This window comes from Heptranchias perlo, chromosome 21, assembly GCF_035084215.1.
Source record: "Heptranchias perlo isolate sHepPer1 chromosome 21, sHepPer1.hap1, whole genome shotgun sequence".
NCBI lineage: Eukaryota > Metazoa > Chordata > Chondrichthyes > Hexanchiformes > Hexanchidae > Heptranchias > Heptranchias perlo.
The window spans coordinates 9,253,989-9,830,704 of NC_090345.1; the positions used below are offsets into that span (position 1 = coordinate 9,253,989).

At 43.9% G+C, this 576,716-nt stretch overlaps 7 protein-coding genes, 3 long non-coding RNA genes and 1 pseudogene across 17 annotated transcripts in view; 3 read left to right on the top strand and 8 right to left on the bottom strand.

The window, feature by feature from the left end:
* Window positions 1-30,909: 30,909 nt before the first annotated feature.
* LOC137339960 (uncharacterized) lies at window positions 30,910-34,354 on the bottom strand. Its single transcript, XR_010966662.1, has 2 exons — window positions 31,417-34,354; window positions 30,910-31,384 (listed from the first exon to the last, which is right to left on the bottom strand). It is a non-coding gene; the product is annotated as an uncharacterized lncRNA (long non-coding RNA).
* Window positions 34,355-37,198: 2,844 nt separating this feature from the next.
* Window positions 37,199-100,167, bottom strand: LOC137339958 (arsenite methyltransferase-like). 2 transcript variants are annotated; one of them, XM_068002068.1, is made up of 14 exons: window positions 99,948-100,167; window positions 97,675-97,737; window positions 95,947-95,990; window positions 94,421-94,441; window positions 68,218-68,269; window positions 65,991-66,118; window positions 62,527-62,677; window positions 60,727-60,863; window positions 58,355-58,424; window positions 56,866-56,947; window positions 55,875-56,006; window positions 49,293-49,435; window positions 48,922-49,056; window positions 37,199-37,503 (listed from the first exon to the last, which is right to left on the bottom strand). In XM_068002068.1, exons 1-14 carry the CDS (start codon window positions 100,077-100,079, stop codon window positions 37,426-37,428), a joined length of 1,368 nt encoding a protein of 455 aa, XP_067858169.1. In that variant the 5' UTR covers window positions 100,080-100,167; the 3' UTR covers window positions 37,199-37,425. The 2 variants fall into 2 exon arrangements, with proteins under 2 accessions (XP_067858169.1, XP_067858170.1); XM_068002069.1 differs by lacking the exons at window positions 68,218-68,269; window positions 94,421-94,441; window positions 95,947-95,990; window positions 97,675-97,737; window positions 99,948-100,167 and adding an exon at window positions 85,365-86,021.
* A 3,737-nt stretch (window positions 100,168-103,904) lies between these two features.
* LOC137339959 (uncharacterized) lies at window positions 103,905-108,573 on the bottom strand. Its single transcript, XR_010966661.1, has 3 exons — window positions 108,165-108,573; window positions 107,877-108,036; window positions 103,905-104,740 (listed from the first exon to the last, which is right to left on the bottom strand). It is a non-coding gene; the product is annotated as an uncharacterized lncRNA (long non-coding RNA).
* On the top strand, window positions 105,838-123,447 carry cyp17a1 (cytochrome P450, family 17, subfamily A, polypeptide 1). Of its 2 annotated transcripts, XM_068002066.1 has the most exons (8): window positions 105,841-106,229; window positions 111,592-111,730; window positions 113,567-113,796; window positions 114,002-114,088; window positions 116,134-116,343; window positions 117,772-117,941; window positions 120,618-120,721; window positions 120,882-123,447. In XM_068002066.1, exons 1-8 carry the CDS (start codon window positions 105,918-105,920, stop codon window positions 121,151-121,153), a joined length of 1,524 nt encoding a protein of 507 aa, XP_067858167.1. In that variant the 5' UTR covers window positions 105,841-105,917; the 3' UTR covers window positions 121,154-123,447. The 2 variants fall into 2 exon arrangements, with proteins under 2 accessions (XP_067858168.1, XP_067858167.1); XM_068002067.1 differs by lacking the exon at window positions 114,002-114,088 and having other exon boundaries at window positions 105,838-106,229.
* Window positions 123,448-128,446: 4,999 nt separating this feature from the next.
* wbp1la (WW domain binding protein 1-like a) lies at window positions 128,447-203,778 on the bottom strand. 3 transcript variants are annotated; one of them, XM_068002072.1, is made up of 5 exons: window positions 203,541-203,630; window positions 161,484-161,523; window positions 146,218-146,326; window positions 137,054-137,215; window positions 128,447-131,943 (listed from the first exon to the last, which is right to left on the bottom strand). In XM_068002072.1, exons 2-5 carry the CDS (start codon window positions 161,508-161,510, stop codon window positions 131,180-131,182), a joined length of 1,062 nt encoding a protein of 353 aa, XP_067858173.1. In that variant the 5' UTR covers window positions 161,511-161,523; window positions 203,541-203,630; the 3' UTR covers window positions 128,447-131,179. The 3 variants fall into 3 exon arrangements, with proteins under 3 accessions (XP_067858173.1, XP_067858171.1, XP_067858172.1); XM_068002070.1 differs by lacking the exon at window positions 161,484-161,523 and having other exon boundaries at window positions 203,541-203,778; XM_068002071.1 differs by lacking the exons at window positions 161,484-161,523; window positions 203,541-203,630 and adding an exon at window positions 150,885-151,162.
* A 17,035-nt stretch (window positions 203,779-220,813) lies between these two features.
* On the bottom strand, window positions 220,814-273,270 carry sfxn2 (sideroflexin 2). Its single transcript, XM_068002073.1, has 12 exons — window positions 273,154-273,270; window positions 261,052-261,238; window positions 255,963-256,133; window positions 249,957-250,055; window positions 247,972-248,047; window positions 245,338-245,423; window positions 243,555-243,615; window positions 239,733-239,799; window positions 232,118-232,167; window positions 229,749-229,798; window positions 225,577-225,624; window positions 220,814-224,255 (listed from the first exon to the last, which is right to left on the bottom strand). The coding sequence occupies exons 2-12, from the start codon at window positions 261,219-261,221 to the stop codon at window positions 224,156-224,158; spliced, it is 978 nt and encodes a 325-aa protein (XP_067858174.1). The 5' UTR covers window positions 261,222-261,238; window positions 273,154-273,270; the 3' UTR covers window positions 220,814-224,155.
* A 242-nt stretch (window positions 273,271-273,512) lies between these two features.
* Window positions 273,513-298,799, top strand: arl3b (ADP ribosylation factor like GTPase 3b). 2 transcript variants are annotated; one of them, XM_068002075.1, is made up of 6 exons: window positions 273,513-273,590; window positions 282,169-282,312; window positions 286,576-286,692; window positions 288,974-289,024; window positions 290,914-291,099; window positions 293,932-298,799. In XM_068002075.1, exons 1-6 carry the CDS (start codon window positions 273,588-273,590, stop codon window positions 293,977-293,979), a joined length of 549 nt encoding a protein of 182 aa, XP_067858176.1. In that variant the 5' UTR covers window positions 273,513-273,587; the 3' UTR covers window positions 293,980-298,799. The 2 variants fall into 2 exon arrangements, with proteins under 2 accessions (XP_067858176.1, XP_067858175.1); XM_068002074.1 differs by lacking the exon at window positions 273,513-273,590 and adding an exon at window positions 275,992-278,399.
* Window positions 298,800-309,470: 10,671 nt separating this feature from the next.
* LOC137340380 (keratin-associated protein 10-10-like) lies at window positions 309,471-311,263 on the top strand (annotated as a pseudogene).
* Window positions 311,264-381,071: 69,808 nt separating this feature from the next.
* On the bottom strand, window positions 381,072-395,857 carry LOC137340279 (uncharacterized). Its single transcript, XR_010966750.1, has 3 exons — window positions 395,775-395,857; window positions 394,325-394,624; window positions 381,072-382,350 (listed from the first exon to the last, which is right to left on the bottom strand). It is a non-coding gene; the product is annotated as an uncharacterized lncRNA (long non-coding RNA).
* An 8,749-nt stretch (window positions 395,858-404,606) lies between these two features.
* On the bottom strand, window positions 404,607-469,974 carry LOC137339965 (E3 ubiquitin-protein ligase TRIM8-like). The gene is made up of 6 exons (XM_068002076.1): window positions 468,813-469,974; window positions 416,318-416,413; window positions 412,249-412,482; window positions 410,222-410,253; window positions 407,829-407,944; window positions 404,607-406,209 (listed from the first exon to the last, which is right to left on the bottom strand). Exons 1-6 carry the CDS (start codon window positions 469,425-469,427, stop codon window positions 405,539-405,541), a joined length of 1,764 nt encoding a protein of 587 aa, XP_067858177.1. The 5' UTR covers window positions 469,428-469,974; the 3' UTR covers window positions 404,607-405,538.
* A 56,614-nt stretch (window positions 469,975-526,588) lies between these two features.
* Window positions 526,589-576,716, bottom strand: part of sufu (suppressor of fused homolog (Drosophila)) — a 160,021-nt gene continuing 109,893 nt past the window's right edge. For 2 of the 3 annotated variants that reach the window (XM_068002081.1, XM_068002077.1), the window contains exons 8-13: window positions 571,043-571,163; window positions 559,682-559,726; window positions 546,941-547,075; window positions 542,812-542,950; window positions 530,917-530,985; window positions 526,589-529,084 (exon numbers count right to left, since the gene is read on the bottom strand). In XM_068002081.1, the coding sequence (XP_067858182.1) occupies window positions 528,995-529,084; window positions 530,917-530,985; window positions 542,812-542,950; window positions 546,941-547,075; window positions 559,682-559,726; window positions 571,043-571,163 (599 nt within the window). In that variant the 3' untranslated portion in view covers window positions 526,589-528,994. The remainder of the gene's footprint in view (window positions 529,085-530,916; window positions 530,986-542,811; window positions 542,951-546,940; window positions 547,076-559,681; window positions 559,727-571,042; window positions 571,164-576,716) is intronic. The other variant, XM_068002080.1, reaches the window with a different exon arrangement.

A 576,716-nucleotide genomic window follows, 5' to 3' on the forward strand; every position in this document is an offset into this window, starting at 1 on the left:
AATCTACCCCTTGTCCAGATGTAAAATCTACTCCATTGTCCAGATGTAAAATCTACCCCTTGTCCAGATGTAAAATCTACTCCATTGTCCAGATGTAAAATCTACTCCATTGTCCAGATGTAAAATCTACTCCATTGTCCAGATGTAAAATCTACCCCTTGTCCAGATGTAAAATCTACTCCATTGTCCGGATGTAAAATCTACTCCATTGTCCAGATGAAAAATCTACTCCATTGTCCAGATGTAAAATCTACTCCATTGTCCAGATGTAAAATCTACTCCATTGTCCAGATATAAAATCTACCCCTTGTCCAGAAGTAAAATCTACCCCATTGTCCAGATGTAAAATCTACCCCATTGTCCAGATGTAAAATCTACCCCATTGTCCAGATGTAAAATCTACCCCATTGTCCAGATGTAAAATCTACCCCTTGTCCAGATGTAAAATCTACCCCTTGTCCAGATGTAAAATCTACCCCTTGTCCAGATGTAAAATCTACCCCTTGTCCAGATGTAAAATCTACTCCATTGTCCAGATATAAAATCTACTCCAATGTCCAGATGTAAAATCAATCTCACTGTCCAAATGGAGCCCAATTCAGTACAGTACTAAAATCCACCAATGTATTTTGTATTAAGCACCACTGCTGGATATGCAGCATAAATTAATGGCCCAGAATTTGCGGTCAAAATAACAGAGAGGCTAATGGCGCTCACCGTTATTTATGCGCAAATCGCACAGCAACTTCAGGCGAGGGCCGACGCACGGTTAAACGTGAAAATCTGGAAGTTGCTGTCCGAGATGCGCCGCTCCATCGTTAGCTTCACGAAAGCAGCATCGCACAGTCTGACTCACCAATCACATACATTGAACGGTGTGAAGTTGCAGTACCTGCATGGTAGATACGAACTAAACTCACCACTGAAAGTTAGGGCTTGTCCGTTTCAGTCTAAATCATAAGCAAAATACTGCGGATGCTGGAAATCTGAAATAAAAACAGAAAACGCTGGAAAAGCTCAGCAAGTCAGGCAGCATCTGTGGAGAAAGAAACAGAGTTAATGTCTCAGGTCGAAGACTTTTTGTCAGGACTGGAAGATGTTCTGAAAGGTTAACTCTGTTTCTTTCTCCACAGTCGCTGCCTCACTTGCCGAGCTTCTCCAGCATTTTCTCCATTTCAGTCTAAGTAGATTTTTAATGGCATGATAAATGTTAATCACTGCCAAACAACCTCTGAAAATAAACTATTACAAGTGGTTTTAATTGTTGTTGGAGATTTTTTTTAAAATTAAGTTTAATTTTTTTTCACTTTTTCTTTCTGTCTCTTTTATCTCTGTCTCTTTTAATCCAATCGTTCTTTCCCTCTCTTTATTTGTCTTTCTGTACCTGATTTGACATTGAAGTCACTATTCTAACTTACACTTCCTGGTTCAGACTCTGCACTGTTCATTTAACAATCCTTCAATCTGATTGATTAAGGAGATACACAGTTACTTACCCTGTTCACACAGGTCCCGGATGCCCTGTAGAGGGAGCCACGCTGTTTCCCTCTCCCACTTACAGCAACTTCCAGTGCAAAGCTCCCATGGGAAATTAAATGGACACGGGTAAGTCTAACCATTTGTTCACCAGCTACAGTAAATTCTGGGCCAATGTGCATTGTTGCAATTAAAACACGTTCCGTAAGGTATTTCTTAATCTAAATTAATTTAACGGTCTCAGATTTTGACATGTGTTGATTTCACTCTGAAGCGGAGTGATTGAAACTGCGATTTTCAAGTTGTCTGACAACAACAACTTGCATTTATATAGCGCCTTTAACGTAGTAAAACGTCCCAAGGCGCTTCACAGGAGCGGTTATCAGACAAAATTTGAAACCGAGCCACATAAGGAGATATTAGGACAGGTGAACAAAAGCTTGGTCAAAGAGGTGGGTTTTAAGGAGTGTCTTAAAGGAGGAGAGAGAGGCGGAGAGGCGGAGAGACAATAGTATACAATATGACCTTTAAATACTAATTCAGCACCGGCCCAGGTGCAACCTGTTGTCTAACCACCTCTAGAAAGAAAAATGCTTGTGATTCTACAAGCTTGGACTGCAGTCATACCTCAGGATTTATAGATGTTTGCGTTTGTTTTATCGGTGGTTCTGACAGGCATTGTTCCCTGTTTTCTGACCTCACAGAGGTGACTTGCATGCCCTAGTGTAAGGCCGTCTAAATGGTTGAGAAGTGGTGCTAATCCCATCAGAATAGAAATATGCTGATAGCACTCCGCCCATTTGCATAATTATTCATCAATCCAGGTGCAGACTTGAGCACCTACAGGCAATAAATTAATGGTAGAAATTTGTGTGTCACAGAAATTTAAAGGGGGCGGACGATTAAAGGGAAGTGTCCCAATTGAGGGGGGGGGTGGGGGTTGGTCAAAAATTCTGAAATCCTATAGAACAGCTCAAAAGCCATCTGAACCTTGGCTGAAGCAGCAGGGTATTAAGAAATGACAGCGAAAAATCAAAGGAAAGGAACCGCCATGTGTATTCATGAGTCTACAGGCAAGTGGAGCAATGCAGCACCCAACCCCTGACCCCCGCTTGATGGCTGCTGAACTTAAGGTAGAGGTTGCAGAGAGGGTCGCCTGCAGTGCCATCCCCATAAGTCTGCATTGCAGCACGCCAGGAAGGAGGTGGAAGCTGGTTTAAGGGCACGGCTGACTGGTACGGCCACTGGTTGCACTAGTCCCTATGGTACACCTTAGCAGAAGGTGTGCTTACAGTCGATGTTAATAGCTTTACATTGGAATAGGAGTAGGCCATCCAGCCACTTGAGCCTGCTCCGCCATTCAATTAGATCATGGCTGATCTGTGCCTCAACTCTATTTACCCGCCTTTGCATCTGGATTTGTGATGACTGGGCCCTGTAAAGATACTTCTCCACAGCCATTGCAAGGTATATCGAGTTACATCATGTCTACAGCACAGAAGCAGACCATCCAGCCCAACTGGTCTATGCCGGTGTTTATGCTCCACACGAGCCTCCTCTCACCCTACTACATCTATCCCTATCAGCATAACCTTCAATTCCTTTCTCCCTCATGTGTTTATCTAGCTTCCCCCTAAATGTATCTATGCTATTTGCCTCAACTACTCCTTGTGGTATCAAGTTCCACAGGCAGGTGCAACAATGCCTTCAAATACAGTTAGTGGCATCTTTGTGGGTATGGCCGATGAACGTACGAAAGTGACAGACAGGAAAAGACCAGCTGGTCCATCAAGCCTGCCCCACACTCATGGTGGCTGGAGTATCATGACGAGACTGTTCCTACCCCCCCACCACCACTGCGCAGCCATATAATGTCCTGATGTTTTGCTGACTGATGATCACCCTGGCATGCAGTCCCATGAAAAGCATGGCATGCTGCCATTGGAATACTTCTGAAAAACTACCCAGTATAATGGTTAGAGATGCCTATCTCTGCCACTGAGCCTGTTGTTACAACTTCAGGATTGGTGCATCTGCACATACTGTCAAAGCAAGGTCTGGTTATCTCTCTCTGCAGATGCAGGTGTGTGGGTGCCTGCACCTTGGCACTGAGCATCACACGTGCAGCATGACCGGCCTGACGTCCTTTTGGTGCCCTTCCCCCTTCTTCTTCCAAGCACTAGACAAAGGGGAATTCCCGTTGGGAAATCCACTGATGTCAGTAAAGGTGCTGGGGGCAAAAGTTAAACTATTGGTACAAAGACTCATGCATGCAAGACTGGATTTATACAGTGCCTTTCACGACCTCAGGATGTCCCAAACCACTTCACAGCCAACAAAGTACTTTTGAAATGTAGTCACTGTTGGAATGTGGGAAATGCGGCAGCCAATTTGCACACAGCAAGATCCCACAAACAGCAATGAAATAAATGACTAGATCATCTGTTTTAGTGATTTTGGTTGAGGGGTAAATATTGGCCAGGACACCGGGAGAACTACTGTGTTCTTCTTTGAAATAGTGCCATGGGATCGTTTACATCCACCTGAGAGGGCAGATAGGACCTCGGTTTAACGTTTCAGCCGAAAGACGGCAACAAATCTATCAGAATTTTTTGAGGGTGTAACTAGCAGAGTAGGTAAGGGGGAACCAGTGGATGTAGTATATTTTGATTTTCAAAAGGCATTCGATAAGGTGCCACACAAGAGGTTGTTACACAGGATTAGGCTCATGAGATTGGGGGTAGTATATTAGCATGGATTGGTTAACCGACAGAAAACAGAGAGTAGGAATAAACAGGTCATTTTCGGGTTGGCAGGTTGTAACTAGTGGGGTGTTGCAAGGATCAGTGCTTGGGCCTTAGCAGTTTACAATATATAGAGGAGGGGACCAAGTGTAACGTATCCAAGTTTGCTGACGATACAAAGCTAGGTGGGAAAGTAAGCTGTGAGGAGGACATAAAGAGTCTGCAAAGGGATATAGTGAGTGGCAGATGGAGTATAATATGGGGAAATGTGAAATTATCCACTTTGGTCGGAAGAATAGAAAAACAGAATATTTTTTAAAAGGTGGGAGACCAAGAAATGTTGGTAGTCAGAGGTATTTAGGTGTCCTTGTACACGAATCACAGAAAGTTAACATGCAGGTACAGCAAGCAATTAGGAAGGCAAATGGTATGCTAGCCTTTATTGCAAGGGGGTTGGTGTATAAGAGTAAGGGGTACGGTAGCATAGTGGTTATGTTACTGGGCTAAAATCCAGAGTCATGAGTTCAAATCCCGCCACGGCAGCTGGCGAATTTAAATTCAATTAATTAAATAAAAATCTGGAATTAAAATACTAGTATCAGTAATGATGGCCATGAAACTACCGGATTGTCGTAAAAACCCATCTGGTTCACTAATGTCCTTTAGGGAAGGAAGCCTGCCGCCCTTACCCGGTCTGGCCTATATGTGACTCCAGACCCACAGCAATGTGGTTGATTCTTAATTGCCCTCTGAAATGGCCTAGCAAGCCACTCAGTTGTAAAATCTCACTCAAGAAGGCGGCTCACCACCACCTTCTCAAGGGCAATTAGGGATGGGCAATAAATGCCGGCCTTGCCAGTGATGCCCACATCCTGTGAATGAATAAAAAAAAAAATTATATAGGGCTATGGTGAGGCCACACCTGGAGTACTGTGTACAGTTTTGGTCTCCTTACCCAAGGAGTGATATATTTACCTTAGAGGGGGTGCAACGAAGGTTCACTAGATTGATTCCTGGGATGAAAGGGTTGTCCTAAAAGGAGAGATTGAGTAGAATGGGTCTATATTCGCTGGAGTTTAGAAGAATGAGAGGTGATCACATTGAAACATATAAAATTCTTAGAGGGCTTGACAGGGTAGATGCTGAGAGGCTGTTTCCCCTGGCTGGAGAGTCCATAACTAAGGGTCAAAGTCTCAAGATAAGGGGTCGGCCATTTAGGACCGAGATGAGGAAAAATTCTTCACTCAGAGGGTTGTGAATCTTTGGAATTCTCTACCCCAGAGGGTGGTGAATGCTCAGTCGTTGAGTGTATTCAAGACTGAGATCGATGGATATTTGGACACTAAGGGAATCAAAGTATATGGGGATAGGGTGGGAAAGTGGAGTTGAGGTAGAAGATCAGCCATGATCTTACTGAATGGCGGAGCAGGCTCGAGCGGCCATATGGCCTACACCAGCTCCTATTTCTTATATTCTTATGTTCTTTCTGGCCCTTTAAACTTACTTCTCAGCACCTAACAATCCTGGACACCATTTGTATGGACGCCCTTTGGAAGCCATGTAGACCCAATGTTAATGCCTCAGAAAGACAAAGAAGGCATTATAATGGCATTCTCACATCATAAGCAGATTTTAATGGAGCTCTTGCACCCACTCAGCATCCACCCCAGCCTGCTGTAATTATATATCATGCTCAAAAGGGTCAGAGTCTCACATCATGGATCTCAACCCCATTTTCCAGGTTATCATGCCCCATGAACTGGCGCATTGGGCGTCAAAGACAGAAAAATTACCCCCTCCCCCCATTCCTCAATTAAAACAAAAGTGCAGCCTGACCTACTTAAGAGTTACAGGTTCGTATGAGTCAGCCCCCACCAAGAAAAGTTCTCTTCCCTTTCTCTCCCCTCTTCTCCCGAAAGCTCCAAGTTACGTTGGGCTACGGTCCACAGTTGCCATCAGCCCTCCAGCACCCCACGCAAGTGACCTTTCTTTCATGCATGTTCCCAGCTAGCGAGTGAGGATCGGCTATTAGTCTGTTATCTTCACCTAAAGGCCTCTATGTTTGCTGAGAACCATTTAACTGCTTTTACCGGTTAATAACCGTGTAAAGTTACTCCATTAAATAAATATTTATGTAGCCTATCTCAGATAAGGTAACTCTTTCTTTTAACTGCACTGAATTTCTATCTTTTATTAACATTAAAGGGGAATCATAGAATCATAGAAAGTTACGGCACAGAAGGAGGCCATTCGGCCCATCGTGTCCGTGCCGGCCGAAAAAGAGCTATACAGCTTAATCCCACTTTCCAGCACTTGGCCTGTAGCCCTGTAGATTACGGCACTTCAAGTGCACATCCAAGTACTTTTTAAATGAGTTGAGGGTTTCTGCCTCTACCACCCTTTCAGGCAGTGAGTTCCAGACCCCCACTACCCTCTGGGTGAAAAGATTTCTCCTCAGCTCCCCTCTAATGCTTCTACCAATTACTTTAAATCTAAGCACCCTGGTCACTGACCTCTCTGCTAAGAGAAATAGGTCCTCCCTATCCACTCTATCTAATCTCGTCATAATTTTATATACCTCAATTAAATCTTCCCTCAGCCACCTTTGTTCCAAAGAAAACAACCCCAGCCTATCCAATCTTTTCTCATAGCTAAAATTCTCCAGCCCTGGCAACAGCCTCGTTTATCTCCTCTCTAGTGCAATCACATCTTTCCTGTAATGTGGTGACCAGAACTGTACACAGTATTCAAACTGTGGTCTAACCAATGTTTTATACAGTTCTAGCATAACCTCCCTGCTCTTATATTCTATGCCTGAGCTAATAAAGGAAAGTATCCCGTATGCCTTTTTAACCACATTATCTACCTGTCCTGCTACCTTCAGAGATCTGTGGACATGCACTCCAAGGTCCTTTTGTTCCTCTACACCTCTCAGTATCCTCCCATTTATTGTGTACTCTCTTGCCTTGTTTGCCCTCTCCAAATGCATTACCTCACACTTCTCTGGATTGAATTCCATTTGCCACTTTTCTGCCCACCTGACCAGTCCATTGATATCTTCCTGTAGTCTACAGCTTTCCTCCCCACTATCAACCACATGGCCAATTTTTCTATCATCTGCAAACTTCTTGATCAAGCCCCCCCACATTCAAGTCCAAATCATTAATATATACCACAAAAAGCAAAGAACCTAGTACTGAACCTTGCGGGACCTCACTGGAAACAGCCTTCCAGTCACAAAAACAGCCGTCGACCATTACCCTTTGCTTCCTGCCACTGAGCCAATTTTGGATCCAACTAGCCACTTTCCCTTGGATTCCATGGGAACTACGATGTTATCACACAATCCCAATTGTTAGAAGAGCAGTTTTCTGGACACATATTGGTGTCTTTTAATTGTGCCTTGATTAGTGTTAGCTGCTTTAAAACTACAAGTTTCGTTTCCCCGGGTAGTGAAGGCAGTGTGTAACTGAGCCAGATACACAAGAGGTTTGCTTCCTGATTGATAAGATTGTGTTTAGCTTAATGCTGTCAATGGTTGACGAACCTGCCAATACTTACTGTTTAGGCTCACAGGTACTGGAGGACAATAGGTGCCTGTCAATCTGTACTTTGGCAAGGAATCAATGCCTCCAGGAACGGCTGTGAAGAAAGAAAATATAGTTAGACGAAGCCTGGGAACGCGTATTTGGTGTAGAACTCATGTAGGGTGATATCATTAGGTTGCTTTCCTGTGACAACAGGAATGGAAATGGATAGTTGCCAAGGCTGCCTCTAACCACAAGGATTAAAACGGCATTTAGGGAAAAGTGTCCAGTGAATTTTTTTCTCCATGTTTGCCAAGAAACTGCAATGTAACATTGAAACTCACGTAGAATCACATCACCGTCTCATGAAAATGTCACTGTGTCTCTTGGACATCACGCCACTGTGATGAAAATAATGTCTGGTTATTCTGGTCTCAGTCCCCAGCAACCAGTCCAGTGTCCCTTTAAACTATAAAATGTAGTAACAATGAGTGACAGAGAGACGCTGATAAATGTATGGTCACCTGTCTTAACCCTTAGACTGCTGGTTGGTCCAGGGAAACTTTTATCTCCCTGTGTCTATCGCTTTTGTTTGTTTTCGGTTCAACAACAACTACTTGCATTTATATAGCGCCTTTAACATAGTAAAACATCCCAAGGGGCTTCACAGGAGCAATTATCAGACAAAATTTGACACTGAGCCATTAGGACAGGTGACCAAAGGCTTGGTCAAAGAGGTAGCTTTTCAGGAGCGTCTTAAAGGGGGAGAGAGAGGTAGCGAGGTGGAGAGGTTTAGGGAGGGAATTCCAGAGCTTAGGACCTTGGCACCTGATGGTTCACACGTTTTGATACTGGAATAATCATTATTACAGTAATAAATCGATTCAAACACCATAAAAGCTTTATTAATCCCAATCATTTCCAAATTACACATGCAAATTGTTGTGATTGTAGGTAGAAAAATAATGACAATTTGCATTTCTCATGCACATGTGCTGGGGGTTTTTTTGGCTTTCTTTTACCTTTCAACATTCAATATTTTTGGTTTCTGTGTTCCAGACTATTGTTGTAGCTGAGCCCAAAGTCCTTACCTCCCGGAGAGTGTCTACACTTACTCTGATATCTGGGTAAAACAAACCCTTTATCAGAATATCCAAGCTATGGTTCTGTCCCTTGACCCCTCATTGTCTTCAGAAAGCGGCAGCATAACAATAAACGTATTTTAGGCTTTAAATGTCAAACAAATTTATTAACAGTAATAGTACAGGCAAAAGTAGAAGTAGCATAACATTTTTATAGTAGTTGGTAAGCTTAATTAGCTTTTCATTTTAATTGAAAATGAACAGGTGATAACTTCGATGCTAAACTAGAGGAGGACACAAAGAGTCTGCCAAGGGATATAGACAGGTTAAGTGAGTGGGCAAGAAGGTGGCAGATGGAGATAATGTGGGGAAATGTGAGGTTATTCACCTTGGTAGGAAGGATAGAAAAACAGAATATTTTTTAAATGCTGGGAAACTATTAAATGTTGGTGTTCAGAAAGACTTGGGTACAAGAAACACAAAAAGTTAGTATGCAGGTACAGCAAGCAATTAGGAAGGCAAACGGCATGTTGGCCTTTATTGCAAGGGGGTTGGAGTATAAGAGTAAGGAAGTCTCATTACAGTTATGCAGGGCATTGGTGAGACCTCACCTGGAGTACTGCATACAGTTTCGGTCTCCTTATCTAAGGAAGGATATACTTGCCTTAGAGGCGGTGCAGCGAAGGTTCACTAGATTGATTCCTGGGATGAGAGGGTTGTCCTATGAAGAGAGCTTGAGTAGAATGGGCCTATACTCTCTGGAGTTTAGAAGAATGAGAGGTGATCTCATTGAAACATATAAGATTATGAGGGGGCTTGACAGGGTAGATGCTGAGAGATTGTTTCCCCTGGCTAGAGAGTCTAGAACTAAAGGGCATAATCACAGAATACGGGGTCGGCCATTCAAGACTGAGATGAGGAAGAATTTCTTCACACGGAGGGTTGTGAATCTTTGGAATTCTCTACCCCAGAGGGCTGTGGATGCTGAGTCATTGAGTATATTCAAGGCTGAGATGGATAGATTTTTGGACTCTAGGGGAATCAAGGGATATGGGGATCGGGCGGGAAAGTGGAGTTGAGGTCAAAGACCAGCCATGATCTGATTGAAGGTCAGAGCAGGCTCGAGGGCCGTATGGCCTACTCCTGCTCCTGTTTCTTATGTTCTTAGACTGTAATTAATTTTCCTAAGTAGTGGTGCTTGTACCCCTTCTCACCAACTATCAAAATTATTTCGCTTAACTTATTCCCTTCCGTTCAGACAACGTTTGAAGGCACCAGACAGATTCACTCAGCTGTGGCTCAGTGAGTAGCACTCTTGCTTCAGAAGGTTGTGAGTTCAAGTCCCACTCCAGAGATTTGAGCACAAAATCTAGGCTGACATTTCCAGTGCTGTACTGAGGAAGTGCTGCGCTGTTGGAGGTGCCATCTTTTGGATGAGTCGTTAAACTGAGGCCTCTAATTTGAAGAAAAGCAGGGGAGTTCTCCCTGGTGTCCTGGCCAATATTCATCCCTCAACCAACATCACTAAAAAAAAGATTATCTGGTCATTATCTCAATGCTGTTTGTGGGATCTTGCTGCGAGCAAATTGGCTGCCACATTTCCTACATGACAACAGTGGCTACACTTCAAAAAGTATTTCATTGGCTGTAAGGCGGTTTGGGGCATCCTGAGGCCATGAAAGACGCTATATAAATGCTTTATTTTTTTAAACACTCATTTGAAAAAGACTGCCCAATAAATACCTTCGAAATAGTTACCAGGACCCCAGGGCAAGTGACCTTTCTCATTTGTGGGCCAAGCTAATGAGCGTGGGTCGGCTGTTTGTCTTTACCCAATGGCCTCTATGTTTGCTGAGAACCATTTAACTGCTTCTACCAGTTGACAACTGTGTAAAGTTACACCAAAAAAAACAAATATTTATGTAGCCCATCTCAGATAAAGTAACTCTTTCTTTAAACTGTACAGAATTTCTATCTTCTGTTAACATTAATGGGGAACTATGGAGTTATCACACAATCCTATTAGAAGGGCAGATTTCTGGATTTCTTGGTGTCTTTCAATTGCGCCTTGATTTGTGTTATCTGCTTTAAAGCTGCAAGTTTAGCTTCTTCTACAGCCCAGATAGTAAATGCAGCCTGTAACAGAATTTAAGTACCTGCCAGTCGTTTAAAAAAACTGCCAATCAAAGACATATTTGAACAAATCACACAGAATGTTTGTGTTTAAATTGAAAGATTTGCTCCTCCCACCCCCCCACCCCTTTGCATCAAATATTTGTCTTCACACAAACTAACTAATTGTTGCAATAATGTCTCAAGCGCCTTGGGATGTTTTACTACTTTAAAGGTCCTATATAAATGCAAGTTGTTATTGTTGAAGTTAGGTTGGGTGGAGCTAACCCCTTCTATACCATGACAGAATTGAAGAAACCAATACCAAGTTAAATCATAGAATCATAGAAAGTAATGGCACAGAAGGAGGCCATTCGGCCCATCGTGTCCGTGCCGGCCGAAAAAGAGCCATCCAGCTTAATCCCGCTTTCCAGCACTTGGTCCGTAGCCCTGTAGGTTACGGCACTTCAAGTGCACATCCAAGTACTTCTTAAATGAGTTGAGAGTTTCTGCCTCTACCACCCTTTCAGGCAGTGAGTTCCAGACCCCCACTGCCCTCTGGCTGAAAAGATTTCTCCTCAGCTCCCCTCTAATCCTTCAACCAATTACTTTAAATCTATGCCCCCTGGTCACTGACCCCTCTGCTAAGGGAAATAAGTCCTCCCTAACCACTTTATCTAATCCCGTCATCATTTTATATATCTCAATTAAATCTTCCCTCAGCCACCTTTGTTCCAAAGAAAACAACCCCAGCCTATCCAATCTTTTCTCATTGCTAAAATTCTCCAGCCCTGGCAACATCTTCATAAATCTCCTCTGTACCCTCTCTAGTGCAATCACATCTTTCCTGTAATGTGGTGACCAGAATTGTAGCTGTGGCTTAACCAATCTTAGACAAAAATGCTTCATTTTTGTCACATGCTTCTGATGTTGAGAGAGACGTCTCAGAGTGCTTTACAGTGTGGAGGTACCGAGCCAGAAGAAAGGAACGAGTTAAGGGAAAGGTTGGGGGAGGTGAAGAGAAAGTTTTTGGGAGATGGTGAGGTGGAGGGATGCAAGATGGAGATTTGGGGACAAGGCCAAACCAGCTGAAAGAGCAGCAAGAGATCTAGGAATAAGAAACAATCTTGTGTTGGATAAATGTGGGTCTGTGCGAGGATACGTTTCTGAAGGACATCACTGGGGTAGGTTGCGGTGATATCCTGGTAAGGGAGATCAAGAGAGAGCAATTAAAAAAGTTAAACATTTCCCCCATGCATGCACCTTTGTGCCTTCTGTTCTCTCTCCTCCCACATTCTCTCTGCCTATTATAATCTGTTTTTTTTTTACTTTTTAAAACTTTAAATCCTATTGCCTTCCATTTTTCTCCTGCCTTCTACTTGCCACTGCTAGGCTGAGGCAAGAACAACTCATTTCTTTTTTTACCTAGAAGGCTATTTATTGGCTGAAACCCAGTTTTAAAGGTTGGTTTCCCAGACGAAAATAAAGCTTGAATCAAAAGACTGACTTATAAATAAAAAAAATTGAAACTCATAGTAAGGTCGTCCATAGCACTCTGGGTGCTTAAAGCATTTAGGATTACAAAACCATTCAGTAGCAAACACGTCCCTTTTAAATGTCACTTCAAGTGCTACCCAGAAAGTTATCATTTAGATTCCATCACTGGGAGGCTTCTGCTCATGAATGGAATGGCTTAGTGCAATTTTAAACGGTATACATAATACTTAAAAAAAATCACTTTGTACAAACTGGACACTTTTGCACAGCACACTCACAATCTGTTAACTGGTTCAACAAATAAAGCACAGCAGTATGGCTGTGAAACCCAACTTTGAGAAACTGCCTGCTGTGATTCTGGGATCTCATGGCTTTCTGCTGTGTTTACAGCATACAGTACAGTACAGTTGCTGTGAGTGAGTGACCTGTTTGGCAATGCGGCACACAATAACTGTGTAAAGTTGGTCGGCCCAGACAATGAGCCTTTTGTGTTTCAGACCTGAACTTTGATTGCAGTCTAATATAACTGTTAAGAAAAATAGTTGAGTTCCAAATGCGTTTGTGCTGCAACATGCACTTTCACCTTTGGAAAAGGAAGAGCATTCCTTTTTTCAGGGAGGGGGGGAGGAGGAGGGCTCGATTATTTGTGAAGCCTCTTTTGGTCGAGAGACTCCTGATTTCGTTATCTCGCCAGATTAACAGGCACCACCGCACATCATGTTCTGGAGTGTAGGCACTGGTCTAATTTTCCAAGTATGTACTGACAGCAAAGATGATCAACGGACTGAAAGTTGTGGGTAGCCATTTTCTGATATGCAGTAATCAGAGGCAGATGCTTTCCCCCCTCACATTGCTCAGCATGGCCTTACATCCTCCACTAGACCAGCAAGTAGCAAGAAAATAAATAACTTAAGGACACAGTAGTGTAGTGGTTATGGGCTTGCAACCCAGACATGGTGAATTCAAATTCTACCTTGGCAAGTTGTGAAACTGAATTTATTGTCAATTTCTGGGCTGGCACCAGGAAAAAAATTACCATGAAAACAGAAATCCAACTGGTTCACCGATGTCCTTCAGGGAGAAGGGAACCTGCCACCCCCCAACCAGTCTAGCCTACATGTGACTCCAGTCCCCCAATACATTAGGGGGTGATTTTAAACCCCAAGAACGGGTGGGTTGGGGTGGGTGGGAGTTGAAAATAGTTGTTTTTTTGGGTCGCGACTGCAAAATTTTTGGATTTGGCATTCCCAGTGGGAAGCCTGTACCTTTTCGCACCGACGTTAAACCCAGACATAAAGCCGGGTTGCAGTCACGACCCAAAAAACAACTATTTTCAACTCCCACCACCCGTTCTTGGGGTTTAAAATCACCCCCTTAATGCCTTTGGGGAAACTAGGGATGGACAATAGATGCTGCATTGCCCGCATCCCAAGAACAAATGTAAAAGACATAAGAAAGCCCAGAATGAGGACAGTCTATCAGCCCTGCTGCTTCTGTAGATATTGTACAATCTGCCCTTTCGTTCACAAGTAACCATCCCATTTAACCACCTAAGGGAAAGCTACATGGAATGTATAGCACAGAAACAGGCCATTCGGCCCAACAGGTCCATGCCGGTGTTTATGCTCCACATGAGCCTCCTCCCTCCCTATTTCATCTCCCCCTATCACCATATCCCTCTATTCCTTTCTCCCTCATGTATTTATCTAGCTTGCCTTTAAATGCATCTATTCTATTCACCTCAACTACTCCATGTGGTAGCGAGTTCCACATTCTAACCACTCTCTGGGTAAAGGAGCTTCTTCTGAATTCCCTATTGGATTATTAGCCCCAGAGATGACGCAAGGCAGGGTGTGGTGAACAGCGGCACACAGGCAAAGTGAGATAGTTTCTCACGGCACTTTCTGACGCAGCCCAGTTCAGCTCATTGTGGGATATGAATTGCAGTTTAAAGAGCAGCATTTTGCTGAGAAGCTGTTTCTTATTTGCTTAATGATGCAATGACATCATTGATGTTGAGTCGTATCATTCCGACCCTTGCCTGTGAGATTGTCATGTCAATAAAGTTCGGTTCCTCTGGTTCTCCCTTGCCAGAAAGGAACAGGCCCACTTTTTAAGAGCTCTTCTCTACTTTAAGACACTGCCACGGAAGCATCTTAACAAGTATAATCTTAAGATTGACCTACAGGCTCTGTGAGGCTTGCAGTTCATCAGTTATCACCTGTCTGTTGCATAACACTGGACACTATTAATTATGGGCTAGAAATGACTGTTGGCGGCAATAGCTGACATTTACCTGTTAACACCTCCGTTACAATGTCGGACTGAGGAAGGTGGTTCCTTGACCCAGTGCATCCAGGAAACCATGAGAAGCAATGCTCATCTCAAACTGCTGTTCCTAATTCATCCAGAAAATGTACAGGAAATAGAAGCCGTAGCTCCACTGGGGACAACGGCCGCAGAATGATAAAGTTTAACAGGCTCTGGGAGTCAGAAATACCCAAGACCAGGAGCGAGGTACTCATTTTAAAAGGGCTAAATTCTGTGAAAAGCGGGAACAACTCAAGCAAATTGATTGGACCACTACAGAATTTACATAAAATTCAGAAACTCAAATTTAGCAAAGTGGTCAAATTTGCAGATGACACCAAACTAAGAGAGGGATTGGAATCAGAAAAGGCAGCTCAATATCTATAGAATGAGTTGGACAAGTGGGGGGGGAGGGGGTGGGAACCCCACTTTTATCAAAGGAAAAGGCAAAATGCGATGGTGACCAGTGACACCCACAATGCCTTCCAGCTTCAGGAACCTGGGAGTAGCAACACTCAGCTCCAGGGCACCGGGAACAGTGATGCGCCCAGCGCACCCCAACTCCGGGACGCGGGCGCAGCAACGCGGAGAGTGAGGCCCCCCAACTCCGGGCAACTGGGAGTAGCAACGCGGAGAGCGTGGCCCCCCAACTCCGGGCAACTGGGAGTAGCAACGCGGAGAGCGTGGCCCCCCAACTCCGGGCAACTGGGAGTAGCAACGCGGAGAGCGTGGCCCCCCAACTCCGGGCAACTGGGAGTAGCAACGCAGAGAGCGAGGTTCCCCAACTCCGGGCAACAAGGAGTAGCAACGCCGAGAGCGTGGCCCCCCAACTCCGGGCAACTGGGAGTAGCAACGCGGAGAGCGAGGTTCCCCAACTCCGGGCAACCGGGAGTAGCAACACGGAGAGCGTGGCCCCCCAACTCCGGGCAACTGGGAGTAGCAACGCGGAGAGCGTGGCCCCCCAACTCCGGGCAACTGGGAGTAGCAACGCGGAGAGCGTGGCCCCCCAACTCCGGGCAACTGGGAGTAGCAACGCGGAGAGCGTGGCCCCCCAACTCCGGGCAACTGGGAGTAGCAACGCAGAGAGCGAGGTTCCCCAACTCCGGGCAACTGGGAGTAGCAACGCGGAGAGCGTGGCCCCCCAACTCCGGGCAACTGGGAGTAGCAACGCAGAGAGCGAGGTTCCCCAACTCCGGGCAACCGGGAGTAGCAACGCAGAGAGCGAGGTTCCCCAACTCCGGGCAACCGGGAGTAGCAACGCGGAGAGCGTGGCCCCCCAACTCCGGGCAACTGGGAGTAGCAACGTGGAGAGTGAGGCCCCCCAACTCCGGGACGCGGGAGCAGCAACGTGGAGAGTGAGGCCCCCCAACTCCGGGCAACTGGGAGTAGCAACGCGGAGAGCGAGGCCCCCCAACTCCGGGCAACTGGGAGTAGCAACGCGGAGAGCGAGGCCCCCCAACTCCGGGCAACTGGGAGTAGCAACGCGGAGAGCGTGGCCCCCCAACTCCGGGCAACTGGGAGTAGCAACGCAGAGAGCGAGGTTCCCCAACTCCGGGCAACTGGGAGTAGCAACGCGGAGAGCGTGGCCCCCCAACTCCGGGCAACTGGGAGTAGCAACGCAGAGAGCGAGGTTCCCCAACTCCGGGCAACCGGGAGTAGCAACGCAGAGAGCGAGGTTCCCCAACTCCGGGCAACCGGGAATAGCAACGCGGAGAGCGTGGCCCCCCAACTCCGGGCAACTGGGAGTAGCAACGTGGAGAGTGAGGCCCCCCAACTCCGGGACGCGGGAGCAGCAACGTGGAGAGTGAGGCCCCCCAACTCCGGGCAACTGGGAGTAGCAACGTGGAGAGTGAGGCCCCCCAACTCCGGGCAACTGGGAGTAGCAACGTGGAGAGTGAGGCCCCCCAACTCCGGGATGCGGGAGCAGCAATGTGGAGAGTGAGGCCCCCCAACTCCGGGCAACCGGGAGTAGCAACGCGGAGAGCGAGGTTCCCCAACTCCGGGCAACTGGGAGTAGCAACGCGGAGAGCGAGGTTCCCCAACTCCGGGCAACTGGGAGTAGCAACGCGGAGAGCGAGGTTCCCCAACTCCGGGCAATCGGGAGCAGCACGAAGGTCGTGGAGAGCGAAGCACCAGCGATGGTCGAGGGGCCGGACCCGGCCAAGGATCTTACGGACCCACCACACCACGAGATCCCGCCCTCGACCCCCGAGCGCGAACCCTCCCCCATCGGAGGACAGGCCTCCTTCCTCAGCCGAAGAACCTTCCAGAAGTTCCCACACACCACACAAATCCAGAATCTGGACCGAGAGTCCCAAATGGACGGTAACACAGAACCCAGACTGATGCAATTGTAAGATCTTAACGGCTTGCCCTTTTGTGTTTTTAAAATGGATTTAAAAATTGCATCCATAAACGTGCGTTGTATCAAATGACTACGCGATGTGCCGTGACCCTGAACTACCTGTCCAAGGTCAAGAGGGGCCTGCTGTTTTTGCAGGAGTGGGGGATCCTGCACCTCAACAACCACCGGCAGTGGTCATGGATGTGGACCCAGGGGCTGTCGATCTGGTCGGGAGGCAACAATCGTTCCTCGGGCCTGGGGATACTGCTGCAAGGAGGCCAATTCACCATCACTGAGGTTAAGGAGGTGGTGGGGAGCTGCCTGCCTGTAGCAGACTTTCTGTATAAGAACCATTTCCTTGCTAAATGTCGACTACAAGTTTCTGTCTATGGTCATCGCCAGCAGGCTCAAGTCTGCTCTGGAGCGGGTGATCCACCCGGATCAGACCTGTACTGTACCCGGCAGGAAGATCTCTGATAGACTTGCGCTGCACAGGGATACGATCGCCTACGTGCAGGACAGGGGGGTGAACACCTCCCTCATCAGCCTGGACCAGGAGAAGGCCTTCGACAGAATATCCCACACGTACATGATGGACGTAATCTCCAAAACGGGGTTTGAGGAGGGAATTCGCGATTGGATCCGACTGCTCTACACGGACATCCGTAGCGCTGTCCTAATCAACGGGGTAGGAGTCAGAGAGCTTTCCGATCAGATCTGGAGTCAGGCAGGGCCGTCCTCTCTCCGTGGTCTTGCTCGTACGTTGTATCGAGCCGTTTGCCGCGTCCATCAGGAAGGACGCAGATATCAGGGGGGGTGACGATCCCAGGCAGCTGAGGCTTTCAGGTTAAGGCCTCCCTGTACATGGACGTCATCACCGTCTTCTGCTCCGATCAACAGTCGGTCCACACACTGATGGGCATCTGCGACCGTTTAGAGTTGGCCTCAGGGGCCAGGGTGAAACAAAGTAAGAGCGAGGCCATGTTCTTCGGCAGGTGGGAGACCCCATCCTTTGTCCCCTTCACCATCAGGTCCGACTACCTGAAGGTGCTGGGGATCTGGTTCCGGAGGCCCCTGGCCTGCACGAAGGACAGGAACGAGCGGATCGCCAAGGCCAAGCAGAAACTTAGCGTGTGGCTGGGGCAATCCCTCTCCATTACTGGCAGGAACCTGGTGATAAGGCGTGAGGTACTCGTGGTGTTGGTCTAGGTGGCCAGGGTCTGGCCCATTCCCACAACTCCGCCATCACAGTCACCCGAGCTATCTTCCACTTTGTCTGGAGGGCCAAGATAGAACGCGTCCGCAGGGTCACCATATCCAAGCCCCAGACAAAGGGGGGGGGGGGGGGGAAGAGCGTCCCCAATGCCACTCTGATCCTGATGGCCACCTTTGTGTGCGGCTGCCTCAGGATGTGTGTAGAGCCCCATTACGCAAACACCAAGTGTCACTACGCACTGAGTTTCTACCTGTCCAACACACTGAGAACGCTGGGTCTGGTCACGCTGGCCGAGCAGGCGCAAGACGTCCCGTCCAGCTGGACCGTCGCTCCCCAACCTGTCCCAGGTGGAGAAGTTGCTGAGGAGGAACCCCTTCGACCACAAGGCCGTCAGACAGTGGTCGACACCAAACGTTCCGAGAGTCCTGCAAGGAAAGGAGAGGGTGGACTCGATCGGGTTTTTCCCCGACCAGACGGTCGATGCCATTGGGCGGAAGGTCTCGTCGCCGGAACTGACCAACAGGCACCAGGACGTAGCCTGGATGGTGGTGAGAAGGGCCCTCCCCCCAGTGCGGTCCTTTCAACACGCACGGAATCTCAGCACCACCGCGAGCTGCCCTCGAGGCTGCGACGGGGAGGAGACCGTCGTCCATCTCCTGATGGACTGTCTCTTCGCGGAGGTGCGGAGAGAGATGCGTTGGTATCCGTCCAAGTTCATCCCCAACAGTTCGGTAACACAGGACGCCGTGCTCCCCGGGACACGCACCGAGACAGGTATCAACTGCTGCTGGAAGACCATCAACTCGGTGAAGGTAGGCCCTTTGGTCCACCCGAAACCTGCTGGTCTTCCAGCTGAAGGAGCTGTCCATGACCGAGTGTTGCCGACCGGCACACTCCAAGGTCCAGGAGTACGTGCTGAGGGACACACTGAGGCGAGGTGCAGCGTACGCAAAGGCTCTATGGGGAAAGGCCATCGTGTAAGGCCACCCCACCTTGTATTGTACAGAATGTATTAGAAAATATGTAGTGTTTTAAAATTGTAACAATAAGATCATAGTGTATACGACCTGTACTGTATTGCTTTGAATGCTGTGCTGCATTTAGTGCCCTCTGAACTGTGTGTAAACTGTGTGTATCTTTAAATTTTATGAAATAAAGTATATTTTGAAATTTAAAAGAATTTAAGTGTTTTAGTAGACTCGACACTAACTAAACATGTCCAACCAACACAGAGCAAATAGGCCAAAGGGCCTTCCTCATCCATGACTATATTGTGATCTTGGGATTGATTTATTCTCCTGTGTTGGGACGGTGGGGATTTATTCTCCTGTGATGGGACGGTGGGGATTTATTCTCCTGTGATGGGACGGTGGGGATTTATTCTCTTGTGATGGGACGGTGGGGATTTATTCTCTTGTGATGGGACGATGGGGATTTATTCTCTTGTGATGGGACGGTGGGGATTTATTCTCCTGTGATGGGACGGTGGGGATTTATTCTCCTGTGATGGGACGGTGGGGATTTATTCTCTTGTGATGGGATGGTGGGGATTTATTCTCTTGTGTTGGGATGGTGGGGATTTATTCTCCTGTGTTGGGATGGTGGGGATTTATTCTCCTGTGATGGGATGGTGGGGATTTATTCTCTTGTGATGGGATGGTGGGGATTTATTCTCCTTTGATGGGATGGTGGGGATTTATTCTCTTGTGATGGGATGGTGGGGATTTATTCTCTTGTGATGGGACGGTGGGGATTTATTCTCTTGTGATGGGATGGTGGGGATTTATTCTCCTGTGTTGGGATGGTGGCGATTTATTCTCTTGTGATGGGATGGTGGGGATTTATTCTCTTGTGATGGGACGGTGGGGATTTATTCTCCTGTGTTGGGATGGTGGGGATTTATTCTCCTGTGATGGGATGGTGGGGATTTATTCTCCTGTGATGGGACGGTGGGGATTTATTCTCCTGTGATGGGACGGTGGGGATTTATTCTCTTGTGATGGGACGGTGGGGATTTATTCTCTTGTGATGGGACGGTGGGGATTTATTCTCTTGTGATGGGACGGTGGGGATTTATTCTCTTGTGATGGGACGGTGGGGATTTATTCTCTTGTGATGGGACGGTGGGGATTTATTCTCTTGTGATGGGACGGTGGGGATTTATTCTCTTGTGATGGGACGGTGGGGATTTATTCTCCTCTGATGGGACGGTGGGGATTTATTCTCCTGTGATGGGACGGTGGGGATTTATTCTCTTGTGATGGGACGGTGGGGATTTATTCTCTTGTGTTGGGATGGTGGGGATTTATTCTCCTGTGTTGGGATGGTGGGGATTTATTCTCCTGTGTTGGGATGGTGGGGATTTATTCTCTTGTGATGGGATGGTGGGGATTTATTCTCCTTTGATGGGATGGTGGGGATTTATTCTCCTTTGATGGGATGGTGGGGATTTATTCTCTTGTGATGGGATGGTGGGGATTTATTCTCTTGTGATGGGACGGTGGGGATTTATTCTCCTGTGTTGGGATGGTGGGGATTTATTCTCTTGTGATGGGATGGTGGGGATTTATTCTCTTTTGATGGGATGGTGGGGATTTATTCTCCTGTGATGGGACGGTGGGGATTTATTCTCCTTTGATGGGATGGTGGGGATTTATTCTCTTGTGATGGGACGGTGGGGATTTATTCTCTTGTGATGGGACGGTGGGGATTTATTCTCTTGTGATGGGATGGTGGGGATTTATTCTCCTGTGTTGGGATGGTGGGGATTTATTCTCTTGTGATGGGATGGTGGGGATTTATTCTCTTGTGATGGGACGGTGGGGATTTATTCTCCTGTGTTGGGATGGTGGGGATTTATTCTCTTGTGATGGGACGGTGGGGATTTATTCTCCTGTGTTGGGATGGTGGGGATTTATTCTCCTGTGATGGGACGGTGGGGATTTATTCTCCTGTGATGGGACGGTGGGGATTTATTCTCCTGTGTTGGGATGGTGGCGATTTATTCTCTTGTGATGGGACGGTGGGGATTTATTCTCCTGTGTTGGGACGGTGGGGATTTATTCTCTTGTGATGGGATGGTGGGGATTTATTCTCTTGTGATGGGATGGTGGGGATTTATTCTCCTTTGATGGGATGGTGGGGATTTATTCTCCTGTGATGGGACGGTGGGGATTTATTCTCCTGTGTTGGGATGGTGGGGATTTATTCTCCTGTGATGGGACGGTGGGGATTTATTCTCTTGTGATGGGATGGTGGGGATTTAATCTCCTGTGATGGGATGGTGGGGATTTATTCTCTTGTGATTGGATGGTGGGGATTTATTCTCCTGTGATGGGACGGTGGGGATTTATTCTCTTGTGATGGGACGGTGGGGATTTATTCTCCTGTGATGGGACGGTGGGGATTTATTCTCTTGTGATGGGACGGTGGGGATTTATTCTCTTGTGATGGGACGGTGGGGATTTATTCTCTTGTGATGGGACGGTGGGGATTTATTCTCCTGTGATGGGACGGTGGGGATTTATTCTCTTGTGATGGGAAGGTGGGGATTTATTCTCCTGTGATGGGACGGTGGGGATTTATTCTCTTGTGATGGGACGGTGGGGATTTATTCTCTTGTGATGGGACGGTGGGGATTTATTCTCTTGTGATGGGACGGTGGGGATTTATTCTCTTGTGATGGGACGGTGGGGATTTATTCTCCTGTGATGGGACGGTGGGGATTTATTCTCCTGTGATGGGACGGTGGGGATTTATTCTCTTGTGATGGGACGGTGGGGATTTATTCTCTTGTGTTGGGATGGTGGGGATTTATTCTCCTGTGTTGGGATGGTGGGGATTTATTCTCCTGTGTTGGGATGGTGGGGATTTATTCTCTTGTGATGGGATGGTGGGGATTTATTCTCCTTTGATGGGATGGTGGGGATTTATTCTCCTTTGATGGGATGGTGGGGATTTATTCTCTTGTGATGGGATGGTGGGGATTTATTCTCTTGTGATGGGACGGTGGGGATTTATTCTCCTGTGTTGGGATGGTGGGGATTTATTCTCCTGTGTTGGGATGGTGGGGATTTATTCTCTTGTGATGGGATGGTGGGGATTTATTCTCTTTTGATGGGATGGTGGGGATTTATTCTCCTGTGATGGGACGGTGGGGATTTATTCTCCTTTGATGGGATGGTGGGGATTTATTCTCTTGTGATGGGACGGTGGGGATTTATTCTCCTGTGTTGGGATGGTGGGGATTTATTCTCTTGTGATGGGATGGTGGGGATTTATTCTCTTTTGATGGGATGGTGGGGATTTATTCTCCTGTGATGGGACGGTGGGGATTTATTCTCTTGTGATGGGATGGTGGGGATTTATTCTCCTGTGATGGGATGGTGGGGATTTATTCTCTTGTGATGGGATGGTGGGGATTTATTCTCCTGTGATGGGACGGTGGGGATTTATTCTCCTGTGATGGGACGGTGGGGATTTATTCTCTTGTGATGGGATGGTGGGGATTTATTCTCTTGTGATGGGATGGTGGGGATTTATTCTCTTGTGATGGGATGGTGGGGATTTATTCTCCTGTGATGGGATGGTGGGGATTTATTCTCCTGTGATGGGATGGTGGGGATTTATTCTCCTGTGATGGGACGGTGGGGATTTATTCTCCTTTGATGGGATGGTGGGGATTTATTCTCTTGTGATGGGATGGTGGGGATTTATTCTCTTGTGATGGGACGGTGGGGATTTATTCTCCTGTGTTGGGATGGTGGGGATTTATTCTCCTGTGATGGGACGGTGGGGATTTATTCTCCTGTGATGGGATGGTGGGGATTTATTCTCTTGTGATGGGACGGTGGGGATTTATTCTCCTGTGTTGGGATGGTGGGGATTTATTCTCCTGTGATGGGACGGTGGGGATTTATTCTCCTGTGATGGGACGGTGGGGATTTATTCTCCTGTGATGGGATGGTGGGGATTTATTCTCTTGTGATGGGACGGTGGGGATTTATTCTCCTGTGTTGGGATGGTGGGGATTTATTCTCTTGTGATGGGACGGTGGGGATTTATTCTCTTGTGATGGGACGGTGGGGATTTATTCTCCTGTGATGGGACGGTGGGGATTTATTCTCCTGTGATGGGACGGTGGGGATTTATTCTCTTGTGATGGGACGGTGGGGATTTATTCTCCTGTGATGGGACGGTGGGGATTTATTCTCCTGTGTTGGGATGGTGGGGATTTATTCTCTTGTGATGGGATGGTGGGGATTTATTCTCTTTGATGGGATGGTGGGGATTTATTCTCCTGTGTTGGGATGGTGGGGATTTATTCTCTTGTGATGGGACGGTGGGGATTTATTCTCCTGTGTTGGGATGGTGGGGATTTATTCTCTTGTGATGGGATGGTGGGGATTTAATCTCCTGTGATGGGATGGTGGGGATTTATTCTCTTGTGATTGGATGGTGGGGATTTATTCTCCTGTGATGGGACGGTGGGGATTTATTCTCCTGTGATGGGACGGTGGGGATTTATTCTCCTGTGATGGGACGGTGGGGATTTATTCTCCTGTGATGGGACGGTGGGGATTTATTCTCCTGTGATGGGATGGTGGGGATTTATTCTCCTGTGATGGGACGGTGGGGATTTATTCTCCTGTGATTGGATGGTGGGGATTTATTCTCTTGTGATGGGACGGTGGGGATTTATTCTCCTGTGATGGGATGGTGGGGATTTATTCTCCTGTGATGGGACGGTGGGGATTTATTCTCCTGTGATGGGATGGTGGGGATTTATTCTCCTGTGATGGGACGGTGGGGATTTATTCTCTTGTGATTGGATGGTGGGGATTTATTCTCCTGTGATGGGACGGTGGGGATTTATTCTCCTGTGATGGGACGGTGGGGATTTATTCTCCTGTGATGGGACGGTGGGGATTTATTCTCCTGTGATGGGACGGTGGGGATTTATTCTCCTGTGATGGGATGGTGGGGATTTATTCTCCTGTGATGGGACGGTGGGGATTTATTCTCCTGTGATTGGATGGTGGGGATTTATTCTCTTGTGATGGGATGGTGGGGATTTATTCTCCTGTGTTGGGATGGTGGGGATTTATTCTCCTGTGATGGGATGGTGGGGATTTATTCTCTTGTGATGGGACGGTGGGGATTTATTCTCCTGTGATGGGACGGTGGGGATTTATTCTCCTGTGATGGGATGGTGGGGATTTATTCTCCTGTGATGGGACGGTGGGGATTTATTCTCCTGTGATGGGATGGTGGGGATTTATTCTCCTGTGATGGGATGGCCTAGATGACACTTACTGTGAAAGGTCACACATTAAGAATGGCCTATTGGGAGAGTGAGTGCAGTGGAAAAGTCAACACCTTTGGGAGAGAAGCAAGTAATTTGGAAAAAATTAAGAAAACAGAACAACTAAAATGAGGCAGCCCCACCCCTTTTAAGAAAGGACATCTTGCTCCATCTCGAGGGCTGGTCAAGTTCTAACAGAACCCAGCCTCCGCAGGCTGGTCAGTTCCAGTCAGAGGCAGCCCTGGGACTCCTCAAATCTCTGACCTTCTGCTTGAGAGGGAAACAGTGTTTTCGTTTCAGTTTGTTGTGACTGCTGCTCGCGCCCAGAGTTGAGACAAAGCCAAGTGGTTGCCTCAGTTGTGATGTGGGACGGATTGAAATACTGGCAGTCGGGTGTTTATTAGGAGGCGGGTGAGTCAGATGCTTCCACAAGGTCAAGAAGCATCGAGGACAATTCATTGGCAGGGCTCGGCTGTCTGAGCCAGAGCTCGAAGGCACAACACCGCACAAACACTTCATAAAACCAGATTCCTGTCTGATTCACTTTGACTGTCACAATAATTGTGACGAGGACTTTTCGTGACAAATATTTCCATTCTCACGGAACCATTGTGATAAAACGTTTTCTTTAAATCAAGTAGAGCCGGGTTTGCCTAAACTGCTGACACATCACCTGACCTCCTTGACCCAGAGGGTGGGAGGAGGCTCGTGTGGAGCATAAACGCCAGCATAGACCAGTTGGGCCGAATGGCCTGTTTCTGTACTGTGACCCTCACTGCCCGATCAATGTGTGGCTACATAATTATTTTAACACCTATTAGCAGAAGAAAAGTTGTTATTAAATCAAATTCAATGTGTAGAGGATACTCACTACTTACTGATGGAATATCGAATTAATACTGTGAGTGAAGCTCTTGTGGCTCCCTCTCATGGGGAGTTACGGTAGATAAATTCTGTATTCCTCCCCTAAATGGCAAAGATTGAGCTTCCACCACAGGTTGAGGGTTAGGTTCAATAAATACTCTGTAGTGTGGAACTAAGGAGGGTAATTTTGACTCTGTGCGATAGCGAGTCGGCAGCTCGTTTTACCATCTCTCCCCACTTTTATTTCCGTTGACTCCAAAATCGTCCCCGAGAAGTCTTCAAATCGCTCCGCCGCCTCGCCCCGACCCTACCTCTGCGACCTTATACCTACTTCCTGCAACCTTTCATCCTCGGACGCTGATCCCGCTTTACGTTAAAAAGGAAAAAGAAAAACGTCCTCACCTTTTTGGTGGCGGCCGCTGACGAGGCTGCATTCGCGTCCAGAAAACCCGAGCGGAGCCTGGCCAGGCCCGAAGCCTGGTCTGCTCGGGCCCGGCAGCCCAGTGTTTGCCCCTCATTACCATATTTAAGGGGCCTATTGCCGGCTTTTAGACATCTGCCTGGTACGCCTAAAAAATGGGCCCCACAAATTTAGCAGTGAGACCAGCGCCTGCACAGACTGAGCGCCAACCATCCCACTGCTAAATTGGTATGCTTAGCACCCACCTTACACCCAAAAAAAACCCGTGCCGAGCATATCAATCCTGAGATCAGTAATTCAGCAGAGAGCTGAATTAAACCCTTGCCCATCACTGCAAAGGACCACTGATGTGACTTGGTCCCAGGACCAGACTTGAATCAGTTGTGTAATTTAGGAAACAGTAACGATGGAAGACATGTGTTTATAAATGTTCCCTTGCTTCACAAGTGTCCTTGTTTCAGGTCAGCTTGGTATGAGCAATTACAGACAGTCCTCAACAATCAGAATCTGAAAATGGATCAATTAGGCACCTGGCTGGTTCCAAACCGAACAAGTCAGGAGTCTGGAAGATGACAAGCAGCAGCTGTATTACATGAAGTTGGTTTAAACTTTAATAGATACAGTTCGTGATTCAATTACTCAATCAATCTTGGATTATAATGAGTCTTCAACTAAACTTATCCCACTCCCTGTCTGCCCACACAATGTGATATTAAACAGAATGCAGCCTATCATAAACCAATGCTTGACCCAAGTATAAAATTCCCACCATGCAGAATTTCTGATCCAGGCAGAATACTTCGATAAATATTCCTGAGCTGAATTCTCTCTCTAAATCGCCAGTTTTCAAACTTTTCTGGATTGGGAACCTCCTGCAACTACTGACTCCTTCTCAGGTCCCTTGTCAATAATTCAGCTGCCCAAAGGAAAACGGTGCTATCACTGTGGAAATCATGTCTTATTACTGTACAGGAACAGGAATATCAGGCTAGTAAGTCAACAAATAGAGAAAAATATAGAAATCTGATGATAAATGGACAGAAATTTGATGACCTCATGGACACCCCCTCCCCATATCCCCCTCGTGGACCACCCCCTCCCCGTATCCCCCTCGTGGACCACCCCCTCCCCGTATCCCCCTCGTGGACCACCCCCTCCCCGTATCCCCCTCGTGGACCACCCCCTCCCCGTATCCCCCTCGTGGACCACCCCTTCCCCGTATCCTCTTCATGGACCACCCCCTCCCCCTCCCCCTCCCCATATCCCCCTCATGGACCAGCCCTTCCCCATTTCCCCACAGGCACAAACCCCCTCCCCGTATCCCCTCATGGACCCCCTTCCCTGTATAACCAGCCTATCACATTCAGCCAACTAAATGAATCAACCCAATGCTGAACCTCATTCTAGAATTCCAACCATCCGATGTATATTCCACTGCCCAGTGTCTGCTCTCGTTTTTAGCGAGATTGTACTGTTTAATGACTGATTAAATGGGTCGTCTAACGAAAATCAGCATTTTTTTCCCTGTGATTCCACGGGCACCAGCTGACAGCTTGGTCGGTGTCAGTGGACTATTCAACCATGGGAAGCACGTCAGCAGAGTCCGACAACCACCCACAGGCCGTTTCAATCAGTGATTCTCCGGTCGGTGATCAGGAGCAGGAAAACCCTGGGCTGAGCTTTTTTCCCCATCTCCCTAACCCAGAGGTGCTGAGGCAAACTTTAGCACTTCTACCTGGCTGGGAACCTGGCAACTCAACAACAGACTGCGGAATGAACCGGGGGGCCGACTGGTTAGATACGCTGTTTTAACACAAAATAAAGGCTCATTTATCGAATGGTACTGTCTGTCCTAAAGAGGTTTGAAGGCACCAAGTGATGGAGAAGGGAGAGCTGGAGGTTTAGTCTCTGGGTGAAGCCTGGTCTAAGGTTCCACTGTATCGTTTCCAATGGGTGAATAGGCTGCCAGCACTGGCTTTGGGTGAGCTGTTGGTAAGTGGAAAATAAAGAGAAGGATTTTGAATGGTGCTGATCAGGAGGATTCCTGGTCTCCCTGGGGCTGGTGGCATTGTTGGGCACAGGTCTGGTGGGCAACATGTGGTGGGCCCAGGCAATGGGACAGGAGCGGTAATAGAAGATTAAGGGGCGATCTGATTGAGGTGTTTAAGGTGATTAAAGGATTTGATAGGGTAGATAGAGAGAAACTATTTCCTCTGGTGGGATAGTCCACAACAAGGGGGGCATAACCTTAAAATTAGAGCTAGGCCGTTCAGGGGTGATGTCAGGAAGCACTTCTTCACACAAAGGGGAGTGGAAATCTGGAATTCAGCCCCAAAAAGCTGTTGAGGCTGGAGGTCAATTGCAAATTTCAAAACGGATAGATTTTTGCTGGCCAAGGGTATTAAAGGTTATGGAACCAAGGCGGGTAAATGGAGTTAAGATACAGATCGGCTATGATCTAATTGAATGGCGGAACAGGTTCGAGGGGCTGAACGGCCTACTCCTGTTGCCATGTGAGGATCATCAACAGAGAATTCACACTGGGGGCGGAACGTGAGGATTGAGATGTCCACAGGCGGGGGGGCAGGGGCGGGGTTTACAAAGGCCATGGTAGGAGGGGAGAGTAGCAGCTATAACTTGTTTCTGGGGGCATCCGCCCCCCCAGGTGCGCCCCCTACTGGCAGGGTACTTACGGGACCTCCCCTACGACCCCAGAAAGTCCGCAGGGGTTAGCGGCAGAGTCTCCCAACGGGAGCATCACAGCAGTTAAGCCATCACGGATTTTTGGAGAGCCCACACAGAAAAGTTTCAAAACCTTAAACCTTAAACCTTAAGGCCAAGAGCACGCCTGTAATTTAGTAGTTTGTCCAGCAGATGGTGCTGTTTGGTTACTTTTTGCGAAAGGAGAATATTGAACATTTTTTTCATACACAGAATCAGAGGAATGTCTGCCCCGAAGGCCATTCACCCCATTCAGCCCATGCTAGCTCCTTCACTGGAGCTATGTACTCTAATTCCATTATCCTCTCCCCGTACCTTTTATTTTTATTTTTTGCTTACACCTCTGTGAAAAGCCTGGGGATGTTTTTCTACTTGAAAGTTCTTGTTGCTGCTATTTTCAAATACTTATCCAATTCCTTTTTAAATGATGCCATAGTCTCTGTCTCATTAGCCACTTGTGGCAAATCTAATAACCCTCTGTGTGGAAAAAAACTTCCCCCTTCATCCAGCGATCATCCTGAGTCCATGCCCCTTGTCACTGATTTGCCAGCCAGTGGAAATAATCTTTCATTATTTACCCTCTCAACACCTTTCACGATTTGGAAAATCTAAGTCTTAGATCCTCCTTAAATTTCTCTGTTCCAGTGTAAAAAAAAGTCCCAGGTTTTGAGCCTTTCTTCATAACTCATAGCCTCTAAATAGAATCATAGAATCATAGAAGTTACAACATGGAAACAGGCCCTTCGGCCCAACATGTCCATGTCGCCCAGTTTATACCACTAAGCTAGTCCCAATTGCCTGCACTTGGCCCATATCCCTCGATACCCATCTTCCCCATGTAACTGTCCAAATGCTTTTTAAAAGACAAAATTGTACCCGCCTCTACTACTGCCTCATGAATCTTCACTGTTCCCTTTCTGTGGCTCCAGTATCCTTGCTGTAATGCAGCACCCAGAACTGAGCACAAAACCCCAGCTGTGATCTGCCCAAGTCATTTACAAATTCAACAACACTTCCTCCTTTTTATATTCAATGACCCGGTGTACAAAACCTGGAATCCCCTTTGGCCTTTTCCACCTGCACTCCTACCGTTAAAAGATCTTTGGGGTATAGACTCGTCTCGGGGGCCCGGCAGGTGGGCAGCTTATTTTACATTCCGTCCGATTTTCTTTTCCGTTAACTTCACTTTACACTCGAGTGTGAAACGAGCTGCCGATTCGCTGTCTGCCCATTTTGCGATACCGCCCCAGGTTAATTTATACCCCCCCGTGTCTCCGTCCCAGATCTCCCCGCTCCTCCGCTCTGTTTGTTGTATCCTTCCTTTCGCTGTTCTCTTTCCCAACGGAGCTACTTCACATTTCTCTGCATTGAACTGTATCTGCCACCGATCTGCCCAGTCTCCTAACATATGTCCCACTGCGTTCTTCCTCACGGTTTGCCTTGTCCCCTGATTTGCCATCTTCAGCAAACTATGATATCATTCTTCCCACATCCGTAGAAAGACTTGCATTTATATATCGCCTTTCACGACCTCAGGACGTCCCAAAGCGCCTTACAGCCAGTGAAGTACTTTTGAAGTATAGACGCTGTTGTAATGTGTCCATTGAATATTGCCATGGGATTTTTTACATCCACCACATCAGGCAGCGAAGGCCTTAGTTTAACTTCTCAGCTCAAAGACGGCACCTCCAATAAAGCAGCACTCCCTCAGTACTGCACTGAAGTATTAGATTAGATTATTACATAGAACCTACAGCACAGGAACAGGCCGTTCGGCCAAACTAGTCTACACCTGTGTCTGCTCAACCTCTGGAGTAGGGGCTCGAACCCAGCATGAAATCCCGTGAATTTCTACACTTCCTGCCCAAACGTTGACTGGTTTCTGAGCACAGACGAGCGAGAGTGAGTCACCTGCCTAATTCTGCGGGCCTTTCCGTCCTTTGTAGAAGGACAGCATTCCTATTATCCACCAGAGGGAGCTACAGACAAGCTTTGACCCCTGGGTTTCTATCCATTTGAACACAGTTCAGGCGCTGTGGGGTTAATTGTCGATTTGCGGCCGTTCCGTTTACGCCCGAGACTGGGACGGTAGTGGGACCAGGGATCGCGTGGAGATTGTCCCACCGACTCATCACTGGTTGTCTGCCAGGCCCTCGATTTAGGCGGCCAGAGCATCCGTCGGTAACAGGCTGGGGTGGGGGTGAGGGGGGGGCGGGGGCACCCTCACTAACACAGCAGTCGTTATAAATTGGATAGCCACATTGTGAAGGATAGAATACTAGAGCCTGATCTTCAGTTGCTTCCAAGCCTTTATTCACAGAGATCCACATTACACACACCCCACACCCTGAGCTCTCGTATAAATGGATACAATTGATAGAGTCCCCAATTGATACACACCACCTGAATACAATTAATACTAATTGATATAAATCACATGGATACAATTAATAACAATTCCCGCTTATACGCAAGTGTGGCGCATGGAAATCCCGCTTGAAAGAGACGTTTCACCTTTGAACCTGAGGCTCTCACCTCGCAATCTGATTGGGTTCATTGGTCGACAAACCGGTTTGACCCGGTTTCCAGTCGCCTCTAATGTTTCCACCCCTCCCCCATGAAGGAGCTGCTGCAGGCCCCGGGGCCAGTACCGGCCCCATCAGTTTGCGAGCTGCCTATAAAAGAGTGCAATTTAACGCTGGAAGCTCGCCCAGTCGAAGTTAATGCGGTGGTGGGTGGGGTCAGGTAACTCTCTCCCATTCCCTCCTAGTGCCACTCTCTCCCGCTCACATTCCCACCTGGTGCCACTCTCTCCCGCTCCCAATCTCTCCTGGTGCCACTCTCTCCCGCTCACACTCCCTCCTGGTGCCACTCTCTCCCGCTCACAATCTCTCCTGGTGCCACTCCCTCCCACTCCCAATCTCTCCTGGTGCCCACAATCTCTCCTGGTGCCACACTCTCCCGCTCACATTCCCACCTGGTGCCACACTCTCCCGCTCACAGTCTCTCCTGGTGCCCACAATCTCTCCTGGTGCCACACTCTCCCGCTCACAGTCTCTCCTGGTGCCACTCTCCCCCGCTCACAGTCTCTCCTGGTGCCACTCTCCCCCGCTCACAGTCTCTCCTGGTGCCACTCTCCCCTGCTCACAATCTCTCCTGGTGCCACTCTCCCCTGCTCACAATCTCTCATGGTGCCACTCTCCCGCTCACAGTCTCTCCTGGTGCCACTCTCCCCCGCTCACAGTCTCTCCTGGTGCCACTCTCCCCCGCTCACAGTCTCTCCTGGTGCCACTCTCCCCTGCTCACAATCTCTCCTGGTGCCACTCTCCCCTGCTCACAATCTCTCATGGTGCCACTCTCTCTCGCTCACAACCTCTCCTGGTGCCACTCTCCCAATCTCTCCTGGTGCCACTCTCCCACGCTCACAATCTCTCCTGGTGCCACTCTCCCCTGCTCACAATCTCTCCTGGTGCCACTCTCCCCTGCTCACAATCTCTCCTGGTGCCACTCTCCCCTGCTCACAATCTCTCCTGGTGCCACTCTCTCCTGCTCACAATCCCTCCTGGTGCCACTCTCTCCCGCTCACAATCCCTCCTGGTGCCACTCTCTCTCGCTCACAATCCCTCATGGTGCCACTCTTGCTCACAATCTCTCCTGGTGCCACTCTCCCCCGCTCACAATCTCTCCTGGTGCCACTCTCCCATGCTCACAATCTCTCCTGGTGCCACTCTCCCCCACTCACAATCTCTCCTGGTGCCGCTCTCCCCTGCTCACAATCTCTCATGGTGCCACTCTCTTCCGCTCACAATCCCTCCTGGTGCCACTCTCGCTCACAATCTCTCCTGGTGCCACTCTCCCATGCTCACAATCTCTCCTGGTGCCACTCTCCCCTGCTCACAATCTCTCCTGGTGCCACTCTCCCCTGCTCACAATCTCTCATGGTGCCACTCTCTCTCGCTCACAATCTCTCCTGGTGCCACTCTCCCCCGCTCACAATCTCTCCTGGTGCCACTCTCCCCCACTCACAATCTCTCCTGGTGCCACTCTCCCCCGCTCACAATCTCTCCTGGTGCCACTCTCCCCTGCTCACAATCTCTCCTGGTGCCACTCTCCCCTGCTCACAATCTCTCCTGGTGCCACTCTCCCCTGCTCACAATCTCTCCTGGTGCCACTCTCCCCCGCTCACAATCTCTCCTGGTGCCACTCTCCCCCACTCACAATCCCTCCTGGTGCCACTCTCCCCTGCTCACAATCTCTCCTGGTGCCACTCTCCCCTGCTCACAATCCCTCCTGGTGCCACTCTCTCTCGCTCACAATCTCTCCTGGTGCCACTCTCCCCCACTCACAATCTCTCCTGGTGCCACTCTCCCCTGCTCACAATCTCTCCTGGTGCCACTCTCCCCTGCTCACAATCTCTCATGGTGCCACTCTCTCTCGCTCACAAACTCTCCTGGTGCCACTCTCTCCCGCTCACAATCTCTCCTGGTGCCACTCTCCCCTGCTCACAATCTCTCCTGGTGCCACTCTCCCCACTCACAATCTCTCCTGGTGCCACTCTCCCCCACTCACAATCTCTCCTGGTGCCACTCTCCCCCGCTCACAATCTCTCCTGGTGCCACTCTCCCCTGCTCACAATCCCTCCTGGTGCCACTCTCTCCCGTTCACAATCTCTCCTGGTGCCACTCTCTCTCGCTCACAATCTCTCATGGTGCCACTCTCGCTCACAATCTCTCCTGGTGCCACTCTCCCATGCTCACAATCTCTCCTGGTGCCACTCTCCCCTGCTCACAATCTCTCCTGGTGCCACTCTCCCCTGCTCACAATCTCTCCTGGTGCCACTCTCCCCTGCTCACAATCTCTCCTGGTGCCACTCTCCCCTGCTCACAATCTCTCCTGGTGCCACTCTCTCCCGCTCACAATCTCTCCTGGTGCCACTCTCTCCCGCTCACAATCTCTCCTGGTGCCACTCTCTCCCGCTCACAATCCCTCCCGGTGCCACTCTCCCCTGCTCACAATCTCTCCTGGTGCCACTCTCTCCCCTTCACAATCTCTCCTGGTGCCACTCTCCCCTGCTCACAATCTCTCCTGGTGCCACTCTCCCCTGCTCACAATCTCTCCTGGTGCCCACAATCTCTCCTGGTGCCACACTCTCCCGCTCACATTCCCACCTGGTGCCACTCTCTCCCGCTCACAATCTCTCCTGGTGCCACTCTCCCCTGCTCACAATCCCTCCTAGTGCATCAGAAGTGTCACTACTGACACTGGGAACCTGACACAGGAAAGCTCCCCAGAACTTTGCCTCACCAGCACAAAAATTCACTACAAACTAAAATAAAAAATAAATCGTTAGTTGTTTGGAAACAGCTAAATGTTGATAAGTGGATGACATTCGAGCTCCTTAAACCTGAGATGTCATCTTGCTGCGTACAAGAGACAGAGGCATGCACGATAACAAACAGTGGGGCTAAACTGTTAACAAGATGTGTCACTATCCTGCTGCAGTGATGATACTGAAACATGCAGAAATCAGTTGACTGGGAAGAGTTTGGTCATTCAGATAATAGAGGGTAGCATTAAACCAACTAAAAGCCATAACGCCAAACATTACTGGAAAGGACTTCTGCAGATTCAGCACTTGCATTATCAGAGACAGCAGAGCGCACTATGGGAAACGGGGCAGGCTCCATCACGGGCCTACGATCCTCCCAACCCAGTCCTCCTTCCCCCCCAGCAGCCTCCCCACCCCATGCACAAAATCTGCCCCTGGTGTTCACTTTTGTCATTTTGCTCCCCTCCTCTCCTGAAGGCGCTGACTCTCACTGAGACACAGCTCCACCTGTGCACCGGCTGGCTGCCCTCTCTTACCTCTCCCAAGTGGCCCACCCTTCACGGGTGAGCTTACGCACCGAGCGTCTGCAGGCTATTCGACTGTGGTGGGCATCAACGTCCACAAAAGTGCACTTCCCAGCAGAGGTAATAATGTGCAGGACGGCACCAAAATACAGGAAGGCATAAAGAGGCTTGCAGAGCGGGCGGGTAAATAGCAAATGAAATTCAATGTGGCGTTCATTTTGGTAGGGGGAATAAGGAGGCCACTTATTCCTTGGAAGGTAAGAAAACTAAATGAGGTAGAGGAGCAAAGTGATCTGTGAATGCAGATACATAAATCATTAAAAGCATCAGCACAGGTTGATAAGGCCATAAAGAGTTCATTTCTAGAATAGTAGAATACAAAAGCAGGGAGGTAATGTTAAATCTCTATCGAACCTTGGTTAGAACATAAGAAATAGGGGCAGGAGTAGGCCATACGGCCCCTCGAGCCTGCTCCGCCATTCAATCAGATCATGGCTGATCTTCGACCTCAACCCTTTGGGTTAGACCACACTTGCAGTACTTTGTGCAGTTCTAGTCTCTGCACTGGAGAAATTGCAGAGAAGATTTACAAGGCTGTTACTAGAATTGAGAGGATCCAACTATCAGGGAAGGCTGAGCAGGCTGGGGTTCTTTTCTCTGGGAAAGAGAAGATTAAGAGGAGACAAGATAGAGGTGTTTAAAATTACGATGGGTTACGACAGGCGGAAACCGTTTCCAGTTATGGGTGAGTCCAGAACAAGGGACAAACATACAAACAGAAATATCAGATAACCACTTACAGATCAAATAAATAATTTAGGAGGAATTTCTTTTCACAGAGAGTGATGAGGATGTGGAACTCGCTGTCACATGGAGTGATCGAAGCAGATAGGTTGATGCATTTAAGGGGGGCTTGATGCACACCTGAGGGAGAAGGGAATAGAGAGAGAAATGGAAGCAGGGTGGGCAGAGATCATTAAGAGTGGGAGGAGTCTCGTGTGGAACATAAACGCCGACGTAAACCAGTTGGGCCGAATGGCCTGTTTCTGTGCTGTAAATTCTATGTAAAGGTCACTGAAAGCGATGCCTACACCCCACAGTGGCCATACTGAGTGGTATCCCTGACCAGACGATTGCTTCAGCTTCCCAACCCAGGAACCGCAGGAGGTGTGTGTGTGTGTGTGTGTGTGTGTGTGGGGTGGTGGTGGTGACTGACTTTTTTCATTCATTCTTAGCTTTGAACACAGCGCCCAGTTGCAGGACTGCGTGGAACATTCAGTCAGCACCTGGCACCATAACCGCTTACCCACACCGGGAGAGCTGGCGAGTCTCGTGAGAGCTGGAGTGAGGGGTAGAAACGTGAACCAGCAAATGCGAGTGTTGTGTGTTGAATCTCAAACACCGACGAGTTCTTAAAAACTATCTTGAGGGCCCCTCTCACCGGTCCCTTCTGCTCAAATAATCAATGCCATTTGTGATCGGCTGGTTTGCCAATAGAATGATCGAACCTCTGCCATTTAAAATCAGACTTCAAACCCATTCAACTGAAGGGGCCAATCAGGATTAGTGTTCCCCGAGTGAAACACACAGACCTTACTGCTTCTTCGATGGTTTTTATCGCGCTGGAAAAACCTTTGCGAATGAGCAGAAGACATGAACAGTGACGTTTTTATACGAATCAAACGTGGCATGAAATCACAAGGGAGTTTCAAAACTCGCCTCTCAAGCGACGAGCTGGTTATCGATTCTCTGCTGTTCACCGCTCTCCATGACCTGTGATGCTCAATGTCAATCACCAACTAAGCTCAGGGTCCCTTTCACATCTTTAAGAGGCTGCCCTCTTTCAACTGGTATCTGCTTTCAAAAAAAAAACCCAAAATCACGTTCCTGTGAAGCGCCCGGGGACGTTTTACTGGGTTAAAGGCGCTATATAAATGCAGGTGGTTGTTGTTGGGTGTGAACTTACCTTGACTGTTTTAAGTTCAGCGGGGCTGGTGGCCAGGATGTCATGACTGGTCTCAACGCTCCCAGGTTAGAGGAGGCAGAGGGAGGGGCCGGGGGAAACAGGACAAGATCAGCAGCAGTGGAACGACCAACGTCTTGTTTTCGTTGGTAGCTCACCCGGAAGTAACTCTGGCCAGAATGTCAAGTCACGTCCACAAGGTGACCAGCTCGTGTCGCATCAGAGGATTTAAGAACCAGGACTAATGCTTCTTCACCCCTGTTGACAGGTACGTTGAGTTAGCGGTTTTGCACAGTGGTTGGCACGTTCTTCAGATCAGACCTCTGTAGGGGGCCTATAACTCTGCTTCCTACCCTCAGCTCTCTCAGGTACGACACTGCAGCACCGGGAGTGTGCTCACTGGGGGGGGGAAGAGGAGAAAGGAAATGGGCAGGAAGCTCAAAGCTGCTTTTATGAAGTCCTAAAACCTTCGCCAGCAACAATCCTCCAAAAACCTGGGTCTCGTGCAGCCGGCTGAAACCTGAACGTAAATAAAGCTGACAAGCTCGGGGTTGGGGGGGGGGGCGGAAAGAGAGGTACCTGAGAGAGCTGAGGGTAGGAAGCAGAGTTATAGGCCCCCTACAGAGGCCTGATCTGAAGAATGCAACTCAATTCAGATATTGGGAGGCGCGGGTGTACAAGGGCAGAGAACCACACAGTTACAGGAAGAAACTCAGGAGAAACGCAAGGTTAAAACTTAGAAAAGCCAAAGACACAACCCAAGCATCAGTAAAACATGGTTTATGGTGAAGGTGTCAACAGGTAGCCAGCTGGACTCAGAAAGGTAGATTCAACTTTCATTTCTGGCACAGCTCAGGCCAAAGAGGGAGAACCAAATGCTGCACTCACACCACCAATCATTTCTCGACATTCAGCTCACTGATTATTATACCAAGCAGAATTCCTCTCTTCAATAAATGGAGCCGGTTCAGCAGCATCCTTTGCTTTGCACTCAGCAAGTTTTGGCCCAGGATGGGGTCCCTCCAACCTCGGGTCCCTCCGCCAGCTCGAAAGGGTCAACAATAGCGTCCTGAAGGAAGAGGCCAAAAAAGAAAAAAAAAAAAGCCGTTAGACCTCGGCAACAAGATGGTATCTCCTCCAGCAGTGAGCTCCCACCAACAGAACTGCTGCAGTGTGTTTCCAGACACCCGAGATGAAAACTTGCTGCAGCGAAGGGTGGAGCAGCTGACTGACATAATAGGAGGAGAGAGAACTCGCATTTATGTACACAGCACCTCATTATGTCTCTTGGGATGTCACAAAGCACATCATAGAATCATAGACAGTTACGGCACAGAAGGAGGCCATTCGGCCCATCATGTCCGTGCTGGCCGAAAAAGAGCAATCCAGCTTAACCCCACATCACAGCCAGTCAACTACTTTTTTTTTCGACTGATTACACTCTGCTAAGTGCTTTGGGATGTTTCTTTTTCGACATGCTTTGTGAATGCAAGTCACTTGTGTTGTTTAGGCAAACGTCTCAGCCAATTTGGATGAGACTCACAAACAACAAATGGGAAAAATGATCAGTTCATTGTTTTTATTTTGGCCAGGACATTGGCGATTCAAGCAGATGTAAACGATCTCATTATATTTTTCAAAGAATAGCGACTAGGCATCTTTTTCATCCGCCTGAATAGGCAAATTGGTCCTCAATTCAAAACAGCAGCACCTCCAACAATGCAGCACCCCCCTAAGCACCGAGATTGTGACAGCCTTGATCGCGTGCTCAAGTCCTGGAGTGGGGCGTTGACTGGGGGGGGGGGAGGAGATGCCGTCAACTGAGCCAAGCTGGCACTTGTAATAGGCAATAATTACAAGTGGCAATTACAAAAGCTATTTTTACATTGTATCACATTATTACAAAAAAACACGTTTTCTGCACATTCCTAATGTTAATGGTCATGAATTAAGGAAAAAGAGCCTAACTTAATCCATCAAACTTTAATTCTGTAACAGTGCCAGCTAACTATCTGGAGGAACTGGGTTTTCCAGTTTTGAGGAGTAAACATAGTTTTATTTAAAGTATAATTTTTGAAGTAACTTTTACTACTACTGTACAATATTACAAGCTCATCGATTCTCCTTCTCCAACCCCTTTACTTGAAGGCGCTGTTGCATGACAGGATACAGTTCCACCAGCACCCTACCCGGGGACCGGCCGTCCCCCGGGCGAGCGGGGGGGGGGGGGCGGGGGGCCGGCCGTCCCCCGGGCGAGCGCGGGGGCGGGGGGCCGGCCGTCCCGCGGGGGGGGCGGGGGGCCGGCCGGCCCCAGGCGAGCGGGAGCACGTTGTTTGTGAGGTTGGGGGGAGGGGGACACTTCTACACTTCACTCTTGGTTTCCTGGTGACCTCAGGCCAAGAACTCAAGAACAAAAGGCAGAGCTGAGCAATGCCAGTGTACAAACTATACATTCTGAAAACAAACCTTTACTCTAAAAACAAAGATACTTTCGAAACAAATAGTGAGAAGAAAGTATTTTAAACAGAGAGGCTTTACTTCTTAATCCATATTAATTTTGGCTGGGGGAAGGATCAATATTTGTTACATCGATGGTGGCTGGAACTTTAACTCAATCTCAAAGTTCCTCAATATTTTCTGCTGAGAGTGAAACTGAGCCGTACAGACCAGGATGGTACCCATGTTTGACCCATTTTGTCTGTGCTGATTTAAGCTAGAATGGCGCTCGTAAGTTACAATTCGCCCCTGCATCCCTGACAAAAGAGGAAGGAAAAAAAACACATGCACATTCACACTATAATTTTGCGAAATTGGATGAAATTTTGGCTTCTCAATTTGTTTGGTACAGCTTTCATTAAAAAAAAGAATTTACCGATTTTTCCCATGCACATCTCCTACTTAGTGTACAGCAGAGATAAGAATATTACTTTCATTAGCCTTTTTAAGAAATGGAACGAATCTTCATTTAATAAATGTTCTTCCTCTCCCCTCCTTAACAGCAGAGACTTATCCTGGGGTACACTTCCATAGGCACCATCTGTGGCCATTCTTCATGTGAAAGCCTACACTGTGGCAGTCTATTTGATCATAGCCGACCATGACTGAGTCCTCACCAAGTATCCACAAGGGTGCTTTCTTGTAGGGGCTTTGCTCTCTGATTTTTTTGCCTCTCCCAGGAGAGTCCAAGGCTGCGGGGGTGGGTGGGGGGGGGGGGGAAGGAAACGTTTGGTCCTGGCGCTCCGGCCATCGTGGTGTGTGGGGCAGGCTTGATGGACCAGCTGGCCTTCTCCTGCCCGTCAATTATTTACGTTTGTATAGTCAGACATAAATACGTAGGTGAAGGTTAGGATTGGGCTTCGTTGCATTGCCCCCAATGGTTGACTATCACAACAGTCACCATCAGCCAGACTTCTCATCGTTGCCAAGTGATTCCTGATGGAAAAAGTGTGCGGCTCATATGCTGAACAGCTTGCCGACACTCAATGCCCAGGCTCGTGTGAAGGCTAGCCGTTGGGGCGGGGATGAAGGGCTGGCAACACCGCCCCTCCCCACCCACATGGAAGCTGGTCCCAGTCTCAGTGAGTGCCTTTGAAGAGGGGAAGGAAGACATTTGGCTGGGGGGGGGGGGGGGGGGAAGGAATACCCAGACATAAGATTACAAGGTATAAAGCGTTCCGCTTCCTGTAAAACCGTCGTTCACAAATAACACAGGCACGCTTCAACATCTGTCAACCTTTCAATGGAAAATCTTGAGTTGTAACAGGCGTGGAACTCCTCCATCCATCATAAACGTCTGACAAGGTCAGAGAGCGGAGAATTGATAATGTACTGGCACCTTAGTAGACAATTTGCTGGGTGGTCTTTGATGGAACGGTATTGAGGACAACAAACAAATATTGACAAGTACAAGGTTCCCGATGTGATTCACTGGAACACAATGTTCACTATGTACCCCCACAGCTTCTTGTGATTACAATAAACATTCAGTTCAAAAATAATTAATTGTAACTGTGAAGCGTTTTGGGACTTCTTGACGTCTCGAAAAGTGTTATACAAATTCTTTCACTTCCTTCCTCTATTCCTTTAAGGAAACCTATTGTTCCATCACAGCCTCTAACCATCTCTTCAATATTCCAGAGTTTTTGCCTCGACTAGATCTCGCTGAAAAGAAGTGCATCAGGAAAATCATTCCGACATCAGACCCATGTCCCACTGTCCAACTTTGAGCAGTGCTCTGGATTTATCTTTTCTATTCCGCTCAATACCTCTGCACTGTCCCTTTTCGGTCACCTACTTTCATAGACTGAGGAGTCCAAGTTTTTCTAGCCTATTTTCATAACTCACAGTTGAAGAGAGATTTTCCGTGTGAAGGGCAGTGGGAAAATGAGAGAAAGGAGGAATAATGCACTTGAGTGGAAGGAAAGATCGAGGTCACAAGGTTTTTAAGGTAGGCAGCGAATCAACGTCTCATGCCCAGAGTGGTAGATAGAGAGAAACTATTTCCGCTGGCTGGGGAATCTAGGACTAGAGGACATAACCTAAAAATTAGAGCTACAGCCAGGACTTCCAGGAGTGAAGTTAAACACTTCTACACGCAAAGGGTGGTAGAAGTTTGGAACTCTCTTTTACAAACGGCAGTTGATGCTAGCTCAATTGTTAATTTTAAATCAGAGATTGATACATTTTTGTTAACCAAAGGTATTAAATGATATGGGGCTACGGCAGGTAGATGGAGTTAGGTCACAGATCAGCCATGATCTCATTGAATGGCGGAACAGGCTCGAGGGGCTGAATGGCCTCCTCCTGTTCCTATGCCACACGGCCAGGTTTCCTTTGGTCCTTGCGTGTCACATGCACTTCAGACTTCCAGCATAATCCAGGAGGTGCAGTTAATAGCTATTCTGAGACTTTCACATTAATGGCAAGCATTATCATAGATATAAAAAGGCCGCCTGCAAGTGCAGGTTCACAGTGATCAGGTCCAGCAGAAGAGGGGACATCGACCCCTGTGCCTGTATACTGTACTGGCAAAGAGGTGGAACTTCTTCCCAAAATGCATGAGTGCTCCAGCAACAGGTTAGTTCTTCCTCCTCAAGCACTTTCAATAGGTCCCATTAAAAAGCAAACTCTTGATTGCGGATTCCACCAGGAATACAACAGATTCTAGGGAAGCCTTTACTCGGGAGAAGCCTCCAAGTCGTACTCCTTGTGGTAAAAGCCAAAAAATGACCCAATCCTTTTTTTCGCCCCAGCACCCAATGTCGTGCACATCATGGTGCAAACCACTGAGCATGATGGTCAACTGGTCATCATCACTGACCAAAGCCACTGCAAACCTGGGCTTACTACAGACCTTGAGATCAGGACTGCAGACAACCTGTTTTTTAATCCTTATCCTGGTACTACAGATCAAGCACCAGGACGTGGTCCAGCATTTGGATAGGTCTGTCAGTACTGTAAATGTTGGAAGGTCACAAGTACCATTCCATCAAGGAGACAAGTATGATGGGAACATTTTGTTCTAAAGATGCCCATCACTAACACAATTATCAATAGTCTGCACTTGTCTGCCTCAATATTGCTCAACATAATTAGTACATTGCCTTCTAACTCAGTATGACCTTGTACCCAGTCTGCCACAACTACAAAAAAAGTGATAATTAGCCTCTGAAGTTAAAAATTAATTATAAGTGCAAAGAAAAAAAGGGGGGGGGGGTAGGGGGGAGACTGCAGCACGCAACAAAATATCCAGTAGGTAGTTTGGGGAGTTCCTTTTAAAAAAAAGAGCACTGGACTAGTCAACCAACGAACCATCAGCCAACCAAATAACTAAATAAATAATGTGGGGGTATGGTAGTGTAATGGTATTGTTAAGACTAGTAATCCAGCGGCCTGGATTAATAATAGAGAAGACTAGTTTAAATCCCACCATGACAGTTTGAGAATTTGAAATCAGCTTTAAAAATCTGGAAATAAGAAACCAGTATTATTAAAAAGTGTCCATGAAGCTGTTGGATTGTTGTTTGTGTTAATGTCCATTAATATCCTTTAGGGAAGGAAACCTGGTGTCCTTGCCCGGTCTGGTCCATGTGTGACTCCAGTCCCATGCCAACGTGGCTGACTTTTATCTACCCTTTGAAGTGGCCCAGCAGGTCACTCTGTTCTATCAAACCCCTCACCACCTTCTCAGGGCAACTGGGGATGGGCAATAAATGCCATCCTAGCCAGCAACTTAAAAAAAAATCATTACAGCAAATTCGGAAAGCTTTAGAAGATCGTGGAAAAGGAGTTGTTCCAAAAAATATCCTGTACTTCATTCTTGACACTGCATGTCCTTCTCATCAGGAGTGCCAAATGACTCACTGAAGCAATCACTAAACTCTTAGCAATGAAAAATTCTCAGACTTCTAAAGGTTCTCTACCATTCAAATTACGACCAAAAAGCACCACCATTAATAAAAAAAAAAAATCGCTCAACAACACACCATGGGGAATATAGGTAAAATTCTAAATGACATTGCTCGCCTTGCATAAACTAAGCAAACTGTGTTGAACTCAACATCCTGACTGCTACACAGCTTTAACACTGGCACTGGATCTGTTCTCTGCAATTTGACGAACAGGAGTAAGCTTGTCAAACATCGTTCCACATCGTTCACCTGAGGAAGGAGGTAGCCTCCGAAAGCTTGTGAATTTAAAATAAAATTGCTGGACTATAACTTGGTGTTGTAAAATTGTTTACACTTGTCAAACAGGGCAGTGACGCTAAACACAGCCTTCAAATTATCTACCAATTAAATTTCTTTTAAGCACTAAATTTCGACTTTAGTGTGTCATTTACATTGCTTAATTCAAATCAGTGGATAATTCTATTTTTTTTTAAGTGCAAAAAAAGAACAACTTTGAATGATCAGGAATAGACTATGTTGACATACACCTGGGAGGGCCCCTGTCCTAAATTCCAGAAACAGTGTCAGCTATCAAAACATATACAGTACCATCGTTGTAGGAAATGCTTGTTAATATATACTAGCCAATCTCTCATGGTGTTGCACACAGAGAGTCAAGACTAAATGTAATTTTGGGGGATTTTTTTTAAAAAAACCATTGTTTACCACAGAAAGGATTTGGAAAACTAGTTACTTTAAAATGTTGCATTCTCAAAGCAAAGCATATTCACTTTTTTTTTTTAAAAAAGAACAGCGAGACAAAAGGTGGTTACAATAAATGGGAACAATAAGCATTAGCCTGCCTGTCTCGTTAATCAGTAAACACCTAAGACCCATTATGTTGGGAAGTCTCTGGTCCCAGGCACTCAGTAGGAATTGTTAGGCAGGCAGGCATTCCCCCTTTTGTCGGTGAACACAGAGGGATTTTTAAAAAAAAGAGACAGTCACAGGCAGTCAGTTCGGTCCACAAAAGGCTGTGAAGTCAGTCAGGTTTGAAAACAGAAAGCTTTGGCCGGGCTCAGAAGAATAATGCAGGAGGGTGCTTATGAGTTACTTAATTTAGGTCAAGCAAGACGACCCATTGATGTGGGGGAAGTGTAGTGTGTTTATTATTTTTGTATTATTACACAGAGACAAGTTGTACTGATTGAATTAAATGAATGCGATCATAATTATTGCTCTGTATGTCCACTTGCTGTGAAATAAATCTGCTTAACTTGCTTTAACAGGTGTTTCCTCGGTCCACCTTCAAAAAGACTGGAGAAGTACATGGAAACATATGCAAGAAACACAAATACTCAGTTCAAATCACAAGGGGGTACTGTTGTTACCAATAGCGTAAACCGGTGGGTAAGTAGATATTGGGCAGTAGGTACTGGGCAGTGCAGTCAGCTCTGGCACACAGGGGGCTGGATTTCTGGTTATGGGAGCAACTAACACCATTGAACCCGAGAAGCTATCTACAATAGACCTGAATTTGTAACACCAAGTGTGGTTAGAGGATCGGGGGACCAGGGCACATACACAAAATGAAGACCCATTTAAAGTCACACATTCATACATCATGAATGAATGACTGGGTGATCCCCCTCCCCCCCCCCCCTGGTTACCCCAGTTTGAAAACCCATACTGTAAGTCATGTATTATCATTAGGCTTAATGTGTTCCCCCACCTTTAACTTTCTTTCTTATTTTGCTCTCAGAATGTGGGCAACGCTGGCAAAACCACATTTATTGCCCATTCCTCGTTGCCCTTTGAAGGTGGTGGTGGGACTTTCTCCTTGAACCGCTGCAGTCCTTGTCTCGATGCTGCCACCACAATGGTGCTAGTTTGAGAATTCCAGGAGTTTAACTCCGTGACAATGAAGGAACGGTTAATATATGTCCAAGTCAGAATGGTGTGTGACTTGGGAGATGATGGTGTTCCCATGATCTTACTGCTCTTGTTCTATTCAGGCTGGTACTTTTAAAAATTACAGTTAGTATTATGCAAAATTTGTTTTATGTTCACGTGCGCTGGAATTCGAGGTAACCTAAACTTGCTGCTGTAGTTCAGTGTATGTTTTTGTTCCATTCTTACCCCTGTAAATATTAATGTCAAGGGTTCACTGCTACCTTAAACATCCACTCCCTCCACCATCGGTGCACCGTGGCTGCAGTGTGTACTATCTACAGGAAGCACTGCAGCAACTCGCCAAGGCTTCTTTGACGACACCTCCCAAACCCGCGACCTCCAGCACCTAGAAGGGCAGCCAGTGCATGGGAACACCATCACCTCCAAGGACCCCTCCAAGTCACACACACACCATCCCCGCATCATCGCCGGGTCAAAGTCCTCCAACTCTCTACTTAACAGCACTGTGGGAGCACCTTCACCACACAGACTGCAGTGGTTCAAGGCGACGGCTCACCATCACCTTCTCAAGGGCACCTAGGGATGGGCAATAAATGCCGGCCTTGCTAGCAACACCCATACCCCAAAAAATGAACTTAAAAATATCAAGCCAGTGTAAGCAGTGCCGCTGACATTCTGTAAGTCGTCCTGGATAGCGTTACCTTAAGAAAAACGCAAAAGGTTTCATTCATAATTGCAACAACCTGCATTCATATAGCGTCTTTAATGTTTAAAAAAAAATCTCAAGGTGTTTCACAAAATAAAAGAGCACAAGGACACCGAGCTAGGAAGGGAGAAAGTAGGGCTGAGGCAGCTGTAAGCTCCATCAGTGGGCAAAGGGATAGGGGGTGCACACAAGACCAGAGTCAAAGGACCAAAGGTGTAAGGAGAAGGTATATTGATGGAAAAGGTTGCAGAGAAAGGATAGGAAGATACCAAGGAGGGATTTGAAGACAAGAATGAAGATTTTAAATGTAATACATTGGGGGACAGTGTAGATGAGTGAGGACAGGGAAAATGGATGAGCCGGACTTAATGCGGGCTAGGAAACGAAGTTTTGGAATAGTTGGAGTTTGTGCAGGGTGGAGTATGGTGCTGATGATATGATGATGCCAGCAAGGAGAAAATTGAAATGATCAAGTCTAGAGATGAAGTAGGCAGTGTTGTGGCAGTGGAAATAGGTGGTCTTGGTGATGCATAGCATGTGGGACTTGAAGTTCAGCTCAGGGTCAGCCAGGATGTCCAAGGTTGCAGATGGTCTGGTTCAGCCTTAGTGAGTTAGCTGGGGAGAGGAAATGGAGACAATGGTAAGGGAGTGGAGTTAGTGGCAAGGCCAAAAATGATGGGTTCTGTTTTCCCAATGTTGAGCTGGAGAAGTTTCATTCTTGACCTAATGTCAGGCATGGAGTCTGACAACATGCTGGAGGTCAAGGGGTCAAGAGAAGTGATGGCGAGGTACTGCTGGGCGTCATCGCCACATATATGGAAGCTGACCTGAAGCCAATGGATGATGTCGTCAAGGAGCAGCAAAGGTGTAGGAAGAGGAGCGGGTGAAGGATAGATCCTTGGGGGATTCCTGAGGTGACGGTGCAAGGGAGGCCATTGTTGGAGACGTGCTGACTGAGTTTGGAAAGGTAGCAATGTAGGAAGAAGTGTGCAAGGACAATGAAGGAGAAGCAATGGAGGAGAATGGTGTGATCAAACGCGTCAAGCACGGAGGACAAATTACATCATGGTCAATCACACGGGATGTCATACGTGACATTAGTTAGGCCTGTTTCAGTTCCGCATGAAAGGCAGATTGGAGCGATTTGAAGACTTGGCCACGGAATTGGGAGGCAATGACACGTTTGGGGACATGAGGTAAGAAAGGAAGATTAGAGATGGGGCAGTAGATAGAGAGGGTGAATAGGTTCAGAAGGGGGTGACGATGGTGGTGCAAAGAAGAGACGATGCTTGAGGAAAGGGAGCGACTGACCACATGAGCTAGCATGTGACCCAGGAGGGAAGTCGAGTCATCAGATGCTGTGTGAGGAGGAGATCAAAGGAGCATAAAAGTGCTGAACTTTGAAAGCACAAGGGCGAAATGGGGGTGGGGGGGGAAAATTACAAAATGATGGGGAGGCGAGGGAGTGGCAGACACAGCTGCATGGGTGGATTTGATCTTAGAGACAAAGAAACCCAAGAGCTCCTCACATATGGTATGGGGGGGCAGGGGGCGTGGAGGAGGGAGGGGGGTGGAAAAGGGTTTTAGGAGGCATTTTATTACAGACAAATTGAGCCTGGGGTTGTCCTCACCCTCCAGGATGACACTGGACTAAAGTTAAAATGAAGGTTCCCTGCTAGCTCAGTTGGGAAAGCGCTGCCCTGTGTTATACTGAGCCGTACAGACCAGGAAGGTCTGAGGTTCAATCATCAAATTCTGCTGAGATAGCTGATTGCAGCTGGGAGAACAGTAGGGGCAGCATAATTAAGTTTCTGGACCAGGCAGGGTTTTCATTCCTGAATATTCCCCATTGCTTGAAAGTGCATGCCTATGTTGAGTGAGGACGGGAGTGGTAGTCCCTCTCGCCCCCCCCCACTCCCATTCTCAACTAACTCACCGACACACACAAAATGGCCACATCAATGAGGTACTAGAGCATGGTCAGGCCATTCTGGAGGTGGGAAACGACTGCTTTTGCCATTTGTCAGTGCTGTTCTGTTCCAATTAAACATAATACGACTGCTCAGCAACCTTGGCTGTTCAGCTGTCAACAAGATCAAACAAATTCAGCACTGGGTAGAGTTCTCAATTTGTATTTAATCATAACTATCTGGAATAATACATCATGTTTTGTCTTGAATGAAAATTATGTCTCCACAATGTATAGTGCATCCTGTAATCAATAACGCTTGTCGGTCTTCAATAAAATACGCTTGTGCCAATAAACATCAGAGAAGTCCTACTATCTCGGCCTTGCAGTTCCGGACGCCCTATCACTGCGTTTTTAAAAAAATAATTATATACAGAAACAAAAAGTTTCGGTATGCATTTTACATACCCGTTGCTAATTCTATTGCTTCTAGATTTTTCTTTGCTAGTCACTTGGTGCCTTTTCTATATACTTGTGAGGCGGACTTAATTAAATGATCTCAGTAAATGCTTAACTTTCAATTAGCTTTCCCAGAAAACCCACCAAAAAAAGTCGACTCCTGGTGGTTTGAAGTTATTTTTGTGCTAGAAAAAGAATTGGATTCTCGAATAATTTGAATAGAGGAGCAAACTGCATGAATTCCCTTTAACACACACTCAAGTTTTTTTTGGGAAAGTGTTTCATTCCATCTTTTTCATACTGCCTGGGGGGGGGGAACAGAAAGTTGTTTCAAGAAAAGAAAGCTGCTATCTGATAGGTGACCCTTCTTCCACCTTCATCCTCCAACCTCTGTCTGTCTTTCTCTGTTGTGAGCTCTCTTCTCGTCTCTGGAGGTTAGAAGAATGAGAGGTGATCTCATTGAAACTGGGGGCTTGACAGGGTAGATGCTGAGCGGCTGTTTCCCCTGGTTGGAGAGTCTAGAACCAGGGGTCATAGTCTCAGGATAAGGGCATTTAGGACCGAGAGGAGGAAAAGTTTCTTCACTCAGAGGGTTGTGAATCTTTGGAATTCTCTACCCCAGAGGGCTGTGGATGCTCAGTCGTTGAGTATATTCAAGGCTGAGATCGATAAATTTTTGGACTCTAAGGGAATCAAAGGAGATGGGGATTGGTCTGGAAAGTGGAGTTGAGGTCGAAGATCAGCCATGATCTTACTGAATGGTGGAGCAGGCTCGAGGGGCCGTATGGCCTACTCCCGCTCCTATTTCTTATGTTCTTATATTCTCTCTGTTTAATGATGGATATGGTCATGGTCAATAATCCCTTGCCCATCCCTCTCTTGCTCCCCCCTAGGCTTCAATTCAGTTGTCCTACATGTCTTATCTCCTCCATCTGTCGAAATCTAAAATTCATCACCCCCATCTCTCCTGCTACAATTCATTCTCTCTCAAGGACTTTCAAAACTGCGGGACCCTTGCTCCCTTCATCCCTCAATTTCCACAGGCTTTTAAAAGCCCATGCTCGGTGTCACCAAACCACCACTTTTTAAATCTTGTATTACTTCTTCTACCTTTGATTTTGTCTGTGGACATTCTCCAGAGCTGGGAGCCATTTTGCCAAGCGACTGAATGGTGAATTCATCTGCAAATCGTGAGCTCTTGAGAATTGCTGCTGTCTCTTCATCCACGACTACAGCCTCTCCTTCCTGATCAACAGAATAAAGATCAATAAAAAAAAATTAATTCAATTCAGGGTTGATCTGAAAAGTGGTAATCAGCAACAGAGGCGAGAGTGCTACCTCTGAGCCAAGGCTACATAGTGCCTGTCCCATGGGATTTATTGGTTTTGAGCTCTCTTAAGCCTGTATAGGACGGATTGTGAAAGTCAAAAATTGTTTTTTCAGTCATAAATCTTGATTAGGATTTGAAATTTGACCCTTACGTTAAATGTGTGGTTGACGTCAAACTCCAGCTTTTCTTTACAGCCCGTGATTGAGCCGTTGTAAATAACCCGACATTTTTCTTTTGGTCGGTTGGACGGGATCTTAAACAGTCGGTAGGTGGCAGAGACAAACCTGCAGTCACCTGGGAAGAGGAGAAAAATTAAAACGGTAAAGGGTGGCTTCCTACAATCACCTCGACTCAACACCGAAATTTAAATCAAAATTTGATGCCGCTCTACTTTTGAATATATTCAGTGTGATGGGCAAACACTGACAAGGCTGGTGGGCTACAGCAGTGCCGGAGATACACAAACAGGAGTCAGATATGAGACTCAGCCGTTCTACCGGCACACAGACAGGGCCAAGTCGTCACAACATTTTGTGATTTTTCGGTACACCTGTAGAACAGTCTCACTCTGACTAAAACCCCGGTGGGTTGGGGGGGGTGGGGGGCCTGCCGAGTTGGGGAACCGTGGTAACGGGACAGCCGGCTGCAGTTCGGTTTTGCGGGATGAATCTGCAGTCCCCATTAACGGCTTTTGCAATCCCAGAGAGTCAGATGCTCAGGAGTCATTCCTCCTTTCAATTTTCTCTCTCTCTCTCTCTCTCTCTCCCCCCCAATGGCGGGGGTGGCAGGGGTGGGGGCAGCACTTCAACTAAAAATCAGGAACTCACCATGGCGGGGGGGGGAATTACATAGAGAGAGACACCACATCCTATCACCGTATACGCCTAGTGTTTATTCAATAGTTATATTTCTTTCACTGCAGAATCCTCAACACACTCCAGGTCCTGACGGGCGGCACTTAAGCAAGACGTGGGACAAAGCAACTTCAATCCTCTCTCTGTTCTCATGGGCTGACTAAAGATCGCTCCAATGCAGCTGATTTTTTAAGACCATCCAACGCTGAACTTTCTTTTCAGATAGAAGTTCAAACTAGGCAATTATTCCAGCTTGAAATGAACCTGACTTTGGGACTGCTACAAGTTCAAGGTCAAACTATTATATATATATATTTTTTTTTTTAAAACACGAACACTACGCGGATGTTGGCACAGAAATGATCCCCCCTCCCCCCACCTCGAGGGATTAACACCACATTTAACAGTTAGTATTTCTGCATTTAGCTTCATAGAATCATACAGCACAGGAGGACTATTTGGCCCATCTGGCCTATAACAGCTCTTTGAAAGAGCTATCCAATTAGTCCCACTCGCCACCCCCCCTCTTTCCCCATAGCCCTGCAAATTTCTTCTTTTCAAGTATATATCCAATTCCCTTTCAAGGAGCCAGCACAGTCACGATGGGCCGAAAGGCCTCCTTCTGTGCTGTATCATTCTATGATTTTATGCAGTGCTTTGTATCCAATGAGTTATACTTGAAATGCAGTGACTTATATAGGCAAACTACAAGTGAAGTAAAATGTAATTTCATTGTTTCTTTTTCCTTAATAATGCCAGTGTTTCTCCTGGATTTTTTTTTAAATAAGTTGAAATACTATAAACTGACAGCTGCTCACTAATTTCTAGTCAAATAAGTTTACTGCTAACATTCAAAGGCAAGCTTTTTGTTTTCTAACAAAAAATGCCTTTCAGCACAGAACGCAGAAGCACTAACGCACTGGAAGATGGAGTGACAGGGTCACTAATCTCAGACATGCCTAGGGAACATAGGAACAGGAGTAGGCCATTCAGCCCCTCAAGCCTGTTCCGCCATTCAATTAGATCATGGCTGATCTGTGTCTTAATTCCATCTACCTGCCTTGGTTCCATAACCCTTAGAACCCTTACCTAACAAAAATCTATTAATCTCAGTTTTGAAATTTTTAATTGATCCCCAGCCTCAACAGCTTTCTGGGGAGGAGTTTTCCAGATTTCCACCACCCTTTGTGTGAAGAAGTGCTTCCTGACATCACCCCTGAACAGCCTAGCTCTAATTTTAAGGTTATGTCCCTTTGTTCTGGACTCTCCCACCAGAGGAAATAGTTTCTCTCTATCCACCGAATCAAATCCTTTAATCATCTTCAACGCCTCAATTAGATCACCCCTTAATCGTCTATACCCAAGGGAGTAGAAGCCTGGTCTATGCAACTTGCCCTCATAATTTAGACCTTTTAGCCCTATCATTCTGGTGAATGTGCATCGCACCCCCACCAAGGCCAATATATCGTTGAATGTGAGGTAGATGATGCTCCAATGAAGAGGTTGGGTTGGAAGAAGAGAATCAAACGTAGAATTATCCCTGGGCGTCTCTTGCATACCTCCTAAAGACACCTAGAGGGCAGATTTCTAGACCCATGAAAATTCCCCGATGCCAAATAGCTTTGAATTTCAAAAGCACTAAATGAAGCCAGACAGATTAGAACTACATTTGTGATTTGATGTGTGATGTGTTTGGGATAAGGGAGCTGGCATGTGGATATCACTCTCCTTGTAATCTGAACTAAACAAGCACCAAGTGCAATAAAAACGTCATTCAGAAAAGAACAAGTTGATTAACTGACTCAATATGTGGGCTCACCTTTTGGATGATAAAACAAAAACATAAAACGAAGTATTGAATGCAGAGAAATTTCCTCCTCTGAGCAAAATCGCTCATCTACTACACCAGCCGGTACCTTTCACTGCGATAAGCATGAAAATTGAAAGCATAGGATCCCGATCACTTCCAATCAGCATGATCCCATGGCACCATTCAATAAAACTGTGGCGTTTTCCTAGTGTCTGGGCCAACATTTATCTCTCAACCAACACCATCAAAGCAGACTAACTGGCCGTTTATTTCATTACTGCTGCATTCACCTACAAACCAACAGTGACCACGTTTCAAAAGTAATTCATTGGCTGTGAAGTGCTTTAGGGTCTCCGGGGGACAGTAAAGGCAATTATACGAAGGCAAGTTCTTTATTCCTTTTAAAGCCCACAAGGCACTATTCTTAGCCAAAATTCTTCCCTCGACCAATGCCACCAAAAAATGACCGACTGGTCCATTCACCCCTGCTGCTGTTGCTGTTGCTAAGTTTGCCTACAAAACTGTTCGATCCTTTGAGCGCACGTGAACCCACCAAACCTCAATTTAAATGCTTTGAGAGCAGGAATTCTACTCTCCCCACTTGATAAACATTTAAGTTTTTGAATTGTTGGGACACAGAGCTCTGTCAATGGCTGTATCCAGGTTTGTGCACAGCTGTCTCCTGCACCAGGCTGGTAAAGAGTTCCGAGCGGGGGCAAGACAGGCAACATGAGAGCACCCGCAGCTGTCACTCAGTTGGTAGCGGTCTCGCCTCTAAGTCAGAAGGTCATGGGTTCAAGTCCCACTCCAGGGAAACGAGCACATAATCCAGGTTGACACTTCAAAGCACTATTGAATGAGTGCTGCACTGTCAGAGGTGCCGTCTTTTGGATGAGACGTTAAACCGAGGCCCTTTCTGCATTCTCAGGTGCATTATTTCATAGAAACATAGAAAATAGGACCAGGAGTAAGCCATTCGGCCCTTCAAGCCTGCTCTGCCATTTAATATGATCATGGCTGATCCTCTATCTTAATATCATATTCCCGCTCTCTCCCCATACCCCTTGATGTCTTTTGTGTCGAGAAATCTATCTAGCTCCTTCTTAAATATATATTCAGTGACTTGGCCTCCACAGCCTTCTGTGGTAGAGAATTCCACAGGTTCACCACCCTCTGAGTGAAGAAACTTCTCCTCATCTCAGTCCTAAATGTCCTACCCCATATCCTGAGACTGTGACCCCTCGTTCTGGACCCCCCCAGCCAGGGGAAACATCCTCCCTGCGTCCAGTCTGTCTAGTCCTGTCAGAATGTTTCAATAAGATCCCCTCTCATTCTTCTAAACTCTAGTGAATACAGGCCGAGTCGACCCAATCTCTCCTCATACCACAGTCCTGCCATCCCAGGAATCAATCTGGTGAACCTTCGCTGCACTCCCTCTATGGCGAGTATATCCCTTCTTAGGTAAGGAGACCAAAACCGCACACAATACTCCAGGTGTGATCTCACCAAGGCCCTGTATAACTGCAGTAGGACATCCTTGCTCCTGTACTCAAGTCCTCTTGCAATGAAGGCCGTCCTAACTGCTTGCTGCACCTGCATGTTTGCTTTCAGTGACTGGTGCACAAGAACACTCGAAGATAAGCAGGGGAGTTCTCCCCGGATTCTTGGCCAATATTTATTCCTCAACGAACATCACTAAAGGAAACAGATCACCTGGTCATTATTGCTGTTTGTGGGACCCTGCTGTGTGCAAATTGGCTGCCGCGTTTCCTACATTACAACAGTGACTACACTTCAGAAGTAAGTCATTGGCTGTAAAGGCTTTGGGGCATCCTGAGGTCATAAAAGGCACTATATAAATGCAAGCCTTTCTTTCTATTCAGGATGGCACAATATATACATCATGAAAACTGCAATAGAAAACAGAAGACAAAACAAGCCTCATTTAACGCCAGGAACACTGGCTGGCCACCCAAAACATCCCTCCTACTCCCTCATCTCAATAATTATCTTTAAAACAAGCAGATTTTTACGTTAAATCCTCAAGGTCTTCGCGATGATAAAAAACAAGATTTATTCTAAGGGCAGGTTCATTCTTCACTTTTTTGCTGATATGGCCAGTGTGTTCCTTCTTCAAGGCTGTGTCCTAGTGCAAAAATCTTAAAGGCTGCAGATTAATTTGAAGTGATCTGTACCAAAAGCCTACAATCGCAAAGTGAATCCTCAAACGACCCCTTAATCCTTAGCTGGTTACCAAATAATAATACAAAAACAAATCGCTGTATTAAATGAAGAAACATTGACATGATTTGCCATCCTCCCACTGTCAGTTTTTACAGCTCTCTGATTCTCTGCCAGAAATGACAGATCACGTACAATAGCCCTGTCCTTATATGAGGATGTACATTGTAATGACGCTCAAATAATGTATTTCCCATCACCTGCGTTATAGCAACACCGGCCACCACAGAGGCCTGCTCATCCCCAGCGTCTAGCATTGTATGACGGCAGAAGTGAGGGTATTTCAAATTTAAAGAGAGAGGGCGAGTTGAGATTGAGATTGAAATCACGGAGGATGAGGAGTCACTCAATGCAGCGGCTGAGGGAGGAAAGGAGGGATGATATGCGGGGATAAATTTGGAATGGGGCTCAGCACCAGCTGAGATCAGCTAATTTAGCACAAAGCAAGAATTGAACTTAGTACCACTCAGATTTTTAAAACTGGTTCGAGAAAGATGCTCTTTCATCCCAACAGCCTTTTAAAAGCAAGAGAAGATGCCTCATCACATTTCCTGTCTTAGAATGCTTCGCATACAAGGAATTACTTTGGAGAACAGTGACTATTCTTTAGGCAAGAGCAGCAGCCATTTTACACACAAGATCCTACAAATCACAACAGGTGAATGAAAGGTTAATCATTTTTTTGGGTGGTTTTGGTTGAGGGGGGAAATGTTTACCCAAGTACCAGAATAACTTCCTGCATTTCCTTGAATAGTATCTTCAATTACCATCTGAACCCACTCGAACAGGCAGGTACGGCTTCAGATTATTGTCTCACCTGAAAGGTAGCATCTCTGACAATGCCGGACACTCCCTCCTTACTGCACTCAAGTATCAGGCCCAATTATGTGCTCAAGTCCTGGAGTGGGAATTGAGCCCACAACCGTAGGCATGATTTACAGAATCAGCAGAAGCACCTAAGCTTGAAGCAATAATTTAAACCAATATCAACTTCTGTCCTGTAAAGCTACAATTCAAACTTTAACCTGCTTTACTGTGCTAGCAGAAAGGTACTGTCTTGAGCCCCTTCCACAAACTGCACTTGCTTGCTACTGACTCCAATCCCTGCCCCGGTCACTGTCTCAGGCAGTTTACAAGCTCAGCATCCTGTTCAACCCTGAGTGGAGTTTCTGAGCCCTTATCCTCTCCGCCACAAGGACAGCTTCCACATCTGTAACATTGCCTGCCTCCACCCCTATCTCAACCCATCTGCCGCTGAAGCTTTCATCCAGCACCTCAAGACTTGATTACCCCGATGCTCTCCTGACCGCCCTCCCATCTTCCAGCTTCCATAAACTCCAGTCCATCCAAAAGTCCACTGATTTTATTCTATCCCAACCAAGTTCTACTCATTCATCATCCACGTCCTCGTCGACTTACATTGGCTCCCAGACCACCAATGTCTCAAATTTAAAATTCTTGCCTTTGTCTTTAAATCCATCCATGGCCTCGTCCCTCCCCCTCTCTGTAACCTTCTCCTGCCTGAACTCTTTGCTCCTCAAATTCCAGCCTCTTGTGCAACCCCTTTGGTGGCCATGCCTTCAGCTACCTAGGTCCTACACTCCGAAATTCCCTCCCCAAACCCTTCAAACTTTAATAAGATCCTCTCCTCTCCCTCTCCTCCTCTAAGGTCCTTCTTAAACCCACCTCTGACCAACCTTCCTAATCTCTCCTCCTTTGGCTCACCATCCGTCTTCCTCACAGCTGCGTGAAGTGGCGTGGGACATTTTTCTACATTAAAGGTGTTATATAAATGTAAACGGTCATTGCTGCCTCTTTGATTTCTTACCAATGATGTCCTCGAGTTCTTTATTGTTCACGGGAATTCTGCTGGCAGTGGTCAGTCGCGGTGCACTGAAACCCACCTCCTTTGCGATTTTGAAAAGTTCCTTCCACCACAAAGCTCCACCCAGACACTCGCCTAAGAAGAGATCATCAGACTAAGTTGAACATACAGAGAGCACGAGCATAATATTATGTTACTTAGTTACGAGAGGCATATGACCACCAGGTTACCGAGTTCCCAACCAACGAGGCAGCCAGGCAACCCATTCCCAGGTCTCTACCAAACCCTCTTGAACTGGGTGACAAGAGCATGCAAAGTGATTCATTCTCCAATTCTGCCTTTCTCTGTGGGAGTGACTGGTATCTGCTCCACATCTCCCCTTGAAAGCATGGGCAAGTTTGGGAACTCTCCACAGAGACACATCAAGGTCAGAAATTCACATCCTAGCATGCCTTGGCACATTAGAAACCTGGATAGTTACGTTCTTAAAGTTAAAAATAAAATTTTCATCTAAGTTTTATATTTTCCTTTTAATTTTTTTTCTCTCTTAACTTTATTTAAACCAGTACGTCGATGCTATGGGGGCAATTTTCACCTTCACTGCTTGGAAATGAAAATCGAGTGGGTTCTATATCGGGCAGCGTGACCCACTCTGCCTGCTTACTGCCCAAGCGATGAAAATGAAAATTATCCCCATGACACCATCACAATACCAAAATCTTCACTGCATGCTGTTAAGTACCATGAGAATGTTCCAATGTCCCAAGATAATGGCCAGACCCTTTTTATTTTACTCATGTCCCCTTTCCTCTCATCTACTCCCTCCGACTCCCTGATTTCTCTCATCCACTTTCCTAAATCTCTTCAAACTTGGTGGTGTCCCACACTCTGGATCTTGGCCCTCCACTTAATATTTCTCAATAAGAAAAAAAATATATTAATATTGTCCTCATGTATGTAACGTGTCAATAGGAATCAATTTCCCCCCACATACCCCACAAAAGCTTGTGCTTCCTCATGGTTTCTGGAAGTTCACAGTCCGCGTAGACGTCACTGAAGTACATTTCACCGCCATCCTAATAATGGACAAACCATTTCAGGTCAGTATTAGCTAGCGAGTGTGGTGGATTCTCCCATTACACCCAATGCAACAACCTTTTTATAAATGTAATAAAACTGGGAACCGTATTATAATAACATTTCGAGGACTTGTTAACTAAGTTTTTTTCTCCTGAAGTTCAACTCTTTCTGGGGCACAATTCTACAGGCACCAGATTTCATGCTTTACCTCAGCCAAGGTAACCAGCAGGGGAGTGGTACAGACAGTAACAAAACTGATGGTCAGCTAAAGACAACAATCTACTCTTGGAACAGAGTAACTGAATCGCATTAGCACCACGGTTTATAGCAAATTAAATAAGCACCCTGTCTTGGTTCCAATTATCAGGTAAATCCCCAACAGGGTGCCAATTTTAGCAGTCTCGGGACAGCTCACCCATCCATGTGATCACAGATGGTACAGGACATGGGAAACCATGAAAGGAGAATCATAGAATCATACAACACAGAAGGAAGCCATTCGGCCCATCGTGCCTGTGCCGGCTCTTTGAAAGAGCTATCCAATTAGTTCCACTCCCCTGCAAGTATATATCCAATTCGCTTTTGAAAGTTACTAGTGAATCTGCTTCCACCGCCCTTTCAGGCAGTGCATCCCAGATCATAACAACTCGCTGTGCAAAAAAACTTCTCATCCCACCTTTGGTTCTTTTACCAATTACCTTAAATCTGTGTCCTCTGGTTACCGACCCTCCTGCCAGTAGAAACAGTTTCTCTTTATTTACTCTATCAAAACCCTTCATGATTTTGAACACCTCTATTAAATCTGCCCATAACCTTCTCTGCTGTAAGGAGAAGGGGAGAAACACACTAAAAACCCAATACAGTCAGTGCTGTGAATAATACCATGATGTCCAAGGTTGGGGCTGTCCTAAAGGCCTGAATATCTTCATCGAGCAACTTGTTAAATAACATTTGACTAATTTTGCAACAGAAAGGGGTGGATACATTTTCTTTAAAAAAAGCACCATTTGTCAGCTCCCTTCCCTTGTGCTTCTCGTCTCTGCTAATGCACCTCTAACAGCCCACTAGCAGGTGTGTGAGACTAGGTGTATTCCCCACCCTGCTGGCAGTAAGTGCCTTACCACCAACCCTGCCCCCACCTCCTCCATTGATAGCCAAGGAGTGATCAGAAGCAGGCCGCACAGACGTGAACCCTCACCAATACCATTCTGTGACAACACTAACATAGGAACAGACAGCATCACCAGACTGCCCAGTGCAGATTAGTTTGAATGCCCAGTGGTGTAAAAAAAATTTAGAGTGCAAAGGAAATTTTGCAGGTATATTATAAAAGATAATCATCTAATAAACGATAAACAGAAATCTGCACCGTCTCAAAATTTGGGAAAACCTTAAATGCATACCGTTAACACTCGATGGGCCTCTTTTAGCACAGCCTTTTTGTCGGGGGACAAGTTCACCACGCAGTTTGATCTGGAAGAAAAAAAGTATCCTCAAAACACGTACAGATAGTAGCACCAATCTTCTCTGTAAGGCTGATTTAATGAACCCTACCAAATACACGATAACTAAGGACATGTCTCAAAATGGTGCTTTGACTTGGCTCCTCCAGCATGGAGGGAACCGTAAGCAATTCTGGTTATATCACAGTGCATTCAAACTACAGCAGTAGCAGTGGTCCAAGTATGGAGCTGAAATCCATCCAGCCCGACAGTGGAGTGTGACTCCCTCCTCACTCTATTTCACTCTGGTCAGATGCTGACTCCGGATTTAGGCTTCACACTGACACTGCAGCTGTAGTGTAAATGGACCCTGCCAACACATACTATAGTGAAAGGCGAATGTAATTACAGTGCAAGGGCGGTGCACCAGGCTTTTCCTCCCTCCACTTAACATTGTCTGTCCAGCATCAGACAGACAGCACTGTCTCACCTGGATGGGCTGTAATGGAAGAGGCTGAATCACCCTTAGCAGTTAGTTTCATGCAAAATGCCATTTAACCAATACTTCAAAACTTGTAATTTCCTGAAATTATCTCTGAATATTGTTCAGTTTGCTCTTAGTTGCTTATTTCAAATCATCTGATAATTCGATTTTTAAGTAGTAAATTTGCACTTTGTCAAGTTATTTACGTTTTTTAATTCTCGTTATTGGATAACTCAATTTTTCTTAAGTGCATAAATCAACTTTGAACAACTGTGATCAGTAAATGATCATAAATCTATTAGAATTTTGTCGAAATCCCTATTGTGTTTCAGGTCTAACATCATTACCCTTTACAACAAACAAAAAAAGTGGTGAAACCAGAAATATTGATTATGCCATTTCAACTAGAGCTCAATTTCTTAAAATCTACTGAATTAATTCAGATGTTGCAAAATCACCACCAGAAATTAAACATTAAAAACTGCTGATTTTTTTTTTTTTAAAAAAGCTTAAATAATTTCAATATTGCAGCTATACAGTGAGTAAATAAAAACAGAAATACTTGTATGAAAGACTCCTCTGCTGTTCCTTGCTCTCCTGAAGGTGCGGACTCTTGTTGGGGTACGGTTGGTTCTGCAACCTGGTACCTCATCCATTAATCTTGCTCGAGCCGAAACAGACAGTATTGGCAGGCTATTGACTCTTTTGAGATGGAGGGGGTTGGGGGGAGAGGCACATCAGAGACAAGCAAATCTTGTCCTCACCTGACATCCTGACGCATTTCCCAACAAGAGTCTGTGAATAGAGATCAGGTGCACTGAGGCCAATTGCAAAAACCATTACTGCTGCCCTGGCTGAGATCAGCCAGCTCGGGGATAGACCAGGGATGGAATCTGGGACCTTTCTAATTGGAATGGTTTGGTAACTCACCAGGCAGTACATTTGACCACTGGGCCATCAAGGCAGCTCAAAAGAGATTTAATAGAGGTGTTCAAAATTACACAGGGTTTTGATAAGAGTAGATAAGGAGAAATTGTTTCCACTGGCAGAAGGGTCAGTAAACAGAGGACACAGATTTAAGATAATTGGCAAAAGAACCAGGGGGAAGATGAGGAGAATTTTTTTTAACGCAACAAGTTGTTATGATCTGGAATGCACTGCCTGAAAGGGTGTTGGAAGCAGATTCAATAGTTGAACGGGAAAAAATTGCAGGGCTATGGGGAAAGAGTTGAGGAGTGGGACTATTTGGATAGTTCTTTCAATGAGCTGGTACAGGCACGATGCGCCAAATAGCCTTCTGTGCTGTATGATTCTATTATATGAAAACAACATCTGAAAAAAGAATGTTAAACTACCAAATATTTATCTCCAGCTATGTGATTTTTAGGTTTAGAGTTTTAAAAAATATGATATCCCATTGAACTTGGAATTTTGTTTTGGTTTAAAAAAATTGTTTTGCTCTCTCTCCCTTTTCCCCCAGTTGTATCTGTCCAACTATGGGCCACCCACAGACAACAGCAGTTGATAAGCTGATCTTCAAGGCTCTGACAACGATGCTCCACAGCCAATTATTAGTGGGTATGTGAGGTGCCCAGGGAGGACTATCCTCTGCTTTGCCCTTTGCACACTTCCCCACAACAACACTCTGCGATTGCAAACACAGCATTTGCTGTGAAAGGGATACTCCACCATTTAATGCTATCACTAACTGATGCACCATTGACCAAACTGTAAAAGCTTTCTCGTAAAAAAAATTAAGTCACTGCTCTCCCGACCAGCTGAAGCTCTTTACAAAATACTTTAATTCCTACTGCTTGATGACTAAAAGAAATGGCACTACTTTACATACATAACGATATCAAAGCTGTTGTCCTTCAGTCCAACATCAACAAGTTTTTCAATGTAGCCTTGAAGGAAATCCACATTGGGTTTACTGAAGCCAAACTTCTGAGTGTGATAGTCAATAAACTTCTGAGCCACTTGTATCTGCAGGATAATGTCAACGGGAACAAGAACAAAATTATGAGGGGCACAGATAGGATGGATACTAAGGAGCTTTTTCCCTTCGTTGAGGGTTCTATAACAAGGGGACATAGATTCAAGGTAAAAGGCGGGAGGTTTAGAGGGGATTTGAGAAAGAACTTTTTCACCCAGAGGGTGGTTGGAGTCTGGAACTCACTGCCTGAAAGGGTTGTAGAGGCAGGAACCCTCACAACATTCAAGAAGCATTTGGATGAGCACTTGAAATGCCATAGCATACAAGGCTACGGACCAAATGCTGGAATATGGGATTAGAGTAGACAGGGCTGATGGCCAGCGTGGACACGATGGGCCGAAGGGCCTCTATCCGTGCTGTATAACTCTATGACTCTAAAGAACGTTCCTTGTGAGTGCCGCCACAACATTAAAAAACAGCCCTCCTCATCAGTCATTTATCAATCACTAAGAATGAAAGTCTAGAAAGATTTGCATTTATGCAGCGCCTTTCATGACCTCAGGACATGCCAAAGCGCTTTACAGCCAATTAAGTACTTTTGAAGTGTATTCACTGTTGTAATATAGGAAACGGGGCAGCCAATCTGCACACAGCAAGGTCCCACAAACAGCAGTGTGATAAATGACCACATAATCTGTTTTAGTGATGATGGTTGAGGGATAGATGTTAGCCAGGACACCAGGGAGAACGCCCCTGCACTTCTTTGAAAGTATCATGGGATCTTGTATGTCCGCCTGAAAGGGCAGACGGGGCCTCGGTTTAACATTTCGTCTGTACTGCACTAGGCATGTCAGCCTGGATTATGTGCTCAAGTCTCTGGAGTGGGACTTGAACCCACAATCTTCTGACTCAGAGGTGAGAGTGCTGCCGACTGAGCCATGGCCAACACTCACATAAGAAATTATAATAAGCATTTTAGCAGATCCCTATGGCATTGCTCACAGTAAGTTGGTTGATGCGGTGTTTTATAAAGACAGTGCAATGGCTCCTTGGCACCGAACCAATATTTGCAGAGGATCCCACACACACAAAATAAAAACTTTGAAAACCAGTGCTGCAGAACTCAAAAAGTAAAGTGCACTATAATCACGGAATTCAATAAAGAATACAAGCTTACGACCAAAAACAGTGTTAGATCTCCTACGGCATAGAATCGTAACCAGTCATGTGAGTGATATTATGCATTTTATTGCATCACTATTAATGTAGTGTAAATGTCCTGTTATTGCACAACAACCTGAAGCAATAAGCTACACAGCCCCTCTCCTGGCAAGAAATGATGGAAGATGGTCCCATAAGCCACCCTCTGGTACCTCACCCATATTCCTCATTCTTTCAAACACACCAGGCAAGTGCACACACAGACAGGGGCGAGACGAGACGAGACGAGATGAGGTTGGACGAGGCAAAGCGAGTTCCATAACTGACAGTGGATTTAGCAAATGAGACATCAGTACAGCTCCTGGTCTTAATTTCCTTTTATAAAAAGAACTTGTAGGAGCAATAATTTCCTGATCGGCCTGCGTTCCTGAATAGCAGGAATCCCAGAAGCAGAGTAGTGGTTCTGCTGTGGGGCCCCACCCAAAACGTTGGCCTGTCTTCCTGACTGCTTGCTGTGCACTACCAACATTATCTGTTCTCGGAGAAAAATACCTGCTCATCGGTCATGTCTATTCCAGTCACGTGACCTTTCTCTCCGACCAGCTTGCTGAGCATGTAGCAATCCCGGCCGCTCCCACTCCCCAGATCCAGAATCCAACAGTTCTCCAAACATTCAGGAACTACAAGGCCACATCCATAGTGCCTGTCAAAGAGCATAAAATAAAATTCAAATCAAAAGCTTTTCAATTACAAGTAAAGCAAATAGCACACAGGTACTATAAAGCTTGCAGGTACTATATACTTCAGACACTTATAGAATCTTACACCACAGAAGTGGGCCATTTGGCCCATCTTGCCTGTGCCAGCTCTTTAAAAGAGTTATCCAATTAGTCCCACTCCCCATTGCTCTTTCCCCATAGCCCTGATAGTATTTATCCAATTCCCTTTTGAAAGTTATTATTGAATCTGCTTCCACCGCCCTTTCAGGCAGTGCATTCCACTTATTGCTACGGTTCAAGAGATGAGAAAGAAGACACCAACAAAGAGCCAACCAACTCATCAAGTCCACTCCTTCCATCAACCATGTGCAATCCACAGTATCTGGACTTTAAACCACCCACTCAGGGTGAAATTGGACATGGGGCGGGGACGCACAACAGGAGGAATCACTTTAGCCGCCCGTCATACAGCACGCCCGATAACCAGTTCTAGTGGAGGTGGGGCATATAACAGGTGACCAAAACGATCCCGCCTGCTTTGCGTCCCCGCCTCTGTCCAATTTTACCCCCTTAATCTCCCGAGGCAAGGTTCAATGCAAAATCACCCTGGTAATTGCAGCATAACTCTTGAATATTTAATGCATCGTCACGTCAACACCACTCAACCCGAATCTGTGGTCCACAAGCTGACCACCACCCTCCACCCCCCCGTCGATCAATTTCAGCTGCAACGTTGTGTCTACAGAGGTGTCAAACCTGAAGCTCCACTGCCCCCCTGTCCCTCTCCGCCCCCCTGCCCCCCACCCCCACCATCCCTGATGCACAATCCTTGATGCTCTCCGTCTATACCTAGCCTTTTAAGGCCAATCTCGTTGCCAACCAGATCTTTATCTCAACTTTAATTGCTTATATAAACCCACGCCCTCTACTTCCATGCTCGCAATCTAAGTGCAGAACAATGAAACATTCTAATCTGTTGGCTGTAAGGGGAGAGTCCTTACAACAGTAATCTTTATAACAAGAGATTTTGATAACGGCTTCAACATACAGTTGCCAGCGCATTTTATATTTTAAAGGAATAGCCAAGGTATTGTTCACACAAACCACAAGAGCCTGAACCTAAATCCCACAGTACCTTTCTTACTTAAGGCATTATTTTGCATCTTCTCCCTACTGACAGCTCAGTTGGCTGAAGGCAATGTGTAACTGAGCAACCAGAGCGTAAGATTACTAGTTAGCTGTGTTGAGTTAGCCAAAGGGGCAGCTAAAGTGCTATATTTGGCCTCAGTGTCCATGCAGAAAGAAATCAGACAGGGATCTCTCTCCTGACTGCCTCCAATGACAATCCCAGAGAGGGTGCACCACATGTCTATACTGGGCAAGGACACGGTCCATCTAGCCTGTTACGACACTCGTCAGATAGCTTGCCAACAATCACTGGCTGGGCTCACAGATAAAGAATGCTCTCTTAGACAAAATAATGGTGATCCCTGGCACCAGGACAACAGCAGGAGCCAATAAAATGGGAGAAATTTTGTCTAAAAAAGAAATGCTACACTTAACCCTTGCCTCTCTTTGAAAAGGCTTCCATAAATAGCGTAAACCAATGCCATCATTGCAGTCTCCCCAGCCGGAATGTCACAGCACTCAAGGTGAAGCAGAATGACACAAGAATTGGGTTCCATCAGGACCACTCGGCTCCAGACCTCATTACAACCTTGGTCCAAACAAGAGCTGAATTCCAGAGGTGAGGTGAGAGTGACTGCCCTTAACATCAAGGCAGCATTTGACCGAGTGTGGCATCAAGGAGCCCTAGTAAAACTGAAGTCAATGGGAATCAGGGGGAAAACTCTCCAATGGCTGGAGTCATACCTGGCACGAAGGTAGTTATGGTTGTTGGAGGTTAGTCATCTCAGCTCCAGGATATCACCGAAGGAGTTCCTCAGGGCAGCGCCCTAGGCCTAACTATCATCAACTGCTTCATCAATGACCTTCCCTCCATCATAAGGTCAGAAGTGGGGCTGTTCACTGATGACTGCAGTGTCCAGCTCCATTCGCAATTCATCAGATAATGAAGCAGTCCATGCTCACATGCAGCAAGACCTGGGCAACATCTAAGCTTCGGTTGATAAGTGGTAAGTAATATTCGTGCCACACAAATGCCAGACAATGACTATCTCCAATAAGAGAGAGCCTAATCACCTCCCTTTGACATTCAACAGCATTAGCATCGCCAAGTCCCCCACCATTAACATCCTGGATGTCACCATTCAACAGAAACTCAACAGGACCATAAATGCCGTGGCTGCTACATCAGCTACAACAGCACAAGAAGCTCAACACCATCCAGGACGAAGCAGTCCATTGATGGGGTTAGATGAAGTAGGGTGGGAGGAGGCTCATGTGGAGCATAAACACTGGCATAGACCAGTTGGGCCAAATGGCCTGTTTCTGTGCTGTATGTAATTCTATAATCTGCACCCCATCCACCAGCTTAAACATCCACTCTCGCCACCACTAACAGCCAATTTATGCATAGCAAAGTCCCATAAATTGTAATGTGATAAGTGACCGGATAGTCTTTTTCTTATGGTGTTGGTTGAGGGATAAATGTTGGTCAAGAGACCAGGAGAACTTCCTTGTTCATGTTTCAATAGTGCCATGGAATCTTTGCCTTCTACCTGAGAGGGCAGACAGGACCTCAGTTTAACATCTCATCCGAAAGATGGCATGTCCGACAGTGCAGCACTCCTCAGTACTGCACTGGAGTGTCAGCTTAGATTACGTGCTCAAGTCTCTGGAGTGGTATCATTGAACCAAGGCTAACACTTACATTGACAAATACATAATAATTTTAGTTGCCTATTTCCCTCTTCATTTGAACGTCTATCACACTTCAAAGTGTCAAGAGTTAATAAAAAAGAAAAAAAGGCAATCATTTCATGCCATCTTTTTCCCGACCTGAAACCAGTAACTGACAATCTGTAAACTACCTTCTTCAAGCAGCGATTAAACTCTGAATGACCTCAAGCTGTGTTTACTTACAGCTCCACCTTAGCAGCAGAATAGTATACCGGGCAGTAAATGGCGCAACACTCCAATCATTATAAAACATTAAATCATCTTGACTTAATACCATGAGAGATTCACTAGTTTTGAAAGTACTAATATAACATATATAATATTTATATAAACAACTGAAAGGGATAATATGAATAGTAAAAGACTGAAAGAAAAAGCAATATACTGATGATGTCACCCGTCCGCTTTATGAAAATAATAGAGTAGATTTCAGACCTCGACTCCACTTCCTCGTGAACATCTTTCAACACATCCCGCACATAATGCGGGAGAGCTTTCGCAGGAGCGACGCACGCATTCAGTACCAGATCTTCCTTCTTCTTGAGCCTTTTTCCATAATAATCCTATTGAGGAAGCCAAAATGAAAATTTATTGAAAATGCAGCACTACCTCAGTACTGCAATGAAGTGTCAGCCTAGATTTTGCGCTCAAGTCTCTGGAGTGGGGCTCAAACCCACAACCTTCTGACTCTGAGGCGAGAGTGCAACCCACTGAACCACGGCTGACACATCGGAAAGAGATTATAAATTCCGGATTTCTCCTTTAGCACGAGAGACACAATTGAAGTACTCTCCTGTATTGTATCCTTCTCCTTCATTCACATTTGCATTTTGTGAAGTTGTGAAATTTGTAACCCTACATTCTTCCTTCCCCTCCCTGAGGCACTGAACTCATGCTTGGGGCACCATCCATTGGATAATGACTGCCCTCTCCTGAGTAACCATTCTTCATGTTTGAGGCTAGACAATGAGGATTCAACAAATGGAGGCCATCAGGACTGGGCCTGATCCTGTCTCGTCACAACATCCTCAGGACATCCCAAAGCGCTTTGCAGCTGACAAAGCACTTCTTCTTTTAAAAAAAAGCGTAGTCACTGTTGTAATGTAGAAAAGTGTAGGCTAAGGGGTGACCTCAGAGGTCTTTAAGGTGATAGGGTAGATGCAGAGAAGATGTTTCCACTTGTGGGGGAAGACCAAAACTAGGGGCCATAAATATAAGATAGTCACTAATAAATCCAATAGGGAATTCAGGAGAAACTTCTTTACCCAAAGAGTGGTTAGAATGTGGAACTCCCTACCACGAGGAGTAGTTGAGGCGAATAGCATTGATGCATTTAAGGGGAAGCTAGATAAACACACAAGGGAGAAATGAATAGATGGTTATGCTAATAGGGTTGGATGAGGCTCATGTGGAGCATAAACACCAGCATAGACCAGTTGGGCAGAACGGCCTGTTTCTGTGCTGTACATTCTATGTAATCCTTAAACATGCACTTTTACAGCAGAAGTCACTAGAAATCATCTGAGAGGAACCCTGGGCTAACCTTTCTCTTCTCTAGCCCAGGGGCACTGAACCTAATCATAATACCCGTACGCCCACCCAACTTGAGATTAGCTAACTCAGCACAAACCAAAAGTTGAATCCGGGGCCCGCCTAATCTGTACTGATTCTGTTTCACATTGGGCGGTGCATTGACCAACCCGAAGGCATGAGAGGCTGGTGTGCCAAGTGGAAATGTTGCATTTACATAGTAGGTTATGCTTTTACGATGCTGGGGTGAAGCAGTGTTGTTAGTAGTTGAGCGTGCGTTTATTCTGCATCTATCCTAACCCGGTACCTGATCTGGAAATTCTTCCATGTCAACACTGGGTGCAAAAGTGACAGTCAAATTCCTAACACTGACATTTGTTCAACTTGAGGAGGACTAAAACCAAACAATAGCTTAGTTGCTGTGTTAACCAGGTGCAATCATACCATAGCTCAAAAAGGTAAGGAATAGGAGAGTTGTAGCTTGTCGTGTGACTGCCTTCTTTCCATCCTCACCAATGTGTAAGTTCTGTCTCCCTATTCATAAGTGTTACCCTGAGCAAGAGTATGAACAGGCGTTACCAATGCCATGGTTGAAAATGCTGTCCAAATCCCCCCACCACAATGGCTCGTTCGACATCAGTGTCAGCCCCTTGTCCCCACTCTGGATAATTCCTCGAAGATGTCCTCACTGGCCCAAGCTTGCACAGTGAGATACACAGCTGGGATAGATCCCCAATACTACAAGAGAAGCACAGCCTGGCCTACTTCAAGAGAGTGGAAATCCTGGCACTGCAAACCGTAATCTATTAAAAGTTTTTGTGTACAGCGTAAATCACAACACAAAAATCTATCGCTCTTTTCTTAAGGGGTCCCCAGGAACCAGTCAAAAAAAACACTAACACTCACAACACGTCCCTCACAAAATTCTTTCCAAATCCAGGACCGTTGGCCATCTCTGATCACTGTTCATTTCCATGTATAACTTACAATGAACTTACACCATATCCTGCAACGTGCTGCGAGCAGTGCAAAGGTAGGTCCACTAAATGCAACAATCTAAAAGACTGCGGTGCTGGCAATTAGAAATAAACCAGATACAAAGAAAGATAAAACTTCATTTGGAGCACATTACCTTCACATCTTCATGAATTCCCAAATCGTGAGAACATTCAGATAAAGGGAGACTGAAAAAAATAATTAAAAACTAATGGTCAAACATTGCCCTTAGCTATGCCTTTTCTAAAAAAAAGTTCACAATTAGGAATGTATACATTAACATGGTAAAAATAAACATTTATTAAAAATACATTTTCCTTGTAGAAGGTTACATATTGTGCCCGAGTCAATTGTCCCATATGCCAATTGTCCTCAAAAGGATATCAATACAGAATTCTATGGGTCCTTCTTAAATGAAGAGTATGCACAGGTTATTTCAAGGGGGCAGTGGCATGAAGTAACACACAACAGTCAGAAAACTGGCCTTTGACTATTACAGGGTATCCTCTACCTGCCAACACTTCAATTCCAAAATAAGTAGAGTTTTGCAACCCAATTACAAGCTTCTTGCATCAGAAAGTATTTCTTGGATGTGGTAAATATGGCCTCACTGAACTCCTTCAAAAGGGAGCTGGATGAGTTCCCAGGAGTGGAGGACATCTAAGGTTACAGAACGTAGGAGAAGTTGTAGCTGGGATTATTGATAGGAGTTACTGTGGTCAGCTGTAGCTTGTTTTATTGTGTTTTAAGAGCAGAAAAGAATTTTTCCTAAGGTTTTGTTTCTAGTTTTCTACCTCTCCCAGGAGACTGCATGACTAGGGGGGTGGGGTGGAGAATCAATGGTGCAGGTACGATGCATGGACGGGGTGGACTTAATATAGCAGATGGTCTTTTCGTGCCCTCTAGGCTGGAGGTGCCGTCTTTCGGATGAGATGTTAAACTGAGGTCCCACCTGCCCTCTCAGGTGGATGGAAAAGATCCCATTACACTATTTCGAAGTAGAGCGGGGGACTCCTCCCCGGTGTCCTGGCCAATATTTAGCCCTCAACCAAAATCACTAAAAAAAAAAATTATCTGGTCATTATCACATTACTGTTTGTGGAATCTTGCTGTGTGCAAATTGGCTGCTGCATTTCCTACATTAGAACAGTGACTACACTTGAATAAGTACTTCATTGGCTGTAAAGTGCTTTGGGGTGCCCTGAGGACGTGAAAGGTGCTGTATAAATGCAAGTTCTTTCTTTTTCATTGATTCACATGAGGAATGGCCACTCGGGTTGAGGGGCTGGAGGGTGGCCAGCCCAGCTGTCACCACCTTCAAGAGGGGCAAAAGTTTGTTTAAAGAAACAAATCGCCCCGATGGGAAGTACAAAGAGTTGACCTTCCAGCATTCCCTTTTACAAAAGCCACAGCTGGGCTGGATTCATCTCGCGCAGCTAATAAAGTAACGCCTTGGATAGGCCACCAGAACAAGGCAGATTGTAAATCCACTGCAACGAGTCCCCCCCATCACTCCCAAACGAGACCTTAAAACTGGAGGGAAGAAACATCAGTGAATACAGTTAAGGGTTGGAGGGAAAATTCAAGCTTGTATTTAAATCATTAATGCACAAAATGCCAGAAAATATCTCCAAAGTACTTTCAGCACTCTGGGTCAGGAAGGGGACAACTCCTGCTCTCACTGTACGGAGATGAGGAAGTGTTCCTCTATGGACATTGGGTGAAGGCAGAATTGAGCTGGGCCATAATCCCCTCCAATTGTTAAATAGTCAGCCGAAACTCGCCATCAAGGTTCAAGCATGGAGAACGGGCACTTAAGTGGGGTATTGGAGATCACCCAAGCCTGTAGAATCACACCTGAGCATGAGCAGTACCTTCAGGGGAAGAGGGAAAAAAAAGTAACAACACAAAAAAAAAGAGAAATAAAGCTCAAAGTACAGGAGGTAAAATGTCTGTAGTAATAAACTGTCAAACCAGCACAGTGTCACGTGCAGAGGCTGCTCCTGACCATCAGGAACAGAGGCTGCCCTGTAAAATATATCCAATCCCAAGACAAAAGAATACACGTTTATTTCATTTGATGGGCAAAAAGAGCCATGCATCCTTGGCCTCAAGTCAGGGGTTTCAGGTGCAGTTATACTGCTAATCTCATATCAATGCAAAGTATTTTTTTTTGAATCTGCATTAATTCAAAAAGTGACAGTATAACTCGGAAGACCATCAAGCTCATTAAAGCCACGATACCCCTCTGCAGAAAACAGGACAACTTCAGTCTTTTGACCAGAGGGGTAGAGGTTAGAGTGGGGCTGGATTAGGGAATGTTATAGCTGTTATATGTCTGATCTGCCAAGACATCATGAACAGAAGAAATAGAGGCACCTTGCCTTGAGCACACAGGCATTCACATTACCCACTCATACTTTAAATGGCTGAAAAGGATCAGCTCTGCAACCCCGTCTGATCAAAAATAATAACAAAATCTCAAAAATCACAAATAATAACAAAATCTCAAAATCACTTACATTACCACAAATACTTATCATGAGCTGCCACTGAAGTAATACAATCCATGTTCTAATAACTTTTTGTGTGAAAAAATTTCTGTTAACCTCAATACACAATTTATGAACCAATTGAAATAATCTCACTATTTACCCTCTTAACCTTTTCAAAACATTAGCACTTCTATTAGATTCCCCTTTAACCTTCTCAGCTCTTGTTCTTCCAAGTCTCCCATCATAACAATATCCGCTCATCCCAAGTATTATCCCAATAAATCTATATTGCACCTTTTCCATTCCGCAGAATTCCATCTTCCCTTTTTAATGGCCTTTTCCACCTGTAATTCTGCTTTTGAAGATGTGTATCCATGTCCTTAGATCTCCCTGTTTCTCCACACCACTAAGAATTTCACCATTTAAGGTCTATTTCTATTTTTCGCCAAAATATATTATTTCAATTGATGTCAGCAAATTATAATACTAGTCTCTCTATGCCCAGGTCCAAATCATTTTTGTAAATAGAGAACAAAAGGTCTCAACACACACCATCAGTTACATTTGGCCAACCCAAGGAACATCCATTTATTCCAATGCTCTATCCTTCAGCCTTTCTTCTACCCATTCCACCATTTTACCATTAATGCCCATAAGGGTTTGGCAACAAGTCTCGTGTGGCATTTTATCAAACTTTTTGAAAGTCCATATGTGCATTCTCTTTGTCTATACCCTCATTAATTCCTAGAAGAATTCGATTAAATTATTCAAGAGTACTTGCCCTTTGCAAATCTGTTGACTATTCTAAATTATCCACATTCTAAATGAGAAAAGAAAGAAAGTTTGGTATTCTGGAGTGTAGACCTTCTGGGCTTGGTGATTTAGCTATTCTAAGTCCCATTAACATTTTGCAACTTCCTTTTTAATATTTATACCTGTTAATGCTTTTTATTTGTACCGACCGCTAAGGTTATTCCTAGTTGCAAGTCATCCACAGTGTGGGACTGGAGACACATGTAGGCCAGGCTGGATATGGATGGCAGAACTCTTTCACAGTTGGGTTTTTACAACAATCCAGCAACTTTCATGATTATTTTTCTAGTGCTAGCCCACAAATGACCAGATTAAATTTCACAGCTAGCCATGGTGGAATTTGAAATCATGACCTCTGGGCTGCTAGTCCAGCACTGTAACTACTGGGCTACTCTATCCTTGATTTAGACAGCACCTTTCAACTCCTCAGGTCGCTCCAAAGCAATTCATAGCCAATGAATTATTCATGCAATCATTCCCTCACCCTCCTAAATAAAAAACAATTCAAAAATAGCTTTTCAGGCTGGGGAATGCCCAGACTTTGCTTGGTGCTTCACCTGTTGATAATGCTCCTGTGAAGCACCTTGGGACATTTTACTATGTTAAAAGCACTATATAAAATGCAAGTTGTTGTTGTTATTCAGTGAGTAATCTCTTCTTCCAGTCCATCCATCTTAAGTGCATAATCGTGAAAAGTTACTTAATTTACATCTACCACCCTCAAGCATTTGCTTTTCGCCAGATTTTGAGGCGTTACATCGAGTCTACAGCACTGAAACAGACCATTTGGCCCAACTGGTCTATGCCAGCATTTATGCTCCACATGAACCTTCTCCTCCCTCCCTACTTCATCTAACCCTATCAGCATACCCTTCTATTCTTTTCTCCCTCATGTGCTCATCTAGCTTCCCCTTAAATGCATCAACGCTGGTCGCCTCAACTACTCCTTGTGGTAGTGTACTCCACATTCTAACCACACTTCGGGTAAAGAACTTTCTCCTGAATTCCCTACTGGATTTATTGGTGACTATCTTATATTTGATGACCTCTAGTTTTGGTCACCCCCACAAGTGGAAACATATTCTCTAAGTCTACTCTATTGAACCTCTTCATAATTTTGAAGACCTCGATCAGGTCACCACTCAGACTTCTCTTTTCTAGAGAAAAGAGCCCCAGCCTGTTCAGCCTTTCCTGATAAGTATATCCTCTCAGTTCTGGTATCATCTTTTTTGTACCTACTCCAAGTGGTGGTAACACAATCACTATTTGTGAAACTCTACCATTAGATTACCACTTTAAAAATATTAAGGGAGAAGCCAAAGCTTAACATAACCTAAAGGAGCAATCACATTGCCTTGTCATAATATGGCATGGCTTTAAATCACCTGCAACTCAACCTTGTTTCACAATAACACACGTTAAGTGATAACCTGTCAATTTAGTTGACCCTGTAGGAAGGTTTGACCCTGCAGACAGCTTTGAGCTAAAAAAAATATAAAATTTCCTCCAGAGAAGAGAATCATTTAATGTCCTTTCATCTTACACGTTTTACATTTACCACAGGTATGTGTACAGAAACATTCAACTTTCCTGATAATTTTAAGTCATAATGTGTCTCTTCAAAAAAAGGAACTTCTCACAAGACAAGAGACAGATAGAAGCATGAAGTGTTCCAGCCCATCACGTCTGCTTTTTTCTCCACTTGAGCCACCTAATCTAATCCTACTCACTGTCCATGCCCCTTAGTATTCTTTTTTAAAGAAACTATCCAATGGTCTTGAAAAGTATTCATGGATTCAACTTCAACGATATTCTGTGGCAAAGAATTCCACACTCGAACCACCCTCTATATAACATGTTTTCTGCCCTCCCTTTTAAGTAGTTTTGTGAATATCTTGAATCCATCTTTTTACCACCACACCGACCAGTGGAATCAACCTATCGCTATGCGCCTTATCATTAACCCTTCATGATCTTGAAGGCCTCTATCAGGGCACCCCATAATCTTCTCAGCTCCAGTTACATAAAAAAGCTCTTAACTTCTGAAGTCCCAAGTGAAGTCCTCAAATCCTGATAACAGCCTAGTGAATCTACACTGGACCCTCCCACACATTGCTTTACTTTGAACGCACAAAACTGTACTCCAACTGCAGTCTAACTAACGTCTTGCACACATTCAACATTAAGGTCTTGTTTTTTTTTGCATTCTACCCACAATAGAATACATATTCTAGATACAATGTTACTTGGTAAACTAATTGCAACAGACGGTGTCAGACCAATGGGATGTTTACCACGCAGGAGAAAGCAAAATGTGGGTTTATTTTGTAACATTTTACAATACCAATGGATACAGTTTATGGACAGTGTGCAGCTCTCGCTCCTTAACTCTACTGATTAGGGAGGAACAGCCCGCTTTGCCAGTGTTAAGGATACAATGTACCTTCTCCCACAACACTCTCGCTGCGCCATCTCCGCACTCTCGGATCTCAAAGTCCCAGCAACATTCCGCTGCCCCGCGCTCCACGTGACCCGGCATCGCCTGTCAATCATCTGTTGCAGGGTTCGAACCCGGAGCGCGCGGCCGCACATTTCCCGCACCGCACCTTTCCAGAGGGCAGTTCTAATGCAGGACCCCGGGGGGGGTGAGCGTTAGAACTCGCTACCGAGTATTCATGTGTGCAGGAATTGCAAAGAGAAAAAAAAAATCGCCGATGCTGTAAAGCTGCAATAAAAAACGAGATCTGCGCAGAATCGTTTGGATGAAGGAACCTAGAAACTAGGTTAACTGTTCCAAAAGTTGCAAACAATTTTACAACACCAAGTTATAGTCCAGCAATTTTATTTTAAATTCACAAGCTTTCGGAGGCTTCCTCCTTCCTCAGGTGAACGTTGTTGGAAATGAAATCCTCGAAATGAAATCGCATTTATAATTCACAGAACAATGCTCAGTTTTTTCAACCACATCATGGTTCCAAAAGTTGGCTGAGCTGCCGTGTATTTCCAGCATTTTTGACTTTTGTGAAGTATATAAATTGCTTTTTATTCTATAATATAGACCTGGCATCACTCACTCTTAGTTTAAAAATTCCTCCTGACCACGAGCATTGTAGACAAGGTCAAGAATCCCATAGGAAAATCTGCACTTCATAATGTCAGGAACCAACTCTGTCTCAGTCACTGGCCCTCATTCAACCAGCACTAGCACCACACCAAATGACTAAAGTATCAGATTAAAACCCAATTGCTCAAGACATCACAAAAAAGTCTTGCACAGTCTACAAAGTAAATTCTCCACCCTGAACTTTTTTAGTGGCATCCTAGTGGGAGCAGAGCGCACTGGAAGAGCTGAGTGCACAAACTTCCTCTGGGCCTCAGCTTGATTCTGCAGGCATCCATCGGACGCACTCGAGGGCGGAATATTGGCTGCAGCCATGAAGGCAGGAGGAGGTCTGGCTGCATTCTGGGCCTTAAAAGCAGTTTTCATCCAAAAGGGGCATGCACAGTGGAAGCCCCACAAAAAAGAGCTTTTTGGGGGATTTCCTGTTGCATGGAAACATCACATAGTAAAAGTAGAAGCTGCAGATGAGTATTGGTGAGTGTTGAAATTAATTACAGCCACCAAAAGGTGTGATTTGTCATTGCCGTGATCTTCTCCTGTAGTGTAATGATATTTTTCTGTTGCTGTGCCCTTAGTTTGCTCTTGGAGGGAGCTGGTAAAAAGACAGCAGTGAGCTGCCATGCAACAGATGGAAGAACAGGGAAAACAAGTGCAGGAATGAAGAATAATGGTGCAGGAATAGGAGAAAGGTGCAGGAAGAGGAGGGAGGGGATGGTGGGATAGGAGGGAGGGGATGGTGGGAAGGTACTGGAAACAGACTCCATCACCATGTGTAAAAGACTAACACCATTTTTTATTCAAAAAAGTCAAAAATAAAGACCCATCTTGACACTATCACCCTGTCCCTTTAGAGTTACAGCACATAAACAGCAGCTCAGGAATCAGTAGCAGCAGGTTTTTATGGGGGCAGTTTGCCCGTGATCTGCATGTGGCACTATTAGAGGAAATTTGGGTACAAAGGCCTCTGACATCCATTTGCAGGTGATTTAAATTGCTGCATCCTCTTCAGGCAGTCAGAGACACCAGAAAAGCCATAGAGGAAGTTCGGGTGCAGTGCTATTCGGGAGCAGAACGGAAGCAAAGGATTAGCACTAATTTTTCCTCTGCATTCCACCCGTTTTTTCAGGCGTTACTTAGAATCATAGAAAACACAGAAGGAGGCCATTGAGTCCGTGCCGGCTCTGTGCAAGAGCAATCCAGCTAGTCCCACTCCCCTGCCTTATCCCCATAGCCCTGCAAGTTTTTTCTTTTCAAGTACTTATCCAGTTCCCTTTCGAAGGCCATGATTGAATCTGCCTCCACCTCCCCCTCGGGCAGTGCATTCCAGATCCTAAACACTCGCAGTGTAAAAATGTTTTTCCTCATGTCAACCTTTGGTTCTTTTGCCAATCATCTTAAATCTATGTCCTCTGCTTCTTGACCCTTCTGCCAATGGGAACAGTTTCTCTCTATCTACCCTGTCTAGACCCTTCATGATTTTGAATACCTCTATCAAATCTCCTCTCAACCTTCTCTGTTCCAAGGAAAACAACCCCAGCTTCTCCAGTCTATCCACATAACTAAAGTCCCTCATCCCTGGAATCATTCTAGTAAATCTCTTCTGCACCCTCTCTAAGGCCTTCCCATCTTTCCTAAAGTGGGGTGCCTAGAACCTGGGAACAGGGCAAAGATGTTTAGATATGTGAGAATGTAGTTCACAACACACTCGCTTGCTCTGGGACGATACACTATATTTTAGGTATCCCATTAAAAAATGTATAATAATATCTACCTGTCTAAAATAGTTAGTTCATTGTAAATCCAGAAGCCATTGGAATCTTTATCTCAAGTTTTTGAGTTTCAAGAACCCAACAGATGGGAGGTGAGGAGGGGGTCACTTTTATCACTGCCAGTAACAGCTGCGGTAAACAGATAAACTGTCAAGGCTTTTTAATATTAGAATCTTTACAGTAGGAAGATAAGGCACAGAACAACGGAGTTCAAGGAATTTTACATGAAGACAAGTTAGTGATAGTGAAAAGCCACAGAGGAAGTTCGGGTGCAGTGCTATTCGGGAGCAGAACGGAAGCAAAGGATTAGCACTCATTTTTCCTCTGCATTCCACCCGTTTTTTCAGGTGTTACTTAGAATCATAGAAAACACGGAAGGAGGCCATTGGGCCCATTGAGTCCGTGCCGGCTCTGTGCAAGAGCAATCCAGCTAGTCCCACTCCCCTGCCCTATCCCCATAGCCCTGCAAGTTTTTTCCTTTAAAGTACTTATCCAGTTCCCTTTCGAAGGCCATGATTGAATCTGCCTCCACCTCCCCCTCGGGCAGTGCATTCCAGATCCTAAACACTCGCAGTGTAAAAAAGCTTTTCCTCATGTCACCTTTGGTTCTTTTGCCAATCACCTTAAATCTATGTCCTCTGCTTCTTGACCCTTCTGCCAATGGGAACAGTTTCTCTCTATCTACCCTGTCTAGACCCTTCATGATTTTGAATACCTCTATCAAATCTCCTCACAACCTTCTCTGTTCCAAGGAAAACAACCCCAGCTTCTCCAGTCTATCCACATAACTAAAGTCCCTCATCCCTGGATCACTGCCAGTAACAGCTGCAGTAGTGGTTGTTGGAGGCCAATCATCTCAGCCCCAGGGCATTGCTGCAGGAGTTCCTCAGGGCAGTGTCCTAGGCCCAACCATCTTCAGCTGCTTCATCAATGACCTTCCCTCCATCATAAGGTCAGAAATGGGGATGTTCGCTGATGATTGCACAGTGTTCAGTTCCATTCGCAACCCCTCAGATAATGAAGCAGTCCGAGCCTGCATGCAGCAAGACCTGGACAACATCCAGGCTTGGGCTGATAAGTGGCAAGTAACATTCGCGCCAGATAAGTGCCAGACAATGACTATCTCCAACAAGAGAGAGTCTAACCACCTCCCCTTGACATTCAACGGCATTACCATCGCCGAATCCCCCACCATCAACATCCTGGGGGTCACCATTGACCAGAAACTTAACTGGACCAGCCATATAAATACTGTGTCTACGAGAGCAGGTCAGAGGCTGGGTATTCTGCGGCGAGTGACTCACCTCCTGACTCCCCAAAGCCTTTCCACCATCCACAAGGCACAAGTCAGGAGTGTGATGGAATACTCTCCACTTGCCTGGATGAGTGCAGCTCCAACAACACTCAAGAAGCTCGACACCATCCAAGATAAAGCAGCCCGCTTGATTGGCACCCCATCCACCACCCTAAACATTAACTCCCTTCACCACCGGCGCACTGTGGCTGCAGTGTGTACCATCCACAGGATGCACTGCAGCAACTCGCCAAGGCTTCTTCGACAGCACCTCCTAGAAGGACAAGGGCAGCAGGCGCATGGGAACAACACCACCTGCACGTTCCCCTCCAAGTCACACACCATCCCGACTTGGAAATATATCGCCGTTCCTTCATTGTCGCTGGGTCAAAATCCTGGAACTCCCTTCCTAACAGCACTGTGGGAGAACCGTCACCACACGGACTGCAGCGGTTCAAGAAGGCGGCTCACCACCACCTTCTCAAGGGCAATTAGGGATGGGCAATAAATGCCGGCCTTGCCAGCGATGCCCACATCCTGTGAACGAATAAAAAAAAATTAAAAAAAATTCTAGTAAATCTCTTCTGCACCCTCTCTAAGGCCTTCCCATCTTTCCTAAAGTGGGGTGCCTAGAACCTGGGAACAGGGCAAAGATGTTTAGATATGTGAGAATGTAGTTCACAACACACTCGCTTGCTCTGGGACGATTCACTATATTTTAGGTATCCCATTAAAAAATGTATAATAATATCTACCTGTCTAAAATAGTTAGTTCATTGTAAATCCAGAAGCCATTGGAATCTTTATCTCAAGTTTTTGAGTTTCAAGAACCCAACAGATGGGAGGTGAGGAGGGGGTCACTTTTATCACTGCCAGTAACAGCTGCAGTAAACAGACAAACTGTCAAGGCTTTTTAATATTAGAATTTTTACAGCAGGGAGATAAGGCACAGAACAACGGAGTTCAAGGAATTTTACATGAAGTCAAGTTAGTGATAGTGTGATTACAGGGAGCTACTGCTCTCTCACTCTAAGTCCTACCATTAGCAAAATAAATGATGCACTTTACAGAAACTCACCACCAGTTCCTCTTCATCTGTGAGACCAGACAGTGTGCTGTCTGTTTCTGTTTTTGACTGTTGGGGGAAATCAAAGCCAAATCCGATCCTGGCTTCACCTGGGGCATAATTTTAACATGGTGTCAGGAACTCAGTGGGGGCGGGGGGGTTGTGAATGGTCGCATGGGAAACCCAGAAAAATTTTGCGTGCATTGGCTTGAGTGATCGCGACTCAATTGAAGGCCCTTAATGTGACTTCCGGCTTTCGCGTCTCCAAGCTGCACAGCAGGCGTACTGCACACCTGGATGACGTGCTGGGAGCTGGAGTATTTAAAGGTCCAATGCAACCATGGATTTTGAGGGAGAAAGGAGGAATTTGAAGATGTGGAGCACCAAAGGACTAAGCCAGCACTCCGGTTTAATGACTTTTCACTTGAGTTGCTACTGGCCGGTGTCAGGAGCAGGATGGACATACTGTACACGGGTGATCGCAGGAAGCGCCCTCCCTCTGCTACCAAGGTCTGACTTGAGGTGGCAGAAGAGCTGAGCAGCAGGAGCACAGTGGCAAGGATGTGGGTGCAGTGCAGGAAGCGCTTTAATGACCTAACCAGGTCAGGAAAAGTAAGTACAGTTACTGATTCACCTACATTCTGTGGTGTACACCACCACCCCCCCCCCCCCTCCTCACTCTGTCTTGCCAAGCCTACTCCATCACATCACTCCTCACACCCACTTAAGTCTCATTATCAACTTACCTTCACTTTCTGTGCACTTCCTCACCTCCCCATTTGTGAACCCATCACTCCCACTCACCCCAATCCTGATGCAATGTGATGAATCTGTCTGATAGTCACCCTCTGATGTATCTGTTTCATTGTCAGCCTCACCCAAAGCAATGCATCCGTCGGGTGACTCTGTCACCCTCACTCACTCACACGTCTGTTCTTTCTTCCTCTGTAGGAGGAGAGGTCAAAATGCACGGGAGAGGAGTAGGACTGGAGGGGGAGGCCACCACAAATAGTGCCCCTGACAGAGGCAGAGGAGGAGGCCTTAGAGATCAGCCGTATGGTTGAATGCCTGGCGGTCGGAGATGGCGAGACTGCCACTCCGCAAACGGCCGGTGACAGAACTTTAACATCCTTCACACACATTATGAATAGATGTTATCACTGATTGACCTGTTGCACACCTCAGTATCTTCATAATAACTTCTGCGATGATTGTTAATATTGCTTTATGTTCTCTTCCAGGGCCGTAAAGGATTGATGAGGAGGCACATGCCATGGAAGAGGACGATTCCTCAGAGGAGCTCCATTCCTCTGAGGGCACACCATCACATCATATCCAGCACCAGCGCAGATACTGGCACTTCGGTGGGTCCTGTTAGGCAGATAGTTGGGTTGTCACCTGGTGATTCACCACTCACAAGTGAGCACGAGCAGACACTGATGGCAGGGGCAGCTGTGGAGAGACCACATCAGGGGGGCGCACTCCTCTCCAAGCTCTGCTCAGCTGGACCCAGAGGGTGAACCCCGGGGGACATCATTGAGATCGAGAATGATAGAGGTACAGCTGCACCTTTGCGAGGTACTGGAAGACGGGCCATGCACACTCTCCACAAAAGCTGAGAGGATTGCATTAGTGGAATGGTGGCACAGGTAAGTGTGGGAACGTCTACGATGGAGAGAATCGCAGCCTCCATTGAGCTTCAAGCACAGCTCACAAATGAGTCCATTCAGGCCCTGACAACAGCAAGGATGCCAAATTTTCTGCCACCTCAAACAGGCAGACATACTTTAGCCATGGCCTTACAACACATCTCAGATGTGCTCCAAGCTGTTGTCCAGCAGAGTGGTGGGAGTGATGTGGCCGTGGCCTAGGAGAGGGATGATGGAAAAAGGGAACATGTCCACGCAAAGCGCTCCCACATCCCACCCGTGACCAGTACCCGCAATGCTGCCTCCTCTCCCGATGGCCGAGTCTGCCCCTGCACAGGTGCAGGTGGAGCAGTCTTTGGCAGGGCCCTGACGGGCTTCAAAACCCAGAGGGCATAAGCGAAGAGCATCTCAGCAGTCAGGGCAGAGACCTGAGCAAACTGCCACTACCTCTGCTAAAGCCACAGGGGATGGACCACATAGGAGCGCCAGGAAGAGGAATGCAAAGGTTTTGTAATCACCAAGGGTGTCTGACGCAATGTCATGTTATTCATTTATATTTGTTTTTTCTTACACGCACATTAAATGTTATAATTGTCACCACCATGGCCACGTCTTGCCCATTCTTGAATCCCTTTTGTGAAAGTGATCTTTCATGCGCTTCATCATGAACGGCAAGACTTGATGCCACCCATTGGGCACGTTTACAATGGGTTTATGCGTGGTGGAAGGACTGTTTTGTGCAAACGGAGGGAGGCTGGAGTAGTTGGTGGTGGTTGTTCCAGGCGGCCTGAGTAGTTCACTATCTTCATTTAGCAGATTTGCTTATGAGAACCTGTTAGATATGAGTGACTCCCTGGCACCCACAAGCAGCCCACATGTGCTGCTACTCTGCCGACGGGATGTCCATCTTCATCGTCGTCCTCCTCATCATCGTCTTCTTCAATGTTGCCGGCAGGTGCGGATGCTGCATTAGGGCATTGGAGCTCCTCCACCTGTAACCCTCCGTTGAGCAATGATGTGCAGGACGCAACACATGACCATTATTCTACACACCCTCGCCGGTGAGTAGTGAAGGGCTCCCTCAGATTGATCCAGGCACCTGAAGCATTCCTATGGCTTGTTCAGTGACAGACCTGGTGGTGACGTGACTGTTGTTGTACTGTTGTCGTGCCTCGTTGGTGGTTTCTCATGGGTATCGTGAGCCACGTCTGCAGGGGGTATCCCTTGTCTCCAAGGAGCCAGCCTTTAAATCTGTCTTGTGCGTGGAAGGGGGTCAGGCTGTTGGACTTGTGCAAAATGAAGGAATCATGGCAGCTGCCAGAGAATCTGGCACATACCTGCAGAAACCTCTTCGGGTGGTTGCAAACCAGCTGCGCATTGATGGAGTGATATCCCTTTCGGTTGATGAACAGTCCTGGCTCACGTGCTGGTCCTCAGATTGCGACTTGTGTGCAATCAATTGCGCCCTGCACCCGTGGTAGGCCAGCTAGAGTTGAAACCCACTCAGTCTGGCTGATGTCGTCACAGGGGAAGTTGATGTAGATGGATGCCCTGGCAAACAAGCCATCTGTCACCTGTCATAGACACTTATGTGCAGACAACTGAGAGACCCTGGTGATGTCACCAGTGGCGCCTGGAAGGATCCAGAGGCGAAGAAATTGAGGACAGTGGTTACATTGAATGCGATGGGCAAGTCGTGACCACCAGGCCCAGCCGGGAGCAGCTGAAAGAGCGTGCAGATGTCTTTGACCACCTGGCGGCTCACTCTCATCCTCTACCTTTACACCCTCTCACGCTCCTTCATGCAGTATTTTTACTACCCACCCACACCCATTCTTGGGTGTTAATATTTACCCCCTGATATCGACTTTGTGTACTGTTCAGCAGAGCTGATTATTCCTCTCTAGCCTAATTGTAGTACCATACCACCATCTCAACTGCCTTGATTATTTTTTTTGTTCAAACTTGAGTGTGAGCTTTGGGGACACGAGAAAGACTTTTGCCAGATGTCTGAGAAATTGATTTGCAGTTAGAGTGCAACATTGGGAGCGAGATGGATAGTGCTTCTAACTCAGGAGGGAACTGGATAGGTATTTGGCAGAGAAAGCAATTGTGTGTGTGAAAGATAGAGCACTGCATGGTATTTTTCCAACTGTGGCATAAGCCAAGTGGACTGCAACGATCTCTTCCAGTCCTAGATATTTCTGTACTGCAGATGAGTCTACATTCCAGGTGCAGTCAGGCTCCAAGAGCCGCTAACAAGTTTGCTCATTGCTTAGAGGCCTGGACCCCTTACAGTTTTGGCTAGTGGCACTATCAGTCTTTGGATAAAACATGTTTTATGCAACAAATTTTACTATATCAAAACTTTTTATCTTCAAGTTTCTACATTGGCCCAGCTCATTAAGACACTGAGTAGAGTGGGTCCCAGATTTGATATTCAGTCTGTGTTGAGTTAGCTCATTTCATACTACAATTAGCCTCAGTGTTTCCCACACTCCCAACCTCTTCCACTCAGGGAAGGGAAAGGTCAGCAGGATTCTTACTCCCTTTTGGAGTTCAGTGACCACTGATGGAAAGTATGCAAGAAGGGATGTCTGGTGAAGGCAGGATTGGGCTCATTTGCAACTCCCTCTCTGGGGGAAAAAAAAACTGCTGACACTTAACTATCTGGGTTCACACATGAAGAACAATTACTTGGACGAGGGGCTGAAGGGCTCCTGTGGAACAATACAACACCTTCAGGAAAAGAGGGAGGACAGAAAAAGTGAAGAGGAAGGAAAAGTCAATTTTGTGCCCTATTCATATAAAACGATAAACTATACAGCTGTGAGACTTATCAGATCAGAATAGCAACCGTATGAGGAATGCCACGAGCAAGATTTAATGGTAGTCCCCACCACATACACCGTCCACTTATCTCAGGCAGCCACCTATATCGGGCAAATAGCGCTAACCATTTGCCTTTAACATAGGAGTCAACGGTGCCACTTATAACGTATTAAGTGCGCCGACGACTTGGGGCAGTTCAATAAGTGTTTACCGATTTTAAAAGCTCTGCCGATTTCAGGCAAAGCCGGCTCTTCAAGCAGTTTCAATCAACTGTTTGTTAAAGTGCGATTACCTTAGTGATGAGATTCTGGATGTAACTGCTAACAATTAGGAAAGGCAGTTGCTAAGTGGAGATTTCCTGTTTTTTAAAAATATATTGGTTACTTCGCTTTTTGGTTTTACCGACCAGCTGTATAGCGGGCAAATCGCGGTAACACCATCGCGCCCGCTATAAGCAGTGGGGACTGTATCACCACGGGGTTAAAAAGCATTGTGATCAAGACCTTTGCTATCAGTTAAACACAGCAAGATGATGAAGTTCAGAAATAGAGATGAAAAATAAAAAACCCACTTTACATACTTGCTTTAATAATTCAACTTTAGTTAGTAAACCAATCTTTGTAACAATTAAAAAAAACTTGAAATATACTTGTTAACATCACAGTGCACGAATGTACATATTATATAGAAGGTCCCGCTACAGTACAACATTAAGTCCCCGTGTTAACTTGCTGCTTCTTACACGTACTCACTGCTGCACTAGTCCGAGACTGGTAAGCAGGGTGAGGCGCAGTCTGCATGTACATATAGGCAGCAAGGGCCCAAAAAAAACACTTTGGAGAATGGAGGAACAAGCATTAAAGCAGCGACTACCACAAAGAGAAGCTGCCAATAAAGTGCTGGGACAGCTCTCACATTGGAGGATGTAATAAAACGTAAACTTCACTTCCACTGAAGGGACAAACATAACTTAGAAACAGTGAGTTTTTTACAATATTAATACACAGGGCCTTTCATAGCCTGTTTTACAATGCAACATTAGCACTTGTTCAATGAAATATTAAATACAACATTATACCATTTCATTTTAAAATAAACACCTATAAATCACACCCCAATGCTTCTTAATACATATTTCCCTGGGTGATTTTGACCAATTGTGTTGACAGTGTGGTATTGATGTGGAACCAAGTAATTATTGATAGGACAGTCCTTGTGGAAACATCCAATTATCTACAAACCAATTCTATAATTATTCCGGACTATATTTTAAGATTGCCAGATGGACCAATGCACTGACATTACCGCATCAGTCTCGTAAGAAACAGCAAATATTAAACGTACCACTGCCAATTTTTCTGGACTGTTGTCCTGGAACATGCCAATTCTCTACCTACGATAATGCATTCAAGTATTGAAGAAAACCTAGAAACTCATATCAGTACTGCAAACATAATGGCTACTAAAAGTTTTATTGTTGTGGCAACACTGACAGACCTGTTTTGAGACCCCCACCCCACCCCACCAAGGTATCCCAGCAATGTAACGGACCATGGTCGATATTGCTGCTATGTTAACAGTTTGCATTTACACAAAGCCACCTTGTCAATAGCCAACAAGCACACTATGTGTTCCCCAAGTGCAGAAGCTGCTATGTGTTAGACATCAGCACCAGGTCTAAGCAGCACTTGGGGAGGTTCTGAATGTTGCACATGAAAGCTGAATGGAATTGAAGATTTGCTTAAATCCATGCTTCTTGCTGGATCCTAAGCACAGGCAACATTCTCCCTCCCCCTCCCCCCCAAAAGGCTTCATCTCCTGGAATTCATCATCCTGCCATCTTCTGACTCATTTTAAGAGATGCTTCAGTTGGTCCTGAAGGTTTGTAGAAAGTTCAACACTGTTGAAATATTTAATTAAGAGAGGGAAAAAAAATCTGGTTATATTTGAGTTTAAGTTACTAAACATTCATTAATGATTTTACAAATAACATCGACCTCCCTCCCTCATGATTTTACTTTACATTATAAAGGTTAATACCTTAAGTTGTGCAGACTGAGAAATATACACGTCTTAAAGGATACACTTGTTTAATGTTTGAAAACCACATCATTTAAATGCGTGGGAGCATAGATTGTTCTATATTTCTTATCAATTATTCAACTGTGTTAATTTTTTTTATTGCAATAAACAACACTGAACAAGAATGGCAGAAAACAAAACTTATTTCAGCCTTTGACTCACTCTAGTCATCATTACTGAGAGTTGTCAGTTCTTCCCAACTCTGTTTCATCTATAAGATCTTGCCTCTCAAGTGAAGAATTCATGGCTCAATGGTGATAAACACCTTGACTAAACAGAGGTTGTACTTAGGAGCACAGAGTCTTAATAGTTCTTTTTTTATTTGTTCATGGGATGTGGGCGTCGCTGGCAAGGCCAGCATTTATTGCACGTCCCTAATTGCCCTTGAGAAGGTGGTGGTGAGCCGCCTTCTTGAACCGCTACAGTCTGTGTGGTGAAGGTTCTCCCACAGTGCTGTTAGGAAGGGAGTTCCAGGATTTTGACCCAGCGACAGTGAAGGAACGGCGATATATTTCCAAGTCGGGCTGGTGTGTGACTTGGAGGGGAACGTGCAGGTGGTGTTGTTCCCATGTGCCTGCTGCTCTTGTCCTTCTAGGTTGGAGAGGTCATGGGTTTGGGAAGTGCTGTCGAAGAAGCCTTGGCGAGTTGCTGCAGTGCATCCTGTGGAAGGTACACACTGCAGCCGCTGTGTGCCGGTGGTGAAGGGAGTTAATGTTTAGGGTGGTGGATGGGGTGCCAATCAAGCAGGCTGCTTTGTCCTGGATGGTGTCGAGCTTCTTGAGTGTTGTTGGAGCTGCACTCATCCAGGCAAGTGGAGAGTATTCCATCACACTCCTGACTTGTGCCTTGTAGATGGTGGAAAGGCTTTGGGGAGTCAGGAGGTGAGTCACTCGCCACAGAATACCCAGCCTCTGACTTGCTCTTGTAGCCACAGTATTTACATGGCTGGCCCAGTTAAGTTTCTGGTCAATGGTGACCCCCAGGATGTTGGTGGTGGGGGATTCGGCAGTGGTAATGCAGTTGAATGTCAAGGGGAGGTGGTTAGACTCTCTTGTTGGAGATTGTCATTACCTGGCACTTGTCTGGCACGAATGTTACTTGGCACTTATGAGCCCAAGCCTGGATGTTGGCCAGGTCTTGCTGCATGCGGGCTTGGACTGCTTCATTATATGAGGGGTTGCGAATGGAACTGAACACTGCAATCATCAGTGAACATCCCCATTTCTGACCTTATGATGGAGGGAAGGTCATTGATGAAGCAGCTGAAGATGGTTGGGCCTAGGACACTGCCCTGAGGAACTCATGCAGCAATGTCCTGGGGCTGAGATGATTGGCCTCCAACAACCACTACCATCTTCCTTTGTGCTAGGTATGACTCCAGCCACTGGAGAGTTTTCCCCCTGATTCCCATTGACTTCAATTTTACTAGGGCTCCTTGATGCCACACTCGGTCAAATGCTGCCTTGATGTCAAGGGCAGTCGCTCTCACCTCACCTCTGGAATTCAGCTCTTTTGTCCATGTTTGGACCAAGGCTGTAATGAGGTCTTGAGCAGAGTGGTCCTGGCGGAACCAAACTGAGCATCGGTGAGCAGGTTAATGGTGAGTAAGTGCCGCTTGATATCACTGTCGACGAGCCCTTCCATCACAGGAACACAGGTAAAGTTCCTCCAGATCTTGCTCGACCAATCTCAACAACAACTTGCATTTATATAGCGCCTTTAGCGTAGTAAAATGTCCCACGGCGCTTCACAGTAGATATTATCAAACAAAATTTGACACCGAGCCACATAAGGAGGTATTAGGACAGGTGACCAAAAACTTGGTCAAAAAGAGGCAGGTTTTAAGAAGTGTCTTAAAGGAGGAGAGAGGGGCGGAGAGGTTTAGGGAGGGATTCCACAGCTTAGGGCCTAGACAGCTGGAAGCACGCCAACGGTGGAGTGATTAAAATCAGGGATGCGCAAGAGGCAAAAATTAAAAGGAGCACAGAGATCTCGGCGGGTTGTAGGGCTGGAGGAGGTTACAGAGATAGGGAGGGGCAAGGCCATGGAGGGATTTGAAAACAAGGATGAAAATTTTAAAATCAAGGCGTTCCGGGAACAGGAGCCAACGTAGGTCAGCGAGCACAGGGGTGATGGGAGAACAGGACTTGGTGCAAGTTAGGATATGGCAGCAGAGTTATGGATAAGCTCAAGTTTTTGGAGGGTGGGAGATGGGAGGCCAGCCAGGAGAGCATTGGAATAGTCCAGTCTAGAGGTAACAAAGGCATGGATGAGGCATCTCCTCAAAATGTACATCTTCATCTAACTCCGTTAAAGATTATTCAAGCAGTATGTGATTTTCAAGCACTTGCAAAACATTAATAAACATGCCAACTAACAGCTGGAGTGAATATGTTTGTGACATCCTGTGAGAGTATATATAGCAATCAAGAGATTTTGGAAGAATGTTACTCATACCCATGGAGGCTGACGTACTAAATGAGTCCTTTGCTTCCATCTTTACCAAGGAAGAAGATGCTGCCAAAGTCACAGTAAAACAGGAGATAGTTGAGATACAGGATGGGCTAAAAATTGATGAAGTACTAGAAAGGCTGGCTGTACTTAAAGTAGATAAGTCACCCGGTCCGGATGGGATGCATCCTAGGTTGCTGAGGGAAGTAAAGGTGGAAATTGCAGAGATGCTGGCCATAATCTTCCAATCCTCCTTTGATATGGGGGTGGTGCCAGAGGGCTGGAGAATTGCAAATGTTACTCCCTTGTTCAAAAAAGTGTGCAAGGATAAATCTGGCAACTACAGGCCAATCAGTTTAACCTCTGTGGTGGGGAAGCTTTTAGAAACGGTAATCCGGGATAAAATTTGTCACTGAGACAAGTGTGGATTAATAAAGGAAAGCCAACAATGATTTGTTAAAGGCAAATCGTATTTAACTAACTTGATTTGAATTTTTTGATGAGGTAACAGAGAGTTGATGAGGGCAATGCAGTTGATGTTGTGTATATGGAGTTTCAAAAGGCATTTGATAAAGTACAACATAATAGGCTTGTCAGAATTGAAGCCCCTGGAATAAAAGGGAGAGACAAAATTGGCTAAGTGGCAGGAAACAGAGAGTAGCAGTGAACGGCTGTTTTTCAGAATGGAGGAAGGTATACAGTGGTATTCCCCAGGGGTCGGTACTAGGACCACTGTTTTTTTGATACATATTAATAACTTGCATTTGGGTGCACAGGGCACAATTTCAAAATTTGCAGGTGACACAAAACTTGGAAGTGTAGTGAACAGTGAGGAGGATAGTGATAGACTTCAAGAGGACACAGACAAGCTGGTGGAATGGGCGGACGCATGGCAGAAGAAATTCAACGTAGAGAAGTGCGAAGTGATACATTTTGGCAGGAAGAATGAGGAGAGGCAATATAAACAAAAGGGTACAATTTTAAAGGTGGTGCAGGAACAGAGACCTGGGGGTATATGTGCACGAATCTTTGAAGATGGCAGGATAGGTTGAGAAAGCAGTTTAAAAAAGCATACGGGATCCTGGGCTTTATAAATAGAGGCATAAAGTACAAAAGCAAGGAAGTTACGTTGAACCTTTATAAAACACTGGTTCGGCCACAACTGGAGTATTGTGTCCAATTCTGGACACTGCACTTTAGGAAGGATGTGAAGGCCTTAGAGAGGGTGCAGAAAAGATTTATTAGAATGGTTCCAGGGATGAGAGATTTCAGTTACGTGGATAGACTGGAGAAGCTGGGGTTGTTCTCCTTAGAGCAGAGAAGGTTGAGAGGAGATTTGATAGAAGTGTTCAAAATCATGAAGGATTTAGATGAAGTAAATAGAGACTGTTCCCATTGGCAGAAGGGTCAAGAACCAGAGGACACAGATTTAAGGTGATTGGCAAAAGAACCAAATGCGACATGAGGAAAATCTTTTTTACGCAGCGAGCAGTTATGATCTGGACTGTGCTGCCTGAAAGGGTGGTGTGGAAGCAGATTCAATTGTGGCTTTCAAAAAGCAATTGGATAAATACTTGAAGGGAAAAAATTTGCAGGGCAATGGCGGGGGGTGGGGGGGAAATGGGATTAACTGGATTGCTCTTACAAAGAGCCGGCACGGGCTCGATGGACTGAATGGCCTCCTTCTGTTTCGTATCCATGCTGCCACTTTTATTCCACGGGCTTCAATTTTGCTGACAAGCCTATTGTGTGGCACTTTATCAAACGCCTTTTGAAATGCCATGTACACATCAACTGCATTACCCTCATCAACCTTCTCTGTTACCTCATCAAAAACACGATTTACCTTTAACAAATCCATGTTGGCTTTCCTTTATTAATTCACACTTGTCCAAATGACTATTAATTTTGGCCCAGATTATCGTGTAACATTTACAATTCTCCAGTCCTCTGGTACCAACCCCATACTAAGGAGGATTGGAAGATTATGGCCAGCACCTCCGCAATTTCCACCCTTACTTCCCTCAGCAACCTAGGCTGCATCTCATCCGGACCGGGTGACTATCTCCTTTTAGTACAGCCAGCCTTTCTAGTACCTCTATCAATTTTTTAAAAATTTGTTCGTGGGGTGTGGGCGTCGCTGGCGAGGCCGGCATTTATTGCCCATCCCTAATTGCCCTTGAGAAGGTGGTGGTGAGCTGCCTTCTTGAACCGCTGCAGTCCGTGTGGTGACGGTTCTCCCACAGTGCTGTTAGGAAGGGAGTTCCAGGATTTTGACCCAGCAACGATGAAGGAACGGCGATATATTTCCAAGTCGGAATGGTGTGTGACTTGGAGGGGAACGTGCAGGTGGTGTTGTTCCCATGTACCTGCTGCTCTTGTCCTTCTAAGTGATAGAGGTCGTGGGTTTGGGAGGTGCTGTCGAAGAAGCTCTGGCGAGTTGCTGCAGTGCATCCTGTGGATGGTACACACTGCAGCCACAGTGCGCCGGTGGTGAAGGGAGTGAATGTTTAGGGTGGCGGATGGGGTGCCAATCAAGCGGGCTGCTTTGTCCTGGATGGTGTCGAGCTTCTTGAGTGTTGTTGGAGCTGCACTCATCCAGGCAAGTGGAGAGTATTCCATCACACTCCTGACTTGTGCCTTGTAGATGGTGGAAAGGCTTTGGGGAGTCATGAGGTGAGTCACTCGCCGCAGAATACCCAGCCTCTGACCTGCTCTTGTAGCCACAGTTTTTATGTGGCTGGTCCAGTTAAGTTTCTGGTCAATGGTGACCCCCAGGGTGTTGATGGTGGGAGATTCGGCGATGGTAATGCCGTTGAATGTCAAGGGGAGGTGGTTAGACACTCTCTTGTTGGAGATGGTCATTGCCTGGCACTTGTCTGGTGCGAATGTTACTTGCCACTTATCCCAACCAGTATCTCAACTACCATCTCTTGTCACTCTGACTTTGGCAGCATCTTCTTCCTTGGTAAAGACAGGTACAAAATTCTCATTTAGTACCTCAATCACGCCCTCTGCCGCCATGCGTAGATCTTTTCATAGAATCACAGAATGGTTACAGCACGGAAGGAGGCCATTCGGCCCATCGAGTCCGTGCCAGCTCTCTGCATGAGCAATCCAGCTAGTCCCACTTCCCTACCCTATCCCCGTAGCCCTGCAAATTTTTTCCCTTCAAGTACTTATCCAATTCCCTTCTGAAAGCCATGATTGAATCTGCCTCCACCACCTCCTCAGGCAGTGCATGCCTGATCTTAACCACTCGCTGCATAAAAAAGTTTTTTCTCATGTCACCTTTGGATCTTTTGACAATCACCTTAAATCTATGTCCTCTAATTCTTGACCCCTCTGCCAATGCGAACAGTTTCTCTCTATCTACTCTGTCCAGACCCTTCGTGATTTTGACTACCTCTATCAAATCTCCTGTCAACCTTCTCTGTTCTAAGGAGAACAACCTCAGCTTCTCTAGTCTATGCACATAACTGAAGTCCCTCATCCCTGGAATCATTCTAGTAAATCTCTTCTGCACCGTCTCTAAGGCCTTCACATCTTTCCTAAAGTGCGGTGCCCAGAATAGGACACAATACTCCAGTTGTGGCCGAACCAGTGCTTTATAAAGGTTCATCATGACTTCCTTACTTTTGTACTCTATGCCTCTATTTATAAGGCCCAGGATCCCATATGCTTTCTTAACCGCTTTCTCAACCTTCCCTGCCACCTTCAATGATTTGTGTACATATCCCCCCAGATCTCTCTGTTTCTGCACCCTTTTTAGAATTGTACTCTTTTGTTTATATTGCCTCTGCTCGTTCTTTCTACCGAAATGTATCACTTCACACTTTCCTGCGTTGAATTTCATCTGCCACTTATCCGCCCATTCCACCAGCCTGTTTATGTCCTCTTGAAGTCTATCACTATCCTCCTCACTGTTCACTACCCTTCCAAGTTTTGTGTCATCTGCAAATTTTGAAATTGTGCCCTGTACACCCAAGTCCAAGTCATTAATATATATCAAGAAAAGCAGTGGTCCCAGTACCGACCCCTGGGGAACACCACTGCATACCTTCCTCCAATCTGAAAAACAGCCGTTCATCACTGTTCTCTGTTTCCTATTACTTAGCCAATTTCGTATCCATGTTGCCACTGCCCCTTTTATTCCGTGGGCTTCAATTTTATTGATAAGCCTATTATGTGGCACTTTATCAAACGCCTTTTGGAAGTCCATATACACGACATCAACTGCATTGCCCTCATCTACCCTCTCATTTGCTGTTGGCGAGATCTGGCTGCCACATTTGCCTACATTCATTGCTTGTGAAGCGCTTTTAGACATCTTGAGAATGTGATACAGCGCTGTACAATGCAAGCTCTTTCTATACTGTTACACAGGACTAAAGATGGGTAGCGAAACTTTTAATTTGAAAAGCTTAGATGAGGCCAGAATTAAAGCATGCTGGTCCTTTAAAATAAAGACAGAAAATGCTGGAAATATACAGCATCAGCATTTGGAAAGAGAAAAAAAATTGGTTAACATTACATAGAATTTACAGCACAGAAACAGGCCATTCAGCCCAACTGGTCTATGCCAGTGTTTATGCTCCACATGATCCTCCTCCCTCCCTCATCTAACCCTATCAACATATCCTTCTATTCCTTTCTCCCTCATGTACCTATCTACCTTCCCCTTAAATGCAACTCTGCTATTCGCCTCAACTACTCCACGTGGAAGCAAGCTCCACATTGTAACCACTCTCTGGGTAAAGAGGTTTCTCCTGAATTTCCTTACTAGATTTATTAGTGACTATCTTATATTTATGGCTCCTAGTTTTGGACATCCCCACAAGTGGAAACATCTTCTTTACATCTACCCCATCGAACCCCTTCATAATTTGAAGACCTCCATTAGATCACCTCTCAGCCTGCTTTTTTTTTTAAAAAAAGAGCCCCGGCCTGTTCAATCCTTCCTGATCGTTATAACCTCTCCGAACTGGTATCATTCTTGTAACTATTTTTTTGCACCTTCTCCAGTGCCTCTATATGCTTTTTGTAATATGGAGGCAGACATTACCCTGACTTTTCTGATGCTGACTGACCTGTTGTGTATTTCTACTATTTTCTGCCTTTCTTTCAGATTTCCAGCATTTGTCTTTTTACCCGGGCAACTTTTGCATGTATGACTAAACTTCTGGTGTCTCTGATCCTCCGTGACAACACAACCCGCTAAACAAAATAAATAATTTTTAAAAACCAAACTGCACACGCTGGAAATCCGAAAAATGCTGCGAATACACAGTTCAGTCAGCATCTGTATAGAGAAAGGACAAGTTAACAAATGCAAGTCTTTCTTTTTTTTTCCATCTTGAAACTGCAATAGAGAACTGTAAGATGATACAAAAGATAATTTCAGTGAGGCAATGGAAAGACATTAAAGAAAAAGTGTGAAAATAGTTTTGGGGGTAAAAAAAAAACACAGGAGAAAAGACAGATGAAGAGCTGAGAAAACAGTGGGACTGCTAGTCCCAAAAAGAGAAATAACAGAGGCCAACACCATGGTCGCAGACCCCATCACTAGCAGTGTGTTCTGACGAAGCATCTACACCCGAAACGTCAATCTCTGGACACTGATACATCATCAGCACCCCCTACTGTGTCTAAAAAAAAAATAAAGGATTAAGCTCTTGGATTTCAGACCAGAGGCTGCAGAGTGCCCAGGAGTTAAGATGACATACTGTTCTTGACCTCTTTGACTAAGCTTTTGGTCGCCTCTCCTGATACCTCCTTATGTAGCTCGGTGTCATATTTTGTCTGATAATCGCTCCTGTGAAGCGCCTTGGGACGTTTCATTATGTTAAAGGCGCTATATAAATGCGAGTGGTTCTTGTTGTTGAATCCTCGCACTAAGCCTGGGTGGGACAGTGTAAAAGGTCAAAGGTGGAGGAGGCAGAATGGGAATTAAAGTGGCACAAGCAGCTCAGGATCAGATGGAATAAAGGTGTACGGTTGCAGTTCTGCAACTTAATCACCGCATGGATATTATTGCCCTCGAGAGAATACCAGAGGCGAGTAACAAAAACCATTCTGAGCATTAGGAATTTTAGTTCTGAGAAAAAAAGGTTGCAAGTTTATGAAGGGAACTGAAAAAAAAATGATCCAGGCCAAGTTGTCCACTATAAAGATGGGCACAACAAGCATAGGCCTCGCGCTATAAAATTAAAGAGGTTGGAAGTAAAAAGGGAAGTCAGATACGACTTCTTCACCTGAAGAGTAATAGGAGTCGTGGAATTAAGTCAACGGGGAAGGCGAGTGAAGCAGACAGTAGGATCAGGAGACAACTGGATGCACTTCTCGAGAGAGAGGATTTGCTGGTTATGGTGAGGAGGCAGGTAGGTAGTGGGAAAAAAAAGGGTCAGGCTGGTTACCCCTAATTCCTTCTGCTAAAAATTCTTATACCATTAACAAAAGTTGTCTTTCTGGGACTAGCCTCAGTAGTAATGAAGACGAGCGTCCCCAATTGGGTCTATGGTGAACTGGCCAGGTTGGGCCTATTGTCCATCAACCAGGCAGATTTTTCCCAGCTCACAGGCCAAATGACCTGAAGCCTGGTGATACACCTGGCAATGAAAAGATTAAGTTCAACAGATTCAAAATAAGAAAGGAAGGAAAAGTGGAGAAAATGAACAAGAAAAGTAGTAAAATTTCAAAATAAGCATACGGGACAACATTTGAATTAAGTTTAGAAGTGTGCAAGTGAGAGCACAGAAATTACTCACTTTTTCTGTATAGCTTCCTGTCTGTAAAAGAGAAAAGGGTGAAAAACATTTTATCGCAGACATAAAACAGATCAAAGACGTTTTACCAAAAGTAAATTTTTTTGGGGGAGTTCAGAAGAACATAAATGAATTTAAAGTTAACCATTCTTCCTTACATCAGAAGAAGCCACTTTTACATGGTCCTTTAGTTCAGATTACAGGGATCAGCATTCGTGCTGTTGAATCCAGTTTCTGTAGATTTGCAGCAGACTTGTAGACACGGTTTTACTGGAGTGTACAGATTTGCTTCAAGTTTATATAAAACAGATCTAACAACATAATGCCAGAAGTTAGATCCTAGAGGCTCGCAGAGTCCGAAATAAAAGACCAATGTGAAAGACCTTCCTAGGTACTTCCCTTTGTCTCCTATTTTAACAGAGCTAGTAGCTGTTTTTTTTTAAAAACAGCTTAAAATATTGGATGAAGAAATTTGACATGAACATGTTAATCGTCTTTTAGCTAATATTTGCACAGCATAATTTCAAGGCCTGACTGAAAATGTGTAGAGCTGGAACATCCCATATCATATAAATATATATATATGTGTGTGCGTGTACACGTACACACACACACACACAGTTTCCAAATATTGTCAGTATTAAACCATTTTCTCTTCCCCGATGCTTGTTACCTATAACATTTTTTAAAAAATTTTTGCGAAGGCAAATTTCTCTCATATTCTTGTTCATTTTCTCCATTTTTCCTTCCTTCCCTCCCCGGGTCAAGCACCCACTGCAGCCACATAATGGGCGTGCAAGTTCCCAGGGTCTGGCACGCTGCTCTGATCATTTCCACCAGATATGGAAGCACAGCCGAGTAACACAGCGCAAAGAATTACATAGAATTCATAGCACAGAATCTGACCTTTTAGCCTAACTGGTCTATGCCGGTGTTTATGCTCCACACGAGCCTCCCCCCACCTTACTTCATCTCACCCTATCTCCCTCATGTACTTATCTAGCTTCCCCTTAAATGCATCTATGCTATTTGCCTCAACTACTTCATGCAGTAGCAAGTTCCACATTCTCACCACTCTCTGGGTAAAGAAGTTTCTCCTGAATTCCTTATTGGGTTTATTAGTGACTATCTTATATTTATGACCACTAGTTTTGGACTCCCCCACAAGTGGAAACATCTTTTCTACGTCTACCCCATTGAATCCCTTCATAATTTTAAAGACCTCTATTAGGTCGCCTCTCAGCCTTCTCTTTTCTAGAGAAAAGAACCCCAGCCTGTTCAATCATCCCAGATAGTTGTACCCTCTCAGTTCTGGTATCATCCTTGTAAATCTTTTTCGCATCTTCTCCAGTGCCTCTCTAAAAGAGGTAGTACTGGGAGCTCAGAATCACGATTTTGACAGATTGAGCAATAAAAGAAATTCTACAAAAAAATCAAGCAGCAATTCTGTGCGTTTTCTGGGACCCGGATGTGGCCTGGGTCCTAAAATTAGATGGAGGAAGACAAGAAAATAAAGGAATAATACTTACTGGTATTGCAGATGTGTTGTTATAATTGACATTTTACGTAGACTCTGTCCAAAACAAGGGGAAAATGATGAACACATTAATATTGTAAGCAGCAAGTGTGAAGTGATGAGGTGAAAATATAGTCAACACCAAGAATGATGAAATGAGACTCTTCAACTGAAGAATATAGAATCTTTGAAGACTGCACTATTTCGAAGAATAGCAGGGGAGTTCTCCCCAGTGTCGTGGCCAATATTTATCCTCTACCAACGCCACTAAAACTGATTATCTGATCATTGTCACATTGCTGTTAGTGGGAGCTCGCAGTGCGCAAATTGGCTGCTACACGGCAACAGTGACTACACGTCAAAAAGTACTTAATTGGCTGTAAACCGCTTTGGGACATCCTGAGGTCATGAAAAATAAATATATATAAGTCCTTCTTTCTTGCACAATCTCCAAGATACAATATTAAAAATTTCCACTTTGCTCTGAGGTGCAATTTTATGAGCATGTGATTTATTTTATATTTTAGACCCCAGCAATCTTTGGATCTCTTTACAAGTGTGTGCATATATTGACACGCTCCCAGGGACTCCGTCTACATATGAAAAGGACAGTCTCTCGGGGAATCCTGTCTGAACTTTCTAAAGACCGTGTCAGCTACCCCAAGGAATACAGTGCTCCCATTGCAGAAAGATACTTTTTGTTGGTGTACAGCAACAGAAATGTGTTTTCAGTCAACACAGAAAAAATTCAGAAAATGATTTCTCATAACAGTGTGCTGAAAGTATAACAGCGTGCTGTAAGCGAGCCCTCAAATATCTGATGAGCTCGTGGACCCTAATTTGAAAACCAATGGCCCCCACCATTTGTGAGTTGGGAGGGTGGGCTGGTGACTTGCCGCTATCATCTGCTGTATGAGAGCTTTTCTATCATTCTTTATCCCCTCTCCATCCCAACAATTGACCATGTCAGGCGACATGGTGGAGATCCAGTGTTGTCACCTATCTGGTTTTCAAGCGGACTGCCCGGAAATTTCTAAATAGCAGGTACCACAAATCGACTTAACTCTGTGTCCTGTATTATCAATTACCAAAGGTTACTGTGAATTCTCATCAACAGCAAAATAAACAATTATGTAGCGCCTTTCACAGCCCCAGGACGTGCTAAAGCACTTTACAGTCAAGGAAGTACTTTTGAAGTGCAGTCACTATTGCAATGTAGGAAACGCGGCAGCCAATTTGTGCACAGCAAGATCCCACAGCAATGTGTAATGATCAGATAATCTGATTAGTGATGTTGGTTGAGGGATAAATATCGACCAGGACATCGGGGAGAAGTCTCCTGTTCTTTTTCAAAATTATGCCATGGGATCTTATACGCCCACCTGAGAGGGCAGATGGAGCCTAGGTTTAACGTCTCATCCGACAGACTGCTCCTCCGACAGCACAGCACTCCCTCAGTACCGCACTGGAAATGTCAGCCTAGATTTTGAGCTCAAGTCTCTGGTGTGGGAGTTGAACCCACAACCTTCTGACTCAGAGGCGAGAGTGCTACCCACTGAGCCACGGCTGACACCTATATTTTTAAAATATATTTTCGCTGTGGTTTCTGACAACTACGTGTGCAGCAGCTGTGCCGTGGGAACCGGCTGTGAGGTAAACAGCACCGGCAGTCGAGATTATTACACCAGCGTTTCAAGGAGGAGTGTTTTGGTACATGTGGCATCAGAAGTGATGTACTTACATCCTCAGAGTGTAGTATGGAGTCCTCCTGCATCACCATGTTTCTAGCTGCCTGACCAAGGAGCTGAAATGGGAAAACAAAAATCAAAATTTGCTCCTTAATACTGTACACTGGGGAAATTTTGCAGCAGCAAACACAAACATGTTTCCATGAGGGATTATTCAGTCGAACTGTTCCATTACAGCAGTTTTCGGCATGTGGTGACTTTAACTGTTGTTTTGAAAGTAAGGCGTCCCAATGGAGCTGTATGTCATGCCAGAGAGGGATTAAAAAAGAATTTGCATTTAGATAGTGCCTTTCACATCTTGACATCTCAAACTGCTTCACAGCCGATGAATTACTTTTGAAGTGTAGTCATTGTCGTTATGAAGGCAAATGTCGTTATGAAGGCAAACATGGCAGCCAAGTTTCCCACAGCAAGATCCCACAAAGAGCAACGAGATGAATGACTAGATAATCTTTTTTTAGTGGTGGCTGAGGGATAAAAGACACTTAATTCTTCGTGCCATAGGATCTTTATATCCACCTGAGGGGGCAGACGGGGCCTCGGTTTAACATCTCATCTGACAGATGGCACCTCTGACAGCGCAGCACTCGCTCGGTATTGCACTGAAGCATTAGCCTAGATTATGTGCTCAAGTTTGGGAGTGGAGCTTGAACCCACAACCTACTGACTCAGAGACGAGAGTGCTACCAACTGAGCCAAACTGACAAAGCGTTTGATGACTGGACAAGGTCTGCAAACAGAAAACCATGGGCAAAATAAAGGACATTTATATTGTTGCTCAGCCACTACAGCCTAAAGCGAACCTATGAAAGCCCATTCTTCAGAACGATTAAGGCTGTTCTAGAGGCAACAGCCATGAAACACCAACAGCATTTCCTGCTCAGAGAGTTCTCTATCTTGGCTGGGCTGTCAAGGTAGGGTCCCAAACAAAGGTAATTCTCCAAAGAAAGCTTATTGTACCTATGAAAATACAAAAAAGAGCATGGTACAAATAATCTACAGGAAAAAACAATAACAAATCAATACACTTTAACATTATGCCAAAATGCTTCTTGTTTAACGGCCTTAATTCATCACCTCAAGTTGCTCCCACCACTACATTCATCACTGACACCACCTGTACTTCACCCAAGTTTTATACAGCTCCAAACATTCTCTCGGCTACAGCCAAAGAGACAATCTATAACTGTACTGCTGGGTACTTGCAGAGTTCAGATGGACATAGTACAAAATATCACTTGTCCACCGTTCCACCTCGCTAATGACAAATGCTGAACTTCCCCAAACAAAAACAGAGTTTCAGAAATTTGGAGGAAACGCCCTCCTTTTGGTAGAAAACATACCAAGTTTGTATTCAACGCCCACTCCTAAATAATACTGTCAGCACGTACTGAAACACATTTCCAGGCTTTTATTTTGCTTCAATATGTAAATATTTTTAAAAAATACGCTGTGGATCAAAGCAGCAAGTCTCATCTCATCACTGAAAGAAATACTTGTATTTACACGGCACCTTATCATAGCTCTCAGAAATGCCACAAAGCGCTTTACAGACAATGGATTACTTTGAGGTGAGGTAAACGTTCAGTATTGAGGGAGTGCTGCACTGTCGGAGGTGCCATCTTTCCAACGAAATTTTAAACCGAGGCCACTTCTGCCCTGTCAGACAGTCGTAAAAGATCCCAGGACACTATTTGAAGGAGGGCAGGGGATTTAGATTGAGGGATAATTATTGACCCGGTGTCCTGGTCAATAATTATCCCTCAATCTAAATCAATAAAGCAGATTCTCTGGGTCGTTTATCACATTGCTCTTTGTGGGATCTTGCTGTGCACAAACTGGCTGCCATGTGTGCCTACATTAAAACAAGGACTACGACTCAAGAGTACTGAAATTGGCTGTAATTGCTCCCTCAGCACGGCACTTGGGAGTGTCAGGCTGGGTTATGTGCTCAAGTCTCTGGTGTGGGGCTTGAACCCATGGCTCAGAGGTAAAAAGTGCCAACAAATGAGCCAAACTGGCACTTTCTACCCGTAATAAAGGATGTTCGCCACTAATAACTGCTCAGTATTGTGTGGGGTGATGCCGAGGGAGGGGGGGGGGGGTCTGAACCAAAATATTGTGACCCAGGAACCGACCTGGGTCGGGGCACCTGGCCTTAAAGGGGATGGACCAGCAGGACGATTTTCTGTCGGCGGTTTTTTTTTAAAAATATTATTATTCCCCCCCTCCTCCTCAGCGTATGGATGACCGGATCCGTCCGTACCTCGGAGCTGCGGGAACCCTTCAGTATCTGCTTGGTGAGCGCGATCACGTCCGTGGTGCAGGTGGAGACTTTTTCCGACAGTAAACCTTTCACCGACTGACCGAAACGAGCCTGCGGGTCCGCGGCCGCCATCTTCACCAGGCGTACGGTGGCCCAGAGAGCCCAGAGACGCACAATCAGCGTTTCAAAATCGCCTGGCGACACGCACGAAGGAAAAGGCTGGGCAGCAATATCTTATAATATATTCCTGCTCCAGGCACATTTAACTTTAGCACTTTTAAAACTTTGCATAGCAAGAATTTACATTTAGCAGTTTTTTTTTGCATAATGCAAGAGCTTTTAATTTTGATTTTTTTTTTGGGTGGGGGGTGCTGTTTTTAAGCGAACATGGGGGTTTAATTTTCTGACGTCTTGGGCGTTAAGTTCCTTTCCCTCAATCGTTAACCCGTTTATCTTAAAAGGGGAAGCTGAGCGGTGGGTCATTTGTGACAATGTACAATCGCGGATGAGTGATACACTTTGATGTGACTTACTTCCCCCTTGTAAAGTTGCAAATGCGGTTTTCCAACATTTTTAACATTTATTGCAAAGGAATACAAACCAATCTGATAATAAAGTGTCTCTCAATCAGTAAAAGTGTGTACAATGCAATTATATCACTAGTTAACTCGAACATTTAGAACGAATGGTCTCCCATTAACTCTATTTAAAGTTCATTTTGCTGGAAACTTTGAAAGATGCGTGGGGAAAACAATACGGGGGGTCCACCTGAGTAACATTATGCTTCCAATTGTCAGGTAGCATCTGTGGAGAAAGAAAACAGAGTTAACGTTTCAGGGTGATGACCCTTCATGCTGAGTGTTCCCAGCATTTTCTATTTTTATTTCAGATTTTCAGCATCCGCAGTATTTTGCTTTTGTTTACTTCTAATTGTTATTTGTTGGTTTTGGTCAGTCAGGAGTTGTCATACACAGAAATCTATTACGATGCTTAAGAATTTCCATTCCAAACTACTGAAAAATCCACGTAGATGGATTTTCTGTTGGCCCGATACTGACAGCACATTCACTCCCTGAAGGACACATCCTACAATTCCAGAGAACAGTTTGGCAAAAGCCAAAGGCTTAGGGACAGCATGTGTGGGTAAAGATACTGCAGGAGTTTAGGCATAGCTAGTTAAAAGCATAGAGCACTGGCAAGCTTAATACTGGTTACTGCTACAACAGCAACTTGCATTTATGTACAAGCCTAATGTAGAAAAATGTCCTAGAGTGTTTCACGGAGGCGTAAGGAATAAAACAGCCAAAGCCGAGCCAAAGGAGGAGATTAAACATAGATACATGGAAAGAGGCCATTCGGCCCAACCAGTCCGTGACAGTGTTTACCCTCCATGCAAACGCATAGTCCTAATTGCATTTACCTGCCCTGTTCTCATTTCCCTTTATCCTCTTTTCCTTCCTCCCCCTGTCCAATCTAATCTTGAATGTTGACATAGTTTCTCCCTTAACCCTGGAAATGAATTCCTCAGCCTCACCACTCTCTGTGTAAAGAGGTTTCTCCTGCCCTCTGTTTTAAATCCCTTACATTTAATCTTGTATCGATGGCCCCTCGTTCTTGGCCCTTCAACCACTGGAAACAATCTGCTTCTATCTACCCTGTTCCATCCTTTCATAATTTTAAACACTTCTGTCATATCACCCCTTAATCTGTATTCAAACGACAAAAGACTCAATTTTTCAAGTCTTTCTGCCTATTTGTGCTTCCTCAGCAGGCAGCAACCGAGTGAATGTGCATTGTAACTTCCCTGAAGCCTCAATATGCATAGTCTACTCAAACTGATCAGCTTTGACCAAAGCTTGGTCAAAGTGGTGGGTTTTCAAGAGGCTCTTAAGGTGAGGGATTTAGGGAGGGAATTCCAGAATGTGGGACCTAGGCAGCTGAAGGCACAGCCACTAATGGAGAGGGACGGAGGGTGTGTGAGGGTTGGGGGACGCATGAGAGGCTGGGATCAGAGAAATGGAGAGTTCAGGGAGAGGGCGTTGTAGGGCTGGAGGAGGCTAGAGGGATGGGGAGGGGCAGGGATTAAAGACAAGGAGAATTTTAAATTTAAGTTTTATGCTTCCCATTATTTCTCTGCAGTCCTATTAAGGGCACAATGTTACCATTGTAAAGTGCCTTACATGGAAAAATGGCTTGTATCAACATGGATGAGGGTGCGATGGCTAAATCAGCCATCCATTGGTGTCATCATGTCACTGACTGTATTCACTGTTGCAATTTTTTAAAATCCCACTGCTACTATAAACTAAAACAAAAAATATGAAAATCACATTGAAAATATAGGCCTAGAAATGGATTCGTGCCGGCTTGCCTGATTAATCCCTGCACCGGAATGGGTAGGCCCGAGGCCCACCTGAAATTGGGTCTTGGGCCTCATTTACATCAAACCAGCAAGCTGCAGATGTCTGCTGGGGGTCCCCGGGCAGCTCGCTGGCGAAGACCATTTGAAGTTTGGGCTGCTGCCGAGAGGGTGATTGGGGGGGAACGCAATCGGGAGAAATGCCGAGGCAGTGATCGGGGTGGGGGGAGGGAGCACTGGCCGGCTCCATATTCAAGTAAATATTCTTTTAAAACTTACCTTTTTGGTGGTGACCCAAAGCGGCCACTTTAAGGACCACATGTTAGGCTGCAAGTGGACCCGGTTTTCCTGAAGGCAGCCAGCACCGGCCGCTTTCAGGGCAAGCCAATTTGGTAAAGGGCGGCCACTACAGTCCAAGACTGGCACGGTACCCGACACCCTGGATCTGCGGTGAAATGTTCCAACGATCCCAAAAGGTGAGTCTCCCTGTAAATTTCCTCACGACACCAAAATTAATTACCAAAAATAATCTCATATCCTGTGAAGTCCAGCATCGCAAATCCAATATCCTGGGGTCTTACATCACCTGGCATGTCATCATTGCAATGTCAAATCTATTGTAGCCGATTAAAAATAAAACTTTTCTATTTAAAATAAGCTGACATCAGTAGTAGGGAAAATGCTAGAATCTATTATAAAGGATGCGATAACAGGACACTTGGAAAATAATAACAGGATTTGGCAGAGTCAAAATGGATTTATGAAAGGGAAATCATATTTGACAATCCTATTGGAGTTCTTTGAGGATGTAACTAGTAGAATAGATAAGGGGGAACCAGTGGGTGTGGGGTATTTGGATTTTCAGAAGGCTTTCGATAAGGTCCCACACAGGAGGTTGGTGAACAAAGTTACAGCGCATGGAATTGGGGGTAATTTACTGGCATGGATTGAGAATTGGTTACCAGACAGAAAACAGGGAATAGGAATAAACGGGTCTTTTTCAGGTTGGCAGACTGTGACTAGTGGGGTACCGCAGGGATCAGTGCTTGGGCCTCAGCTGTTCACAATCTGTATCAATGATTTGGATGAGGGGACCAAATGTAATATTTCCAAGTTTGCTGATGACACAAAACTAGATGGGAATGTGAGTTGTGAGGAGGATGCAAAGAGGGATTAAGGTTGCATGCTGCAACTTTGCCTTACAAAGAGTCCTCATCATGGAGGGAGTCTCCCACAAGCAAATTGAGGCTAATTGTTGGAAGTTTCTGTAGATTGGCAACTGCTTGTAAATTCCCGCCTCTTGCTCTAGGGGAGAAGCCAGGTTACCAAGGCCAGGTAAACCAGCAGGAAATGACTGGATTTCTTCTTATTTTATATATGTATTTATACACTTTGAAGCATGACATCTGAAGTATGATGGCCACGTGCTAGACTTTTACATAGCTAGATGGATATTTTTTCACTTAGGTGAATGTTGGGTGAGGACCTGCTCAGGCCATGATGCTCAACTAACCAGTTGACTCTCACTGTCAAGGCAACAAGGTACTGGAGGGTTGCCAGCATCTGTTGAACGGAATCTCAACAACACCACCAACAACTTGCATTCATATAGCACCTTTAATGTAACAAAACATCCAAGGCACTTCACAGGAGTGTTATCAAACAAAATTTGATGCCAAGCCACATAGGACGGGTGAGATGTAGGTTTTTTTTAATTCATTCACGGGATGTGGGCGTCGCTGGCGAGGCCAGCATTTATTACCCATCCCTAATTGCCCTCGAGAAGGTGGTGGTGAGCCGCCTTCTTGAACCGCTGCAGTCCGTGTGGTGACGGTTCTCCCACAGTGCTGTTAGGAAGGGAGTTCCAGGATTTTGACCCAGCGACAATGAAGGAACGGCGATATATTTCCAAGTCGGGATGGTGTGTGTCTTGGAGGGGAACGTGCAGGTGGTGTTGTTCCCATGTGCCTGCTGCTCTTGTCCTTCTAGGTGGTAGAGGTCGCTGGTTTAGGAGGTGCTGTCGAAGAAGCCTTGGCGAGTTGCTGCAGTGCATCCTGTGGATGGTACACACTGCAGCCACAGTGCGCCGGTGGTGAAGGGAGTGAATGTTTAGGGTGGTGGATGGGGTGCCAATCAAGCGGGCTGCTTTATCTTGGATGGTGTCGAGCTTCTTGAGTGTTGTTGGAGCTGCACTCATCTTTAAAGGAGCGTCTTAAAAGGAGGAGAGAGAGGTAGAGAGGCGGAGAGGTTTAGGGAGGGAATTCCGGAGCTTAGGGTCTAGGCAGCTAAAGGCACGGCCGCCAACGGTGGTGCAATTAAAATCAGGGATGCGCAAAAGGCTAGAATTGGAGGAGCACAGAGATCTCGGAAGGTTGTAGGGCTGGAGGAAGTTACAGAGATAGGGACCAAGGATTCAACACCTTCAGGGGAGAAACTAGGAGAAAAAAAAACACATATAGTTCACGTACAAGCTTTTCCATTCCCAAACTGGTTATCATACATAGGTTTGCTTAAAGTACATTCAAAGAATCATAGAAAGGTTACAGCGCGGAAGGAGGCCATTCGGCCCATTAAGTCCATGCCGGCTCTATGCAAGAGCAATCCAGCTAGTCCCGCTCCCCTGCCCTATCCCTGTAGCCCTACAAATTTTTTCCTTTCAAGTACTTATTCAGTTCCCTTTTGAAGACCACGATTGAATCTGCCTCCACCATCCCCTTGGGCAGCGTGTTCCAGATCCTAACCACTCGCTGTGTGAAAAAGTTTTTCCTCAAGTCACCTTTGGTTCTTTTGCCAGTCACCTTAAATCTATACCCTCTGGTTCTTGGCCCTTCCGCCAATGGGAGCAATTTCTCTCTATCTACTCTGTCTAGACCTTTTGTGATTTTGAATACCTCTATCAAATCTCCTCTCAACCTTCTCTGTTCCAAGAGAACAACCCCAGCTTCTCCAGCCTATCCACGTAACTAAAGTCCCTCATCCCTGAAATCATTCTAGTAAATCTCCTCTGCACCCTCTCTCAGGCCTTCACATCTTTCCTAAAGTGCGATGCCCAGAACTGGACACAATACTCCAGTTGTGGCCGAACCAGTGTCTTATAAAGATTCATCATGACTTTCTTACTTTTGTACTCTATGCCTCTATTTATAAAGCCCAGGTCCCGTATACTTTTTTAACCGCTTTCTCGACCTGCCCTGCCATATTCAACGATTTGTGTACATATACCCCCAGATCTCTCTGTTGTTTTACCCCTTTTAGAATTGTGCCCTTTAGTTTATATTGCCTCTCCTCATCCTTCCTACCAAAATGCATCACCTCGAATTTTTCTGCGTTTCATCTGTCAAGTTGCTTTGAAATATTTTTGTGGTGACTATGTTACAATTGGAGTGCCCTCTACAGGTGCATATTATCAGTCTGTGTAGAATTTCATGTAATTGGGATTGGTTCAATAACAAAAATGCTGACTTATGAATTATTTCACAAGGCACAGGCATCGTCTCCTTGCTACTGCAGATGATAACACTGTGTCAAGGCACTGATTCTCAAACTTATAAAAGGGTTCCCGCACTGTAGTCTGGGGACATCCCAACAGCAGGTTTCAGAGCACAGGGAAGATGAGTCTGCTGGTGGCTGCTCTGATCCTTACGGTGGGCTTTGCCATCTTCTCTTTCACTGGATTTATTCAAAGAAAGCTGAAAGGAGGCAGACTTCCGAAAAGCCTGCCATCCTTCCCGTTGATCGGAAGCTTGTTAAGCTTAAAGAGTGACCTCCCTCCTCACCTGCTCTTCCATAAACTCCAGAAGACCTACGGGAATCTCTTTTCCCTAATGATGGGATCGCAGTATGTGGTGGTGGTCAACAGCCAGCAACATGCCAGAGAAGTCCTGTTAAAAAAGGGCAAAATATTTGCCGGCAGACCCAGTTGGGTAAGATTTCATTGAATGATAGAAAGAATATTTTTACAATTGCATTGTTCAGCTAAAGCACTATGCAATAACCATAATTTACTTTTTAAGAAGTTTAAAGTCTCACAATAAATTATATCTGCTCATACGAAATCTATATTCCCTTTAAATTTAATTTGCATGCATATCAGGTAAAAAAAAAAGTTTTTCATGCACTTTATTTAAACAGTTGAGATATTTTGCATAACGTGCGAATTGTGTTCCGTGCAGTTATTCCGCAATCTAATCAAGTTGCTCGAGGTTGAGATTCTGGATTTCGGAAAAAAAGAAACTAATGAGATTTAAGGTGTTTCTAGATTTGTGTTTCTTGTTGATTCTCTTGAATTGACAGTAAGTGATTTTGTGATGATTTACAGCTCATAAACAGGCCATTCGGCCCAACTGCTCTATGCTGGTGTTTATGCTCTACACGAGCCTCCTCCCACCTTACTTCCTCTAACCCTATCACCACCGACACATTGTACTGCACTGTAGTGTTGAGATTTTCCTCTCCCTACTCCTGATAGTTTCCCACGTTAAGAGCTTCTGATCTTATCTGGGCTATTGGGAAGGGGCTGAATGGAAAATTTAAAGACTGAATGGCCCCAATTGCCATCAACGATTAGAAAAGCCTGAGACATAGAGCAAGTGTATATGTTCTCTCAGCTTGAGGACCGGTGTGCGTTCTGGGTGGAACATTATCAGCTAGGAATTATGCATGAAACAGGGAGCAACTCCTATCTAAAACACTGCAAACCATCCTGGGCTAATTTTAGAATGACTGCCCTGCTACAAACTTCAAATAATTCGTTCTCCACACTTTGCTCAAATCGAGGCTCATCTCACTGTCTCCTTCTCTAACTCACTCCCTCCCAGGGTCTTTAAAGTGTCAAACTCTTTATCCTGCATAGAATGACAAAGAATCTACACCACAGAAACAAGCCATTTGGCTCAACAAGCCTAGGTCTGCACTTATGCTCCACACGAGCCTCCTTCCACCCCTCTTCATCTAACCCTATCAGCATATCCTTCTATTCCTTTCCCCTTCATGTGTTTATCTAACTTCTCCTTAAATGCATCAATGCTATTCGCCTCAACCACTCCCTTGTGGGAGCGAGTTCCACATTCTCACCACTCTCTGGGTAAAGAAGTTTCTCCTGAATTCTTTATTGGATTTATAAGAACATAAGAACATATAAAATAGGAGCAGGAGTAGGCCATATGGCCCCTCTAGCCTCTCCGTCATTCAATCAGATCATGGCTGATCTTCGACCTCAACTCCACTTTCCTGCCCGATCCCCATATCCCTTGATTCCCCTAGAGTCCAAAAATTGACCTATCTCAGCCTTGAATATATGCAACGACTCAGCATCCACAGCCCTCTGGGGTAGAGAATTCCAAAGATTCACAACCCTCTGAGTGAAGAAATGCCTCCTCATCTCAGTCTTAAATGGCTGATCCCTTATCCTGAGACCATGCCCTCTAGTTCTAGACTCTCGAGCCAGGGGAAACAACCTCTCAGCCTCTATCCTGTCAAGCTCCCTCAGGATCCTATATGTTTCAATGATTTACGGTTTATTATTGATTTATTAGTGACTACCTTATATTTATGGCCCCTAGTTTTGGTACCTTTGGTCTTCCTTAACTCTTCATACTTTTGAAATCTGAGCTCGGTAGCCCATAAGCATTTCTCCTTGATCCAGTCTTTCCTCCTTTCAACCATGATGATTTTTGACACAATAGGTTCATTTTACAATTTTCTTTTCCTTCCTGTTGTGACGCTGAAGCTCTGTCATAAATAAACAAATTCAATTATTATTAAAATTCAACAATTAGATGCCTGCTCTTAGACTCAGCTCTAATACAAAAAGCCCAAACAAAATCCGTGCAACACATTTGATAAGTTTTAGATGTTACTTTAGGGTCACTGTATCTTCGCTGCATCCTAAAACAGATTTGTATTGGCCCACTTTCAGTGGGATGTCAGTAGTAGGTCATTCAAACAGATGTCCTTCACACAACCCTGATCACTCCTACTGATCATTAATACTGTATCATCAATGGCTTCCTAAGTTGAGCGCCCAATTTCAGTCCGTGAGTTTTGAGTGAGGTAGAGATGGGTATTGCACTGCAAATGTAAATACTGTATATTCACTGTTTTAACTGTTGATACTTCCCAAAGCTGAAACATATCCGTGATACCATTGGCACGTCTGTCTCCTCATGTGTTGAGTTTAGGATTCGGGTGTGTGCCAACATGCAGGAACCTCAGATAAAAGAAACTACCCTGAGCCTTCATTCTGCTGTCAGCTGTAGTTGAGTGAGTTTCACTCCCTCCAGGTTAGCTCCTGAAGGAGGCGCTGTCTCCTGCTATTCTCATTGATCCCCAATCGATTTCTCTATTGGAAAACAGACACCAAAGAACACGAGGCTCACCCTACTTGAGTCAGAGAAGTGATCAAGAGTCCATTTTATTGCACAAAACTTCATCTAAGGATGGCAACAATTCAGAAATTAAAGGGAAACCATTTACATGAAAAGCAGAGGGTCAGCACATGGTATTTTCACCTCTGGGACCTGGATTTGAATCCAGCCCAGATGGATGGGATCACATTTTCCTCTGTGTCATCGGTAACCAGCTGGCTATGTCACTAATTAAATCTGGAGTTTCTCTTGATTACATTTTGGGGGATCAGAGAATATTTATGCAAAACTTCACCTCGGAGTGTGTGCGAGTAGTTCTAGGGACCATTTAGTGAGAAAACGTGCCAGACTTACATAGAATTTACAGCACAGAAACAGACCACCTGGCCCAACTAGTCTATGCCGGTGTTTATGGTTCACACGAGCCTCCTCCCTCCTTACTTTATCTAACCCAATCAGCATAATCGTCTAGTCCTTTCTCCTTTGTGTACGCATCTAACATCTCCTTAAATGCATCTATGCTATTTGCCTCAACTACTCCATGTGACAGCGAGTTCCACATTCTAACAGCTCCTGGGTAAAGAAGTTTCTCCTGAATTCCTTATTGGATTTATTAGTAACTATCTTGTATTTATCACCCCTTGTTTTGGATTCCCCCATGAGCAGAAATATTTTCTCTACTTCTACACTATCAAACTCCTTCATAATTTTAAAGACCTCTATTAGGTCACCCCTCAGCCTTCTGTTTTCTAGATGAAAACAGCCCCAGCCTATTCAGTCTTTCCTGATAGTTGTAACCTCTCAGTTCTGGTATCATCCTTGTAAATCTTTTTTGCACCTTCTATCATTGTGCGAGTGGCAGTCACCAAGTTGGAGGTACAGCTTTAGATATTTAAGAAGGTTTAAGAAGAGGTCAGTGCATTGCAGATGTGGCTGCATACTTTGGGCTGAATGTTTGGTACATACACAGTCCAACCATCCACTTGCATTTGTTGGGTACCCATTGATCTTCTTCACCTTGACACTCTTCCTTAGTCCAGAGAACCTTCTCCTCATTTCTTCAATGCCCAGAAAAGACAGCATTCACACAATTAGCCATCTCCTGCTATACACTGGCTCTATTTGGAACAATGCTCTCTGCACCAAAAATGAATGGGTGGAATATCAGGCAGCTTCCGTGAAAGGCACTTTATCCTCCCTGCCTGCTTTTCTTCTATGTGCTGTGCCAAGGTGATCCAAAATGCCCAGGTGCAGTAACAGGAAATTCTGTCCCTTTGTGTCATTAATAATGTAGCACAGGCTCCCCTAGTGGCCTAGGAAGTGATGGCACAATCTTGTCACTAATGGTGACAACTTATATTTATGCAATATTCTTCACATACTCAAGTGCTTTATGAGGGGTGGGGGTTGGGAGGCGGATGAGTATTTAAGAAATTGATCTTCAAGCTGATGAAGGCCATGGATAATAGTATCAGCAGTAGCGAGACTGGGGCAGGGGCAAAAGTGACCAAGGTTCTGGGGGTGGAAGAGGATGGACTTGATGCTGGACCAGCTTTGGATCTTAAACCTCAGCTCAGGGTCAAACAGGGCACTGAAGGTACACAACGCTGGGTTCGGCCCGAGCAGGCAGCCAGGGAGGGTTGATACAGTTAGAGGCAGAGGCCCGTGGGAGCCGAAAAGATTCAAATTGGTTAACAATTTTGGCTCACAAGTGACTTTCATGTTGGATTGCACTGAACCTTGCAGACCTGAGGGGCTAATGTTCAAGTTTTGGTCTGTTAGCCGATCTCAGCCAATGGGTGATTAATGGGACTATTTGGGGATAAAAAGCTTTAACAGCCATAACAATTAATACGGTCACATCATGGAGCACACAAGAATGTTGGAAAATAGGCTATATGCCCAAAACAGACTTTCATTGCCTGGTTTGTATTTTAGAAATTACTAGATAGTTCATTGAAAAACTGGATTATCTAATTCAAAACCACATGGCTATTTTAAAACGGAATAGGACAACAGATTTACTGTAAGCACTGTGATCCAATGAAGGATCGAGTTAGTATCTGTAGGTACTTCCCCACTATAGGATTGCAGCTGATGACAAATTTTCATCTATTAATAGTTTAAACAACCCAACCCAACCCAACTTTCACAGAACTAATGGCACTGTATACCCACACAAATGTGAGTCTATGAATGTGCCTTCGGGTTAGTACTCCCATTATCAGTAATATAAATGTAGGGAGCCAGTCCAGACTCCTATACTAATAGCACTACAGAGGCCAGCAGTACTGCAACAATCAGCTCCTCAAAGCAAGCATAAAATGGAGGAGAGAGGAGTTTGCTATGCTGAACCGACATCTCTTCATCCTATGAAGACTCACATATAGCACCGAATAATAAGGTCTTTCAAACACAACTTTGACATGATTATGTACAGAGAAAACTGCATATAAACAGGAACTATGGTATAGGTCAGCTACACAACACATAAGCTTTCACCTCTTCCCGTCTCTCCACAGAAACTTCCATGTTTTGTCTTGCATCGAGATACATCGAAACTACAGCACAGAAACAGGCCATTTGGCCCAACTGGTCTATGCCGGCGTTTATGCTCCACACAAGCCTCCTCCCTCCCCTCTTCAACCAACCCTATCAGCATATCCTTCTATTCCTTTCTCCCTCATGTGTTTATCTAGCTTTCTCTTAAAGGCATCAATGCTATTTGCCTCAACTACTCCTTGTGGTAGCAAATTCCACATTCTAACCACTCTTATGTACCCAGCAGCCCCCTTTCCCTTCCTCAGGGATAACAAACTACATTTTTATCTTCCTACAGCCCAGCCCCCCCAAGGATCATTGTAACCAGATGTTTAAGTATCAAAGTAAAAGCACCTATTAATCTCCTCTCTCTGTTCAGGTGACTACAGACTTGATGTCCAGAGATGGCAAAGACATTGCATTCGCAAACTACAGCCCTACCTGGAAGTTTCACAGGAAGCTTGTTTATTCAGCTTTATCTCTGTTTGGTGATGGGATAGCAACTCTTGAGGAAAAGAGTGAGTATACTTAACAGTCATGCACCGGCAATGGTTTATGGCTTTGCTGGTGGCTCAATGTGTTTATCAGTGAGTGGCTGAATCAATCAGTCGTAGTGGGAAGGTCCCCAGGTTTAATCCTTGCTCAGTGCTGAGTTAGCTGATCTAAGCTGGGATGCTGTAGGGATGCTATTCTTGGCCTGAATTAGAGAGAAGAAAATCAGATAGGGCTGTTGCTCCTGCCTGTTATCCAGTAAGTCCAGGTGGAAGTGAATGTGCCATTCCCTGCCATTGCATGTTGTCTAGGTTCATGCATAAACAGTAGCCACTGATCTGAAATATCAGAGAATGAACAGCATCAGAACCACACACCTATGAAGGAGTCAATGCCTTCAGGAGTGGGGAGTTTGGAAAAAATTGTTGCGGAAGAAAGATATTATTTAGGACAGTTCAATGGGGTTGCTCTCCTTAGAGCAGAGAAGGTTGAGAGGAGATTCTGGTTGTCCTGCAGAACCTCACCCAACCGCCCATTCATTTTGTGAGCCTGGACTGCGAGTATCTGCAGGGCATCCAGCCTTGGGAGTCATCACAACTGAGTCCCGATCTGTCTTCACCTGACCACTGCATGTGGGCACACTTTCCTGCAGGGCTTACAGAAAAATGATCAGGACAAGAAACCCTGGCTCTGGTTCATTCCCATTATTAGTCCAGAGCTGACTTCCTGGTTTGTAATCTGTGTGACTCAGCCCTTCACTGGGCCATCAAGGACCATTGTAATCATGCCGGCCAAGTGAAGAAGGGCACTTACCGTTGTTTTCCTGCATTAATTTTTAAAAGTGATATTATTTTCCCCTCCTCCCTCCGTCCCCCTAACCATCCCCACCCCCACCACCAAGTCATATAACAATCCCCTGATCTAGAGGATGAAGGGAAAAAAAGACTTTTATTTATACGGTGCCCTATTACATTGCTCAGAAATGTCTCAAAGTGCTTTACGTTCAATGAATTACTTTAGTGCCATGACTGTTGTTACACAGGCAAATGTGGCAGCCATTTTGCACAAGGCAAGTTGCAATGAGATACGTGACGAGGTAATGTTTTTTGGTGGTAATTAATTGAGGGAGGAATATTGGCCAGGACATCAGGAGTACTCCCTGCTCTTCTGTCAATAGTGCCATGGGATCTTTAGCATCGCACCTTAATAGGCAGATAGGGCCTCAAGCTTAGCATCTCATCCAAAAGACTCCACCTCTGACAGTGGAGCACTCCCTCAGAACTAATGGAGGGTCAGCCTAGATTATGCCCTTAAGTCTGGAAGTGTGGCTTGAACCCACAAAGGCCAACCCACCTGCTCCCAGGCTGCTGCCACTTTCTCCATCAGTTGGGCATAAAGGAGAGTGAATTGGGCTGATTTCCCAGTCTAACTATTTTTTTTTGGTTTTCCTTGATTCTGCACCTCAATTCACCACGTAGTGAAGCTACATTCCTAAACCTACATCCCATTACAACGCTACCCAAGCTTTATGTTAAAACAAAAGCAAAATACTACAGATGCTGGAAATCTGAAATAAAAACACAAAATGTATTTCTCTGCAGGTCAGGCAGCATCCGTGACGAGAGAGAAGCAGTGTTAACTTTTCAAAACATTAACTCTTGTTTCTCTCTCCACCGATGCTGCCTGACCAGCCTGCGTGTTTCCAACATTTTCTGTTTTTATCCAAGCTTTATACTCCCTGTAGAAAGGTCTAGCCCACCACACTGATTTTCCTTTAAGTGCGGATATCATGCTCTGGCAATCCTACTTCTAATGATAACATGTTTTCTTTATTTATTTCGGCACGGATTGGTGATGAACAGTTTGCCAAGAAGCTACCATGATGTGTTGTACGTTTGAACACCTTCTTGACTCACCGGTAGACATAAAGCCTGAGGTGACACAAGCAGTCACCAATGTAATCTGCTTGCTGTGCTTCAACTCAAGGTATGAGAAAGACGACCCAGAGTTTCAGAACATGCTTGACTACAGCCAAGGCATTGTGGACACTGTGGCAAAGGATAGCTTAATAGACACGTTCCCCTGGCTTCAGGTACTTCATTTTGAATCACTGTTTCTAGTTGTAATTTGAGATTTTTACACTCTGACTGCAGTAATCTCTGATTGCCGACAGCGCTTAGCAATTCTGATCCTGGATAGTGCGCAAGTATCTGATTGCAGATTTTGTGCACATTAACCTCTGATTGCAGACCCTGCGGTAATCTGTTGTTACAGACGCTCTCTGTTACTTCTTTCAGTATTTTCCCAATGAAAGTCTCCGTACTCTGAAACGATGCATCACAGTCCGAGACATTCTGCTTCAGAAGAAATTTGAAGAACACAAGGTACTTTGGTGTGAAATGTACAGCACCTCAATTTCATTGGTGTAATGGGAGCAGTTGAATGGTGTGTGCTATTGCATATGGTGTGTGCTATCAGATCAGTCAACAATTGTACAAATAAGTGTGAGGCACAATCAATTGCACAATCCTATATTTGTAAATTCCAATATTTAAGCTTTTTTTTTCCAGTCTCTGATTCTTTTCCAATATGAGCCTATTTATATGCAACCGTTGTCTATAACATACACCAGAACTTTAGTGCATTTGAATCAAAATCTTAAGCCTCACAGGAGAAAGTGAAGTCTAGGTCAATAGTACACTGAACATTAGTTGCTGAATGAACCACACTTGCCAATCAAGCCATTTTAATGAAGGCGATTGCTTCACAAAAGCACTGTCTTCATCATGGGAGAAACACTTTGATGTGAAATTCCTTTGTTGGCTAATGTAGCTTGGGAACTCACTTTACATTTACTCCGATTTTCTTGCTAATATTAGTGAATGGGGTCATTTCTGCCTCCTATTTTGTGGTATTACATGATGTGCAAATCACATAGTGTGAACTGCCTCTCCAGAGAACACCCCGACCAGGGATTCAACACGGTACTTCCCTAGTCTGCGTAACTCAGTATCACACCATGCAGTACATTTATCCACCGAGCTATCAGGGCAACATTACCTGTATATCTTTTCCCTTTACGACTGGTTAAGGAGCCACTGAAGATCACCGGGTTACTGACTTTGCCTTTGGCTTCCTGCACCAAATTTGCAAAAATTACAAAGTACAGATAAGGTAAGCCATTTGGCACATCTAGTTCATCCTTCCAATAGAAAAGATCTCCCCAGTAAAGGATCAAATTGCTTCTTGAATGATTCCATAGTGTTTGCATCCACTCTCTGCCCAGAAGATCATTAATCCAGGTCTGTGAAAGTGCTTCCTGATATCACTTCTAAAGTTGCCTTTCAGCAGATTGTACCTACAACGTCTTGTTCTGCAGTCTTGGTTTAACTCGAAACGGTGTTCAGAACGAAACATTTCTATTCTATTTATTATAGTGTATACCCTATAAAGCTCTCCTTTCTCATTTATTTCCAACTCCTTTTAAGTTGAAGAGTCCAAAATTTTCCTCATTATTCAATCCTATGACACTAGGGGCATGATTTTTACCTGGAGCCAGGGAGGGAGTAGGGGGGGGGGGAATTTTGGGGTGCGAAACCCGGAAGTAAAGTTGGCTGGTCGGAACGTGTGATCACCACCTAAATGAGTGATTGGAATTTTATTTCTGAGTTTCCCGCGCAACAGCCAACCGGGGCGGGAGGGGTCTCGGCCATCGGAGGGGCGGGTCTCGTCTCGGACAACGGGTTGGGGCGGCGGGGGGGAGGGGTCAGCCTCTCGAGTGGATCTGATCACGGGAGGTAAGCTTGTCGGGTGTGGAGGATACCCACCTGCTCCCTCTGGCCCACAAGCAGTGCCATAAAGGCACTTACCCGATGAACAGGCCCTTCTTGCCTCCTTTTATCTGGCGAGATTCGCGATTGCCCCCGGAAAGCCGTCCTGGAGGCGTTAAATTTAAAGCTTAGTTAAATTCAATTAAAAAAACGCTACTTAACGTCTCTCAACGACGTTAATTGCCCCGCTAAACACCCACCTGCCGGCACTAACTGGGGACGCGACCTTGGCCGGTACATTCCTCCTGAGCATCCAAACGCACCCACATGAAACCCGGAAGTGGGCACATTGGAGACGGGTTGCGGTCGCTATTTTCACCTCCCACTTGACTCCAACCCACCCATTCTTGGGGGTTAAAATTCCCCCCTTCGGGATCAGTCTCAAGGCTCATCCCTCAGTTTTTCAGCGCCTCGACATTTCTCTTGTCGTCACGGTGACCAGAACTGAATGCAATAATCAAGATGCGGCCCGACCGCACAAGACCTGTACAAATTCAGTAAGTTACCTTGTTTTTTTAACAGCCTAATTCATCATTGCAGTGATGAATCTCTTCAGCGTATGCAGCTCTCAACTGTGTTTTTTTTTTATGTCCTTCCAGGCAAATTACAGCAGTGACTCTCGTAATGATTTGGTCAATATTCTGCTAAAAGCCAAGATGAATTCAGAGAACAACAACAGCTCAGTTGGCGAGGTGGAACTGTCAGACGACCACCTGCTCATGATAGTGGCAGACATATTCGGTGCAGGAGTGGAAACCACGAGCACAGTGCTTGGGTGGGCGTTTGTTTATCTGCTTCACTACCCTGAGGTAAAAGAAACGTTTAAAGAAAATTATATAACAGGGATTACCAGTAACGAGACGCACTTGCGACCTGTGCCGTGGACTGGTAGCACATTCACCCAGTGACGACACTTCAAAACAAACATTACTTCATTGGCCGTAAAGCGCTTTGGGACATCCCGAGGTCGTGAAAGGCACTATATCAATGCAAGAACTTTCTTCCTTTTACTGCTCTCTTTTTGCTTTCAGCTGTGGGGAGTTTTTTTTTGGGAGGGCGAGTTACTGGAAGAGTCTTTATCCAAGTGCGAGGGTGTTCAAATGATGGCCTACAGGCCACAAGCTTCCCAAGAGCTCCCCGCCAGTCCAGCCGATGAAACCCAATTCTATTTGTGCTGGAATTTTGTGGGCGGGCAGGTAGGTTTGGAAAGGGATGTTTTTAGCACTAAAGTAAATAACAGAAAATGCTGGAAAAACTCAGCAGGTCAGGCAGCACCTGGGGAGGTAGAAACAGTTAATGTTTCAGGTCGATGACCTTTCAGCAGAACTGATAAATTCTAGTGAACCTTTCCATGCCGCTAATATTCTTGCTATATTAGCGTGCCCAGAACTATGCACAAAATTCCAACTGATGCCTTGTACAAATTCAACAGGACTTCTCTGCTATATATACAGTGTACCTATACCTACAAGAATCTACTTTGACTTTTTATTGCCTTTTCTACCTGCACTCCCACACTTAAAGATTTGTGCATCTGCACCCAGTGATCCCTTTGTTCCATCACTCTGTTCAAATCTTACCACTTAGGGGACACAGTCTGCTCCTGATAATTCAAAGTCATATTTTTTTCACTGAAAAAAAATTGAAATATCGATTAATTTGAATTAAGCAACATCAACAACACAGCAAGTGGGAATTTAGTGTTAATTTTTAAACAATTATCAGGTATTCTGAATTGAGTGGCTTTAAATTCGGAGAAGTTGATTGTGTTTCCTTGACGTGTTCTTTTTTTGAAAAAATGTACATTTCTCTGCATTGAACTCCATCTGCCACCTATCTGCCCATCCTGCTAACCCATCTACGTCCTCTGCAATATCCTACATTCTTCCTGATTGTTTGCCAAGCCCGCTAACTTGGTATCATCAGCAAACTTCACAGGCACGATGGGCCGAATGGCCTCCTCCTGTGCTGTACCTACGATGATACTACGATCATTTCCCTTATGCCTGTAACATTTTATGAGCCTTCTCTGTCCGACTTACTCCAGACTTTTTGGCTCTTGTACCTTAGATCACTCTCACAGGTGAGTCCCAACACCCCATGCCTTTGAGGGTGTCTTCACCAGAACTTCAGATCATCTCTATATCATCGCTATATTAGAAACTTTTAATATATTATAGGTAGATTATTCAACTAGTAAGGCAGCTGAAAAGTTTGACCATCTGTTTTCACTGCAGTTGCAGAGAAAAATACAGGAGGAAATTGATAGCAACATCGGATTTGAAAGGACTCCTAAAATGAGTGATCGAAGCAATTTGCATCTTCTCCATGCAACTATCAGTGAAATCCTGCGGATCCAACCAGTGTCCCCTCTCTTAATTCCACACGTGGCTTTGGAAGACTGCAGGTAAATGCATCTGTGTCTCTTGGATTGTCTATTGGGAACATAGGAACAGGAGAAGGCCATTCAGCCCCTCGAGCCTGTTCCGCCATTCAATTAGGTCATGGCTGATCTGTATCTTAACTCTATCTACCCGCCTTGGTTCCATAACCCTTAATACCCTTACCTAACAAAAATCTATCAATCTCAGTTTTGAAATTTTCAATTGACCCCCAGCCTCAACAGCTTTTTGGGGGAGGAGAGTTCCAGATTTCCACCACCCTTAGTGTGAAGAAGTGCTTCCTGACATCACCCCTGAACGGCCTAGCTCTAATTTTAAGATTATGCCCCCTTGTTCCAGACTCCCCTAGCAGAGGAAATAGTTTCTCTCTATCTACCCTATCAAATCCTTTAATCATAAAAATCTCAATTAGATCATCCCTTAATCTTCTATACTCAAAGGAATACAAGCCTAGTCTATGCAACCTGGCCACATAATTTAGCCCCGGTACCATTCTGGTGAATCTGCGCTGCACCCCCTCCAAGGCCAATATATCCTTCCTGAGGTGTGGTGCCTGGAACTGAACTCAGTTGTCGAAGTGCGGTCTAACCAGGGCTTTATACAACTGTAGCACAACTTCCACCCCTTTGTGTTCCAGCCCCCTTGAGATAAAGGCCAACGTACCATTAGTCTTTTTAATTATTGTTTGAACCTGTCTACTAGTTTTTAGTGATTTCTGTACAAGGACCCCTAAGTCTTTCTGCTCCTCCTCAGTTCCTAGCTTCTCACCATTTAGAAAATACTCTGATCGATCTTTCTTAGGTCCAAAGTAGACGACCTCACATTTAACTCCATCTGCCACAGTTTTGCCCACTCACTTAATCTATCAATGTCCCGTTGCAACTTTCTGCTTCCGTCTACACTGCTTACTGTGCCACCTAACTTAGATATATGGCTCTCTATTCCTTCATCCAAGTCATTGATAAATATAGTGAAAAGCTGAGGCCTCAGTACAGATCTCTAGGGGGACACCACTAGTCACATCCTGCCAATTGTAGTATGTACCCATTATCCCTACTCTCTGTCTCCTATGTCCTAACCAATTCCCTTGTCAATTGATCTTGATAGCCCTGTTACAATGGCTGCACATTTAAATCCTTCGGTAACTCTAACTTCCAGAATTGGTTTTGTGAAGAGAACATATCTGGGCAATCTGACATTTCCAAGTACCATTACTTTTCAAGTCTGGTACTTTTAAAAAAAATAGCCAAAAAGTAATCCAAAAATACAAGGACAGTAAAATTCAAGGCCTGAGGTAGGAGGGGAGAGGAGCAGAGCATATCACACACAAAGACTTTTGGTGCTTAAAAATCCTGTGTTGTGGCACTAGTTATTTTGGGCAGGTGGATGATGTCTGCAACAGGTAGGGTTCAAATCGTCCCCTCATACTTCAACAACTGGGGTCAGGCCAGCCATAATATCATCACCACGGGGCTCTTGGGTTTTTCACCCAGGTTTTTAAGAATAAAACTGCGAGCTGGAGTGGATTGGAAGATACCATACTTCAGTAGGATCGATGTAGGGGGTACAGGCATCAGCTGTGGCTCTGTTGGTATCACTAAATACGAATATATGAAAATGACGGGGAAGAAAAGACCAGTAGCTCCACACTCATGATTGCTGCAGCATCCCGCCTAGACACTTCCTACCATCACCCCATCCCCCACCCAACCTCCCAGGAAGAGGCAAAATGTCAGAGAAAACACCGAGGGCCAATAAGGGAAAAAAATACTCTGGAAAATTCCTCTCCGATCCCCTCAGGCAATCGAAACCAGTCCAGGAGATCACATGGACCAAGTGTTATCTATAAAGACACTTACTTTCTGTGTGATGCAATCACTGCTCCAGTCAAGAACCAGTCCAGCTCCATTTTGAAGTCATGCAGAGACATGTAGCTCATTACTCTTTGGGAAAAGAAGAGCTGCCTAATATCCAGTCTATTCCTACTCTTGCATAGTTTAAACCCACGTTTCCCAGGTCCCTCCCAATCTGTCAAACTGGAATAATCTATCCATAGGCATGTGATCCAGCCCTTTCAATATTTTATAAACCTCTATCAGGTCTCCTCTAAGTCTGCTCTGCTCAAGAGTAAATAGACCAGCTCTTCGAGCCTATCTGAGTAACTCAGTATCCTCTGAGTCAGAAGCTTCAAGTCCCACTCCATAGGCTTGAGCACATAATCCAGGCTGACACTTCAGTGCAGTACCTTTAAAAAGCTGCACTGTCAGAGGTGCCGTCTTTCAGATGAGACATTAAACCGAGGCCCCGTCTGCCCTCTGAGGTGGAGGTAAAAGGCCCCATGGCATGATTCGAAGAAGAGCAAGGAAGTTCTCCCCGGTGTCCTGGCCAATATTTATCCCTCAACCAACACCACTAAAAAAAGATTATGTGGTCATTATCTCATTGCTGTTTGTGGGACCTTGCCGTGTGCAAATTGGCTGCCACGTTTCCTACATTACGACAGTGACTACACTTCAAAAGTTCTTCATTGGCTGTGTAGCACTTTGGGACATCCTGAGGTCATGAGAGGTGCTATATAAATGCAAGTTCTTTCTTCTTTCTTTCTAGGAGAGGATCTGTTCTTTTTTAAACATACCGTTGAGATGCAGTTTTAACATTGATTCCAATTTGTTGATTTGTAGCATTGGTGAGTACACAATCCCTAAAGGAGCTCATGTAGTCATCAACCTCTGGGCTATTCATCACGATGAAAAGGAATGGAAGAACCCAGATGTCTTTGATCCAGGTAAGAACTGCTCCTTCCTCGCAGAAAATGACCTTGAACACATAAAAGTGACTGTCAGAGTTCTCCTATCCCACCCTCAGTTCAAAGCTGCTGAAAGGAACCTTTTAAGTATCTGAAGTGAATATGTTATAAAAAATAAACCTTCTGTTCTCTATTTCAGGCCGTTTTTTGGATGACGGCGGAAAGCACATCTACTCTCCTTCGATTAGTTACCTGCCATTTGGGGCTGGTGTCAGAGCTTGTGTCGGAGAGGTCCTGGCAAAGATGCAAATTTTCCTCCTTATGTCATGGTTTTTCCAGCGCTTCACGGCCGAAATCCCTCCAGGTCACCCCCTGCCAGACTTGAGAGGAAAATTTGGGGTTGTCCTCCAACCAGCAAAATTCAAAGTCCAGCTGAAACTCAGGAAAGAATGGAAAAATCGTGGATTGTAAGATTGAAGACAAAATGCTGCATCAATTAAGAAGCACTAACCAGTCTTAGTAGTGCTACTGACCACAAATGAAACAATGAAAGCAATTGCAAGCTGACTGGGCCCCATATCTGCTAAATGTAGTTATTTACACATTGCATGGCCTTGTGTGTTTAAAGTGTGTTCACTATAAGCTGCTAGAAAACAGTAACAAAATATAGGTTGCAAGCACGTCGGGAGAAATGCATTCGGGGTGGGTGAAAGGGCACAACTTAATATTGGTGGGGTCTGCAAGGCTAAGAGAGGGTCTATGAGAAAGTTTAATCCCAGGTCCAAGCAGGAAAAACCTTGAAAATAACAATACCTGGGTCAAATGGACGTGAGTTTTCAGGGAAAATTTGAGGGTCGCTCTACTCTGCCCCAAAAAACATTCCGTAGCTCCAATCTCTGAACAGTATCCACTACTGCATTAGTGCGACATTAATTTCCATTCCCCAGACCAGACATCCTGCAGCCTCTCGGAGTGAAATTGCCTAATTCATGTCAGTTTCATGCTGTGGATCCACAGTCCCACGTCTAGACTGAAGTTACTCAAACGCATTTTATACAGATTCCTTATGCCTGACAGATACAGCAGACTTTAATTTCATCAGTCTGGGGTGGACTCAAACCCAGATCTAAGAGGTGAAAGGACAGAATGCTCAGATCAGCATTACCAAGTCCCCAGACATTCTTGGTGTAAACAGTGGCTGCTGTTGGTTTGAAGAAGGGAACTATCCCAAGTTACTCAGATAGTGCGAGGGAGCTAAATTATTGCAGCTATTGTTATTCACTCAGGGTCTTTCCACTTAGTCAGCTCCCTGATGGTTACAGAGAGTCTACAGCACAGAAACAGGCCATTTGACGTCCTCCTAGGCAATTTTTCTAATAAAACCACCTTTAAAGAAGGTCTGAATAGTGAAACTCCCCATCTTTAAAGGTAGGACACTCCCTCTTTAAAAGGGTGTTGGGTTGTGTGGTGGGGTTCCCCCTCTTTAAAGAAGGCATTAATAGGAGACTCCCTCTTTAAAAGGGTGTTGGTTGGTGAAAAGGGGCCAAGGACAAGTCACCCTCTTCAGTACACGAACCAACTGTAGGTTCAATAGGCACTGCAAATTATCCAGCACACATTTCACCTGCAGCGTAGGCTGAAATTTGCAGTAATGCATTTGGTGGCGAGATGATGTAATCAGGTCAATGCTGATTTCTGCTGCTAATAGTTTTGTGTTGGTGCAGCGAATATTACAACCAAGGCCATGTGGCCTTTCCTGGGGCAACTCTGAAGCTCAGTCTTGAGAGGGACCTTTTCCTCTGCTAGGTGAGCACTCCGCCTCCCCTCATCCCCCCCCCACTCAAACTTTAACCAAATTAAGTTACCTGTCAGATAGCAGAAAAGCATTTCTTTATTTTTTAAGCCTGCATTAGTTTTCTGTTTTCTTTATTATATAAGGGCTACTATACAATTCCCATAGAGCATACTAACATAGGCACTGGCTCCCGTTTTGCAGTTTAGGATGACATCTTAATGGATACAAATGCTTTCCTTTCTTCTCTGAAAAAAACTTTCCAGGTCGGTCACTTCAAATTTTGGTGAAAACGTACAGTCAGTCCCCCCATCTATAAAACAAAATGTAACTCCTTTATTTCGCATCAACTAATGGGAGTTTATTAAAGGCATAGCACCCTCTCTTTCTCTTCTTGCCTGAATACAAGGAGGATATCTCTGGAGTGTTCAAGCCTGAGCTACGAGGGCTACTAAAGTCCTTCATTTGAAAAGTGAGAGTCACCCCATTTATGGTCATATTTTATTTACTCTCCATTGGCAAACCCGACCCGGAATTTTAACATAGCAGTTACGTCAATTCTAAAACATTGCACAGAGCTTTGCGATGGCTACATTAATATTCATACATATGAAATACGTATATTCACGATTATTACCTGGTAATCAACTTTTATTATTCAATAAACTTGTAGTGATTGCTGTTCTTGGGATCTCTTCTACCCTTCTTCCTCTAGGATGTATTTTAGATCACTCTCATAAAGTGATTCTCGACTACTGTCGGATTCTGAGATATTCTTCACTGGCCCCAGTAGCCGGGTAAGCCGATGATAGCAAGGGCAGGATAAGGAACCGGAAACCCAGCTACTCAATGGATCTGGTGCCTTCACTGCAACTCTTCAAGAAGTGATAGAAACATCAGACATCAGTTCAACTTTTAACTAAAATGTAAATTTATTGAAAAATGGGCAAACAAAATAAATATATAATACATACATATTTGTGCACGGGTTTAAGTACACAAATCTTTGAAGGTGGCAGGATAAGTAGATGAGGCTGATTTAAAAAAAAACATACGGGATCCTTGGCTTTATAAATAGAGGCATAGAGTACAAAAGCAAGGGAGTTATGCTAAACCTTTATAAATCACTAGTTAGGCCTCATCTGGAGTATTGTGTCCAATTCTGGGCACCACACTTTAGGAAGGATGTCAAGGCCTTAGAGAGGGCGCAGAGGAGATTTACTAGAATGGTACTGGGGATAAGGGACTTCAGTTATGTGGAGAGACTGGTAAAGCTGGGATTGTTCTCTTTAGAACAGAGAAGGTTAAGGGGAGATTTAATAGAGTGTTCAAAATCATGAAGGGTTTTGATAGAGTAAATAAGGAGAAACTGTTTCCAGTGGCAGAAGGGTCGGTAACCAGAGGACGCAGATTTAAGGTAATTCGCAAAAGAACCAGAGGGGAGATGAGGGGAAATTTTTTTTTTTTAGGCAGCGAGTTGTGATGATCTGGAACGCACTGTCTGAAAAAGGGCGGTGGAAGCAGATTCAATAGTAACTTTCAAAAGGAAATTGGATAAATATTTTAAAGGGAAAGTTTTGCAGGGCTATGGGGAAGGGGCAGGGGAATGAGGCTAATTGGATAGCTCTTTCAAAGAGCTGGCACAGGCACGATGGGCCCCTTCTGTGCTGCATCATCCGATGATTCTGTGATTAGAATCCAGTGAATGGTAAACATTGGTCATCACCACCAGATGGCAGTAAAGTAACAAGAAAACCCCAACAGCAATAGATCGTGTGTAAACAGGTACAACAACTACTTGCGTTTATAAAACGCCTTTAACGTACTAGAACGTCCCAAGGCGCTTCACAGGAGCCCACATTAAACAAACGGTGCCACCGGCCTCTTTAAGGCACCTGCAAGCGTGCGCTACATGCCTGGGATTGCTACCCCGATTCCAGGCATGATCTGATTTCTTCACGCCAAAGTGGTTTACTTCACAGAAACGTGCAGGTTTGCACAAGCTTAAGAGTGTGAATGCACCGCCAGGATCACAACGATAACTTGCATTTATATAGCAGCTTTAACGTACTAAAACCTCCCAAGGCGCTTCGCAGGAGCGATTATCAGACAAAATTTGACACCGAGTCACGTAAGGTGATATTAGGAGAGGTGACCAAAAGCTTGGTCAAAGAGGTAGGTTTTAAGGAGCGCCTTAAAAGGAAGAGAGTCAGAGAGGTTTAGGGAGGGAATTCCTGAGATTAGGGCCCAGGCGGCTGAAGGCACGGCCGTCAATGGTGGGGTGGAGGAAGTCGGGGATGTACAAGAGACCAGAATTGTTGAGATCTCAGAGGATTGCAGGGCTGAAGGAAGTTACAGAGATAGGGAAGGGCCAGGTCATGGACGGATTTGAACACAAGGATGAGAATTTTAAACTTGAGACGTTGGTGGACTGGGAGCTAATCTAAGTAAGGTCATAACCGTATCCCGGAGCTTCACTGGATTACGTTGGGGAGGGAGTTGGGGAGCAATTTCAAACAGCTTTATCTTCTTGGAGTTTTTACTTCAACTTAACTAAAGGCAATTGAATAAGGTTAAGTCCATGAAAGCGCAATTTATAATCCACAGGGGTCAGTTCAATGGGTGAACACCTTGTCGCGTTTAACAATGTGTTAACAATATTTTAAAAAGTTGACTTCCCGTAGCGCTGCTGATGGGTAGTGTGGGGCTTGGAGTCTGGAGGTTTGTCCTAGCCATTGGTTGGGTACTGAGGAGCTGGATGGCACCATGGCAGTGGTGGAGCGCACAGCAAACCTAAGGGGCAGGACTGTGCCCGTCGCAGTTACCAGGAGATTGGAGCAACAGCGTGAGTGTGAAGTTCCGTTCAGAGGCCAGGATAGGCCCTCGAGCCATTGTCGGTGCAAAAATAGAGAATGAAGAGACTTCCAGAATCCATGTAAGGAGTCTTACAACACCAGGTTATAGTCCAACAGCTTTATTTGAAATCACAAGCTTTCGGAGCTTTCCTCCTTCGGCAGGTGAGTGTAGGATTCCATTTAGGCCTCCGAAAGCTTGTGATTTCAAATAAAGCTGTTGGACTATAACCTGGTGTTGTAAGACTCCTTACATTTGTCCACCCCAGTCCATCACCGGCATCTCCACATCATGGCTACTATCGACTCCAGAATCCAGGGCAACAGGTCACCAGTCCAACTTTTTACAATAACGAGGGTTGCGCAAACACGCACACTAATGGAGGTTTTCGATCTACACCAGATGTCCTACGCCTTTGCTCGTGGGTAGCTTTGGGTTGGTATTTAGTAGCTAACCTGTCTCTGGAAGGCCACTGTACGAAATGGGCAGATCCCAGTAATTCTAGTCACTGAACTGCTGAGGTCAGAGGACACGTGTAAGTTTCAAGCTCCTGGTCAATGACTGCCTTTCTTTTCCTTTTTTAAAAAAAAAACGATCGTTTTACATCTCTAACAATATCACAAACGGGCATTGAACGCAAGATAATACAACTTTTAAAATAAAAAAAACCCCGCATAAAATGGCAAACAGATTTTGTGGTTTTGTAGCTAAGGTGCAGAGTGCAAGATCAGTTAGGCAATGTTGAAATTATACAATGACCTCAGTTGTGTACAGTTTTGGGTACTTCATTTTAGGAAGGATATAAAAGCAATGGAAAAGGTGCAGCATAGATTCATTAGGATGTTAACCAGGGATGAGAGGTTACAATCACAAGAGACTTGAGAAATTAGGGATTTTTTTCACTGGAGCAGTGATGGCGAAGGGTGAGTGAATAGAGATTTTCTAGATTATGAAAGTTTATAAAAGGGAAATAGCGATAGATTCTGCCATTGGATGACAAGATGGCACAAAATTAAGATAATCAGTAAAAAGATAAAAGTTGGGTTTATAAAAAATGTCTTTGCACAGAGGGAGATTAGAATGTGGAATTCTCTGCCACAAACCTGTGTCAAAGCAGAGTCCATAAATTCTTTTAATAAGGAATCAGGTAGCTGCTTGAAAAAGGGGAAAGCGGGAATAGGCTACGTGGCTCATGTGGGGGGGAAAAAATCTGCTCCTGTGCTGGAACATTCTAAGTGAAATATATAAATTGTTGCCAAGAGAAGGGAAGGTCGATTCTCGAGATAAAGAAAAACCAACATTTGAAATTTGAAAAAAGCAAAAGTACTGGAAACACAAGATCAGACAGCACCTGAAAGAGAAAAGGCAATTGTCCTAGAAAATGGCACTCGACAGCACAACTCCTCTGACGAGAGGACCTCTCAAACTGAACCCGACTTTCCAATGCTCTGCAGGCTGGACTCCCACCCTCGGTAAACTTCAGCTCATCCCAAACCATTCCTAACCCACACCAAGTCCTGCTTGCCCATCACCCCTGTCCTCGCTGATCTACGCTGGCTCCCGGTCCCCTCCAACACCTCAAATTTAAAATTCTCATCCTTGTGTTTAATTCCCTCCCTGGCCTTGGCCCCTCCCTGTTTCTGTAACCTCCTTCAGTGTTTCAGACCCCCTCCCTCACCAAACTCCCCTCCTCTGACTCCAACCTCTTGTGTATTCCCCTCCCTTCTTTGCTCCACCAGTGACAGCATTTCCTTCTGGGCTCCACGCTCTGGAATTCTCTCGCCAAGCTCCCCAACTTCTCCATTTCACTTCTCCTTCCTTTAAGACCCATCTTGCCGTCAATGCTTTTGGTGAACCTCTTCCCTAAATCTCGACTACTTTGGCTCGGGGTCCATTTTGCACCTAGTCCCCATGGAGCTCCTTGGGGATATTTTTCCTACGTTAAAGGCGCTATATAAATGCAAGTTGTTGTGGTCTGACTGCACAGCATCCAAGATTTTATGCAACAGCGGCTTAAAGGGGGCAAAGGGTACCCCGCCCTGACTGGTGAACAGATGCACCTGTGAACACCTGGAAACAGGAAAGTGTCGCCATTCCCTCACTCCGATGGAATTCATTCTAGAAAAGAGAAGGCTGAGGGGGCGACCTGGTAGAGGTCTTTAAGATTATGAAAGGGTAGACATAGAGAAGATGTTTCCACATGTGGGGGGTGGGGGGAGAACAAAACTAGGGACCATGAATATAAGATAGTCACTAATAAATCTAATAGGGAATTCAGGAGAAACCTTCTTACCCAGAGAGTGGTTAGAATGTGGGACCTGCTACCACAAGGAATAGTTGAGGCAAATAGCATAGATGCATTTAAGGAGAAGCTAAACACACGAGGGAGAAAGGAATAGAAGGATATCATAGATTCTATGTTGATAGGGTGAGATGAAGTCGGGAGGGAGACGGCCCATGTGGAGCATAAACACCAGCATGGATCAATTGGGCCGAATGGCCTGTTTCTGTGGTGTAGATTCCAGTCATTCTATGCAAGATAAGGAGTTTGTCATTTTCGAAATCCTGGGAGGGAGTGAGTTAGAGGAGACAGTGAGACGAGTCTCGATTTCAACACAGTGAGGATGCAGAGTGTGGAGAACGAATTATTTGAAGTACGTAGCACAGCAGGTATTCTAAAATTAGCCCACGATGGTGAATGACTTTCACTTCAGTAAAATCACTGACCGACCGAGTTAAACAGACTTCGCAGGTACAATTGGACGCAGCTCGTGGTTTTCCAGTGACTGTGGTGATCTGCGCTGCAATTATCGCCCAGATGACGTGCGGTAACATGATGCTGCGCACGGCCCATTCTTCCTGATGTTGCCTTGCTGCCGAACAGTAAGGTAAACGGCGAGTGATTTGTTGTGAGGTGACATTACGTGACATCCCATGACAAACCCTGTGAATTTCTGTGCTGATAAACTGCATGCAGTTGAACTTACTGCTGCAATTTTGTATTTAAGAAGAGTCCCAGAGGCGGTAAAAGTGCCAGTTCGAGGGCGACTGGAGTGATATCTAATCACGGGTCCTAGTAATAACGTTCTTGAAAGAAAAATAATGACGAGATCAGAAGACACTATTGATTTTTTAATAAATCATTAAAATATCTATTGGAAAATTACAATGTGATGTTAAAACCAAGTTAAAGCTAGCAGTAGGTAGGAGTACTCCAAGGAGTGCGCCTTCACGTGAAAACCGTGATTACTTAAGACCAGCCCAGCTCAGTGTGCGTCTGTATGAAGTTCCCTGCAGTTCAGATGAAAGCATTTCTTTTCTGCATACATCAAAGACTTTTTTTAAAAATTTGTTTTCAAATTGAAACAGCGAATCTAAATTTTTAATCCACACTTTCCCAGCTAACGTGTCTCATTGTGAGAGATTTCCCCCACCCCCCCCTCACTTAAAAGAAAACTCTCTCTAAACTAGTCTTGCGAATGGAACTGCAAATCCCACGGTCACTCTCCTACGCACTCTTCACTGTTCAGTCAGCGTGGAGCTCAACACCACAGTGCAGATCCCCAAACAAAACAGGTTCACTTCAGCAGCCCTGCTGCCTGCTACTATTCATGTCTCAATCTGCGCCTCGATGGCACCCTCACTCATTAGGCTTACAGTGCTGACTCTGAGCCCACCAAGTGTCTACAGATTGGTCAAACTCTTACGTGATACAAGTAGTTCCTTTGGCTCCATTGTATATTCTTGATCCGTTGGAACGTTTGGATTGCCCCATAATTTTCCACCATGGCATCACATGACATCTTGAACCCCGCCCGCCCGCCAGCAATGGCTTCCTCCCCCTCGGAGGTCAACTTCAGATTTACGCTGTGACACGATGCCACCAAAGCAATTGAAAACCTGCACTTGGTGACCGTGGTCTGAAGCAGTCGAGAGACGGCAAGAGCCGTTTGGTTCACTCTCCAATAAGCTTAACCGGCAGTTCCAAAAACACTACATTATTCGATGAGAGTCATTCCCCGAGTTGTTGACGCAGCACACCAAGTAAGTGACTCAAAATATATTGGTACAAATCTACAATTCATTGTGACCTAACACCAGATTCAAAGTTACAGAAGTAATGGGATTTGGGGGGGGGGGTTGGAGGGGGTTAAAGAGAAGGGAAGAGAGAAAAGGTGGCCTTGTATGTTATACAATATGATGAATAGATGGATTACAGAGGTGTGCTCAGGCCTTGGCAACAGGTTTGGTATTTCATTGTGAACAACTAGACAGCGTGTACGCACGCACAATCTGTGATTCACCTAACGTTTGTACTTCAGTGCAGTGCTGCAATGTTGGAGGTGCTGTCTTTTGTCCGAGGCATTAAACAGAGGCCATGTCTGCCCTCTCAGGTGGATGTAGAAGATCCCACGTCACCATTCGAAGAAGAGCAGGGGAGTTCTCCCTGGTATCCTGGCAAACATTTATCCCTCAACTAACACCCAAAACAGATGATCTGGTCATTATCACACTGCTGTTTGTGCGACCTCGCTGGGCACAAATTGGCTGCCACGTTTCCTACATTGAACAGCGACTACATTTCAAAAGTACTTCATTGGCTGTGAAGCGCTTTGGGACGTCCTGAGGTCAGGAAAGGCGCTGTAGAAATGCAAGTCTTTCTTTCTTTCTTTTTTATTTTATACACACAGTGGTCATAATCAGAACGGGGGAACAGGTTCCTCTGTGTACAAGACACAAATGCTTCCGATAAATGGGCTTGCGATTTTGTTACACGAGGCGCACACAAGAGGAAATCCTTCTCTCATGTTATCCAATGAATTGCAAGCACAGCACCGGTGGAGGGAAGGCTCTGGCGAGAGAGGGGGTGGGGACTGACCTCACTTGCACTGCAGGTTTTGAGTCGATCACAAATGTAAAGCACACCGATCAGGCAGCACCTGCACATCATCCAAAACCAACCTAGTTTCACGTAGGAGACTTTTTTTTGTTGAATTCAGCTCGACGGGAGCGCCCATGTCAGGCAGGCACAGCCCATATTAAGGACAAGTCTATAGTTACAGACCCAGCAAGACAAACATTGCCTATCCAACCCAGTTGTGGCTTTTTAAAAATTTTTTTCACTGCACGTCACCTTCTCCAGGTCGTCTGCTCATCTCACCTCCCCAAGCTTCCTGAACTTTCATACACAATGTCACGGGCAGCGAAGGTAAAAAAAAAAAATAAAAGCCTTAGCGACCGAAATAATGAAACTTGTGCTTCTGTAGAGAGAGAAAGAGATGATGCGGAAAGATGACTTTTGTGCAGTTTAAAGCTGGTATTCACAGTCCCAGAAGAAGCAGAGAACCATCACCCCATCTACTCAAAAGTACACAGTGCATCAGTACTAAAGTCTCCCAAGTTCTCATTCCGCTTGTGATTTCAACCCAGATGTATAAAGCCGTCTCTCTTACAAGGACGCAGGTAAAGGAAAGTAAAGTGGTCTCTTCAAATGGCACACGAATGAAGGGTCACGATCCCATGCAAATATGTTTTGATTAAAAATTTAAATGCTGGATATAAAATTCCAGTTGACGTCATAATTGCTTCTATACCACAATACGACAGGTCAAGGCTAAACCATCACAGAGTGCCACTCTTGTAGCTAGGCTGACCAAATTCTCTTGGTTCGATGCTGCCAGCTCAGTCTTTAGCTCCACAACCCCAGCAATCTGGCATTTACCGTCTTTTTCTTCTCTCTCTTCCAAGTACACTCAACACCAGAATGGTTCTCAGGTTCGATGAAATCAGGTACTAGGAGTCCTTGAGCGCAAAAAAAAATGTCAAATGATGCAGCCAAAGGCAACTGCAGTTTAGGTTTGGGAGTCGTGATGCTGATGAGCTTGCAGCAACTCATTCTCATTAATCGTGTCCAGCAACAGACACACGGGCTCCTCCGTTACGTCAGGACCGTGCTGTTCCTTGTGATCCTGTTGTTCGTGCGCTTCGGCGAGGCCCTCCTCTCCCGTGTCCGCACGAGGGCAGGAGTCACACACGTTACAGCTGTCGCAGAACTCCATCGCGCTCCCCAACCCGTCAATCAGACCGTCAAGTTCCTTCGGGTCATCGTGGTCGTCGCCTCTGTTGCAAACGCAAACCTCGATGCCAGAATCTCCGGTGAACCTGCGGTGCCTCCCGGGAGTCTTATCTACGTCCTTTATTTCCAAGCAGGACTGGTGATGCCAGCTCTCGATCCTGGAGGAAGAGCTGGGATAATAATCGGTCAGTTGCTCCTTTTCGGAGCAGCTCAGCTCCTCTTCAGAGTCCAAGCAACACGCTCGCACGGGTTCTAGTTCGGTGCCGGCAACCAGGTCCTCCGGCTGGTCGGCTGCCGGCGTTTTGTTCATGCTACGTTCCGAATAGGTAACCGGAGACTCCAGGTCCAGCGCACTCCCCTGGCGCGGCACCACCTCACAGACGGTTGGCACAGAGTTACTCGAGGCGGCCGGCTCAGGGTTAGAGGTACCATTGCAGGCTGAGACACACTGCTGATGGAAGGCACTGTAGGGAGGTGGCGGGGTCACGGGCCTGTTCACCACTTCTTCATAAGGCGGGAGTAAATAACTTGGCAAAAACCCTGTTTTTTTTTAAATGTAAAAAGGGAGGAGGGAAAGGGGGGGGGGGGGGGGGGGGAGGGTTATAGGAGGAAAAAAGAAAAAGAAAACTTTTATTTATAACGCAAACATATTTCATCGCAATACCAGAATTATCAAGGGGTGCACAATAGACAAGGACAATGATTCTTCTGGGTCTTAGATTTTAATCATGAGTGACAAGCCCTCAGCTGTAAAAGTTTCACAAGACTGAAGAACCGACTCAATGATAATTGTTAATTAGCACTTAACCCTTACAACAATAACCACCTGAATTTATATAGCGCCTTTGATATAGTAATTGTAAACAATTTTACAACACCAAGTTATAGTCCAGCAATTTTATTTTAAATCCACAAGCTTTCGGAGGCTTCCTCCTTCCTCAGGTGAACGTTGTTGTGAATGTTCATTTCCAACATCGTTCACCTGAGGAAGGAGGAAGCCTCCGAAAGCTTGTGAATTTAAAATAAAATTGCTGGACTATAACTTGGTGTTGTAAAATTGTTTACAATTGTCAACCCCAGTCCATCACCGGCATCTCCACATCATTAATATAGTAAAACATCCCAAGGCACTTCACAGGAGTATTATCAGAAGAGATTTGACAATGAGCTACACAAGGAAATATTAGGACAGGTGACCAAAAGCTTGGTCAAAGAGGTAGGTTTTAATGAGCGATTTAAAGGAGGGGAGAGAGGTAGAGAGGTGGAGAGGTTTAGGAAGGGAATTCCAGAGCTTAGGGCCCAGGCAGCTGAAGGCACGGCCGCCAATGGAGGAGCGAAGGAAATTGGGGATGCGCAAGAGGCCAGAATTAGAGGAGCGCAGAGATCTCGGAAGGCTGTAGGGCTGGAGCAGGTTAGAGAGATAGGGAGGGGAGAGGCCATGAAGGGATTAGCTAGCTCCAATGTGAAGTTACCACCAGCATAGATCCAATGGAAAAATAATCTTTTCCTGTGCTGACATTTCTATCGTCCTATGATTTCAATTGACATTGTGTGCAAAAATCTCCTGCGGTTTGCAAGTTTAAAGAAAAATTGGGAAAGATATGCAAGTGTGTATTCGGGTCGTCCTGGAGTCTCCAGGAATTGAAGATTAATCTCGAGGACACTGCTGCGAGCAAACCACGCAGAAAAATCATAGGGGAACTAAACAAAATTGTTTTTTTTCCATTTTCTTTGAACTTTCCTTTTCCTTAGTTATAAAAAATATCGTAGATGGGAGGGGGGGTGGGGTGGGGGGGGAGGACAACAGTCAAGGTTAATCCAATCGGGTAACATACAGTCTGTTCCCTTTCCAATCGGGTAACATACAGTCTGTTCCCTTTCCAATTGGGTAACATACAGTCTGTTCCCTTTCCAATTGGCCGTGGGAAGGCAGGCCGCCTGGAAGATGGACCAATGGTGGGAGTGTGGGGGCGGAGTGGTTTCAGACCGGAAGTGATGTGAAGAAACCTCCTGGAATATACCAAACCAGAGTTGGCAACCCTAATATGTATATTTTATTGCAATACAGCTGGGTTGCAGGTTACATTAAAATATATTGGGATAGGAACAGAAAAATTGCCATACATTGGAGGCAAAAGGTCTTTAAAAGAAAAAAAAATCTTATTTTCTGCCTCTCCCCCTCAAGGTACGCCCCATTGTACGTTCTTCATCGAAGGCACAAGCAGATGGATTGCTCCCAGGCCACTGCCTAAGCAGCTCTAGGACCTGCCACCAGAGGGCGGACAAGAGCACACTCCCCCAATTTTCAGTACCTTGCACCCACTTTTCTGAAGGTAACTTCACAGTGTCTAAGTGCCAGGAGCCCCATTCTGATCAATATAAAGAATGGTATTGATTTGCAATTTGCTTCTGATCCATCTGTGGTCTCCGCTGAAACCCTGTGCTTTCGTCACTTGCTCAGCTGCTCTCTGGCAAAAGGCAAAGGGAGGCTGGGTTATCCCAACTTCAACTCGAGGGGGGCCCAGTCAAAATGCAACTATTCAATAGAACTATTGGTCCTACAGGCTTTCTCTTCCTATGGAGAAATGCCAGGCCTCCAGTTGGCAAATGCCCACTGTGGTATGATTGAAATCAGGTGTTCACTACCAGGCATCTCAGGCGATGCAGCATTTCTGAGAGTAACCACTGAACAATACATCGGTTGGGATTGTGGCCATTAACACAAGTATTCTCTACATAATCAGTCAACCACAGCTGTCTGATGTCATTCTCTTTCTAGGCAAATGGAAGTTGCTGCTATACTTCTGTAAACATTAGCAAGAAAGTTAAAAAGAGTGAGAAAGTTTCACTTTTGTTTGTGTCTTCACTATTGATGCTTCATTCTAGCACAGTCTGACCAGAGGCTGCTTTTCAGGTCATTTAAAGAGGAATTCTCACCATCAGACCCTGGTAAAATGGCCCCTTTTAAAAACAGTTGCAAAGATTTCGGAGTAAGATTTTTGTTGTGTTCAATTTAGTCCTGCTTTAAAAAGATGGAGAGAGAAAAGGGAAGGAAGGAGACACAAAGGGAGAGGCATAGAGAGGTGAAGGAAGGCGAAACACACACACACACACACACACACACACACACACACAGACGCAGAGAGCGAGAGAGCGAAACAATGTGCTAATACTGGCTGGATGGGTTAGAGACTAACAGGAAGTACAACTTATTAACAGAGCTCTCGGGATGAGTGAGGAACTGTCACACTGTTGGGGTCAGTAACCTTTCCAAGTTGTGTTGATATTAGCACAGTTGCTGTTTAAACAAAAGTATAATGAAATAAAAATAACTAATCCAAATTCTTTCCAGTGTTTTGATTTCCCCCCTCCGTCCCCAACCAAAATGTGAATTTTCCGTTTCTCAAGGTGAGAAATACAAGTGATAAAATAGAACACTTTCCATTTCAGTGTCAGCATCAAGCACCAGGTTAGGTGCGGACAGCATGGTTAGATGCAGGATAAAGCCTCAACTCTATTCCAACCTCGGCCTCAGACCTGTGCCATTTCCCACAGCAGTCATCCTGTGGCCTTCGAATGAGATTGCCAATTAAAATCAAAATTAGTGCCAGTGTTGCCCTGCGGACCCATACCCACCAGGGACCCGGATCGAAAGTGCTCAAACTCATTTCACCGGCAGAGAATTCTCTCTCATTACTCCGGACTGGATTCGAACCCAAGTCCCAGAGGTTAAAGACCAATGTCTAAACCCACCAGACTGGATCCAAACCCAGGTCCCACGGCTTAAAGACCAATGTCTAACCCACCAGACTGGATCCAAACCCGGGTCCCACGGCTTAAAGACCAATGGCTAACCCACCAGACTGGATCCAAACCCGGGTCCCACGGCTTAAAGACCAATGGCTAACTCGCTGCGAACACCCGGTCTTATTCTACATCTGGCTTTCTCTGCCTTCCGGATGTTTCTGCCTCTCTCTGTTTTTTTTTCCTGTTTGTTTTTTTGTTGAATGTGTATTCGGGGGTTCTGTAGGTGACACCTCTCTGTCTGAACACGGTGATTGCCTTGGCAATGGGCAGTTGCAGGGGCAGTCTGTAAACACCATGTATTGTTCTATATGTATAAATGCGTAGGCTTCGAGGAGCTCCTGAACATTTACCTGACGAAGGAGGAAGCCTCCGAAAGCTTGTAGATTTCAAATAAAAATTGTTGGACTATAACTTGGTGTTGTAAAATTGTTTACAATTATTCTACATCGTTAAGGATAAAATCTGTCGTCAAACCCATGTGATCAAAGTACAAGTAGGGCAAAAAGAAAAGCTTAACAGATGGAACTAGGTCATCTGAGAGTTTGTTTGTTCCACTCGTGTCTCCGGAAGTAGGGATTTGTTGCAGGCGAAATTACAATTAACCCATGAAGAAAGATATCTTTTCCTACAGAACATGCATCTGGAAAAATGACACCAACTTTAAAAAATGATAATAAAAAAGATAATTTTCAGGAACCCCAATGATTTTTTTTGTTCCTTTCCAGTTTTTTTTTCCTCTCTTTTCTCTTGCTGGGGTACAGTCTTGAGGAGACCAGGTATCCTCCAGTACTTTGCCCAAGTGTTATACTTCAAGTGCGAGCCTAGATAGCAAGTACTGAGTCTATTTGGCCACGGACAGTATCATCAATGCCCCCGACAAATCCTCTAGCAGGAGTCGATGAATAACCAGAAGCAGAAAACTGCACCACACGGACTGCAGTGGTTCAAGAAGGCAGCTCACCACCACCTTCGAGGGCAATTAGGGATGGGCAATAAATGCCGGCCTCGCCAGCGACGCCCACATCCCATGAACAAATAAAAACCACCCCCTTCCCCCGCGAGCCCATGAACACTGATGCTAATTCCAGTGTCTCCACTGCTAATTCAGCAGGACTAAGGATCAAGCCCTGGGACTAGACCCAGCCTGCAAGGCTCCCTATGGTGCCATGCAAAGCCTTCACCCACAAGCAGTCACATTTTCTGACACTGCACCTCTTACGGGGGAGCCTTATCTGTCAGGAGTCCATATCGAAAATTCAGGTCCATATTGTACACAACTTCTTTAAAAGAAAAAAAAAGCTTTTCCTTCCTTTATAGGAGAAACTTCTTTGCCCAGAGAGCGGTGAGAACGTGGAACTCACTACCACATGGAGTAGCTAAGGCGAACAGTGTAGATGCATTTAAGGTGAAGCTAGATAAACACACGAGGGAGAAAGGAATAAAAGGATATGCTGATAGGGTGAGATGAAGTAAGGGGAGGGAGGTTGGGGGGGGGGGGGTTGGGGGGTGGGGAAAGAAGGCTCGTGTGGAGCATAAACTCAGGCATAGACCAGTTGGACCGAATGTGTCCTGTTTCTGTGCTTTAAATTCTATGTAACCTTTGGACCAAATTGGGCAGAAAATTGTGCGCCGCTCATGGCCGAATTTCCAATACACAGCGCTAGCAAGCGGCGCTCAAGTCAGAAAAACCATCCCTAATAGACAGACGGTAGAAGCAACAACATCACCACCACAGCATATCATCGGGAACACAACGAAAAATACAATGTCAATGTTCTGAAGGGGTTAACAATGCACAGACTGCGGGAAAAAGAGAGAGAGAGAGAGAGAGAGAGAGACGTACTCAGGTAGAGTGGAAGCAGGGAGTAGTTACGGGCCCCCTGGTAGGCGATGAGGTTGATCTCGTGCTGCCGTTGCTGCTGCTGCAGGCGGAGCTTGGCCCGCCGATGGTGACAGACGCAGCAGCAGCTCAGGATGATGATGATGGTCCAAACGAGCCAGAACCCTGAGGAGGAGAAGAAATATCAGAGTTAAATTACAATTTAACAACTTCAAACCCGCAGCTTCTATTGTCCAGTCAACTACACAGAGACTTGAAGGGGCCCATAAAAAAAGTTAAATTAAAAATAAAAAAATTGCACACATTAGTCTTTCCAAGTAACCCCTCCAGTGTTGTCCTTTCTGTAAAACTTAGTGATCATAAATGTTCATTCTGTATCCATCCAATTGTGATAAATAGCCGGCAGTATCTTCATTGATGGTCCAACCGGCCAGCAGCAATTTTGATTATCAAGTCAGGGGCCCTGATAAAACCCTTCTTTATTTATTGGTGTGTTGTACATGCGGGCCCTGGTGTCCTAGTTGGGTAAATGCACTGGCCAGGAAGGTACAAGTATAAACCCCCAATCTCAGCTGAATTGTCTGACCTCAACCTATCGTGCTTAAAAACTGCCTTTTAGTCCCCATGGGTTTCAGAAAGTGAAAAGAAAAAAAAGTCAGATATCTTCCACCCTCAGTAAACTTCAATCCATCCAAAACTCTGCTGCCCGTATCTGAACTCAGACCAAGTCTTGATCATCCATTGCCCCTGTGCTCGGTGACCTACACTGGCCCCGGTCCAGCAACGCCTAAAACTTAAAATTCTCATCCTTGTGTTCAAACCCCTCCACGGCCTCGTCCCTCCCCATCTCTGTACCCTACAACCCTCCGAGATCTCTGTGTGCTCCCCCAATTCTGGCCTCTTGCGCATCGCTTATTTTCATTGCCCCGCCATTGGCGGCCGTGTCTTCAGCTGTCTGGGCTCTAAACTCTAGAGTTCCCTCCCTAAACCTCTCCGCCTCTCTCTCCTCCTTCAAGACGCTCCTTAGAACCTACCTCTTTGACCGAGCTTTTGGTCACCTGTCCTAATGTCTCCTTACGTAGCTCGGTGTCAATTTTTAATCTGATAACGCTCCTGCAAAGCTCCTTAGGGCGTTTTTACTACGTTAAAGGCGCTGTATAAATGCAAGCTGCTGTCGCTCCCGTTCACTATCCATGACCCCTGATGGAAAGTGCACCTGTGTGGGTACTGGATGAGAAGAGTGCGCTCGGCTGTGCAGAAAACTACGGCTCGAATAGATTGCCAATCTCAACACGCCAAGAACGGCCACGTGGGAGAGGTACCGGAGGACGGCAGGCTCGAGCAGACGAGGAGTCAACAGCTTCAGGTGAGGCAGCATGGAGGAAATAACTCATCAACCACATCTATCTATCTATATATAAATGTTAGGAATCTTACAACGCCAGGTTACAGTCCTACTGTTTTATTTGAAAATCACAAGCTTTCGGAGGCTTTCTCCTTCGTCAGGTGAGTGAGTGTCAAGTCTATACACTCAAGTCTATATATAAACCTCACATACTAGATGAAAAAAATCCAAGTACTCTATTTATGACCAAAAGCAGATAGGGGGTCACTTTACATGTGGATCCCATCTATCCTGCTCGGCTGTATCAGTTTTAGAAGCCAGACCTGAGTGGGGATTTGGAGAGGTGCTGTTTAAATATCAGGACCCTGGAGGAACACCGTAGCAGCACTGTCCGATCCTCCAACTCTCCCCACTCCTGGGCCCCGCTGTTGATTTTAAACTTCCTCTTTCTGTATCTATCACCACCCCTCCCCCCCAACCAACCCGGGCCATCTCCGATTTGAAAGGCAGTGGGAAAGTCTCTATTTAAATATCACCAGCGTTGAACAAAACAGCTGAGAGGGCAATGGGATTGAAGTGAGTGCAAGGAAGGTGGGGGGAAATAAAGAGAATGTGTTTATAGATACCAGCCAGCAGTGGATGGAAGTTTTTCAATGCTACCACTTATCGATACGAGGGTCCTGGATTGTTTTTTGCGTGGAATTTAGGAAGAGGGGCCAAATTATGTGCGAGAGTTACTTTACACTCCAGTGTACATGTTTGTTTTTCTTTATATAAAAAAAAAAGTCCTCTCCCAAGTCAGCATATCGTTGGAAGGGAATTTTAGCTCTGCTGTCTATATGATATTTAAACATTACAGGACACTGCTAGTTATGTTTTCTTGCCCCTCCCCCCCTATATCACAACCTTCTGGAACATTCAGATGCTTCAGCTCCCAGTGAAATGGTCCCAAGAAATGTGTTTACTGACGTGCCGGGCACAGCCTGGGTTACTGATCGTGTTTTGGGAAGCACATCCCTCTGCTTGGAGCAGCTGTCTCACACGGATGTGCAGAAGCAAACCGAGGCTCTGACTCAGCAAAGCTCCCTCTGCACAGAATGTAAAAAAATAAAAAAAGAGTCCAAGTTTTTTTTTGAGGGCTTTAAAAGGACAAACGATTTTCTCCCCCTCCCGCTGCTTCCGTTTGACCTTTTCTTACGCAAATTCATTCAATAATCTCATATTTCTGGACGTCATTGCCGACACTTTTTATTTTGCAGTTTCCCAATAAAAGTTACATGGTTTGGTTAGAGTTTTACGGCAGGATTTAATTTCATCATTTTGTAGCTTCAGATGTTTTCCTGAACATGTCTTGATTTGCTACTTCAAGTCGTTATACAAATAATACTCAACACACACACACACACACAAAGACCAGACCACCCATAGAACTTTGATCTTCTAGTCCTTCAGCTGTTTGCTGATTTCCCTCCTAAACAGCCTGCCTCTAATTTTAAGATCATGTCCCCTCGTTCTTGATTTCCCCGCCTCCCCCACTGCGATGGGCAATAAAATCGGTGGGATTTTTTTTATCCCCCTTAGGAGCTGAAAAAAAAATTCAGAAGAGGTTGCGCCATTATCCGGTGAATCAGCTTTATTGGGGCGGGGGGGGCAGAAGCGTTCCTATGAATGCATATCCCCACTTTGGAGATGTTCAAGATAGCAAGGAGTCACCTCCAGGACGATTTCATAAACAGGAACCCAAATAAAACACTCGCACCATCCAGTAAAATTGGAAATGATTTCACCAAGACATTTTAAGCCATGGAGCATAAGCTGAATACCGGAATTATTAAAGCACAAGGATAATTAGCTTCTATTCTTAGTTTTTGTGTATAAAGTTCCTTCCCGCTGGAAGCGCTTTAGCAGAGAGGCTTTAGCAACGTCGGATGTGATCTTGTGAAGCTGCCCAAAGTAGCCTTCGAGACCGTGGCAATTCTGGAGATTAATCAGGAGTGGTACAATTCATGGGCAAGAGCTGTTTACAATACAGATTCATCATAAAAGGGAAGGGCCTTTTGGATCCAAGAGCCTTTTCCTGTTCCTACCAATTTGTTTATTCTTACTAATTCGAGCTGCAGTAAAAGCGTTACTGCCTCTGTACGGCTAAAGAACAAGCCCCTGGTTACAATGCTGGCGGCAAATTAGATTTTTCTTCCCAATTTTCTCCTGACGATTCCGCATTGCGCCGGCAGACGGTTTCATTGGCATTTGGCCAGCCTACCAGTACCTTGGCCAAGTGATCGTGCGCATGCAAACCTTGATGGCAAAGGTCAGCAGGCATTTGGACTATGGAGTGAATCATGGCACCCACCCCCCAACTCCCTCCCACTCCTCTCTCCCCACCCGCTCCCATTCCCGCTCCTCTCTTGCCGCCCCACCCGCTCCCATTCCTCCTCCCCCATTCCCACCCCCTCCCCCATTCCCACCCCCTCCCCCATTCCCACCCCCTCCCCCATTCCCACCCCCTCCCCCATTCCCACCCCCTCCCCCATTCCCACCTACTCCCACTACTCCTGCCCCCCCCACTCCCCAGCCCCAATCCAGGTATCTGCACTTTCCTGCAGGTTTCACTCTGGATATTAACCTGCAGCAGGAAGCCTGGTTAATTTTTTTTACATTTCTACCTTGCAAGGCCTGCCATCAATTGTAGCACCCCAGTATTATGCTTGGATTAAGCAGGGGACCCTTGCTGATCGGAAACAAAAACAGAAAATGCTGGAAATACTCAGCAAGTCAGGCAGCATCGAGGTAACGTTTCAGGTCGATGAGCAAATGCTGCCTGACCTGCTGAGTATTTCCAGCATTTTCTAATTTTATTTCAGATTTCCAGCATCCGCAGTGTTTTGCTTTTGACCTTGCTGGTCTGTATCGCTCAGCACCACACTCGAGTGTAAATTTAGAACGTCCCTCATGCTGGAAAGACATCTCAAACCACTTCACAGAGCCAGCTGGAAGGAAGAACAGGTAGAATGGAATTAAGGGATGGGGCCAATAGTGCAGGTGAACAGAAGAGTTTTGAGAAGGCAGTGAGAAAATATAATACTTTCTCAATGGGGTGTTTTGTTCTTTGGCACTCCCAAAGTTAAACCAGATTCTCTTAAATTAACTCAACCCATACGTTTCATTAAGCCAGTGTTTTTGATCTTAGTGTTAACCCAACATTCTGCAGCCAGTTTAAGTCAAAATGTCATTATCCTAATATTTTAATTGCAACCCACTTCCTTTGTTATGAAATTAGACAGTGTGTCAGCAAGTATTCCACCAGGGGGTCTTTAAAGCTGAACCTAATCATCGGCCATTCAGCCCCTCGAATCATAGAAGGTTACAGCACGGGAGGAGGCAATTCAGCCCATCGTGTCCGCGCTGGCTCTATGCAAGAGCAATCCAGCTAGTCCCACTGCCCCGCCCTATTCCCACATTTTTTCGTTTCAAGTACTTATCCAGTTCCCTTTTGAAGGCCATGATTGAATCTGCCTCCACCACTCCCTCGGGCAGTGCATTCCAGATCCTAACCACTCACTGTGTAAAAAAGTTTTTCTTCGTGTCACCTTTGGTTCTTTTGCCAGTCACCTTAAATCTATGCCCTCTGGTTCTTGACCCTTCCGCCAATGGGAACAATTTCTCTCTAACCACTCTGTCTAGACCCTCTTCATTCAATTAGATCATGGCTGATCTGTACCTCAGTTCCATTTACCCACCTTTGCTCCATATCCCTTGATGTCCGTACCCAACAAAAATCTATCCATCTCAGTCTTGAAAGCTCCAATTGTCCCCCAGCATCCACAGCCTTTTGGGGAGAGAGCTCTAGATTTCTACTACCCTTTGTGTGACGAAATGCTTCCTGATTTCCCTCCTAACTGGCCTGGCTCTAATTTTAAGATTATGTCCCCTCATTCTTGATTTCCCCTACCAGAAGAAATAATTTATCTGTATCTACCCTATCGAATCCTTTTAACATTTTAAACACCTCGATCAGTTCACCTTTCAATCTTCTATACTCAAGGAGTTACCCCACCTACTTTCTATAACTTGAGCTATCTTCCACTTGCAGGAACTCATGCAGCTCCCTTTTGAACACACAGTTAATGCTCACTGCACGTACTGTCCCCTTATTCCAGAGGTTAACAATTCTTGTGAAAAGAACTTCCCGGCATCTGACCCAACTCTAAGGGTTTGTAACTTGTACCGATGTCCCCTACCCATCTAGATCAAGTAACCTATCCATGTGGATAGAATCTAATCTCTTCATTATTTTGTAAAGGATCTTTTGCCTTGAGAGTAGACCAGACCTCTCATATACATTTTGAGTTATTGGCATTGGTCCAGGTTTGGTAATGTTTAGAGTCACGTCTTATTATTTTTCCATTTGAGGATGTGCAAATTAAAAGTTCTGTAATAAAGTTAAATGTACTATAATTGATTTTATGCTACTGTCCAATTTTTACTTTTAATAATCGCATTTCATAGTTTATAGCCTGCGTCACAAGACCCAGCGATCTGAAGACTCAGAACATGGAGACGGCTCCTGTAAATTCTTGCGAGCAATAACCAGGGCGTTCTGTTCAACCCCTGGGAAATGCTACATTACCAGATATCGAGCGCACACAACACAACCAGGTTCAGAGAGAGAGAGAGAGAGAGAGAGAGAGAGAGAGAGAGAGAGAGAGAGAGAGAGAGAGAGTGTGTGGGTGGGGGGGCTCTCTTTCAGGAGTGGTCCTTGATGTTGAGAATGAAAGAAATATCTAGGGAGAGGCCTAATAACGAATTCTTTCAAAGGGAGGGAGGAGATACAGAGGGGGATTTTGGCAAGTAGCTCAGGAGGCCAGGAACTGAAGGACCAATCTATCTTGGAGCGAAAATACCGTGAACATGCAGCATCAGAGTAATGAAGGGTGTGTGCGGAGAAACAAGAGAGAAAGGAGGTTAATGAGGTAGTGGGCAAGGACTTAGAAACACTTAAAGGTGAGGACGAGGATATTGAAATTGACTCGAAGAGACACAGGGACCGAGTGGAGCCTTCACAGACCCTGGGTTAAAGAAGCAAGATTCTACTTGCATTTAAAAAGCACCTCATCGCATTGAAACATTTCAAAGCACTTCATACACAATTAATTATTTCCGAAGTGACTTATGGAGTCAAATGCAGCAGTCATTTTGTGCGCAGCAATATTCACCAACAGCCATGAGAAGGGTGTCCAGCTAAGTCTGTTTTTGGCGGTGTTGGTTGAAGGAGAAAAGTTTGGCCAGGACACCGGGAGAACTCACTGCTCTTCGTCAAGTAGCACCATGGGATCTTTAACATCCACCTGAACCAGAACAGTCAGCAAGGGCCTCAGATGAACGGCTCCTCTAACAATGCAGTATTCCCTCAGTGCTGCACTAGGGCGTCAGCCTAGACCATCAGTTTAAACATCTGCTTTGAGGCTTGAAACCCAACTTTCAAGCCCAGAGGCTAGAGCGCTTTCAAACTGAAAACCAGCAGAGATGTTATACAACCAGCATAAACATTGCTTGGTGCTGCTTCAGCTGAAATACAGCCAAATAACCTAGAATACAAGTTGATGCAAGCCAATACTATACCCAACCGAAATGCTTACGAGAATAAACACACAAAATATTAGAGAAATACACAGCAAGACTGTCAGCATCTGATGGACCACAGGCATGCCTAATGGTTTTTGATTTTATTTTGTATTTCTAGCTTTGAAATTTCTCTCTCCATCATAATCCCCCTCCCCATCAGAAATGTAAAATTATCCTAGATTTTTGCACCTCTGATGCACAAAAAGAGGAAGAAACACAAAATGGCCAAGGAATTTAGTGGTGAGAGTAAACTTACCAAAAGGGAGATAAGATCAGTCTTAGCATACGTGAATAGGTATTCATTGTAATGGATTTATTCGAATGGCAGTCTATGTGACTTTTACTGAATGACTCAAAAGTTATTACATACAAAAAAAAACTTACATTAATATAGTGCTTTCACAACCACAGGACGTCCCAAAACATTTTATAGCCAACAAAGTGCTTTTGAAGCGTAGTGACTGTTGTAATGTAGGAAACCCGGCAGTCAATTTGCGCACAGCAAGATCCCACAAACAGCAATGAGATAATGACCAGATAATCTGTTTTAGCGATGTTGATTGAGGAGAACTCCCCTGCTCTTCTCCGAAATAGTGCTATGGGATCTTTTACGTCCACCTGAGAGGGCAGACGGAGCCTCAGTTTAACAGATTAATAAGCTGCCAATGAGTATTAAGCAATGATTAAATCAGCAGTTCTGATGTTACAAATTGCAAGACTAAAGTTTTAACAATTCATAACAGCAAAACTATAAGACAAATATTTTCACAGCTCACTTGCAGGCTTCTCCTCCCTATTTAAAAAAAAACTTAGATGGGGCAGCTGCTCCATGTTTGATCCCAGTTCTGTGCGGAGTTACCTTGCCTCAGTAGAGGCAATGCTCAAGGCACGACTGATGGTCCCAGTATCTGTGAGCTAGGGAGGGGAAGAAAGTGAATGAGAAAAACGAGACAGTACTCCAGCTCCTGATTACTGTTCAGTGACACCTGCTGGTATTAGACAGAACACGATATACCTTGGCTGTGATATCCCCCCCACCCCTGCCATGTTTGAACAGCATTCAATATCTAGACCCATTAATAGAAAGAATGGCCACTGGGGTGAGCTAACAGAGTACAGTGCCCAATATACTGGTAATGTTCAAGAATGCTCTGGGAGCACTACATTCTGTCTAGCTGTTACCAAAGTGTTAAAAAATACATTATCTGGTCATTATCACGTTGCTGTTTGTGGGATCTTGCTGTGTGCAAATTGGCTGCCGCGTTTCCCTACATTACAACAGTGACTACACTTCAGAAGTACTTCATTGGCTGTAAAGCGCTTTAGGATGCCCTGAGATTGTGAAAGGTGCTGTATAAATGCAAGTCTTCATTTTAGCGTAGGTAAGCTACAGGCATTCCTTAAATACACAACTGGAGAGAATAGGTTAAGACCAGTTTTATTCCGTGCATTTGTTACACGGAGAGCAGTCAGTGTCTATGGAACTGTATCCCAGTGAGATTCACAGCTTTCAACAGAGATGGGGAGAACATTTGTAGGTGCAGATATTTTGCTCATATTAGAGGAAATGAGGCCAATTATCAGTAACAAAGGTATCATAGTAGATACAGCACAGGAGGCAGCCATTCGGCCCATTGTGCCTGTGCCAGCTCTTTGAAAGAGCTATCCAATTAGTCCCATAGCTCTGCTCTGCTCTTTCCCCATAGCCCTGTAATTTTTTCCCCTTCAAGTATTTATCCAATTCCCTTTTGAAAGTTACTATTGAATCTGTTTCCACCACCCTTACAGGCAGTGCATTCCAGATGATTACAACTTGCTGCGTAAAAAATTTTTTCCTCATGTTGCCTCTGGCTCTTTTGCCGATCACAATAAATCTGTGTCCTCTGGTTACTGACCCTTCTGCCACTGGAAACAGTTTCTCTTTATTCACTGTCAAAACTGTTCATCATTTTGAACACCTCTATCAAATCTCTGCTTGACCTTCTCTGCTCTAAAGAGAACAACCCCAGCTTCTCCGGTCTCTCCACATAACTGAAGTCCCGACAAAGAGACGGGGTGGTGGGGTGACGGAGAGAAGGATGAGCAGTATACAATAGGTTGGTAAAATGAAGCCTGCGACACAATAAAAACTGCCAAAACTGGTGACGGTAGCTGACTCCGTGTACTCAGAGTTAGAATTGAAAGGGTCAATACTTACACCAAAGTTCGTAATAATAGTTACAGCACTGAGATTCTCCACAACAATGTCCTGTTTCGCAGAAGTAACTCTGGTTGTTGACTCCGATGCATACTTCTCTTTCTTGAGACTTAAAAAGAAAAACAAAAACAATTACAGTGGAGATAATCATAGAGACTCAAATGATTACAAGGCAGTAATCTATCTAACCATGGGGTTAAGATGTCATTAGCCACCTAGTTTCCTGCACCATCATGACCCAGAATTTAGTTTACTATCTTACGGTAATATATGGTTCATTTATGGGAAAGGGATGGGTTCAGTTTGGGATCTCTCTCATTTGAAAATCAAGAATTCATTTCGCCCAATCTATGTCATTCTATCCCAAGACCGTAAAACTGTGGAACTGCTCACCTCCCTCAGTCTTGGCTCCCTCCTATGATTTTTAGCCTATTAGAACCTAAACTTAGCATCACTTAACTGGTACAATTGGCCTGTTGTGTCTTTCTTCTTGAGTTCTTGGTGGTGCCCTGGAATATGGGCCTTGGCCCCTCACCTAGATTTAATGAAAGAACCCAATAGGAGCAGTTGCTACAGTCAGTACACACAGTATAGTGATGCACTTCAGGGTTCACACTAAAGGATTAATGATTGATAGATAATCAATAACGACACAAAGAAAGAGTCTGCATTTAATTACCAGGAAAGTCTACAACCAGTGCGTAAAATATCTTATCAGCTTTCCACCTTGGGTTAGCGCACAGTGAACACAAACCTATGTTACAGTTTAAAATTTTTACATCTAAAGTCTAACATAACACTCAATATAATTTTATCCCAGTCAAAATTAATGAACATAATTACAAATCCATGCCCATTTTTCCCGCAACTCAATGTTTGAATCTCTCCAATCCGATTCCTTCTTTGCCACAGCACCGAGACACCCCTAAACCAAAGTCACAAACTAGTTCCTCTGTGACGGTGAGCACGATGCCACTATCCCTCCTTGGCCTCTCTGCTGCCTTCGACGTGGTTGACCAGTCCTCCATGCCTCTCCTCTATTGTCCAGCTCTGTGGGAGAGCCCTGCTCGGTTTTGCACTTGCCGATCCGATTGCAGCCAGAGCATCTCCAGCAATGGCTTCTCTTCCTGCCCCGTTACCTTTGGAATTTCCCACAGATCTATCAATCATTGACCCCCTCCACTTCCTTCTCGCCATGCTGCCCCCTTGGTGACATAACATGCAGATGTGGGGTCAGTTGCTACATGAATGCTGACGACATCCAGCTTTACCTCTCCGCCCACCCCGTTGCTTGTGCTGTCAGACAACTTGTCCGACATTCGATCTTGGACACACCGCACTTTCCTCCAAGTTAAACATTGGGAAGATCGAAGCCATCATCTTTGACCCCCATCACAAACTCTATACCAATTCCACCATTTCATTCCCCTGCTCCGGCTATTGCCTCAGGGAAAACCACACTGTTTGTAACCTCCAGCAACAACAGCTTGCATTTATATAGTGTCTTTAACGTAATAAAAACGTCCCAAGGTGTTTCGTAGGAGCGTTATCAAACAAAATTTGACACCAAGCCACATAGAGATATTAGGACAGGTGACTAAAAGCTTGGTCAAAGTGGTAGGTTTTAAGGAGTGTCTTAAAGGAGGAGAGAGATAGCGAGCGGGGAGGTTTAGGGAGGGAATTCCAGAGCTTAGGCCTAGGCAGCTTAAGGCTTCATCCGCCTCCACCCCTACCTCAGCCCATCAGCTACTGAAATCCTCATCAATGCCATTGTCACCTTCAGACAAAAGTATTCCAATGTTCCCTTGGTCAGCCTCCCAATCTCCACCTCATCCAAAACCAAGTGACACTCACCTATCACCCTTGTCCTTGCTGACCTACATTGGCTCCCGGCCCTCTATTGCCTCCAATTTAAAATTCTCATCCTCATGTTTAAACCCCTGCATGGCCTTGTCCCTCTCCAACTCTACAACCTCCCTGAGAACTCTACGTTCCACCAACTCTGACCCCTCCCCTCCGTTTACTCAAAAATTGCAAGCGTGCCTTCCGCCACCTGGACCCCACGCTCTGGAATTCCCTCCCTAAACCTCTCCTCCTCATCACCTTGCTCTCCTCCTTTAAACTCACCTCTGATCAAGCATATCAACACCCCTAATATCCCCTCTTTAGCTCGGTGCCCATTTATTTCTGATTATGCCTCTCTAAAGCGCTTTAGGACATTTTTCTACATTAAAAGTGTTGCATAAATGCAAGTTGTTGTGATTATAAGTAGCCAGAATTGCACACATTACTCTGGACAGTTTTTGAACGTTGCCATGTACCACAACTACACAACCTCTGAATTGTGCTCCATCCTTGCACTAAAGTAATGCGTTGATATGCTATTAAAAACAAAATCACAGCCAAGCACCAACAGATCGATAATTACATCTAGATCTCCCTCATCAAAAAGCTGTGCCATTGTTCCATTTAATTTATACTCCCCATCTTAGGTTCTTTCACCTGCAATAATAAGTGGTGCCAAAAATCTGGATGGTAAAACGGACAGACAGTGAAGCAGTTGAAAGCTCCTTAATCTGTGAGCCTGGAAGACAATGCCCATTGTTGGAAGCATTTCCAGTTGTCCCTGACTGCTCCTCCAGATTGGATGAACCCTTGTGAAACTTCACCAACTGTGCCTCAATGATGCAAGTTTGCACCTGCGTTACTTCCAATGCACCTTTCAGGAAGTATCTCTGCCTCAGGGTTCTATTTGGAATCTCCAGTGCCACTCACTCATTCAGGTGGCAGGTAGTGAGATAGGAGTGAAATGGCTGGAAATCAACCTGCTTCAGGACCCTGGAAATGGGAGAGGCTAAAAAGGATGTCCACATTCATTGAGTTGAGCTGTCTTGAGACTGAGAGAAACAAAGAGCCGGGGGGGGGGGGGGGGGCTGGGAATTGGGAAGCACCACAGCAGGCAACAGTTTACATAGAAATTCCCATTATAAAATGTTTACAAATGGATTCTCATTATATATGTTGACATAAAAGCATTACACAAAAAAAATCATGACAACAGAAAGTAACGTTTGTAAAGTGCTCACCATCTACAAGAACTTTAATAGTTCATAGGTCTATATATAGCCAGGCTGTAAAAGTTTTTGGTGTTTAAATATTTAAAGTCCAAGAATACAAAGGCTATTGCTAACATGTATGTGTGATGCACAGTGCTGGAAAATAAACATGCATCTTAGACCTTATGGTGAGCCCATTGTAAAGAATGCCAGATGCTATCGAGCTGCACAGATAAAGTCACAGCGTATGTGTACAGCTGGATAGCATCAGTACCAGTATAATGAACAGAGACCAATACATCAGATGGGAGGTCGCTGGGGACAAGAGATATGCAGATTCTCCAAAAAAGACAAGGCAAAGTCGATTGCCATTTTGCTCTGGCAGTCATTCTTTAAAAAAAAATTGTTGATTCATGAGAGATACCTTGTCTCAGTACTGTTAAAAAAAACACATGAGGCTAGTATTAGGCACGACTGAACCTGGATACAAGCAATCTAGTGAAAGATTGTGCTTCCCGTCTCATAAGCAACATCCAGAGTCACTCAATCCAGTTATCACAAGGCTATAGCAGAAAATCGCGTCACATCTCTGAATACGCATATACGGTGTAATTAACTGTGGACTATTCAATGAATTCTGTATTCTCTAGGCACAACCTTTTATGAAGCATGGAATTCTGTAGGTCCACATTAGACGAATGAAACTTTGAGCACACCACTGTTAGCCCATACCACAAATCAAATGGTTTTGCTGCGAATCAGTATAAAACGAGAGTAAGAAGATCCATACAGAACCCCAGCCTTGGTGAACAGGTTTTCCTGATAGATCGAACTTCTCACCTGCTCTACCTCTCACCCATTATAGTTTCCACAAGGTTGGTCACTATAGCAACGTGATTAAGACTAAAGAGGAGAATTTATTTTTATACCAGGATTAGCATTTCAAACCTTTAACCTAACCACTTGCTAACTTCATGTTAAGACACAAGCAGAACCAGACTGAGTGGGAGAAAAGAATGTTATCTCAAGTTACACCTAGGTCTCGCATTATCAAAATGGAGAGAGGGTTAGAGCCATGTCATAACTAGATAGACCTTATGAAAATCAGCAAATCCAAACTTCAGGATTCACTATGTGATGACCTGAAAATAACAATAGTAAAAACTTCATAACCAGCTAGATAATGAACCTAACCAAGTCTAAAACTCCAGTAATTCAATCACTCCAAGTTACAGAACAGAAATTCACCACGATTAAGTCAGGACAAGTAGGAATGAAACCAAATAGGCTTATTGAACAGTGTTAAACAGCACAGCGTTGGTTTTACATTACTTCAGATACTATACAACACTGAGTTACATATTTCAGTACCAGGCTTCAATGTTAAAAAGGCACGACGTACAGAACCTTCTGCATGTTTATAAAGCCAGTTTGACAGTCACAATTTCCCCGCATCAAAGCAGGTACTCCAACCTTTGGGTAGTAAAGACTCTTTATATAAAAATAAAAGTTCCCAAATTCTATGGTGTTTCTGCTCCCTAATATACATGGCGTTTGAGCCAACTTTCTTATCCAACACTATACCTAACCTTCCATTCCATGGCTCCTTACCTTAGCCATTAATTGCTGAAGCAGAATCATAGCAAAAACTTGCTGAAAAATCCCTGTATCTCACATTAACTGCATTTGCTCTGTGAACCACGTCCGTTTATGCCTTCGAGAAACTCCAGGTCAGTAATCGCAGCCTCCTTTCCCCGAGTCCACGACGTGCGTCTGAACAAGTTACGTTTTCACCCACTAGATCACCTAAGATTGTTCCAAAAAAACTTTCCGTGCAACTGACATCCATCAGGCAGCACAAAGTAATTTAACTTATAAAAACACTGCCTCTAGCAAGTCTGCAAAGTCATCTCTGCCACGAGCACACTTGCTGCTGGAAAGAACAGGTGACTGTGTCAAACACTGGTTTATATAAAAGATTTCCCTGTACCTTTTCAAACCTAGTTTTCCATTAATCCAGAGTAAATAGATATGTTAAAAAAAAAGTAAATATTGCTGTGAACATTAAGTAATCCATTTGCTGTAATTCTGGAGTTCAAATTATCTATTGAGTTTGCTTATACTGATGGTTACAATTAACAGCACAGTGGAATCTTTGCTAGAATAGGGAACTGACAGCACTGTACTGAAGATTTTATATCAACCAGGTATACCCCCCAACCCCCAAGTTCCAGATTCTAGTTGCAATATTAATTTCAAGCTATTTTATAACCTAAGGCAATTCATTATAAATCTTACAATGCTCATTATCTTGTGGTCTACCCCCCCCAACCCCCAATCCCGCCACCAACAATGCTTACTATTCAGAACAAACAAGCTCAAGCAGAGAAACACAAAGTGTGCTTTCAGTAGGAAAAGTTTAACGTCGAAAACAGCTCTCGTTCCCCTCCCCTCAGCCACCTCCAGTCCTCTGCCACACCTCAGCTTCTGAAGGCAGTGCGTAAATGAGTCACACAGCCCAAAAGGTATTAGCAACTAGGAACCAAACCTGCTGATTTAGCTGATCTCGGTCGGAATGGCACTTGTGTACAAAAAAAAATCTAGGCTGACACTCCAGAGCAATACTGTCTTTCAGATGAAACGTTAAACCTGCCCTCACAGGTAGACGCAAAAGATCCCATGGCACTATTTCATTGACGAGCAGGAGAGTTCTCCCCTGTGTCCTGGCCAATATTTATTCCTCAATCAACATCACTAAAACATATTATCTGGTCATTATCACATTGCTGTTTGTGGGATCTTGCTGTGTGCAAACTGGCTGCTTCGTTTTCCTACATTACAACAGTGACTACACTTTTTTTTAAAAAAGTGCTTAACTGGCTGTAAAGCACCGTGTGACGTCGGGGAAGGCGCAGTATAAAAGTGCAAGTTCTTTCTTTTTTCTAAATTGGCCTCAGTGCCCCTGAGCTGGGGAGGGGGAAAAACATCAACAAAGGTGTTGCTGTCTCCTTCTGGAAAGTGCTCACGTGCGATGCTAACTGTCATGGTTGTCTGGCTCACACATGAAGATGAAGGATAACCACTTGCATGTGGTCCCCAGGCTACGTCAGCACCTTTGAGAGAAAAGTGAAGGGGGTGCGGGGGGAGGGAAAAGAGGAACAAACCCCACGTTTAGCAGAACAGCTTTGCTCGTCCACAGAAGGTAGAACATGACCTGTAATATTGATCAGGAATTCTCTTAAAAGGTTACTGGGAAAATCTTTCTGAAATCTATAACCACAGCCAAGTGCAAATCGACCGACGGAAATTCCCAAATATAACCAAGGTCGTTCACTAAAGCCAACTCTATTTAAAACTACAAATGCAAATTTAAGTATGAAACTACTGATTACAACATATATCAAGATGAAGAAAAGTTGTACAACAAAAAAAACCTCTAACATTTTCAACCTAAATTCCCAAAAAGCTAAAGGTAAAAGAAAGGCACTTTATATCTCTCAAATACCAGGAAGCACCTTATAAACACATGAGCTATTTGAAGTGCAGCGGCTTTATGTAGGCTACTTTAAAAGAAGACATTTCCACTGTGTAGAATTTTGGCACACATTTCTATGAAAACTCCCCTCTCCTCTTCCAATAGTGTCATGGGATCTTTAATGTACAGCTGAACCAATGGAACAGGCAGACGATGACTTGGTTTACCATCTCATCCGAAGAACACTACCCTTGACAATGTAGCACTCCTTCAGTATTGCACTGGAATATCAGCCTAGATTATGCACTCCACTCCTGGGTGCTCCTGTGCATAGTCAAACACATGCATAATTTCATTAATTCAATTCATTCTGAATGACACCTCATTAATTTTTTAACAAAAAAAAGTCCAGCAAGGGAAAGTGGCTCTAAAAACTTGTAAAACCCACTTGAAACAGGTGAAAGAAAAACACACTGTTCAGTTTTAGGTTAAGAGACTACGGACAGTGGGCACTCTCCAGACTTATTTTCGAGAAGCCTAGATAAAGGATCAAGGCTTATAGCTAGCGGAGGATACCACGGAGGCTGAAAAGATGGGAAAAAAAGTTTAAGATAAAAACCAATAATCAGCAATTGTTAAATGACACCAAGCTTAAGTTTCAAAAACCTCAAGATTGTAGGAGAAAGGGAACACTGAGGGATGCAAGTTTGAGATTTTGGTAAAGGATAAGAAAAAGCAGAAAATATTGAGGTGAGCCTTGACCGTAACACAGCAAAGATGCAGATTAAATGTGTAGGGAGGTGTATTTGGCACTTGGGGAGAGCAGGAGCATGAAGGTCAGAGGATAAATGACCATTGTAGTATTGGTATGTGCGTGAGTGAGTCTCACTCTCGCTCACACATGAAAAAGTAGGATTATAACAGAAAAGGAAGTTGAAGTTTGGTGGTGAGAGAACCTGATGTTCAGTTTTGAAGCAGAATCTATAAAGGAAACGCTCCAGGAAAGAATTATTAAGCTCAAATTTTCAATCCAATTACCTGGTTATTAACTCAGGACAAGAAGTTAAATTTAACAAAAAACAACCCAAGAAATGATTACTGCATTCTATAACCACACGACAGCTGACTCCATAGGGTGGGATAAACACCTGAATGTACTGTGTCTAAATTTGACAAAATAGAAATTCTGGGTACCCAGACTCAGCTAGGGTTGTCAACCTTCCAGGATTGTCCCAGAGTCTCCAGGAATTGAAGATTAATCTCCAGGACACTGATGCGAGCAAACCGAGCAGAAAAATCATAGGGGCATTAAAAAAGATGGTGTGGTTTTCTTTTTCTTTGAACACTTTCATTTACTGGTTAGGAGAAATATTGGAGATTAGAAAAAAGACAAGGATCATTCAATCGGGCAACGATGAGTTAGTCTGCCTTCTAATTGGTGGGGGAAGGTGGTAAACTGCGAGGACGGACGTTTTAGGCGATTAATGGCGGAAGCGTGGGCGGAGGGGCTGTTGGAGGAGAGAGGTCACGTGATGAAACCTCCAGGAATACGGCCAACCAGAGTTGGCAACCCTAGACTCAGCACTTCCAGACACCAGTGCGTAACGCAAATAAAATAGGGGCATGTATAAAGAATATATATGCCTCAGTCAATGGGAAGAATCTTTACACTCTTCAGCCTATTTAACATTCCTTTAATGGCATCTCTTGGGCTTCAGGTCTGTGCCCAGGAATGTGAAATTGAAGCCCGTTTTGCCGGAGGGCAGTTGCAACAGCAGGCCCAAAAAAAAAAATCTTTCAAGGAAGGCGGTGACTCCTCTGTATATTTTCAATTGCTGCAGTTTTCAAACAGGATGCGCATGGAGGAATTACCCGGAGTGGTGTAGAGGCACTGAACAGTAGTCTGCGAATGGGCACCACCGCTAAATGCAGATGGACAGAGCTTCGAGCTTCCAGTGTGCCCCATGGCGCCATCCTTGGCTACCATCCGTAAGCATGGGGTCAGCTTTCGTATTTGGCGAACCATGGTCAACTTCACCTCTCCTCTACCACTACCCCCTTGATGCCATTACTGTCTTTGTGTTGTCTAACATTAAGTTGTGGATGAGTTGGAGTTGTTTTTTCTTTTTAGCAACTCAATATTGTTGAGAGCGAAGTGTAACCTTGGTTTCCTGCTCAACTGAGCTGAGCTTCAAACCCCGCATCCAGTCAGTCATCAATAAATCCATTTCCAAAATATTACCCCTCTCCTACCTCATCCCAACTGGCGCTGAAACCCTCAATCATGCCTTTGTCACCTTTCAGACAACAACAACTTGCATTTATATTGTGCCTTTATCATAGTAAAATGGCCCAAGGCACTTCACAGGAGCGATTATCAAACAAAATGTGACACCGAGCCACATGAAGAGATAATAGGACAGGTGACCAAAAGCTCAGTCAAAGAGATCGGTTTTAAGGGGCGTCTTAAAGGAGGAGAGAATGGCAGGGAGGTTTAGGGAGGGAACTGCGGAGCTGAGGGCCTAAGCAGCTGAAGGCACGACCGCCAATGGTGCAGCGATTAAAATTGGGGATGTGCAAGAGGCCAGAATTGGAGGAGTGTGGAGGTCTTGGAGGGTTGTAGGGCCGGAGGAGGTTACAGAGATAGGGAGGAGTGAGGCCATGGAGGGAATCAAAAGCAAGGAAGAGAATTTTACTCGCTGCGTTGCCGGACCGGGAGCCAATGTAGGTCAGTGTGCACAGGGGTGATGGGTGAACGGGGCTTGGTGCGAGTTAGGATATAGGCGGCAGAGTTTTGGATGAGCTCAATTTCCGGAGGGTGCAAGGTGGGAGGCTGGCCAGGACAGCATTGGAATAGTCAAGTCTACTCGACTTTTCCAATGCTCTCCTTGCTACTCTCCGAAGCTCCAACCCATAATCTCCAACGACTGCATTATAACCCACACTAAATCCTGCTCACCCGTCATCCCAGTCCTTGCCAATCATCATTGCCTCCCTGTTCAACACGTCAACTTCAAAATCCTTGTCCTAGTCTATAAAATCAGTGCACAGCCTCACCCCTCCGCTCGACCATCAACAGCAGAAACTTGAGCCTTCTTGCCTCCACATTCGAACTATGCCCCAAATCTCCTCTGCCTTGCTACGATTCTCCACCTTCAGGAGACTCCCTGAAACCTCATTCTTTACATCACACATTTTGGCCCCCTCTCCTTTGGCCTTGGGACTCCACATTGAAGGTGCTATATCAACGTAAAGTCCAGAGTCACTTGCGCACGTTGATTGAGGAGGTACCAAGAAGCTATAGCAGTACTTTCCAGCCAAGGAAAGGAGAGGGGAGAGAGAAAAATAATGGAGACAGGAATCAGAGTAGAGTCACACCTTGGCAGAAATGCCTTGAAAATTTCACATACATGTCACTATATTCAGTGAATGCATAAATTTAGGATTAATGCCAGAAACATAAAAGCGGAGCTCAAAAGATTTTTTGTTCATGCACAGGGTTATTAGGATGTGGAATGCTTTACCACTAGTGGCTGTCTATATAGACTAGGACAAGGATTTTGAAGTTGATGTGTTGGGGGACAGGGAGGCAGCGATTGTTGGCAAGGACTGGGATGACGAGTGAGCAGGATTTAGTGTGGGTTATAATGCAGTCGTTGGAGTTTATGGGTTGGAGCTTTGGAGAGTAGCAAGGAGAGCATTAGTCAGTCAATCACAATTTAATTGGGAATTAGATTAAACATCTGAGGAATATTAAAGTGTACAGGGAAGAATCTGAGAAATGGGATTAAAGTAGGCAACTCAAGATGTGAAGCTAGCACCAGCAAGGGTGCAATGGGTTGAATGGCCCCCTACTCTGAAATTTCTAAGACTGTGAGAGATGCAAAATCAAAAGCAGTGAAGACCTTCAATTTTAAATCTACTGGGCCAAACGTCAAACCAGCACATAGGAAAGCTGATGGTCATGAAAAAATAAATTAAAAAAAGAACCTTTCCCATCCCCATAAACTGTATTTTTCAGTTACTTTTTTACACCCACCCACCTCTTAGTTCTTTGCTTTGTGAGGTGGAGGCCCTAGTTTGTAAGACCAAAGTTTGACAAATCCTGATCACGTCAGGAAAGTAAACATTAACAATGATCTCACCACCCAGCTGCCTCACACCTTGAGCCCGTTTCAGATTTGGCAAAAGGAGCCTCGATTCTCCACGCCTAAGCTAATGGTCGCACAACTGTCCCGCAGGAGAGCAGGAAACTTAAGGGCGAGTCACCTCGCAGACACAGTCAAGTTCAAGAGACCAATTAAGAGTGACAGGGAGATAGGAGATAGGAAGGCCACTGATGGTCTCATTCAAAAGCTGCATCTTAAGGAATACGCAAGAAATTGGCCTAATAATGTTTTTGAATAGTCAAATATCATTAGATAAACCCAAACTGAACAGGCCCAACATTCAATTGTGCGGGACCAACACAAGAAGGGTTAACCTTTTATTAAGTACAAAATTAGATTGATCCAGGTAGTCTTGGAGGAGATTTACTAGAATGATACAATTACTTCAGTTATGTGGAGAAGCTAAAGAAGCTGGGATTGAATAGAGAGGTTCAAAATTATGAAGGGGTTTGATAGAGTAGATGGGGAGAAACTGTTTCCACTGGCAGGAGGGTCAGTAACCAGAGGACATAGATTTAAGAAAAGAACCAGAGGAGAGATTAGGAGTCATTTTTTTTTTTAAACGCAGCAAGTTGTTATGATCTGGAATGCACTGCCTGAAAGGATGGTGGAAACAGATTCAATAATGAGTTTCAAAAGGGAATTGGATAAATACTTGAAAAAGGAAAGATTTGCAGGGCTACGGGGAAAAAGCACGGGAGTGAGACTAATTGGATAGCTCTTACAAAGAGCCGGCACAGGAATGATAAGACCATAAGAGATAGGAGCAGGAGTAGGCCATTCGGCCCCTCGAGCCTGCTCCGCCATTTAATGAGATCATGGCTGATCTGATTTTTACCTCAACTCCACTTTCCCACCCTTTCCCCATATCCTTTGACTCCCTTGCTGATCAAAAATTTGTCTAACTCGGCCTTGAATGTATTCAATGACTCAGCCTCCACAGCTTTTTGGGGTAAAGAATTCCAAAGATTCATGACCCTCTGGGAAAAGAAATTCCTCCTCATTTCCATCTTAAACGGGCGACCCCTTATTCTGAGACTATGCCCCCTAGTTTTAGATTCCCCCATGAGGGGTAACATCCTCTCAGCATCTACCCTATCGAGTCCCCTCAGAATCTTGTATGTTTCAATAAGATCTCCTCTCATTCTTCTAAACTCCAATGAGTATAGACCCAACCTGTTCAATCTTTCCTCATAAGACAACCCTTCCATACCCGGAATCAACCTAGTGAACCTCCTCTGAACTGCTTCCAATGCAAGTATATCCTTCCTTAAATAAGGGCACCAGAACTATATGCAGTACTCCAGGTGTGGTCTCACCAGCACCCTGTACAGTTGTAGCATGACTTCCCTGCTTTTATACTCCATCCCCCTAGAAATAAAGGCCAATATTCCGTTTGCCTTCCAGATTACCTGCTGCACCTGTATATTGACTTTTTGTGTTTCATGTACGAGGACACCCAGATCCCTCTGTACTGCAGCATTTTGTAGTATTTCTCCATTCAAATAATATTTTGCTTTTTTATTTTTCCTCCCAAAGTGGATGACTTCACATTTTCCCACATTATATTCCATCTGCCAAATTTTTGCCCATTCGGTTAACCTGTCAATATCCCTTTGCAGACACTTTGTGTCCTCATCGCAACTTGCTTTTCCACCCTTGTACCATCAGCAAATTTGGCCGCAAGACACTCTGTTCCTTCATCCAAGTCATTGATATATATTGTAAATAGTTGAGGCCCCAGCACTGAGCCCTGCGGCACCCCACTAGTTACAGGTTGCCATTTTGAAAATGACCCTTTTATCCCGACTCTTTGTTTTCTGTTAGTTAGCCAATCCTCTATCCATGCCAGTATATTACCCCCAACACCATGAGCTCTTATCTTGTGCAGTAATCTTTTATGTGGCACCTTATCGAATGCCTTTTGGAAATCCAAATATACTGCATCCATTGGTTCCCCTTTATCCACCCTGCCCGTTACTTCCTCAAAGAACTCTAATAAATTTGTCAGACACGATTTCCCCTTCATAAAACCATGTTGACTCTCCTTGATTGTATTATGAGTCTCCAAATGTCCTGCTACTACTTCTTTAATAATGGATTCTAGCATTTTCCCAATGAGAGATGTTAGGCTAACTGGTCTACAGTTACCTGCTTTCTGTCTCACTCCCTTCTTGAATAGGGGTGTTATGTTTGCGGTTTTCCAATCCGCTGGGACCTTTCCCGAATCTAGTGAATTTTGGAAGATTACAACCAATGCATCCAATGATAGACTGAATTGCCTTCTTCTGTGTTGTATGATTCTATGATTAAGTGCTTGTATGTTTTTTTTTAAAGTGGGTGCTTTGTATTTTTCTTACTTCTGGGCATTATACCAGAATAGCTGGACTGAGGGGTCATCAATCAGGGGCAATGCAACAGGCTGGCCTGAAACCACTGTTCCTTCACTCTTTCTCCTAAGTTCAGATGAAAAACAAGGAGCATTCTAAAGATTTCACAACTAATACATACACTACTTTTTCAATATGCTGGTATGCAATTAGTGCAATGCATCAAAATAGTCACATCAGCAAAGGCAAGCAAAGCTCCCACCTTGAAATTATTGTTTTTAAACTAGATGTAAACAAATCAGCGGTTGCACAGAAAGAGACATCAAGTTTTATCAAGGCAAAGAGACAAGTCTACGTGTACAGACATGCAGATGTTGCTTCTAAACTTGCTTGATGTTAGAAGAAAGCAAGAGCAAGGAGAATAGACCTCTGAAGTTTGGTGAAAATGAAAGGAGCTATTCAAGCAAGTTAATGGTACAAAGTGAAATATGAACCACCTGAGCATTGGGAGGTGGTGGAAGAGCATTCCTAGAGAACAGGAGAGGGGCGAGAAACCGTTTCCCAGCAACCACGAGGTGAAGAGGGCCAGGGAGAAAATTGAGGTGGGGAGGAAAGTCATCATCATGATTTTGAAATCCTCAGATAGTAGGAACTTTGCCGTTTTGACTGCTGCATTCCTGCACCCAATTGAAACAATCTGTTGTCTACAACATCAGAAGCCCATTAGCTTGTTCCTTATTGATAGATCAATCCCGCCTCCTTACCATACCCCTCAATTCCTTCTCCCTCCAGAAATGTGCCTAATTGGCACTTGATCCTAACTATATTGTCTGCTTCAGTGTCCTTTCCTGTAACTTATTCCTCAACTCGATTACCCATTGGGTTGAAAAAGCTCCCTCTGACTTTGCTTTGTCTTAACTTCCGAATTTTCAACTTGTCTCCAAGGATTTGACCCTTTCAATATAGAAAACAATCATAAGAACATAAGAAATAGGAGCAGGAGTAGGCCAATCGGCCCCTCGAGCCTGCTCCGCCATTTAATAAGATCATGGCTGATCTGATCCTAACCTCAAATCTAAATTCATGTCTAATTTCCTGCCCGCTCCCCGTAACCCCTAATTCCCTTTACTTCTAGGAAACTGTCTATTTCTGCTTTGAATTTATTCAATGATGTAGCTTCCACAGCTTCCTGGGGCAGCAAATCTACCTGGATCAGATTTTGTCAATTTTCTTCTTAACCTTGAAGGTGTTAGCTGTGGCTCAGTGGGTAGCACTCTCGTCTCCGAGTCAGAAGGTTGTGGGTTCAAGTCCCGCTCCAGAGACATGAACACATTATCTTAGCTGACGCTCCATTCTGTAGTGAGGGAGCAGTGCACTGTCGGATGTACCGTCTTTCGGATGAGACGTTAAGCCTGTCTGCCCTCTCAGGTGGGCATAAAAGATCCCATGGCACTATTTCGAAGAAGAGCAGGGAAGTTCTCCCAGTGTACTGGCCAAGATTTATTCCTCAACCTATATCACCAAAAACAGTTTGATTGGTTATTTAGCTCATTAATGTTTGTGGGACCTTGCTGTGTGCAAATTGGCTGCCATGTTTGCCTACATTACAAAAATAATTCATTGGATCTGAAGCGCTTTGGGAGTTCCTGAGGTCGGTGAAAGGCGCTATATAAAAGAAAGTCCAATCTTTCTTTTGAGGTGTATATAGAAGGATGGAATGAACACCTGAGCAGACGGAGGGGGAAACATAAGCAGGGAACAAAACAGAGCAGGCAATAGGGGAAACAGTGATATGAAAGTCAGACAGAAAGCAAGGAGTCAAAGTAATGTTAAGAATAGCAAGATAAAGAGACTTCAGGAGGAACAAACAGAACAAAAAACAAGTCAGCGAGGAATGCAAGATACTCTATCTCACGTGCAGTCTCTCCCTATCTGTTCAAACAAACTATTCTTCCATCACTCTTACATCATCAACCATGGCACCGTACAAACTTGAACAAGCTATGTCTTTGCTCGACTAATTTTAATCTAGAAATCTAGTGTTACGGGACAATGGTTTGAAGTCACAACGCCATGCATGACAGGCGCCAAATCATTAGTTTTGACGGTGCGGGGTGTTACTGTAAAATGATAAAATTGCATGCATATCAGGCATGAAGAATAACCAAGTCAAACACAAGGCAGGGAGAGGGGTTTATGCAAACTCCAGGTGAAAGCAACAAGTCAGCAGTATTACCTGTCTGGAACTCAGAAGGAAAGTCATATTCAACTCAATCCTGGGTGAAGAATGAGAAAACTGAACTTCAGTCATCTTTGTCCAGCAACCACTTCCCAGCATCTGCAGGCCTGGCTCCGCCGCATGTTATTTCAATGCTTGTAAAAGTGCCAGAAAATGTCAGTAAACAGCCTCACAGTCAAGGATCGTGTACGACACTGCTGGGGCTCGGTAACAGCAGCAACTGCCAAGAATAAATTACATCACCACACACCATGGTCTCATCCACAAGTCAGCTGTTTTACTAGCGAGAGGCAGAAGTTCAAAAACATGACCGGAATTTGTTTTGCCGACACCACCCTATAGTTACGCTGTAATACCAGAGGCATAAACAAGCAAATGTCTGCGGCTATTTATGACTAAACACTAAAATATCGCACTCCTATTTTAAATGTTACTGCCATAAACAGGCCTAAACATTGCCTATTCGTCATCCTCTCAACCATCATTTGGCTTTCCTCCCAGCTCATGCCCCTCACCCAAATTTTGAAGCCTAGACATCTCATACTGCAATATTTTGTAAGTGCTGCAACTGTGCCCAGTGTTGAAGTCATATTCTTGAAAAGCAGCAGAAAGCTTCAGCTAAAACAGAGGTGGCTGGTGTCTTTCCATGTCAAACTCACAAAAGCACAAGGGGTATACGCAAACATGGATCAAAATCCTGGAACTCCGTACTTAAGAGCACTGTGGAAGCACCTTCACCACACGGACTGCAGCGGTTCAAGGCAGCGGCTCACCACCACCTTCTCAAGGGCAATTAGGGATGGGCAATAAATGCCGGCCTTGCCAGCGACGCTCACATCCAGAGAATGAATTTTTAAAAAACATGACCACATGCATTTTATTCCTTACAAAAAAACAGACCTAGAAAGATTACTCAAGACCAAAGCTTCATATAATCAACAGACAAATCCCAACGAAAAAAGGTTTCCCTATGACAGTTCAGTTGCAAATTTGCTGTCTAGTGTGCAACTGAGCCAAAGTGACCAGAGAGGTCCCAGCTATCACCTATGGTGCTGAGTTAGCTGATTTCAGCAGAGGAGCTACAATGGGCCCTGGGAATACGGGGACGATAGGAAAACCTGTGCGCGCGTCAGGTGAGGAGAGGAGCAAACTCAGCGGCTCTCCACAGCCCGACCACTACGCTCGCATATGAAGAATGGCCACGTGTGCGAGGGTAGCACCCACACCCAAACAAGGAAGCAATGCCTTCAGGTCCAGGAGCACGGGGAGGAGAGAAAACTGGCAGAGAAAGGTTGAGGGGCCAAAGAGAGAACAAAATTGATGAAGGATGCCCACAAGTGTCGACTTTGGCTCAGCTGGTAGCACTCTCACCTTTTCCCTAAAGCCTTTATGAAGTATATATTTTAAGCTGGAAGGGAGCACATACTGATTAAAATGCAAACAACTTCTATCAACACAAAAATGCTCCTATACTATCTACTTCCTGGCGATAATTCAATTCACCATTTCAACTACACAAACACATTTCAAAGTGGATGTTTCTACACAGGCAGAGAACAGCCATCAGTTGCTCTCGATGCATCCTCACCGTATACAATGACATCACTGCCCCTTGCTGAAACTACATAGAAATCAAGGAGTGACGTACATTAAACTCACTTTAGTCTCACCAGAATTCTGGACAGAAAATCAACAACTCCTAGAGTATATAATTTTAAAAATCTTTAAAGTAGGGCACGCACATCCTGTTCAACCTTACTTCCCGCTGCTATGATTTTTGGTCAGTATTTTCCATTCAATTTTGCTAGGTTCAACTATCGTGCTGTGGTTGCAGGCTTTGGCCACTAGGTGCCTCTGTGGATTGAGTTTTTGTCGTCTCCCTTCCAAACTTATCACCAATTTTGCAAATGAAATATCGTATTCACCAACCGTGGGCAGCGCCAGGGGCAATTTAATTGCATTTCTAAGTTTCCCTACGTATTCTAATTAACAGTATCAAACAGCAAGAGCACGCTTGGTAACAGCTGCTCAGACGCAACAGTAAAAAAAAAACAAATGGGAAAAGGTGAATTTACACTGGGGTATTAGACACTATTAAATACAAGCTTGGAACCTCCGAGGGGGTATCCTTCACAAGTAGTCGCAGTTATCATAATTTGAACACCTGACAACTGCAGGTCCGATAAATAGGATTACCAATTAATAATGTCACCCAGCCAATGCCCCACATCACTGCTTACACACTTCCTTTATAAAGTGTTTGATCTCAGGCAAGATCCCATACCACAAACTCTAGCTGACAGGAGAGTGGTTGGCAATGGGCATCTGCCAAAATTGGTCTGAGATCAACCAGCAGCAGATATGACTTTCAGTTGTTTTTCCCCTCCTGGCAAATTCCATTCTGTGCAGCATCTTAGAATCATAGAATCTTACAGCACAGAAGGAAGCCATTCGGCCCATCATGCCTATGCTGGCTCTTTGAAAGAGCTATCCAATTAGTCCCACTCCCCCTGCTCTTTTCGCCCCTTCAAGTATTTATCCAAATTCCTTTTTGAAAGTTACTATTAAATTTGCTTCCACTACCCTTTTAGGCAATGCATTCCAGATCGTAATAACTCGCTGCGTAAAAACATTTCTCCTCATCCCACCTCTGGCCCTTTTGCCAATTACCATAAATCTGTGTCCTCTGGTTACCGACCCTTCAGTCATTGGAAACAGTTTCTCCTTATTTACTCACCAAAACCCAAATCTATCTGACAGTTCAGAGTTCAGCCACTCGCTTTCTGAAGTCATTGCCTTAAGGTCACAAAGGAGCCCTGATACAAAAGACAAATCGCGATTGTGCTCATTATTAGATCTAAAGATAAACATCTACCAGTGGTGCGTGTAACTGGGCACCAAGCAGCATGACCTAGTTGAGCTCACCTGGAGATTCTCTAGGTCAGGATATAATTTCAAACTTGAAGGTCACTCTAACAAACCCATCATAAAGGTATGTCCTTGTGCCTATTTTTAAACAGCACCATCAGATACACTTAAAAAAATGCCGAAAGAAATCCAAAATCATGATGTCATTGGCCGATTTCCCAATAGTTTGGTCTCCATGGCTTTGAGCCAGCCCTATATGTGTTTACTGTCAACTCTGCACATCTCTAAAGCATAGCAGTCATATCAGATCATGCACGGGACTGGGAATGGGAAGTGAAAGAAAGAAGACTGACTGACTTGCATTTATTTCTATAGCGACCTTTCATGACCTCAGGACATCCCCAACCCGCTTTACAGCCAATGAAGTACAGTGGACCTGGGAATGGGACCAGAGCCTTAGATCTCGATGCAGAGTGGGACCAGAGGAGGCTGCAGCACGATGAAAGGTGCAGGATTTGATCAGATCAGATTGCTCAGTGAGTTATAAAACGAGTGCCCCCTGCTCTAGACCTACAATTTGTTGCACTAGACACAATTTTTGCTGGATTCAACACGCCTTTCACCCACCAGGCCAGTTAAAAATATTGTCTATTTCTAGTCTGTCAAGGTCAGAGTAAAATCAGTAGCAGTTGGCCTTCAATGAAATAAGTCTTATCAGAAATCCAAACAGGTTTTTGTTAAATGTTTCTCCCTTTTAACGTCAGCAGAGACACGATCATTCCTCACTAATTATCATTTAAACTCTGCAGATGTTTTTAAGTTGCTGCACCTGTCTCCATAGAGTGGCAATAATAGCAGCACCTGGCATCGCGCTCCCTTTACACTCCTATCCTGTGCCATTCTCCATTGGGTACCAGGCAAAAGTGGAGCTGGCAACTCCAGCTCTCCACTCCTGCCAAAACAAAGTCTGGTGGGTTGTTCTTGGGAGAGAACCGTGCGTTTACTGCTGGCTGCAGTTTTTTAAAAAAAACATTTTTTTAAAAAAAAAAGGAGCCATGCGAAAATTCAACTTCCTCGCACTAGTCGAGACAGTAACTCCTCCCTGCTCCTCAAAATAATAGTCAATAAATTGAGAAAACAAGAGGGGACATACACCAAATGAATCAGCTTTTTGCACCTTTTTCTTTTAAGAGAAGGATCCCAGTGGTGCAACTTGTTCTGGAAAACTATTTTGCTTTTGAATATAAAAACTGTTTAAAGAAAAACTTTTGAGTTTTGGCTGTTTTAAGCTTCAAAGCTCTACAGCTGTGGCAGCAGACAGTGACTCCTTACTTGGGTCACAGTCGCATCAGTTTTTTTGCTCTCTATCCAGTCCCCGCTGTGGGACATGCCGCCTAGCCGAACAAACCACAAAAACATGCCCGCCGAGTGCAGGGTTTGATCGGACACTGCCGCAAAGGCCGCAATCAACAGGCATTCCCAACACTCCTCTCCCCACCTCTCATACATGCCATCCACACACTGCATGTAATGCAAATGAGTCTTATAAAGGAAATATTTGCAAGGCTATAGGGAAAGAGCAGAGGAATGGGGCTAATTGGTAGTTCTCTCAGAGCGCCGGCACAGGTACGATGGGCTGAATGGCCCCCGTCTGTGCTGTATGATTCTATGAGTCATGCTGTGATTCGAGATGTGTTTGCAGCTTTGCAAATCCAGTAGAATTTCCCTAAAAAGTAACCCTTTGACAGTGCCAACTTTTTAAAGGTAATGCAAAGAGCAACTGATAAGAATCAAGGTTTGTAGGTACTTGTTGATCAGATAGAATATCAAAATGTTACTTATATAAGTGGGTGGAGGGGAGTGGTCTAAGTTTTCCCCCATGTTACAGCTGACCTCAATGACATACAAACACTATATGGTACCAACTGACACCCAAAATCCTGGTTTCAGCCCGATAAATGATCATTGAACTGCTCCCCACCACAAACACCCAAATTAATGGGATTAGACTGTAGACAATGAAAGCCCCAATGAGACTTAAGATGCACAGTTATACAAGAACAGGAGTAGGCCATTCAGCCCCTCGAGCTTATTTCGCCATTCAGTTAAATCTTGGCTGATCTGAACTCCACTTACCCAACTTTTTCTCTTAATCCCTTGATTCCCTTATCTAACAAAAAAATCTATCGATCTCAGTCTAGAAAATTTTAAATGACCCTCAGCATCCACAGCCTTTTGGTGGGGGGAAAGAGTTCCAGATTTGTGAAAAAATGCTTCCCGATTTCACTCCTGAATACCCTTGCTCTAATTTTATTATGCCCCCTTGTGCTGGATTCTCCCATCAGAGGAAATAGTTTCTCTCTATCTACCCTATCGAATCCTTTAATCATTTTAAAGCACCGCGATTAAATCACCCCTCAACCTTCTAAACTCAAGGGAATGCAAGCCAAATTTATACAACCTGTCCTCATAATTTAACCCTTTGAGCCCTGGTATCGTTCTGTACAGGCTATTATCATGCTTCCTCAAATAAAGATTTACTTGAGGCATGTGGGACTTGCATCTCTATAATTACAGCACAAACTAGTAAAACATGGCTAGCACGCATCAAAGCAACTTCCTCATGAAAATCTTTCAAAAAGTTTAAATAAGGCACACGCAATATTGAAAAAAAGAAATGCTGCAAAGGAAATGAAATTACACATCTGGCTTATGTGGCCCACCAGATTCGTCATGATTTAGTCTACCTTGAAATCCCAAGTATATTGAGAGAAAACAGCATTGTTTTAAATAAGATACTTGTCTAGCGGCAAATAAAATCTTAAACTTGTGCAAATATTTTTATAAAATTAAAACACCGGCAGGAATGTAAGTAACTTAAGCTGTTCTCCAACACTGGGGCTTTCATTGATGTGCAGGTGTTATTGCAGTTTTCCCATTTCCAACAGGCAGCTGGTGTCTGAATGGACCGCTGCAGCAGCTTCTTTCACACCCTTCCATTTCAAGAGCAATTCCTATTAGAATCTCATCATTCAAAAATTAAAAATTCAATTGCCCAAATGCTTAGCCACAGTGCCTCAAAACAAAAACAGATTTGTATCCAACACGTCAAAAACCATCAGAAATGATAATTCATTGCTCCATCTCCCACTCAAACCCATTCTTTCCCAGGACCTCGTTAACTGTAGATCTCTCCCTCCTAATTTCCTCCAACAATCTTCAGGTTTTTAAAACCCAAATTCAGCCTCACCTAATCAGTACTACTTACTTTTTTTATGTCCTCTCTCCCTCGCTGCGGTCCTCCCCCCCCACCTCCTTCCTGCCATCCTCTCCCCCCTCCCCCCCCCCCCACCTCCTTCCTGCCATCCTCTTCCCCCCCCCCTCTCCTTTCTGCCATCCTCTTCCCCCCCCCCCCACCTCCTTCCTGCCATCCTCTTCCCCCCCCCCCCACCTCCTTCCTGCCATCCTCTTCCCCCCACCCCACCTCCTTCCTGCCATCCTCTCCCCCCCCCCCCCTCCTTTCTGCCATCCTCTCCCCCCCCCCCCTCTCCTTTCTGCCATCCTCTTCCCCCCCCCCCCCCACCTCCTTCCTGCCATCCTCTTCCCCCCCCCCCCCCACCTCCTTCCTGCCATCCTCTTCCCCCCACCCCACCTCCTTCCTGCCATCCTCTCCCCCCCCCCCCTCCTTTCTGCCATCCTCTCCCCCCCCCCCCTCCTTTCTGCCATCCTCTCCCCCCCCCCCTCCTTTCTGCCATCCTCTCCCCCCCCCCCTCCTTTCTGCCATCCTCTCCCCCCCCCCTCCTTTCTGCCATCCTCCCCCCCTCCCTCTCCTTTCTGCCATCCTCCCCCCCTCCCTCTCCTTTCTGCCATCCTCCCCCCCTCCCTCTCCTTTCTGCCATCCTCCCCCCCTCCCTCTCCTTTCTGCCATCCTCCCCCCCTCCCTCTCCTTTCTGCCATCCTCCCCCCCCCCACTTTTCTGCCATCCTCCCCCACCCCCCTCCTTTCTGCCGACAAAACTAAATTTTAAAAAAATTTCAGCTTTTTCCTGGACACTAATTTTCCCAAACACTCGTCTACATGGGGCAGTAAGTGAAGTGAGGAGTGTTTTTTTTAAAATAAAAATGTACATTTTTAATTTAATTCTCCAATTGCTTCAGCAGCCTCCCATCAGGTCAGCTCAAGTGAAAGAAAGGACAGTTTGATCACTTGCAATAACTGGCAAACAGTGCCAAGGATGCAGTCTGTTTACTCAATAAATCCCAAGGTCATCAAGACAGGAATACTGCTCTCATATCTGGAAATATTCTTCTGAAAAGTCTTCCCCCATGCCCCCGGATAGGATACAAGCAGGAGCTTCTCTGATGGAAAATTCTCCTCCGACCTCTCTTTCTCGGTCACACCCTCTCAGCCGTTTTGTCAACGCTGCTATAGTCACTGGACAGATGAATCTTTCTCTAAATTCTAAATGTGCCATCTTATCTGCGCTTTCTTGCCCCGCGTGCACATTGTCGATATCAAATGCACAATTTTAACGTAACCCGTCCATCGGAAAACTGATGGGATCGGTGCAACGCTGGTTTTACACGCCGCCCGATTTTACTCTCCAGGAGTAGGTTAAAATCACCCCCCACTTTGTTGTCTACTCTGCTACCAGGTCCTCAAAACTAGAGATTATTTATTACTCGCTGGATACAAATACAAGAGTATTATTCACTTTCAAGTTCTATGGACAGATTTTTTTTTAAAAAAGAGCAAAATTAGAAATTTTTTCTTGGCTAAATCACGACCTTAGGGAGCCCACCACTCAGTGCCAAATTAGCATCTGCCAAATCCTATTAAGGTTATATCTTGGAGCTTTTTTGATAAGCATCGCCACAGCAGCCTAATTAAACATCGAAGAGTGATATGCCACGATGTACCTTTCTTGTCAAGACACAAGTACAATATTTGCTTTAATCAATCCCAAACAAACCCAGCTTATTGCTGCATGACCCCATGGCATTTATGGTAAATGCAGACTTTTTAAAAAAATGTATCTGTAATGATGGAAATGAAGAGACATTGCACCATATTGCACACGTTTGATTTATACTGTAAATCTGTACAAGACCTATTCTGACCTATTACACCAGTCCCAGTGCTAGCTACTCCTGGAGCCATGTACTTCAATCTCTTCTCCATGCTCTTTCCCATAACATTTAATATTTTTCTTCTTACTCCTGCAAATCTTGAGATTGACTCAGGAGCCACTTGTACTAAAGCATTCCATATTCTAATAACCCTGCGGGTGAAAATTTTCTTCCATCCTTCCTCCTCCTTTGTATTTCTATTACTAATCCTAAATTTAGGTCTTCTTGTAACCAGCTCACTCAACGGTGGATATAATCTTTCACTGTTTTCCCTCTCAAGCCCCTTTAAAATTTGAATCGTTTCTATTAGCTTCTCTGCCCGTGAATATAGGCCCAGCTTCCCCCTCTCACACAACTTGCATTTATAGAGCACCTTTAATGTAGTAAAACATCCCAAGGCGCTTCACAGGAGCGTAATCGGAAAGAAACTGACACCGAACCAAAGAACAGGTGGTGAATATTAGGACAGGTGACCAAACACTTGGTCAAAGAGGTAGGTTTTAAGCAGCATCTTAAAAGGAGGGAAAGAGGTGTGGGGAAGGAATTCCAGAGCTTAGGGCCTAGACAGCTGAAGGCACGACCACCAATGATTGGGGGGGGGGTGGTGGAGGAAGAGATGATGTGGGGGATGCACAAGAGGCCAGAGGTGGAGGGTTGCAGGGCTGGTGGAGGTTACAGAAATAGGAAGGAATGAATCCATGGACAGATTTGAACACGAGGATGAGAGCTTTGAAAAATCAAGGCATTGCTGGATCGGGAGGCCAATGTAGGTCAGCAAGCACTGGGGTGAGTGGGATTTGGTGAGAGTTAGGATATGGGCAGCAGAGTTTTGGATAAGCTCAAGTTTATAGATGGTGGAAGATGATGAGAGGTCGGCCAGGAGAGAATTGAAATGGTCGAGTCTGGAGGTAACAAAAGTATGGATGAAGGTTTGAACAGCAGACGGCCTGAGGCAGGGGCGGAGACGATTAAAGAAAATAACCCAGTTGGTTTGATACCTGCAACAGATCTCTTCCAAGCTATCAGGGAGGAACTAATGTGTAAACACCTTAAAGTTACCTGCTTGGCTTGTTCAGAGTTGAAAGATGCACTGTTACATTCAGGTGACAATATCATTGTTGCAACCATTAAATGCAGAGTGGCTCATCCTGCTTTTGTGTTTGGGTACATCTGCAAATATTTTCAGCGAGCTATTATACACACAAACCATTATGAACAATCGTCTTGGAGACAGTTTCGAGAAAGTTCAGCCTTATTTGTCTTCAATGTACCGTTGATGTTAGTCAGCCTAACGCAATCTCGGGAAATATAGATTTCATTGCCCTTGATCTTGGTTAAACTTCAAAAGGAGCTGCAAAATATAACTTGGGCAGAAGCTACAGTAGGTAAGCAATGAACCATCACAAAACATTATGGTGAGGGACCTCGTTCCAGGTCCAGTTTTACCGTGAGTTTTAGTGCAGAGGACCCGACTTGTTATTTTCTACATTCTGAGGAGGAACAGCTACCATAAATCTGCTGTTTTATCTTCGCTGTTGTTTACTAATACATTTGTCAAAAAAAGATTTGTTTGATAGATTATAGTCTAAGCTACAAAATGTTTATTTCGCTGCTTTCTCAAGTCAAGGAGATTATGTGCGGAGGGGAGGGGGGGCCGGGTGCGATATATCCAGAAGGCCAAAGACAGCCGCAAGGATTTCAGCTCAACCCTCAAGCTTGCAATAATTACCCAGATATCTGATACATACTCCAGCTCGTGGAGAGCAAGGACTCACTTCTAGGAGTGACTTTTGCACTGGGCACAAGTGTCAACAGGTAAAAGTCCAAAAATGTAACAGACTTCAGAGCTCACAGCTCACCTTCCATGGAGTATGTTTTGCTCTTTCAAAAGTCAGAAGGGCTGCTGAATTCCAGCAACCTGATTCAAGATATATTCTTTAAAAAATGTATTTTTTTTAAAAACTCCTTCAGTGTTCAAAGAAAATCAAATATGTTATCTCTTCTGACTGCAGCACAATGTCATGGCCTGAGTTTCCCATTAATAATCTCCAAGGTAACAACTCAGGAGTCTGCCTAATTTTAAGTCTGCATGTATACACCGTACCAGCGCGTCTGATCAAAGCACACTGCATTGTAAATGTGATCACTGCAGCCCTGCCCCCTCTAGTGGCACATCAGCAAGTTCTAGAAAAATCTTATCTCGTATCTGAACATTCACATTCTGAGTACAGGCTGTGCCAACCCATCCTTTTGAAGGCTAGTATTCCACTGACAACTAAAAAGGTCCTCAATTTGATATTTGGACATACCGATGAAGGGGCTCGGTTTAAACTCTGGACTCATCAAGTGGCTGTAAAAGAATGCATCTGATTAACACCGGATAAACCCCTGATAATTCTATGACTATGTACGGTGTACGGTGTTGACTGTACGGTATTATCAAATCATGCACTGGGAGGAAGATCTGCAAAGCCAGCAGATGTCTGTATTTATTGACTTACTTTTGACACTTTCCCTGTTGCAATGTACCAGGGGCGGCTCAAGAGCTGGATAAAGAAACATTTCAGAGATAAAAAGCCAAGTGAACAAGCTTTTTTAAGTCACAGCTCGGGTCCTGTGAGCATGGAGCCAGAGTGGGTCTCACTCCTCTCGTTGACTCGACAGAGTTTGGGTCACTTATCATCAAAGTTGCAGCTCACAGCACAGCAACCACCCACTTGCAGTCCTTCATCATAAAAGCGCCTTTAAAATGTACTGCTAGGGGCACTCGTATGGATGGCTCCGTTGTAGCTACGACACGTTTTTGGTTGAAGAGTCGTGAAGACAAAAAAAAGTCACCGTTGCAATTCAGATTTGTTCATGTCCATAAATTGCACTAATCCCAGCAACAAAAATTAACAAAATTCAATAATTCCCCTCCCACCATCCCAAAAAAAAATGGAAACCTCACCACCAGCAGTAACTGATAACTCAGGCATATTCGCACTGGAATTGCAACAAAAATATACTTTGCATGCCACAAGATGCAGTCAGATGCAAAAAATCAATGGAACTTTTGACAGGCTTGTTTCTCCCCCTATTCTTTGCAATCTGGTTTCTACCTAGTTTGTAACAAGTCTGTTCGCATTTTATTCCACTGCCTTCCTCTGAAATGTCAATGACAGTTAGGACATATCTGCATTTCAACTTCACAGATTTGCGCACAGAGGTGGAACTGGGCATAGAAAATCAGGTGAACAGTCACAGTCTTAGTGACTGGACATTTCTCACAAGGCTGAACCTCCAAAATTCAGCATTTTGACAAACATTTTGTGGCACACCCTCGGGCTTTGGAATTGATCAAGGAAAACCTTCAGATCAGCACCAACAATTCAAAACACGCATAGCACACCAATCCTATGCGTCTTTGCCCCATTTAACATCATCTTTCCTCACCTCTAATCCAAGAAGAACTCATTTTCCATCATACTGGGACTGGAGGATAGTAGTTTATGCCTTGAAAATATTTTATTTTGGGGGGATAAAACATTCTATAGAAGGTTTCACTTTATTCCCCAACTTCCCAAAGATAATCAAATTAATCAGCACTTGACATCTCTGTTTTTAAGCATTACTCTTGGCCGGCCTCCCACCCTCCGTAAGCTTCAGCTCATCCAAAACTCTGCTGCTCGTATCCTAACTCGCACCAAGTCCCGTTCACCCATCACCCCTGTGCAATTCGCTGACCTACATTATGTCCCGGTCAGGCAACACCTCGAATTTAAAACGGTCATTCTTTTGTTCAAATCCCTCCATGGCCTCGCTCCTCCCTATCTCTGTGATCTCCTCCAGCCCTACAATCCTGAGGTCTCTGTGCTCCTCCAATGCTGGCCTCTTGCGCATCCCCGATTTCCATCGCTCCACCACTGGTAGCCGTGCCTTCAGCCGCCTATGCCCCAAGCTCTGGAATTCCCACCCTAAACCTCTCCACCTCGCTACCTCTCTCACCTCCTTTAAGATGTTCCTTAAAACCTACCTCTTTGACCATGCTTTTGGTCACCTGTCCTAATATCACTGTGTCTCGGTGTCAAATTATGTCTGATAACTCTCCTCGGAAGCACCTTGGGGATGTTTTACGATGTTAAAGGCGCTATATAAATACAAGCAGTTGTTATTAAGCTTGAAATAGCGCTCTCCATTATCAGCAACAATCATGACTGAGTCACAACCATCTCTCACCACTCTGTTGAATGCTCTTCGCTCTTGGCACCCCTACCCATTCACCATGTTGCCTGCTGCTCTCCTTTGATCCCGCCCCTTCAGGGAAGAAAATGCCAGGCACAGTCCAGTCATGTTTGTAAACGCTGCCAAGCACCAACTTCCTCTCTCCCTTGAAAACGCTGCCTCCTGCTCCAAGGGCAGCACATGTGATGGAGTTGCCCAGAGAGGCACACCATTGTCAATTGTATTTAATGGTCAAAGAGCTGCACCTGAGCAAAGGGAGAGGATTGGATGTTGGTCACTGCTGAGCACACAATCTAGGCTGATAGTCAAAGGATGACACATCCTGTGTTGACGTAAGATATTAAACCGAAGCCATGCTGCCTGTTCAAGATGAATGTTAAAGTTCTCCTGACGTTATTTGACGAGGGGCAGGGAGTTTCCCCAGTGCCCCAATCAACATTCCTCCTTCAGCCAATACGGCCAAAAATAGAACAACTGGTCAATCACCTCAATGCCTGTTCTTGGCACATTCTGATGCAGAATGGCTGCCATTTTTGCTTACATAGCAACAGTCACTTGAAAAAGAATTAATTGCATGAAGCGCCTGGAGGCAATTTGTTGATGTAATGCAGAACATAAATGCAAGTATTGCTTTACACTAAAAACGCCCAACACTTCAGAACTTGTTTAATTACAGCAGCGATACCACAGAGTCTACGTATTTGTCTGTTACCAGTTTGTTGTTCAGTTATTAAAATCGTGAGCTGTACCATGTTGGGGCTGATACAATTCGACCATACAAACATACAATCTCCACAGGAATGGAGCTCAGCTGGTGAGGTATAAGCGAGTCAGCAATCCCATTTCTGATTAAACAAAATGAAATTACTGTAAACTTATGAGCACATGGTTCAAATGTGGTTGTCTGAGTACGTCACATCTAGTGTGGGAAAAGGGGAAGTGCTCAGTGCTGAGACAGTGTTGCGAAATACGGTGGTTTTGTAATCTATACATAGATTCTATTAACTTTTTGGGTGAATTCATTATGGTGAAGGAGGTCAGTACTAGGGGAAAGTGAACGTTCATCCTTTTTTTTGGGGGCAACCAGTATCAACATCAGGATTAGATGCAGTGCAGGAGTAAAACTCCCTACGAGACAACCTCAAATGAGCACCTGCTAGACCGTGAGCATGATTTTCTCCTGCTTCCCGCACTCATCCTTAGAGCCTCAGACAGACTGACAATTTACTGTCAAATTTGTGTCGTGAGGTTGGGAATGGCAATGGGACTGCTGTAAATTTATTTCACACAGGGCCTTTAGTTAGCAGAAACAAACTTTTCGTCCAATCAGTCTGGGTTTGAGTCCAAAAGGTGGACTGCCAGTGTACCACAGAGCTCCACAGCTTGTATTTTATCGTTTTAAAAAAAATATATACACACACATTTCAGACACTGTATATGCTGGGAAACCAGTGCAGTGATTGAGCTGGATACCAAGTTGTGACATACAGTTTAGATACTTTTAACACAGAATCAGAAAGTTAGTTTAAACACATCAGACAATGGCAGACACCTGGTTAGCACATTTGGAACTGTTCAACGTGGAACTGAGCTGTTCAGGCCAGGAAGGATTCTGGTTCCACCCAGGGTCTGTGCTGAATTAGTGAATCTCAGCCAGATTGCAGCAGGAGTTCAGTTAGCTGGGACCGGGAGGGGGTGGGGGGGAGGGAGGTGGGGGAGGAAAAGGAATGAATATAGGGGAGAAACAAGAGCCAGCCAGCATGCCAACTATGCAGTGACCCCTGCCATGTGGTTGCAAACATCCAGCGTTGGATCCAGCTGTGATGGCAACTAGCAACCCCCCCCAATCAATGTCAATTAGCCCACACCCACCGTCTAGGCTGACTCATTAAGAATGGCTGCTTAAACAAAACACTGAGACTGTTGGCGCCTGAGGAAACATCCCTTCGGGACGAGAGAGAGAGAAATTTAGGGCAAAGGGGAGAAAAAAAGAGCCAGTTGATTTCCAAATCATGTCTTTCCAGGTTTGCTGACCTTCACTGAAAAAAGGAAGAGCAGCCGTGCTTGATCACCAGAATTCACTTGCAAAAGGTGCTGCACGTGTGTGGAATACAGACCTGGTAATCCCATTGTCAAAACAGGTTTTATTCAGTGATTAGTAATATCTCCATAGAGCACGCAACAAAAATGACTGCAAAGCAGCGATCCCAGAAATTGTGTGAACACTACACATCATTTGGTTCAAAAATACCCTTGCAGTACAAGCTGCTTGCATTATATACATGAGTGGGTAATTATTCTATATCAACAAATCCCAACATAACAGGTTAATATGAATAACAAGCAAAAGCTTACTGTAAAAGTCAATAAAATACCATTTCATCTGTCACATCAATGCAAAGCAGGTTTTTCGGGGGGAGGGGTGGGTGGAGATCAGGATGTTTAACAGGCAAGTTATTGTACCAAAGATTTGGTGGGATCGACAAAGACTGTGGTTGTATTATAGCTATCGATCCAGGATCGGTAGATGCAGTATTGATTGTATACCCAGCTAGGAGACCTCTGCACTGCTAAATGCATTAAGAGATTGAGTGCTGCTGAACCTCCCCCCTCCAGCAGTTTTTAAACCCAGTTTGACTGCTCTTCAGTAATATCGCATGCAGTGTTAAGCCCAAACCGTGCGAGACTCTTTCCTCGATGGGGTCTTGAATGTTACAGGGACAAGAGTATGCAGTCAAAGTTTGTGTCAAAGGACGGAGCCCCTAGTCTCACTGCAGCTTGGTGCTGACTCAGCAAGGTCAGTCTGCAGTATAACTCCAGGTGGTGGGTATGAAGATCACAGGCGGCACATCCAGGTCTCCGATCAGTTTAATTACCTTTGTCACACTGCCAAATGTGCAATCAACATAACACTTCAGCATCAGTTAGGTTAAAGTCCATTTTTAATAAAAAAAAACAAGTTGAAACAGCATTTCCTGCAGAGTGTTCACTCCATGGCTTTGTGCTTCTTAAAGGAGTGTCTGTCCGATCTTCTGGTACAAGATTGCCAAACCTTTACATGAAGATCACACTAAATACATATACAGACACACACGCACATATGACTGTTAGTGAGCAGACTACAAGAAATGGTGTTTTAACTTTTTACAAAAGAAACACTTCAATTTTGTGCTATAACCATTAACAATGAGTTTCCACAAGTGTCAGCCGTGGCCCTCGCCTCCGAGTCAGAAGGTTGCGGTTTGAAGTCCCACAAAATCTAGGCTGACGCTCTAGAGCAGCACAACAATACGTCTTTAGGATGAGACATTGAACCACGGCCTCGTCTGCCCTTTCAGGTGGATGTAAAAGATGCCATGATACAATTTCAAAGAAGAGCTGGGGTGTTCTCCCCAAAATTTTCTGTCCCAGAGGGCGGTGGATGCTCAGGCATTGAGTATATTCAAGACTGAGATCGATAGATTTTTGGACACCAAGGGAACCAAGAGATATGGGGATAGGACAGGAAAGTGGAGTTGAGGTAAAAGATCAGCCCATGATCTGAGTGAATGGCGGAGCAGGCTCGAGAGGCTGTACGGCCTACTCCTGCTTTTATTTCTTATCTTATGTTTCTTATGTGTCCTGGCCAATATTTATCCTTCAACCAACATTAATAATACAAGATTATCTGGTCATTATCTCATTTCTGTTTATGGGGCCTTGCTGTGCGTGAATTGGCTGCCGCGTTTCTTACATTACAACTGTGGCTCTGGTCCTATTCCTTATCCAGCTACAGGTCCACAGTACTTCAATGGCTGTAAAGCACTTTGGGATGTCCTGAGATCATGAATGGCGCTATATTTAAATGCAAGTCTTTCTTTTTTTCACATAACCTACCAGTTTAAAAAGATAGAATTTTTCCTTGTCTGTTACCAGCTGGCTTATCACAGCTTTCAAATGCAATATATGTTTGAGGGTTAAAAGGATTTATGCACCAGTATACACCAAAATAGAGAAAGCATTCTAGTTACTGGATTACATACCCACAACAGTTGTACTGTTACCAGTCATAATGTGTTCATGTTCCCATCAGAACACTTTAGGTCGCTCCAGAAAAGGAGGGAGGAGAATGAGGGAAACATTGCCAGGTGTGTGTGTCAGACATATGCCTTCTCCACAACTTTGGCCCAAATAGCTCCACATATTGCCTCATTCAACAGTTCACGGGGCCACATTCAAGGCAACTCAGAAGGGGTGTAGCAACAACTGCGTGGTTTTCAAGACTCAAACCAGGAGCTTCCCCGATGGCTTAGAGAGTAAATGTGCTGTGGTACTGAGTCAGAGAGGCCAGGAAGTGCCCAGCGTCCAGTTCCCAGCCTGTGCCGAATTAGCTGATGTCAACTGAGGAAACAATAAGAGGCACTACAGCTGAGCGCAGTGTCCGAAAGTTGCAGAATAAGAAACAGAAATCACGTAGGGCTCCTGCTTCTAATGATTATACAGCAACACCGACTGGATGTGTGCATGTCTGAGAGACAAGATATACAGAGAAACTATTTCTCTTGTGGAGGAATCCAGAACAAAGGGGCATAATCTTAAAATTAGAGCTAGGCCATTTAGGAGTGAAATCAGGAAGTATTCTTTCCACACAAACAGTACAGGAAATCTGGAACTCTCTTCCCCCCAAAAAGCAGTGGATACTGGGTCAATTGAAACTTTCTAGACTGAGATTGATGGATAGGTAAGGGTATCAAGGGATATAGAGCAAAGGCCGGTAAATGGAGTTGAGGTACCGGTCAGCCAAGATGTAACTGAATGGCAGAACAGGCTTGAGGGGCTGAATGGCCTATCCCCGTTCTTATGTTCCTAAATTACGTTCGGCTGTGAAGCCCCCTGGTCAAATAGCCTGCTGACACACTGTCCAAGCTCACACTTGGGTGGGGGGGGTGGGGTATGGTTGCATAGTGGTTATTTTACTGGACTAGTAATTCAGAGGCCTAGTCTAATAACTACTGTAGTTCCAGGACAGTGATACCTCTTCACCTGATCCAAAGGCAATCTCTCAGGGTGTTTTGGAAAGGACAATTTGAATATCTTGAACTATTTTCCACGCACCATAACAATTATAGAAAAGCTGATATCAGTAAAAAGTGACCATGAAGCTATCGGATTGTAGTAAAAGCCCAACTGGTTCACTAATGTCCTTTAGGGAAAGAAACCTGCCGTCTTTACCCAGTCTGGCCTATTTGTGATTCCAGTCCCTCTCCAATGTGGTTGACACTTAACTGCCCTCTGAAATGGCCCAGCAAGTCACTCAGTTGTATCAAATCGCAAATGATTGCAGTGGTTCAAGGCGGCCCAACACCACCTTCTCGGGGCATCCACTGGGCAATAAATGCCGGCCTTGCCAGCGATGCCCAGATCCCAAGAATGAATAAAAAAGATAAACTCTTCATGAATAGCCATTTGGGAAAAGTACTGGCTGGTCACCATATCCCACCTTGAGTTAGTACCATCAGAAGGGGAGATAAAACTGGAGGGAATAAAAAGGCCTTATATACTTGGAGGAGGAGTAAAAATTAAGATAAAATTGCTGACAAAAGCAACATGCATAAATTCTATAAACTCTCAAAATGAGAGAGATCTGGCATTCCCCCCCCCCCCCACTAAATATAGTCAGCATTACATTAAATACCTAGAGTTCACATCCTTCTCCCTTCTTTATTCAGGAGTCAATCAAAAACACACAGCATGGAATGATCCGGAACATACAGATCTTACAGAGTCCTTCTTGTAACTACTTTCCACAGGCTCTCCACCCCTCACAGGTAAATAACTAGGTCCTACCAACTAGTGTCTCCTCTTCAAGCCCCCCTCCAATCCTATTTCACCAACTAGAACCAGCAAACCATGATACAAGCACAAGTAGCAGGTAATCTTGGGACTCCAGGCTTGATCATCTGGTTGGAAGCCCACCCTCAATAGAAACATTTGACCAAATTAAAAAATCTTTGTCAAGTGGTGAAAGTATCCCAAGTGCCCGACTTCACAACTTACATTTCCATCGTCTTCTCATTCAAAGCAAAAAAGTGTCCAAGTGCATGACTAGGTCAAAAGGGGGTTGGGGCAGAACAGAAGAAAAAATGAAAAGAAAGGGGGAGTGGGTGAAGAGAAGGAGAAGGGAGCGACAGTCAAAGAGAATTTGCTACGAGGAGGGTACTGAATGAGGGAGGCAACGAATCAAAGAAAGATTTTGGAAGAGAATTCTAGAAGACAGGGACGTAGTGGCTAAAAGGCCACTGGAGGGTGGAACAAGCAGTCTTCCAGCATCGGAGGAGGAACGGAGAGAATTCTTGGTGACGTAAGGCTGACAAAGCTTATCCAGATAGAGTGGAGTGAGGAGCGAGGCCATGAAGATATTTCAATGCAACTCGGATCTTGACGTCAACTTGCTGGCCACAGAGAGCCAGTGGAACTCTATCAACAAGATTACTTCGGGTTTTCCTTTAAGAAAGTTGCAATACCACATTTGGAAAATGCCTTTGGGGCCGAGGGCACGTCAGATCACCTCCTGAGGAACAGTGCACAGTTTTATGAACATAACAAGCACTTGTGTTATTACAGAACCATTTGGCAGTAATTCAGCAAACTGCAGCATTCTTTACAGCCAAGATTCATAAACAGAGAGAAAAAAAACATGGGAAAATTCAGTTTTGCTTTTCCCGATTCCAGTTTCATTCGCTCAGAATGCAACGACATGAACACATGTTAAGGACCGTCGAGGGGAGAAGTGGGGGTGGAAGGCAACCTTGGCCACAGGGTCTATGATTTCATCACACATGGCACACAGGAAAACTTCCCCATTGTCACGTATTTTTGAAACATGTTTAATAGGCGGTGAGTGGTTCAGGTTACCAGTCAGTCATTCAGGAGGGCAGCAAAAGTAGAATTATATTAGAGAGGGAGAGAAAAAAAAAAGAGCGAATTGTACACTCGAGAAGTTGGAGCACAATAAGCTCTGGCTTATTGCATTGGTTCACATCTCTGTGCATTCCAAAATGAAAGGCCACTGGAGCGTGGAACAAGCAGTAATCCAACATTGGAGGAGGAATGGAGAGAATGCCTGGTGATGTAATGCTGAAAAAGATTACTCAGATAGAGTGGAGCAAGGCCATAAAGATATTTCAAAGCAACAACGTGGTTCTTGAAGTCAATTTTCCAGTCGTAGAGAGCCAGTGGAACTTGACTAACAAGATTGCTTAGAGTATTCCTGTTGCAATACCACATTTGGAAATTATACCACGAGAGGAGAGATAAAATCATAGAATCTTACAACACAGAAGGGGGCCATTCGGCCCGTTGTGCCTTTGCCGGCTCTTTGAAAGAGCTGTCCAATTTAGTCCCACACCCCAGCTTTTTCCCACAACCCTACAAATTCGTCCTCTTCAAGTACACGTCCAACTGCCTTTTGAAAGTTCCTATGGAATCTGCTTCCACCACCCTTTCAGGCAGTGCGTTCCAGATCCACATCAAGATAGGAGCATGTTCCCATTCTTGTCAGATGGTGCCTGCATCACCTCAGTTCTGCATCTGGATCAAGATTAAGAAATGCATCACCTTCTGGTAGCCCAGGTTTGAATGGAAAACCATAACTTAATCTTAGGGTACCAATGTATGTCGTAAACTCCCCGAGCTTTGTTCTGGTAGGTTACGATGGAATCAGAACACCTCAATGAGATTTTCGCCTTGAAACAAATCCCTGCTCTCTCTTATTCCACATAACTATCACACAGGATTAATTTGTCGTGTCAGTCACGGAGTGCAGCATTTCAACGGCCAAGAAAACAAGCTTAAAACTGGGTAGGAGGAACCACTCAACTGAATGATAAACTGAACAGAATGTGCAGATAAGCATGATGACTTACAGGAAACGATTAAGAACCTTACACTGACTGCAGTTAATTGTGCAACTTACTGACTGATAAATTGTAGCAGTAAAATATATATATATTTTTAAGAAGGTTAGAGTAACATTTACGAATGTGCTAATCACTCTACAACAACAACTTGCATTTAAATAGCGCTTCACAGGAACATCAGAAAACTTTACACCAAGCCACATAGAGATATTAGGACAGGTGACCAAAAGCTCAGTTAAAGAGGCAGGTTTTAAGGAGCAACATAAAAAGGAGAGGTTTAGGGAGGGAATTCCAGAGCTTAGGGCCTAGGCGGCTGAAGGTGTGGCCTCCAATGGTGGAACAAAGGAAATCGGGGATGTGTAAGAGGCCAGAATTGGAGCACCTTTAGTTCACATTAAAACTGAACTTTTAATGAACAGGAAATTTCCCCCCCCCACCCCCACAATGACTTTTATATAAATAAAACTAGTTGAAGTCAAGTAGATATGGAAAATGAAGGAAAGGTTGTGCGATGTGCAAAGATTTTGGTCAAAATTTCTGTTAAACCTTTTATTTCCTTCTCTCCAACCACTAGTCTTCTCCCAAAGACAATGACTTGTGCCATGTACAGTTCCACAGGCACCACAGCTAAATTTTAATGTAAGTGGGCAATTTCAATGCAGGATCCGCGATTAAGGTTGCCAACTTTGATTGGCCGTATTCCTGGAGGTATTGTCACATGACCCTCCCATCTCCAACCACCCCGCCCCCATGTTCCTGCCAGTGGTCGCCCGATATAACCATCCCCACGGCACATCGTCGTCCCGCGCCAATTGGAAGCGAACAGACTGTTCGTTACCTGATTGACTGATGGTCAAGAATCATCAAAACAGTACATGTTCCCATCTCCAATATTTTTATAACTAATAAATGAAATTGTTCAAAAATGAAAAAGAAATGTATTAATGCCCCAATAATTTTTCTCCAGTTTTGCCTCTTGCGCATCTCCGATTTTCATCGCTCCACCATTGGCGGCCGCGCCTTCAGCTGCCTAGGCTCTAAGCCCTGCCTAAACCCCGCTGCCTCTCTCTCCTCCTTTAAGACGCTCCTTAAAACCTACCTCTTTGACCAAGCTTTTGGTCACCTGTCCTAATATCTCCTTATGTAGCTCGGTGGCAAATTTTGTTTGATAACTCTCCTGTGAAGCGCCTTGGGATGTTTTACTATGTTAAAGGCGCTATATAAATGCAAGTTGTTGTTGCTGGAAGCCAGGGTCCTGGAGATTAATCTTTAATTCCTGGAGACTTCAGGACAATCCTAGTGGGTCAGCAACCCTAGCCGCAAAAGCTGACAAAAACTTTTTTGACGCAAGTAAACTTGCATAGAGCTTTCCCGCGGAGCACCGGAAAGCCATATTCCACAGAAGTGGATCCTCTGTGCTGAGAGCCTTTCCCATCCACCGATCACACAGTTTAAAGTCTAAAGTCTAACTAGAAGCTTTTTTTTTTGCTGTTGGTTAGCTAGGAACCAAGAGCAACTCGTTGATTGATCTGCTGTCAAACCCTCGTCACCCACCCTGTATTTTTATATGACACAGAATATTTGCTGCTTCTTTTGTGTTTGTCTCTGAGTAAGCAGTGAAAGAACCTGGAACGTGCTTTTTTGCATCAAGTGCCAAAACAAGATCCAAGATAACACTGCTGAAAAAATGGCAACGTTGTTTATTTAGCAAATATGGCATGTTACATGTGTGACACATGAAAACGTACTTTGAAATTTGGCACTCAGTTTTATTTGCATTTTGTAATAAATTCTAAATGGTTATGGTAGCTGCATTTATATTTATGTGCAAGAGAACTCGTAGCAATCAGAAAAAAAAATATGATGTGGAGATGCCGGTGATGGACTGGGGTGGACAAATGTAAGGACTTGCACAACACCAGGTTATAGTCCAACAGTTTTATTTTAAATCACAAGCTTTCGGAGCTTTCCTCCTTCGTCAGGTGAGTCAGACTCACCTGACGAAGGAGGAAAGCTCCGAAAGCTTGTGATTTAAAATAAAACTGTTGGACTATAACCTGGTGTTGTGCAAGTCCTTACATAAAAAAAATATAGGCAGTAAGATCTGTATGGACTGTACAATTATTCAGGTTTACAGGGAGATGCTGAATAAAAGTTATGAATTTAAACACATTTCTTTAAGCAGAACCATTTAGTGACATTAAGCACTTTTGCTGAATATTTGGTAGAGGGATACAATTAAGCTTAATCTTCTGAATTTTGTTTGCCCTCACTATAAAAACCTGGTTATAGTCCAACGATTTTATTTTTAATCCCACAAGCTTTCGGGGGCTTTCCCCTTCCTCAGGCGGTGTGGAAATGACAATTTCGAATCCTTCGCATTTTAAGATCACATAACAAAGCCTGGTGATTACTGCCCGTTGCCAAGGCAATCACAGTGAGCAGACAGAAAGGTGTCATCTAAAAGGCCACTGAATATACAACCCCCCAAAAAAAGAGAGAGAGACAGAACGAAGACAGTCAATGACCCGTCGGGGAACACTTCAGCAGTCATGGACATTCAGCCACCGACCTTCGGGTAAACATACTCCAAGGCGGCCTTCGAGACACACGACAACGCAAAATCGTCGCGCAGAAATTAATAGCCAAGTTCCGCACCCATGAGGACGGCCTCAACCGGGATCTTGGGTTCATGTCACACTACACGTAACCCCACCAGCGAACAAATGTTATCTGTTTTTAATATAACGGGTCATTGACTGTCTTCGTTCCGTCTCTCTCTTTTTTTTGGGGGGGATTGTATATTCAGTGGCCTTTTAGATGACACCTTTCTGTCTGCTCACTGTGATTGCCTTGGCAACGGGCAGTAATCACCAGGCTTTGTTATGTGATCTTAAAATGCGAAGGATTCGAAATTGTCATTTCCACACCGCCTGAGGAAGGGGAAAGCCCCCGAAAGCTTGTGGGATTAAAAATAAAATCGTTGGACTATAACTTGGTGTTGTAAAATTGTTTACAATTGTTAACCCCAGTCCATCACCGGCATCTCCACATTATAAAAACCTGCACCATAAACCGATAAGAGTGCCCAATTGACATCTTGGGGGTGATTTTAAACCCCAAGAACGGGTGGGTTGGGGGGCGGGTGGGAGTTGAAAATAGTTGTTTTTTTGGATCACAACCGCAAAATTTTCCGACTTTGCATTCCCAACGCAATGCCTGTACTTTTCCGCGCCAACATTAAACCTGGAAATAAAGCCAGGTTGCAGTCGTGACCCAAAAAACAACTACTTTCAACTCCCACCTGCCAACCCACACGTTCTTGGGGTTTAAAATCACCCACCCTTGAGTCAAGAGATCTAACCCCCAGTGAGACTTATTACCCTACACACAAAATTTAACCAAGTGTGGGCATGTTGCACGCATACAAAGTTTTTTTAGTTTTTGTTGAAATAATCTGATGCAATTCGCTGTCATTCTCTTTGTTTGTTCCACAGGTATATACTTATCAGAAGACATCAAAGGAATATAAATATAAAAAGGCCTGTGAAACACAGTTACCAAGCAACTTTACCAAACATATAGTTAAAATCATTTGTTCCTACAACTAAAATAGATGGAACAAGTGCACTATTCACGTAGCACTTGTGAAACTGTAACTCTGCTGACCACAAAGAATGCACACAACTTGGCACAGTCGCAATATACCTATTGTGCTCAACAGAGTTAGGTGACTGGATTCACTCAAGTATATGATGAAAAAGTTATTATGAACATTTACAGACGAATCAACTTTGTGGTTGCACAAATCTTAAGATTTTTTTTTTAAAAACAAGAGGTTTTAGAAATTGGGAAAGGACATTAGGTTCAAGAAGCTTGTTCCTTTTGACAGAACTCAACTCCGCCTACCTGCCTTCTCTCCTTGTCCCTCAACTCTTTCTCTTTCAAAAAATGGATCTGGTTGCCCCTTGAGCCCATTTATACTATTCACATTAATAGCCTCCTCTGGTAACTCACTGTACAATCTATTGTTCTTGAGTTTAGAAAGCAGCTCCTTCTGTGGCTCGGTTTCAAATTTCGTCTAATAATGCTCCTGTGTAGCGCCTTGGGACGTTTTACAACGTTAAAGGCGCATATAAATGCAAATTGTTGTTGCTGAGTTTAGAAGGTTGTGGGGTGATTTAATCGAGGTGTTTAAAATGATAAATGCATTCAATAGGTTAGATAAGGAGATAAGGAGAATCTATTTCCTCCTGTGGGGAAATCCAGAACAAGAGGGCGTAATCTTAAAATTAAAGCTAGGCCATTCAGTAGTGAAATTGGAAAGCGTTTTTTAAAAAAAAACACTAAGGGTAGTGGAATTCTCTTCCCCCAAAAGACTGTGGCTGCTGAGGCATATGAAATATTCAAAACTGAGATCGATAGATTTTCGTTGGTAAGGGTATCGAGGGATACACAGCAAAGGAATTGTATTACAGATCAGCCATGATCTAACGGAATAGAGGAACTTGCTTGAGGGGCTGAATGGCCTACTCCTGTTCCTATGTTTACCGACAGTAATTATCTTTATAGTACATTTAAAGTTTTACGCATCACATTTACTTCCCGTCACACTTTGTTGGCTCAACGTAAAATAGCAGCGAATCAGAATTGAAGAGGTAGGGAATGTATATAAAAAAAAATTCAGTGCATGGCACAGCATAACACCCACAATATTTTCAACAGCTTATCCTCTAATTCACCATGAGTAATGTAGTGGAGACATGCAAAAACAATGGCACTTCTTTAAACCAATGTGACGCACAGCGCCTGTACCTTTTTAGTAACCAATTGCGGATTGTCACTTAAACTTAGGCATTAAGTTACATTGTTTAACCTTTCAATTTAATCTAAAGTTTCAATGACAGTAATAAGTAATGGCAAAGGCACCTGAGCCTCCTAAATGAGATCAATGGCTTGTAATAATTTTTGCTCAGTCACCTCTAGGGTGGGGCTGCAGTGAATAGTACAAGGCGCCAGCAAGTTTGAAAGAAACAGAATGGTGTGACAAGTCTCATCAAGGTTTAAATGGAGTGTTGCTAACAAACCTATGAGTGCACCACTTTTGGTCTTGATCTGTATAACTTTCTGTATGTTTACAATGTTGTAACTGTTAGTTGAAAATCCTAAAATAACTTCCAAAGCTGCTTCGGTAGGTAATGCACCATATGGAACTATACAAACCAGGGTAAATGCACTATATGGAACCAGACTGACCAGGGTAAATGCACCATATAGAACCAGACTGACCAAGGTAAATGCACCATATAGAACCAGACTGACCAAGGTAAATGCACCATATAGAACCAGACTGACCAAGGTAAATGCACCATATAGAACCAGACTGACTAGGGTAAATGCACCACATGGAATCAGACTGACCACGGTAAAGGCACCATATAGAACCAGACTGACCAAGGTAAATGCACTATATAGAACCAGACTGACCAGGGTAAATGCACCATATAGAACCAGACTGACCAAGGTAAATGCACTATATAGAACCAGACTGACCAAGGTAAATGCACCATATAGAACCAGACTGACCAAGGTAAATGCACCATATAGAACCAGACTGACCAAGGTAAATGCACTATATAGAACCAGACTGACCAAGGTAAATGCACCATATAGAACCAGACTGACCAAGGTAAATGCACCATATAGAACCAGACTGACCAAGGTAAATGCACCATATAGAACCAGACTGACCAAGGTAAATGCACCATATAGAACCAGACTGACCAAGGTAAATGCACCATATAGAACCAGACTGACCAAGGTAAATGCACCATATAGAACCAGACTGACTAGGGTAAATGCACCGCATGGAACCAGACTGACCAAGGTGAATGTACCGCATGGAACCAGACTGACCAAGGTGAATGTACCGCATGGAACCAGACTGACCAGGAAGTCTCAGATTTAATCTCTAGTCTATGCTGTTACTGGATCACAGCTGGGATAGCGCTGGAAATGCTACACTTGGTTTTAGCTGGGTAGAGTTTGTTTTGGTGGGTATAGAAATTAGACAGGGTTCCTGCTCATCAACACCTGATGTATATGTGGACAATGGATCAGGACTCAGCCAGGAAAGCTAGGTATCAGCCTTGGCTCAGTGGTAGCTCTCTCAGTCAGAAGGTTGTGGGTTCAAGTCCCACTCCAGAGACTTGAGCACATAATCTAAACTGACACCTCAACGCAGTGCTGAGGGAGTCTTTCAGAGGAGATGTTAAACCAAGGTCCTGTTTGCCCTCTCTGGTGGAAGCAAAATATACCATAACGCTATATGAAGAGGAGCAGTGAAGTTCTCCCCGGTGTCCTGACCAATACTTAGCCCTCAACCAGCATCACAAACAGATTATCTGGTCATTATCCCATTGCTATTTGTGGGACCTTGCTGTGCGCAAATTGGCTGCAACATTTGCCTACATTACAACAGTGACTACACTTCAAAAGCACTTAATTCACTATGAAACATTTTGTGATGTCCTGAGGATGCGAAAGGCGCTATATAAATGCAAGTTCTTTATTTCTTTCTTTACCTCTTGTGGCCAAAAATGACCAACACTCAAATGTTTAGGTTTAGACGAGGAACGGTCACTTCAAGATCCCAAAGGGTTGCTAGCAATTGTGGAACTGTTTGCCAGTATGGGGGTACCACCTTCAGGTGAGGAGGGAGAAAAAAAAAGGGCGGGGGGGGGGAAAATGAGTGGAAATACACACATATAAAATGAGTTAAAAAATACTGCAAATCTGAAATCAAAGCTGAGAATGTTGGAAATAAACAGCAGCTCCACAACATCTGAAAAGATAGAAGACAGATTAATATTTCGGGTGTAGATTCTCAGTGAAAAAGGCATCTAGAGCTGAAATGTTAATCTGTCTTTTCATTTAAATGATGAATCGCTTGGAGCTCATGATCATTTCCATGGCATTACCCAACAGTTTCTTTTATCACTACTTATTCCTTGACCCAGGGGCTGGAAGAAATTACCACAACACTGGTAGTACAAGAAAGGTTTTAACAAATGAAGAAACTATACCGCATTGCTAACATAACAGTATCACTGACCTCAATGTGTCATGTTACATCTATTCTACTTAGGAAGAGCATTCAAATTTTCTATGTGCAATCAATTATTTTCTTCCAACAAACCAGCAAGAAATTTGCATCCTGATTTGGCTCCTATGCTAATCTACAAAGGAAGCAAGATGTCAATTCACCTCTGCATTGGATCTGAAAACCTAAATGTCTTTCATTTACTGGATGATTTTCTTCTTCCAGAAGAGAAGAAACCTGCTTTGTACCGAGCTGGACGTTATTCAATTAGGTGTCCATATTCTAAAGATTTCCTCTCGTTACACTGGGCTTCTGATACAAAAAGACCTTTTTTTAAAAAAATACAGAAAACTAAAGAAGTAATGCATTAAGGAAAAGCAAAAAAGCTCACTCAATGACCTAATAGGCACATGTGATGCCTGGTTATACCAAGCCATGCACACCGGAGGGTGCCAGATTTGATTCCTAGTCTGTGCTTATTTAATTTGCAAGAAGAGTTGGGGCAATACAATTGAGCTGAGCACCCTGGGTCGGGGAAGGGTGGGGAAGAACTAGTGGCCACCCCCCATTCTGGAAAACCAGCCTCAGTTGTGTCCTCCACAGTCAAACAGCTGGCCACAAGAGTGTTGGCTAAAAATGGCCAACATTCAACATTTAGGCTCAGCATTTACACTCACACATGAAGACTGGCACTCGGGCAGTTACTGGAGAGCTGCTGACAACAGTGCAACCATCACAAAGAGCTGGCACCTTCAGGAGAGGGAGGAAAAATAGAAAATATCGAAACATTAAGCATTATAATTCCAAGCACTGTAGATAGACCCTCTGTCTACAAACTGTTGCAATACAACAAATGTCAACTATTCACCAATTAACAATTATGATACAATAGTTAAAGCAGACCGCCCGACTCCCAAACAGGTTAGTTTCAAATCTCGGGGTTTTCTTGTTGGTTTTCTGTTAGGCTCTTGGGTGTAGTTAACTGGAAATGACATTTCATCTCAGTTAAATTAGCAGGTGAGAACCATCCAGTGGACATGGTTTACCTGGATATCCAGAAAATATTTTCTAAAGTTCCATATGTGAGACTTTTGAAGATTAGGACAATTAATGGTAAATTAGCTTGTCAATAGAAAGCAAAAGGTGATACATAAAAAGAATCAGTCGGTGAATGGAGTTCTGCAAGGATCTGCTCTGTTAGTTCCAATAACACTATAAAGTTTGGTGAGGACATTAAACTATCTCATTGAATGCAATCAACATAGAGACAAATTGAAGAGAATAAGTACAAGAGGTTATACTTATCAGGAAAGGCTGAACAGACTGGGGCTCTTTTCTCTAGAAAAGAGAAGGCTGAGGGGTGACCTAATAGAGGTCTTTAAAATTATAAAGAGGTTTGATAGGCTAGACGTAGAGAAAATGTTTCCATTTGTGTGGGAGACCAAAACCAGAGGCCATAAATAGAAGATAAATTCAATAGGGAATAGAGGAGAAACTTCTTTACCCAAAGAGTGGTAAGATTGGAACTCGCTTCTACAAGAAATAGTTGAGGCGAATAGCATTGATGCATTTAAGGGAAGTACATGAGGGAGAAAGGAATAGAAGAATACGCTGATAGGGTTAGATGAAGAGGGGTGGGAGGAGGCATGTGTGGAGCATAAACATCGGCAAAGACCAGTTGGGCCGAATGGCCTGTTTCTGTGCTGTAAATTCTATGTAATAACAGAAGGATATGATAAGATAGTGTATATTGGAACAGAAAATATGAAACGTATACTCAATGAATGGGTACTATTTTGAAAAGATTTACATCACCTGGTATTCCTAGACCTCCCGTCCAGGTCTAATCCCAGTGTGACTGCTTAGCTTCCTGGGTACTTTATTGTAGATTTCAAACCATGCCACTTTGACAAGAATGCTGTCAACTGTCAAAAACGTGCAAGCTTACAGATGAAATTCATCATTTCAAATGCCTGTACCATCAAGGAAGCTTTGGTCCATGAGGAATTAGATGTTAAAAGCAAATTGATGGCCAGAGATCAGTGTGTGCAAACCAAGTATTGCACTTCTATTGGAATTCCGCTTCTGTATAATTATCTTACTTGCAAAATAAGTCCAGATATTCATTTTAGCCTGAACATGAAGGCCTGACAGTGTTGTATGTGCTGACTTTTAGAATAAACAGGAGGACACGATGAGCTTTGCATGTGGTCTCTGGTGCAATAATCTATTTTTGAAGGACAATTCCTCATCTCACAACATACCATTTCGCTCAAGACATGCAAAGTGTTGCAGGTTTGGGTTCACGTGAGAATCGCATGCTTCTGGAAGATGTCTCTGTCACGACTGCAAAGTAAAAGTGCTGAGGAAAAGTCTGCACTGTAACGCACCCCCTCCCCACCGCACACACAAAGAAAAGCTTAAAAACCACTGTCCTAGGCCCAATACCATGTCTTGCAGTAGATCCAGTAATACATTAAAGCTAGTTCTATATCTTGCATCTGTGTTTTCCCTCTAATATTCTAAATTTCGCTGGCAATTTTCATCATTGAAATTGTCTCGTTTGGTTATAACTCATCACAGATGCAGCTTTACTTTCATCTTTGGTTTACAGGTGCGCTTGGCAACAGACACTGATGGTATCTACAACCTAAAACGTTTCTGTAGCATTGTCCAACAATTTTTTTTCCCCCAATTGGGATTTACTCCTTCAGAACCTTTTAGGTCTCATTAAGAAAGAGGCGGACCCCTCGCCCTCCTCCCCACTCACTATAAAACTGCCAAATATCGGCAATATTTGGTTTCATACCGTTGGGTGACCCCGGTGGCGTTTTGAGGAAGAAGGAAAAAAGTGGTAGTGGAACACACCGGAAAAACCTCAGTGAAACAGGAGCTACACGTGCTCTGAAATTATGCAATAAAACAAAATAAAACCTCACATGTTGGTGAGGGTTGCTCACTTAGAGTAGCTGCATCATGCTAGTAGCTTTTGAGAACAAGACATTTCTGTTTCCTGTACCAAACACTCTGGTGCATCATACGAACTGCTTAATCTGCAAATCAAGCAAGCCACATAGGAAGGAACAGGAACACACAAAAATACCACTCCAATGGTGGCCTTTATTGTTTTTAAAATACAGAACTGAAGAAGGTTTGTCACAGTTCTATCCAACTCATAGTAGGAACTCCCCACTCCAGAGACTTGAGCACATAATCTAGGTTGACACTTCATGTAATACTGAAGAAGCAGTGCACTGTGGAAGGTGCAGTCTTTTGGATGAGACGTTAAACCACGGTCCTGTCTGCGTTGTCAGGTGGATGTAAAAGATCCCATGGCACTATTTCGAAGAAGAGCAGGGAGTTCTCCCCGGTATCCTGACCAATATTTATCTGTCAACCAATACCACTAAAACTGGTTATCTGCTCATTTATCTCACTGCTGTTTTTGGGACCTTGCTGGGCATAAATTGGCTGCTGTGTTTTCTCACATTACAGCAATGAGTACACTTCAAAAATAATTTGTTCTCTGAAGTGCTTTGGGATGTCCTGAGGATATAAATGCAAGTTCTTTATTTGTTTCTTGATATAGCACCTTAGATCAATGAGATGTAGTGTCATAACAAGTCTCTTATGTGGCACTTATTAAATGCCTTATGAACGTCCATGTATACAATATCCACCCTACTCCTTTTATCAATACAATCTAAATTCCCTCAAAAAGCTCAAAATGAATTAGTCAAGCACAACCTGCCTGACACAAATCCATGCTGAGCGCCCTCGCTTAGCCCATGCCTTTCATCTCGCATTAGGGACTCGAAGTTCACAAAATATTCCAAGCGGGTACATAGTGAAAGATCACTGCCGACGGTCAACAAATCGGCAACGGGGGCGGGGGGCGGCGGCGGAAAAGAGGGAGAATTAGCTGAGGATGATCACTAGATGAACGAAGCAGGAAGTTAAAGAATTTTTTTTCTCACGCTGGACATCATTGGGACATGGAATGCAAAACTGCAGGTGGCTATTAGGCAGCACCTGTAGCATCATTTACAATAAAGTTGGATTGGCATTTGAAAAGAAATATAAAAAGCGATACAGTAAAAGGGATTAGAGTAGATTGTTCCACTTAAAGAGCTAGCACCGGGGACTGGAACGATGGCCTCCTCCTGTGCTGTAATTTCTATGTGCCTCACATAACTGTATTAGTAATGCAAGCTCTGAAACTTGGCTCTGAATAAGTCCCTATGACGTATGAAGGAAACAGGTTTAATTAATTTATTTTTTTGCAAAGAATAGCTCACAGTGTGGGTGATAAGGCTTTGGGTGCAACACAGAGGGAGTCCAAAAACTGTTTTCAGTCGAGGTAATTAATGGCTAATTCTTGATTATGAATATATACGGCCTTGTAATATGTACTTACAAAGGCTTAGCAAACTAAAAAATTGTTAAAATGGATACTCGAGCTTTGCTCTACAAAAGGACAGCTCACAATTAGGGCACCCACACACGGTCACTATTCAGTGACTCCTACTGCAAAATGTGCATGTGGGATGTCAGGACAGGATAGGATTGAGTTCAATTGTAATGCGCCTCATGAAAAAATAGCCTGCTGACGCTCGCTCACTTCCAGGCTCTCTCAGAGTGGCGACCAGAGAGACTTCGGCTAGGGCAGCCATGCAAACGCAGCCCAACAGTGGCGTAATCAGGGTGTTCAAAACCCACCTGAAATTTCTATGATTCTTTCTTTAAAAAAAATAGGACCGCTTCTTCGTTCAAAAGAACGTGCCTTAGATCACTTGATAGAACACAGAAACAATGGATGTTCTTCCGGAGCTGGTCAGTTCCACAATTCAGCCAGTGAAAGCTGATTAGTTGGGCTTGGGCTTCTAAATATTCACCGGGATATTGCAGTGAATAGTAGCGAAGTTCTTGATAGACTAGCGACACATAACCAGCGTTTGGACTTCGCACTTTGGAGTATTTGACTGACATGGCTTTTCTCTTTTCATTTGCTTTATTTGAATGGTTAGATTAATGAAAGAAATAATGGCCTCGATATTGGGACTCTACTCATTGGAGTTCAGAAGAATGAGAGGCGATCTTATTGAAACATATAAGATTGTGAAGGGGCTTGATCGGGTGGATGCGGTAAGGATGTTCCCAAGGATGGGTGAAACTAGAACTAGGGGGCATAATCTTAGAATAAGGGGCTGCTCTTTCAAAACTGAGATGAGGAGAAACTTCTTCACTCAGAGGGTGGTAGGTCTGTGGAATTTGCTGCCCCAGGAAGCTGTGGAAGCGACATCATTAAATAAATTTAAAATAGAAATAGACAGTTTCCTAGAAGTAAAGGGAATTAGGGGTTACGGGGAGCGGGCAGGAAATTGGACATGAAGCTGAGTTCGGATCGGTCAAGGCCCTGTGGGTGGCGGAGAGGGCCCAGGGGCTGAGTGGCCGGGTCCTGCTCCTACTTCTTGTCGTCTTTAGATTTGAGGTTAGGATCAGATCAGCCATGATCTTATTGAATGGTGGAGCAGGCTCGAGGGGCTGATCGGCCTACTCCTGCTCCTATTTCTTATGTTCTTATATTAATACGACACCCACCCCCCCCAACCCCCACGACGGGCGGGAGGGGTTCGGCGACTAAACTCTTAAAAAAAAAAACCAGGGAATGCTCCCCAACCCGATGCCCCACGATTGCCGGCCCCAACCCCAAACCTCCAATCGGAAGCCTGCACCCCCCCACCCCCCCGCTGGGGACGGTCCCCAAGGGTCCCTGGCTGATGCCTCCCGCCGCTGGTTTTCCCGCCCAGCCTGTCAATCTGACCAGCTGCTGGGCAGGAAATGGAAGAAAAAAAAACTATATGAGGTCCTGCCGTTAAATTCGGCAAGACCTCTGCATCCCTGGCTTAGCCGGATTTTTCCCTCACTACCGCACCTTCACCCCCCCGCCCGCCCCCTGGAAATATCGGGGTCAATGTTTCTATTTGAACCTTATTGTGAAATTCCTATTTGAAAAATAGACTTTTTGAAGTAGTTGTGTTTGGTCTGGCAAGCTCATATCCAATCAAAATCCCGCACCCCCCCCCAAAATCCTGCCTACACCATTGACTAGTCAGTGTCTAAAGGGATAGGAGAGGAGTAAACTGAAGGGGGAGGGGTGGGGAAAACATATTTTCAAATCTGATTGCTGGGATTATGATGAATTTCACATCCCTACCGCGCAGATATTTCCGAACGCTGGGATGGAAGAAAGCAGCTGCGAGAGACAAATGATGGGAAAGGACAGCTGGATGAACATTACCAAGAAACAAACATAGAACCCTAAACCATCAACACGTTAAATAATGGGGAGGAATTTCGGCCTGCCGCCCGGGCGTAAGACCGACATTGCGGAACGGCAGCCTGCTACAGAAAGCGCCTGAGAAATCAAGATCAGGAGCTTTCTATAACGGGCGGCCGATTCGCAGTTACACGGCCAAGAGGCAAGTTGAAAATCTGACCTAACGTCCCTCGAGCAGCAGCATAATTCATGCATTGCTGCAAAAGGAGCAGTTGGTTAAACTGTTTTGATTTTTTTTTTTTAAGTGCAGTATCTCACTTTCAAGCTGACTTGTTTAAAGATAGAACCACTTATCAAGGAGCAATTACGTGGTCCGAGGGTTGTGCAGTACACAAAGTTTCTACTGTTCGACTTACATCACATAGATAACAAGCAGCACACGCCGACTTCATTGGATACAAGAAGACAAATCCTAAGGGTTATGAAGTTGTTCTGTTTGTATCTGTCCCATCACTCTCTCGAAAAGAGTTATCTGAGTGGAGCTACTATTTCATATTACCAAAGCCTTTGGATTTTCTGTTTTCCCAGAGGAGGGGAAAAAAAAATCCACAGGATATGAACCTAAAACAATTGTAAAATGCCCAGAATTCTATGTAGTACAATAAAAATGGAATCTGACTCATTTGATCACTATAAATGCAACTGGTTTGTTTTTTACACAAACAAAAACAGACTGAAGCACAGAATACTGGCATCAGGAATTGAGCGTTCTAGAAACCAATGTAATAAAAACAGAATTTGACTTATTCAGTCATTGTAAATTAGTGGCCTGCAAATAAATCTTCCTTTTAAAAAAATATTTAAAAAAGGCGGAGCACCGATGCATAGCGCCACGTGACGGTGGGAGTCAGGTTAATCCCTCTCACTGTGCTCAGTTGCTCATTGGCTATTACAGCAGGCTGACCACCCTCTTGGTTATATGAAGGTATATTAAGGGCAGGAGAGAGAGAAAAAAAAACAACTACATTAGATTTCCCGTGGCATTGTTCACGGGTAGTCTAGGATCTGGAGCATGATTCTGATGTTTAGCTACTAACTTGGCCTGTCCCTTTAAGACCACTGTTCAAGTACTTAATGTGGAAACCCAGGTAATTAAAGCTGCTTGTAAATTGGTGAGGTCAATTAGAGCTCAGTAAATTGCTCGTAAATTTCAGGCTGCAGCTCACAAGAGCCCAGATTGAAATGCCTGGCTTTCTTCATTTTTTTTTTAAAAAGATTATTTTTCTTCTTCAACAAAGTGTAATAAGTATATGCTAAAACCCAAGACTATATATTTATCTCTACACACAAGGTTTTGAGATACATCCATTGCACTTCAGATGTACATCAACACATGGAAATTTCAGTGTCACACTTGCACAGTATAAAAAACACAGAATGAGCTGTGGATCTGTCCAACAATTAGATCAAATCCCTAAAGGGGATAACTGAATTACACGCTTACACTTCACCAGCAGGATAATACATAGTGTGTTACACGGTACAATGTTTCTATCATTATAGAACAGCATTATTCTCAGATTTACCTTGAGCAACACCACAAGAGATCAGCTAGTCGCCTCAATAATTATTACTTGTAGCCACACAGACAAGAACGATTGCAGGCTTGACGTGTGCTCTGTGCTGAGTTAGTAGATCTCAGCTGGGCCTGTAGTGGGGAGTGACGGCACTGCCCGGAGCAGTGATGGAAACAAATAAAACAAAGAGTAAAAAAAAATATGTATCAGTGAACGTTCCTGCTTCTGGTCATTCGCCAGTAACCTCTGCTTAACAGCACGAGTGTGGACAGGATTAGGCTCAGCAATAATACTAAGACTGAAATAGTCCGCTGTCACTCACTGTCCAGGTTCACATGCAAAGAGTGCCCACTTTGGTGGGCTGCCAGTCCCAGTGAAAACTGTACTCCGACATGAATCAGCAAGTTCAAGATAGGAGTTGAGAAAAGTTAAGGGTGGGAGGAAAAGTATAGAAACAGTTTCATTTATCCAATTTATTGTGTGTGGAGACAGGGGATGGAAAGAGGAAGGAAGAGGAGTGGCAAACAAAAGAAGCACACACTGTACTCTAATACTAAATAGGAGCCAACCCTTACAAAATATATCTTCTTGGGCAGGCATTGCTTAGTTGGGACAAGTTTTATTTTGTTAAATTTATAGCTCCAGAGATCAGTGTGCACTCGCCCCACCTCATGTCCAACCCTGAAGGCATTTACATCTATATGCAAAAGATTCGACCCACTTTTAAGTTGCTTGTGTTTATGAACGGAACACTCAGCCAACAACAAGGTTAAACATGTGATGTGAACTTAAATGTCCTTGGATTGTCTAGTTCAGCTTCAATAATACGTACAACGTAAGCACTGTACCTGATGTACCTCACTGTCAAGGCATCTACTGTATACATTGGGAGGACTCAAGGGATAAATTTTCAAATTACAGACCTGTGAGACTTATCATGACGGTGGGGAACGTATTTGAGACTTTGATGAATAAAATAGGGGATCATCTAGAAGGACTGGGTCTGATTAGAGAGAGCTAGCACGAGTGCAGAAAGGGCAGATCATGCCTGATCAATTTACTGGATTCTTTGAGGAGGGTTAATCAAGGGTGAAGCAGTCGATGTTATCTATCTGGATTATCTGAAGGATCAGCTCAGCTGTAATGTCGGTACTGATTCTCAAGGTCGTGCCCATGGGATAGATGGCAACTGTAGGGCTGGATTGCAGTTAAGACAGCAAAAGGTGGGTGTGCATGGTGAGGTGTCAGAGTGGAAAACTGGTTCCAGTGGAATCCCGGGCGGTGGGGGAGGTGAGTGTTGGAATGGCTGTTTATAATTTTTATAAATGACTTGGAAATGGATGGAATATTGTGAAAGATATTTAATTTTGTAAAATGACACTAAAATGGGGGCAGTAGCTAATCATACTAACCAACGTTCAATAATCCAAAGGGACCTCAACTGGCTAGGTCCATGCATGTGGTATTCAATAAAATCACAATTAGTTGGAAGCGAGAATGTGGAACACATTATATGGTAACCTGCTTGAGCTAACAGATTAGGAAAACGTTCTGGGATTTTAGTGAATAGATTGAAAAACCATTGGTTCAATGCTCACTGGTGCTCAAGAAAGCAAATAAAATGTCTGGATGTGGAGCTATGGGTGTGAGCTGTAATCAAGGAGGTCAAGGCCTCTGGATCTAAATTTGGGGAGAACACTTCTGGAGTACTGTGTTAAATTTTAGTCTTCACATTACAGAAAGGTAACAGGATTATTGGGAGGAGTTGGGGTGGGGGGTGGGGGGGCTACATGGGTGAGTCTTAAAATTAGACAGCTGAGGAAAGATTGTCCACCCTGGGGCTTTACTTTCAATACGAGGAGGATAGCGGCGGAGACACTCAATAAAGGTATTAAATTTTCATGAGCATGGAGAATTTGGACCCTTGAAAGTTCTTCTGTCAAACACAGGATTCCAGGATTAGGGGACACAGTTTGAAGCTAAAGGTGTCAAAGGAAAATAGGAAATTTAGGCAAATTAGATAGAACTGTAGGACAGATTGTGGAGTAAGGCGGTGGAACAGAAAAGCACATCGAGGTTTGAAAAGGGACTGGACGAATTTCTGCTAGGAAAGTGGAAAGAACGGAATTAGCTCTAGAACCAGGTAAGAATGGGCAATTTGAAAGGGTGAGTAGACAGTCCAATGGTGCTCTTCTGCCCAAAACATCACAGTTATTACGACTCCACTGAAGGGGAGATACAACAACTGAACTAAAATTATACTCTTGTCAACCTACGCATGGCCTTTTTTTTGGCAATGACTGACGGTGGATCTTCATCCTACAGTTGCCAACTGCTCTGTGGCAGCTCATCCAAGTGGCCTTCTTAATGCAAAAGTCTCAATGGTGACTGTCCTAACCAGTATCACCAAAAATAATTAACTGCTCATTCAAATCATTGTTGTTTGTGCAACTATGCCATATGCAAATCAGCTGCCATGTTTGCCTACGTAACAGTGACTGCACTTCAATGTGATTCATTATATGTCACATGTTCTGTGACGCTTGAAACACGTGACAAAGTGCTATACAGAATTTTACAGCGCAGAAGGAGGCCATTCAGCCCATCGTGCCTGTACCGGCTCTCTGAAAGGGCTATCCACCTAGATCCAGTCCTCTGCCCTCTCCCTGCACCGTTTTTAATATTTATCCCCCTCCCTTTTAAAAATGATTATGGATTCGGCTTCTGCCAGAACATTCCATGTCCTAACAATCATCTTCAGAAGAAAACATTTCCCTGGTCATCTCCTTTCATTTTTTGATGTTCTAAATTTATGTTACCGACTCACCAACCAGTGGAAATTATTTTTCCCTATTTACCTTATCCACATTGCTGCCCCTCATAATTTTGAGCACCTCAATCAGATTTTGTTTTGTTCTAGTGAAAAGTTACCCAATTTTTCTAGTCCCTCATCATTAAAGTCTCTCATTTTAGGTATAATCTCTGTAAACTTCTTCTGTGCCCTCTTTGTGGTCTTGACAACCTTCCCAAAGTCCAAAACCGGACATAAGGGCCTGCGATTTTCCACTTCAGTGCTCCCTTCTTCCAATTTTCTACCAATTAAAACGGATAGGTGAAAAATCTCAGGCTGGGCCTGCAAAAGGAGAAAATCCCATCCAATATTCTAACTGCAGTCCAAACAACTACTTGAATAGATTTAGCACTACCCCATTGCTTCTGTACTTTATGCCTACCTGTACTCAAAGCCTTAGATCCCATACCATTTTTTTTTAAAAAGCAACTTTTATTAGTTTGTCCTCTCAATTTTAAAAATATCTGCATCTAAATCCAAGTATGTCTGCTCCTTTACTTCTTTTTAAGTTTTACCATTTACTGTATGTTTCCCCCCCAAATGTATCACTTCACACTGCTCCACATTAAATTTCATCCAATATCTGTCTAAATCTACTAATCTGTCTTTGTGCTCCTGATGTCACTTACAGTCCTCTGCACAGTTACCCACATTCCCTATTTTTCTGTTGTCTGCAAATGTTGATATTGTACCCTTATATCCAAGTCTAGGCCACATATGTATTGCGAAGAGCAATACTGACACCTCCCCCCCACAGGGGACACGACTGTTTACATCCCTCTAATACTAAAATTATCCCTTAACCATTACACTCTGGGGGTTTATCTCTTGTGGGATCTTGCTGTGCACAAATTGGCTGCCACATTTCCTTACAATACAACACAACAGTGACTACACTTCAAAAGTACTTCAATGACTGTGAAGCACTTTGGGACATCCTGAGGTCATGAAAAGTGCTATATAAATGCAAGTACTTCCTTTCTTACATTCTTGAGCCAACTTCCTATACAGCTTCGTTTCCTTTAAACTGTGTGCTTTAATTTTAATCAACAGCACCTTATCAAATACCTTTTGAAAATCCATATACACAACATCCATTGCACTTTTTTTTAACCAATTCATTCATTTACTTCCTCAAACAACTCTATTAAATATGCCAGACATGACTTGCCTTGCCTTTTCACATTCGCTACTGGCTGGCTCATGTCTAATTAGTGTTAATTTTATTCCTTCAGAACATAGGAACAGGAGTAGACCATTCAGCCCCCTCGTGCCTGTTCTGCCATTCAATTGGATCATGGCTGATCTGTACCTTAACTCCATTTATCCACTGTAGCTCCCTATCCCTTAATACCCTTACCCAACAAAAATCTTTGTTTACCCACTGCTGACGTTAGACTGACTGGTCTATGGTTACCTGGTTTATACCTCCCCCTCCTCCGCCCCAACTTGGACAGAGCTGCTACGTTGCCAGCTTTCCAGTCCTCTGGCAAGACTGCAGTATGGAATGATGTTTGAACAATTGCGGTCAGACTCTCAGCTGTGTCCTCTCTGGCTTCCCTCAGCATTCTAAGATGCATGCCATCAGGGCCCAATGTTTTTCTACTTCTGAGTTCCCCAACTTTTTCAGTAATACCTCCTGATCTACAGGCATCCTAATTGTTCCATATTCTCTTTGTACCCTTTCAATCTCACCATCACACTTCTGTGAACATTTTCTTTCATAGCTTGAAGGCCACTTTATGATAAACACATAATTGCAGATTAACCATACTTATTTTACTTTGGAAATGTAACTTTTGTCTTATTAACCCACTGCTGGTCTATTATTATGGCTACTATAGGGAAAATACAGGTAGCTCCATCCATTTACTATTGTCTTACTAGCCCACTGTGCATCTATTACAACAGGGCCCACCATGGTCAAGAACAGATGGCATAATTGTTTTGTATATATATTTATAAACAACAAAACACATTACAGGAGCTTGTTTTTGTCAAGCATGTTCTTGTGTTTTATGTCATCACCTGGAACTCCCCAATGTATTACTACCCAGTAATTATTCCCTTATGTATAGGAGCCTAGGAATTGTTAGACAAAAAAAGACCAAGGTCCATCTAGTTTGCCTTCTACCATCCTGGTAGTCGCATGATACAATGATAATGGAGTTGTTAACTAATCATAGCGATCAATCTCTATCAATGAGTCTACCACAGACCCAGACATGAGGCAAGGAAAACCCCTGTGGTGGAGAGCTTTGGGAACCGGTCCAAAGTCACCTGTTGCTCCCAAGGATGCTACACTTACCATGTCTCAAATTACTCATATACTATACATCAAAATGTTACTTTCTGAAAGAAATTTCCAATTACGTTATTTCCCAGTCATCAACTGTTTCATGGCTCAAACTTTCAAACAACTTTCTTAATCGTAGAAATTACAGCATAGCAAGCTGCCATTTGGCCCATCACACCCACTAGCTCTTCCACTGGAACTGTCCACTCTAATCTCATCTCCCTGCTCTCTCCCCGTATCATTTTAGAGAATCATAGTCACTAATCCTTTTGGTGTGGATGGGCAGTAAGCACAAAACTCAAGAGGTTGTGCTCAGCCTTAACTCCCCCACCCCAACAAAACCAAGAAAAACACCATATTGGGTTTCAGATATGAAATAGAAGTTACAAAAGTTACACAAAGGATTTCAGGGCTATAATCTCATCATGTAGCTCAAAAGAGGACTCTGAATGCCTGAGCTTTGCTCTCATAGTTTACAATCATCTGAATCTACCCGATAAGGTTACTTACTATATTATAGTCAGGTATCCATTATTCTCTGTGCTAAAAGCCGTTGATGACTAGAAATTCCAGAATACAACAATCATTAATCCTTAGGCATAGAAATTAGCACTGTTGCATGGAACATCTTTGGCTAACATCTGCCATATCATCTACCAAGAAAGGGGAGTGAAGCAAACATTAAAATCCATCCACCCCCACCCCCAAAATCACATCTGCATACTAGACATTTCTAAAACACTCACAGCATTGGGTGTGCCTTAATGGGATTAATTTATAAATTCTATTTATTTTCTAAATTCTTCCAACTATTATTCTCAACGTATAAATTGATATTGTGCTATCCATTGTTACTACAGTCCATTTAATATCAGAAAAGGAGTTGAATTTCATCTTAGAATCATACAGCACAGAAGGAGGCCGTTCAGCCCATTGTGACTGTATCATAGTATGGTACAGCACAGGAGGCCATTCGGCCCATCGTGCCTGTGTCGGCTCTTTTAAAGAGCTATCCAATTAGTCCCACTCCCCTGCTATTTATTTATATAGCACTTTCACACATCTGAGAAACATCTCAAAATATTTCACACACAATAAATTCTTCAAAGTGCAATAACTTGTAGTGGAAAATGCAACAGCCATTTTGCACACAGCAAGATCCCACAAAAAGCACATTAGGTGAATGACCAGTTAACTGTTCTTGATGTTCACTTAGAGGAGAGAAAGTTGTTCTCTCTGTTCCTCTCCCTGTACTTCTTCAAAGTGCACCTGAACCACCAGAACTGGCCTCAATTTAGCATCTCGTCCAAAGGACAGCTCTTTTGACAGTGCAGCACTACTCCATCAGTATGACACTGAAGCCTAGATTAAGTCCTTTGAGTGATGTGGGAACCCACAACCATCTGAATTAGGAATGCTACCAATTGACCCAAACAGACACCACCAGAACAAAACCAAAACCAAATACAAACTTAAACAAACGGGATATATTGAAAGGAAAATAAAAGCTTGGTGAAAACACTGATAAATAATTTCAAACAAAATGTGTGCTTCAGTAATATGTTAACTACTCACGCCAAAAGTACCAAAGGAAACTCTAATATAGATTTTAAATTTTTCATAAATATATTTTTATGGAATAAATATAAACTTAAAAAGAAACAGCATAGACGCCTGTGAAGAATGAAAATGTAACAAATTATAATGTAACCAAGGCCTGAAGTGGCTACAATGTAGCGAACCCCATGGAGTACGGGAGCTGCTGAGGGTTTTTTTTTGTGTTTTAAATGGAAACACATTTAAAAGGCCAGCGCTTTGTTTCCGCTTACCTGGGCTTCCACCCCGGCCAGTTTGACAGGGAAGATCTGAGGCAGAAAAATGACCATTTTCAACATTATCTTGTCCATGTCTTTCCTTATAGCAGCTGCCGCTGTTACTGCCAGCTCCATCCCTCCTCCCAACACACCCCCTCCCTCTCCCCCTCTCTCCCTCTCTCTCTTGACTCCCGGCTCCGGGGAGAGTTCCAACACTCGCCCAGAGAGAGAGAGAGAGAGAGAAAGCCACCGACTCGCGGCCACCCCGAGTCCCGCCCCGCCTCCTCCTGCCCAGCTCGCTCCTCGTTGGTCCGCCGCCTCACTTCGCGTCCCAATTTAAAACTTTCCCAACTCGCTATTGGCCGCCCGCCCTGTCACTCAGCTTGTTCCGGAGGCTCGCGTCATGCGCCTGCCAGCGAGGAGCCTCGCGTTTGCACAGGGTGGGGACCGGGGAAAAGCCTTGTTTTTGTATGGAAACGATCGGCTGATGATGCTATACGGGCTGCTGAATTTTTTTTTGTCCCTAATATGTGCAAGTGTTGATACGAAGGCTGTAATTTCTGATTCAGCAAACATGGAGGTTCATTTGAAAAATAAATTCTAATCATGCTCCCCTCCGCCCCCACCATGCATCATGAACCTTATTCTTAATACACGTCCCATTCGAAACGTTAGCATAGCCTAGCTTTCGGATGCTGTCATTTCCAGTTTTATCACACACTGTAGAATGTTATCCTTGCAATCATGCTTAAAGAAAACTACACTCAATCAGGACGAGAATCCACCAGCATCTGAATTAGATTAGTAACTTTCAATTTTTATATTTAATCTTATCATAGGTTTTGACTTGGTGCAGTTTGTGTACAATCAAGGTCCAGAGATGGGATACTACTTGAATTTTGCAGTGCTTAAGTGACAGCATCAGTGGCGCATGTGGCCACTGGTCTGATGCTGAATTCCATTGCATAGTCCTGCCCGTGTGCCTTACTCGTGCATACCCTAACCAAGCAGATCACTGCCTATTACAGTGTACAAGAACAGAAAAATCTAGGAATGCCCATCTGACAAAGGGGCAACACTGAAATGTTAACCCGCCCTTTCTGATTTACGGATGCTGACAGATTTGTGTATTATCTGCACTTTATGTTTTTATTTCAGATTTCCACCATTTGCATTTTTTTATCCATCTGTAATAATACTTTTATTTCTATCAAGTAAAAACATCTCAAGATGTGTCAGAAAATAAATTCCTTCTTGCAGTGCAGCAACTGTTGCCATGTAGGCAAAAACAGTGGCAATTCTATACCATCAATGTCTCACAAAGAGCCATGAGATGAATGACTAATCAATCCATTTTTTGGTGGCATTGGTTGAGAGTAGAATGTTAGTTAATGCCTTGGGAGAACTCCCTGCTTTTCTTCAGGTTGTACCATGGAATCTTTAACATAAACTTGATCCACCAGAACAAGCAGACGTAGCCTCACAACTGAAGGACGGATCACCATTTCAGGTATCCCCTAGATCATTGTAAAAAGGATTGCAGGAATTTGCACTGGTATGTGTCAGGTTAGGGCAGCATTACCATATTTAGGTGAACTAACCTGAATTGCCATACGGTAAATAAACTTAAAAGGTTGACCTCTTTGCACTTAATGAAGTCTCATCCATTCTTTCTGTGTCTGACACTCTCCGCAAGCCTTGCTGCAAGACAAACAAGGTGGCGTACATTCATCTGGTGGCAGAGAACACCACTTCACAAGATGCCACCTTTACATTGCTGGTGTAGATTGTCCCCTGACATTGGGGAAAGCCCACGGCCAGAATCATAGAATTAAACACCACAGAAGGAGGCCTTTCAGCCCATCGTGCCTGTGCAGACTCTTAGAAAGAGCTATCCAGTTAGTTCCACTCCCCTGCTCTTTCCCCATAGCTCTGCAAAATTTTCCGCTTCAAATATTTATCCAATTTCCTTTTGAAAGTTACTATTGAATTCAATCTCCTTCCACCATCCTTTCAGGCAGTGCACTCCAGATCACAATAACTCGCTGTGTAAATTTTATTTCCATATACCGCCTCTGCTTGAGTTCTTTGAATTTGCTTGAGTTCTTTGAGGATATAACGTACAGGGTGGATAAAGGGGAACCAGTGGACGTAGTGTATTTGGACTTCCAGAAGGCATTCGACAAGGTGCCACATAAAAGATTATTGCTCATGATAAAGAATCACTGGATTGGGGGTAATATTCTGGCATGGGTGGAGGATTGGTTATCTAACAGGAAGCAGAGAGTTGGGATAAATGGTACATTCTCGGACTGGCAACCTGTAGCCAGTGGTGTTCCGCAGGGGTCGGTGCTGGGTCCCCAACTCTTTACAATCTATATTAACGATTTGGAGGAGGGGACCGAGTGTAACATATCAAAGTTTGCAGATGATACAAAGATGGGAGGGAAAGTAGAGAGTGAGGAGGACATACAAAACCTACAAGGGGATATAGACAGGCTGGGTGAGTGGGCGGAGATTTGGCAGATGCAATACAATATTGGAAAATGTGAGGTTATGCACTATGGCAGGAAAAATCGGAGAGCAAGTTATTATCTTAATGGCGAGCAACTGGAAAGTACTGCAGTACAAAGGGATCTGGGGGTCCTAGTGCAAGAAAATCAAAAAGTTAGTTTGCAGGTGCAGCAGGTGATCAAGAAGGCCAACGGAATGTTGGCTTTTATTGCTAGGGGGATAGAATATAAAAACAGGGATGTATTGCTGCAGTTATATAAGGTATTGGTGAGACCGCACCTGGAATACTGCATACAGTTTTGGTCTCCATACTTAAGAAAAGACATACTTGCTTTCGAGGCAGTACAAAGAAGGTTCACTCGGTTAATCCCGGGGATGAGGGGGTGGACATATGAGGAGAGGTTGAGTAGATTGGGACTCTACTCATTGGAGTTCAGAAGAATGAGAGGCTCATCTTATTGAAACATATAAGATTGTGAAGGGGCTTGATCGGGTGGATGCGGTAAGGATGTTCCCAAGGATGGGTGAAACTGGAACTAGGGGGCATAATCTTAGAATAATGGGCTGCTCTTTCAAAACTGAGATGAGGAGAAACTTCTTCACTCAGAGGGTGGTAGGTCTGTGGAATTTGCTGCCCCAGGAAGCTGTGGAAGCTACATCATTAAATAAATTTAAAACAGAAATAGACAGTTTCCTAGAAGTAAAGGGAATTAGGGGTTACGGGGAGCGGGCAGGAAATTGGACATGAATTTAGATTTGAGGTTAGGATCAGATCAGTCATGATCTTATTGAATGGCGGAGCAGGCTCGAGGGGCCGATTGGCCTACTCCTGCTCCTATTTCTTATGTTCTTATGTTCTCTGGTTCTTTTGCCAATTACCTTAAATCTGTGTCCACTGGTTACCGACCCTTCTGCCACTGGAAACAGTTTCTCCTTATTTACTCTTATCAAAACTGTTCATGATTTTGAACACCTCTATCAAATCTCCCCTTAACCTTCTCTGCTCTAAGGAGAACAACCCCAGTTTTTCCACGCAACTGAAGTCCTTCATCCCTGGTACCATTCTAGTAAATCTCCTCTGCACCCTCTTTAAGGCCTTGACATCCTCCCTAAAGTGTGGTACCCAGAATTGGCCACAATACTCCAGCTGGGGCCCAACCTGTGTTTTATAAAGGTTTAGCATAACTTCCTTGCTTTTGTACTCTATACTCTATTTATAAAGTCATGGATCCCATATGCCTTTCTAACAGCCTTCTCCACTTGTCCTGTCACCTTCAAAGACTTATGTACGTACACCCCCCAGATCTCTTCGTTCCTATCCCCCCTTGAAAATTGTACCATTTCGTTTATATTGGCTCTCCTCATTCTTCCTACCAAAATGAATCACGTCACACTTCTCTGCATTAAATTTCATCTGCCATGTGTCTTCCCATTTCACCAGTCTGTCTATGACCCCTGAATTGTGTTACTATCCTCCTCACTGTTTACTACATTTCCGAGTTTTGTGTCAGCTACAAACTTTGAAATTATGCCCTGTATACCCAAGTCCAGGTCAATAATACATATATTAAAAAGAGCAGTGGTCCCAACACCAACCCCTGGGAGACACCATTGTACAGTTCCCTCCAGTCTGAAAAACAACCGTTCACCACTACTCTCTGCTTTCTGTCCCTTAGTCAGTTTTGTATCCATGCTGTCACTGTCCCTTTAATCCCATGGGCTTTAATTTTGTTAACAATTCTATAATGTGGTACTTTATTAAATGCCTTTTGAAAATCCATATACACAACATCAACTGCACTACCCTCATCAACTGTTCCGTTACTTCATCAAAGTACTCAATCAAGTTAGTCAGTCACAATTTGCCTTTAACAAATCTGTGCTGGCTTTCTTTTATTAACCCATATCTTTCCAAGAGACAATTAATTTTGTCCCAGATTAATGTCTCTAAAGGTTTCCCCACCTCCGATGTTAGGCTGACTGGCCTGTAGTTGCCGGGCTTATCCCTCTCCCCTTTTTTGAACAGGGGTGTAACATTTGCAGTCCTCCAGTCCTCTGGCACTACTCCTATATGGTGAATACACAAATGCAACTTCAGATTGACTCTGCATGCATTGCACAGTGCAGGCGCAGTTATTCTGGTGTTGCTGCTCATCTCTGAATCCATTGGGTGCTATTGAGGGGGTGAATTCAGAACACAGAGAACTGCATCACTTTTGGAAGTGGGGATATATTGAGCTTCCCAACCTCTGGCCAAGGGCCGCCTGGGAACAGAAATGTTGTAGAATTCCCTTCATGCCATTAGCAACACGATGCCCTATATACATTGAAATCCTGAATGGGGGGGCAGCAGCCTGTCGGCACTCAAATAAAAATGATACATTTCTGGTGTTATGTGGGGTGGGTTGAGAAGGGAGCAGAATCACAGTTTTGCACATGTACCTGGCACAAACACAACTTGGCTGCGGACAAATTGTAATTCCCTGAAAGTTTCTGAGACTCCACACTGGTGCCAGCAGCCTGCTAGACAGCTGCTGAATAAGGTTTCTTACTTAGAAAATAACCTCAGGGCATGGCGAAAGTCTACTTTTCCATTCTCAGAATCAGGCTCGCCGATAATTATCTGGTACTAAGAGACACGGGCATAATCTTAACTATCCGCAAGAACAAGAAAAACTTGTTTGGTCTACATGTACAATTTCACCTTTGACCTAGAAGAGTTTTATTTTTTTATGAACAACTATCCAACAGGAATTTTTAATTGACATTATTTTTCCCGACTAATTTTCTCTCTTCCTCTCCTGAAGTTGCTGCCTCTTGCAGTGGAATGGCCCCATGGGCATCATCTGCCCTGCAGTAAGTCATTGAACTGACCATTCTTTAAATGTCACGCCATTAATGTATTATTGCTACCAGCTTGCATAACCCATTCATTGATCTTTCTATAAATAAAAACTGCTTACAGTTTTAAAATAAACATTTTTGCTGATTATCTAACCATTAACTGCAGAGCTAAGTGGTTTTCAGACTGAGTTTAAACTTAACTGTGTCTGAACTAGAAAAACTTCATGGGAAGCATAGACAGAGTTTTGCTCTGCATCTAATCTCTTCTGTTCTGTACCTGACTTGGCAGTGCTGACTTGGCACAGAGTAGCGGCTGAATCTTTATGCAGAGGTATACGCGGAACATAACTGCAATTATAAACTCAATGCTTTGAATGAATACACTGAAGCTTTTTTTCCCCCACAGTGTTAAGAACATAAGGAAGTATGGAATGTGAAATCATGGCCTCTGCCTCACCCATTCAATCTTCTGAGGGAAAGTTCTGCATAAAATATTCGCCAAAGGTAACCAAACCGAACTCCACATTATCAATTGGTCCCCATATTTCCACCATAGATCCCTCCGCTCCACAGAAGACCTCAGTCCCAACAGCATGTTTGTCACAGTTGCTCATTTCAGACTACAGTCTATTCCTGATAATTTAAAATTGTTTTTTTTCCACTAATAAATGTTAATTATCCAGTAACTTGAATTAAGCAACTTTGAATTAAAGGGTGTGGAATGTATATATATTTTTCCCTCTAACCTCCAAACCTGATCCAAATCAGATAATTTTTCCAGTAATTTTGAAGGAGCAGCATTACCAGCATTCGAGATTCATGTGCAGAGATATAAGCGATGAATTCTACAGCTTTAGATTCCCCAAGTGAATCACAAGTAATAATCCAAAAATCACTGCAATTGTCGCATTAGTGGTTACATCACAAGTGTTCAACGCCACCACATCAAGCAGCCTACAGAAGCATTGCCTCAAGTGTGTCTAATTCAAAGATTGGAAAAGTGCAATGCTTATGCCACACATAAGTCCATTCTCTGGAGTTATTGTCCATGTAAGAATCCTCATTCAGCAACTGTTCGATAGGCCGGTGGTACTTCTGTGAGTCTGAGGTACTTTCCGGTAAAATGCAATTTGGCCACAGGCACAGAATTGTAAATCTGTTCCAATCTCCATTCCCTCCAACACTAAAGCTGTGATCTAATAATTTTGTTTAAAAAGATATTTTGTCTTAAAATGAGTATCGGACTCTCTGACTGTACTATTAGAAATAAGAAAGAAAGAACTCGCATTTATATAGCACCTTTAACATGCTCAGGACGTCCCAAAGCACTTTGCAGCCAATCAATTACTTTTGAAGTGTAATCACACTTGCTATATAGGCAAACACAGCAACTGCAACAACAACAAGATAAATGGCCAGTTAATATGCTTTGGTGGTATTGGTTGAAGGATAAATGTCTGCCAGGACACCAGGATAATTCCCATGCTCTTCTTTAAGTAGTGTTGTAAGATCTTTTACATCCACCTGAACAGGCAGACAGGACCTCAGTTTAATGTCTCATCCAAAAGGCAGCACCTCCAACAATGCAGCACTCCCTTAGTACTGCACTGAAGTGTCAATCTAGCTATGGTTATACATGTGGCCCAAAATCAGTAATAGTGGAAACACTAAAATCCCATTCAGACAACCAAAATCAGAACCCATGGTCAACCCGCGACAGTTTAGTCTGTCACTGTAGAATATCACGAGTTAGTAGGAACAGACTCAACTCCCATTCTGCAGAAATATACCTCCTGGTGGCCATTCATGGAGTGGTATTGCTTATCATCTCCTGCTTGTCGGACAAAAAGCATAATGGCCGGTAACAGCAACATCGGTTGGAAGAGAAGCTCTTGTCACTATATTGGACAAATCATTTGCCCCACATGATCCCCTTGACTTCCAAAAGCAGTAGAATAAACATTCTGTCAGCCTGTGACCTAGGCATTAAACTACCAAACAGATTTATTAAACAGTAAATAAATACACACTAGATTTACAGTAACTACAGACTTAATAATCCCCCTCACAATATAGGAAAAAATGTCATGTCTCCTGCACTAGAACGTAATAAAATACCTAACCTATAATGTAGTTCCTGACCATAATCTGACACGGTGATTTGCTGCTAACCTTCCAGACAGTCTCTGGCCTAGCTATCTCTCTGATGACTTCAAAAGATTTGCCCACTTAGAGCAAGTCACCCCGAAAAATATTCCAAAATGCTTTGAAGATAGATTACAACAAAGGAAATCAAAAAGATATAGCTCGCATAACAACATCAAGCAGTTAAAGATTAACAGGATTCCCAACACAGTCAATGCTTGTGGCCTGAGCATGCACCTCCTGTGGCTCGATAGATTCAACTAGAATAGCTCAATTCCCTGGCAGGTTTACATTAAGTTATATCTAGCACTTGAATGGCCTAGGAGATGTTGTCTTGTCCTACCAGGCTGCTTCCAGAACAAATCCAGTGGCTATCAGGTGATGGTAACCCAAATGGCTTGGCTATCTAAAAAAACATTCATGTAATAAAACAACCTGGTCTCATAACAGCAACCTGCAGCTGCATCACCAATGGACCCTGTACTAACATGAATCAATCCGCAGGGATTCATTCCCTCAACTGAACCTGGTTTTAATCCCAAAGGTACCAAAACGAAAAGAGGCCAATAATATATAACATCATAGACAAAAAAGCCCCATTTCTGCCACAGATGCTTTTCAGTTTCCATGGTGTCCTGGCCAACATTCCTCCCTCAAGAACCACCACCAAACACAGACTCATTCATCTGATTTGCTGTTTGTGGGATCTTGCTGTGTACAATTTGGGTGCCACGTTTGCCTACTTACCAACTGCGACTGCACTTCAAAAGTAACTCATTGGCTCTGAAGCACTTTAGAATGTCCTGAGGATATAGTTCTATATAAATTCAAGCTCATTCTTTCTTACCAATTGACTCACTGGGAGAGCTGGAAGTGCATAACTATCTGATTCTGCTCAGGACCAATTCAACTAAGGATTATTTAATGAATGTAGGAAGTAGTTGAAAAAAATGTTATTTTATACCTAAGCTACAGTTGCACTCAACTTTGAGGCCACACCTACATTTCATTCAGACAATAATTAGAAACTCATTGCTCTTCATTAGATAGAATTTTTTTTTGGTTGGTTAACCCTACGGTTTAAAGTACAACAGTCCAAAAATAAATCAATAGGTAACGCTCAGCTTTTGAGATTATTCATCCTGGTGTGTTTAAACAAACCAGTTTGCTGTGCCAACTGAAGTGATCTCTGCTCCTAGTTAATGGTCTATCTAGCGCATGGATGAATGGGCAGAGGTGAAGTTACACCAGAATGTAGAAATAAAGAGCACTTCAGTATGTACCTTAAGAAAAAATTCACAGTTGGTGAAAGAAAAACATATATTTTATTCGTGCCTTCCATGGCCTCAGGATGTTTCAAAGTCCTTCACAGCCAATATATTACTTTGAAGTGTAGTTACTGTTATTATGTAGGCAAATGCAGCAGCTAATTTGCACACAGTGAGGTCCCACAAACAGCAACGAGAGAAATGATCAATTAATCTGTTTTGATGGTTTTGTTTGAGTGATAAATGTTGGCCAGGACACTGGAAGAACTCTCCTGCTTTCCTTTAGATAGTGCATCTTTTTTATCCACCTAAACAGAGGCCTTGGTTTAATATCTCTTCAGCTTCGACTATATACTCGTACGCTGAAGTATGGCTTGAATCCACTTCTTCCTCATACCTTCTCCTCTCCTCATTCTCCTACCATCTCTATTTCCCTCCCTTCTCTTCCTCTCCCTCCCTTGACTTCCTTCCCACTCTCTTCTCTTTGTATCCCTGTCCCCTCCATCTCCCCATGTTGCACTCCCCTCTATCTCCCTGTAACAGTGGGAGCAGCTCGAAGGAAATTCCCGGCTTTGGTCTTAACTCCCCACGTGTAACGCCACAGGAGACCGACTAGTTTCTGTACTCAGTTTCAGCACCAAGCACTCCCAGCTCAAGCATGTGCTGGACAAAGCTCACTGTTCAACAACGTGCCTTTACCTCAACCAAAGAGGAGCACTTCATACTGCAACCATGGGCCGGTTCGATTCCTAATAATCAACGATCTTTGAGACCGTTCTGAGTGAGATGATCAATTTATTACCAATTGGTGCAGAATTAGGGACAGTGACCTAAGTTGAGAATGCCTAAAACCATTTCAGTAAAGATCCTTACATACATTTGGAAGAGGTGATTTCCATCCCCTAGGTCTGAACTGGATCTTTCACTTCAGGGAAAGGTGAAGAAGTGATGCTAAACCACTGCAACACCCAGTCTCACAGATACATGAAACACTAATATATATATATATATATATATATATATACACACAATAGTTTGATTCCAGTTCAACAACAGCCTTTATCTTGACAGAAACGTCAATAATGATGGCATGGTAGCGCAGTGTGCTGGGGCTCCAACTCAATGGGTCACAGTGGGATAAGTTCACAGCGTCAATTGTGCAGATGAGGAGCTCTCACTGTCAGTTGTGTTGTCACAGTAGACAATTCCCCGCAATGAATGAGGAAAGCCTAGAGTTAGAATTACTACAGGCCTCTCTCGTCTCTACTGCCTGGCTGTGGCTTGGCGTCAGAGGAACTTTAGAGAGCTGACCTGCTTGGACTCTCAGAAGTTAAAAAGGGGAGATTTTCCTTGCCTATGGGCCTGGGGATCGCAAGCATAGCAATGAGACAGTTCCCGTCACTCCCACATCATTTTCCTCTCCGTTCACTGGGTGGACATCCAATTAGGATGCCCAGAAGTGGATCTTAGGCCTTGTGCTCACCTCCGCTCAGATCGTAGGATCTGGGTGGGGGCTGAGCACCAGTTGAGGGAGCCCACCAGAAGGAAAAATTCCTTCTTTCACAGATTTTTCCCAAGAGGATCTTTGGGTTTTTCTGCTTTTGGACATCAGCCAGAAGACTTCGCAGCCAGAAGCCATTACCAGTTTGAGGTCGGCAGCAATGGTTGAATTTGCACCCTCAATGCTGGGCCCAGGCCCTAGCAGGCACGTCAAGAGTATGTTAATAACCTGAACTTGGAAATACAGGTGGGTTCAAGTAATTGCAAAGGTTGCTCAAGCAGGGAAGGAGAGGGAAGGAAAATTAATCCCATGGTGGGTGACCCTGGGAGACCAAGTAAAAAAAATAATGGAGAAAAAAAAACTAAGGGAGTGCTGTGTTTTGGTAGCAGTATGAACCGAGAGATGAGTTGACATGCATTATACTGATAATCTTCACAAGTCCCCAGACCTAATTGTTATCAAAGGGGAAAACATCTAATTAATCGGCAGGAGAATCAGTGCCACTCCTTGCATTCCTCTTCCCAAGTGGCATTAACGTGTGCTTAGGTGCGGAACACATGGTTCCCTCTGGACAGGGCAGGACTATACACTTACAATACAGATTCAAACATTGCATTGTTCCACTGTGTCTATGAAAATTCTAATTATTAATCAAAATAGTTTAAACAAGAAAAATTACATTTTTTAACCAATCGACGGTAATATACAATAAAATTAGAGGGGACAGGATCCAGATCTTCAGGATATTGTGAAGCATGGTTTCTTCGAATAGTGTTATGGGATCTTTTACATCCACTTGAGTTTAATATCTTAAAATATGGTATGATGTGGAGATGCCGGTGATGGACTGGGGTGGACAAATGTAAGGAATCTTACAACACCAGTATAGTCCAACAGTTTTATTTGAAAATCACAAGCTTTCGGAGGCTTTCTCCTTCGTCAGGTGAAGTGTGGGATTCCTTGAATGTTACCGCATTTATAGTCAGAGAACAATACCTGGTGATTACAGATAATCTTTCCAACTGCCATTGGAACATCTGCCATTGCAGGGCCCCCCCCAATACTGCATTGCAGCATTGAAAATATGCACTGAAAACCTAAAGTGGGATTTAAACTCATAACTTTCCAACACTGCGGTGAAAGTGCTAGCATCCGAGCCAAGCTGGTACTTAGCTGGCTGCATGAGATCCAGGCATTTTGCTAGATTATGTCAGAGGGAGCAGGAAGAAATTTTCATACAGCTTTACCATCCTGGAGGTTTCACCTGTGGTTCACGCTCCCCCTCGGGAGATTGAGTGAGTCAAGCGATGTCCAAAGTATGACAGATTATATACAAGTTCAGTGCGAGAAAAGGCCATTCAAACCTGCTTCATCCAGAGTCCATGCATGATCAATCTAATAAGGACTTCAGTCCCATTTCACATAGTGGTCCCCTACTTTAGGAGCACTTAAGTTCTTTTCCATACTTTAAATTTTTTTTTTTTTTAAAAATCAACCATTTCTGTTAATATCTCAGTAACCCTTGATCCTCTCTTCTACAGATATCAGGGGCAATTTTAACCTAAGCCGCCGGAAGGGAAACTGACAGGATTGGGTGAAATGGTGGTTTTACTCTCCACGTGGAGTAACATCGGGCAGGATGTAAAGCCAGCATTGCACCCGATTCAGTCGGTTTCCTGGCTGGCAGGTTAGGTTAAAATTGCCCCCATCAATCCAGCTCCCTTCTAAAAGATGTCAATTGACCCTGAATTGATCATCTCAGAGTCTGCTTTACGCCTTCAGCACCTTGTGGGGAAAATATGGATTGCGGAAGGAGTGGGCTTGATGGGCTGAATGGCCTTTTGCATTTTATACATTTATGTGTTGTAAGCTGTGGTTTAACATCAGTCTATTAACTAGTACAAACAGAGGCATCAGTGTTGATTTAACTTTTTTTTTGTAATTGATGAAAATTTTAATCTGCAATTACACAACAGAAATGTAAAGAGAACAAAAATCAGTACTTTGATTGTTTACAGATTGCTATTTCTTTTCCAAGTATTGAAAGAAAACTATGAGGTCACTGAGTACAGGAAATTAGTCCACTGAAGTTTTACATTACAATACAAATTATAGTACATTGTACTTAAAACAAAATATTGTGAGGCCCAGATAGCAGAGAATTACCGTTACAAAAACAGAAAGATATCCCTAAAAGGTTTTGGGAACATAAGAAATAGGAGCAGGAGTAGGCCATACAGCCCCTCGAGCCTGCTCCGACATTCGATAAGGTCATGGCTGATCTTCGACCTCAACTCCACTTTCCCACCCAATCCCCATATCCCTGGATTCCCCTAGAGTCCAAAAATCTATCCATCTCAGTCTTGAATATATTCAATGACTGAGCATCCACAGCCCTCTGGGGTAGAGAATTCCAAAGATTTGGGTTGTGAATTCTTGTTGGAACAACGGCACAGTATGAATAGCACCTGAAGATTTCAAATCATACTTGACTGGAGTTCTGGTCACAGTATTTTTCTTAAGACACAATAACCCCTTCACCCCCATCTGCTGAAGGGCAAATCAACAGGCTTCATAGCAAGTTTAGCATAGTTTTTTAAATTCCTTTTAAAAAAAACTTTAAAGTTGCATTCTCCCAAACCATTGAGGCTAAATTTCTATGTTATCCTACGTGAAATAAATTGCTATCAGTCTGTAGAACATCACTGCATCAAACTTGGTATTAATTGGCAATTTCACAGAGAGGATACAAGGATGGCAGGGAAAGATAAGTGGGAATGCCACATTGGTGCAATAGGGAGTGCCCTTCCCAGATCCAAATTTTAAAAAAACGCTCTTCTCTACATCCAATTCAAGACGACCTGGGAATGCTCGAGATGGGTTTGGGAAAGTAGAAACATATTGGGGGTGAAATTCACCTTGGGCGGGAATGCAAAACCAGCAGTATCACACTTGTCCACCCGTTAGATGTCTCGTTCTAATATTCAGTGCCATTGGTTTCAGTGGGACTGAATATTAGGCAGGGTGTGTAAATTGGCAGCAGGTACGATACCGCTGGTTTTGCCTCCCTGCCCAATTCGAGTTTACAGGACAGAAACAAACCATTCGGCCCAACAGGTCTAGGCCGGTGTTTATACTCCACACGAGCCTTCTCCTACCCTACTTCATCTAATCCTATCAGCATAACTTTCTATTCGTTTCTCCTTCATGTATATATCTAGCTTTCCCTTAAATGCCTCTATGATATTCCACATTCTAACCATGCTCTGGGTAAAGATGTTTCTCCTGAATTCCTTATTGGATTTATTAGTAACTATTTTATATTTATGACCTCTAGTTTTGGAGGCCCCCACAAGTGGAAACATTTTCTCTCTGTCTACCCTATCAAACCCCTTCATAATTTTAAAAACCTCTATCAGGTCACCCCTCAGCCTTCTCTTTTCCAGAGAAAAGAGCCCCAGCCTTCACCCCCATTTATTCTTCAGCACCAACATATCTCACCTCAAAACATAAAAATTCTCCCACAAAACCCAATATGAAAAGCACTCACTACGTTTTGACGGTCCCTATTTTTTCAAAAAATCTGCTCTACTCTAAGGCCACGATTACAGTGCAGGCAATCCTTTGGGGATGCCAGCTCCACATCACCTTGAGGGCCTGGGGGAAATTAAGCTCCGTACATGCATGGAGGAACAAAACTGCAAGGCTCTGCCCGCCAGCATCCAAATGCTGTTACAATTTTAACAACAGTATCAGTCGATGGGACGGTCAACTCCCTGACATTCGAAAGGTTAAATGTGTAGTGTTAACAGCTTACTTTGCTCTGGCTGAAGTTAAAGTGCGGTTGGTATAAAGTCAATGCTGTGTGAGACTAGCTCCTCACGGCTTGCTAAAATGCCATCATCCCTGAGTAATAGGACTCATTACGTGTGAATGCAAAACTGTTACAGCTTCGCATCAACACAAAAGTCATTTAATGTAACTGGCATGTGGAGATTGTGAGTGAAATATTTCAATGCTCATTTATAAAGACATTCGCCGTCTGTTTAAGCATGTAAAGTTGGCTGTGTACCATACAGTATTTTGCCCCACAATTTGTTGTAGAAGTCATTGACACTTGAGAGAAAAAACTGCACAGGAGAACTTCACTTCGAGGGTGGGTGGTGAGCCGGGGCCAACAGAATGCTATCCCCGTTGAGCACCAGTACCTGACAGTTGTGGCTCAGTGGGTAAACACTCTCATCTCTGAGTCAGAAGGTTTGTGGGTTCGAGTCCCACACCACAGATTTGAGCACAAAGATCTAGGCTGGCATTCCAGTGCCACACTGAGAGTGTGCTGCACGGTCAGAGGTGATGTCTTTTGGAAGAGGCATTAAACCTAAGCCCTGTCTGTTCTCTCAGGTGGATGTAAAAGATCCTATGGCATTATTCTGATGAAGAACAGTGGAGTTCTCCCCGGTGCCCTGGCCAATATTTATCCCTCAACCAACATCACTAAAACAGATTATCTGATCATTACTACATTGCTGTTTGTGGGACCTTCCTGTGTGCAAATTGGTTGCTGTGTTTCCTACATTACAACAGTGACTACACGTCAGAAGTATTTCATTGGCTGTTAAGTGCTTTAGGATGTCCTGAGGTCATGAAAGATGCTATATAAATGCAAGTCTTTCTTTCTTTGTCCACCTGTCAAAGCTTCAGAAGAGAATGGACTGTTGTCAGGGATTCTTCCTCCCCATTCAAAAAAATTCTCAAGTGTCACTGACTTTTACATTTCATTTTTCAGTAAAATGGTTGTGTTCTTTTCAGTTTATTCTAAAACAGCCTGATATTTTAGTCAATACATAAAGCAAAAAATACTGTACTGGTTTCATTTTAGACCTTTCTAAAGCGCTAGCTTGTGTAGATCAACAAAGGGATACGGCACTAACTATACAGTGATACATAGAGACAAACCACAGTATGTGTTCACATGATTCAGTTCAGACAGTTTTAAACTTTTGTAGCAGCAACTTCCTTGACACGTAATAGCTACAGGTTTATCTGTACTAGAAGGCTACCTCAGTTCCGTAAAGGTGTCATTATACTCCAGGTACTGGTCAGAGACCAGCAGACTAGTTATAATGCCAGCTCCATGTTCTTGTCTGGTCAGAGAAAATGGAACTCTGCACAAGTACTTTAAAATTCAATATTAGCAGAAAGACAATATTAAGACGGTTCAAACTGAAGATTTAAATGCTCCCTAATAGTGCAGTAGTCATTGTGGGAACTTTTTTAAAATCTCACTTTTGCACTGTGATGCAGTTACACTGCAGTAAGTGTGAAGCCACAGCAATAAGTAACTATCTCCTACAGGTGTCACACCTCTGACCAATGTGAGATCCAACTAAATTCACATCTAAATTATCTGTAGTTTGTGTCGATGTGAATCCGAAGCTGACACTGGTTTACATCAACGCAAACTATTTCCTCTGGTGGGGGAAGATCAAAACAAGGGGGCATAACCTTAAAATCAGAGCTAGGCCATTCAAGGGTGATGTCAACTTCTTCACACAAAGGGTAGTGGAAATCTGGAACTCTCCCCCAAAAAGCTGTTGAGGTTAGGGGCGAATTGAAAATTTCAAAACGGAGATCGATAGATTTGTGTTAGGCAAGGGATATAGAACCAAGGCAGGTAAACGGAGTTAAGATACAGATCAGCCATGATCTAATTGAATGGTGGAACAGGCTCGAGAGGCCGAATGGCCTACTCCTGTTCCTATGTTCCTAAACCTTGCAGCAGAACTGTCCTTTAACACAAATGATGTGGAGATGCCGGTGATGGACTGGGGTGGACAAATGTAAGGAATCTTACAACACCAGGTTATAGTCCAACAGTTTTATTTGAAAACCACAAGCTTTCGGAGATTATCTCCTTCGTCAGGTGAGTGAGTGAAAGGTTCTCAAATCGCATATGCGATTTGAGAACCTTTCACTCACTCACCTGACGAAGGAGATAATCTCCGAAAGCTTGTGGTTTTCAAATAAAACTGTTGGACTATAACCTGGTGTTGTAAGATTCCTTACATTAACACAAATGTTAGAGCAATATTAATTTGACTTGTGACCAAGAACTGGACAATAACTAAACTTTAAAGTGTTAAAAACCAGAAGGGGGCAACCTTCATCTAAAATATATAAATAAACCTTCATCTATACATAAGAAATGATGGCAGGAATGAGGCCAAAACATTAAAGTCTAGGCAGAAGATTTCAACATTCCATAACACCGCCACAAAGGTTCACCAAGGTTTTTAGAACAAAAGCACTTAAGTTACTGTCAACTAAATAAAGCTTTGAAGAGTTGATGTTTGGCACAATCCTGCGAAGTAATTTGTGCATTTTGTTTTTAACAAATTATTTGATAACAATTCACAACCAGGCAAAATAATCCTATCGTGGCCTGGAGAGTGCACCATTGATGACCATTATCATTAATTAATGTCCAATAAAGGACATTTACTTTAAAAAGTTTTCACATTTTGTCATTGTCTTAAAATTCACACCTAAAACAAGGTTGAAATTATTAATTTAAAAGACTAGGTGAATACTGGGTGGGTACAGCTGGTTGTAAGGATGTATCCGTACACTGACTCCACAGGTTTATTTTCTTGTAAACATTTATTTTAAATGCAACTTTTCAATTTTTTTTGTATTTGCACCACTGACACCTCTCCATTGTTAGAATCACTAGAGTGGTGAGTTCTCCACTACGCTGATCCACTGTAACACTAGCACCATTGGAAATGCAGACTTTCAAAATGATTACGGTCTGCCTTTTATGACTATCGACTCAAACAATGAAAGAGAGTGATCGTTTCTGGAGCAGACGTTTTTTTAACCTAGGGGATTCCCTTGGTTGTCATTTACAGGAGTCCTTGTGGTCCAGTGGCTGCTTACGTGGACTGGAGTGAGTAAAAGGGCTTCATGGAGCAGCCCTGTAAATGCAACCGTTTTGAAAAAAAATTAGCAACAAATGGGATATAGCATGGATTTACTTGAACTAAGACTTTCCCAGAAACTTCCTTATATTAGATATACAAGTGTTTTATGACTGAATGGATGGTCTACAAGCAGATGGCAATACTGTAGTTCAGTAGATGTACAGTGCTGGATGCTCTGCGCTACAGGAAAGTATATTCTCCAGATGCGTTGGTGTGTCCTGCTGAGCATGCAGAATAAAGCATTTTAAAGGAGACAACAAAAAAAAACGGTATGAAGCAAAACTTAAATTTAGAAAAAAGTTACAGAAAAACTAAATTGAGATAAAATTGAAACATTACTGAAGAGAAACATTACATCGGGAAAGAGAACAGGGGATGAAGAATAAAACACTCTTATACAACCACAACAATTTGCATTTATATGGCACCTTTAATGTAGAAAAATGCCCCAAAGCGCTTCACAGGGGTGTAGTCTAAAAGTTAGATGCCGAGTCAAAGGAGGAGATATTAGAAGGGATGACCAACAGCTGGATGAGAGATGTGGGTTTTTAGGAGGGTCTTAAAGGACGACAGGGAGGTGGAAGCTTAGGGGTCTAGAGCTTGGGGCCTAGCAGGCTGAAGGCACGGTCACCAATGGTGGGAGGGGTAGAAAAGTAAAACCAAGTGTCACCAGCATACATGTGGAAGCTGACCCCATGTCTGTGGATGATAGCGCCATGGGGCAGCATGCAGATGAGGAGGAGGGGGCCAAGGATAGATCCTTGGGGGACTCCGGAGGTAACAATGTGAGGATTGGAAGAGAAGCCATTGTTGGAAATATTTTGGCTACGATGAGTGGAACCAAGCGAAGGCAGTCCCACTGACCTCAGCAACGGAGGAACGGTGTTGGAGAAGGATGGTGTGGTTGACTGCATCAAAGGCTGCCGAGTGGTCCAGGAGGACAAGGATTTGTTAGTAGAAGATGAAGGCAAAAAGTAAGAGGAATGAGAAAAAGTGGAGAGCACAGAGAGCTATTAAACATTGGTTGTGTCTGGGAGGAGCATCTTGAGCTGTAAAATACTCAGGTAATGCACCAGTGGTTAAAGGTCTATCACTGCTGGTGACAGTAGTAGGAGCAGTTTGAGGTGATGAAGAGCAGCAGACAAGAAGCACATGGCACAAGTGTATCTGATTAAGTTTTTCCTCCCATAACCTATTGGTACTAATACGCCAAGTAAGTTTAATAATAACTGTAGGAATGACAGGTATCCTTGGCTCTCCCAATTTAAAACTGGGCCATTGTCTTTTTTTTGTCATGATTGCTTTGTTTGTATTCCTACTTTGATAATATGATGGGACGCAGTGTTACATTCAACACAATGCATGGAACAGAAATACAGATCAGTTACAGTACTTTGATGTCGTATTTCTTGACTGCAATTCACAGTGGTGAATCTGAGAGATTAGTTTTAACATTTCATGTTTTGTCATTCCAGTGAAGCCTTAATGAAGTTAGCTGTGACAGGTTTTCTTACTTTTATTGACCACATAAAAACAAAATTGCGTACCATGACCGTGTATTGGAGTACTCTGCATTGACTGCAGTAGTGGAGAGAAACAAATGCTTGATCTCAGCTGCATTGCTAGGGGATGGGGAAGAGGGGTGTTGGTATGGTGGTGCATGGGATCAAATAGGACATGGGCGCTTGTACAGCATGCAAGTGAGAAAGGTTAGAGGGAGGGAACATCACATTGCTCCTGCACACCTCTTACTGTCTGTCTCTGTTGGAAGCTTAGACGTATCTCACCTGCTGCAGGTGACACTTAGCCCAGAGAGACAAAAAGGAGAACAGAGGAAGTTAATCTTCAAATAACTAGAAGGGATGATGAGAGTTCCGTGCTCTAGCCTCGGAAGTAGAAAGCCATTCTTTTTAAAACCTGTTTCCAGTGGTCCACGTGCTTTGAAGAGCTGAACTAACTGAGAAAGCTCAAAGTGCAGCTTTGAGCCAGCCAAATATGGGACACTCACCCCTCTGTCAGGTACCTTCTTTGATGTCTTATTCAGTTGCTAGCTTGGAGGAAGAGAAGCATACTATGATGATGCTTAAGAACAGCCCTTGTCTGTAGGCTGAACGTGTCCGACAGTGATGGGTCCTCAGTCCAGTTTCTAGTGGACAATAGACCCAAAGCATAAAACTGCCTGTAATTTGACACCTGAACGAAAAGAAAATTCTGCAGATGCTGGAAATCTGAAATAAAAACAGAAAATGCTGGAAATGCTCAGCAGGTCAGGCAAGATCTGTGGAGAGAGAAACAGAGTTAACCTTTCCAGCATTTTCTGTTTTTATTTCTGATTTCCAGCATCTGCAGTATTTTGCTTTTGTTTTAGTGTTTAATTCACTTTCAGGAATGGCCACCTTGAAGAAGTTCTGCTCTTATCTCCAACGGGATTTCCGTTTGTCTCTTTTACCTTGTTAAACTGTTAAATCTCTAACTTCTTCCAGTTCTGATGAAAGTTCATCGACCTGAAACGTTAACTCTGTTTCTCTCTGCACAGATGCTGCCTGACCCGCTGAGTGTCTCCAGCATTTTCTGGTTTTATTTCTAATTTGGCAATTTCATTTTGAGAGGCCACATTGCCAGTACACGAAATGGAAAAATGTCACACCGGCTCAGTAAGAAGTGTTCTTCTGAGTTAAGCTGGTAGGATAAAGTAGAGGGAGCTTTACTCTACGTCTAACTGCATGACACCTAACCTGGGAATTTTGTCATTGGGCGACCAAAAAAGAAAGTCTTCCAATTCCTCACTACTAAAACCCCCACCTTGATGAGCGCAAAATTGACAACAAAAAAAAATCTATTTTCTTCCTTATTGTGACTGGATATCTGCGACTGCCCCCACCCCTCACTTCAATGCTTGCCAACCCATCACCCTGTTTTTGGCAACACAACCAAGATAAGGCAATAAATGCATAGCAGTGTAAAAGGTTAACTGCCCTCTCATACGCCTTTCATTTTCAGTTGGGAAAGTGCCAGTGGATATAATAAACATGACTTGATTTCCAAGAACTGTGTACCATATATATGTATCCACTCAATGATCTGGTTCAGTAAAGTCAGAGTTTCCTCATCTTTCTGTGCGTGTGAAGTGAGATTTTTTTTCCCTTCCAAGTTGCCGTGTTGAAAAACATGAACAGATGCTGAACACATTGGAGCGAAAGGCCCAAAAGTGACACTTCAGTGAGATGGGATATCAACAGAGACGATGGTAACAGGAGTTTTATACACCATACTGCACATGGCTTTTCTTTTGTTATTTATACCATTGATTGTGTAGAGATAAGTTGTAAAACTACAGGAGTCCGCATCTCTTCATTGGACATCACCTCCTAAAACCTACAGACCCTTGTTGAAGTAGACACATTTCACTTTGCCTCCGTACTTGGCGATTATTGAGTCCCTCAGTTCTGGTTCCAATTTAGAAACTGCCATAGAACTGTGGAAAAGCGGAAAAAGAAAGTCTTTGAGAATGCAGTTGTGTTCCTGTACTGCTCTACAACAGTAATTAGGATTAAAAGTCTCCTCCGTCTGGATGAGAGTTTAAGACCACAACTGAAGTCTACAAGTATCATCACTCATTGAGCTCCCTCCTAATCTGGAAGCACATCCCTATGTTCCCCTCTCCACACACACTGGATGCACCGCTGAATATTCCCCTCTCCTCATGTACCGGAGGCACAGCTCGATGTCCCAGCCACACACACACACACACACACACACACACACACACACACACACACTCTCTCTCACACACACACACACACACACACACACACACACACACACACACCATGTTTCCATATCCCTTTCTGCTCCATGCAATGTTCAGCAGACCTCCCAGACACCAGCTCAGGCAAACCCGACAGTCACTCAAAAAGTTAGGACTCCACCCACTGACGCTACCCTCCGAGACTGGAGGGTGGGCCAGTCTAGCTTGCAAACACAGGGGCCATCAATGCTGTTAAGCTTGCCAACAGGAAGTGGAAGTGTAACCTACTGAATTATTATGCGACGTTCACTATTTCAAAATGAAGATATCTGCACACCTATCAATATCTCTCAGATATCCCTTTGTTATGCTTTACAGCTGCTGGTTATAGACAGCGTGGGGGGTCGGGGGGGGGGGGGGGAAGATGTTTTGATGGAAACCTGTGCCTGCTGCAATATGAAAGGGGGTTGTGCTGCCCACGCCTCATGCTCCTATTCTCTCCCACCACTGGTGGGCACACAAGATATGGTGTTCTTATCGAAACAAGTAATAATATTATAATTAGAAGTTTCCTTTTGTTGAAAGTACATTTTATATTTGAGTTTCATTATTAGTTGTGCCCCTTTTTAAAAAAAAAAGGTGGGGCCACATACAAACATGGCTTTTTGGACAATGACACTGGGGCAATCCTTATGGATTGTTTGAAAAAGGCACACTCCAATTTTTGATGACTCCTGAACGAATTTCACAAAGTGAAAAGTAGAAGGCTCTGGTTTCCATCTAGCAATCTGATCTTAATTTCAAGCACCAACATGGACTACTCTGACCCTGTCAGTACTGCACCCAGAGAGGGATCTCTGGGAACCAGTCTAATCTGGGCTCTAGTAGTATTTCTGGACTGCTCAGTGGGTGGTCTCAAATTCCCTTCCAGTAATTCAGTGCAGGTGGTTCTTTTTATACATTAATTTTAGCAAACACAACACTGGAGTCTGAACAAAAAAAACAATTCTTAATTGCCAAACTACAGAACATTAAATGGTTCACTCACCACCTCTGAGGGAAAAGCGAACACGCAGCAGGAACCATAAAGATTAAGCTGTGAAAAACAAAAAGTATTTCTATTTCTCCTTTTAAAAACTTAGGTTTACAGCCTAAAAGTAAGAGAATAAAAAAAATTAAACGTTGGTAAAATCCATTAAGTAACAAATACGCACAGAAACCCGTAACAGTGTTTTCAGTAGGAAGGATAAGAGGGCACTGACTGGTTCAGGACCATGAAGAGCAAATTTAGTACAGATGCCAGAAAGTATTTCCGCACATAGACGGTGATTAACAGCTGGAATGAGTTTCGAGGAAGGGTAATTGAGACCCCTCTTAAAAGGGAACTGTTTGGTGTTATAATGGGAAGAGAGCAGGGCTGGTATTCTGGAAGGATGAGATAAGTAGGCTGAAGGGCCTTCTTCATCAGAATTTAGCAGGATGCAGGGGTCAGCTGTGGCTCAGTTGGTAGCACTCTTGCTTCTGAGGCAGAAGGTTGTTGGTTCAAGTCCCATTCCAGAGACTCGAGCACAAAATCTTGGCTGACATTCCAGTGCAGTAACGACGGAATGCTACGTTGTCAGAGGTGCTGTCTTTCAGATAAGATGTTAAACCGAAGCCCTGTCTGCCCTCTCAGGTGGATGTAAAAGTTACCATGGCATTATCTTGAAGAAGAACGGGGGGAGTTCTCCCGATGTCTTGGCTAATATTTATCCATCAATCAACAACAAATTAAAACAGATTATCTGGTCATTTTGTCATTGCTGTTTGTGGGACCTTGCTGTGTGCAAATTGGCTGCCACGTTTCCTACATTACAACAGCAACCATACTTCAAGGTCGTGAAAGGCGCGACATAAATGCAAGTCTTTCTTTTTTTATCTTGTGATATATTATCTACTATTAATACACGGTAGGGTAGTTGTCCAAGTCTGCACACGCGGTGAGGTACCTCGCCCGCCGCCAGCGTGCATCAGGAAACCGCCACAAGGTGAGGTTACTCGCAGCAGGGAAATACCGTTAACAGCCTGTGAATAGCAGAGGTTACGTTTCAAATGCGTCTTAGCTCAAAAAAAACCCACGTTGCGCTTTTCTACCGCATCCTACGACTGATCGTGAGCAATGCAAGGAAAATTTACATAAAATAAATCCTCCGTGCCCCCAAGTTAGTAAGGCTAATATTGGCCAGGATTCCCACTCCTGATCTGCATCTAGTGCCACACGCTGGACACAATCAGCCACAAGGCCCCCCTACAGTTGAATTACCTGTGACAGTCATGTCTAGGATAGATAGAGAGAAACTATTTCCTCTGGTGGGAGAGTCCAGAATAAGGGGGGGCATAACCTTAAAATTAGAGCCAGGCCGTTCAGGGGTGATGTCAGGAAGCACTTCTTCACACAAAGGGTGGTGGAAATCTGGAACTCTCTCCCCCCAAAAAGTTGTTGAGGCTGGGGGTCATTTGAAAATTTCAAAACTGAGATCGATAGATAGGGGCTATGGAACCAAGGTGGATAAATGGAGTCAAGCTACAGATCACCCATGATCTAAATGAATGGCGGAACAGGCTTGAGGGGCTGAATGGCCTACTCCTGTTCCTGCATCCCTGGCTTATACATTATTAACAACCACTTGGGAAAGATACCAGAGGGTGCCTGTGGAATTGTATCCCAACAAGGACACAATGTGCTTGGGACAGGATCGGGAGGGGAGAAATGGTAGAAAAAGTGTAAAATAACCACGTCGGCCAGTTATACTGTACTTTTCGTGTCAATGCAAAGCTTCGCAATGACCCAAGCTGTGCAAGGCAAAGTTGTTGAATTACATTTAGGCAAGGCCAAGTATAACCTGTAACCTATACGAAACAAAGCTTTAAAATTTACAGGCAATCCATCATGTTTAACATTTTTATGGGGCTATGTAGTGTAGTGGTTCTGGTACTGGACTAGCAACCCAGAGGTCATGAGTTCAAGTCCCACATTAGCAAGTTGTGACGCTGCATTCAATAAACCTGGTCATTTGCGGGCTGGCACCAGAAAAGTTCCTGGACTGTCATTAAAACCCAACTGGTTCAGTTATGTCCTTCAGGGAAGGGAACTAGCCACCCCTTACCCAGTCTGGCCGACACACGTCTCTAGTCCACACTATGTGGTTGATTCTTAAAGCCCTTTGATGTGGATGAGCAAGCCACCTGGTTGTAAAAAAAAACAAATCCCCTATTTGGGGCAATTAGGAATGGGGAATATAAGCGGCCTTGCCAGTGTCGTCCACATCCAGAGAACAAACAGAAAACAAAAATTGCGAGCAGAGTGCTGGATATTGTGTAGCTCGTGGTTAATATTAAAATTTAACTGGGGATGTAAAATTGTTATTCTGGCCCAGACTTACTCTAAGGTGGCACTGGCCTTGAGCCAGAACCAGTAGTGCAATGATCCCTAACATCTGCATAGAGACCTGGTGTTACCCGCTGATCAGCTGATGACCCTTTCTCAGTAAAGCTGCAACAACCAACATCAGATTAGCCATGATCTAATTGAATGGCAGAACAGGCTCGAGGGGCTGAATGGCCTTCTCCTGTTCCTATGTTCTTAACATCATGATCACCTGGTCCTTTTACGTGAATCTCATTGTATACAGAGAGCACAATTCACATTAGAAGTCAGAGCAATGAAACAAGAACCAGAATTGTCTCCACACAATCAAAATCTACAGACTACAAATAACAGAGATCAGGGAATGCAGGACTGTTGAATTATTAGCTACTATAAGTATACAACTATTATTGTATGATTTGCTCGCTAAATGTGTGCAAATCTGTATTGGGCAGCAGGACTGTTGCCAATTAGAAAAGCAGAACATTCAGGGTGACAATTCAAAAACACCCTGGAAGAATTTTCATAAAACACTAATGGAATGTAGCAGAAACTGATTTACAATGTTGTACGGGAAGTAGACAAAGAATGGATTTATTCAGACAAGACAGAAATGCATAATGAGTGAGCATGTGAGAGAAAGAGAGAGAAGCAAGCGAACACAAAACAAGAGACAGAAAAACAGAAAATGAAGACACATAACAGAGGAGGAAACAGATCTGCATAGATTCAGAGATACACACACACACACACAGACAGACACAAACAACACAGACACACATATCTAGACACACACACATACAAACATGCATACACACACACAGCCACACATACAACACAACACACACAACATGCAAATACACACACACAACACACAACCACGCGCATACACAGACATAGACACAGACACACATACACAAACATAGACACACATACCCACAGGCAGACTCCAAGTGACCGACACACTTTCCATTCCCAGGAATGAGGTAACTGCATGAGTGGAAAAGCAGGGAGTCAAGGGCCAACATTCTCCAGAGGGCTCCACAGTTAATGCTGATTTTGACATGGTTTTGTCCATCAAGTGAAACAATTCTTCATGTTGTTGCCAATGTCATACAGCTTGCGGGCGCAGAATAGAGTATCCACATGATTGCAACTGCAGATTTGGCAGCTTTTTTGTTGAAAGACCTTGGTGAAGGGCCACAGCCTGTCCACCAAAGTTGAAAAGGTTAGGACAGATGGGAAAAATCACAAAATTGTGATTAGAATCACAGAATCTTACAGCACAGAAGGTGTCCATTTGGCCCATCGTGCCTGTGCCAGCTCTTTGAAAGAGCTAGCCAATTTAATCCCACTCCCCTGCTCTTAGGTAATAAAAAAAATTGTGTTTTAAAAGCCTGTGCATTGAAAGACAGAGAGACTTAGTGAGGTAAGGAATTTGGAGGCAATGACTTAGATTATGAGACAGGACAATGAGCCATGATTTCAACACAAACATCAATACAGTATGGATATGTGGAGAAAGAAGAGCTTAGAGAACAGCGTATTTGGAGCTTAGGAGGAACAATTGCCCCAGGTGAGGATCTGGTGAGGACAAGACTGAGCTGTGATGACCTTTCTAGTTGAATAGCCTGCTGCCACTTACAAAGAATGGCAACTTTGGCAAGGAAGAGGAAAGGAAGGGAAGAAAATGGGGTCGGTAGGAGTAAACATGCGATTATGCCAATGGCCAGGACAAGATAAGTGTTGTTTCTGAACATAGGCACATGGTTGACAAGACAGGGCTCTTAAAGGCGACAAGCACTACTACTTACAAGCATCCAACCAGCATCACTTGAATCGGTGCATGGAGGAACTTAATTCTCTGCAAACAAAAAATATAAATATAAATAGAACATAAAACACAAAGGGAAAAAACACACTGTTTGTAGAAGGATCAAAGTGTTTTCACTAGGTGGTAAAGGCACAAATCAAAAATAATGAGGGTGTTGGCCTCTACAGGTAGCCTCTCCCCACAAAATGTTATAGAAAGAAAACACTTTAGTACCCCCAAAGCTTCTATAGAGGGTGACACATGTTGGCACAGTTTGGTGAAACTCCAATGGGCGTACGACACCAAATGGTTCCCTAGCCGGTGAATTCCCATTTTCAGGGAACCAATGAGTGGAGCCTGGGTGCTTCTACATCGGGGGAAATGTGGGGGGGGGGGGTAATAAATCAGGGAGCAACATCCAAGTGGAGGTGAATACATACCAGTTACAACACAGAAACAGGCCATTCGGCCCAACCAGTCCATGTTGGTGTTTACCCTCCACACGAGCAAATAGTTCTAATCACTGTTCTCATATCCCTTCAATCCCTTTTACTTTATCCACCTAGCCAATCTAATCTTTAATGTTGACACAGTTTCTACCTCAACCACTAGCACTGGAAGTGAAATCCACAGCCTCACAGCTGTCGGTGAAGAGGTTTCTCCTGCCCCCTCTTCTAAATCCCTTACATTTAATCTTGTATCTATGGCCCCTCAACTACTGGAAACAATCTGCTTCCATCTACCCTGTCCCATCCTTTCTTAACTTTAAACAATTCGATCATATCGACCCGCTATTCGCGTTGTTCTAATGAGTAAAGAGCCGATAAAGCGGGGAGAGAGTAGCTTCTGGAGTAAACGGGGAGAGAGTAGCTTCTGGAGTAAACGGGGAGAGAGTAGCTTCTGGAGTAAACGGGGAGAGAGTAGCTTCTGGAGTAAACAGGGAGAGAGGGAATAAATGAGGGAGTGAGTCACTCCCAGGCAGAGGTAAATAAATCAGGGAGAGTCACTGCTCAGGGGCAACTGTCCCAAATACCTTCTTGTGTCAGTTAAGCTGTTCTTATATTGTGTGGTCCCGTGCCAGTGCCACCAACTCTCGACCTGTGGTTCTTGTGCATCTGACAGAAGCAACACTAAAGTGAACTTGCTGGAGTCACCAAGACCTAAAGAAGAAACGAAGGGGGAGAAATTGGACATGGGGCGGGGACTTAAAACAGGCGGAATCATGTGGATCGTCAGTTATACCACACGCCCGATATTAATTCTATTGATGTCAAAAGGGCTGACTATGGGCTGGAACGTCTCACGGGCGCCCGATGCAATTCCACCTGCCTTGCATCCCCTACCCATGTCCAATTTCACCCCTAAAGTGTCTTGTGGCCTCAGTGAACCTGGCAAATTTACTTTGGCGGACCTGGCAGGGGTCCAAGCACAAGATAAAACAGCTTCACGCAGCAGCTTGGGAACAGCTTCGGGAGGAGTTTACCCAACTTCAGTCTCACCTGGTTAAACAAGTGGGGAAGGGAAGAAATCAATTTAAAAACAATTTTTTTCTTCTAAAAGAAAACCCTTTCCCCTAACCCAGTGCAAGAGGCTTCCTTCTCCCTCTTGCCTGTTGGTGTCTGAGGTGCACGCCACCCAACTAACCACTAATACACAGCTCATATTCTCTTGCACAACGTGCTGCTGCAGATACAAACAGCACTGAATATTCAGTTCCCTTATCTTGCACGCCCTTAAAACTAATCTCTCCTGAACAACCCACAAGAATTTTCATCAGCCAGTACTATCTCCATTTTGCTTCAGGTAAATAAAATCTGCTTCGTCATTCCGGTGACAGTCAGCATGAGCTTTTATCAAATGGGCTTTTCTTGGTCCTAAATTTGCCTTAATTATAATGAACCAGCAGGAGGGGGTGGGTCCTAATTTGAATCCTTGTTTTCAAATCCCTCCATGGCCTCGTCCCTCCCTATCTCTGTAACCTCCTCCAACCCTCCAACCCTCAGATCTCTGTGCTCCTCCAACTCTGGCCTCTTGCGCATTCCCCGATTTTAATCGCTCCACCATTGGCGGCCGTGCCTTCAGCCGCCTAGGCCCAAAGCTCTAGTATTCCCTGCCTAAACCTCTCCAGCTCTCTCTCCTCCTTTAAGACACTCCTTAAAAATAGCAATGTGACAATGACAGTCTATTTTAGTGATGTTGGTTGAAGGATAAATATTGGCCAGGACTCCGGTGAGGGTGGTACTGGTGCTTACAATATAACAAAGGATCAAGGGAGCTGTCGTAGCCATACATATTTCTTCAAAATGGCTTCCCCTGTAGCGTGTTTCTTTATTTTAAAAGTAGCATTTTTTATAAACAAGTTCCACTTACTTGCATGAACGGATACTTCTCCAGCTGTTCCATCATGATGGGGAGAACAACTAGAAAAGAAAAAGAAAGCAGTGAAAACATTTCAAGCTAATTTTTTTTAGTAGGGGTCGGGGGTAAGGTTTTAGTTTTCGAACACAAATGAATAATCAAGTGAGCGACCGAGAGCCCATGGAGATCGTTTTGCTCTTAAATGAAACTTGCCTTTGTTCCAGAAGTGAGAGGACATTAGCTACGCGCTGTAAGGGGAAAGCTCCAGAGTCAGTATTCTATAAGGATGAGATCAAATGAGCTTTAGGGCCAACTGAAGCTATCTCATGAGGTCAATAAAATGGTTATCCTGCTGATAGATTCATTAATTATTTTGTTTGTTGCAATTTCTCTGGCGGAGTTCACTCAGCGAATCTTTATTGAACATGCATTTTTGCTTAAAGGGGAAGAAAGGCTAAGGGGATATTTTCTGAATCCATATATTATTAAAAATCACGTGTAGGGTACACATGCCCTGCTTTCAAATCGTATTCCCTGTTGTAAAGATTGCTCACACCTTTCTGTCAACATTTCCCTTTCAGTGTTCTCATCTGTCACAATTTGGTTGCAGCCTCTGCTCACCAGATGGCTCTGTGGAATGAGTTTCTGAAGTCTCTCCCCCAACTCCATCACCATCTTGTTTATAACCAAAAACTTATATTCATCAACTGACTGCGGGCCACACCACAGGCAACTTAATAGTATACAAGAATACAAAGTACACATATTACCAGTACTGAAACACTGAAATAGTTCCCTCTCTGAAAGACACACAATTTTTGGGATCTCCTTTCCTATAAAGACACTCTAATGATATCAATGATGATGTGGAGATGCCGGTGATATCAATGATAGAATAAGACCTCCTGAAATCTGGGGTGGGCTCTATTCATTTCAATGAATCCTGCCACTTCAAACCACCATGAGCCGTCCTGAACCTGGGAAGCTCTCTGCCAGCGGTACCCAGCTATGAGTGTTTCCTTGCTCCAAATCAACTCCCAGGCTGATCCAAAGTCTCGGCCCTCGTTGAAATGGATGGCCTTGCCTCAGGACAGACGCAGCACCTCCTTGTAATTAATGTCATTGGAACAGCTCAGGATGGGAAGGAGAGGAAGGAAGCACAGACACCAGGTCTCCCTTTAGGCAAGAAATTGATGGCCGCAGCGGTGGCTCAGTGGGTAGCACTCTCGCCTCAGAGGCAGTCCCGCACTGTTGGGGATGCCGTCTTTCAGATGAGACGTTAAGCCGAAACCTTGTCTGCCCTCTCAGGGTGGATGTAAAAGATCCCATGGCACTATTTCGAAGAAGAGCTGGTGAGTTGTGTCCTGACCTATATTTATCCCTCAATCAACAGATTATCTTTGTCATTATCACATTGCTGTTTGTGGGACCTTGCTGTGCGCTAACTGGCTGCCACATTTCCTACATACCAACAGTGACTGCACTTCAAAAGTACCTCATCGGCTATAAAGTGTTTTGGGTCATCCTGAGGTCATGAAAGGCGCTATATAAATGCAAGTCTTTCTTTCTTTTCTTTGCATGCAGTGGTGTACATATTAATTCTTATATATAGATGAAGGTGGTACCACGAACAGAAAGTACTCCTCTAACAAAACCCCTTCCCCTTTAATCATAAGCAGTTAAAAGTTACGTAGCAGACTAACTCTTATAGTAGAGATCCATTTGTATTGGATTTGGAATGGTCTCTTCTTGCCACTGTCAAGTGTTCCCCTGTATTGGTGTCTGGTTAGGAGAGGGTTAATAACCAGTGTGATACTTTACTTCTTTTTAATTAAACCCTTAAGGAGACGCTGGGTTGCTCCAGTGCCATCGAGCCAAATAAAAGAAATCTAATAAAAAGTGCCCCCTTTTAAGACGGGCACAACTAATAAACACCCAATTCATACGAAAGACAAAGGAAACTTATGTGATGCTTTGCTGAACTCTGTGGCAAGTGTTGTTTTAAATGGCCTGGTTACTATAGCAATTCACTGACTGCAGCCCAGTCTTGTGACTTAGAAAGGAGGGTTATCGCTCAGCACTGCAGAAAGGCCAGCAGCTTCCAAGGGAGATCAGAGAACCCTGATTACACCACAGTTCTAAGATTAGATTTCCATATTCCCCTCCCCAACGACTGCAGTCAATTTAACAGTAAATAGCCAAGTATAACAACAACCATCCTGGTTCAAAAGGTCACTCTCCCACCTGCCAATACTGCAGTTGGCCTGGGCTGATAATCAGGAGATTGGCATTAAGTTGGCAAAAGTGCCTGGTAACCCTCCTGGACAATTATTTACTTTTTGTTTCACAATTAAGTCTGTAAGTTATTTCGCTCCTTTTCACTTCTTCTGGTTGACATTGTGTGGGCAAACTGCACACAGGCCTCCACTTACACCACTGCGAGGAGCGCAGCAATAACCTAGGGCTGACGCTCCCTCCAATTTTTCCTTCCTCTTTGCTGATGAGAAGGAGGTGCACAGTCATCAGTTGGCATCAATCCAACGTGACATTGCTGAGATCAGACTGCACGGTGAGGACAGTAGATGTACCCTCTTGTAAGCCTGCTCCGTGGCACTTCAGTTTCATTATTTAAACCTCACCCTCAGGTGATTTTCTCCTCCTCTGAATGCACAGATTCATACAGTTACAGCTCCATGGATGTCAACAGCCCTCCCAACACCATGTCCAACTTGGCCATTCTTCACATGTGAGCCTAGACAATGAGGCTGTTGAACCAGGGGGGGCATCACAGCATAGCCCAATGATGTCATCACCCAACAGCCACATGTGCACCCTTTTCCAGCAGGGATCACTAGATAATGATTAGGAGCAGGATCCCCGTCTGCATTTTACCCCCCCGTCTTTAGGAGCAGGATCCCCGTCTGCATTTTACCCCCCGTCTTTAGGAGCAGGATTCCCGTCTGCACTTTACCCCCCGTCTCTAACCCAGCAGCAAAGATCTATTGTAAAGATTCATCCGTAACGATGGCACAGAGTGGGTAACTCTGGCACTGGCCAGAGATCGACTCTGGAACCTTCCGGGTCTGTATGCTTTCCATTTCATTAAAGAAACTTTTAAAATTAAATAATGACAAAGATTCATTCCCCAATGAAAGAGAGCACTATTTTTCGGCAAAACTCTTGCTTTCTGCTACGAGCCAGGAGCCATGACGTCAAGCTGCATGGAAAAGCTTATTGACCATAATCTTGACGGCGATAGAAGATTTGGCAGCAATAACGGAACAGTGAGGAGTGAGAAACAAACAGGAACTCTCAGCAAAAAGAAAAAAAAAAGGAAGATAATTTTGTGCATCGAAACAGAAGACACCTGGGAGAGTGAATACCTCAAGAGGATATGGGTCCAGACAACATTCACAAACCTTCAAAGATTGGTTCTTATGGCTAATGACATCATCTGAACCCCTTGAGCAGGTTACACCCTTGTAGTTCATCGCCAACCATCTGCTATTCTCGGTGAAAACAGAACAGGCTGCAGATCCCATTAGGATAGGGGGGTAAATAGCTGCTGAATTACTGGATTTTTTTTTTAAAAAATCTTTTAATTTTAGGAAAAGATGACAGGAAGCAGTGATGCTCAACATTCTGAGTGCTCACTGCATCAGTTCCTCCCATTCACAACTGCACGGTTAGTTCTCCATTCCCTCACACAAAATGTTTTACATTTGTTTCTGCCAGCTGTGCGCCAAGTGACAAAATCTTGCTTTAGCACCTGAATTGTGGCCAACTTTGCAGTAGAGCATAGAAAAGGGAGGACCGGGGTGGTGGGGTGGGGGGAATTGTCAGCTGGCGAGCTGGAGCAACAGCGGATAAACATCACGATGGCGAGTGGACAACTGCAGCCTAGAAGGTTAAGTGGGTGCTCGGTTTTCTTTCTAATAGATGCTCGTTTTACTGAAATGAATATCTCTCGCCGTAAGCAAAGGTGGAGGGGGGACTGAAAAAGGGTGGACATGGATGGAGGAGGAGGGAAGACAATCGTGGATTGATGATGATATATACAGGCATGTTGGCTCTCAGAGAAAGCTTCAGCAAGACAAGTCTAAAGAGCCCAGATTCGGCCTCACCAACAGAGGGGAGACTCAGGATGGCATACAATCATAGAAATGTTACAGCGCGGAAGGAGGCCATTCGGCCCGTCGAGTCCGTGCCGGCTCTATGCAAGAGCAATCCAGCTAGTCCCACTCCCCCTGCCCTATCCCCATAGCTCTGCAAATTTTTTACTTTCAAGTACTTATCCAGTTCCCTTTTGAAGGCCATGATTGAATCTGCCTCCGCCACCCCCTCGGGCAGTGCATTCCAGATCCTAACCACTTGCTGTGCAAAAAAGTTTTTCCTCATGTCACCTTTGGTTCTCTTGCCAATCACCTTAAATCTATGTTCTCTGTTTCTTGACCCTTCTGCCAATGGGAACAGTTACCCTCTATCTACTCTGTCTAGACCCTTCATGATTTTGAATACCTCTATCAAAATCACCTCGCAACCATCTCTGTTCCAAGAAGAACAACCCCAGCTTTTCCAGTCTACCCACGTGTCCTTCTGCAACATCCAGTTAAATGGGGTGACTCCACCCATAATCCAGAATGGGTTCAATGACTTGCTCCCGAGAGATTCTTGTATTCTAACTATCCTCAGTATTAATTCTGTGCGGAATCTGTCTTGGATGTTGAGACTGGGTCATTACTCATTGAGAGATGAGGTGCATAACATAATGTAATTGCGCTGGAAGCAGCAGAAAGGATAACTCTTTATCTCTTCACTGATCTACTGCGCCTCCTTACAGTACTCCTAAACTACCCTTCAGGACTCAAAAGCACCTCAGCGGAGTCATGTCTGACTATTTGACTCACAATGAAGAGGGAAGAAAACAAGGAAGCTTGGTTAATTATAGCACAGATAACCAGCTGTGTACAGTAGACACATCAGCAACATTTTCACGTCCCAGTGCTGCAGCAAATAGGGGGAAGGCAACCCCCGAGAAAATATTTTGTACCAATGTAATGAACGCGATCGGCGTCAGAGTGACTGAAGAGTTATTTCTGGAGTCAAAGCTGGTATCTCCTTAGCAACACTCCTGGATCTCGCCTGCCAAGAACTAAAGACTGATCAGTAACACCTGGGTGCGGCTTGATTCATGGCTTGTTTGAACAACGCTCTGTGGAAAACATTGTCATCTCTCCCTGAAGACTGAAAATTTCGCTTCACTGTCACATCGCCAAAAAAAAACCCTCATCTCCCTAGAGATACATTTTATGCCATGGTAACATCAGTCAGGTCGGTGTAAAGTGCTAATCGGTATGATCACTGGGAGAATGCCTTCCCATATTCCTGCCAAAGAGAGATCCAAGTTCAGCTTGTTGACATGAGGACATTTTAAACTGAGTGACCAGACATCTCACCCTCTTGTCAGAGATGTCCTGCTGAGCAATCGCAGCATACAAAAGGGGCAAGTTCCAATCTTTTATCAGCCCATCACCCGCAGTGAGATTCCCAGTACAAGCGAGGTGTAGTAAAACATACATCCTTCTCCAGTGCTGTAACACATGTGGAATATAAATGCAATTGGATTTTCTAAAATGGTTTTTTTTTTATGTTGAATAGATTCAGCAGCTGAATCATCCACTGACTGACCAGCATTAGTTCCCGCAGTTGTTACCGAGACCACTTAAACCAGAGGCGCTCCAAAGGTCTGCAGCCCCTGTGGGAGGACGCAAGGCCATATGTTGACAGGAATTTCTGGGCTACGAGCCAGAATCACCTGCTTTGTAAACAAACTGCTCAGCTGGAGCATCCAGCTATGAGGAGGAACTGTGAAAAAAAAAAGCTTTTTTTATATTAAAAAAAAGACTGCAGTTTATTATTGAGATCACAGTGGGCTGAAACTTCTGCTCCCATCTTCCTTCACGTCCATCGAAAGTGTTGACGGTTTACAGTCTGTTTACGTCCTTATTATTTCTGCACACATCTTTTACGTGCCTCAACACTACCCATCATTTCTCAACTAAGGGGATGACAAGGTGACCATTTCTCAGACCTCGAGAACAGAATGCAGAGAGGTGGGGAACATTGTTCTGCATTGACTTGTCCTCACAGCTTTCCATCTCTAAAAGCTTCATAGCTCTAAACAGCACTCCTCCCAATCAGCCTGGTTGAGATAAGAAACTTCCCACAGAAGGGATCAAGTCTACAAACCTGCCTCTCACTACTTTGTGATGCAGCTACCAGAGCAGCCTAAATTGGGAGGCCCAAGAAGTTCTTAGAAACTTGTTGCCTCCCACTCTCCTCTCTGGATAAAACGTGACCAAGTTTTATATTCCATTGGTTTATGGCTAGAGTTTAAAAAAAAAATAACGAAAGCTCCCCGAGTTTATCCAAATCCTCATTCCGTGCCGAGTTAGTTCATTTCGGCTAGGCGGTGGGCAGGTAGGGCTCTCGCTTCTGATCACGATCCAGGAACGTCTGCATGGGTATCAAGTAAAGATAGGATTGAGCCTGCAGGAATAGACCGTCAGCTCTCAATGTGAATGGGTGTTGGTTGGTGCTAGCAAGGCTGCATTAAGAGTCAACCAAATTATGGCCTGGAATCTTATATGGACCAGACTCAGTAGGGGTGGCAGTTTCCCATTCCCAGGAACCAGTTGAGTGTTTTGCGCCAATCTGGTAGCTTGTATGGTCATTTTTTTTCCCCTGGTGTCAGCGAACAAATGTTCAGATTTGTCAAACTCAATTTCACAGTTTGCCAGGCTGGGATTTTAACTCATGCCTTCTGGATTGCTAGTCCAGTACAGTAACTGCCAAACTATCGTACTCCTTACATACTGGGTGCTGTGCAAGGTGCTGGACGATGACAGGCATCCAGGGAGTGGCACCAGCAAGGAGTCAATGACTTCAGCAGGGAGGAGAAATTTGGTGAGAAGAGAGGGGGTGGGAAATAGCAGAATCATTACACCACAGAAGGAGGCCATTCGGCTCATCGAGCCTGTGCCAGCTCTTTGTAAGAGCAATCCATTTACTTCCATTCTCCCGCTCTTTCCCTGTAGCTCTGCAAATTTTTTCCCCTTCAAATATTTATCTAATTCCTTTTTGAAAGCCACGATTGAATCTGCTTCCACCACCCTTTCAGGCAATGCATAATAGTAACAAGAATGGTACCAAGACATGAACCAAAAAGTACTTGGAAGTGACCCAAGTGTTTAAAATCATGATGGGAACTGGTGAGGTGAACTAAGTCCGGGTCACTATGACCGGATATAATTTAAGGACCGACAATAGTTACTAGTTTGTGAAATAGCCACGTAGCCCAGCGAGCACTAAATTGGTTGAAGTATTCAAAAAGCTAATGGACATATTCCAAATTTAGAAAGAAGCCAGAAGGATATGGGTTTAATGCCGAGGAAGTACGGCAAGGAAAACAGGAGAGCATTGAATAAGGACCTAAATAACAGCGAGCCGGATAGGACTGAACAGTTTTATCTCAACAACTACACGGTCTACCATCTTGGTCTATTACCTCATCTGCGGGCTATCTCCTGTCTAATCAGATTCAAATGGTGTTTATTTAGATACTTACTCATTCCTGGAGCGGCCATGGTAACTCTAGAGACCACCACTTGTGTGATACCCTTTACAGCAGCATTCTAAAACACAAATGTACACACAAGACATGTACGCGTCAGTAAGGGGGGGGGAATCAGGAGACAGAATTTTCATTTTCCTCGTAGCCTCTAGAAACATTATATACAAATACATGTACACAAGGGTTATTCCATTATGAACAAAGAACAGGAGATTTAATTAAAACAATTCTGACAACTAATGAGTGCCTTATTACAATGGTAAAATCCGATGTGTATCCGGCACCTCTGTACACAGGTGTTTATTCACTCTTAATGTAAGGAAGTGACTTATACATGGTGAGACTTTGAATGATTGTCACCAAAATGGGACACCGATTCTGGAAGTGTCTTGTGCGCTCACTGGGGCTGCCAACTCTGGTTGGACATATTCCTGGAGGTTTCATCACATGACCTCCCGCCTCCAAACACCCCACCCAGTCAAACGGCCTCCCCCACCCCTCCAATATTTTTATAACTAATAAGCAAAAGTGTTCAAAGAAAATGAAAAAAACACAATTCTTTTTTAGTGCCCCTATGATTTGTCCCCCGTTTTGCTCGCAGCAGTGTCCCAGGAGATTAATCCTTAATTCCTGGAGACTCCAGAACAATCCTGGAGGGTTGGCAACCCTAATAACGTTCAGTAATGTTAAAAAGAACAATAGCCTTCAACATGTGCTTTAACTGTTGACTGCAGCACAATTTTGTTAGCAAGAGCTCCCCTGATGGCTTGGTTGTGCACTGTCCAGCATGAAATTGAGGCACACAGACCAGGAAGGCCTCAGGTTTGACCCCTGGTCTGTACTGAGTTAATTGATTAAAATATGGGCACTAGAATTGGCCTCAATTCCCCTGGGCTTGAAAATCAGCCTGAATTGCGGCTTCTATCTTCTCCCTCCCCACAACGTGCATGAACTGTACCCGAGATGTGGACGTGGAGAAGGAGGAGCAAGAGGGCAACCTGCTCTCACGCCAAAACTATTCTCAAAGGAAAAACTCCTCCAAATTTGTGCCTTCTTCTCCTGAAGGTGCAGCCTCAAGTTGGGGTAGGGTTCTATAACTATTGGATGTCCTCCGATACCTCATCCCTGGGGCCAGTCTTCATGCTACACAGTGAGTGCTGGTAGGCTATTTAACCATGGGGTGCATCACAGTCTAACCCAACTCATACTTTCCAGCAGACTCACTGGACAGCGGATCAGAAGTGGGAGACTCTGCTGATTTTTCTTCACCTCCCCGTCAAGGGGGGGGGGCGCGGTGAGCAACTGTAGCGCCACTACTGCCATCCCTACTGAATCAAACTCAATCACACGCTCCACAGATGGGAGGAGCCCCGATGCAATTCTCGATCCAGTTGCTCCAAGGTGTACAAGAATGGCCTGGTGATGACTTGCCCTCTAGTGGTCTTTCCCTGCTACCTATGAGAGAGAAGCACCCGCCTCCACTCAGCGCCTCCCCGCACAAGCAGGTTAAGGCAAGTGACTTGGCAGAACAGCAGAAAACAGCGCGTGCACTGAAGGTATAAACCACAGCATTGCAGCACCGGTGGAAATTATTCTTTTTAAATCTACATAGTGGGCAGGGCAACTCAAAAGATAGTGATAGAATATAAACCTTAAGACTCAAAGCAGTGAGAAAAAAAGTAATAATGATCAAGGATCCATCTCGATCAGAGTCCATTAGTAGCCAAACCAGCCAAAAAAAGTTAGAGATTTGGGACAGGGGTGACTGAGTAATTAGCAAAACTTAGATAAACCCCAAAAGGCTTTGGGTGCTATCAACCATTTTTAAATTAACAATTGATTATTGAAGTAATAAACCAATATTAAGATATGTCAAACCATCATTAATATTGCACCACTTCCTTAGTTAAATTCAAGCTCAGTAGTTTGGGTTTAAATCAGGCAACTGACATTTATACTCAGATTTTTCCTTAAAGGGAAATTACTACCAGCCTCTGTTTGGCTTTCTCGGAGATAAGAGGGTTGAAAAGCAATGTTCTGGGACCTTGAGGTGCACCTCCTAGTGGTTATTCCAAACAATAACACTGATGTCCTTTTATCTAAATGTTGGCTCTTTCTCTGCTCCTCAGAGAGGGCAGCAAGGAAGCAAGGGTTCTTTAAGTTTGGGGCCTTTAACGGGGTGGGGGGTTAATTTGTTGAGGCAATGTTGAGTAAACCCCATGCTTCTTTAGACTTCACTGTTCTCTCCTGCCAATACATCTGTTAATTTCCCAGCTAATACACTCAAGGCCAAAACAAACACTTCACTGTTGACATGTTAGCAATCTTTTGTAGCACAGGATTTCACAGAGCAAGTCGAAGGTCTGAACAGCACTGCATTATTCCCATAGCGACAGGCTTTTGATATCAAGACAGTTTATGTATACATAAAACAAATGTAACAATTTGTAAAAACATTAAGGGGGTAGATCTTGGTTTTGTGTGATTGTGTAAAATGGGTGATAGCGAGTCGGCAGCCAGTTTTACATCTCTCCCCGATTTTTATTTCCATTGAAGTCAATTGGGAGAGATGTAAAATGAGCTGCCCACTCGCTATCACCCGTTTTACACCATCGCACAAAGTCAAAATTACCCCTAAATCTTTTCCCTGGTGGTTGGTTTTCGTGTAAACACGGTTCCCTCCAAAACCAGATTTTCTCCTTTAACATTAACTTTAACATCTTTCAGTTCTGACGAAAGGCCTTTGACCCGAAACGTTAACTCTGTGGCTTTCTCCGCAGATGCTGCCTCACTTGAGATTTTCCAGCATTTTCTGATTTTAATTCCAGATTTTCTCCCCTTCTCTACTAAAGCCTCCTGCTGGGATCTAGTTCCACAAGTGCTCACAACTCTATAGTACCTCTCCCAAGTGGAAATTATTCATGTGCGAGTCTAGACAGTGAGTGTCAGCAGGATATCTGATTGTGGGGAGCATCGCAGCTGAGCCTGATCCTGTACTAACTCAGCAGGGACAATGAATGGATCAAGCCTGGGACCCTATGGTCTAATAAGCATGGCCATTACCCACCAAGTCATTGGGGGAGCCTTACAAAGGTTAAAGCAACAAATTGGTCACTACGGTGTATTTAATGTTTAGCGAAGAAAGGGACCATTTCATGTTTGATATTCTGTAAACCAATAAGGTCAAAGTTGATGAGTGTATGTTACGAGCAATATTGTCTCTTGAATGGAGTATATATAGATGGCAGCTTCATTCAGTTGGTAGGACTCTCGTCTTTGAGCAGGAGGTTTGTGGGTTCCAGCCCCATTCCTTCACTTGAGCACGTAATCCAGGCTGGCACTCCAATGCAGTACTGGGAGTGTGCTGCATTGTTGGAGGTGTTGTGCTTTGGATAAGGCTGAGGCCCCACCTTTTGTTCAGTTGGATGTTAAAGATCCCATGGCACTATTTAAAGAGCGGGGAGGTGTCCTGGCCACAACATTCCTCAGTCATCCAACAGTAAAACCAGACTAACTGCTGATTCATTTGTTTTTCATTGATCTTGCTGTGTGCAAAATGGCTCCCGAGTTTGCATACATAATAAGCTGCTGCAATTCATTGTACGTAAAAACCTTTCAAATCATGATGAAGAGTTATATAAATGCATCAATTAAAATAAAAACACACAAATAATGTTCTGTTTAGTGGGCGCGAGACAATATTGTGGGGTTCAAAGAACATTTGTAACATCCCCCCCCACCAAATTAACTGATACATAGACCCCAGTAAAACATTCCAGTCATGCTGAATTTTTTTGCTAAAGTGCATATATTTACCCTGGATTCTCCCAGTTTATTCTCATTTTCATCCGTCACGGTGATTCCACTTATTATTTCCCTAAAATATAAAAGCAGAATTATTTTGAAGAATGTAAATACTGCACAGCTCCTGTGATAAGTGTTTTCATATCAGTGTTACTCTGACCCCTACTGGTTGGCAAAATAGCAAATAATCTTCCAACTGCTGTATGGCCGCAGGATGATTGATGTATAGTGCGATTAAAACAGTGACTCCCTGTCCCAATCTCTCGTCCTTTCTCCTCTTCTCACCTGAAGCTGCTGCCGTGTCATGGAGCGTTCCAACGGGTGATACATCTTGTCTACGTGGCCATCCTTTATGTAGAAGCTGGGGCGTTGAGTGTCAGCAGACTGTTTGACTGTGGACAGCTGAGCCCGTTTCTGTTCTCACCAAACATCTGCGCACAGTGCACTCTCCTTCGATAAGGAATGGTGGAGTCAGGCACTGGGTAGCAATCAGGAACTCTGGCTGACTTTTCTAATCACTCGGGTGGATGAGACATTAGCGGCTGTGCCTTCAGCCACCTACGCCACACACTCCGGAATTCCCTCTCTAAACCCCTCTGCCTTCCCCCTTTAAGGCCCTCCTTAAAACCTACCTCTTTGACCAAGCTTTCGGTTACCCCTACTAATGTCTCCCTCTTTTGCTCAGCGCCCATGTTCATCACGCCGCTGTGAAGAGGCATGGGTGTTTTTCTATGATAAAGGCAAGTTATTATGATCTCAATTTCATTCCAGCCCCATCCCAATGTATTTTGACCCAATTATTAAAGTGATTATTTGCCCCCTTCCCCTCACAAACGTTCTTCCCTCTTCTGCTCTGCTGAGGGTGTTGACTTCTTGCCAGTTGCTCTCCGATACCATCGCCCAAGTGGGTAAGTATTGATGAGCTATTCAACCACATGAGGCATCGCACAAGAGCCCGCTCCTGTCCTCATCCATCACAGCAAAGACATCCTGTCTTCAGTAAACATCCAAACACATACATGTCAAGCAGTGATTAGGAGCGGGACCTTGATTTTCTCTTTCCTAACCTGGGGCTGCTAAGGTAATGTTCCTACCATTGCCCCAGTTGAGATCAGCCGACTCAGAACAGACCAGGGATTGAACCTGGGCCCTTCCTGCTTTGTACAGCTCAACTTGTTGAGCTATTGGGGGAAGCACATTCCTCGGAAACAGATATCTGGAACTGATGGGTGATCCTACTCTCGCCTCCGCCCTCTAATCTCTCCGTTACAACCTTCCTCGTCTTTCTTTGTTCGATCGATTCTACTATGGTCAAAGCTCATCTGAATTTTCCTCTCTTGTTCCTCTTAAGCTCCAAATTCACTGTCCTACGCGTTCTTCATCTTCCCTAAACACATACCACGTTGACGTTAGGACTGAAATTGCAGCAGCTGCTACTCCATTCTTTCCCAGAGCCTTCGAACTATAGAACTCCTAACTGCCCTCAGTCTTTCCTCCCTCCTACAACCTACAATCTTTCAAAATTTAAAGGTTGGCATTCACCAAAGCATGAACTCTTGATTTATCACATCTTCTCTGCTCTTTTCAACCTTAACACACCATTTTTTTTGTTCTTTGCCTAGGTTTTTCTTAAATAATATAAAGAAACTTACGAAGGATATACGTTGCAACTGCACAATTACAGATGTGGCACTCTTATCCAGTGAGGCTGTTCCAACTGCTTTTCACAAATTCGTTATAAAAGGGCACCATTTACTGATGGCAAAAAATCAAACTGGATAGAAATTGGACTTACTGCTGTCTCATCATTGGAATGTTTACACAGTTAGCGGCTGCCACGGCAACGAAAGGGACCCAGCGGGCCAATAAAGGTGGAGCTTTCTGGGGAAGAAAAATCAAAATGAAACATGAGCGTGAACCTCCTTAGCTAACTGTCTACCACGGCATTCAACACATTTCAATTTACATCACTGCTTGCCCCCAAAAGGGCTGATGAACCCAGTCAACATTGACCATCCTTCTGCCAAACTTCCAAGAATGCCACTTAGCCACTCGGAGACACTCTATACAACAGGGAAGTGCAACTCTTCAATTTAAACAGGCCCCTATTTTTCTACTGCAGGAGACCAGCACTGACCCCTGGGGCATACCACACAGTACCATCTCCCCACCCCAATATCACTCGCATAGCTAGTACCTGACACTTTGCCTTTTTCAGCCAATTTCTTCAAGTTTCACCTGGGATACCCACTGCCTTGAGCTTGTGTGTAAGCCTTTCACATGGAAAACAATGGCTTGCTGGAAGCCTAATTATAGAGATTTGGATTGTCCACTTGAGATCTCACTTCCTCAAACTAGCAGAGGAAATTGGCGAGATAGATCTGTCCCTTTCGAAACTGTGTTGGTTGTTATTTACTAGGTCATTTTCTATAGATACTCCTCAACTTTGTTCCTAATGATCAGTTCCATTATCTTGCCATTTACTGATGCAAGGCTAATGGGTCTGTGGTTACCTGGCTTTGTTTTATCATCTTTCTTGATATTAATGTCATTAATTTCAGTTGTGGAATCTCCTACAATTGTTAGTGCACTGCCAATATCTCCTCTAGTGAATAATTCCAGGAAATAATCATTTAATGTTAATTATTTATAGTTTATCCTCAATTTCAATCCAGTTAACATCCTTAAGCGATCGCCATCCTTCCTTCATAACCCTCTTGCTGTTATATTTTTATTATAACAGCTTCTTCAACTATGCCCCTCTAACAGCCATTTTTACATGTTTTGGAAGTTCCTCTAGTCTTTCCAGAGGTTTCCCTCACCTTTCTCCTTACAGGCTTTGTAGAGTTTGTTTTTCTTACTTATTTCTCTTTGTATTGTCTTACTAATCCATTTAAGGTCATGTTTCTTTCATCTTTAATCTGCACTGACTAGTCCTTGCTATGTACTTATCCTGCGTGCTGAGTAGAATGTCCTTGAATATATTCCCATTTGTCCTCGACTGAAGTTTCCTTGAGTATTATCTCACCCACCACCCCCACACCACCCACCCCCCCAGTCAATTTGGTTAAGTTCTTCCCTCATTGCCTTGAAGTTGGCTTTTTTTTTAAAAAAGAGTTGTATATAAAACCCAGTTCTATTTGTTATATTTCTTAGTTGCTGGTTTTTGCCTTGTTTGAAATTTATGCATTTGGAGGTTTGGAAAGGGCAGCTCTTTGTGGGCTTTCTTCATCGGTAGATAAATCCTCAACCAGAACAATTAGATCTTTTATTGCCTACTGTTTGAGATCAATTATAATTAATGGGAGCACTGGTTTAAACTTTCTTTGTGGCCTGCAAGGCTCAATAATGTGCATCCATGTCGCCCAGGAGGAGAAAAAGAAAATAGGCTCTCCTGTACTATTCCTGGACATCTGGTACTGACAAAACTGTATTAAATTCATTTTAAGTTAACTGAGCTTCAGTTAAGCTTGAAACTTGAATACAATATCGTCAAGAATGGATCAGAGATCTTATTCCTGCATAGTAGGTTTCTGCTTTCCTGCACGGTCAGGTTCAAATCCCTCCACAGCCTCGCCCCTCCCTATCTCTGCAACCTCCTACAGCCTTCCAACCCTCCGAGATCTCTGCGCTCCTCCCATTCTGGCCTCTTGCGCATCCCCGATTTTCATCGCTCCACCATTGGCAGCCGTGCCTTCAGCTGCCTAGGCCCGATGCTCTGGAATTCCCTCCCTAAACCTCTCACTCACTCATTCAAACCCACCTCTTTGACCAAGCTTTTGGTCACCTGTCCTAATATCTCCTTATGTGGCTCGATGTCAAATTTTGACTGTTAATTGCTCCTGTAAAGCGCCTTGGGACTTTTTTACTACATTAAAGGCGCTATATAAATGCAAGTTGTTGTTGTTGTTGATATAGAACAGAAGGGAAAGAAAGACTTACATTTCTACGAATCTCTATCATTCTCTTAGAAACGTCCCAAAATGTTTCCCATACAATGAATGTATTTGCCGTGGCGACACAGTTGCTATGTATGCAAGTGGACAGCCATTTTGCGCACAAGGGCTCCAAAAAGCAATGAGAAAAATTGGTGAGTGTTGACTGAATGCGGGACATTAGCCATTCTCTGCTCCTCTTCAAATAGTGCCACGTCCATCCGAGCCACTTGAAGAGAAGATGCTGGGAGTTGTATTAGAGCAAACCAAGATGGTTCGTCCTTCAGTTCCCTTCTCTCCCGTCTATGCCCCATCCATCAGAGCAAGAAGACTCAATGTGAGGGATTCCAGGAGGAATTAGAATCCACGTCAACAATTCACAACCTGCAATATTTCATATTTCTACACTGAGGGGGAAAGACAAGAAAAGCAAAGCTACGACCGCTTGAAACTTCTTAAAGCAAATCTCTACAGAGAGGAGTTCTCCACCGTACCTTTGTGTATAGATTCAATCCAACTGCGGTTGCTAGGGCAGTGCTAGTTGCAGTCAAATACGCAACTCCTATTTGTCTAAACAATGAAAAGGAGGGAAAGTTTATTAAAGAGTGAATCTCAGCAGTTTTGGTTACAATTTCCCAGGTGTTTCTGTTGATTTTTTTTTTCTGGAATACTTTTGTTTCATTACCAGCCTCTTGTTAACAGTTTAAGACAACGTGGAATCTATAAGGCCAGTTTTCCTCTCCCTCCGCGGCCTACCTGGGTGTTAGTCGGGCCAACTATACCCCACGGGCACGCTGCCAGACACAACCTGAACCCAACTGCATTTCCAGGATCATATGATCATAATAGGCCAGACTTGCCCCAGCGCAGGCCCACAACTGGCAGGGCCTTGCGCCTGGAAGCAAGGAAAGAGAGTCAACTGCTGCTGCAGCTGAGAGGCCAACAGCAATGATAATGGGTGCCAGTTATGAGGCCTTCTGGGTGCTGTCGAAAAAATAGCAGCCAGAAGGCCCACAGGCCCAATCCTCCACTTGCTATACCTGCAAAAAATGGTACTCACCTTCCACTTGGATCCAACAGCTGGACACTTCTCAGACACTCCGATGTGAACAGGCTGGGCACAAGGCCTAAGGTCTATTTCTGGGCAGTTCTCGAAAACAGAGCCCACCTGAGGTTGCGGGAACAACATGAGGTGGTGGTGGGGAGGTGGAGGGGGGTGCCATTATGCCACTTGGCAGGGGGGGGGGGGGTCCCCAAAAATCCTAGAACAATGCAAAGGTATCATAGGTCTCCGCCCCTCAAACCTTTGCTTTGCACTCGAGAAGCAAGCGTTCCTTGGGTGCAAAGCAGAGGGAAAAAAACACAGGTAAAAGTTAAAAGGAAAAAGACATTCTTGTTGCATATAACCAGATTAAGAAAATAAAATCTCAATGATTGCATTCTGGTCATGAAATCTGAATTTTTGACTTTATGATGATTTTTGCTTCCCTGGTGGTTCAGTTGGTAAAGGCAGTGTGTCGCTGAGCGATGCAGAGCAGAAGGTCCAGGTCTGATCAGCAGTCTGTGCTGGGTTAGCTGATACCATCTTGGGTGGTAGAGGTACTACAATTACCCACGGCATCCCCCTGCTAAAAAGGAGGAAACACACACAGCCAGGGTGCTCACCCCTGATCGCTATCCAGTGACCCTGAATGGAAAGTGCGCTTCATAGAATCAAACAGCACAGAAGGAGCCATTCGGCCCATCGTGCCTGTGCCCGCTCTTTGAAAGAGCTGTCCAATTAGGCCCATTCCCTGCTTTTTGCCCATAGCCCTGCAAATTTTTCCTTTTCAAGTATTTATCCAATGCCCTTTTGAAAGTTGCTATTGAATCTGCTTCCACCACCCTTTCAGGCAATGCATTCCAGCTCATAAAAACTCACTGCTTAAAAAAAATTCTCCTCATCCTCCCCACTCTGGTTCTTATGCCAATTAACCTTAAATCTGTGTCCTCTGGTCACCAACCCCCCCTGCCAGTGGAAACAGTTTCTCCTTATTTACTCTATCGAAACCATTCAGGATTTTGAAGATCTCTATTTTGAACTTGTGTACATGTTGGAGGGAGGAGAGGATTAGATCTGCCTGTGATGCCTCCCGCTATCAAGTAACAAATTGACATTTGCTGTCTGGACTCTCAAACGAAGAATAGGCGCCCAGGTGAGGAGCCTGGTGTCTGTGGGTCTGCATGACAGCCGCAGTCAAGGTCACCAAGAGGCAAGAAAAGGAATGAAAACATTGGCAAACTTTTTTTTGATTTGATAAAGAACACAACAGCTGCCGCACAGAACTGCCAGCTGCAATAATGGCTGTACAAAATGTACTGGTTTTCATGAATAAAATCAGCCGGTTTTCTGTCTCTATTGGAAGCTTGCTGTCTGTGGGTGAACAAAGGAGAGGGAGTGAGACAGAGACAGTGACTAATTAGGGCCTAAAACACTTACTTTGTGCTAATGGGCGACGCTGCATTCCTGTTGGTGTAGTTGACCAGGGCGTTGAACGACTGGTTCACCCACTGCCAAAATACCACGGCTGGAACTGTTCTGAAAGGAATGGGGAGAAAATACCAGTCACAGTGGTCACAACAGCAACAGAGAAAGGTCATGCAAACACATATGAGCAGCCTGAAACATCAGTAACTGCAATAGCAACATAGCAAATCGCCAATCTCAAAACATGCTACCACGGGATTGGTGCCCTGCACAAGGACAGATGCTCCTCTGGTCGGCTTGGCTCACTGTTGGCAACACTCTTGCTTCTGGGTCAGAAGTTTGTGGGTTCAAGCTCCACACCAGGACATCAGCAATATCTCAAAATGCTTCATGCGCAATGAATGACTGTGAAATGGAGTGACTGTTATTATGCAAACACGTTAGTCGTTTTTGCACATAAAGTTCCCACAAATAGCAATGAGATGAACGGCCATTTAACCTGTTTTTGGTGGCATTTAGCACCATTCACGTTCTCAGTATCTCCCAAAGCACTTCACAGCCAATGAAGTACCTTTGAGGTGTAGTCACTGTTCATATTGGAGGGAAACGCAGCAGCCAATTTACACACAGCAAGATCCCACAAACAGCAATGAGATAAATGACCAGGTAATCTGTTTTGGTGGTATTGGTTGAGAGATAAATATTGGCCAGAACACTGGGAGAACTCCCTGCTCTTCTTGAATGGGACCATCGATCTTATACATCCACCCGAGAGGGCAGGTAGGGCCTCAGCTTAACGTCTCATCCGAAAGAAAACAAAATAAACGGGAACAGTCTACAGGCAATGACACGGGAGAGGGATCTAGCAGCTTTATCCATAAGCTTCACCACAATGTACAACAGTGATGAAAAAGGCATATAGGATGTATAGCTTGAAGGATAGAGCACACAAGTCCGAGGCAGTGATAACTAGTTTCCACAAAGGACTGCTCCTCCCCCACCTTGACTGTTGTGTGCTGTTCTGTGCACCAGACCACGAGAGCACATCCTGGCCGTGGAGGGGAGTGCAAAGGGCGAATAAGTTGATAAATGTGATCGGGCGTCTGTGCAATGAGGAAAGACGATGTATACTAGGGAAGCTTACATTGGGAAAAAAAAAAGAGTATCTTACGGAGGTATTTAAGATTCTGAAGGAAATAGATAAATTGGACCCTGAAGCAACCTTAACCATAGGAGAAGGGAACGTAGATTTAAGCTTAGACAAGAAAAAAAGTGAATGCAATTAAGAGACAACAGCTTCACACAGAGGGCAGTGTATATGTGGAACAACCGACCATGGAGGCAGTACAAGTGAACGATGGTATCAATATCAAGAGGGAGAAGGATACATTTTTGCACACAAGACTACTGAAGGGTATGAGAGCTATGGTGGGTTAGAAAGTCTCTGACCTTTGCAATGGACCTGATGATGGAAATTACCTTTTCCATTGCTGAATGTTCCCAAGAATATTGGGATATATCGCAGTTGGGGGGGGGTGCGGTGGCAGGGGGGTTAGTTACATACATCCGGTGATGTGCCATGGATAATTGTGGTCACCCGAAGCTTGCCTTATAGAGTCAGGGAGAAAATTGCCTGAAATTGGACATTTTTTTTTGGCCAGGAATTAGCATTACTAGTGGAGAGGATGGTGCATGAGGGTGAGCAGTGATAGCACTGTGGTGTAAACAACTGCAGAAGAGGATAGAAAATAAGAAATAAAAATGCCTAAATATCTATCAGCTTTATGCAATGGGGGGAAAAATGGGTAAAAGCAATTATTGTAGCTCCCCTGATGCCTTAGTGTGTAAGTAGATCAACTGATAAAGTGCTGAGCCTTACAGACTAGAAGGTCGTAGATTCTTACTTGGCACATTGGTACCAATAAGCTGTAGGGGGGAGAAAAAAAAAAGTCACACTTAAGCCAATATTCTTTAGTGTTGTGTCAAACTGCTTCTTCTGTAATGCACTTACTTCATCTTCAATGATCCTGAAACCTTTATCTACACGTTTGTTACTTCCAGATTCAACTTTTCCAATGCCCTTTTCCCAAGCTCCATAAACTCCAGCTCATCCAAAACTCCACCATAGCATCCTGTCCCACACCACCCATCACCACTATTCTCACCGGCCTCCGCTAGCTCTCCCATCCCCACAAAATTCAAAATCCTCATCCTCGTTTACAAACCCTTCCCCGGCCTCACCCCATCCCCAGGTCCCAACCCACGCCCTTCTGTCCTCCGACACAGAATGGACATCCCGCTCTCCCCTTTCCTCCGCACCAGCATCAGTGGTAGAACTTGCCGCCGCCGCCTGGCCCCTACTCTCTGGAACTCCCTGCCCTTCGGCCGACAGGGCTGAGGAGGAGGCAGGTGGGCTGGTAGAAGCCACATTAAGTCACTCCTACAAGTTATGAGGCCTGTCAGCATTTATAACAGTGTCGAGTTTTGAGGAATTCCACTGTACACAATTAAGCATCAAGAGCACCAACAAGGTCAGTTTAATTTATTCCGGCGTTCTTAAATTTACGACGTTTATAGCAGCAAGCGAAAAAGCTGAAATGACCCGAGTTGTTTTAAAGAATTAGTTCCTCTATAAATGAGCTCCAAGTCTCTGACTTTACAAGGACAAATACAAGAATCTTTGAATCAGAAAACTCCTGGCACAGAGCTGTGTTGATTTACAGCACGAGAAAGTCAGAATCAAAGTCAAAGTCAGAGACGAGGTTAGAAAGAACGAATTGCAAACAATGTCGCTTAGGAACTTCTTCCTTTCATTTTGCTTTAATGTCCAACTTGTGAAGAAGGTCACTTTTAGACTCATTAGTATCTTCACTGCTTTTCTTTTCCAAAGTTTATTTGTTTTCAATTCAATCTTTTTTTTTAGGCGAAAATGAATGATTTACTCATCAAAGAAACTTTGGACAAAGGAAGAGGCCATTCAGCCCACCATACCTGTGCTGATGCTAACTCCCCACTGTGGCAGTGCTAACTCCCCACTTTGGAGTCCATCTATTCCAAGGGTGTTGAAACTGTTTCCCTAAGGCCACACGATTCCTCAGCACTGGCAATCCAGCCCTCGAAGCCTGGGCAACTCAGTCCTATTTGCTCTTAATGGGGAGGGGGGTGAAATTCAAACTTCGAGAAGATCAAAGGAGTTGATGGGGAAGATAAAGAGAAACTATTTCCTCTGGTGGGAGAGTCCAGGACAAGGGGGGGCATAACTTTATAATTAGAGCGAGGCCGTTCAGGGGTGATGTCAGAAAGCACTTCTTCACACAAAGGAAATCTGGAACTCTCTCCCCCAAAAAGCTGTTGAGGCTGGGAGTCCATTGAAAATTTCAAAACTGAGACTGATAGATTTTTTTGTTAGGTAAAGGTATTAAAGGTAGCGGAATCAAGGCGGGTAAATGGAGTTGAGGAACAGATCAGCTATAATCTAATTGAATGGCGGAACAGGCTAGAGGGACTGATTGGCCTATTGCTGTCCCTAAATCAAGCGATTGGGGGGATCAGCTGCCTGTTACACACCACGCCCGATTTCCTTTCCGTGAGGAAAATCAGACGGGGTGTATAACAGGCGGCTGATCCACTGTCCCCCGTTTCGTGTCCACCGCTGAAGTTGGGTTTCACCCCCATTATTTCTTAGTTTGTTCTGTGACAAAAGAACCAGAGGGGAGACGAGGAGAAATTCTTTTTACGCAGCGAGTTGTGATGATCTGGAACGCACTGAAAGGGCGGTGGAAGCAGATTCAATAATAACTTTCAAAAGGGAATTGGATAAATACTTGAAAAAGAAATAAAAATTGCAGGGCTATGGGGAGAGAGCAGGGGTGAGTGGGACTAATTGGATAGCGCTTTCAAAAAGCCGGCACAGGCACGATGGGTCGAATGGCCTCCTACTGTGTGGCCTGGAGATTTGGAAAGAGCTGATTAGCACTGTTGCCTCACTGGTGCATAAACCCTAAATCCACTAGTATCACCAACTTGAGTTATGTGTAAATTAATGGGAACTTTATATTTGGCCTCTGAGGCTCCATGTTGCAAACCTAAATGGTCCAAAAAGATAAAAGCTTGAATACCTCTGCTCCATTCTCCATTCCCTGCTCTTTTCCCTTGTCTTTTAATATTTTATAATCCCCTTTAAATGGTGAGATTGATTTGGCTCCAATAGCTACTTGTCGTAAAGCATTCAGTATCCTAATAACCCTTTGCATGAAAGGGTTATTAGGATACTGAATGCTTTATTAGGAGACCATGCAGACGCTGCGACAACGGATGAACGGACACCACGCAACAATCGCCAAACAGGAGGGTTCCCTCCCAGTCGGGGAACACTTCAGCAGTCATGGACATTCATCCACCGACCTTCGGGTAAGCGTACTCCAAGGCGGCCTTCGAGACACACGACAACGCAAAATCGTCGAGCAGAAATTGATAGCCAAGTTCCGCACCCATGAGGACGGCCTCAACCGGGATCTTGGGTTCATGTCACGCTACACGTTACCCCACCAGCGAACAAATGTTATCTGTTTTTAATATAATGGGTCATTTGCTGGCTTTCTCTGCCTTCCGGATGTTTCTGCCTCTCTCTGTTTTTTTTCCTGTTTGTTTTTTTGTTGAATGTGTATTCGGGGGTTCTGCAGGTGACACCTCTCTGTCTGAACACAGTGATTGCCTTGGCAACGGGCAGTTGCAGGGGCATTCTGTAAACACCATGTATTGTTCTATATGTATAAATGCGTAGGCTTCGAGGAGCTCCTGAACATTTACCTGAGGAAGGAGGAAGTCTCCGAAAGCTTGTGAATTTAAAATAAAATTGCTGGACTATAACTTGGTGTTGTAAAATTGTTTACAATTGTCAACCCCAGTCCATCACCGGCATCTCCACATCATCACATTTTTAGTTCTAATACTGAGGTTATGCCCCCTTATTATTGATTCACTGACCAGTGGAGATAATCTTTCATTTCGTCCCCTCTCATACTCTCTTAGAACAGTTCTATTTGATCCCACGTCAGCTCCATTGAATACAGTCTTGGACTTCAGCTAACGTTCAAAGATATTACCAGGATAGATCACTGTACTGTTTACCCATCAGTTATCCATTGCACTGACAATCCACAAGCATTTCCAAGGGCATAAAGGAGAGTGTTTAATTGATTGAAAAGGTTCATTAAGGTTGGAGGGGGAATACAGATATCATACAGGTTCACAGCACAACACTAATGCAGCAGTTTCAACAGATAAGTATGCTGTTAGCTTCTCTTAAGTGGTTTTACCTTTGTGCATCAACATCAGCTTTTAGGGTCCTGTTTTGGGATCTTAATAGGTCTTAATGGTCAGCATAAGAGGCAGGGAAGCAAGTTGGGGATCTGCTTCATGCCAGATGTCTTGGTAGTCAGCTTAAAGGAGTATTTCACCTTGTACTCCCCAGTAAGTCTGTGGTTTCACAGACCACAGCTTCTTGCTGAAAACCTAAACAGCTTATAGTGCAGACATAACGCACTGGGACTTACCCCCCCTCCTCTTTTTCTCACTAATTCTCTCCATTCCTCTCCTGAAGGTTTAGCCTCATTGCTGCCCACCGTACATTTTCTCACTCTGTCCATTACCTCGCCCAAGTAATCATTATTCATTCACAGGCTTGAGTGAATGTTGGGATTCAACTATGTGAGCCATCGTAACCAAGACATCTGACCTTCTTAAGCACAAATACACACACACTTCCAGCAGGGGGTTGCTGGATGGTGAGCAGCAGAGGGAAACCTGGCTGATTTCCCTTCCTAAAGCCTTGGGTGGGGGGGTTGCTGAGGCCAATTCTAGCACTCCCAGCTGCCCTTGACTTAGATAAGCCAATTCACCATAGATTGGTGGTCAGATATGGGATTTTCCTACTCATGTACAGCTTAGCTACAGCTGGATAAAGTCACTGACCCATCGGAACACGACATAGCTGTGGATCAAATCCTACGGCAGTACCTGTAAAACTGCAGCATGAAACCAGTGATGGCCATCCCACCGGGGACCTGAAACGACATTCGCCCAATTATGTTCATCCTCTCACCGCTGTCGGGGTGGAATGCAGAGTCGTACAGTTTCTTCGCATAGTGCAACTGCTCCTCCGTTGTGCCTGGGGGGAGAGAGCCAACTCTGGAAAATAAAACAATGCACATCATTAAATTCTTTCTCTCTTTCTTTCAGATTTGTCAGTCAATGTGTGGTGGCCACAAGAGCGGTGGTTGTCCCCATAAATACCCAGAATTGTAACTTCCCAATCTCGGCCACAATGTCTGGTCCCGAGGCAGACACAAGTAACATAGGAACAAGAGTAAGCCATTCAGCCCCTCGAGCCTGTTCCGCCATTCAATTAGATCATCACAACAACAACTTGCATTCGTACAATGCCTTTAACGTAGTAAAAAGTCCTAAGGGGCTTCACAGGAGCTGTAATCAGACAACAATTGACACCGAGCCAAAGGAGGAGACATTAGGACACGTGATCAAAAGCTTGATCACAAGGAGGTAGGTTTTAAGAAGTGTCGTAAAGGTGGAGAAGTTTGTGATGGGAATTCCAGAGCTTAGGGCCTAGTCGGCTGAAGGCACGGCCGCCAATGGCGAAGCAAAGTGGGAGGTGCACAAGAGGCCAGAGTTGGGAGAACGCCGAGTTCTCGAAGGGCTGTAGGGCTCATCCACGGTTTCAACTCAGGGCACAACCACGTTGCCACTTTTAATTCCTTATTCTTTGATCACACACACACACACACACACACACACACACGAGAAACCAGTCCGGCAATCTGCTCCCAAGTCTCCGCTAATGTTGCTCTTCAGGCAGCTGCTAGGATTATGGAAGCTTTGATCGCTGACATTCCAGTCCTGCGGGCGATGTGGACAAGAGTCTACCATCATAGGATGGCGTTATGAGGAAAGGCAGAAGAAACATGAGCTATTCATCTTTGAAAGGAGACAAATAAGAGGGTTCCTCAGAGGAGTTATGTGAGGTAGCAAATTTTACAGGAAAGGTAAATCTGGAACAGTACTTCAAGTTAAACGGTGACAGTAGGAAAAAGAGTCAAACTGGTGTCTGGCAAACTGAGGACTGATGTCAGGAAATTCTTCATCTAAAGTGTGGTCAACACATGAAATGGACTTCTGGGTAGGGTCGTGGAGGCAAGAAAATGCTTTTGTAGCAAAATCATTTAACAAACAGTTGGATGCTGTGATGGGGAATGACAGGTTGCCACTGGATGAATGAGCAACAACGAGCCAATGGCTTTCCTCAGCTGTGATCTTGAGAATGAAGCAGCCTGGAATGCTTCTAACACCACTGAGAAACAGGGTGCCATGCAACGTACTAAAGAGATGAGCTTCGATGGGCAGAATCGCCATCCCTTATGCCTGATATCTCTAACGTATCCTGCATTTTAGTAGAACACACTGATTTAGGCTTTTTGTATTAGTTTGCAGATAAGTGACTGAGTTACCTGTAGGCATAAAAGACCCCATAAACAAGCGAAAATGCTGGTTTCTGAGTTATATCTGAGTGTCAACAAATCATTTGCCCTAGCTTTATCCTAAATGTGGAGATAAAATTTTGGAAACACACATGTTAGTGAGTTTTCCTGCGGTTCATAAGGCAGACAGACAGGCTGTCTACTAACACGACCGGTTCTCCATCACAAATCTAATACTCCTAAAGGTTATAAAGTCAACATCTCTTCAGGCCTTGTGTCACACAATATCTTCAACTATGTGCAACTGGAATGCAGTATCACGATGTTAAACTCAGGAACTTTGGGACCCTCAAAGCCACCAGGCAGTGAAGATTTGCACCCCACCTTTCTCACCCAGACAACTGCCAATAAAGGGAAGGAGAGTCATTAACAGGTCAATCTCATCTGATCGAAAGGTGCCAACTGAAGCATTAACCTGCCCTTTCTCCTTCTGATGCTGACCAACAGACTGTGCACGTCCAGCATTTTCTGGTTTTAATTTCAGGTTTCCAGTATATGTGTGCATGTTTCTTCTTTCATCTCTAGAATGTTTTAGTAGTGGCCATCATCTGTTTACGGTAACTTTTTTCCTCCCGTATGGACTTATTTTAGCGACTGCTTCTTATCTTGAGGGATTCAGACATGCCTTTGGCAGTGTTGTTGTCTGTTTTCCATTTTTTGCATCATTATCAAACACTTCAGTATGTGGTTTCTTAATAGTCTACAAATGTGTTTGGTCTTATTGGAATTTACTTTTTTTTAAAACCTTTTGGTTTATTTTCTGGTACAGCGTGGGAAACAAGCGAGAGTCATTATCCCGGAGGAAAGGGAAGGTTGGTGAGGTCACGATGATAATGCAAATAAAGAGCGATGCGATTTTGCAACATTTTGCCTCTAAGAAATTTGTGGAAAATAGCTAATGCTGTTCCAATTCCTGAAAAAGGTTGGAAATATGATCCTGGGAATCGTAGGCCTGTTTACTTGGCATCTGTAGCTTGAAAAATAGTTGAGTCAACAACAACAACAACTTGCATTTATAGAATCATAGAATGGTTACGACAGAGAAGGAGGCCATTCCGCCCATCTAGCCTGCGCCAGCTCTCTGCAAGAGCAATCCAGCTAGTTCCACTCCCCTGCTCTTTCATCGTAGCCCTGCAAATTTTTCTCCTTCAGGTACCAATCTAATTCCTTTTTGAAAGCCACAATTGACCCTGTTTCCGCCACCCTTTCAGGCAGTGCATTCCAGATCCTAACCACTCGCTGCGTAAAAAAGCTTTTCCTCATGTTGCCTTTGGTTCTTTTGCCAATCGCCTTAAACCTGTGTCCAATGGTTCTCGGCCCTTCCGCCGATGGGAACAGTTTTTCTTTATTTACTTTGTTTAGACCCTTCATGATTTTGAATGCCTCTATCAAATCTCCTTTCAACCTTCTCTGCTCCAAGGAGAACAATCCCAGCTTTTCCAGTCTATCCACTGAGGTCCCTCATCCCTGCAACCATTCTAGTAAATATTTTCTGCACCCTCTCTAAGGCCTTCACATCCTTCCTAAAGTGCGGTGTCCAGAATTGGACACAATACTCCAATTGTGGCTGAACCAGTGTTTTATAAAGGTTTAACGTAACATCCTCACTTTTGTACTCTATGCCTCTATTTATAAAGCCCAGAGTCTCGTTTACTTTCTTAACTGCTTTCTCAACCTGTTCTGCCACCTTCAACAACCTGTGTACATATACCCCCAGGTCTGTCTGTTCCTGCACCCCCTTTATAGTTGTTCCCTTCAGTTTATATTGCCTCTCCTCCTTCTTCCTACCAAATGTATCACCTCACACTTTTCAGCGTTAAATTTCATCTGCAACTTGTCTGCCCATTCCACCAGCCTGCCTATGTCCCCTTGAAGTCTATCACTATCCTCTTCACTGTTTGCTACACTTCCAAGTTTTGCGTCATCTGCAAATTTTGAAATTGTGCCCTGTACACCCAAGTCCAGCGTCTTTAACTTAGTAAAACGTCCCAAGGCGCTTCACAGGAGCGATTTTCAAACAAAATTTGACACCAAGCCACATACAGAGCTACTGGGGAGGGTGACCAAAAGCTTGGTCAAAGAGGTAGGTTTTAAAAAGTGTCTTAAAGGAGGAGAGAGAGTTGGAGAGGTTTAGGGAGGGAATTCCAGAGCTCAGGGCCTAGGCAGCTGAAGGCACGGCCGCCAATGGTGGAGCGATTAAAATCAGGGATGCGCACGAGGCAAGAATTGGAGGAGCGCAGAGATCTTGGAGGATTGTAGGGCAGGAGAAGGTTAGAGATAGGGAGGAGCGAGGCCATGGAGGGATTTGAAAACAATGATGAGAATTTTAAAATCGAGGCATTCCCGGACCAGGAGCCAATGTAGGTCAGCGAGCACAGGGGTGATGGGTGAACGGGACTTGGTGCGAGTTGGGATATAGGCAGCACATTTAATGGGAACGAAGGTGATAATTCTGAGCCTGTAGGTTTGCAAAGGACAGACCATGGGTAAGAAATTTCCTGAATTGATGGCTGGCAGTAAAATAATGTATGTTGGATATCTAGTCTTTCAGAAAGCAATTGATAAGGTAACGCACAGATTGGATTCTGAAGAAGGATTTGGATGACAGAGCGAGCTAGATGGGTTGAACGGCCTCATCTTAATCCCTTGTTTGCCTATGTAACAACAGTCACTGCACTTCATGATAATTCATTGAATATGAAGAGCTTTGGAATGTGATAAGGCCTTTTTAAATGCAAATCTTTCTTTTCCTTATTTCATCCATATTATCCTGAAAGGAATGTGATCCTCCCATTAAAATAACATCTTACCAGAACAGGGATCCAACACAGCAACACCCCAGACAAGGTAGGGTAGCTTCTGTGCTTCACCTACCCAACTACCCCTCCCCACCCACAGCCTACTGCCGACCAAATACCCTTATCTTGAAGTGTGTGACACTAATAATATGCGCAATTATATGTTATTCTTGAGCACAAAACCTAGGCTGAAATACTGAGGGAGTTCTGCACCGTCAGAGGTGCTGTCTTTTGAATGAGACATTAAACCGAGGCCCCGTCTGACCTCTCAAGTGGACGCAAAAAGATCCCATCACACTATTTCGGAGAAGAGCAGGGGAGTTCTCCCCCTGCATTCTGCCCAATATTTATCCCTCGACAACATAACTAAAACAGATTATCTGGTGGTCATCACATTGCTGTTTGCGGGACCTTGCTGTGGGCAGATTGGCTGCCGCGTTTCCTACATTACAACAGTGACTACACCTCAAAAGTACTTCATTGGCTGTAAAGCGCTTTGGGGCGTCTTGAGGTCATGAAAGGTGCTGACTAAATGCACGTTCTTCCTTTTTTTATTCAATGGTATCAATGATGTTCGTGTAAATGCCACATATAAATATAACATCTCACAATGCAGTTCAGAAAAAGCCAGCACCTCTGCATTCTTGCACCTCTGTTGGCCGATCGCCAGTGCTGGGAAGCTGTCTGGTGACAAACCCACACTGATACCCACGCCCCTCCGTTCTTATGCTGGAATAACCACGATAAGTTGCTTACCTGCAACGGTCAACCAGATCCTTTGCTTTATCGAGGTTTGCGTCCGATACTACCACTGTGCGTGGGTCTGTGATGTTGAAAAAGTGCTTTAGCCTGCCCATGAAAGTGCTCTGGTCCCAGCGTGGGGCATCGATGTTAAATTTAGTGAGGTCCACTGAGCTTCCTGCCATCTTGGCACTTTCAAAATCTGGAAGAGAAAATGTGGCCTTTTTTTTTTTTAACGCCCTTTACCTTAATAGCACTCAAGCCATCAGTTGAAGTGGCACAGTTCCCATCAGGTTGATAATAGAAAGAAGGTTGATCTATCCTGAAGGAATGTTCATTCAGAAGTTCCTGAATCACCAGGCTGATCAAAAATGTCTTTTTCCCCCACAACATTCACCGATCAAGAAATCAGTGAAGGGACAAGATGACTCACTTGGTAATTCCACTGCCCAGTGTGGAACTGAGTCATCCAGACCAGTGGGGTCCCAGGTTTGATACCCAGTCTGTCCTGGGTTACCTGTTACAATTGGCCTCTGTGCCCTTAGATTCGGGGGGCGAGGAAGCAAATCAGAATCGATTCCTGATGGCTATGCAATGAGCTTTGCTGAAAAATGTCCCTTCCCAGCCAAATAACCTACCAACACACAATACCTAATCCCACATTGGAGAACAGCCACTTAAGTGGAAGGTAAAGAAAGAAGTTGCATTTATATAACGCCTTTCACTTCCTCAGAACATCCCAAAGCGCTTTACAGCCAATGTACTGTTTGAAGTGTAGTCACTTGTAATGTAGGAAACACCGCAGCCAGTTTGCGCACAGCAAGGTCCCACAAACAGCAACGTGAAAATGACCAGATAACGTTTTTTTAGTGATGACGGTAGAGGGATAAATATTGGCCAGGACACTGGGGAGAACTCCCCAGCTCTTCTTCAAAATAGCTTCATGGGATCTTTTACGTCCACCCGAGAGGGCAGACGGGGCCTCGGTTTAACATCTCATCTGAAAGGCTGCACCTCCGAAAGTGCAGCGCTCCCGCAGTACTGCACTGGGAGCGTCAGCCTAGTTTATGTGCGCAAGTCTCTGGAATGGGACTTGAACCCACAAACCTTCTGACTCAGAGGCGAGAATGCTGCCCACTGAGCCAGGCATCACCTACAGAACCACACCCCAGTGAGTCAGTCAGTGCCTTCAGGTGAGGCGAGAACTAGAGAGGGGGAAAAAACAAACAAAAAGGCATTGCTGCTAATGATAGTAGTGAGCGAGCTACCTCCCTATGTATATTATATATTCAAAAAATTGTATTTGAAACAATTTGAGACATTGTTAAGAAGTGATAAAAAGCTGTATAAATGCAAGCCAATCTTTCACATTAAAGGTCACTTGCAGAGCTGAGCTGACCACTAGCGCGTTGTATAACCAGAATTTGGTGCATACTGGGCCCCAGCTTTCTTCATGACCAACAGTGCCACCCTGTGATGAGCTGGTAGGTGATGCAATTCTCCAAATCCACCTTTTAGCTTTGCCCAGTTGTCATTTCTGCCCCAACGCCATACCGTATTGCAGTAGGCAACCTAGAAAAACTGCAGAAAGCTGCTCAAATCAGCCAGTGAAGGCTGGCACGTGAACTCTGCAGCATTTGAATCTGTCCGACCTGAAGTTTTTTTTTTGGTGGAGGAAAGATGGGAGAGAGAGATATTGTCCACATGTGGAACGGCACACTTACTTCTCTAACACCAGGCACTCTCAGGTCAAGTGCAGGTTACATTCAGGGTAATGCTCCTTCTATACTTCCCAATAAACGTGTCAATAAACTACAGACACAAAGGAGCAGCGCTTACTGCACCGCTGGGACATTCCAGCTAAATCAATGCATATTGGTTTTGAAATATGGCCAGTTTTAGAAACATAGAATATAAGCAGGAGTAGGCCATTCGGCCCTTCGAGCCAGCTCCGCCATTCAACACGATCATGGCTGATCCTCTATCTCAATATCATATTCCCGCTCCCTCCCCATACCCCTGGATGCCTTTTGTGTCTAGAAATCTATCCATCTCCGTCTTAAATATATTCAGTGATTTGGCCCCCACAGACTTCTGTGGTAGAGAATTCCACAGGTTCACCACCCTCTGAGTGAAGAAATTTCTCCTCATCTCAGTCCTAAATGTCCTACCCCGTATTCTGAGACTGTGACCCCCTCATCCGTTGGAACGTTCTATAACAGTCCTGTAACTGCAATTACTTTGATTCATTTCAAATTGGCTAAAACTTATATCTTATGCCTAAAGTTACTGCCCACCTTCCCTAACAGATTGCAGGCAGGAAAGAAAGAAAGGCTTGCATTTGTGAAGCGCCTTTCATGACATCAGGATTTACAGCCAATGAAGTACTTTTGAAGTGTAGTCACTGTTGTAATGTAGGAAACGCAGCAGCCAATTTGCACACAGCAAGATCCCACAAACAGCAATGTGATAATGACCACATGATCTGTTTTAGTGATGTTGGTTGAGGAATAAACAATGGGGAGAATGAGAACTCTCCTGCTCTCCTTCAAAATAGTGCCATGGGACCTTTTACGCTCATCTGAGAGGGCAGACGGGGCCTCGGTTTAACATCTCATCCAAAAGACAGCACCTCAGACAGTGCAGCGCCACAGTACTAACATTCCTCCTGTTGCCAAGCAGACAAAAATAACCACAAAAAGGACTAAATATAAAGGCAGAACTTCTTTCCCCAGTCAATATAATGATTGATGGTCTGTTGGAGGAAGGAATGAAATGTGATGGGGCAGGGGTTAATCGCCTTTCCCTCACTTCCACACCACCTAATGACTAGACCTGCTGCTGGGTCTCAGCAGCAATGACGTATCTACAGACTGAACATGCCGGGAAGGAGAAAAAAAAATGGCATAAAATGGTAAGGGAGGGAAGGGTCAGCAGTCGTACAGTGGTGACTGCCTGTAGCAACTTTTCTGAGTGTTGGTTTTTATCAACTTGATTATTTGTGTTGCTGTACTAATGTACAAATCCATTGGTTGCAGGTCCATGGCTATGCTTGCCTACGTGGCGAGTTCCTGATCACTGGTGGAGCTGCATGGGGAGACGTAGATTGAAGGAAACTGGTTCCCCAGGGAAGTGAAGGGAAATCCGAGGGCACCAGTCCACGCCACTCCAATATTTCCCCAGCAGCCAGTTTAAGAGCAACACTGACAAAGGCCTGGGAGAAGGGTGCTGTTCTCCCAGGAGTCAACGGAGTCAGAAGGTTGTGGGTTCAAGCCCCACTCCAGAGACTTGAGCACAAAAATCTAGGCTGACACTCATTCGGACACCCAATGTCAGCATCTACCACTCCCGGTTACAGCTCGGTTTAGAAGCAGAGGAAAGCTCCCTGGGCTGAATCCTGACCGTACCCCAGGAAAGCAACTCTGCTCCCCCAGCCCTGGCTGCACCAATATGATGGTTCCCTTTCGCACACTAACAATCCGGTGGCCTCTCAACGAGGTACCAATTTAGTGTCAAATTACTGCAGATTTTAGCTGTGGGTTCACACCAACTAAAAACGTTAACTCTGTCCCAAACAAATTTACCTAGCACCTTACAACCAACAGTAAAAGGAGACTTTCATCCCATTAGTCTGGACTGAATTTGAGCCTCGGTCCCAGAGGTGAAAAAGCACTGCGCTAACCCAATACACCAATCAATCTGACCACTCTTCTATTGATTACTATACTACTACTATTGTGATTAAGGACTATCACACCAGACAGAACTAAGGCACAATCAAAATGCCTCACAAATGTGGCATTGCGTCCTTAATGGGCCCTCATTTGTTGAGGACATATTCTGCTTTATATTGGTAAGAAGGGGTTTTATTTATTAAATGGCATTGTTGTGCTGGTAAGCTTAATGACACATCACCGTGCCAGGGCTGTAAACAACAGGCAGATAATCATGTGATCTGTGCCTTTGCTAAATAATTTAAAACCTTCTTTAAAAATTAAGAACCAAGAAAACCACATTGTAGTAGTTTGTTCTACAGTACTGTAAATATCAGTGTAAACTATCTGACTGTGGAACTTTTAGAACAGATTGGCACAGATTTTCAATGTGAAAATCTAGTATTTTAGTGAGAAAAGAATCCAGTACAACAGTCACTACAGAATAAGCAAAAAAAAATAATGTAAAATGCTGTCTGTATCTCCGAGTCAGGTTAATTCCTGTGATTGATTATAAGTGGCCGTGTAACATTGTTATGAATTCAATCAAAATGTTCGAAGAGCAGCATATAGATTGGCTAAACACCATTGGGAGAGATTTCCTCCAGTCACTATGTGTTAGCACACTATAAACAAAGCAGGAAGATCTCTTATGATGCTTATTTTTGGCAAAATCATAAAATCATTTTAAAAGAACGGGTTTGTGAATTTTCTAGCAAGTGATCAGAGGAAATCTTCCCGCTGGGTTTACAGTTTCACTAACACATAGTGACCAGAGGTTATCTCCCCTTTCCTTCCTCCTTTACCTTCAAACTCAACTGAGGATAGTCAGCTTTCAACAAGGATAACCTCAGGTGCCCCAGTGAAGTGATATTTATAACATGGCCCAGGATCCACCTGAAGCCTGCTTCCCTTGCACCTCAACATGTGTTCACATGGTTGAGGGACATTGTCAGATCAGAGATTCACCAGTGCGCCCTTTCCTTCTCCTGCTGACCAGTGACGCAAAGCAAAGACATGCTATTAGGATGTGGAGATGCCGGTGATGGACTGGGGTGGACAAATGTAAGGAATCTTACAACGCCAGGTTATAGTCCAACTATTTTATTTGAAAATCACAAGCTTTCGGAGGCTTTCTCCTTCGTCAGGTGAGCGAGCTATTAGGAAGCAGAGCAAATTAAAAGACTATTAAAATTTCAGATTTAATACTATGATCAAATTTGTAGTCCCCGCCCTACCCCCACCCCAACTCTTCTCCAGAGTAGGGGGTCTTCTCTCTGATCAGAACTGCCCAGGGTGGCACTTTTGAAATCGGCTGGCTATACAAGGCACTTCAGGTGTGGTCAATCACTCCATGCAGCGTTGCTAAGAGTGCCCTTTGAGCAGGATTGTAGTCTTGACCAAATGTTTAGTAACACTGTTCTAATGTGGGGGTCATCTGTGCCACCTCTCATTTACACGCAAGGAAGTGCTGCACCCCTGACTTCCTTTGGCGGCTGTGTCTTCAGCTGCCTAGGCACTAAGCTCTGGAATTCCCTCCCTAAACCTCTCCGCTCTCTAACTCTCTCTCCTCCTTTAAAACGCTCCTTAAAACCTACCTCTTTGACCAAGCTTTTGGTCACCTGTCCTAATATTTCCTTGTGTGGCTCGGTGTCATATTGTGTCTGATAACTGCTCCTGTGAAGCGCTTTGGGGCGTTTTACTAGGTTAAAGGTGCTATATAAATGCAAGTTGCTGTTGTTGCATTGGTGCAACTAATTCCCTACTTTCTGATTATTCCCCCCACCCCCTCCCCTTCCCCTAGTGCAGCACCTCTTCTCTACCTTGTACTTTTAAGACAACTTGACGAAGGGCAGATTGGAATAGGAGTGCAAGTAGGTACGTTTGGCCCATCGCTCGATCACCACTCGAACGAGCGAGCATGAGCCTGCTGGTGCCCGCGAGGAACCATATCCCGGAATAAGTCACTGACATCGGGGCAGGAGGAAATGGGGGGGAAAACCGATGTTGACCATATGTTCTTGGTAAACAGACTTTCAATGGGTTGTTTGTACGATGTTGTACTGGGTCAAGAAAGTGTTAAATTCGCACAAATTTAATTCTGAAAAATACCATCAGTTCCATGAAATATTATATGGACACGTGAAGCAAAACAGATGGTTGGCATGGAGTTGCAAAGACAGTAATTCAGTCGAGCAGTTCCGATTGTCTCATAAATGGTTTATGAACATTACTAGAGATTGAAAAGTATCGTCAGAGATTGAGACACTGTCGGCCGTTTATTATCCTACGTAGTTTTTAAAAAACAAATATGGCCTTGCTTATCCTGCACTGCTATCTGCTGACGAAAACAAACATTCATTCAAATAAACATTTCTTTTTGGTTATACGTGTTTGTTCCAGTAATATAGGCGTCAGCCATAGCTCAGTGGGTAGCAACTCTCACCTCTGAGGCAGAATGTTGTGGATTCAAGTCCCACTCCAGAGACTTGAGCACATAATTCAGGCTGACACTCCAGCGCAGTACTGAGAGTCTTTTGGAGTTCTCCCTGGTGTCCCGGCCAATATTTATCCCTCAGCTAACATCACTAAAACAGATTATCACAATGCTACAAATTAGCTGCCATGTTTCCTACATCACAACAGTGACTACACTTCAAAAGTAATTGGCTATAAAGCACTTTGGGATATCTTGAGGTTGTGAAAGGTGCTAAATAAATGCAACTTCTTTCTTTAGAACAAGACAGTTGCTGACCCATTTGGGAGACCCCCCCCCCCCACCACAGTTGAACCCCACAGATGAAGAACAACAACAACAACTTGCATTTATTAAACGTCTTTAATGTGGTAAAACGTCTCAAGGCGATTCACAGGAGCGATTATCAAACAAAATTTGACACCGAGCAACATAAGGAGGTATTACGACAAGTGACCAACAGCTTGGTCAAAGAGGTAGGTTTTAAGGAACGTCTTAAAGGAGGAGGAGAGGCAATTCCAGAACTTAGGGCCTAGGCAGCTGAAGGCATGGCCACCAATGGTGGAGCCATTAAAATTGGGGATGTGCAAGAGGCAAGGATTGGAGGGGCGCAGAGATCTCGGAGGGTTGTAGGGCTGGAGGAGGTTTCAGAGATAGGGAAGGGTGAGGCCATGGAGGGATTTGAAAACAAAGATGAGAATTTTAAAATCGAGGCATTCCTGAACCCGGAGCCAATGTAGATCAGCGAGCACAGGGGTGATGGGTGAACGGGACTTGGTGTGAGTTAGGATACGGGCAGCAGAGTTTTGGATGAGCTCAAGTTTATGGAGGGTGGGAGATGGGAGGCCATCCAGGAGAGCATTGGAATAGTCTACAAGTACAAAAATTAACAAGCTTCAAACAAGAGATTAGAATTTATTTTTAGAAACGTGGAAGACTCCCTGCAAAAGCAATTAATGCTCGGCCAACTCACTTGATTGGGGAAAAAAAACACTGGCTGAATATCTGCTCAAAAGGTTTGAATGTCAGAAGGATAAATAGAGATGATTAAATATTCAGTGGAACGTTATGGCTTCTATACTACTGGGAGTGTAGGAAGTGTCATCTGCGAAATGCAAGTCAGGACTGAACAATGTTAGATTGATATCCTGGGTCTTTGGTTAAACTCCATTTAACAGGGATTTATCTTCTTGGAAGTTTTACCTGGATATTCATCTCCCCACACAGATGAAACTCATCGGGTTCAGTCCACAATAGTGCCAACTGTGCGTGGTTTGTTGGAAGGAATGGACTTGGCTCATATTCTTATGCGTGCTGCACAGTATCACAAGCAACATGATTAAAGCAGATGTATGTGAAGGACAAATGCAGCTAATGGAACTTTTTATCCCAAACTCAAAATCAATGTTAGCAGTCATATGGTTAATCATTATACTTTGGAGAATCATTACCAAATGTGGAGATGTACTTTATTCTTGTTGATCAGGCAGTTTGTAATTTGGAAACATCAGCAATTTTTTCTGAATGACATTATTGAAAGCAATCAGAGTAGCACCTGACTCTTTTTAAAACAGGGGAATCCAGCCACTTTGTCCATCTGTTCTAAACTGATTGTCACTCGCTGATGAAGGTTTCGCTCCCGATGGGAGTAGGATCGCTTCTAACTGAATATTATTGCTTTAGGTTTGTGATCCTGAGATGAAAAGCAACAGGGCAGGAAATATGAGAGCAAGTTTTTTTTTAAAAAAATTATTATTCCTCCCCATTTTCTTGGCAGGTTGATGATGAACATAAACCAAACTGTTGTACACATTAGGAGAGAGGGGCGGGGGGAGGAAAGAAGGAAAAGAACCACTGAAGAAATAGGTCAAAGTGCACCAACTTCATCAAACATACATCTGAATGTAATCTCTTGAAAATTCAATTCAAGATCAGTATTGTCCATAAGGGGAGGGAGAGAGATCTAGTTCAATGATGAAGGGATGGCTTCCTGTGTTTGCCATTTGTAGCAATCATAAACCTGCATTTTAACACACACTTTTACGATTTCACCACAAATACCTACAAGAGGAACTCTCTCCGTGTTACGAGTTAAACAAAGTGGTAGACACCAACAAAACGGCTGCTTCATACCAGCGCAAGCAATGCTTTGAAATATTCTGGAGCAGATTTTCCTTTTCAGCCTTATATTCCATATTCTCACCTACTTTTTCAACACAGGTGGTGTCTTGCACTGTGGACCTTGCCTTAACTTCCCCATTAAAAAAAAACAGTACGCGATTGTTAAAGTATTTGGCTCTTATAATAAAACCGTTATCCTTTATAAACCTATAAGGAAAAATAGTCACATATGTGACTAAAAATATATAGCCACGTTATCTGAATGACCAACATAAGACTCGGCCATAAACAAAGCAGTTGGGAAAATTGCCAAATATTGACTTTCAGTGCCAAGTACATTCTGTTTTCTCTGACCAACATTCGCAGAATGAATTCCCGATTCCAAACAGATTGTACCGACAGAAAAATAACTACCATCTGCACAAGGTCTTCTTCTGTGCACATGAAGATGTGTTGGATTTTCATGCTTGGCAGCATTTGTGATCATCCTCTATTCTGATCTCTCTCACACCAGACCAAATTCTCTTCTCATCATTCAGACACTCTTAATTAGGGGCAAGAACAAGGACTCCACATTGGGGCTAACAACCAATGTTATTTAAATGGAAAGGATATTCGGTGGGGAGGCACAATGGGGGGGAAAAAAAGCATCTACCTTATAAAAAGCTCGGTATGGTTTACATTAAAAAAGATCCTAAACATCAGAAGGGCCACTTATTAAGATCAAGTAACATTCTTGCAGGACCCCGACATTTCACACATGCAGCCGACTGCCATCGTGCCCCCACAAAGATTGACCGAATTACAATGTAGTGGTCAGTTGGTATAGTTATTTAATGGCTGACTGCTTTGCACCAGAAATATGAAAGGGTCCTAAATGGGCTTCCACCTGAGAGGTCAGATTCCCATGAGAGTCAGCACGCTTGCACTATGAAATCTCCCAACTAAATAAATGTCAGAATATTGTAGGTGTACAGGAGAAGCTCTTGTCAATGGCAGGATAAATGCACTACGTGAAGTGGGTTTAAGCTGTACAAATCAGTAACTTTCCCACATCAGATTCCCTGGGCTATGTAAAGTAGCTGATCTCAGCCTGGCATCACCATACTCCAGCATGAGTTATTACCTTCGGAACAACTGAAGATGTTTCCACTTGTGGGGGAGTCCAAAACTAGGGGCCATAAATATAAGATAGTCATTAATAAATCCAATATGGAATTCAGGAGAAACATCTTTACTCAAAGAGTGGTCAGAGTTTGGAACTCACTACCATATGGAGTAGATGAGGCGACTAGCATAGATGCCTTTAACGGGAAGCTGGATAAACACATCGGGGAGAAAGGAATAGAAGGATATGCTGATAGGGTTAGGTGAAGTTGGCAGGGAGGAGGCTCGTGTGGAGCATAAACACCAGCATGGAACAGGTGGGCCGAATGGCCAGTTTCTGTGCTGTACATTCTATGTAATTTGATGTAAGTGGAGGGATGGGGTGGGGGTGGGGGGGGGTGTTTAAGGCATACAAGGGAAAGCATTTTGTTTTATAAGTACCTGTCCACTGACTGCCCTTCACCTTTAATAAAACTGCTAGTTAGATTTTTTTTCCTGTTCTTTTTCTTTCCGTGCCACCAAATAGACAATCGGCTCCCTTGCAGTCTACCCAGACTATCTCTTCAATTTGCCCTCTACTTTTCCATCGCTCGCTACGGAGAAGCAATGTCATACCAAAGATTGAGAACTTCCCAAATTGCAGGGAAAAAAAACTTTGGCCACTCAATGTTAGCAGAATGGAAGATCTTTGTGTGCTACCCCTGTAATTCTGAGTGAGCTTTAGCTCCAACTCTCATAATTCAGTCAACATCCTTGCCTTTGGACTAGGGAGTTGTGACACCATCTGTGAAAAACCGCATGCAGAGCAACTTTTAAAGAGCTACTGCACCTCAGATGGTATCTCTTTCTCAATTGTTGTAGTTGGCAACAAACAGTGCATTAACATTACAGTAATACTGTCTGCCTCCACTTCTACTCATCTGAAACCCTCATCCATGCCTTTCTCACCTCCAGACTCCATTACTCCAATGCCCTCCTGTCCCAACTTTCACCATCTGTAAACTTCAGCTCATCCAAAACTGCTGCCTATCGCCTATGCTGCATCTTCCCCCTCACCCATCACCACTATCATCACTTATCTACGTAAGGAATCTTACAACACCAGGTTATAGTCCAACTGTTTTATTTGAAAATCACAAGCTTTCGGAGGCTTTCTCCTTCGTCAGGTGAGTGAGTGAAGAGAAAGCCTCCAAAAGCTTGTGATTTTCAAATAAAACAGTTGGACTATAACCTGGTGTTGTAAGATTCCTTACATTTGTCAACCCCAGTCCATCACCGGCATCTCCACATCATGATCACTTACCTACATTAGCTCCCAGTACCCTATGCTTCATATCTAAAATTCGCATCTTAGTGTTTAAATCCCTCCATGGCCTCGATCTCTTTTTTTTGCTTATGCCTCTGTGAAATGCTTTGGGTCACTTTTCTACATTAATGACACTAAATGCAATCTGGTGTCGTCTGAGACAAGGGTGATTAGAGTTCAGGTTCCTGTCGTTTGTATTGCTTAGCACCAGCCTGGCTGCAACTTTAACTGTCCTTAATTGCCTGCATATGCAGAGCTCTCTTCCAACGTTAGAAATTAGATGACCGGGGGGGGGGGGGGGGGGGGAAATCCCTACTCGCCAAACATTGAGATAATCTAGTTTTAAAAAGGTGCCTAGTGGTTTCAAGCAGATCGGTTTAAGACTCAGTGTGTCTCCCTACACTTAACTCTGAAATCAGGTTAGGTCCCGACTCCAGATGCAACCCTGCAAGTTTAGCGTTAATACTTAAATGGAAATTGCTTCACACCAACACTAAACTTGCAGAGTAAATGCACCCAAAGATACCAAGGCAAAAACTAGAAAAGAGTAACCAGTGTAAATGAGATGCAATATCTCACCGACCTAACCTAGTTAAATATGTTCACATAAAATTAAAAGAAACACCATATCCCCCATCAAAACTTCTTATCTACACCTGGGAACGTTAATGGCCATAAACGTGTAAGGAATATTGAACTCCAAAAGAGTACTAGTCTATTTTGTAATCTGACAATCCACTTCCAACAAGACAGCTTGCAAATTGTAACACAATTTTACAACACCAAGTTATAGTCCAACAAATTTATTTAAAATTTCACAAGCTTTCAGAGGCTTCCTCCTTCCTCAGGTGAATGTTGTGGAAATTGACCTGAGGAAGGAGGAAGCCTCCGAAAGCTTGTGAAAGTTAAAATAAATTTGTTGGACTATAACTTGGTGTTGTAAAATTGTAACACTGATCACTCATACTGTAATAATAAAAGACACCCACAGGATTGTACACCGAGCAGCAGTTACCAGAAATAAACAAATTCACACCCTTTCAGATTATTTTCCCTGAAATATTTTTAGAAAGGAATATGTAACCGCACTTGTACACTTTGACGAGTGCACAACTAATTGTCACAAAAGTCAAGCATCTTGCAGGAATTATTTGCCGCCCGGAGAGCAGAATATCCTTCTGTCATTGTGATCGAATCTGCAATGATTAAATTGTAATTAGGCAATTGAAAGACAGCGAATGGAGGAAAGCGGTTTGACACGAGTACACAAAAGTAGCCGAGAGTGCCAGAGCAGCTCAGAAATTATAAGTCGCTACAGGAAAATTACGACACAGATGTAACATTGCAAGTATCAAAAAATAACAAGAAAATTGCAACCCATTCACAAAACATACCTGGTCAGTTACAATCTCCCTCTTTATTTGTTGCAGCGCGAACCAGGCGCCAAAAAAAGTAGCAACTTTATTGCTTTTCCCTCCCGGGGACTCCGCTCCGTCCAATCAGCGCCAGGGCCGATCGCCGCCCACTGTCACCGCGCCCCCCCCCTCCCTCCCTCCCTCCCCTCCCTCCCCTCCCCCTTCAAACGTCAGGACTTTTGGCGATAGTTCGCCCGGAGAGAGCCCCCGCATTTGTGTTCTACGTCACCGAAAAACACGCGTTGAACACCTGGCATAGGCGGCTGCCGGGTGACGTCAGCACTTTCGGCGCGCCGGGCACGTCATCGAAGGCGCGGGTCGTCTGGGCTGGGCTGGGCTTGGTCACGTGTTCTCACGTCGGGTGCGAGGTGACGTCGACGCCCATAGTTACCCGGCGCCGTGAGGAGGAGAAGATGGTGAGTTGAGTGAGGGGGAGAGGGTGAGGCGGGGGCTCATCCGCCCAGGGCCTGGGTGGGGGAGGTGGGCGAACGAACTTCGGCGGGTTTTAAATGTTGAGCGCGGTTCTTGAGTGGGAATTGCTCCCGGGGCTTTCCCCCCCCCCCCCCGCTCCCCACCTCCTCCATCCAGGCTCTGTTGTTAAGTGAGCGGTTGCTGTGACGCCATGGTTGTGGAGATCAGGCTGCAGTGTGTAGAGAGAGGCCTAGGTTTAGCTATGGACTGATACCGGGTGGGGATTTCTGTATAATCCCCTACAATTATATAAAATGTACACGCCCTCGTTCCTTTAATTTACTCTCTACATTTCCTATCGTTGCAGAAAAAATGGAGGGTTTGTGACAGCCCAAAGCTCTGGGCGGTGGATGGGGGCGAAGGCAGCCTCCCCCGTCCACCAGCAATTTTGACCACTGCTTGAAACCAATTCAGTCTAATGGAATTCTACTCAAGTTGGAGGGCCTGAATGAGGAAATGCACCTAATTCCTCTGGTCAGACCTGTCCACTCATTTGGAATGATGCTCAATTATTTTTGTTTAAGAAATGTAACTTAATTATCATTCTCCCTCAGTTGAATAAATAAGTTGTTTAGAGTCCATGATGGGGTAGATTGAACAGAACAACCTTTTCTCATTTGTGTTTTGTTGTGATCTTGGTGTCTCTCTATACATTATGAAAGAAAGACTTGCATTTATGTATGAGCTTATTTCACCTCTGAAACATCTCAACATGCTTCATATATGATGACTTATTTTCAAGTTCAGTGATTGTTGTTAAATAGGCAGACACAGCAACCACTTTGTGTGCAGTATGTTACCACAAATTTCAATGTGTTTTTTGGGTGGTTTTGATTGAGGGAGAATATTAGTCAGTACACTGGAATAACTCCTTGTTCTTTAAACAGTGCCAAGGAATTGTTAGTGTCTACTTGAACTGTTGTAATGGGTTTAATGTCTCCTCCAAAGGACTGTACTTGTTTTATGTCCCAGATAACCATATGAAAGTAAACTATATAGGGTGAAAAGAGAACATTTTAAAGTGAGATCTTAATGAATGTGAACAGAAATGAATTGATTATGTGGGTATGTTTGTAGTAAGCAAAGTATGAAAAAAAAAACAAGTGGGGCAGCTCAATGTCTGAGGGGTGGAAGATGGCAAACTGTATGGCATAGCTGTTAAACTGATGGTAACATTCAGAATAGAAATAAACTGATTCTTGATTCAACAAAGGATAGAGGTTTGACATTAAGGCAGGTGTGTAAAAATAGTCTGTGCATCTTGTACTGGTAAGCTTAATTGGCTTGAACCTTTTCTTGTTGCTGCCACCTGAGATTTAGCCTTCACATCTACTCCTGCCAAGGTCCACTTGTACTGAATTTAGCATGTCATTGCTAAATTGTAGCATCTGATTAGATCTTTGTACCTACATTGTCTTTTTCCCCCAGTTATGACAATCAAACTTCCCTTTAGATTTATACAATTTATTGACATGGCCCCACTGGCTTGTCAGTGGTTAATTAATTAAGGAAATTAGGTGTTCCTATCATTTGCTAATTGTTATAACTGCTCCGTTTGCTGGAGTTCATACTAATTAGATTTCATTGTTTGCCAGAAGAGGGAGTTGGATTGATGCACTGTATGGGGAAAGTGGTTCTACTATAGTGCAGGATTGAGCCCTGTTGGCACTGCAGCATTAATATCGTCACTATATCTTCTCTTATCAAATGTAGTTTAAAAATGTCCATTTCTTTAACAATGGTCACTCCTACATTACAACAGTGACTACACCTCCAAAAGTACTTAATTGGCTGTAAAGCACTTTGGGATGTCCTGATGTCATGGAAGGTACTATATAAATGCAAGTCTTTCATTTCTTTTTTTCTTAAAACTTCGATAGATGTGGTTCTGCAGCAAGTATAGTATGATGGCTTATACTACAGGACTAGGAATCTCCTGTGGTGTTGCTCATGGTAAATTGCACGATTTGCTGCTTTACAATGACAGGAGTATTACACAATGCAATGCACAATATATTATTCTGCTGCTAAGGTGGAACTGTGTTTAAATTGGTCTAATCTTAAAACCAAACATTCTATTTAGTTCCAGTACATACAGCCTGAAGTTTGATTGTTGTTTGGACAGGAAGTGTTGCAGATTGAAATGTGATTGTCAGTCTAAGTTGCAGCTCAGAAGCATCCAGCATTTTAAGATTGTTTTTAATTTTTTTTAAAAAAAAGTGTGATGTTTGGAGTCTGACCTTTGCATTCACTGATGTACAGTTTTACTATATCAAAATAATAGATATATATCTGAGGGTAAGAAACTTTTCTGCACTCTTATGGTAAAATAGTACAGCTAATAAAAATTTGTTAGTCCACCAACATTTGTGTATAAGGGTAGCTAGTCTGAAAAATGGAAATATCATTCTTCACCAAGATCAGCACAAAATTTGTCCAGCAACAAAAATAGTAGTTCTAGCACATGATCTGGTCACTAGTTGTAGGATCAATCCATGTATTTCTCTTGTACCCATTAGGGACTGTGTGCAGTAGTGAAGCGTTTGTTTTTAAACTGTTTTTAAATGCTTTCTGCATTATTGTGAGCCATAGAGGACTTTTGAGGCACAGCATATCTGCATTCAAATAAATAAACAAGTCTGTTTAAAACTGGTTCTGTAGAGCACAAACTAGTATTGCATTTGAATTTTTAATATTTTTGTTCTCTGAATCTGGGCATGGTCACATTTATTGCCCATCCCTAGTTGACCTGGGAAGGTGGTGGTGAGCCCTCTCCTCTGACATTCAGCTCTTGTGCCCATGTCTGAATTAAGGCTATGATGAGTTCTGAAGCCAAGTGGTTATAGCTGAACCTGAACTGAGCTGTGAAGTAGATTTTATTTGATGGGCACTACTGATGTCTCCTTCCATCGCTCTACTGATAGTGCAATAATTTGGGTGGGTTAGGTTGATCCTGTTTTTTTTGTGGATAGGCTATACCTGGGCAATGTTCCATATTGTCAAGTAGATGCCAGTGTCATAGCTGTACTGGAACAGCTTGACTAGGGGAGCGGCTACTGCTGGTGCACGGGTCTTTAGCACTACAACTGGGATGTTTTTGGGGCCCACAGCCTTTGTTGTTTCCAGTACACTCAGCAGCTTCTTAATGTCAAATGGAGTGAACCTTGGGAGGAAGCTGAGTAGGATTGTCCACTTGGTACTTTTGACTGAAGGCGCTTGCAAATTTTACAGCCTTGTACTTGTGTGCTGTGCCCCACCATGGTTCAGGATGGGAATGTTCATGGAGTCTCCTCCTGTTAGTTGCCTGATTGTCCACCACCATTCTTGGCTGGATGTTGTAAGGCTTATAGAGCTTTGCTGTGATCTGTTGGTTGTGGGACAGTTTAGCGCTGTCTATTGTCTGCTGCTTTTGGTGTTTAGCATGCAGGTAACCCTGTGTAGTAGCTTCACTAGGTTTGTACTTTGTTTCAAGGTATGCCTGGTGCTACTCCTGGCAAGCCCCTCTACACTCCGCATTAAACCAAGGTTGGTCTCCTGGCTTGATGGTGATCAAGAACTGAAGGATGTGCTGGTCTATGAGATTACAGATTGTGATGATATATAATTCTGCTGCTGCTGATGGCCCACAGGACCTCATGGATACTCTGCTTTGGGCCACTAGATCTGTTCTTAGTTTGTTGCACTTAGCACAATGGTAGTTCCACAACAAACAGTGGAGGATGTCCTTGTGTTAGAGACTAGACTTTGTCTTCACAAGGGCTATGTGGTCACCTCTACTAATGCTATTGTGGCCAGGCGTGTCTGTGACAAATAGGTTGGTAAGGACAAGGTCATGTTGATTCCCTCGCTCACAGGCCCAGTCTGGTAGGTATATTCTCCAGGACTTGGATAGCTCATGTAGTGGTGGTATTACTGAGCCACTCTTGGTGATGGACATTGAAGTCCCCCATCCAGAGTACATTCTGTGACCATGCTTCCTCTAAGTAATGTTCAGTGTGTATTATGCAGTACTGCAGATACTGCTCACTTAAGTAGGTTCCTCCCTTTTAATATTTATCTACACTAGACTAGCATTGGAATTTGCAATCTGCCTATGGAAGGATTTCTGTTTAATATAGTGGAACTTCTTAATGTACAACCATTAAAAATTCAATTTACATCTTTAATGCATTTAAAATCCCCATTTACTTTATCTAACCTAGACTCTGGGAATATTGAAGATGAATTTGTCATTTGTATTTAAGTGAACATGTTACTTAAAATAATTACTAGCTCCAGTAAAAGGTTCTGACGAGTACAGTGAATGAAACTAGATTTACAGTTGTAAGAACATATTACAGTATTTGGTTTAGCAATTAATGTTGCTAGTATTGGAAAGATTAGGCACGCATGAATAAAACTTGTTGTATAGAGCAATGTTTAATCTATTATGTCCACATTTTTCCATGGATTAGTCGGCTGCAGAGAATCACAGGGGTGGTATTGGGACCTCTTATTTATTTTTATAAATGACTTAAAAACAAAACCCAGTTAATTTAGGCATCTAGATCTGCAGATTTTGCCAAACTGGGAATAATGACACATGATGCGAAGCTGTGTGCACGTATTCTGAAGGATTTGAAGATGCTGGGTTGATGGGCAGCTAGTGGCAGATGCAGTTTAGTTCAGGTAAATGTAAAGTGATGAAATTTGGCACAAGAAAAGGAGACCTGGAAAATGTACTCAATGGGAACATACTGGAGGTATCAGAGCAGGTGAGAGCTCTCAGGATATTGGTGTACAGGTCACTGATGCCATCAGTCCAGTGCTCGCGGGTGTAATGAAAAGGAGCAAAATGTTGGGATGAAATGCAAAGAGTACAACATAGAAATCGAAAGGGGTGATTTTTAAAGAATTGCATGTGGCCATGGTGTGACCACATCTGGAGTATTGTCTGGTTGCGGTCTGTCCTCTACTTCAAAGTGATACAATTGGATAACGCTTTTCAAAGGGCTACAGTTAATGGGCAAGTTAAGAAGGCTGTTAATAAAGCCCAGGATCCCATATGCTTTAAGAGGCATAAGAGTAGAAAAGCAAGGAAGTTATGCTAAACCTTTATAAAACACTGGGCCATATTTTGAGCATCACTAGCTATTGTGAATTCTGACTTGCCCATCTGTCCTTGTCACTCTTCTTTCCAGCTACCCTTAATTTTAAAAAAAGGACTGTCATTATTGGGGTGTTTGATTTATACAAGGGTTGATTCATGTAATGTGACAAATCGTGACTGATCTCTTGCATTGGAAGTCAACCCAATAACAGTGGCCGTTTTTCAAAATTATGTACTGAAATGTGAATTTATCCTATTTTTCAGACTATGGATAATGTAACCATCTCAATTGTAAAGTAAAATGATGAGATTCTTGAAACCGAGTATATGAAATGGTTGTCAGTTAACTTGGGTTGTTAAGTGGTTACCAGGAGACCATGTGTTTGAAGAAATTAGCCTTGAATGATTCATGGGTCACACTGAATTGAGTAATACACATCCTTGTGCAAGGATGCAGATAGTGTGAGTTGGAGTGGTGCAGCATAGGAATAATTTGAATTTTTCCAATCGCTTATTTCCCTGTGAAAATTGAAAGGCAGGCCATGACTGTAACTCCGAGGAAAATAGATGGATAAAGTTGTTGTTCCCAAGAATAGGAAAGTACAAGATCCTTCCCATGCTGGTGTGAAGGTACCATAGAAACATAGAAAATAGGAGCAAGAGTAGGCCATTCGGCCCTTCGAGCCTGCTCCGCCATTCAACACGATCATGGCTGATCCTCTATCTCAATACCATATTCCCGCTCTCTCCCCATACCCCTTGATGCCTTTTGTGTCCAGAAATCTATCTAGCTCCTTCTTAAATATATTCAGTGACTTGGCCTCCACAGTCTTCTGTGGTAGAGAATTCCACCAGTTCACCACCCTCTGAGTGAAGAAATTTCTCCTCATCTCACTCCTAAATGTCCTACCCTGTATCCTGAGACTGTGACCCCTCATTCTGGACCCCCCAGCCAGGAGAAACATCCTCCCTGCATCCAGTCTGTCTAGCCCTGTCAGAATTTTATATGTTTCAGTGAGATCCCCTCTCATTCTTCTAAACTCGAGTGAATACAGGTCGAGTTGACCCAATCTCTCCTCATACGACAGTCCTGCCATCCCAGGAATCAGTCTGGTGAACCTTTGCTGCATTCCCTCTATGGCAAGTATATTTTTTCTTGGGTAAGGAGACCAAAACTGCACACAATACTCCAGGTGTGGTCTCACCAAGGCCCTATATAACTGCAGTAAGACATCCTTGCTCCTATACTCAAATCCTCTTGCAATGAAGGCCAATATACCATTTGCCTTTCTAACTGCTTGCTGCACCTGCATATTTGCTTTCAATGACTGGTGTACAAGGACACCCAGGTCCCTTTGTACATCAACATTTCCCCATCTATCACCATTTAAATAATACTCTGCCTTTCTATTTTTCCTTCCGAAGTGGATAACTTCACATTTATCTACATTATACTGCATCTGCCATGTATTTGCCCACTCACTCAACTTGTCTAAACCGCCTTGAAGCCTCTTTGCATCCTTCGTACAACTCACAATCCCACCTAGTTTTGTGTCGTCAGCAAAGCTGGAAATATTACATTTGGTTCCCTCATCCAAATCATTGATATATATTGTGAATAGCTGGGGCCCAAGCACTGATCCCTGCGATACCCCACTAGTCACCGCCTACCACCCCGAAAAAGACCCATTTATTCCTACTGTCTGTTTTCTGTCAGTTAACAAATTTTCAATCCATGCCAGTATATTACCCCCAATCCCATGTGCTTTAATTTTGCACACTAACCTCTTATGTGGGACTTTATCAAAGGCTTCTGAAAATCCAAATAAACCACATCCACTGGTTCTCCCTTATCTATTCTACTAGTTACATCCTCAAAAAACATGGGTTTGTCAAACATGATTTCCCTTTCATAAATCCATGTTGACTTTGTCTAATCCCATTGATATTTTCTAAATGTCCTGTTAACACATCCTTTATAATAGACTCTAGCACTTTCCCTACTACTGATGTTAGGCTAACTGGTCTGTAGTTCCCTGTTTTCTCTCCCTTTTTTAAATAGTGGGGTTACATTTGCCACCCTCCACTCTGCAGGAACTGTTCCATAATCTATAGAATTTTGGAAGATGACAACTAATGCATCCACTATTTCCATGGCTACCTCTTTTATTACTCTGGGATGCAGATCATCAGGCCCTGGGGATTTATCGGCTTTTAGTCCCATTAATTTATCCAGCACTTTTTTTACTACTCCTTCTCACTAGTCCCTTGGTTCCCTAGCATTTCTGGCAAGTTATTTGTGTCCTCTTCCTTGAAGACAGAACCAAAGTATTTGTTTAATTGTTCTGCCATTTCCCTGTTCCCCATTATAAATTCTCCCGTTTCTGACTGTAAGGGACCTACATTTTTCCTTTTACATACTTGTAGAAACTTTTACAGTCCATTTTTATGTTCTTCGCAAGTTTATTCTCATACTCTATTTTTCCCCTCTTAATCAATCTCTTGGTCCTTTTTTGCTGAATTCTAAACTGCTCCTAATCCTCAGGCTTGCTACTTTTTCTGGTAACTTTATATGACTCCCCTTTGGATGTAATACTATCCTTAATTTCTTTTGTTAGCCATGGTTGGGGCTGCTTTTCCTTTTGTGTTTTTGCACCAGAAAGGAATGTATAATTGTTAGCCATTGCCTATCCACCATCATGCCTTTTAATGAAGCTTCCCAATCTATCATAGCCAACTCACTCCTCATACCTTCGTAGTTTCCTTTGTTTAGATTGAGGGCCCTAGTTTCGGATTGGACTACTTCACTTTCCATCTTAATGAAGATGTCAAAGTTGATATAATGCATGAAAATGGGTTATGACGGCTACATCTTTTTAACTGAGAAGCCAAGTAAAATGCAAGGCCCATAGTTCAGGACACCAGCAAAGTCGTAATGTATAAAATAGATCATGAAGTCAATCTGAAAACAGCAATTAGGTAATGCCAAACCCCGGCTTTAAGAGCTTGAAGATTCTAAGCGGAAGGAAAGACAGGGAGAGATTGAGTTCCACAGACTTTGGGAATGAATGAGTTACAGTAGGAGACTTTGCAATGAGTCTTGATTTTAACACAAGTGAGGAGGAAAAGCAAGTAGGGAAGAATATATGCAGCGTAGCATATTGTTCGTATATTTCCATATCATGCCTGAGGATGCGTGCATTTGTGTGTACGCACTGTTATATGGTGGCATGAATAGAGTGGAACAATTACATCATCCACTGCTGATTGGTAAATGAGGCACCGTACTGTAACTGCAAAAGCAGAAATGTTGTTTGTAGTCTACACAGCACCAATATATGAAATTACACCAGCTATGTAACTCACTAGTCAAAAACTGAAACAATCAATACCTGTATGTACAGCTAAGGATGACTACTTTCTTTTGTTCTTAGGGTTTGTTGTCAATCCTGCGCAAATTGAAGAGTGCCCCTGATCAGGAGGTTAGAATTCTCCTTCTGGGTTTGGACAATGCAGGAAAAACAACATTACTCAAACAGCTGGCTTCAGAAGACATCAGTCACATCACACCTACACAGGTAATGTTTGCATTGAGTGAGGATTTCACATTTCAAGGCTTTTTTAAAATTAAAAAGTATTCAGTGAAACTGGACATTGCAATGGGTTAGACACTGACTTTTCATCTCTGAAGCTTGGGTTAAAATTTAGCTCAGACTGATGAGAAAATCCTGCCTGTCTGCTGGGTGTTAGGGTCCTACATGTAATCAATTTGGGTTTCCTCGGTCTAGTTCTGAGGCAGGGGCCTAAAGCAGAAAATTGCCCCTAATTTAGTAGTAAATTGACGATCTCACTAGGGAGGCCACAGGATGGCAGGTGTGGGAAATGTGATAATTGAATCTGCAGGGGAGTACCTAAATAATCTGAAAGTACATGGATATTGAGGCAGAATACAGGGAGCTTTACTTGGGATCTAACCGTATTATACCTGACCTGTGAATGCATGATACTGACAGTGTCTGAAGCAGAAAATATTCCATTCCCAGCAATAACATCCCTTGCCTTGATGAGCACTTTTTTTTTTAAATAGTTGAAATATATAATTTGTATCTGCCATGCAAGTACAGTTTCAAGTGCTACTCCATACTTAATGCCCTTTGATACTTAAATACTCTGAAAGTGTGGATGTCTTATTATGGGTCAAGAGAAAGACACAGAAGGCAGCAGAAAACATTTGTGTACAATGTGCTGGAATGGGTTTGTTTCTGTACTTTTCCCACATGGTGAGTTCCTGATGTCGGCTGTGCCCAGTAGCACAAGAACCATTGTGTCCTATGAAACATTTGATCAAGGTGCCCACACAGCTGATGAGTTTACCTTGGACTGGCTCCCTTTCCTGCTTCTGGATGCTGATTTCGAGAGCTGAAATTTTAATGTAAAGGTCACAGATGGCAGTCAGCCAGTTGCCTTGCACATCATATCTCGATTAACCTGCTCTCCCACTTGCATAAAAAAAAATTTTTTTTTCTCTTTCTAACCCCTTTGCCCCTCTCCCTGGGCTCTGGTGTGTTTTCTGAGAGATTGCTCAGTATCGTAACACTACAATTTTGAATTTTCAATTAGATACCATCATGAGAAGCAAAATAACTGGCTCCCTACTAGCTGACGACTGACACTACACCACTGTGATTTACTCCATGGGTTCCATTGATTTTTATAGCTGTACTCTGAAGGTCATTTGTGGTGTTTTCCATTCCTGAGGTGAAGTAGCATGCCTGACTAACTATAGTGTGTTTTAGGAAAGCTGTTATTTGGTAGCCACCAAGATTATTTAAGTCTGTAACTAGCAATTGAATCCAGTATTTCAAAACTTTGTTACTCAGATTTTGTCATCCTTCCTGGTTATTTTGGAAGCTTATAATTTTTGATTTTCTTTTTTTTGGTTCAAAAACCCCCATTTAATTTTCATTATTTTTCAATTGAACATGGGACCAAAAAAACTGTTTGTAAAACAAATGCACCAGGACATCATAACTTCATTTGCAAACCTATCTTTTCCAACCTCCAACCCCATTCCCAAGATGTGCATCCATAATGCACAGTTATTTTTGTCGTAAGAGATGGATCCTGGGAATGTCCACTGTTCCCATTTTTCAGTAGCTCTCCTTGTATGTGTTTCTCACTGCAAGGGTAAGAGAGAGCAACATTACATTCTGGGTGCATATCACAAAGGAAAGAGAATAAACCATTTTTCATTTAGGCCAGGGGTGTCCAAACTTTTTCTCTTGGGCCACATTAGTTGATTATCTTTGAGCCCTTGCGCTGCATATAATGAGCTATTTACTGTGGCGATACCAAACCTGCTTAGGATGACCCCAGGGTTTATTACTTTTTTTTTGCATCCCGATGATGCTTTGACACTTCTCGCCCCAAAGTTAACCACTCCTGTCTCCGATTTCCTCTTCTCCCCCCCCCCCCCCCCCCCCCCCCGGCCCCCCACTCCAAGCAGTCCATGGTGGTTGTCTTTGCCCCTTTCTCTCCTGTTCAAGCTGCCACTTTTCTCCTGCTTTCAGGTACTGTTGTTCCCCAACTCCTCCAATCTCATGCTGGAAAACTCTTGCCCTTGGAGCTCCTGACTTCACCCTCTCAGCATCGCTCCCAGTTCTTACCACGAGCTGCTGCTGCTCCTGCTCCTGCTCCAAGTGATTCAATACCACTGCACATTGTGGGTGGAAATGCCTAATAAGAATTCCTGCCCACGGTGTACAGCAGTGCTTACTTGGAGGAGCAGCAACATCATTTGTTAGGAACTAACAGTGATAAGGAGGGAGCAGATGAGAGCTGTGCTGAGAGGAGAGGGTCCAGATGCTACAGTCCAATTTTGCAGGCCAGATAGCCTGCGCTCATGGGCTGTATCTAGACCATGGGTTGTAGTTCGGATAGCCCTGGTTTAGCAGGTGCCCAGTAGTGGCTGGGGCTGCACACTTTCTTTAATGTAGAATCTAAATATTTATTTGAAATGTCATATATTGTAGATTAATATGAATTTTGGCAATTACTTTTTTCTGGGAATTTTAAAGTGTTAAGTGCTACATTGCCATGAATTACTGCAAAGTAAATTAAACCGCAAATTGGAGATGGTGGTGCTAAAATTGGTTCGTTTAAATATAAAGAATGTTCTGTGTTGAGGTTCTCTGGTGTAAGGAAAACAAGTTTGCAAGCCAACTGGGGAAAATAGCCTTTGCATAACCTTCTGTCAGTCGCTGTATTAGGCAGATAATTGCCTAGCAAACAGTAGAAACTTTTCATTACAGCTCTGATTAACCTACAACCTCAGATGGAATATACATTGTTTAAGGTTCCCTTAATCCTAGAGAAACCACACAAAATGCCCTTTTTCAAGGTGGCACTGCACTTTGATGCTTTAAATACCCCAAATAAATAATGCCCTTGTTACAATTTTGCATGATTCACAACTGCATTTTCTGGAGAGAATATATTGTATAAAGAGGGTATATGCTGAGGAACTGTGGGATACGATTTATCGTATAAGTGGGCTGGTTAGATAACTGAGTTAGGTTATGATCAGTATTACAAATGGAATATGGATCCTCTTCATTCTGTTTACTCTAAATGATTAAAATGATTGGTCCACAGCTTTTGGAGTAATTCCAGTCATTTCACTATAAATCTCTTTCTCTGAGTTGGCTGTTCTCAATTGTGACAGGATTGGCATGAAACGTGAAAATACATGTGGAAGAACAAAAAATAAAATTACCAAATGTTTTTTAAATTTGATATTCAGAGTTTTAAAACAAGTAAGTTCTAAATACTGAGTAATTCTGTAAAAAATAGATGTTGTGATTGTTGAATATATTCTTCCATTGCAAAGACTTCCTCCTCCATAACCCCGCCCGCCTCTGCCCCTACCTCAGCCCATCTGTTGCTGAAACTCTCATCCATGCCAACAGACATGACAGTTCCTATGCTCTCCTAGCTGGCCTCCCATCCGCCACCTTCTGTAAACTTCAGCTAACCCAAAACTCTGCTGCCCATATCCTATCCTGCACCATGTCCTGCTCACTCTTGACCCCTATTCCCACTGACTCCTATATTTGCTCTCGCACACTTAATGTTTCAAATTTAAAATTTGTGTCCTTTTGTTTAAATCCCTCCATGGCCTTGCCCTATCTTTATAACATCTTCCAGTGCTATGACCTCCCCCCCCCCCCCCCCCTGCCGATTCTCCATGTCTCCGACTCCGGCCTCTTGTGGCCCTCCACCTAACCCCCTCCCTCCTTTTGCCCCTTCCATTGGTGGCCATGCCGTCATACACCTAGGCCCCATTTTCTCTCCTATACACCATCTGCCTCCTCACCTCCCTCCTGCATTAACACCCTTCTTAAAACACACCCCTTTGACCAGGCTTTTGGTCACCCCTCCTTTGGCTCAATGTCCATTTTTTCCCCTTGTGTTGTCCATTTTTTTTTCCTTGCATGTCTGTGAAGCGCCTTGGGGCATTCTTCTGTTAAAGATTCTATATAAATGGAAGATGTTGTTGACCTATATCATGCTTGCAATTTCATTGCATTATAGCAGTAAGGTACTCCCTAGTTCTGTGGAAAATTTAAGTATTACTTGGAAAGGGAGAAGACATAGACTGCAGTTTTTCAATTTTAGCAAAATAGGATTTGAAGCAGTCTGAATTTCAGAGTTGTTAACATGGCTTTGCAGCAGAATTATGTACCTGCAGGCTCGTTTGTTTGGGGTTAATATAGTTTCACTGTAAGCTTGCACTGGAACAAACTTCAAAAGCAAAGAACATTCCTTTCTTATCTCCCCAGGGATTTAATATTAAAAGTGTGCAATCTCAAGGTTTCAAGTTAAATGTGTGGGATATTGGAGGACAGAGAAAAATAAGGCCGTACTGGAGAAACTACTTTGAAAATACTGATGTGCTTGTGAGTATTTACTTATTTAACCATGCTCTCATTTACATTCAACCTTCCTGTCTACTGACTTTTACCCATGCTTGTTTTCTTATAGCTTGTGTCCCTCTATTAATGTAAACAAAATGTGACCAACTAGATTGATAGGATTTTAACTATTTATTAACTATCTAATATTATTGGGTTATCATTAAAGCAGAGGATAAATTGCTTCTATGGCTCCTCCCTCATTCTAAATAATTGAACTTTTTTTTTAACAAGGAATTGTTTACAGTGCTTCTCTGTGAAGCTGTGTAAACCATTTTCAGACACCAGCTTGCGCAGCCAATGTGCTGGAGTGACATTAGGTAAAGAAGAATGCCCATTTGTAAGCTTAGTCCACAAGATGAGATCCCTCCAAATCTGGTCTCATGGAAACTGATCAGGCTAGAAGATTTGAAGGTCATTTTTTAAAAAAAAAACAAAGGTTGGTTTTGATTAACAAAAGTGTTGCAGATTTATCCTTTTTCTCGTTTCTGAATTTATAACCGTTTTTTTGTAAGGAAATATAAACCTACTTACTGCAATGTTGGCTTATGTATCTTGGGCTGCATTTACTATACAACTGCTGTGTTGGTGCAGAGTGCTCTTGTTTAGTAAGAAGTTGTGTGAATCCAGGGCTAGGGAAAGCCCGACTCTGGAGCAAAGCAGAGGGACTCCCCCTCCTCCAGGCCCTGACTTTGGAGTTACAATACAACTTTAGTGTTGGTGTAAAGTGGAACTCACCAACGCTATGGTTGTGATATAAATGCGGCCTCGATGGGAAACTGGAAGTGTGATCCAAGTTGCCACTTAATGACAGAAGAACAGGGCAAGATTTGGAAGTTATCTTTTTTGACCACCTACGTCCAGCAGAATTTTTGGGGCCAATTCAACTGTACACCAAACATACCACCACACTCCTGTATCTTTATCAGAGGAGTGCCAGCATGGGTTCAGCTGAAAGATATACTACTACACATGGTCTGCTCTAAGTTACTACTAGATAACAGTTGACATGACTGACATGTTAATTTTCATCAGACCTAGTCTCGTAGTTTATCGCCCAGTGGACTGATCAGCTAGAATGGTTGGTCAGGAGGATGGTGAGGCCAGAATGCAACTTAATTCAGAAACAGATAGATATTGTAATGTGAAAATAGTAGGTTTGCTATTCTGGAAGGATATGTTCAAACTGGTCTTGTGACTAGAGATACCTGAGGCATGAAAGCTAGCACAGTTCTCATTGCTCACTGTTTGATGTATCTCCAAGTATTAAAACTGTAGAACAACCTAATTTGAGAGGTAATGTATGGTCTTGTTCTGGAATTAGGGAAATGTACGATACTGGGGAGGGGTCATTTCAATTAGCCCTGGAGGAATCTAACACTCCTGAGAGATGGGGAATAGGTCTACCTGAGGTAAAGGAGAATATAGCATTTAACTCCCCCAACCACCATCCAAAGCCCCATGAAGGACAGCAACCCACCTAATGTCCCCCTATATAGAGATGGGCAATAAATGCTGGCCTTGCTAGTGATGCCCATATCCCAAGAATAAATTTTTAAAAGTTATGCAATATAAGATTGAAGTTTTCTACACACCCTTCAATTATGTTCATGACCGTGGTCCAGTGATGTCCGCACAGCAGGCTCCAATATTGTCTCAGTGTATGTTTCCGCTACCAAAATATAGCTTGACTGAACCATGTGTGCAAAAATTCTAAAATTCAGTTTAAAAACAAACTTGGCCATGAAGCAAATAAATTAAAATGGGGCTCTGTAATGAAAGGTGCACGCCTGAAATGTTAACATGTCTGTTCTCTCCACAGATGCCTGACTTGCTGAGTGTTTCTAGCATTTTCTGTTTTTGTTTCAGGTTTCCAGCATCTACAGTCTTTTGTTCACATGGCAAAGCAGTATTGCTTCTGTTGCTATTCCTGTGGGTGTACAAGTATTTCTTATACCTCTGCAGGATTACCAAATATAGGATCGTAATATTGTGTTGTGAATATCTTACTCGTTCCTGATTCAGTGCTGCCTGGTGCATCTATTGGCTATGGGCAAGAACTGAAATCAATTCAGATCAGTGTGATTTTCATTGAATTTGATCTCCCTGTTCTAAACTGGACAATAGGGCATTTTGTTTTTACCAGTTGATAAGCCATCTTGAATGGTTGCTGTCCTGTTTGAGTTGTAATGTCCAGGGTTTTTTTCTTAGTTTTTGCAATGCAGCTTTTCTTCTGACTTTTAAACCAATTGCAATTTTCTTCCAGATCTACGTCATTGACAGTGCAGACCGAAAGAGGTTTGAAGAAACGGGGCAGGTGAATGGTGTTGTTTTTCCTTCTGAAATTTCTTTTTAAAAATATTATACCAAAAATATACACCCTATCTAAGCTGCATCAACCCATGCACAACCAGGTTTATAGCAAATAAGAATGAAGAAGGTGGGCAGAATAATTAGTGACCAAGAAATTGCTGGTTCTCTTTGTTAGTTATTGAAATATATAAATAGAGTTTATGAACAAGTGAGTTCTGAAGCACATAAATGCACAGGGCTTTTTAGAACCTACTTCTTTGACCAATCTTTTAGTCGCCCCTCCCACTATCTCCTCCTTTGGCCCGGTATCGATTTTTGTCTGATTACGCTTCTGTGAAGCACCTTGGGAGGTTTCTCTACATTAATGGTGCTATATAAATGTCGGTCAGTAGAAAGAGTACATTAAAGTAAAAGATCCTGAGTTTTGATTTCAACTTAGTGAAGGTACAAGAAGGAGGAAGGGTTTATAAAATAACATATTTGGAGCATAGGAAGAACAGGAGAAGCAACGTCAGAGGAGCTAAGAGGTTGCAATGGAGAAACGGGGGTTTTGGAGGCTAAAGATCAAAAAGATCAACTGTTTCATTGTAAAATTTATCATGCTATATAAGCAGACTTTAGATGCTGCAGCTAAGAAAATAAATTGATCTTTCAATATATTGCTCCATTCCATACGTTAAAAACAATTTAAGATCCCATAAATATAGAAAAAATTAGCTTAGTTTCCATTGAATGGTTTAGGAATTTCTTGGCTATATTGTGCAATGAGGCAGCCTAGGATAAATGTGCATATAAAGTAATGAGGCAGTATGAGAGCAAGCACAATGCCCAATCTATTTTTTGTCTGTGAATCCGCTGTCTTAAGAATGAGGCGTTCATTGGTATGGGACACCTAGCTTTTTTGATTATCAGGAGCAGCAATACCAATTTAAATAAGATAAAAAGGTGCAAATGCTAGAAATTGAAACTTACAAGCAGAAATTGCTGGAAATACACAGCAGGTCTGTCAGCACAGTGAAGAGCAAAGCCAGGGTTTGGCTTCAGACCTCTTTACCAGAATCTGTTGCTGATGGGCCTGTCATGTATTTCTATTAATTTAGCAACTTTCATCTTTTCCTTTCTCCCCACCCCCTTCAGATTCTTTTCTCTAAAGACAGGATATGGAGTTGAGGTACTAATCAGCCATGATCTAATTGAATAATGGAATAGGCTCGAGGGGCTGAATGGCCTACTCTTGTTTCCATGTTTAAACGAGATGGCATGTTGAGGCACTTTTATATTTGCTGTTCACATTTCATGTGCAAGCTTCCCATGTTTTATTTTATTGAATGGCAGAACCGTAAACCTCCAAAGCAGTTGGTCTACGATTCTGCAGTCAGGCTGAGAGCCAGTTGTAGCAAAGAGCTGATGCACAGATGTTGCTCTCCCACAATTCCAACTCAATAAGCACCAAATGTAAAAGTGTTTTCAGATTTTTGTATGAGTGTAGGTTTTGTTCACAGCATTTATCTCCTAGTAATGCAGTGTGTAGGAGATATAACCTGGAGAGATGGGATATGGTGGAGCACCTTTATAATTGATGTGGGAAACTTGTACCTTACCTGGGAGAGCCGAATGCTGACATTGGGTATCCAGAGTGGATATATTCCATTCCTTAGCACTGTCATCTATCCACTTGTTCAGCACAAAAATTCACTTTATATATAAAAAAATATAAATGAAGGTAGGAAAATACACCTCATGGGGACTTGCTCACAAAAAAAAATAATCAAAAGCAGTGTTGTAACTTTTTACTTTCAGAGCACCCTAGTTTGGGGAGAACAGTAGATTCCAGCTTCTTCAGCATTTCCACTAAAGGGCTAGTGTAATATTTTCATTTTAATACGTTTTCAGGAGCTTGCTGAGCTGCTGGATGAAGAGAAGCTGAGTGGTGTTCCTGTTCTCGTATTTGCCAACAAGCAGGACTTGCTTACAGCTGCCCCGGCGTCTGAGATAGCGGAGGGATTGAATCTGCATACGATTCGTGACCGTGTCTGGCAAATCCAGTCTTGCTCTGCGCTTACAGGAGAGGGTGTACAGGTATGCTATCACCACTTCTTTTTGATGTGTACCCAAAAAGAGTGCAATTATTTTATCGTGGTGCAGGTTGTAGTCTCATTTCCCTTCTAATCTTGGATTATCGTGGCAGACCAGCGATGACTTTTCGCAAATAATGAGCGTAGCTTCAAGTAAAATATTGAACTGTCATCCCTTAGGATGTGAGCATCCTGATTTTTTGACTCTTAATTGGTTTAATAATTAATAATAAAATATAAAAGCAAATATGTTAGTATATTTCCCAGCAATCAACTGTTGATTGTCATTCAATTAAGCTTGCAGTGATTGATTTACAATCACTAATCCTTCAGTGTGGATGTTATCACCCATCCATATTGAGTAAGTCAGCTGTCTTTCTACACCATAATAGCCACTGCTGGGAAAGCACTTGAAATGGATTAAGACCACCCTGCAAACTCCTCACTATATAGTATTGGCAACAGTGGATACCAGGTGAGTGATTCTAAGACTCCTGTTGGTTTGGAAGACTGTTAGAAATTGACTTCTGCACGCATGATTGGACATGAGTCACTGCCCTTGACATCAAGGTAGCATTTGACCAGGTGTGGCACCAAGGAGTCCTAGTAAAATTGAAGTCAATGGGAATCAGGGGCCAAACACTCCAGTGGCTGGATTCATACCTAGCACAAAGATGGTAGTGGTTGTTGGAGGCCAATCATCTCAGCCCCAGGACATTGCTGCAGGAGTTCCTCAGAGCAGTGTCCTAGGCCCAACCATCTTCAGCTGCTTCATCAATGACCTTCCCTCCATCACAAGGTCAGAAATGGGGATGTTCGCTGACAATTGCACAGTGTTCAGTTCCATTCACAACCCCTCAAATAATGAAGCAGTCCGTGCCTGCATGCAGCAAGACCTGGACAACATCCAGGCTTGGGCTGATAAGTGGCAAGTAACATTCGTGCCAGGCAATGACCATCTCCAACAAGAGAGAGTCTAACCACCTCCCCTTGACATTCAACGGCATTACCATCGCCGAATCCCCCACCATCAACATCCTGGGGGTCACCATTGACCAGAAACTTAACTGGACCAGCCACATAAATACTGTGGCTACATGAGCAGGTCAGAGGCTGGATATTCTACGGCGAGTGACGCACCTCCTGACTCCCCAAAGCCTTTCCACATCTACAAGGCACAAGTCAGGAGTGTGATGGAATACTCTCCACTTGCCTGGATGAGTGCAGCTCCAACAACACTCAAGAAGCTCGACACCATCTAGGACAAAGCAGCCCGCTTGATTGGCACCCCATCCACCACCTTAAACATTCACTCCCTTCACCACCAGCGCACCGTGGCTGCAGTGGGTACCATCCACAGGATGCACTGCGGCAACTCGCCAAGGCTTCTTGGACAGCACCTCCCAAACCCGCGACCTCTACCACCTAGAAGGACAAGGGCAGCAGGCACATGGGAACACCACCTGCATGTTCCCCTCCAAGTCACACACCATCCCGACTTGGAAATATATTGCCGTTCCTTCATCGTCCCTGGGTCAAAATCCTGGAATTCCCTACCTAACAGCACTGTGGGAGAACCTTCACCACACGGACTGCAGCGGTTTAAGAAGGTGGCTCACCACCACCTTCTCCAGGGCAATTAGGGATGGGCAATAAATGCCGGCCTCGCCAGCGACGCCCACATCCCATGAATGAATTTTTTTTAAAATTAGCCCCTTGAGATTTCTGTGTTTGAGTCATTCCCAGGACATTGTTGCATTGAAGAGAGGGAAAGGAAAACCCTATTCTCATTGGTGTGTTTAATGCCTTCATGTCTTCGCCTCTCCCTATGTCTGTAATCTTTTCCAGTACTAAACCTCCTTCTCACCATCCGCTCTCTCCTCCTCCTCCTCCTCCTCCTCCTCTGACTTCCAGTACATCTCTTTTTTTTCTCTCCCCCCCCCCCCCCCCCCCCCCACAACCCTTTGTCCTATGTGTCATGCCTTCAGCACATAGGTCTAGAATGTCCTCCACCTACTTAAGACGCATCTTAAAACCCACCTCTTTGACCAAACTTTTGGTTACCCCCTCCTCCTTCTTAGACTTAAGGGAAAAAATGAATAAACTGATGTGAAGCACCTGTGACTTATTTTAATGCCAAAGACACTATGTAAATGCAAGTTATTGGTGTTTTAGACATGTACTGGGCTGCTTCATGCAGGCCCTTGTGAGGCACTTTGGCAAAGAGATGTGTAAAGAGGAATGCTGACTTCCCCCGCCCCCTCCAGGGTGCTCTGTGGTATAGGCCAAAGCTTTCTCCCTGCAGTCATTTCCCCTTTTTGCCACAAATCTATCTGACTACTAGGTCCTTCATCTCATATGTGGGCTGCAGGAAACCCTTCAGTTACATGCCCAGAAGTTCTAAACCATGAAGGAGAACTATTTGGATGCATGTCTTGCACACTAAAAGCTAAACCTGCTTTAGGACTTTGCTGTCATTGAGGATAAATAGACCAAAGTGCCATTTTCCCCTACAGTGTGGTCCTGATAGACTGTCTGTGCTGAACATGCCATTCCCCCAGGTACTGATACAAATTACCAGTTGTCAATACCTCAGAGATCTTCTCTCAGGCTATGCAAAGCCATTATACTGGACTTGGGGGCTCCAAACATATCCCAATTGTGAGCCCATTGTTTAAAATGGTGGGTAGGGCACACTGGATACCCAGGTGAATCTGCCACCAGTACCTGTTTAGCAAATTGTATTTAACACTGAACTATACCTGCTAAAAGGTGTTGAATCCTAATGATCTGATTTTTTTTGTTTGTTTGTTAAAATCCTGCAATTCTATTTCAGGATGGAATGAATTGGGTCTGCAAAAATGTCAATGCAAAGAAGAAATGAAACAGGCCCCTGAGCACACAGAAGGGAACTAAGAAGAGACCATTCCTAGTTGGATAACACTAATTAATTGTTCCTGACCCAAATCTCCACTACCATTCACCGTTTTAGCTATGTACCAAGAAGAAACCAGGGAGTACTGTACCTCCAATACGCTACCTGAATTTCCACAACCCTTTTATAAATACTGTACTTGTTCCGGGAATGTTGCTACGATACATCAGTCTGCACATTTTTTTTTTGTACTATCCTTCTGGATGTAGTGAGCTACAAACTGCATGGACTGATGTGCAATAATAACTCTTGCATGCCTTTTATTAGTTTTCTTCTGCTGGGAGGTTAAACAGTAAATTCTGATTGTCATGGGTGGGTGTTTTTTCCTCCCCTCCAGTTTAGTGTTTTTTAAAAATAAAACATCTCCCTTCTCCTCCTTTTGTGTAGATGAACATTCTCCCCTCTCTTTCAAATTATACTGACTCGCATGCCCCTTTGCAGAGAACTCTATCCACATCAGTATGTACAGTTAAATATATATTTTCTTAATTGGAACTGGAATGATTTGCCACCTCCATTTCTTCCCCCCCCCCCCCCCCCAAAAACAAAAAACTGTGTTTTCCATTCCCACTCCCTTGTGGATGCACAAAGTCCTGGCCCATCATTGCTCCAAACTTTTGAAGCTTCATCTATTACTAATTCAAAATATGGAGGTACGAGATAGTGGGGGATGGGAGGGGGTGGAGGGAGGAGGAGAGTTGTGATTTAGGCTGATTATGGAGCTACCCTGCCAAATAAACCCAACCCAAAAAAGCAGCAGTGAAATTTACGAAAGTCTATTACAAGCTTAGTTGATTGACACCAGGCACAAATGTTTGGACCAGACTGGACACGACTGACAAGTTGCCATAGTTGTCAGTTTTTCATCTACAAATTTGGTTCATAGAATCCAGATACCATGGGCTTGATTTTTAACTCCCGGGCAGGAACGCGGCCAAAGCAAATGGCCGGCCCGTCTGGGAGAGGTAGCAGGGAGGCATAGCCGATTTTAATGGCCGGGCTGCATTTAACATGCCGCTTGCCAACTTCCCAACTAAAACACAGTCGGCAGGAAGCGGCTGCCTAGTCATTGAAATTGAGCGGCAGGGGTCCCAGGGGAATGGTCCCCGGCACAAGGTAAGTGCTCCGGTCGGGGGAGGGAATCCCGAGGTAGGGGAGTCCCGGGATGGGGAGGGTTAAAATCGACCCGTGTTTCAGTGCATGACCATTCTGGTTGTCTATTGCATTGGGTGAGTGGAGTTATCTGTATGTTTTGACAGATTCCTTATAACTATTTATTTGCTATAATTTTGATCATAGCTTTAGTTAGAGAAGTCATGTTCACTGTAAATACCCAGTGCCCAGCACGTTTTCAACAGGTTAATAGTGGTTTCTTTTAAATATAATAGGCTTAGTGAACTGGATTAAACTGAACCAGCTTGCTTGAACTGTAAAATGTTGTTGGGCCTTGTATTGCAAATAGGGGCAGGGAGGATTTTTACATTGGGAGGGTGGGGGGGAAACACAAGGGACCCTTTCAGTTACACGAGCCTTTGATGGTGATTTAGGTTATTGTTGATAATAAGAGTCCCCTGACCATAAATGAATCTAACCTGCTAGCACAATGGTGAGCTCACTCTTTAAGGAAAAAGGCAAATATCTTGATATAATTAGAGTTGGGGTGAATAAAATACAGAAATAGTTGTCTTGCACAGTTACACAAGTTTAGTAGCAGCAATAAATTGATGCACATCTTCGTCAGAGCTTTTCAGATTAGGTTTTCTGTTTTAATGACAACTTTTAGCTTTGCTTTGCTTCCCACTTGGTCCCAGTAGACAAGGATATCCTGTTTGTTCACTAAACATGCTTACCACTGTCTGAATTACACTTGTGTATATTCACAAAGGCATATTAACACTGTAGTGAAGACTGTCATCCTAAAAATATTAAACTGAGCTATACAGCAGTAAACCAAAATACTATCTAGAAAATGCTCCCTAGTCTGTCATGACATTACAAATTGAAACACTCACCAAAGTTTCCTGGCATCATCACGCAGATCTGTTCTGACTTCAGTATAGTTCTATGTCTGCATGGTTTCTGTGAAGGAAGCCAGGTTGGCACACAAATCCCCCTGAATTCTCTGCCTGATACAGTTTAGCAGTGTCGATGAGGTCTGAGCTAGTGCCAGCAAGCGTCCACACTTTATTTCTGTTCTGTGGAAAACGATTGATGTGGCTGCAGATGACTCCACAGCCTTCAGCAGGTGTTGTAGCCATGGTGGAGTCCAGCTTCAGTTTTCAGCCTGCAGTTTATTGTTGTGCTATAGGTGATCAGAACCTATTACATGGTCGTGTGTGTGTGTGTGTGTGCCGGAATCTTTTAGTGACACTTGGAGAGAGCTTCATCACGTAGCACAGCAGACTTAATATTTTCTCTTCAGTATTAGTTTTTATGGTTTAAAAAATTGTTCCCATGGATGTAATAAGGTAAATAATAGATGAGAAATAAACAGTTTTTGCTTCCTTTTTATAAAGTAAATTAGATTTCACTTTTCATTTGATTTCCATTTATCCATGTTACTTGTCATGGTACTTTTCATGCCACTAGTGTGCTGTTTTGCCCTAGTTGTTTTAATGTTTTTAGCTGAAGTACACTCCTTCACTCCACGGTTTTAGGGTCTTGCTTTACAAAGTTGTATCTTGCTCTTATTGATGACTTTTCACCACTGGTGAATGAATACTTTATACACGATGCACGAAGACTTTATTTTAATAAATGCTTACGGTTTCGCTAAAAATAGTTGAGAAAAATTGTCCCTCCATTTCATTAGGCTTCTAGTAACTTCATGAGGAATTTGATTTACATAAAGCAGCTGTGAACCACTTCCAAAAATAAATCAGCCAGGGTGTCAATGGGTACGCACTTTAACCAATCCGATTGGTGGTGGAGAGTTTCCAAAATGAATGGCATCACTTGGTACTAACAATTGCCTTATATCACTGTCTGGTCATAAATCCAACACTAAAACTAATATAAATGAGCCTACAACAGTCAGTGAACCTGACTATGTGTTAGGCTGGATCCTGGTGGTATTAGTATACTGTCAAGCTCACCTTCGAAGGCTGAAGACCAATATCTTGATACCGTTCCTGAATAAAATACAAAAATCGCCCAACTACACAACTTTTCTCAGTTGTCAGCAATACCTCGATGCAGCCCTTGGTATCAGAGCTGTTGGAAATCTGGAAATAAAAAAAACAGAAAATGCACAACAGGCCAGTCAGCAACAGAGAGAGAAAAATAGGTTGGTGCTTTAGGTTGGATATTTCATTCGAAAATATCTTTTGCTTTCTGATGCTAACTGACCTGCACATTTCCAGTTTTTTTTTTGATCCTATAAAACTAATGTGTGACTGCTGATTAATATAATATTTAACTTTCCACAAACACCTAGCTTCTAAATTCATTGGGAGAGTCTATGAAGGATGAATCTCCATTCTAGTCCATGATGGTAGGATCTTGGATTCCTTGAGTTTGTAAAGTTAGTAGCCATCCAAGTGACACATGAACAGAAAGTTTACCCACACTGTGTTGAAAATAAAAATTATCACATCTTGCAGAAATATCTTCAAAATACTTCACATATTACCGAGTTTGCTGACTTTTTTTAACCCAAAAGTTGCTGGAGATCTCAAAACTAAAGTTTGTTTTAATTAATGTGATCTAAACAATTAAGCTTGTTTAAAAGGAATATTAGCACATCCATGCTCTGGTTCTGTGGTGGTGTTGGAGAATCTGTACCAGTCATCTGTTAGTTATGGTACTGGTATGCACAGCAATTATTCTTAACTAGGTCTGTTTTTTAAAAAAAAATAATGAAACCGTCTCAATTTGTTCAAATCGATTTTGATTCAGCGGCTCCCTGGTTACAGCTAGCATGGATTGGCGTGTCGCAGTAGCCAATCTGTTGGTCGGTTTCTCAGAATTCAAACCTGAAACATGGTTCTTTTCTGCCTCCTCGAGCTTTCTAACCAGTTATGTATTTGAATCCTTATACCTAGCCCCTGCTGGCAGTAACACACACTCCATCTGGTTAGTGGATGACACCCCATAATTGCAGACAGTCCTTGATCAATCTTCTATGCCCACATTTTTCCCGTTCTTGCTACAGACCTCTACAAGCTTAGTATTGCCGATGGAATCCTTTTAAGGCTAGCCGTCTCTAATTTGCATTTGTGAATTTTGTCAGTATAGTTTAATGAAAATGGTATTACAGGAGTGGTGGGGGGGGGGGGGGGGGAAGCTTTTGTGGATTAAACTTTTTGAGCAAAATAATATAACATTTTCTAATTTTGTGTATTGCCCAATGCATTGAGTGATATTGTACTTTAATGCTGTTATTTAAGTCCAGTATTACTCTCCAAACCTTGGATGGCATGTATCTTTTTCAAGAAGTTCCTTCCCGTTTCCTTCTACATTCCGTTTTTTTTTAAAAAAACAATACTTCTCGTTAAGCTCGTCCTGGAGTGCATGTGTTTTGTTTGTGTTGGTAAAGTGTAAATGATCGTGATCATTTAACATGCAGTCACCTTTACATTCTTTATTTGGCTGTAGATATTCTATGGTTATTAAGTTCATATTGTTACTGTTATCAACTGTTTGCAGCTTTTATATTTTTCATTAGTCAGAGGCAAATAAAGAAACTGGTATTTTGTCATAGTCCATACTGTATATGTAATTCAGATGCAGAATGTCTTGTTCATGGAATAAAGACTATTTAATAGAAATGAAGTGAAATTGAATTGACTTCTTTTTCTTCCCGTCTCCCTCCATCAAACTTTTTATTTTATTGAGAAGCCCAAGGTGATGTGTTAAGGCCGTTAATGCAATTCACCACCATGGTTGCAATAGTAAACGCAGTGAATCAGGAAGTAGTGGTTAAGTGACTCAAAGCTTGGGTTTTAAAAGCCAGAACATTGTAGGCAGAGCGAATAAGGTTGGCAACTCTGCACGTATTCTAGGAGGTTTCATCACATGACCTCCCGTGTCCAGGAGATTAATCTTTAATTCCTGGGATCTCAAGGACAATACTGGTGAGTTGGCAACCCTAAGAAGGAAAGATCGAAGGAGTACCACATTTTGCATGTTCTGGAAAAGCATAATGTTGGGAGTACGAGAGTCTAACCACCTCCCCTTGACATTCAAACGCATTACCATCGCCGAATCCCCCACCATCAACGTCCTGGGGGTCACCACCTAGAAGGACAAGAGCAGCAGGTACATGGGAACAACATCACCTGCATGTTCCCCTCCAAGTCGCACACCATCCCGACTTGGAAATATATCGCTGTTCCTTCATCGTCGCTGGGTCAAAGTCCTGGAATTCCCTTCCTTACAGCACTGTGGGAGAACCTTCACCACATGGACTGCAGCGGTTCAAGAAGGCGGCTCACCACCACCTTCTCAAGGGCAATTAGGGATGGGCAATAAATGCCGGCCTGGCCAGCGACGTCCACATCCCATGAACGAATTTTTAAAAAATGAGTCTTGATTTCAACAAAGGGTAAAGAAGGATGGTGTTAGGCCACTTGAAAGGAGCGTGAGGGGAAAGGACAAAGGAGCACTGACCACAGTTGACAGTACTGATAAACCACAGAAAGTTTGTGACAGGAAGAGATTGAAGATAAACTTTTCTTGGCTAGAAGAACCTCCCTAGATAGTAGTAAGGAGAAGCAATGAAATCAGTTAAAATATTTTTTGAAAATACTTTCAGCTGCTATTTTGTTTTCTTATTAAACTGAGGATATAATACTCAACATTTCCAGTAAATACATTTTAAAAGTTGCATAACTCTCAAAAAAAAAATGTTTATTTGCAGTTACCTCTTTTGTGTTTGACATCTTTCCAATGTATCTCACTACAACTCTTTTCCCCCTGCTCCCTAACTCCCTCTTGAGTATTTTCTGCTATATTTTAAGAATTTGCACAATTTCCCCTGCTAATATGGAGGCTTAGTACAGTACAAGAAACAAAAAAAACACATTCATGTAGCATCTTACCACATCCTCATGGCATCCCAAAGTATTAGTGAATTGCTGTTAACTATTACATAGGTAAATAGAACAGCTGCTTCCCACATGGGTTCTGATTAACAACAAATAAGATGAATGGCCAGTTAATTATTTTTGATGGTTTGGTTGAGCGAGGAATGTTGGCCAGTACACTAGACGGACACCCTGCTCTTGAAATAGCGACATAAGATCTAGTATATCCTTCTGGACCACCTGCATAGGCAGATAGGGCCTCATTTTAATATCTCATCCAACAATTCAAAATTCTGCACACAAATATAAGCATAGATTATGTGCTCAAATCCAGTAGTGGGGCTTGAACCCTTAATCTTTGACTTGCGAGGTAAAGTCCAACCAACTGAGCCAAGCTAATACTTGGGTTCATGGACGACACCAGTGTCACTGTTTCCTACAACTCCCAGGATGCACCAGTGTCACTTTCCTACAACTCCCAGAGTGCACCAGTGTGACTGTTTCCTACAACTCCCAGAATGCAACAGTGTCATTGATGAGTTACACCTCCAATGCATTCAAGTTCCCACCTTCTGCTCAAACTGGGATGTGTGGATTATAAATAAGAAGGCATAGCATGCTCTGTGTATGGCCTGAAATGTCAATTTAAAAAAAAAATTAAAGCCATATTCTGATTTTCTAACTGGACAACCAAATTTTTTTCTCACCCATGCCACTCTCTGAATGGACATCAGATCTAGGGGTAAAAGCAGCCATCACGGTTCACTGCATCCCTGGTGCTATTAAACAGCTAAAACCCTTTAGAATCATAGAATGGTTACAGCACAGAAGGAGGCCATTTGGCCCATCGAGCCTGTACTGGCTCTAGTAAAAAAGATTAGAAGGCAGTGTGTAGTCTACTAAAAGGAGGGCCTTTTGCAGCATTCTGGATAGTAACAGTAATGGAGATTGTTGAAACAAGGTGTGGAACTGTACTGAATAAACTAGTATTTTTATTTCTAAAGCTAATAGGAACTTGCAGGGAAAGGATAATGAGCCTGGTTTCTCTTGAGGTCCAGTGGTTTTAAAATGCTGCCCCCTATCGCACTCTGCTGTGCTGTGTTCTGCTCCCTGGTTCAGATTGGGACCACGTTAAACATTATACCCTTGCTCCAAATTACCAATGAGCAACACCACGGGAGATCAGCACAGTACAAAGGTGTAGTCGAGTCAAATATCGGTGTAAAGATACCATCAGGCGTGGTTTTCTTGATGTTTCCCCCTCCCGTCCTGTGGGTGCAGTCTCCTGCTGTGACACAGTTTCTCAGCCGGCAGCAGCCCTCACCCAAGAGGCTGTCCTTCATGTACACACCTGGCTATTGTATCAACCGCACTGGCATGGCAGATCAGCCCAAGTTGAGGCTTCACCCGAAGTCCACATATACGCACTTTCCAGTGGGAGTCACTGGATAACAATCAGGCATGTGAGCCCTGGCTACTTTCTTTTTCTTTCCCCTAGTCCAGGGGTCACTGCGATCAATTGTAGCCCCAGAACTGACATCAGCAAACTCAGCCAAGACAGGATTCCTGGTCTGTGTGGCTCAATACCAACTGAACCATTTAAGGTTTTCGAAAACTTAAGAACAGTATTCTCTATTCAAATACCGTTCAGCCTAAGTTCCTGTTGGCATTATTTTGGTTGTATTTAAAAATAATATTTGCACGAGCGTACTGGCAACATCCCTCCCTCAAATCAAAAACAGATCAGCTGGTTACTCATCTCATTGCTGTTGGTGGGTCCTTGCTGTGTGCAAATTGGCTGCCATGTTTGCCTACATAACCGTCACTGCACTTTGAGAAAAGCATTGTACGCGAAGTGCCTTCAGATGTTTCTAAGACATGATAAGGCGCTATATAATAAAGGGAGGGATGCTGCAATTGGCTTTAGCACCCCTGGATTAGGGAGGGGAAAATTAGTACGGCATCCCACTCTTTTTTTATTCGTTCATGGGATGTTGGCGTCGCTGGCAAGGCCAGCATTTATTGCCCATCCCTAATTGCCCTTGAGACGGTGGTGGTGAGCCGCCTTCTTGAACCGCTGCAGTCCTTGTGGTGAAGGTTCTCCCACATTGTCCGTGATCACTATCCCGTGGCTCTCGCTGGAAGTGTGAATGTATGAGTGTTGGGCGAGGACAGGATTGGTCTAGGGTGCAGTGCCCCCTGTGGGTGAAAAGTTTGTCGACATTTGCAGTCAAGACATATACATATTACAACAGGCCCCTGCGGGAGGCACCCAAGGTGGCCTCCAGGAGAGGGGAGAAGGACTGGTGAACAACGGAACAACAGCTGCAACAAGCTAAAAAAAATTTACAACTGTCTTAAGGCAAAGCACTTTGTGCCTCAAATGTTATTATACATATCGCTTTACTCAACCTCTTTGGACCTACATACTACCCTGTTGGGTTCTCATACTACGTAGAATTGCATAGAATTTATAGCACAGAAGCAGGTCATTCAGCCCAACAGGTCCATGCTGGTGTTTATGCTCCACACGAGCCCCCTTCCACCCTACTTCATCTAACCCTATCAGCATATCCTTCTATTCCTTTCGCTCTCATGTGTTGATCTAGCTTCTCCTTAAATGCATCTTTGCTAGTCGCCTCAACTACTCCATGTGGTAGCGAGTTCCACATTCTAACCACTCTCTGGGTAAAGAAGTTTCTCTATTGGATTTATTAGTGACTACTTTATATTTATGGCCTCTAGCTCTGGTCTCCCCTGCAAGTGGAAACATCTTCTCCACATCTACCCTAGCCAATCCTTTCACAATCTTAAAGACCTCGATCAGGTCACCCCTCAGCCTTCTCTTTTCTAGAGAAAAGAGCCCCAGCCTGCTCATTCTTTCCTGATAGGAATAACCTCTCAGTTCTGGTAACATCCTGGTGAATCTTTTTCGCACCTTCTCCGGTGCCTCGATATCCTTTTTATGATATGGATACTAGCAATGCCTGCGAGGAGAAAACTAGCCACCGTGACACTGTTCATAGCCAAGTATAACACTGCGCTGATGTAGGACGTGGCTGTGGATTCTCTCAAACAATCACGGCTTTAATACTCTTCACCAACAGCAGGGCCCATTTCAAGAAATCGTGAGAACTACGGCTGTGGTAATTATGTGCAAAAAGTGCCCAGAGTGGGAGGATGGGCCGCGGGTGTGGCATTAGAGGCAGTCCGCCAGCCAGACAAGACAGATGACTCAGCCTATCCCTTAGGGACTAAAGCTATCTGGCTTTGTTGTGTCTGAGGCAATCAGTGTGCATAACAAGAATGCGTCTGTCTACAGTATCTCCAGATTTGACTGCTTTATGATTTCTCCTGGCTGTGAAACTCTCTCCACAAGTTCCTCCTCTTACCTGCAAAAAGTGAAAGTATGGATTTCAGGATTTTGTTGAAACCAAGGGAAAGCTCCAGGCTTGTCCATTGGCAAATTCCCCAGGCCCTCTTTTTTTTTTGTTGTGCTCGTAACAAGTGCCAGGCTTAACTTCACAAGGTACCTACCCACGTGACAGCTGCCTCTGGCTGCATCCTGTCGGGACGCCATTTAACATTTCTTTCTCAATCAACAGTCCTAAAAAAAAAACACAAATAAAGAAAAAAAAAACGATGGGGTATTTTGGAGAGTCTTTTTTTGCCCCGAGCAAAATTTTGTAATTAAGATGAAGACATTAAACAATGACAGCGCCTCAGTCAGTTTGAAGAAGGGAAGACTGAAAATAGCTGAACTCATGCTGGAAAAAATGTGACGGGTGAGGTATCCTGTTTTATACCTCCTGGCAGTGGCTGGTTTCTGTCAGGACCTCGTACTAATTTATTAATCAAGTAGCAGATGTGTAGATCCTTGCGTGTTCTCTATCCGGTCTATTCCAGTTATTGTCCCACACCCACCCAACCACCTTTGCTAAAGAGAACTGGGGATCTTCTGTACTTAATCAGAAACGTAAAGTGGAGATTTCAGCTGACAGGGCAGTGGAGAGGAAGGCGGTCCATTTTGTGTGTTTTTTTGGACCTGTCCTAATATCTTTCCATTCTGGAATATGATACTCTGGAAAAACAAATCCTTACTCAAGGGCAGCGTTCTGGCTAAGGCACTCATCTGTCTGCAGGGATTATGCACAGATGCACCACAGCATCCATCTAAAGGTAGTCTGCTTTAAATATTCATCGTATGCTGCCGACAGGCGCATCTCCCCCTTTCTGGAAGAGTGCCAATGTGCCCCTCCCCACTCCAACAGCTCATGCGAAGAACCTCGCTAAAGTGGGTGATATATGGGCCATGTTTAAACTTGTGGAATGCAGATAGGCTCCAATCATAAACAATTTAAAAGTTCCACTTAAAACTCAGAAAAAGTTGTTATGATCTGGAATGCACTGCCTCAAAGGAAGCAGAATCAATAGTATCTTTCAAACGGAATTTGGATGTATACTTGAAAAAGAAAAAATTGCAGGGCAATGGGGAAAGAGCAAGAGGGAGTGGGGCTAATTGGATAGCTCTCTCAAAGAGCCGACAAAGACACGATGGGCCTAATGGCCTCCTTCTGCACTGTAAGATTCTATACACAGGGCACACTGCTCATGATTTTCCAACCGCTAATTTCAAACGACAGAAAATGTTTGGTCACATTGGGCGACGCATTTGAAAAATCAGCCTCTTTGATTTTTCTCCTCCTCACCAGTTGTCTCCCCTTCTTCCCTCTTCTCATTGAGATACAGCTCCATGGTTGCTATTTGCTGTCCAGTACCTCGGCCAAATGGCCATTACTCCTGTGTGAGCCTAGGCAGTAAGTGTTGGTCGGCTCTTCAACCATGGGATTGGGGGGAGTGGGGGCGGGATTCAAAGCCAAGCCCAATCCTGTCCTCACCACACATCTCCACCTGTGCTCTTCTAACAGAGGTCATCAGATGCCAGTCAGGAGGGAGAATCCTGGCCAATTTCTCTTGCCAAACCCAGGCCAATTGAGGCCAATTGTCATACCCTGCGAATGCACTGGGTAAGTTCAGCTGACTCAGTATAAACTGGGGGGAAACAAATTTTGGGTCTTTCCAATCAGTATGGATCAGCTACACACTGGTTAAACTCGAGAGAGCTGACTTTTTATTGAAGAAGAAAGACGCCCTCCAATAATTAAATGTGACCCACTTATTAACTTGCCTCAACGTCACAGTATATGTTCTAACACCTGGCCTCTGCTGTGTCTCTTTAATGATGGTTTCTGTAATTATACCCTCAGGTTTTACAGGCTTTTCTTGTTTTTTTTTGTTACTGTGAGTACCTTTAGCCTGTACCATTGTGTTCTTAATGTTTCAATGTGTCTGCGGCAAACCAAGAGAGGCATCAATAAAACTCAAAATCTAAAAGGAAAGCTCGGATGGATGTAGCAGACATTTCTCTGCCGAGGAACCGATCTGAATGCGGAGGGGGTCGGCGAGGACAGAATGGAAAATAAATCAACCCCCCCCCCCACAACCCCCCCAAAAAAAAACAGCTTGACAATGGGGGCAAGCAAACAACTCGCACTGTCTCACTGGTATCCTGACTGGATCCCGCAGGCAGTCTTTCAATCTACTCAGTGCTCCCGCCAGTGATTGTTGAATGCCCCCCTGCACAGTTTAATAGCTGCTAATGATTTCTCCCACGACGTGTCCTGGACGCGGGATTAGCCGGATGCTCTCCCTGGCTCGGGATCGAGCCGGTCAGCTGATCTGTGGCTTGAAAGGGGCTGACTTTGGACTGTCGCTCTCTCGGAAACCACGTTGCATTTGTGGGAATTAAGACCTTGCTGGAAAGCTGATCTCAGACCTGCCGCAGCCCTCTTGTACTCATGAAAATATGTGCGCCGGCAACTGTGTGTGTCCATTCCTGCAATAAGATATGATTTATTAAAAAAAACAAATAATGTGGCTCATGACAAGTTAAGTTTTATTTCACAAGTCGGTGCTGGAAGCACAGCGTCTTGTAGCTGTTATAGAAAGATACACAGCAGCTACTTGCATTTGTACAGTGCTCTTCAGTTGGAAATGTCTCCCACAGCACAGACCAGAGACTGAAATGGACCCTGAGCAGGAGGGAAAAGAACAGGTGGAGATGGAGTTAACGGGCAGGGCCAAAAGAGCAATTGAAGATAAATTTCTTAGTATGCAAGGAGGGAGGGTGTACGGCGGAGGGATTGTCATCATAGAATCATACAGCTCAGAAGGAGGCCATTCGGCCCATCGTGCCTGTGCCAGCTCTTTGCAAGAGCTTTCCAATTAGCCGCACTTCCCCATCTCTTTTCCTGTAGACGTGCATTTCTTTTCCTTTCCCAGTATTTATCCCATTCCCTTTTGAAAGTTACTACTGAATCTGCTTCCACCGCCCATTTCAGGCTGAGCATTCCGTTTCGGGATAGTATTCCAGAGGGAAAGGGGCGTGGTGGGCTGAAAGAAATCCTGCAAATGGGTGGAGCGAAGAGGACCGGGAATGCAGAGCGTTAGAGGAATGAAGGGCGCAAGCAGGAATGTACGGCTGAAGGAGATTGATGAGGTTAGGGTTAGGATTCGGGTTAGGAGATTGATGAGGTAGGTTAGAGCTCGGATCACTGGTAAGGAACGGCACGGACTGCAGCGGTTCAAGAAGGCGGCTCACCACCACCTTCTCAAGGGCAATTAGGGATGGGCAATAAATGCCGGCCTCGCCAGCGATGCCCACGTCCCGTGAACGAATAAAAAAAAACTTGTTTTATTTTCCTCCTTCGATTTCTCCCTCCTCTTCTGAAGATGGTCGCTCACCCTATTGGACAGTCCCACGGCCGAAAGCAGCCCTCCAGTGCCCTGCCTAAGTGACCATTCTTCATGCGTAAGGCCACCCCTGAGACAGGGAGCGTCGGCAGGCTATTATACCATGGGGAGTACCGCAGCCAAGGCCAATTCCTGTCTGCGCACAAGCCCACTCTCTAGCAGCTCTCCCCTGGATAATTTCTGTCTGGTTTCTCCTCCTGCCTAGCCCAGGGATGCTGAGACCGTCAATAGCAACACCCCCCCCCCAAGCCCCTGCCCCATGGATGAGAGGAGCTAATGCAGTATAAGGCCCAGAAATGTTACTCTAAATGCTCACCAGTAAAATTTGCTTTTAAAAGCTTTTCGTGAAGGCAGATTTCAGCAATCAAGTCTATACAAAGCTAATTTCCATGAGAAGAATGTTCCAACTCAAAGTGGTTATGTGGGTCAAGCTGTAGTTACCAAGCTCTGATTTTATGCTTGGGAATTCTTCTGTTTGATCCTGTCAGGCACTTTGAACTATCTGCTGATTTGGAACAATATTGAGCATTCTGACTCGCTGCTTTGATCTAGTCTAAAGTTTGAACAACTTGGGTAGCGAAATCCATAAAAAATTTAACACACATGCTTAAAACTTAGATAAGATTTAATTTTACAAAGTACATTCTCACAGTAATTAACTCTTTGATTTATGCTGAAAAAGATGAGTCAACCCTAAATCTACATAGACATACATGGATGCTGTGAGCATTGATTTTTGCTTGTCTATATCATTAAAGGCCTTCTGTCTTTTGTGAACTTGTACGGGGTCACACCTCAAACGTGTCCATCACATTTCAAACTGGTTTAGCCGAAAGAAATCATTGGCTCAAATGTCTCAATGGTTACAAAAATAAACAAGGAATCAGAAAAAGAAAAAATTTGTATTAATGCGCATTTGCACTTCTGCACCTCAAAGTGTTTCACGTACATTGATTTACTTCAAAGGACATGTTATGTAGGGTTAGGCAGACATTTTGCACGCATCACAAACAGCCATGAGATGGATGACCAGTTAAAGTTTTGTTCCTTGGCCTAATTAAAGATCTAAATCATAGGAACACAGCAGGACCCAAGACCAGGGCCCGGAGAGAGACAGCAGGTGTGGCTTGAGGGAGGAATGTTGGCCAAAACACTCCCTGCTCTTCTTTGAATAATGCCACGTCCATCCGAACCAGCAGAATAGGCCAACGGTGCCTTGGGTTTAACGTCGCATCCAAAAGACGGCACCTCTGACAATGCTGCACTCCTTCGTCACTGCGCTGGAGAGTGAGCCTAGATTATGTGCTCAAGTCTTAAGGGTGGGGTTTGAACCCACAATCTTCCGACTGAGAGGCATGAATGCTACCCTCTGAGCCAAGCTGATGGGAAAGCATTGGCTTTCCACCTCTCCTCAGCCACTGTTTCTTTGGCGGATGTGGGATGGTCAGAGGCAGAAAGCCATTTAAAAAGGGGCCCGAGCGAGCTGATGTGTGCAGCCCTTATTAGTGAATCCTACCAATTTTTTTTTTAAACAGGCAGCTCGCCAGCCACGTCTTTCCCCCAAGGTCCGCCATAGTAAACCTCTGTCCCCATAACACCAAGCCTCCCGTAAGTAAGTGACCCCAGGGCTGAAAATACAGCTGGGGTCAGGGGGCATCACTGGGGTCAGTAGAATTCCTGCTCGACCAGAGATGCGCCCCAAGGGGGAAGTGGGCAGAAAGTAAAGACCATAATCTGTTAAACAAATAATGCAGGATCAAATGTCCCGTTGACTAAACATGCATCTAAATCACACGACACACGACAACGCAAAATCGTCGAGCAGAAATTGATAGCCAAGTTCCGCACCCATGAGGACGGCCTCAACCGGGATCTTGGGTTCATGTCACGCTACACGTTACCCCACCAGCGAACAAATGTTATCTGTTTTTAATATAACGGGTCAGTTGCTGTCTTTTCTATGTTTCTACCTCTCTATCTCTGTTTTTTTTTGTTTGTTGGTTTTTTTTTGGTGATTTGTATATTCTGTGAGACCTGGCAGGTAACACCTGTCTGTCTGCACACTGATTGCCTTGGCAACGGGCAGTTGAAAAAACTGTCTGTACTCACCAAGCATTGTTCTGTGAATTATAAATGCGATTTCATTTCGAGGACTTCATTTCACATCGTTCACCTGAGGAAGGGGGAAGCCTCCGAAAGCTTGTGAATTTAAAATAAAATTGCTGGACTATAACTTGGTGTTGTAAAATTGCATCTAAATCAGTAACGGGAACAGAAATGACGACATCGCGTCTCAAACAGTTATATACACTCAAAAGGTATGAAACAAAGCTGTGAAAAGCAACCAATCAACAAGCAGTAATTACCACAAAACCAGCCACTCAAATCAAATCACTCAAACAATTTTCTGCAAGTTTTTGTGAGCAGCAATGTGCGTGTGTACGTGAGTGTGTGTCCGTGTGTGTGAGCGTGTGTGTGTACGTGAGTGTGTGTACGTGTGTGTGATTGTGTGTGTCCGTCCATGTGTACGTGTGTGTACTTGAGTGTGTGCATACGTGTGTGTGAGTGTGTGTGTGTATAGGTGTCTGTGTCCATGAGTACATGAGTGTGTGTGTACGTGAGTGTGTGTGTACGTGTGTGTCCATGTGTGTGAGAGTGTGTGTGCATGTGTGTGTACCTGTGCGTATATGCATGTGTGTACATGCATGTATGTGCACACATGTGTGTACATGTGTGTATATGTGTACGTGTGTGTGCATGTGTGTGTGTATACGTGTGTATGTGTGTGTACCTGTGTCTATACATGTGTACAGGTGTGTGTGCAAGAGTGTGTGTGTACCTGTGTGTGTACGTGTGTGTGTATTTGTGTGTGCACATGTGTGTCTGTGTACCTGTGTGCATGTAATTGTGTGATTATGTGTGTGTACATGTGCGCTTGTGTGGACCTGTGTATGTACGTGTGTGTATGTGCGTGTACATGTTTGTGTGTATGTGTGTGTATGGCTGTGTACATGTTTGTGTGTATGTGTGTGTGCATACATGTGTGTCCGCCAGTGTGTATATGTATGCTCATGTGTGTACTTGTGTGCCTGTGTGCATACACACATGTGTGTATCTACATGTGTGTCCCCATGAGTATGTGCGTGTGTATGTGCGTGTGTACATGCATGTGTATGCGAGTGTGTAAGTGTGTGTGTCTGTGTGTGTGTCCATGTGTGTGTAGTGCATGTGTGTGTGTGTGTGTCTATATGTATGTGTGTGAGTGTGTATATGTATGTGTGTGCATGTGTCTGTGTGTGTATGTGTGTGTATATGTGTGTGTTTGTATATCTCTGTGTGTGTTTGTGTATGTGTATGTATCTGTGTGTGTACATGTGTGTATGTGTGTGTATGTATGTGTACATGTGTATGTGTGTATGTATGTGTGTGTATGTATGTGCATGTGTGTATGTGTGTATATACGTGTGTGCCTGTGTGTATGTGTATCTGTGTGTTTCTGTATGTGTATGTTTGTGTGTGTGTTTGTGTATACATGCATGTGTATGTATCTGTGTGTACATGTGTGTGTGTATTTGTGTGTACATGTGTGTATGTGTATGTGTGTATGTGTGTGTGCATGTGTGTGTAAGGATGTATATGTGTGTATGTGTATGTGAGTGTATATACATGTGTATGCGTGTATGTATGTGTATACATGTGTGTATACACGTGTGTGTGCGTGTGTGTTTATGTGGATGTATATATGTGTGTGTACGTGTGTGTGTTTATGTGCGTACGTGTGTGTATGTATGTGTGTTTGTGTGTATATGTGTTTGTGTGTGTATGTGTGTGTGTACATGTGTTTGTTAGTAAGTGTGTGTATGTATATATGTGTGTGTAAGTTTGTGTGCATGTGTGTATACGTGTAAGTGTGTGTGTAACTTTGTGTGTGTGTAAGTGTGTGTGTATGTGCGTATGTATAAGTGTGTGTGTAAGTGTGTATGTGTAAGTGTGTGTACGTCTGTGTGTACGTATGTTTGTGTGTGTGTGTTTGTGTGTGTGTACATGTGTGTGTGTATGTGTGTGTGTACGTGTGTTTGTGTGTGTACGTGTGTTTGTGTGTGTGTATGTGTGTGTGTGTGTTTGTGTGTGTGTGTACGTGTGTTTGTGTGTGTACGTGTGTTTGTGTGTGTGTACGTGTGTTTGTGTGTGTACGTGTGTTTGTGTGTGTGTATGTGTGTGTGTACGTGTGTACGTGTGTGTGTGTTTGTGTATGTGTGTGTGTACGTGTGTTTGTGTGTGTGTGTGTGTGTGTGTGTGTGTACTGCATTATACGATTTATTGTTTTCATTGTTCTCCTGTGGCACCACAGTTCTCAGATTACACTGCGACTCACTTGGCGACCAGGCAAATAATAATAACCGTGAGTTGTAAGTGGTAGAAAAGCCCACCAGCAATAATATCAGCAAGAAATGCAAAACCACTGCAGGAAGCGATAGACAGAGAAAAAGATTTTACGGTCACACAAATAGCAGTTAAAGGAGGAAGGTTTTGAGTATGGAGGCGGGAAGATAAACTAATAAATAAAAGCACTTGCATTTTAAGCAAATACTGCAAATCCACCGTGGGAGATAGGGTAAAATAAATATATTTTCTACTGTAAGTAATTTGGGAGAAAACCATATTTAAGCCATTTCCTCCAGTTCTCCAACATCACATGCTGGCTCCAAAAGCTAAGTACCCAGATATTACTATGTTCATCTTACAAATCCACCTTCTAACAGATTAGATCTGAAGGCAGATTATTGACACTTTCAGTTCAAAGTCTTTATACAGACACCATTGAAAGGATGGTTTCCCATATACTAGTTATCATTCAGCCATAATAATCAATCTGTCCTTCCCAAAACTGCCACCCATGTGTACCAGTGTGGATACGTTTGCTTATAATGAGCGGTGGGGTTTGGTACAGGTGTCAGCTTGGCTCATTTGGTAGCATCCTGTGCTCTGAGAAGGTTTATGGGTTCAAGCCCCACACCAGGGTTGGAAGTACTGAGGGAGTTCCGCATTGTTGAATGGGATGTTAAAGCAGGGCCGTCTTTTCCTGTTCTGTTGATGCTGAAGTTCCCTTGTCACTATTTCAAAAAGAGCAAGGTGTAATGAGAGCATCCTGGCCACTGTTCTTCCCTTAACCACCTTCATCCACCATTCATCTCATTGATATTCGTTGTACACAAAGTGGCAACTGCATTTACCTGCGTAACAAAAGTCAAGAGTAATTCATTGACCTTGAGATGTTTTGCGATGTATCGGAGAGATGGGCTAAGGTGCTCAGCGCTGCAGATTTAGGGGTCCAAGTACATAAATCACTAAAAGCTACTGGACAGGTACAAAAAAATCATTTAAAAGGCTAATGGAATGTTGACCTTTGTCTCAAGGGGGCTGAAATAAAAACAAGTGGAAGTCATGTTACAGTTATATAAAGCTCTGCTTAGACCCCATTTAGAGTATTGCATTCAGTTCTGGGCACCGCACCTCAAGAAGGATATATTGGCCTTGGAGGGGGTGCAGCGCAGATTCACCAGAATGATACCAGGGCTAAAAGGGTTAAATTATGAGGACAGGTTGCACAGACTAGGCTTGTATTCCCCTGAGTGTAGAAGATTAAGGGGTGATCTAATTGGGGTGCTTAAGATGATTAAAGGATTTGATAGGGTAGATAGAGAGAAACTATTTCCTCTGATGGGAGAGTCTCAAGGGGGTACAACCTTAATAATAGAGCTAGGCCATTCAGGGGTGATGTCAGGAAGCATTTCTTCAAACAAAGGGAAGTGAAAATCTGGAACTCGCTCCCCCAAAAAGCTGTTGAGACTGGGCATCAATTGAAAATTTCAAAACTGAGATTGATAGATTTTTGTTAGGCAAGGGTATAAAGGGATATGGAACCAAGGAGGGTAGATGGAGTTAAGATACAGATCAGCCATGATCTAGTTGAATGGCGGAACAGGCTCGAGGGGCTGAATGGCCTCCTCCTGTTCCTATGTTCCCATGACTGCCCGTGTGAAGTATGGACGGTCAGCATCTCTGCTCCTGCTTTGCGGGCTCCAAGTTTTGAAAATAAAATAGAGAGCCACTGTCTGCGGACACGTAGCCTCGAGTGCACAAGGGAGGTACTAGAAGTAAAGGGAATTAGGGGTTACGGGGAGCGGGCAGGAAATTGGACATGAATTTAGATTTGAGGTTAGGATCAGATCAGCCATGATCTTATTGAATGGCGGAGCAGGCTCGAGGGGCCGATTGGCCTACTCCTGCTCCTAGTTCTTATGTTCTTATGTCGGTGGAGCAAGAAGCTCCCGAGGGAAGTGAATAACTAGATACCCTTTCCAGAATAAGAAAACTATGAGACTTCACCCGACTCCCAAAGGTAATTGAGAAAAACCATCAGTCTATCATTACAACATGCATTATTTAACTCTAGCCAATTGGATTCCAATGGTGACAAGAGTACTGAAACCATAATGCCTTACAGAGTAGTTAATAATTGCATTTATCCTATAACCTATACGTCTCGTTCATAAATAAATATTTGTCTGGTCATTTTTAAAGGTCAACATAACTAATTTTGGTGAGATTTTATTCCATACATCGATTATTCTGTCTTGCTTCAGGCCTTGCTCTGGTAATACAATCACAGCCTCGGTTAAATAACCTAGTTAACTCTGCATTATCTGCACCTTTCATCATTTGAAAGATCTGGATCATATTCCCTCTCAGTGTTGTTTTTTTTTCCCATGAGATGAAGCTCAAGTTTAGTTCTGTCAGTTTCTCCGATTTACTTCGAGCAAGTGGTGGCCGGCCTTTCAAAGCTCAAGAGCCAGAAGAAGAGGTGGAAATGTCCAGGCCCATTGACGTTACAGCTTGGGTCCTGAAAGAGGGGTGTCAGAAATAACCTCCATTGCTGTCACCTCCACATTTATATTCAGAAGCCGTGCCATCAACAGAAATAACACACATCTGCAGTCTATGGCACTCCATTAGTGTAAAAATGCCTTAAATTAAAATATACTATTAGGCACACTAGGGAGGATAGTTTCAGTGTAGCTATGGTACTTTTATTTGTTGATTAAAATTGTGACGAAAATCCAGTCATATTTTTAATCGAAAGTTATTAGTTTCCAAAAATTGCAATAATCCCTAACAGGAACATTGTAGTCAGGTTCCCCACCATCAACATTTTGGGGGCCACCATTGACCAGAAAATGAACTGAAGTGGACCAGCCATATCAACACGGTGCCTACAAGAGCAGGGCAGAGGCTGGGGACTCTGACCAGTGGCTCATCTCCTTATCCCTCAAAGCCTCTCCACTATCTACAAAGCCCAAGTCAGGAGTGCAGTGGAACACTCACCACTCGCCTGGTGCAGCCGCAAGAGCAATCAAAAAGCGAAATAAACCATCCAGGACAGAGCATCCCTCTCGATTGGTGCCCCTGTTACTGAACTCAATCGCCATCCCCATCACCGCTGGAACAATATGGCTGCAGTGTGTAAAAGAAAGAACTTGCATTTCTATAGCACCTTTCACGGCCTCAGGATGTCCCAAGGTGCTTTACAGTCTTCAAAGTACTTTTTGAAGTGTAGTCACTGTTGTGACGTAGGAAACGCAGCAGCCAATTTGCACACAGAAAGCTCCCACAAACAGCAATGTGATAATGACCAGATCATCTGTTTTTTAGTGGTGTTGGTTGAGGGATAAACATTGGCCAGGACACCGGGGAGAACTCCCCCGCTCTTCTTCGAAATAGTGCCATGGGATCTTTCACGTCCATTTGAGAGGGCAGATGGGGCCTCAGTTTAACGTCTCGTCGGAAAGACAGTGCAGCACTCCCTCAGTACTGGCACTGGAGTGTCAGCCTAGATTTTGTGCTCAAGTTTCTGGAGCGGGCCTTGCACCCACAACCTCAAGAGGTGAGAGTGCTGCCCGCTGAGCCACGGCCGACGCGCACAAGTTACCCGAGGGAAGCACTGCAACAACTCACCAAGCTTACTTCAACAGCATCTCCCATCCTGCGATCTCCACCAACAAGAAGTTCAAGAGTAGCAAAACCATAGGAACACCATCACCTCCGAAAACCCCTCCAAGTCCACATCCCGGGAAACAAATTTAAAAAAACAATTAGCATTATCAATAAGAAACAAAATTCAACAGCTATTAACAAATTGTAACTCAGTGATATTCTCCTTATAACTACAACACAAACACGCCTTGCAATGCACAATACACAGTCAGGCGCATGAATCAATTTGACTTTTGACATGGTTTGTTTCTCACTGTTTTCTTGAAATCTGGTTTGTCGTCAGTTTTGGTTGAACATAACAATACTGAAATGTGAGCATCAGTCAGAGCAGATCTGTACTTTGATCTTACAGGGTGAAGGCTGCAAAGCAGAGATTCTCGCACACGGGTTGACCAGAAATCTAATCAGAGGCCTTCTCAACTCCACGGGGGAGCAGTTCAGGAGCACTGCCCCCAGCATGGCAATCACCCTGCGCAGAAATGGTGAGGCCTGAGGAGCCCCGGATATTGGGCCGAGGATAGACTGACGACGACGCTGTGGGAGAAGGTCACGCAGGTAAGTACTGCAAATGCTGTTGGCAACAGCCCACAGGTAAGTGATCAGTGGTTGGAGGGGTGGGAGATTGGGCCTCGGGGGGGGGGGGGGGCCGGAGGGAGTGATTGGGGGGCCGGGGGAAGGAAGATTGAGGGGTCGGTGGAGGGAGATCAGGGGCAGGGGATCAGGGGGAGGAGGATCGGGGAGGGGGAGGGACATTGGAGGGTTGGGGAGGTCGGGGGGGTCAGAGAAGGGAGTTTGGGGGGAGGGGAAAGGGAGATCAGGGGTTCGAGGGAGGGAGATCGAGGGGTAGGGGGACGGGGATCGGGTGGTCAGGGAAGTGAGTTCAGGTGGTCAAGGAAGTGAGTTCGGGGGGTCAGGGGGAGGGAGATCGAAGGGTCGGGGGTGGGTGTTCGGGGAATGGGGGAGGGAGCTTGGAGGTTGGGGAGGGAGATAGGGGAGAGAGAGATTGGGTGGTCAGGGAAATGAGTTCGAGGGCCATGGGGAGGGGAATCGGGGGGTCAGTGTGAGGGAGATCGGGGGTCGGGGGGGAGGGAGATCGGAGGTCGGGACCAGGGCCTGGAGGTCGGAGGTCGGGATCTCGGGTCTGGCAGTGTTCAGGTTGGTAAGTAACTTGCCTTTTTTTTATGTAGACGATCTTTAGGGTTCGCCTCCCTGAGTGCAGCCAGAATTCTGTATCCCACATTTTTCCCAATTTTTCTGTAACTGTTAACTTTGTGAAAGGCACTATATAATTGCAAACTCTTTCTTTGTTTCTTTAGGTTGCTGAGGAACCTATTTTCTCACAGTCTGCTTATTTGATATTTTAGTGTTGAATAAAATATGTGTAAACACTTATGTGTTGAATAAAATTTATTGTTTGTAACCACAACTAGCTGGCAACTATTCCTAATTGCAAGAGTGAGAGAGGAGCTCTTATATAAAAAGGTATTAAATCCATTAAAGAAACACAATGTGAATCATTTGGATGCCTGATTTCATAATGGGAATTAGAACTGCCTTCTCCCCCATGACAAAGGGGTTCCCAGGAGTATATTAATATTGGCTCGGTCCCCAGGAGTATATTAATATTGGCTCGGTCCCCAGGAGTATATTAATATTGGTACGGGTCCCCAGGAGTATATTAATATTGACTCGGTCCCCAGGAGTATATTAATATTGGCTCGGTCCCCAGGAGTATATTAATATTGGCTCGGTCCCCAGGAGTATATTAATATTGGCTCCGTTCCCAGGAGTATATTAATATTGGTACGGGTCCCCAGGAGTATATTAATATTGGCTCGGTCCCCAGGAGTATATTAATATTGGCTCGGTCCCCAGGAGTATATTAATATTGGTACGAGTCCCCAGGAGTATATTAATATTGACTCGGTCCCCAGGAGTATATTAATATTGACTCGGTCCCCAGGAGTATATTAATATTGGCTCGGTCCCCAGGAGTATATTAATATTGGCTCGGTCCCCAGGAGTATATTAATATTGGTACGGGTCCCCAGGAGTATATTAATATTGACTCGGTCCCCAGGAGTATATTAATATTGGCTCGGTCCCCAGGAGTATATTAATATTGGCTCGGTCCCCAGGAGTATATTAATATTGGTACGAGTCCCCAGGAGTATATTAATATTGGCTCGGTCCCCAGGAGTATATTAATATTGGCTCGGTCCCCAGGAGTATATTAATATTGGTACGGGTCCCCAGGAGTATATTAATATTGGCTCGGTCCCCAGGAGTATATTAATATTGGCTCGGTCCCCAGGAGTATATTAATATTGGCTCGGTCCCCAGGAGTATTTTAAAATTGGTACGGGTCCCCAGGAGTATATTAATATTGGCTCGGTCCCCAGGAGTATATTAATATTGGCTCGGTCCCCAGGAGTATATTAATATTGATACGGGTCCCCAGGAGTATATTAATATTGGCTCCGTTCCCAGGAGTATATTAATATTGGCTCGGTCCCCAGGAGTATATTAATATTGGCTCGGTCCCCAGGAGTATTTTAATATTGGTACGTGTCCCCAGGAGTATATTAATATTGGCTCGGTCCCCAGGAGTATATTAATATTGGCTCGGTCCCCAGGAGTATATTAATATTGGCTCGGTCCCCAGGAGTATATTAATATTGGCTCGGTCCCCAGGAGTATATTAATATTGGCTCGGGTTCCCAGTTGTATATTAATATTGATACGGGTTCCCAGGAGTGTAATAATACTGCCAGGGGTCCCCATGAGTGTATCAATATTTGCAAGGGGCTCACAGGAATGTATCAATATTTTCAGGGGGCCCCTCCCCACAGAAAAGTTTGAAAGTCACCAGGTTGAGGGGGCTGGTACCCTGAACCTAGAGATTTTTTTTATGGAATCATAAAATTCTACCTCACAGAATGACCATTCGGCCCATTGTGCCTGTGACAGGACTCTGTAACCGCTATCCATAGTCCCATTCCCTTGCTCTTTTAATCTTTTCTTTTTCAAATATTTATCCCTTTCCCTTTTAAAAGCTATTACGGAATTCTGCTCCCACCACTGTTTCAGGTAGAGCATTCCATGTCCTAACAACTCTCTGCATAAAAGAATTCTCCTAACTGGACCCTTGGATCTTCTGTTGGTGATCTTAAATGTTTGCTCTCTAGTTACCAAATCACCAACCAATGGAAATCGATTTCTCCTATTCACCATATCAAAGCCTCTCATCATTTTAAACTTCTCTAATGAAAATAGTTCTTGTTTCTCTAACCCACCTTCATAACTAAAGCCTCTCATCCCTGGTACCATCTTAGTGAATCTCTTCAGCATCCTCTCCATGACTTTAACATCCTTCCTATAGTGATGTTCTAACTGCGGCCTAACCAATCATTTGTATAGGTTTAGTTTCCTTGTTTGTGTAATCTGTATCTCTCAATAAATTTCAGGATATTTTTGACCAATTTAATACCGAAGGGATTTGAAAATATGAGTTACTTTTAATGTTGAATTTGTTTTTAAGCTAAAATGTGTCCTCGCACATTTTGGAAAGGTGGTTAATATGCTAAATGGAAACTGGTCTCCTCAGAGATTAAACAATGAGCAATTTGTTAGCTTGTCTGCGTAATTGAAAAAAAATACATCACTCTCATTGTGCTGGAAAACCCTTGGATCTGTGTTTGTGAAGAGAGGGATAAGAGAGAAGCGAGGGCAGGGAGGGAGCTTTTACGAGGAGTGAAGCTGCTGAGGCAGAGAGGCCCTCAGAAAAAACTGGCACGGAAAAAAGATAGGAGACTGCAGGGAGAGGAGGTTCCGTCCTGGGTTGTTAACTCTGCTTAAGTTAAGTGAGATGAACCACCGTTCATAACTGTCACTCTGTACGTTCACCTGTTGTGAACAAAGCAATTTAATGACTCGTATTAAGACTCATCTCACCAAGTGTTCGCTACGCCTGCCATCAACAACAACACCTTGCATTTATATAGCTACTTCAATGTATTAAAACAAAATTTGACACCGAGCCACATAAAGAGATATTAGGACAGGTGATCAAAAGCTTGGTCAAAGAGGTACATTTCAAGGCGGGTCTTAAAGGAGGAGAGAGAGGTAGAGAGGCGGAGAGGTTTATGGAGGGAATTCCAGAGCTTAGGGCCTAGGCTGCTGAAGGCTCGGCCGCCGATGGTGGAGCGAAAATCGGGGATGCGCAAGAGGCCGGGATCAGAGAGCTACGCGTGTATAAGACATGGATATCCGGTTCAGGTCATAAGGGGAACTAATGTTAATCCCCCTGATCCCACTATCGTATACATGGATATAGGGCTTTGTGAGTCAACTCCCATTAAAGTAAGATGCTTAGGCTGCTTGATGAAACAACTGATGCCAGTGAACCTCAGAAGGTATCAATGGCAGACACAAGCTCATAACACCCCTATTTATAAAACCTAGGATCACACATACTTTTTTATAGCTTTACTAATTTGTCCTTCCATCTTTAAAGATTTCTATATCTGAACCCATAAGTCTTTCTACTCCTCTTACAGTTTTACCACTTAGTGTATATTTACTTTATCCTTTATCCTTTATTTTACCTCACATATCTCTGCATTACCTTTCATCTGACATCCCCTGTGTCTGTTTTGGGGGATTTGTATCTAACATGCTGTAATCTCTTCCAACTATTTTTCTATATGTTGGTTCTTAAAAGAAAAATCAAAACTAAGATGACATAAAACAATATTTTGCCTGCAGTCGTGATTGGCAGCACAATGACATCATTACGTCATTGATCACGCCGTCTTGCAGCTTTAAATTTACCAACAGGTCAAAGACTTCACCTTTGTGAAACCACCTCTTTGAGTCGGGTTCCATCGAACATTCTCAGAATGGATAACACATACCCTCCCAGACATAAGGCCCTTCCTTTCTCGAAGTGCGCTTTGAAATCACCAGATTGTGTTTAGAAAACTGCTGGCTATGCCCCAGGTGGGTCTGGAAGCTCGAGACTTGCCCACACCTGTATTTAATATGCGTTACAGCGGGGGCGGGGGGGGGTGACTGAGAGGGGAGATGCAGCAAAATTTATAGTCTGAAGCTGACTGCTTTGTGAGTGGTTGCTGTGTTCCAACACATCTCGACCCTCTTTGCTTTTGCCAGTGCATCTTACCAGCAACGTAGCAACAAGAAACTGTGCTGTGCTCTCTCTCTCTCTCTGTCGCAACCCGTCAGGATTTGTTCCATTTTATCAATGTTATTATGGTCGTTGCTGCTCAGAACTTTCCTTTCTTGTTCCTCCTGAGCAACAAATACGTCATCCTACATGTCCTTTCTCCTCCCTGAATCCTCACTGTGTTGAAATCAATATTCGCCACACAGCCTCCCACTCAAAGACACTCATTCCCAGTGCTTTAGAACTGCAGAAACTCCTTAACCCCTTCACTTTTAAAGTGCTAATAGAGGTCTTTAATATTATGATGAGGTTTGATAGGGTAGACGTAGAGAAGACATTTCCACTTATGGACGAGTCCAAAACTAGAGGTCATAAATATAAAATAGTCACTAATAAATCCAGTAGGGAATTCAGGAGAAATTTCTTTACCCAGAGTGCGGTTAAATTGTGGAACTCGCTACCAGAAGGAGTAGTTGAGGTGAATAGAATAGCTGCATTTAAGGGGAAGCTAGATGAACACATGAGGGAGAAAGGAATAGAAGGTTATGCTGATAGGGTGAGATGAAATAGGGAAGGAGGAGGCTCGCGTGGAGCATAAACACCAGCATGGACCTGTTGGGCCGAATGGCCTATTTCTGTGCTGTAAATTCTATGTAATTCTATGTAACTTTTCCCTTCATCTTACAACGTATGAACCAGGCATTAGTTTATTTACCTCATCTTCTCTCCTACTCTTTTCATCCTTGACAGTGTCTTGGACTATGGGCCTTGGGCCTTCATCAAGATTCCTCAATAAGAAAAAAAAAGACAATTTGTATTCCAAATTCCACACCGATGATAAAGAAGTGAATCTGTTTGATATTTGCTTGTGTTTGTGAAGGCGATAGCAAGTAGTGAAAACAGCAGCTCTCTCTGGAATCTCTGCTGCTTGAAGATGTAAAACTTCATCACTTTTGACAGTAAATGTCGCCCTGATTTTCCACACAGTGAGCACGTGACCTACTTCAACACATTTGTAGGTGTGAAGAGATCGGAGAAGACATTCTCTGTCACAGCAATTGTTCTTCTGTAAGGTAAATACAGGAAACCGACTGGGCTTCTAAGGCACGAGATGTAGAAGCCGACTAAGGTTTCGGTACCCTCACTATCGTGAAAGTTTAAACCGTGACCTGAAGATTGGAAAAAAAGCGAAAGTAGAGACTTAATATTAGAGATTTTCAAAACCAAGACCCTGAAATTTCCTCGGACCTCTCGGTCTTTTGCCGTAACTTGGCCGGAAGTGTAGTGGAATCCTCGTTTATGCACGTAAACGGGTCTCGACTGCACATCTGGTCAGAAGAGGGAGCATCTCCAAGGAAAATCCCGGCCCTAGTCAATTGTCATTGCATTAAGTAACTGAGCAACAATGAATTTGTTTTTTTTGGCCTTCGTTTCATTGGATCACGTGATGTGATGGCCTATTCTGTTTCATTAGCAAACGGAGGGAATTTGTTGCACACAAATTCTGAAAACTTCAAAATAAATTAAACATTCAGATTTGTCAACAGAAATTAACAGCTTGTGTTCATACCATCACTGAACTCAAGTTAAACTTTGTGGCAAACATTAGTTTTTCCAGGTTTTAAGTGTTTTTCAGTGTCAGCTCGGCTCAATTGGTTGCACTCTTCACTTGGAGTCACAGGTCGTGGGTTCATATCCCACTCCAGGACCTGAGCAAATAATCTAGGTTAAGACAAGAGAGTGGTGCATTGTCAGAGGTACCGCCTTGCAGATGAGAGGTTAAACCAAGGCCCTGACTGCCTGTTCGGGTGTATGCAAAAGATCCCATGGTCATTTATCTAATTGTTGTTTGTGTGAACTTCCTGGTGCAAATTGGCTGCATGTGGGCCCACATTACAGCGGCTTGACACATTCTGGGGACATGAATGGCATTATATAAATGCAAGTTCGTTCTTTCAAATGTTGTAAGTCAAGGAGCCAGTCATTATTCCAAAATTTGCAAACAGAACAATTGTTGACACTGTGACAGAACCACATCAGTGTGTTTTCAAATTGTGAGAATTTCTACATTGTATATTTTGATATGAATTTGTAGTTAGACCTAGATGCTGAAATTGGAAACATGGGTGCTCTTTTGTCTGTCAAGAATTCCTTTAGCTTGACATGAGGGCTTAAGTGTCATGGAATCCATACTTGCCTGTCTGGAGTAAGCTTTAATATTCAGAAGGATGTCCCACCTTTGTTTATAATGATTGCTTAGTGAGGCAGTCACATATCGGGACAAATATATTTGATTGTATCCTCAGTTGATATAGGTGAGTTTTTCAGCGAGTAATCAGGCCAGATTATTTGTTCTGACAATTAATCAGGTAAGGGAGCAGGTATCCTGTGTACAGGATTCTTGCCTATTAGAATAGTTTCACTTTATCCTGGAGATGTGCTTGCGTCATGTGTCTGAGATGCAGCTTGTGAAATCTGAATTGATTGACAGCTCCATAATCCAGGGAATAAATATGACAAGCTTTCACTATTGCTTTAATTTGCCGAGTTCGCTGGGTTGAGTTGCAACTGCAAGTCACTGAAGCAAGATGGAAACTCCACAATTATAAAGCTTGGGCCTCAGCTATTTACAATCTACATTAATGACTTAGATGAAGGGACCGAGTGTAATGTATCCAAGTTTGCTAACGATAGGTAGGAAAGTAAGCTGTGAGGAGGACACAAAGAGTCTGCAGAGGGATATAGACAGGGTAAGTGAGTGGGCAAGAAGGTGGCAGATGGAGTATAATGTGGGGAAATGTGAGGTTATTCACTTTGGTAGGAAGAATAGAAAAACAGAATATTTTTAAAGTGGTGACAAACTATTAAATGTTGGTGTTGAGAGAGATCTGGGTGTCCTTGTATAAGAAACACAGAAAGGTAGCATGCAGGTACAGCAAGCAATTAGGAAGGCAAATGGCATTTTGGCCTTTATTGCAAGGGGGATGGAGTACAAGAGTAAGGACGCCTTGCTACAATTGTGCAGGGCTTTGGTGAGATCACACCTGGAGTACTGTGTACAGTTTCGGTCTCCTTATCTAAGGAAGGATATACTTGCCTTAGAGGGGGTCCAACGAAGGTTCACTAGATTGATTTCTGGGATGAGAGGGTTGTCCTATGATGAAAGATTGAGTAAAATGGGCCTATATTCTCAGGATTTAAAAGAATGAAAGGTGATCTAATTGAAACATATAAGATTCTGAGGGGGCTTGACAGGCTAGTTGCTGAGAGGTTGTTTCCTTTGGCTGGAGAATCTAGAACTAAAGGGCATAGTCTCAGGATAAAGGGTCCGTCATTTATGACTGAGATGAGGAGGAATTTCTTCACTCAGAGGGTTGTGAATCTTTGGAATTCTCTACCCCAGAGGGCTGTGGATGCTGAGTCGTTGAGTATATTCAAAGCTGAGATGGATAGATTTTTGGACTCTAGGGGAATCAAGGGATGTGGGGATCGGGCAGGAAATTGGAGTTGAGGTTGAAGATCGGCCATGATCTTATTGAATGGCGGAGCAGGCTCGAGGGGCCGTATGGCCTACACCTGCTCCTATTTCTTATATTCCTGTGTTCTTAAAGGTGGTTAATTACGTTCAAAAAAACCACCAAAGTTCTGTTATTATTTTGGTACCTGAAAAATGTTTTAACAGTGCGGTGAGAATTGAGGTCTATGTAGCTATTTTTATCTGCTGGTTTATCATTTTGCTTCTGCGTAGTTCTGTGTCTTTTTAAAATTTGATTGAGTAGTTTTAGCCTGAGCTATACAGTCTATCGGCGTGATATCTTTCCATCTGTTAAGAGGTTTGGCAGGTGCAGTGGGCAAAGATGTTGATGGCACAGTCATACCCCAGTGGCATGTTATTTTACATGATTCACGAACAAGGTTAAGTTTTGATTCATAGGAAGCAGGGCTTGCCCATGGAAGCTGATTTTTGTATTGAGTTTGAGTTAAGACAATCGGGAAGACGCCTGAAATTGTAACAGGCACAAAGTCAGCAAAGTCAGTTTTGAATAATGAATTATTCAATTTTATCTTAGATTTAAATGGCCGACAAGGAAGCTAATGTTATCTCGTTCAGTGAGACAGTGAAGATAACAACAACAACTTGCATTTATATAGCGCCTTTAACGTAGTAAAACCTCCCAAGGCGCTTCTCAGGAGCGTAATCAGACAAAAATTGACACAGAGCTAAAAAAAAAAAGAGACATTAGGACAGGTGACCAAAAAGTAGGTCAAAGAGGTAAATTTAAAGGAGAGTCTTAAAGGAGGAGAGAGAGATAGAGAGGCGGAGAAGTTTAGGGAGGGAGTTCCAGAGCTTAGGACCTAGGCAGCTGAAGGCACGGCTCCATTGGTGAGGCGAAGGAAGCCGGGGATGCGCAAGAGGCCAGGGTTGGAGGGGCGCAGAGATCGCGGAGGATTCTTGTAGGGCTGGAGGAGGGTTTTATGTGGTGTGAAACCATGTTCAATCAGTGAGCTGCGCTGAATTAGCTGGAATGGTGATATATTTGCTACGGGTTACATAAACGTCCCCAGACTGAGGAGAGGGAGGGGAAAAAAAAATCAACCGGAGTTTCCACTCCTGATCGCTACGCAGTTATCATCTGCTGGGACACGTGCATGTAGGGACATCAGATAAATACTGCGTCAGGCCCTGGTGCTATATTCCCCCCTTGGTTGAATAGCCTGCTGATACTTATCACCAAGTTTACATAAGAAGAATAGCATGCGGAAAATAGCAAACAGCAGCAGTAGAGCTGCAAGTGTTTCCTTCCTCAAGAGAAGCGGACAGAAAAAATTAAAAATGATTGGAAAAAATGAGGGTCAATGAATCATAGAGACATAGAATGATACAGCATGAAACGAGGCCATTCAGCCCATCGTGCCTGTGCTGGAGATGTAGTTTGTGAATGCTTCAGGAACTTTTTTATATTCAACTATTTCTAAATCGTTTATTAGATTTTGAGTTTTAATAATTTTTTGTATTGTAAGGAACTGGAAAATCAGCTTCTTTTTATACGGAGAAGACAAGGCCTAAAGTGCAGGTCACCACAGAGGTCAAAAGAGTAAAAGGGAAAATGAGGTAAATCAGGATGTTGGGATTTGGTAACCACTCCCCCCGCCTAAACTTAGCTTATAAAGGGACAAATGTTGTGGGGAGAAGGAAAGATTGAGAGAGGTAAGAGTCCTGCGATTCCTGGGAAAGAAGGACGATAAATGGGGAGGTGAGGGCTAAATAGATGGAGAAGATAAAATTCAAGTGTGTGGTTAGAACAAGCGAGACAGAGGGGAGGAGGAAGAGGCAGTAAACGAAAGGGTCTGGCAACCATCCAGGGACATCCTGGTGAGACTGACCAGTGTCTGTGAGAGGCAGACAGTCCAGATCTAACAACAAGTCCCTTAGGGGCCCCCCGACAGCAGTCTGTAAAATTAAAATGAGTCCTCGATGTTGGATCGACATTGCGAACCTTAGTTGCTGCGATATAGCACGAGAGTACCAATTTTCACATTGCGCTTTGTCAACAGGACAACAAATCAAGCTGCTGTCTGTGGCAGCCAGATTTAGAACTTCCGCCACTGCCCTGGGCTGAGGTCAGCTGACTTGGCGCAGCCCAGGGATCAAAACCGGGGCCTCTGTGGCCTGTATGACGCAGTATGATGCCCGACAGTGAATTCACCCACTGAGCCACCAGGAGTCCCCACAGCATTGTTTTTAATAAACAAAGGGATAAAGGAAGAGACTTATATAGTATCGCACTTTGTCACATCGCTCATCGACAGGCCCAACTGCCTCATGCACAGTGGAATCACTTGACGGTTTAGTGACTGTTGATATCGAGCCAAAGGCAGCAGCCATTTTGTACAGTGCAAGATCCCACAAATAGCAATGAGATGGGTGACAAATTGATCTGGTTTTTGGATGACAATAGTTGTTCTGTATGAGCTGGACTGTAAAGCTGGCAGGGTTGAGATTTTGATATTTTGCCGCTGCTGTTCCTGTGTACTTCCTCTGTACATCCTGTTCAGGTCATGTCAGGGACTGTGAAAACAGTTTTTAACCTAATTAAACATCTATTTATAATGTATTATTAACTCACAACTATTAATAATTTGTTATTAACCCGCAACTGTTAATAGTGTGATATTAACATACAACTATTAATAGTGTTATTAACTCACAACTGTGAATAGTGTGTTATTGACTCACAATTGTGAATAGTGTGTTATTAACTCACAACACTTACTGTGTTCCACCTTATGAGGCCCCCCATCAATGAAAACAAACTGCACAGTGTACACACTTCAGTGCAGAACGGCTCCACACTAAATAAACAACAGACGAGCCAGCACTAGAAATCTGCACGTTGTACAAATAGTTATTTGTCAAACAAGCATGGAAAATCTTTACTTTCTTTGTCTACTGGCCCCTGAATCATTTCCCCTTGCTCCGGCCTCTTGTGGAGTGTGACATCACCGAAGCTGCTGTTACTGGAAGGACAATTTCTCATTTAAATCAAGCTCCTTCCATCAGCAAATATTTTTTCTTTTAGTGTGTATGTGGCCTAGAAATTAGCGTTGGTGATGTTGGCAGGAGAACGGTTCACATGTTTGTACGGCTTTGTTTCCCCACCATTTTAGCGACGTTAACCAGTTTAAGATAAATGGCCCATTGCTCAATTAATTATCAGTCCCGTGTGTAGATCAAGATTGTTAATGCCTTGTTAAAAAAGCAGGACGAGGAATATCATACAAGCACATTAGGTGGTCATCTGCTAAAATGAGCAGCAGTAATTTCTAGGCCAATATCTTTAAAGAGTTTTCTACATGTGCTGATTTGGTGAATGAAGGCCCACAATCCAGTGTATTGCTAACGAAAGAACTTGCATTTCTACAGCGCCTTTCATGATCTCAGGACGTCCCAAAGCGCTCTACAGCCAATGAAGTACTTTTGAAGTGTAGTCACTGTTGTAATGTAGGAAATGCAGCAGCCAATTTGCGCATAGCAGGGTCCCACAAACAGCAATGAGATAATGACCAGATAAATCTTTATAATGATGTTGGTTGAAGGATATAAATTGGCCAGAAGAGAACTGCCCTGCTCTTCTTCGAATAGTGCCATGTGATCTTTTATGGTCCACCTGAGAGGTCGGATGGGGCCTCGATTTAATGTCTCATCTGAAAGGCGGCACCTCCGACAGTGCAGCACTCCCTCAGTCCTGCACTGGAGTGTCAGCCTAGATTTTGTGCTCAAGTCTCTGCAGTGGGGCTTGAACCCACAACTGTCTGTCTCAGAGGCAAGAGTGCTACCCACTGAGCCAAGGCTGACACCTAAACTGTATAGAACAGAAGGTATCTGTTTCTCTTATTGGTTTGTGCTGCATTAGTTGGTTTCAGCAGGGATGGTAGCTGGGGCATGGCAATTGGCCTCAGGACCTCCACTCCAGAGACCACGACATAATCTAGGTGTCAGCCTTGGCTCAGGGCTGGCACTCTCGGGGTTGGACCCTGGGGTTGGAAATAGAACCATGGTCAGGGGACATCTTGCAGGTGGACAGAGGTCCCACCCCACCGAGACACACCCCAAACAAGTGGTGGTGGGAGGCTGGGGTGGAAAACGTAGGCCAATGGGTTTATTAAGAAGCCCTCATTAGCAGTGCATCTGTGAAGTAAATATATCTGGACATGGTTGACTAAGAGATCTCCCATTGCCATGCACTGGAGCACAAGAGTTCATGGCAGGAGTCACGTTCAGGACTGGTGCAATCACAGAGAGTAGTTCCAGGTCTGCGGCATCAGTTGGTGGAATCATCTCTCAATAGAAAAGTCCTTGACTTTGCTCTTGTTCTTATGAGACTAAACCGATGCATATGCTACTGTCAAGTCGAAATCAAATAGGTTTTTTGTCTGGTATATTCCTTGACGTGAGTAATCATTCTCCATATTCTCGTCCTTCTGTTATCTGTGTACCGCTGTGAAGGAGCTGGTGCCAAAGCAAAGATTTCAGCGATGTGAGGGATTGCTGTGGTCCTGTAATGTGGCTAACAAATGTGATGCATGCATGTAGTATTTAACCCTGCTTCAACATGCACATGTGTAATACTGGTCTATGGGGGGGGTCAAAGTCATTGGTTGGTTTAGCTGAGTCAGGTCTAATCCATTAATAATTAGTTGATTTGCTGCTTGGTGCTAATGCATTATGCCTGTGATTAACAGCACAAAGTGACAGCGAGGCAGTTTGAATGCCAAAAGAACCATTATTGCAATGAGTGCTAAATGCAGAAAACACATAACAGTGCTAATCTAGCCCAAGTTTTAAAAGGGAAGACTAGTTACTCCCCCAATAGCTCGGTGAGTTTGTCCAGTCAGTAGCTGAGTTATACAGATGGGGAAAGGTCCTCGGTTGCTGTGACCAGTTCATCGAACTCAGCCCAAGCAGTGATCAAGGTGCCTCCAATGGCCTCAGATTAAGAAGGGGGAGAACTAAGCGAGTGTCCCAGATCTCATTTGTTATCGAATTGATGCTGAATGATTGGCTTGGCTGTGGTGCATCCCCCCATGATCAAATAGCCTGCTGACAACCTCAGTCTAGGCTCATACATGAATAATGACCACTTGGGGTGAGGTACCAGAGGGCAGCTGGTATCTGTGGACCCATGCCTTTTTTAAATTTCAAAATATACTTTATTTCATAAAATTTAAAGATACACACAGTTCAATATAAAAAACACAATTCGAAGCAACACGGTTCAAACCAATACAATGCAGATCGTACACACTCCGATCCAATTATTACCATACAAAACACAGTATATATCTTCTAATACATTCTGTACAATACAAGGTGGGATGGCCTTATACGACGGTCTATCCCCATAGAGCCTTTGCATAGGCCGCACCTCAGTGCATCCCGCAGCACGTACTCCTGGACCTTGGAATGTGCCGGTCGGCAACACTCGGTCGTGGACAGCTCCTTCAGCTGGAAGACCAGCAGGTTTCGGGCGGACCAAAGGGCCTCCTTCACTGAGTTGATGGTCTTCCAGCAGTAGTTGATATCCATCTTGGTGTGCGACCCGGGGAACAGCCCGTAGAGCACATCTGTGGACACATACACCCCACCCCATCCTCCCCCGCCCCCAAACAAGGAATCAACGCATTGAGGAGGGAGGGGAGAAAACTGGCAGAAAGGAACAAAGGTAATGGTGAAACTAGCTCTTTAAACAAGAGGCGATTACTTGTTGATTAAAGCCAATGTGCAGTTAAAGGCTAACTGATTAATACATCCATAAATTTTACATATAGGCAGCCGTAAGTATTTACTGTAACCATGGAAATACAAGTTAATCACCTACATTAGAAATGCAACTGTGCTGGGTTCACTGAATGTTAATGAAACCTCAAGGGAACCATTGTAAACAGCAGATTTAGGTTGAATGAGTTTGAATAGTGGGAGAGACCAATTTGAAGTCCTGAGGAGAATATAGTCACGCAAGCCCAACACCAGAGTTCTGATAACAACGGCAACTTGCATTTATACAGCACCTTTAACATAGAACACGTCCCCAGGCACATTACAGAGGGGGAGGAAAAATCATAGATAAAAGGAATAAAGGAACTGATGCCAAGCCACGAGTTAGAGAGGTGACCAAAAGCATGGATTTGGGAAGGTTTTTTTAAAGACAGACAGTAAGTGCAAAGGTGGCAGGTTTGTGGAGGGACTTCCTGAAATTGGGGGAAGAGGCAGTTGAAGGTTCCGTTGATGCTTTTAGGGCTGAGGTAAAGTTTGAGGCGGCAGAGAGATGTGTTGGACTCCTGGGGGTAGATTTTCACCTTCACTGTATGGGTGGTGATCTGGCAGAGCAGACTGCCCGTCTGTTATACAATCTGCCCGATTTTCATTCCTTGGGTTTCAATGGAACAAAAACTGGGCGGGGTCTATAACGGGTGGACAATCCACTCTGCCAGATTATTCGTCAGGAAAGTGCTGGAATCCATTATTAAGGAAGTGGTAAACAGAGCACTTAGAAAATCATAATATGATTAGGCAGAGTCAACATTGCTTTATGAAGGAGAAATCGTTCTTGACAAACCTATTTGAGTTTTTTGAGAATGTAACTAGCAGGGTAGATAAAGGGGAACCAGTGGATGGCATATATTTGGATTTTCAAAAGGCATTCGATAAGGTGCCACATAAAAGGTTGTTACACAAGATAAGGGCTTATGGGGTTGGGGTAATATATTAACATTAATAGAGGATTGGTTAAAGGATAGAAAACAGAGTAGGAATAAACGGGTCATTCTCAGGTTGGTAGGCTGTGACTAGTGGGGTGCCGCAAGGATCAGTGCTTGGGCCTCAGCTATTTACAATCTACATTAATGACTTAGATGAAGGGACCGAGTGTAATGTATCCAAGTTTGCTGATGATACAAAGCCAGGTGGGAAAGTAAGCTGTGAGGAGGACACACAGTGTCTGCAAAGGGATATAGACAGGTTAAGTGAGTGGGCAAGAAGGTGGCAGATGGAGTATAATGTGAGGAAATGTGAGGTTATTCGCTTTGGTAGGAACAATAGAAAAACAGAATATTTCTTAAATGGTGAGAAACTATTAAATGTTGGTGTTCAGAGAGACTTGGGTATCCTCATACAAGAAACACAAAAAGTTAGCATGCAGGTACAGCAAGCAACTAGGAAAGCAAATGGAATGTTGGCCTTTATTGCAAGGGGGTTGGAGTACAAAAGTAAGGAAGTCTTACTACAATTGTACAGGGCTTTCGGGAGACCACACCTGGAGTACTGCGTACAGTTTTGGTCTCCTTATCTAAGGAAGGATAGACTTGCCTTAGAGGCGGTGCAGCGAAGGTTCACTAGATTAATTCCTTGGATGAGAGGGTTGTCCTATGAGGCGAGGTTGAGATGAATGGGCCTATACTCCCTGGAGTTTAGAAGAATGAGAGGAGATCTCATTGAAACATATAAGATTCTGAGGGGGCTTGACAGGGTAGATGCTGAGAGATTATTTCCCCTGGCTGGATAGTCTAGAACTAGGGGGCATAGTCGCAGGATAATGGGTCGGCCATTTAAGACTGAGATGAGGAGGAATTTCTTCACTCAGAGGGCTGTGAATCTTTAGAATTCTCTACCCCAGAGGGCTGTGAATGTTGAGTCGTTGAATATATTCAAGGTAGAGATAGACAGATTTCTGGACTCTAGGGGAATCAAGGGATATCGGGATCGGGCAGACAAGTTGAGGTCGAAGATCAGTTATGATCTTATTGAATGGTGGACCAGGCTCGAGGGGCCGTATGGCCTACTCCTGCTCCTGTTTCTTATGTTCTTGTGTTCTTATATTACCGCCCATCCGGTGAAGATGAAAATGTACCCACCCAGTCTGGATTACACCCAGGTCCCAGGGGTAAAAAGATAAGGGCTAATATTCTGTCTCATCCGCTGGAGGTGCAAAATCTGAAAATTGCATCGGCACGGTCCTTAATTTTCCGTCTGGTACTCAGTTCCAGGGCACCATCCACAATGTGTGACTCCCCCGCACCCCCCATCTTGGGGCACTGCTGCATTAAATTCTAATCCAGGGTGAAACCCAATCCCACCGCTCTACAGCTTTGTGACTTAACTTACTTTGCAACCCTGTCCTAGCGTGTTGTATATTTAAATTCTAACTCAGTGATCCACCTAGTGCTGGGATACTGCAGCTTTAGGTTGCAGCCTATTGTGTCACAAAAATACCAAATGAGTCCCAGTTCTAAACATGAGTTCATTCGAAAGTATTCTTGCCATTGATTCGGAGGATTGTGAATTCAACCCTCACTATAGAGCTGAGCACATAATCAGTTCAGTACAAAAGGAATGTTCATCTACCTGTTCAGTTAGATGTAAAAGATCCCATGGTATTATTTGAAGAGGCAGAGGGAGTGTTACTGATGTCCGGGCCAACATTCCTCCCTCAACAAGCACCACCAAAGAAAACAGATTAACCGGTTAGTCGTCTTATTTGCTGTTAGTGGAACCTTGCTAGCCGCAAAATTGTGCCCACATGACAACAGTGACTGCACTTCAAAAACAATTCATTGACTTTGAAAAGATTTGATCTGATGATGTGTTAAGGCACGACACATCATTACAATTCCTACATTACAACAGTGACTGCACTTAAAAAGTATTTTACTGGTTGTAAAGCACTTTGGGACGTCCTGAGGTTGTGAAAAGTGCTGTAAAAATGCAAGTTCTTTCTTTCTTTACATAAATGTGGCGTCTTTCTTTCGTTGTTAGACCAGCCAAACAAAATTTCTCGAACAAACTTGACTCTGAATTTCTAGAATACTAATTCTTTTTTTAAGTAAAGGTCGTCCACAGTAAATTGTGAAAAGAGAAAGACTAGTAGTCGACATTTCAATTTACCTGGGGTGCTGCACTCACCCCTCACCACCACCAGCCAATAAAAGAAACATACAATGTATTATTTGTTGCTTGTTACTGTATATTTGGGTGTAGGTGCTGTCCTTGCTTTGTTTGGATCGCCCAGGGTACATGTTTGGTGAGATGCTGTTTTCTTTCTCATTTCTAATTGTTGCTGTGTTTTGTAACATGTAAAAAGTGAGACTCTGCCAGGACTTAATGCCAGAGGGTTTCTGAAGAGGGAACATGGCTTCCGCCTGCTGCAAGGCCCAGCAGCTTAATGACATCGCAGGAGGGCTGCTACAAGACAAAGCAGCCCGCTTGATTGGCACCCCATCCACCCCCTTAAACATCCACTCCCTCCACCACCAGCGCAGTGTGGCTGCAGTGTGTGCCATCCACAGGATGCACTGCAGCAACTCGCCAAGGCTTCTTCGACAGCACCTCCCAAACCCGCGACCTCCCAGAAGGATGAGGGCAGCATGGGAACAACACCACCTCCAAGATCCCCTCCAAGTCACACACTATCCCAACTTGGAAATATATCGGCCGTTCCTTCATTATCGCTGGGTTAAAATCCTGGAACTTCCTACCTAACAGCACTGTCGGAGAACTTTCACCACACGGACTGCAGCGGTTCAAAATGTAGGCCCACCATCACCTTCTCAAGGGCATGTAGGGATGGCTAATAAATGCTGACCTTGCCAGCAACGCCCACATCCTGAGAATTAATTAGATAATAGCTCTTTTGATATTAAAAAAGTAGTGAGTTGATAGTCAGAGGGATTTGGGTGTCATTGTACATGAATCACAGAAAGTTAACATGCAGGTACAGCAAGTAATTAGGAAAGCAAATGGTTTGTTAGCCTTTATTACAAGGGGGTTGGACTGTAAGAGTAAGGAAGTCTTGCTGCAATTATATAGGGCTCTGGTGAGACCACACCTGGAGTACTGTGTCCAGTTTTGGTTTCCTTACCTAAGGAAGGATATGCTTGTCTTAGAGGCGGTGCAACAAAGGTTCACTAAGTGATTCCTGGGATGAGAGGGTTGTCCTATGAGGAGAGATTGAGTAGAATGGGAACTAAATTCTCTGGAGTTTAGAAGAATGAGAGGTGATCTCATTGAAACATATAAGATTCTGAGAGGGTTTGACAGGGTAGATGCTGAGAGTCAAGAACTAGAGGTCATAGTCTCAAGATAAGGGGTCGGCCATTTAGGACCGAGATGAGGAAAAGTTTCTTCACTCAGAGGATCAAGACTGAGATCGATGGATGTTTGGACTCTAGGGGAATCTATGGGGATCGGGCGGGAAAGTTAAGTTGAGGTCGAAGATCAGTCGTGATTTTATTGAATGGCGGAGCAGACTCAAGGGGCAGGATGGCCGACTCCTGCTCCTATTTCTTATGTTCTTACGTTCTAGGAGGTGTTTTGCATGCTAAAGGTCATACACATAAGACCATAAAAGAAAAAAAAAACAGAAAATTCTGGCTAAGGTTTGCAGAGAGGAAATCTCAGCTGCTCCTAACAGTAACCTCAATCTTTAAACTGGATGCGTGTCCGTGAGAGGGTTTTTGGTGACGTTTCTGTACACTTTCAAGCCCTATTGTAGTCTGGTAAAGACTCTTCCCAAACAGACAGAAATACTTGCACTTATATCTCACCTTATAGTATCCTCAGGGGATGCCAAGGCAGTTCATTCAGTGAATTACTTGTTGGAATGCAGAGACTGTTTGTATGTAGGCAAACATGGCAGCAATAGTACACCAGTAACGTCCCACTGACAGCAATAAAATCAATATTTAGTCAATCCTTTTTTTGGCGGTGTTGGCTGAGGGTGGAATATTATCCGGGACATCCAGAGAACTCCCTGCTCTTCTTGGAATAATGCCATTGGATCTTTAAGGCCTAGCTGAATGGCAGATGGGATCTCAGTTAAATGTCGGTATGCAGTGACACCACTATTCCCGGCCAGAATGGAGATGATTGGGTAAATCTCCCGTCAATCACGCCTGGAGACTGCATTGCTGTAAGTGACTGGAATTGATTTTACAGATGATTTCTGTTTACTGCAGTTAATCGAGACTCTTTGTAAATAGACTTTGTTTGCTTTGCTGTTTGCTCTGTTTTCTGTAAAATACTCTATTTGTCCCACCCCACCTCCAACTCATTGGCTGACACAGCGGTGTCAATAGTCACTCCACAGTTTAACATCTCAGATAAAAGACTGCGCCTCTCTAACAATGCATTACTCCCTCACTGCTGCGCCTCTCTAACAATGCATTACTCCCTCACTGCTGCGCCTCTCTAACAATGCATTACTCCCGCACTGCTGCGCCTCTCTAACAATGCATTACTCCCCCGTTGCTGCACCCCACTAACAATGCATTACTCCTCAGTGCTGTGACTCTCTAACAATACATTACTCCCCCACTGCTACACCCCTTTAACAATGCATTATTCCCTCAATGCTGCGCCTCTCTAACAATGCATTACTCCCCCAGTGCAGTGCCTCTCTAACAATGCATTACACCCCCAGTGCTGCACCCCTTTAACAATGCATTATTCCCCAGTGCTGCACCCCTTTAACAATGCATTACTCCCCCAGTGATGCACTCCTTTAACAATGCATTATTCCCCAGTGCTGCACCCCTTTAACAATGCATTATTCCCCAGTGCTGCACCCCTTTAACAATACATTACTCCCCCAGTGATGCACCCCTTTAACAATGCGTTACTCCCCCAGTGCTGCGCCTCTCTAACAATGCATTACTCCCCCAGTGCTGCGCCTCTCTAACAATGCATTACTCCCCCAGTGCTGCAACCCTTTAACAATGCATTACTCCCCCAGTGCTGCACCTCTCTAACAATGCATTACTCCCCCAGTGCTGCACCTCTCTAATAATGCATTACTCTCGCAGTGCTGCACCTCTCTAACAATGCATTACTCACCCAGTGCTGCACCTCTCTAATAATGCATTACTCCCCCAGTGCTGCGCCTCTCTAACAATGCATTACTCTCGCAGTGCTTCACCTCTCTAACAATGCATTACTCCCCCACTGCTGCGCCTCTCTAACAATGCATTACTCTCCTGTGCTGCACCTCTCTAACAATGCATTACTCCCCCAGTGCTGCACCTCTCTAATAATGCATTACTCCCCCAGTGCTGTGCCTCTCTAACAATGCATTACTCCCCCAGTGCTGCACCTCTCTAACAATGCATTACTCCCCCACTGCTGTGCCTCTCTAACAATGCATTACTCCCCTGTGCTGCACCTCTCTAACAATGCATTACTCCCCCAGTGCTGCACCTCTCTAATAATGCATTACTCCCCCAGTGCTGCACCTCTCTAACAATGCATTACTCCCCCAGTGCTGCACCCCTTTAACAATGCATTACTGCCCTAGTGCTGCGCCTCTCTAACAATGCATTACTCTCCCAGTGCTGCACCCCTTTAACAATGCATTACTGCCCCAGTGCTGCGCCTCTCTAACAATGCATTACTCTTTCAATGCTGCAGTAGCGTTTCAGCCTGTATCATGAGCTTTAAGTCCTGCTGTGGGTCTCAAATCCACAACCTTCTGAACCAGACGCAAGAGTACTACCAACTGAGCCAAACTGACACAGCTAAAGAGATCACAACAAAACATGGTGACGTAATACTTGTGCCTCAACCGCCAACTTCATGTATTATAGTCAAAATGAAAAAGCACAAATACTGCATGGTAAGTATTTAAAGCATAGAAATGGCTGTTGGGGCAATAATAACCAATAACCACTATTTATTTCATACAGGATAGTGCCTCCGTTAAAATGGCAGACAGAGAAACGTGATAAGGACACATTAAGTGTGTCTCCGCTATCATTACCAGCAATAATTTCTGCCCTATAACATCGGCTGTAGCACAACATTGCAGAGATTGAATTGTTTCCTTGAAATGTCTGGCTGTTTTAGAAAGCAAGTACTTGAAGGGGAAAGTGCAGCAGAGTGGGACCAATTGGAGAGGTCTTTCAAAGAGCCTGCACAGGCACGATGGGCCGATTGGCTTCTTGCTGCACTGTATCATTCTATGATTCTAAGTCTGCCCTGTGCCAACACAGACCCTTTGCATTGCCATGGTCGGGCACCAATTACTAGGATATCACTGATTATCAGCACGATGCTAAACAAAATTTTAAACACAGCTTCAAAGAATTACAAAGAATGTACAGCACAGAAACAGGCCATTCAGCCCAACAGGTCCATGCCAGTGTTTATGCTCCACATGAGCCTCCTCCTACCCTTCTTCATGTAACCTTATCAGCATATCCTTCTATTCCTTTCTCCCTCATGTGTTTATCTAGCTTCCCCTTAAATGCATCTATGATATTCGCCTCAACTACTCCTTGTGGTAGTGAGTTTCTCATTCTCACCACTCCCTGGGTGAAGAATTTTCTCCTGAATTCCCTATTGGATTTGTTAGTGACTATCTTATATTTATGGCCCCTCGTTCTGGTCTCCCCCACAAGTGGAAACATCTTCTCTATGCCTACCCTATTAAACCCTTTCATAATCAGGTCACCACTCAGCCTTCTTTAGAAAAGAGAGCCCCAGTCTGTTCAGCCTTTCCTGATAGCTATGACCTCTCATTTCTGGTATCATCCTAGTAAATATATTTTGCACCTTCTCCAGTGCCTCTATATCCTTTTTATAGTGTGGAGGCTAAAACTGTCCAAGTGTGGTCTAACCAAGGTTCTGTACAAGTTTAGCATAACTTCTCTGCTTTTCAATTCTATCCCTCTAGAAATGAACCCCAGTGCTTGGTTTGCTTTTTTTTATGGTCTTATTAACCTGCATCATTGCTTTTAGCGATTTGTGTATCTGTACCCCATAATCCCTCTGCTCCTTTACCCCGTTTAGACTCTTATTTTCCAAGCAGTATGTGGCCTCCTTATTATTCCTACCAAAATGTTCCACCTCACACTTCCCTATATTGAAATTCATTTGCCAATTGCATGCCTATTCTGCAAGTTTATTAATGTCTTCCTGTACTTAGTTGCAGTCCTCCTCAGTATTAACTATACCCCCCAATTTGGTGTCGTCCTCAAATTTTGAAACTGTACTTCTGATTCCCGAGTCCAAATTGTTTATGTATACGGTGAATAACAGTGGTCCCAGCACCGATCCTTGTGGAACACCACTTCCCACCTTTTGCCAGTTTGAGTGACTACCTTGAGCCACTACTCTCTGATTTCTGATTTGTAGCTCGCTTGCTATCCATTCTGCTACCTCTCTTCTGACTCATCAGGCTCTGACCTTAGTCATGAATCTACTATGCGGTACCTTACTGAAGGCGTTTTGAGCTTCACCAGATAAGTGCACCATGTGTTGTGGTTAGGAAAGTTCCAGGTTTGATCCTTGGCCTGTTCTCTAAGTTACCCAATCTCAGCCAATGCAACGAACAAGGCGGTACAATTTAGTGCAGCATCCCTGGCCTAGGTAAGGGGAAATGCAGCCAACATTTCCACTCCCGATCCCTGCTGGAATGTTTGTACCCTTGGGTGAGGGCAGGATTGGGACTTAGCGACATAACCCAAACTGGCCAAAGAGCCTACTGACTCTCACTGTCTGGGATAGGGATGCCAACCCTCCAGGATTGCCCTGGAGTCTCCAGGAATTGAAGATTAATCTCCAGGACCTTGATTTCAGCAACCCAGGAGAAAAATCGTAGGGGCATTAGAAAAAAATTATGTGTTTTTTTCATTTGCTTTGAACACTTTTGTTTATTCGTTAGAGAAATATTGGAAATGGGGAAAATAGGCTGTTAAACTGGGCGGGACGGTTGGAGGTCTCGTTAATGAAACCTCCAGGAATGCGTCCAACCAGAGTTAGCAACCCCAGTCTGGGTTCATATATGAAAAGATTGCAAGTGTATCTGCTGACACCTGTGTGGTGCGTATGAGTCATCGCCTACAGGAGAGAACCCCCCCCCCCACCTCAAAGAACCATTTAATTACTTAGGATAATAAGTGCAAATTGGAGCCAAAGACAAGCTGCTCTGAGGTAAAGGCAGAGGCTGGAGAGCCATGATCTGATTGAATGGTAGAACAGGCTCGCGGGGCCGTATGGCCTACTCCTGCTCCTATTTCTTCTGTTCTTCTGTTCACGGAGTCACAAGAAGAACTGACTGCACCAGAGGAGCCACAGTGTGTCTGGATAGTTCCAGCTGATTGCTCATGTAAACAGGAGTTTGGGTTACTTCTGGTTTCCTCTCCACACCTTGTTTTCTTTTTAACATGGCAACCCCTTCCTGTTGAGTATTACAATTCCTGAGGTGTGTATTTAAATGTGGTTTAGCTTCAGGCAAAAGGTGTTAATTTATGGAACGAGATTACAGGTTGCTTATCAATATTATAGGTTTCCAGGGTAACGCATTTGAAATTCAGATTTTAAATTTACAAACTACGTTTTGTTTTATCTGTTGAATGTGTTTATTTCCACCGCCTGTCCCAACATTCCCTTTTCTCTTCCGAAGGTTGTCTCACGCTGGGCGACACCAACTGCTCTCCAGTGCCTTGTCAAATGGCCAGTCTTCATGTCTGAGCTTGGACGGTGAGTGCTGGACAGGCTAATCCCCTCTAGGGGGCAACACAGCCAAGCCCATGCCTTGACCTCCAGGTCTTGATGGTGACCAGGGGATGCGAGCCCCTAGCTAATTTTTCCCGTCCTTGTTCAGAGGCGCTAAGACCAATCATAGTGTTTCCACTGGAATTTCAGCGGAGATTTGCTAACTCAGCACAAGCCAAAGGCTGAGGCCCCGATTTTAACTCCAGGCGAGTTTTGGGCGGGTGGGTAGTGAAGAGAGTTGGAAACTCACCCGCTGCTCCAGAAATGAGTCCCCTGCTATTTTAACTCCCGAGCTGCGTTTAAATCCCATCGGTGGGAAGTTGACGGGAAGTGGCAGACAATCGTACGGCCCAGAGGCAGCCCGTCGACTCAAGGTAAGTGGTGGTATCGGCTTTGGAAGTCATCTCGTTGGGGTCTCGCACTTGGGAAGGGAGGGAGTCTATGGCAGGGGAGGCCTGGTGGGGTTTCCTTGTGGGGCCTGGGGGGAGCACTCCTGCTCCACCTGGCCCCCAGAAGGAAAGTAAATCAACTTGCCTGTTTAGGGCCTCGTCTGGTCCCAGCTCCTCTTCCCCACTGTCTTCACCTGGTGGGAAAGCCACAGCGGCTTCCCCACTCAGGACACCAGTTAAAATTGCAGTCGGGTCCCAATGACATATGCAAAGAAGAACTTCACTGGCTTTGAGTAGGCGTCCTTGCTTAGTAAAGCAGGTTAAAATTTGGAATGGTGGGATTCTGGCCAGTAAGTAACTTGAGCGATTTTAACTAACCACCCGCTTAGTTTCCGCCAGGCAGGTAGGGTTAAAATTGTCCCCTGAGTCTGGGATCTTCCTGATCTATATGGCTTAGTACCAAAAGATGCGGTACATCCGTCCATTGTAAATCAAATAACCTCGTTGGTTAAAGATTCTGACTGGCACATAGGGAGCCATTACGAAGGAAGGAGAGGGAAGAAAATAACATTTATCCGCAAAAATGTTTTACAGATAAAACATTTTATTGCACTAGAGTATATATTTCACACAGAGAGGATTATGAGTTAGATTAGATTACATAGAATTTACAGCACAGAAACAGGCCATTGGGCCCAAATATTCTACGCCACACGAGCCTCCTCCCATCCCTCTTCATCTAACCCTATCAGCATATCCTTCTATTCCTTTCTCCCTCATGTGTTTATCTAGCTTCCCTTAAATGCATCAATGCTATTCGCCTCAACCACTCCTTGTGGTAGCAAGTTCCACATTCTAACCACTCTCTGGGCAAAGGAGTTTCTCCTGAATTCCCTATTGGGTTTATCAGTGACTCTCTTGTATTCATGGCCCCTAGTTTTGGACTCCCCCCACAAGATTGAGGATGGACACTCAGGTTTCTTTGAGGTTTAATAGGTCCGATGTTTTGACTATCCTAGACTTCCAGGGCCCAGTCAAACAGGCTCCTGGGGGCTTAGAGTAGAGGCAGCTTCGCTCCGAACTGGTTTGTGTTATTCCTGACCTGGCGCTGGATGACAATAGTGAACAATTTCCTCTGTCCCCAGCACTAACGTTCCTCATCTCGATGAGCTCAAAAGACTTCTGTCTTTCTATATGGCCTAGGTTACCAGCACAGGAGTCTGTTCGTTTAGGTTGAATCTGAATAAAAGGTATCTACGTAGCCAGGATTTACACACCCCAGCAGCTTGCCTTTCCGCGTCAAGTAGTTTCTTGTACGGACAATAAGTAAGCATGAGAGGAATGCGCTGATCATGTTTTGACTGGGGATCACATAAAAATGTACAAAGAGATTTCTGGCACCAAACTATCCAAAGCTACATCATATAACCTTTAAACTAGGCCATCTGACTGTATTACAGGCAGGAGCAGGATGTCAAAGGCATAAGCCCCCTGGAGGGATTGAGAATTCTTATAAAACAAATAATTAGATAATAGCTTTTGGGTTTGTGCTGGCACAAGCAATTTTTTAATTGAACTTTTAATTGATTTTTCAAGCATTTGTATTCATGTATTTATTTTGGGACTCTGTGTGTTTTCATTACATGAGACAGCAGTATGGAGGGAGTGCTGTACTGTCAGAGGTGCCTTCTTTTGGATAAGGAGTTAAACTGGGGCCCCATCTGCCTGTACAGGTGGGCGTCAAAGATCCCATGGCGTTGTTCGAAGAAGAGTGGGGGAGATCTCTGGTGTCCTGGTCAACATTTATCTTCTCAACCAATTCCACCAAAAACAGATTAATTGGCCATTATCTCATCGCTGTTTGTGCGACCGCACTCTGTGGAAATGACAGTTGTGTTTACCTCCATAACAGCAGTGATAACCCTTCAAAAGTAATTCATTGGAATGTGAAGCACTTTGGAATGTCCTGAGTCTATAAGAATGCAGGAGGAGTACATTGATGTATTCAGGTTTATTGGTGTGGCTGTACCTGCCCTGCTCAAGGGTCGAAGCAATTTGTTCTTGGTCTCTTGGGTTCCGTTTGGTCAGGGAGTGGAGGGGGCCAATGGTTCTGTCTGCTATTTCTCATATTGGTTGGGGTCATTATCTTGCTTGTCTATTTAATGCTTGTCGCTGTTGCTGTCTGCATTCTCCTGAGAAGTGGTTTGGGTGTGTGTCGGGGTGAGGGGGAGGCTTGCCCTGACTCTGCCCCCCCAAAAAATGGGCGCCAGACTGCTTTGTATTTCCTCAGTTCCAGGTTAACATCACTCGCTGGGCTATCTCCTACAGGCTTTCTCAACCACATATTTGTCGTGGGGAGGGAGGGTCCCAGATTTGATTCCCATTCTTTGTTGGGTTAGCTGATTTCAGCCAGAGTTGCAATCTGAGGACTGCAATAGGTCTCAGTGTCCCCCAAGCTACAGAAGGGGATAAAACATTGAGGGAGGGTTCCCACTCCTGAGCACTATCCAGTGATTCTTGCTGGCAAGCACATGATTGTTGATGTTGGAATAAAAGCAGAAAATGCTGGAAAAGCTCAGGAATATGGCAGCATCTGTGGAGAAAGAAACAGAGTCAACGTTTCAGGTCGAAGACCTCTTATCAAACCTCTTTCTCCGCAGATGCTGCCTCACTTGCTGAGCTTGTCTAGCGTTTTCTGTTTTCATTTCAGATTTCCAACATCCGCATTTTGCTTTTTGCTTTTGTTGATGTTGGGTTGGGCTTCGGCTGTGAGCCAAAGAACCTGCTGACATTGGTTTAGGCAAGTGCGTGGAGAACAACGACTTGGCTGAGGTTGGCAGGGTGTGGTCGGTGTCCCAGGGAACCAAAGCCCAGCATAAGGCAGTGCCTTCAGGAGGAGAGGAGGGAGAGAAGAGTCCGGGAATTTCCTCGGAGCTGCTCCCACTCTGCCACTGTAACGTCACCGGAATCAAGGCTTCTGGAGAAAGTATGCGAGTGGGGCAGGAATAGTTCCAAGGATATTCCCAGTCAGGGAGCTCAACCCAAGAGATCTGAACACTAGCACTAATTCATTACGGTGCCATTGTTATCAATGACAGTGATCCTCAACATATTCTGCACATGGTTTTTTATTTGGTTTTTTACAACAGCCTTTAACGTAATAAAACGTCCCAAGGCGCTTCATAGGGGCGTTATGAGACATAAGGAGCAACTTAAAGGAGGAGATGGAGGTAGAGAGGGGGGAGAGGTTTAGGGAGGGAATTCCAGAGCTTAGGGCCTCGGCAGTTGAAGGCACGGCTGTCAATGGTGGGGTGAAGGAAATTCGGGATGCGCAAGAGGCCGGAATTGAAGGAACGCAGAGTTCTCGGAGGGTTGTAGGGCTGGAGGAGGTTACAGAGATAGGGAGGGGTGAGGCTATGGAGGGATTTGAACACAGGACAATATGGATGTGGGGTCACCCCAGCTCCCATGTCACCATGCTCACAAGCTTGCTGTCCGTGGCCACGTAAGCCTATCTAAGCAGTTATCTAATCCCCGGGCTGATTTATGTCACTAAACTAAGACTAAACATCCTTGCCTCAGATTAAGTTGAGATCTACAAGTCGATATACCCAAGTGGCCTCTATTATTCAATGTGAATGGTATGGAAATGTTAGCAGGTTTTTTCCTTTGTGTATATCTGATGCTGACTCATTGGACATCCAAGACATTGGCTGACTGGAGCCGGAGGATTGAGGGAGATGGAGGCAATGATCTGTGACCAAGGCTTTTCTTTTGGGTCTTATGTTGCACATATTCTTGAAAAACCTCACCAATTCCACGGAAAAATCGGATGGTGGTTGCAAAATTCAGCAGAATGCAGTCGTCTCCAGGCAGCAAATATATTTTAATGTTAGCGGCTCCACGAATGGCTGAGTGGGGTGAACTGTGCAGGGCTGAGCCCTTTGGACCAGGAAATTCCCCTGCTTTGGTTCAGGGCTTGGTGTGAGTCAGTTGACCTCAACTGGGGTAGGTAGTTGGTTGCTGGGTTACGACAGTGGGCTCAGTGTCTTCAGGTGAGCAAGGGGGAAGAAAATAGACAGGGTTCCTGTTCCTTAGCACTATCCAGTGGCTCTTGCTGGGACTTCAGCCATCTTGGCTGTACCCTCTCAAACTCCCTTCCTAAGCCCCTCAAACCACTTCCATCTCCATCCCTGCCTTTAAAAACCTTCTCAACATCCATCTCTTCGACCAAGCTTTCCAGTTGCTCTCCTAACTCACTTATAAAGGCTAGGTGTCTGTTCCTTATCTCCTCTGTGAAGTGTCTTGAGATGTCTTCTTACATTAACGGTGCGATATGAATACAAGTTATTGTTGTTGATGGACTCTGTGTGTGTGTGTGTGTGTGTGTACGCATGTATGCATGCCGTGTGCATGTGTGTGAGTGTGTGCATATATGTGTCTTTGTGTGTGTGTATGTGTGTGGGGGTGTATGTATGTGTGTGTGTTTGTGTGCGTGTGTGTGTATATGTGTGTGTGAGGGTGTGTGTATGTGTGTGTGTGTGTGTACGCATGTATGCATGCCGTGTGCATGTGTGTGAGTGTGTGCATATATGTGTCTTTGTGTGTGTGTATGTGTGTGGGGGTGTATGTATGTGTGTGTGTTTGTGTGTGTGTGTGTGTGTATATGTGTGTGCGCGTGCGTGTGTATGTGTGTGTGTGAGGGTGTGTGTATGTGTGTGTGTTTGTGTGTGTTTGTGTGTATGTGTGTGTGTGAGGGTGTGTGTATGTGTGTGTGTTTGTGTGTGTTTGTGTGTATGTGTGTGCGCGTGCGTGTGTATGTGTGTGTGTGAGGGTGTGTGTATGTGTGTATGCATGCCTGTGTGTGGGGGGGGACTATGAGCGTGGCGGGGGGTATGCATATGTGTTTGTGAGTGTGTATGTGTGTGGGGGGGAGTTTGCGTGTGGGGGGGTGTGTATGAGTCTGTGAGGGTGTGTGTATGCATGTGTGTGTGGGAGGGGGGCGTGTGTGGGGGGGGGGGGGGAGTGTGTGTGGGGGGGGGCGTGTGAGGGGGGGAATGTGGGGGGGGGCGTGTGTGTGGGGGGGGGAGAGTGTGAGGGGGGGGTGTGTTGGGGGGGGGGGGGAGTCTGTGGGGGGGGCGTGTGTTGGGGGGGGAGTGTGGGGGGGGGGGCGTGTGTGTGGGGGGGGGAGTGTGTGTGGGGGGGAGCGAGTGGGGGGGGGGGAGAGTGTGAGGGGGGGGTGTGTTGGGGGAGGGGGGAGTCTGTGGGGGGGGCGTGTGTTGGGGGGGGAGTGTGGGGGGGGGGCGTGTGTGTGGGGGGGGGAGTGTGTGTGGGGGGGGGAGTGTGTGTGGGGGGGAGCGAGTGGGGGGGGAGCGTGGGGGGGGGAGTGTGGGGGGGGGGGGAGTCTGTGGGGGGGGGGGGAGTCTGTGGGGGGGGGGAGTGTGTTGGGGGGCAGTGTGTGGGGGGGTAGTGTGGGGGGGGGGTAGTGTGGGGGGGGGGGGAGTGTGTGTGTGGGGGGTGTGTGAGGGGAGGGGAGTGTTCGGGGGGGGGGGGGGAGTGAGTGGGGGGGGTGGGGGGTAGTGTTCGGGGCAGGGGGAGTGTTCGGGGGGGGGGGGGGGGAGTGTTCGGGGCGGGGGGAGTGTTTGGGGGGGGGGGAGGAGTGTTCGGGGTGGGGGGAGTGTTCGGGGGGGGGGGGGAAGTGTTCGGGGCGGGGGGAGTGTTCGGGGGGGGGGGGGGGGGGAGTGTTCGGGGCGGGGGGAGTGTTCGGGGGGGGGGGGGGGAGTGTTCGGGGCGGGGGGAGTGTTCGGGGCGGGGGGAGTGTTCGGGGAGGGGGGGGGGGTGCATTTATTCGATGAGGATGTGAACAGGTTCAGTTCTAATCCCCCCTGTGATTGAATGGACTGCTCCCACCTGCCGTCTCCACTCACCCGAGTTCAATCGGGCACTGAAGATCTGTTGGAACTTTACCACATCACGAGTCACTGCTTTTAGGAAAGAAAAAATGGGGAGAACATTTGGGGAAAGTACATTTTAATTGAATTTTTTTGTCCCTATTTTGTCCTCCCAAGTTGGATCTCCGCATCCTTCATAACCTTGTTTGAAATGGTGGGACAGTCTCGTTTGTGGAACTCTACAGACAACTCGCCATGGCTTCTTCGGCAACACCTCCCAAACCCACGACCTCCACCACCCAGCAGGACAAGGGCAGCAGGTGCATGGGAACACCATCATCCCCAAGTCAGACACCATCCAGACATGGACATGTATCATCGTTCCTTCATCGTCGCTGGGTCAAAATCCTGGAACTCCTTACCTAACAGCACTGTGGCAGCACTCAAGAAGGCGGCCCACCACCACCTCCTCAAGGGGCAACTGGAGATGGGCAACAAATGCCGGCCTTGCCAGCGTCGCCCACATCCCCAGAATGAATTTGCTGTTCCCTGATTGTCTCACCAGGAGAGGCATTTGGGCAGTGCTGGAAGGCATCTACCCTCTCCTTTCCCCTACCCTCCCCTTCCTTCCACCTCTGAAGCCAGATTCCATTTCCAGCCACACCTGGAGGATTCAGCTGAGTCAGGATAGCCCAACCGGGGTTCAAACACGGCCCTCCTTGCTTACTCTCGTGTTGTCACTCAGGCTGTCCTAGAAATTAATAATCTACGAAATAAACTAAACGTCAGTTCCTGCTCTTAGTTGTGCCGTCCAGAAATAGCTTTTCCCTGTTTACCTGATCAAAACTCCTCATAATTTTTAACATCTCTACCAGATCTCACCTTAATTTTCTCTGCTCCGATTTTCTAGTCTCTACTTAAGACTAAAGCCTTTCATTCTTGGGTATCGTCTTGGTGAATCAATTCAGCATCCTTTCCATTGCTTTGACATCCTTCTTAAAGTAGAGTAGTGCCCAAAGCTGGACACAATCTTCTAGCTGCAGCCTAATCAATGATTGGCATAGGTTTAGCATTACCTCTTGCATTGCAGAATATGTTTTCATTACCATATATACAACAGCAAAAATAACATGCTAGTTAATCAACAAATATGGAAAAATACAGATATTTGATGACAGGTGCACCAAAATGTGATGACATTGCAGACTTATTGGAATTCCTTTGCGCATTCCTTGGGTCCTGGACCCTAGTTTGGAAGTCTATGCTTTACATGTAATATTCGGAAAAAATTCCTTTCCGATGCCAAAATCTGAAGTAATTAATTTGTGTATCTGAAGGCTTCAGTGTTTGAAAAGTCACTTCTGTCACTGGCCAAAGTGTTTCAACCAACAACTGGTGCTAATTTGTAAAAGAAAACAGCTGTGCTGGTGGACAACTGCTGAAGTGCCAATGCTACAGAAGTTCCTGAGCCTCACGGACTGAAACAGCAAACAGAAGATGTACAGGAGCAGTCTCGAACAACTGTTCCTGTCATTTTCGCTCCCTGTGAGTCGGTGCGTGCCCTCTGCCTGGTGCTTTCCTCCATGTCGCATATCGCTGCTGCACTGCCAGCGCCCGGGAAACCATTAAAAACGGCAAACAGAGGGAGCGGGTGGCACAGTGGGTTAGTATGCTTTTGTTTTACTGGGCGCCTCGTTTTTAAAATTCGCGTCCTTGTTTTCAAATCCCTCCATGGCCTCGCCCCTCCCTATCTCTGTAACCTCCTCCAGCCCTACAACCCTCCGAGATCTCCGCGCTCCTCCGATTCTGGCCTCTTGCGCGTCCCCGATTTTCATCGCTCCACCATTGGCGGCCGTGCCTTCAGCTGGCTAGGCCCTGAGCTCTGGAATTCCCTCCCTAAACCTCTCCGCCTCTCTTTCCTCCTTTAAGACGCTCGTTAAAACCTACCTCACCTGTCCTAATATCTCCTTATGTGGCTCTGTGTCAAATTTTGTTTCATAACGCTCCTGTGAAGCGCCTTGGGATGTTTTACTACATTAAAGGCGCTGTATAAATGCAAGTTGTTGTTGTTTTGAATCCAGTCCAGACTGATGGGCTGAGAATTGTCTCTTTCCTCTGACTTTAGTGACCGTACAAGAAAGAATTTTTGGGCAATCTCAACCCAGTTCCTACTGAGGCAAAAGCTCAGGCCAAAAGCATCCGTAATTGATCACTAACTAAATTGGCAATCTTCCTCACAAGGGTGGGCAATGGAAAATGTCACACTGGTACAATAGAAGGGGCCTGTTTGATGTTAGGCACATTGTAGGACAGTGTTGAGCTTTGCCTTACATTTATCCTGCGCGGATAGGGCGGCAAAGTGGAGTTGAGGTAGAAGTTCAGCCATGCTCTTACTGAATGGCGGAGCAGGCTCGAGCGGCCAGATGACATACTCCTGCTCCTGTTTCTTACGTTCTTAAGCTATACCTGACCTAGAGGAATTGGTGCTGATACTGGGTGCAAATAGTTTTTTTAATCTTATACCAAGTCCAAAACTGGAAAAGGGGAAAAAGAGGAGGGGGAAGAGAAGGGGAGAGGGAGGAGAAAGGGGAGGGGGACGAGAAGGGGAGGGGGAAGAGAAGGGGTGAGGGAGGAGAAAGGGGAGGGGGAAGAGAAGGGGTGAGGGAGGAGAAAGGGGAGGGGGAAGAGAAGGGGTGAGGGAGGAGAAAGGGGAGGGGGACGAGAAGGGGTGAGGGTGGAGAAAGGAGAGGGGGAAGAGACGGGGAGGGGGACGAGAAGGGGAGAGGGTGGAGAAAGGAGAGGGGGAAGACACGGGGAGAGGGAGGAGAAAGGGGAGGGGGGAGAGAAGGGGTGAGGGAGGAGAAAGGGGAGGGGGAAGAGAAGGGGCGAGGGTGGAGAAAGGGGAGGGGGAAGAGAAGGGGCGAGGGTGGAGAAAGGGGAGGGGGAAGAGAAGGGGTGAGGGTGGAGAAAGGAGAGGGGGAAGAGACGGGGAGAGGGAGGAGAAAGGGGAGGGGGGAGAGAACGGGTGAGGGAGGAGAAAGGGGAGGGGGAAGAGAAGGGGCGAGGGTGGAGAAAGGGGAAGGGGAAGAGAAGGGGCGAGGGTGGAGAAAGGGGAGGGGGAAGAGAAGGGGCGAGGGTGGAGAAAGGGGAGGGGGAAGAGAAGGGGCGAGGGTGGAGAAAGGGGAGGGAGAAGAGAAGGGGTGAGGGAGGAGAAAGGGGAGGGGGAAGAGAAGGGGTGAGGGAGGAGAAAGGGGAGGGGGAAGAGACGGGGAGAGGGAGGAGAAAGGGGAGGGGGAAGAGAAGGGGTGAGGGTGGAGAAAGGGGAGGGGGAAGAGAAGGGGTGAGGGAGGAGAAAGGGGAGGGGGAAGAGAAGGGGTGAGGGAGGAGAAAGGGGAGGGGGAAGAGACGGGGAGAGGGAGGAGAAAGGGGAGGGGGAAGAGAAGGGGTGAGAATGGAGAAAGGGGAGGGGGAGAAGGGGTGAGGGTGGAGAAAGGGGAGGGGGAGAAGGGGTGAGGGTGGAGAAAGGGGAGGGGGAAGAGAAGGGGCGAGGGTGGAGAAAGGGGAGGGGAAGAGAAGGGGTGAGGGTGGAGAAAGGGGAGGGGGAAGGGAAGGGGTGAGAATGGAGAAAGGGGAGGGGGAGAAGGGGGAGGGGGGAGAAAGGGAATGGGATGGAATTGTGGCTTAAGTTCTGATGTCTGAAGCCCTCAATGACCAGCACCATTACATCATCAGATACAGAAATGAGTGAAAAAATGGCCTTCTGTTTTAAAAAGTAGTATTTTTGTCATCCAGTTTACATTCTGGAACTTTCCAGACACAAACGGGGTCATTTTCCGACTGCGCACTGCTGACCTCACTCGTGCATATCGGAAATTTGGGCTTGCGCAGTGTGGGACTTTCTGAATTTCCAATGTGTGCTTCCCATAGGGTGAAACTCCCTGCTGGCAGCTCAAAGCCAGAAAATTAACCTCTAAAACCCGGAGAGACATGGATCGCAACGCTTGGGACGAAATGCGGAATATGTAAGGGAATTGGATATATACTTGAAAAATAAAAATTTTTTCAGGGCTATGGGGAAAGAGCAGGGGAGGGAGACTAATTGGATAGCTCTTTCAGAGATCTGGCACAGACACAATGGGTTGAATGGCCTCTTTCTGTGCTGCACGATTCTACGATTCTACATGGAGTTGACAGCGAGTACATTTGCACTGATGGGCAGGAAAATCAAACAAAAAAAATCTGGTAAAACCCTCACTACTTACAATCGCATCCAGAAAATGCAGTTAAGTATTTTTTTGGCATTTAGTCTTAAAAGGAAGTCTTAAAGGGAAGAAGACTTCAGACAAAGGGTGTGGGGACAGCCACAAAATGTAGATTATGTTGACAGGTGTGCAGTTGCTTGCCAGCCAAGTGATTTCTATGGAAATAATGTTGAGCGTTGATAAGCTTGAGATGTGCTCTCCATGAGGGCTAGGCAGTCTGCAGCTGTTTAACAGCTGCTGGCTGAGTTTTCAATTCATTCTTGCAAAATATGCATCACTAACAAACTCTGTCTGTACTCTCAAAACAGTCTAAGCCTGGGTCCCTAACCTCTATGACAGCATTTTATTTCCTGCGGCTTATTAGCAACTTGTAGCTTCAGAGACGACAATAATTATTTTTTTGGTGAGTGTGCGAACTCAAATTATTTTCTCTCACCCTCTCCCTTTTTGTTCCTGTATCTCTGTAACCTCCTTCAGCCCTACGACCCTCCGAGATCTCTGCGCTCCTCCGATTCCGGCCTCTTGCGCATTCCGGATTTTCATTGCTCCACCATTGGCGGCTGTGCCTTCAGCTGCCTAGGCCCTAAGCTCTGGAATTTCCTCCCTAAACCTCTCCGCCTCTCTCTTCTCCTTTAAAACGCTCCTTAAAACCTACCTCTTTGACCAAGCTTTTGGTCACCTGTCCTGTTATCTCCTTATGTGGCTCGGTGTCAAATTTTGTTTGATAATCGCTCCTGTGAAGTGCCTTGGGACGTTTTACTACGTTAAAGGCGCTATGTAAATGCAAGTTCTATTGTTTTCTATGGGCCACAAATCAACTTGTGACTAAAAATATCTAGTGGTCAACTCTCTCCCAGCCATCGTCACTCTGAGTCAATTAAGAAGCGGGCAAGAGGGGACGGTCCCAGCTCTTGACTCAAGAGTTAGCTCTCCCCGCCATCTGTGAACATACAAATGTACAACAAGCAAAGGTGAGGAAAGACATTAAAGCCCCCTCCACGCTCACCCTTTCCATTTGATGGGGGCAATCTTGTACACCCCGTTCCCCAATTGCTGCCAATGCTGTCCCATGGGGGGAGGAGGAGGCAAAAATAGAGGGAAAAAAAACCCTGTGGTCAACTTCAGGAAAACCCCTTGACTCCCCGAGCCAATCAAGTAAACTCCAGGAGACCATGGTTACCCATGATTCATCGCTAAATGTACTCAGCCGACACCCCTCCTGCCCCCCCCCCTCGAATATATCCCAATGTTCTTAGAACCATTTTCATCTATCAGCCTAACCCCAACGATTTCTCACCCCACTTTACTTCTGATACCTCTTGATAGCCTGTTTGGAAAACATTTATACATCATCCTCTTAATACTTACAACATTATCCAATTCCTGGGTAGACTATTCCACACGTCTACCACAAGAAGAAGATACTTCTTAACTGTGTATTCTTTCTTCTCATTTAAGTTTGAATCCATGTCCCCTTGTCCTGGAGCTTGTTTTAATATTGAACGTCATTTTTGGGATCCAATTTATTCCTTTGAAGATCTTCAATATCTAAATAGTGTCACGTTACGCCATCTTTTACGATGTAAATACCCCTGGTTCTCTAGCAAAACTGAGTTTAATGGAAAAATCCTCCAGTGGCTGGAGTTATACCTGACACAAGTGTCATGGTTGTTGGGAGGCCAATCATCACAGCCCCAAGACACTGTTGCAGAAGTTCCACAAGGCAGTGTCCTCAGCCCAATCAATGACCTTCCCTCCATCTTAAGGTCAGCAGTGAGGCTGTTTACTGATGATTCTACAGTGTTCAGCCCCATTCACAGCTCCTCCAGTAATGAAGCAGCCCATGCCATCCTATAGCTGGACGTCCAGGCTTCGACTAACAAGCGGCAGGTGACATAAGTGCTAAGCAATGACCATCTCCAACAAGTAAAGGTCCAACCACCTATCCCTGACCTTCAATGGCATCGGCATCGCGGAGTCCCCCATCGTCAACTGGGGGTCATATTGACTACAAGCTGAGCTGGACCAGCTATATCAAGACCATGGCTACATAAGCAGGACAGAATCCGGGTACTCTGCAATGAGTGGCTTACCTCCTGACCCCTCAAAGATTCTCAACCACCTACAAGGCTCAAGTTAGGAGTGTGATAGAATACTCGCCACTCACTTGGACAAGTGCAGCTGCAGCCACACTCAAGAAATGCCATCTAGGACAGGGCAGTCCACCTGAGCAGTGCCTTTGCCGCTGGACTCAATATTCATCCCCTCCACCGTTGGCGCTCTGTGGCTGTAGTATCTACTATCCACAAGATGCACTGCAGTAATGCACCAAGCTTATTTTGACAGCACCTCACAGCCCCATGATCTCTATCACCAAGAAGGACGAGCAGCAAGATCAATGGAACACCATCACCTCCAAGAAACACCATCCCGATTTGGACTTATATCGCCTTTCCTTTATCATTGCAGGGTCAAAACCCTGGAATTACCAATCTAGCATCATCTGGAAGCACCATCACCGTAAAGACTGAAACGGTTCAAGGAGAAGGTTCACCACCATCTTTTCAGGGCAACGAAGAATGGGCAATAAACGTAGCTTTGCCAGCATCACCCACAAATAAAAAAAGATGCTCAGTCCCATTTATCAACAGTTGCCCTTCTTTGTCCTCCTCCCAAGGCCAGGGTGTCCCCATGGAATGATGCCCAGAACCTAAAGGTGATGGCAGGCCAGTGATTTGTACAAGCTAACTATCATTTCCTTGGATTTGTGCTCTTATCTCATTGAACTATACATCCTAAGGTCTTGATTCCTGTTTTCATCACTGCTTCACATTTTACTGGCTGTTTAAGGGTGTTTTCCACTAAAACCACCAAATTCCCCTTCCTTGTGCCATTTCCTGTAGACTGTTTGTTTTGTATTTCTCACTGTTTATTTCCTTTTCCCAGCTTCATGATTTTGCATTTCTTTACATTAAACAACACCTCCCACTTTTTGGCCCAAAGTCCCAATCTGTCCAGATCCCTTTGCAATTGTTCTGCCTGTTCCTTACTATTTACAACCCTATGAATTTGGTATCATTGACAAACTTGGAGATTTCTCTTACTGTTTCTTCCTCCGAATCATTATTATATATTGAAATCATCAATGGCCTCAGAACCGATCCCTGTGAAATCTGCTAGCTGCCTTTTTCCATGTTAATACTGGTCCTTTAACCATTGCACCTCCTGGTTCAACCAGTTAATTATCCACTTTAAAAGCTTCTCTCTTATTCTATGCCTTTCTACTTTGTAATTGTAATTTTTTATGTAGTACTTTATCAAAGACTTTGCTAAAGGCTAGGTATATTAAATCTACCGTGTTCCCCTCATCAACTAACAGTTCTATCATAGAATGATATAGCACAGAAGGAGGCCATTTGGCCCACTGTGTCTTTGCCAGCTCTTTGAAAGCTATCCAATTAGTCCCATTCCTCTGCTCTTTCCCCATGGCCCTGCAATTTTTTCCTTTTCAAGTATATATCCAATTCCCTTTTGAAAGTTACCATTTAATCTGCTTCCACCACCACTACCCTCAAAGAGCTCTAGATATGTCAAGCATGATGTCATCCAAGTTGACTACTTTTTACCATTCTATGTTTCTCCTGCTGTCCCAAGGGGGAAAATGTAGATTTCTGCACCCCCTCGTGATTTTCCATCCATTAATTTTAACTATTCTCTCCTACTGGATATTTTCTATTATTTCCCTCGATCAATGTCAGGCTCACAAGTCTATAGTTCACGGGGTTATCCTGGGTGTCAGCTTGTGTCTCTGAGTCAGTAGCTTATGGGTTCAATCCCCACTCCAGAGACTTGAGCCTGTAATCTTGGCTGACACTGTAGTGTTGTACTTTTGGAGGAGACCTATGTGCCTTCTCAAATGGATGTAAAAGGTCCCATGGCACTATTTGATAGAAGAGCAGGGGAGTTCTCCCTGCGTCTTGTCCAACATGTATCCCTCAACTAAAAAAAAATTATTTAATTGGTCCTTTATGTCATTGCAGTTTATGGGACCTTGCTGTGCATAAATTGGCTTCTGTAGTTCCCACATTATAACAGTGACTGCACTTCAAAAAGTACTTCATTGGTGACAAAGCGCTTTGAGACATCCTGAGGTCATGAAAGGTGCTACATAAATGCAAGTTCTTTCTTTCTTTCTGTAATTGGAGACCACATTTGACTCTCTTCAGTCCTTTGAGACAACGTCCTATATTTAGCAATTTCCTTAAGATTCCTGTCAAGGTGTGGCCATGTTTTCACCATTTTCAGTCGTCATAAGCCATTGGTTAAAAGAGTGGGCATAGATCTCCTTCGCAGCTACATCAACTGGAGCTCCTCCCAATACACCTAACTCTTAAACACTAGTCACATGAAGTGCCTGGCTTCTGCTCAGTACTCTCCTGGTTCAAATTCCGGAGTTCAGCAGATTGAGGGACCACAGATGCAAACTCAGTTCCCAGCCCTCAGCAGCATCACTTGTTGGAGCACTGTGCACTGTGCCACATGATAGTTTGTTAAACAATCTGGGTCCCTATTTAATTTGGATATCAATTTAGTTCCAGGTGGAAAATAGCGCTTTTGTCATTAAAGCTTGTTTTGATTGTTTTAATCTGTTATGACGTTGAACAGAATAACCTTCAAACCTTTATTAAATTTACACAAGTAGATTGAAATATCAATGGCTGAACCTTCAGCTGTCAAACCCTTGCACTCTGGAATTCTCTTCCTAAATCCCCACTCCTGGCTAACTACCTTCAAAAGCCTCCTCAAAATTTATCTCTTTGGCCACCTTCCCTCTTAACTTCTCTGCCTCCTCCTTCTGTCAACAGTGTGCTATCAATGGAACATTTCACGTAGAGGCAGTGAATTAGAAATAAGTGGTCCTAGAACAACTGACCTAAGTAACACATGGGAGCTTGAGTGATAACTAACTCTAGGTTATGAGAACGTGGTTGTGAGTTAAGCACTAATTGTTCGAGCAGATCAGGTAACTCAGTCGGTTAAGCACAGAACTTGGGTCCAGAGGTCCTGGGTTTAAGTGTAAGCAGGGATTCAGCCGACACTCAATGTAGACAAAATGGATGTAGGGAGAAAACAGAAGATTGCAGGGACTGAGCAAGGCTTCCCACACTGTTGTAGCATCTTTTATTTCTCTCATACTCAGCACTAAAGACCACTGAAAGCAATTTGTCACTCGCTGCTATTCTGAACACGACTTCACATGCACAATATCTGATAATGTAGCAAACCTATGGGTTGAACATAAACCCTTGTTCTATATTTAGTTTACTGGATATGTCATAAGCCCCTTCATGGATTTGAAAAGCATTAGAATAAACACTATTGGACAATGCCTTAAGCTTTAAAGAAAGAAAGAACTTGCATTTATATAGCACCTTTCATGACCTCAGCACGTCCCAAAGCGCTTTACAGCCAATGAAGTATAATCACTGTTGTAATGTAGGAAATGAGGCAGCCAGTTTGTGCACAGCAAGGTTCCATAAACAACAGTGTGATAATGACCAGATAATCCGTTTTAGTGATGTTGGTTGAAAGATAAATATTGGCCAGGACACCAGGGAGAACTCCCCTGCTCTTCTTCCAAATAGTGCCATGGGATCGTTTACGTCCACCTTTTGAGGGCAGACAGGGCCTCGGTTTAATGTCTCACCCAAAAGACAGCACCTCCGACAGTGCAGCACTCCCTCAGTACACCACTGGAGTGTCAGCCTAGATTTTGTGCTCAAATCACTAGAGTGGAACTTGAACCCAGAAGCAAGAGTGCTGCCCACTGAGCCACAGTCAACACATCTTATAGTTGTAAACAATTTTACAACACCAAGTTATAGTCCAACAATTTTATTTTAAAATCCACAAGCTTTCGGAGGCTTCCTCCTTTCACCTGAGGAAGGAGGAAGGAGGAAGCCTCTGAAAGCTTGTGGATTTTAAAATAAAATTGTTGGACTATAACTTGGTGTTGTAAAATTGTTTACAATTGTCAACCCCAGTCCATCACCGGCATCTCCACATCTTATAGTTGCATAAGGCTGTGAAATATCCACAGGATTTAAAACATAGGTGCTGCTTGTTGGCTGGAGGGACATCTCCTGTCCCTTTTATGCTGTTTGTGGGATCTTGCTGTGCGCAAATTGGCTGCCGTGTTTCCTACATTACAACAGTGACTACACTTCAAAAGTACTTCATTGGCTGTAAAGTACTTTGGGATGTCCTGAGGCTGTGAAAGGCGCTGTATAAATGCAAGTCTTTCTTTCTTTCTTTGAAACTAAAAATTGGGATGTAGGAAAACAAAAAGGAATCTTACACAATGGAAACAGGTTTATCAACTTAATACAAGGGTTACCTGAGCTTCCTTCAATTGTGTGTGTTATCAAGCACTTGAGCTTAATTTAATTGATTTCAGCACAAAGCCATCAATCTGTGGTAAATGGTTTCTACTTGCCTTGTGGTGAAAACATATTTGCATGGAATAATGGCTGAAGTGAACCTGTGTTATTTGCAGCCAGAGGAACGTAGGCTGGAAGCAAGCAAAATTAAAGGGAGCCTCCTATTTCATAGATCACAAGACAATAATGGAAGAGGAAGACCATTCAGTCCATCTTAATTCATTCATCCAGAGAGATCACAACATCCCTCCATTGTGGCATCCAATTGTTTCTTAAATGATTCCAGGGTTTTTGTTTCCATTACTCTATCTGGAGGTTTATTCCACACATTGATCACTCTTTGCATGAAGAAGAATTTCCTGATATCAGTCCCAAAATTACCTTTTATTGCTTTGCACCTGTGTCCCCTAGTTCTACTCCCGTAGTTTAATGTTCCAGGTTAACTTTTCCTATACCCATGACAATTTTATATACTTTCTTTCTAGGCTGAAAAGCCCAAGTCTTTCCTCATAACTCAGACCCCTGACACTAAGGATCAGCCTCATGGGTCCTCTCTCCACTGTATCCAGTGCTTGAATGTCTCTCTTGTTTCTTGGTGACCAGAACTGGACGCAATATTCAAGGTGTGGTCCGACCAGAGCACATAAAGTTTGTTCACGACCGCCTTTGACTTCTGTTCTATTGTGTTGATTGCTGCTCTGCGTTGGTTGGACATGTTTAGCATTGGGTCTACTAAGACTCCTGGGTCTCTTTCAACTTCATCCCTAACTATTACAACACCATTCGTGGAGTACATATGTCACCTATTCTTCCTTCATACGTTTATATGATACTATCAATAGTAACTTTCAAAAGGGAATTTGAGAAATACTTGAAGGAAAAAAACTACAGGGCTATGGGGAAAGAGCAGGGGAATGGGGACTAATTGGATAGCTCTTTCAAAGAGCCGGCATAGGCATGATGGGCCGAATGGCCACCTCCAGTGCTGTACCATATCATGATTATGATATGATTAGCACTTCACCCTTGGCTGCATTAAATTCCACCTGCCATTGTTCTGCCCACAGAGATACCTTGTCCAAGTCATTCTGTAATTTCTGTGCTGCCTCTTCTGATACCACTCCCCCCAGTGGTATTATACCACTGTTCAAAAATATGAAGGCCCTGAAATTCCGCAGAAGTTCTCCTGGTTTCCTGCCCTGACTACAGCGCCTTTAACGTAGTAAAAAGTCCCAAGGTGTTTCACAGGAGTGATTATCAAACAAAATTTGACACCGAGCCACATAAGGAGATATTAGGACATGTGAGTAAAAGCTTGGTCAAAGAGGTAGGTTTTAAGGAGCATCTTAAAGGAGGAGAGAGAGGTGGAGAGGTTTAGGGAGGGAATTCCAGAACTTAGGACCTAGGCAGCCGAAGGCACGGCCGCCAATGGCGGAGTGATAAAAATCGCGGACGTGCAAGAGGCCAGAATTGGAGGAGCGCAGAGATCCTGAAGAGTTGTAGGGCTGGAGGAGGTTACAGAGGCAGGGAGGGTCGAGGCCATGGAGGGATTTGAAAACAAGAACGAGAATTTTGCTCTTGTGGAGGATAAACACAAGCATGGACCGGTTGGGTTGAACAACCTGTTCCTGTTGTAATGTCTATGTAATTAGAATCATAGAATCATAGAATGATCCAAAACAGAAGGAGGCCATTCGGCCCATTGTGCCTGTGCCAGCTCTTTGCAAGAGGTATCCAATTAGTCCCACTCTCCTGCTCTTGCCCCACAGCCCTGCAAATTTTTTCCCTTCAAGTATTTATCCAATTCCCTTTTGAAAGTTACTATTGAATCTGCTTCCACCACCCTTTCAGGCAGTGAATTCCAGTTCTCAGCAACTTGATGCGTAAACATTTCTTTTCCTCATGTCGCCTCTGGTTCTTTTGACAATCGCCTTAAATCTGTGTCCTCTGGTTACCGACCCTTCTGCCACTGGAAACAGCCTCTCCTTATTTACTCTGTCAAAACCCTTCATGATTTTGAACACCTCTATCAAATCTATCAGTTCTGTGTAATCTCTTGGCCGTTTGACAATGGGAACAGCAATCAGCAGCACATACTAGAGACATTTCATGGAGGCGGACTTAATGGAAGTTGCCCTCTGCATGTAATCTCTCTCCAATCACTGGAGTTTGCCTTTCTATCCCTCCCACTCCCCACTCCGCCCTCCCCCCCACCCAACCCCGGAAAAAAAAACTTCAGCCATGAAAAGGCTCACTATACTGTGAAACATCGGATAAAAGAGTGGGGGGAAATAAAAACCTTGTAGCCTGTGACAACATTCCTGTGAAAGAAGGCTGAAGTTGTGATACTTAATCAATCTTAAACGAAAGTTTCAAGAATAAATCAACGGCTGGACAAAGGGTCAAAAGAGCTGACCGTTTAGACTCGACAGATTCAAGAACAGTTTGTCTCAGGCCAGCACCCCCCAGCTGCAGGCCCGAGTGACACCTGTCTCAGGCTTAACAACTCCGAGCAGCTGCCATTGCAGCCATCAGCCATGCCTTAGTGCATCTTAACAGCCTGCAAACGTCAACCAGTTACAAAACACAGCAGCCATTTTCAAACAGGCTACAGGAATGCAAAAACCATTTGCGCTCTTTCCCAAAGATGCTGTTTTCCTTTAATTTTTCAAACGCGACATCTAAGGGCCCGTAAAAAAAAACAATAGAACAGAACGTGGCAGATTCCTTCTGGTTTTGTCCGCTCACAAACGCTGAATTTGGTGACACTCTGTTATATCCCTTAGAACCAAGCAGGAACCTGAATGAAAAAGAAAGGTTGTACAACACCTCTCATTACCTCAGGAAGTCCCAAAGTGCTTCACAGTCAATGAAGTACTTTTGAAGCGTAGTCATTGTAATGTAGGAAAAGTGGCAGCCAATTTGTGCACAGCAAGGTCGCACAAACAGCAATGTGATAATGACCAGGTAGTGATGTTGGTTGAGGGATTAATATTGGCCAGAACACCAGGGAGAACGCCCCTGCTCTTCTTCAAAATAGTGCCAAGGGATCTTTTATGTCCACCTGAGAAGGTAGACGGGGCCTCAGTTTAACGTCTCATCCGAAAGATGGCACCTCCAACAGTGCAGCAATCCCTCAGTACTGCACCGGAGTGTCAGGCTGGATTTTGTGCTCCAGTCTCTGGAGTGTGACTCAAACCCACAACCTTCTAACTCTGAGGTGACAGAGCTACCACTGAGCCACGGCTGACACCTACTGTTACAATGAAATCATTTGTTCCCCCACCACTCCTAAAGACAGAGACTGACACCCACCCATTGTCACATAAACCAAATGCTCCTGTCAGGTGAAAAGTACTCAGACTGTACACTTCTCCCCATCCGTGTATTTCCATGGTAACAAGCATTACACTTCTGAACGTCGTACACTGTTGTTCACTGCTCAGGGTCCCTTTGAAATCCTTCACCAGAATAATCCACTTCACTACGGCCAGGGAGAACCAAGTATTCACAACTCCCGCGCTTGGTAAGTCTCCTTCAGCAATCACTTTCAATTCAATTTCACACCCCTGGAATGTGAACGGGGAGGCCCCGGAGAACATATGAACATAAGAAAATGACGGGCAGGAAAAGGCCAGTTGGTCCATCAAGCCTGCCCCACACTCATGATGGAGCATCATGACTGGACACCTCCTACACCCGCCTTTTCCCCCACCCTCCAACAGTAGCCATGCAATCTCGTGCAAGAGGCAAAACAACAGGGAAAAAAAAACCCAGGGCCATAAGGGGAAAATCGAATCTGGAAAATTCCTCTCCGGTCCCCTCAGGCAATCGAAACCAGTCCAGGAGATCACATTGATCGTGCGTACGTTAACTGTTAAACCACTTACCTTCTACATGATGTGATCTCTGCCCCAGTCAAGAACCAGTCCAGCTCCCTTTTGAAGGTCCGGAGGGGGGCGACGGGAATGATGCCGAGCCTCAGAGCTGTTACCAAGACAAGCATGAAACATTTGGGGCTTTTGTCACAGGAGAAATGTAGATTCGGAGGAGATTTAATTGAGGTTCTGAACTGATGAAGGGAATAGATTCTATCTGGGTGGATAGATTATTTGAACTAGGTAGGAATGGGAGAACTAGGGGAGTATGAGTATAAAATACAAAATCAGGGAGTTAAGTTAGAGGCCAGGAAGTATTTCTTTTCACGGAGAACCATTGACCCCCCGGAACAGATCACCAAAGCAGATGGCAAGTATGGGTTAAAAAGGACTTGCATTTATGTAGCACCTTTTACAACCTCAGGACGTCCCAAAGTGCTTTACAGTCAATGAATACTTTTGAAGTGAAATCACTGTTGTAATGTGGGAAATGCAGAGCCAATTTTGCACATAGCAAGGTCCCACAAACAGAAATGAAAAATAAGTAACCAGATAATCTATTTTTAGGTGTTGGTTGAGGAATAGATATTAGCCAGGACACCAGGGAGAACACTCCCCTCCTCTTCAACAAAATAGTGCCATGGGATCTTTTACATCCACCTGAGAGGGCAGTCGGGGCCTCAGTCTAATCTGAAGGATGAGCACCTCTGACAGTGCAGCACTCCCTCAATACTGCACTGCAGGATCAGCCAAGATTATGTGCCCAAGTCTCTGGAGTGGGGCTTGAACCCACAACCTTCTGACTCAGAGGCAAGAGTGCAATCACTGAGCCACAATTGACATCTTCACTGCAGTCCTTCTAAAAGGAGTTGGACATTTCGAGTTACAGAAGGTAGGTGCGGAGTAGCTGGGATTATTGATGCTCATGATGTGCTGCAGCCTTGATGGGCCAGCTGATCTTTTCCTACCCATCAATTTTATATGTTCGTAAAACAGAATGGGTTCCTTTAGGTGGTGACTAGAATCTTCCATTTTCACTTTCCAGCTGGCGAATAACACAAACCATACGCGTAGGCAAGTGTATGGGATGTAAACTCTTGCATCCAAATTTATTTCAGTGCCGTCCAGTGGGTTCAGATTGTCGCTTGTTTACTGACCAGTGATGCAGAGGATAGGAAGCAGCAGGCACAACCTACGGATACCAAGTTGGTGTCCGTGCTCAGGTCCCGGAGATGCTCGGATGGTGACGGTGAGCTATACTGACTGGTTTGTGCGCGCAGAACCCTAAAATTGCTGGCCGCTCCCCAGATTCAAACAAATGATTGGGCTCATCAGATTATCGGCCTGCGGAAAAGTAATCCTCCCGTCGTGATACTGATCCACCGCGGTAGATGTTCCTGTTCCTGCACCTGGATGTCCTGGATCACCTTGAGGGCAGTAAACGGAGGAAAATCAGGCAGGAGGATCACACGCCTATAATAGACGGAAAATCGGGTGTTCAACCACCCACCCGATTTTCCTGGATGTGCTGTGCACTGGTGATCCAATGTGCCTAGGTGCAGGAACAGGAAAATCCATACAGTCCAAGTTCAGTCGCAACTTAGCACTGCGACCTGAGACATAGTCCTTGTAAAGCTTGCTGTCCTCTGGGCCTGGCCTGGCTTCCCATTTATGTATTAATGTAGTATGCAGGTTTGGACTGTACCTTTTCGCAAATGCATGTCCCTTACTTGCCGTAACTATCGGCATGAATTTCCTCGAGGCTTCTCCCGCTCTGCTGCCGTAACGTTGGTGGACGTTCGGTAGAGTTGTGGCGGCGGAGGTGGCCTGAGGCCTGGCATATAACTCTCCCGAAGTGGCAGAGCGAATTCTAATAGGACGGATGGGATTTCTGTCCTAGAATTCCAGCTCTCAGCACCGTGTCCCAGAGCCATAGGGTTCTCACTGTAATTATTTGTGGCGGAGAAAATCGTTGCCTACAATACACTAAATTAGGAATGTAACTTACTTCTGAGAACAAATAGCTTTCCGTCTTGCCTTGCAAGCAATATGGGGGTTTTGTTTTTTTTTGGCCTATTTATTTCTCCTGAAGGTACTGACTCAGTAATGTGGAGAGACGAGAGAAGCTGGGGTTGTTCTCCTTACAGCAGAGAAGGTTAAGGGGAGATTTAATAGAGGCGTTCAAAATCATGAAGGGTTTTGATAGAGTGAATAAGGAAGATCTTTTTGCACTTGGCAGGAAGGTCAGTAACCAGAGGACACAGATTTAAGGCAATTGGCAAAGGAACCAGAGGTGCGCTGAGGAGAAATTCTTTTCCGCAGCAAATTGTTATGATCTGGAATTCGTTGCCTGAAAGGATGGTGGAAGCAGATTCAATAATAACTTTCAAAAGTAAATTGGATAAATACTTGAAGGGGAGAAAATTGCAGGGCTATGGGGAAAGAGCAAGGGAAGTGGGACTAATTGGCTCTTTCAAAGATCCGGCACAGGCACGATGGGCTGAACGGCCTCCTTCTGTGCTGTAAGGTTATATGAGTCGTACTAGAGTTCGGTTCCACGGGCACCAGCCCAAGTGGCCGCTCTTCCTGTGTGAACCGAGGGAGTGAGCGTCAGCTGGACGTGTGACTGCGTCGTTATGTGCGGAGGGAGAGGAGGATCGCAGTCAAAGCCTGGCCCCTGCTCTCGTCCAACGGGCTGCACAAATAAGAGCTGATTTCCCACCGAGGGAGCGGGGGCACGGCCCACCAGGAGGTGAGCGGGCGCATCTCTGGTGAAGGGGACCGCCTGGTCTTTTCTGAGGACCCCTCATTTATAATAGTACTGATTGGATCGTGTGCTGGAAGCGAGGAGCCCAGGGGGCGGGGAGGGGAGAAGGTAGATCATTCAGGGCCAGGGTTGCCAACTCTGGCTGCTCATCACATGACCTCCCACCTCCAACTGCCCTGCCCAGTCAAACTGACTTTTTTTTATCCTTCTCTAATATTTTAATAACTAATAAACGAAAGTGTTCGAAGAAAATAAAAAATACACACTACGATTTTTCTCCCGGGTTGTTTGCAGCAGTCCGGGAAATGAGTCTTCACCCATCACCCCTGTGCTGGCTGACCCGCATTGACTCCTGGTCCGGCAACGCCTCGATTTTAAAATGATCATCCTTGTTTTCAATTCCCCCCAAGGCCTCGCCCCTCCCTATCTCTGTAACCTCCTCCACCCCTACAACCCCCCCCCCCCCCCCCCCGAGATCTCTGCGTTCCTCCAATTTTGGCCTCTTGCACATCCCCGATTTTAATCGTTCCACCATTGGCGGCCGTGCCTTCAGCTGCCTAGGCCCTAAGCTCTGGAATTGCCTCCCTAAACCTCTCCGCCTCTCCACCTCTCTCTCCTCCTTTCAGACTCTCCTCAAACCTACCTCTTTGACCAAGCTTTTGGTCACCTGTCCCAATATCTCCTTATGCGGCTCGGTGTCAAATTTTGTTTGAGAATAGCTCCTGTGAAGCGCCTTGGGATATTTTACTATGTTAAAGGCGCTGTATACATGCAAGTTGTTGTTAATTCCTGGAGATTCCATGGCAATCCTGGATTGTTGGCAACCCTTTCCAGTATATCATCATAAAAGAGCAGCTGCTGCACCTTATAGGGGCACCTGCACTTCCTGAATGCCAATGATCACTGTTTACCAATTGCGGCATGCAGAATTTTCGGGGCTGTCCCAGGAGAGTGCCCAGGGAGGAAGGTGGATCTCTGTCTGTTCAGACAGAACCCTGAAGGTTATGCTGAGAGAGGTGAGGCTGAAGGAAACTTGCCATCTTTGGGTTGATAGTGATAGCTGTTCAGGCTTTTTTTTTCATTCTCGGGAGGTGGGCGTCGCTGGCAAGGCCGGCATTTATTGCCCATCCCCTAGTTGCCTTGAGAAGGTGGACCTTCTTCTCGAATCGCGGCAGTAGCAGTTCGATACAACTGAATGACTTGCTAGGCCACTTCAGCCCCACACCAACATGGTTGATTCTTTTGTTACATATAGGCCAGAACGGGTAAGGACGGCAGGTTTCCTTCCCTAAAGTACATTAGGGAGCCAGTTGGGTTTTTATGACAAATACGAGTTGAACTCACATTCTCTGGATTACCAGCCCAGTAACACAACCGCTATGCTACCGTATCCCTGCAGTCCAGGCTGCATGGGGAGAGGTAGCAGGTCAATGCACTGTTTGCAGTCAAGAGATTGTCATCACAGATCTTCAAAAAGTTTAACACCTCGAAGAAGTTGGCTAAGTTTAGTATTAGCTGAAAGTATAGCAGGAAACATGCACTTTTAGCTCCACCGGCTGTATCCTCACATAGGGCACGCTCAGTAGTTTAGCCTGTCTTACACAATCACAAGGCAACCCGTTCTCATGCACGACACGTCTTTCACATTCTAAGATGGTGAGCAGGGCCGTAAAAGACTCCACCAACACCTACTTGCATACTGCATGTTTTTTTGCGCTCTGGTTTTGGGAGGCACAGTGAGCAATTGCACAGCTCGTGAAATCATCAGCACTTCGCCAATCTGATTGAGATGGCAGGGAAGAGAAGAGCTCAACCATAGGGAGAGGTGGGCAGCAGATCCAACCTCAACGTTGGGTTGCTGACCATCCCGGATGTCCTGGAGTCCCCAAGAATGGAAGATGAATCTCCCAGGCACCGCTGCTAACAACCTGTAAACATGTAGAGCTTTGCGCCTTTGGTTTGCGCCAGCATGCTTCCTTCGTCTGCTCACGGGCGGCATGCCGATCCTGGAAATTTCTGACACCGCAGCTGCTAGTGTAAAACCTCCAGGAACACGTCCAGCCAGAGTTGGCAACCCGACTGAACCCTTAATCCACCTCGGTGAATTAACTTTGGGGAGTGTAAGACAGTCACTTTAGAGGGTCCACTGGAAAGTATCATGCAGGTGACTAACCGGCACCTCCAGGGTAACACCCATGATTGATGCTTTTGCTTCCCTCAATGAATTTTCCACACAATCATTCTGACAATAGGAAACTTAGGATCAGCTGGATTCCCAGCACCGCCATTCCAGCAAATTGTCTGGAGACTATATGTAATAGGAAAAATATCTATATTTAGCTGCTGTCGTCTGCTTATTCCTTCTAATTGGAGAAGGGGTAGGGGAATATTTGGCTTACAGTCTGGCATTCATGGCTGATGCTGCTCATCTCTTAATCACACCATCATAGTGTGGCATGCATCGACTAATGAAATGTGTTACAAGGAGTGTGTTGCAGATTGCAATAAACTGTGTTTGCAGAGGTACAGCTGAGTAGTAGCATCATCCAGGATGTGAGGGTGAAGGGGGCAAGCATCCCACAATACACTGCAGTCACTCCACCTTCAGCTAGCATCGGGAAATATCTACTCCCGGGGAGTCATGTTTTTAGTTAGAGTTAGACCAGGGAGCACTGGGTGAAACATTGAGTTACATCGAAACTACACCACAGAAACAGGCCATTCGGCCCAATTGGTCTATGCCGGCTCCACACAAGCCTCCTCCCTCCTTACTTCATCTAACCCGATCAGATACCCTTTTATTCCTTTCTGCCTCATGACTTATCTAGCTTCCCCTTAAATGCATCTATGTTAGTTGCCTCCGCTGCTCCTTGTGGTAGCGAGTTTTTTTTTTATTCGTTCATGGGATGTGGGCGTCTCTGGCGAGGCCGGCATTTATTGCCCATCCCTAATTGCCCTGGAGAAGGTGGTGGTGAGCCGCCTTCTTGAACCGCTGCAGTCCGTAAGGTGAAGGTTCTCCCACAGTGCTGTTAGGAAGGGAGTTCCAGGATTTTGACCCAGTGACGATGAAGGAACGGCGATATATTTCCAATTCAGGATGGTGTGTGACTTGGAGGGGAACATGCAGGTAGTGTTGTTCCCATGTGCCTGCTGCTCTTGTCTTTCTAGGTGATAGAGGTCGCGGGTTTGGGAGGTGCTGTCAAACAAGCCTTGGCGAGTTGCTGCAGTGCATCCTGTTCAGAGTTCCACATTCTAACCACTTTCTGGGTAAAGAAGTTTCTCCTGAATTCCCTATTGGATTTATCAATGCCTATTTTATATTTATGACCTCTAATTTTGGACTTTCCCCACAAGTGGAAACATTTTCTCAACCTCTACCCTATCAAACCTTATCATTATCTTAAAGGCCTAGATCAGATAGCCCCCTCAGCCTTCTCTTTTCTAGAGAAAAGAGCCCCAGTCTGTTCAGCCTTTCTTGATAAGCATATCCTCTCAGTTCTGGTATCAACCTTGGGAATGTGAAACACTTCTCACTGAGTGAGGAGGAGCAATTGCAGGTGGCATGAGGAGGAGCAAGAACGAGATGGGTGGAGGTTCAACTCCAGGCCACCCTCAGCTGCCAAGTTGAAGGATTAGTGCCATCCAGGACCTGTGTACAAAAGAATGCTGTTTTGTGAGCACCAACAACTGATTGAGTCCTTTGAAACTGTGCAAAGTACCTTGTAATGGCTAGTATGGAGGAGTGCACTCACCACATCTGTATGGCGTTGTTTAATGACTGCTCCATGGAACAGCAGTCTAGCCTAGAACATGTGGCACCTCCAGGAGCATGGGCAGCAGTGCCGCCCTTAACTGTGGTACAAAGCACGGCTACAGACTATTTCAGGAATGCCATAACCGATGTTAAGGAGTCTCGGGCTGCAGTATCCACAATCTGTCTTGATTCACCATGCTGGGCAGGGCCCTGATGATTCATTGGCTACGCTGCAGCCCTGCTGTCCGCTCCTACAGAGATGGCAGGACCTGCTGAGGGAGTGCTCCGCAGCAAGGGGCGTAGCGGGAGTAGGCACGGGTGAGGGAGCTGTCACTCAGGGTAACTCTCCATCCATGCTACCCAGCTACTCCACTCAAATAACCCATGCAGAGATGGTGTCTGCAGTTGTCGGGCCATCTTATAGGCCAACAGGAGGAGGTACAGAGTCCCTCCCCCCCAATCCTCAGGGACATCCCGCAGCCAACCACCTCCCTTCCTTCTCCCACATTAGCGCAGGGAAGGAACATTAGAATCAGCAGGAGGATTCACTCTCCTCAAAACGCAGCGGAGGCACTGACCCCACAGCCCACAATCGCCACCGAATAAACTTTTCTTTTCGATTGTCCAGGACCACATTGCCGGATCAGGAAATGAACAAATATGCATGCACAGTGGGTGAGGTGTGAGATAGAATCATGATGTCATTTGGATTTGGTGTGAGAGTTGATGGAGAACATGATACAGGAATGTCTAAACTGGGGAGAAATGGCCCTCCAGCAAATGTCGAAAAGAATTGGATATATAGTATAGTATATAGTATAATATATCGTATCAGAGTAGGTACAGCACAGGAGGAGGTCATTCGGCCCATCGTGCCAGTGCCAGCTCTTTGAAAGGGCTATCCAATTAGTCCCATTCCCCTGTTCTTTCCCCATAGCCCTATAAATTTTTTCCCTTCAAATATTTATCCAATTCCCTTTTGAAAGTTACTATTGAATCTGCTTCCACCGCCCTTTCAGGCTGTCTGTAGGAACATAGGAACAGAGTAAGGTATTCAGCCCCTCGAGCCTGTTCCGCCATTCAATTAGATCATGGCTGATCTGTATCTTAACTCCATTTACCCACCATGGTTCCATATCCCTTAATACCCTTACTTAACAAAAATCTATCAATCGCAGGATTGAAATTTTCAATTGACCTCCAGCCTCAACAGCTTTTTTGGGGGAGAGCGTTCCAGATTTCCACTCCCCTTTTTGTGAAGAAGTGCTTCCTGACATCATCCCTGAACAGCCTAGCTCTAATTTTAAAGTTATGCCCCCTTGTTCTGGACTTCCCCCAACAGAGGAAATAGTTTCTCTCTATCTACTGTAGACCTGCTTCCTTGGTTAGACGACTAAGTCGTCCACTGATACAGGTGCACCTGCTTCTACTAATTCATGCCTGAGATTCTTGAGAGCAAGAGGAACTTTCAAAGGAATGCCCATCCGATGTTGCAGTGAGCAACTCCCCAGATAGGCAGATGTAGATTTTAAAAAATTCATTCTGAGGATCTGGGCGTCGCTAGCAAGGCCGGCATTTATTGCCCATTCCTAATTGCCCTTGATAAGGTGGTGGTGGGCCTTCTTCTTGAACCGCTGCAGTCCGTGTGGTGAAGGTTCTCGCACAGTGCTGTTAGGTAAGGAGTTTCTGGATTTTGACCCAGTGACAATGAAGGAATGGCCGATATATTTCCAAGTCGGGATGGTGCGTGACTTGGAGGGGAACGCGCAGGTGGTGGTGTTCCCATATGCCTGCTGCCCTTGTCCTTCTAGGTGGTAGAGGTCGCGGGTTTGGGAGGTGCTGTCGAAGAAGCCTTGGCGAGTTGCTGCAGTGCATCCTGTAGATGGTACATACTGCAGTGGATGTTTAATGTGGTGGATGGGGTGCCAATCAAGCGGACTACTTTGTTCTGCATGATGTCGAGCTTCTTGAGTGTTGTTGGAGCTGCACCCATCCAGGCAAGTGGAGAGCATTGCACCACACTCTTAAGATGGTGGAGAGGCGTCGGGGAGTCAGGAGGTGAGATAGAGGGGAAAAAAGCAAAAACTAAGCAGTGAAATGAAAAGCGGCCCAGAAACCAATGAAAGTTATAGGAACACACCAATACTTAACCTAAAAGAAGAGACTACTTCCCTGTCATTTGCAATAGCAAGAGACATTAAGAACATAAGAACATAAGAAATTGGAGCAGGAGTAGGCCAATCGGCCCCTCGAGCCTGCTCCGCCATTCAATAAGATCATGGCTGATCTGATCCCAACCACAAATCTAAAGAACACAAGAAGTCGGAGCAGGACCCGGCCACATAGCCCCTGGGCCCTCTCCGCCACCCACAGGGCATTGACCGATCCGAACTCAGCTTCATGTCCAATTTCCTGCCCGCTCCCCATAACCCCTAATTCCCTTTACTTCTAGGAAACTGTCTATTTCTGTTTTAAATTTATCTAATGATGTAGCTTCCACAGCTTCCTGGGGCAGCAAATTCCACAGACCTACCACCCTCTGAGTGAAGAAGTTTCTCCTCATCTCAGTTTTGAAAGAGCAGCCCCTTATTCTAAGATTATGCCCCCATTCCTCTAGCCACGTATTCATTTGAAATATCCTCCTATTTCTACTCTGACTAGCATGTGGCACTGGCAGCAATCCTGAGATTACTACCTTTGAGGTCCTATTTTTTAATTTACCTCCTAACTCCCTATATTCTGCTTTTAGGACCTCATCCCCTTTTTTACCTATGTCGTTGGTGCCTATGTGCACCACGACAGCTGGCTGTTCGCCCTCCCCCTCCAAAATGTTCTGTAGCCGCTCCGAGACATCCTTGATCCTTGCACCAGGGAGGCAACACACCATCCTGGAGTCTCGGTTGCGGCCGCAGAAACGCCTGTCTATTCCCCTTACAATTGAGTCCCCTATCACTATAGCTCTGCCACTCTTTTTCCTCCCAGCCTGTGCAGCAGAGCTACCCGTGGTGCCAGGAAGTCGGCTGCTGCTGCCTTCCCCTGATAAGTCATCCCCCCCAACAGCATCCAAAGTGGCATATCTGTTTGAGAGGGGGATGGCCACAGGGGACCCCTGCACTACCTGCCTGCATCTCTTACTCTTCCTGGTGGTCACCCATTCACTTCCTGCCTGTATACCCTTTACCTGCGGTGTGACCAACTCGCTAAACGTGCTATCCACGAGTTTCTCTGCATCGCGAATGCTCCACAGTGAGTCCACCCGCAGCTCCAGCTCCGAGATACGATCGGTCAGTAGCTGCAGGTGGACACACTTCCCGCACACATGGTCGGCAGGGACACTGGTAGTGTCCATGACTTCCCACATCTTGCAGGAGGAGCATATCACGGGTGCGAGGTCTGCTGCCATGACTTGCCTTAGCTTAGTTACCCCTTTTAAATTACGTTGAAATTAGAAAATGTTAACTATACTAGGGACCTAGGTTCACTAAAAAAAAAACACTATCTGCTATAAAACCTGCAGATCTTCCCTTTCTTATTACTTTACTTACAGTAAAATGGTAGAAATACTCACCTGAACCTACTCACCAATCAGCTGCCTCCCCTGTGCCGCGTCACTTTCTGACTGGTGACGTCACCCTGAACTCTGCCGCTGGTCTCAGAGTCTCGCTCTCAGAGTAAGCTCTGGTCTCGCTCTCTCCCGCCGCTCACCGACTGAACTCTCGCTCTCTCCGCGCTGTTTATATCCCCGCTCTGGTCTCGCTCTCTCCCGCCGCTCACCGACTGGACTCTCGCTCTCTCCGCGCTGTTTATATCTCCGCTCTGGTCTCGCTCTCTCCCGCTGCTCACCGACTGGACTCTCGCTCTCTCCGCGCTGTTTATATCTCCGCTCTGGTCTCGCTCTCTCCCGCCGCTCACCGACTGAACTCTCGCTCTCTCCGCGCTGTTTTTATCCCCGCTCTGGTCTCGCTCTTTACCGCCGCTCACCGACTGGACTCTCGCTCTCTCTGCGCTGTTTTTATCCCTGCTCTGGTCTCGCTCTTTACCGCCGCTCACCGCTCTCAAGTCCACTACCGCTCTGCAGGAAAAGCAAGGCAAAGCAGCACCTCCTTCCCCCACTTTACCCAACTCCCACACGTACCGAACTCTCAGCACACTGTTGTCCTCACACCGTACAGCTTTAAAAACTTTAGTGCTGGGGACCAGGCAATTGGCTTAGAAGTGGGCCTGGTTTCTACAGGCGCATGGAGATGATGTCATGCTGGTTGAGTGAACCATCTGGAAATGAAGGGCAAGGAAGCCTTGCCTTCATTTGCATCTGTAACGGGGCTCGGGCATGCCAGCATCCTCGCATCACCAGTGTTGAAGATCTTCCCTATAATTCCATCTGAGACGGAAATACTTTTGACTCATTTTTTTCTTCCTTCCATTCACTAGCACCGAGAGGGCACTAAGGCCGGGTACAGGATCCCTAATGTAGGCCCAGCTGAGTTTGGCTTGACAGAGAACAGTGAACGGACATGGGAGCTTGCTGATCTATGTGGCTCTGCACAATACCACACGGCGCTTTTACTGACTGAACCATTGAAGTTGTGGCGGTGCAGGTTTTAAACCTTGTTTCAATGGGTCTAAGTTATATAGGTGGCGGGAGGCCTTAATCATGGTGGAAAGTCTAGTGTAATCTGGCTGTGATTGTATTCAGTCCTTAATAAACAGGTGGACTGTGTAAAACGTATCCTTCTGCTTCAGCTTGGGGTGGGCGACAGCAATAACTTAAATTTATATAGCACCTTCAATGGCCCCAAAACACTTTACAGATGGCGATTGGAAAATGAACACCAAGCAGGGGAATGGGGTGGAGAACTTGGGCGAAGAGATGGTTTTGAGAAGTTTTTAAGGTGGAAAAAGGTCTAGAGAGAGGGAATTCCAAAGAGCAGACCTGATGAAATGTGATTGTAGGCTTTACCGCCAATGAAATCTCAGCTCAAGATAAAACAGTAGGAGACTCCCAACACCTGCAGACTCTCATAATGTATTGGCCCTGCTGTAAGTTCAGGTTCAATGAATTGTCGTTAATTGATGTGATGACATGAAAATAATTTGGCGTTATTGGACTCAGCTCCAATCTGAGCATTAGGACTCCAACGACACAACACTCTGTTTGTTGCCTTGGGCTGGACTTCACTAATTAACCCAACACATTATTCCCTCGCGTGTTACATGAGCCCTTATGTGCAGGAGGCTTTTTTTATCCTGGAGTGAATCCAGGAATCTTTTAGATGTAGGTCAGGTCAAACCAGGCAACAAAGGCAATCATTGTACTGACATAATAGCTGAACAGGCCACCAACAGGATTCAGAACTCTGCTCCCCTCATGGAGAGGGAGTTGAGGAAAGATTTAATATGCAGGAGCCCGCGTATAGAATTCCCCCGGTTTTCTCTGTTAGCTAGCGTAAAATGTGGTGTGGGTGACCCAAGAGATTGGAGCAATTCCACCTGGATACTAAGTGTACTTTGCCCATTCACTAGGGGAGATACGAGCATCACACCCACCACAATTAGTGATAATCCAAATAGAATTAACGACCTTGACATAAATGAGATGGAAGTCCTAGACAGGGTAAAGAAAAAAGCTTGAATCAAAAGGATCCCTGCGTATGTGTGGTATTTATTCCAGGTACTAAAAAAGACATCAGAATTGCAAGGCCATCATGAGGGAGCAGATAATGCTGGGAACAGCCGAACATGGCCTTCATTATCAAAAAGGGTGACACTATGGTCCAGGCAACAGAAGAAAGAAAGAGAAAGAGGAAGAAAGAAATAAATTGCATTTCTATAGCGACTTTCACGATCTCAGGACGTCGCAAAGCACTTTACAACCAGGACTTTTCGGAGTGAAGTTAGGAAACACTCCTATATGAAGTTTGGAACTCTCTTCCGCAAACAGCAGTTGATGCTAGCTCAATTGTTAATTTTAAATCTGAGATTGATAGATTTTTGTTAACCAAAGGTATTAAGGGATGTGGGGCTAAGGCAGATATCTGGAGTTAGGTCACAGATCAGCCATGATGTAAATGAATGGCGGAACAGGCTCGAGGGGCTGAATGGCCTCCTCCTGTTTCTATATTCCTAAGTATTTTTGAAATGTAATCACTGTTGTAATGTAGGAAAGACGTCAGCCAATTTGCACACAGCAAGGTCCCACAAACAGCAATGTGATAATGACCAGATAATCTGTTTTACTGATGTTGGTTGAGGGATAAATATTGGCCAGGACACCGGGGAGAACTCCCCTGCTCTTCTTCAAAATCGTGTCATGGGATCTTTTACATCCACCTGAAAGGGCAGACGGGGCCTCGGTTTAACATCTCATCTGAAGGACAGTGCACCACTTAAACAGTAATTTAAACAGCTGCTTCTTACCTCACATGAGTTTAAAATTGGGCTAAATCAGAATAACCTCATCGTATCCCAAAAATGTTGACTGGCCAAACATCTGAATTCTCAGAATGCTTGGTCTAGCGGATAATGTACAAAACAAGCGTTATTTAACGCTCACCTGCTTCTCAGGTGTCGACTAGATTTGGCTACAGTCAAGAAAGGAGGGAGGAAATGAATGAGTATTATAATTTATACTCTTTTGATGATTATAATTTCTCCCTTTGTGCTTATACATATTACGTTCATTTATCATCCCTTTCACGAAAATGAATAATCTGTTGTTGCCAAGCTGCGGGAGCACATTAAAGTACATGTGCTAAAACCCTGAGGACCACATTAACGAAATAAATTCTTCCTGTAACATCCTGAAACCGTCCCAAAAAATAGACGTTAAATCTGGTAATAGCACGTTACAAGTAATTCTCCTGTTCCTTGTCATTTGAGTCATCGACGTGCGTGCATTTTGGAAGGAGGAATGAGCAAAGGCAATAAAAACTAAATGGTACAATTTTAAAGGGGGTGCAGGAACAGAGAGAGTCCTGGGGTTTCACATACACAAACCTTTGAAGGTGGCAGGACAAGTTGAGAAGGCTGTTAAAAATGCACATGGGATCCTGGGCTTTGTTAATAGAGTACAACAGCAAGGAAGTGATGCCTTTATAAATCACTAGTTAGGCCTCAGCTGGAGTATTGTGTCCAATTCTGGGCACCACACTTTAGGAAGGATATCAAGGCCTTAGAGAGGGTGCAGACGAGATTTACTAGAATGGTACCGGGAATGAGGGACTTCAGTTATGTGGAGAGACTGGAGAAGATGGGATTGTTCTCCTTACAGCAGAGAAAGCTAAGGGAAGATTTAATAGAGGTGTTCATAATTATGAAGGGTTTTGAAAGCGTCGATAGAGAGAAACTGTTTCCACTGGCAGGAGGGTCAATAGCCAGAGGACACAGGTTTAAGATAATTGGCAAAAGAACCAGAGGGGTGATGGGGAGAATTTGTTTTATGCAGCAAGCTGTTATGATCTGGAATGCACTGCCTGTAAGGGTGGTGGAAGCAGATTTAATAATAACTTTCAAAGGAAAATTAGATGTATACTTGAAAAGGAAAGATTTGCAGGGCCATGAGGAAAGAGCAAATGGGAGTGGGACTAATTGGATAGCTCCTTCAAAGAGCCGGCACAGGCACGATGGGCAGAATAGCCTCCGTCTGTGTTGTATGATTCTATGATGTTGATATTCATGGGATTTTGGGCACCATAAAAGCACAGGAATTGCCGAAGCAGTGTCGTAGGCCGATCCCCAACTCACACACCCCTTTGAATGCAGGCAGCTCCCTTCTGGGAGCCGACAATTGATGAATTTACCCCCTAATTGTAGAGATAAAAAAACAAAAACCATGAATGCTGGAGATCCGAGATAAAATGTGGCAGTGGCAGACGGGTCAGTAACCAGAGGGGACAGATTCAAAGTGATCAGCAAAAGAGCCAGAGGCAACGTGAGGAAACATTTTTTCACGCAGCGAGTCGTAATGATCTGGAATGCGCTGCCTGAAAGGGCGGTGGAAGCAGATTCAATAGTAACTTTCAAAAGGGAATTGGATAAATACTTGAAGGGGAAACATTTACGGGGCTATGGGGAAAGAGCAGGGGAATGGGACTAATTGGATAGCTCTGTCAAAGAGCCGGCACAGGCACGATGGGTCGAATGGCCTCCTCCTGTGCTGTACCTACCATGAAAATGCTGTAAATATACAGCAGGTTGATCAGCATCTGTAATAAAAAAGATGGGTTAAAATTTCAGGTGTGACGCTGAGCCTTGGCCAAACCGACTGTATTGCATTCAGTGGAATGCACCTGCCTCAGGAGCGCATATCATGCATGAACGCACTGTGCCAATTAACCTCGGCAAATTTCTCTTGCACCCACTCACTAGAGAGGGGAAGAGAGAAAAGAGAGAGAGAGAGAAAAATGAGAAAAAGTAAAAGAGAGAGCAGAGAAAAAGAATATTTTAATGCCACTCGACCATTCCATATGATTTCCTAACATTACAACAGTGACCACACTTCAAAACCACTTAATTGGCTGTTAAGCACTTTGGGACCACCTGAGGTCGTGAAAGGCGCCATATAAAGACGTTTCTTCATCATCGCTGGGTCAAAATCCTGGAACTCCCTTCCTAACAGCACCGTGGGAGAACCTTCACCACACGGACTGCAGCGGTTCAAGAAGGCGGCTCACCACCACCTTCTCAAGAGCACATCCCATGAACGACGCCCACATCCCATGAACGAATAAAAAAAAAAATGCAAGTTATTTCTTTCTTTCTATGATAGAGCTTGCTGCTTTTACTTATTATTTTTTTTGGCGCAAATTGGTGCGTCAGCTTTACACCTCCTGACTGAAATTCTCACACCTGGGACTTGTCCAGTGTTGATGGTTCTATTGATACCTGAAGTGATAACTTTCTCCTTCAGATATTGTAACCAGTTTTGTAAAAAAGTTTTTAAAAAATGGTTATTTTCAACCTTCATTTTCAGACTCTATCTACTCACCGGGGTTGGAGAGAGGAAGTAAAATCTCTTGGGGTCGCTGTGTGTAGCGACATCGTGTGATTCATTCATGGAGATTTCGGAGTGGAATTGTCATTGTTAAAAAGGAACAGCAATGTCTATTTATCAGTCGGAGAGTTGGCAATGCACCAACAAAACCTGGTTTGTGTGTAAAAATCGAGAATCTGTTCTAGTGGTTAGCATTTATCATTTGTGAGCGATTTCCGCCCCGCACCCGGGTTCAAAAATGGGTACCCTCATTTAATAGCTGCAAGAAAGCCACAGTCGACTGTATGAGAAACTGGATGGGTCTCTCTCTGTCCAGCTGTCATGTGCCACTCGCTGGTGTGTTATTGCTCAGCTGCTTTTCCAATATTGCTTCTGTTTCCCAAAATACACATTAAGCTCAGGGCTGTTGTCCATTACTGCCAGCATGAGTCAATAAAAATTCCCCAAATGCCTAATTTCTGTAACTACCAACAAAACTCCACCTCACAAGGACATAAAGTTGAAATTGCTATTGGGCAAAGCAATTAGAAAAAACAACATGAAACTGCTGGAAACGGCACTAAGGGACTGAGTACTCGCTCATCTGAGCATGTGCGTCTGGCCACTTGTGTGCCAGCTGTTCGGAATGACTGGCATAGTGGCACCTCTGAAAGACTGCAGGGCTGTCTGTCTTCAGCTGGTCTCAGCAGAGAAGAAAGATTGACATTATTACATCCAGTGTAGCAGGGCACGCATTTACAGCATGTTTTAGGTATTCTCTCTCATACTGCAAGTCCCACACAGTCTCCTTGTTGCTATAAATTCCTGTTGTCGAGCAAAAGGACATTTGGAGAGGAGATCCCCTTCTCCCCTTCCTGAAAGCGCTGACTAGCCTCCAGCATCTCGACCACGTAGCCACTCTTCACGTGTGAGCATCAGCTGACTGGTCGATCTTGGGATATCTCGCATCCGTGCCCGATCCTGAACTGCCCTGACATCTGCACCCACGCACTTTCCACTAAGGGTCGCTGGCTAGCAGTTGGGAGCAGGGAACTTGGATGATTTTCCGCTAGCTATCTCGGACTTTGAGGCCTGTTGTCGGGTCCCTACTTTTGCCTCAGCTGGGATCAACTCCTATTTCTCATCTACATGCTGCCACTTGGCGACATCATTCGAAAACACTTCAAGGCTCCACATGTACACTGACGACACCACCACCCCATCACCATCTCCCATGGCCCTTCCACTGCCTCCGATTTGTCACGCTGCTTGTCTGACATCCAGTATTGGATGAGTAGAAATTTCCTCCAATTAAATATTGGGAAGACCGAAGCTCTGGAATTCCCTCCCTAAACCTCACCGCTCTCTACCTCTCCTCATTTAAGTCACTCCTTAAAACCCACTCCTTTGACCAAGCTTTTGGTCACCTGTCCTAATATCGCCTTATGTGGCTCGGTGTCAAATTTGTCTGATAACGCTCCTGTGAAGCACCTTGAGGCATTTTTACTATGTTAAAGGCACTGTATAAATACAAGTTGTTGTAAAAGAATAGTTAAAATTCATTCTATGTTCAGATGCTTCCTGAATGCTGTTAAATTCTGGTTGATGAGAAGCCATTTCTGAATGTTACTTTTATCTCTCACTTACTGACAATGATTACTTCATTTTGAGAAAATTCTTATTGCAGTGCATCAATTTAACTGCTAAAATGCTCAGATACATGACTTGCAGGTGGAGCACTAAGTGTTTGCAATAAGCACAGGGACCTCACCAGATTGAAGCTGGCAACAACAGCAACTACTTGTATTTATATAGCACCTTTAACATAGTAAAACATCCCAAGGCACTTCACAGGAGCAAAGGAGCCACTTAAAGAGATATTACGACAGGTAGCCAAAACCTTGGTCAAAGAGGTAGGTTTTAAGGAGCGTCTTAAATGAGGAGAGAGAGGTAGAGAGGCGGAGAGGTTTAGGGAGGGAATTCCAGGGTTTAGGGCAGTTACTGAAAGCACTGGGGAATTTGAACTTGGTGCCGATGGGTAAGGACGGAGCCCTTTTTCTTTTCAACAAACACAGTAAAGGGGGGGGGGGAGGCTGTTATAAGTGCTAGCAGGCTATTCCACCCTGCAGTCATTCCAGGCTAGCCCAGGTCTGTCCTCACCCGATGTCCACATGCACGGAGTTTCCAGCATGAATCACGGAGAGCGGTCATAACCAGCAACCCAGGCTGATTTTTCCCTTCCCCGGTCCAGAGATAGAGGTCAATTGTAACATCAGCTGACTCAGAAGAGAGCAGGATCTGAACCTGGGGCCTTCCTAGCTTATATGATTCAGTTCTGGTCTGGCCAGTGCATCACAAGAGCAACAACAACAAAAGTAATATCCATTTTTTTTTTAAATGACCCATTGGAGAGATGAGGGTACGTCTCCTTTAACAACCCTGCAGCCGATTGTAAACAGACAATCTATGAATAGAGGTTGGAGTCTGCAGACTTGCCAGTAACTAGGAAGGCAGCCTTCCAGGTCAAGTACAATAACTCACAAACAGTTGCAGGTTAGAGAAGCAAATACATCAGTTTTGACAGAACTAGGTTAGTGTTGTAGACTGGCAGGAAATCCCCAACAGGGAGACGGAGGTCTGGAGCCCTTCTGAGGAAGCTGCCGAACAGGGGGAATCGCATCAAAGTTCTGACTAGAAGTCGAGTGAAAGGTTGAGGTAGAGCTTGTAAACACTCAAAGAGCTAAGTTTCAAGCTAATCATGTAACAAGTGGGAGAATTTCAGTAGGTGCGAGGGTGGATACACAGCTATGTCTGCACATTAATAAACAACATCAAGAGACTTGAGCACATAACCTAGGCTGATACTTCAGTGCCGTACTGAGGGAGTGCTGCACTGTCGGTGGTGCTGTCTTTTGGGTGAGGCATTAAACCGAAGCCCCATCTGCCCTCTCAGGTGGATGTTAAAGATCCCATGGCACTATTTCGAAGAAGAGCTGGGGCGTTCTCTCCACTGTCCTGACCAATATTTCTCCCAACATTACTAAAATAGATTATCTGGTCATTATTACCTTGCTGTTTGCGGGATCTTGCTGTGCTCTAATTGGCTGCCACATTTCCTACATTACAATAGTGACTACACTTCAAAGGTACTTCACTGACTGTGAAGCATTTTGGGACGTCCTGAGGCTGTGAAAGGCGATATATAAATTCAAGTCTTTCTCTCTTTATCTGGAAACCCTAGATACTGGTGTTTGGATCCTTTAATGATGTTCCTATCCTATCAACTTGTTGAATTCACACCTTTACAACAGAATCAGTCAGTTCCCCCGTTGGCACTTTCAGTCAGGCCCTTGAAAAGAAGGGTCTGATTCTGTCCAATTGTGGGATGGGATGAACTTGCTGGGTTGTGGAGTGAACTTGTATCACTCCACCTCCGGGTACTGTGCTGCAAGGCTCCATTTTATTCTTTATAAGCAGCAGCAGGCTGAAAGCAGTAGCAGTTGTGACCGGCTCAGCCCCGCCTGCACTGCACAGGAAGTGTGGTTTTGTGGCCGCCTTTCCACCGTCACACTCTCTCAATTTCCAAAATGGAGGAGAAATGAAACAAAACAACTTTAGAATGAAAGGGATGTAGAGAACTGCGGCCGAGCTGCAAGTTAGAATATTGTTCTTTCACCTTCGGGAATTGGATTCAGTTCATCCCAGACTATATGAGAATCTCCTCTCTCTACTGACTGTAAGGGTGTCTCATGGAATGAGTTTTGGGCAGTTCTCTCTCGGTTCCTATGTTGCACTAATGTCCGGCATAAAACTATGCGCAATTGGAACAACATTTTACACTCTCATAATCACTGCAAGGATAGTCGGTGATGAAAATAGAGTTGCCCTTTTGAGATTGGCATTGCCATGGCAGTGTAGAGAAAAACGTGCAAGGGAAATCAAAAAGTGAAATGTTCTAAATTAAACCCTGCCCCAGAAAAAAAAAAGGATTTTTAAGAAGCATTTTGTTGTTAACATTCTCTCTCTGCAATATTTTGAATCTCTGTGTAATTAAGAGTCCTGATCCTGCACATATGCTCATGAGCTAAATGTTTTTTAAAAAAAAATTGGAAGCCCATTTAGGCAAGTATCTCAGAAATTTGACAGACCTGAAAAACATGCAGCTTGTTAGCAGAATCAAGCTACAATTTACTTGGAATAATCTGGGCATGCAAGGAAGGCAAGTAAGACTAATAGGCTGCTTATCCAGGTAAAAGGCCGTGGCCTTTGGCATGTGCACCACCAAAACAGAAAGAGTTGGAAAGAAGACAAATCAATTGATTAGGAGTCACCAAGAGAGGGAGTTTAAAGCCTGCAAACTTTAGTAGAAAGTGAAGGGTGAGACAGGTATGAAGTTCCACAGTTCTGAGGTAATAGCAATGAGTTAGATTAGAGTTGGATAAATATATGTAAAGTTTAAGATGTCTTTGAAGCCAGGAAAATAGCTGGGGAAGTTTCTGATGTAACTAATTCATACATGTAGTGACCTTAATGTAGGATATTTCTCTTTTAGCTTCATTGGTGCAATATTGGCATCTGGAGGAAGATGAGGTGACATATTGCATACAGAAGTAAGCAATGCTAGAATATTAATGGCATGGCCATCAACTGCTTTCCCTTAGGTAAAGTTAAAAGGTTTCATGGTAAAGCATCTGCTTTGAAATGAGGCATACTCAGATCAAAGAGAAATAATTTAGTGCGTTGGGCAATTGGTCATGTTGAAGCCTGTTCAATTTTGATTGGCCATCCTGTTTTGTTTTATGGCTTTGTCAGACGTCCTCCGTTTCATCAAGTGTGGTGATGGAACACTTTGGGATTATAGGGTTTAGTAGGTTCTTGTTAATGTTACTCTGTGTTCAAGGTGATAATAGAAAGAGGAGCCTGTGAATAGATATACATACACTAACCGGACTCATGGATTTTTTTTTCTTCTTAAAAAATAACAGTTGACCTTTTAATTCCTTTAAAGTTATTTTTCCTCTTTCTCATTTGATGGGTTTCAAATGTTCTGGTGGTTTATTTTTCTTGCTCTCTGCAGCTTCCCAAACCAGACTGTCCCATCCACACGCAGAGATAGGTCTTGTACAACACCAAAATAAGTAGGGTCAAGCTTTCTTGAAGATTGATAGTCTTCTGCCAGCTGCCCCAAACATTCTCACCAAGTATTTGCCCCCAGCGCAGATTGATGGGATAGCCAAACTGAGGAACCTGGTGTTTGTGACTGAGGACAGCTTTGTAAAGTAGAACTTCACAAGCAACATCAAAGGCAACATTCGTGAGAGCTAATAGCTTTTTGTCTTTAATCCTTTACAAATGTGACTTTTTTCTGTAGGCATGGAACTCTGGTGTGAGAAGAATCTATCGAAATGCAAATTGAATAATTCCTACACCTGTTGAAATCAAAACTATTATAATGATTACTGGAATACACTAGAATGGCATTGAAGGGGTAACAAATTGGATTAGTCAATGCATTTGTAATTATTGAATTAAAACTTGGTCCTGACAATATTTTTTTTATCAATAGGAATGTTATTAATTTTGAAGAGAAAATGCTACAATACAAATCCATTGCTAATTCATTCTTCATTTCATCAAACAAATTGGATTTCAGTGGATGTGATGGATGACAGTGAAACAGTCAAAAGTGATTTCCAAACCATGAGATAATATTAATTATCATTAGCCACTATCCATCTATTTTCACTTTTCCATTCGGGTCTTCCCATACATAGTCCCAATATCTCAGCTTTGGTCTTCCGCGTGGTGTTTTCCCAACTGGGAGCCAGTCCATCATGTTGAAGGGCACTGATGCCACATGTCCATCTTGTAATGTGCTGTTAATGAACGTAGGCACAAGTTTGTAAATTTCTGGTAACCATTTTACATTGATGTAACAAGAAACAATTTCTTGTTTTTTTTTTCTCATGATCTCCCCTGCTTTCCTGAAGATGTTAAATCCTTGTTGAAATATGGTTCCACAGGCACTGACTACACTCTGGTGCATTCAAACATTATAACTGGTTGTCCACTTAAATCCTACAGATGGGCATGGACAAGAGGTGCAGTATGGTGTGCAGCCGACTCTACTGTTCTTCATTCTGAGTGTCATACCACTCCCCCACCAATACGAGTAATTGGAAGCGTAGGTGGATATGAAGTCTGAGGTTACGAGGCTTTGCTTGCAATGTGTTGCACCACAGGTTTTTTTTTGTTCAGAACAAGATTGCTGTCTTTTTTTTGTGAGAATTTTGTGTGCAAGTCACAGGGAAATGGAACACTCTCTGTTTCGAGCTCCCATTGTCAGCATCAAGCACACTCCCACGTCAGGTCACAGCTCTAGCGCAGTTAGACGCAGTGTAAATCTTCCTCCTCTCTGCCCCAACAATATGCTTTAGTCTCTAGCCTCAGAACCGCACCATTCTGTGTTGCTGCAACAATTTTCCATTTGAGTCATTCTTGGCTTCTGTGCCACTTTAATGCCAATAAGGATGGTTTTGGGCTGTGGGCTCAAGTCGACTGGGAACTGGGTTAAAGACTGCCCAAACTCATTTCCACTACAACTAGAACTTTCATCACAGTTGCCTGAGGTTCATTCAAACCCAGGTCTAAGAGGTGAATGGTCAGTGCCTAACCCACTATGCCATCCAGTTTCTTTAAGTTCTGAGGTGGAATCTTTCAGTAGATGCCGGACTTAAAAAAAGAAAACTTCAAAAGAATAATCGGCTTTGAATCTTCATTCTTGAAGGAGGGTTTATTGTGAGTGGAACATCAGATAGCAGTGAAAGCAGACAGCAGTGTAATCCTCAAAGGAAATAAGGCTTCTGTTAGAACAGTTTTGACATTCAGATTTATGACCATATTTTAGTTTTAGTTGGAGGGAAGCAATGACTCTTTAAATCAACATTACAAAGATATTGCTTCAAGGAACTCAACTCACTTAAAAACCCTAAGACTTTGTGCTAAAGCTCCTTAAGTTTGATCTCAATAGGTGACATTTTTTTTTTATTAAAGATAAATAAATAGCTTGCCCGATGGCTAAGAAAGTAAGTTTGGTACTACGTCGTGCAGATCAGATCTCCATTTGATCTTTGGTTGATACTGAGTTTGCTGATTTGACTAGCGACACTACAATTGGCCGCAGTCCCACTGAGTTATTTAGGGAAGAAAATTTAGCCAAGATTCCCACTCCTGATTGAGATCCTGTGACCTCTGCTGGAAAGTGCACGAGGTAAAGATTGGATTCAACCGTGATACCCTCTAATTAAAAGCTTGCTTTTTTTTAAAATCACTTTTGAAGTGTAGTTGCTATTTTAATATAGGGAAGTGCAGCAGTCAATTTGAACACAGCAAGGTCCCACAAACAGCAATGAGATAAATTACCAATTAAACTGTTTTGATGGTGTTGGTTGAGGGATAGATTTTGGCCAGGACAGCGTGCTTTTCTTCAAATGGTGCCATTTGATTTTTTACGGCCACCTGAGAGGGCAGACAGGATCTTGGTTCTAATGTCTCGTCCAAAAGACGATACCTCTGATCAGTGCAGAACTCTCTCGGCACTGCACTAGAGTGTCAGCGGAAACGATGTGCTCAAGTCCTGGAGTGGGGTTTGAACCCACGACTTTCTGAAGAACCTGCCTACCTACAATCACTGGTCGAGAATACAGAAAGGCCACTTAGGCAAAATGCTAGAGGACTGTGGAATAGTAAACTAGCATGAGTCAGCTCCTTCAGAGGAGATGGGTTGAAAATTAGAGGGGAAAGTAAATGCCAAAAAAACTGTTTACACTGCATTTAGAGCAGTCAATTAAATTTACACCACATGTTTATGACCGTTTCTGGTGAGAATGTGGAATGAGTTGACCAGCAAATTCTGCTCAGTAAACAACCACAGTGCTTGATGCTGACAGCTATACACTTAACCAAATCCGGTTACTAAGAACATTAATTTGCCCCTTCCTTGTAGGTGTAGGCTTTCTGGAAAATAACTACACGAGCACAAGTTGCCATTGACAGTGAGAGTTGGTTGGCTATTTGACAGCTCTTTACCTGATGTCATGCATGGGTCGCTACCAGGAAAGGGACCAAGAGATTTTTCACCCCCTCCCGTACTCAGCGGCACAGAGACCAACCAGTTTCTCTCCTAATTTGGCACAGCAGGGATATTTAACTTGGGACCTTCCTGCTGCTGGTTAGATAACCTCGCTGAGCATCAGGAGAGCTGGACACATCTTGTGGCATTGTGTTTGAAGACTTCAGAACAGACTGTTGGTCCTGCTCCCTGGGGAATTGTGGCGTCCACCTCACACTGTCTTGGGACCTACTGCCTTTAGGCGTTGTTGCTTACCAAGCTGGACAGAGTCTCTCAACCCCTCCCTGGGGTACAGAGAATGCTTTCAATTTTAGCAAGCTGTGACAAGTAGACTGATTGAGATTCAGGTGGCAGAGTACAAATGGAGACTGATACAGAGAGATCTGCATTGCTGCAGCATTAATCACATCTGTTGTTATCCAAGCAACAAGGTAGCCATTCTGCAAATAGCAATGAAATGAATAACCAGTTCATTTATTTTTTTTTGGTAGTGTTGGCTGAGGGAGGCATGTTCGCCAGGACACGGGAAAAACTCCCTCCAAATGTGCTACATCATCTTTAATGTCCACCTGAACCACAGGACTTCGGTTTACACGTTAAGAGATGTGACAATTCAGCACTCCCTCAGTACTGCGCTGGAGTGTCAGCCTAGTTTACAGTCTCAAGTGCTGAATCGTAGAATCATAGAAAATTTATGGCACAGAAGGAGGCCATTCGGCCCATCATGTCCGCGCCGGCTGAGAAATGAGCCACCCAGCCTAATCCCACTTTCCCGCACTTGGTCCGTAGCCCTGCAGGTCACGGCTCTTCAGGTGCACATCCAGGTATTTTTTCTAAAAAATGAGTTGAGGGTTTCTGCCTCTACCACCCTCTCAGGCAGTGAGTTCCAGACCCCCACCACCCTCTGGGTGAAAAAATATTTCCTAATTTCCGCTCCAATCCTTCTACCAATCACTTTAAATTTACGCCCTCTGGTTATTGACCCCTCCGCTAAGGGAAATAGGTCCTTCCTATCCACTCTACTTTTTAGTCTAGGCCCCTCATAATTTTGTTCACCTCAATCAAATCACCCCTCAGCCTCCTCTGTTCCAAGGAAAACAACCCCAGCCTATCCAATCTATCATCATAGCTAAAATTCTCCAGCCCTGGCAACATCCTCGTAAATCTCCTCTGTACCCTCTCTAGTGCAATTACATCCTTCCTGTAATGTGGTGATCAGAACTGTGCGCAGTACTCAAGCTGTGGCCTAACTAGTATTTTATACAGTTATAAAGCAGTAACATCCCTGCTTTTATATTCTATGCCTCAGCGAATAAAGGAAAGCATTCCATATGCCTTCTTAACCACCTTACCTACCTGTCCTGCTACCTTCAGGGAATCTGTGCACATGTACTCCAAGGTCCCTCACTTCCTCTACACCTCTCAGTATCCCCCATTTATCGTGTACTCCCTTGCCTTGTTTGCCCTCCCCTCTCTGAAGTGGGGCTTGAACCCACAACCTTCAGACTCAGAGCACGGAGAGTGCTACCAACTGAGCCAAACTGATACCAAAATTTAAATCCACACGCACAAAATGTTAATGCAGCTTATCTATCTTCCTTCAGGTGAAATTTCCCTGCTAGATTATAGGGTAACAACTGCAGCAGCTGTGACTGTTCTGTACTTCATAGGATTGAAGCCACTTAGATCCAGAAGCTTGCAGAAAAAAAAAAGTGCCCGTCCATTTCTACCAGTGAGAGCGTGGGATGCTTTAAACCTGCCCGTGAGTAAGATTTTAAAAGGATTACACAATAAATCTTCACTGGTAGTTATGCAAGTGCAAGTAGAATCTGTAGATATCCACGTTACATACAAAATAGTCTAGTGTGAATTTAAATTAAAGGGGCCACCACAAAGAGGGCACCATCGGTTAAAGGGGGCAGAAAATCCATGAGCCAAGGCCTAACAAAGGTTTTCAGACCAGAGGAAAAGGTGTCCCATCCTCCGAAAAGGAGCATCGGCAGGCTGTCCAACACTGCCCCCGGGACAAGCTCCGTCTCCCTGGTGCCAGCGATGGAAGGGAGGGAAATTGGAGTGGGTTTCTGGGCTCCGCCTCTCCCAGTCACTCACATGCCGTCTGGGGTCTAGCGACCTACTTCCCTGCAGTAGGGGAGGGAGGGAAATTCAATTTGCTGGTTGTGGGGTGGGGGTTTGTAGCCGTCCGATTTGGGATGTTGCGGCGAAGGAAAACCCACAGCCACGTGTCAGCAACAAACACTCGTGCATTTCCATAGGGCTCACTTTATAGTGATCAGGAGCAGTAACTCTGGCCAATTCTCCCTCCCTCTCTTTTTTTATTTGTTCATGGGATGTGGGCGTCGCTAGCCAGGCCAGCATTTATTGCCCATCCCTAATTGCCCTTGAGAAGGTGGTGGTGAGCCGCCTTCTTGAACCGCTGCAGTCCGTGTGGTGAAGGTTCTCCCACAGTGCTGTTAGGAAGGGAGTTCCAGGATTTTGACCCAGCGACGATGAAGGAACGGCGATATATTTCCAAGTCGGGATGGTGTGTGACTTGGAGGGGAACGTGCAGGTGGTGTTGTTCCCATGTACCTGCTGCTCTTGTCCTTCTAGGTGGTAGAGTTCACGGGTTTGGGAGGTGCTGTCGAAGAAGCCTTGGCGAGTTGCTGCAGTGCATCCTGTGGATGGTACACACTGCAGCCACTGTGCGCCGGTGGTGAAGGGAGTGAATGTTTAGGGTGGTGGATGGGGTGCCAATCAAGCGAGTTACTTTGTCCTGGATGGTTTTGAGCTTCTTGAGGGTTGTTGGAACTCCACTCATCCAGGCAAGTGGAGAGTATTCCATCACACTCCTGACTTGTGCCTTGTAGATAGTGGAAAGGCCTTAGGGAGTCAGGTGGTGAGTCACTCGCCGCAGTATACCCAGCCTCTGACCTGCTCTTGTAGCCACAATATTTATATGGCTGGTCCAGTTAAGTTTCTGGTCAATGGTGACCCCCAGGTTGTTGATGGTGCGGGATTCGGCGATGGTAATGCCGTTGAATGTCAAGGGGAGGTGGTTAGACTCGCTCTTGTTGGAGATGGTCATTGCCTGGCACGAATGTTACTTGCCACTTATCAGCCCAAGCCTGGATGTTGCCCAGGTCTTGCTGCATGCAGGCACGGACTGCTTCATTATTTGAGGGGTTACGAATGGAACTGAACACTGTGCAATCATCAGCGAACATCCCCATTTATGACCTTATGATGGAGGGAAGGTCATTGATGAAGCAGCTGAAGATGGTTGGGCTTAGGATAATGCCCTGAGGAACTCCTGCAGCAATGTCCTGGGGCTGAAATGATTGGCCTCCAACAACCACTACCATCTTCCTTTGTGCTAGATATGACTCTAGCCACTGGAGAGTTTTCCCCCTGATTCCCATTGACTTCAATTTTACTAGGGCTCCTTGGTGCCACACTCGGTCAAATGCTGCCTTGATGTCAAGGGCAGTCACTCTCACCTCACCTCTGGAATTCAGCTCTTTTGTCCATGTTTGGACCAAGGCTGTATTGAGGTCTGGAGCCGAGTGGTCCTGGCAGAACCCAAACTGAGCATCGGTGAGCAGGTTATTGGTGAGTAAGTGCTGCTTGATAGCACTGTCGACGACACCTTCCATCACTTTGCTGATGATTGAGAGCAGACTGATGGGGCGGTAATTGACCGGATTGGATTTGTCCTGCTTTTTGTGGACAGGACATACCTGGGCAATTTTCCACATTGTCGGATAGATGCCAGTATTGTAGCTGTACTGGAACAGCTTGGCTAGAGGCGCAGCTAGTTCTGGAGCACAAGACTTCAGCACTACAGCCGGGATGTCGTTGGGGCCCATAGCCTTTGCTGTATCCAGTGCACTCAGCCGTTTCTCGATATCACGTGGAGTGAATCGAATTGGCTGAAGACTGGCTTCTGTGATGGTGGGAATATCGGGAGGAGGCAGAGATGGATCATCCACTCGGCACTTTTGGCTGAAGATGGTTGCAAACGCTTCAGCCTTGTCTTTTGCACTCACGTGCTGGATCTGCCATCATTGAGGATGGGGATGTTTACAGAGCCTCCTCCTTCCGTTAGTTGTTTAACTGTCCACCATCATTCATGACTGGATGTGGCAGGACTGCAGAGCTTTGATCTGATCCGTTGGTTGTGGAATCGCTTAGCTCTGTCTATAGCATGTTGCTTCCGCTGTTTAGCATGCATGTAGTCCTGAGTCGTAGCTTCACCAGGTTGGCACCTAATTTTTAGCTACGCCTGCTGCTACTCAAAGACAATAAATTGTGGTGCCCCCACTATTGTCCTGGCTAAGATGAGTCAATACGGACCAAGAGCGAACGGTTGGGAAGGTGAATGCTATCTGTACCAGATCTGTCTCTCGCGCCTCGGATCTTTCCCTCTGTGCTGAGTTTTTGCGTGTGTAATAATGTTGCGAGCTATCTGACTAAGAAGCAGGTACAAAGAGTGCAGCTTGGTTAACTCAAAGTGTGTTGGAGCAATTTTGCTCCAGACCCAACATTTTATTTTTGCTTCATAACTTTAGGGAGCGGGGTTGGGGGAAAAAGCACTGTCTGCGTTCAGAAGGTTGTTGGTTTGAGGGGTGGGGGAAGAGACGGAGGGAGGGAGGGAGAGGTAGTTTCCTTTCCCGCTATTTGAGGTGTTTCTGCTTCATGTGCCTGTCAGTAATGCTTTGCAGATGACCACTAGAAGTTATGTCAGGCAGGAGACAGGGCAGGCTCTCCTTTATACTCCAGGGGGAAGGGGGTGGGTGGGGTATGAGAGAGAGAGAGGAGTGAAAAGGAAGCATCTAGCTCCATTTTGGTACCCTCCCCTTTTCCCAATGTCAGTGTAACAATTGAAAACATAGGATGTGAATAATTGCAGGTACAGACACTGCACACTGGTGCTGTACTATGCTGCCCACTCTGGGTACAACTTTGAATCGGCTCACACCCTTCATTTTTTGGAGTTTTGGGTTATCATAAGTCCCCCGACCCCCCCTGCATCTTCAGCCATCATGGTCCTCCCCTCTAAAATTTGCTGTTCGAAGAGCAGGGAGTTCTCAGCGTGGACTCGATGGGCCGAATAGCCTCCTTCTGTGTTGTAACCTTTCTATGGAACCTTTATTAGTTTGCTGTTTATGTAACCTTGCTGTGGCTGCCTTGTTTGCCCAGTGATCTATGGATTGTAAAGCGCTTTGAGAACATCCCAAGAGCCCGCTAGGTGCTGTGTAAATGCAAGTTCTATCTTTCTACAGCCTCACCTTCAAAAAAAAAAAATCACAAAACCTCTGTTCAACCGAGCCCTTCGATCATCTCTCCCCACTCATCTCCCTTTGATGTCCGTTCCCCTCCCTCTTTTTGTGAAGCACCTTGGGATGTTTGGCTACATTAAAAGGCGCCATCTAAGGGCAAGTTGTTCCTGCAGGTACAAACCTGTGTGTTTCATAATTGGTGCGATAACTTAGGGTACAAAGTGCAAGGATGGCTACAGTCCAAGCAGCCAGCAGCACAAACCTCAAAGGAAAAAAAAAGCCTGATTTACTGACACATCATTATTAGAAACCCATTGCAATTTTACACTCATCAGTTTGCAGATAGCTTTGCCACAATATTAAATATGCATGTACTTTGACAAGCACCTACTCCGTCATCACCCTGGGTTTAAGTGTGATCAAGGCAAAGCCAGCTTTAGGTTCTTGGCTCTTTTCACATGCAGTGCTGCATTAAGGATTAAATTAATGTAGAAAATGAAGCACATTATAATCCTGCATGGCTATCAAGAGAGTTCTGGAACAACGTGTCCTGTGCATTAATCATGTGTCAGCCTCAGATATGTTTAGATCGAGGTTAAAAATCGTGTTGATTTGCCATCTTCCAGAATTCCTCCCCCTACTCATTATATTCTTCCAGCAGTAACAGCCCCAACCAATCAAAATGCATTCCAAAAGTACCTAGGAGAGCCATCTCCATCAGCAAAGGAATGCGTGGATTAGTCAGAGTTTAAAGTTGGATTACTTCATGATTTAAGGATCGGAAAAATATTGTGTTGGCAGGTCTGAATTCTAATTCCACACGGTTAGTTGGTTAATCTGCATGTGAGAGGGATCGTTGCGGAAAGGGACTGAGGGGGTGATGCTTTCACAACAAATTAATTCAGCACTGAAGTCTCTGCCATCTTCCAGCCAGTCTCAAGTCAGCTGGGAGAAGGATTGAAACATTACAAGGGGAAACGGAGGAAGTGGAGATTCTTAAAACCGGTTCAGCAGCCTTACCGGCATTAAGATTTTAAAAAAAATTAGGCTATTAGGCACAACAAGCCCATCCCATAATACACGTGAGCTTGGCAGTGGGTAGTACTGAAGCTGAAGGTGGTTGGTTGAAACTATGACACAAAGATGTCCAGAATGAGTCAATCTTGTGCAGTACTGAGGTAATGCTGCATTGTTAGAGATGCATCAGCTGAAATATTAAACTGAGGTCCATCCTGCCCGTTGCAGTAGATGTTAAAAATCCCATGGCAATATTTGAAGAGCAGCACAGTTGTCCTGGCAACAATTAAAAAAAAGTTTAAATGGGCATTCATCTCATTGTGCTCTGGGGAACCTTGCAGTGTACAAAATGGTTCCACAATTGCATGCATAACAGTCACTGTAGCTCGAAGTATCTCAATGTATCTGAAAGGTTGTGGTTTTTCCACTGGTTCCAAGCAGCAGCTACATGTGTTTTTCAGGATGGGAAAAGCCAGCATCTATGAAAACTGGGGACCAGGGAGACAGGAGTTTGAGAATTAGTAAGTACAGAATGGAAACAGCTGTAATGCAAGTATTGGGCAAAGGAAATCAAGAGCAGGAATGTAAGCACAAAGGGCAGCAGAAACACCTGAACGGAGAGAAGGAGTACTTAATGACAAAGAATACAATGGAGTGAAGAGAACATCCGAATGAGGGAAAGGGACAAAGAGACAGACAGAGAGAGACAGAGACAGAGAGACTGACTGCAGAGAGCTGTGGTGAAGGAAAGAGAGTGAGGCCTAGAGCCTAAGCCCTGATGGTGGTGCAGAGAAGCCCAGCACTGTGTGGAGAGCCAAGTGCCCAGAGGCCAACGAGACTCAGTCAGCTTGAATAGCCCAAGGTAGAAAAGGTCACTGAATTTATTGAAATTGTGACCAACTTCAGTTATCAACAGGCTTAATTTTTCCTCCAACATATGTTTTGACTTTAAATTGATTCCTATTGAGAGAATGCAACACCAGTTTATAGGATATAGCATTTAATGTTTCAAAAGGTAGACACAAACAGGCATTGCACTGACCCTATAATGATGGAATATTAGAGGCCATCTGTCTCCCCCTCCATCCCTGCCCATTCAATTCCAAACTACATGTTTTGCTGTTCCCTATCCAGATTTCCTCAGACAATTTTAAAGAAAAAGAAACACCATAATGACGCTTGCTGTATTAATGTTAAAGTCAAAATTGCCACAAGTTCACAATATAAAAAAGGTTATGGGCAAGTTCAAAGGTGTTGTTGGTGGGTGAAAGAGTACCCCCCTCTCTTAAATTTCACTTTAATCATGGCCAGAGACGTGATAAAAAGTGTTATATATGTGCAAACATTTTACATAGAATTTACAGCACAGAATCAGGCCATTCAACCTAACTGGTCTATGCCAGTGTTTATGCTCCACACGAGCCTCCTCCGACCCTACTTCATCTATCCCTATCAGCATAACCTTCTATTCCTTTCTCCCTCATGTGTTTATCTAGCTTCCCCTTAAATGCATCTATGCTAGTCGCCTCAACCAATTCTTGCAAATTCCACATTCTAATCAATCTCTGGGTAAATAAGTTTCTCCTGAATTCCGTATTGAATTTATTAGTGACTGCCTTATATTTATGACCCCTTAGGTTTTGGATTCCCCCACAAGCAGAAACATTTTTCATTTGCACCAGCCACTACATGTCAATTGAAAAGACAGAGAATTCTAAGCTAAACCACATGAACCCAAGGTGTGGTCAACATGAAGAGATTGTTTTGAGGTCGTTGCTCCAGTTTTCATGTATTCATGTACAGACTAGTAAAGAATATCCCAAATACAATGCCAGATTACTCAATTGTTAGAGGCCGATCAATCCACATTATGATGTAATAGGACTAGGACACAAAGAGGTGTCAAGCTACACAAAATGGCTGGAAGTCCTCTAGGGAGCTCAATAGGTAAAGGCACTACAAAAGGTCTGCTGGGGAGCCATTCGGATCAGAGAACTCTCGAGCTTGATCCTTGGTCTACAGTGATCTCAGTCAAGAAAATTGATTGGGGTTTCTGTTCCTGATTGTTGTCCAGTGACCCCCTGCTGGAAAGTATGGGGGGGGTTGGAGATCAGGTGAGGGCAGCATCAGGCTCAGTAATTCCCCACCATTGTAAAATAGTTTGCAGACGCTCACTGTCTAAGCTCACAGACAAAGACACTTGAGGCAAGGTAGAGAGAGCTACCAGTACCCGTGGCAACATAAGCGGTATGTGTCATCATCTTCAGGTGGGGAAAACATTATATTTTGCTGAGCACAGCTAGAGAACAAAGCTCTATGACTATGAAAAGATCGGGTGAGCCGCCTTCTTGAACCGCTGCAGTCCGTGTGGTGAAGGTTCTCCCACAGTGCTGTTAGTGAGTTCCAGGATTTTGACCCAGCGACAATGAAGGATCGGCGATATATTTCCAAATCGGGATGGTGTGTGACTTGGAGGGGAATGTGCAGGTGGTGGTGTTCCCATGTACCTGCTGCTCTTGTCCTTCTAGGTGGTAGAGGTCGCGGGTTTGTGAGGTGCTGTCGAAGAAGCCTTGGCGAGTTGCTGCAGTGCATCCTGTGGATGGTACACACTGCAGCCACTGTGCGCCGGTGGTGAAGGGAGTGAATGTTTAGGGTGGTGGATGGGGTGCCAATCAAGCGGGCTGCTTTATGTTGGATGGTGTCGAGCTTCTTGAGTGTTGTTGGAGCTGCACTCATCCAAGCAAGTGGAGAGTATTCTATCACACTCCTGACTTGTGCCTTGTAGATGGTGGAAAGGCTTTGGGGAGTCAGGAGGTGAGTCACTAATTTACAAAGATTAGTTATAGTTTATACCTAAAATTCAGTCCATTGGCTCAATTACTCAGGTTTTATAACCTCAGCGAATATATTATTTAAAAACAAAAGACTCAAATCTCACAGGTAACAATGTCACAAGTGTATCACGAGGTCCAAGAGTTGCATAAGTACCACATTCATTGAGAGTCCTCCATATTTTGTTTATAGAACACTTCAGGATGAGCAGGCATGACAGTGCCAAAAAGAAAATAAATTACTTAAAAATTACCGAGTGACTTACTGCACAGATTAATTGTGCAATATGGTTAGGTCATGGTTAGAAGTTGCATGCAACTTACGTCATTTAGGGGTTCTGGAATTCATCAAGGGCTTGTGTTGAAAGGATCCTGGAGGAAACAGCAAAAAAGTCTTTGTGGCTGGGAGATAAATTTAACATATAATAATTTTAAAAATCATAAATGAAATTGCCTGGAGAAAATGAACTACAACAATGCACAAGTTAAAAGGAGCTACAAGTCACAGCATGTTCTTGTTAAGTGGCATATCAGTGTGCAGCGAGGGTCAACTGCAGCAGGGAGAGATGCCGTAGATGCAGGTGGTTGCTGTTTGTGCATGTTCAATGTGTGCTTCCGAACCCACAGCCCCCAAGGCGTGCTCCCGAACAAAATCTTTGTTTTGTGCAGATCAGCCATTCTTCAGACATCACACTTCAAGGTATCACACCTTGTTACAGATGCAAAAACAAAACTTTAAAATACAGAAAAAAAGAGAGCTAGTCATTTTAGGCTGGTGTTTCTGATCTTGACAACCTGGCTTCTGTCCAAAGAGCAGGAGCTGAGGATGGACAAGGAGCTGTCAATCTATAGAAACTTCCCAGATGCCTGTAATTTGCCTCAGGATGCACCCATTTAAACCACTTCTGCATAGGAGTCTCTTGCGCAGTGGCCTTAAAGGGACAGGCCAACTTAGACACAGCTTTCTCTCAGCATCTAGCCACCACAACCATATTCCATATCCCAGAAGACACAAAGCCACAGGACTTTTTAAGATGTAGCATCCAGTGTGCATTTTATCCATCGTACTTAAGGCATCACACTTGCATATGTGCAAATTTGTCAAACTTGCATCTGACTGGCTCAAATTTTGCATTCACGAAACAGTAACAAATCACAAGTTAAAAGTAGGGAGTGTACAAATCAAACACGAGGAAAGCAAGTAACTAATCCTCCAATGAGAAACTATTAAAACAACAAATTAAATATGAGCAATCAGCAAAATCTACCAATGAAAGAAAGGAGAAGCTGAACCCATCAAATTCCTGCAATTATTTTCTGAAAATCCGTGCAACCATTACCTTTATTGGTCCACGGAGCTGACCACTTACTACTGAGAATAAGGTTTGTATCAGTTTAAGCATAAACACTGGCTCGTGTGGAGCATAAACGCCGACATAGACCAGTTGGGCCGAATGGCCAGTTTCTGTGCTGTAGACTCTATGTATTAAAAAGTACAAAAAATTAATACAATTTTTAAAACAATGATTAAACAATACAATAGCAATTTCTGCCAATTACCTGTAACAATGTTTTCAATTGGAGGCCTGCACGTTTTTGAGAAGCCTTCAGTTCAGGCAGGTTTCCTGACGCAGTATTGTTAGTTGAAGAGATTCAACCTCGCAGGCTACAGCTCCCAGCATGTACCTGTGCATACAACTCCTCGGATTTGTTTTATGATTGGGACAGTCTTGCTGTCATTCACAGGGCACATCAGAACCTTCTGTTTGTAATCTTCGTTACTGCCAATGCAAAATTACTGAAAACCAAAATCCTCACCATAGTGAAAGTCACCATCTTTTTTTCCCTGAAGTAAATTTCCTGAAAGAAAAATAAAATTTGGTTACCATATACAAAAATTATATTCTAGCAGTTGTATGTGTGACAAATGAAACTTTAAATAATGCAAAGTGGAATCTTCATATATTCTTTTATTCATTCAAACTTTCTTTTTAATGTAACTGTGGTATTTATTTATCTATCTACCTGCAGTGGAAGACTATTTACTTATTTTCCAGGAACTAATCAAAAAAAACTCCACTCACTTCATGGTCTCTGGAAAGAACTCTTGTAAACTTCTTCCCAAATTCTCTCACTGGAGACATGTATCGCCATATCCTATTCCATTCCCAGCATCCTCACCCCGTCCCTGCTCCTTGCTACTACATAACCTCTGATTCAATCATTACATATCATCTACTCTAGCTCATTCCTTCCTAGGATCTCAAAACAGTTTTTCATAGCCTACAGAGTGATAACTTTGAAAACTCATTTGCAAAATTTACTGGAAGTGTCACAAGGAGACCAAATCTTTCTGCTGACGCTCTGTAACCTCCTCCAGCCCTACAACCCTCCATGATCTCTGTGCTCCTCCAATTCCGGCCTCTTGCGCATCCCCGATTGTTATCGCTCCACCATTGGCGGCCGTGCCTTCCGCTGCCTAGGCCCTAAGCTCTGCAATTCCCTCCCTAAACCTCTCCTCCTTTAAGAGGCTCCTTAAAACCTACCTCTTTGACCAAGCTTTTGGTCACCTGTCCTAATATCTCCTTATGTGACTTGGTGTCAAATTTTGTTTGATAACACTCCTGTAAAGTGCCTTTACTATGTTAAAGGTGCTATATAAATGCAAGTTGTTGTTGACATGTATCACTATCGGCTAAAGAAGCTAGAGCTGGGAAGAAAACCAGAATGTTTCAATGCTTCAGCTGCTACCCTGTTATTGGCAAGAGTTGGGGGGGGGGGGGGGGGGGCGGGGGGGAGGAAAGAGAAGAGAAGGAAGGGGAAAGCTAGTCATTGCATTGTTATTTACAGATTTAATCAACTACAAAAGTGGGATCTCAAGCATACCAGCAGCTGTATTCAATATTGAATGACTGGTAACATATAGTTCTGTATTTGAAAACAGCTGCCAGAAACTGATTACTGCCTGTGAAAAATCAAAAAAAAACATAAGCTCGGACAATTTACTTACCCCTAATCAGACTACTGTTGCCACTTTAAAAGTTGTCACTTAAAAAACACTCTTTCTTGTAGCTGGAGAAACACTATGAAGGCCTTTGTTTTTGAAAGGATTTCGAACAGGGAAGAAATAATGGACACAGTCCAGGTTTGCTCAGTAAACAAATTCCTCTGCCTCTCAGAGACCGTGTTTACAAAAGAAGTCGTTCTATGTTTTGCCCGTGGCGATTGACTTCTTTGTACAGTTTTTCTCCTCACTGTAAACGTGGTAACATACGCATGTAGAAAAGCCACTTTTTGTACATGATACTTTCGGTGATGTGAATTTATTGGTGACTATTAAAGCACTCGCCTTCACTGAATTATAATGGAAATTCCCAGAATTCTTTATTGTAGATGGTTAAGGGCCAAGCCTCAAATCAAATGTGTGTTTTTTTTCCAAGTGTGTTTTTTTTAAAAAAAAGTGTGTCAGTTGAAACAAGCCTATTATAACTATGGCTGGATGGAATTACACAGCTGACAGCAATTAATGGAGGTGTGGTTAATGGGATTGTTGCTTCTTGATATAAAAAATCTCTGAGGCATTGACTGAAGTCTCTACCAATGAACTTTTGCTTAGTGGAGGTGGTGTGATAAATGGAAACATCATATACTTGGAACGAGTTGCTAAAACGTATAATTGGCTGAAAAGCTGTCAAAATGTATGGGGAAATAAAACAGGTTTCCACGCTTGCTTGCTATCACAGCAGACACTGAGCCACTGACTGCCGACCAAATCTCAGAGCCCAGGCTATATCCAAAACGAAAAGGCACCTCCCCAGAGGTATTTTACTTCACAGCATAACCACACATCAGAAATTATACCCACTATATTCCCACCATTTAATGCTAACAAAAAAGTTAAGATGTGTTAAATTTGCATTTTTAAAAAAAAGACTAATTTAATCCTGATTACCCACTGCCTCTTTTTATTTTTATTTTTATTACTTGCTGGGTTTTTTAAAAAAATCTTGTGGTTTAAGTAAACTTCTCTAATGATGTGGGGGCACACCCAAAACTGTATTTCAGATGCCGTGTATTTACAGCATTTTGTGTCAATTTATTGGATGGATCTTTCATATATGGGTGAGGGTGAAAATCTTACACCTTTCTTTATCCTCATTGTGCACCAAGCTGTCCCAGTACAGCTACAACACAGGCACGTATAACGACGTGCAAAATTGCCCAGGTATGTCCTGTCGACAAAAAGGACAAAACCAAACTGAAAGCCTACTCCCAATAACCAGCAAAGTGATTGAGCAGCACTTACTCACCCACGCTCAGTTTGGATTCTGTCAGGACCACTCAGCTGCAGACCTCTTTACAGCCTCGGTCCAAACATGGACATGAGCTGATTTCCAGAGGTGAGGCGAGTGTGACCACACTTGACATCAAGGCAGCATTCAACTGAGTGTGGCAGAGAGAAGCCCGAGTAAAAGTGAAGTCAATGGGAATCGGGGGAAACTCGCCAGTGGCTGGAGTCATTGCTGGCACAAAGGAAGATGATTGTTGCTGTTAAGAGGCCAATCATCTTGGCCCCATGACATGGCTGCAGGAGTTCTTCAGGGCAGCATCCTAGGCCCAACTATCTTCAGCTGCTTCATCGATGACCTTACCTCCATCACATCAGAAGTGGGACTGTTCACTGATGATTGCAGTGTTCAGCTCTAATCGTAATTCCTCAGATAATGTCGATGCAACATCTAAGCTTGGGCTGATTTGTGGCAGGTAACATTCAAGCCAAGTAATGATCACCTCCAACAAGAGAGCCTAACCACATCTTGACATTCAATGGCATTACCATCACCGAGTCCACCAACATCCATGGGGTCACTATTGACCACAAACTCAATTGGACCAGCCACAAAAATGGCATGGCTACTAGAGCAGATCAGAGGCTGGGTATTCTGTGGCGAGTGGCTCACCGCCTGACTCCCCAAGGCCTTTCCACCACCTACAAAAAACACAATTCAGGAGTGCGATGGAATACTCTCCACTTGCCTGGATGGCTGCAGCTGCAACAACACAAGAAACTGGACACCATCCAGGACAAAGCAGTCTGCTTGATCAGGATATCATCCAAACCCACAACCTCCACCACCCAGAAGAACAAGGGCAGCAGGTGAATGGGAACACAATCACCTCCAAATTCCCCCAACACGTCCTATACTATCTTCACTTGGACATATAGCACCGTTCCTTCTTTGTCACTGGATCAAAATCCTGGAAATTCCTAACAGCATTGTAAGAGCATCTTCACTACACAGACTGCAGCAGTTCAAGAAGGCCCACCACCACACTCTCAGGGCAACTAGGGTTGGACAATAATGCCAACCTCACAGCAATACCCACATCCCAAGATTGAATTTTTTTTTAAAATCAACTTGTTGCACAGGGAGGGGAAGCTCTAAGGTTGGGACTGAGGCAGATTGTTGGAGTCAAAATAAGGGAACTTTACATTGCATCTGGCAGTACTAGATACTGACTCTAGGTGCCTAACACAGGATTAATCCCATTCTCCAGCAGTATTATCCCTCACCTAATCAGCATATATATCTAAAGTTCTCCCAGCCAACATTGCTCCCTCAACCAAAGCCAGCAGACACATTATCTCTTCATTCATCTCATTGTTGTTTGTGGTATCTTGTATGCAAAATGGCAGCTAAGTTTATTATTAATGCACCTCAAGCTAAGCCACCGTGGGTGAAACAATCATGGCTGTCTGATTGATGTGATAAGAAATTAGTCTTTACCTAATTCACCTAATCATCTTTCCCACCCTTTTCAACTGTGCACTTTACCTTGGTTTCTCAAGTTTAAAAAAAAAATCCCAATTCGATAATTGGACCACTATTCAACCACCAGCATTTTCTGTGATATCATTTTAAGGTGCACCCAACGTGCATGTTTAAATGAACTTTAAATTCTAAAATAATATAAAATCAGGGCAAGATGGTAGGTAGTGTTATCCATTGGGTTACAGGGATTAACTTGATCTTGTAACAGCATCGTTAGTGTCCTGGGTCACTTTTTACCTGTGGGCCAGTTATTTGTCAGATAATCTCAACTGCAGTCAACATTTGTCACAATTTCATTTCCACTGGTCAGTCCAATAATAGTTTTCAAAAAAGGAGAAAGAATTTCTGTTGAATTGTCCCTGAATACCTCATTATGGAAGGAGATATTAGTTTCACTACTGGTTCCTTGTTACCATATTCGATTGTTGATTGAAGACATTTTGTATGTTCCTATTATTCCAGCCCTACACCCATCCAAATTCTCTGCTCTTCCAATATTGGTCTACATCGCGTTATTCCTCCTCCCTCTGCTCAATCATCAGTACCAGAGAGACTTCGACCACCTTGCCCGCACAATCTGAAATTTGCACATCTCTGCCTCCTTGAAAACTAGCTGCAAATTATAACCCTTAGACAACACCTTTGGCCACCTTGCTGGCCTCCCTCTGACATGTCTCCATACTGCAAAGTGTTGTGGGATGTTTTGCTATGCTAAAGATGCTATATAAATGCAACTTGTAGTGTAGAATTGCCCCTCTTGAATTAGGAGCTGCCCACAACCACTAGTCCTTTTATGTGGGAGTTCACATTTATCCCCATTAAGTTCCATCTGCTGTGTCAGCCCATCCAATTAAATTGTCCAAATCCCTTTGAATATTGGCAATCTTCTCTATACTTGGAACCTGGCCACATAGCTTGGTATCATTAACAGATTTTATATGACCAATGTCCTCCTCTGTACCACAGATGATGAACACTGCATTCTCCATGGCTTATATCAGAGCTCAAGGTGCCATGGGACTTAACCATAACATTCTTTTCAACAACATTTATTTTTGACTGCGTGACCAAGGCAGTTACTCAACCTTCCTGCAAATAACTAAGACAAACTGAACTTAGACTTGGAAGTACGTAGTGGAATGCATCACTGTTAAGTAATCCAAATCCATTCAGGTATCCTATTTAAGGAGTGGCGGAAAAGGGGAATACGGATGCATAACAATCAAGTTAGTTGACGATGTCAGGACAAAATAGTGCATCAATACTTTATAAACGGAGTCTTTAAATATTACATAGGAGTTTGCAAAATAGATTTCTATAGCACAAATAATTGGTAACGTGGAGGGGCTGGGAGAACGTTAACAGGCAGCCTGTTCAGACCATTTGGCTCAATTTGTGTGACCTTTCCTAAAACTCAAATGAAGCTAAAGGCTTATAATTATATTTACTCAATCAAGGCTGAGAATTAATTTTTAAATGGCTCTTTTTCATTGTATATTGGGAATGTGGAAAGGTGGGAGAAGCCATGTTGCTGCAGACCTTGTAGCAATGTCCCAATTGAAGATTTTTCCTTTTGCAGAGCTGTGGTGGGCGCCACTTGCAACTCTGCCATCAACAGGACACGGGCAAGCTCACATGCTGTGACACTGGAGATTCTGTAAAAACACTGAAAATACACAGCTGCAGGGGGGGGGGGGGGACCTCTGACAGAAAAAGATTAGTTAATGCTTTGGGTAGGACCCTCCATCATAATTCATTTTCTGTTTTTATATCAGATTTCCAGCTTTTGGTTTTTCGTTTTATCTCTACATAAGGAAGCTGCTCTCTAATGTAGTGACTTCAAATGGGAAGGGGTAGCATTGGTTCTGGGAGTGGGAGCAGAGGGGGTAGAGAGTAAATCATTCCAGACAAAAGCGCAGTGTTTTGTCACAATGTGGCAAGTGTTTGTTTTTCAAAAAAAAATTAAGACTGAGGAACAGGGTGGGTAAACATTACCATCCAATTTTTGCCCTTCCATCTTTTCAATAACTAAGTTTGAAGATAGACATTAGATCCATCTGACTAAATGTCCAAGTAAAAATTCTAGATCCCCATCAGTAATGCATTGTTATAACAATTCTGCCCCTCATTAACTAACAAGGGATCTATTTGTAAACAATTCTGCTGTGAGCAAAAAAGATCACTGATGCAACTAGCATTGCATTTACTAGGGCACCAGATTTAGTCAGCATTTCTCAGATGTACTTTCTCAACTGTCCCTATCCAGATTTTACAAGAGAGATTCCTACTTTTGATGCACTTGGGATGTTCAAGGATACAGAGGAATGTAGTTTTAAAACAGACACCCACAGAGAACACAGGAAAACATGCATCCTACTTGTTTAGGGATAGATAATTCTGTGGTGCGTCTGGGATGGGGCAAAGTTTAGTTCTAAAGCCTGTGTTCATCTAGTCTACCCAATAAGCACTGGGTAAAAGTATTATATTAAGTGAAACAGCATTAGTCCAAATTTTTCTCCCCTTATATCTTTAATTTACTTCTGAAAATATGACAGCAATCAAGCTTTGTTATTGAAAAGACAGAAGGGTAAATCTGTTAAATGTCTGGATCAAAGAGCTAGGATTTCTGAATCAACTGCAGATTTTTCTGCATCCTTAAGTAATATCGCAAACACATCAAAACCTCTTCAGTGAACATCACTGTCAAATGCTGACTCATCCAAATCCTGCTGTGGAACTAGTCTGCAGTTTCCTTTCTCAAATAATAATACATTTTTTTTTTATTCGTTCACGGGATGTGGGCGTCGCTGGCAAGGCCGGCATTTATTGCCCATCCCTAATAATTATAACATGTGGAATAATTAACCTGAGAAGGACATTGATGCAAATATAAATGGGCTCGAGCTGGCCACATACAATTCTGGTGAAAGAAGGGTTTGGGGGACATGGTGAGAGATTAGGGTTTTTCAAACAAAAGGATGAGTGTCAAAACTTTCCTATGTTCCTCAACTTACATGGCTTCCAGGTACACAAACATAGCTGAAAAACAAATTATATACTTCCTACTCCTAATTTTCTGGCTTTAGTATGTTGATTCATGCAGAGGTAGAGTCCCAAAAATATCACTGGCATCTCACAACCAAGTGGTCATTCTTCCTATGAGCCAGAACAGTGTCAGTGGACTATTTCACCACAGGGCCAAAGTTGACCCCATTCTGTCCTCATGAATTATCTACTCACTTCCAACAATGCTCACTGGATAGCGATCAGGAACGGAACCCGCAAGTAATTTTTCCTCTATCTGGGCGAAGGATGCAGAGACAAATCAGAGCTCCTCCATGGTCACTGTGGGTGAGGTTGGCTAACCTAGCATAGGCCATGGATCAAACCTACAATTTACTGGTCTGAATGGCAGTGCCACCGTGTATTTTACCACAAAGCATTTGGTGGTGGTGGGGTGGGGGGGGTGCTGGTGGGGAGAAGAAAGAGAAGCTATTCGATAACATATATACACAAAAATGCAGAGTATAGATTATTAAGAGCTGAAGCAAAATGATTAGGGCTGCAATTAAATCTCAAGTTCATTATGTCCTGCTCCATCTAATAAAAATGGCATAATATTACAACAAAAAATACAATCTTTTAATACCAATACCACTGAGCTGCATTATTTTTAAGTTATTATTTAATACATACAATAGGGCTAGTGTACCAATATCCCATGCCTGGTGACATGCCAGTTTGCTTAGTTTTGACCTGGGTTCTCATTGAAATAACAAAACCCTCACCTTGCCCTTCAGCCAGCTCTTCTAAACACACAGGCATCTTGCAAAGACATTGAGATGGTGTATATTTTGCCCCCCCCCCCCCCCCCCCCCCCCACACGTTGGGGGGGAAAGAAGGGAGAAGAGAGATTATGGAAGAGTCTGGTTAGGAGAGAAACTAATGGAAAGAAAAAGTTGCATTGGCAGAGGTTTGGCAAGTTACCCATTCCTTTTGGCTGGAAAGTAATGTATAGAACTTTGGGGACCGGGGGAGAAGATAGGAAACTAAAGTAATAAAATCAATGTCAACAGGAACGGGGACAAAAATTCAGTTTTACAACACAAGATAATGACACTTCCTTAAGAAAAACCACACCTCCACTGAGACCAACACATTATGTGTCAGCATTCCACGATGTAATTTCAGAGCATAGATTTTTTTTAAATGACATTTTATGGTGAGTAATTAATCTGGCACTTATTTCACTTGTGAGAAAGAGCTTCTATATTTCACTCACAGCTGTGCTGCTTATTCATTGCCAGTTGAATTCACATGGAAATCAGAGACTCAGTTTGTGCTGGCCAAAATTAGACAGTGTCATTAAGCAGATCATAAACAGGTGACTACTATTAAAAAATAAAGTTTGGTTACTCGGAGGAAGCATCAAGCAGTTCAAGATCAGGTATAGCGAAGGTTAGATGTGTAGGTAAAAGGTCTCTCTGAAAAACCCTTACAACATATCAAACCCCAACTTTAGAAGAGCATTTCTTTCTGCACCAGTATGAATTAAATTTCAAGCAACCATGCTCTGAGTAAGTGCTAATTTGTGCCAGTCGTGGTTAATTTTGTGCTGTGGGTCCAAATCGAGAGAAGCTGGGTCAAAGCTTCCCTTACTTCCTTCATTTAGGAGCTTATAGCCAGCAAAGATGGAATTTCATTACGTCAGGCTGTATTCAAACATCTGTTTCAACAGTGAAAGAACAGTGTACTAAGGCACTGTATCATCTATTTCACTTCCCCAAAGTCCATCCTCCCAGTCATTTTCTTCCCTTTTCTCTCTTCCTCTGCTGAAAGACACCAACTTACGCCAGAGCTGGCAGTCTGCCAAAATCTCATCCCATTCTCTAGCCATTCATGAGTTAACCTAGGATGGAGAGTGTTGTCCAGCTATTTAACTGCAGTGAGGCTTGCAGCCAAGCCTGATCGTTGCTTCACCTCATGGCCAAACAATTAGGTACTCCAAGCAGGGATTAATGGACAGCAGACAGGAATAGGGGTCTTGGCTGCTTCTCTTCCTCCTCCCTCCCAATACCAGGAAGGCTTGGTCCAAACACAGTAGCCCAGCTGCCACCAGGAATCAAAGTCTGGGATCCTTGTCGCTCAAAAATGTTATCTGAATAAAATTAGAGAGTCTTTTTATACAGAAAAAAAAGACAATCCTCAACACTGCATGTATACATGTTTATTCAATGCCTTAAAAGAAGATACTGATAAAGTGACATGAAATAGGAGGTTAAGATAAACCCTGCATAACCTGGTAACTATAAGTATTTGAGAAAGACAAAATACTAACAGTTTCTTGATTTTACTGATTACAATAGTTTTTCCAAACACTGACATTCACCCTTTTCTGCAGGGACAAAGCAAAACAGAGCTCCCATGGTCAAACATCTATGGACCATCACCACACAGTTAAAATACAGCCAAACCTCGTTACAACAAACCTCCTGTTACATCAAACTTTTCCCAGGTCCCCAACTGAAGCTCCATTTCATTTTTAATTTAAAAAAAATCTAAGGAATTCAATCCCCTGATGAAACAAACTTCTTTATAACATGCAGACCAGCAGATCCATCGGCACCATTTGTAATGAATTATCTTTCATTCTTTTGCCCCGTTATAACAAACTGCACGGCTGTAATTGGCTTTACCATTCACAGAAGCTCCTACTGCCACCAACATTGCCCAGATGCAAAACTGAAAACAAAAACAACATTAAAAAAAAAACGGGTGAAACATTTTTCCGCAGTCGGTGAAGGAATGAAGTCAGAATTGGAGCTCAAACCTTGGCAAGATGAAGCCCCCCCCCCCCCCGACCCCACCACTGACGAAAACCACCACGGGTTAGTAATAATGAGGTTCCACTGTAATAGCCCATTCAACACAACAGGCCTGAAAAGATGTTTGTTCGACAAACAGATCTTCAACCCTTTGAGCATTATCGTAACATCCCCCCGCCCCCCACCCCACCATTTTCTAGAAATAAAAACAAGATTCCCAAATACTCCAGTTTTTCTACAGAATACTGATTAAGAAATGTTCATGTTATGCATTTAGCATATTCCCAATTATTTATCAATATATAGTTTACAGGACAGCATTTGCCAAACCTAAAATAATCTGTCTTTCTTCTAGCTGGCCAGGAACCCAGCCTGACCAGCTTTTCGCTCTGCATTGTAGTAGTCCCACTGTGACTTTTTTTCTTTAAAACTACATGATTAAAGTGACAGGCCAAATCTGCCATGCTTAATTAGGGTGTAGTTTCCATCTCCTGGAAGGCAGAGTCATACCTTGAATGTTTAAAAAAAAATCTTTTCTTCTTAGATTTCTTGTTCCACAAGGGAAGTCCATACTCAAAGGGTTTATTGTAAAGGACCATTGGGTAACTATGACAATCAATGATTGAACGTCCTGCCTGACAACTCGCCAGAGACAATCCTCCATTCAGCGTTGCGTTACCTCGTGACAACTTCCAGTGTTAGGGCATCATTTTCCCTCTCAGATCCGCCTATTCAACAGGTCAGACAAATGGTGTCAACGCACTTCAGCGTAACTTGTGCTTCACTGTCAAATGGTACCTCTGCTTATTGCTGTTATTATTATACCAGAGCACTATTATGATTAACTAATATTAAACGCCTCTGCAAAAAGTGCTAAGAGTTTTCATATAAAAATTCTGTTATGGTTGTGGCACTCATGGCAGAAACAACCAACAAAGGAAGTCATTTAATACAGAACATGACTCCATTCATGAATGGATTACTAAAACCAGCACTGGAATTCAATTGCACAAAAAGTTTACATCATGTGCGGAATGTATTTTCTAACTTTTTTTAAGCAAATGATTTGAAATTAACATTTACAGAAAGAAAAATGAGAGAAAAATGCACACTGTTCAAAATGTATGATAGACAGAATTTAGAAGATTAGCTTGCGGTGTAGTGTTCAGTGAAGGATTAGCCATATATCCTGCAGTTATCTTGCCTGCAGTGTTGTTGTGAGATGCCGATCCCATTCCGTACGATATTAGGGACTGAGGTACCGAGGGAGCAGGTGGAAGAGCGTGTGCGTATTCCTGTGATGTCACAGACCACGGGAAAGTGCCCGATCTGCTGTATGGCTGGTGTCCATTGTGGTTCGAAACAGAAGGCACGCCAGAACAGTAACAGTTATCCACAGAGCAGACGAGGATTTTGCGCCCACCATAGCCGACTGACTGGGAAAGTACAGACTGCTGGGAAGGCGTGCTGTTGGGATAGTGAGTTGTATTGAAGACTGGACCCGTGTGGACGGGCTGCGGACCGCTGGTCAGTCCCACAATGTGTTGGGAAGAGCTGCAGGGCACAAGGGACTGTGCTGACTGGCCCTCTCCGACAGGCCCGCCCTGGCCCATAAACTGGCTGGCCACGTTCCCAGCCGTTACTTCCAGGAAGCCATTGTCCACAGCAGATGTCGTGGGCATAGGGAAAGCAGTGGAGTGCTTGCGTTTTTCTCCAGCAGCATTGGAAATGTTGCAGGTGTAAGCAGGAACGCTCTGCAGAAACGGTACAGAAGTGCTTATTGTTCCTGTTGGAAGGACAGCAAAGAAAAGCAGGTTACACCAGGAATCTGCAATTATTGCAAATACATGCACACATAGTTTTGCAAGGTGACCCGTTGAAAACATAAAACATTTGGTTTTCTAGCTTCTGTTCTCCCTTGAAAACTTTTCAACACGACAGCAGGCTTTTATCCAAATTACTTAAGCTGTTTATCTTGCTCACATGTAAAAACCCAATTAACAGAGACTCAGAATTACCAACTGCTGAAACATTGCAACACAAGGTTGCACTTGCCTAGGACCACATTCTACCAAACCCTAGATTTACTGAAGGCCTTGAATGTCTCGACAGTTGATCACCAACCTGAATGCTGGCACTCCCTTGAGCTTTCCCAGTTTCTTCACTCACCAGCACTTTAAAGCACACTCATGATCAATATTTCAGTGAAGGTGCTCTGCCTCTCACCGTCTGCCTGAACGTGAAGCAAGTTACCAACTCACCGTGACCAGCTGGGCTTAGTCAGCACCTGCTTGACTCACCAATACTTTGATTCAGACTTCAATTTTAAATGGTGCTGCTAGGTGCAGTGGACACACATTGGCTGCAAGACCAGCTTCTTTCATTATTAGGCATGTGGAGAGTCAAAGGACTGTCACTTTAAAAAACACAGCAAATGCAGAAACTGAATGGAGGAAGTCGCCAGGATCACCACAGTCGAGACAGGTGGGCAGTTTTTTCATGCACTGGCATGTTACTGAATTTGTAGTCTATCAAAACAACTGAATGGCTTTCTTAGCACTCAAAGCATTAATAATCAAATATGTAATGTGGGACTGGAGTCACATATAGGTCAGACCTGGTTACGTGGAAGACATTAGCGAACCAGTTGGGTTTTTACAATCCAACAGTTTTCTTGGTGCCGGCCCACAAATTACCAGATTTGAACTCACACCCTTCTGGGTTGCTAGCTCAGTACCATAGCCACAGTATTACCATACCCATCATACAGTGGGATGCAGGTGAAAACAGTCAAGAGAGCGAAAGGGTTTTAACTAGTATTGATGAAATCATAGGCCAACTACTGACAAAATGGCTGCCTTCAACAGTGATCACAGAAAGTTGCTATTGGGAGATGCCAGGTGACCTGCTTTTGCATTTGGGTGGAAAAAACACTAGTAATTTTCTAAAAAAAAAGTGCAAGTACAATGTCAGGAAACTTTTTTCATGGAGGTTCCCTTTAAATACCAAATAGATTTAAAACCAGCCCATTGTTCAACTGAATTGAACTATGCTGGCTATAGGCAGATTGCTGAAATCTAAAAAACCAATGTAAACATGTCACATTGTAATTACACCTGTGCTGCATCTATTTTGCATCTCCCAGCTCCTCAGTCCATGTTTTGCAGAGAAACTCATATGCTTCAACCAACTCTCTGGTTCCCAAAATGCCATTAGTTTTTGCTATTCATTCAATGATATTGTAAAATCTAGGTATTATGAAAATAAACACTGAATATATAACTTTAAAATCTGAGTAACATCTGGTCTAATTATGCCTTGTACTCTAACCCCACTTTACCTGACAACAATTGGCCGTGACCCCTTGTGTACAAACAGGAGTACTTCTTAAAAAAAAAGTATTACCTTCAAGCAACTTTCTGATGTGTTTCTCCTTCTTAGCAATCTCACTTAAGAAAAGTTTTGGCTGGAGGTGACCAAATTTGGGAGGAGGCAGCCCATTTCCTGTACAAGCTTGAGTCCTTAAAGAAATTAAAAGAAATACACTTTACAAACACAAACGTTTTGAGTTCAATTTTACCAACATATGGTAATTCATGGCCATAACATTTTTGGCAGATACCTACTCAAGGAGTAGTGTGTAGGCAATACATTTTTTCAGGACTGTATCTGTCTGTTCATTAAGTACAGAAAAATATGGTTTACTTCACACTTATTATTCTGACAATTCAGAGCAAAATTAATGTTGGATCCCACCAGTAAGTTTACACTTTTCCAAATCCAGCATCGTACAGGTATGAAAAAAGATTCAGAATCTAAACTTTCTCCAAAAAAATTACTAGATTAACTTCCGTAAACAAGATTCAAAACAGGCAGTGTCATTTTACAAGAGGATGAAAGTGAACAGTTGCAATGACTGTTTATAATGATCAGTAGCAAAAAAATCTGCTTGGCATCCAAAACGATGCAAACTATCAAACTTACACACGCTCAAATCGCATTACTATTGAAACATTTAAAACTAAAGTCTTTACACAGAACTTATTTATTAAAAAAAAAATCGGTCTTGGAAGTCTGTGTTAGGGTGCGACACTCATTCTAGGTTACACTGGATACTACGGAGGAAGTGATTTATTTGAGTCCAAAGTTTCTGACTCGGCCCCTGTATGACTTCATCCCTCACAATGGCAAAATCACAGACAACCGCTATTGTTAACAAGGAAAAAAAAAATTCACAATTTTGTACAGAAAGTACATTCAGCTCATCACCACAAAGCATATCAAGCATAAGACACAGACTTTGGGGTGGTTTAAATTCAATCCTTCAATGGCGCAGAATAGTCAACACGAGTCTTGACCAGCGAAGAACCATAGCTCCATGAGCTATTCACAAAGATTAGAGGCAACTAATTGTCAATGGGTAATCTCTATACATGTGATACTATTCATTCACGAGATTTTCTCTGAATGATCTAGTACTATGGATATTAACTGTAAGGTTACCATGTAAAGATGCACTTTACTGATGATCAAGACCACATATATTTACCAATAAAATGCATAAACACCACAATACTATGGTGCTTTGCAAACCAGTCCAATTCTCTTGGAACATCAATAGTAGAATCAACACTTCATAGAAAAGGGCACATTTACATGAGGGCAGCATTTGCAGGATTTAATTCTTTTATATATATAAAATTTATGGTAATAATGGGATGTGCTTGTTCTATATCAGGGATTGAGGATAGGCAGAATGAATCCTTCAATCAACCTGCAATGTTCAGTTTCCTAGTACAGTAGAGGCAGATTCAATGTCACTATGCAAATACATTTTCAGTTGTTTGAGTCACTGTCTTTTTATATCAGGTCCTTTGCAGCTTTCATCCCTTTATAGTAGTGGATGTGAAACAATGGAGAGGCGGTTGATCAATACCATGTCATATCTATACTATTAAGATTGCTACTTAGGTGCACACTTCCTGTCTGCAAAGCTTTATTTCCTGTGGTCAAATTTCTGTCACACTTCTGTGTCAACTTTTCCATTATAAATTCTTACACCCACATTTATAATGGAAACTTGTCACGCTATAATAGCACCCTCCCACCACTGGTAGTGCTGTAGCACTTTATTGCCCAGTTCCTCAGCCTATAATGAAGAGGTAAACTCTCAAGCTCGAAGCAACTCTACTTCTCTGCTTCCCAAATTGTCCTGAATTTTTCTGTTTGACTCTAAATAATATAAAAATCAATGTATTATATAGAAACAGGAAAAGAATATATTACTTTAAAATGGGAACTGAATTACACCTGCATGCCACAGTCCCATTATCCCCTGCTGCTAATCCTGCTTCACCTGAACACTATACTTGGTCTTGACTTCCTGTATGCAATGCCACAGAAGACTGACGAGAGTATTTTGTGAGGGCATCAAATCAAGTTTGAATAGATCATGGACAATCAAACACAGATCATTCTACTTCAAAGAGCCCATAGTGGCCTTATTCATATTATCCAAATTTGGTAATAAGACAGATGTTGATTTATAGACAAAGGCAATTTTATAAGCAATCCTACTTGTGAATCTAGTTCAATTAGTAGAATTAACATCATTGTTAATAGGACAATGATTAGATTCTAAGTTTTGTAAATTCCAAAACGTACATCATTCCATAAAAAGAGGCTTACATCAAGGCCACTTTCAATACTTTATCCTTCACACACAAATAACCAAATACCTTTCATTCTCTCTCAAGTCATATTGGAAAATCTAACATGTTCATGATATTAATGCTTACCTTTCCAGTAAAATTTTTACCGATTTAGTATTCTGGAACAAAACAAAAAATATAAAGTTACAATAAACACTCTTTGTTTGCGTTTTCTACACTATAATAGAATCACATTTGAAACAAGTGAAGCAAGAGAGAATCTGGGCTTTTCCTGAAAATCTTCTAAAATGTTCACGTCCCGCAACTAAAACTGAATGATTAGACATGAAAAGTTCTTCTGTGATCAATAGACTCTTCTTTAATAATTAATAATCCTTCAGGTGCGGATTCTTGATGGGTACTAGTAGCCTTCTGGTAATGTATCTAAGTTGCCATTCTTCATCACTGTCCAGACTCTTGCATGGTGAGGGGACTATGCAACTGAAGGAGCCTAACTTTGTCCTTGGCTGACATCTAGACATGGGCACTTCCCAGCAGGAATCACAGGACAGTAATCAGGAGCAGAAACTCCAGCTGATTTTTTCCCCTGCCTAGTCTGGGACCCCAGAATGTACCCTTAATGGAAATTTTAAAAATAATTTAATGTGTATCTAAATTTTAAATCCCTTATTTATGGCATGTGTACCCCCAAATAAAATGCCTTTGTTCTAGTATCTCCATTGGCTTGTTGATTAAAGTAACATGGAGGAGGGAAAAGAGGGCTGGCAAAAAAAGAAAATGATGCAGCGACATTAGGAACAAAGTCAGGAACTATGTAGTTATAGCAACTCAACTTGGAATTTAATTCTCTGCTTAATGTTGCTCAACTCAAGAGCATGAATTTAAATAAAACTGTTTTCCTATTAGGACTACTTGTCAATAGTTGGCCACTTTAAAAAAAAAAACTAGCTTTGTGTGTGTTATTTGAGCAAGATCCTTCTGTAAACAGATGATTATTGCAATAAAATTTCAATACCTTCAAAATGAGAAAATGACTAGGATGAAATAATTATAGCCATTCTGTGTCATGTATAATTTACCCCATAAAATTAAAATAGCAAAAGCATAAAAACAAACCAAGCCCCACATCCCTTTTTGCAAAAGCAATTTAACTCCTTAAATGCTGGGTTAAGTAGACACTAAGATAACAGGTTTTTAAACACAAACGCATCTTATTTTTCCTGAAAAGTGTTTTCAAACAAAAGCACCTTTAAGTAAAGGAATGAAAGCATGAATAAATATATACACATACAAGTTTTTCTACTCAATCCACTCACCCTATCTCCAGAGCTGACAGTGAAGAGGTTAACGTGCGTTGTTATAGGCATATGTGTCTGCATTTAAAGTCTGTGGGTCACCTGGATTTCTCCTTTTCAAAGAATGGTTAAAACGCAGTGAAGTTGAAACAGACACGCTAGTAATATCTAACGGTGGCAGCTGGCAACAGCAGCCTGGCAACACAGCACCACCTTCCAAACATGCTATACCACAGGCACTGGGGTATTTGTTCACATCAAGTCCTCACATAGTCAGCTCTTTGATTCCTTCCCAACGGCCGAAATAAAGGAAAGGAGGGGGGAAAACACATCTACTTGGCACAATTCCCAGTGTTAGGCTCAATCACAGCATTGGCAAGGCCTTGCCTAGGAGTACACCTTCAAAGCATTGGTAAAATGGAGAGATGTGCAATATTTATATAATATTAAAAGTCTTCCTATTAACTTCTTCCATTATAAATTCCTACAACCACATTTATACTGGAAACTACCCATGTAAATCAGTCGCATAGTAACTATACCAAGCAATGGCACTGTAATGCCTTAATTTTGTATTTGCCTCAGCTCCTCAGCCTTGCAGAGAAAATCCTATGCTCCAACCAACTATACTTCCCAAAATGCCTTAAGTTTTGCTATTTAATTATAAATAATATAAAATCAAAGTACTATAAAAATAAAAGAGAATGCATAACTTTAACCTGGGGATTGAATTATATCTGCATGCCCTGGTGCAATTATTTCCCGCCCTCGAACCCCTCTTCACCTGAAGACCATACTTGGTCTCAGGTCTGTCTGCAACAACATTAAAGATTGACTAGTTTTACTTTAAAAATGTACCTTCATAAATGAAATATCCTCTGTCCTGTCCCACATTTTTTGGACAGAGTTCAGTAATTTTTTAGCCTCCTCCAGTCGTTCATTTAGATGATGCACTTGTGATGCATTTTCGTCACAGAATTTTGTTCGTGTTTTATCAATCAGTTCCAAAGTCTTCCCCAGATCCTCTTCCAGGATCTGACGCATTTTCTCATACTGAAGGCGCACTTCCTCTTTTAATTGCTGGACTTTCTCCTAAAAAAGAGCAGTGGCAGAAATTATTTAATTTATGCATTCTATATACAAAATCTGAAGCAGTGCAACTGGTTGTTGTGGGGTGGGAGGAGAGATTTCAGATACTATATTAGAAAATGCCAAAAAAAAATCAAAGCTGTAAGCAAATCTAGCCCAATGGCTCACCAGACAGGCCTCACCATCTGAAACCAGTGCCTTCTAGGCTTATCTATGGATGCAGACATCCTGGAAATTGAAGAAGTCTTGCTGTTCGCATAGTCTCGCGTCTGTGCCAATACAAGGAGAGCGCAGGATTTTTTTTTAAATGTGGAAGCACCACGCCTCAGCCTTCTGTTTATCTACTGGAGGTCTCAAATCACCATATGCAATACACAGACAAAAATTGAAATGATTTCACAGCATGTCGAATAGCTGCCTTCTTATATCACAATGAGCTGACATTAATCTTTATAATGCTCTTTGTGCTCAACAACTTGTGCATTAAATACTTCTCATTGACAAGACAAACATGTGCTCGTCCCCACTGTATGTGTTTGCCTTTCCCGAGACATGTAAACACTGTTGTATCCAACCTCAACATAGCTTGTTTGGATGATCATGAATCATCTTGTACAAAGTACTTCTATACTTGAGTTCATTTTATAATCAAGAGACCAATGTCAAATGGCCTTCCCTTGAGGTGTTCACTTTGAAGGCGTACAACAATGCTCAAAGACCACGTGGCTGTAGTGCTCAAGTCATTTCTTGGTATTTATGCAGGGGAAACTGCCCTTGGACACAAACGTGAAGATCAATTAAATCCACTATCTATTGGAGCATTCCTCAACTTTAATAGAAATCTGACGTACACCGTAGGTGAGGGTCATTGGAATCCACAGAAAAAAAGTTGACCCATGTACTTCATGAATGGTGTTTTAATAGCTAAGATAAAGCCAAAGGAGACCTAGGAGTCTTTTAATAAACTCAACACTAAACGTGTCCAACCAATTGAATCATACAATGATACAGCACAGGAGGCGGCCATTTGGTCAATCGTGCCTCTTTGAAAGAGCTATCCAATTAGTCCCACTCCCCCGCCCTTTCCCCATAGCCCGGCAAATTTTTCACTTCCACGTATTTATCCATTTCCCTTTGGAAAATTATTATTGAATCTGCTTCCACCACCCTTTCTGGCATCCTTCCGAAAGTGTGGTACCCAGAATTGGACACAATACTCCAGCTAGGGCCTAACCTGCGATTTATAAAGATTTAACATAACCGCCTCGCTTTTGTACTCCATGCCTCTGCTTGTAAAGATTTGTGTACATACACCCCCAGGTGTCTCTGTTCCTGTACCCTCTATAAAGCTGTACTATTTATAGTGCCTCTGCTCATTCTTCCTACCAAAATGCATCACTTCAAACTTCTCGGCATTAAATTGCATCTGCCATGTGTCTGCCCATTTCACCAGTCTATATCGTCCTGAAGCCTGTTACTGTCCTCCTTACTGTTTACTACATTTCCAAGTTTCATGTCATCTGGAAACTCTGAAATTATGTTAAAAAGGAGAATAAAGTCCATGGTTAGAGTTTAGTTCCAGTAACAAAATGTTGTGTCAGGTCAAGTGATGACTCAGTGTCCAGATGTATTCTGCATAGAATTATTGTTGTGATTGATTATTGTGCCTTGTATACCCAAGGCCAGGTCATTAATTTATATCAAAAAGAGCAGTGGTCCTAATACTGACCCCTGGGGAACACCACTGTACTTTCCTCCAGTCTGAAAAACAACCGGTCACCTCTATTCTCTGCTTTGTCTCAGCCAATTTCGTATCCATGCTGCCACTGCCCCTTTAATCCCATGGGCTTCAATTTTGCTAAGTCTATTATACGGTACTTCATCAAACGCCTTTCGAAAGTCCACATACAGATCAACCCTCTCCATTACTTCATCAAAGAACTCAATCAAGTTAGTCAATCATGGTGTGCTTTTAACAAATCTGCACTGGCTGTCATTTATTAACCCATATTTTTCCAAGTGACAATTAATTTTGTCTTGGATTACTGTCTCAAAGTTTCCCAGAGTAGCAATTAACAAAGCCAAGATGTTGAACTACACCGCCAAACAGTAGACTATAAATCAGAGGAAGCAATGATCAAACTTTAGAACTCTCTAGTCAGACTGAACCTTCAATACAATTCTGGCTGCCAAAAAAAGAGTCATTTAAGTGATGGAGGCAGTGTAGATAAGAGCTGCAAGGCTAATTCCCAGTGTCAGAGGTATGAGTTATGAGGAAAGATTAGATAGACTTGGGGATTTCAACCTGAAAGGAGATCTTAGGAGGTATACAAGATTGTTACAGGTATAGAAAGTTAGGATCTCTCCTGATGGATGGGTCAGATAGACTAAATAGCCTTCCTTATCCATAATTATGTGAACTCCTTCCTCAGTCCCCCAGGTAACTAATTGGAAATTTCATTGCCAGTAATACACTAAATGTTACCAATAGAACAAACCTTGTGGCCATACTTATACTTGTATGATTTGCTATAAGCAGGACTTCAGCTCATTGGTTGAGATGTACCTAAATTTAACCTCTTTCATTATCGATATTCGCTTCAGTTAACCTCCTTCAGCTAAGAGTGGCAAATTGGCCCTGAACATCTATCAATTGTGACATTACTCCCATCTCTTCCACACTTCAGATAGGCACAATTCCATCAGGAGGACATGAATGAATATCAACAGTCACAATTGTTGGAATGCACAGAACTAGTTAGTAGAAGCTGAATATTTCAGATTATGCACATGCCCTCTTGGGGGGGGGGGGGGGCACTTAGCTGCACCTGTCCTCGTTTCCCTCCTCTTGTCTGTTTAACTTCCCTTGATGTCCACTTGTCTGCCCAAAATATTTGTTCCCTTTTGTTTGACTTCTCCATCAGAGCCCTGGCAAACAAGCCCAAGACCTTAGTGATGTAGCATGTAAGAACTCTGTCCAGATGCAGGCTCAGTTCCAGGCTGATGGAATTCTAGTCTCCGTTCTATTAAAAGTTCCTATGGTAAATGAAAGCAAGAATGCCCTTGCATTTGTTTAGCACCTTTTGCATTCTCAGGGTGTCCCACGCTGCTTCACAACCAATGAATTACTTTAGTTTGAATCACTCATGTAGGCAAATGCAACAGTCAATTTGTACACAGCAAGATACCACAAACAGCACCAATTAATCTGTTTTGGTGATGTTGAGAGAGGGGAATGTTGGCCAGGACACCAGAGCTCCCTTACCCATCTTCGTACAGTGCTATGTGGTCTTTTATGTTCACCCAAACAGATGGATCCTTGCTTTAATGTCTCATCCAAATGAAGGCAACTCTGACTATGCAGCACTCCTTCAGTACTGCACTTAAGTGTCAGCCTAGATTATATCTTCAAGTATTGAAATTGAATTTGAACTCAATCTTCTGACTCAGGCAACAGTGCTCCCAGCTGAGCCAAACTGGCACTTCAGGTAGGTTGCACCCAGTTTTCAATCAAATGCCAACTAATTCAGTACATAAAAGAGAAGGGAAGGAAAACGAGCAGGGAATTCTATGGGCAACGATGTCAAGGGATGCAGAGGGGAATTTAGAACTGGAGATTTACAACAGTCATGCCTAACTGATAAAGGCAGAAAAATGATCTGCTTACTTAATGGCGCCATTCATCAGCTTGACGAGTGCAATGCTCCAAAGCAAGTCTGACAGAGAAATGTTCAAACTCTCAGCTAACCGTGTTAAGCCCACTTTGTTTAATGTTCAAGCAGCCTAAAGGAATTAGATTGGAAGGCCAAGAGAGGTTTAAATGTTGAATTTCACTTACCTCAATCACACTTTTATCAGTCTTCAGTTTGTAAATTTGTTCTTCGATATCCTGTTCTCTTTCAGACAGCCTCTCTTGTTGTTTCATCAGCATTTGCTTTAAAAAAGGGGAAAAAAAGTGACAGTACAGTTAGAGTGGTCATTAAAGTCAAAGAAAACACATCATTCAGAAATCACTGTGCCAACAGCAGATTTGCTTCATAGCACATTAGAAATTTTATTAGCTGCTTCTATATTGCACTAGACCTATGCTAGCACTGCCAGGTCCAGATACACGAGTCTCGGAGCCAGCAACAATCCCAAAGTAAACTTGTTGGATTCACTAATGCTGGCTATCCGGAAGACCAGGTTTAAAAAAAATGGTTTCCACCACTAGCCTGAATAGTCTGGCAAGTTTACAAGGATTGCTGCTAGCCTGCACATTGGGAGCCAGTGGCACGTAATCCAATATAAAAACCATAGGTTTGAATGGAAGACTAGGAGCACTAAAATATCTCATAGCTGGGGAACTGCTCACCTCCTTTTGTCTTCCCTTCCTTCTACAGACTTAATGCCCAAACTTGGTAAAACCTAGTCACTATTGGGTTGATCCAGTCTCCTCTCCTAATCATTTCAACCTTAGTGTGCCTTGCTTTATAGGCCTTGGCCCATCACTTAGGTTTCTCAACATTGGTTCCAGACTTGTGTGTATGATTCCTTACCAGAGACAACCCTGATCTCCAATGTAAGCCATCAGGTGAGACAACATGAGCAAACAAAACACACAAGTGGACAACACTATGCAGCCAGTTCAAGAGTGGCCTATGCTGAAGCAAAGTGGGATCACATTGATTAACCTTGGTTGTGAGCAGTGTGTGGCACAGGGGAATCTAGAAGGGGAAATTTATGGGCAAAATGTTCAAGCTCATTCTCCCCCCACCCCTCTCTGCCCCCCAATTCTTGTGCTATGTCCAGTTCCTGTATTTTTCTTCCTTTGTTCCCTTCCCATTTGTTTTTAATTTTTTTGGTAAGGAAACATCACAAGACAGCCACAAAGACACATTCAGAGAATTTGCCAGAGGAAGGTATTTAGATTTCTATGCAGGAAATGGTTTTTAACTTCAAGACAGACAGACGCACAAGCTGTACTTTAACAGCAACAGAATGGTATTTTTAGGTTGTGATTCTGGTGTTCTGGGACTAGCACAGTGCTCCCAAAGTCACCATGGGACCACATACATACCTAGAATTAATTCTTGACCATCCACTGTTCTAATGTCTGAATCTTTCACCTTCTAAAACATTTTCTTGGCTAAATTTTGAAATCGAAATTTGTGAAGAATTTCATGCATAATGATAGACCCTTTCAAATATACTACATCCAGCTGTAGCAAAGCAATGCCTCTGGACCACACTGCTGCTTTTAAATTCGTATTAAGGGGCAAATCTCACTAGGGCTTAGATTTTATACAGAGCTCCACAGACAAACATGCAGGACCTGCTCCCTACATTTACACTGCTATAACAGATTCCCTTATCTGAACGGCAGAATCACAGATCTATATTTCAGTGGGTCTAGAATGGTCACTGGGATAAAAGGAGCTTGGTTTCTTTACACTATGGAGTGCAGCCAAAGAGCAGGGTCCTCCATTAGTGACAGTGCAAAAAAAACCTAAAGAGCAACAAATGATACCCATGCACGAGCTATCCCCATGATTTCACTAAAAGCATAAGGGAAAACTGCATTGTAGGTGATTTTCAGTATGATTTCAGTAGAGAGTGTATTGTGTGTGCTAAATTTTCTACTATGACAACTTGAAATTTGAGAAGCAATGAGCAATACAATGATAAGTGTTGTCATTGTAAACCTGGGTTGTATCCAGAGAGAGCATTTTTATTTACATAACAGTGTTGATGTTCTGATATGATGTGGAGATGCCGGTGATGGACTGGGGTTGACAATTGTAAACAATTTTACAACACCAAGTTATAGTCCAGCAATTTTATTTTAAATTCACAAGCTTTCGGAGGCTACCTCCTTCCTCAGGTGAACGATGTGGAAATGTTCCACATCGTTCACCTGAGGAAGGAGGTAGCCTCCGAAAGCTTGTGAATTTAAAATAAAATTGCTGGACTATAACTTGGTGTTGTAAAATTGTTTACAGATGTTCTGATAAGGCAGTGGTGGGATCAATTTGAGACAATGAACCAAGATCATACAAGAGTGTAATGACAAAATTTTCCCATATCATACGATGCTATTCCATCAGCCTGGCAGTCAATAGATGAATTGGTACTACTAGCTAACTCAGCACAGACTTTGAAGCAAATCTGGGACCTTCTGGTCTGTAAAACTGAGCTAATTGGAAAACCACGGCAAAAACAAAGCAAACTGTTAGGTCAAATAACTGACATGGAGAGAAAAAAAAACTTACATTTATATAGTTCTTATCATAACCAATGAAGTACTTTTGAAGTGTAGTTACTTTTTTTTAAAAACGTAGGGAAACATAGCAGCCAATTTGCATATAGCAAGGTCCCACAAACAGCAATGAGAAAAATAACCAGATAATCCTCTAGCGGTGATGAATGTTTGCCAGGATACCAGGAAAACACTCCTTGCTCTTCTAATATTGCCATGGGATCATTTAAGTCCACCTAAAGGGGGCGGGGGGTGTTGGGCAGACAGGGCCTCGGTTTAACGGCACCTCCAACAGTACAGCACTCCCACAGTACTACACTGAAGTGCCAGCCTCTGGAGTGGGGCTTGAACTCGTGACCTTCTAATTCAGAGGCAAGAGTGCTACCACTGAGCCATGGCTGACACTCAACGAGCCTCATGTGGGCAAGTGACTCATACAGATCTGTTTATACTGTTTCTGTTAAATAAGTCACATGGGTTTTTATATTCAAAAATTCAGAATAAGACAAACCCTGCATACAGAAGGGCTCTGGATATACCAAATACTACTGGGCCCCAAAAGTATTCCAAAAAGTCAAAAGAACGAACCAAAAATCCAAACTCAGTACTAGTTCTAGGTGAATGAACCCAACCAGAACTATCTGGGGACCGAAAACAAACACCAATTTCACAAAGCTTGACTTTAGCACGTGAACTTTGGTTAACACTGAATAGTCACTAGTACCTGTACCAGCCAAACAAAATTACTCCTGGCTGTCAAATCAGGCCAGGTGAAAGATAAAAGTTTTACTAGTCACGCCTGTTAATTCACCTTGAGTACTCAATTACTGGCTGTTTGATCACAAGCTACTGAAACTGATAAACAGATTGCTGGAAACAGGGGGCAGGGTGCAGAGAAATACAAGACTTGCTGGTCTCAGAGCACGGGGCAGATACTAAATTGATTATTGGTTGAATTTTTTTTTGAACTCAAGTTAGGAAAACGGCCCACAAAACTTCAATCAAGAACACAGATATTGTGATCGAAAACACAATAAAAAGACAATTGATTTTTGTGTCGTTGACAGTGCTATTAAGTGGCACTTACTCACCGATGCTCAGTTTGGGTTCTGCCAGGACCACTCTGCTCCAGACCTCATTACAGCCTTGGCCCAGCCATAGACTAAAGAGCTGAATTCCAGAGGTGAGGTGAGAGTGACTGCCCTGGACAACAAGGCAGCATTTGACCAAGTATGGTACTACGGAGCCCTAGTAAAATTGAAGTAAATGGGAATCGGGGAAAAACTCTGTGCTAGATATGACTCCAGGCACTAGAAAGGAAGATGGTAGTGGTTGTTGGAGGTTAATCTCAGCCCCAGGACATTGCTGCAGGAGTTCCTCAGGGCAGTGTCCGTGGCCCAACCATCTTCAGCTGCTCCATCAATGACCTTCCCTCCATCATAAGGTCAGAAATGGGGATGTTCGCCGATGATTGCACAGTGTTCAGTTCCATTCGCAACCCCTCAGATAATGAAGCAGTCCGTACCCACATGCAGCTAGACCTGGACAACATCTAGGCTTGGCAAGTAACATTCGCACCAGACAAGTGCCAGGCAATGACCATCTCCAACAAGAGAGAGTCTAACCACCTCCCCATGACAGTCAATGGCATTACCATTGCCAAATCCCCCACCATCAACATCCTGGGGGTCACCATTGACCAGAAACTTAACTGGACCAGCCACATAAATACTGAGGCTACAAGAGCAGGTCAGAGGCTGGGTATTCTGCAGCAAGACTCACCTCCTTACTCTTCAAAGCCCTTTCCACCATCTACAAGGCCCAAGTCAGGAGTGTGATGGAATGCTCTCCTTGCCTGGATAAGTGCAGCTCCAACAACACAAGCAGCTTGACACCATCCAGGACAAAGCAGCCCGCTTGATTGGCACCCCTTCCACCACCCTAAACATTCACTTCCTCCACCACTGGCACAACGGCTGCAGTGTGTACCATCACAGGATGCACTGCAACAATTCGCCAAGGCTTCTTCGACAGCATCTCCCAAACCCGCGACCTCTACCACCTAGAAGGACAAGAGCAGCAGGCACGTGGGAACACCACCACTTGCATGTTCCCCACCAAGTCACACACTAACCAGACTTGGAAATATAACGCCGTTCTTTCATAATCATTAGGTAGGGAGTTCCAGGATTTTGACCCAACAGCACTGTGGGAGAACCTTCACCACATGGACTGCAGCGGTTCGTCACCACCTTCTCAAGGACAATTAGGGATGGGCAATAAATGCTGGCCTTGCCAACGATGCCCACATCCCATTAACGAATTAAAAAAGGGAGTCCAGCCCACACCTTGCGTAAGCCTAATTCTGATTTCTGCAGCCCCTTCGCTCTATAGGGCTGGCCAACCTACAGCCAGGGACTTTATCAATCTAATTGTATTTTTGCTATTTAATTTAACTGCAATTTTAAGACATGTTACATACATAATACTGTCACTTTTAGTTTCATTTTTATTAACATGATTGTGTTTTCTTAAAAAGGAAAACACCTTAAATAAAACATACCTCCCTGAAAATTGAGCAACCATTTAGTTTGGTAAAAATACTTCGCTGTTTAGGATGTTTGAATAATAGCAATTAGCAATGAGCAATATCTTTAGATTGCTGGGCACCTGCAGTACTCCAAGGCCAGGCTGCAAAAATAGCAGGTGGCAAAGAAGGTACTGGAACACTAAAAACCACTGGTCCAATTTATTACATATATAGTTTCTAACAGACACTTATATACACATAGGTAAATGTGCTGCACGTGGTTTGCACAAGCAGGGTCTTGTGTGTGGGAACCCAGTGTAGGGGATAGAATGCTATTGGAATACCTTCACTGGGTCATGGGGGTTCAGTGAACTCAGTACAGATCAGTTTCAATTCGGAGCACGTACTCAATCAGCAACACCTGCATTTTCCGGAAAATGCAGTATAAAACAGACGAGAGCTCCACTACCTACATATCTGCTGAAAGCAAATGTCATCTCATTTGTGCGCTACACTTAACTCACCGTCTTTTGCAAGATCCAGTATTTATCAAAGCCCTGCAAAATGCTCGAGCTCTAAAAATATTTGCTGTAAGAAAGAAAAATGTATTTCTCTTATGTCAGAGCACTAATCCCAGTGGCTGAACTGGCAACGATTTAGTTGGATAAAATACCTTCACACAGAAGAAACCAGATCAATAATTTTTCTAGATTGTGATTAGCATTAATACTGTACTTCAATTCATTTAGATGAACTCATTTTGCACTAAAACTATTCAAATCGAATCTTACCATTAAAAACAGTGAGATTGGGGTTGTTCCACATATTTCAGTGACGTGATGAAGTTACAGTGAGGAACGTTCATCCTCCACATTACCATGCAATCTGGGGAGGCTCCCCCCCGACCCAGCACAGCAACCATCCACTGACCATGAAGGGCATGTCAGTACTAGACATGGCTGTACAATCTTAGCTGCAGACCTAACTAATCTCCAGGAACCAAGGCCTAACAAACGGCTTTGACTCCGACCTGTATTACTCCCAGCATGAGCACTCATGCCACGAAACCTGGATGTATTGATACACTCCGCTTACAGACACCATGCAATGACTCCATAAGATGTACATCTCAAAGTACTTGTGAATTTTAAGAAGTTGCTTCAGAAAAAAAGTTTTTTTAAAAAAAATGTAATTACATTGCAGTCAGTACACAGACACTATATGTCAATTCATATTCGTAAATGTAGGATTCTAAATGTACTTTGGTCCCAATTTTCTTATTTGTATTGTATTCACGTTTACTAAATCCTGGTATAGACTCACTGAATTGCTAAATACTTCAAAATGGGAAACAAAATTTAATTTTACATTAAAGAATTCATGTCAATTATTGACAATGTCTTGCATGCATACAGATGAAGTTACAGTACACATTTTTAACCATGATCCTAATGACACACACACGATAACATCTACTTTAATCCACATATCAGTGGATCACAGAATAAATTCTGCAGCATGGAACAGGGGAATGACATTCAGAATTTGATAACCGCTAGCAGCGATAGAATATTCCCCAGTGAATGGCTGCTTTGCATCTGCCCATGAAACTGTTACAAAAGGAGGAAACAGAAAACAGAGGTCACACTAAGGGAACTGCATGACAGCATTGGTCAGGTCACACAATACTCCTCCATTTCAAAACCAGCATTACACTCATCTACCCTTTTTAGATGATGTGATTTGTTGGTTAGTGGAGAGTGCAGCTTCATATACAGACACGTAACAGGGTTAGAAGCTTTAAAACGGGGTGGGGGGTGGGGGGGGGGGGGGGGGGGGAGAAAGAAAGGGGGAGGAAATACTTCTGATGTACTCAAAATGCCATTAACATACCACATTTGAGCCCTCCAAGCAAGGGACATTGTTCCTCTAAATTCTCTTTAATCATGCAGATTTAATTTTGTTTTTTTAAACTTTCAACAGAAAATACCCAGATACCTTTTAGACATTCTATCCAAGCATCTTTCATATTACACATCATTTTATCTTACGGTTATTTCATGGTCTGCCTGCAATTTAGAAGTTGACCATATTTTACCATTAAACAACAAGCAGCACAAAGGGACTTCATGATTTCTAATGGTCAGTTACAAAAGGAAACATAATAAATATAACAATTAAAAATAAATATTCTATCAAGGTGCAGGATATCAGTGTTGTGAATACAATACTTCTCTAGGTTTGGCATCCAATGTTAGAATCATGCAGTTCTAGGTTAGGAATTACATAGGCCAGATGCAGGGTAAAGCACCTTCTCCTCACCTCAACAATGGATCTTAATTTCAACCTCAAGGAGTTTTTCCCATTTCCCACATTAGTTATCCCAATGGCCTCTGAGATGAATGCTTCAATACAAGACTGGAAAAGGACATTTGGCCCCATACCATCCAGCTTCAGTTTCACGACCTAAGGCTACCATTTTTCATCTTTTGTCTTCCCTAAAGCTCTTTAGTCATTGCTGAATCAAGAATTGATTGAATTTCCATTTTGAATCCTTCAACTGAGCCAGATTCCCACTGTTCTTAAGTGGTAGTTTAATCCACCAGCCAACAGCTTGAAACAAGTAGTTCCTGCTTTAAATTTAGCACAGGGCTTCTTTTGTTCAAGATCTTGTCCTCAAATTTCATCTTTTAGTTCTGCACATAAATTAGTGCCAATCTGTGGCTATTGTAGGCAGTTTGGTGCTGTGGATTCACACATACAATGAGCTGGACTCATGCAGCCTTAATCTGTAGGATCCTTACAGGTGGCAGTCTGGCTGGATTCAAACCCAGAAGTGAAAGAGCGCCACATCAAGTCACTGCAACCATAGAAATTTCATAATATATTGTGCTCTGAATGATGCATTATGCACTGGACACAATTAATGCCCTCATTAGGTCAGTCTACCAAAATTAGTGTGGGTACAAACATTGACCCAAGACAGTCAAGAATCTGCATACAATATAGGATCTCAGATACCAGGGAATAATTTCACAAATGCAAATTAACATTGGAGTTCAGACAATTGTTATAAACAAACCTTGATTAACTCTTATGCCATCTCAGCCACTCAATTATATGGACAGGCCCTACGAATACACAGGATCTGCTCAGACAAGGAGGAACGCGATGGACACCTGCAGACGCTGAAAGACGCCCTCGTAAGAACGGGATATGACGCTTGACTTGTCGATCGACAGTTCCGACGGGCCACAGCGAAGAATCGCATAGACCTCCTCAGAAGACAAACACGGGACGCAACCAACAGAGTACCCTTTGTCGTCCAGTACTTCCCCGGAGCGGAGAAACTACGCCATGTTCTCCGCAGCCTTCAACATGTCATCAATGACGACGAACACCTCGCTAAGGCCATCCCCACGCCTCCACTACTCGCCTTTAAACAGCCACCCAACCTCAAACAGACCATCGTTCGCAGCAAATTACCCAGCTTTCAGGAGAACAGCGTCCACGACACCACGCAACCCTGCCACGGCAACCTCGGCAAGACATGCCAGATCATCGACACGGACACCACCCACCAGGTACATACTCCTGTGACTCGGCCAATGTTGTCTACCTCATACGTTGCAGGAAAGGACGCCCCGGAGCATGGTACATTGGCGAGACCATGCAGACACTGCGACAACGGATGAACGGACACCGCACAACAATCGCCAGACAGGAGGGTTCCCTCCCAGTCGGGGAACACTTCAGCAGTCAAGGACATTCAGCCACCGATCTTCGGGTAAGCGTTCTCCAAGGCGGCCTTCGAGACACACGACAACGCAAAATCGTCGAGCAGAAATTGATAGCCAAGTTCCGCACCCATGAGGACGGCCTCAACTGGGATCTTGGGTTCATGTCACACTACACCTAACCCCACCAGCAAGGGGGAAAAAAGTTATCTGTTTTTAATATTCTCTCTCTCTCTCTGCCTTTTGGGTCTCTTTCTCTCTGTCTGAATACACATTGTGTATTCAGCATACTGGGACCTACTGTTTTCCGTGGCTAACCTGTCTGAACACCAACGACACCTTTTGATTGGTGTGATGGTCTCCCAGCCTAATATAAGATATGCGATTTGAGAACCTCTGATTCACTCACTCACCTGACGAAGGGGATAATCTCCGAAAGCTTGTGATTTTAAAATAAAATTGTTGGACTATAACCTGGTGTTGTAAGATTCCTTCCACTCAATTATATGAATGCACCTAGAAACTTATTCTTAGGTATGCTAATTACTGTTTTGCAGAAAACCTACTACTGTCCTCATTAGGGGAAATCAATGTGATCATTACAATGTCACTAAAGCATAATTGAGTCTATATAGCAAAACACACCAAGGCAAGATTAGAAACAGTAAAATTGAGACCATCAGGAAGTAGTGAAGTAATGACAAGCTTCAATCTTTTTCTAAAAAAAAGTCTGAAGATTATCAGAGGAAGGAAAAACTGAGGGAAGTAAGGAGTCATAGGTTCAAGGCTTCAGGAAAGAGTAAGTTACAATAGGATATTGTGCAATGAGTTGATTTCAACTCAGTGCAGATGTAGAGAGGAAGAAGAGCACATAAGGTGGAGAATTTAGAGGTTTGAAAGAACAAAAGAAACTTCAGAGGAGCACTGACCACAGTAGCACTGATAAAATAAAAGACAAAAAGGAGGGGCACTGGGCACTAGAGGCGATTGAAGGGTAGACAAAAAACTTTGTATTGTGTCCAGGAATGTGAGAGTACAAGAGAAATAACAGAAGAGCTCATTCAGGTATGGGAGCAACATTCAAGTCCTGGACTGATTTGGCCTTTAGGAAGAGTGAAAAGTTGAGGGGAAAAGCAGCATTTTTGTCATGGCAGAGGAAACCAAGCTTCTTGGAAGCAGCTTTAACAATGCACAAGATATGAATATTCCATCTAGACCAAGAAAGCTAATGGTTGAAGAAGGACTAAGGATGGAGCCAAAACTGAGACATGTTAATTATTCTTTAGACTTGCAAGGAGTAGGGAAACGATCTTGAAGAATTGAAAAAAAAATCATTGCCTTACTGAAAGGCATGGAGGGACCAAGATATAACAATTTAGCAATTGCACTAAAAAAAGAGGACCAAGGATTGTGATCTTAGTTAATGATGTTGATAACTGTAGCAAAAAGAATGAACAGAGTTGGATGAATCTAGATTATCATTTTTATGAAACAGGAATAGAAAGAATAGAGCCCTGGGGAAAATTAGAAATAATATATTTTTTTTAAGTTAGTTTTAACCATCAACATGCTGATAGAGGGATTTGGGAGGAAACTAGACAGCAATGAACACAGCTTTGGCAGGAGGCAGAAGAAAAGTTGTTCAAAAGAGCATGGTGCCAGAGTCCAAAGGCTTTGGAGATGTCAGAGACAATGACAGATGACTCACCAAAGCATTCAACAACACGATTCCAGACGAGTGTGGCACAGGGAATATCAATAGCATGGCTAGACTAAGAAACGTATTAGCAATTATGGATTAGGTCTTGATGGGAGCAATGTGATGAATGAACACCATCCTACAACAGCTTAGCACAGTTCCATACACATGGGCCTCAATACTAAAAATGTACTAATAGCAACACTGAAAGTGTGATTAATGCGCAGGGATAATTTTTTTAAAATTTCCTTTTCCACTATAAGTTTTAAAAGTCTTAAAGCATTAAACTGATAAAGGCCCAGAATCCCAAACTACTAAGCTTGCTGCATCAGTTGCTGTTAAGAAATAGAACAGGTGGGAGATTCTCGACACACTTTATACAAAGATTGGCTAACTTTGCTAAAATTGCCAATTAGGTTGTGGGCTGAGGAGAGAAATTGGGAAAATTCTTTGGTAACATCACCCACACACTAAAGTGGACCCTGCAATAACTCATTCTGGCAGCAGTAATGAAAAATCTTGTCATCCAAGCTAGATTTGCATACCCAAAAAATACAAGAGGTCAGAACAAAAATACAGCAATTTTTATATTGCTTTTTGGCTGCCAGCTCCTGTACTGTAGGGCTTCTACAACCAATAGTTACATTAATGTAAGCTTGAACAGTTTTTTTTTGTAAGATCGGAAATGAGGAAGACCTATTTTTTAATCCCCCCATGGGTTTTCCTGGGGCCTGTAATTGTGCTGCTGTACCATCTTAGCGACTCAATACCGCCAGTCCACACAAGCACGGAATGACTGGCTGTACACTACAAAATACACATGGGAGACTAACGTAGCTCACAATGTAAAAGTGGCCAAAGTGCATTGGATATATATACCCAAACTTCAACAGCCTGCTGTTGCTGACAGTTCTTTTGGCTTAAGGAATAGCTTAAGAGGAGGGATGTCTAAGGTGTGGTCCACAAGCTCTCTTTATCTGGCTATCACGCCCGTCAATTTCTTTCTTCTTTAAGCTACTGTGTGCAAAATCCTCTTCCACTAACATCCTGAACCTGCTCACGCTCAGCCCTTTAAACTTCCTGGGCCTGAAGAATTGGAATGTTTTTTCCCCTAATGGGAGAATTTTGACCAGTGAAGGAGCAGCTGCTTTGCACCAACTGGGATCTGAGCCAGTGTGCAAGAGTGCACGCCAGCGCACGAGAGCAGAAAATGGTGGAGGAAGCAGACTGCATCAGTAATAGAAATGCATAGCCAGCCAATTTTAGTATATGGTTGTGGTGGGGGGGGGGGGGGGGTGGATTTTTTAAGTGCAAGTATCTTGGAGAGCGGCGCAGTTTGTTTCCAACACTCAAATCTGGTGGACCGCCGGAAGCATTTTGTTTAAATGTTTGAGAGTCACATGGGATATTTAAAACTTAAAATTTCTACAGTGAACCATGAATGTTAACAAAATCCAACAATCTCAGAACTTGCATGAGAATCACAAGTGCTGGCAAAGCTGAGTCACAAATGGTTGTGAGAGATAATTCTGTGTTCCAAAGTGGAAAGTATGAAGAGAAAGTGCTGGTGTCAGGCATGGCGTTGAGTCAGGCAAGATGCTTTTTTAAAAAAAAAATTACATGTGGTCCACTCACTTGTTGTGACACAGATTTGGCCCCCTGCTCCAAAAGGTTGGACATCCATACCTTAGCCAATAGGTACCTCTCATAGTTCCTTTCACTTTTGCAAATAACCAAATACACCTCCACTAGTATGATAACCTACTTTCTCTTCTGTATATGCACAAACAACTTTTCATTGATTACAGGAGCGCTATACCCCACAAATAAAAAATTGAAAGCAATATTTCACATGAAACATCAGCAGCACAAAGCATTCCAAAATCTGAAATCAAATTTAAGACACTGTCCAAGAATGTAATGAGAGCATCTCACTGTTGATAAATTCCAGATATAGTTTCAGCGCAACTGGAAAAAAATGACCAGCACCTCTAAGTGAGATGTGTGTTTTTCCCACTTACAAAAGAACTGCCACAACTGACATCAAACTGAACTGTTCACTGCCTCACATCAGTATGTGCTATCCAAACAAGATACACAGCGAGAGGCAGCCATTTCCAAACCTGAATAGGGTCAACATTAGTTGTAGGCTAAGTAAAAAAAAAAACTAATTTTCAGCTAGTTAAGTGCATAAAAGGTGGTTATTTAAAAACAAACTAACTTACATTGGTATAGTGCCTTTCACGTTCTCACAATGTCCCAAAGCATTTCACAGCCAATTTCCAGACAGCAAAATCCCACAGACATCAATGAGATAAATGACCCAGTTAAGCTGTTTCAGTGGCATTGGTTGAATGTTAATAAAACAAAATCCAACAACCTCAGAACTTGCATATGAATCCCAAATGCCGCAACATTGAGTCACAAATGGCTCTGTCCAATAATTCTATGTTTCAAAGTAAAAAGTATATTGAGAAATTTGGGCATGGTGTTTAGTCAGGCAAAATGTGTTTTAAATGACAGGCTGGGGGTGCTAAACACTTGAAAGAAACAAGCAAGCTTGGTCGGTAGCATAATTACAGTGCAGTCACATCATGCTTACTGACCAACGGTTTCTCTCGGCCGTCCTAACTTCGCCCCAACTTCCGCCCCCCCCCCAAAATATTGCAGTCACAAGGTTCTAACTCCTGGAACCTGTTAGCCAGGACTCGCCGCTTTTAGAATAGTGCCATAGGATCTTCTAAGCAGTCAGGTGGAACCCTCAGTTTAAGACTTCATCTGAAAACGGTACCTCCAACAATGCATCATTCCCTCAGTACTGCTCTGAAGGCAAGTTTACTATAATAGTCCCTTGGTTTTCTAAGCTGCATAAGGTACGGTATAGTTGATTATTTGAGGTGAGGGAAAAAAGGTTTGCGAATGATGTGGAAGTCTTCCAAACACAGAATGCTCTGCAGTAAGAGAAGTGCTGACTACAGGATGGGATGTGGGTCAAATACAAATTCTCACTTTCATAGCCCAAATGAATGACAGCCAAATATTTCACATGTAAACAGAGTTCCTGAATAATTCAGCAGGGTGCACTGATCAAAGGAAAGACTTACTGAGATGCACTGTTAAATTTCTACATGCCCCAGATACTGTTTGAACAACTGAGATTTTTCATAACTCTTTTTTCATGAGGAAAGAGAAGAGTCTTGAGTGCCATCACTTTCCAATTCCAAACCCTTTTCGTTTGTACTAAGTGACCCACTTTCACAGATAATTAAACATCAAGCTTTAAAGCACTGCACAAACGCTGCTACTTTCGTGTCCAGTTTTCTTTGAGGTTTTCGTCTATTAAATCAAATCAGGTTGTAAAAAACTTACCGGGCACTAAACACTTAAAATAAACCAGCAAATTTGGTCGGGAGCAATAATTACAGCATAGTCACATCACACTTACTGACCAGCAGTTTCTATCTGCCTTCCTTCTAACTCCCCCTACCCCGCCCCAAATATTTTAGAGTCACAAGGTTCAAACGCCTGGAACCTGTTGGCACTGCAGATAAAACTGCAGATGAGGTGTACAAAATTATGAGGGGCACAGATAGGATAGATACGAAGGAGCTTTTTCCCTTCGTTGAGGGTACTATAACAAGGGGACATAGATTCAAGGTAAAAGGCGGGAGGTTTAGAGGGGATTTGAGAAAGAACTTTTTCACCCAGAGGGTGGTTGGAGTCTGGAACTCACTGCCTGAAAGGGTTGTGGAGGCAGGAACCCTCACAACATTCAAGAAGCATTTGGATGAGCACTTGAAATGCCATAGCATACAAGGCTACGGACCAAATGCTGGAATATGGGATTAGAGTAGACAGGGCTTGATGGCCGGCGCGGACACGATGGGCCGAAGGGCCTCTATCCGTGCTGTATAACTCTATGAAAACATTACCCTTTTAAGTTCTAGAAACTTAAAATTCAAAAACCCAGCCTGCAGTCCCAATCCACTTCCTCCTGTTCGTCAATTCACAGCACAAAACTGGTTTCCTGACATCAAATCAGGAAATCTCAGTTAAGAGTCTATAAGAACGATTGGGTGGTAAAAGTCACTCTAATGCATCAGGGTTGGAAGTTTGGAGAGGCCTTCAACATCATAGCAGGCCTGTGCTATATTTGATGTGGAGAAAAACTAAAATGTGGGGAAAGTAGACCATTCCTCAGGATTAACAGATATTGGGACAAATCAGAACAGGCAATTGTTCCTTTCCAAAGGAATCATAAAAATTCACAAAAGTTAAAAGAATTCCTTAAAACATTAGTCATTAACTATTTTACCATTTAGAATCATAGAAAATTATGGCACAGAAGGAGGCCATTCAGCCCATCGTGTCCGTGCCGGCCGAAAAAGAGCCATCCAGCTTAATCCCACTTTCCAGCACTTGGTCCGTAGCCCTGTAGGTTACGGCACTTCAAGTGCACATCCAAGTACTTCTTAAATGAGTTGAGGGTTTCTGCCTCTACCACCCTTTCAGGCAGTGAGTTCCAGACCCCCACAACCTTCTGGGTGAAAAGATTTCTCCTCTAATCTTTCTTCCAATTACTTTAAATCTATGCCCCCTGGACATTGACCCCTCTGCTTAGGGAAATAGGTCCTCCCTATCCACTCTAGCTAGTCCTGTCATCATTTTATATACCCTATTTAAATCTTCCCTCAGCCTCCTTTGTTCCAAAGAAAACAACCCCAGCCTATTCAATCTTTTCTCATAGCTAAAATTCTCCAGCCCTGGCAACATCATTGTAAATCTCCTCTGTACCCCCTCGAGGGCAATCACATCTTTCCTGTAATGTGGTGACCAGAACTGTACGCAGTACTCAAGCTGTGGCCTAACCAATGTTTTATACAGTTCTAGTATGTCCTCCCTGCTCTTATATTCTATGTCTCAGCTAATAAAGGAAAGTTTCCCGTATGCCTTTTTAATCACCTTATCTACCTGTCCTGCTACCTTCAGGGATCTGTGGACATGCACTCCAAGATCCCTTTGTTCCTCTACACCTCTCAGTATCCTCCCATTTATTGTGTATTCCCTTGCCTTGTTTACCCTTCCCAAATGCATTACCTCTCCCTTCTCTGGATTGAATTCCATTCACCACTTTTCTGCCCACCTGACCAGTCCATTGATATCTTCCTGCATTCTACAGCTTTCCTCCTCACTATCAATCACACGGCCAATTTTTGTATCATCTGCAAACTTCTTGATCAAGCCCCGATTGACAAAAAGAATAACGGTCTGAGGAAAAGGTGACTGTTTACAAATTCTGCCTTGTCCAGGAAGGGAAAAGAATGCAAATTGATCCAGAAAACAAAGCTGTTGTCAAGCTCACCAAGATACAGCAAATGTGCTACTTCCAGTGCATTCACTCTACAAACTTTCACGTGTGAAGTGGTTTCAGCTTTGCACCGATGCTAAATATGTAAAGTGCAAATCCGGTGTCCAGGCCCTAACTCTCTTCAAAGTGAAGCAGAGTGAGACTACCTTCTTCAGGGAATCTCACTCCACTTCAGTGTCAGATAAGAACTGAAACCACTTTGCACAGACACTATAGTTATAGGATGAGTGCATCCTTATTTTATCTTCATAGCCCATGGCAATTACCAGGGAATGAGACAGATGCTAAATTCAAATTTATTGATGAAACAAGTAAGCTTATTTACAATACAAAAGCAACAAGGCAGAATTTGTAAACAGCCACCTTTTCCTCAGACCATTATTCCGAGATTTAACTTCATTCACTCAATTTTTTTTGTGCGTGTGTGTGTCTGAAATTGAGTTTGAAAATGACTAAGAAAGCAGCTCCCAAGAAAACAGTGAATAAAGCACCAAAGGGTGGCAAGATGCAGAGAAAGTTGAGGAGAGTCACCCAATCTACATCTACAAAGTGATGAAGCAGGTTCACAGACACCGGCATCTTCTCCAAGGCCATGAGCCTCATGAACTGATTTGTGAACGATATTTTCAAGTGCATGAGATGAGGCTTCCGGCCTGGCCCATTATAACAAGCACCGTACCATTAGCTCCCAGAAGATCCAGACCGCCGTGCGGTTGCTGCTGCCCTGAGGAGCTGGTCAAACACGTGCCATGTGGGAAGGAACAAAGGCGGTGACCAAGTACACCAGCTCGAAGTAAAACTCCACAATGTACTGAAAAAAAGCCCCAAACTATGGGCTTGGTACACAAATCCAGAGTGTAGAATGATTTTATGCAGTGGGCTCTTGGGGGGCAGTTCAAATTTTTGTCCACTTCCGAAGCAAACAGCCAGTATAGAAATAACAGTCGGAACACGAGCCACACCTTCTCCTGCTCAATCTCCAAATGTGAAAAGTGGATATATGGATGCAGAGGCTGATTCATAAAGCAAAAATTCACAGTTTATATTGGCAACAGGAGGTTAAATGCCTGATCCAAACTATCCTCCAACTGTCAGTACAAAATGACATTTGATATCCCATTTGTATTGTGGAAGCAGTTCCAAAACTTGGTGGGGCTGCTTGGTGGCCCAGGACAGATCCAAAACAACTGGGCATACACAATTGCGCAGTTACTCAAAAATTTATTATTTCTGGCTGTAGACAATCCCCAATGTCTTGGGAGGTTATACAGGCCAGCAATATAAAAACCACAGTGCTGTCCTGCATTGTCAAGCTAAGAGCGGTTTGCTGAAGTCACAACAAAACAGCAGCTCCTGTGACCAGCGCTAAGAACCATTTACTGAAACTGCTGGCTTCCCTTTTGCCTCTGATGACACAAAGCACAAGATGATGCTCCGTGCCTCTGGAGTCTTGAGCACTCTGCTGTTTATATTGAAATGCTAGCTCAGGAAACAGCACTGCAATATAAAGAAAAGTATTAGTCACGTACTTAATTCAGGTCAGGAATAAATCAGACTCTCATTCTGTACTACAGCTCAAGAAAGTATCCAGTTTATTGATGAACTCAGGAAAGAATTCAGGCCTGAGCAAAAAACTTTCTGAACTAAATTTGAAATGAAAATTATTGCTGCTTAAGGTGTTTTCAAAAAACTTCCCACCCCTCCCCCCGCCCCCAAGCCCCGGGGCGGGGCGGGGGGGGGGGGGGGAGAAAGAGGGAGAGAAAGGATGAATGAATGATGAAAAGATAACTACTTGTGTACACAGTTAGTAGCTGGGTTTAGCTCACCTTTAAACGAAGGCCCACCACCTGCAGTCCACTGGAGCTTTACACTGACAAGTGTAATAGGTACCGTTTTCATTTATTAACGCTTCCTGTTAACAGGATTATTAAGAGTGGTCTCTGTACCATTATGCTGAAAAGCATGATACAAGACCAGGCTGTTGGAAGTAGGGTTCGAGAGCGCTCAACATCTCTGGTGATTTGCGGTATATCTGCCTAATATTGATGGTCTTACGGGAAACCTACAACATCTTCCTGGGCGACTGCCCCCTCACTAACTAATATAGGATTTACAAGGCTTTTGATTGCCCTCGAGAAGGTGGCGGTAAGCTGCCTTTTTGAACCGCTGCAGTCTGTGTGGTGAGGGTTCGCCCACAGTGCTGTTAGGAAGGGAGTTCCAGGATTTTGACCCAGCGACAATGAAGGAACGGTGATATATTTCCAAGTCGGGATGGTGTGTGACTTGGAGGGGAATGTGCAGGTGGTGGTGTTTCCACGTGCCTGCTGCTCTTGTCCTTCTAGATGGTAGAGGTCGCGGGTTTGGGAGGTGCTGTCGAAGAAGCCTTGGCGAGTTGCTGTAGTGCATCCTGTGGATGGTACCCACTGCAGCCACAGTGCACTGGTGGTGAAGGGAGTGAATGTTTAGGGTGGTGGATGGGGTGCCAATCAAGCGGGTTGCTTTGTCCTGGAAGGCGTCGAGCTTCTCGAGTGTTGTTGGAGCTGCACTCATCCAGGCAAGTGGAGAGTATTCCATCACACTCCTGACTTGTGCCTTGTAGATGGTGGAAAGGCTTTGGGGAGTCAGGAGGTGAGTCACTCGCCGCAGAATGCCCAGCCTCTGACCTGCTCTTGTAGCCACAGTATTTATGTGGCTGGTCCAGTTAAGTTTCTGGTCAATGGTGACCCCGGGATGTTGATGGTGGGGGATTCGGCGATGGTAATGCCATTGAATGTCATGGGGAGGTGGTTAGACTCTCTCTTGTTGGAGATGGTCATTGCCTGGCACTTGTCTGGTGTGAATGTTATTTGCCACTCATGAACCCAAGTTGAACGAGTGATAAACATACCTCCAAAATACATCATAAGTGACAGACTCAGACCGTCTCACTGAGAAAACTGCAGGCTAATTACTCACATAATGGCAGTTTCATCATGGAGAAAAGAAAAGGCCAATTTTGTAGACTGCATATGTATACATTTTTTATGTTTGTCAAAATGTTATTTTTTAAACTTTCAACCAGTAAAAAGAGAAACAGTTTCACAAAGCATTGAGCTTTCAAAAATAATTTTAAATAAGCTACAGCAAAAAGAACACCTAACCCTTTTCACTTGAGGCCCAAAATTAAACTTCACTGATGCAGTCAGCTTCCACATCAAAATTTAAAAGATTTCCTTCACACAGTTTAATACTTGTGACTGATAATTCATGTACCCATTAAAAATTAAGCATTGCATTGCTTTTAAGTAGTATCTTACAAGGTAAGCATTTTTCATATATTTGAAACTCTGCCAGAAAACTGGGTTTACTGAAAACTGCAGCATGCTGGTTCATCTCCCTCCCAGGCACAGGCATTATTTACCACGAATACTACAAAATTCACCCAAAAACAGTCGAGCTATAAATCGGATCAATGGTGGGTGGGGGGCACGGGCACGCCCGTGCAGACACACTAACTCTACTGAACAATGGGTGCAGCTACGTTTACTGTATAATATCAGGATGACTCTGGAAGGAATCCACTATGGTTTGATATAATGAAAAAACTTGATATGAATTTTTTTTTGGCAATGAATAAATGCAGAGATCATCAGGACCAGACATTTTTGTTAGTTTGCAGGGGGGGGGGGGGGGGGGGAAGAAAAGAGGATGGGAGAGAGAAGAGGCAGGGTGCCTGGGATATTACCACACCTGACCATGGTTCATCTGCTCCTGCCCTATTCTGCCAACATTCTCATACCCTTTCCAATGCCCTTCAGTCAACAGGGTTCTCAAATGTTTCCCACTGGCATTTCAAATGTGCACTAAAAAGAAATGCTACTCTCCACAGGGTCTCCATATGACATTGAATAGTTGGAGGCCCACGGAACTCATGCTGATTACTCAGTCAAGTGGAAAATGGGACCAGAAAAGTATGCTTAGTCATAAACAAGTTTTAAAAAAATATGAACAACAAAAGAGGAAGAAAGTGAGGAAAATACTCATTCAACTCAAGGAAATAAAACCTCCCAATCTCTGGAGACCGATTTGAATCCAGCTCAGAGTAAGTCTCCTTTCTGTTAGCTGCAATGAGGTTTGGTAATCTCCACCCAGCTCCTGATGAACATGGGCCCACAGCACAAAGCTGCTCAGGTACTCAAGTGGCTTGAAGGACTGCTGGCACAGGGAAGGGAGAAGGGGGGAGAAAACCCACAATGCTGGAACAAAATAAAAGGGAAACTTTGCTCTGCAGTTTACTGTGCTATACCCAGGTGGGGATATTTAATGTCAATGGTGGTTGCACAGTGGGGAAACATGCTCCAGTCCCAGCACAGGCGTGACTTGCCTTGATGAGCACAAGATGCATCCAAAAAAAATACAAGCTTTATTGCACAGCAAAACCACATTTCTCTGAATAAACGGCATAAAAGATGAAGCATTGGCAGCTTTCTAAACAAATAAAAAATACAAGATGGATATTACCACACCCACATCTATGAGTTGCAAACACCTGGCAGAAAATTGTGTAGGAGTAAAGCATAGAAACAGATTTGTTTGAAAAAAAGGTTCCTCTTTAAAAAGCATTGTGTAACCATGTCACAACCCAAATGAGCTAAAATGGCCAACAGGAAATATATCAGCAAGAACAGCCTAGGCATCAATGTTGGAATGTCAAACATTGCAAAAGGGAAAGCACTTCTGCAGTGAAAGTTTTTATTGAAATGATCTACAATATTATAAATTGCGCCACTGTATAAAGCAGTACCTTGGTGTAAGTATTTTACAAGTTTTTAAAACATCTAATTTCCTATATAAGCAGCTGTTGCTGCTAAATGTGTTAAAACCTACATTTTAGTCTCGAGTCTGATATTCTGTACCTACTGTTGTTTGTGGTCATTTTATTTCAACTACAGTACCTTTTTCCAGACAATTTTGTTTTCCACAATTTTTAAATTTATTGGATGTTGTGCTGACCAAGATAAAGTATCACTGGAAAACTGAACTTTTTTTTTCCATATTTATACTAGTGTCAGGTATTCCTAAACCAGGAACAAACTTGGATTAATACAGGAAAAACACCCTTAAGACTGCTCCAATGTGTCCTAATAAATCATTCTGGTCACCTCAAACAGCAACTACTGCAGCATTATGACATTTCCAACAGGCACTCGTGGTCTTCACACAAGACCAGTCATCTAATGCCAAATTATTGATAGCTCTGCACTGTGACTCATCCCCAAACGTATTGTACATGGGAGAGGGGAAGAGACTTATTTTCATCTTATTGGTCCGGAACAGATTCAGAACGTAGAAGTGAAAAGCACAGTATTTCAATAGTCCCTCCTCCCTACAACTGCGTTAAACATGGCACAAAATATTTGGATAGTTAGATATATGGCTTGCTCACTCCAAATTACATTTATGCAAGGGGGCGGAGCAAGGATGACTTGCAGAACAAGCTCTCACTTGACACCATCTCATGTACTGCATATCACTTTTACTGAGACCTGTACAAGACACTCTGCTTCTCTGCTCTTAAGGGAAAGGTAGTAGTTCCACACACATGCAAATATATACATGTCTCTAACTGCTCAGAATATAAAATAAAGTTTGTTGAACTTAGAGTTACATTTCAGCTCCAGAGATGACCAATTTGGGAATTTTCCCAAATTAAACAAAAATTTTGCTAGTTTTATGGAGACAATAAAGCATGCACAGGCTGCATGCTACAACACAGCAGAATCAAACCGCCCACTACAACTCCAACCACAGCACGATGACTAATTAGGCTACAATGGGCCTGCAGTAGCCTCACTACTGACTGCACTGCATCATCTTGTACAGTATCCCTTACTTCATGTTCTAAACACGTTGATAATTTGTGTCTCCAGCAGACATCTGACTAAACAGTTGTGGTGCATACGAGTGTCTCTAATCCTTTCCTGATGCAGATTCCATTTGCTTGGATTCTTGCACACTATCATCAGCGGAACACTATTTCCTGCTAACCTTTGGCACATAAGTTACTGCCATTTACTAGAGTACTGCACAAATCTTCTGAAGCAAAATATTTCTGCCAAAAAAATTAGTTGAAATATACACAGCTAGTGCACAACTAAATGCCAAAAAGGGGGTGGCATTGTGTATATAGATGCATGATATGTATCAATACACCAGCTGAGGTCCTAAACCTCAATGTATGTTAAATGTAAAGGCTTGATATAGCTATCAAGCACACATTCCATGTGGTAGATGAAGTTACTGTAAACCCATCTGTGCAATTATGAAAACTGTTTCAGCAGTGGAATGGCATAACAGGATATTAAATATCAATCTCAAATCAGACGTCAATCTGGTTGCTTTTAAGTGTATCTACCGTTCACCACTGCTATATAATCTAGAACCAAACTGACAAATCTGCAGTTCTTTTCTCTCGCCTTCGCCCCAATTTTCTGCCTTGTCTCCCCACCCGAACTCTGCAGCCCTGCTCTTTGTCCAACCAGCTGCCCTGTAACAGAGCATATAGGATGGACCATTCGTACTTCAGGCAGGCATGCAAGCAAGATGGTGATTCCATTTTTCTCTATTGTGTGCCCCCCAAAATACAAGAAATTAGTGTTTTTGTACTAGCTTACACTTAGTTTGGAATAAACCAGCTGCCCTTCTGTACTAACCAAAAAGAGGACACGGGGAGCAGAGAAGAACCTACACTGTCAAGACTCCCTCAGCTTTTCAATAAAAAATGAACTTTAATAGTGAGAATCCTTGAATCATTATTAAAAACTGCTGACCCTTCAGCCAACTTCCAGAGTCAGCATTTTGTTGCATAGCACATTTGTAAGGCATTAACTTTTACAGAAATTTACTGGAACGGCTGCAACAATGTGATCTTTGAAGTTTGCAGCTCCATGGTGAATTACAGATGGCAAAGGTCTTCAGCAAAGTGTGGTGGTGGAGGTTGGTGTTTAGCATGGAGCTTTATACAGCTATTGATCAATTATTTATTCTAAGACATAAAAATACTATTTAGAAAACAATTCATAAGTCAATTTCTAAATTAGTCGAGGTAGGAGTGTTTGTAGTTACATCACTTTTTCCAATCAGTAGATTGCAATCTAGCTGTAATTTCAGTCAAGGATGTGAAATGGGGTTTCAGATGAAGATTTGCCTCCTGTCCATTCCCCTAACTCTAAACCACAGCAGGTAAGTGCTTCATGGGTGTATTAGGCTTGCTGCATATTTTATCATAACTTACTCTGGCAGTTCTATTTAATTAGTTACTTCAGATTTTCAAATTCAATTGGATGGATCGATTACTTACCAAAATGACTATACTCCTACACCACCTTGAAATTTTCTCCATTTGCCTTCTGAAAGTGCTGACCTTTGCTGGGATATATCTCAGGGCAACAACAGCCAGTACCTTCCCCAATGGCCATATCATATCAAAGTTTGCTGATTATATCAAATTAGGGGCACACTAAACAGCAAATATGCAATAGGATAGACAAACAGGTGAGCAAGGTGGGCAGATAGGTAGCAGATGCAGTTTAATATGAAGAAATGAGAAGTAGAACATTTGGAAAAAACAAAATAATGTATATGTTAAATATTCCCAAGAATGGAGGACCAGAGAGATCCATAGGCATTGATGTATAACTCTTTAAAAGGAGTACAAGTTGAAAAGGCTGTTTTTAAAAAAAGGAAAATGGGATTTTAAGGCAATGAACACAAAAGTAAGTAACTGATGATGAAATTGTACAATACATTGGTTAGGCCACAATTTCAGTCTGCATGCAGTTCTGGGCAACCTAGTATAGAAAGGATATTACGGCCATCGATAAAAGTGCAGTAAAGGTTCACTACATGCTATCAGGAACAAAAGGCTTTAAGTTATGAAGTAAAAACAGAAACTGCTGGAGAAGCTCAGCAAGTCAGGCAGCATCTGTGGAGAAAGAAAGAGTTAATGGTTCAGGTTGAAGATCTTTCATCAGAACTGGAAGATGTTGGAGTTAAAGTTTTTGAGTAAGTACAGAGCCAGGGGAAGGGAGGAGGGGAAAGAACAAAAGGGAAGGTCTAAGATAGGCTAGAGGGCATGAGTGATTAAGTGACAAAAAGGGATGATGGTGCAAGGCAAGGAAGGTGGCAATGGGACAAGTTAAGAAACAAAAGATTGATCAGAAGTAGCTGTAAATGGTAGCAGCAGAACCATTACCAGTACTAGCTGACCGAAAAAAATGGGAGCAGTGGTTATAACCTGAAGTTATTGAAATCAATGTAGAGTCTGGATGGCTGTAACGTGCCTAAACGAAAGATGAGGTGCTGTTCCTCGAGCTTACATTGAGCTTCATCGGAACAGTGTAAGAGGCCAAGGACAGAGAGGTCAGAGTAGGAGTGGGAAGGGGAATTAAAATGGCAAGTGACCGGCAGGTCAAGATCACATCTGCAGACAAAGCAGAGGTGTTGAGCAAAGCGATCACTCAGTCTGCGTTTGGTCTCCCCAATGTAGAGAAGACCGCATTGTGAGCGGAGAGTACAATATGCTAAATTGAAAGTACAACAAGTAAACCACTGTTTCACCTCGAAGGTGTGTCTGGGGCCTTGGACAGTGGGAAGGGAGCAGGTGTTGCATCTCCTGCGCTCGCACAGGAAGGTGCCATGGGGAGGAGAGCGGGTGTTGGAGGGGATGGAAGAATGGACTGGGATGTTGTGGAGGGAGTGGTCCCTTCAGAATACTGAAAGAGGAGGGGAGGGGACGATGTGTTTGGTGGTGGGATTGCGCTGGAGGTGGCGGAAATGGCAGAGGATGATACGTTGAATGTGGAGGCTGGTGGGGTGGAAGGTGAGGACAAGGGGGACCCTATCATAGTTCTGGGAGGGAAGGGGTGAGGGCAGAAGTGCAGGAAAGTCATGAAGAATGCCTCAGATGCTGGATCTTTCTCACTGGTTAAGGAAGATTAAAATAGAGGTTTCAAAACTTGTGAAAGATTTAAAAGGGCAACAGTGAAAACTATTTCCACTGGTTGCCAAAATCAGCACTGGGAGGCCACAGATTCAGGATTATCGCTATGAGAACATCGGGGGAAGTCAGAAGAATTCTTTTTCCCCCCCCAACAGAGGGTTATTAGAATACGGAATGCTTTACCACAAGTGGCTAATGAAGCAGAAACTATATCATTCAAAGGGAAATTGACTTAAGTATTTGAAGAGAAATATATAGTTGATAGGGAAAATAAGCAGGAGAATAGGATTAGAATTGCTAACTTGCAACATGGGAGCACCAACACAATTATTGCCACCATTCAAAAATGCGGCCCACCACCACATTCTCAAGGCAACTAGGGATGAGCAATAAATATGGCCTTGCCAGTGTTGCCCACATGCCAAACAAAAACAACTGAAAAGCTAGTAGCAACATGAGCTGAATGCCTCCTTTTCAATGTAATTCCTGTGATTCTGTAAACCTGAGTTAACACCAGCTGTTGGGACAATGGCAAAGAAGTGTGTGTATATAAATGTCAGCTGATGCTGCAAGGGAAGGGGGCAAAAAGGGATTTGGTGGTACACAGAAAATGCTATCAACAAAAATGAACAAATGATATCAGTAATACTTCCATGCAGGATGTTCTTCCAGTATCCTGGCCAACATTTTTCCCTCTATCAATATCAAAACAGATGAATTGATATTTATCTCATCTGCTCTTAATGGGAATTTGTATGCAAATTGCCTGCCACATTTGCCTACATAATAATTCATTGGCTGTGAAGTGCTTTACAATTCCTCAGCATGTGAAAGGCGCTATATAAACGCAAGCTTCTTCTTTCTTTATGGTACAACAGATATCAAAATCGCAAGTATTGCCAATGCCAACTTCAGCACAAGAACATGAAAATGATATGAAAAGATGCCAATGTTCAGTTTTTCAGTTTAAAAAGCAGAATTAAAAAGGGTACTCCAGCAGCATGGACTTCCCAAACAAGATTGAGAACCTGTCAATGAAAGGGTGTGTTGAATTGATTTGGCTAAGGATTAGACAGAGCCCCTTTAATGTGGCAGAATGTTCTATCTCAAAGAAAGACAAAAAACTAAGTCTATTTCATCCTGAGGGGGCTGAGGTGAGGGTCTTATAGATGAAGCAACAACATTCAACAATTGGAAGTGAAGCAAAATGAAAGCAAATGGTAATTTTATTATTGGCCCAAGTAGGATAATGAATATTGGGATTTTATAAATTAAATGCTCAGACAAGTAATTTCAGAAAATAAAACCTTAATCTATGAACTCCAAACAAACATTCCAGTTTTGCATAGTTGTACAAAAGTCACTTTTCATACAGAATAAATTACAAGGTATATGCAAAAGGGTAAAGCAACACTAGGATGGAGTCACAAGACTGTGGGTCATACTATGTAAGGTATGGTCATAAGGCTTTGTATTTGCATAAACCACTAACAAATCATCTTTAAACCACAAACTGCAAGGTGTCGAGATGGAAATTTTAAAATACGTTTTACCATTTTGCTCTAGTCATAAATCGTTCACCCAATGCCAAAAAAGTTACAAAACTTGTTTCCATAAGAATGAAATATCAATTATCTGCAAGAATCTTTATATAAAATGTTTACTGCTCAAAGTGATCCAAAGTATTTAAGACGACCCCAAATTCAGAGATAAGTATGCAAAGACTTTGCCAAAATACAATCCGAAATGGTGGGTAAATCCCACACCATAAATGCCTTGCACTTTTACTGCATCTATATGACTCTTGTCCACTTTGTAAATAAAACATTAATGGCATCTACTAAGACACTGCCTTCTTTACCCGGTCTGGTCTATATGTGACTCCAAACCCACACCAACTTGGTTGACTCTTAGTTGCCCTTTGAAGTGGCCCAGCAAGCCATTCAGTTGTATCACCAGCTTTGCAGGACAACTAGGGATGGGCAATAAATGCCTGCCTTGATAGCAACATCCATATCATGAATTTAAAAAAAACACAATTACAAGAAGTGTGACATTCACAGGAAGTGTATGCCAGATGCAAGATTTATTTTATAATTGTGCATATAAATCACACGCCCTGTGCGTATCATACTTACTCCCAACACTTTTTTGCCATAACAACCATTATAAAATGGCATGTCACTTGATTGTGAGCAATGTCATTGTTTTGTTTTTTTTTTAAAAAGTTTGAGAACATGTTTGAGATTTTGGCAGAACAGAAGTGTCCTAAAACCAAAAAAAAACCCAGCTAAGCAAGAACATGTCAGGATTTAAATTTTCCAGTGAAATTACAACCTAAAGGTTAAATATAAAACAGGGATTTATTGCACGTTAATTTAAATTTCTAGGTAGCATGGTTAATTCAATAATGCATAAAATCTAACACACAGAACTGGCAAGACTTCATGAATCCATTTACTTCAAAGAAAGGCACCGTGATTAATGTTTTTCTTCTTTAGTGCATATCTAATGCTGTGCAGCCATGAAGCATTTCTTTTAGGATTTCAAACAGCACAACTTTAACCATTTCACTAAAATCCTACATATATCAAAAAGTCACAATACTCAAAAGATTGAGCTTTAAAATGCAATATGTACCATTGTGATTTGATATCCAGACCCTTAATTGTTATTGGGCTGCTTGCTCCCCAACATTCCCAGGATCCCATCACCAATTCAGAAACAGGACAAGCTACCAGGCTATCTCAGTATATTACCGCAGGCAGCACCACAGTAATCCAGTGTCTTAGTTGCAAAATGTTGCTGATAAAAGTAAATTGTGCTGCAGCAAAATATGAAGTATTCCAGGGATTCCCTCACATAAAAACCCAAGGCCCACGTCAGCTCTGTTAAATGGTTGTTCAACATGTTCAGCAACCAGACTTTTAATTTCAATGTTGAGTAAGTGCTCACGCCTCCTTCCTCTTCATCCTCCCCACCCCACCTTCAGATTTGGCCCATTTCCAATTGGATGGTAAATATTACAAGTCAAACAACACTGCACTATGATGTGGAGATGCCAGTGATGGACTGGGGTGGACAAATGTAAGGAATCTTACAACACCAGGTTATAGTCCAACAGTTTTATTTGAAAATCACAAGCTTCCGGAGGCTTTCTCCTTCGTCAGGTGCCTAACACTGCACTAGGCATTAATGCCCAATCATCTGGGACAACTGAAACAGCTGGTAGGACAGTCGCAACTTTGATTACAACTACCCAGGGCTCTCTAAAACTCAAGACATCCCCAATCAAATACAAATTCACTAAATAAAGTGATGAAAGTATGTACTTGCTTTCAAAACATCAAATAAATGGTTTCACAACCAACAATAAGATTACAATTTTTCGACAAGTCCAAAACTGGACAATGTGCATGTGATCACAGCTCAAATCTAATCTTTGTTGCAAAGGAAAGTTTCAATATATCCATATCACAACATGGTGAATAAATACCAAAAAAAAATCTATTTTAAAAGCAATTATGTTCAGTTTACATTTGAGATATTTTCAAGCTGCCTGGTGTAAAACGGGACAGGTGGTAACCCCACTACAAGGGAAGCTAGAGTTATAAAGTGCACTAGATCCTCTAGAGGGCTGTTAATGGGAGTCAAAGAGCTGGATAAAATGAAGTGTTTTGTGTTGGGAGATTGTCCTGGACTTCAAATTCATCATTAGCTATTGGTAGACAACAGGGCAACCTAGGTATCAAACTTAGCAACACACCAGGAGTATTACTGCCTGAGTCATAGGATTGAGAACACAAATTTAGTCCTGCTTCCTACAGCTCACTGCACTTCTGAAATCACCAAGCCTCCACATGGCAGAAACTTTAAAATCACAGGACATTATCACTATTATTTCAGACATTTACTGTAAAATGGAGGATTTCACATGTAGTTTTAGTAACTTGTGTGATTATATTACTTTCTGGAAAGGCTATTTGAATGCCAATCACCGTACTACTATATTTCCTATTTAAACATGCCACTTTCAAGAGGTACTGCCAGGCCCTGGGACTGCTCTGGAGGGGTTTAAAAAAGATTTAGGACCCTTCATTATAGGTCACTCACTCATACTTCTTAGAAGCCCACTAAAGAGCATTTGTGCAGGCACGTGAGCAGGTATACAGTCTGTCCTGAAATGTGTGCATAAGACTGTGGGGCAGAGGAGAAAATATTTTTAAAACTGTAAATATGATACCAGGTACATTTGCACAAAGGCAGTCACATTTCACTTCATACATTGTTTTAGAAGATATTTAGGTAACTGCAAATTTTACCATTCACAAAGCAAAATATTTAGAAACATACAAAAGTATTGCACAGCTTTTGTAACCCAGATTGGTACACATTAATAAAAATAATGCATTTACCTGACTGTATAAAATGACCAAATATAGAAAACCAGACTGAAAACTGCAACAGAGACTAACTAGATGCAGTTTTGGAAAGCATTCAAAAAGCAGGAACTGAACTCACACAGACATGCAAGTCCCATTGTGTTACAAGGCCCCAACATCAGAGGCTTTAGTGACGTCAAAACCAGGAGTGCGAAGCTTGAGTGGTTTATGGAGTCATTTGAACTGAGCATTATTGCTTTGAACACATTCCCAAACACTGTGGGTTTTATTCCAGTAAGATAAATTGCACTTCGATGCAATTTAGTGACCTGAAAACCTGGGGGTGGTGTGAGCAAGCTTGTTACTTGACCAGAGAAAAAGCAGATGCAGCTTACAGCCTGACCCATAGAGTGGGTTCTATGTATTTAAAAAATAAATTCAGGCCTTTCCTGTTGGCTGTTCTACTAGAGTTTATATCACCAGCTGGGTTTTCTGTACATGCAGAGGAATGTTTATTAGTATTCTAAACCAGCGTTATAATCAAGTCAACAGGCAGTAAAGTACAGATTTAGTAAGAAATAGAGATCCAGCATTCTTACACATATTGCAAATTAACTACCAGTTCTCTTTTCGTAAAGTGTAAAATTGCAAAATCATTAAGGTTAAGGCAGCTGTAACTGAGTTGAGCCATTCAAACTAGGACGATTTAGGTGATGTTCAATTAATTCAGCCAGGGTGCTACTATTGTCCTCAGTGCCCTAGATTAGGGAAACATAAATTGGCTGGGTTCCTGCTTCTGTTCGCTATCCAGTGAATTCTGCTAAAAATGGGCATGTGCAGAAGTCAGGTGAGAACAGGACTGGGCCTGCCTGTCATGCCTCAGACAGTGAGACCAAGAGGCATTTAGTTGCCGGGCTCACAAAGAACGGCCACTTGGGAAAGACAGAGTGCATCCAGTTACCCATAGAACCACACACCTGCAAGGAGACAAGGTTTGTTTTTGTAAAGTGGGGGGGGGGGGGGTGGAAAGAGGAGGGAGGGAGGAGAAAATTGGCAGAAAAAAGAAAAAATAAACATGCAAAACAAAAGTGTGAAATAAAACACGTTTTATTGTTTAAGCAATAACCTTGGTAACTATTTGGGGGATTTCTACTGAGAAAAACATGTCAGTCTTCTCTGAAGGATAGCCATTTCCTTAAGGATCCCAGAGCCTGATCAAAGGAAATCATTTATCCACCATTTGAGATAATGAGATTTCCAGCTAATGTTCATGGGCGATTGTATGGATGGACAGTTCCCCCTTCACCAATTTTCAGAAGCACCCAAGTCTGGTAAGAGAATCATTCATTAAGTTTGATGAAAAATTCCACAAATCATTAACTTATTGAAGCAACAAGTCAGTATTTATGGATACAATCAGACACAGATGGCTCCCCACGTGACAATTTATAAAAAAATTTTCAATGTCTAACGAGAGGATGTCTGGTGAAAAACACATCCATTAAAGCTTTCTTTATGGACGAGAGAGATATTAATGTACTTAGAACATTTTAATATGAGGTGAAGGATTTTTTTAAAATCTTGTCAATCACCAGTATACTGGGCATGTGTCAATTGGGTCTTTTTCTAGGAAATGAAACTGCCTTATTTCCTATTTCATCTGAAATATTAAGATCCAAGAAAATGGTTGCGAGAATTATACATTCTCTGCTTCACATTTTAAATGTTAATTAACCTCCTCCTACGTACCAACCTCAAATACAGTTTCCTTGGTTCCCAAATACACAGTCAAAAATATTGGCAAGTAAAGAAAGTTGATTTAATAAAGCAGCACTGTAGTGTGTTTTTTAAAAAAGTGACATGAAATTAAACCTACTCAGTACTTACTTGCCGTTTTTAACAGTTTGGATTAAGACACGGTCAATCATCTTTTATTTTTAAATTTTGCATTTAAACCTTCCTCCACACACCCCACAGCCCCCTACCCCACCAATCACAATATTTTTCCCCGTCTCTTGCCACACATCCAGCTGCAAGGGAGGGTGAAGCAGCTTCGGACATCTCATGCCTTTGACCTGGTGGTTCTTCGCCCTACGGCATATGTAGTCATCCTCCTTTCGCCTCAGCAGAGGCTCCACTACCACAGGGTGTCCTGCCAAGAGCTGACAAATCTCATCAGAGGTGGAATTGGTGGACTGGACTGTCAAGCAGCCCTGGGACTCAACCCTGAAACCACTGGGGCATGAAAGCATGTCTCTTAGCTGCTGTGCTACTAGGACAATAGGTCACATTTAAAAGGATGGGGATATAAAAAACACAGCTGGCAGGGTCCCATTATGGAAAAAGCTCTAGTTTAAAATAGGGAATGTTTACGACCTTTAAATGAACAAAGTAATTTCTGCAGTTTCTTGAGCACCCTTATTTTTTCCAAAGAAAAGGTAAAACACCATGTATAGTACGTAGCATTACCTTTTGAAGCATTCCCCACGATAGCTCTCTAATCACTAAACCTCTATTTATAGAATCAGTTTGGTTTTCAGGCAATATAATGGTGTCGCAGTTGTTTCTCCAGAGAGTCATCTCTCCAGGCAGAAATTGTATGTCTCCTGCAGCCAACACAGTAGAGGCCAAATACTCTTTTGGCCACAGTTGCTCACTGGCCCATGTATATCAGATGGGAGAAAAATGGAGATGGGGGTAGCAGGGGCAAATTAGGAAAACAATACTTTCAAAAGAAAATATATTTTTATCCTCAAGGAATTTAAAAATAGTTACTCTGCAAAAATGCAATTGTAAACCTTGCTCTTCCTGCAATCCACCTTAGATCTATGTATTATTTGAATAAATAAATGCCAAGTAAGAAAACATTTGAAAATATGTCAACCACATAAAATACACATGATTTAATCCACCTCAGTAAAGCTTGCATTTGTATGTTGAGATGCAACGAGGGAAGTGACAGTATAAATAGGCAATTAGATAGAGACTATTCAACCCCTTTGAAATGCACACTTCAAGGATCCTACAATTATACAAGCCAACACAAATGAAACCTTATATGCTTTCAGCTATTGTGACACTCCCTAAAATACTTTTTAATTCATGCTATCCCTCCCAGCAAAACACTATGCAGTTTAAAAACCATCTCAGTTTTATTCACACTGTAAATGCTCATGATTAGCCTCATAAGTATGGTATTTAATCATTCCTCGGTGTATAAAATGTACTGCAAGCATGATGATTCTGGACAAGATCTTGAATATGATTTTAACACGTTAAACGGGAATGTTATTGTGAGTAGGGACTGCCATATTGCTTGTGGGTCAGGATAAATAACTTTAGGATAGATGGAATGGCAATCGGGGGACTAAATAGCCTTAGATGCTTCAGTTACACATCTGATGTGAGAGGGGGAGCAATGCAATTGAATTTTTAAATTGTTTTTTCAATCAGAAATCTGGCTGGTTAGTCCTCCAAATATCTGAAAAAGACTTGCATTTCTATAGCGCCTTTCACAACCACAAGATGTCCAAAGGCCCTTTACAGCCAATGAAGAATTCTCGCAGTGTCATCATTGTTGTAATGTAGAAAACTCAGCAGCCAATTTGTGCAGGGCTAGGTCCCACAAACAGCAATATGATAATGACCAGATAACCTATTTTAGTGATGTAAGATGAGGGATAAATATTGGTCAGGTGAGAGAACTCCCCTACTTTTCTTCAAAAAATAGAAGAAACGGGACTGCTGACCAGTTCCTTTCACAATAGTTAATTTGGTCCAATTTACAGCTGTTGCTTGAAAAATGGCCATTAGGCACTAGACTGCTCCACTGTAGCAGTTGTCTCTTGTTTTGATAACTACAAGGCCTTTTTATCTTTTCACCTCCCAATTCCACAAAAAGGGTACTTCTTTGAATAAGATGGCTTTCTTTTTGGTGATAGGATATAGTTAATACTGCAGCAAAACAAAAATGTTCAAAGAAAATGTTGTTGTTTCAAGAACAGAGACAGTATCCGCCTCCTGTAAGCCTTCTTAGGCTGCATTTCAAATACATGAAGCAATATGAAACACATAACGTACCTTTCAAATCATGCCAACATCCTCAATAGTTCAACACAGTCCGTTTGAAAATTCAATTTGAACATTACAACAATCTTCTTTTATTGACCCACATACGAAGACATCCGCCAATGTTCTCACAGCATAAAACTGCCACATTAGTAACAATTCTTAGCATTAACAGCTCTTTGATTAGGAATGTATTTATGTGGTTAACCCATTATCAAGGAAATCATTGGGTAACAGCTAATCAGTGTGCAGATTTTTGGCTTTGACTTCACGTCAGACAGGCTTGTTAAATGAAAGCCAGGCTGAAAAAGTTTAATGGAAAACAGTCAGCCAAACTAAGCAGAGAAAATAAAACTCAATTCCAGTAAAGGTCACAACTATACTTTTAACAATAACTCTGATGATCTTAAGGCCTGAAATGAAGACTGGTCCACAAGAGAAGCAGACAACTAGATATCCAGTTATCATTATGCTATTTTATCATCCAGTGCATCACAGCTGAAGCAAATCCTGTTCTCCACACACTTGCAAGAGTCACTGGTTATGAAGTCACAGCTGGGATTTTGGCAATTTTCTCTTTCCAATCTAGAAGCAATGAAATCATAGCGCCTCAACTACCATCCTGACAAATCAGGTAACTCAGCAAGCACCAGCGACTGAATACGACACCTCTTGGTCCGTACTGCTCAGCTGCAGATTTGCTAGCGAAGTCGTCGGGATAGCTAGTCATTTAGTGAACCGAATGGCTCTTCAGCTACTGGCCTATGGACAGGTTTACTGCAGTGTTGTCCAACAGAAATTGCTGACTAGCCAGTGTGGCTAAGGCAACACTGATTTAGCCACTGGCACTTTTAGTAGAAAACACCTTACATACACACTCACAATACAGGTAAATGTACATAACGAACATCTACCACAATACAGGAACCAAGGAAATAAAGCACTCAGCTTTCCATCTTACCATTTTACCAACAAACGTGCAAAAAGGTTAATGTACACACGCATATGCCGTACAAATGAGTATCGCGATCACATGCCCAATGGTATCTATTACTCAATTTTTAAAAAAAAGTCAGAAAGGCAATTAGCCACATCGAGATTCCCAATTAGACACATATGGCTAATGGCTAACATATCGGACAACACTGTGCTACTGCAATTTCAAGTGTGATAGTTGTTCAGCAACAGCTGTAGGTCAACTACCCAGAAACACAGGTCTGGGCTAAATGCAAGGACTGTAGAGACATTAAAAAAAAGAGACTTCAGCTACCTGCAGTAACTGACAGATCCATTTGTGGGAATCAAAGTGATCTCCAAGAATGCAACAACTTTGCTTTACTTAAGAGGCAAGCAGGGCATACAGCACAGTTACTGAAAATATGTCTGCCTTAATTCAATGGAAGTCCAACTTTAACCTTTACTATGTGATGGTTGATATTTTTGACTAATCCAATAGATGTTGTTATCTGCTAAAATGAAGAACTAAATTGTGTCTCAGTTTTATCCACCCAATTTTTTACAAAAGCATCAGTTTTTCCACATATTTCTGAAGTTTGGAAGGTTAGCTGTGAAATGCATATATACTATATTAAAAAAAATAAGAATGCTTTTACAGACTTGGTGTTGCCCCTTTCAAACCCAGCTCTGCATACCCATCACAAAGTAACACTGACGGCGGTCACGGACATTTCCCACCCACACCCCCCCCACCCTAGGGTAATGAGAACAGCCTTAAGAGAAAACTGGAAGAGGTAATAAGCAATTCTTACAATGTAGCTTTGTATCCAGTATCTGTAAACAGCAACACACCAAAGGGCTACACCATGCAAAATAAGAAAATTTAAACATCAGAAATAGATCTGTAGTCATTTCTCCCTCCCCCCCCATACTCAACTGCACAGTTGAAAGAAAATGTTTGAAAGTGCCTGGAAGGTGGGCTACAGATAGTTTTAAGGTCATCTGTGTTGTGAATGGATTGCTGACTTTAAAACAACAAAACAAAAAGGTTGGTGGGTGGCTCTTGGCCATGGAGAGTGGGATGTGGAGTCTCAGTCACTAGTTCCCATGCTGTCATGATGGGAGGACAAAAGCTAGCAAGTCACCCAGAATGCTCTTGCTCACCTCCTAGCATCTGGTGCAAGAAAGGCATCGTCAAAGGCCTGGGAACAGGTCACCTCGTCGCCATGGTGTTTGGTATTTTAGCTATAGATCAAATATTGGGGGGGGGGGGGGGGGGGGGAGGGAGGGAGAAGGAAGGTTCTCTGCAATTTTTACTGTCAATACACACTCGAAAACACTGCAGTGGGAAAATAAAACACTCCATTTATCATAGCTCCTAATGAAATCAATCCAGCTTTAAAATGAAAGTCACTATCTTCTTTCGAGCAATCATGTGGGCCACACCAAAATAATCTCTGGCACTGTCAGCCAGTGTTGCTTGCTTAACCACTGAACTAAACTAAGCAGTCTCCAGGTCTTCAGAGGTTGCTTTTGTATTCAATCTAGTGGTATGCAGGTTCTGTGTGTTTTTTTTTTAAAAAGTCTTCCCAGCTGCTGGCTGTAGCAAATCGGACACCTTTACATTGGGATTGTTGGTGGCTATAAGACCCGCACGTTGGGCGCCAGTGTCACAACAAAATGAAAACGGCTACAGTAGCTGCAAGTAACAGTCAGCAATATAAAAGTAAGAGTTTATTAATGCAAAGATATAGAATGAAACAAAATGAAGCCTGGATTTTATATTGCGTCTTTTTACAATTTACTAAGCCTCCTACTTTTATCTTGCACCACGATAGGAATCCAATTGATGGCCTTAATCGTGTAGGGAATTTTTCAAAAGTTTCACTGTACATCTGCAAAGCTAGGCCAAGCAACCGAGGCTTTTCTTGGCTACCACAACCTGTAGAATGCACAAAATGAAAGCAACGTGTTTGTGCATCATTGTACTGTGCATCTTGCACTCGCAGTTCTTCAAACAGGAGAAAAATGAGAACATTTTGGAAAAACATTTCTGGTCACTTGGTATCAGTGTTCAACTATAGTCACCACATGAAAAAACAAACAGGCTTGCATTAGAAAAGTACAGAAAAGAGCAACAACACTGATCCCAAGTAAATGATCATAAGCCATGAAGAAAGGCTGAAGCTTAACAGTCTAATCAGGAAGGCAGTTAAAGGGAAAACTTCAAAGTACATAAAATATTAAATGGCATAGTTGAGATCAACCCAGATTACTTCAAAGTAAGGCAAAAAAAAACCAAGAGGATAAAATGAAAATGAGTGAAAACGGAAATTTAGAACAGAACATCGGCCGGGGGTGGGGGGAGAAAGAGGAGGAAGAGGAAGAATCTAAAACTGAACTGAAAATTTCTAATAATCCACCAAACAAGGTAACAGGCAAAACATTGGCGTTACTCAAAATACAATCAGACCCCATGTTGAGAGAGTTAATGCAGTATATGGATGAACACTGATGGACTAAATGGCAATTTCTCATCCCTGACTTATGTTCCTGTTCCTCAGAAAGAGCAAGGCTCCCATCCTAAAAGCTAGCCTCTCTTTTCCCTTTCAGCTAGCTGATGAACTTGCGCATTTCAGTATTTTCCGTTTTTTTTAAATCTTCTTGGGGTCCGCAAACTCGAGGGGACAAAAAAAGTTAATTCTTGGTCACTTTTGCATATTTTGTGGCAAAAAAAGTCAAGACAGCTCTGCCAAATGCATGGAAGCCTGCACACCCACCTGGTCAGCCAGGGAACAACTCAAGAAATAGCAGATTGGGGAGGCACACAAGAACATAAGCTTCAACTGAGTATCAGTTTTGACATGCTTTATAGAAAACCAGCTAAATGGACATGTACCACTGGACATTAGTCACAACCCCCAAAAAGGTGCTTAGCGTCACAAATTACTACATGTACTGCACCAATTCCCCAGCCCTACAATTGTTTCCCCAATGTCATCCAAGCAGTCAAGTGGACAAAACTGTAAAAATGAACCACAATCAAAAGTACATTATGTAAGCACTAAACTACAATCCCCTTCTCAAAGATCAGACCTCTGCTTTTCAAACTATGACACTCAGCGGCAGCATCTCATATCAGTCCAAATAAATGCAAACTTAAGCCAAATAGCATTCGGACCCAAGCAGAAAATCCCAATGTACCATTCAATCCCATCACAGAGAAATCCTGATACAGGTATTGCTTCCTGACAAATTAGTTACGCATCAGAATTCAGCTAGTCTGGATCACTGAGATTAAGTTCAATATCTGATCAATAAATAACAATAAGAACTAGAGCTAAAATAGTTAATTTTCAAAAATGTCATTCATTTTTGTTTGATATTTAGCAGAATAACTGGGGTAGGTCATTAGTTTACAAGTTGAAAGGCTTCACTTTGAATCTGTACTGGTTGACCTGCAACACCTGACTGAACAAGAGTTAATAACTGTACTGAAAAGTTACTTTAAAAAACGGCCATTTTTTCCATTAAATGCACAACAGGATTGTTAATGAAGTTAAAGATTATTCAAGTCCAATTTAGAATCATGAACTGTAACCAGAGGAAAATTTCTTAAACATAAAGATACACATTAAATACAAAAGGACAAGGTAGGGAAAGAGCTGAAAGATCAGCAAGGGTACACCACAAAATAAGAATCGGAGACATAACCAAGGCACTGAATACTGAATAATATGATTTTCAAGCAACATTAAGTGACTTTGACTTTTAGCTCACTAAACCAGTGAAGCACCTCGTCCCTCCCACAGGCTAACTTTCTAACCCTATTGAGTCTGAACAGTTTTGTAAGTGCACTGTGAAAATATAAGGCAGTGCTTTGGATTTCCCAAGGAGTCATCTTGAATGAGAACAGCAGCAATCTTTTTTTTTGCATAGAATCAGGCCAATCGGCCCAACTGGTCTGTGCCTGTGTTTATGCTCCACATGAGCCTCCTCCCACCCTACTTCATCTAACTATCTGCATATTTGGTAAAATAAAAACTAGGAGTTAAAAAAAGCCAGAGGGAATTTAAAACCAATACCAAACTTGATTCACATTTAGCTGCCCTTTAAATGTCAAGAATAACCTGAAGCACCTAGGGTTTAAGATTAAAAATACCTATAAAATTCATGATAGGAATTTTTATAAACTTTCTCCCAGCCTACTCTGCATAGTTTCAGCTCAGATCATTTCAAATTTCACAAGCACTATCGATACACATTTTAATATAAAGTACAAATACTTCTGTGCTAAATTAGAGGGCCTGTGTCACAACACAGAGCAACCAGCAAAAAACTACTAGAACATTCTACGCCCAGGTAATGTTGGTGGGGACAGAATGGAAATTTTAATACTGTGGTTTTCTGTATTATGATTACTGAAATATTTTTGGATAGGTTCAATACATCATGCCACTGTTCGAACAAATGTCTGTGCATCCAGACTGCTAACCAAGAACTGCCTTGGGATTACTTCCAAGCCAGCCTGCCTGAAAATGAAGGACTGCAGTCAGATGGGAGGAAAACAATTAAAAGGCCTGCCTGCATGTAAAATTATATGCAGTCAAATCCTGTACCTGTCTCCACGCTATCATCTCATATTTGCCTCGAGCGGCTTGCAATTGTGTAAACTAGTCCTGCCTTGCTTCGTTTTGTAAGTCAGCAAACTGGGGCAATATTTGAGAATTCTTTGCTCTTATTCACTGGTCCAACTGTTGATTACTTCAGTGGCACAGACAGAAGGAAGCAATTAATGTTATTCCAGCTGGCTTGGAAGGTTTAATACTCATCCCCCATTATCAGAACTGGTACTACATCTCAGTTCAATGACAGCTATATTCTACTGGCTCTCAAAAATTCTTCCTATCGCACCTGGCATCTTGATCAGTCTGAAGTCTTGACTACAATATGCACTTTTGGAACTCTGCTCTTGAACACTATCATTGTTAATCAAGTCATTACCTTGAACACATCTAAAGCCTTTGATAGGGTCTGGTACTGTGCACTTAAATAAATTTCAATCATAAGGACCTCCATCAAAGCTTTGATCATGTACACCTGGTTTCACAAAGTATTGTCCTTTATTTAATGGCTCATCCTCTGACTTTTTCTATTGCCTTGTTGATCCCCTGGGGCTTTTCTTCCCCCCCCCCCTCGTCCTTGTTGGGTTCCTTTTCAATATCAACCACCACTCACCATAGCTCCATTCTTTTGCTGATAATTCCACTCTACATTCATCAATTTCCTTCCGATCCTATGCCCTCAGCACACAGAACCTCTGGCCCTGGAACTCCAATGGTTGAAGCACACCTTGATCTCTACCATGCCCTTCAATGGGGCAACAGCAATCTGGTTTCTTTCAATTCTTCAAAGACAGTTTTGGCACATGTTTGACAAGTCTATCCTGCAATTATCACCTTTTACTCTTGATAGATCAACCTCTAGTCCTTCTTCACTTATCAAAATTCTCAGCCTCCAAATCTCCTCTGAGCTGAAATAGAATTCTTCCATCAAGAAAGCTGCCTCCAAGGAGGTCAATTTTCTCTTTCATTGCAAATATTTCCTTTTCCCTCCCTCAACAAATTTCTAAAGCACAAGTCTGTCCAAGACTTGAATACTGCTCCAATATCTTGGAATCCATTTCTGGCAGCTATCTTGCGTTGCAGTACAGGTTACAAGAAAAAGCTGCTGGAATAGTTTATCCCTCACTCACCTCTAGAATTCAAGTTCTCTCCCGTAATCTTTCTGTATTTTCTCTTGTTGATACTATATGATATGATCTGTTCTCCTCAACTATGATGTCCAACATGTTCTTCCTCCTCCCTACATCTCCAGTGTTGAAATAAAGACTGATTGATAGCCTCCTCAGTAACTCGTCCTTTCCCACGATATCATAACTGAGCAACTCCTTATCTCCCACAGACTCCATTCCTCCCTACAATCTACAGTCTTTAAAACCCAAGATTGGCATCATTTAGTCACTGCTTTGATTTACCTTACAACACCAGGTTATAGTCCAACAGTTTTATTTGAAATCACAAGCTTTCGGAGGCTTCCTCCTTCGTCACTCAACTGACGAAGGAGGAAGCCTCCAAAAGCTTGTGATTTCAAATAAAACTGTTGGACTATAACCTGGTGTTGTAAGACTCCTTACATTTGTCCACCCCAGTCCATCACCGGCATCTCCACATCTTGATTTACCTTGTCTTACCTTATATTCTGTCCTAAAAAGATAGGAATGAACAAACTAACATGTACCCAACATTATTAAGGTCTAAACAAACCACTCAGAGTGCTACTCATTGGGATTTTGCACTGTGCCAACCACAGAAAGTGAAATACTCTACTTTGGTAACTGGCCTCAAACCAGTTAGTTTTCAAATCTTAGCTGTGCCTTTCTGGAGAGGTCAAACTTTTTCTTGAAGGAATAGCAAGAAAAACAAAAGACAGACAAAAAAAAAACTGAAGGATCAGTAATTCCAAACTGCTCTCACACCTCCTTGCAGCTGGTTATAATGTGTATTTCCTTATGCTGCTTTATAAGAGATGATGTGCTTTATACTTATTGCAGTCTGTAAGGCCCAGCAAAAATAAAAAGCATTTTTAAAAATTGAAAAATAAATGTGTTTTCTGAACTGAATGAGTTTACTGTTGAAATGTCTGTCAGAGTGCTTCTTAACTAGAACTTTCCATAGGAGCTTGTGCTAGCTAGCCAGATATCTCAGCTCAGAGCAGGTTTCAACTGTCAAGTTGAGGTGTGGTGCTTGGGTTTTTAAGCTTGACCACATACTAAAGATTTTAGAAAGATTTAGAAATTTAGCTCTGCTTCAATTAAATAAAAAGTATGCAGCAAGTTTCAACCATCACATTTTCAAGCTGATGCAAGTGTGGTTTCCACAAAACTGACCACACAACTGACTAAGATTTAGACATGGAGCACCGTCTTTAAAACCAATGCACGGCGAAAATATTTTTGGAAAGTGAATTATGGTACTCATCATTTAAATAATGCACAACTTGAAGTTTCAAATACGCTGAAGAGTTGATTAAAACACTACAATCCCAGCTAATCAGGAGGCACTAATTGCAACAAATCAGCAACTGGGTGGACAACAACCACTGATCTCCAATCAGGTCTCACAACCCAACATCCATTTGAAGAGTAGTATTGGGAGCTCAGCCATCTAGCAACGGCTGCTGCAGGAAACAAGTTTTTTTTTCGAATGAAGACCTTGCAATGCTCTCATTTCAGTTTTAATAAAAGAACATTTATATTATATGGCTACATTAATACTGCAGGAAAAATGCAATGGGCTACAACACCCCTGCCTACTTTTCAGCATATCCATCCCTCCTTGCATGCCCTTATGATAAAAGCAAGCAGGCAACCCACTCCCAGGTCTTTGCTGATCTCCAATCATTTGTTTGGAGCTAGTGCTCTAGAATGGTCAGGTTTAGTTTCATCCACAATTAGATTTTTTTTCCCTCTTCTGTAACACAGCACATTAATAGCTGAACACGAAGCCATCCAACTGTCAACTAGCCCATTGTTTTCTATCCAAGAATCTATTGCACCCATCCAGCAAGCCCCTCCACATGGTACCAAGTACAGCTTTTTTATACTATGTGTGACACACCCATTTCAAGGCAGAAACAGAAGAGTTGAAAATCCTACACTTAATTACAAAGTGGCTCATTAATGCCATCTTAACTCAGGTTATAATTAGGTGTATATTTCTACAAATGCAACAGTACTGCCACAATTAAGTTTCTGGCTGCCCCCAATAGAACAAGTGTAATGAGACTGCTGTCACATTAACTTGTAAGTAGGTGTGCACACGATATTTCAGTTATATAATGAACCTTCAGTATCAATAGCCCTCTTTTCAATGATGGGAAACAACTTCAAACCCATATTGAATCCAATATACAATCCACTGCAATTTAAAGACAATCTTCTCCGAGTTACCAACAGACCATGAAACTGAATGTCTAGAATAATTATACTGTATTACAATTGAATGCAATCTCAAGTCCATTGGACAACCAGCCATAGGTGCAGGACAGACCCTACAGGATAATAGTGAGAATTACTAATAATTATTTCAAGTACTGAAAAGAATAGGGCGACCTTATTGGGAACAGGATGCAAACCAAAAGCTCCCAGTACTTTAGAACCATGGTGTGCTTTAACCATTGGACTACAAGGGCCAGAGGGTCTTTAGCCCCCAGGACAGTACAGGTAATTTTATATTTGTTTAAAAGATTTAGGTTGAAAGAACTGAAAACTGCAATCAATGCTGAGCTCCAGTAACTCCCACAGTGCCAGATCATGACTGACATCTTTTCAAAAGAGAGATGGACTGGTGAAACAGCAAGGAAGGCCATCTGGAGGCGTAGGGGTTTTTTGTACTGGAGAAAAAAGCATTTGATTAAACCTTTCAACAGGGGAAATAGTGGGGTAATTTATATGTAAAATTATTTTCATGGAACCATCATGACACACACACACACACCTCAAACTATGTAAACAATCCAAAAAAAACTCCCTGCTGAGTAAAAAAAACATTAAATAAACCCCATATTAAGGATAGCTGACTTGCAGAGATGAGACTTTGAAATGTTTATCCAGTACTAGTAAAAGGCACCTTATAGTCCATTTTCTTCATAGCAGCAAGAGCATGCCATTTGGAGAGGGTCAGTCTGCATCTAGGAGGAGGGAAGGCTGGTTAATATTTGGGTCAGAGACCCTTGGTCATAGCACAGCACTGGTGGCAATCTGAGCCTACGGTCTGCAGCTGTTCTTTTTCTGCTCTTACGATTGGCAGATCTACTTGCGGTTCACTTGTATTTTCTGTTTTACTTTAATATCTGCTGCATTTGCAGATTTTCTACTCTCATATTTCTTTATTTTTAATGCTTTTGTTTAACATGGTCTTCCCTCACCAGTATTTGCATATTCTTTTGTCCTTTCTAGATGTCAGCAATTTTTCACTGATGATTTTGATCTTTTTTCTATTAAGCAATTTGCAGGTCATTTAACATATTAACTGCCTCGCTGTGGTTGCTGCATCGGTTGGTTCTCTTCCCCCTTTTTCTATTTCACCCGTAATCCCTTAGCCTTCAGTCTAGTGAAGGGTACATATCGTAACTAGTCTTTTCCCTCTACCGAAGCTGACCGATCAGCTGTGCATTTCCAGCATTTGCTGTTTTCTCTTCTACTCCAGAACTTGAGTGTTTATTTGAAGGGACATTCTGGTGAATTTACACAGCTGCTCAGGAAACACTGTGGAACTTTTTTGGGCTTTTATGTACAAATGGCATTCAAAATAGAATTCAATTTGCATCAAAAACAAAAAACACCCCAGTCAAAGCCAATGATTTGTGGTTTTCACAAAAACAAGGACAAAAATCACCAAAAACAATCCCAAAATGTTGGTAAGAATTTGTAATCCAAATTGACAAAAATGGAATTTGACAGTCACCATGAACCAATGGGTCTAATTATAAATGGAAAGAACTCCAGAATACAATCCTCACTACAGTGGTAAGAATCCCATGTAAAACAAACAGAATCTGAGTCCATAAACCAGTGGCCTTGTCCATGGTAATAAAAACAGAAAATGCAGGAAACACTCAGCAGGTCAGGCAGCATCTGTGGAGAGAGAAACAGAGTTAACGTTTCAGGTCGACGACCTTTCATCATAACCCATCAGACCTGCTGTGTTTCCAGCACTTTCTCTTTTTAATTTCAGATTTCTAGTATCCACAGTATTTTGCCTGGTCGATCTATGGTGCTTGCTGCAAACAACAGTATTTTCAATAGGACTGTCAGGGAAACCAGGTGGCATGGCATATTGGATACCAAAGCACTGCATTATCAATTGGCAGAGATGCAGGCTTGTACTTCAGATTATTCTATATTGAGCTCCAAGTCTCAGCTGGTCTGTGATGAGGTCATGCAAAAATGGAGGTGTGAAGTGGTGGGTGGGAGAAGATGAGGAACGAAAGGTTCAACACAGGCCACTCTGACATACTTCCTAGTGGTTTAGGTAGCAAAGACCTAGGAGCAGATCATCTGGTTGTCCTCTTGTTCTTGGAAGGTGTAATGACAGAGGGAATTAAATTGTTTTAAGTTATCACACTGTTTTATATTGTTAGCGCAATGAAACCAGGGATGGAAATAACTAGCACGCAACCTTCTTCTTCCCCGCTCTGCTCTAAGTGTAGGAGTAAAATAACTATATTTGTACAAAGATTCATTTCCTTCTGATCCCTGAAAGAAGTTTAACAACTTGGCATTATTCTGCTTCAAAAATGTACAACCAAAGGCAGAATCACTCTGCTCAATTCTGACTCGATGGTGGGGATGGGGGTGGGGGTGGGGGTGGGGGGGGGGGGGGGGGGGGGGGGAAGAAAGAGGATAAGTTCAGCAGTGAAACTGTCCTGCATGTCTGAAGTAGAATATTTCTCTAGCACTTGTATTAGACGTAGATAGGATTTTTCCAAAACACTGCTACCCCTGCACAATTACATCCTCCAGGAAAACATAACTGTCGAAGCATAAAGGTTTAAGTTATTTGTGCTTTTACTCAAAATTTCTAATCTGCAAGACGGATAGAAATGATCTCAAAAATACGATTAAGGAAACTGCCTTAATAATTTTAAAAACAGCTGGTGGCAATTTGACACGGAAGCCCAGTGAGGCTCCGGCACTTAGAAAGTGGCTAACATTAATTTTTCTCTTGCTACAGATCTTTAAAACCACACTACAGATAGATTACAAAGTCACAAAATTTGAGATACCAGTCATTTTTGCCTGATCACAAGTACATGGGTCTTCATGTATTATAAACAAAAAGCAATAGATGGTGCAACAGTCACTAATCTTAAATATTGCAAAACAATATAAACTGCAGGGATATAATGCAGTAAACTGCTGCAGAAAATAAAGTGATTATACTGCAGTACTTCCCATGTGATCAGAATTACCCTAGAGGTCAAACACCCCCACATTTTATTATATCCTTGCACCCGTATCTCTAAGCACTATGCCCTTCGACACTACTAGTAAAACTGGCTCAAAGAAACCTGCTACAAAAGGTCAGAGAGAACTACATTTTAGTTTAGACCCCTTGTAAAACATGAGAGAGAGAGAGAGAGAGAGAGAGAGAGAGAATTATAAGGCTGCAAATCAAGGTTCAATATCCATATAAGCAGTTTAAGTTTTTCACTCTTGTTGTTTGATATGATTAGACCATTGCTGCCCAGTCAAATTATAACTTGCACCCTCCTCAACTATACACATCAGTATGTTCCCTAGCTAACTCCATGCTGACATCTTGAGCTCAGGGATTTACGGATGGGCTCTATTTTCAGGGCTTTATTATTTTTTGGGCCCAAATTCAATTAATCTCCAGTTTTTCAGGGCCTTACCTCATCAGAATTTCCAAGGAGACAGTTTGTCTTGCGCTAGAGTCTTTTGACCAGATGACTAATTTCATACAAGACAATGTATTCTCTATATAGGATTTGTACAAAGATGTGGTTCTGGCACAAGGAAAATGCAATTTTTGTTAATGCCATGGTGCAAAGCGGACAAACAGCTAGCATGTAGGAAAAATAAATCAAGTTATGGAGCATGTGGGGATTCAGTAGTTTCTGCAAAAATACACAAATTTCTTACCAATCTTTGTTAAGGTTATATACCCACCCACAAAACCAGGACTTCAGATCAGTCTGGTCTTGAAAGGTTTTTTTAAAAAAAAGTGAGTGTTGAACGAGTTTGCCATCACAATGTGATCGATCAGCCAAAATCTCACGCCTACGTTGATGAAACACAGTAAAATATTCAGAATGGGGAGGGTGGGTGGGTGGAGAGAATAACTGTTTCCCGTTACAACATTCTACCAACAGCAACGCAAAAAGTAAAACCTAGGCAATGGAAACACAAAGGAGTGGGTGGGGTGTTAGCACAAGTACAATGTGCACATGCAACCTGCAGGGTTATGGTTTGCCCATAGCAGTGTTATATAACCCTCAGTATAGCCTGGTGCTAATCCAGCTTTGGTTAAAGAAAATATAAAGTGAAAGCTTTTCTCCCTTCTAAGGTCTTTTCCCTCCCCGCATTCTTCGTTGTTAAGCAACGTGTACCCTACACAAAGGCTTCGGATTCAAGCTAGAGATTCCTGATTTTAAACCAGTTTTGTTCTCAGAGTGTAGCCTCAGAAACAGCAAAGAATAAGATTACTACTGAAAAAGGAAGACAGTTCTCACTGAAGTATTTACACTGCCCCAGGTTGGTGACAAGAAAGCAACATAGTAACCAGCCCATTCCCTGCCCTCAAACAAACTCGTTGACATTTTGTCTACTTGAACCTCGAACAGGTAAATGTGAGTACCTTGAACTTATCTAAGAGGAACATACACAAGATAGAATGGACAAAATCAACATTCTCTTCCTTCCACTATGACCAGATGGATGTAAAGCAAATCTCTTAATTAGTTTGCTATAGGAGTCAATTAGCATTTTAACGGATGATCTAGTGCTAGAAATCAGTGAGGTCTGCAGGGGGCTCCAAGGCCTCTCATCCGGCAAGCACAGGTTGTATATTTTAGCTCCACCCATTCACAATTATGATCCATTCGAGAGTATTTTCTAAAGTGTGCCCAAACTACGAGCAGCATTAGCCACGCGTCAATGCCTACATAAACATTTTAGAACATGTTAGTTGCTGTTTCTTACATCAATAATAGCTGTAGGTTCACATTCAGAATCCCCCAAGTCACGTGGCAAGTTCCTTATCTTTGTGGGTCGTCCAAAAAAGGATGTAGTAAAGGAGGAGGGGAGGAGGTAAACAAACCAGTGAAATTGGGGGGGGGGGGGGGGGGGGGGGGGGGGGGGCAAGAAAACCAGTGAGATTGAAAGGCAAGTTACCCTTCCATTCCTGTGAGCCCACAAGTAGATAGTTAGTGAGGCAATTGATAAGAGTTGGAAAAAAAGTCTCCAATTTTTAGATGCACTTACTATGGGTGTCAGTTAGTGCCTCCTCAGCTGTGGATTAAAAGTTTGTGGGTTCACCCTCATCTCTGGGGGGAGAAGTTCTCAACGGATGCAAAAAACACTCTAAGGGATGCTGCCCTGCCAGGCATACCAGTGCTGGATGAAAAAAGGTTCCATAGGACTAAACACTAAGAGTAGAACGAGGAAGGGGAGGAGGAAAGGCTGTAACTATAGTTCCTCCCCCAAATATCCAATTTCTCCAATTCTCTGTTCAATCCTTGTAAAAAGCTATACCTTCAACAGAAAACAACATTGAAAGCTCTGGCTGTCCTCTGCCTGGTTAAGCAATACATCACACCATCATAATGAGCAACAGAGATGCATGAACACGGCTGAAACTAACTGGCATGGTCACAGATGGCAAACCTCGAGACCCTCCCATTGGTAGCTAATTGGATCGGGAAGTATTGACTTTGGCAGTGCAAACAGCTTCAAGTTGGCTACTTTCCACTAGCCAATTAAACAAAATACTGACAACATTTCTGGTTGGCTTATGCTTCTCTTGATCTTTTAGCCAAGCGACCTTAATCCATTAGTCAGATCAGTGCAAGTAGTCATCCTTCATTTTGATGCATTTTTGTTGGCATTGCAGTCTAATTCAGACAGCAGAGCACTCCAAACATCAGTTGCTATCCCACTGCTGAGAGCCCTCGCCATTACCCAGATTCAAGCAGTTTCTAGCAGTCAATACTCTAAAGAGACACGGGACTGAAATTTCAGTGGGATGCTGTCTAATCTGGAATGTATCAGTCGTAACTACATGCTGCAGAACAGAGATAATTAAACAAGCCATTCCTGGAAATTCATTTATAGATATCCCAATATGGAGAACCCCTGCATTTTAGAAAACAAGTTCATGAGTGCATGCTCTATTTCTCCTGCCCCATTCTCCAATACTGGGGGGGGGGTCTGGGCAGAATGAGGGTGGCTTAAAGGGATAAAATGCAGATGGCAAGGGTGTGAAGGAGGAATTAAAAAAATCATACAAATCCCCACTTTAAACCCTGACCTATACAGAGTTAGCTGATCATAACCAAGGCAAAAGTGGGGAGCACTATAACTAGCTTCAGTTGGGGCAGAATTCCTGCTCCTTTCACTATCCAGTGACCTCCATTGAAAAGTGTGAATTTATGGATGTCAGGAGAGGATAAATCTGAGCTTGGTCGTGAAGCCCCCACTGTCAATAGATTGGGCAACTCACTGAAGTACCGGAAGGGCTGTCAGTACCGGTGAAATTAAACGTGGGGTGAGCACCGCCCTTGGGAGGAGAAAACGGTGGGGGGGGGGGGGGGGGGGGGGGAGGGAGGAGGAGGGGGAGGGAGAAGCGGGATATCAAATACATTTCTGAAATAAATAATGCTAACTGAGCAGCAATAAAATCATGTTCTATTCCTTTAAACCATTGCGATAACAAAGTTGGTGCGTAGGATAACCTTTGGAGTAGAGCATTCAGTTAACCACGCGGGCGTGACAAGGACCTCAGGCTGCTGTCAGACTGGAGGCCAATGAAGGAAAAAAAACTGCAGTTTTATTTTGACTGTCAAAAGTCTCCAAAATTCAAAGTCGTGTCTTGTTTCCATTTTAAACACTACACTGAATTTCATTTGGGAGAGAGATAAAGGTGGTTTTCAGTTTCAGTTCCAGACAAAGACACAGCAAAAACTAGGGTCATTATAGAAGCGAGTCTTCACAGGCCTCACTACAGTTTCCTGGTTAAAAACACATCTTGCAAACCCAAGCCTAGTCAAGCTGCATTTTTTTCCTCCCCAGCCAATACAAATGCTGGCTGCCCATCTCACTCAACAAAAATGACATTTGTTACAGCAACAATAGCACTGCTGCTCTGCAGAGCAGGAGCTGAATGGTCTAAGAGAACCATGGCCACACTGACAAGCTCGGTGATTAATCAATCGTTTACATTTCAGTCACTTCAAATTTGACAATGATTAAAAGATTTTAATGCATTGACCAACCCAGCCTACTGCTGCAAACCACTTATTAAAAAATGCCAATAAAATTTCTACTTGGTAAATAGATTCCCCAATCCCATCTCCCCATGCCTTCTTATCCAAGATGACTGATAGATTTAGGTCAATGAACTTTTAGGACCTAGCTGGAGTTGATCCACTTTGCCTCACAGTTTAAGTGACCCGGAAACAGGCTTGGCCGTTTAGATTTTTTCTGTAGGTAAATTTAGCCCAAGTTTCCTTAAATTGTTTGGACCAGGAACAAGCATAATTGATGGATTTAAAAATAAACAAAAAAAAAATCCAAGTTCCACTGGATCCTGACAAAACAATTTGAGGAAACTTAGCAAAACAAAAAAGGGATCGCACAGCATTTGGATATGGCCACCTCACACTCCGTTCTATTGAAGCTGGCTACAGAATGGGCAGAATCGAGTCTTCATTCAATAGCTTAAGCTTCTCATTTGAATCCATATTCCTAGTTGCAGTCATTATACTCACTGTGGCCCCCTGATAGAGAAACAAACTGCATCTATCTTCAAAATGGCCACCTGATCTTTTCCATGGTTACAGAAATCATGGAAACTCCAGAGACTGTCACAATTGAGAGATATCTACACAACCTGTGCAGCACATGCATAACAAGGAACAGAAAGCATCTACTTCCTAAACACTCATCATTTACAGAACTCAGTTGAGTATGCCCCTTTAAAAGACCTCAAAAATATTAAAAATACTAAAGAATACTACAAAGCAACCAGATTCTTTTTTGCAATTGATACTGCTTTTTTGTTAAAACAGGAAAGAAAAAATTTCAGAACCAAGATCAAAAGAATTTGTCCTTAAAGTCAGATTTAATTAACTCTGTGATCACACAAAGGTTAAGATGAATGGGAGTAAAATACTTCCCAAACCATCTCATGACTTCCAGCAGCAAGCTTTTGTTGATGTTGCTGACTTCCTAAATTCATGAAAATTTCAGCAGTGACTCTGCATTTCTAAAAGTTAATCTGACCTCTCCTCCCTTCCACACCTGCATCCCAATCGTCCAAACCAGGCTGGCACTGCCATTAGCCAATTTTGAAAAATGCTAACATTTAGCTAATGCAGCACTCTGCGACCTCCAAACTAAGCTGTCTGATAGATTTACACTGATGAACACAAGTACAGGCACAAAATCTTAAATTCCATTCCCAACTTCACCTAAATGCTGGCATCAAACACTGGCTCCCAAACAGCTGCAGAGATATTCAGGGCAGATGAATCTCTTGGCAAAAGGATAATCACTTTGGGCTTCTAGATTCACAAACCTACCTCTTTGTAAACAACTGTCCAAATGTTTTTTGAGTATTTTTATGCGGTTGGGGAAAAAAAATGAACATAAAAAAGGTGAAAGTATGAATTTAGTAACAAGAGCTGAAATAATTAAAAAAGATTCCTGCTCACGTTGTTTAAAATCGAGGCAACTGATCCATCGATTCAGTCATGTCATAATAACAAATCCCTTCAGTTACTAAAAACCAAACCAACCAGTGAAACCTTTTCTTTCAAAAGCTGGATATATATATAGATATATAGATATATAGATATAGATATAGATAGATAATGAGCAGCCAACAACTCTTGCTAGTCTGGCTTTAAAACAGTACATGAGGAAATCATTGCTCTTATATACATGCAATCCATGACAAAGTCTCACTCCAGTATATTATGGCACCAGTCCATCAGATCCACAATTTCAAGAAGGTATCAGACTAAGATTTCACTTACAATCTGACCACTAATAAAATTGAAATATATAAAAACTAAAAAAAAAGTGACTTTTTACACCTTGTAAATTAGAACACTATTCCTAACCTGTCAGGGTTGAAGGTACCAAGACTGAATTGCAGCGAAACATGAAGAATGCTGCACTATAAATTAGAATTGCTTCCACGTGGATAACCCCCTGTCTCCTCCCCCCTTTACATAAGGGTATCCTCAGTTGGTCCCAGGCAGTATAGGCCATGCCAGAATTTAACTCTACTGCATGAAAACCTTATTTTCCCTTCCCTCCCCCAACAGAAGATATTTGCAAGTCTACAAATGTCAGCTGTTCTTATGGGAGGCGTAACCTCTCAATTCTAGCCTGTGCAATTACTGAATTCCCCATCTGAAGCTTTCAGTTCTATAGCTTTGAGGGAGTCTCCAGACTCGCATTTTCTCTCTGTGCATCACAGAACTCAATGCTAACATTCTACATTTATATAGGGCGAAGACAAAGTCTCAAGATATCTACTCATGACAGAGCTCAACATTTTCCAGTTATATAGCCCAATACATCGCCTACTCCCTCACATTATAGACCCTCTTAGCTTAACATTCTATAGCTAAGGAGAGAAGAAATATACATCCACTGATGAAGATGCCAAGAACCTCTCACTGCTTTATTTTTTTTTTTAAAAACACCCCCAAAATACTTTCCTATCAAGTTATTGATGTTTGACTATTGCGTCAGGAAAATCACAATGCAAAAGATGCCCTGCGCAACCTTTAATGATTTTTTAAAAAGGCAGAAAACATGAAATACATGCAAAAGAAAACACACACAGAAAATGATCCGATTATAGTTTAAAAGATATGGGAGAGAAAAATGCTGGAACTACACAGGCCAGCCAGCAGCTGAAAAGACACAGGAACAGGAGTAGGCCATTCAGCCCCTCGAGCCTGCTCTGCCATTCAATTAGATCATGGCTGACCTGTACCTCAACTCCATTTACCCACCTTAGCTCCATACCCCTGGAAACCCTTACCCAACTAAAAATCTATCGATCTCAGCCTTGAAAGCTCCAATTATCCCCCCAGGACCCACTGCCTTTTTGGGGAAAAGAGAATTCCAGATTTCTACAACCCTTTGTGTGATAAAAGTGCTTCCTGATTTCCCTCCTTAATGGCCTGGCTCTAATTTTGGGATCATGTCTCCTCGCTCTTAGATTTCCCCGCACCAGAGGAAATAGTTTCTCTCTCTGTATCTACCCTATCGAATTCCTTTAACATTTTAAACACCTCGATCAGATCACCCAGGGAATACTAGGTGTAGATCCTTCTGAAAGGTCTGTAACCCCTCCCCCCCCCCCTAAACAAATAGCATTTGCAGATACTGACTTGCTGTGCATTTTGCTGTTTTTATTTCAGATTTGCAAGTTTTCTCTCAATTAAGACCGATTCCCTCTGAGGTGTGAGGAGACACAATGATATATATATTTTTAAAGATTAATTACATCGTTATCATACAATGTGGCCCCAGGTGCAGCTGCCCTTACCCGTATCTCGTTCCTCCTGACCTCCAGGTCGCAGATGCTGTGCCCGTGGTGGCTGCCCATGTAGTAACAGTAGCGGCACACGGCCACCTGGTCGGTCTCGCAATGCAGCAGCCGGTAGGCGTCGTGCTGCGCGCAGCTCCAGGCCCGCGCGTCCCCGGCCTCGATTAGCAAGTGGCTGCCGCTGACCGAGGCGGCCTGCAGGTGGGCGCCGACGTGCGACTGGCAGCAGCCCGTGTCGCAGCGCAGGCACACCTTCTGGGCCGGCGAGTTGCGGCAGTAGCGGCAGTAGAGCGGGCTGAAGGCGGCGGCCGAGGTGGCGGCGGCAGCGGCGGCGGCGGTGGTGGAAGCGGCGGCGACGGCGGCCGCATCGGCCGTGAAGGAGTTGAATTTCTCCACGATGTTGCTGAGCTTGAGGTTCTTCTCCAGGACCGGCTTCTGCGGGTAGACGTTGTTGCACTCGGGGCAGCGGCTCACCGACTCCTTGCCCCAGGCCTCGCCGATGCACGCCCGGCAGAAGTTGTGCTTGCACGGCAGCTGCACCGGCTCCACGAACACTTGCAGGCAGATGGGGCAGAGAAGTTCCTCCTCGAAGCAGCTTTTCCAGTTTTCAGCCATCTTGAAAAGTCGTTATTTTTAAAAATTCAAATATTTTTTTCAAAAACCCAACGGCCAAACTGTCTCCTATCAAAAGAGTATCCGGGAGAGATTTTTCCTCATTTAAAAAAAGAAACATAAAAATAAATCTATTTAATCCCTCCAGAGCCACCAACCAACCAACCAACCCTCCCTCGTCCTATCTCGCTATTTTCCTTTCTTCTTCACAGCCTCAGCTTTCAACTGTCTGACTTCCTCACTGCCATCCAGCTCATAAAAGCCTCTCTCTCTCTCTCTCGCTTTTTTTCCCCTCCTCTTCCAAAAGAGATTTAAAAGGGAAATTCCAATCTTGTTGGCACCATTTAAGATTTTAAGGGAACAAAAAATGTTCTTTTGGTTTCAAATCCAGCACATGCACTCATTTACAGCCATCTTGAGTAAGCCTCGCTCTTTTTAAAAAAAAAACTGGGTGCTTATTTTATTTTTCTCTTTTCTTCTTCCTCCTCCTCCAAGGATTTTAAATCATTTATATTTATGGCACATTTTTTTCCTTCTTTCCCCCCCCCCCTTCTTCCTTTGCTTTTTCTTTCGCAGACGAACACCACCCTCTTCTGTCAACTCCAAACTATTTGACTTTCCTCCCGCCCCCTCCCCAAGTCCTAGATAAATCCAAAAAGCTCAGAAGAGGCGAAAATCCAATCTGCTGCTCGCTTTCATCACCATTAAATCCAAATCTAACACACACACACAAATCAGTTTGCAGCCATCTTGCTTTCTTCTTCGTCTCTCTGCTTTTTTTTTCACCCTCCTTCGTATTTTAAAGTGTGCATTTATATTAAAAGATGGTTTATATATATTTTTAAAGAAAAACACACACTGACACACAAAAAAAATCAGAAATAAGGCATTGCTCCTTAATCCAGTAATGGACCACAGGCTTCCTCAATCATACGCAGGGAGAGGTGTGGGAGGGGAGTTAAGAGGAAGGAGGAGGAGATGGAAAAAAAAGTCTGCTCTTATCATCAGAATAAAAATCCAACACACTGCCCAAATCGAGTTTAGCTCCCCCTTTTTATTCATCATGTGATAATTCACTTTTCAAAAAATATATATACACAGTAGGAAATGCCATATACAATTAAAAAGGAAATGCCTGCTAAAGTTGAAATAATTCTTTTTTTAAAATTACACTTTAAAAAAAAATTTATTCAGATGAAGCGGAAAAAATAACATAAATTGGTGCTATTATTAAATTATTCAAATCGCTTTTAAAAACGTATTTTTAAAAAATATTGCAAATTTTAACGAGAATTCCAGTTTGAAGATTATTAAACAATATGAAAAATATAAATTTTAAAATTGATATTTTCCCCCCGAAAGGAACAACTTCTGACAGAAATTGTTCCTTAATTATTTTGTACGTGTGCTCTGGCGGGTATGACATATATTTAACAGAGATCGAGCAGTTATTTGCACAAAATCTAATGCGCGTTTAGTGGTCTCCCCGACCATGTAGAATTGAAGAATGGATTTAAAATATTTCAGAAACAAAAAGATAGATGTTTTAATATTTCAGCAAGTTGGGTTTTAAAAGTATCCCAGGAAAAATTGTTTTAAAATCACATTATTAAACCTTATTTAATACTAATTTTGAATCTATCCAATGTGCTTTAAAAAAACACACACACACACACATTTTGAAAAGGAGCGAGAATCCCAATATTGTAACTGAATTTAGATGTCTGCGAGGTTGGTGGTATTTGTGGGACCCACAACAGCCAGTGTGAGAAAGGACCGCCTCGCCATTCCCTATCGCCGCACATTACTCCGCTGTAGAGTTTCTGCTTAGCTTCAGTAACCTGAATCCCTCCCCTTTATATTAATATTCTTCACAGCTCGCAAGTTCATTTGACCCCTTGCTGGACATTAAGTTCTTAATAAGTAGATTTTTGTCTTCATATAAGGCAGTTTAGCTCCTATTTGTTTTGTGCTGATTGTGATTGTTAGGACGCCCATAAGATTCAGCAATCACTATAAATAAAGATAATACGTAACAACACGCCCTCTCCAAGCATTTTGTATATTTCCAGTAGAGTTATATATACACACGGTAATATTAAGATCGGTGCATAATGAATGCAATTTCAACAATCCCCCTTTTTTAAAAAAAAACAAACACACAAACAATATTATGCAATCAAATTGCACTGCAATAAAATTAAAGAACGATTTAACATTGGTGGGCAAATCAGCAATGATGCAGTGTTTCCGTGCAATACGCAAAATTGATCATTTTTCTATTTGAGGGGTGAAGGACCGGCTGCCTCCAAGCAGTCCAGAAAATGACGAGACGGATATTAACACACACACACACACAGAAAAGAGCTCTGACTCATTTCCTGCTCAGTTACACCACTTCTCACCTGGCAAGTTTTATTGAGTGGCTTATAAAACTTCTGACCATTTTATTCATTTTTTTTCCTCTCCTCTTTTTTTCCTCCCCCCCCCCCCAAGGATTTGTCGGAAATGAATTAGGGTTTTTTCTCCCCCTCCCTTAACTCTAACCCACCCAACACCCAAAGGGTCACTGAAGCTTGTTGTAGGATTTCATCGAAAGCTATTGTGGGCCGGCTCTGGTGTCGATAACACATCGCTGCTTGAATTTCTGATGGGAAACGTTTGTGCTCCTTTTCCCATAAATCGCCGCCTCTTTCCTGCATAGTTTCTCCTTTCATTCCCCTTGTTTTACGTTCTTATTGCGAACACGACTCGTTTCTTTAATCGCCAGGCATATCTCCACTATTACATGATGTGGAAGGACAAAAATAAAGTCAACGTCGAGAATATTGCCCGTGAATTGTACCTACAGTGTGGCCAGTTGACAAATGCAAACCACGCACAATGTTCTTGAGTTAAAGGTCCAATGGGTTTTAGAACGGGAGGAGGGGGTTCGAAGATCAAGAGGGAGGAGGAGGAGAGGGGGGGTTCTGAGATGGGGGAGGAGGAGAGGGGGGGTTCTAAGATCGGAGGAGGAGGAGAGTGGGGGGTTCTAAGATTGGGAGGAGGAGAGTGGGGTTCGAAGATCAGGGGGGAGGAGGAGGAGAGTGAGGTTCTGAGATTGGGGGAGGAGGAGGAGAGGGGGGTTCTGAGATTGGGGGAGGAGGAGGAGAGGGGGTTCCAAGATCACGAGGGGGAGGAGGAGGAGAGTGGGGATCTGAGATTGGGGGAGGAGGAGGAGAGGGGGGTTCTGAGATTGGGGGAGGAGGAGGAGAGGGGGGTTCTGAGATTGGGGGAGGAGGAGGAGAGGGGGGTTCTAAGATCGCGAGGGGGAGGAGGAGGAGAGTGGGGATCTGAGATTGGGGGAGGAGGAGGAGAGGGGGGTTCTGAGATTGGGGGAGGAGGAGGAGAGGGGGGTTCTGAGATTGGGGGAGGAGGAGGAGAGGGGGGTTCTGAGATTGGGGGAGGAGGAGGAGAGGGGGTTCCAAGATCGCGAGGGGGAGGAGGAGGAGAGTGGGGATCTGAGATTGGGGGAGGAGGAGGAGAGGGGGGTTCTGAGATTGGGGGAGGAGGAGGAGAGGGGGGTTCTGAGATTGGGGGAGGAGGAGGAGAGGGGGGTTCTGAAATCCTAGGAGAGCATAGGTTTTAGAACTGGGGGGTCTGGGATTCTGGGGGAGCACAAGCTTTAAAATCGGAGGGGACTGGGATTCTGGAGGAGCACAGGTTTTAGAATCGGGGGGGTCTGGGATTCTGGGGGAGCACAGGCTTTAAAATCGGGGGGGGGGGACTGGGATTCTGGGGGAGCACAGGTTTTAGAATCGGGGGGGTCTGGGATTCTGGGGGAGCACAGGCTTTAAAATCGGGGGGGACTGGGATTCTGGAGGAGCACAGGCTTTAGAACTGGGGGGGTCTGGGATTCTGGGGGAGCACAGGCTTTAGAACTGGGGGGCCTGGGGTTCTAGGGGTTCAAAGGGCATCTGGAAGGTAAGGTCAATACAGGGCCATCAGATTTCTGTCTGTCATGTTTCTGTAAGGTTTTTCCCAGTCACTAATGGTTATAAGTGGAAAGGGGAGTTGGGGGACAGAGAAACGGACGCATATCCTGACGGCTAGATCTGCACCACTTTGCATACAATTTGCTTTCACCCGAAATAGACAAGAGCTTAATTTAAATATAATACGTTCAAATTGAGCATAGTGCTATTTTCTGACTGCTTATGAAAGTACCACCTTGGGCAATCCTTTCACCCATCTGGAGTTGTGCCTGGGGATTCTACATGCAAATATCTCTAAAAAGGCAGAGGCTTTATAATTTCCAGTTTTACAGTGTGCTGTTAGTATTTAAAGGGGGTACAGGAACTTGGTGGGGGTTCACATGCACAAATCTTTGATGGTGGCAGGACAAGTTGTTAGTGCTGTTACAAAAAAAGCACATGGGATCACTGTGCTTTTTAAATACAGACACATTGTACAAAAGCAAGGAAGTTATGCTAAACCTTTATAAATCACTGGTTAGGCCTCAGCTGGAGTATTGTGTTCAATTCAGGGCACCACACCTTAGGGAGGATGTTAAGGTCTTGGAGATGGTGCAGGGGAGATTTACTAGAATGATACCAGAAATAAGGGACTTCAGTTATGTGCAGAAACTAGAGAAGCTGAGATTGTTCTCCTTGGAGCAGAGAAGGTTAAGGGGGAATTAAAGGGTTCAAAATTATGAAGGGTTTTGATAGATTAAATCAGGAGAAACTGTTTCCACTGGCAGGAGGGTTGGTAATCAGAAGGCACAGATTTAAGGTAATTGGCAAAAGAACGAGAGGGGAGATGAGGAGAATTTTTTTTACGCAGTGAGTTATTATGATCTGGAATGCCCTGTCTGAAAGGGTGGTGGAAGCAGATTCAATAGTAACTTTCAAAAGGGAATTGGATAAACACTTGAAGAGGAAAAATTTGTAGGATTATGGGGAAAGAACAGGGGGAGTGGGACTAGTTGGATAGCTGACGGTAATTGAAGCATTTACATGATTTGCATAGAACAGGAAGAGTTGAAAAAAGATCCAACATGTAAAAGGAGCTTTCACAATACAGACTTCCAGAGAAACGCAGGGAGTAACAAGGTGTTTAAGCAAAAACCAGAGAGTCCCATGATAGTCAGCGGATTCCAGTTAAAAGCAATGATGAGGATTGTTTTTTGACCCCAAATACAGCATTTCATGGGTTGAAGTGGTACGAGATGAAAGAAGGCATGCCAGATCAGCAGATACCAAAACTGGATTGCCTGCACCCAGCAATATGACACCACTTGACTAAAGCCCTCTGATGCCTGTGGATCTGTACCTAGAATGAATCAATGGCTTCAGAAGAGGGGAGAAAACTGGGGGGGGGGGGGGGAGAAAAAGAAACCTCAGTAGAACGTATTAGCTTTATTATATGGAGACTTATCATGGGGGAAGAGAGTTGCTGCATTGTGATGCAGACCATCTTGCAACTGTTGAGGTGGGTTGGTGGTTCTTGCATCAGGGAACATTGGGAAATGCTTTTGTCGGTGTTGATTGAGATAGAGAGATGGGAATGAGAGAGAACATTGACCAGAGGAACTCTTATGGTGTGACCTTCTTAGTGTGAACCACTCTTAATGGCTGGTGCGACGGAGAACAATGTACAGCACTGCCATTATCAGATACACACGTGATGCACAGGGTAGTCATTCTGCTTCTGCACTCGCCAGCCCACAGTTATCTACCCATTCACTTTAATGGAGAGGCTGGTGAGAGCAGAAGTGGAATTTCTACCCCACTGAATTCATTATATTTGGGAGTCAAAAAAAATGTCTGAGTTTGAAAATAATCCACCACAAACAAATTATCTATATTTGGTCTGGAGAGGTGACATAAATAAATATTAATTGATTTTCCTGTAAAACTTTTTTGTTTCTTCAGGTCCAGAGGATTCTAGATATACACCTGAGCACAGGAAATTAAGGACTGGCTGAAGAACTTCTTGAGTATTACATGGAATGTACAGCACAGAAACAGGCCATTCAGCCCAACAGGTCCATGTCGGTTTTTATGCTCCACACGAGCCTCCTCCACCCTTCTTCATCTCACCCTATCAACATATCCTTCTATTCCTTTCTCCCTCATGTGTTTATCTAGCTTCCTCTTAAATGCATCTATGATATTCGCCTCAACTGTTCCTTGTGGTAGAGAGTTTGGAACAGAGATCACCCAACTAAGAGCTTCCTGAACATGTGTGGAGTGGACTTCGAGACAGAGGAATGGAGACAAAAATCCTGGAATCATTTAAGAAACAATTGAATGCTACAACGGGGGGAAGGGGAATATTAGGATCTGTCGCAGATGGTTGAATTAAGATGGGCCAAATGGCCTTCCTGATCCGTAATAACCTTGTAATTTCTGTGCAATGAGCAGGTCCATAAAGAGTCTTAAGCTTTTTGAAATCAGACTAGGGAAACTGCAGACCATAGGGTAGATAGAAAGCCTTAGGGCTAAAATCATTGGGGTAGATCTTGACTTTATGCGATAGTGTAAAACGGATGATAGCAAGTCAGCAGTTCGTTTTACATCTCCCCCGATTTTTCCTTCCATTGAAATTAACAGAAATAAACATCAGGGGAGATGTAAAACAGGCTGCCGATTCGCTATCATCCGTTTTACCTTATCGCAAAAGTCAAAATCTACCCCGTTGTTTATTGAAAACTTTGCAGCATTGGTCCCGGTCTCTTATTTTTGTCGAGAATCTATAATATCAACAACAACAACAACAACTTGCTTTTACATAGCGCCTTTAACATAATAAAACCTCCCAAGGTGCTTCACAGGAGCGTTATCAAACAAAATTTGACACCGCGCCAGATAAGGAGATATTAGGACAGGTGGCCCAAAGCTTGACCGAAAGAGGAAGGTTTTAAGGAGCGTCTTAAAGGAGGTAGAGAGGCGGAGAGGTCACAGCATAAATGATGGAAATTTCACAGCGTATACTGTGCATCATTATCACCAGCTTCAATGCTGTTGGTATGTCGCACATAATCTGAAGTACAGAGGTAAGAAGTAAGTAGAAAATGTTTCTGAGCAAACACCAGGCCAGATGCATTAATATCGTCAATTCCTGGGGTGACAGCCAAAAGAACTAGACAGAAAGGACTAGGCACAGACTAGCAGTGATTTTTTTTTTCAAGACCTAACATTTCTTCTATAAATATTACTGATATATGGAGCTTGTTTTTCCTTGGGTCAGTGAAGGATGACGTTCTGCTGGGTGAATGAAAACATTGGCTAATCACTTCCCCCTTTGTTGCTGGGAAATTATTACCAGGGAATTCCAGAAAACAGAAAATATGGCTCAGTCGCAGTTTGGTAAGTGAAAAGGGGATATTAAAAAAAAACTTTCCCTACCATTTCTTCAGCAGCCTCCAGCGGTTCCTTTAAGGACCGCTGTTCAGGCCGCCATGGACCTGGAAAAAGGTCTCAGAGCTTGCAAGGCGCCTGCTCCACTTAGTATTTCAAACTTTTTTCAGAAGAGACCTTAAATAGGCGCAGGACCCTTCTTACATATTTAAATTGATCCAATGATGATTTCCAGCAACTGCCAGGTACATCCAAAAACAGTGAGGACCAATATGGACCATGCCACCAGCGCAGGACCTCATCCCCAGAAATTGGTATACATTGCGCCCGTTTTACGCCCAAAAATCGGGTGAAATGCATACCAATTTATGCCCCAGTGTGTCCAAATAACTTTAGCTGAATGTGGCCTAGGCCAAATGCCAGGATATCGGATCAGGCCCACCACGTTAATTGAGTTTGACACCCCTGGCCTAGATTATGTACTCAAGTTTCTAAAGTGAGGCTTGAACCCACAAACTTCTGACTCAGAGGCAAGAGTGCTGTCACTGAGCCAAGGCTGACAACACAGCCAGTGGTCTACAGGAAGCCTAGAAAATGTATTGGAGCCAACCCATTACTAATGATGACTAGAAGGCCTACTGCAACTTTAGCGTTGAAAGGAAGATGTGGCTAATATGTATGAAATATATTAAGCATTAGCATACTTAACAACATTAACTGCACTTCAAAGTAAGTCAATGTGGGTTAAATTGGATAACCCCTGAAACCGGGCGCGGGGGTCGCGGTGCACGATTAACCCAGCCCAGTCGTTGAGATGCAGGCAGCACGTGAGATTCGCGATGCCTGATAATCTGCATGATTGCTGCGCGCAGCCAGCGCTACCTGCGCTGTTGAGTGGCTGCACACACCAGCAGGGGGCCCGATATGGGGCGTGGCCAGCACTTCTTAACGGCAGCCTGCATCTCTTAAAGGGGAGGTGCACTGTCAGTTCAATCGGTGGTGGAATAAAAATCTTAATGGCTGGACCGGCGTGAGAGCGTGCACCGAGGTTCTAGGATGACGCACTAGAGGCCTTGGTGGACGAGGCGGATGCATGGAGGGCCATCCTGTATCCGTAGGGTGGGCAGAAGGCCCTCCAGACACCAACTGCAGAAGCAGTGGGAGGAAGTGGCACTGGAAGTGAACGCCAAGAGCATCTCACCACACACGTGGATGCAGTGCAGGAAAAAGTTCAATGATTTGACACGAGCAGTCAAGGTGAGTGAATTCAAGTGGCATATCCTACCAACTCCGCCACTGCTCCACGTAGGACACCCACCCACCAACAAACACTTTCCATCCGTATGCAACACTGCATGTCAGATGTTGCATCTCACCCTCACATAGTACCACTCTTGAAAGTCATTCACCCACAACTCACTGGTCACACACACTGGCCGCTAGTCAACCATGACAGCCACATCACCCAAACACCTTGCAGGACACTCACTGACATACTTCTCTCTGCCTTGCAGGAGAAGGTGGTGTATAACAGCTGGCAGCAGCAAAGACCTGGGGAAGGACAGGCATGCCCACATGTTCTCGCCCCCATGGAGAAGATAGTGCTGGGTGGGCTGTCGCTGCGGCCGTGGCCACTGGCTGCGAAAGAGGTCCCGAGTAAGGGGGTCTCTGCATACGTAATCCTCCTTCTCGTTTCCCACATTTCCCTCATCCCAAAATCTTTTCTGACTCACGTGCTGTAGATGGTGTCAGCACGCACTCCTTACTTGCTCCTCTCCCCGCTCCACAACTCAACCCGTCTCTCTTTGTTATTGCAGGTACCCAAGAACTGGAGCCGGCACCATTCGAGGTGGAGGAGGAGGAGGTGGAGGTGGAGGAGATGGAGGAGCAGGACGAGGAGGAGGAGAAGGACACCAATAACAAAGCCACACCGTCACTTGATCTGACACTCGCAGCCTGCAGCTCAGATATTGATATTATGTGCAGTGTAGAGGCTAGGTTAGAGAAGGGATCTGCGTGTAGTGAGACACCGGGCACAGGAGCGCAGGAGCTGGGACGGATACCGCAGGTGCCAGCTCGCCGGAGTGCGAGGTCGCACACTGGTTCTGCTGCAGAGGAGTCAGATGATGACTTCGATGGGCCAGGCTGCAGAAGACGGCTGATGAGTGTTCACCACCAAATGCTTGGTGCACCTGAAAGCCTGCCAGAAAGTTTGCGCACAATCTCAAGGAGCATGGAGGAGTCCAGCTCCAACTTGGCACAGGGCTTTGCGCAGAGCTTGGAGCCCATCCTTTCCCACATGGAGTGGGTGGTCACCTCCATCGGCACACCTGTGGAACCCACCACGATGCAGCGTCTGATGACCGATGTCACAGCTTCCACTGCAGCACAAACATCTGCCATCCAAGGTCTGACTGCTGCGTTTGGAGCTCAGACTGCTGCCTTGGAAGCTCAGACTGCTGCTATCATGGCTCTGGGTTCCACTGTGGAACAGGACTTCCAGGGCATCAGGCAAGTCCAGCAATCTGTTCTCCAGCAGATCACCAGGATTGCTGAGGCGCCACCCCTTGCGAGTGGCAGTGGCGCCATGACAGTCAAACCTGCTGTCCTCTCTCAGGATGACAGCATTAATGCTCCCACCCCTTCCACTCCGCCAGTGCCCTTGCTGTTGCCTGTCAGCCAGCCAGGCCAGACTGCTGCAGCCCAGGCCGAGGCCGAGATGGTGCTGTCTGAAGCCAGGCCTTCCTGGCCCGGAGCTGCTCGAGGTCGTCCTTCACGGCCATCTGCTTGCTCCTCAATTGAAGGTCAGCAGCCTTCCACCACCCATGCTCCAGCCACTGTGGATGCATTTCGTAGGAGCACTAGGAAAGATAAAGGTACATGAGCAACAGGCACGAAGGGAATGCACAAGGGTGAATAGTGTAATGTTGTATACATGGTTTCATGTGTTATTTTATAAATTTGTATTTGAAGTCGTAGTTGGTGGTGGTTTTTATTTATGTGATGAGCTGCAGGAGGAAGCAATGTGTAATCATAAGGAGGACGATTTGATGGTGATGTGGGAGAGGAAAGTTGAGGAGTGTGGGACTGTTGGTGAATGGGGAGGTGTCGCTGAGGTTACTGATATCGCTCATTAATAAGGTGAGCAGGCAGAGCCCTGGCAGACAGGGCCTGTGCACCTCGTTGCCTCGTTGCCTCATCCTCCACTTCCTCCTCCGTCTCCTCCTCCTCTGTCTCTTCCTCCTCATCCTCCACTTCCTCTGCCTCTGGCTCAGACTCTTGCTGGATAGGCGGTGGCAAGGGCTGTCCTCCCATAATGGCGAGGTTGTGCAGCATGCAGCATACCACGACAAATCTTAACACCCGCTCAGCAGGGCTCCTCCAGAACGGTCCAGGCAGTGGAAGCATTGCTTTAGGATGCCTATGGTGTGCTCATGTGGCCACATGGTTCTCACGGTAAGCCTGCTCTGCACGTGTGCGTGCGTTCCTGACCGGAGTCATGAGCCACCTCATGAGGGGATAGCCCTTGTCGTTCAGTAGCCAGCCTCTGACTTGCCGTGCTGGTTGAAAGATGGGTGCAACATTGGACTGCTGAAGATTGAAGGAATCATGACTGCTGCCAGGGTAGAGGGCATTGACCTCCATGATGTGCTGCGTGTTGTCGTACACCAGCTGCACGTAAAGGGAATGGAACCCTTTTCTTTTCATGAAGATGGCTGAGTTGAGATGTGGAGGACGCATGGCAATATGTGTGCAGTCAATGGCACCCTGCACCATGGGGAAGCCTGCAATGCGAGCAAACCCTCGTGCTCGTTCGTTCTGCTTCTCCCTGTCAAGGGGGAACGTTATGAATCTGCTGCGCAGCTCGTCCAGAGCCTCAGTGACCTCCCTTATGCAGCAGTGCACTGCAAACTGCGAGATGTTGCACGTATCACCAGGAGAGGCCTGAAAGGATCCAGAGCCGTAAAAGTTCAGCGCCACGGTTACCTTCACAGCCACAGGCAATGATGTCCATGCCCTGCTCTGAGGCTGCAGCAGTTGACAAATCTCCGTCACGACCTCTTTGGTGAACCGCAGTCGTCAGATGCACTGATCCTCGCTCAGGTTGAGGTAAGAGAATTTGTCCCCGAAGGCTCTCATGGGATATGGCCTCAGTGCCCTGCATCTCCTGCTCCTCCTCCCACTCCTCGCAGCTTGACCCGGTCTGTGTGGCCTCTCTGCATGCTCCCAGTGGTGTTCTATGCCCAGCAGGAGCCCTTGCAGGCCACCCATGGTTGACAGAAACCTCGCTCAGCACACTGTTGTAAATGCCACCAACGGTAAGGCGGGACCTGCCAGACCACTCTCTATAAAGAATTGCAACTTTCTCCAAGTGTGGGAAGCTTCAACAAACACGTCCAATTGTACCAGCAGCCAGAAGCAACAATCCAGCAACTAACCTGCAACACCTGCATGATTCCTTTAAATAGCGCTGGTGGGGGAGGTCCTCCAGGTCGTCTACAACCTGTTCAGCTGTGCGTGGTTAAGACAATACGTTGGCTGGAGCATTGAGTTCCAAAGTTGCATCTGTCCCTTTAAATCAGCATTGCACACTGATCTACCGCTTACTCTCCTTATTTTACATGGTGCCAGCATTCATTATCTGCGCGTGCGCAAATGCCTTTACCAAGATGGTGTCTGGCGCACATCATGCTAGAAGTGTGCGCGCGCATTCCGGACGCCATTTTGGGTCCTTACGAGGCCGCGTAGTGCCTTCACAACAGGTGCTACACGGCCCAATTTATAGCTCAATGTATGTGAGATGTTTCTGGGAAACGTGGTGATGCTATTCAAATGCAAGCCGTTTTTCTTATACACCATATGAGCTATATAAAATAATAAATTCCACTGATGTGTTGGAGAGAATGGGGGCACAGGTAACCATAGTAAATAATCCTTACTGGAATAATAGAATCATAGAATCTTACAGCACATAAGGAGGCCATTCGGCCCATTGTACCTATGCCGGCTCTTTGAAAGAGCTATCCAATTACTCCCACTCCTCTGCTCTTTCCCCATAGCCCTGCAAATTTTTCCTTTTCAAGTGTTTATCCAATTACTTTTTGAAAGTTACTATTTAATCTGCTTCCACCACCCTTTCAGGCAGTGCATTCCAGATCATAACAGCTCGCTGCATAAAAACATTTCTCCTCACTTCCCCTCTGGTTCTTTTGCCAATTATCCTAAATATGTGTCCTCTGGTTATCGACCCTCCTGCCGATGGAAACAATACTATAGCTGAGGCCTAACCAGTGATTTATAAAGGTTTAGCATCACTTCCTTGCTTTTGTCCTCTATGCCTCTATTAACAAAGCCCAGGATCCCGTATGCATTTTTAACAGCCTTATCAACTTGTCCTGCCACCTTCAAAGATTTGTGCATGTTAATTGTGTAGCTCTTAATTTTAGAGGGTGCCCAGGGAAGATAAGCAAAAGCTTGCACTGCTGCTTTCCATTTGCTCCTAACATGCTCCAATGCACCAGAGCAGGTGTGGCCAAAAGGAGAAGATTCCCAGGTCGGGAGTTTCCATGGTCACGGCCTAGGATCTGCTGGTGTGTTACCTTACCTACCCTGGTCAGGTCATTGAACTTCTTGTGGCATTTGATCCGGGGGTGAAACAGCTGGCACTTAATGCAATTGGCATTTCCCTCCACATGGCACAAGAGCGTTTCTTCTGTTCCTCCTTGCCTGTCCCTTTTTTGTAGCTGTCTGTGCCAGACTCTCCATTGATAGACACAAGGGCGGCGTGAGGCCCATGCAAACTGTGCAATTGCACAGGGCCCCAAGCCAGTCAGAGGCTTCCAGCGGACCCGGTGATAAGATTACCAATCTCAACTTTGTCAATGTCGGCGCCCCAAACTGAAGCTTTGCTCAGGGCCCCAGCGAGGCAAACGCCGCTCCTGGATAGACGTTCTTGAAAAGTGGGGCGAAAACACACCCCCTGAGCGCAGCTTGCTGACAGTGAATTCTGTGATCCAAACACTTCCCTTCTTACCAGCTCCAGCTCTGTGGAGTATCGACAGGGGCAACTCATGATTCATTGATGCAAATCACCGCACGGAATTTTGGGGCCTTTGTGGAGCTGAGCCATTCAGTGCAGAAGGTCCCAGTTTCAATCCCTGGCCTGTGCTGAGTTTGCCAACCTTGGCTTGGATAAGCATAACTGTGCTACCTTCGGCCTCAGTATCTGTCAGAGTTCCCATTCTTAGGGCCCGATATTAGGAGGGCGGCGCGTTCTCAGCGGGGGGTCGACTGGGCGCGTGGGTAACGCGCCCAGTGAAATCGGGGTGAGGAATCGCAGGCTAATTGGATCCACTTACCTGTGCTTCCGGGTTTCGCACTGGAAAGCTGCGCGGCGGGCGGACTGCGCATGTGCAGCATGGACTGTCAGCTGGAGGAGCCCTATTTAAAGGGGCAGTCCTCCACTGACTGATGCTGCAGGAAATAGGAAAAATTACAGCATGGAGCAGCCCAGGGGGAAGGCTGCTCCCAGGTTTAATGATGCTTCACTCCAGGTATTATTGCATGGGGTGAGGAGGAGGGGGAGGACAGAGATCTTCCCCCCGGCGGGCGGGAGGAAGTGGCCTGCCTCTGCCACCAAGAAGGCCTGGCTCGAGGTGGCAGAGGAGGTCACCTGCACCACCAACATTTCGCCCACCTGCATACAGTGCAGGAGGCACTGCAATGACCTAAGTAGGTCAGCCGAAGTGAGTACACTTACTCATTCCCCTACACTCCGTCTGCCACATCACCGTCCCCACCCCACATCTCCTTCTGCACTGCCAACACTACTCTGTCACATCACTCCTCATACCCACTTAAACCTCATCCTCATCTTACCTGCACTTACTCACCTCGCCAGTACTCATCCCACCACTACCACTCAACCCAATCCTCATACAATCTCATGGCTGTATCTCATACTCACCCTCTCATGCATCTCTTTCACGGCCAGCCTCACTCAACCTGCCACTACCTGTGCTGCAGCCACAGGGCATGCATCACATATGTGCAGTAGGCAGCGTAAGGCAAACGTGTCGTGAGCATGAAGGGGATGCACAAGGGTGTTTGAGGGTTTGTCATGGTGTTTACCTATATTTAATTTCTGATCACCTCACATTACATATTATATTGTCACCAATACTGCCACGTCTTTGCGAATCTTGTCTGGTTTGTGCAATAATGCCCTTTCCTGAGGATCACTATGAAGACCCACAACTGATGCCACCCATTGTGTCACTGCAGAGTGGGTGTAGGTGTATTTGCAGGGCTCTTTTGTGCAGACGGCTGAGAGACGTCGGTGATGTCCCCGGTGGCACCCTGGAAGGCTGTGGAGGAGAAGTTGTTGAGGGCAGTGGTGACTTTGACAGCGACAGGTAAGAAGATGGTGCTCGGGCCAGCCGGGAGCAGCTCTGCATGAAGGAGGCTGCAGATGTCCACGACTACATGTCGAGTGACTCTGAGCCTTCGTGTGCACTGCTGCTCAGAGAGGTCCACGAAGCTGAGCCTCAGTCTGTAGACCCTGTGGCGAGGGTAGTGCCCTCTGCGATGCATCTCTCTCTGCGGTTGCCCTCCCTCCTGCTGTGCAGGTGGATGTGTCACAGCACTGTGTTGTGGAGCTCCATGTGTCAGAGGTGGACGGTGTGGCCGGTGATGTTGTTCGTCCTCCGAGGAGGTCATGACTGCAACTACGGCGGCCCCCATCCGGAAGATGTACATTTGAGGGGGTCCGCAAGGTAGGTACATGTGTCTGGACACCGGGGTTGAGGTTGCAAGTTTGTGAATTTTATTGTTAGGAGGAGGGTGGTGGAGGCCAAACTTTGTCCAAAGTGACAGAGTGGCCTCCTGCAATAAGTGAGGGTCTCCTCCCCCACACCTGTCAAATGGACCTTTGCAGCTGCCACAGGCTGATGGCTGCAACACGTCCATTTGAACTGGGAGTGTTTTCCCCAGTACGGGAAACAGTCCCAGTTGTTTGCAAAATCCTACCCCTCCTAAAATGTTATGCTAATCAGGTCTCTAAACGACCTGAAACACCTTAATGATTTCCTTAAGTGGCACCCCGCTGGCTTTAATTACCGGCGGGAGTCCCACATGCGGGGGCTGCGCGCGCATGTCAGCGCGTCACTGGGGAACCCGGAAGTGGGCGGGTTGGAGCCGGGCTCCGGACCCGCCCCGAGAATCCCCGATTTTCACAGCCACCCCCCCGCCACAAACGCACCCGCTCGGGGGTGCGAAAATCGAGCCCTTAGTTGCTGTCCAGTGACCCCTGCCGGATAGAGGATGTGTGGGAATATCGGGTGAGGAGATAATCCTCCAGTGGTGGATCAGTCCACCAACATTCACTGTCTAGGCTCACGCATGAAGAATGGCCTCTTGGGTGAGGCACTGGAACACGCTTGTCTGAACTGCGTTCCAGCATCAGTCAGCACCTTCAAGGGAATATTAGAGAGAGAACATTTTTAAATGTTCATAAATCCTGGCTGTGATTTTAGAGTGGGCCATCGCTCATGTCGACGCTTGTCGTACGTTACGGGCAGGCAGGGTAGGTTTAACCTGATAAAGACCTTTTTCTGGATGATGTATTGGGGTGCTCTCAACTCCTAGTTACTTGAAGCCTTTTAATAGCTGACGGTAAGAGAAAATGGAACTCGTATCTGCCAGCAGGAAACCTTCAATGGAGACAGTTCACTTTTGCATGATTCAAACTTCCTGCCACTGAAAGCAGGATGGTTTACTATGATCTATTTATTAGTGCTTGCAGGCAGAAGTATAAAGTTTCCTTCCTATTAGCTGACAAGGAGATTCATGTATCTATTAAAAATGAGCAACTGCATTATTTGTGAGCTGTACTTTGGAACAAATCAACATATAATCAGAGACTCCTCAGGTTACTGTTTTATTTTTTAAAAAACAGCCCTACAGAAATCTCCAGCAAGCCTGATGGTTCTGTTTGTGGATCGAGGAGGCGGAGGAATCAACGATACAGAGATCTGGTCGAAAACCTCACAGGGGAGATTTTTTGACTTCTGCCCGAAAGAGGCCCGAAGTCGGCCTCAGGAGGCCCGAACCATTTTTGGGTTGGGGTCTCATTTGAATGTGACCGGTCCCACTGCAGCTCGTCGGGTGCGGGAGGGGCGGGCAGGCTGGGCTTGGCCTCCTTCATGCCCATCCCTGGGGGGTGTCAAGCACGGGCCGGAAGCGGGCCGCGGTACTTTTGTGAAGTGCTCCTCCTGGCCCCCGTAAAAACATTTTTGGACCCTTTTCTGGAGCAGTCGACTGCATTCCTTTTCAGGCCCGGCTGGTTAGGCCGCTCTCTGCCACCGCGGTACAAATGAGCGGAATGTGCTCAGCGCACAGGCTGTCCATTTGCACCTGGAAATTCCCGACAGGTTCCTACAACCAGCGTGGGACACCTATTTACAGATGTGAACAGCCTCTTGCCCAAAACAGGCAGGCGCGCTGCTTACCCATTTACAGGCCCAGCTGAAAATTGCATCAGGCAGGCCTTGGGCAGTCATGGGTCGATTAAGGTGTCCCCTCTACCCTCCCTCCCCCCCCAACCCCCACCTCATTATCAGCTGCTGGTTGAGAAACAGGCTGCCATCAGTTGAAAATCACCCCCTGTATGTTTTCCATGAAAGGTTTTGGTTAAATTTGTAATGAATAGTCCAACCATATTCCTCTGTCATTGGGCAGTAAGGCTATAGCCTGCAGATATTAAGTAAAATATCATCAGCAAGGCCACTCACTGGTTTGCAGTTCTTCACAGAAAAATGGACAGAATTACAGAATACTAACTACAAAAACATTGGCAAGAATCCCTGACAACCTCACTATCTAGCCCATGTAATAAGATGAAATGTAATTTATTTATTCACTACAAACCAGTGGGCCTAATTATAAACAAATGGAATTGGTGGAATGGGATCCCCAAAACATTGGTAAAACTCTCAGAATCCCATGTAGTAAAAAGGTAATTTAACTCATTCGATCATCGTAAAAAAGGTGGCACTGAGCACCAGGTACATTATACTTTTGTCTATAAGTGTGTCCCCCTGGAAATGTTCCAGTTGCAACACACTTCCATTACTAAAGGCTCAGGCATTAATTTACAAGGCCTTTTATGTTGGACTTTCTATGTTTGGATTCCACAAGAGTCCAGACTTGCGGAATCCAAATTAAAAAGGCCAATACGAAAGCAACTTAAAGGGGAAAAGAGAGGAGCACTCTATCTATTGCTCGCATGTAAAGACAATGATCTACTATTGTTCCAATTACACGTTTTGAATAATGGACAGAGGCCACCATCAAAAAAACTCCTACGGATCCAAATCCTCTCGAGGACAAATCATCAAAAGTCTTTTTATCATCCAATCAGAGCACAAGATCCTCCCTTCAAAAGCCTCCTGAAATGATCTATTGATCTTGTATCCTTGATAAACTCAGTTTGATCCAGGCAGAAAAGATTCATAAGTGTTGTCCTCACATCATTTGGTCAACACCTGGTGCCGGTGCCACAGCCAAGGAAAGAGAAAGGTGATTAAGAGACAGCCTCGAGGCATCCGTTGTTATATTGTGGATGATGTAGATAACACGCTGTGTCCAGTTTCCCTTCAGCGATGTTTGGGGTTCTCAAGTTTAAACATGGATTCAACAGACTCTGTCGTTTAAAAAATAAAATTTGAACATACATCCACCTCAATCTGACATTTTTCGCAGTTGCATTGCCTGACTCATCACCATTACCTTGTTCAAAGCAAAGAAGCCTTCCATCCTACTCTTGTATCTTTGGCGGACTACGATATTTTACTTCAAGTTGTCGGTCCAATTCATTCTCCTATGATGATAAATGAACTGAATAGAGATTTAAAGAATTGGTTGGATGTAGCAACTATTATTCAGTGAATCTTCTGGACAAGTTCTGGCTTGTTAAGCAATAGGGCATCAGGCATGCAGGGTCCAACGTATATGCTATATTGGCCCTTCATGAGAAACAGAGACCAGCATAGTTCCTGAAAATTCTTGTGTGACTATTTAAGAGCCAGTGTGGAAGAATCTTGTTGAAGTAAATTCCATTTTTGACCCAGTAGTTGCAGAATTTTGGATTTGTCCTGAGTATGCAGTTGACCAATTATGCTAGAACATATAAGAACATAAGAACATAAGAAATAGGAGCAGGAGTAGGCCAATCGGCCCCTCGAGCCTGCTCCGCCATTCAATAAGATCATGGCTGATCTGATCCTAACCTCAAATCTAAATTCATGTCCAATTTCCTGCCCGCTCCCCATAACCCCTAATTCCCTTTACTTCTAGGAAACTGTCGATTTCTGTTTTAAATTTATTTAATGATGTCGCTTCCACAGCTTCCTGGGGCAGCAAATTCCACAGACCTACTACCCTCTGAGTGAAGAAGTTTCTCCTCATCTCAGTTTTGAAAGAGCAGCCCCTTATTCTAAGATTATGCCCCCTCGTTCTAGTTTCACCCATCCTTGGGAACATCCTTACCGCATCCACCCGATCAAGCCCCTTCACAATCTTATATGTTTCAATAAGATCGCCTCTCATTCTTCTGAACTCCAATGAGTAGAGTCCCAATCTACTCAACCTCTCCTCATATGTCCGCCCCCTCATCCCCGGGATTAACCGAGTGAACCTTCTTTGTACTGCCTCGAGAGCAAGTATGTCTTTTCTTAAGTATGGAGACCAAAACTGTATGCAGTATTCCAGGTGCGGTCTCACCAATACCTTATATAACTGCAGCAATACCTCCCTCTTTTTATATTCTATCCCCCTAGCAATAAAAGCCAACATTCCGTTGGCCCTCTTGATCACCTGCTGCACCTGCATACAAACTTTTGATTTTCTTGCACTAGGACCCCCAGATCCCTTTGTACTGCAGTACTTTCCAGTTTCTCACCATTAAGATAATAACTTGCTCTCCGATTTTTCCTGCCAAAGTGCATAACCTCACATTTTCCAATATTGTATTGCATCTGCCAAATCTCCGCCCACTCACCCAGCCTGTCTATATCCCCTTGTAGGTTTTTTATGTCCTCCTCACTCTCTACTTTCCCTCCCATCTTTGTATCATTTGCAAACTTTGATATGTTACACTCGGTCCCCTCCTCCAAATCGTTAATATAGATTGTAAAGAGTTGGGGACCCAGCACCGACCCCTGCGGAACACCACTGGCTACTGGTTGCCAGTCCGAGAATGTACCATTTATCCCAACTCTCTGCTTCCTGTTAGATAACCAATCCTCCACCCATGCCAGAATATTACCCCCAATCCAGTGATTCTTTATCTTGAGCAATAATCTTTTATGTGGCACCTTGTCGAATGCCTTCTGGAAGTCTAAATACACTACGTCCACTGGTTCCCCTTTATCCACCCTGTACGTTATGTCCTCAAAGAACTCAAGCAAATTTGTCAGACATGACTTCCCCTTCGTAAAGCCACGATGACTTTCCCTTCGTAAAGCCATGATGACTTTGTCCTATTAGAGAGCCTACTCTGTTCACCCTTGCTTGCTCCTCAGGATGTACAGTTACTGAAACCATTTGGGCTGCTAACAGTCTAAAACCAATGCTGCTGCATCCCGTATCATTTAGAGGTGCATGAGAGCAACCAGAATCAACTGCCCTTCATAATCCCCCCTTTTTTAGGGGTCAGCCTTGGCTCAGTGGTAGCACTCTTGTCTCTGAGACAGAAGGTTGTGAGTTCAAGCCCACGCCAGAAACTTGAGCACCAAATCTAGGCCAACACTTCAATGCAGTATGGAGAGAGTGCTGCATTGTTGGCGGTGCCGCCTTTTGGAGTATGCATGAAACCGAGATCCCTCCATTACAACAGTGACTACACTTCAAAAGTATTTCATTGGTTTTAAAGCACTATGGGACATCCCAAGGTTGTGAAAGGTGCTATATAAATGCAAGTTCTTTGTTTCATTAGGGAAGCAGTTAGCTTCCATTTGACTCCTTCCCACTGCAGCGTGGTTGAGATAGGAAACTCAGCGTATGGTGAATGACTGATACAAACTCCCATCTTGCCAATTCTTTGGAGCAAAATTTTAGAACTTTGAAGCGCTGCGTTATCATGTCATGCCAAGAGAAAAATAGTTACAGTTGTCCTTGGTGCCTAAGGCTCCAGCTTTTGTCAGCTGGCATTAACAATGAATGACTCATTGCCTGTCTTATGTAAATAGTCACACACCTAACGTTTCTCCACTATTTACAACTGTTTCTTCTGTTTTTTCAAGAACCACTAAGCAACTTGCTTCTGTTAAGATTCACCAGTCAATGTTTTTTTTCCCCATAGAAATATGGAACAAAGTCACAGAGGAAGTTTGGTGACTCATCTTTAGATGATGTATAAGGTTTCTATAAAAACTTACATGGATTAACTGTGTTTTTTTACAAATAAGACACATAACCGTTGTTATTAAGTCTTTCAATGAATTCTAGGTTTATATTGTAACATTTTCTTTAATTCTTTTTAAATGAAGTTGATGTTTATCTAGATGAGTGATGTAAATACAGGACAATGGAACACTTTCCAATTGCTGCCAACCACGGTTAACATCAAGGTCAACTATATTGTGATTTGATATAGACTAAAACTCCTGCAATTCTGCCCAACAATGTCCCTCACCCCACAACCTCTGCTGCAACAAGACATTTCCCATACCAGCCTCCTATTGAGTGAGATTGCTAATTTAGTGCCAGTTTTGTGCTTTGGGTTATGCTCGCTGAGACCATAAAAGAGATAGGAGCAGGAGTAGGCCATTCGGCCCCTCGAGCCTGCTCCGCCATTCATGGCTGATCTGATTTTTACCTCAACTCCACTTTCCCGCCTTTTCCTCATATCCTTTGACTCCCTTGCTGATCAAAAATTTGTCTAACTCAGCCTTGAATATATTCAATGACTCAGCCTCCACAACTTTTTGGGGTAAAGAATTCCAAAGATTCACAACCCTCTGGGAAAAGAAATTCCTCCTCATTTCCATCTTAAACGGGCGACCCCTTATTCTGAGACTATGCCCCCTAGTTTTAGATTCCCCCATGAGGGGTAACATCCTCTCAGCATCTACCCTATCGAGTCCCCTCAGAATCTTGTATGTTTCAATAAGATCTCCTCTCATTCTTCTAAACTCCAATGAGTATAGACACAACCTGTTCAATCTTTCCTCAGAAGACAACCCTTCCATACCCAGAATCAACCTAGTGAACCTTCTCTGAACTGCCTCCAATGCAAGTATATCCTTCCTTAAATAAGGGCACCAGAACTGTACGCAGTACTCCAGGTGTGGTCTCACCAGCACCCTGTACAGTTGTAGCATGACTTCCCTGCTTTTATACTCCATCCCCCTAGAAATAAAGGCCAATATTCCATTTGCCTTCCGGATTACCTGCAGCACCTATATATTGACTTTTTGTGTTTCATGTATGAGGACACCCAGATCCCTCTGTACTGCAGCATTTTGTAGTATTTCTCCATTCAAATAATATTTTGCTTTTTTATTTTTCCTCCCAAAGTGGATGACTTCACATTTTCCCACATTATATTCCATCTGCCAAATTTTTGCCCATTCGGTTAACCTGTCAATATCCCTTTGCAGACACTTTGGGCTCGATTTTAGGGTCGGGTTACCTGCGGGTTTCCAGCGGGGGGGCCCCGAAAATCCCGATCTCCGATCACGTGACCGGATTCGGACGAAATCCCGGCCACTTCCGGGTACCGCGCTGACGTGCGGGGCTGCGCGCGCAAGCCCCGCTGGTGGGAATCCCGCAGGCAATTAAAGCCAGCGGGGTTCCACTTGAGAGCACTTAACTTGCTCGTTGTGGTCAGTTAATGAGCTGAAGCAGCTGTCAAAAGAGGAAGTGTGGGATTTTACGTTCAAAGCAGTCAGTTTCTCACACTGGGGGAAACAGGACCCTTCAAACCAGGCGTGTTGCAGCCAGCAGCCTGTGGCAGGTGCCAAGGTGCGCTCCACGGGGGAGCGCCCTCACCCACGCAGGAGGCCACCGCGTCACATAGGGCAACCCCTGCCCTCCACCAACCCCCGCCAAGCCAGAGGACAGACCGACACGAAACCGCAGCCCCAGTCCGAGGACCCACCCACCTACCCTGCACAACCCCTCACACCAACACCTGCCAGATGGGTGGTGCGTTGACATCGTCGGAGGACGAACAGGATGACCAGCCCCAGCAGCCTCGCAGTCCACGCCGTCCGCCTCGGAGAGGTGGGGCCCCCCAACACGGTGCTGCGGCACACCCACCTGCACAGCAGGAGGGAGGGCAACCGCAGAGAGAGATGCGTCGCAGGAGGCACTACCCTCCGCACAGGGTGTACAGAGCGAGGCTCAGCTTCATGGACCTCTCCGAGGAGCAGTGCATACGGAGGCTCAGAGTCAATCGCCAGGTAGTCGCCGACATCTGCAGCCTCCTTAACGACGAGCTGCTCCCTGATGGACCAAGCAGCATCTTCTTACCTGTCGCCGTCAAAGTCACCACTGCCCTCAACTTCTTCGCATCCGGTTCCTTCCAGGGTGCCACCGGGGACATCACCGGGGTCTGTCAGTCCTCTGCACACAAGTGCATAAGGCAGGTCACCGATGGGTTGTTCCGCAGGGCCTCCCACTACATCAACTTCGCCATGGACGAGCGCAGCCAGATGGAGAGGGCGGTTGGATTCCATGCCATGGCCGGCTTCCCACGGGTGCAGGGTGTAATCGACTGCACCCACATCGCAATACGGGCACCTCCGCATGAGCCAGGGCTGTTCATCAACAGGAAGGGGTATCACTCCATGAACGCCCAGCTCATCTGAGACCACCGCCAGAGATTCCTACACGTGTGCGCCAGATACCCCGGCAGCTGCCACGATGCCTTCGTCCTCAGGGAGTCCGCCGTCCCGCCCATCCTGCAGGCACCCAACGCCGGCAACGGCTGGCTCCTCGGCGACAAGGGGTATCCCCTCCACACGTGGCTCATGACACCTCTGAGGAACCCCATCACCGAGCCGGAGCGTCGGTACAATGACAGCCACACTGCTACCAGGTCTACAATTGAGCAGACCATAGGGCTTCTCAAGATGCGCTTCAGGTGCCTTGATCGTTCTGGGGAGCGCTCCAATACACACCATTCAGAGTGGGACGAATCATAGTTGTCTGCTGTGCCCTGCACAACATGGCCCAACAGAGAGGGGTGCCGCTGGAGGAGGCCCCATCCACACCCGCCACCCACATTGAGGAAGGCGAGGGCGAGGAGGAGGAGGAGGAGGAGGAGGAGGAGGAGGCGGAGGAGGCGGAGGAGGAGGACGCGCCCGAGGATGTTGGACGACCCATGCGCCGAGCCGCGACTCACCGGGATGGTCGCCGGGCCAGGGAGGCACTCATACGTCAACGGTTCTCCTAGAGTCAGACACTGCGATGCGCTCGCATCTCCTCACCTGCACATGCGAGCGGCCATACCAGCCCCCTCCACTGAAGAGTGCTGCCAGTAATCCTGCACCCACAGCAGTGTGCCCAATGGGTGGCAGCAGGTGTTCGCCGTCATGATGGCCTCCACGGAACGCAACTATTGCACAAGCCGCGGAAGAATGGACGAGAGGTGGCAGGAGTGGTGAGAATAGACTATTTAATATCTGGAATGTGACATCATTTAAGAAACAAAGTACAAAATAATAAACACCCTGGTGTATTCCCTTTGTGATTATAAGGCCTTTGGAATTCTTCTCCGGGAACCCCTACGTGGTGCTACCCCTGTGGCTCCAGCAGAGGTAGTGGCAGGTTGCTCGTCTTCTTGCCTTGACCGGGTAGATGCTTTTGGCGGACGGCCCCTGGGTTTCGGTGCCCGTGAGGGCACCTCCACAGACTGCTCCTCCTGCACCGGGGCAGGGGCAGACTCGGCCACCTGGAGAGGAGGCACCATTGCGGGTGCTGGTTGAGAGGTGGGCGACGGGTGGGACGTGGGGACGCCTTGAGAGGCGTCCCCGCTTCCATGTCCCCGGTCACCATCATCCCTCTCTTGGTCTCGGCCCACATCACCCCTTCCACCCTGCTGGACGGCAGTTTGGATGGCATGTGTGAGGCCTTGCAAGGCCACCCCTAGTGTATCCCTCAGCCTGTTGGTGGCGTCGGAATGTTGCTCACCCTGAATCCGTACAGACGTTGTGAGGGCCTGCAAGGACTCGAAGTGGAGCTGTGCGTGACGCTCGAGGGAGGCCAGCCTGTCCTCCACCGCAGACAGTCCCGCACCTACCCGCGACACTGTGTCGCCGGTACCCTCCTGTGCCTGCGCCACCAATGCCCACATGCAGGAGGTGGACTCCTCCATCGCCTGCGCTATTGTGGACAATGCGCGCGGCACCTCTGCCAGTACCTCGGCAATTAGCTGGTGGCCCTCGACGACTCTCCTTTTCTCTGGTGGCCCCCTGGGTTCAGCATCTGGGTCCGGCTGAGCAGAGCCTGGAGATGAGTGCTCCCTCCGTCGCGGACCCTCCGCGGCTGCCCCTGCCACCAGGGTCTGCTCATGCTCACTCGTGCGCAGTGACGCACCAAGTGCTACCCCAACTAGTTGGCGAGGGGGACCCACCGAGGTGCGTGTCTCTGCGCTGGTGGATGGTTGGCTCTGATGTGACGATGCACCCTCAGAGACCGCCATGTCCTCTGAGGAATCGCCCTCCACGCTCGCTTGACCCAAAGACGGACCTGCAAGAGAACAGAGGGCACTTTGAGGCATGTGGACCAACTTGACAGTGCGCCTGATGGCAGGTGATGATACGGTCACTCGCGATCATGGGTGTTGAGTGTCAGCTTTCCCTTACCGGCCGTTTCGGCAGCGACACACTCGCCATCGGCCACCGACAGGCAATGTCGCGTGCGGGCGAGGTCGAGCGCCTCCACCTCTGCGTCGGTGAGCTCCACCACTTGCGGCGGCCCACCTCCGGTGCGTGCCCTTTCGCGGTTGTTCTTGCTCCTCTTCTCCTGTGAAGGCAAAACACAGATGTGTGAGTGGGTGCGTCTTGCATCGTGAGACGCATCGAGCATCGGTGTGGTTGGGTTGAGCGTGGCGCGGAATGGATGGGAGGAAGTGTGGGCCACGTGCCCATCCCATTGCATGGGGATTGGGGTGTGTGGTAGTGTTCGGGTGGGGTCAGGGACGGTGGGTACTTGCGTGCACGGCGAGGATGGTGAATGAGTGGCTGTGAGGATTGCTGATGGAGCGCAGTGGTGGCTGTGCAGGAGGGGGTTGTGATCTGCTTGGCGTGATGGTGGGGACGGGATGTGGGAGGGTGCGTTGGTGTACTCACCTTGCCAGACCTAGTCAGGTCATTGAAGCGCTTGCGGCACTGCTCCCAAGTCCTTGGGGTGTTGCCCCTGCTGCTCACCTCCGCCGCCACCTCTGCCCATGCCTTCCTGGTTGCGGCGGCAGGGAACTTGCGCCCATCCTCAGGGAAGAGTGTTTCCCTCCTCCTCCTCACGCCATCCAGCATCAGCTGCAGTGCCAGATCTGAAAAACGGGGCGCAGCCTTTCCCCTTTGTTGAGCCATTCTCCCAGACCTCTTGCTTGCAGCAGGAGGGGCTTTGGGAGACTGCCCCTTTAACTGGAGCTCCTACATCGCGTCGACGGTACTGCGCATGCGCAGCCGGCCGGCACGCAGCTGGGGAGGGCAGAACCCGGAAGCAGGCCTTAATGGGTCCAATTATCCCGCGATCGCGTGGGGGACGCACACAATTACCCGTCCGCGTTTTCCACGCTCCCGGAGGACCACCCGCTGGGAACCCGCAGGCCTGCTAAATTCGAGCCCTTTGTGTCCTCATCGCAACTTGCTTTTCCACCTATCTTTGTATCATCAGCAAATTTGGCCACAAGACATTCTGTTCCTTCATCCAAGTCATTGATATATATTGTAAATAGTTGAGGCCCCAGCACTGAGCCCTGCGGCACCCCACTAGTTACAGATTGCCATTTTGAAAATGACCCTTTTATCCCGACTCTTTGTTTTCTGTTAGTTAGCCAATCCTCTATCCATGCCAGTATATTACCCCCAACACCATGAGCTCTTATTTTGTGCAGTAATCTTTTATGTGGCACCTTATTGAATGCCTTTTGGAAATCCAAATATACTGCATTCATTGGTTCCCCTTTATCCACCCTGCCCGTTACTTCCTCAAAGAACTCTAATAAATTTGAGAGACACGATTTCCCCTTCATAAAACCATGTTGACTCTCCTTGATTGTATTATGAATCTCCAAATGTCCTGCTACTACTTCCTTAATAATGGATTCTAGCATTTTCCCAATGAGAGATGTTAGGCTAACTGGTCTACAGTTACCTGCTTTCTGTCTCAATCCCTTCTTGAATAGGGGTGTTATGTTTGCGGTTTTCCAATCCGCTGGGACCTTTCCCGAATCTAGTGAATTCTGGAAGATTACAACCAATGCATCCACTATCTCTGTAGCCACTTCCTTTAAGACCCTCGGATGCAAGCCATCACGTCCAGGGGACTTGTCAGCCTTTAGACCCATTAGTTTGCCTAGTACTTTTTCTCTAGTGATAGTGATTGTTTTTAGTTCCTCCCTCCCCTTTGCCCCTTGATTTTCTATTATTAAAAGATTATTAGTGTCTTCTACTGTGAAGACAGATACAAAATATCTGTCAGTTCCTCTGCCATTTCCTTGTTTTCCATTATTATTTCCCCAGTTGCATCCTCTAAGGGACCAATGTTTACTTTAGCTACCCTCTTTCTTTTTATATACTTGTAGAACTTTCACATAGATTGGACAAATCAAATTGAATTTTACTGTCAGTTTTTATATTTCTTGCTAGTTTACTCTCATAATTTATTTTCACTCTCTTTATTATTCTTTTAGTCATCCTTTGCTGGTTTTTAAAGTTTTCCCAATTTTCGGGCTCACCAGTAATCTTTGCCATGTTGTAGGCTTTTTCTTTTAACCTGATACCATCCTTTACTTCCTTAGTTAGCCATGGTTGGTTCACCCTTTTTGTGGAGTCTTTCCTCCTAACAAGGATATATTTTTGCTGCGAGTCATAAAATATCTTTTTAAATGTTTGCCACTGCTTGTCCACCATCATACCATCTAATCTGTTTACCCACTTTAGCCAATTCCGCCCTCATTCCTTTATAATTGCCCTTATTTAAGTTTAATACAGTCGTTTCAGATCCAAGATCCTCGCTCTCAAACTAGATGTGAAATTCTATCATGTTATGATCACTGCTTCCCAAGGGATCCTTTACTTTGAGATAATTAATTAATCCTGTTTCGTTACCCATTACCAGATCCAAAATGGCCTGTTTCCTGGTTGGTTCCCCGACGTATTGGTCTAAGAAACACTCCCTAATACACTCTATGAACTCCTCCTCAGGACTATTTTTGCCAATTTGATTTGTCCAATCTATGTGAAAGTTAAAATCGCCCATGATTATTGCATTACCTTTTTTAAAATCCCCCTTATTTCCGGATTGATATTTTTCCCTACAGTGTAGCTACTGTTAGGGGGCCTATATACTAGTCCCACCAGTGATTTCTTTCCCTTGCTATTTCTTACCTCCACCCAAATTGATTCGACATCTTGATCTTCTGAGCCAAGATCATTTCTCACTATTATACCAATTTCATCCTTTATTAACAGAGCTACCCCACCACCTTTACCTTTTTTCCTATCCTTCCAAAATGTTAAATAACCCTGAATATTTAGCTCCCAACCTTGGTCACCTTGCAACCACATCTCTGTAATGGTCACAAGATCATACCGATTTGTTTCTATTTGTGCTGTCAATTCATCTATCTCATTACGAATGCTGCGCGCATTCAGATAAAGAACCTTTAATTTTGTCTTTTTACCATTCTTTCCTACCCCGGCCCTGTGCACTCTTATGTTTATACACTCTGTCCCTTCCTGACACACTCTGTTCATCATTACCCCCATCACTTTCCTGTACTACTTCCTTGTCTTTTCTCTTTATCAATTTAAACTTCGCCCCACCTGAGCCCTTCCCCCCTCTATTTAGTTTAAAGCCTTCTCTACCGCCCTCGATATTCAGTTTGCCAGAACACTGGTCCCAGCATGGTTCAGGTGAAGCTCGTCCCAACGGAACAGCTCCCTCTTTCCCCAGTACTGGTGCCAGTACCCCATGAATCGAAACCCACTTCTCCCACACCAATCTTTGAGCCACGCATTCATCTCTCTGATCTGATTTACCCTGTGCCAATTTGCTCGTGGCTCAGATAATAATCCGGAGATTATCACCTTTGTGGTTCTGCTTTTTAATTTAGTCCCTAGTTGCTCAAACTCCCTCAGCAGAACCTCTTTCTTAGTTCTACCTATGTCGTTGGTACCTACGTGGACCACGACAACTGGATCCTCCCCCTCCCACTCCAAGTTTCTCTCCAGCCCTGAGGAAATATCCTTAACCCTGACACCGGGTAGGCAACACAGCCTTCGGGACTCTCGCTCTTGGCTGCAGAGAACAGCCTGTCGCCTACTACAACCGCATTCCTTAATCCTCCCCCCACTTGAATGGCCCCCTGAACCACGGTGCCGTGGCCAGTTTGCTCATCCTCCCTGCAGTCCCTGCACTCGTCCACAAGGGCTGCAAGAACCTCGTATCTATTGGACAAGTGCAGAGGCTGAGGCTCCTGCAATGCTCCCTCCTGGATCCCTGTACCTGCCTCACTCGCAGTCACACCCTCCTGTCCCTGACCACGTGCCAATTCTACAGTATTTAGTCTAAGGGGCGTGACTGCCTCCTGGATCAAAGTGTCCAGGTAACTTTCTCCCTCCCTGATGCCTCGCAATGTTTGCAGCTCAGACTCCAGCTCCTCAACTCGGAGCCGAAGTTCCTCGAGCTGCAGACACTTACCGCAGATGTAGTCGCCCTGGACAAAACTGTCCGGTAGCTCCCACATATTGGAGCTGCAACACATCTCCTGCCCTGTCATAACTATTTTATTTATTTAATTGATTACTACAATGCCAATCAAATTATTTTTAGGTTGAACCAAGTAGTGGCCTTGTTTAATTTATTAAATTAAGTTTAGTTTTATTTTTAAAAATTTAGTTTTATGCTATAAGTTACTGAGCCCACAGTCCTAGGAAAGAAGAAAACAGAAGAGATACTCACCACCAACCACCTACCTGCCTTACCTGTGACGTCACACTGCAGTTTGGTTTAGTTGTTGCTGTGACCCGCTCTCGGTACGCCCCTCTCCGCTCCCGGTACGCCCCTCTCCGCACGCCCCTCTCCGCTCTCGGTACGCCCCTCTCCGCTCTCGGTACGCCCCTCTCCGCTCTCGGTACGCCCCTCTCCGCTCTCGGTACGCTCCTCTCCGCTCTCGGTACGCTCCTCTCCGCTCTCGGTACGCCCCTCTCCGCTCTCGGTACGCCCCTCTCCGCTCTCGGTACGCCCCTCTCCGCTCTCGGTACGCCCCTCTCCGCTCTCCGTGCGCCCCTCTCCGCTCTCGGTACGCCCCTCTCCGCTCTCGGTACGCCCCTCTCCGCTCTCAGTGCGCCCCTCTCCGCTCCCGGTACGCCCCTCTCCGCTCTCGGTACGCCCCTCTCCGCTCCCGGTACGCCCCTCTCCGCTCTCGGTACGCCCCTCTCCGCTCTCGGTACGCCCCTCTCCGCACGCTCCTCTCCGCTCCCGGTACGCCCCTCTCCGCTCTCGGTACGCCCCTCTCCGCTCTCGGTACGCCCCTCTCCGCTCTCGGTACGCCCCTCTCCGCTCTCGGTACGCCCCTCTCCGCTCTCGGTACGCCCCTCTCCGCTCTCGGTACGCCCCTCTCCGCACGCCCCTCTCCGCTCTCCGCACGCTCCTCTCCGCTCTCGGTACGCCCCACTCGGTACGCCCCTCTCCGCTCTCCGCACGCCCCTCTCTGCTCTCGGTACGCCCCTCTCCGCTCTCGGTACGATCCTCTCCGCTCTCGGCACGCCCCTCTCCGCTCTCGGTACGCCCCTCTCCGCTCTCGGTGCTCCCCTCTCCGCTCTCGGTGCTCCCCTCTCCGCTCTCGGTACGCCCCTCTCCGCTCTCGGTACGCCCCTCTCCGCTCTCGGTACGCCCCTCTCCGCTCCCGGTACGCCCCTCTCCGCACGCTCCTCTCCGCTCTCGGTGCTCCCCTCTCCGCTCTCGGTGCTCCCCTCTCCGCTCTCGGTACGCCCCTCTCCGCTCTCGGTACGCCCCTCTCCGCTCTCGGTACGCCCCTCTCCGCTCTCCGCACGCCCCTCTCCGCTCTCGGTACGCTCCTCTCCGCTCTCGGTATGCCCCTCTCCGCTCTCGGTACGATCCTCTCCGCTCTCCGCACGCCCCTCTCCGCTCTCGGTACGCCCCTCTCCGCTCTCGGTACGCCCCTCTCCGCTCTCGGTACGCTCCTCCTCCGCTCTCGGTACGCCCCTCTCCGCTCTCGGTACGATCCTCTCCGCTCTCGGTACGATCCTCTCCGCTCTCGGTACGCTCCTCTCCGCTCTCGGTACGCCCCTCTCCGCTCTCGGTACGATCCTCTCCGCTCTCGGTACGCCCCTCTCCGCTCTCGGTACGATCCTCTCCGCTCTCGGTACGCCCCTCTCCGCTCTCGGTACGATCCTCTCCGCTCTCGGTACGCCCCTCTCCGCTCTCGGTACGCCCCTCTCCGCTCTCGGTACGCCCCTCTCCGCACGCTCCTCTCCGCTCTCGGTACGCCCCTCTCCGCACGCCCCTCTCCGCTCTCGGTACGCCCCTCTCCGCTCTCGGTACGCCCCTCTCCGCTCTCGGTACGCCCCTCTCCGCTCTCGGTACGCCCCTCTCTGCTGTCTAAACAAATGCACCTCACCCCTTACTGCAAGGAATCCCCTCACTCACCAAATTCCCAATTATAGACTCTGTCGAAACCAGACTCCGTCGATAGCTGCTACCCCGTGCTCCCTCACTCCCCGATTTAATCCCAGATTTGGATTAAAGCTAGCTAGTCACCTCTAATAGTCATCACAGAAGAGACAGTTCCTGCCTTTGCAAATGCGTGTATTTTCCAACAGGGATTATTGGAGCATATTCATAAGCAGGAACCCTGGATATTTTTTTCCCACCCTAGCCCTGTGGTGTTGAACACCCGCTGACTACTGCCACCCAGCTGAGATCAGCCACGCCATCCTCCCTGAAAACCTCTCCTCCATTGTCTAGTGCCATGGGACTACTCTTGCATGGTTCCATTCTTACCTGTTCGAATGTAGACAGAGTATTTTCAGCAACGGCTTCTTTTCCCACCCCTACATAGTCACCGGCAGTGTCCTCCAGCAATCTATCCTGATCCTCTAATCTTTCTCATCTACACGCTGCTCCTTGGTGACATCACCCGCGGACACTGGGTCTGCTTTAAATGTACACCAATCTCAAAAGGCCTCGGCACTGTCAGCCGGCTGGTCTGCAGAGGTGACTCATCAGATGAGGTACTGCCTCACCTAGACCAGCATTGTCCAATACATCAGCCACTAGCACCACGTGGTTAATCAGGACTCCAGATGTGACAAATTAAAAATGAGTAATGGACACTGTCGGTGGGCGTGTGATCTCAATACTCATATTCGCTCGGCGTGTGCACGTGAAATTCAATCTGCGTTTTTGTGCGTTTGTTGGTGAAATGGTAAGAGGAAAAGCAAAGTGTGCGAGTGTTTTCCGGTCATTGTGAGCACTTTATTTCTTTGGTTAATGAATGGTGGTGGATGATTGTTAAATAAAGATACACACGTGAAGTTCATTTACCTGTACTGTATGAGTGTGTGTAAGGCGTTTTCTACTAAAATTAGTGCATGTGGCTAACACGGTGTTGCCATTGTCACACCTGTGACCTAGACTCCCAGTGTGGATGCTGTAGTTGTGTCCTGGACTCAGAGAGGCAGACGGTTTGATGTTCAGGTAGCTCCCGGTGCAATCAGTTCTATTTCTTTGCATTTTTTGTCATCTCATCGTGTAAACTACCTGAGAATGGTAGGCAGATTACCGGCTTGCGTCCTGGACTGTGGCACAGGTTATAGACGCATGAGCGAAGGCCCCATTGCCATGAGAACAAGTTGGTTTGATTAGGCAGGCATAGCATACACCTCACCTGTCTGATAGGTCACTAACCGCCACTGCTTCTCTGACCCTTTAGATGTGTGGAAAACAGACAACTATGTGGGAAAGGAGAGATTAGGAGAGGTGACCAAAAGCTCGGTTAAAGATGGGTTTATGGAAATTTTTTAAGGTGGAAGAGTTATGGGAGATCCCTCAGCCTCCTGGGTTCTAATGACTGGAAAACCCCCTTCCTGAACTCTTCCACCTTTCAATCCTCCTTTAAAAATGTTGTTAAACCCATCTTTGACCAAGCTTTTGGTCACCCCTTCAAAGCTCTCCTTTCCCACTTAGCTGTCTGTTTTCCATACATCTGGGCAGATTGCAACTGTGGAATCATAACCCGTTATGAGTCAGTGTCTACAGGAGTGTCTTGGGACATTTTCTACGTTAAACATGCTATATAATTTGTAAGTTTCTGTTGTTATAAGAAAATTTCTTGAGGAGGTTCAACCCCAAGACCCCGCCTGTGGGCATTGACTCACACCGGGTATGACTCCACAGGTACATGCTGCTGCCGGTGCCTCACCCATTGTTCCTGTGCGAGTCTGAACAGTGAGTGTTAACGTCATGGGGCATCACAGTAGTCCTTACCCAATGTCCACAAACATGCCTTCTCCACTGAGCCTCACTGGATAGTGATCAAGGGCTCAATTTTGAAATGGTGACGGGTTGGCGGGGGTGCGCGTGGCAAACCCGAAAAAAAACTTACCTTTTCCCACACGATCGCGATGTAATCGATGGTGATTAAAGTTCCTTCCGGGTTTCGCGCCCAGCAGCCAGCCTGATTGACAGGAGACTGGAGACGTCATGCAGCACTGGAGCACAAGATCGGGGTGGGGGGGCGTGGGGGGAAGAGGGGAAGATCGGGGGAACATCGGGGGGGGGGGAGGGGAAGATCGGAGAGGGACATCGGGGGCTGAAAGGGACAGCGGAGAGGGAGACATCGGACATCGGAGCAGTTTCACCAGGCGTGAATCGGAAGCCATGGGAAAGCTGCCCAGGTAAGTTAAAAATCGTTCTGACTACCTAATGTGTCACAAGTAAAGTACCTTGAGGTACATTTGGTTCTTTAACTATCTTCCCACCGGCTTTAATTGCCGGCTGGACTTCCGGATTCCGGAGGCCCGCGCACACACGGGTGGGTCTGTGGGGAACTCGGAAGTCGGCGGGTTGCAGCCGGCTCCCGAACCCGCTCTGCGTTTCTGCAATTTTCACAGCCCCCCACCCCGTCCCCAACATACCCGCAATTTAAGTTTAAAATTGAGCCACAAGAGTGGGAACCCCGGATGATTTTTGTCCCCAGACTACCTGGGAATACTTCTGTGCCCTTCGGTGATGGTTAGGCCACAGCTGGAGTACTGTGTGCAGTTCTGGTCGCCACACTGCAGGAAGGATGTGATCGCTTTGGAGAGGGTGCAGAGGAGATTCACCAGGATGTTACCTGGGCTGGAGCGCTTCAGCTATGAAGAGAGACTGGGAAGATTGGGTTTGTTTTCCTTGGAGCAGAGGAGGCTGAGGGGGGACATGATTGAGGTGTACAAAATTATGAGGGGCACAGATAGGATGGATACTAAGGAGCTTTTTCCCTTCGTTGAGGGTTCTATAACAAGGGGGCATAGATTCAAGGTAAAAGGCGGGAGGTTTAGAGGGGATTTGAGAAAGAACTTTTTCACCCAGAGGGTGGTTGGAGTCTGGAACTCACTGCCTGAAAGGGTTGTGGAGGCAGGAACCCTCACAACATTCAAGAAGCATTTGGATGAGCACTTGAAATGCCATAGCATACAAGGCTACGGACCAAATGCTGGAATATGGGATTAGAGTAGACAGGGCTGATGGCCGGCGCGGACACGATGGGCCGAAGGGCCTCTATCCCTGCTGTATAACTCTATGACTCTATGAGTTAACTCAGCACTCATCAGGCCATGAAGCTGGAACTTTCCTGGTTTGTACGGTAGAGATCCATACAGTCTGATGCACTTGAGTCATTGAGGGAGTTCTACAGGTTTCTTAAACCACAGCAATTCCGTGGACATGACTATTGCTCCTATTCAGCATGAACTGGGCTATCCAGCCTGTCCCCTGGGGAATGAGTCTAACTCTTTGAATACTATCGCGTGCCTCTAGGGGTCTTAGAGAAACGTTGAAGTCCTTGTAAAACACAAGGATTATATTTTCTCCGCACTCTTTTTCTGAGCATGAGCCCTCAGTTTATTCAAGTATTTCAAGTGGAGGTTGTCCTGGTTACTTTTTTTTTAAAAAAAACCAGAATTCATTTGGGAAGCACAAAAGATTACTTTCACCTTTCTGCTTTGCTCTGTTTCCAGTTCTACGATTGTTCTTAGTTGCGAAAGTCGACTCTTTATGTGCAGGATATGAGTCAGGTTGCTTAATTTTCATGATGCTATCCTTTGGGCTTCAAGTAAAGCTGCAACTATTTCCAATTTGACTTGGCAGAAAATAGATAAATTCTGTTGAAATGAGAGTGACATTGGAATCTCTGCTTCAGGCTCCAGCCTGACTTTGCTCACAGAAAGTTTTGCGCATTTCCCACCATCTAAAGTCAGTTCAGCCTGATTAGCTCCACCTTGAGCAAGCAACCTTGAGTGAATTTGCTGCAGGTTTTGTATGTTGCGCAATTAACACTATCAGGCAATGAAATCTCAATCGAGAAAAAAGGGAGTGGAGAGACTACGGCCAAGAAATTCAACTCGCGCCCAAAATGGGTGCAAAGTCGGGGGAAGGATGGTTCCACATGGCGGTCCGTGCCGGCCTGAGGCCTGATCCAAGTTCATTTGGGCTTCGTTTAAATGCCGCTGGCAAGCTGTGGGCGCTGAACAGATGCCCCGCTGCTGCTCGCCATTCGGGGAGGGCGGGCAGGAAATCGCCCGGGCTCCACGCTGGACTGGCCGGCAGGCAACCCCCGAGAGGGGGCCTCACACGGGGTGGGGCAGCGGGGTGGAATTTTTTTTTCTGGACCCAGGAGGAGCACTCCTGCTTCTTCTGGTCCCACAAAAGTAAGACCCCCAAACAGTCATAGGAACACAGGAACAGGAGAAGGCCGTTCAGCCCCTCAAGCCTGCTCCGCCAGTCAATTAGATCATGGCTGATCTGTAACATAACTCCATCCAATCGCCTTGGTTGCATATCCCTTAGTACGCTTACCGAACAAAAATCTATCAATCTCAATTTTGAAATTTTCAATTGATCCCCAGCCTCAATAGCTTTTTTGGGGGAGAGTTCCAGATTTCCACTACCCCTTGTGTGAAGAAGTGCTTCCTGATATCACCTCTGAGCGACCGAACTCTAATTTTAAGGTCATGCCCCCTTGCTCTGGACTCCCCCAACGTCCCTTTAACAATCGCCGGTAGGTGACTTAACGCCTGGCACAACTAGGCGGAGCATGCACAGCACAAGCTCCTCCCATTTGGGCTTGAATTACAACTTCCATAGGACCCTGATTTGCACATTTAAGGAACTTAACGCCTGTCTCAGGGGGGAGCCTTGGACGAATAAAAGTCGCTCGAGCCGATAAGGTGTCCAGCGCAATTTTTTTTAATTCGTTCATGGGATGTGGGCGTCGCTGGCGAGGCCGGCATTTATTGCCCATCCCTAATTGCCCTTGAGAAGGTGGTGGTGAGCAGTCCGTGTGGTGAAGGTTCTCCCACAGTGTTGTTAGGAAGGGAGTTCCAGGATTTTGACCCAGCGACGATGAAGGAACGGCGATATATTTCCAATGGTGTGTGACTTGGAGGGGAACGTGCAGGTGGTGTTGTTCCCATGTGCCTGCTGCTCTTGTCTTTCTAGGTGGTAGAGGTGGCGGGTTTGGGAGGTGCTGCCGAAGAAGCCTTGGCGAGTTGCTGCAGTGCATCCTGTGGATGGTACACACTGCAGCCACTGTGCGCCGGTGGTGAAGGGACTGAATGTTTAGGGTGGTGGAAGGGGTGCCAATCAAGCGGGCTGCTTTGTCCTGGATGGTGTCGAGCTTCTTGAGTGTTGTTGGAGCTGCACTCATCCAGGCAAGTGGAGAGTATTCCATCACACTCCTGACTTGTGCCTTGTAGATGGTGGAAAGGCTTTGGGGAGTCTGGAGGTGAGTCACTCGCTGCAGAATACCCAGCCTCTGACCTACTCTTGTAGCCACAGTATTTATATGGCTGGTCCAGTTAAGTTTCTGATCAATGGTGACCCCCAGGATGTTGATGGTGGGGGATTCGGCGATTGTAATGCCGTTGAATGTCAAGGGGAGGTGGTTAGACTCTCTCTTGTTGGAGATGGTCATTGCCTGGCACTTGTCTGGCACGAATGTTACTTGCCACTTATCAGCCCAAACCTGAATGTTGTCCAGGTCTTGCTGCATGCGGGCTCGGACTGCTTCATTATCTGAGGGGTTGCAAATGGAACTGAACACTGTGCAATCATCAGCGAACATCCCCATTTCTGACCTTATGATGAAGGGAAGGTCATTGATGAAGCAGCTGAAGATGGTTGGGCCGAGGACACTGCCTTGAGGAACTCCTGCAGCAATGTCCTGGGGCTGAGATGATTGGCCACCAACAACCACTACCATCTTCCTTTGTGCTAGGTATGACTCCAGCCACTTGAGAGTTTTCCCCCTGATTCTCATTGACTTCAATTTTACTCGGGCTCCTTGGTGCCACACTCGGTCAAATGCTGCCTTGATGTCAAGGGCACTCACTCTCACCTCACCTCTGGAATTCAGCTCTTTTGTCCATGTTTGGACCAAGGCTGTAATGAGGTCTGGAGCCGAGTGGTCCTGGCAGAACCCAAACTGAGCATCGGTGAGCAGGTTATTGGTAAGTGCCGCTTGATAGCACTGTCGACGACACCTTCCATCACTTTGCTGATGATTGAGAGTAGACTGATGGGGCGGTAATTGACCGGATTGGATTTGTCCTGCTTTTTGTGGACAGGACATACCTGGGCAATTTTCCACATTGTCGGGTAGATACCAGTGTTGTAGCTGTACTGGAACTGTTTGGCTAGAGGCGCAGCTAGTTCTGGAGCACAAGTCTTCAGCACTACAGCCGGGATGTTGTTGGGGCCCATAGCCTTCGCTGTATCCAGTGCACTTAGCCGTTTCTTGATATCACGTGGAGTGAATCGAATTGGCTGAAGACTGGCTTCTGTGATGGTGGGGATATCGGGAGGAGGCCGAGATGGCACTTCTGGCTGAAGATGGTTGCAAACGCTTCAGCCTTGTCTTTTGCACTCATGTGCTGGACTCCGCCATCATTGAGGATGGGGATGTTTACAGAGCCTCCTCCTCCCGTTAGTTGTTTAATTGTCCACTACCATTGACACTGGATGTGGCAGGACTGCAGAGCTTTGATCTGATCCGTTGGTTGTGGAATCGCTTAGCTCTATCTACAGCAGGTTGCTTCCGCTGTTTAGCATGCATGTAGTCCTGAGTTGTAGCTTCACCAGGTTGGCACCTCATTTTTAGGTAGGCCTGGTGCTGCTCCTGGCATGCTCTTCTACACTCCTCATTGAACCAGGGTTGATCTCCTGGCTTATTGGTAATGGTAGAGTGAGGAATATGTCGGGCCATGAAGTTACAGATTGTGCTGGAATACAATTCTGCTGCTGCTGATTGCCCACAGCACCTCATGGATGCCCAGTTTTGAGCTGCTAGATCTGTTCTGAATCTATCCCATTTAGTGCGGTGGTAGTGCCGCACAACACGTTGGATGGTGTCCTCAGTGTGAAGACGGGACTTCGTCTCCACAAGGACTGTGCGGTGGTCACTCCTACCAATACTGTCATGGACAGATGCATCTGCGACAGGTAGATTGGTGAGGACGAGGTCAAGTAAGTTTTTCCCTCGTGTTGGTTCGCTCACCACCTGCCGCAGGCCCAGTCTGGCAGCTATGTCCTTCAGGACTCGGCCAGCTCGGTCAGTAGTGGTGCTACCGAGCCACTCTTGGTGATGGACATTGAAGTCCCCCACCCAGAGTACATTTTGTGCCCTTGCTACCCTCAGTGCTTCCTCCAAGTGGTGTTCAACATGGAGGAGGACTGATTCATCAGGTGAGGGAGGGCGGTAGGTAGTAATCAGCAGGAGGTTTCCTTGCCCATGTTTGACCTGATGCCATGAGATTTCATGGGGTCCAGAGTCAATATTGAGGACTCCCAGGGCCACTCCCTCCTGACTGTATATCACTGCACCGCCACCTCTGGTGGGTCTGTCCTGCCGGTGGGACAGGACATACCCAGGGATGGTGATGGAAGAGTCTGGGACGTTGGCTGAAAGGTATGAGTCTGTGAGTATGGCTATGTCAGGCTGTTGCCCTAGTCTGTGGGACAGCTCTCCCAATTTTGGCACAAGTCCCCAGATGTTAGTGAGGAGGTCTTTGCAGGGTCGACTAAGCTCGGTTTGCCTTTGTCGTGTCCGGTGCCTAGTGGTCCAATGCCGGGTGGTCCGTCCGGTTTTATTCTTATTGTGACTTTTTTTAGTGAGATTTTACAACTGAGTGGCTTGCTAGGCCATTTCAGAGGACAATTAAGAATCAACCACATTGCTGTGGTCACATATTGGCCAGACCGGGTAAGGACGGCAGGTTTCCTTCCCTAAGGGACATTAGTGAACCAGATGGGTCTTTAAGACAATCCAGTAGTTTCATGGCCACCATTACTTATACTAGTATTTTAATTCCAGATTTTATTTAATTAATTGAATTTAATTAAGTGAATTTAAATTCCCCAGCTGCCGTGGCGGGATTTGAACTCATGACTCTGGATTATAGTCCAGGCCTCTGGATTACTAATCCAGTAACATAAACACTATGCTACCGTACCCAATTTTTTCGGCACAGCACAGCACGACTCAAAATTCGGAGGTCCGTCTAATGCCGATTTTTCCCTGGAAAAAACAGGCGGCCATGTGCTGAATTTCACCCCCTCTGATGCTCATGAGAACTCCCAGTGGCTCAGCTGGGAGATGCACTGCCCGGGGTAGAATTGAGCCACGAAGATCTGGAAGGTCCCAGGATTGACCATTGACTCTGTGACGAGCTAGTTGACCTCAGGTGAGTCGACAGTACTGGGCCACATCACCCCAGGCTTGAGAGGGTGAATGGCCTTCTCCTGTCCCCATGTTCCCTGTGCACCCGTTTGAAAAGAAAGGAAGAAAGATTTGCATTTACAGAGCGCTTTTCACAACCTCAGGACGTCCCAAAGGGCTTTACAATCAATGAGGTAATTTTGAAGTGTAGTCACTGTTGAAATGTAGGGAATGATTGTTTGTAGGAGTTCTATAAATTTTAAATTGGTTAACAACTACGTCAGAGTAGTACAGCGAGGTACTTCTGTTAAAGGGTGCACTAAAAATAGCACACAGAGAAAAGTAAAAATAAATTGGTGCATTTGCAACCCTGGCTGTGTCACTACCAGAGAAGCCAAGCAGAGGGAAGTACTTCCTCACAGGGACATGGGGGAAATCTGAAGATGAGTCAGGCTGTTCTCTTACACTCTCCAGATGCTGTCTACCAAGCAAGACTGGCTGAAGTCTGGTCCTCTCAGGCAAACAAATAAAAAAAACGTTACTCTCCCTCCTCACTCCCATCCTAAAAATAAATCAAACCATACCCTATCACCAGTAACACTTAAAAAAACTGAAAATGACCCACAGCACAATTTAAATTTGTTCTTATATTGTTGCGAAATCTACACGAGGCCCAAGGCCTAAGGAAAGACTAGAAGGGAAGACAAGGTAAAACAGGGAGAAGGGATTAAGTGAAGCTTGTAGATTGTAGGAGGGAAAGACGACTAGAGAAGGTTAAGGGAGTTCCGGTTCTGAGGTCTTGTGGGGAGGTGGGGGTGGGGGGAATGAAGATATAAGTAGTGTTAACACCAGACCATTTTCCTGGTTACAACACACTGAGGAGTGAGTTTACCCGTCGTGCATTTAGAGTGTGCTACAGGCACCATTAGGCACATTCACAGGAGCGTGGTAGTTTACTCAGTGCGCTGCAAGACCAGATGCCTCACAACTAATGTGCAGCAGTGAGGAGCGATTCAGGACGCTCCTACACTAATGCTGCTGAGCCACTTGGTAAACTGCTGACCATGCGCCCAATGGGCTCAAACCAGAAAAAGCCCCTGTGCCTTGTGTTGCTGCTTGTGCCTTTCCCTTGGATCGGCTCCATCAAACATGTGGGCAGTGAGAAAGCTCTGCGTTAGCTCAAACCTGTCATGGCAATCATTCTACTTCTGGGATACAACATTTATTGACCTGTGGTAAAAAAGAAATTATTTAATTAAATAATGTGCCTTACTGCCTTTTTCATATGGGTATGGTCATCTACCAGATACATTCACACCAATTCATAGAACAGTCCTACATTTTTACAGAACTATGAGAATGAAACCATATAACACACCTCAACAGAAGGAATGTGTTAGCACAAAATTATACAGCATTATACACAGGAAGTGTGTAATTAAAAAATACCATAGGGCATGTCTTATAAGCTTAGGTTAATCATGATAATTATAAATCTATTATTTTAATATAAAAAGTAATGAAAAAGTGATAGAGAGTTCAAGTATTCCTGAACTTGCAGTACTAGTAGCCAACTGCTGTGCTCAGTTCAAAGGGAGTCATCACAATCTGATGTTCAGGCAACCCTCGAGTCCGCCGTTTTTATGGTTGTGATGTATGGATAAGTAACATTCAATCGTGTTATGCTAATAGGTAGAATGCCAACTGGTGCGATAAATTTCAGCAGGCTAATTTGTGGCATTTTTTCCGTATTCATTCTCAGGATGTGGGTGTCACTGGCATTTATTGCCCATCCCTAATTGCCCTGATACAACAGAGGGGCTTGCTCGGCCACTTAAGAGTCAACCACACTGGTGTGGGACTGGAGTCACATGTAGGCCCAGACCGGGTAAGGACGGCAGGTTTCCTCCCCTAAAGGACATCAGTGAACCAGTTGGGTTTTTACAACATTCCGTCAGTTTCATGGTCACCTTATACTGATGCCAGCTTTTTATTTCCATAATTTTTTTTGAAACTGAATTCAAATTCTCAAACTGCCATGGTGTGATTTGAACTCATGTTCTCTGGGTTATTAGTCCAGGCTTCTGGATTATTACTCCAGTAAGATAACCACTACACTACCGTACCAATGTCGAGGTATCTACGCAACCATTCAATCCAAACTCTCTCACAGTTTTGCAGTCCATTCACTCCTCAGTTCTGCCTTTTTGGCACCTGCCAACATGATGCGTTACAGGAACGTAAGTGATGGGCTTAACATCAATGGTAACCCATGCTCTAGGCTCCCATATAGGAGTAATGGTTGCACACACCGCACTTTGCCAACAGAACAGTGTGGGATTTTTTGCAATCTCCTCACCGTTCAATGCATTTGTGTCTGCTTCCTAGCAACCCACATGTTTATCTTGTCCCAGCTTCTCTAGTCTCTCCATGTAACAGCAGTCCCTTAACCCTGGTACCATTCTGGTAAATCTTCTCTGCACCCCCTCCAAGGCCTTGACATCCTTTCTAAAGTGTGGTGCCCAGAATTGAACACAATACTCTAGTGAGGTTTAACCAATGAATTATAAAGGTTTATCATAACTTCCTTGCTTTTGTACGATATAAAAATAATTTCTTCCCTGCATGCACAGATTTATTTTTGTTAGTTCCCACTCCCTCTTTTAGGTAGCCCCCACGTAGCACAGCCTTCCCTGCGTTTCCCAGACTCATCATCATTGACTAGGAGGTGGAGATGGAAGCATGAGTTAGGTTGTCTCTTGAACTGACTTTCTCCTCTCCCGTCGCAGATACAGTCAGCTAGCATTTCCCCTGATGATCTGGCTGAAATCAAGAAATCGTAGGTGCAAACCCATTCCACGGGTTTTTATCCCTCAACCAAAATCGCTAAAGAAACAGATTATCTGGTCATTATCTCATTGCTGTTTGTGGGACCTTGCTGTGTGCAAATTGGTTGCCGCGTTTCCTACATTAAAACAGTGACTACACTCAAAAGTACTTAATTGGCTGTGAACATAAGAAATAGGAGCAAGATTAGGCCATATGGCCACTCGAGTCTGCTCTGCCATTCCATAAGATCATGGCTGATCTTCTACCTCAACTCCACTTTCCCACCCTATCCCCCATATCCCTTGATTCCCTTAGTGTCCAAAAATCTATCAGTCTTGAATATTCTCAACGACTGAGCATCCACAGCCCTCTGAGGTAGAGAATTCCAAAGATTCACAACCCTCTGAGTGAAGAAACTTTTCCTCCTCTCGGTCCTAAATGGCCGACCACTTATCTTGAGACTTTGGGACGTCCTGAGGTTGTGAAAGGTGCTATATAAATGCAAGTCTTTCTTTCTTTTACAGTGGTACATCAAGATACTGCACCAATACACTGCCATTGAACAAGGATTTCCATTGGCTAAAGACTACTGAAAATATACATTAAGGACATAATTCCCTTCAGGCACAGAATGTTTTCCTGATTTGAAGCTGATAAAAGCCAATAGAATGCAATAAAGGCCAATACAGTACAAGCTAACTGCAGACAGTGAAGAAAAGTGCATTTTAAAATTATGCTTAGGAAAATTTAGTGAAAATAAACTGAAATCAGAATCACACCAAAGCTATTAAAGGCTGATTTTTTTTTAATGCATCTAAAACAGAAATCCATAACCCTTCATTCCAACCTTCCATTCAGGAGACACATGAAACCAGATTTTAGTGAAAGGTTTTAATGAAGGTTGTTTGTGTAGATTCTCTGTCAAACAGGAAGCCAGAACAATGCATGTTATACCAGAGGCTGTGAGTGTGCTATAGGAAAGGATTACCATGTATTAATAGAAGCTTCTACACCCTGGCTTCGTGTTTACAAGTCCCTGTGTGAAAGTAATTTGCTAAAGGCCACAAAAGGCAGTTTACATTGCCACAAGTGGTCTCAGAGGAACAGCGCTCAGTGGCCTCTGTACGTCACTCTCCCCTATTTATCTTACTTCCTGCCACTGCTCCAATCAAGGCCTGTTGAAGGCTGGAGGGTGAACCCACCAATTCCCATCGCTAAAAGAGGAGGAATCCAACTCCACATATTTAGTTTAAGAAGAGACTGGATGGGGACTTGTGAGACCCATGTCTCACTTAGTTAAGGTGTGGTACTGAGCCATATACAACAACAACGTAGCACCTCTAACGAAGTGAAATGTCCCCAGGTGCTTCACAGGAGCGAAATCAGACAAAAATTGACACCGAGCCACATAAGGAGATATTAGGACCAAAAGCTTGGTCAAAGAGGTAGGTTTTAAGGAGTGTCTTAAAGGAGGAGAGAGAGGTGGAGAGATTCAGGGAGGGAATTCCAGAGCTTAGGGCCTAGGCGGCTGAATGCACGGCTGCAGTGTGGAGCAGTGAAAATCAGGGATGCGCAAGAGGCCAGAATTGGAGGAGCGTCGAGCTCTCAGAGGGTTGTAGGGCTGGAGGAGGTTACCAGCGATAGGAAGAGGCGAGGCCAAGGAGGGATTTGAAAACAAGGATTAGAACTTTAAAATCGAGGCATTGCCGGACTGGTAGCCAAAGTAGGTCAGGGGTGTTGGGTGAACGGCACTTGGTGCAAGTTGGGATTTGGGCAACAGAGTTTTGGATGAGTTCAAGTTTACTGAGGGTGCAAGTATAGACCAAAAAGGTCCCAGGTTCAACCCCTCGGTCTCTGATTAGCCACCAAATTAACGTCAGCATCACAGGGCAATAAATCGGTGAAAGTTTGTGCTTCTGTGATCAGGCTCGGCTGTGACGCATTCAACTTTAAATTAGCCTGCTGCCATTCACTGTCTCTGCAGTCAACTGATATGAGGTATTGGCGGGTGGCTGGTACCCATGAAACTGTACCCTAGCAACAGGCGGTGTCTTTAGCAGAGCAGGGGAGATTATTGGAGAGAAAAGAATGAATATTGTCTTTTCCACCCAGCAACAGTCAGTCTAGAACCACCTTTGTATCGGAGGTCAATTCAGCCATCTGGAGCCTCTCTCAATGTTGGTGATAGAATTTGGGGGTGAAGATCAGAATTCTGTGGTGCGAGGGCACAAATTGGGGTTTTCATGATCTCAGCCTTCAATCCTTTTGCATTAAGTATCTTGGGAAGTTCAGGCCATTTTGAAGAATTTTTTTTAAAAATAGGCTGGGATCTTTAATTGCTAGTAGTACATCAGAAAAAATAATTTTAAATGAAAAATTGTGGTGCAATACAGCATTAACAGCTTATTGAAAAAATTCACTCATAACTTGGAGACTTAACATAATAGATTTCCTCTGTTGTTACACCGGAGGGGAAGTTCAATTAAAATTAATTTCCGGAATTAAATATTTGTCAGTACTTATCAATTATAGCATTAGAGATACCTCCAGACCACGTTAATCATTAATGAAGGAAGTTCTACTGCTTTCTATATACTTAAAAAATTGTTAAAAGACGGAGCTGGAAATGATAGACCAGTAAGTTTAGTCGTGGGAAAAATTTGAAACAATTCCACTTGGATGTCCGGTTGAGGGCGAGACCAACCTCAACTATGAGACCCCAAAGACGGATAGTCCACTGCAACTCATTGTTTGAGTCCGCACATAAAGAGTGGTTACTTGGGTGAAGTACCAGAGAGCTGCTGGCTTTTGTCGAGTGATACTCCAGCATAAGTCACTGTCTTCAAGAGTGGGAGCTATAAATTTGTTGATGACAGTAAAAAAAAAAGGGACGGCAGTAAAGACAGAGGACGTAGAAAGGTTGCAAAAAGGATTTAGATTACTTTTACAAGGCACAAGTCAGGAGTGGGATGGAATACTCTCCACTTGCCTGGATGGGTGCAGCTGCAACAACACTCAAGAAGCTCGACACCATCCAGGACACAGCAATCCGCTTGATAGGCATGTGGTGAAGGTTCTCCCACAGTGCTGTTACGTAGGGACTTCCAGGATTTTGACCCAGTTAAGATGAAGGAACGCCGATTCTATGTCCAATTCAGGATGGTGTGTGACTTGGAAGGGAACCTGGAGGTGATGGTGTTCCCATGTACCTGCTGCCCTTGTCCTTCAAGGTGGTGGAGGTCACGGGATTGGAAGGTGCTGTCGAAGAAGCCTTGGCGAGTTGCTGCATTGCATCCTGTACATAGTACACACTGCAGCCACAGTGTGCTACTGGAGGAGGGAGTGGATGTTTAAGGTGGTAGAGGGGCTGCCGATCAAGTGGACTGCTTTGTCCTGGATGGCGTAGAGTTTCTTAAGTGTTGTTGCAGCCGCACAGCAAGATCTTACAAAAATCAAGGAAATGGTTGAGGGGTAAATGTTGGTCCAGACACTGGGAAAACCCCCTTGCTCTTCTTTGAATAGTGCTGTGGGATCTTTAACATCCAGCTGAACAGACAAGGCATAGCCTTGGTTTAACAAAGGACAGCATCTCCAGCAATGCAGCATTGTAAGTACTGCACTGGAACACCAGCCTAGATTATGTGCTCAGACCCTGGTGTGCTGGCGGAATTAAAACAGAGAAACTCAAATGGATAGTAGGGAATTACAAAAAGTATTGGGGGGTATGGTACAGATTGGCAAGTGACTGAAGAACAAGTAAAGCACCTTGCAAGATCAGAGAGATGAGATAATGAGAAAAAAATAATAGAGCAGAAACTTTATGTTAAAAAGTGTTTTTGCTACAGGGCTTTGTGCAGTGCAGATCATACAGAAAACCAAAGTATGTATTAAAATGGTCAACTAAAACAGGACTTCATAAGGTGGCAGGAACAGATGGAAAGCATCCAAGAACATTGAACAAAATGAAGGGTAAACGTAGGAAGCTGTGGTGACTTTGTTTTCGAAAAGCCAATTAAATTACGGTGATAGGACCAGGAAGATTGGGAAGTAGCTAATATTTGCTTTTTTTTTGCTGAGAAAAACGTTCAGATGTTTAATCCTGGAAAATTATAGTCCTGTTACCTTAGCATCCACAGTAGGAAAAACATTAGAGTCTGATTATGAATGAAGTATTTCAACAGCAAGAGACAGTAATTCATTGCCACCATAAATGCATGAAAGGCATAGTACGTGCAACAATTTACCGGAAGCTGGGGATATAACAGAATTGATAAATGATGATAATATGGTGCATGTTGTGTCTTGACTTTTAAAAGGCAGTTGACAAAATGCCTCATGAGAGACCTGTGGCTGAAGTGAAAGCTCTTGGTGTACAAGATTGAGTTTTACATTGGGTAATAACTTGGCTAAGTAACAGGAAACAAAGGGTAATGATCAATGCTGAGCAGAGTTCTCCAGGGATCAGCCCTGCCACCACTGCTACTCACAATCTACATTAAAAATCTCACATCTACATGCACTTCCTGTTCACAAAACCTTACTTCCTGTTATCGCTTTTTTGGCAAATTTTTGTGTTAGTTTTTTCCATTATAAATCGTGTCCACATTTATACACAAGAGAGCACTGGTTGCTATGATGTTTTGGAGCAGAGTCTGGTGCTGAGTTGTGAGTTTAGAAGGAATAAAACAGGGTGTATTTGACAGTGAAAAGTTATAATACAGGTTTTCTGGGCAACATAAATAATCATCAATTAATGAGTATATGCAGACTAATAGTGTGACACATGACACTTTAAACAATGCTAAAGATCAAAGTGAATCTTTATATTTTGTAATGTATTCTAAATGACCACACCAGCTGCCTCTCTGATTCATTAATACTAAACTCTGAAACAATAATTATTCATATGAACAGATAGCAACTTCCAAAACTACTGTACCTTTATTTACAATTGAAAGGAAGTTTTGAATTTAAAATGTTTAATTATACCAAGTATTGTCGCAGAGATATATGGTAGAGAAAGAAAGATTTAAATAAGATTAAAGTTATCAGTTTTATGTTTCTTGGCCTTTGCTATAAAAAAAACACACCCTAAACAGATGGTCACTAAGCAACTGCTCCCTCATCTTATCCGCAGAGATATATTTACATTATTGTGTTATTTCTTTTATTGACCTGTAGTGATTTAAAATAAAATTGCTGGACTATAACTTGGTGTTGTAAAATTGTTTACAAGTGATTAAGGAAAACATTGGTTTCTGGAAATTGAATAATCAAAAAACACTTACTTTGTCGTATCTGGAGTGATCCTTTACAAACTTTCTAAATCCTCTCAGTGGAGATGAGCATTCCTGCACCAACATAACTTGACTCACCACAAGTAGCGCACGTGAGAACCGCTTGTCTGTATAAATAATCTAAGAGGTTGAAAGAAGGTACAAGGTTGCATACGACACCAAACTTGGGAAGGAAGCAGCGTTGGGGAAAGGGATAAAATGCAGAGATCTAGAGAGACCGAGCAACTTGGAAGGTACGTCAAAAATTACGAATTAATATTTAAAAATCTAGGGAAACATATTGGTGTTATAAATGTCAACATATCATCAAGTAACTTGAATCAAGAAAAGGATCTGGGTGTAATAGTTGACCAGATATTGAAAGCTTAATGTCAAAGACAAACAAAATATTGGGGTGCAAAAGTAGGCCCACAGAAAACTATTCGAAGAAAGTGATACTGATAAGGGCCCAGTCCAGTTTTTAAAGTAAAGGGAATCCATAAAGCATTTTTTTTTGCAAAAATAGGATAGAAGAACTAGAGGACAAGCTAAAGAAATCACAGGTATATCTTCTAAGGAACAACTTGTTTCACACGCAGATTCACTCACTTATGGTGCAGACTACCAACTAGTACAGTAAATATGGACTCAGTTGAAGCATTGAAAAAGAAATTAGATCAATTGCTGATTCGTAAGAATACAGAGATGTGGATTTGAAGTAGGAGAAAATTGAAAACAGTCATCCAAAACAGGGCCTGGGAGAAGAGCAAGATGAGTGGCATTTCTCATTTCTATATTGTTTACACCATGATACTGTTCCATAATTGGTGGCCATGATGAAGGTTATTTTTCGTGCATGGGAAATGTACGAAGAATCTAATTAATTCAATCTAAAATTGATGACATCTACATGATCAATCAGAAGTTAATAAAAGGTACCCAAGAATGATCAATTTTCAATTTTCATGCCCGAATGTGTTTTAAAAAAATTTTTCTCAGGATAATGACAAAAACATTTGTCGAGAACGTGAGGGGCCATTTTTTTTCTAAGCAACTGTTTGTACAACTGATTGGCTTGCCAGGCCACTACAAATAGCATTAAGATTCAGCCATGTAGTGTGGATTGCAGTCATGGCGTAGAGGTGGCAGGCTCCCTTCCTTGAAGGACATTAATGAACCAGTTGGGTTTTTATGGCAATTTTATCCTGGTGCCAGCTTATTAAATTTAATTTCACAACTTGCCATGGTGAGATTTGGACTGACCGCTATACTATTTATACCCTTGATACTGTTTAAACAAGTCCACAAATATAGCGAAGGGAAGTGCTTAAACAGATAAAACAATGGAGTCGAGAAGCTACTGCTTTGAAGTAATTTCAACAAATAAAATATCCTTTGATTAAGGATTTCTCTTCCAGTGCTGGCTATAGGAAACTGAATTGTATTTTCATTTTATCCGCTCTACATTTGGAACGTCTTTACATGTACAGCGCGTTGATAAACATGGCCATTATTTAGCCACTAATATTTCATCATTAAAAGCTGATGGATTATAGTGGAAAATCTAATTTAAAAGTCACCTGCTGAGTATCTTTCACCTCGGTATATATTCCACACCAAACTGTACAGTGCAATAAATGTTGAATATTTGATAAATCACTGTAATTTTATTAGTCTTGCCAGTCTATTTTTGCAATATTCAAAAGCTACATAAAAATTAAATTCTTGCACTTATAATGCAAGTGCCTAGCTATTTAAATAGAACATATTTTACCAATGATGGCAAGACTTTAGGGTATAAACCTCCCCTAACTCTCGCACAAGCAAGTTATAATGATCTCTACATGAGAAGGAATGCTAATGTTTCAGGCATATTACAAAGCAGTAAAGCAGGCCAGTTTTCCTCTCCTGGGATAATAAGACTTTCCCAGATATAGCTGCCTGCTGGAATGGTTTGCCTAGCCCTATTAAGTCCAGTGTCAAATATCATTTGTGTGGGTTGTCATTTCTACTTTATACTTCCTACTTTGGATTTCCTTATGCCAAGAGCCATTCACTGGTGAGGTGCCAGGCAGCCTGCTCCCAGGCTTTCACCATTGCCACTCAAACTAGAAGCCAAATATGCCGGAAGTGACTCACTCACTCTGTACGTACAGCAGCTTCTGGCCAACAAATGAGGCCTCCCCATATTGTGACTAAGATCAGGGATTCAGTGTGCAGAGAAATGCAGGCACAAACCTACAGACTCTTCTGCAGTACAGCAAGTTGGTACTCTTCCCTTTATTTTGATGTTCAATGTGAGCAACATCAGCACTAGGTAACTGAATACATTTCTATTTTTGGCACTCTCGGTTTTGAGCAATCCTAGGGTAGATGCAATGAAGCTCCCTCTGCTCCATCTCAAAAATCTGATTTAGCCCTAACCTCAAAAGGATGCTCCCCTACAGAGCCAGTGCAAACTAGAGTTTTGCTTTGAAGTACAGCTGTATTATTTGGTATCTGTGCATCCTGGTCAAATATTTAGAGCAGAATAAATAATCTCTTACCAGTAATTTATCTACATCATTTGCTAGCTAGTACAACCCTCAGGAAATATCAAATAGGACGCACTGCTCAGCCATTAAACGCTACTGTGCACATCCAACACTTTGGAATTTCATGTTTAGTTACAGTACAAGTGAATAATATGACTAATTACAACCACCGAATGCCATGAGTTCTGCTACCTCTGATTTATACCAAAAATGTGAAGCTAATACAGAAACAGCTTAATCTTTACCCAATTGAACGAATGATAATCTTGTAATTATCAAAAATTAGATCTAGTAATCTGAGAGCATGATATTCTGCAATCTATATGCTTTTACTGCTTGTTTGAATTATTTTAAAATTATTATGCCTTTCAGGAGATATGGACCTAAAAAGAGAAAGTCAGAGGGATTTAAGAGAGGGAATTGCAGAAAGTAAAATGCAGGCAGTAGGAGGCTCTGTTGCTAATGATTACATAGAACTTATAGCACAGAAACAGGCCATTTGGCCCAACTGGTCTATGCCAGTGTTTATGCTCCACAAGAGCCTCCTCTCACCCTACCAGTGATGAAATTATGTGCTCGCTTTCAAACTTCAAATAAATGGTTTCATAACCAACAGCAATAAGATAACCATCTTTTAACAAGTTCAAAACTGGACACAGGTCAGTGTGTGCAAGGGATCATAGCTCAAATCTAATCTATCTTTGTTGCAAAGGAAAGCTTTAATATATCCATACCACAAGACAGTGAATAATTAGAAAAAAATTATCTAAAAAAGCAACTTTACGTCCAGTTTACATTTTAGAGACTTTCAGGCTGCCTGGTGCAAAACAGACCAGGTGGTAACCACACTACAGGGAAAGCTAGAGAGTTATAAAGTGCACTAGACCCTCTAGAAGGCTGTTAATGGGAGTCATAAGCAGCTGGATAAAATGATAGGGCAAAGGGAGACAGGAGTCAAAGGAACAGAGTTTTTTTTTGGGGGGGGGTTTATAAGGCTGGAAGAAAGTATAGAGATGGGATGGGGTGAGGCCATGGAGGGTTTTAAAGACGCAAGTGAGGATTTTAAACCCGTGGCCTTAGGGAACGAAGATCCAATGTAGGTCATCAAATCGTAGGGCTATGGGCAGGCAGGACTTAGTTTAGGAAAGAATACGTGCAGCAGAGTTTGAGAAGTTAGATTTCATCGAGGACATAAAATTGGGGGCTAGCAAAGAGAATATTGGCGTAGTAAGAGTTTGGAGGTTATCAAGGTATGTACAAGGGTTTCAACAGTGGAGGGGCTAAGACAGGAATGGAGGTGGGTGACATTATGGAGGTTAACCAGAGGGTCTTTTGTGATGGACAGTTTATGTGGTCTGAACCTCAGCTCAAGGTTGAACAGGAGGCCAAGGCTGCAAAGTGTCTGGTTCAACCTGAAAGAGTGGCCAGAGAAGAAGATGGCATCAATGGCAAGGTAGTGGAGTTTGTGGTGGAAGATAGCACAAAGAAAGAAAGGAGGCAAGTGTGAAGATGAAGAATATCAGTTTTCCTACTTTTGAAGTGACACGTTTTGTTATCGCAAAGCACCTTCTCAACCTGGATGAGTTCTACGGAAAAGCAATGTGACAGTGGACAACAGGATTAAATGAGGTCCCATATATACTGATTGTGATGAGTACAAATCATGATGTCACCCAATCAAGCCCCTGAACATCTTTTAATGGCTGTTACTATGATGCTTGGTGTCAGACTTTGCTCACCGGTAGCACTCTCACTTCTGAGTCAGAAGGTCATGCGTTCAAACCCACACTCCAGGACTTGAGTGCATAATCTCGGCTGACATTCCAGTGCAGCATTGAGGGAGTGCTGCATTGTCACAGGTGCCATCTTTTGGATGAGACCTTAAACAGAGGTCCCAACAGCCCTCTCACATGGGGGTAAAGATCCCATGGCACTATTTGAAGAGGAGCAGGGGAGTTTTCCCAATGTCTTGGCTAACATTTATCCTTCAACCAACACCAGTAAAACAGTTTCATTGGTAATTTATCTCATTGCTGTTTGGGGGACCTTTTTATGCTCAAATTGGCTACCACGATGCCCTACGTTACAACGGTGACCACACTTCAAATAGTAGTCAATTGGCTGTGAAGCGCCTTGTGATGTCCTGAGCTCATGGAAGGCACTATATAAGTTCTTGTTTCCTCCTTTTTTATTTGAAGTTCTTTATCAACTGGACATTGTGTATAAATGAACATCTTTGGGCAGTCATGGTACTCCAATTGCAAACATGACTTCCAACAGAGTGAGGCTCTGATTTTGGCCATGGTACTGGGAGAAGAGACAGGGAACGGAAGGGGGAAAAGAGAAAAACGGAGCAGCTATCAGGAAGGGTTGTAAACATTGCAAGACAGGGGGAAGAGAAAGACGTCACACTGTTCTCACGCAACTCTCAGCTGCCAGCTGTAGCATGCATCAACAGAATTCTGGCAGCAGGTTTCTACTAGGTATTCTTGGCAGGGGACGCTACATTGCATGACGTGGAAACAATTTATTAAAAAAAAGTTACATCTGTTTTCATAGAGAACCTTTTCTTTAAAAAATGATCCTCTTTTTACATGACAGATAATTCACGTCACATGACAAACTCATTAAAATGAATAATAGACCTGAAGAGTGATTACCCCGGATTGCACCAGTGTGATACAAATGAAAATTTGTAGTCACCCAAATTGCCACGGAACGGGGATATCGGTACATTTACTACACTTATTAACCCTTCCTTATTTAAATATTATGGTTCTAAGCTGATCAAATGCATAGAATGTCCCTGCATGGCACAAATGAGGTTTGGAATTCACTTTGCACAGTAAGCTGTAATCATGTCTCCCTGTTCATGATGTCATCCAGAAGGGAAATTCTACACAAATTGACCATACCACACCGTCTCTGACTTGCAGCATTCACACACAAACTCCAGGTAAAAAGGGGGCAAAACATGTAAAATGCATTTAAATACCCAGATTAAAAGTGAAATTTTAAATTAAAGCCTTATGAGCAATTAAGATAACTTGCAAATATCTGAGTCAGCTAGCTCTTTAGCAAATAAATCAAACGTGTTTTGTTGGTAGAGAGGTTTAATGTTTTTCTGCATGTGCCATCTCCTGTTCCATGTTAAACAAGTGGCAACGGTTTATGGTTGGAGCCACTGCAACAGACTGAAGTCCCTATTATAACTTTTGTTTAATGCGGGGGTGGGGGGAGTGCTTTTATCAGTTCCACGCCGTCCTGTGGAGTAAGAATTTTCACGTCAGTCAAATAAAAACCAACGCAGGTTTAAATGGATCAAACTATCTCATTCATTTTGATTATAAATCTCAGTTCTAACCTTTCTCCACGTTGATGGTTTTGGAGCTACAGGAGAGAATAATTTCCAGCAGTCCAGTGGGGGAGTCCTGGCCACATAAGTGTACATTAATTCTTTTCCCTTCTAATTTTATCCTTTCTCCCCATTCCTCTGAAGGTGCCAACTCCTGCAATGGTTCGGGCTTTCAATCTGTAGCTGCAGATTTCTGGCAATCCCTCAAAGTCCAGGTAACTAAGTTCTATTTGTGCTCCTATTTCGTATTTGCTGCTTTGCACTGTTAGAAACTTTTGGGTTTGTTCTTATTTGTGGATACATTCTAAATCATGCCACCAACATCCATTTGTATCATCAATTTGATATAGGCAAATTAATGGGTGCACTGATTTAAGATTTATATGTGGCCGTTGAGACTCTTTTAGGCACCTATGTGGATCATGAGATTAAAGCTTGGTTCAATGAGCATGCCAGCCCTCTGGTACCTTGCCCAATTGGCCGTCCTTCAGGGTGATTCTAAACAGATGACAGGCTATTCAACTGTGGAAGGGAATCACAGCTGAGCTCAACTGTTCTCATACACCCACCTTCCAGTTTATTGGTTTAAAATCAGGAGTGGAAACAATGACTCGCTTTCCCCCATCCCCTCCCTAGTCGAGGGACGTCAAACACATTTGTAGCCCTCTTCAAACTACCACCCTGAGATAAGCTAACACAAACCTGTGCACTTTTATGGCTTAGTACTACTGCATGACAGCCTGTACTCGTTAGGCCATCAGTAATTGCTGGCATTCTCCTGCCACTGCTGGTATGTTGAATACATGTAGTATATTAAATGGCACAGATAAAGTAAGTGCACATTGTTACCAGAGGGCAAACAAAATTAGTAAAGAATAAATTTATAACAAGTATCTCAAAAACCTTGTTCAAAGAGTGATCAAAGTGGGGGGAGCAGCAGTTTGTTTGATGTTGAATTGTGATTTTTGTTTTACTGTGCTCTTTAAAAGTTTTGCATCCTCAGAAAAAAAAAATCAGTGTAGGATCCACCGACATTGGAATTTATTGCACTGGAAAATCATGGCAGATAAAATATCTTACTGATAATCATTATTTGATATAGAGGAAAATGCATCTTAATTGCATTACTATTATGTCCTTTATGCATCTACTTTTCAAATGAAATTTTTGTCATCAGTTTAATACTGGTGATTCACACCTACTAACTAGGTTCTAATTTCACATGCACATGGTTTTTGGATGAGTCACTATTTTGGGAGCATGTTCTGTTACTATATTGTGCCTGCCAATTTCTTATTTTTCAGTTCTGAAGGGTACACTCCGAAATGTAGACTATGTTCTCTCCTTAGGTGTTGACTCACACCAGCTGTGTTTCCAGCTTATTTGGTTTTTGTTATAAATTATGTTGCATTGTACATCAGGAATAGCAGGACATGAGATCAAGGCTCGACAGACAACTTTTTTTTTTATTCGTTCATGGGATGTGGGCATCGCTGGCGAGGCCGGCATTTATTGCCCTTGAGAAGGTGGTGGTGAGCCGCCTTCTTGAACCGCTGCAGTCCGTGTGGTGACGGTTCTCCCACTGTGCTGTTAGGAAGGGAGTTCCAGGATTTTGACCCAGCGACAATGAAGGAATGGCGATATATTTCCAAGTCGGGATGGTGTGTGACTTGGAGGGGAACGTGCAGGTGGTGTTGTTCCCATGTGCCTGCTGCTCTTGTCCTTCTAGGTGGTAGAGGTCGCGGGTTTGGGAGGTGCTGTCGAAGAAGCCTTGGCGAGTTGCTGCAATGCATCCTGTGGATGGTACACACTGCAGCCACTGTGCGCCGGTGGTGAAGGGAGTGAATGTTTAGGGTGGTGGATGGGGTGCCAATCAATCTGGCTGCTTTATCTTGGATGGTGTCGAGCTTCTTGAGTGTTGTTGGAGCTGCACTCATCCAAGCAAGTGGAGAGTATTCCATCACACTCCTGACTTGTGCCTTGTAGATGGTGGAAAGGCTTTGGGGAGTCAGGAGGTGAGTCACTCGCCGCAGAATACCCAGCCTCTGACCTGCTCTCGTAGCCACAGTATTTATATGGCTGGTCCAGTTAAGTTTCTGGTCAATGGTGACCCCCAGGATGTTGATGGTGGGGGATTCGGCGATGGTAATGCCGTTGAATGTCAAGGGGAGGTGGTTAGACTCCCTCTTGTTGGAGATGGTCATTGCCTGGCACTTATCTGGCGCGAATATTACTTACCACTTATGAGCCCAAGCCTGGATGTTGTCCAGGTCTTGCTGCATGCGGGCTCGGACTGCTTCATTATTTGAGGGGTTGCGAATGGAACTGAACTCTGTGCAATCATCAGCAAACATCCCCATTTCTGACCTTATGATGGAGGGAAGGTCATTGATGAAGCAGCTGAAGATGGTTGGGCCTAGGACACTGCCCTGAGGAACTCCTGCAGCAATGCCCAGGGGCTGCATATTACTATTCTCACCAGGTGAAACAATGAATGGATTGTAGAATTCTGCTACAACAGGTTTATTGCCTTAAAAATATTTGTAGATATAAATGCGGCTATTAGAGAAATAAACAGGCAGACTGGAGGGGGATTGTGCATCGACAAAGATTTTGGGGCGGTTGGATGGAGGATCATCAAAAAAGCATTAAGTTCTAAGGGTAGGGAGAACAAAGGAAGAGGAAGAGTGGTTTGAGTTGGCCTTCAATTTCAAAAATGAAAAAAAATGGGATTAAATTTTTATGGTAAAGGGATTAATTTTGCACTGTAAACATGTTCTTTGTAAATTTTTCTTTGTAAATGTTTCATATCTTGTAACACTTTCAAGACACATTTTATGAACCACATGGTAAAGAAGCTGTAAAGCTGTCTAGCTGATAAACAAAAATGTTTCCATCACTTAAAAAGAAAACAAATCCATCCAGTAACTAAAGTTAAAACTCAAAAACACCCTCATTAAAAAGGTGCTAAGTCACCACAACAGGTGGCTCAGAGTTAGTTGTCCAGAGATCTAGTTCTCCTCCGATATCTATAGAGGAAAATTATTTCCAGGAGTCCGATTCTAGTTTCCACTAGGTTGGAGAACACAGAACCAAAGTAAGAGCCAAACTGCTGCAGTGTATAACTGAAACAATGCCCTTAACAAGGGAGGGTAAACTGGGTCTCATCACAAGGTGAAAAATGAAATGAAAAGGCAGATTTCTGACATTAGATAGTAGTCATTATTCTTAAATATTAAGATTTACTATTCCAGGTAACACCTGTAAGGTTACCATACCAAGTAGGTAAGAGAGACAGTCAAGTCTTTCTCTTTTAGAGATTTCAGGTGGAATTTCTTCATGAACTGCACATAAAATAACCCCACGGCAGCAATCCTGGCTCTTTTGACTGCTATTGGCATAAGCACAAAGTTAGCAAGAAATCCTAGTTCTTAATGCTCTAAGAATGGGAGGGGAATTTTTTTTTGTGTAATGGTAGAAGTAGTAATTCCACAGATGAAAAGCAAAACTCCCCCTGTAAACTGACCAGATAAAAATCATCAATGCAAAAGTTCAGGGAGTGAGAAAGGTGCGAAATATGGTTATGTAGAGTAAACCTTTATTTGCAGGTAAATGGATTAATGTATATACAGAAAACAAATCAAACTACTTGGATTATCAAGTAAATTATTTTAATGTACTTAGAGATTACTGATGGAACAGTTTAGTGATTCACAAAAATATTACAAAAGTCAAGTGCAAGCCAAGCTGCACTACACACGGTAAAAAATTTACAATAGACAACTACAATAAAAACATTTTTAAAAACCTGTGCTAGTAATCTTCATTTAAAAAAGTATCTAAAAACCATGCGTTACACTGCAGTTCTGCAGGGGTCTTCAAATCAAATTCGTAGAGTGACTCAAGATTCTATGAAAAACAAAACACTGCACACAAAAAAGATGAACTACAAAAATGTTCACCTAGAACGCTGATTGCATGCTACTATTGTAGTGAATTGAAGTCTCGTATTTTTCTTCTTCTAAATGCTGTTCAAACAAAAAGTTGTCAACTAGCCTGTTGTGAGAACTGGCTTTAACCACTTCAGTGGCAGGATAGTGTTGGGTTTTTTCCTCAATGCCAGCGCTCACATTAAATATAGGACTGATTAAAACCTCCGTTGATATTGGTGACTAAATGAATTAAAACTATTAAATCTCAGTTGCCAATCACCTTTGAATGCAGGTGACAATATTGGATTTTATGTCATAAACCTAACCTTAAAAAGACTGCATACCAAGGACTGCCATGGGGTAATTCAGTTCCAGAAACTCGCCACAGTAGCCTGCTGAAGTACAGTTTGAACCGCCACTAAGCACGTCAACATCACGCCAGCTTCCAAGTTGTTTAGTTCAGGAGAACAGTTAAAACAGTTGTTCAAACAATGGTCAACTGATGCAGGATCATCCTAAACATCTGTATTTACAAATAGGCTTTTGCCCTGAAAGGTCATTCAAGGCAACATCCTCTTTAAATGAGTGAGGCAGTTAATAGTGACTGCTGAAGACAGATTTGGTTTCCATATACTCACCCATGACCTGCCAATTTAACTGATGACTAACCACCTTAGATGAGTGTTTCATTTAAGTTAAAGCAGAACATGTGTAATTTTAAAAAAATAGTTGGTTATTTAAAAGAAATGGCTACTAAATTAAAGTGGCTAGAAAGACATCTTTCATTCTTTCCCTAATTATTTTTTCCATATACTTCCCAATTATTTCAGAAACTTAAGTCTTGCTAATGCTATACCTTTATAAATCACTAGTTAGGCCTCAGCTGGAGTATTGTGTCCAATTCTGGACACCGCGCTTTAGGAAGGATGTCAAGACCTTGGAGAGGGTGCAGAGGAAATTTATCAGCATTATACCAGGGATGAGGAACTTCAGTTATGTAGAGACTCTGGATAAGCTGGGATTGTTCTCCTTGGAGCAAAGAAAGCGAAGGGGAGATTTAATAGAGGTGCTCAAAATTATGATGGGTTTTGATAGAGTAAATAAGGAGAAACTGTTTCCCCTGGCAGGAGCGTCAATAACCACAGGACACAGATTTAAGATAATTGGCAAAAGAAACGGTGGGGCAGTGAGGAGAAATTTTTTTACGCAGCGAGTTATGGTGATCTGGAATGCACTGCCTGAAAGGGTGGTGGAAGCAGGTTCAATGGTAACTTTCAAAAGGGAATTGGATGTGTATTTGAAAAGGAAAAACTTGCAGGGCTATGGGGAAAGAGCAGGGCAGTGGGACTAATAGGATAGCTCTTTCAAAGAGCTGGCACAGGCACAATGTGCTGAATGGCTTCCTTCTGTGTTGAAAGATTCTTTGATTCTATGCAGTAGGCAAAATAAAATAACATCCATCAAAGATTGAAACTGCTAATAATTAACCTTTAGAAAACTACTATTTCACACATGTAGCAAAAGTGGTTAATGCAAAACACTTCCAAATGTGTGTTTAAAAAGAGCAATGATTATAAAGTTGATTTTGTCATCAATACAAAAGGAAAATGTTAAACAGCATAAATATCTGAACATCTCCCTTTTAACCAGTTGCCTCTTTGCCCCCTCCTTCCCCATAACTTTCTTTTTAAAAATCAATCTTCTGGTGGAAAGATACAAAAGTACAAGACTAATTTGAACTAACACAAAATAAGTTACCTGCCAGTGGAATACGTCTTTGGCATGATCCACACATCAACAGGACAAGTACAATGTAGGCACGCAGTACTTGGTCAGCACTTCAGTCAACAGAGATAAGACAGGCATGATCAGCTACAAAAAAACACTAAGTACGTGCAACTGATACACCCCCCACCTCATACTGTCTTTAACATATTAGGCATGGTGAGTTAAAATAGAGTCTCCAGTTTAATTGGAATGGATTTAATATTAGTGTTCTTTCTTGTATAGCTTCAAGCTACAATACCTATGTAGCCATCCTTTTGCAAAATTACTTTTGCAAGCTTAGAAGTGGCACGTAAATGCAAGGAATTTTGACACAGATAACATTTAATCTTAGTATTCTTGGCTACTGCAGAGGACTGTCAAATGCCGATTCGGGTAAAATTGTAATTTTCAGCTTTTTCTCTGGCCAGCTATACTCCTTTGGCAGTATCACCTAAAAAAAAGTTAAACAATAAATATATATTCAGAGATAAAACTAAAACTGTAAATGGCATAAATATGAAATAAAAATATAAAATTCCACAAGTAAATAGTAGTCCATTAGCATTTGAAGAGAGAAGTGCAAAAGTTAATGTTTAAGAGGACGAACTGTTGTGACACAAGATTTACATCAGAAAGAATAATGCATCTCATCTCTTTTCAGATGCTGATGGACCTGCAGTGTATCCCAATACAAAATTTTACGTCTGTATGCACTTCCTGCTAACTTTTGCCATTATAAATTCCTATATCCACATTTATAATGGGAACCGCCTACGTAAACTTGACAGGCTATAATTACATCCTCCCCCCTCCAGGTGCTGGCAGTTCCCTTTATAAATGTGGACCCAGGAATTTATAATGGGAATACAAAGATAAGGGCAGAATGCATCATTTTAAAAGGGACTTAATTACGTCTGCATTTTCTGGGCCATTTATCTTTTGCCTCATAACCCAGTTTCACCTTGGTCGTGACTCCATGTGTAACACCATGGGAAATCAATTAGTATATATAAAAACTTTTCTGTAATACATAGCTGTTTCGGTAGATCAGAGAAGAGAAAGTTTACCAGGACCATCACCCCAGTCTACTCATCATTTAACAGGTTTTATATCATACTTATGGACAGAAAACTAGTCATGCACATCTTGCAATAATATGAGAGAGAAGCAATTTCTCTCACTTTTGATTGTAATATAGATCTTACTTTTGTTTACAATTATAACTATGGTTCACTTATAAAACCAGAAAACAGGCATATTACTATAACAAACTTTAACCAGCTAATGCCTTTTATGGTGAATTTTGCAATCACAGTTAGGGATGCCAGTGCTGGGAAATGGACTGTTTTGTTATTGCTGGCATTTAAGTTAGCATCAAACACTCCCAGCTCAGGTATACAATAGTTAGAGTAAAGATTCTTCGACTCTACCCCAAAAACTCAGTCTCAACCTCAGAAGTACACAGTTAGCAAATCTATTTCCCACACTAGCTTACCAAAACCTCTTGAGTGAGATTGCCAACTAATACTAGCGCTGAGAGACCATTTCCCAGCTAGAGAGCAGAGGACATTTTTATCCCATGAACCTAGGTGGATTTGAACCTGGTTCCAGAGATGAAAGGCTAGTGTTTAACTCACTGCATCACCTAATTTCCCTAAAGTACCATTTTTAAAAACTGCTTTTAGACACCAAGCACAAAAGTAAAGTGCGGAAAAGATTTCTACAATTACTTAGAGCCAGGAACAAAAATGACTTTTCTTCCCTATTTGTTCTTTAGATTAAAAAATTAAGAGTATTTTTACTATAGCAAAGTAATACTTTATTTTCAGTAATAAACAGCACACAGAGCAATTTCATACCCAATTGTAAATTTGCATTGTAAAGGAAGGAAGTTCTCCTAAAACAAAAATTGTTTAAAAATGTTCAAGACCTGTTTGCTTAACTTTAGTGCTAATATTGACTGATGGTGGTACAAATGAAAGCAAAGTTTAGGTGGCCAAAAAAATATTGCAATTGTAAGCCCAACTGCCTTCCTGGATTGAGTTTCTCATTTATATCCACTATACAAACAGTATTCCAAGATATCAAATACATTATGTTCCATTTTGGTTGTTTAATGTATGTTAACATATGGTGAACTGGGTGTCAAAAACTGCAAAATTCCTGTGCTACAAATTGGGCATTCAAGGAATATATACATCTCTCTCCATATATACACATGCATATATAAGAAATCTGAAGAACCAGTTTCTCTGAATTCCTAACTCGTTTGAGAAACCTTACTTCTTCAGGAGAGGTTAGGTCTTCTAAATCCTCTAGCATTTTTTCCACAAACTCTTCATTCAGCAGAATCTGAAGATGGTAAAAAAAAATTAAGGTGCACATATAACACAGTATATATTATTTTAGGACTGTATGTCACACTACTAGTCACACTACTGTGCAATGAGCAAGTTTACAGGACTTCTGCTAGATGCTATTTTCCCTAAAAAGGGCATCATCGTACCTGTAAAGTTGGGGAGATTCTTTTCTGTTCTTTACAGTTAAGCCATTATTAATATCTTTCAGGCCAGGAAAACGTCGCAGCACTACAAGAACATCTTGACTGAAGTGACATGGAGCTCTTCTAGACTCTTATTCTTTTAAGGCATGTCAATTGTTCTTGAACTGGCTGCCTACCCAATTTTTCCACCAAGCCAAAAGAATGCAAAAATCTATCAGCACTTTCAGTTCTGAGAAATTCTTAGAGTTTCAAGAACAAATGCATTCATTTTAATTCAAAGCAATACATGGTGCTTTCCCAGCATAATGAAAGCATTTACAAAACTTGCCTATCAATTTTATTTCTTCAGTAGCACCAAGTATTTGGAATTTCCCCAAAGCCCAAAGGAAAATTTCTAAAGTTACTACAATGTCTGCTTCCCAAATTAATTGAAAACTGGATTCTATATATAAAAAAGTGAATAACATGAACATCTTCAGAACAGAATATTTATCCAAGTCTAGTAATGGTATTTATTACTGGTCTCTTGTAATAGGTGACAATCTTAATCTTCCCACACACTTCTGCAAAATATGCTCATTTTGAAACCCCCTCCCACAGTCCTCCTACATATACCAAATTCAATAAACATTAAATATTGTTATAAACAAAAATACACAACTGCTAACCTAAAAATACTAGAAGTATGCTAAAACATTCAAAGTCTACCGTTGGAATTCTTCCTGCATTCTCTTTTTGGCAACTTAGCACAATAATATGGCACAACTTCAAGTAAAGCCCTCAAGAAGTAAATCCCTCAATGTAAGTTACTAACAGCAGATTTTTTTTCTTTACATCCCCCTTAACATATCCTGAATCACTATCTTTGATATGCCAAGTTTACACGATATCCTGTTTTCTAAATAGATAGTTCCACTGATGTAACAGATTGGATCTCAGCCAGTTGCCTCCCATTATTTTGTTTAATTTAGGACATCATCCAATGGAATAGTTTATATGGAGAGTGTGCAACAACTTTGGCAACAGAGCTGAAACTGGACATTATTCTCCACTGACCCAATCATTTGATATTGCCTATGTAAACTAGTTCAGTTCAACACAGCAATATGTTCATGTAATCAACACAGTACATCAAAGTATTAGCCATTCCAAATGTACATCACATGACTGTACACTTGAGGCCTCTTTTCTCCCTCCCTCCCCCACCCCCCGCCAAAAAGGTCAAAAAGATAATTAAAATAGGCAGTAAAACTTTTCAAGCAAAAAAAAGTATGGCAATCTCTGCTCCCTTGGGGATTTAAAAAAAAAACTGAAAATGGTTGAGAAGAGGTGCCTGGTAATTATTTCGGTTTTCCATAAACCTGTGTTCAATTGGGTAACTTTACAGTTAATGAAAACTCTGTCAGTTGACAAGTCACATCAACTGTCAAAACTGGTGGTGAAAATTGGGGGTTTCAAAATGAGCATAATGTGCAGATGTGTGTGGGAAGATTAAGATTGTCATCTGTTACAAGAGCTCAGTAGTAAATATCATTACTAGATTTGGATAAATATTTTGTTCTGAAGATGTCCATGTTATTCACTCATTAAAGTCCGCAAAAAAATATATTCCATATAATAAAGTTTTGTATCATATAAGCTTCCGTCAATTTTCTTCTTACTTGGATTATGTGTGTATTTTCCCCTGATTTTCCACTTTTGTAATTCAATCATATTGTACACCTTTCGGCAAAATTATCTATTCATCACAATGCAGCAGAAAGAATTGGGCCATTACAAAGCAAGAAAAAAAAATTCCCTCTGAGATACAACCGCATGAAATGCCTCATCAACTCCATTATACACTCTCAAAAATAGCCCTGAAAAATTTTTCAAGAATTTACAAAAATGAACTTTTTTTTTTAATAACCACAGCTTAGAGCAACAATGTCCAACATTCTAAAAGTCCTCAACAACAAATGCCTCCTGTGCGGACTAAATCCCTTAAGATTAAAGATAATTTCTGTTATTATTTAGTACTGACTTGCAGGCTAGTTTCAATTTAGCTCTCATATCTCCCCAAGCCATACACGACTCCCAGCTAAGGGATTCAGCAGAAGGAACCTGCTCTCAGGAATCTCATTTGTTCTTGAACCAACCTTTAAGATATGTACACAAGTAGCCCAAAGGGGACATAGGAACATAGGAACAGGAGCAGGCCATTCAGCCCCTCGTGCCTGCTCCGCCATTTGATAAGATCATGGCTGATCTGTGATCTAACTCCATATACCCGCCTTTGGCCCATATCCCTTAATACCTTTGATTGCCAAAAAGCTATCTATCTCACATTTAAATTTAGCAATTGAGCTAGTATCAATTGCCGTTTGCAGAAGAGTTCCAAACTTCTACCACCCTTTGTGTGTAGAAATGTTTTCTAATCTCGCTCCTGAAAGGTCTGGCTCTAATTTTTAGACTGTGCCCCCTACTCCTAGAATCCCCAACCAGTGGAAATAGTTTCTCTCTATCCACCCTATCCGTTCCCCTTAATATCTTATAAACTTCGATCAGATCACCCCTTAACCTTCGAAACTCCAGAGAATACAACCCCAATTTGTGTAATCTCTCCTCGTAACTTAACCCTTGAAGTCTGGGTATCATTCTAGTAAACCTACGCTGCACTCCCTCCAAGGCCAATATGTCCTTCCGAAGGTGCGGTGCCCAGAACTGCTCACAGTACTCTCGGCACGGTCTAACCAGGGTTTTGTATAGCTGCAGCATAACTTCTGCCCCCTTGTACTCTAGTCCTCTGGATATAAAGGCCAGCATTCCATTAGCCTTATTGATTATTTTCTGCACCTGTTCATGACACTTCAATGATCTATGTACCTGACCCCCTAAGTCCCTTTGGATATCCACTGTTTTTAAGTTTTTACCATTTAGAAAGTACCCTGTTCTATCCTTTTTTGATCTAAAGTGGATGACCTCACATTTGTCTACATTGAATTTGATTGAATTTTTTGAGAGGGTGACTAGGCGTGTGGATGAGGGTAACGCAGTGGATGTGGTATACATGGATTTCAGTAAGGCCTTTGATAAAGTCCCCCACAGGAGACTGGTCAAGAAGGTACGAGCCCATGGAATCCAGGGTGCCTTGGCACTTTGGATACAAAACTGGCTTAGTGGCAGAAGGCAGAGGGTGATGGTCGAAGGTTGTTTTTGTGACTGGAAGCCTGTGGCCAGTGGGGTACCACAGGGATCGGTGCTGGGTCTCTTGCTGTTTGTGGTCTACATTAACGACTTGGATATGAATGTAAAAGGTATGATCAGTAAGTTCGCTGATGATACAAAAATTGGTAGGGTGGTAAATAGCAAGGAGGATAGCCTCAGTCTGCAGGACGATATAGATGGGTTGGTCAGATGGGCGGAACAGTGGCAAATGGAATTTAACCCGGAAAAGTGCGAGGTGATGCACTTTGGAGGGACTAACAAGGCAAGGGAATACACAATGAATGGGAGGACCCTAGGCAAGACAGAGGGTCAGAGGGATCTTGGTGTGCAAGTTCACAGATCCCTGAAGGCGGCGGAACAGGTAGATAAGGTGGTAAAGAAGGCATATGGGATACTTGCCTTTATTAGCCGAGGCATAGAATATAAGAGGAAGGAGGTTATGATGGAGCTGTATAAAACACTGGTTAGGCCACAGCTGGAGTACTGTGTGCAGTTCTGGTCGCCACACTACAGGAAGGATGTGATCGCTTTGGAGAGGGTGCAGAGGAGATTCACCAGGATGTTACCAGGGCTGGAGCGCTTCAGCTATGAAGAGAGACTGGGAAGATTGGGTTTGTTTTCCTTGGAGCAGAGGAGGCTGAGGGGGGACATGATTGAGGTGTACAAAATTATGAGGGGCACAGATAGGATGGATACTAAGGAGCTTTTTCCCTTCGTTGAGGGTTCTATAACAAGGGGGCATAGATTCAAGGTAAAGGGCGGGAGGTTTAGAGGGGATTTGAGAAAGAACTTTTTCACCCAGAGGGTGGTTGGAGTCTGGAACTCACTGCCTGAAAGGGTTGCGGAGGCAGGAACCCTCACAACATTCAAGAAGCATTTGGATGAGCACTTGAAATGCCATAGCATACAAGGCTACGGACCAAATGCTGGAATATGGGATTAGATTAGACAGGGCTTGATGGCCAGCGTGGACACGATGGGCCGAAGGGCCTCTATCCGTGCTGTATAACTCTATGACTCTATGAATTCCATTTGCCACAGTTTTGCCCATTCACCTAATCTTTCAATATCCCTTTGTAATTTTATGTTTTCATCTACACTGCTTACAATGCCACCAATCTTTGTGCCATCGGCAAACTTAGATATGAGACTTTCTATGCCTTCATCTAAGTCGTTAATAAATATTGTGAATAATTGAGGCCCCAAGACAGATCCCTGCGGGACTCCACTAGTCACATCCTGCCAATGTGAGTACCTACCCATTATCCCTACTCTCTGTCGCCTTTCTCTCAGCCAACTTCCCAACCAAGTCCGTACTTTTCCCTCGATTCCATGGGCTTCTATCTTAGCTAACAGTCTCTTACATGGGACCTTATCAAATGCCTTCTGGAAGTCCATATAAATAACATCCATTGACATTCCCCTGTCCACTACTTTAGTCACCTCTTCAAAAAATTCAATCAGGTTTGTCAGGCACGACCTACCTTTCACAAATCCATGCTGGCTCTCTCTGATTAACTGAAAATTCGAGGTGTTCAGTCACCCTATCCTTAATTATAGACTCCAGCAATTTCCCAACAACAGATGTTAGGCTAAGTGGTCTATAATTCCCTGGTTTCCCTCTCTCTCCATTCTTAAAAAGCGGTGTGACATGTGCAAATTTCCAATCCAGATGGACAGTTCCTGAATCTGGAGAACTTTGAAAGATTATAGTTAGGGCAACTGCAATGTGCTCACTTACTTCCTTTAAAACCCTGGGATGGAAACCATCCGGTCCTGGGGATTTGTCTCTCTTTAGTGCTATTATTTTCTTCATTACTGTTGCTTTACTTATATTAATTTTATCGAGTCCCTGTCCCCAATTCAATATTAGTTTTCTTGGGATTTCCGGCATGCTATCCTCTTTTTCTACTGTAAATACTGATGCAAAGTAATCGTTCAACATGTCCGCCATTTCCCCATTGTCAATGACAATATCCCCACTTTCAGTTTTTAAAGGGCCAACACTGCTCCTGACCACTCTCTTTTTTCTAATATAACTATAGAAGTTCTTGGTATTGGTTTTGATATCCCTTGCGAGTTTCTTTTCATACTCTCTTTTTGTCGCTCTTACTATCTGTTTTGTGACCCTTTGTTGATCTTTGTATCTTTCCCATTCGCCAGGATCTGTGCCATTTTTTGCCTTTTGGTATGCCCTTTCCTTATGTCTTATACTGTCCCTTACCTCTTTAGTTATCCATGGCTGTTTTTTTTGGCAAGTAGAGTTCTTGCCCCTCAGGGGTATAAACCGATTCTGTATCACGTTAAATGTTTCTTTAAACATTTCCCACTGATCATCAGTCGTTTTACCCATTAACAGATTTGCCCAGTTTACTGTGGACAGTCTCTGTCTCATCCCATTGAAGTCGGCCTTGCCCAAGTCTGGAATCTTAGCAGCTGTCTCACTTTTTTCCCTTTCAAACACTACATTGAACTCGATCATGTTATGATCGCTACTGGATAGATGTTCGCGTGCAGTTAAGCAGTTAACTAAATCTGGTTCGTTACTCATTACTAAATCTAGTATGGCTTGCCCCCTTGTTGCCTCTAGGACATACTGCTGTAGAAAACTATCCCGGACACACTCAAGAAATTCGTTACCTTTCTGACAGTTGCTAGTCTGCTTTTCCCAATCTATGTGAAGGTTAAAGTCCCCCATTAAGACCACTATGCCTCCCAATTTTTCATTTCTCCCCATCGGAAAGTATCTGCTTGCCACCTCCCTTTTAAATTATGTTTTAGTCTCTGCCTCAATGGTCATTTGTGATAAAACATTCCGGGTGCTAAAAATCTGCATGAAAACCTGAGAGAATTTTTTTTTTTTTTTTACGCACATCAAGTAGTTATCTGGAATGTACTACCTGATAAGGTGGTGGGAGCAGATTCAATAGTAACTTTGAAAAGGGAATTTTGAAAAGGAGAAATTTGCAGGGCTATGGGGAAAGAACAGGGGAGTGGGACTAATTGGAGAGTTCTGTCAAAGAGCCGGCACAGACACAATGGACCAAATGGCTTTCTTCTTTGCTGTATGATTCTATAGGCTGTGTAGGGATACTATTCCAGAGCCCAACCATTGCAGGGAGAGGGCAAACCTGACAGCCTACCCAACATTAGGTTAGGAAAAGGCCTAGGTGCAGGTCACTAACCCACCCTTTCAGCTGTTGGAGATGCAGGACTAATGATGAAAAAACAAAAGAAGAATATAGTTTAGAAAGTTACATACCTTCAAGAACACCTGCAACTTTCTAAAACCATATTTTACTCCATGAGTTAGGAAGCTAATATAAATCACACATTAGTTTTCCTACTGGCCTAGTGTTTAAAGGCACTGCGTGCAACAGCACTAAGTCAGAAGATTGCAGATTCATGAGGCATGATTTTATTGGGGAGCTGGGAAGTGGGAGGATGGGGTGGTGGAATTCCTGATGGGAAATCTGGAAGTACGGGCTTCCGGACGCCCATACGATTTTGACACAAGGACGTCTTTTTTTTGGGGCACGTTTCCCGCCCAACAGGCCGGCCTGATTGACAGGCTGGTCTCAGTTGGATGGGAGAGCAGCCAAGCAAAGGACGTGAGGGTTGGGGTTCAGTCATCAGGCGGGTCAATCATTGGGGGTCAAAGATCATGGGGGAGGGGGTTGGAGATTGTGGTTTTGGGAGGGGGGGGGGGTGTGGAGGGGAATAAAACAAAATCACTGCAGGTAGGCTTATTGGGCCTGGGGGAAGCACTCCTGATCCTCCGGGCCCACAAGCTGTGCTATAAAGGCACTTACCTGCTGTTTGGGGCCTTCTCGCCTCCTCTCACTTGACATGAAGTAGAAGGCCTGGGAATCCTGGCCCCCTGGGACAAAACAAAAAACAAAAAACCTGTAAAAAAAAATGGAGGCCCATAGCCTCCTTAAAAGCTTTTATTAACCAATCCGCCTCCTAAGAGCAGGTTGGTCGCCCACCCCTCATCCTGCCTCTATGAAAACCAGAAGTGGGGGGTTGGGGGCGGGTTTTAGATTTTTAAAATTTTTACTGCCTCCCCCTCCCCCAATCCATTCATTTTTCCCATTTAAAATCATGCCCATGGATTGTAGATTGATCTCAGTCGGAGAAGCTGGGTGTAACAGCGGGGGTCTCTATTGGGGCGGGGCAGCAAAGAGAGGTGGGAGTTGGTGGGGGATTCAAATCAGGAACTTCGCTTATCACCATCCACTGAAACTGCTGGCAAATCTGGATGCATGGATGTCAGATGAGAATAGGATTGGGCAAGAAGACTGGGTTAGGCAATGCCTTCCACAGAGAAATAGTTCACTAATGCTTACTATCTAGATTCTCAAGAATAGGTGTGGTACCGGCATCTATCAAACCAATCCTCATCATGAGTCACTGCCGAGTTGACATAACATATGTATGTCTCCTTCACTAAAAAAAAATCTAAATTAAATTAACTATGAGAGGTTTCTTCCCTCCTCCAAAAAGTGGCTTCTGCAAGTAGAATTGAGCGATTACAAGTAATTGAGGTGTAATATCCTATTTTTGCACAGGTAAAAGCATCTGACTGATCAGGTTTGAAGTTGCCCATGATTACTAGAAAGCAGCTGATGTGAATTAAACTAAACAGCAGTATCTTTTCACACATATAAAACTGTAAATTAGGACAGTGTTGCAATACTCACGTACAGAAAAAGTACTTTGCAGGAGGAGGAAAAAAAGACATGAAGCAAGAGGGGGGGAAAAAAAGAGTAAACAGAAGATTGCAGGGGGGTGGGCAAATGCATGGTTGACAAAGCTCAAGAAAGAAAAATGATAAATCATTTATATATCACATTATATTCTCACAATGTCCTAAAGGTACTTTACAAGCAGTGATTTACTTTTGAATTGCAATCACTATTACATAAGCAAACGTAGCAGCATATTTTAGGTACAGTAAGATTTCACGAACAGCAAATGAAGGAATCACCAGATGATATGTTTTTGATTGCGTTAGTTGAAGGAGGAATGTTAGCCATGAGACAGGAGACCTTCTGGTCTTCGAGTAGTGCCATGTGATCACTGATTTTCACCTGAGTAGGCAGATGGGATCTCAGTTTAATGTGCCACCTGAAAGAAGGCACTTCTAACAATGTAGCACTCTCTCAGTACTGCATTGAAGTGTCAGCCTAACTTACGTGCTCAATGGAGCTTGAACCAATACCTTATCATAGAATCATAGAAGTTACAACATGGAAACAGGCCCTTCGGCCCAACATGTCCATGTCGCCCAGTTTATACCACTAAGCTAGTCCCAATTTCCTGCACTTGGCCCATATCCCTCTATACCCATCTTACCCATGTAACTGTCCAAATGCTTTTTAAAAGACTCAGATGTGACAGTATTACCAACTAAGCCAAGCTGACAGTATTGGGCCAGATTTTGGTGTAGCAGGGCATCTAACAGCATCTGCCATTAGTTAGACTTGCCCCTGCACCCTTCAGCTCAAAACATTTTTGCCAACTAATTTGCTGAAAGTGCGAGCTGATAACGGTGCAGCGAGGGAAACAGGGCATCTGGGACCTGAGTGAACAGGGCAACCAACTGTGTATCTCCTTAACCAATCAGATTTAAGGACTGAGAAATAAACAGCGGACGGACGGAGAAGGAAGTATAAATTAGAATGGGTGAATTCAATGCCAAATCAGGTACAGAAAGAGAAATAAAGAGAGGGAAAAAAAAGTTTGAATTGTGAGAGAGAAAGAAAAAGACAGAATGGAAAAGTAAAAAAATGTTAAAAATTTAAAATGTGACAGTTTTAAAATCTCCAACAACAATCTGAAGCAACGAAGCTCCACACTTGTAATAGTTAATTTTCAGTGCCAGAGGTTGATTGGCAGTAATTAACAATTATCACATCGTTAAAAGGGTACTTACGCTTGAAATGACAAGACTTAACTTTGTGGCAAGTTTAGTTCATACCTACCATGCAAATACAGCAACTTCACGACATTGCAATGCATGTCAATGGTGAGGCAGACAGCGAAATGCCCTTTTTGCGAAGACAACGGCAACTTGTACATCAACTTTTGGAATTGGCATTTAACCGCCCATCTGCTCCTAGCCTGAAGTTGCTGTACCATTTACGTATATAAATAATGGAGAGTGCCATTAGCCTCACTGTTATTTTGACAGCAAAATCTGGCCCTCTATCTTTTCACACAGATAGTAAGGCAGTAAGACTTGGGGAAATAGTTCTAGAGGACATGAGCTATAATAGCTGAAAAGGGAGAGTAAAAGAACAAGAATAATGTAAACACGATTATATTTTTAAGTTAAAGTTTGACATTACAGTTTTCAAAAGGGGATGAGAACATGTCTAAGAGATTGAAGCCATGATGTGGAGATGCCGGTGATGGACTGGGGTGTACAAATGTAAAGAATCTTACAACACCAGGTTATAGTCCAACAGTTTGGACTGTTGGACTATAACCTGGTGTTGTAAGATTCCTTACATAAGAGATTGAAGACATTGATCAGGCTGCAGTGTACAATGAAGATTCACCAGGAATGAGAGCTGATTGTTCAGAAAAAAATCTATAATTTTTTTAACTGACGGTTACAGGGGATCTAAACAGAATTTTTTAAAATCATAAAATGTTTTCAGGGGGTAAATAGTGAGGGATTGCTTCCACCAGTTGGCAACTTAGTAACAAGGGGGCATAGCCTCAGGATTATCACCAGAAGATTGAACGGGGAGGGAGAAGAATTGTTTTTCATAAGAGGTTTTTTAGACATGGAATGCTTTGCCACGAGTACCCATTGTGACAGAAACTAATTGAAAAGGGAACTTGATATGTATTTGAAAAGGAAGAATATAGGATAGAGGGAAAGAGCATTACAGTAGATAGCTCTAGTTGGAGAGCTAGCATTAGAATCATAGAAAGGTTACAGCACGGAAGGAGGCCATTCGGCCCACTGAGTTCGGGCTGGCTCTATGCAAGAGCAACCCCAGTCCCCCGCCCTATCCCCGTAGCCCTGCAAATATTTTCCTTTCAACTACTTATCCAGTTCCCTTTTGAAAGCCATGATTGAATCTGCCTCCACCAACCCCTCTGGCACTGCATTCCAGATTCTAACCACTTGCTGTGTAAAAAAGTTTTTCCTCATATCTCCTTTGGTTCTTTTGCCAATCACCTCAAATCTATGTCCTCTGATTCTTGACCCTTCCGCCAATGGGAACAGTTTTTCTCTAAGTACTCTGTCTAGACCCTTCATGATTTTAAATACCTCTATCAAATCTCCTCTCAACCTTCTCTGTTCCAAGGAGAACAATCCCAGCATCGCCAGTCTATCCATGTAGCTAAAGTCCTTCATCCCTGGAATCATTCTAGTAAATCTTTTCTGCACTCTCTCTAAGGCCTTCACATCTTTCCTAAAGTGCGGTGCCCAGAATTGAACACAATACTCCAGTTGTGGCCAAATCAGTGTTTTATAAAGGTTCATCATGACTTTCTTGCTTTTGTACTCTCTGTCTCTATTTATAAAGTCCAGGATCCCGTATGCTTTTTTAACCACTTTCTCAACCTGCCCTGTCACCTTCAACGATTTGTGTACATATACCCCCAGATCTCTCTGTTCCTGTACCCCTTTTAAAATTGTGCCCTTTAGTTTATATTGCCTCTCCTCATTCTTCCTACCAAAATGTATCACCTCGCATTTTTCGGCATTAAATTTCATCTGCCATGTTTCCGCCCATGCCACCAGCCTGTCTATATCCTCTTGAAGTCTATCTCTATCCCTCCTCACTGTTCACTACACTTCCAAATTTTGTGTCATCTGCAAATTTGGAAATTGTGCCCTGTCCACCCAAGTCCACCATTGGCACAGGCATGATGGCCTGAATGGCCTTTTTCTGCAATACTTATAAGAGTTGCAGTGTCATGTAACATTTCCATTTTTTTCATTTGATAAATGAACAGACTCTACAAACACATTCATAATTTGTTATTGTACCTTAGGATGCTGCCTGATATGTCAGAAGGTTAGGACATATGATCTGCAAAGACCATTTTTGTAATTAAACATTGCTTTGCTTATTAAAACACAGCACTTGCATTCATTGAGCAACTTGAAGTAAACTGCACCGTAAAAAGTTAATGCAGTATTATGGTGTAAGGGGAACACAAAAACACAACTTAGAATGTTCCTCTGGAAGAAAACACAATAAATCACTCCAGGAAACTTTTGAGGTGGTTCTTTATATTTTAAGATTCTGAACTTGAATACTCTTCATTAATATGCTTGAGCAGACACTGAAAAATACTGTTGATAGTTGATTACCTCGATAGTTAAATTGACCTATTTAGTACTACATGCATGCTAGCAATAACTGGTAACTAGTAACTGGTGAGTCACTTGCCCATACTGAGCAAAATGAAGACAAGGCAATAAAGCAGATGCCCACCTGTAGCCATGGACCATGAGCTGCATATGGGTGCTCCTCTGTAGCAAATGCTCCTTCAACTCCAGTAGAAACAAATGTGATTGCCGTATCTCCTGTGATGCTTTTGTAAGTAAAGTGCCTTCCATGTAACAATCTACCTCTAAAAGAAAAAGCATATTTCTTCAACATCACTAACACCCACTGCATTTGTTTTCAAATAGACAAGTTTCTTAAGTTCAAACATTTGCTGAGCACTCGCGCAAGCACACTGACCTGTTTTCCTTGGGATTAGAAAACATGTCTCCACATTTAATTCTTCGAGTGCTGTGGATGAGCTGTCAGGCTTTGGGAGCCAATGACAAGTGTACACATTGGTCAACCTACCTGATTATTACCAGGCCAACCTTTATATTAAAAGCCAATCTTCAGCAAATAAAAATCCTTTTGGGAAATAAAAAACTTGCTCCTATCTCCAAGTGGTGGGTGGGAGCTAAAAATAAAGCAGGGACTAAAATGATTAATCCGGGGGCGGTGGGGGGTGGAGGAAGGAGTTATATTGACTAGGGAAAAGTAAAATTAAAAAAAATAAAAAGGAAGAAAGAATGGGAGAAAGAACTGAATGACATGGCAAACATAGGACACTTAGAAAATCATAATATGATTAGGCAGAGTCAACATGGTTTTATGAAGGGGTATTCTGTTTGATAACTCTATTAGAGTTTTTCTAAGGGTGTATCTAGCAGGAAAGATAAGGGGGAACCAATGAATGTAGTATATTTGGATTTTCAAAAGGCAATCGGATAAAGTGCCACCCAAGAGGATGTTACACAAGATTAGGGCTTCATGGCATGGGGGATTGAGGATGGTTAACAGACAGAAAACAGAGTAGGAATAAACGGGTCATTTTCGGATTGGCAGGCAGTAACTAGTGCGCAGGGATCAGTGCTTAGGCCTCAGCTATTTTCAATCTATATTAATGACTCAGATGAAGGGACAGCATATAATGTATCCAAGTTTGCTGACGATTCAAAGCTGGGTGGGAAAGTAAGCTGTGAGGATGACACAAAGAGTCTGCAAGGGGATATAGACAGGTTAAATGTGTGGGCAAGAAGGTGGCAGATGGAGTATAATGTGGGGAAATATGAAGTTATTCACTTTGGTAGGAAAAATTGAAAAACGGAATATTTTTTAAAAAGTGAGAAACTATTAAATGTTAGTGTTCAGAGGGATTTGGGTGTCCTTGTACATGGTTAGCATGCAGGTACAGCAAGCAATTGGGAAGGCAAATGATATGTTGGCCTTTATTGCAAGGGGGTTGGCGTACAAGAGTAAGGAAGGCTTGCTGCAATTGTACAGGGCTTTGGTGAGACCACACCTGGAGTACTGTGTACAGTCTTGGTCTTCTTACCTAAGGAAGGATATACTTGCCTTAGAGGTGGTGCAACAAAGGTTCACTAGATTGATTCCTGGGATGAGAGGGTTGTCCTATGAGGAAAGATTGAGTAGAATGGGCCTATACTCTCTGGAGTTTAGAAGAATGAGAGGTTATCTCATTGAAACATAAGATTCCATAAGGGCTTGACAGGGTAGATGCTGAGAGGATGTTTCCCCTGGCAGGAGAGCCTAGAACTAGAGGGCATAGTCTCAGGATAAGGGGTCAGACATTTAGGACTGAGATGAGGAGGAATTTCTTCACTCAGAAGATTGTGAATATTTGGAATTCTCTACCCCAGAATGCTGTGGATGCTCAGTCGTTGAGTATATTCAAGACTGAGATTACATTACTTTTTCCAGATAGGATGGAATTTAACAACTTAAGGCTGAATACGATATGTTAGAGCATACAGAGTCATTAAAATTCTAACCTCATTTTGGAAAAAGCAGAGCACAGCAATAGCTTGGGTCAGTGGAAATCCAGAAGAGCAGAACCTTTATGGATTTTGTAGAATTATGAATGTATACGAGCTTTATGCAAATTCCATTAAAATCCAGTGAGGCAAGACTGTGCTACGCAATAGCAGCAGACAAACGTCATTTCAAATTGTTAAAAAAGGGGAGAAACTAATTTCATAAGTGTTCATATATTAACCAGCATGATTTCACTCCTTGTAATTCTTACATTTTCAAAATGAAATCTGCAGCAAAATCAGACTTACTGCTTTGCAATTATGTCTAATTATCTTAGCTTTCACTTAGTCTCTCTCCTCTCCAAATGATAGATACAAAAAAGTTAAAATGGCCATCTAGTAATTATCAGCCCAGTGTATTAATGCATTTTTTTAAAAAAAAAGTTGTACACCATTGTCATTTATGTTCTATAACATGTAGCAGCGAGATCAATAAATCATCTTCAGATCCATTATGTAACAGGAAATAAAAACAGAAAATGCTGGAAATACTCAGCAGGTCAGGCAGCATTTGTGGAGAGAGAAACAGAGTTAACGTTTCAGGTTGATGACCTTTTGTCAGAATTGGAAGAAGTTGGAGATTTTACAGTTTTTGAGCAAGTAGAGAGCCAGGAAAGGGTGGGGGGGGGGGTGGGGGGGGGAGGAGGAGAGGAAGGGGATGAAAGAACAAAAGGGAAGATCTGTGATAGCGTGGAGGGCAGGAGTGATTAATTGACAAAAGGGATATGATGCAAGGCAAAAGGGGATGGTAATGGGACAAGTAAAGAAACAAAAGATGGGTCTAGAGGAGCTGTAAATGGCAACGGCAGAACCATTAGCAGCACCTGCTGTCTGATAAAATGGGAGCAGTGATTATGATCTGAAGTTATTGAAATCAATGTCGAGTCCGGTAGGTTGTAAAGTGTCTAACTGAAAGACGAGCTGCTGTTCCTCGAGCTTGCGCTGAGCTTCATTAGAACAGTGTAGGAGGCAGAGGACATAACGGTCAGAACGGAAGTGGGACGGAGAATTAAAATGGCAAGCGACCAGAAGCTCAGGGTCATGCTTGTGGACTGAAAGGAGGTGTTCAGCAAAGCGATCAATCTGCATTTGGTCTCGCCAATATAAAGGAGACCGCATTGTAAGCAGTGAATACAGTATAGTAAATTGAAAGACGTACAAGTAAATCGCTGTTTCACCTTTCGGACACATTGATTTCAATAACTTCAGATCATAACCACTGCTCCCATTTTTTCAGTCAGCAGGTACAGGTAATGGTTCTGCTGTTGCCATTTACATCTCCTCTCGACCAATCTTTTATTTCTTTCTTTACTTGTCCCATTACCACCCCCTTTTGCCTTGCACCATCATCCCTTTTGACATTTAATCACTCCTGCCCTAAACCCTATCACAGACCTTCCCTTTTGCTCCTTCCTCCCCTTCCCCTTCCTTTCCTTGGTTCTGTACTTGCTTAAAAAATGTAAAAAATTTCCAACTTCTTCCAGTTCTGATGAAAGGTCAGCGAACTGAAACGTCAACTCTGTTTCTCTCTCCACAGATGCTGCCTGACCTGCTTTGTATTTCCAGCATTTTCTGTTTTTATTTCAGATTTCCAGCATCTGCAGTATTTTGCTTATGTAACAGGAAGTGTCAGGATTAATTAAAAGGATTCTTTATTGCTTCACTGATTAGTGTGGTTCATGAAGTTGCTACTATACTACATTAGTCTAATTATTATCTTGTAAATAAAAAAACAGAAATGCTGGAAATGCACAACTAGTCAATCAGTAGTGAAGAGAGAAAGATTGATGTGTTGGGAGCTCTGCGAAAGGATCACATAGCTGAAACATTAATCCATTTCAGATGCTGATCTGCTGTGCATTGCCAGCATTTGAGCTTTATTTTTTTCCACTTACGCCTTGTAAATGCCAGTTTATTTTGCTTTTGTGTTGCTGGACTGTCCACATGCAACATACTTTGTCTGAGTTGGTATAATAGACTGGAAAGTCTTTGCCTAGTCACTCTACAACTAGTTATTTTCCCACCCAGTGGGGAAATACCTTGTCTACACCTCAGCATGGCTGAAATTAAGAACTGACATCCTATTGCACTTTGTTGCTACAGTCTTGCATTTTGATACTTCTATGCATTTATTACCGATATTTCCTCTGATCCTGGTCATTGCTAGCTCAAATACGATTCGTATTTTCACAAGTAAGGCTTTCTGGATTTCATTTTTTCAGCAAAACTTAATAACTGTTCACCTCAGTGACAGTGGAATAAGAGTTCCAGATTCCTGGTTGAATTTAAGGTGTACACTCTCCAGCTGCCTGGTGCGGACCAATTCATGAGGAACAATAGCAGCAGAACTTTCACTCTCCAAACTATCTTTCCTAGTCCTAGAAAACAGAACAGGGAAACAAATTAAAATTGAGAAATATTTAAAGAAAATATTAAAACCTCATTTCAATTTGCTACAAGTCTAAACTTTGAACTGAGCCAATTATATTTCAGACATTCTGGGGTTCTGACATAAATTCAGTGGCAGGCGGCCAGGAACAACTTACTAAAATGAGAAGTTTTAGACTGCAACGTAAGTGGTTATCACCTCCGAATAACCCAATTTCAAAATGTGAGGACGACACCAAATTGGGGGGTGTAGTTAATACAAAGGAAGAGTGCATCAAAATACAAGAAATGCGTCAAATGCAAGAAGACATTAATATACTTGCAGAATGGGCATGTAACTGGCAAACTAATTTCAATATAGTTAAGTGTGAGGTAGTGCATTTTGGTAGGAAGAATAGGAGGCCACACACTCCTTGGATAACAAGGCTAAATGGGGTAGAGGAGCAAAGGGATTTGAGGGGTACAGATACACAAATCACTAAAAGTAGCAATGTAGGTTAATAAGGCCATAAAAAAGGAAAACCAAGCACAGAGGTTCATTTTTAGAGGAATAGAATTGAAAAGCAGAGAAGTTATGTTAAACTTGTACAGAACTTGTTAGATCACACATGGAGTACTGTGCACAGTTCTGGTCTCCAGGTTATAAAAAGAATACAGTGGCATTGGAAAAGGTGCAAAAAGGATTTACTAGAATACCACCAGAACTGAGAGGTTATACCTATCAGGAAAGATTGAGTAGGCTGGGGCTCTTTTCTCTAGAAAAAAAAAAGAGAAGGCTGAGGGGTGATCTGAAAGAAGTCTTTAAGATAATGATGGGGTTTGATAGATGTAAAGAATCTTACAACACCAGGTTATAGTCCAACAGTTTTATTTGAAAATCACAAGCTTTCGGAGCTTTCCTCCTTCGTCAGGTGAAAGCTCCGAAAGCTTGTGATTTTCAAATAAAACTGTTGGACTATAACCTGGTGTTGTAAGATTCCTTACATTTGTCCACCCCAGTCCATCACCGGCATCTCCACATCAGGGTTTGATAGGGTAGACGTAGAGAAAATGTTTTCACTTGTAGGGGAGCCCAAAACTAGAGATCATAAATATAAGATAGTCACTAATAAATTCAATAGGGAATTCAGGAGAAACTTCTTCATCCAAAAAGTGATGAAAACGTGGAATGCGTTACCACAAGGAGTAGTTGAGGCAAACAGCATAGATGCATTTAAGGGGAAGCTAGATAAGCACATGAAGAAGAAACGAATAGGAAGGTATGCTGATAGGGTTAGATGAAGAGGGGTGGGAGCAGTCTCGTGTGGAGCATAAGCACTGAATTGGGCCGAATGGCCTGTTCTGTGCTGTAGACTCAACGTAACTCTGTCCAGCAGTTACTCACTTGGAGCCATTGGAATACATAACACAATTCTCACTGGTTTTCTGAGGTGCATAAATATATAACTTCATCTATCTGAAAAAACACATATTCGGACACATACTTGAGTGATAAATACATAAATTTCTCACTTCCCTTGGGTAAAAAAATGCAAAAACTGCTATGTATGATAAACTGAATTATGCCAAAGCAAACCTCAAGTTTCCAGCTCATGTCTCACTATTCCAGATCATGTCTCACATTTACAGGAATTAAGAGTCAGGAATCAGAATCAGCACTTGACCTAATGGGCAACTGCATTATGAAAGTTCATGCAGTACGCAACCATGCGAGTCACAAACAGAAATGTGCTTTAGATAGTTTGCTTGAAGTGTTACACATGCACTACCAAGTTACTATTTTTGGATAAATGGGAGGGCGGGGGGCGGAAATTGGCAAGTTTAACAGAACTGAATTGCCAACCTAAATTGAACGCTCTCTTCCCCCTCTCCCACAAAAGATGATAACAGTAAAACCCACAGCTAGCAGTTATTGCACTTAATAGTTAGTTTATTACATTGTTCCTTACGGAAGATCGGTGAATTTTGAAGAGGGAGCATAACTAAATTAACCAGCTACGTGTGCAATGTTGAATGCAAAAATTGCGATAATTTAATACGAATCAGGTCAGTGCAACACAAATTATATTATTCATAATACAATTACAAAACATTAAAAAAGCCTTGGCAGCTAGTTCTCAGAGGCAACAATGCTCCATTCAAGAGTAATTTATCCCATTTAAAAAAAAATGAATTCAATGTATTAACATCCTTACTCTGAACAAACTGCACTACCTTCCTATTTAAACTGGTCAGTGCTCTTGTTTGTTATTATTTTCTCCCGTTCCCCATCTAAAAGCAAATTCCTCTGGTACCTCACCCAAATGAACATTATTCATGTGTGTGCTTGACAGCTGATGTCATTAGGCTGTTTTACCATGGGAAGCATTGGGACCAAACCCAATTCTATCCCCAACTTGCATTTCCAGCAAGTATGGCTGGGTATTGATCAGGACCAGCAATCCTGGTTGACTTTTCCCTATGTTAACCTGGGCAGATGAGGCCCTTTGTAGAACCCCAACCAGAAGGAGGGAGTGGGAGGGGGGGGGGGGGGTGAGTGAGCAAGAAAGAAGGAATGGGGTGGTTGGGGGAGGACACTTAAGTATAGATATATAAATGCAGAGTTGGTTTTTAAGATGGGTACAAATGTAGCAAGATGAAGAGATTTAGGGAGCTCCAGATGTGAAGGCATATTTACTGTAGGCTCTGCCATCAATTGCAGATCACAGGGAGGGGGAAGCATACAGTAGACTGCAACTGAAAGAGAGGAAGGTACAGGCAGGGTCATGGGATTGGAGCAGATGGTAAAAGCAGGAGCAGATAGATTAAAGCATGGAAGGAATCAAAGTCAGGGATAAAGATACTGAAATCAATATGTTGAGAGAATGGAGATCAACAAAGATTGTGGCAATAGTTGAGCAGATCGGACACGAGGAAAAAAGTCTGAATGAATTGGATTTTATGCAAGGTGGTGCTTGGGAGGACAGTGAGAAAGAGCGTGGAAAATTTGAGTCGAGAGGTGACAAAGGTATACAGGAGGGGTTCAGCACCTTTGGGAGATAGGTGGGGTAGAGACGGGCAATGTTTCAGAGTTAGAAGCAGACAGCCTTGGTGATGGAATGGATGTGGAGTTTGAAACAAAGCTCAGGGTCAAGGAGGACAGATGTGTACCCTCAGGTTGCACTTGAGTGGGCATCTAGGAAGGAGGATGGGACCAGAGGAGCATGTAGTTTCTGGTGGAGCTGAAAGGATAACTTTGAACTTGCTCATCCACAACTTGGTCGGACAGCCTATCCACAGCAGGACAATTATGAGGTCAGATACACACAAAGTGGACAATATTTTTGCAAATAAGGGGGAAGCTTGGAGGAGAAAACTTTAACTGGAAAAAGGAGTTTGGTATTATCCTTGCTCTCCAGGGTGATCCTGGACTAATAAGATGATTTGGTTGTACAGATAAATAGGCATTTTTTCTTTTAAATGTTGAAGGTCTTGCAGCTAGACTCAGCAGAGTACGGCTCAGTTAATCGAGCTATCTATTGTCGGCTAAGATCAACTAAGGTGCAATGAATTTAACAGGATCAGCTAAGGTGCAGCTAAGATCAACTAACTCAGCACAGACCAGAGAGTAAATCTGCAACATTTGTTCGCTGTACAATTCAGCTGCTTGTTGGAGAAACTTGCTGAGTTACTGGGGGAAAGCTAATTAATTTTCAATCTCCGATGTTGCTGGTTTATTTTCAAGATGCAGCAAAGAGAACAGCAGGAAAAAATAAATCTAGAAATGAAAATTCCAAAACTGCAAAAACAAAATGGCCCGAGTTGGGCCAATGAAAGCATATATTATCTGCAAATGACCATTTGCAACATTCACAACTTGGCAAATAATAAAACAAATGCTTTGCAAACTAATGGTCACTGCTCTTACTTGTCCTAAAAGATTGGCCAAATAGTCATCAATTTGTGGCATCAGCTTTTTAATCATGCTAAATCAATCACCTTCATCTGATGGGGATGCCCCAAGAATGAAATACAGATTATTGTAGTAGACACTGGTTAGCTGAACGTATGTCATTCTGCCAGCCATTAAGCAGCATCAGCTTTGCAGATAGAGGGGATAAGCTTCTGTGCACCTCTCAGGTAGGGTGAAGAAGAAGTGTAGAGAGGAGGGAAGAGATAAAAATGCGAGGGAAAGACAAAGTGAATTCATTAATTTAAAATATGTTGAGCTTCATTGGTAAATTTTACAGCATCAGGACCAATATTCTAAATAGGGATCTGCACAGTGAAGATAAAAGGACATTAAACCCTGCACCTTAGCTGATTCTGTTAATTCACTGCACCTCAGCTGCTTCTATTAAATTCACTGATGGGGAGAAATCCAGAATCCAATATGCTGCTGTTTTGAATTGAAACATCCTACATCAGTGTCATATTAAACATATCGGATATATAACTGAGCAGGGGGAAAATAAGTAGGTGGGTCGCAAGGATTTTGTTTCCATGATATCAGGAAAATCAACATGTTAAATCAATAAGTGCAAATTTGCTTCTCAGTTTATTACTGTGCAATAAATAATTACTCGAGTAAGCAAAAGTAGCAAGATTCATTAGTATAGCTATTGGAGTAGTGAAATAAATAATTCACTCAAGATCACTGAAATGCTGTTCACATGTGTTTACATATCCTAAGATGACTTTTTGCATCCCATTTCTCCCAAACAGTTTTTTTTCCATCATGTACCACAGGTATTGGTTATTGAAAATACTGATAATGGACATCATCCATCACAACTTAAAATCATACAATATAATCAGTACTACTTTTAGAACACAAAATGCAAATGAATCCTACTTTCTCAAAATTACATGTATGTCATAATATACAAGTGCTATTTCGCAAAAGATATTTGAGCAATGGCTGATTACCATGTTAGGAAGTTACAGTCGCCCTGTTAAGATTATAGCCACTCATTCTTTCAGTCACAACCTACATCATTTTACAATAAAGGATCACTCTAAAATTCCTCTTTCATAACAAGAATTTCCAATCAGCTACCAATTCTAACCTGGGTCTTTTATGCTTGGCTTCAGATTCTGAAGCATCTCAGTGACTGGAAATGTACAAAGTTAAAAGGGGTAGTGATGTACAGAGGGGTTGCATCCAGGGATAAAAGATTTATATAAGCCACATTTTAGCACCAGCAGCATCCAAAGATATTAAAATGAAAATCTGCTGCACTATGAAGCAATAGGTCATTGATCCACATTAAAGGAGTGGGGAGGAGGGGAGGAAGGGAGGAAGAGAGTAATCCAAGAGCAGAGAGTCATAAAGGGCCATGCTTGTGCAACGCTCAGCAATGCATTTTCAACAATGACATTAGCAAAGTCCTGGGAACAAGTCTCTTTAATCAGACTGAATTGTAAAGGGTGAAAATAAAACCTATAGAAAAATAACTGGGAAGGGAAAGGAAGAAAGAAAATAAGAAGCTGAATAGGTAAAGAAAGATCATAAAAATTAAAGAAAATTGGTGTGTAAATGAAGCTATGTCATTAGAGTTTGCAGCATGAGCTTGAAATTCCAATTTGAATCCTGCCCTTTAAACAGACATGTGGAAATAGAGGATATGTGTGTTTCAGTGTACAAAGGCAGTGTACCACTTAAGACACAATCATGTATAAATGCAATCTCACAATTAGGATTAGTGCAGAGTGTTTTTCTTCTCACCAATTCCAATTTAGCCAACTGGCCACTCAAGCGTGAGTATAGTTGGAGTATCATAGTATCATATCATAGTAGGTACAACACAGGAGGCTGCCATTCGGCCCATCGTGCCTGTGCCAGCTCCTCGAAAGAGCGATCCAATTAGTCCTATTCCCATGCTCTTTCCCCTAGCCCTCTAAATTTTTTCCCTTCAAGTATTTATCCAACTCCCTTTTGAAAGTTACTATTTAATCCGCTTCCATCACCCTTTCAAACAGTGCATTCCAGATCATTACAACTCTGCTGCCTAAAAAAACTTTTCCTCATGTTGCCTCTGGCTCTTTTGCCTGTCACCTTAAATCTGTGTCCTCTGGTTACCGACCCTTCTGCCACTGGAAACAGTTTCTCCTTATTTACTCTGTCAAAACTGTTCATGATTTTGAACACCTCTATCAAATCGCCCCTTTGCCTTCTCTGTTCTGAGAACAATCAAAGCTTCTCTAGTTGCTAACTGAAGTTAGTAAATCTCTTCTGGACCCTCTCTATCCTTTCTAAAGTATGGTGCCCAGAATTGAACACAATACTCCAGCTGAGGCCTAACCAGTGTTTTATAAAGGTTTAATGTAAACAATCTTACACCACCAAGTTATAGTCCAACAATTTTATTTGAAAATCACAACCTTTCGGAGGCTTCCTCCTTCGGCAGGTGAATGTTAGGAAATCCTGACATTTCCTGACATTCACCTGATGAAGGAGGAAGCCTCCGAAAGCTTGTGATTTTCAAATAAAATTGTTGGACTATAACTTGGTGGTGTAAGATTGTTTACATTTGTCAACCCCAGTCCATCACCGGCATCTCCACATCATATAAAGGTTTAGCATAACTTCCTTGCTTTTGTACTCTATGCCTCTATTAATAAAGCTGAGGAGCCCATATGCTTTTTTAACTGCCTTCTCAACTTGTCCTGCCACCTTCAAAGATTTGTGTGCGCGCTCCCCCAGGTCTCTCTGTTCCTGCATCCCCTTCAAAATTGTACATTTAGTTTGTATTGTCTCTCCTCATTCTTCCCATCAAAATGCATCACTTCACTGCGTTAAATTTCATCTGCCATGTGTCTGCCCATTTCACCAGTCTGTCTATGTCCTCCTGAAGTCTGTTACTATCCTCCACGTTGTTTACTTTATTTCCGAGTTTTGTCTCATCAGCAAACTTTAAAATTACACCCTCTATACCCAAATCCAGGTCATTAATATACATCAAAAAGAGCAGTGGTCCTAATACTGACTCCTGGGGAACACCACTGTATGCTTCCCTCCAGTCTGAAAAACAACCGTTTACTACTACTCTCTGCTTTCTGAGCCCTAGCCAATTTTGTATCCATGCTGCCACTGTCCCTTTAATCCCATGGGCTTTAATTTTGCTAACAAGTCTATTACGCAATACGTTATCAAATGCCTTTTGAAAGTCCATATATACATCAACCACACTACCCTCATTAACCCCCATCATTACTTCAAAGAACTCAATCAAGTTAGTCAAACACAATTTTCCTTTGACAAATCTGTGCTGACTTTCATTTATTAGCCCAGACTTTTCCAAATGCCAGTTAATTTTGTCCTAGATTATTGTCTCAAAGTTTTGCTACCACTGACGTTAGGCTGACTGATCTATAATTGCCGGGTTCATCCCTCTCTCCTTTTTTGAACAGGGCTATAATATTTGCAATCCTCCAGTCCTCCAGCACCATATCCAAGGAGGATTGGAAGATTGTGGCTAGAGCCACTGCAATTTCCACCCTTACTTCACTCAGTAACCTGGGATGCATCCCATCTGGATTGGGTGACTTTTCTCCTTTGAGTACTGTCAATCTTTTAAGTATCTCCTCTTTATCTACTTTTATCCTATCCAATATCACTACCACCTCCTCCTTTATTGATACAATGGCAGCATCCTCTTCTCTAGTGAAGACAGATGCGAAGTATTCATTTAGTACCTTAACCACGCCTCTGCCTCCACAAGAAGATCTCCCCTTTTGTTCCTAATCGGTCCCATCCTTCCTTTGACTACCTTTTTACTATTTATATATTGATAAAAGACTTTTGGGTTCCCTTTTATGTTAGCCGCTAACCTATTCTCAATTTCTTTATCCCACTTATTCCCTTTAGATCTCCTCTGCACTTTCTGTATTCAGCCTGATTCTTTACTGTATTATGAACCTTACATTCATCATAAGCCTCCTTTTTCTGTTTCATTTTAATCTCAATGGGCTCAATTTTCAAATGGAGCAGGGAAGGGGGCGGGGGGTCAATTTGAGGTCGGAAAAACCATTAGCACGGGTTTCCCGGGCGTCCTTACGATTTTTACGTAAGAACGTTTTTTTTTTGAGAGTTTCCAGTCGGACAGACTGACAGGCTAGTCTCAGTCAGATGGGGATCCAGCCAGGGAGACGATGTCTGCAGGTAAGTCTTTGTTTGTGTGGGTGGGCAAGGGGTACAGGAGGGCGAGGACCAGGGTTGCGGATCAGTTGGGTGGGGGGGGGGGGGGGGAGCCACGATCCGGGGTGTTGGGCCTGGGGTAGCACTCCTGCTTCTCCGGGCCTACAAGCTGTGCCTTTCTAGTCACTTACATGCAGTCTCGGGGCCTTCTCGCCTCCTTTCATGAGGCTTAAAACAGAAGGCCCGGGAATCCCGGCCCTCCGGGTTTGAAATGGGGAATTAGCTAAAAATGGGGGCCTGAAGCCTCCTTGAAAGTTTTAAGGCCCGACCTGCCTCCTGAGAGTGGGTTGGCTGCCCACCCCTTGTCCTGCCCCTGTGAAAACCGGAAATGGACGGGTTGGGGGCAGGTCTGAAATGGTGGCAATTTTCAATGCCCCGCCTGCCCCCAACCCACCCGTTTTTTACTTTGAAAATCGAGCCCCATATCTTTGGCCATCCAGGGAGCTCTAGCTTTGGATGCCCTTCCTTTCCCCCTCATAGGGATTTGTCCACTCTGTAACTGAACCAACCTAATCTTGAAGGACTCTCATTGTTCAATTACTATGTTGCCTATCAATTTTTGATTCCAATCCACCTGGGCAAGATCCCTTTTTAACTCACTGAAATTTGCCCTCCTCCAGTTAAGCATTTTTATATTTGATTGTTCCTTGTCCTTTTCCATAACTATTCTAACCCTAATGATATTATAATCAGTGTTCCCTAAATGCTCCCCCACTGAAACATGCTCCCCCAGTGAAACATGCTCCACCTGCCCCACTTCATTCCCCAGAACTAGATCCAGCACAGTTCCCTTACTGATTGGGCTGGAAACACACTGTTCCAGAAAGTTCTCAAACACATTTCAGGAATTCCTCCCCCTCTCTACACTGTTATTGTCTTAGTCTATATTGGGATAATTGAAGTCCCTCATTATCACTACTCTATTGTTCTTTCATCTTTCTGTAATTTGCCTGCAAATTTGCTCCTCTATCTCCTTCCCACTATTTGGTGGCCTATAGTATACACACAGTAGCATAACAGCTCCGCAATTATTCCTTAATTCTAATCAAATAGATTCTGTCTTTGACCCCTCAACTACATCATCCCTTTCCAGTGCTATAATAGTTTTTTTGATCTATACTGCCACCCGCCGTCACTCCCCCGCCTTTTTTTTTCCTTCCCTCTCTTTCTTGAATACCTTGGAGCCAGGAATATTAAGTACCCAATCCTCCCCTTCTTTGAGCCAGGTCTTTGTTATTGCCACTATAACATAGTTTTATGTGGCAACTTGAGCCTGCAGCTCACCAACCTTATTTACCACGCTACGTGCATTTACGCACATTCACTCCAATCTCATCTTAGATTGCCTGGCATTTGTCCCTGCTCCGATCCCTCCTATTTCTGAACTATTCTTCACTCTAATGCTACACGTCCCTCCCAGTCCTCTGTGCACCTTGTTTCTCCTCTCTAATGTTTCCTCCAGGTGCCCATCCCACTGCCAAATTAGTTTAAACCCTCCTCCTCAGTACTAGTTAACCTCCCACTGGTCCTAGCTCTGTTGAAGTGCACCCATCCATCTTGAACAGATCCCTCCTGCCCCAGAGCTGGTCCCAATGCCCCAGTAATCTGAAGCTCTCCCTCCTGTACCATTACTCCAGCCACGCATTAACTGTCTTACCCTACTATTCCTAGTCTCACTAACGTGTGGCACTGGGAGTAATCCAGAGATTACTACCTTTGAGGTCCTGCTTTTTAACTTCCTCCCTAGCTCCTGAAACTCTGACTGCCTGCCTGTTCCTGCACGAGGGGTCCTGGGGTTTCCACATGGCACAGGATATACATGCGACGGGCCCCAGCTATGCTGCCATGTTGGCTAACGGTTATTTAAATTGTTTGTTTAGCTTTAAGGCACCTTACTGTTTATGTGACACTAAAATATTAACCACTAAAGAACACTAACCACTAAGAACAATAGCCACTAAAAACACTAACCAATGAACTAAATACTTACTGACTTACCCTCGGCGCTCCTCCTTGTCTTGTGATGTCACTTTTAGACTTTTTCTTGATTTTTGATTCCTCACAGGGTTCCCTTTACGCTTGCTCAGTCTTTGGTTTAAATCACTTAGCACCTCCTTCCCACACTCACCAAATTCCCAGTTGAAAGTGTTCACTCCGTTAGAGGTTCACTCCGTTAGAGGTTCACTCCGTTAGAGGTTCACTCCGTTAGAGGTTCACTCCGTTAGAGGTTCACTCCGTTAGAGGTTCACTCCGTTAGAGGTTCACTCCGTTAGAGGTTCACTCCGTTAGAGGTTCACTCTCTGTCTTTCCCAACCTCTGTGCTCAAGCTCTGTTGCAGGTTACCTGATGGTAAGGGCATGGCATTGCTTGATTTTTCTAGTGCACTAACCCTAATCAGAAGTACAAATGAGGCATTCACCTTCCTAAGCCAGGGAGGCTGCAGTACACTGCAGCGCTCCCATTGCTACCATGACTATCAGCTTACTCAGTGCAAATCAGGGATCTTCTTGGTCTGTACGACTCCACTGCAAATCACAGTGCATTTTTTCCACTGAGGGAACCTTGTGGTGGCCCACTTATGTGCTAATAAATTAAAACATAAACAAGTTAAAATTTAAAAATTGCTGCAAGAATACTAACAACCTAACTTTTATTCATACACACAGTTATAAAGGAATAATAAAAGAATGTTAAGGGTGCCACAAAGTCTGTTCTATTCATTACAAGCATAATTTTTTTTTTACCTCTGGCCCAGAGCAATCGTTGTAGCTTTCCATTACAATGAGTAAAACATCACACTTGGCAACAGCTTCTTTTGAAATGGTTTGAAAACTATTTGCATTCCAAACCTAAATGTATAGTCATCCTTCAAATATTAGCAACATCGCCAATGTATTCCTGAGACACTGGTAAATAGCCACTATTGTGCATCACTAAAAGTCAGTTCAAGTTACTAATAAAAAGATGCCACCTATCAGATGGCATTAACAAAATGGGCACAAACTATGTAGGAATAACTGCAGGCAATCTAATTTTACAAACAGAACCAGGTCCCTTGCTTTTTGTGGTATATATTAATGATTTGGACTTGAATGTGGGGGGCTTGATCAAGAAGTTTGCAGATGATACAAAAATTGGCCATGTGGCTGATAGTGAGGAGGAAAGCTGTGGACTGCAGGAAGATATCAATGGACTGGTCAGGTGGGCAGAAAAGTGGCAAATGGAATTCAATCCAGAGAAATGTGAGGTAATGCATCTGGAGGGGGGGGGGGGGTAAACAAGGTAAGGGAGTACAATAAATGGGAGGCTACTGAGAGGTGTAGAGGAACAAAGGGACCTTGGAGTGCATGTCCACAGATCCCTGAAGGTAGCAGGACTGGTAGATAAGGTGGATAAAAAGGCATACGGGATACTTTCCTTTATTAGCCGAGGCATATAATAAGAGCTGGGAGGTTATGCTAGAACTGTATAAAACACTAGTTAGGCCACAGCTTGAGTACTGCGTATAGTGCTGGTCACCACATTACAGGAAAGATGTGATTGCACTGGAGAGGGTACAGAGAAGATTTACGAGGATGTTGCCAGGGCTGGAGAATTTTAGCTGTGAGAAAAGATTGGATGGGCTGGGGTTGTTTTCTTTGGAACAAAGGAGGTTGAGAGGAGATTTAATTGAGGTATATAAAATTATGACGGGAGTGGATAGGGAGGACTTATTTCCCTTAGCAGAGGGGTCAGTGCCCAGGGGGCATAGATTTAAAGTAATTGGTAGAAGGATTAGAGGGGAGCTGAGGAGAAATTTTTTCAGCCAGAGGGTGGTGGGGGTCTGGAACTCACTGCCTGAAAGGGTGGTAGAGGCAGAAACTCTCAACTCATTTAAAAATTACTTGGATGTGCACGAAGTGCCGTAACCTGCAGGGCTACAGACCAAGTGCTGGAAAGTAGGATTAAGCTGGATAGCTCTTTTTCGGCCGGCACGGACATGATGGGCTGAATGGCCTCCTTCTGTGCCGTAACTTTCTATGATTCTATAACCACTGAAACAATGACAGTACTGAAACTACAAGCAAATTCAATGTGTGACTTGTCAATTGCAGTAGTACATGATGGGATGGAATGGCAAGTTTTTTGCTATTTCTAATTGAACTCTGCAGGCAATAATTATAATGTACAAATAATAATATACAAATACTACATAATACATTTTTAAAAATATGTTCCTTATTGGCTCAGTAATATAGAATTCTTACAAGAATGTACACGGACAAAGACAGATTTGAAAATTCTCAATTTAGTCTTCATTTTAACTAGGATTTATACAGGCACGCGAGACAGGAATTTTTCATAGAAGTACAATCTGGGCTTCACAAACCCATAGAGACTGGAAAGGGGGAAGATGAACTGTGCATTATATTCTTACCTTTCAGTCTGCTTGCTCTGGAAATGGCCCACTGATTGCACTAGTCTACGGAGAAATTATGGGTAGATTTGTACCAAAAATATCACAATAATCATAATTTAAAAACAAAACTACTCAGATTTACAAACATAATTAATCTTTGATCTAAGAAGACCTCTCTGGCTTGGTATTTTCAATTTAGCTTTGCTCTGTAGATTTGAGTACCAAAACATTACCAGGGATTAAATCATTTTCTATTTTTTTTCTTAAGATTATTTGAATTTAGATAATCAGCCTTAAATCCTGGAAGGAAGAAAAAGGATAAAAAACATGTTTCATGCAGTGCAATGTTTACTTTACAGAACTGTTAAATGCAACACTGGTAGTGTATGGTAAATTCCATGACAACATTAGGCATGTATACTGCAACAAATATCTAATAAAAATACAAAATGAAAAGCTGTACTTCAGCAACCAGGAACAATTCGTGGGAGAAGTTCTCATTTCACTTCGGGTTAATTGAGGTCACGAGTATACCAAAAAGTTTTTAAGGAAAATGAGAGCAATATATTTCTACACAGATTTCAGAGCAGTGGCACCTCCACCTCCAGCACATAGCAAATTTCTTTCTGCACAACTTTTTAAAACAAATATTTTAATATATTCTCACACTCCCTCCCCAATGAACTGCATTCACAGACAATTAATATAACCTGAACCACATTCACCGACATCCCCATCCTTTCAAAATTCTGCATAGTTTAGCGATTATTACCTTTACAGCTAAATATTAAAATGAGAAGTGATAAGGTAGGAATAAGTATAATTAAACCAAATGAAGCATAATCTTAAACTGTGACACTGACCAGCATGTGTCAAAAATTACAGAAATATGGTAAAATTTTCATGTTTGATTATAATGTATATCTCATCCATAATATTATGGTTGGTCTCCATATGGATGGCATGAGAGGTTAACTGAATCCAGTCTCTTATTCATACCATTACAGGAAGATTACTAAATAACCTAATTTACAGTATGCTACATTACATGGTATTTGTCTCACATGAGGTCAGAGTAGTGGAATACAAAAGGTTTGAGAGAGAGAGAGAGAGAGAGAGAGAGAGAGAGAGATTCATATATACATAGATACTGAACTATAGTTTCTTTGCTCTCGAGAAAATTATTAGCTTAATAAAAGCCAAGGGACACATTACATGGAAGAGTTTGGGGGAAAAGAAAATAGAAAATCAAGACCATATTTTTCTACATTCTTGGTGGATACTTCCAACGTGGGTAATACATTTTATTAAAAAGGCACAAAAGCAGCATAAGCAGGGGCAAGATACACTTTCCAATCATGGAGATATATAGTGCAGTGAATTTAGAACATGGAAACAGACCGTTCAACCCAACCAATCCATGTTGGTGTTTATCCTCCATGAGTAGTAGGCCTAATCCCATGTGTCTGTTCTGTTCCCATATTCCTTTATTCCCCTTTCCTTCAACCATCTATCTAGCCTATTCTTAAATGTTGACACGGCCTCTGCATCAAACACGAATTCTGCAAAGCCTCACAACCTTCTGCAGAAAAAAAGTTTCTCCTGCTCTCTTGTCCTAAATCTAAGCAAGACAGACCTAATCAAGACCTTCCCTTGAATGATTTGTCCCAACAACTTGCATTTATATAGTGTCGGAAAATGTCCCAAGGCACTTCAGAGGAACGTTATCATTCAAAAATTCACACCAAGCCAAAGGAGGAGATATTAGGAGCAGTTATTAGGAGCAGTGACTAAAAGTTTGGTCAGATGTAGGTTTTAAGGAGGATCTTGAAGGAGGTGAGGTGGAGAGACAGAGAGGCTAAAGGAGGAAATTCAGGAGCTTAGGACCTAGACGGCTAGAGGCACGGCCGATAACGGTGTGGCAAAGGGAGCGGGGGATGCATGCGATGCCACAGTTGGAGGAATGCATAGATCTTGGATGGTTGCAGGGCTGGATGAGGTGACTGAGATAGATCGAGTCAAAGCCATGGAGGGATTTAAACATGAGGATGATAATTTTAAATTCAAGGCTTTGGTGGACAGGGAGCCAATGTAGGTCAGCAAGCATAAGGGTGATCAGTAAGCGGGACTTGGTGCAGATAAGGAGACGGGCAGCATAGTTCTGAATGAGCTCAAGTTTATGGAGGGTGGAAGATGGGATACCGACCAAGAAAGCATTGGAATAGATAAGCCCGGAACTAACAAAAGCATGGATGCAGGTTTCAGCAGCAGATGGGCTGAGGCGGGGTGGAGACGAGCAATATTGCAGAGGTGGGAGTAGGCAGATTTTGTGACGAGAAGATATGGTGTTGGAATTTCAGCTCAGGTCAAATAGGACACCGAGGATGTGATCAGCCTGGTTCAACTGAAGAGTGGCCAGGGAGAGGGATAGAATCGGTGGAATGGCAACAGAGTTTTTTTTCCTCTATTCATTCTTGAGACGTGCCCACTTCAGAGGGCAGTTAAGATTCAATCATGTTGATGCGGGACTGGAGGCACATATGTGCCAGACCAGGTAAAGGACATTAGTGAACCAGTATGGTTTTAAGTCAATCCAACAGCTTTTTATTTCCGTATTTTTTTAAACTGAATTTAAATTCTGAAACTGCCATGGTGCGATTTGAAATCACAATCTGGATTATTAGTCCAGGTCTCTGTCCAGTAACATAACCACTATACCAACGTACCCCTACGGGGCTGAAGACAATGGCTTTGCTCTTCTCAATGTTTAATTGGAGGAATTTGCAGCTCATTCAAGACTGGATATCAGATAAGCAGGCCAACAACAGAGTGGAAAAGTTGAGAGAGGTGACGGTGAGGTAGATCTGGGTGTCGTCAGCCTGACGTCATGTCTTCGGATGATGTCACCAAGGGACAATATGTATATGAGAATTAGGAGGGGGCCAAGAATAGATCTTTGGAGGACTCCAGAGGCAACAGTGTGGGGGCAGGAAGAGAAGCCAATGCAGGAGATTCTCTGGCTACGACAGGATAGGTAAAAGTGGAACCAGGCAAGGGCAGTCCCGATCAGCTGGACAACGGAGTAGAGGCATTAAAGGAGGATGACGCAGTCAACTGAGTCAAAGGCAGCAGAGAAGGATAAGGAGGGATAGTGCACCATTGGCACAGTCAGAGAATGTCAGTTGTGACTTTGATTAGGGCTATTCCAGTGCTGTGACAGAGGTGGAAACCTGATTGGAGAGGCTCCAAAACGGAGTTGTGGCAAAAATGGCCACGAATTTGGAAGGAGACAACACATTCAAGGGCTTTGAAGAGGAAAGGAAGGTTGAAGATGGGGCGTTAGTTTCCATGGTTAAATGGCTCAAAAGGTGTTTTTTTTCCAGGAGAGGGGTATTGACGACAGATTTGAAAAGAGGGTGACTGTATCTGAGGAGAGGAAACTGTACAATGTCAGCTAGCACAGGGGGCAGGAAGGGAAGTTGGGTGGTCAGCAGTTCAGTGGGAGTAGGGTTGAGCGATCAGAAGGTGGATCTCATGGACAAATTTAGATCAGAGAAGGCATATGGAGAGATAGGAGAGAAACTTGAGAAAGATAGGAACATAGGAACAAGAGTAGGCCTTCAGCCCCTTAAGCCTGCTCAGTCATTCAATTAGTTCATGGATGATCTGCACCTCAACTCCATTTACTTGCTTTGTTCCATATCCTTTGATACCCTTATCTAACAATAATCTACCTACCTCAGTCTTGAAAGTTCTAATTACCCCAGCATCCATAGCCTTTTGGGGTGAGCTATATATGTTCAAGTTTGCGCCCTTTGGGCTTAAGGGAGCGAAGGTGGGGACCGTACCGGGGTGGGGGAGGAGAAAGAGAGTGGGAGTGGAGCAACCCAGGTATGATAGAATAAGGGTTTTTAGAAAGGTTGAAGTGAGGAAGTGATTGAGCAGATTGATAGCTGCAGAAGTACCGTAGCGAATGGAGGCCAAAGGCTAAACAATGGGAGTTTGAAAGTGCCATTGTAAGTGACCTGGGCGAAAGATTTTCCAGGGACGGATGCAAAAGGAAATGGGATTGGAAGGGGGATGTGAGTGGTGAAGAACACAAGGAAGTGAACAGAGATGGCATTGTCTGTGATTGAGACAATGGGAATAGAGCGCCCACGTGAGATGGCAAGGTTGTTAGGATGGCCGTGAATATGAGGAGGAGACTTTATATGGCAGAAGAGGTTAGGGGAGGACAGGAGGCAGTGAACTCCGAGGAGAGAGGGCAACTTGTCTCCCTCCCAAATCAATCAGACTGATAGTGTGAAAGTGCCATATTTCTTACTATCTTTCTGCTTACTTCTCCCATTAAGCTACAAAATTGCATATAGTCATACAGCAAAACTGCATTCCATGGCACATTTTGATATCAAAGATAGTTTGAACTTTGTTAGTTAGTTCATTGGACCATTAAACTGATTGTTATAACCCACTTGTTTTTTGTGGCAGATATCCTTAGTTGGTGTAACAAGTGTGAGTGCCCCATGCTACATAACTGCACTTGAGTAAGAGTTCAGATAATGGTGGCATTCCACCACAAATGTTTGAGATTCAGGAGCAAACCTAATGATTTAGCCAGGAATTTAAAGAAGTGAATTTTAAGAGCCAAATTAGAACACTTGGAACCCTTTTAACATGGAGTATAATCAATGGTGATTAAGACAAACACTTTTGATCAAAACACATCGTTTGAAATTCACTGGCAACCAAATTGCAATAAAGAGCAAAATGCTCAGCAATAATTAATGCAAACTTAAAAGGAAGAAGAAAATGTAGAAGGAATTACTTCTCTTTCTCTTCCAGTTGTTATTTTATTTGAAGTCTATTTGCAATTTAACACAATTTCTCCCAGCTCCACAGAGACCTGCCATTTCTAATCTCTGAATCATGACAGAATCACTCAGCCAAGATGAGAGATCGGCCCGGTCAGCAAGTAGCTACATTCAAGACCAGAAAGATCAAAAATCAGGGAGCATCCAAGCTTGAAGACATCAACAAAGCAACTCGTCTGAAGATCCAATATGGTGGATCTACATGTAACTGGGGAAATGTAACTAAACAGCAAATATCTCCTAAAAGGAAGATATTTTAGCAAAATGAGGAGTTCAATAATGCAAGTATTCATTCCCCAAACACTTAATTTCTCTTTTGAGAGAAGCCATGTAAGCATGATTTTAAAACAAAAATCTCATATAAAATTTAACTTTGCAAGCATTATGTGAACAAGAATAAACATTTAAGAGGAAAGGAGAATAAATTTGATCAGCCCATTGAAAAACCTGATCTCTTAATCTTAAAAGAGCTCCAACTTTGCTGGCAAAACTTAGTTACAAAATGTGTTTTGAGAGCTAACTTTGAACTACTTTCAGCCAAATTACAGCTAGCTAGCACAGATAATATTATTTTCAGAGCCTTAAAATATACTCAAGTAGATGCAAATTAGAAATTGCTTTATGCCATTCAAAATTCAGATTATCCAACTCTTGCAAAATAATTTCTTTTTAATTAAGCTCACACCCAAGGCCACACTCATTCATCATTAAGTCCATATTATTCCCATACTTACCAGTTTCCCAGGACAGCTTCCCCATTCAACATTAAAAAATTTGGAGCACATGTCCGTTGACAGCTCAATAGTTCCATATGCCTAAATGAGTGGATAAGGACATGAAGCACCATAGCAAGCTTGCACATTGGGATATGGGATTGGATTCTGTCCAAATTAATGGGATAAATGTAACCCATTCTTGGACAATTGAAAGGGTGCTATATAAAATGAGTTTAAGGCCTTCTCAAATAAGTTCCTGGAGGCCACTTGTCCATAACACAGAATTACCCATAATTTGATATAGCTAGTCAACTTTAAAGGATGTCTGATGTGTGAATTGGGTACAGAATGGAGTAGTTTCTCATCACCAGAAAGATTGAATAGCTGCAACTCCCAGTAGCATTCTCTGACCTTCACTTCAAGATTGGAAAAAAGTAGCAATTTTGAATATGGAGGCTCACAAGCAGCTAGGAGAAGAACAGCAGCCCACATGGGATTAAAGAAAGGAACTCAAGTATATTGAGGGCCACAGGTGATGGAAAGGCAGACCACAAGTTGCTTGTAGGGCATAGAAGCACTCATTCTAAAGGGCTACCTTGGTAAGTGTGCAAGGTAAGCATCTACAAAAGGCATTTACAATTAAAAGTGGCATGTTACATATTGTTGCAGTGCAGCCATCTTTTGTTAATTCTTAAAATCCCATTTAAACCCTTTAAAAAAAATCTTTTAGAAAAGTTTCCCACGCACAAAATATAAGAGGACAGATAAGTAACCATAATCTATTCCCAGTCCTTGGTTGATATCTAGAAGGTATACAAGAGTAGCAAGGACTGATCTATCCCTTCAAAAAGGATCTTCAGTAAGCATCTTCTCCAGACAGCCCTATGCCCCAAAGAGGATAAGATCAATGTAGGGAAAGAATAGCTAGAACATCCTACCACAATTTAATAACAACTTCCATTTATATAGGGTACTTAATTTAAAAGATGTCCCAAAGCGCTTCATAGATAGGCATATGAAAAATGGATTCAAAGCCAGAAAAAGAGAGATGAGGAGGGCTGTTTGAAAGCTTGGTCTATAGAAGTGGTTTTGCAAAAGGAAAGAACAGGTGGAGAGGTTTGGGGAGGAAATTTCAGAGAGTATTACCCAGGCAATTGAAAGTTCAACTGCCAATGGTGGGGGTAAAGGCAGGGTGAGGGAGTGCACAAGAGTTCAGAGTCATGGAGAGGGATATAGGACTGCAGGAGGTTGCAGATATATATGATAGAGCAAGGCTATAGAGGGATTTAAAGATAAGGATTGAAATTTAAGACAGTGGGGGCAGAAAGCCAATGCAGGTTAGTGAGTAGGACAGAATACTTGCAGAAGAGTTGTGGACAAGTTAAGAGTTTACAGAGGATAGAGAGCAGGAGGCCAGCAAAGAGAGTGATAGATTAGTCACCTCTGGAGGTAACAAAGGCAGATATAAAGGTTTCAGCGATAGGGGCAGAGGCGGGCAATGCTGCAGAAGTAGAAGTAAATAGTTTTTATGATAGAGGGGATCTGACCTCTGAAGTTCAGCAAAGGGTATAAAAGGATTTTGAGGTTACTAACCATCTGGCTCAGCCCTAGACAGCAGCCAAGGAGGGATGGAATCAGTGGCAAAGGAGCAGAGTTTGTGCAGTAAGATAGTACGGACAGATGATGATCACTTCAGTCTTCCCAAAGTTGAGCTGGAAGAAGTTGTGGCTCATCCAAGACTGGATGTTGGACAAGTAGTTTGACAGTGTAGAGGTAGGAGAGGAATCGTGGGGTGGTGGAGAGGTACAGCTGATGTCATTGGCATACATATGGACACTAACCCTGTATCTGTGGATTATGTTGCTGAGTGCAGCATATAGATGAGGAAGAGGAGCAGGCTAAGGATAGTTCCTTGAGGGACTCCTGAGGTAATTGCAGGGGTGGAAAGAGGAGCAAAAGTAGAGCTGCTCTGGCTACATTCAGATAAGTAGGAATGAAACAATGCAAGGGTAGAAGCTTTTACCTTTCAGTGATGGTACTGAGATAGTTTTCAGTGCAGTACTAAGGGGGTGCTGCATTGTCAGAGATGCCAATATCTCATTGCTGTTTGTGGGAACTTGCTGTGCGCAAATTGGCTGCTGTGTTTCCTGCATTACAACAGTGGCTACACTTCAAAATTACATCATTGACCGTCAAGCGCTTTGGGGCGTTCTGAAGTCGTGAAAGGCACTATATAAATGCAAGTCTTTCTTTCTTTCTATGTGCCTTGAAACACAATGCAGATAGTGCACCATATTTAATCCAAATTATTTTTATACAATGAAAGTGGTCCTGTAACTCGTGTAGCATGCTATGTTGTACGGCCACACAAAAAAGACTTCAATAATGGTGTCCAAAATGTATTGGCACTAGGTCACGTAATGCTCCCCACTTCTCCAAGCTTCACTACAAGATATCCCCCCTTCAGCCTCTGGACTGAGCGATTTCTCATTCTCAGTGATTTCAATCGCCTCTGAATTCACTGTCCTCCCTAAACCTCTCCCTCTATATAAACTCTCCCCGGCCTTGCCATTTCCCGTGGCCTCTCTACCCTCATTGTCTTGATCATAAGACCATCCCCAATCACTTACTTTTATTTCGCACCACCCATTTCCTCCTATCCCCTTCTAACCTCAATTCCCTTTGTGTCCCCCCTAGAAAATACATTCTCCCACGTCACGTACAATTGTAAATTGTACTTTCAAATACCCAAATGCCTAGCTTTTGGCTCTCCTTTCGCCACAATACTTATGCAGCCGATCTACTGACCCACTCCTTCATCTCCACCTTTGATGCCCTTGTCTCCTGTGAAACCCTTGCTCTCTCCCAGCTTGGTCCTTTCCTCTGTTGGGCTCGAGGGAACGAAGATGGGGGCATACCGGGGTGGGGGGCTGACGTTGGAGGAGATGGTGTAGCTTAAGGTGTCAGCCTTGGCTCAGTGGTAGCAGTCTCGACTGAGTCAGAAAGGTCATAGGTTCAAGCCCCACTCCAGAGATTTGAGCACTTAATCTAGGCTGGCACTTTAGTGCAGTAGTGAGGGAGTGTTGCATTGTCAGAGGCGCCGTCTTTTCCATGGGACATTAAACCGGGGCCCCATCTGCTCTTTCAGGTGGATGTAAAAGATCCATCTCCACTACTTGAAGAGCATGGGAGTTTTATCCGTGTTCTAGCCAACATATAGCCCTCAACTAACATTGCTAAAACAGATTATCTGTCCATTTGTAGCATTGCTATTTGTGGGGCTTTGCTGTGCGCAAATTGGCTACCACGTTTCCCTACATTACAATAGTGATTACAAAAGTACGTCATTGGCTGTAAAGTTATTTGGATGTCTTGAGGTCGTGAAAGGTGCTATACAAATGCAAGTTGTTCCTTTTTTTCGTTGACTGTGACAAAGTCTGCAGAAAGATCGAGGAGGGCCATTGTACCACGGTCACAGTCAGAGGATGTAATTTGTAACTTTGATTAGGGCCAGCTTCTATATGTATGCTGACAAGACCCTGCTCTACCTCTCCACCACCTCTCAAATGCTTCACTGCCTCCGTGCTATCAGACTGTGTATTCAACATCCAGCTTTGGATGAGCTGCAATTTCCTTCAACTTAAACGTTGGGAAGAACGTAATTATCATCTTCAGCCATAAACTCTCCGCCCTTGCCAGTATTTCCATCCTCTGCCCCAGCCAATGTCCCAGGCTGAACCAGACTGTTGCATCCTTGGTAACCTATTCGCCCATGGCTGAGATTCCTACCACATAGCCTCTCCATCACAAAATCCGCCTACTTAAACCTGCATAACACCGGACTCTGCACCTACCTCAACCCATCTGCAGCTAAAACCCTTATCCATGCCGTTGTCACCTCCAGACTCGACTATTCCAATATTCTCCTGGCCAGCCTCCCATCCTCCACCCTCTTTAGACCAGCTCATCCAAAACTCTGCTGTCCATATCCTATCCCACACCTCTCAGGTAGATGTAAAAGATCCTATGGCACTATTTAAAGAGATTTCTTCCGCTGTCTGAGCCAACATTTATTCCACAACCATCATTAGAACAGATTATGTGGTCATTATTTCACTGCTGTTTATGGGACCTTGCTGTGCGCAATTTAGCTGCTCCATTTCCATACATTACAACAGTGACTACACTTTAAAAAGTAATTCTTGTCTTTGGAGTGCTTTGGGACGTCTAGAGGTTGTGAAAGGTGACATATAAAGTACAAATTCAAGACTAGTGAAAACATCTCTTAGTGTCCTAATTAAATTTGCTATCTAACTGAATAGACTACACCCATGCAACAGTAAAAGTTTCTGTTCACACCCACTCAGTTTCACCCACAAATAATAGTGCAATAAGGCCCAACGAGAAACTAATCTAATAATGTGCTTAAACCTGCCTGACCATGGATTGAATCCCTCAGTCCTTTAAATGCCAACACTGAAATAAAACTGAACAGTCTTTGGACCGGACTCCTTTTGAAAGTACGAATTTGGATTTAGACCAAACAACCTGAAGCTGACAATGTAATGAAAACTGGCTGGTAGGATGTGCATCAAAGATTGATTTGCTTGCTGATTTTTCCTCCCTTCTCCCCAGAACAGCATTTGCCCAAGTCACTTTAATATGCGAGAAGTGCACAGCAGGCCTGACCAGCATCTGAAACACAAGTTCTGATGAAATGTCACAGCACAATTGTTAACATATCTTTCTCGTTCAGATATTGTTGGCCTGCTGTGTTTTTTGAACATCTTTTGTTTTATTTTAACACACTTTTTTTAAAATCAACAGCTTGCTGTGAAGAGAACAGAAAACATGAGCCCACATTTTAATGTCCCACAGCATCATGCATCAGTATAACATGTCCGGCAGGTGAGTTAACAATGCACTGACTTCTCCATTTTAAATTATCAATAATGTTCTGTCAAATGGGTGATGCAGTAACTTTGTTCTGGAAATAATTTCACCATAAAATGGTTCCTCTGTGTGAGCCACGCAATTCTGTTATTTGAACACTTTTTGAAACTTTTTCATTTTTACCTTGTTCTGCTGTTTAATCGTTTTTGAGTATAGCTGGAGAGAAGCAGCCCGGGAGCAGATGTTCCATTTTGAATCCCCTATCTGATAACATCACAACTGGAAATGGAAGCCTGTGGAAAATTGTCTCTACTTCATAAGGTTGTAGAAGAAGGGATTCTTGTAACATCTGCTTCCCGGCTACCTCTGATCAGCAAATAGTAAAGACAGGCACACAGATAGCCTTTTATAACATTGAGCATTATGTGTAAATTCATATGAGTATACTCCCCTTTTAAGGGGCACGAAGGTGAATCAGGTTATTGTGAATTTCCCATACAGGTGTTAAATAATTTTTTTTTTACATAAAAGGAAATCAAAACTTTTTTTAAGAAATAGAATTTGGATTTCATTCCCCACCTAGTGTTTCTCTTGCTTACAGGGCAATTTGCTCATTCAAGTCGACCATTAAACCAGCTTTAGTTACATTATCTCCTAAGATTTGTCTTTATTTAAGCTTTTGCTAATTTTGTAAACAGTACATATCGCACTTAGAATAAAATATATTTCTACTTTTAAGTACCAAAGCTTTGAAAAAAAACTAAGCAGAATTAGGATTGAGGAATGTCAAATGGGAGGTTTCAACAATTTTAACAATGCAGTACATTGCTTCCCTTCCCACCCAAAAAATCTGTAGACTGCTTGAAAGACAAATTCATGCAAGTTGTAAAAGAACTTACGGTACTCGGTCATGGTTCATTCCATTCTGTTGTTGTGGTTTCTGGGAGTTGATTGGTGGCAAGATTGGCTTGGTGTTCATTTCAAGGCCCCTGCGCAAGACCTCTCTGATCTGCTCTGTATCTGAAATTAGAAAAAGATCTGCCTTCATATGGTCATCAGAGGTTGAATCGGCGAAGAGAGAGATTACTAGTTTCTACTCATTGACTGCACAAGATTGTCACATGTTGTGTATGGAAAGGATTAGATAAAACATAATCTACTATGGTTATGCTGCACCTTATTTCTTTGATAAAAAAAGTTGAAGGAATTTACATTAGCAATTTTAGCATATGGGAGAAGTAATCAGGCTTCAATTTGCAACATTACACTGCCATTTTATCAAGAGGAGGGAAGAGAATGGTAACGATTAGCAGGTCCAGCTTGTTGATGCATGTACTAGGCCGATATCAAGTCGCTGCTAGAACCAAAGCATGGGCCTCCACTGTAGTGAATTGAGCTGCTTAGGGACACATGACTCCTCTTCATAAACTGTTGCGCTCTGCATCTTCTAAAATGCTAAAGATAGAGACATTATTGCAGTATCCCCGGTTGTCAATTTCGATGGCTTTAGCCCAGTCCTTCCTTAGTAGATAGGCCATTTAAGCTTACACTTCATCGCCTTTAGCGAAGCAGAAACCCAGTTGTTTTACTTGCTGTTCTATTTGGGAGGTGACGCTGCAGAGCTCAGTACGTATAGCCTGGATGGCTATCGCAAAATTTTCACAGTTTTCTGACTTATGTCTTTAGATCTGAGTGGTACTTTGTGGGTGCCGCATTCTGATATGAGACAGATTTCTGTTAGGCAGCCACGCTGTTCTGTCACTGTCTTGAGATTTGTCATCTTTAAGTGATATCAGGGCCTACTTGTCTATGGACAATGTTGGGCTTTGTGCTGTTGTGGCTGCTTGCACAGGTATTGGGAAGTTGAGGGTGTTGGCGCCACAGAATGAGTCTGTCGTCCAGTGTGCGATGCACTGAAGTGCTCTATGGGAGATGGGGGGACGGCGATACCTCTAGACAGGCTGCGGTTGTGAGTCTTGTATTAATGCTTTGTCCTTGCTGGTTTGGGGGGGGGGGGGGTGAAGGGGGAAAAGAGGGGAAGCATTGTGTTTTTTTTCTGGTCGCAGGAGTACCACTTCAGCTGCTGGAGTAGAAAAGCAGTACAGCTCAATTTCCAAGGAGTCTTTGGAGTTGCAGACTAGATCTTCATTGCTGAGCACATTCCAGCAGTCGCATTCATCTCTTTAAAAACAAGGCACAGGAAGCAGCTAAAGTAAGCAGGTCAGGCTGGCAGAGTTAGTGTTGCAATCAGTACTCCTATCAACACCATTGAAAGTTCTGCCAGTATATCAAGCAGCAAATTTAAGTGTTTACACGCTGGAAGATCCTGTGGCTCACATGAAGGGGGCTAGTGCAATGCCATTGGAGATTTCGTACTTACTCATTTTCCTTGTGCAGGGCTGCTGATGGAGACTGCAGCAGGGATGTCTGTGCTGGTGGGTTTGAGGAGTGGGCCACGAGACAGGGAAACAATGAAGCCTCCTAGGTCCCAGAAGTCAACTTTCTAGGATCTATGGGGGTGATTTCCATCAAGAGATGCTTTCAGGATCACGTGCTAGTGAGTATAGGAACAGGAGAATAGACCGGATGACTGCGTGGCTGCAAGGATGGTGTAGGAGGGAGGGATTTAGATTCCTGGGACATTGGGACCGGTTCTGGGGAAGGTGGGACCTGTACAAGCGGGACGGGTTACAACCGAGCAGGACCGGGACCAATGTCCTCGCGGGGGTGTTTGCTAGTGCTGTTGAGGAACGTTTAATCTAGAGCGGCGGGGGGATGGGAACCTAAGCGGGGAGTCAGAAGGGAGTAAAGTTGAGAGCAGCAAGAGAGGGGAAGACCCAGGGGAAATTTACAATACAAATAATACAAACAGTTGTTCAAAAACAAGTGAAAGGGAAAAGCGTAAAGCTGCAGAAAGAAAGTGTACTTTAGGCACTACAGATAAAGTAAAAACTAGAAGGCGTAAGGCGATTAACCCAGCATCAAAGCTGAAGGTCAGGCTAATGTGTGTGGCCCAACTAAGAGTTCTATATAAAAATGCACGGAGTATAAGGAATAAATAAAATGAACTACAGGTTCAAATTCAAATTGGAGGGTATGACATGATAGCTATTACTGAGACATGGCTGCAGGATGGTCAGGATTGGGAACTAAATATACCAGGTTATAAGGTCTACAGGAGAGATAGGGAAAATGAAAGAGGGGGAGGAGTAGCCTTAATGATTAGAGATGAAATCACTTCAATAATAAAGGGGGATATAAAACAGACACCTTATGGGTTGAATTGAGAAATAGGAAAGGATCTAAGACTATAGTGGGAGTTGTGTATAGGACCCCTGGCAGCAGCTCTGAAGTGCTAGATTGTATAAATGCAGAGATTAGACAAGCGTGTAAGAAAGACATAGTGGTCTTAATGGGGGACTTTAACCTTCACATAGATTGGGAAAAGCAGACTAGCAACTGTCAGAAATGTAGCGAATTTCTTGAGTGTGTCCGGGATAGTTTTCTACAGCAGTATGTCCTAGAGGCAACAAGGGGGCAAGCCATACTAGATTTAGTAATGAGTAATGAACCAGATTTAGTTAACGGCTTAACTGTGCGTGAACATCTATCCAATAGTGATCATAACATGATCGAGTTCAATGTAGTGTTTGAAAGGGAAAAAAGTGAATCAGCTGCTAAGATTCTAGACTTGGGCAAGGCCGACTTCAATGGGATGAGACAGAGACTGTCCACAGTAAACTGGGCAAATCTGTTAATGGGTAAAACGACTGATGATCAGTGGGAAATGTTTAAAGAAACATTTAACGTGATACAGAATCGGTTTATACCCCTGAGGGGCAAGAACTCTACTTGCCAAAAAAAACAGCCATGGATAACTAAAGAGGTAAGGGACAGTATAAGACATAAGGAAAGGGCATACCAAAAGGCAAAAAATGGCACAGATCCTGGCGAATGGGAAAGATACAAAGATCAACAAAGGGTCACAAAACAGATAGTAAGAGCGACAAAAAGAGAGTATGAAAAGAAACTCGCAAGGGATAGCAAAACCAATACAAAGAACTTTTATAGTTATATTAGAAAAAAAGAGGGTGGTCAGGAGCAGTGTTGGCCCCTTAAAAACTGAAAGTGGGGTTATTGTCATTGACAATGGGGAAATGGCGGACATGTTGAACAATTACTTTGCGTCAGTATTTACAGTCGAAAAAGAGGATAGCATGCCGGAAATCCCAAGAAAACTTATATTGAATCGGGGACAGGGACTCGATAAAATTAACATTTTATTAAATGTTAATAAACATTAAAGCAACAGTAATGAAGAAAATAATAGCACTAAAGAGTGACAAATCCCCAGGACCAGATGGTTTCCATCCCAGGGTTTTAAAGTAAGTAAGTGAGCACATTGCAGATGCCCTAACTATAATCTTTCAAAGTTCTCTAGATTCAGGAACTGTCCCTCTAGATTTGAAAATTGCATATGTCACACCGCTTTTTAAGAAAGGAGAGAGAGGGAAACCGGGGAATTATAGACCAGTTAGCCTAACATCTGCTGTGGGGAAAATGGTGGAGTCTATAATTAAGGATAGGGTGACTGAACACCTCGAGAATTTTCAGTTAATCAGAGCGAGCCAGCATGGATTTGTGAAAGGTAGGTCGTGCCTGACAAACCTGATTGAATTTTTTGAAGAGGTGACTAAAGTAGTGGACAGGGGAATGTCAGTGGATGTTATTTATATGGACTTCCAGAAGGCATTTGATAAGGTCCCACATAAGAGACAGTTAGCTAAGATAGAAGCCCATGGAATCGAGGGAAAAGTACGGACTTGGTTGGGAAGTTGGCTGAGCGAAAGGCGACAGAGAGTAGGGATAATGGGTAGGTACTCACATTGGCAGGACGTGACTAGTGGAGTCCCGCAGGGATCTGTCTTGGGGTCTCAATTATTCACAATATTTATTAACGACTTAGATGAAGGCATAGAAAGTCTCATATCTAAGTTTGCTGATGACACAAAGATTGGTGGCATTGTAAGCAGTGTAGATGAAAACATAAAATTACAAAGCGATATTGATAGATTAGGTGAATGGGCAAAACTGTGGCAAATGGAATTCAATGTAGACAAATGTGAGGTCATCCACTTTGGATCAAGGATAGAACAGGGTACTTTTCAAATGGTAAAAAGTTAAAAACAGTGGATGTCCAAAGGGACTTAGGGGGTCAGGTACATACATCATTGAAGAGTCATGAACAGGTGCAGAAAATAATCAAGAAGGCAAATGGAATGCTGGCCTTTATATCTAGAGGACTAGATTACAAGGGGGCAGAAGTTATGCTGCAGCTATACAAAACCCTGCTTAGACCGCACCTGGAGTACTGTGAGCAGTTCTGGGCACCGCACCTTCGGAAGGACATATTGGCCTTGGAGGGAGTGCAGCGTAGGTTTACTAGAATGATACCCGGACTTCAAGGGTTAAGTTACAAGGAGAGATTACACAAATTGGGGTTGTATTCTCTGGAGTTTCGAAGGTTAAGGGGTGATCTGATCGAAGTTTATAAGATATTAAGGGGAACGGATAGGGTGGATAGAGAGAAACTATTTCCGCTGGTTGGGGATTTTAGGAGTAGGGGGCACAGTCTAAAAATTAGAGCCAGACCTTTCAGGAGCGAGATTAGAAAACATTTCTACACACAAAGGGTTGTAGAAGTTTGGAACTCTCTTCCGCAAACGGCAATTGATACTAGCTCAATTGCTAAATTTAAATGTGAGATAGATAGCTTTTTGGCAACCAAAGGTATTAAGGGATATGGGCCAAAGGCAGGTATATAGAGTTAGATCACAGATCAGCCATGATCTTATCAAATGGCGGAGCAGGCACGAGGGGCTGAATGGCCTACTCCTGTTCCTATGTTCCTAGGATCCAAAGCTACTACCTTAATGCACATACCTGGATTGGATCATGGTACCACCATCAGTAACAGATATAAATGTTGCAATTTTTTTTTTCAAGTGAGTACCTTGAACATAAAGTACTGCCCCAAGTCTCTTCTTTCTCTTTCTGGCTGAGCAGAATACAAAAAGGTTGTGTTTTGCACACCTTTTTAAAACTATATATGCACGGATTCAGTTTAAAAAACACAAACACTCAATTTACATATGTTTTTCCTTTCTGGGTAATCAAGAAGTCTCAGCTGTATGCCAACCAAATGGCATCTTTATTTACAAGTACCTACTGACTCACTCACTGCTCCCTAGCCCCCTCAGTGGCTGTTACACAGTTTACTCTTAAATTGATTAAAATGATATAATAATTCAATTTTTTAAGCACTAAATTCCCATTGTGTTATTTATCCAGCTTAATTTTTTTAAAAGTTGAATTATCCAATTATTTAACACAAGAATCAACTTCAAATTATCCGAAGTAGATTAATTAAATCTGTTGTATCTGAAATTGCTCAGCCAATCTGCTTTTGAGTCAATCTAGCAATTAGTCTTCCTGCAATAAGTACACAGCTTTTTAAAAAAAAACTGCAACGAGCCGATACATCCTGCGTGCTTAAGTTATAGTACATTTCAG

Excerpts from the sequence above, each read along its gene's own strand:
- cyp17a1 (XM_068002066.1), top strand. The coding sequence starts at position 105,918 with ATGAGTCTGCTGGTGGCTGCTCTGATCCTTACGGTGGGCTTTGCCATC. Across the intron at positions 106,230-111,591 it reads TTGCCGGCAGACCCAGTTGG|GTGACTACAGACTTGATGTC; the intron begins GTAAGATTTCAT and ends CTCTCTGTTCAG. Across the intron at positions 113,797-114,001 it reads ACACGTTCCCCTGGCTTCAG|TATTTTCCCAATGAAAGTCT; the intron begins GTACTTCATTTT and ends TACTTCTTTCAG.
- wbp1la (XM_068002070.1), bottom strand. The coding sequence starts at position 203,660 with ATGGAGCTGGCAGTAACAGCGGCAGCTGCTATAAGGAAAGACATGGAC. Across the intron at positions 137,216-146,217 it reads CTATTATTACGAACTTTGGT|GGTTCTGGCTCGTTTGGACC; the intron begins GTAAGTATTGAC and ends TCTCCTCCTCAG. Across the intron at positions 131,944-137,053 it reads CCTGCTTCCACTCTACCTGA|GGTTTTTGCCAAGTTATTTA; the intron begins GTACGTCTCTCT and ends AAAAAAAAACAG.
- LOC137339965 (XM_068002076.1), bottom strand. The coding sequence starts at position 469,427 with ATGGCTGAAAACTGGAAAAGCTGCTTCGAGGAGGAACTTCTCTGCCCC. Across the intron at positions 412,483-416,317 it reads CTGATAAAAGTGTGATTGAG|GAGAAAGTCCAGCAATTAAA; the intron begins GTAAGTGAAATT and ends GCTCTTTTTTAG. Across the intron at positions 406,210-407,828 it reads CATCAGAAAGTTGCTTGAAG|GAACAATAAGCACTTCTGTA; the intron begins GTAATACTTTTT and ends TCCTTCCAACAG.
- sfxn2 (XM_068002073.1), bottom strand. The coding sequence starts at position 261,221 with ATGGCAGGAAGCTCAGTGGACCTCACTAAATTTAACATCGATGCCCCA. Across the intron at positions 243,616-245,337 it reads ATTCCAATGATGAGACAGCA|GGAAATAATAAGTGGAATCA; the intron begins GTAAGTCCAATT and ends TTTATATTTTAG. Across the intron at positions 224,256-225,576 it reads TCGCTTTTCCCTCAGAGGTG|TTCTATGGCAGTTTCTAAAT; the intron begins GTGAGTGAACCA and ends GCTTTTCCACAG.
- arl3b (XM_068002074.1), top strand. The coding sequence starts at position 278,298 with ATGCAGTTTAGTTCAGGTAAATGTAAAGTGATGAAATTTGGCACAAGA. Across the intron at positions 282,313-286,575 it reads GTCACATCACACCTACACAG|GGATTTAATATTAAAAGTGT; the intron begins GTAATGTTTGCA and ends TTATCTCCCCAG. Across the intron at positions 286,693-288,973 it reads TTGAAAATACTGATGTGCTT|ATCTACGTCATTGACAGTGC; the intron begins GTGAGTATTTAC and ends ATTTTCTTCCAG.
- LOC137339958 (XM_068002068.1), bottom strand. The coding sequence starts at position 100,079 with ATGGCGGCCGCGGACCCGCAGGCTCGTTTCGGTCAGTCGGTGAAAGGT. Across the intron at positions 97,738-99,947 it reads AGGGTTCCCGCAGCTCCGAG|CTCCTTGGTCAGGCAGCTAG; the intron begins GTACGGACGGAT and ends TTCCCATTTCAG. Across the intron at positions 49,436-55,874 it reads AGAACTCGAGGACATCATTG|GTGACTGCAGGTTTGTCTCT; the intron begins GTAAGAAATCAA and ends TCCTCTTCCCAG.